The sequence below is a fragment of the Mustela lutreola genome, chromosome 14 (genome assembly GCF_030435805.1).
Source record: "Mustela lutreola isolate mMusLut2 chromosome 14, mMusLut2.pri, whole genome shotgun sequence".
Classification (NCBI taxonomy): domain Eukaryota; kingdom Metazoa; phylum Chordata; class Mammalia; order Carnivora; family Mustelidae; genus Mustela; species Mustela lutreola.
Genome location: NC_081303.1, coordinates 39545266 through 40013272, shown reverse-complemented (window position 1 = coordinate 40013272; position 468007 = coordinate 39545266). Strand labels below are relative to the sequence as shown.

Genomic DNA, 468007 nt, shown 5'->3' with positions numbered 1-468007 from the left:
CTCGTCTCCGCTCCACACACATCAGCTGGGATAACTCACCTCTGGAAATGGGTCAGTGGGTGGAGGCTGAAAGCATCCGAAGGCTCATTCACACGGCTGGTGCTTAATTCTGGGCTGCCCGCTACGATCGAACTCTCCGCGTTGGTTCTCAGTGGCATGATGGCTGGTTTCCAAGAGCAAGTGTCCCAAAAGAGCAAGATGGAAGTGTGTGGCCTTTGTAATAACCTAGCCTTGGAAATCACAGAGTGTCATTTCCTCCATTCTCTGTTGGTTGACACAGTGATAAAGGTCTATCCAGGTATAAATGGAACGTGGCAGGTGTGATAGAAGGTGGCAGCCGTCTCTGGGAAATAAAATCTCCCTACTGTTGAGAGATAGGACTTAGCTTTAACCTACAGTTTGAGCTTCACAATTCTAGGTATCAAATGATACCGTTAGGGATTTCCCTAAGAGCAAGCCCATTTTCAACGGACTATATAGTTGGCATATTTTGAAGAATGCAGTGGAGGTTTTCAAACTCCAAAAGTTTTTAAAATATTTTGAACAAAAGCATCATATGGGAAAGAATGTTTGGACCTCTATGTAATTCTCACACAACCTTTTAAAATACATGGTTTATATGTGTAATTGAATGCATTGTCTATGTTGACTATCAGTCACAAAGTTTAGATTGTCACTATCAAGGAGAGAATTAAATTCTGGTAGCAAGGGCAGATAAATCTCTGCTAATTTCAGACGAATGCCCGAACATCTGCCAATACTTGATGAGAGCTTCAATATTCTTTTTTTTTTTTTTTTAAAGATTTTATTTATTTATTTGACATAGAGAAATCACAAGTAGGTAGAGAGGCAGGCAGAGAGAGAGAGGAGGAAGCAGGCTCCCTGCCGAGCAGAGAGCCCGATGCGGGACTCGATCCCAGGACCCTGAGATCATGACCTGAGCCGAAGGCAGCGGCTTAACCACTGAGCCACCCAGGTGCCCCGAGAGCTTCAATATTCTTAATTATTAGCATGCTTGACCTTTCTTTCCCACTAGCACATTTCTTTTTTTTTTTTTTTAAGCTTCTATTTATTTATTTGACAGATCACAAATAGGCAGAGAGGGAGGCAGAGCAATAGAGAGGAGGAAGCAGGCTCCCTGCTGAGCAGAGATCCCGATGTGGGGCTCGATCCCAGGACCCTGAGATCATGACCTGAGCTGAAGGCAGAGGCTTGAACCCACTGAGCCACCCAGGCGCCCCCCCACTAGCACATTTCTATGAAAAATATTAACGACTGTATGCTTTCTGTGAATATAACCCAAGAGTATATAACAATCCCATTGTATGCTTAATTCTTCTAAGAGGTAGCCTTTTAAAAGTTGGTTGTAGGACCTCTTTTGTTAAACTCTGTATCCAAAGGAGGATATATGGACACAGACTTTTAGGGAAATGCCCAGGAAGTATTTAACATATAAAACTTTCTGCTATATTTGAGACACTGAGCTGCATGAGAGCTGCATGGAGAATAGTCTCCAGGTCTATGGCAGCTGCCTTCTCTCTTGGAAACTTCTAACTATAAATAACCGGTCCATTCTGAGTATATACATTCTTGTCACCCCTCTGCCATTTATATAAGGGAGAAAGCCAAGAAAAAAGTGAACATGGAAATATCAGTTGTTATTGTTTAGTCTTGGAAGTTGAAGAAGAAGAATATCACTTACTAAGAGAGTGACAGCTCAAAGCTGGTTAATAAAAGAGAAGTTGGGGATGCCTGGGTGGCTCAGTGGGTTCAAGCCTCTGCCTTCAGCTCAGGTCATTATCCCAGGATCCTGGGATCGACCCCGCATCAGGCTCTGCTTCAGCGGGGAAGCCTGCTTTGACCCCCAGCCTGCCTCTCTGCCTACTTGTGATCTCTGTCTGTCAAATAAATAAATAAATAAAATCTTAAAAAAAAAAAAAGATAAGTTGCATACAAGTTAGGTTCTACCGAAGTGTTTTTCTGCATGTAGTTGCTATATAGGGATTTTGAATCACGTTGGTAATAGTTACAAGTTCAATTTTAAGACATATTTTAAAAGGAAGTTTCGTATTTACATCAGATGAACATGCCTAGAGTGGAACTGTGTCCGTTCAGCTAGCACATGCAACTATTCCTAAGAAACTTACTGTTGCTCTCCCTGAACTGCAGAAGGAAGGAAACACATGATGTTTGGAGAATCAGACTTGCAAAATAATCACAGAAAGTTTCATGGGTTTATTGTTTCAGGAAAGAGTGTAAGTATGATTTTAGAGAAAAACTGACAGCAGATTCTGCTCTCATTTAGTTCGTGTTACCATCTTTAGGAAGATTGGCTCAATAGCTTTCTTTCCCAGCTTTAACCATTAACGTATTTTTTCCTTTTTTTTTTTTTTTAAGATTTTATTTATTTATTTGACAGAGAGAGACACAGCAAGAGAGGGAACACAAGCAGGGGGAGTGGGAGGGGGAGAAACAAGCTTCCTGCCGAGCAGGGAGCCTGACATAGGTCTTGATCCGAGAATCCTGGGATCATGACCTAAGCACTAGACCCAGGCACACTTAACCTATTTTTTTCAAAGTCATAGTCTCTCTCTCTCTTTTTTTTTTTTAGTTTTTTTTTTTTTTTTTTTTAATTAATCTGCGAGAGATACAGAGACAGAGCCAGAGAGAGCACAAGCAGGGGGATAGGCAGATGGAGGAGAAGCAGACTCCCTGCTGAGCTAGGAGCCCAACATGGGTCTCAATCCCAGAACTGGAGATGGTGACCTGAGCAGAAGGCAGACACTTAATCATCTGAGCCACCCAGGCGCCCCTGGTCTTCTCTTTTTATTGATTCTTCATTTCACCCTACTTTGTTATTGAGAACATTTTCTAAATAATAAACCTTCTTTAACAGTGTACAGATGATCAGTTGGTGATAGGAAATCTCAAAAAGCAAAAATGATTGGGAGAAGGGGGATGGGAGGAGGTGTGCTTTGGTGAGTGCTGTGGGGTGTGTGGACCTGGCGATTCACGGACCTGTACCTCTGGGGATAAAAGTATATGTTTATAAAAAGCAAAAATGAATTTGGTTACTCATATTATTCAAGATTTTTTAGTCTTTATTTCTTCTAAATCATTAGTGGATGGTTGTCGTTGCCTTCTCATGGTCACGACAGATACAATCACTTTGCTCCCACTAACATTATTTCCAGTTCTCTTCTTGATTTTGATTCTGTTCTAAATGGGTCTCTCTTTGACAGCAACAGAGTGAAATGTCTTGATGGGAGTTTGGGAAGTTAAGTAGAAGAGGGAGGGACAGGAAAAAAAACCGTCTTTTCAATTCTGGTATCGGTGGCTCTCAAATGTTCACTTGCTGAAGTATCACCTGGAGAGGGAAGAGTGTTAAAAATATGGATTTTCAGGGATTCCTGGGTGGCTTAGTGGGTTAAGTCTCTGCCTTCAGCTCAGGTCATGATCTCAGGGACCTGGGATGGAGCCCCACATTGGGCTCTCTGCTCAGCAGGGAGCCTGCTTCCCCTCCCCCCACCCCCACCTGCCTCTCTGCCTAATTGTGATTTCTCTCTGACAAATAAATAAATAAAATCTTTTTAAAAAAAATACAGATTTTCAGATTTCATCCTCATGAATGCATTCTGAGGACCCCAAAGCTGGATTAGATTTATCTCTAGGGACAACTGAGTAACTCTAGACGGGATCCCTCTCAACTTGGTAGAATCACCCTTCCTGGTTCTCCTCTGGAAACACTTTAGAGGTTTCTTCTGAAGTAGCCAGTGTCTGGGGCTAAATCCTGACCTAACCCATAAAAACTTCAGGTGTAGAACCTACTCTCAAGCATCTTCACGCTTTGAATCAATGTGTGGTCTTTGGAGGCCAAAAAAACCATTACCTGGTAAGTGACCATGGCCAGCCCAGATTCCAGGGGAGTGGAATACGACTCCCACCTCTTAACAGGAGGCACAGCAGAGATTTTGCAGTCACCTTTATTTTAAAGAGATCTGCTGTCAGACTATGGTTTTGTTACTTGGAGAATGAACATGTTTCCATCTTGCAACACCAAAAAATAGGACATAGTGTGGGAGCAAACGGAAAGTGAAGTAGGTGATTGAGTATAATTAAGAAGAAACTCAAACCATCAGCTTGGTGAAGCAGATGTGGCCATTTCGTATCTGGATCTCTTTAACTCCACAAAACTCCTCTCAAATATATTTAGACACAAGGTGTCAGCACAGCCTTGAGCTCAATTAATTCTCATCAAAATATTCAGATAATTGGGGAGGGAAAATTTGGCCTAATGACAGCAACGTAGCTTAGTTTCTCTATTTTCTGTTAGGCATTCTGCTTAGTTTATTTAGTACCAGTGATTTTTAAATGCTGTAATATAAACTCAAAGGAGTGCTCAAAAATAATATTAAGATAAAGCACAGAAACATAGGAAAGCAATAAAATTTATCCAATGGGATAGCAAAATCATATATATTTTACAGAAATAATTTATACGGTTGTAAATCCCTAATATGATTATAAACAATGTGCAGAGTTTACTGTTGTTTGTTTTGTGACTAATGAGAAGCCATGCATCTCCGACTATTAATAATAGAAAGCTATTTCTACAAATATATATTATTGCTAACGTGTACCTGCTCAGGCTCAAGCAGAATCTGAGTCACTGTTTCCAATAGTAAGTTAAAGAATATATTTTTCTAGATTTCCACTTTTTAAAACAGGAATTTATTTATATCCTTCCATTGACCGATAGAATCTTACCACACACTCCCTCCGCCCCCCAGTGTTTAGGAATAAAACAGGACAATTATCTACCGATAAAAGGGTCAATTCAACAAAAAGATATAACAATCCTAAATGTATACACACTAATAACTGAATCTTTCCATTCATCCTCAGTTATTAGGATAAAATTGCTGGATCCCAGTATGTTCATTTTTATTTATTTATTTTTTAAAGATTTTATTTATTTATTGACAGAGAGAGATCACAAGCTGGCAGAGAGGCAGGCAGAGAGAGAGGAGGAAGCAGGCTCCCTGCTGAGCAGAGAGTCCGATGTGGGGTTCGATCCCAGGACCCTGAGATCATGACCTGAGCCGAAGGCAGCGGCTTAACCCACTGAGCCACCCAGGCATCCCCTTCAGTATGTACATTTTTAAACCTTCTGATAAATCATGTTATATCGCTCTCCAGAAAGATTGTACCAATCTTTACTCCTAACTAGGAATATATGAAAAATTCCTGCGTCTCTCTATTTTCACTAAAAACAAATGACCATTGCATCTAAAATAAGTTTTAAATATGTTTTTATTACTTTCAATTTCTTCTATTAATACCAACTACAAAAGCATATGGATTTTCAAAAAACTATAGGTTCTTCTATTTGCTTTCAAGAACAATGAGTATAGGGATGCCTGGGTGGCTCAGTTGGTTAGGCATCTGCATTTGGCTCAGGTCATGATCGCAAGGTCCTGGGATCTGAGTCCTACATCGGGCTCCTTGTTCAGGGGAGAGCCTGCCTCTCCCTCTTCCTGTTGTTCCCTCTGCTTGTACTCTCTCTCTTTGACAAATAAATAATTAAAATCTTTAAACAACAACAAAGAAAATAATGTTATTTGTGTATGAACCTAGTGCTTCAAAAATGCTCCAGCAGCTCAGAATTATTCTTTAAAATTTGATACGAAATGGTCATCACTTTTCAACCTTTTAACTAAAATCAAGTGTGGTATGAAATGGTCATTTCAGATAAATGTACGTCTGTGTGTATGTGTGCGTGAGAGAGAGAGAGAGAGAGAGAGAGGGAGAGAGACAGTGCCAAGATAAGCAAATTCTCCCCTCATAGCTTATGGATAAATTGTCACATTATTTTATAATTATCAAATTATATGCTTTGCTTGATAGAGTGAGACTCTCCCTAAGATCAGGGATTTTTGTTTTTTTGTGGTTTTGAGTGATCTTGAAATTAGAGTTTGAGATAGTAACCACTCAAGAAATGTTTGGTGAAGGAAGACTAAAATGAAGAAAAAATGATGGAAGGACATGTAAATTTCAACTTGGTCCTTATCCAAGTAGCACAAATTTCAATTAGCTTAACCCCATTAAAAGAAACTAACTGTGTTCTTTTCTTATTATTAATTAGTTGGCTATTGAAAATATATATAGGATGTATTGCCTTCTAGAGTGTACCTAGAGCCCATCAGAAAATTCTCTCTTGTCTAAATTTTTTATACCCACTAGCTGATAATCTGCATTTCACACTAGTAAAAGGGTCTGAACTTGTTGACAATTGTCAGAATGTTATATGTGAACTTCCTCATTACATCACCTTCTCTCATGGTTAGTGACGGAATTAGAGTTTATCTTATAAAAATGAGGGTAAATTTTTTATTACATTCAAAATTGTACATTTGTGTAAAACACTTGTGAAAGCTAGTCTGATGAAGATTCCATTAGTCTGAAACTTCTGTTTAACCAGAACTTTGCTAGGCATTAATGGCAATGACTCTAAGGTATGCTCGGTTTTGAAAGGCATTCTGAATTATCAGGGACATAATTATATTTCATATAGGTTTATACATCATGTTCAAATAATTTGAAAATTGATGTTGCGTATAGAATGAGCAATGATTTTAGAACTACAGTTGATTTTAGAGATTTCCAAATTCAACCACATCATAATACACATGAGAAAGCAGAGAGCCCATGTAGGTGAAGTCACTTGTCCAAGGCTGCACAGCTAGTTAATGCCACAGTGGAGCTGGATGCCAAGTCATTACTATATCCACTGAATGGCCAGATTCTCTACTTATTTCTTCAATTGACCATAATTCCTTAGGTGGAGAGGAGAGAGACTTTTCTATAATAATACGTAAAAGAATGATAGGCCAAATGGCCAAACACATAAAATAGATCAGATCTCCATGATGAAGAAAAACTAATTTCCTAAGGTCTGGATATTTTGAAATGGAATCTCTCAGAATTAGTTCTTCAGCCTAAGGTCCTCCTCATCTTTTTATGACTCTAGCTTGGGCCCAACACCAAACATCCGGAACTTACTTGTTAGCTGACACTGAAGCATGGTAAGAATTAACAAGAAGTAATTCAATCCTCATTCTCCTCCCCCTTAATCACCAAGCTGAGCATCTTTATCTCATTAATATCTGACTGTAAATTCCCTTGACACCTGGAAAGACTAGCAATTTATTTATAAGGATATATAACCTGATTGTGAAGCTTTCTGCTGGCAGAGATTTCTCAAAGATTTATCTTTCTCCTGGAGTAAATATAATATTTTTAATTATTCATTATGTTTCTCCTGTTTTACCACAAGCTTCCTCAGAGGACAGAAGTGCATTAAGTCTCTTCTTTTACTATAAGAGTGTGAAGTGTGAATATAATATATGTCTATATATTTATATATATACATATGTGTGTGTATTCGTATTTCGTTGTTATATTCTGAGTAAACAAAATTAAACATGATTTACAAAAGATGTAAAGTGATACAACAGACTTTATGCTGCATGCACACCAGAAAACTTAAATAAAAAATGCTCATCATTGAAGTGGAAACTGGGAAGATTTCATATTCTTAACAGCTATATTAGGGAGGTAAAAATGTGAGCATGCCTATAAATATGACCAAAAAAGCTTTATTGGAATTTATGCTAAGGAAATACTCAGCAATTGCAAATGTCTTCTATACAAGCTCAGTTTGGCAACCTTCCTTTTCTCATGTTGAGTATTTAATAAAAGTGAAAAAAAGAGATACCTTCTCCATATTGCAAAGTTACCTGGAGCTGGTAGGTTACTATCTTATAAATGCTAGAATTGAAAGTAGTCCCAGGGGCTTTTCTTTTAGGTTCATTAAAGAATAATTTAAGAATACATACAATGGAATTTGTCATTTTTAATGTACAGTGAACAGCCCTATGAGTTATGACTCACAGTCACATAAGCACCACTACACTCAAGATACAGAGCATCTCCTTCTCCCCAAAAGTGCCCTCATGTTTCTTCATACTCAGTCTCTCCCCTACTTTCAAACCCTCGTGCCACCAATCTGTTTTCTGTGATTTTGCCTTTTCCAAAATGTCATATAATTGGAACTGTATGACACTTAACCTTCTGAGTCTGGTTTCTTTGGCTTAGTGTAACACACTAGAGATTCACCCATGCTGTTGTGTCTACCAGTAGTCTGTTCCTTTTTATTGCTGGGTAGCATTCCATAGTGTGTGTGAACCAGGTTTTGTACCCATTTACCAGTTGATGGAAATTCCCTGCCCCCAGTTTTGATTAATTATAAATAAAATAACTATAAACATTTATAATTTTTTGCATGTGAACATTGGTTTTTCCTTCTTTTGGGTAAATAACTCAGAGTGGGATTTCTAAATCGTATATGTTTATTAGAAACTACGAAATGGTGGCGCCTGGATGGCTCAGTGGGTTAAGCCGCTGCCTTCGGCTCAGGTTATGATCTCAGGGTCCTGGGATCGAGCCCCGCATCGGGCTCTTTGCTCAGCAGGGAGCCTGCTTCCCTCTCTCTCTCTGCCTGCCTTTCTGTCTTCTTGTGATCTCTCTCTGTCAAATAAATAAATAAAATCTTAAAAAAAAAAAAAAAAACAAAAAACGAAACTACCAAATGTGTTTCAAAGGGTCTATCATATTTTGTATTCCCACCAGTGTGGTCAAGTTGCTTTGTATTCTTGCCAGCACTGATATCAAAAGGTATATGGGGGACACCTTGATGGCTCAGTCAGTAAAGTGACTAACTCTTGATTTTGGCTCAGGTCATGATTGCAGGGTCCTGAAATTGGGTCCCACTTTAGGCTCCTTGCTGGGTGTGGAGCCTGCTTAAAATTCTCTCTCTCCCTCTCCCTCTGCCCACCCCCCCAAAAAAGAAAAAGGTATTCTTGGTTTTTTTTGTTGTTGTTAATGCTAGTCATTCTAATAGATACATAGTGGTAATGCATTGTGATCCTAATTTGCATTTCCCTAGGGATTAATAATGTTGAGCATATTTAATATGTTTACCTGCCATCTGCATATCTTCTTTGGTGTAATATTTTGATGTCTATTCAAATTTTTTTCCCATTTTCTTTTTAGGTTATTTATTTCTTTATTACTAAGGGTCAGTTTTTTTAGTTCTTTATATACATCATGTGGTCACCAGTCCTTTAGGTGAAATGTGTTTGGTAAATATTTTCTCTTAGTCCCTTGCTTTCTTTCCATTCTCTTAACTCTTTTGAAAGCCAGATGTATTCAGTTTTTATTTGTTTTAGTTTTTGTGGGTTTCTTGCATCTGGGTGTCCAACAGTTCTAGCACCATTTCTTGAAAAGACCACCTTTTCTCCACTGAGTCGTCTCTCCACCTTCATCAAATATCAACTGGCCGTGTAAGAGCAGGTGTATTTTTGGACTCTGTTTCCATTGATCTATATGTCTTTTCTTTCATCAAATACCACACTATCTCAGTTACTATAACCTTTTTCCCCCCTTTATCAAGATTTTATTTAAATTCCAGATCCCCTCGTCCACCCCACCTAGTAACTACCTTTTCCCATCCCAGTGGAAGACGGTTTGCTCTGGGAAGAAGCTCCATCAAAAGGCTGAGAGCCAAGGGCAGGGATATGGCCTGATGATCAAAGAGAGAATTTCATTGCCCTTCTTTAATTTGGTTTCCTAGAATCCTGGCATCTGGGCTGATACCCCTGAACAGAAGACTGAAAGATTTTTCTCTTGGAAAACTGACCATCCCAAGAGCCTTGCAGATGCTGCTGGGGGCACTTATGACAACTGCCCAGTTCTGCCACCCTGTAATAAAGGCCACCATTCCAGAGGCGCCATCCATACCCCACCACTCCACCAGGACTTCCATATAGTTTGTTAGTGCCCTGCTCTTAAATACACAATACAGAGAAATACTGTGAGATATAGTTGACTTAATCTTCCAGGAAAAAAAAAAGAGAGAGAGAGAGAGATGGAAAAATCAGAGAGAAAATTGTAGAACACTAGAAGACCAGTGCAGAATGTCCAATATCCATGCAATAGGAATTCCAGAAAGAATAAGTAGAGAAAATAAAGAGGCAGATGCCTATAGAAATAAATCCAAGAATATCCTAGAACTCAGTGACATGAGTTTCCAGAGTATTCTCAACACCTTACCCATTCTGAGACACATCATGAAATTTCAGAACCCTAGCAATAAAGAAAAGATCCTGAGAGCTTCCAAAATTTTTTAAAATGTCATATACAACAGAACGGGAAACAGCACGGCATCAAACTTCTCAACAATGGAAACTAGAAATAGAAGCAAGAGTATCAAAAATTCTGAAAGAAATTATTTTCAACCCAGTATTCTTTGCCTAACCAAGTTCAATCAAATAAGAGGTTAGGAGCACCTAGGTGGCTCAGTGGGTTAAGCCTCTGCCTTTGGCTCAGGTCATGATCTCAGAGTCCTGGGATCCAGCCTGGCATCAGGCTCTCTGCTCAGCAGGGAGCCTGCTTCCCCCTCTCTCTCTGCCTGCCTCTCTGCCTACTTGGGATCTCTCTCTCTCTGTCAAATAAATAAATAAAATCTTAAAAAAAAAAAAATAAGAGGTTAAGCGCATTTTCAGATGTGTAGAGTGTATCAGTCAGATGCAGGGAAAATTTAATATGAATTATTAATTCATGGAAAATGATTAATGTGGTAAACAAGAACCCTAAAGCACACAGGAATACTAAGTGTAGTGAGCAGTTGCTTCTGAGCCAGAGTACCCCAAAACAAGGAAGGAATAACCTTGGAAGAGCTTCCTCTCCTGAAGGATGCTTCCAGACCTCCTCATAGAGGGCACCTGACAGAGGACATCCCACAGCCCATGGGATGGTAGAGAAGTTCACTGGTGTACTGTGGACCAAAGCTGGTCCCTGGGAAATTGCCCACTGGAAAGCAGCACTCTGAAGCCAGTGTGTGTAGGAAGCCACCCACAGGAGTGAGCTGGAGCTGGCTTAGTAGAAGTCAGGGGTGGCAGGTGAGAGGAGAAACTTGCTGGAGGGCAAGGGCCCCTGAATTCCTTGCACACTTGTTGACAGCTACCCATGGGAGCTGGGAAGAGAAGCCCTTTTCTCTGTCGTGCCTTGCAATGTCTTTCCAGAGCCCTCTAGTGACAAAAACTAACCCAGTTCCAGCTGACAAAGAAGAAGCATTTAGCATCCATCTCCAGTACCCTCAAGGAGGGACAATTGAGCCGACAGGCCATAACTGATAACTGGCACAAGTCTCAGATAATGTCTCTCCTATGTGCCTTTTCTTGAGAAGTTACTTAAAACTGTAATCCACCAAAAGGAAGGAAGTTTGAAAGTAGAATATATGGGATCTAAGAAACAAGAGATGGGGGATTGATTTCAGGAATGAGGCAAAGGGAACCCCAAAATGATGGTAATGGGAGACCCAGAATGACAGCTGGAAGCAGCAGACCTAGGGAGGAACCAGGGTCTCTGAATGGATCAGAAAAAAATGGAGGGTTCCAGGAAGGATGCCTGGAGAAAGAGTGTGAGAGAGCTTAGGTGGGAGATGGGGGCGGGAGGGGTGAGGAGGAGAAGGAAGAAATATTGAAAAGAGATTTGTACTCAGGCAGTGAGTTTGTAAGTGCATTAATGATAGATACATAGAAAAGTAAGAAGAAAAAATATCGGGCAATTATTAACCCAAGATGGGGAAAAGAAAAAAAGCTTTACAAAAAAAGGAAATGCAATTATAGTTCACTACATTGCAAGTTGTGGAGAGTACTTACATACTTATGAATCTGAATGAATATTCAACTAGCCCCAAATCATGGTATATTAAGAAGATCAGGTGAGAAGAGGGAAGAATAAGGAGCGCTGTGAGAGAACCAAAGCCTCATCTTACATGGTAGGAAGTCAAGGATAGATATTACTAAAATGAGAAATATAAGGAAAGAACATTTAAAAATGTTATTTAGAGGGGCACCTGGGTGGCTCAGTTGGGTTAAAGCCTCTGCCAGGGTCCTGGGATCCCAGGGTCCTGGAATCAAGCCCCACATCAGGCTCTCTGCTCAGCAAGGAACCTACTTCCTCCTCTCTCTCTCTCTCTCTCTCTCTCTGCCTGCCTCTCTGCCTACTTGTGATCTCTGTCTGTCAAATAAATAAATAAAATCTTTTTAAAAATAAATAAATAAATAAAGTTATTTAGGTAGTCACAATTGGAGATGGGTAGAAGGGGGGACGGAAATCATTGGCTTTAGTTATGAGTCTTATGGAATGGTGACATTTTAAACTCTGTATATTGGTATCTTCAATAAAACATGGAAGAGGGGGAACCTGGGTGGTTCTGTCAGTTAGGCATCTGACTCTTTTTTTTTTAAGATTTTATTTATTTATTTGATAGACAGAGATCACTAGTAGGTAGAGAGGCAGGCAGAGAGAGAGAGTAGGAAGCAGGCTCCCTGCTGAGCAGAGAGCCTGATGCGGGACTCGATCCCAGGGCCCTGAGATCATGACCTGAGCCAAAGGCAGAGGCTTAACCCACTGAGCCACCCAGGCGCCCTAGGCATCTGACTCTTGATCTCAGCTCAGGTCTTGATCTCAGAAAAATAAGTTAGTAAAGGGAAAGTTCTTTCTTAAGTTTCTTAAGCTAAACCTCAGTCTGGGTTTAAACATATTCCCTCCATTCATTTCAGTTAAAGCCTGGTCCCAATGTCTATCTCCCTGCTTTGGACATACTCTCAGAAACATCAAGTCCTTGGGCAGTAGGGACGTCCTCCTCAAACTGTGTAATAAACAAAACCAACATGTTCCAGAGGGAATGAGAAACTATAATACAAGTATGACCCATCTTTACAGTAGAAAGTCAAGTTTAGCCCAGAGTAAGTCACGTAAAGCTTGTTTTTTAGATAAAACCCCAGGACACTTGGGGTTAGAGAGATTTCAGAATAAAAATTAAAAACTTCTGGCAGAAGTTACTTTAAGGGTGGATACAGGTCTGTATTAATTTAGCTGCGGACATATTAATTTAGTTACGGACATGTCTACACTCGGCTACACTCATTAGAGCTTTGCCCATGTGTCTCCCCAAGAAGTGCATGCCTGTCTAGCTCTTCACAAGGATATTACCTTTCCATTCAGGGTTTTCAAATATATGTTGAACAATTAGAGTGTGTTTATGGGTTGAATCGTGTCCCCCTAATTCATATGTTAAATCTCTAACCCCAGTATCTCAGAATGGGACCTAACTTGGAAATAGAGTCATTATAGATATTGGTTAAGATGAAATCATTAGGGCGGGCCATAATCCAGTATAACTACTGTTCTTATGAAAAGAGGAAATATGGACATAGAGACACCCATACAGGCAAAATGTTTTATGAAAATGAAGGCAGAGATCCAGGTGATGTTTCAACCGCCAAGAAAGGCTAATGATTACTAGTCAACCACCACAAGCTAAAGGCTTGGTATGGAGCAGATTCTCTCCCCTGGCTCTTAGAAGAACAAACTTTGCCAACACCTTGACCTCAGACTTCTGGCTTCTAAATCCCCCCCCCATTGGTAAAACTTCATAATGCAGCCCTGGAAAACTATCATGGTATGTAATGTGCTTTCTCTATTAAGTAATGGTCTATTGCCCAAAGGATTGTATTTTTGTTGGAAGTACTTTCCAGCAACTCAATATAGTTACAGTAGATCTTCTCAACATAATTGCATCATTAATCAAATTAAACCCATACATTGGTATTGGTGTGAAAAGTTGTGGGACGAGACAGCAAAGAAAGAAATTGCAATTACTGATTTCTTTAGACTGAATGAGGGAACTTACCTTTGTATCAGAGGGTGGAAAGGAACAGATGTACAAAGATATTCCAGTTGAATTCCTTATTTGATCTTCTAACTAATTCAAGTCCTTTCAGTTTACAGTTTGGTTTGTAAGTTTCCTTAAAACATACAGTTTTGTATAGATTGCTTAGGATCTAGACACCATAATGCATGGGTAAGCCTGCTTTTTGACAGACAGAGATCACAAGTAGGCAGAGAGACAGGCAGAGAGAGAGAGAGAGAAGGAAGCAGGCTCCCTGCCACAGAGAGCCCGATGTGGGGCTAGATCCCAGGACCTGAGCCGAAGGCAGAGGCTTTAACTTACTGAGCCACCCAGGTGCCCCAAGCCTGCTTTTTCATTGAAAATGTTCTCCACTTGCACACTGCTGAGGGTGCAAGACTGTCCTAAGACTTATGTATCACACAGAATCCCAAGTGGTGTAAGGTCTGTACATACCAATGGAATCGAGAATGTTGACCAGCACAGAAGAAATCTCTAATCAATGATATGCACATGTCCTGATGCACAAACAACCATCAATGTCTGTAGAACACATGAGTTATCTCAGTGTGCACATTTGGAGTAATATCACTAGAATAGGGGTCTGGAAGTAATTCTACTCCTCTTAGTATCAAGAACTTCAATTTTGGTGTTTGAATCTATATATTCAAAGTAAAGGTGAGAATTGTGATCTAGCTATGCTGATAATTCAAGTTAAAACATATTTTCTTCGATTATCTGGATGTTGCAAGCAAATGTAGGAAACTATTAACATGAATTATCATCCAGAGAATTGACTCAATTTTCCACTTCATTTTGTTCATGTAAGCATGGTCTAAATCATTGAGTGAGAAAAATTCCTAGCAATTAACTACATTTAAAACCTTGGTAAAAAGTCATTTTTATCTAATGGCCAAACATAACAATAACAGAGATTCCTTACAGTTATATGGTTTTGCAATTTATAGTAATTCCCCTACATGTTATCTGATTTGATCTGCTCAAATTTTATAAAAAGAATTTATTTAATTTTTTTTCTGTGTTCCAAAATTCATTGTTTATGTACCACACCCAGAGCTCCATGCAATAAGTGCCCTCCTTAATCACCACCACCAGGCTCACCCCTCTAAAACCCTGTTTGTTTCTCAGAATCCACAGTCTCTCATGGTTCATCTCTCCCCCTCGAATTTCCTCTAATTCACTTTTCCTTTCCTTCTCCTAATGTCCTCCACCTTACTCTTTATGTTCCATAAGTATGTGAAACCATATGATAATTGACTCTCTCTGTTTGACTTATTTCACTCAGCATCATCTCCTCCAGTCCTGTCCACGTTGATACAAAAGTTGGGTATTCATCCTTTCTGATGGCTGAGTAATATTCCATTGTATATATGGACCACATCTTCCTTATCAGTTCATCTGATGAAGGGCATCTTGGCTTTTTCCACAGTTTGGCGATTGTGGCCATTGCTGCTATGAACAGTGGGGTACAGAAGCCCTTCTTTTCACTACATCTGTATCTTTGGGGTAAATACCCAGTAGTGCAATTGCAGGGTCATAGGGTAGCTCTATTTTTAATTTTTTGAGGAATCTCCACACTGTTTTTCAAAGTGGCTGCACCAACTCGCATTCCCACCAACAGTGTAAGAGGGTTCCCCTTTCTCCATATCCTCTCCAACATTTGTTGTTTCCTGCCTTGTTAATCTTTGCCATTCTAACTGGTGTAAGTTGGTATCTCAATGTGGTTTTGATTTGAATCTCCCTGATGGCTAATGATGATGAACATTTTTTCATTTGTCTGCTAGCCATTTGTATGTCTTCTTTGGAGAAGTGTCTGTTCATGTCTTCTGCCCATTTTTTGACATGATTATCTGGGTTTTTTGGGTGTTGAGTTTGAGGAGTTCTTTATAGATCTTGGATATCCACCCTTTGTCTGTAGTGTCATTTGTGAATGTATTCTCCCATTCTGTGGGATGCCTCTTTGTTTTTTTGACTGTTTTCTTTGCTGTGCAGAAGATTTTTATCTTGATGAAATCCCAGAAATTCATTTTCACTTTTGTTTCCTTTGCTTTTGGAGACATGTCTTGAAAGAAGTTGCTGTGGCCAATGTTGAAGAGGTTACTGCTTATGTTCTCCTCTACCATTTTGATGGATTCCTGTCTCACATTGAGGTCTCTCATCCATTTTGAATTTATCTTTGTGTATAGTGTAAGAAAATCCCAAATTACTAGAACTAATATAGCAGTTCAGTAATGTGACAGGATACAAAATCAATGTACAGAAATCAGTTGCTTTCTTATACACTTAGAGAAAGTGTATTTAGAGAATTGATTCCGTTTACCATAGCACCAAGAATCATAAGAACCTTGGAATAAACCTAACCAAAGAGGTAAAGGATCTGTACTAGAGGAACTACAGAACACTCATGAAAGAAATTGAAGAAGACACAAAAAGGTGGGAAAAAATTCCATGCTCATGGATCAGAACAATAAACATTGTTAAAATATCTATACTACCCAGGTGCACCTGGGTGGCACAGTGGGCTAAACCTCTGCCTTCAGCTCAGGTCATGATCTCAGGGTTTTGGGATTGAGCCCCATGTCAGTCTCTCTGCTCAGGAGGGAGCCTGCCTTACTCCTCTTTCTCTGTCTGCCTCTCTGCCTGTTTGTGATCTCTCTCTCTGTGTCAAATAAAATCTTTTTAGGAAAAAAATCTATACTATTCAGAGCAATCTATACTTTCAATGCCATCCTGATCAAAATTCCACCAACATTTTTCAAAGTGCTGAAACAAACAATCCTAAAATTTGTATGGAACAAGAAAAGACCCCAAATTGCTAAGGAAAGGTTGAAAAAGAAAAACAAAGCTGGGGGCATCTCGTTGCCTTATTTCAAGCTTTATTACAAAGCTGTGATCACCAAGACGGCATGGTACTGTCACAAAAACAGACACATAGACCAGTGGAACAGAATAGAGAGCCCTGATATGGACCCTCAACTCTATGGTCAAATAATCTTCGACAAAGCAGGAAAAAATATCCATTGGAAAAAAAGACAGTCTCTTCAATAAATGGTGCTGGGAAAACTGGACAGCTATGTATAGAAGAATGAAACTCGACCGTTCTCTTACACCATGCACAAGGATTTTTTTGTTTTGTCTTAAGGTGCACAGTAGTGAGAAAAATGTGGAACCTAGAGGTCAAGGGATTCTATGAAGATTACACAGTTCAAGATTCAATTCAGTGTTCTTTCCACTACATCAAACTTCTTAATCTTTTTTTTTTATGCCATGAGCCTCTTTGGGAATGTGCAGAAGCTTTTGGACCCCTTCTCAGAAAAAATGTATTTAATTGTATTTTTAAATCTCCATAGGATTACAGAAGAAACCAATTATATTAAAATACAATTATCAAAATATTTTTACATGTTTGCTACAGTAACCTATGTACTTCTTTATTAATGCATTAAATATCAAAATACAGTAGTGATGTTCCCTGGTGGTCTAGTGGTTAGGCTTTGGCACTCTCACTGCCATGGCCCAGGTTCAATTCCCGGTCAGGGAAGTCTTTTTTCTGAGGCACCTAGGTGGCTCAGTGGGTTAAGCTTCTGCTTTCAGCTCAGGTCATGGTCTGAGGGTCCTGGGATCAAGCCCCACATCAGGCTTTCCACCTCTCTCTCTGCCTTCCTCTCTGCCTACTTGTGATCTCTTTCTTTGTCAAATAAATAAATAAAATCTTAAAAAAAAAAGATACAGTAGCAAATCTAATAACTACCATAATTTTCAAAGTAGTGATGAGTGTAAATGATATTTTGCGATATCTACAGCAACTATGTGATATATAAATATCTCTGATTTCTATTGGTGATCACCACTGGTATGGCTACATATGAGACATTGGGAGCTTCCAACAAACAGTAAGTCAAACAGGATGTGGCATTAGAAATTTGAATTGAAATAATTATTTGATTAATTTTTAAAGTGATTCAGGAACCCTTGCTGGGTTCTGAAGGACTAAACTAAGGCCTTGGAATATTTCAGTAGTGAACTGGGTACAGGATGACATCATTGGAAGGTCGGGAACATGAGTTGAAGTATATGCATCCTAGAACTAATTAGGCTCCACAAGTGTATGTTGCAATGGCATTTATTTACTCAAGATCATCAGAAACTCAGTAGACTCTTCCTCAGCAGCTTCATCCTATCTTCTGATATCCAAACCTGGTAATAAAAATCCAGAGATCAACAGGAAGCAAAATTGCATTAATTCAAAGAAAAGCTTTCCATCTCAATTGTTAGGTTAGCTTTTCTTTAAAAAATAATTTTTTTAAATTTATTTGACAGATAGAGATCACAAGTAGGCAGAGAGGCAGGCAGAGAGAGAGGGGGAAAGCAGGCGCCCCACTGAGCAGAGAGCCCAACTTTGGGATCTGAGAGCCAGGACTCTGGGATCATGACCTGAGCTGAAGGCAGAGGCTTTAACGCACTGAGCCACCCAGGTGGCCCTAGGTTAGCTTTTCAAGAGAGAGATATAGATTCTACTTCTAGTTAGGCTATTTGTTCTCTCGAATGTCTTGGTCAATTCACGTGTGTGTGTGTGTGTTTAAATATTTTTAAAGACTTTATTTTTCAGAATAGTTTATTGATTGATTGATTGATTGATTTTTTTAGGTATTGTTTTACTTATTTAGTAGTCTCCTTGCCTAGCATAGAGCCCACCCCAGGGCCTGAATGCATCACCCTGAGATTAAGACCTGAGCCAAGATCAAGAGTGGGATGCTTAACTGACTGAGCCACCCAGGCACCCCTAGAGCTGGTTTTAGATTTGCAGAAAAATTGAGAAAATAGTACAGAGAATTTTCATATTCCCACACTCAGTTTCCCCTATTATGAACATCATACTTCAGTACATTTGTTAATATTAATGAGCTAATTCTGATATATTATAATTAACTAGAGTCCATACTTTATTAATATTTCCTTAGTTTCCACTCAATGTCCTTTTTCTGTTCCAGGACACCACATTACATTTAGTCACCCTGTCTCCTTAGGCTCCTCTTGAATGTGACAATTTCTCAGACTTTCCTTGACAGTTTTAAGGAATAACGGGAGGTGGTCTTTTCTATAATGTCACTTAGTTGGGATTTTTCTGATGTTTTCCTCACAATTAGACTGGGAGGTTATGGGTTTGGGGGAGGATGATCACAGAGGTGAAGTGCTATTTTCAATACATTGGATCAAATGTATATCAAGAGTACATCAACATGACTTACTACTGTTGATGTTGACCTTGAACAGCTAACTGAAGTAGTGTTTACCAGGTTCCTCTGTGGTAAAGTTATCCTTTCTTCCTCCTGCCAACTCACTTTTCACATTTCTGAAATTAATTACTGAAGAGAAATAATTCCCATAAAGCCTGGCGAGAGAGAAGCAAAGGTCTAGAAAAGATTTGGGAAGTTTAGTTAGTCCACCCTGGTTCCTGTATCCAAACCTTCCTGCACAGATGCATTTCTGGCTGGCCTAATTTTTTTTTTTAAGTTTTATTTTTTTATTTGACAGAGAGAGACACAGCAAGAGAGGGAACACAAGCACAAGCAGGGGGAGTGGGAGAGGGAGAAGCAAGCTTCTTGCTGAGCCAGAGCCGGATGTGGGACCCAATCCCAGGACCCTGGGATCACAGCCTGAGCTGAAGGCAGATATTTAAGAACTGAGCCACGCAGGCACCCCTGGCTGGCCTTCTTTTAAAGATAAAAAAGGAAGAAGCCTCCACAGTGAAAACATTCTAAACTCTTGACAACTGATGTTCCCTGACTCATTTAACAAATACATAGACTGTCCTAACCATGTGCATGCTGCTTAGATATGTGCATAGCTCCAAGGCATTTACACCATCTTAAATCATTTCTGGAACAACGTGGTGTATTCATACACACATACATACATAAGTGGAGAGACAAATGACCAAATAATATGCCAGGCTTATGGCACAGTGGAAGTCAGTCCGAAAAAATTATAGTGGTTGTGAGCATAGGATTTGAATCCAAACGATCTGAGTTGATGTTCCAGGTCTACCCAACGGAGGCATACAACTTCAGGCAAGCCACGTAGCCTTTCCAAGCCTCAGTCCCCTTAACCGTAAAATGGAGCTAGTCATGCCTGCTACTAAAAGTTGTGTAAACCAAATAACCTCTAAAAAGCATCTGGCATATAGTAGGCCCTCAGGACACATAGCTCTTGTTACTAGATAGGGCATAATTACACAATCCTGCTTCAAAGTCACTGTAGACGAAATAAGATCTGTTTTAGATGGGCGTTTGCCTCTTGACACTGAATTGAAGCAACACTCACAGTGTATTCTTAGTTTTCTTTCCACTTCCTACCTTCCTCCACTCCTCCTTCTTTCCCTTGTTTTTTTTCAGATATCATTACCACCTTTCCATTTCCTTAGACTGTCAGCGCCTTCATATCATTACCTACTGCCAAGCCTCTCTGTTCCGCTGGTATTTTTGAAGCAGCAGAACTTCTTAGTGACTGATAAGTACTCCTTTTCCCCCAGGTAGTCAGAGAGAGACAGAGAACTGGCAAGAGGGGGAAAAAATGTTTCTGTGAGGGGGACTTGGATTCCTGCATTTGTTTGTTTTGTTTTAAGTGGTTGCTTTGCTGATCCTATTACTGTAAAGGGTAATGATATTTGGGAATAAAAGTCTATGAATAAGTAATGATAATAGAAGTAAGAACCAGAACTGTGGGATATAAAGCTTGTGTTAAAAATAGTCTGTCATTTTCAATTCTGCCTACTAAGCCTTTTCCTAGACTGAAAGATAGAGCTCCAGCGAGAGGAGCAGACAGCATGGGAGCTGTTCCACAACCAACGGGAAACCACGCTCCAGAGCAAACCGCCTTCTCTGTTGTGGTCAAACTCAATCTCCACTACCACCACTGGGTCCCTCTGATACAGGCAACAAAACTTTTTTTTTTTTTTTTCCGAAGCCAAGTAACCAGAGTAATGCATGTAAAATGTATTGATTTAAGAATGGAAACTACCAAATGAGGGTCTGCTCTGGGAACTTCGTATTTCTTAAGAGGCAGTTCTTCTCCCACAGAGCATCCATTGCTATGTGCGTGGCTGGAGCAGACAGGCCACCCAGGGATCCAATTAAAGTGCAGATATAAGCAAAGGCTGAACCATAAAGAAATATGAGAAGAGACTGTGGCTCCAGATGAGAATTCAAATCCTAGCATCTGAGACATCATTCATTTCATTATCTAGAAGACTGGTCAAACCGAAGTCCTAAAACCTCAGCACAAATGGCTGCCAAACCCTGGTTCCAGCAAACTAAGAGAAAACAGACAACTGTGCAGGCAAGGGCTCTGAACTCAAAACACCCAGCCATCCGTCCAGGAAGCCCAGATCCTTGCACAGCAGGCCCAGATATTACAACGATATGAGCAATTGCTCTGGTGCCCATCGTGGCCTCAGATTTGTTGCTTTAATGGCTAAAGTCACAGGCTAAGGCACTCACCAGATTCTGCTGCTGAATGCAGACACCACCACCCCTCCTGCCTCCCCTCATCAAACACCAGGAGTCTGTTCGGGCAGAACTGCACAAATGGGAAACACCCATCAAATGCAGCAGGAATATTAACTTCACTAGGAAGCCTTTATATGCCATTACTTTAGAAAGGATTCCTTGTTAGTCCTACCATTAAACAATTAAATTGTCAGAGATGAATTCTGTGCATGTGTGTGCAGGATGTATAATTTCCCACTCAGGTGATGTCTGCAGCAGGTCTCTGTCTCTGTCTCTCTCTCTCTCTCTCTCTCTCTGTCTCTCTCTCTCTGTCTCCCTCTCTCTCTACCCCAATTGTATGCTTTTCCCCTTACATTGTTGAAAATAAATACGTCTTCCTAATGGCATAAGCAATTTTTGTTATGAGCTTTGATATGCCTACACATTTTATACCACTCACAAGACAGAAATTAAAAAATGAAATGCTCAAGGATGGATTTGTCTTCCAGTATCCCCCCGTCAGAACGCGATTCCTTGTTCCCCCTTCCTGAGACAGGTTACTGATACAGTCTTGTTTATTCTGTTAGCGTTGTGTACATGGACACTCTATGAAATAGCTCTAAATCAAATCAAGGCTAATGTCTACAGATGGGAAGGCTGCTCACCACATGCTGTATTTCCCTTATATTTTCCTTCTAATTAGAGCTTTCTGTCTTCATAACACTGATTTACTTATCCTAGCTCTCAAATTATAAAATGTTTGACCTGTGAAAATCAAACATGTTTGTGAAAAGTACACACATTTTACTTAAACCCAGTATTGATGTACGGATGGTAAAGAGACAGCAACATACTACTTAAATGGAACAGTATTTAATAAATATAATTAGGATCACACTTAAATCTCTATAGTTTTTATATACCTTAAGTGTTTACTTACAGAGATCATATTCTTGCTTTTGTCAGCCACTGAAACTCTTCTTTGAGGATTTAATCTTTTAAAATTGCAAAAAAAAAAGAGCAAAAAGATAATACTTATACACTGAGATGAAAAGAATTCTCGAAATCACACGTATATAAGGCAGAGGATGAGCCCAAGAAAATGCTGCTAATACCTACAAATCTTCCAGCTCCTGAAACAATCATGTTAGATTAATTGTCCGTGTGCCAATGCAACCATTAGTCACTCAATAAACGCTTCTTGGGACGATGACATAGCATCATAAATACGTCCTGCTGGTCTAACATTAAGCCTCATAAAATGTTCAGCTTGCCTGCTTTGTAACAATGTACAGATAAGGCAAATGGGGAAGGGAAGAGATTTTGGAATCAAATTACAAGTAGAGTTTCTTTACAAACTTCCCCTCTCTGGGATCTCATTCTCCTTGGTTTATGTCTTTCTTAACAGGATGACAAAATTATGAACTTTGGAGCCTACCCTTGTTATACAGTGAGATTTATAAATAGGATTAGTTGGTAGAGCATGTGACTCTTGATCTTGGGGTTATGAGTTCAAGCCCCACGTTGGGCATAGAGATTACTTTAAAAAAAAACAAAAACAAAAAAAACCCCTTAAGATTAGTTGGAATACACTCTGCTATCCGGGTCTGCTATCCCTTACACAACTCTGCATAGCCTCTCTGCGGCTTCACCAAAATCTGTCTCCAGGTTGTTGGTTTTTTTGTTTTTTGTTTTTTTAAGGTTTTATTTATTTGACACAGAGATAGAGAGTACAAGTAGGCAGAGCAGGAGGGAGAGGGAGAGGGAGAAGCAGGTTCTCCACCAAGTAGGGAGCCCGATGTGGGGCTCAATCCCAGGACTCTGGGATCATGACCTAAGCCAAAGGCAGATGCTTAACTGACTGAGCCACTCAGGCACCCTGTCTTTGGGTTTTATTTTTATTTTTTTTTAAAGATTTTATTTATTTATTTGACAGAGAGAAATCACAAGTAGATGGAGAGGCAGGCAGAGAGAGAGAGAGAGGGAAGCAGGCTCTCTGCTGAGCAGAGAGCCCGATGCGGGACTCGATCCCAGGACTCTGAGATCATGACCTGAGCCGAAGGCAGCGGCTTAACCCACTGAGCCACCCAGGCGCCCTGTCTTTGGGTTTTAGATGAAATCCTACATCTCCTTACTCAGTAGGTCATACTTCTGATCTAGTACTCTGGCACAGTGTGGACCAATGCATTTAGGTTTTAGGGTCAAGAAAAACGGGACAGACCCTTTGACCCAAAGAAAAGAAATGGGTGGGAAAAATCTCTTTGGAAAAACAAGAAAATAGAACAAAAACAGGTGATATTATCCCTAGAAAATACTCACATCATCATTTTTCTTCATTTCTTTATTATCTCAGTGTGTTTTCAGAAGACTTTAAACCCACACTCCAGTGTGCACGCATACGCACACGTGAGCACACACACATACACACACACACACACAAACACACACACTTTGACCATCCCTTGCTCAGTTGGAGGGCTCACCCTCCTCCTGTCTGGTTATCCAGGTCCCACCCAATTTTTATACTGAATTTACGGACCATCTTTTCTTTGAAGGCTTGGGGTAAATGTTGGGGTTGATATACACCTAATTATCACACTCTTTTAGCTAAGACAATATTAATAATGTTAAATGTATTTCAAAAGAAATCTTTTAACTGCAAAAATTACCAAGTATGCTAGAAAAACATCTCTTTACAAATAATTGATATGTATACTCTAACTTGTTCTTACTCACTAATATAGGTCCCTGAAAATAGTACTGAGTCAGGGACCATATACGTTGTGTGACTTCCATTCAGAAATAATGTTTATTTTTGTGTACTATATCTGCAATTATGTCATTAATTATTGATTATTTTCATTAAAGTTTGTGTGGCATTTAGGAGACTCCTATCAAAAGACAAATATTCCTAAGACTCCAAGCTCATTATCAGTGATTTACATATTTGGGGGGATTATTTCAGGATTTTCTGATGAATTACCAAGCCCCTTTCCACCTGTGAAGGTGAATCTGTACATTCAGCCACACCAGAAAGCACAGCCTACAGACATGACTGTATTGTGATGTCAGGAAACTTAGGAGAGACTGCTTGCTACCCCAAATCTATTATTCCATCCCAAATTCTTTCAAATTTAAGCCAAAAGGGTCTTTTACATCATTAATACAAATATCCTACACACTAAGCTAAAATATTATTTTCACCTCTGAGTAAATGCATCTATCATATTCTTCAAGGTGCTGACCTAAGCCCTCACTCTTAAATGCTCTATAAAGTCTTCAATAATTTCATTAAGTTCTAAGACTTCAACCTCAGTAGTTGTTGAAATAATCCTAAATTTTTATAATTGCTCTTAAATTGTGTCTTCATTTAGACAAGAACATTCAGCTGGCTACCAGACACCTCCATCTGTCTATTCCATGAACATTTCATTCTCAACATAACCAGAACCACCACATTATATTCCCTTCGAACTTTCTCTTCTCATTTCTTATGGGTTCACTTAGCCATAAGGCGACTCAAGGAGGAAACCCAGAGTCAAATTTCACTCTTCCCTTCCTCACAACCAATCAATGAGTATATCCTAAAGATTCCAAGTCTGTAATATCTCTCACCTGTCTCCTTCCCATCAGGGCCACTCTTCTAACATAAACTGGCATTTTCCCTCACCTAGCCTGCTGGAAGAGCTTCCCAACACTGCTCTCCACTGCGTATTACACTTCTTAAAGCTTGGCTTCGATCTTGTCCTTCTCCAGCTCAAAAACCTAAAATGCTCTGCATTGCTTATTAAGCTAAAACCAAACTCATCTTGTTTACATTTTTTTATCATACAGCTTCACCTACCTTCAACTTTCACATAGTTTGTCACTCTAGTAAAACTGGAATACTTACCATCAGCTAAAGATGCCCTTTGCTTTCCAACCTGTGTCTCAAATGGCTTCTCTATTTGAAATATTTTTCATCTATTCTCCATGTCCACCCATTGAGAGCCTACTAATCCTTTAAGGTCAACATCAGATTTCAATTTCTTAAATAAGTCTTCTGGCTCTTCTCAGCTGGATGTGGTTTGTCTCACCCCTGAACTTCCATTCTACCATGTACTGAATTACTAAATAGTACCATTATTTCTCCCCTTGTCTTTTGCTACTTACTGTATTGACGACTCTATAAGTCTAAGAACAGTGTCTTATTCATTCTACTTCTCCTGCAGCGCCTAGCTCAATGCTTGTATGCACAAGCATACAAGCATATATGCACATAATTATTGAAGTGTTTCTGGGCGAGTTTTAAAGTAGGATTAGAAAGACAGTGGAGGAGTTCCTGGCTTCTGAAAGGGTGGCCTTGCCAAGAGGTGACATTACAGGACCCTGGAGAGCAATTATTTATACAATTTGTAATTTTAAAACTATAGCTTAGAACTAGCATTTGGGCAATGAATGAAAATCTGCACTGGGGGAAAGGAGAGCTGGTCCAGAGCACCAGCAACTGTTTGGAGGAGATATGGTATTGGGGACCCTCAGGCAAGCAAGTCAGTACTAAACCATTTGGGTGCTTGAAGATCTTGGAATGTCTTCAGGTCCTGGAGTGCTGCAGGGCAGATAAAAGCCCGGGACCAGAGAATTCCAGAGACACAGATGAGTTGGTGTTTCTTCACCATTCTATATATTATAGAGTAGAGTAGCTCTGTTTTAGCCTTGTTTGGGTTTCTATACATATTTGAAACTAACTTGCCACTCCATAATTGCTCAATCAATCAACACAATAATTATTAGTTTTTTAAAGATTTATTTATTTGATGAGAGAGCGATCACAAGTAGGCAGAGAGGCAGACGGGGGGTGGAGGACCAGGCTCCCCATTGAGCAGAGAGCCCAAAACGGGGCTCCATCCCAGGACCCTAGGACCATGACCTGAGCTGAAGGCAGAGGCTTTAACCCACTGAGCCACCCAGGCACCACAATCAACACAATAATTATTGAATGCTTTCAGTGTTCCAGGCTCTGTGCTGGAAACATAGGGCTGACTAAAAAAGACAAAACACCTACCTGTGTGGGCCTTAATTTCTACTGTGAGGAGATAGTGATAAATAGAATAAATGCATAAAATATAGAGCCTATTAAAAGGTGGTAAATCTTCTGGATAAAAGTAAAGATATGGAGATGAAGTGTTTGAATTTTTTAAATGAAAATTTTAAGACTTTCTTAATAAGGTGGTATTTGAGCAAAGACTTGGAAAAGGTGGAATACTGATTTGTGCAACGATAGGGAGAAAGAGCATTCCAGGCAGAGGGAATAGCCAGTGCAAATATCCTGCAGTAGGCACAGGCCTGTCACACTCCAGAGTAGCTGGAGACAGAGTGAGTTAAAAAAGTAAAGGGAGACTTCCAGCCTAGGGAGGCCATTGTAAGGATTTAGCTTTTACAATGAGTGAAATGGAAGGTCTTGGGTAAAATCGTAGCAAAATTGACATCTTTGGCCGTTGAGCTAAGACTGAACTGTAGAAAGAGCCAAAGACTGAGGCAGGAAGACCAATTAGGAAGCTGTTGCAATATCCCAGGCAAGAGATGATAAGGGTGGATTGGACCAGGATGGTGGCGGTAGAGATGATAAAAAATAATCACATTCTGGGGGCGCCTGGGTGGCTCGGTGGGTTAAGCCTCTGCCTTCGGCTCAGGTCATGATCCCAGGGTGCTGAGATGGAGCCCCGCATCATGCTCTCTGCTCAGTGGGGAGCCTGCTTCCTCCTCTCTCTCTGCCTGCCTCTCTGCCTACTTGTGATCTCTCTGTCCAATAAATAAATTTAGAAAAAAAATAATAATCACATTCTGGAAAAGCATTAAGGTTACCAGAGGGGAGGTAGATGGGGAGGGTATATAAAATTGGTAACTGGGATTAAGGGGTGCTACACTTGCTGTGATGAGCACCAGGTCTTGTATGAAGTGTTGAATCACTATATTGTGCACCTGAAACTAATATTACACTGTATGTTAATTAACTGGAATCTAAATAAAATTTTTTTTTAAAAATGAATAAGTTTCAAAGAGCTCAAACCCCTGCTCCATAAAATAATAAAAATAATTTTAAAAATAAATATAGAGCATTAAGGATTTTTTTATGTATTAGATGTAGGGTATAAAGGAAAAAAAGAGTCAAGGATGAATCCCAATATTTTATTTTATTTTATTTTATTTTTTTTGCATGAGCAACTAACAAAATAGTGTGGTTTATTAACTGGAATGGAGAATATTCGGGGTGGCAGAGTTGAAGGAGTAGAGACAATCTGTAATTCTTGTAATAATGTCCATTAAACATCTAAGCAGGGTCTGGAGATCAAGAGAGAGTTTAGGACTAGAGATCTAAATGTGGGAGTCATCAGACTATAGAGATTATTTGAAGCCATGAGACTGACTGAGATCCACAAAAGAGTGGCTAAAAGGAAGCAACAAGTTTCCATGGACTGAGTTTGAGGCACTCTAACCTTAAGAGGTCATAGAGAAAGGGAGGAACCAATAAGGTTAGAGGCATCCGGGTATGTAGGAGGATATGCAGGATCCTCCCAGAAGCAGGATAAGGTGTTTCAAGGAAGAGAGAGTGATGGCTTTGGTCAAAGGCTGCACACAGGTCAGGAAAAAATGTGAGCTTTGGAAAGAAAAGAGCTTTGGATTTAGCAACATGGAGGTCATTAGTGACATTGACAGTAACCGTTTCCATGGAGAGATGGGCTGAAAAACCGTAATGAGAGGTTTGAGGATGGGAGAAGGGGAATTGAAGACATCGAATATAGATACCTCTTTTTGTTGTAAAAATGTTACACTTGTTTTTAAAAGCCAGTAAGTCTGACTTTTGATTAATCCAATGGACAGTGTTGACAGCAATCTGAATGAGTCAAATTTTACTTGAAAAGCCTCCCCTTTCAAATGACAAAAAGTTTTAGTGAAATGGTTTACAGTAGTTTTAAATCTGGCACTGTGTTAACTGAGGGAAACATCACTGTCTTCAGTGAATTTGCAACTCAAGGTATCTTAAGTTTTATAATCAAATTGCTATCTTGGAACTTCTACACACATATCTAAAAATTATGACATCATAGTTTTTGGGTTGAATATTGTAACTCATAAATTATATTCACTTATTCCAAATATTTCATTATTGATTTATAGTTATTTTCTTGTGTTCTAGCCACCACTTACTTACTTAAAATTTTCATTGAGGTATTAGTGACATATGACATTATACTACTTTCAGGTATACAACATCATGATCTGATATTTGTATATTGGGAAATGATCACCACCATAAGTCTAATTAATATCTGTCACCAGGGGCGCCTGGGTGGCTCAGTGGGTTAAAGCCTCTGCCTTCGGCTCAGGTCATGATCCCAGGGTTCTGGGATCGAACCCCGAATCGGGCTCTCTGCTCAGCGGGGGGCCTGCTTCCTCCTCTCTCTCTGTCTGCCTCTCTGCCTGCTTGTGACCTCTGTCTGTCAAATAAATAAATAAATAAAATCTTTAAAAAAAAATTCTGTCACCATACATAATTACAGAAATTTTTTTCTTGTAGATGAGAACTTACAAGATTTACTCTCTTAGCAACTTTCAAATATGCAATACATTATCATTAACTATAGTTTCCATGCTGTACGTTACTTCTCCATGACTTTTTATTTCATAACTGGAAATTTGCACACTGTGACTCCCTTTACCCATTTCACCCACCCCTACCCCCTACATCTGGCAACCACCAATCAGTTCTATGAGCTGTTTTTTTTTTCTTATTCCACATATAAATGAGATCACACATGAGCTCGTTCTTCCTCTGATTTCTTTCTCTTAGCATAAAATCATCAAGATCCATCAGTATTGTTTGCAAATGGCAAGATTTCATTTTTATGGCTGAATAATATTCCATTGCGTGTTTGTGTATCAGCTTTTCCCTGAATAGATGCAGAGATTTATAGCAGATTGATTTATTTATTTTAAGTAATCTCTATGAACAACATGAATCTTTTTTTTTTTTAAGATTTTATTTATTTATTTATTTGACATACAGATATCACAAGTAGGCAGAGAGGCAGGCAGAGAGAGAGGAAGGGAAGCAGGCGCCCCGCTGAGCAGAGAGTCTGATTTGGGACTTGATCCCAGGATCCTGAGCTCATGAGCTGAGCCAAAAGCAGAGCTTTAACCCACTGAGCCACCCAGGCACCCACAACATGAGTCTTAAACTCACGACCCTAAGGTCAAAGTCTTCTGCTCTACCCCTTGATCCAGCCAGGCACTCCATGCAACAATTTTTTTGATCCATTTATCCATTCATGTGCCCTTATGTTGTTTCCACATCTTGGCTATTGTAAATAATGCTACAATGAACAAGGGTGTGAATATAACTTTTTCAGTTAGTGTTTTTGTTTTCTTTGGATAAATGCCCAGAAGTGGAATTGCTGGATCATATGGTACATATGGTAGTCTTACTTTTTTTTTTTTTTTAAGGGAATCACCATACTATTTTCCATAGTGGCTACACCAATTTACATTCACACCAACAGAGTACAAGGGTTCCATTTTCTCCACAGTCTTGCCAACACTTGTTATTTATCTTTTTGATAATAGCCATTCTAACAAGTGCGAGATGATATCTCACTCTGGTTTTAATTTCCATTTCCCTGATGATTACTAATGATGAGCAGTGTTTCATGTACCTCTTGGCCATTTGTATGTCTTCTTTGGAAAAATATCTAATCAGACTCTCTGCCCATATTTTAATCAAATTGTGGTTTGTTTTGTTTTTGTTTTTGCTGTTGAGTTGTATGAGTTCTTTATATATTTTGGGTATTAATCCCTTATCAGATATAGGATTTACAAATAATGTTTTCCATTCAGTAGGGTGCCTTTTCATGTTGTTGATGATTTTTTATGCTTTGCAGAAGCTTCTTAGTCTCATGTAAATCTACTTGTTTTCTTTTGCTTTTGTTGCCTTTGCTTTTGGTGTCAAATCCAAAAAAAAAAAAAAAAAAAAAAAATCACTGCCAAGACCAATGTCAAGGAAATTATCATCTATGTTTTCTCCTGGGAATTTTATGGGTTCAGACCTTACATTAAAGTCTTTAATCCATTTTCAATTAATTTTTGTGTACAGTGTAAACTAGTGATCCAGTTTCACTTTTTGTATGTTGGTGTCCTGTTTCCCCAATACCATTTCTTGAAGAGACTGTCCATTCTACATCCTCTATTTTGGCTCTTTTGTTGTAAATTAATTAACTCTATATAGGTATACTATTTATTTCTCGAACCTCCATTCTGTTCCATAGACCCATATATCTACTTTTATGCCAATACCATACAGTGTTGATTACTATAGCTTTGTAATATAATTTGAAATCAGGCAGCATGGGGCCTCCAGCTCTGTTCTTTGTTAAAATTGCTTTGAATATTTGAGTTATTTTGTGGTTCCATACAAATTTTAGAATTGTTTGTTTCAGTTCTAGTAAAAAAAAAAAAAAAGGCACTGGAATTTTCATAAAGATTGCATTGAGTCTGTATATTCCTTTGGGTACTATGGACATTTTAACAATACTAATTCTTTCTTATTTTTAAGAATACGTTAGTTTAGTTTATTCTTGACAAGTAGAACTTAAAATATTTGTTAAATTCTTATTACTCAAATGATAAGTTTAAAATGTTATAACCAAAACAAAGAAAGAAGTAAATAAATCATCCATAAGTCTATGATACAGGACACTAACAATAGTTTGATGTATCTTTTTTATTTTTATTCTTTTTTTTAAGATTTTTTTTTCCTATCAACAGTTTATTTATGTTTAAATCCACAGGTTTAAAATATAAGGTAGATGGACATTCAAGAGTATATCTAATCACCTGTAATATTAATTCTTTCAATCCATGAGCATAGAATATCTTTTCCATTTATTTGCATCTTCTTCTGATTATCAGTGTCCTATAGTTTTCAGTGGTCTTTCACCTCTTTGATTAAATTTATTCCTAGGTATTTTATTCTTTCTGATGTAGTTATAAATCAGATTATTTTCTTCATTTCTGTTTCTGATAGTTTAGTGTATAGAAATGTGACCAATTTCTGTATGTTGATTTTTTTATCCTGCAACTTTATTGAATTCACTTATTAATTCCAACTTTTTTTATGGTATTTTTAGGGTTTTCTATATATAGTATCATGTCATCTGCAAATAGTTTTACCTTCTTTTCCAGTTTGGATGCCTTTTATTTCTTTCACTAATGTAGGTGCTATGGGTAGGATTTCCAATTCTATGTTGAATAAAATTGGTAAGAATAGCATCCTGTGTCTTGTTCCTGAACTTAGAGTATGATGTTAGCTATGGCTTCTCATATATGGTTCTCATTTTATTGAGCTACATTCACTCTATATGTACTTTTTTGTCATATGTGGATATTGAATTTTGTCAAATGCTTTTCTGCCTCTATTGAGATGATCATATTATTTCATCCTTCATTTGTTAATGTGGTACATCATGTTGATTGATCTGTGGATGTTAAGCCATCCTTGCATCGCTGGAATAAATCCCATTTGATCATGATGTATGATCCCCTTAATGTATTGTTGAATTTGGTTTGCTAATATTTTGTTGAGGATTTTTTCATCTATGTTCATCAGAAATATAGACTTGTGGGGTGCCTGGGTGGCTCAGCGGATTAAAGCCTCTGTCTTCGGCTCAGATCATGATCCCAGGGTCCTGAGATCAAGCCCCACATGGGGTTCTCTGCTCAGCGGGGAGCCTGCTTCTTCCCCCATCTCCCACCTGCCTCTCTGCATACTTGTGATCTCTATCAAATAAATTTTTTTTAAAAAATTTTTAAAAAAAATATTGACTTGTAATTTTTCTTTCTTGTGGTGTCCTTGCCTGGTTTTGGTTTCAGGGTAATGTTGGCCTTGTAAAATGAGTTTCTAAGTGTTCCCTCCTCTTATTTTTCAGTATAGTTTGAGAAAGATTTATGTTAATTCTTGAAAGTTTGGTATAATTCACTAGTGAAGCCATCTAGTCCAGGACTTTTTATGTTTGTAGGGAGTTTTAAAATTGCTGATGTAATCTCCTTACTAGTAATTGGTATGTCCACATTTTCTAATTCTTCTTAGTTTAATCTTGAAAGATGGCAACTTTCTAGAAATTCATCCATTTCTCTAGGTTGTCCAATTTGTTGACATACATTTTTCATAGTACTCTCTTATGATTCTTAGTATTTCTGTGGTATCAATTGTAACATCTCCTTTTTCATTTCTGATTTTATGTATTTGGGCCCTCTCATTTTTTCCTGGTGAGTCTAGCTAAGGGTTTGTCATTTTTTTGCTTATTTTTTCAAAGAACCAACTCTTGACTTCATTGATCTTTTTTATTTTTTTTCCTCTATTTATTTTTGCTCTGATCTTTGTTATTTCTTTTCTTCTACTATCTTTATGCTTCATTTATTCTTCTTTTTCTAGTTCCTTGAAGTGTAAAGTAAAGTTATTTATTTGATATTTTTCTTATTTTTTGAGGTAGACGTTTATCACTGTGAAATTGCCTCTCAGGACTGGTTTTGGTTCATCCTATACATTTTGGGATGTTGTATTTCCACTTTCTTTTGTCTCAAGGAATCTTTCTGATTTTGCTTTTTCTTTATTCATGCACTGGTTTTCAGTAGCATGTAATTTAACAACAGAAATGTTAAACACATTTGTGAATTTTCAAGTTTGCTTCTTATAACTGATTTCCTAGTTTCAAACCATTGTTCTCAGAAAAGATACTTCATATAATTTTAATCTTCTTAAATTTGTCAGACTGTTTCATGGCCTGACATATGATCTTTCATGGACAATATTCCATGTGCACTTGAGAAGATTGTGTGTTCTGTTACTTTTGGATAGAATATTCTGTATATATCTATTAAGCCCTTCTGGTTTAATTGTCATTTAAAACCAATGTTTCCATATTGATTTTCTGTGTGGATATTAAATTCTCCTGCTATTATTATATTTCTGACTGTCTATTAAGATTTGTATAGCTACCCCACCTTTCTTTTGGTTTTCATTGTATGGAATATAATTTTCCATCCATTCATTCTCAGTCTGTGTGTGCCCTTATATCTGAAGTGAGTCTCTTATAGGCTTCATACAGATGAGTTTTGTTTTTTATCCATTCAGCCACTCCATGTCTTTTGATTGGAGAATTTAGTCCATTTACATTTAAAGTACTCTTTGAAAGGTGGGTAGTTATTGCCATTTTGTTGTTTTCTGGTTGTTTTGGAGTTTCTCTATTCCTTTCTTCTTCTCTTGCTCTCTTCCTTTGTGGTTTGATGATTTTATTTAATGTTATGCCTAGATTCCTTTCTTACTGTTTTTTGTGTGTCCACTGTAGGTTTTTGCTTAGTGGTTAATATGAGGTTTACATAAAACAACTTAGATCCATAACAGTATATAGATTTTCTCAAATTATGGTAGGATTGCATATCAATAAACCCAATATTAAGTTGAAAATATCATTAATTGATAATGCATTTCATATACCTAACCTACCAAATATTATAGCTTAGCTTAGCCTACCTTAAACATGTTCAGAACACTTCCATTTACCTACAGTTAGGCAAAATCATGTAAAAGAGCCAACTTTATAATAAAATGTTAAATCTCCCATGTAATTGATTGAACATTGAACTGAAAGTGAAAAAATAGCATGGTTGTGTGGGTACACAAAGGTTGTAAGTATCAGTTGTTAACCCTCATGCTCATGTGGCTCATTGGGAGCTGCAGCTTGATGTCCAGCATCATGAGAGAAGATCCTGCTGCTTATCACTAGCCCCAGATGCATCCTATATATTTCAAGTGCTGATAGAAAAATGTTTCCAGTGAAAAATACATTATTCAGGAAAGTTATTATTCAGAATTGAAGGAGGCATAAAGAGTTTTCCAGACAAGCAAAAGCTAAGGGAGTTCATCACCACTAAATCAGACAAGAAATGTTAAGGACCTTCTTTAACCTGAAGTAGAGGGGGCTGCAAATTAGTAACAAGAAAATATATGAAAGTATGAATTTCACTGGTAAAGGTGAATGAATACACAGGAAAGGTAGTCGAGTAAATGCTTATAAAGCTAATTAAAATAAAAGACAAAAGTAGCAATAACCATAGCTAAAATAATTAAGGGATGTAAAAGATAAAAAGATATGGGTAATAAAAACGTAGGGCTTTAGGATGCCACTCCCTTTTGGCCAGTAAAGCTATAGCTGAAAAAACTGGTGATAGTCCTATGGGGTTTTCCTTGTGTGTAACAAGATGTTTTTCTCTTACTGCTCTTAAGAATCTCCCCTTGTCTTCAATTTTGACATTTTAATTATGTATCTCAGTGCTGGTCTTTTCGGTTTGATCCTTTTTGGAACTTTATAGACTTCCTGGATCTTGATATCTGTTTCTTTATCCAGGTCAGAAAAATTTTCAGCCATTAGTTCTTCAAATAAGTTTTCTGCTTCTTTCTCTCTCTCTTCTCCTGGGACCCCTATAATGTGAATATTAGTCTCCTTGATATTATCCTATTATCCTATATCCTATTATCCTAGCCTTAAGCTACCTTCACTATTTTTTCACTTTTTGTTTTTGTTACACCATTTGTTTTTCTGCCATCTTTGCGTTCACTGATCCTTTCTTCTGCTTCATCTAGTCTGCTGTTGAATCCTTCAACTGTATTTTTTAGTTCAGTTATATTTTCAGTTCTGTAACTTCTGTTTGGAACTTTCATATATCTTCAGTCTCTGTTGAAGTTCTGTGTTCCTATATTCTTCTCTTGCATTCATTGAACATCTTTACAACCATGACTTTGAATTTCTTTTTTTTTTTTAAAGATTTTGTTTATTTATTTGACAGACAGAGATCACAAGAAGGCAAAGAGGCAGGCAGAGTGAGAGAAGGAAACAGGCTCCCCGCTGAGCAGAGAGCCCGATGTGGGGCTCGATCCCAGGACCCTGAGATCATGACCTGAGCCGAAGGCAGAGGCTTTAACCCACTGAGCCACCCTGGTGCCCCATGACTTTGAAATTCTTATCAGGTAAATCAATTCTCTCCATTTCATTAATATTTTGGAGGTTTATCTTGTTCTTTCTTTTGGAACATATTTTTTATTTTATTCATTTTGTTTGACTGTGTTGGTTTCTATGCACTAGATGAAACAGTCATTTCTCCTCATCTTGAAGGATCCACCTTGTATAGAAGATGAAACATTGTTCAGCCCTGCCCTAACTCTTGGTTGTCTCTCAAACTTTTGTGACTTTCCAAGCAGCCTATTTTATTTTTAATAGCTCCCAGTAACTGAGGGGGTGCCAAGACTAGTCAGTGTCCCAAAGGGGAGCACCTCAGTGAGCACCAGGATTCAGGCTTATTAGAAGCTAGACTCTCCTCAGGCAACAGCATTTAAAGCAATGTTAATATATGCAGGCCTGTGGAATCCTGGCCATAAGCCCCACTGACCCCTAGAACCAGGCAATCTGAAAATGTCCCCTGGTCAGCAGTTGCAAAAATCAGGGCTCTAAACAAGTGTACAAGCCCCTTTCTGGGACATATGGGTGAGCTGTACTGAGAGAGTGGGGAATTACAAAGATGACATCCCCTGCCCTATGTGCCCTGAGAATACCTCCAATGCCTCTATACATGTGCCAAACCTGCAGTCTGCCCAAAGCTCCAGGACTGGCAAGTCGTCTTCTTGCACAGAAAGTGGGGTAGGTGGTTCAGTCTGCTGTCTGTGCAGTGTCCTGCAGATGGGAGTCTGCCAAGAACTGCCCCTGGTGGCTACGGTTCCAGGGGAACCTGGAGTGCAAACCCCTGCCCATCAGAGCTAGGCAAACAAGGAATACCCCCTGAGCAGCAGTCATAAAAACCAGAGCACTCATAATAAAAACTGGGGTACCAGATACATATAGAAGCTCCCCTCCAAGCGAGGCTAGTGCTGTGGAGCATGGCAGAGGGAGAGAGCTCTGAGGTCTCTGGAAAGATTTCTAGTCAGGCCTTAGATGTGTTAATTTGAAGCCTGCCCCTCTTGCTGCAGCTGTGTTAAGCTAATTGGCCTCTTTTACAGAAAGATTGAACTCCAGGGTCTGTTGCCTCTTGCTGTGGGTGTGGTAGCTGTGTAAGGACTCTTGGTTGTTGACTGTCCAGAAGGACCTGAAACAAGAATAGGCTCCACTGGGCACCAGAGCCAGGCAACGGAGACATGTCCCCTGGCAACAGCCACAGAAATCAGGGCACCAGGCAAGGATATAAACTGCTTTCTGGAAGATACCAGCAGGCTGGAATGAAGCAGCAGGAAAGGGCAAGGTTGGAGGCCACTGGCCCCTGTTCTCTGAGGGCACTTCTGTAAACTCCTGCAAGTATGCAAACCAGAAGCCTGCCCCTCAGGCCACAGCTCCTGGACAAAGAAAAAGACCTCTGGGTTAGAAGGAAGAGCAGGCAGGGTGGGGAAATTGGCCTGCTGTCTGTGTGGTGTGCTGGGGACAGCCGCAAGCCTGGAAGATCACTCCAATTGTTACAGCCCAGGGGGACCCAAGAATGCAAGCCCCCCAGGGCCTCCAGAAGCAGGCCATCAAGGGCCATCCCCCCGTTGGTAGCCACAAACACTGAGCTACCGAGTGGAAAACTGGAGCACCCGATCTGCTTAGGGAGCCGCTGGCTCTCTGTAGTACAGCAGAGGGAGAGGGTGCAGATGGTGCTGGTACCTGCTGAAGAAAAAGAAAAGAAAAAAGGGAAAAAAAGGAAAGGAAAAACAAAAACAAAAACAAATTTAAAAAGCAAAAGAAAGAGGGGAGAAAGTGATGGCACTTGCTAGCTTTAGCAAGCGATCATGCAAAATGGCACCCCCTGGCTGGAGCATAAAGATGGCGCCTGTGGGGAAGGGAAAAACAAATGGCGACTGCTGGCTTTAGCAACAATATGGCACCCACCAGGTTAGGGAGAGCAACAACACAGCACCCACCAGGTTCCAATCTTGGAGAATATCTCAGCAGGCTCCTCCCCCCACTATCAATGCTTTAAAATTAATGGATGTGGGGGCACCCAGGTGGCTCAGCAGGTTAAGCCTCCAACCCTTGATTTCAGCTTAGGTCATGATCTCAGGATCATCAGATTTAGCCCTGCTTTGGACTCCGCACTCAGCTGGGAGTCTGCTTCTCTTTCTCCCCCTCTCTTTGCCCTTCCCCACCATGCTCTCTTACCAATAAATAAATAAAACTTAAAAATATATATATATATAATTAGGAAATGTGTCCTATTCACATAAAGTCTGGGCACTTTTCAAAGGGCTGCTTCTGCATTGGGCCCTAGGGTGAGTGAGTCTATGCAAGGGCCCTTTAAGAGCTGTTTCTCAGTTCACCCTGACCCTGAAGGTCTGGTGAAGATGAGCCCCATTAGTGTTCAAAGCTAAATGTTTGGGGCTTATTTCTCAGAGGCCAGTCTTAAAAGATGGGATGGATCTTTTAAGTGTGGTGCAAACCCTTCGATCCTCTGGGAGAAGCTCAGGGTTGAGTTCCCTCCTGATTGTGGGTCACTGTACGAGCGGTGAGGTTTATGGTGCAACTGTAGCTCAGCCCTTCCTACCCACTTTCAATGTGGTTTCCCTCTTCTTTCCCCCAGTTTTTGGATTTCTTTTCAGAGGAAATTGTCCCACATGTAGCTGTAGATTCCTTGTGTCTGGGAGGTGGTGACATCAGGATCTTCCCATGTAGCTATCTTCAACCGGAAACTCACTTTAAACTTTTTCAAATATTTCTCCTTTTGTGGAGGTTTGACTGACTTTTCTACTCGTCAACATTTGTTCACATTGTCAACAGTTGGACACTGAATCTCAGAAAACACTGAGCTTGGGATTAAAAAGAAGGGCAGGGAAAGCTGTTAGTACAACATGCTAACCCAACATATCTGAACAGGACCGGGTCAAGTTCATACTCAAAACCATAAGAGTGCTGTGAAGGACAATGATTCGTGAAGTACAGTGATTTCATACTCATGTTGTGATGTCATTTTGTTGTAACATTAAAGCCAAGAGTCCTACCCACCCAAGGGCAATGCCAGTTTCCCAGAAGCCTCGTTTCTCAGAGCCAAAGCTCCAAAAGGTGCCAAAGCAACCCATGCTGATACTTAGTCTCATGTTATTTCTCAATTTTATGCTTAATTTGCTCCTTTTGGTTTTATGTATTTTGACACAGCCAAGTGTATGTGGGGATTTCCCCACAGTCCTTTAAATGCTATAAAACTTTAATATAGGGAGATAAAAACAATAATAAGCCATGCCTCCAAGCCCTCACATTTAGTTCTTCATTTGAGTTAGACACTAACCAGTTTTGGACACTGATTTAGACTTCCAAGTACTTGCACCACTTTAAATCCCCTTGCGTGTTTTCTTATTCTCTTCCCCCCACCCAAATGAAAATAATGTTCTGCCCATAAGCTGAGCATGCAACACCCACTGAGTGCACAAAATGACATCTTTACAGTTCTTAAGTTGTTATCATAATGGCCTATGTCGCTCACGAGCCAATGCAATTTAATATGGTTTTAATATGGTTCAGAAAAAAGCCAAGATGGATGCCCAATTCCCAATTTTAGGCATGCCATGCTGAAATGTCTTTTTGGAAAAAATGAAATAATGCTCCTGGAAGTCTGTTGAGTTAGTCTGTTTTCAGCATAATTGCCTTCCTTCAGCTTCCTAATACCCTTAAAACCTCTGAGAGTCTTTAAATGTACAAAGTTCAACAAAAATACCTTGAAAGTAGATTAGTTCTAATTATGTCTAATATTTGTTTGCTGCTTTATTGAATAAACTACATTTGTTTAAAAAAGAAAAGAAATTCACTTAACTGCACATCAGTCACCCAAATTTTAAGTGTACAAATGAAATGGAAAACATTTATTACACAAATTTAATTACAATTCTAAGAAATAAACATGCAAATTAGATAGAGTTCAATTTGCAGATGCTAATACTCATCCTTGATCTTATTCCTTTCCTCCCTGATTTTCAGTCTGTGCCTATCCTTGATTCCTAGGGAGCCAGGCAGCAAGAGGTTTGGTTTTTCACAGTCGGAGGATCACTGTTTTAAAGAAGTGTTATATTTAGCACATCTGGCATAGTAGCAGTAAACAAACATTATAGTCTTTGTAACACTTTTGTGCAGGTGCCTTGCCCCCGATTTTTTTAGGTCTATGCCTTCCAATCCTCTGTGTTCATTATACCTGAAATGACCCATCTCGACTATGGAGGAGTCCCTAGACAGAAGTTATGAATTAATGTTTCAAAAAACAAACTCCAATTGAGCCTAATACAGGGTAAAATTACTATTTGCAAAATAATGTGATTCCGGAGCTTAAATTACAGTCCCTTGACCAAGGACAACCTCCTTTATTACTTTTTTATTTCCTGGAGGTTTTTCCTGGAGGCTCCCCACCCAGAGAGAGTTGCCAATTCAAGTTGCAGGAGGACCAATGTTGCTTTTTTATACATATGCAGCTCTGGAGGGGAACGGGCGGGGGCGGGCGGCGAGAGGAGAATAACTGCTTGGTCCTGCAAAGACATCTGTTTCTCATCTCCGTTTGCTGTGGCAAAGGAGAAGAAAGTCTTTTGCAAAGGGTGGGAAAGGCACAGATTTTTCTTTGCTTGCTTTCTTTTCTTTCTTTCTTTCTTTCTTTTTTTTTTTTAAATCACACACACACAACAACAACAACAGAACTAAACCAAATAAAAAAAGAGAAGACATCTCAGAAGGTTGCAGAGTGAATAGTGAATACGTTATCCGGCTGGAGCCGAGCCCCCAGGGCTAGGGCGGGAGCCAGGGAGCGCGTGGGGTCTGGGCTGCGGGCTGGAGCTGGGCCCGCGTGTCCCCGGGCACCGGGAGGCGAGGGGAGGGGAGAGAGGGGAGACGAGGGAGGAGGGAGGGCGGGAAGGAGGGAAGGCGGCAGGGGGCGGGCTGGGGTGGGGGTGAGGGGAAGGCGCCCCGTGTGCTGCCTCCGGAGCGGCGGCGGCGGGAGCAGAGGGAGGGCGGGAGAGCGGGCGCGCTTGTCATGTTCCCTCTCTCACCCTGGGGGCATCCTGCAGAACCTCTCCTCGGAAATCCACGGGGAAATGGCAAACAGGATTGACGGGTTTCACACGCTCTTCGCTAGACAGAGCCGCTCATTATCATAACCGTCTGCAGCGACGGCGGCGCGGCGCCCCAGTCGCGGCGGCGGGACCTGCCGGGACCCTCGCCCGCCGCGCACCAGCGTCCACCGCCGACCGGGCCGCCGGGCCGGGCTCCGCGCGACTGTGCACCGGCGGCCGGGCTGGCGCCGAGCCCAGAGCGGACCAGCGGCGGCGCGAGCGCTCGGGCCGCCGCCTCCCGGCTGACCCCGCGGTAAGAGCCGGGCCGGGCGCGGGCGGCGAGGCCAGGGCGGGTGGAGGGCGAGGGCCGGTCCCCGCGGGCGTTTGCGCGCGCCCACCCGCGCCACCCACCCCGCACGCCCTCCCTGCCCCGGGGTCGCCGAGTGGACGCGCACCGGCCGGAGCGGGATCCGGGCGGCGCGGGGGCGAGAGGCGCCGAGGCGGCGCGGGCTTTTCCTGGGGCTGGCGTGCGCCGCGGGGCCTTTACCGGGGCGGGAACGGCGGCCGCCTGCGCGCACCGAGCCGACTCCGGGGGCGGGTAGGGATGGCAGCCCCGGGGAGATGCCAGGGTCCCCGGCGGCCGCTCCCTCCCTTCCCCTGGGGGCCGGGGGTCAGTAGGAGGGATGCCCCGGGGTCCGGTCGCCGCGGCGCGGGGCAGGTGGAGAGGGAGGGATTGTGGATGTCAGGAGCGCGCGTCTGAGAGAAAAAGGAATAGCTGCAGGAGCTGACACCTTCTGTCCTCCGCCACCTCCGCCCCCGCACTCTCCTCCCCGGCAGCCGAGCCGAGCCGCGCTGCGGGCGGCGGCGGCTCCTCTGTCCTCAGCTCACCTCCCCGGCGGGCTAGGCTGCTGCCCGCCTGGTCCACGCCTCCGCCTCTCTCCTCCCTTCCTCCCCTCCCGCCTCCTGGGCTCTAGCAACTTTCCCGAGTGCCCGGCTGGGGCTGGGGAGACGCGGGGGGGGGGGGGCGGCCCCCCGGGGCCAGGGTGTCGCGCACAGGGAGGTCGCCCGCGGGAGGTGCGGGCGCTGTCCCCCGCCGCCCGGGTCCCACGGCCGCGCAGGGCGCTCCTCCAGCCTCCGGCTCCGAGTGGGCTTGGCCGGCGAGGGAGGGCGGGCCGGGCAGGCATCTGCTGCGGGCTGGAGCGCGGGGCCCGGGCCAGCCTCGCCAGAGCCCTGCCAGCCGCCGTGAGTCATTTCCTTGGAATCCTACCTTTGGTGTTTATTTCCCTTAGAAGGAAACTTGTTTGAAGAAAAAAAAAAAAAAAAAAAAAGACGAAGAAGAAAAGAAACAGTAATAATAGCTCTTATTCTGAAGGAGAGGCGCACGGCTCCGGCACCGTGGAAAGACAACTTGCCTTTGTTCCCAGACACTTGGGGTGTTGTTTACTTTCTCCTGCGGCCGGCGGCCGGCAGGGCTCCGCTCGTTACCCTGGAAGGGGCTCAGGGGCCATGGCACCGACCCCTGGGGGTGTGTCAGTGCCGGAGCCCGGACGCGGTGCCTGCAGGGGGTCGGTTCGTCAAACCTCACGACCCCTGTCTTGGGCCTGGGATGCGGAGATCTGGCGCCAGGGCTCGGACACCCGGACACCCCATCTTCTCCGTCAGGCCCACCCCCAGCCTTTCTAGCCCCAGGACCTGCCCTAAAGCTCCGGGCTTCTGGAAGCTACAGCTGAGAAATGCACTTTCCAGAGTAGACAGGTGTACTGCAGGGACGGACAGAAAAGCGACATCTATTTAGAAGGGTTGAAGGATTTCCTTCCACCAATTCAGCCCTTCCATCACCAGCAGGAGCAGCAGCAGCTGGACGAACTGTTGGGATCTTGTTAAGCACAACTTCGAGGTCAGGCGCTTGATTCCACCTGGGCAGCACCAAAGGTGCATTGAAAACATGAGCCCTTTACTTCTCTGCGTTTCACTGTGGGAATCCGATCTCTAACTGCTATAATGCTCTTAATGTTCTCTAATTTCCTATGAGAGATGGGGGGAGGGGTGAGCGAAGAATGACCAGGAACCCGTTAGATTCAAGGGGCCACTGAATCTTAGGTGGCCGGATCTGTGGGCCAGCCGCTCATATTAGCATTAGAATGGCTTTCTGGAAAGAACAAGCGTAACTCATGGAAAAACCAAATTGTGTAGCAATGCCTGGTAACTTTACGATGAACGTTTGCTGGAAAAGCATGACATTTTAGCCCTCAGCCTTCTTGGAATCCTTGAGGTGTCATTTCATTTCATCCAGTTGGGTGACAAAACAGATATGCAGGAGGAGCCTGGGGATAAGAGGTTAGGAGCTTTTTATTTTTAAATTTTTAAAACCCATATATAGGCCAGACACACTTTAACCGCCTACTTTTGAAACCACTCACTTCTGATGTTAAAAAAAAAAAACAAATTTTACCATAAATGTACATCTTTGTGGTTATATCTAATATTAACAACATATGAATTTGTGGATTTAAACTTCTGAACTCAGTATCAGAATCATAGTGTAAGTCTTATCCTATAGAGAATAATGAGTTTGGATCTGTACATATAATACAAATAAAGAGTTATGTGAAATATTGGTGCATAGCACCACCCAGTCCTAATGCTTCATGAATGTAGAACTTGCCTTCTTAATTTTTTAACATCCCTTCATAAATTCTGAATAGACTAGGAAGAATTCACTGCAAAATCTCTTGTCTGCTCCCAAATAATCCGAAGTCATTCATACTTTATTCAGACTTAGAAATACCATTTGTGGCACTCAGTTTCTCCGACTTTGGATTTTGTGTGTAAAAGTTTCCAGTTCAAAAAGAAAAAGTTAAGAGAAATCAGATACCATAATGGAAAAAAAAAAGCCAAGATAAAAGTCCTAAGCTGTGTTATAAGTTCAGATGCATCCTGATAGGATTTCATATGCTGGAATCAACACTAACAAACAGAAACTGAAATCCTTAACCCAAACAGCCACAAGGATCAGTCATTAAAATGGAAACAAACTCTTAGGAACATAAAATAGCACAGGACCATATAATGTCCTATTAAACAAAGGTAATTGCATTAAGGGGCCTACAAATGCTTCATGTTCTTAAGAGATGTGGATTTGTCAACCTCCTCTGGTTTTATGCTATAAAAGTTCAATATAGTGGCCCCTGGGTGGCTCAGTCAGTTGGGCATCTGCCTTGGGCTCAGGATCCAGTCCCACATCAATCTCCCTGCTCAGTGGGGAGCCTGCCCCCCCCACCACTCATGCCTTCTCTCTCTCACAAATAAATAAATCTTTTTTTTAAAAAAAGTTCAATGTAGACAAAAAGCTTGGGTCTTATTCCCAGAATCCAGCACAAAAGTGAGTGTGAATTTCAAGCTGGAAAATACTGTTGCAGTCAGTGAGAGAGGGCTACTGAGAGAGAGCTATAATTCATATGCTCCTGGCAGGAGCACTTACTGGTACAAGTGCCTTTTATAATAGGTTAAGATGTTAGACCATTTATGAGAGTCTCCCAGGGAATAAATTATCATGAGGTTCGATAACTTGTTTGGATGCTGAGTTTGAGGGGTGATAGACAGAATATCTTGGTTTATCAAATCAATGTAGTGTAAATTTTTTGATGAGTCAAGAACAAAATAAATGGCATGCCCCACCATTTCCTTCTAGAGAATAATCGAACTTCTCTCTCTTTTTTTGCCTTGTAATAAGATTTTACTTACAGCAATTCCTTGGCTGCTCCCTCTTTGGAGGGCATTTTAGAAGAGAAGGGGTATGTGGTTTAGCCTCCCAAATCGCTGGGTCCTCATTCTAGCCACTGACACCGAGACTTCCCCTACTTCATCCTTCAGTGAAGTTGGGACAGAACTTAGGATCTCAAGGAGAAGCCTGGGTAAAGAGTAGAGTCATTGCTGTCAAGAGCTGCTGTTAGCCATAAAGACCTCCTCACTTCTGTAAAGCTGTCTCCCCTTCTCCTGGTGGTTTTCCTTCCTTTCCCTCGAAGTGAACCCTCATTAGAACACGTAGGTAATCCTAGCCTCCTGCTGGACAGCAGGGGACTCACCCTTTTCCAAAAATGTTAGGAGCTGTGTCATTTGGAGAAGAAAGCATGAATACACCTTAGCGTATATTTGAAAGATAATCTATCTTCAGAGAGCAAGCCTGACATCAGTCTTTGTGACAGTTCTTTTAAATGGCAGAGTGGGATAGGAGAGGTTCCGGTCTTGCAAAAGAACTCGCAGTTAATAAGGCGCGGAGGCTTCTCTGCCGTCACCACTGATCTCTGGCCCAATCGGTCTTTTTGCCGGAGTATCAGACTCTTTCCCCTTGAACCCACCCTTGACCCTGCCTTGAATCTTAGCTGGGGCCAAGTGAAGCCCCAGAACTCCGCTGGAAGTGGCCCACAGCACCTGAGCCCATCAGGAGCCCTGCAGGCATCACGGAGCAAAGAGGCTCCCAGGCTCCCCGCAAGCCGCCGCCCCCCCCCCCCCCGGGGGAAGGGGTGTGAACCGGAGAGGAGGGCCGCAGCATGGTGCCCCTTGGAAAGTTGCTGCCTTGTGTCTGGGCCTCGCGGAGGAAAGAGTTGCAGGCAGCCTCTGGCCCTGAAGCCCTGGCTCCTGTTTAATATTCTGCCTGCTCCGTTGATGTTGTGCTTGGCTCCTGTGGGGCTGCAACTCCCGGCTTGAAACTGGAGCCAATTTTCTGTCTTCATCTTACAGTGTTTTGACTGGAGGCAGATCCAGTTCAGGCCGATCAGGGCTGGTGGAAACAACTACCAAGTGTGTCTCTGTCTGCTTCGTTTTGGGAGAAGAAAGTGGAGGGAGCCCTAAACTGGTGTAGAGGATCTGGCCCCGCGGAAAGGAGAGGAGGGGGCAGCCGCCCTGCCCCAGCCGACCCAGAGCCTCAGCAGGGATGACGGTGGAGATTTTGGCCTCTACACCCTTTTGACTGATTAGCGGATTTCATCAAAGGAGACTCTCGGGATTGACTAGAAAATTGATTTTGCCTTATTAATAGAAAGGAGGTGCAAGGGTTTGGGACTTGCCTCTTAGCGGTACATTTTCTGCCGGAAGGTCAGGGGGAAAATGTGTTCAGGAGGCAAAGCAGCTGTCTCAAATGGGGCTGAGGGGAATCTGAGAACAATAAGAAATGGGGTTTTAAAGATCCGCCCATGAAATGCAGATTGCTGAACACAGAGGCTGAGCTAATAGCAGCGAGAGAGTTTGCTGAGGTTTTCTTTGAAAAAATAATAAAATGTTTTCAGGGTGAAGGGGAGAACTGGGAAGCAGAAGTTTCCCAAAGCAGAGTAATGATCATGCCAAGGCCATCCCCTGGCTTACTCTTGACTAGGGCTATTTTCTTTCTTTTTTTTCTTTAGATCTGAGGCGGTCAGAGATGACTCTGGTTCTGTCCATGAATAGATTCTGCGAGCCCATTGTCTCAGAAGGAGCTGCTGAAATTGCTGGGTACCAGACACTATGGGAGGCTGACAGCTACGGAGGCCCGAGTTCCCCTGGGCCAGCACAGGCTCCTCTGCAGGGAGACCGGGGAGCCGGTCCCCCACTGGCAGGTACTGCCCTTGACCTCCCCCCACCAGCCCTGCCCTCTGCAGCCAGACTAGTGAGCGGGACTGGTGTCTCCTGTCTCCGGGCGCCCTTCTGAGCCCAGAGAGAGCTGCTAGTCCAGGGACTTCCAGGCTCTCTGTGCCCCTCTCTTAACTGAGCCCTGGGCTCCGGGAGAGGATCAGAGGCGATACTGAAATTGCATTCAAATCTGCGTCTACACGTGCTGCTGCTTCGTGTGTAAGTCATGCCACCTATACTTTTTAAAGAACCAAACCAGATTTTGAGACCCTGAGTTTGGGTTTTGGTTTTTCACCCTGCGGAACATGGTTCTCTTCAGAGGTACACAAGCCCTGGTGAGCTTTTGACAATGAAATCTTTATCCCCTGAGACGTAAAGGAATCTGCACTTTGGGCCAGAAGCTATGTGTCTTCTCTTTTTACTAACCACACAATTGGCTTTCGTATTCAGGGGGAATTTTTTTTAGATACAGGAGTATGTTCTTCCTAATTCTTTATTCTTATATTCTAAGATAAGTTCCTTGGATTTTTGTGTGGTGTGCTTTAAAAAAAAACAAAACCTAAAATGTAAACTAAATACTTCTTGAAGTTTATTTGGGATTAAAAGCTCTGTTCGTTCAAAATTGGACCCTCATTTAATTCATGATTGACATGTTACATTTTTGAGAGAGAGAAAAGGACTTTGGTTAACCCATATTTTAGTCTTAAGCTAAAATTTTTTTAGTTTCGTATTTTGAAAGAAGAAATATTATAACTCCAATGTTCAGATAGTCATTTGCTTCTTTACCCACAGCCAATAGCATTTTAAAGTTATTTGGTTATTCGTGCTTATGGTAAAAGGTGTATATGTTTGACCAGTGGTGCCCTATTATCGTGGATTTAATTAAGCAGTTTGAATAAATACTATCCTCCCCTTTATGAATTTTGCTGTTTGTGCATAGAATTAAGATTCTAAGTATTTTGTAAATGCTGACATAGGTCATTTTCCTTTATGATTACCTAGAAATCCTTGCCTATCCTGGGTCACAGACCTCTGTATGATAGCAAATATTAAGACCAATGTTTATTTTTAATCATCACATGTACAGCCAAATACGTAGCCAACTTATCTTCTATAAGGAAAGTATTTTGTTTAGAGAACCTCTGGCAAACCGCATGTCATTTGTCGTATCTGATTTATTACCACAGGATCACATTACAGGGGAATTTCAAATCCTATAACAACATCCAAGATCACATACTTTAAGAGGAAGTATGTGGAAGAAGAGGATTTTCACCCACCACTCAGCAGCTGTAGCCATAAAGTATGTTTTTTTAATAGTCATTATTTTTATTAAGAATTTAAGATACTTAGTAACAGTTGCCTGATCCATTTCCAGAAATTAAATTGTTCCACCCAAGCAATGAAAATGAGCCACTTCTCAGCAGAGCCATATTAATCGTTGTCACTTTTTTGGGTCCTCTGTTATTTTCACAAGTAGTGGAAGAAAGAGCCAGCAGGAGCTCCTCTACCCAGAAATAACAAAATTATATAATCCAAGGAACATCTTTTTTACAAATGTCTTGATTGTTCTCAAGTTGCGTTAGTGGTTATGAGCCATCCATGTTTTCACATGTGTGCAGAAATGCACCATTCTTTCCTGACATCTCCCCTCTCTCCACGCTCTAGGTCCCATGGCCAGAGCCCCTTCTATGTGTGCCCACCTGGGAGCAGTTTCCCCGGGGCTTCTCTTGACCCATTAGAGGTAGACTCACTATCGCTTGAGTGTGTGCTTGCAAGTAAAAACTCACACTGCATTGTATACACGTTACGGAGGCTTAGTTTGTTAAAATATGTAATTCATCCCTGGGAAAAATCACAGCTGACTCTTCTGCATGCTTAAGAAAAAAATAATGGGATCCAGGAAGTGCCTAGAAATAAGGAACTGGCCACCTAACCTTTTCAAATACCAGTTCTTTTTCCTTATGGTTCTCTTCCTTTAAAAAAAAACTATCTACAGATGTAATCAAGGAGGGTATAACCCAGACCATGGTTTTCTGAGAGGCGGAGAGGATTTTTAATTTTTCAATTCATCTTCCTCTGTATCTCCTCTTACCCCCTCTCCTTGCCGTCTCACGAGCATATCCTTCAGGTGTTGCTTTGACCTTGCTCATAAAGACACCGGCATGGGTTGGTGCATGCTGGGCTTTTCTCTGACTGTATAGTTCCTGCCTTTGGTTAACCCGGGCAGGCTTTGTTTGCAGTTCCTCAGGTCATGCTACCAGGTGGCTTTTTTTTTTTTTTTTTTTTTTAATATGACCTGGAAAAGCTGGTCACCAGGACATAAGCAGTTTATTTCCTCTTTCATTTCTGTGTTATGGTTGTGACTGTTTCTCAGTAGCTGCTGGATTTATACTAGTCATCACCCAGTGATAGTATCATAGTGCTCAGAAGTGAGTCTTCTCATTTCCTTCCTGCATCTCTCCTCCTGCCTGGCCCCAGAAGGAGGCTTGCTTTGGCCCCTCTACTGACTGATGGTTTCAGGGGCTGAGCCTCAATTATCACTGTCCCTCAGTTGAGTAAGGATAATTGCAAGTGTGAAAGCCAGAGGGACAGCGCTGAATGTAGCTCTTGTGCTCTTAGCCAGGGTTTGAAGTAGACTTATGACCTGCATTTTGACATCTTTCAAAAGACACCGACATATAAATACACGAGTGTATGTGTGTGCACATGCATGGGTTTGTATACACCCACAGAAAAGCCCAAGTATCCTAAGAGTACAGCTTGCTGGATTTCACAGCAGAAACATATCTATGTAACTAGCATCCAGATCAAGAAACAACATAACCAGCAACTGAGAACCCCTCCTCGCGCCCCTCATTACTATGTCCCTTTCTTCCGGAGAAGCCGCTCCCCTGACTTCTAGTAGGGCAGAGGAGTTGTGTGTTTTGGCATCTCCCTCAGCCACAGAAACACAAACAGCCTCACCTGTCCCTGCTGAGGTCTGCAGGGGGAGCGGATTCCCAGGTGCTTGGACTGCACCTTTGAGGCAGGAAGCCGGGGAGGGTCATTAGCAACACCGAGGACAGCATCCCTAAGTGAACCTGGGAGGAACAGGACCACAGCATGCCCAGAAAGAAATCTACTGCAGTGGCATGCTTACACAGCCCACGTCCTCTAAGTTTTCTCTTCCGTGTTTGGTTTTTAGACCATCTCGATTTTTGAGGAACGAGCCCATATCCTGTATATGTCATTAGAAAAGCTCAAGTTTATCGATGATCCTGAAGTGTACCTCCGAAGGTCCGTCCTTATCAACAACTTGATGAAACGGATCCACGGCGAGATTATCATGCAGAATAACTGGTGCTTTCCTGCCTGCTCTTTCAACGGCCCCTCTGCCCAAGAGTGGTTTCTGGCTCAAGACTGTCCTTACCGAAAACGACCGCGGATGGCCAAAGAGGAGTGTGAAAAGTTTCACGCCTGCTGCTTTTACCAGGAATGTGGTGGTCACTACCTAAACCTGCCCCTTTCTGTCCATGCTAGTGTCGGAAGTGCCTCCACCACTGCCCCCTCTTCCTCCTCATCTTCCTCTTCCCCTCCCCCTCTGCCTTTACCGAGTTGTTCCCACCAGGTGGATTTCAATGTAGGCTGTGCGTCTGCTTACAAGGGTGATGGTCAGGTACCCGCCAGCGAAATCTTTGTCACTAATGTCAGGTCACTAGGTGTTCAGGAAAAGGCCACATTAAGTGAGGAGAAGGCAAATAGCGACACCACCAGGGATGGTGGCCCATTAAGCCATGAACCTGTGGGAAACGACCTTGCTTTTGAGTGCAAAGGCCAATTTTATGATTATTTTGAGACTGGATATAATGACAAAAACAACGTGAGTGAGTCTTGGAAAAAGTCCTTAAGGAAAAAGGAGCCTTCACCAAGTAACAAACCGTGCTGTGGCAAAGGGAGCAAACTATGAGCCATCTTTCCACCGAACCTCTGAAGCATGCACAGCATGACCAGTTAGCTCTCATAGATTTTATTTTGAATGGATTTTATAGTTTTGTACAACTGATAAAATTATGCCATGAACACGCCGTGTCGTTTTAATGCCTGGAGAGCAGGTTGCGTAAATCCTCTGTAGAGTAGGCATCAGCGAGCTACTTCTCAATGTGGTGATGTTACCAAGAACACAGTTGACTCGATGCTTAAAAGTAAACCTTAGTTTTCTCACAGAAAAGGTCCAGTAGATTAGACTGGGGGACAGTGTGCCCTTGTGACCTTTCCATGATCCCCCCCCCCAAGGAGCCTGTCACTAGCTAAGAAACGGCAACACGTTCGCCAATCAATTAGGTAGTTGTTTGGTCAGCAAACCAACATAACCAGCAAAGGATGTCTGCTGCTTCTATGTGATACAGTATTTTTTTTCTGAATGAAAGACTGAAGACAGGGAGCTAGATGAAGTGGCTTCACCGTGCCGTTAAGGACTTGTCTTTAACAGTCTTGCATGACAGACGAAAATAGGATGTAACATAATGAAACACCTGTCTAGGGGTGGCAATCAACAATATGTGGAAAAGGGTAATCCCTGCGAGTTCCTGGCTTGCCTGCGATGCGTGATCAGGCAGTTAGAGAGGTGTTATACAGGGCGATTTTTGGTGCCTTACTTTATCTTAATTTTTGCCAATGTGAAAATTAAGGATAAATCAGAGTTACAGCAGGGATTTAACAAACAGGAAAAAAATACACAGGGTGGATCAGTATTGTTTGGAAACCGTTAACTTCGAAACTATTGTGTTTAACTTTTGATTCAACATCTCTATTCTTCCTTTGTTTTTTGATGCCCAATTGCTTTTGGATTTGGCATTTTTAGAAAGGGATGGGGGAAACAATAGAGCTGTTAGAAACCAGCACTAAGCTGCTTGAGCTTTTCTATGGCAACGGGTCTGTTGCTGGGGTTTGGGTTTTTTGGGTTTTGGGTTGTTTTGTTTTGTTTTGTTTCCTTGTCCAATGAAGTTCATGAACCGGTGGCATGCATTATACTTTAATCTGTTTTGCATCATTTCACTCGTTTAGATTATAAAAGCATGTGGTTTTTTATATATGACTTTTGCTGTTGATTAAGAAGCACAATGTTAATAAATGATGTGGTGATCAATAAGGTTTTATCTTAAAGAATGTAAAGACTTTAGGTTTTGGAAAGTTATTTTGGAGAAATGGGACTCAGTTGGCAATAGCTACCATGTATTCGGGCCACAGTTTTCTCAATGATTTCTTTAATTTGTACATTTGCAAGAGTGTTCAGAGTGCCCCTCTGACCGTCCGTCCTCCTACTCCAGCCAACTCCTCCTGCTAAACTGTACTCCAGTTTCCAAGATTGCTAATTGACTTGGGCCTCCTTAAACAGTACTTCACAGGAACCAAATGCCAAATGGAGGAAATAAGTCCTCCCAGTTTCTCCAAGATAAAAGCTTTTTTATTATGCTATTAATATTAAATATAGGTCTCATTCATACAGTGTATGAGTAGGATCATCATTTGGACAATGTCCACAAGGACCAATTTTTAAAACATGTTCTTGTGTTATGGCTAATAGTCTAGTAACATTTTGTCCTTTATTTTCAATATTTGATAAACATTTGATGTTGAAAACTTAGATGATAGATGCTTGTATATGAATGTGTTGTAATAAAGTGAGGTTTTCTTGATATATATTTATTAAAATGATCAAAATGCATTAAGATTTCCTAAATTTTAATGATCATCGGCAATGTTTCTGTTTTCCGTTGCTCTTTCTCCTTTAAAAAACTCAAGATGTCTAGTGGGCAGTGGCCACACGGGAGTATTCAAAATGAAAGACTTCTTTCAAGAGGTCAACCTGACAGGTGTTTTAGAATGGTCCTAGTTTGTGAGTTAGATTTCCGTTAATTAAGAGGCCAATGTTAATAAATGATGTGGTTGGTCATCAAGAAGGTTTTATCTTTAAGAATCTAAAGATTTTTTCATTTTTGCAAAGTTTCTGACCAAAAAAACAAAAATAGTAACACAAATACTGAAGGAATCCTGGCTGATCGCTTTATGGAATGTCAAATTGTCACAAAGATGACCTGTATGTCAGCAGTCAAAATAGCAATAGATTACTGCTGGTATTCCATACCACTCTGTTTTAAGGTTGCTAGTAGAGGCTAACATTTCATTTGATAAAGGGAGAAAGCTTGTTGGGAGCTTAATTGTCACGTGTAACATTCTTACTATGAATGTAATAAATCCAAGAGATTTACATATGAAAGAAATTACATCCCTTTTGCTCTTTAGAAAGCCCCCCTCCCCCACATTATCAGATAATGTTCCTCTTGATGGTCAAAGTTGTAAAGTGACAGGTGATGATTTTCCAGAGCCCTCACCTGAGCTGTGGCCTCAGGCATCTACAGCAGAACCCATTGGAGCTTCTCTACTGGACGATTAGGGGCCTTTGAATTCAGCAGCATTAAAATTTGTAATTTTTAGTCATCAAGCTTTTGTCCCTAAGACATTTCTAGCATACCAAAAGACATGCCTCCACTCCTTCCCCGAAAACCCCTAAACACCCATCCAAATAAGAATGTTCCTTTGGTTGGTATAAGAGCATTAGGGCCTCTTAGGGGCCTGTTTCACCATTTCTATTCAGAAGATACTCAGTTCAGTCTTTCCAGGTGCCCAAGGCATAGATAATAATTTACTGACTAGGTTCTAGAGTTCTGTCTCAGAGACTGGTAAGGCTAAAACACTCTGCACCCCATACTCTGTCTACCCACTGGAAGTAGCACCCTTTCTCATGACTGGGCTCTGCTTTAAGGAGAACCTGATAGGACAGATTCCAGACTTTTAAAAGTTAAATGAGGCGAAATCTTCACTTAAAATGGCCCAGCTCCCCCCAAGAATGCCTTTAATTGCTACTCCCTGAGGCATCTAGGTGCACCTCGTTAACCAAATCATTAACCTTTGCCTCTGGTCCTTCCTCTTATAGTGGCAATTGTAGAAGATGGTCTGGCAGAGTCACTTCAAAGGAGCACAGATATCAACCGTGCTTTGCCTCCAACTCTTAAAATCCTACGAATCTGTCCTTCACCTTGAAGGGGTCCCAAGGACAGGATTTCAGCGGCCAGGACTTGGGAAGCTGGTAGAAAAACTCAAAGCCAATGGAAGTGGCTATCTTACTACCAGTGACTAAGTAGGTTAAGGCATCTTCGGCATGGTCTTTTAAGACAATAGAGATTCAGAACGTTTTGTTTCATAAGGGCAGAAGCAAGTGAATGAACCTTTATTTTAAGAGATCCTAGTTAACTCCATCAAAGCAGGGCTACCCAGCCCTCCAGTCATGAACTTGTATTACAGCTCCACTTAATGACTTCCTTTCGGTGTGTCTAGAGAAGAGCTGAGAACAACTTGGAGCAGACATGGGCGTTAAGAGTTGTCAACTTAACAATAAATATCAGACAAGGATATAGGATTCCCATGTAACATAACTAGGCTTTTCTATTCCTCAAACAAGTTGTGAGCAGAAAATGCTTTTGAAAATAATTAGCTGTTCAAATCCATTTTAATGACAGCCCCTTAAATTTGAAGCTATTTCATTCATAGTTAAGGTTATCCTTGCCTATTTTGCTAGGCCGTTTCCAAAACGAGGGTGCAGCAGGTCCTGAACAATGATGGTTTAAACAAGATGCAGAACTGCGCATGAAGAGAGGAATGACATCAGTATTTCAGTGATGAGAGACAATGTACGGTTTCTAGTAATTCATGTTAAGATCGCTGTGCTCTGATTGCGGCTTAACCTGAAATGCATTCAGGATCTTGTAAGTCACTACTCAAGGCCTCCATGGCTTTCCTACACAGTACAGTGTGTAAGCGAGGTCGATTATCTGCACATGGCTAGCACTGCTCCATTGGTTGTGAGAGCTACATGACCGAGGGTGAAACAGTTACTACTTTAGAGATTGTTTCCAGCCCTGCGTACATGCCGTATTTCAACTGGGAGAATTCACTCAGGAAAAGCACTTGAAAAGATGTAAGTTATGAACACTTGAATCTCGCATCCTGCCATAAAGTGCATCAGCAAGTGAGTTTAATAAAACATGCTGTTTAAAATAGTCTGTAATTTCCTGTTTCTGCGTTTCCCTCCAGTATCTGTGACAGGCTGAAGAACCATGACTACATGAAGGGCATTTACACAAGCTCGCCTGGTGGAGTTTGCAAACCATTGCTATGAGCTTCAGCTTCTTTGGTAAACAGTTCTCTGGTGGGCTAGCTATGGTTGTTGTTTTTTTCCTTGGTGTTGGTCCAATTTGTTAATTTTGAGAATGCAAACTACTTATTCATAGCCTGGAAACACCTGCTTTTGACCGTGGTGAAACTGATAGAACGTATGGAGACGAATTAGTCATTCGTTGCTCATGAAGTACCCACGTGTTTCTCAACCCCATTTTTATAATCACTCCTTTGATTTAAAATTATAAAATCTTATAAAATGCCATATCTGAGGGATAGAACACACCTAGAAAACTTGCAAGGACGTAAGTTGTGATCCCTCTTTCTGCCAAGATCTCAAGACAATGGACAAATAGTGAAATTTGGGAGAGACCCAATCTGCCCCACGGTCAGTGCTGCCCAGCCTGGCGTGGCTTTCAACAGGGATTGCCTTCATCCAGGTCATTCCATGGCAGCAGCTGCATCCATGCATCAGGCATGTGACACTCCTTTCCCTGCCAATGCCAGCCTAAGTATGCCTGCGGATGTTTTCTGAGGTGAGTGCAATGAGCTACAATCAGATATAAACTATCCTGGCAATTGATGAAGCCGAACTTTCTCAGTGCACCTGGCCCAGCACTCAGGCTTCCCCGAAACTCACAAAACACCTGTGTGCATGATAGAGCAAAGATGGAGAATGACAGGCTATGAGGCATGGGTTTTCAGCAAGAGGTTGGGAGCTGCTCTGTGGTGGAGTAGAGTGCCAGAAGTCCGAGATTGACAGTGGCCCGCATGCATTGCAGAATGAACTCACTTTCTTTAAGGAAAAGTCTAAAGATGAAAAAGGAATGACCTTTTTTTTGGGAGATCAACTTCTTTAGGAAGACAGGAAAACAATTTCAGGGACGAAAGGATTTCCTTTATGTTTTTGCAAGAAGAGAGAAATGGGTTGTCTGGTCTTTCTGGGAGCTGGGAGCTTTTCTCCTAGTTTTCCAAGCCCTTAGATGCCGTGTGCTTTTCAATTAATCCATCAAATGATCTTGGTTACTAGGTATAGTTATTAGTCCAAGGCACCTCTCTCCTGTTCAGTTGAACTGCATAGCAATTGTAAGTTTCTCGTGAGGCTGCAATAGAGCAGAGGGTTAAAAGTGGGATTTAGAATTACTGCTTGGGTACAAATCCCACTCTGTCACTGTAGCTGTGCAGTCTTGACCTTGGCTTGCAGCCCCTTGACTTCCTGGTGCCGTGATTTTCTTGTCTATAAAATGAGGTGGCATAATGTACACACCTGGCGAGTTTGCCAGGTTTAAAGACTTTAATATCAGAGAGTGACTGGTCCTTGCCTGGATACACATGATGGATATGCAGTCACGGTGAATCTCCGTGAGATCTCCATGAATGTCCCTGGATGCCCCGAAGGCAGGACCTTGACAGCTCCTGATTCTCCTTTTTGTGGAAAGCGTTCAGCCTTTTGGGTTCTGTACAACAAGCTTCAAACAAATACAGAGATGATGTCAAGCCTGGAGACCTAGGACCCGCAGACAGCTATGAAAGTAGTCACTAGGGTTCTTGAGATATTTTTAACATTTCAAAAGGTTTACTGGAAATCATAAAATTTCCTGAAAGCAGCTGCATAGGCTAACCCATGGCAGATTTCTTGACTGTTGCTTGGAACTGAACCAGCTCTGGGTTCACACAGCACAAATCAAGAAGGAACTCTGGGAAAATGAAGGCATTATGTTTAATAAATACAATTGGTTTCATAGATAGGATCTGAGGATCTCTCTCAGTCAGATCTCAGATCTCTCTGACTATCTGAAGGGAATAAGAGGTATAAACCTTATAAATGAAAAGATGAAAAACCATTAACTTCTGACTCATCCTAGGATTTGTCAAAGTTCAAGCTTATTCAATTATGGTATTATTCTCTTAGATTTAGTTTTTACTCAGAGAAAAATACAGTATCAAATATGGATAACTTAGACCCAAAATGATTTCTAGTGTTCCTACATCTGGTAATGGAGACCAAAGAATTATTTCCTGGTTAACTGTAACTTTGAGGACATGGCCTGTCATAAAATAACTAAGACACGGTTTTCACCTACAAGATCTAAGTTTTAAAAAGCAGATTAACTGAGGCACATGGGTGGCTAAGTTAATTAGGTACCTGCCTTTGGTTCAGGTGATGATCCTAGGGTCCTGGGATCCAGCCACCCATCAAGCTCTCTGCTCAGTGGGGAGCCTGTTTCTCTCTCTGCCTACTTGTGATCCTCTGTCAAATAAATAAATAAAATATTTATTCATTTGTTTTTAAAGATTTTATTTATTTATTTGATGGAGAGAGATCACAAGTAGGTAGAGAGGCAGGCGGGATGGGGGCGGGGTTAGGCTCCCCGCTAAGCAGGGAGCCCAATGCAGGACTTGATCCCAGGACCCCGAGATCATGACCTGAGCCAAAGGCAAAGGCTTAGCCCACTAAGCCACCCGGATGCCCCTAAATAAAGTATTTTTTAAAAATAACAAAAAGCAGATCAGCTAGGGAGTGATTATCCCTACCCCTTTAAACTCAAAGCCCAACCGATGGCTTCAAAATAGGATTCCCTTTAACAAATGACATTTCCATCTCCCCCTAACTTTTCAAGAACTTGTATCTTTCTATAAGGTGAGGTACACTTATAGTGATGTTTGCTGACTAGTAGATCTGAAATGAGAATCAAACTGAACCATATGGTTTGAGAATGAGAAACAGGCACCCAAATATAATGAAAGAAAATGCAGTGTTGTGCCATGGCCTTTCCAAGACTTCTCTTCAACAGGTTCTCCTCCTACCCCAACAGCCTCTAAGATCTCATGAATGGTACCAGTAGTTGCCATTTCAGCTGAGAGAGGCACTAGGAAGCGGGGACACCTCTATCTGCCCAGGGAGATCTCAGCTGGCCGATCCTTGTCCTCTCTGTGTCTGGGCACCCAGCAGCTGGAGAAGATACTTTTATTTTCCTGTGAGTAGAATACCAATGAGGAAGCATGACTGATTGGAATTCTCAACCAGTCTAGCCTTAACTCAGCTGGTTTTAGCCAAGATGACTTAGTGTAGAGGGGCAATGAGGGATGGGGTTTGGGGGCATCTCTCTGTCTGGAAATAGTATTGGTCCCTGCACCGAAAGGACCCACAAAGGAATCCTGGGGCCGTCAGTCCTCCTGGGTGTTGTAATGGATGAATAAGTGGACACATACTAGGAAGAACTCTGAGATAGAATCTGTAAGAACTGACTGAGTTCCAACTCTCATCCTCATTATGGATCACAAAAAGGTTTATAATGACTCATTTAAAAAATTTCTAACTTTTTATTTCCCTGCAGTGTATTGTATTGATTTCTGGTCAAATGACTGCTGTTTCTTAAAAAAAAAAAAAAAAAAAAAAAAAAAAAATTATTACCAAATTAATGTTGTGAGCACAAGAGTAGGAGTTAGGAGACAGTCTCTTGCCCATTCCTACCACCCACTAGCAGTCTCCCCATGGCAAGTCCCTTAACATCTCTGGGTCTTAATATTCCATCTGTCAAATGATGAGGCTGAACTCAGATGGCATCTAAGATCGGTCTCTTCTGGCCCTAACCTTTGTGATTCTAACAACCAACAGATCTCTCTGAAGATTTTCACCTGCATTTTTTACACTTGTCATCCCAACCTTTCCTTCCCCAGGATGCCTACCCATCACTCCCACTACCCTCTGCTGCCAGTGAAACTGAGAAACTGCTTCTGGATGTCTCTTAAAAGAATACATCTCGTAGTTTTCCTGTCCAGAATGATGTTCTGCATATGGCTGCTAACCTATTGTCTGAAATACATTCCTCCAGATAGGCCATGCTCCCCCGCGGTGTCTCAGTACAGCCCCCTCCCCCTCCTTCCAGAGTGCTCCCCCCTACATTAGCCCATTAGCTCCACACATCACCGAGCCAGCCAGCCACAGCGCTGCTCCTCCTGGCACCAAGTTATCCTCTCCTTCAAGCCACCAGCCCGCCTGCCCTACGCAGGCAGGAGACCCGCGAACCCTCTTCTCTCTCATGTTTATGAGTAATAAAATAGCGGACTTTCCCCCCTTCTTTTTATGAAGACAGTCCTTGCAGCTGTGACTATAACTGTTGTTGGTTTTTTTTCATAAGAGCCAAGATTATGGTCCCATAACCCAATTAGTGTCATTTGGTGGTGGTCCAAGTGCTTCCCCTGCACGAGTTTTAATTTGGGGATCCCCGGAGGCTGCTACTCCACATCTGCAGCGGGCCTGTTCTTCCTCTCCCCTTATTTGCTCGAGGTTTACAGGAGGATTAGCTGTGTGGTCTGGGAGGCGGCTGCTTCCCTTTCATCCGCACTGCTCTCAAGCCGCAGAGGAGCCTTTTACTTTTCATCAAGCCCTGGCACCTGGAGGGCGGGCAGCCGGGGCGGCTGGAATGAATCAGTGGATGCCCTACAGGCCCCGAGGGGTGCGGCCCTGCAAGCGTGGGGGAGGGGAGGATGCAGGGAAGGATGCTTATTGGGCCACTCACCACCTCACCAGGCTGGGCCAGGCCAGGATCCCGGGTGCAGGGCGCGGAGCTCCCACCCCCCACCCCGCCCCCACTCCCTGGCTGGCGAGGGCTCCCGGCGCTCATTGTGCAGGCAGCTGGCACCAGCTGGGAAGGGGAATTAGCATAACAAAGAGCCGGAGCAAGCGCGGCGCGGCGCGGCCCGGCGGGGGCTCAGCGGAACCGCGCTGTCACCGGCAGCAGAGCGCCGGGGGCTGCCGGGCCCTAGACCCTGGGAGAGCCAGGGCCGGACCCCATCGCGGGTGTCCATCCCAGCCGGGGAGGGTCCCGGCCGCGAGGCTCGCCCGGAGAAGACGGGCGGTGTGGGTGTGAGTGTCCGTGACGGTGTGAATGGGAGTGTGTGTGTATATGGATAAGCGTGGGTCCATCTGAGCGTGCGTGTGTACATGGGCGGGCATGTGGCTGGATCCGCGGGGCATATGAGTGTGGTGCGAAGGGGCCACCTGCAGACGAGAGGGGACCCACCTGCTCCATCCTCTCCCTCCCCGCCAAGGCCTCTTTGTTTATTCCTTCAGGGAAACTGGTTCTCAACCCTGGCTGCACGGAAGAACCCCTGGGGAGCTTTGACGCAGCACCCAGGCCCCGGCCCCACCCCGGCGACTCGAGGGCGATTGGACCCCTACAGAGGTCTCCATTGAGCCTTCCGGCGCTGACCTAACTGCCGGAGAGTCCTTGGTGCAGGGAGGGGCCGCTGGGAGGGGCCGGCGGAGCCTTGGGTTAGGGTCCTGAAGCTTCTCCGCCCGCACGAGTGAGTGCACAGCCCTCCGACCCTAGCGCTTCTGTCCCAAGTTTCCGACTGGGCCCCCTCAGCGTCCCTGCTGCACACAGTCCTTCCAGTCGATCCTTGGGAAGAAACTAAGGATCGGTAAAGAGTCACAAAAGGTCACAAAGCTAGTAACGCGGCCACCTTGAACCCAGGGCTGTGGGACTCAAAGCCCACATTCTTTCCCCTGTAATATTTAAATATATTCTTAATACACTGCCAACCAAGTCCCTCGAAGGACCCTAGGAGGACAGTGGGGAAGAGGGGGGACAGGGCACAGCTGGACCCACGGCTCCCGGGAAGGCAGACACAGCCCAGACGACGTCCCCAGAAAATGCCCGGGGCCTCTCCTCCGGCCCGAATTTCTGCACCACGTTCGATCCGAGTTGTCCCTCTCCCCTCCCCTGCCCCGGGTGTTGCTTCCAGACGCGGTCCAGCCTCCTCCAGACTTTGGCTCCCAGGCTGCCTTCAGGAAAAGATGACAGCACAAGCCCTCCTGCAGCGGGGGGCAGGGTAGAGAGGGTCGGGGAGGGAGTCTCGGCCGGGGATCCGGAGGTCGGGGGACCTGGGAGCTACATCTACAGGCCTCGGGCCCAGCGCCTGGGTCTCGCCTTGCTATCCTGCGCCCCGCTTCTTCCTTGCGGGAGCCACGGTGTCTCCGATGATTCTCAGGCGTTTCGCCACAGGAGTCCCTTGCTCTGGCTGCCTGTACAACCCTGTCGCAGAGGAGAACTGCACTGAGCTGCATGGCTCTGCCAGTCCCACGCTCCAGCATTATCCAGAGGGGCGCATTGACAAGAGTGCGGGCTCTGTCCGGTGACTTAGCATCACCACGCTCCAAGAGGTGTAGGAACCTCTGAGGCCATCCGGGCCCACCACCCACTTTTCTCACAGTCTGGGAGGCCCAGCTCCAGGGCGATGAAGTCAGTATGGAGGTTTCGCAGGCCTCTGTCTGCCTGCCCATCTTTGCTCCCTATGCTGGGGCTTTGACAAGTAAACCCCAGTGATTATGTCCCCTGCCCATATTCTGCAGTGAGAACCCCAGTGCTGGGGAAATGAACAGTCCTAGCAATGCAGGCAGCATTTGGTCCTGGAGACACCTGGAGAGGGAGAGGGCTGAAATCTTGGGCCCTTTGCCAGAGTGCCACCCCATTTGAATGCAGGAGTGGGGCAGGTGAACTGGTGGCCCCCAGGCCTGGTGATGGCTGCTGTTATTATTATTAAGGGTTCAGAATTCTCCTAGGTTCTAACAACTGTGTTCATTCTCAATAAATGGTTTCTTAATAATCATTTTAATTAGCAAAAAGGCTGTCTTATTAAAGCTAATTAAAGGCAATTTGGGAACCTTATTTTCATACAATCATAAAATTAGAGAAACAAGAAGCTGGAGAAATGAGGAATGTCTCAGGCTTTCTGCAGAGGGGGCAGGGAGGAGCTGGGAAGGGAAAGCCTACCCCCAAGCGGGCCTGCAGGCTAGGAATGCCCAGTGGGTGGGTGGCTTTAGATTGGGAAGCCACCTCCAGCTTGTAGGAGGCACCTCCAAGGAGCCATCCTCTGTTCACAGCCTTGAAATCTCAGAGTCATCAGGACTTCTCTCCCTTTGGCCCCCACAGATGGTTACCTCCCTCCCTCTAGTTATCTCTAACTTGAGGATGTACTACCATCACAGCCGTGACCCATCCTAGACCTCACTCCTTCCTTCCCATCCATTCTGTGGTTGATTGTCACCAGCCTAACAGGTATTATTAACCTTTCAGGACTGCCTTTCTTTTTTTTTTTTTTAATTAACATATAATGTATTATTTGCTTCAGGGGTACAGGTCTGTGAATCATCAGTCTTACATAATTCACAGCACTCATCGTAGCACATGCCCTCCCCAATGTCCATAACCCAGCCACCCTCTCCCTCCTTCCCCCCAAACCACAACCCTCAGTTGGTTTCCTGAGATTAAGAGTCTCTTATGGTTTGACTCCCTCTTGTTTCAATTTTCCCTCCTTTCTCCCCACAAGCCCCTGCCCTGCCTCTCAAATTCCTCATATCTGAGAGATTAGATGATAATTATCTTTCTCTAATTGACTTATTCTGCTTAACATAATACCCTCTAGTTCCAACCACATCGCTGCAAATGGCAAGATTTGGGGGTTTTTTAATGGCTGCATAGTATTCCATTATATATATCACATCTTTATCCATTCATCTATTGATGGACATCTAGGCTCTTTCTGTAGTTTGGCTGTTGTAGACGTTGCTGCTATAAACATAAGGGTGCACGTTTCTATTTGGATCATATATCCCAAATACAAATGTATCTAAAGATACATTTGTATCTTTATGGTAAATACCCAGTTGTGTGATTGCTGGATTGTAGGGTAGCTCTATTTTCAACTTTTTGAGGAACCTCCTTACTGTTTTCCACTGTGGCTACACCAGCTTGCATTCCCCCCAACAGGGTAGGAGGGCTCCCCTTTCTCTGCATCCTCTCGAATATCTGTCATTTCCTGACTTGCTAATTTTAGCCATTCTGTCTAGAGTGAGGTGGCGTCTCACTGTGGTTTTGATTTGTATTTCCCTGATGCCGAGGGATGTTGAGCACTTTTTCATATGTCTGTTGGCCATTTGGATGTCTTCCTTGAAGAAATGTCTGTTCATGTCTTCTGCCCATTTCTTGATTGGATTATTTGTTCTTTGGGTATTGATTTTGATAAATTCTTTATAGACTTTTTTTAAATTTTTATTTTTATTTTTTAAAGATTATTTATTTATTTATTTGACAGAGAGAGATCGCAAGTAGGCAGAGAGGAAGGCAGAGAGAGAGGAAGGGAAGCAGGCTCCCTGCTGAGCAGAGAGCCCGACCCGGGACTCGATCCCAGGACCCTGAGATCATGACCTGAGCCGAAGACAGCGGCTTAACCCACTGAGCCACCCAGGCGCCCTCTTTATAGACTTTTGATACTAGCCCTTTAATCTGATATGTCATTTGCAAATATCTTCTCCCATTCTGGCCATTGTCTTTTGGTTTTGTTGACTGTTCCTTTACTGTGCAATATATATATATATATATATATATATATATATATATATATATATTTTTTTTTTTTTTAAGATTTTATTTATTTGACAGAGAGATAAAGATAGCAAGAGAGAGAACACAAGCAGGAGGAATGGGAGAGGCAGAAGGAGACAAGGAGACTTCCTACTGAGCAGGGAGCCCAATGCATGGCTCCATCCCAGGACCCTGGGATCATGACCTGAGCAGAAAGCAGATGCTTAATGACTGAGCTACCCAGGCACCCCAAAACCTTTTTATCTTGATGAAATCCCAATAGCCATTTTTGCCCTTGCTTCTCTTGCTTTTGGCAATGTTTCTAGGAAGAAGTTGCTGAAGCTGAGGTCAAAGAGGTTCTGCCTGTGTTCTCCTCAAGGATTTTGATGGATTCCTGTCTCAAATGCAGGTCTTTCATCCTTTTAGAGTCTATTTTCATGTGTGGTGTAAGGAAATGGTCCAGCTTCATTCTTCTATTTGTGGCTGTCCAATTTTCTCAACACCATTTGTTGAGGGAAGAGACTGTCTTTTTTCCATTGGACATTGTTTCCTGCTTTGTCGAACATTAGTTGGCCATAGAGTTGAGGGTCCATTTCTGGGCTCTCTATTCTGTTCCACTGATCTATGTGTCTGTTTTTGTGCCAGTACCATCCTGTCCTAATGAATACAGCTTTGTAATAGAGCTTGAAGTCTGGAATTGTGATGCCGCCAAACTTGGTTTCCTTTTTCAACATTCCTCTAGTTATTCGGGGTCTTTTCTTGTTCCATATAAATTTTAGGATTATTTGTTCCATTTCTTTGAAAAAAATTGATGGTATTTCTTTTTAAAGATTTTATTTATTTATTTGACAGAGAGAGATCACAAGTAGGCAGAGAGGCAGGAAGGGAAGCAGGCTTCCTGCCAAGCAGAGAGCCTGATGTGGGGCTCAATCCCAGGACCCTGAGATCATGACCTGAGCCAAAGGCAGAGGCTTAACCCACTGAGCCACCCAGGCACCCCAAAATTGATGGTATTTTGATATGGGTTGAATTATATGTGTAGATTGCTTTAGGTAGCATAGACATTTTCACAATATTTATTCTTCCAATCCATGAGCATGGGACGTGTTTCCATTTCTTCGTGTCTTCCTCAATTTCTTTCATGAATACTTCATAGTTTTCTGAGTACAGATTCTTTGTCTCTTTGGTTAGGTTTATTCCTAGGTATTTTATGGCTTGGGGGTACAATTGTAAATGGAATCGACTCCTCAATTTCTCTTTCTTCTGTCTTGCTGTTTGGTGTATAGAAATGCTACTGATCTCTGTGCATTGATTTTATATCCTGACACTACTGAATTCCTTCCTGTATGAATTCTAGCAGTTTTGGAGTGGAGTCTTTTGAGTTTTCCACATAAAGTATCATATCACCTGCAAAGTTTGACTTCTTCTTTACCAATCTGGATGCCTTTAATTTCTTTTTGTTGTCTGATTGCTGAGGCTAGGACTCCTGGTACTATGGTGAATAGCAGTGGTGATAGTGGACAGCCCTGCTGAGTTCCTGACCTTGAGGGAAAATCCATCCAGTTTTTCTCCATTGAGAATGATAGTCACTGTGGGTTTTTCATAGATGGCTCTACACTATGAAGAGTTTTGATCAAAAAAGCTTGCTGTACTTTGTCAAATGCTTTTTCAGCATCTATTGAGAGTATCATATGGTTCTTGTTCTTTCTTTTAGTAATGTATGTATCACATCGATTGATTTGTGGTTTTTGAACCAACCCTGTGGCCCAGGAATAAATCTCACTTGGTTGGGGTGAATGATCCTTTTAATGTACTGTTGGATCCTATTGGCTAGTATTTTGGTGAGAATTTTTGCATCTATGTTCACCAAGGATATTGGTCTGTGATTCTCCTTTTTGGTGGGATCCTTGTCTGGTTTGGGGATCAAGGTATGGTGGCCTCATAAAATGAGTTTGGAAGTTTCCCCTCCATTTCTATGTTTTTAGAATAGTTTCAGGAGGATCAGTATTAATTCTTCCTTAAATGTTTGGTAGAGGGCTCCTGGGTGGCTCAGTTGGTTAAGTGATTGCTTTTGGCTTGGATCATGATCCTGGAGTCCCAGGATCAGGTCCCACATCAGGCTCCCTGCTCAGTGGGGAGTCTGCTTCTCCCCCGACTCTCTCCTCTCATGCTGTCTCTCTCTCTCATTCTCTCAAATAAATAAAATCTTAAAAAAAAAAAAAATTTGGTAGAATTCCCCCTGGGGGCACCTGGGTGGCTCAGTTGTTAAGCATCTGCCTTGAGTTCAGGTCATGATCCCAGAGTTCTGGGATCAAACCCCGCATCAGGCTCCCTGCTCAGAGAGAAGCCTGCTTCTCCCTCTGGCACTCCCCCTGCTTGTGTTCCTTCTTTCTGTGTCAAATAAATAAATAAAATATTTAATTTAAAAAAAAAAAGAAAAAAGAAAAAAGAGAACCCCCCCTGGGAAGCTGTCTGGCCCTGGGCTCTTGTTTGTTGGGAGATTTTTGATGACTGCTTCAATCTCCTTACTGGCTATGGGTCTGTTCAGGTTTTCTATTTCTTCCTGGTTCAGTTTTGGTAGTTTATATGTTTCTAGGAATGCATGCATTTCTTCCAGATTGTCAAATTTGCTGGTGTATAGTTGCTCATAATATGTTCTTATAATTGTTTGTATTTCTTTGATATTGGTTGTGATCTCTCCTCTTTCATTCATGATTTTGTTAATTTGGATCCTTTCTCTTTTCTTTTTGATAAGTTTGGGGTTTATCAATCTTATTAATTCTTTCAAAGAACAAGCTCCTACTTTAATTGATTTGTTCTACTATTCTTTTGGTTTCTTTTATTTTTTTTATTTTTAATTTTTTATTAACATATAATGTATTATTAGCCCCAGGGGTACATTCTTTTGGTTTCTATTTTATTGATTTCTGCTCTGAGCTTTATAATTTCTCTTTTCCTGCTGGGTTTAGGTTTTCTTTGTTGTTCTTTCTCCAGCTCCTTTAAGTGCAGGGTTAGGTTGTATATTTGAGATCTTTCTTGTTTCTTGTTTCTTTTTATTTTTCTTTTTTTTAAGATTTTATTTATTTATTTGACAGACAGAGATTATAAGCAAGTGGAGAGGCAGACAGAGAGAGAGGAGAAAGCAGGCTCCCCGTGGAGCAGAGAGCCCGATGTGGGGCTTGATCCCAGGACCCTAGCTGGGATCACGACTCAAGCCAAAGGCAGAGGCTTTAAACCACTGAGCCACCCAGGCGCCCCACCTTTCTTGTTTCTTGAGAAAGGCTTATATTGCTATATACTTTCAGGACTGCCTTTGCTGTGTCAAAAAAATTTTGAACAGTTGTGTTTTCATTTTCATTTGTTTCCATGAGGTTTTTTTAAAATTCTTCTTTAATTTCCTGGTTGACCCATTTATTCTTTAGTAGCATGCTCTTTATCCTCCATGTATTTGAATTCTTTCCAACTTTCCTCTCGTGGTAGAGTTCTAGTTTCAAAGCACTGTGGTCTGAAAATATGCAGGGAATGATCGCAGTCTTTTGGTACTGGTTGAGACCTGATTTGTGACTCATGACGTGATCTATTCTGGAGAAAGTTCCATGTGCACTAGAGAAAAATGTATATTCTGTTGCTTTGGGTGGAATGTTCTGAATATACCTGTGATGTCTGTCTGTTCCAGTGTGTCATTTAAAGCCTTATTTCCTTGTTGATCTTTTGCTTTAGATGATCTGTCCATTTCAGTGAGGGGGGTGTTAAAGTCCCCTACTATTGTTGTATTATTGTTTTTTTAAAAAAAAAAAAGATTTTATTTATTTATTTACTTGACAGACAGAGATCACAAGTAGGCAGAGAGGTAGGCAGGGAGAGGAGGGGAAGCAGGCTTCCTGCTTCCTTGCCCTGAAGAGGGGCTCCATCCCAGGACCCTGGGATCATGACCTAAGCTGAAAGAGAGGCTTTAACCCACTGAGCCACCCAGGCACCCCTTATTGTATTATTGTTGATGTGTTTCTTTGATTTTGTTATTAATTGGCTTATATAATTGGCTGATCCCACGTTAGGGGCATAGATATTTAAAACTGTTAGATCTTCTTGTTGGATAGACCCTTTAAGTATGATGTAGTGTCTTTCCTCATCTCTTATTATAGTCTTTGGCTGAAAATCTAATTTATCTGATATAAGGATTGTCACCCCAGCTTTCTTTTGATGTCCATTAGCATGGTAAATGGTTTTCCACCATCTCACTTTAAATCTGGAGGTGTTCTGGGGTCTAAAATGAGTTTCTTGTAGATAGCATATTGATGGGTCTTGTTTTTTTTTATCCATTCTGATACACTGTGTATTTTGATTGGGGCATTTAGCCCATTTGCATTCAGGGTAGCTATTTGTTTTGTTTGTTTGTTTGTTTTTATTTGACAGAGCTCACAAGTAGGCAGAGAGGCAGAGAGAGAGAGAGAGAGAGAGAGAGGAGGAGGAAGCAGTCTCCCTGCAGAGCAGAGAGCCCTCAGGGTAGCTATTGAAAGATATGAATTTAGTGCCATTGTATTGCCTGTAAGGTGACTGCTACTGTATATTGTCTCTGTTCCTTTCTGATCTGTTACTTTTAGACTCTCTCAGCTTAGAGGACCCCTTTCACTATTTCCCATAGGGCTGGTGTGCAAATTAGTTTTTGTTTGTCCTGGAAGCTTTTTTTTTTTTTTTTAAAGATTTTATTTATTTACTTGACACAGAGAGACAGCAAGAGAGATAACACAACACAAGCAGAGAGAGCAGGAGAGGGAGAAGCAGACTTCCCCTGGAGCAGGGGTCCTTATATGGGACTCAATCCCAGAACTCTGGGATCATGACCTGAGCTGAAGGCAGACGCTTATTAACTGAACCACCCAGGTACCTCACACACTTGATTTTTTATTTTTTATTTTTTAATTTTGGGTGTATTTTGGTCCATTTGGTCCAGAAGAAACTGCCTCCCCAACTTTTAAAGAAAGAAAAAGTTGTATATATACAAAAATAAGGGTAAACACGATGAAGGGATGGAAAATTTTAAAAGGTTCTAAAAAAAGGAATTGATAAGAAGCTGGTTGAAAAAAGAAAAAATTTTAAAAAAAGAGGAAAGAATGTGATCAGGCTGGAATCTAGAGCAAAGCTTTGTGCTGGATTTAGGTTATATTTTGATCTGTTTGAAGAAATGTATCCCAAAATTTTAAAGAAAGAACAACCTATATGTATACAAAAAATAGGTTAAATACAATGAAGAGATACAATATGAAACATAATATATATTATGTATATTATATATATTATATTTTATATATAATGTAATATATATAACAATGAAAATTTAAAAGGATTTTTAAAAAGGTATTGATAAGATAAAATAGCTAAAAAAAACCATTAAAATAGGAAAGAGGAAAAAATTTTTAAAAGAGGATAAGAAAAAAATAAAATTAAAAATATTTAACTTTGAATGACTAAGGAATTATGAGGGGGAAAAACCATGAACTCTGTGTGCTGTGTTCCTATAGCTGTGAAGTTTTATAGTTCTCATTGATTGGTGAACCTGGTCTTGGCTTGATGTTCTTGCTGATCTTCTGCGGGAGGGTCCCGTTGCAGTGATTCTCAAAAGTCTTTGCCCAAGGCTCTCTGGGAGCTTTTGTTCCCTGAACACTTTCAGTCAAGCTCTGGAGGATGGGAATGAAGATGGCGGTCTCCCAGTCTTGGCTTCACATAAATTTGTGACCGCAGAACAATGGTTTATGGGCACATACTTTCTATGAATGTCTTCTGTCTAGTAAATGATTTCCCTAAGCTCTGGTTTCCTCATGAGTAGAATGAGGCCAACGATAACAGCTACCCCACTAGGTTACTGGGATGTATAACTAGATAATGGATGGAAGTCACTTTAATATAGGCATATAATCCTAGTAGCTCTGTGATCCTCCTTGTTGATGTGGGCACAATTCAGGGAGCAGGTCCATGAGGAAGAGAGAGCCTACAGTCATAGGGCTCCCCTGGCTGCTGGCTCTACTGCCAACCTCAGTGTCTATAAGTTTGAGGGCTTGTCCTTTGGGGCCTGTTTTGTGGGGTCCCTACTAAACCCTCGGACTGGATTCTTCTTGGCCATCCACCAGACAGGGTTTGATGGGCACATACTTGTGCTTGAGTGTCCAATGTCAGAACTCGGCACAGTGAAGACACTGGGCTCAGCTCCTCCCCTTCTGGCTTTATGCTCATCAGCTGCCATCCTCAGCAACCCTCCCAACACAGAGTTCTCCATTAAACCCTACCATAACACTGAGGATTCACGCCTGTCCTCCACAGCACAGGTTGGGGAACATAGAGATGCTGCACAGTAGGCTTTGTGTCTCTCTTTTTCTGTTGCTCCAGCCATGGGACAGTGAATGGCCATGAGCCGGCAGGGGACTCTCCTGCTTTCCACTCCCGAGCATTCTTGGGATGAGGACTTCCCCCTGGCAGAGCTGACCACCCAGAAAGGATGATAAATGGGTCTATGACATACTAGTATTTAGCTGCCTATTCTCCAGTAATTGTTTAAGTAGGGGCTTCTGCCTAGAGAATAAGTATTATTGTGGGCCTTAGTTTAGGAGTCTCCTCACCAGAAGGAAGTGCGAACCTCTGACATTCTGATTCTGATAAATCCCACCCCTTCACTATCAGGGGCTGGAATCCAAGCAGAAATGGCACCCAGATTAACCAGCAGTCCCCCGCATATCAGCTACACGTTGGCTTTTCTTCATCTCCGCCAAGAAAGGGGCTTATTTGCCATCTGTGAGCATCAGCCAATCGTTAGCCACACAACAGCTTCCAGTGGGGCTGGGACTACCCTGACATGTATGATTAAAGCTCCACGGTGGACAGCAGTAGCTGCATTTTCAAGGAGATGGAGGGTAGCTCACAGGACCCCTGGGGCAGGACACATCATTGCTCCTCAGAAAATTCCCTTTAAAAAAGTTGTCATGAAATCCAATTAACCAGCTGGAAGGGCAGCGTGGGCAGCCCTCCTCGGGGTCAATGAATAATAGAACATGCCTGGCGATGGCAGGGGTATCTTGCTTTCCCGAGTTGGGAGGCTGTGACAAGCCTCCTGGCAGGAAGAAACAGGTACTACCGCCACTCCCACCACCGCCACCTCCCTAGCCTCCGAAACCTCAGTGTGTCCAGTAGAGAAGATCCACTAGACAGATGTCCACAGTCCTGGGAGCCCAGTTCCCTTGCCTCTGCCGAAAGCCACTAGTTCAACAGCCTAGCCCGGAGAGTGAGGGAATGAGTGAGGCTTGTTCTGAGGGATTTGAGCATGGGAATGGGCATCAGGAGTTCTGCTGTCTAGGTCGAGTTCTGGCTCATTCTCAGACAAGCTCTTCAGAAGCTCCTGATAACAGCTGAAGCTCATGGTGAGTACAATGAGGTGGGCCTCCCTCCCTGGTCTCTCTCCAACGCTGGCTGCTCTGGGTGGGCCCTTTGCTTTGCTTTTGCAGGACCTGCTCTGTTCAGTAGGAATATAATGTAAACCACACATGCAATTTTAGATCTTCTAGTAGCCACATTAAAAACATACATTTAAGGGGCGCCTGGGTGGCTCACTGGGTTAAAGCCTCTGCCTTCCGCTCAGGTCGTGATCCCAGGGTCCTGGGATCGAGCCCCGCATTGGGCTCTCTGCTCGGCGGGGAGCCTGCTTCCCTTCCTCTCTCTCTGCCTGCCTCTCTGCCTACTTGTGATCTGTCTCTGTTAAGGAAATAAATAAAATCTTAAAACAAAAAACACATACATTTAAAAAAGCTGGGCAGCTCAGTCACTTAAGCATCTGCCTTTGACATAGATCATGATCCCGGAGTCCTGGGATCACCCTACATAGGGCTCCCTGCTCAGCAAGGGATGCTGCTTCTCCCCTCTTCAACCTTCCCTCCCACTCACTCACGCTCTCTCTCTCTCAAATGAATAAATAATATCTTAAGAAATTCAAAGAAGTGGCTGACATTTATTTTAATAATATAATTTATTTACTAACCCAATATATTAAAAATTATCCTTTTAACATATAACCAATATTAGAATTATAAACACTCTATTTTATATATTTTTTTGTTTGGTATTAAGTCTATGAAATCTGGTGTGTATTTTGCACTTAAAACAGATTATCACTCAGGACAAGACACATTTCAAGGGCTCAGTAGTCACAGTGGCTGCCACACTGGACAACATAGTTCCGGGTCATGGGCCCAGGCAAAGGCCTGGCCTTGGGTCTAAATTTGGATCCCCTCGATCCCTTGTACAGGGAGGCAAGCAGCTCCCCCATCTCACAACAACGTCCCTTCTCCTCCCCGCTGCCTGGGCACCATGATCTTGCTTTTTGGCAACCCTCAGGCCCAGCCCTCCAGTTCAAGGCCATGGGATCACAGAAGGGCATTGGACACTGCTGCTACTCCTACCGATTATTCAGAGAAAACTTCCAGGCACCGAAGGGTCAGAATACTGGGGCGCCCTGGCTCTTGGCCATTCCCTCTTCACACCGTCCCTGCTGCCTAGGAGGGGATGTGTGGGGCCAACCTAGAGGGAGGAAACCAGACCTGGGTGGGCAGGTGGCAGGACAGGGCTGACAGCCGCGTTCCCAGGGTGGCAAGGGCCTTTGATAGGAGCAGAGCGGTCCTTAATCCTCCCTGCCACCACGGAGGGAGGATGTGGATGGCAAGTCAAGTCTTGTCAGGGAAAATACCGGCAGGAAGGTGAGCCACATGCCAGAGAAACCACCAAGTCCGCCACTCCTCTCCTTTGATGTAGCGCCTTGATGCCACGCAGGCCAGGTCAGGCCTGTGACAGACACGGCCCTCCCCAGGTGAGTGTGATTGTGCGTGTGTGCGTGCACGTACACACGCGCCCTAACCTTTAATCGGGCTGCACATGCCTGTCTTGACATCCCTCCCATCTGGGAGTATCCCCAGGAGAAATGAGTCCTGGATTCATATGTTCTGAGCCCCAAATTTAGACATGAGGTCTGAGAAATAGGAGTGACAGAGAGGACCACAAGGCTGGGACAGATGGCACCGTGCTTGCCAAGTCCGTCCACCCTCCCTGACTGCTCTGGGCCATCTTGTAGGATAGAAGCAGATGAATGACTACGTGATTGTCCTCAAAGGAACAGGGTCTGAGAGATGCCACCATCTGTGTGTTGAGTGGAGTGGGTCGGCTGCAAGGAGCAGAAAGCTTGGAGGGAAGCAATGTTCAGGGCCCTGGACTGTGGAGCAGTGAAGCCTCAAGTGAGGCCCCATGAGTGGGAGAGGACCACCTGTTGCTGAGAGGACCCTGGTGGGGGCAAGTTCTCATGACAGGATCTGGTGACTCTAGTTTTAATGTCACCACCATCCCCCAGAGCTTAGGAAAGAGAAAAAGCTGCCTGGCTAATTGATCGCCCTCAAAATTATGAAATACTTTGTAGTTTATAAAACCCTTTTAGCTCAATTTTGGCCTGATTCTCTTAACAATCCTATATGCATGTCCAGGCAGGTATTAAGCCAGAGGGCACAATCCCCTTGAAATTTTACAGAAAATACCTTGTGTGCATTTTCGAGGGGTTTAGGGGAAGGACAGGAGAAAGCGGATCGGATCTTTTAACAGGATCTATGACATCCGAAAGGTGAAGTATTAGCAAGTCCTTCATCTAACAGATCAGAGAACTGAAGCCCAAAGAGGGTCAGTGGCTTATCCAGGATTGCTCTGCCCCAGGTCAGAGGTGAGACTCCAAATCTGAGTCAGACCGCTCTGTTCAGAGTATACCAAGCTAACGCAGATGCCTGAAGGGCTCATGACTCCAGGAATTCCTGGTTTTGGAAGCAATGGGCTCTTGAATATAGAGATGAAGGCTAAGAGCAAAGGTGTCATCCCAGATCTACCTTTTGCCAGCTCCACAACCATAGCCAAGACCCTGGCTTTTCTGGACTTCATGTTACCCTCCTGAAGGATAGAGAGACTTGTTCCTTCACTCCCCGTTTCTGAGGGACAGTGTGAGGATACATGAACAGGAAATGGGATGGATCTCCAGAGGTGGGGGCAGGGAAAGAAGGGAGGGCCAAGGGAAGCAAGTGAATGGAGACCCAGGTTAAAAGAGGGGCTGAGCACTGGATAAATGAGGTGGTTTGCTTGATAGTCTCATTTCATCCCCTGGGGCTAACTTTCCCCTAGGGATGAGTCCCATTCCTCACATAGTAGGTACCAAAAAACTCCTCGAACTTTGCCTCTGAATCATCTGAACTGATCTTTCTTCATTAAATAAAACAAAACAGGGCACCTGGGTGGCTCAGTTGGTTGGGCAACAGCCTTTGGCTCAGGTCATGGTCCCAGGGTCCTGGGATTGAGTTCTGCATTGGGCTTCCTCTGCCCTTTGGGGAGCCTGCTTCTCCCTCTGCTTCTGCCTGCCATTCCCCCTGCTTGTGCTCGCTCTCTCTCTGTCTGTCAAATAAATAAATAAAATCTTAATATATATATATACATATATATGTATATGCATATATACATATATATGTATATATATATTAGAACAAAATGCCACAAACAAAGCTAGAACCTTCTCCATATGATTTAAGCATAAGAAGACTTATTAAGGATATTAGGAAGGACTGAAAAATACGACTCCAGGCTGAGTTTCTGGGACAGCTCCCTGAGCCACACTGCAAATCTGGTGGCCCAGAGAACTGCTGTCTGTCATTGTGCCTGCAGTAATCTGGTGTCAGCAAAGAGGGTGACCTTTACCATGTCCCTGTCCCCGAGAAACTGTTCTGAGTCCAGAATGTTTCTGCCTTAAATCACTCACCTGCCCCCCTCACAGCGAGGGAAACTGGAAAATGTGGGCCATTTCATTTTTTCTTACATTTCCTTGGAAAAGTGATGTGTGCAAAGTTTTCCGACGAAATAAACACAACACCAGGCAAAGTGGGTGCAAGGCAAAGATTTATTAAAAACACTCTCCGGGCAAGTTTCAGGGCTCAGGAGAAGGGGAGCCAGGAAAGTTGCGCCGGGAGGAAGTGGGCACCCTCGGGCGAGGTTCTGCGACTCTGGAAGACAGAGTGGCGGAAGTCGCGCCCAAGGCAGGGAGGAGGGGGCTTTTAAGGGGTCTTGGGGAAAGCTCAGGGGTCTTTTGGCAAGTTTCCCTTATTCGGATATCCCACCTCCTCGTCGGGATCCCATTGGTCCACAGGAGCCCGGGGCGGGGGTCTCAGATTCCTGCTTGGGCCTTTGTTCTCCTGTCCGAGCTCAGGACTTGTGACGGGAACTTTCGCCATCTTTAGTAGCCCTTCCTGCCAGCCCAACAATGTGTATACCCCGAAGAACTATTAAAATAACAAGAGGGTGTATAAAAGACGTGGACCATCACAAGTAACATCTATCTTTGATAGCATCCCTTGGAAGGCTTGGGACATAGTCCCAAGAGGCATGCTGTAAGAACTAAGGTTTTCAAGGTCTCTCATTTTAATTGAAATAATTTTTGAATATTCACGAGACGTCTATATTCTATGTGTCTATTTCTCTACTTAGCTATGTATACGGACAGAGGTCTGTATGTCTACACATACACGTGCACTAACCCTAAGGACAGACGTGCTACCAATGTGTATATTTTATTTAGCATGGTTATCATATTTCTCTAAAAATCTTGGAGTGCAACTGAGGCACAGAGGAGGGTATTTGAAACTAATCCTTCGCTTTCTTAAAATCTCAGCTGCACACGTACCTAGACCCCTAAAGATTTTAGGAAGATTTTAGTGAAATATCCTGGTTTATGGCTATGGGCCCAGCATAATTCTTAGTAACATTCCCATTTCCCTCCAAAGGATCCCTATTTAGATGATACATTTTACAGGCATCTTATTCTTGGGGGACACCTGACCTAACAGGTGTCTGGTCCCTAGATCTGCTGACAACCATGTCACTACTGCCTGATCCAGCAAACTCTGTGGCTGGATTTGATATCTTGGGGATAAACTTGGCGGTCCATTGACTGGTCTTTATTCTGTTGGCAGATGTTGGATATCTAGGACCTGCCTCACTACCTCCAACCAGTCAAACTAAGACCTCTGGAGATGTGGGCTTCTAAGTCCTGCTCCCTGCAAGCAAAGACTGTGTGACACAGACTCTCACATGCGGGCTCTTGTCCTATTGCTCTCGCCAAGAATCCGTCATCTTCTTGCTCAGAACCGCCCTCCTCCGGGAACCATCCCTAACCTAGTCCCACGGTAAATATGAGTCCTTTATTTTTATTTTTTAGGATTTTTAAAGATTTTTTATTTATTTGAGAGAGACAGTAGAGCACGTGAGAGAGAACAGAAGTTGCGGGGAGGGGCAGGGGAGAGGCAGACTCCCCACTGAGAAGAGAGCTGGATGTGGAGCTGGATCCCAGGGTCCTGGGATCATGATCTGAGCCCAAGGCAGAAGCCCAACTAACTGAGCCACCCAGGTGCCCCAGTACAAGTCCTGTCATACACCTTGTCCTCACTTGGCATGAAATTCTCTGGAGCCTGTTTTCATGCTCATTTTGTATGAGCTTGATATGCATTTCATTACTACAGCCCTGCTTCCCCCACCAGACTAGACACCCCAGGGTCAGGACTGTCTCCTGGGGATTCTCAAGAGCAAGGATGGAGTCTTCTGCAACAAACTGGACTCCCTACCCATCTCCCCTACTAGATAGGGGCTCCCCAAATCAGGAATCCTATAATCTGGGAGACAAAAGATTTCATCACTTGTTTCTCCTGTCTTTGCCCCAAGTCAGCTCCCAAGGCTCAAGGGAAGGTATAAGTATGAGGATTTTTCTCATAATTCCTCACTCACTTGGGCTGGTGGTGCGATGAGTTTTGTCCCTGCAAATCCCCCTCCCCCAAAGCCGTTCTGATTTTTCCAGTCTGCCTGGGCCTCCAGGCGGCAGAGCAGACTCTGTGCTTAATGAAGCGCATTCTCCATCTGTGGTCTGGCCCTCCTGGCAGCTCCAGCTGCCTGGGGCCTGGCTTTGGGGAGAGCAGTAAAGAAGTTCCCTCATCCCCGGCCCCCACCCCCCACGTACACACCAGGGGATCCACTCCCCCCTGGCCAGACCTACCCCACCCATTTTAGCCTAATGAGATCCAGACCTCACACCAGAGCTGCTCTGACTGGGTTGACCTATTTAATTAAAACAGCAGCTTCCAAAAATGGAGACTCTGCTCCAAGGCTCTGCCCCTGGCCACGAAGACAGACTCTGGCTGTCTCTGGCCAGCTCGGACTTTGGCATTCCTTCTCTGTCCCTGACTTTCTTCTCTCCCTCCCATCTCCCCTCTCCTCCTTTTTCCAACATCTGTGTCCAGAAAGGAAGAAAAACCCTGTTTGGACTGGCTTCCTTCCATCTGTCATTTTTTTCCCCCTTTCAAACGTCTTGTCTAAAGCAGAGTCAGTTACATAAACATTCCACCTCTTTCCATAAATTGGCCGCAGTTTCTGAACAATAGAGTTACTGTGAAGGGAAGCGAACCCAAGGCCACACCCCACAAATGCTGGTACCCCCGCCAAATAGAGCCAGAGACTAATTCTTTGAAAGAACCAAAGAGGAAATCCAGAATCTTTGGGCCGAGAGCTTTTCTGTTGTGCTTGGAAACGTTTCTTCACCAGCTCCCCTCTTGTCCCCGCCCCCCCCCCCCCCCGCCGGGCCCCCCACCATCGTGCCTCCACCTCCTTAGCTTTAAGCCCTTTGAGCTGATGCCCGGTTTCTGTTTTTCCCTTCATTGCTTGACAGTGTGTGTCAGTGTGCATCCCTGTCCCTAGGGCAGAGCATGTGGATGGTTGGGTTATTGTTGTTGTTGTTGGTGGTGGTGGTGTGTGTGTGTGTGCGCGCGCGCGTGTTTTCTGGCATGATTTTTGGAGGCACACCCTGAAGATTTTGTTGCCTTTGTCTTTAAATAGAAACAGCTGGACCTCACTAATTCAGACCAGTTGGAGAAAAGTCCAGAAGGGAAAAAAGTCAGACTTAACAGAATAGGCTTAAACTTGGGCCTTCTTATTTCTCCCAAGTTCATCCAGTCACTGGAACTGGACTAACCATATTTGCAGAGATGGCCCTGCCAGGCCTGCTTCGTGTGTAGATGAAGATTGTTGTTAGCATCATCTTGAACACCTAATTAATGTGAGGGCTATTCAGGGTGTGAAAACACATTTTTCCTTAATAGGTCAGATGTCTTCAACATCAGTAACTCTTCTCATTGGCTTAGTGAGCTGTCTTCTTAGCCACACTGTGTGCTCTTTAAGGACCCACTCCATCTCTTAATTGATTTGTTATCCAGTGCCTGCTGTAACTGCTAGATCATAGTCAGTGTGCGCAACCCAGTTGAAACATAGATGGATACAGGAAGGATGGCAAGAAGGATGGAGAGACAGATTGATGACATGAATGACACAGGAGTAGACGGGGGGGGGGGGGGGGATGAGCCTTGGTAGGGATAGTTAAAGGAAATTTCTATTGGCCTCACCCCAGTGAGTGGGAGGAGCAGCAGAGACATGCATCAGTGCAAGAGCCTGTAATAGAAAACACAGTCGTCAGCCCCTACAGCAAGTGGCAGAAGAGGGTGAAGGCAGAGATGGTTGAGGATGTGGCCAGGGCAGTGAGTGAGTGTTGAGAATTCAGGCAGAACAGCAGCTGGGAAGTCTAGGACTGAATAGAGCGGATGTGCAGGTGTAATTGTGTGAATGGGTGTGCAAGCAGGTCTGGGGTTAGAGGCCAATGTGGGTATGACAAAGTGGAGGGAGATTAATCTCTGGGGTTAACAAAGGTCACTGGGGAACTGTATCACAAGATACTTTTGGCTTCAAGTCATAGAAAGTTAGTTCAGTTGGCTTATACCAGTGGTTCTCAAGTGGAGATGACTTGATTCCCCAGAGGACATTTGGCAATAGGGGAGACAATTTTAGTTGTCAAAACTGGGCTTTGAGGTGCTACTCATATCTAGAGAGTAGGGGCCAGGGAGGCTGCTCAGTACCCTACAACACACAGAACAGCACCCACAGCAAAGAATTATGCCACCCAAAATGTCAGCAATTAAACCAATATGGCTTAAAGCAATATGGAGTGGTTTATTGTTCAGTATTGTAAACAGTTGAGTTGGTTAATTCACCCACTCATTGAAGAGCTGGGTTCTCTCCATCAGTCGGCCTTATCTCTTTTTTCTTTTCTTTTCTTTTCTTTTTCTTTTCTTTTTTTTTATGGGTCCTGTGCTCTTTCAGAGCCAAAGACACTAAATGGCTCCAAGAATCCCATCTTCATTCAAGAGCATCTTCCCATTACTGTTTGAAACTTAACTTCCCTTCCCATCTCACTAGTGTGAGACTTGTGTCTTAAGCTTATTGCCAAGTCAGTCCTGGGCAAGAGGATTACCTTGATTAGTTTAAACTAATCAAAATCCTTCACCTCCACCCTCACCCGGGTACTGGGGTCCAAAGCCTGAAGAAAATGTAAATTTTATTAAAAAGAAAATGCATTTTCTGGAGAGGGGAAAGGCAGTGTGGAGTTCATGTCAAAATCTCCCTGACTTACTGGGTTCATAAAACTGAGCAGTGAGCTCCTGGCCCTGCAGGCTGGAGCTTACAGCCCAGTCATCCAATTTACATCCCCTCCTCCCAATCATTTATTCCACAAACAGTACATATTTATAGAATGTCTTCTCACTGCACTAGGGACAAAATAAACATGGGTGCTGCTGGCCTGGAGCTTGTGCTCTTGTAGGGGACATAGTAATCTAATAATCTCACAGATGATATGCAACTATAGACAGAAATATGCTAGGATTAAAAAGTTCTTGGAGCTATGACAGCATATAACAAGGGACCTTAGATGGGAAGTGGAAGAGAGTCTGGAGAGGTGTCCTTGGTGGAGCTAAGATCTGAGGAATGAACAAAAAATTAACTAGATGAAGGTTGGGGGCAGAAGAGATTTTCTGGGAGGGTAATGACAAATGCACATGCCTCTGTTGGGAGGAACGTGGCTCATCCCAGGAAATACGAAGGTCTGTATTGTGTAAAGCAGAGGTCTGGGGGGAGGTGGCAAACTGAGAGGTTAGGCAAGGGCTAGGTCTCCTAGGGCTAAGGATTTTGGTCTTGATCTTCAGAACAAGGAAAAGCTCCTTATTCCACTGCCCTACATAAGGAAATATTGATTACAGTGTGAAGAACAGATTAGAGAGAATCAAGTGAGATTTGGGAAAGCAGGGAACCATTGCAGAGATGAAGGCGGGGAGGAGTAATGGCAGTTTGGCCCAGGGTGGTAGTGAGGATGAACACAGGTGGCTAGAGAGACATTGAAGAGAAAAAATGGACAGAATTTGTTAATGGGTTTGTTGTGGATCGGGGAGACATGAAAGGCTTAAGGATGGGTTGTACAATTCTGGACTGTAAAAGTGGAGGAAGGTGGGGCCATTTACTGAGAAAGAAAACACTGGAAAAGGAGCAGAGTTGTGGAGAAATGAGAATTTAGTTTTGGACATGGCAAGATTGTACTTCCATTGAGACATCCAAGTGGATGTGATGAGTAGGCATTTGGATATATGGATCCAACGATCAAAGGAAAAGACTGGGGTGGAAATGTAAATGTAGGAGATACCAGCAAACATGGTGTCAAGGTTGTCTATTGCTGAGCAATAGTGACCTCAGCACTTGGTGACTTAAAACAATCATTATTTATCTTTTATGGTTTTGGTGTATTGGGACTTTGGACAGGGTACAGAGAAGATGACTTAACTCCGCTCTACAGTGTCTGAGGTCTCAGCTGGAAGACTCAATGGCTAGGAGCTGGAATTATCTGATGTTGATGTTGGCTGTTGGTTGAGACCTTAGCTTAGCTGCTTAGCTGTTGGCTGCAACACCCACATGTGGCCTCTCCATGTGGCCTGGGCTTTCTCACAACAGGATGGATTGGTTCCAAAAGCAAAAATCTTCGGAAAGAGAGCCAGGTGGAAACTGTATTTTTTAGATGACTTAACCTCAGAAGTCCTGTAGTGTCACTTCCAGCATACTTCATTGGCCAAGGAAGTCATAAGCTGCCACCTAATTTCAAGGGGAGAGAACTCAGACCCCACTTTTTCGTGGAAGAGTGTCAGTTACATTGTAGAGGAATTATGTGGGATGAGATAAATACATAGTTGTGACTAGCCTTGGGCAATACAGTCTGCCACAGATGGTAATTGAAAGTGATAGATAAGACCTCCCAAGGAAAGAGAATACAAAGAAAAGAGCCTATAATGGAAATTTGGTGTGATCTCACAGGGCAGGAGAAGATGAGCCTGCAAAAGAGGCAGAGGAGGAACACACAAGAAGGTAGGAAGAAAACTGGAGAGTATGGTGTCACAGAAGTCATTGGGAGAAAGTTCATTCATTCACTCATTCATTCAGTCACTCATTCATTCAAAACCTTCTATGCCAGACTGTTCTAGGTATTGGAAATAGAGTAGTGAATGCAAAATTCCCTAACTTCATGATACTTACATTCTAAGAGAGAAATATCCAGTTAGTTGAGAACTGCAAAAATGTGCCTTGGAGGTAGTGAGAGGAAGGTCATTGGTGACCTTTGTAAGAATGAGTTTATTTAGAGTGATGGGGCAGAATCCAGACTAGAGTGGATTGAGAAATGAGTGTAAAAAATGGGTTGGGGCGGTAAAGGTATCTCTGTTTTTTCTGAAGGAAAAGATGGTGCCACAGAACCCTGGCAAGAACATCACTTCTGGGTGCCTGGGTGGCTCAGTGGGTTAAGCCGCTGCCTTTGGCTCAGGTCATGATCTCAGGGTCCTGGGATCGAGTCCCGCATCAGGCTCTCTGCTCAGCATGGAGCCTGCTTCCTCCTCTCTCTCTCTCTGCCTGCCTCTCTGCCTACTTGTGATCTCTCTCTGTCAAATAAATAAATAAAATCTTTAAAAAAAAAAAAAAAAAAAAAGAACATCACTTCTGTGGAGGATGCTCTGTTGTCAGGGTTGATGTCCGAACTGGTTCTTCATGCCCAGGGGTTCTGAAGCTGGAAAACCTAAAGCCCCTTTGTGGCTGGTAAGGAACCCAGATGAATTTTTCCTGGGCTCCATTCAGTGTTGTTTGAGAGGCCTCCAGATCCAGACATATTGGTCTATCATAAGCTATGTCTGTTTTGACCTTCCTGATACCTGTACCTCCTTCTTTCCTTCTTTCTATCCCACTCTCCACTTAAAGCCAGCTTCAAGACTCCTTCTCCATGAAGAAGCACCCATTCCAGTCCTCACGGATCCCCCTCACCCACTGAAATCCTGCCCCACCCTTGGCCCTGCACCTGGCATGGTCTGATGGGCCCATAATCTATGTGTCCTATTTCGTGTCCCCATATCACGTGTAACCTTCTTTTTTTTTTTTTTTTAAGATTTTATTTATTTATCAGAGAGAGAGAGGGAGGGAGAGCGAGCACAGGCAGACAGAATGGCAGGCAGAGGCAGAGGGAGAAGCAGGCTCCCTGCTGAGCAAGGAGCCCGATGTGGGACTCGATCCCAGGACACTGGGATCATGACCTGAGCTGAAGGCAGCTGTTTAACCAACTGAGCCACCCAGGCGTCCCATGTGTAACCTTCTTAAAGAGGACCAGGATTGAGATGTTTCCTATGAACAGTGACTCTGAGTGAAGCTCAGCATTGGGCTAAGATGCTGGCAGGGGACCAGTATTTGTTGCAGCCACCAAGTGAATCAAAGCAGAGCCTCCCTGTGGCCTCCCACACTCATTCCAGACTACAGCCTCCAGGAGAGGAATGGGACTAATTTTTCAAGAGTCTGCTTGTGAATCTCCTGGGAAGTAAACCGCAGGAGAGACCCTCTTTATACTCAGGAAGCTCCAGTACAGGGATGGTGGAAGGGGGGGGCACATGGTTCCTCATCCCCAGAAGCATGCCCAAATCAGGTAGGCAGAACACACCAACTCAGAGCAACAGCTGAACACATCCCTTTAGTTACAGTGAATGGATACAGAACAAAGAATTGATGAAGGCAGGATGGTCCTCTCTTCCCTGGCAGCACTTTTCTGTAAATGAAATAGCTTACATTTGATGTAGGAGAAATACAAACATCACTTGTTAACTGTATCATCTTATGTAAATTGCCTAACCCCCTGAGGCTCAGTTTACCAATCTTAAAAATGGGAATAAAAATTCCCACTACATGGGATTATTAGAAGAATTAAAAGAGACAGTGTACAATTGATTCGGATTATTTGCAGACACTGCATTTACAAATTCACCTACTGGCTAAAATTTATTTATAAACCCCAAATCAGTATTTGCTGGGCTTTCGGGATCATTCTTGGACACAAACAGGCAGAAAACTTGAGTCACCCAATATGCATGTTTCCAGTTGAAGTCGAACAAGACACACCTTCTTGTTTCAGCTCTCCTACTGCAAACCTGTGTCCTTTTTGTGGCGTATTTATTGCCATGTGTTTGGTATCCTTGTAATTTTTTTAAATTGATGATTTTGCTGTTTAAAATAGGCCCAAGCCGACAGTGCTGAAGCTCTGTCTATTGCTCTAAGCGCGAGAAACCTGTGATGTGCCTTCTAGAGAAAACACACGTGTGAGACAGTCTGGTTCAAGCATGAGTTACACATAGTGTTGTCCCCGGTGAACTCAGTGTTCGTGGGTCAACAATCTGTGTTAAGTAAACAGAAGCACACACACCACAAGGTTATGTATTGATGAGTTGATGAAAATGTCGCCAGGGGTTCCCAGGAAACTAACCTTGCTTTTCCTCCAGAAACCATGGTTCTGGGTTCGCAGGGACTTTGTAGAACAACCTCCACGAATACTGAGACTCCACTGGAGGTCGAAGCACCTTCACCAGGTGGATGAAGACAAGCGCTCAGAAAGTGTTCCTTCGGGTTGTGTCAGCGAAGGCAGGAAGCTCTCCAGGCAGTTTATTGCCATTGTTGTTCCTCCTTTGCCAGGAATTTGGTTCTGAAAAGAGTTAAAAAAGGAATTGTCACACATCTCACACCGAATGCTGTCAGAAGCAGACCAGCAATGGGTAGTAACCACCCCTTACTCTCCAGTCACCGCCACTCTTTCTGTTCTTGTTAATACGCTCCTATTTCACTCCTCTTCTGTCCTGTGGGCGCCTCACCTTTCTGCCCCCAGAAAGAGGGTTCTAGGCAGGTTCTAGCCTGTGTCTCCTCACAGCCTGAGGGCTCTGAAAGGGCCCTAGTCTCCTCCTCTCTGGGTGTTTTCTGCCCTCCTTTTCTCTCTGTCCCAGTGAGCTTGTGTTTGTTTCTACTTTCATTGACCCTGGGGGAAGCAAAAAGCAATCAAACCCTTGTCTAGATCCTGGCTCCTTGGCCCGGGGACAGACGTCTCTAAGCACCGGTGTGGAGAGGGTGGAGGGACCCTGGCCACCAGGTTTCTCCCCACAGGAAAGGCCCTCATGGATCAGGCCACTGCTGTCTCCTCCCAGGTCCGGGGTGGAAGCAGCAAGAACCCGGAGAAGTTGTGAGATTGACTCTCCACCTGGGTCTGATTAGATTCCCATTCCTGAGGCTCTCTGGGCTGAGCACTTTCTTCCCAGGCAGCCAACTGGAGAAACCTGTGCTGAGGCCAGGCTTAAGGAGGCAGACGGCCCCGCTGCCACCCCTCCCCCCTCCTCCCACTATATGGGAGGGCTATGGGTACCTGATCTTTATCTGAGCCCTCTCTGCCTCCCCGCCTCCGCCAGCTACTAGCAGCTCCCAGCCAGGATCCTCTAGGAATTCAGAGCCTGGGGATTGTGTTACCTTTTGAATTCTGTTAACACTGGCTGGCTGGGGTGGGATGGGGGTAAGGAGGGGACAGAAGGGAGTAAGGGGGAGCCGTCCCGCAGCCCTTGGTGGCAAACAAGCACCTTCAGGTGCTTGTCGCTGCCTTTCCAGCTTCTCCTCTCCCTTTGCCTCCATCTCTCTTGCTCTCGGGCGGGAAGGACACGGATTGTGTACGCATAAACAAAATAAATAAATAAATACAGGTTTTTACAGATTGTTCATAGAAGAACAGACGTTAACAGTAATAGTAATAACAACCAAACTATGTTCCAGGAACTGCTGTAATTGCTTTGCACATTAGCACATTTCATTTTCATAATATCTGTATTTTGTGGGTGAAGAAACTGAGGCAGAACTGTACAACCTTCAGGATGTCAACACTTCCCCATTTCGAATGGCTATTTCCTCATAATGATAAAGACGCATGAGACAAGATGACTCTAAAGTACCCTTCTTTTTTTTTTTTTTTAAGGTTTTATTTATTTATTTGACCGAGAGTGAGCACAAGCAGGGGGAGGGACAGAGGAAGAGGGAGAAGCAGGCTTCCCCACTGAGCAGGGAGCCCAAAGCAGAGCTCTATCCTAGGACCACGAGCTGAGCCGAAGGCAGACACTTAACCAACCAAGCTACCCAGGACCCCTAAAGTACCTTTCATCTCTATTTTTTTTTCTTTTTGTTGGTCTTTTTTCATACCAGGAAGGAGGACGTACAAATACGTATGTGTATGGTTTCGCATGTTCACAAATGGAATAGGTCAGTTACAATCATGTATCTCATGATGAAGCCTAGAGCACAGCATAAGCTCTCCCAGGGTAGGGCCCTGTCTGGGTATTTAGGGTCTTACAGAGCAAACTGGGCCAGAGGGCCAAATCATGGTTGTCTCTCCTAGTCTCCTCCTTTAAAAAGATCCAGGGTATCTTTCTTCTGTCCTTTCATTATGTATTTTGTCTGGTTTCTCCTTCATTTTTCTAATATTGGCAGAACTTAAATTCAGTGAACACAGATTTTAAGAATAAAAGCTCTATGAGTATTGACACACACTGGCATAAGCCACACCTCTGTCAAGATACAGACCACTTCCATCACCCTAGAAAGTTCTCTCAGGCTCCTTCCTAGTCAATCCTATTTCCTTCCCCACCCTGACCCCCAGGTAACCCCGTCCCAATTTTTTTTCACCAAGTTTCATCAATTTTTTGCCTTTTCTCTAACTTCATATAAAAGGAATATACATTTGTGTTTGGTTTCTTTGACTCAGCCTAATGTTTTTGAGATTGAGTCACATTGCTGCGTCTCCATAATTTATTTCTTTCTGTTCTTGGGTAATTTTCCATTGGACATATATACCACTATTTTCTTATCCATTTTCTCATTGATGGACAGGCTACTATGAATAAAGCCACTATGAACATTCTCATACAAGTCTTTTTGTGGACATAAATTCTAATTTCTCTTTGCTAAATACCTAGGAGAAGAATGGATGGGTAATAGGGTAGGTGGAATGTTGAACTTTATAAGAAAGTGCTGAACTACTTTCCAAAAGTTTTTGTATTATTTTACACATCACCAGCAATGAATGAGACTTCTGGTTGTATGATGTCCTCATCAACATTGGGCTGTCTCTCTGATATTGAGTTGTGGGGGTTTTTAATATAATCTTATGTTTGGGAGGTTGATTTCTGGTGTGATGGTGTGAGGAGCTCCCTAGAACCACTCTCCAGTGAAACTGGTAGAAATTATTAAAAAAAAAAAAAAGCAATATTTAAAGGCTCTAGAAATGGGTGTAAGGACATATAACAAATAAAGAAACATCTATTGAAGAAAATCTACAAATATTTAGTAAGAAAAGTGAAAGCCTGTGGTATTTGAACTACTACGTCATAGAAATTGACAAGCTGATTCAAAAATTCACATGGATTTTCACGGGATTCCAGAAAATGGATTCCAGAATAACCTAGTCAATCTTGGAAAAAAAGAAAAGAAAAGAACAAAGTAGAGCTCAAATTCCCAATTTAAAAATTGTTAAAAAGTTGGGGCGCCTGGGTGGTTCTGTCATTGGGTGTCTGCCTTTGGCTCAGGTCATGATCCCAGGATGCTGGGATCAAGAGCCCCATAGCCGGTTCCATGCTCAGTGGGAAGTCTGCTTCTCCCTCTCCCACTGCCCCTGCTTGTGTTCCCTCTCTCACTCTCTCTCTCTGTCAAATAAATAAAATCTTTTTAAAAAATTACTAAAAGGTAACAGTAAGCATTGTGGTAGTGGCACAGTAAAATCTTATAAGCAATAGGATACAATTGAGAGTCCAGAAATAAAACCATCTGTCTATGGTCAACTAATGTTTGACAAAGGTGCCGAGACCATTCAATAAGTACAGAACAGTCTTTTCAACAAATGCTTGAAATGAGGATAGCTGCATGAAAAAGAATGCAGCTGGGTTCTTACTTCACCATATACACAAAAATCAACTCAAAATGGATCAAAGATTTGGGACACTTTGTGGCTCAGTCAGTTAAGCATCTGACTCTGGGTTGTTGTTGTTGTTTTTGTTTTTTTTTTTTTAAGATTTTATTTATTTATTTGACAGACAGAGATCACAAGTAGGCAGAGAGGCAGGCAGAGACAGAGGAGGAAGCAGGCTCCCCACCAAGCAGAGAGCCCGATGTGGGGCCTGATCCCAGGACCCTGGGATCATGACCTGAGCCGAAGGCAGAGGCTTTAACCCACTGAACCACCCAGGCGCCCCTGACTCTGGGTTTTGACTCAGGTTGTAATCTCAGGGTCCTGGGATCGAGCCCCATTTCAAGCTCTGGGATCAGCACAGAGTCTGCTGGAAATTGTTTCCCTATCCCTCTGGCTCTCCTCCACTCATGTACTCTCTCTCTCTCTTTCTAAAATAAACAAATGAAATCTTTAAAAAAATGTATCAAAGATGTATGTGTAAGACCTTAAAGTATTTAAAAAAAAATAGGGGTAATAACCTTTATAACTTTGGATTTGGCGAAGGTTTCGTATGTATGATACCCAAAGCATCAATAGCAAAATAAAAACCAGATAATTTGGATTTCATCAAAATGAAAAACTTGTCTGATTCAAACGACACCAGAGAAAATGAAAAGACAATTCACAGAATGGGAAAAAAAATACTTGTCAATCCTATATCTGAAAGGGAATTGTATCCAGAATATAAAAAGAATTCTTACAACTTAGGTTACAAGTAATCCAATTTGAAAATGGGCAAAGGATCTGAATAGATATTTCTCCAAGGATTAAAATAATACCCCTTTGATAATTTGTTGATAAAGGGGTATATGTTTCCACATGTGTGACTATAGTATTAGTTTCCTATTGCTGCTGTAACAAATTACCAAAAACTTAGTGGCTTAAAACAACACAAATTTATTATCTTACAGTTTTGGAGGTCAGAAACCCAAAATGAGTTTTATTGGGCTGAAATCAAAATGTTGGCAGGGCCAATGCTTCCTCCAGAACCTAAGGGAGACAGTCTATTTCCTTTCATTTCCCAGCTTCTGGAGACCACCAAAGGCACTGCCTCCATGTTAGAAATGCTTCACTCCATCCTCTGCTTCTGTTCTCACATCTCTCTGTGACTCTCACCCCTGCCTTCCTCTTACAGGGACCATGTGATTACATAGACCCCACCTTGAAGGGAAGATAACTTCCCTTCAAGATTCTTAATTTAGTTGTTTTTGCAAACTCCTCCTGCCATGAAAAGTAATGAATTCACAAGTTCTGGGGATTAAGATATAGACATCTTTGAAAGAGCCATTATTAGTCTACCAGAGTGTACACCTGTGCATGCATGTATATGTGTTTATATCAAATATTTCTGCAGATTCATGGCTTGCTTATTCACTTTCTTAGCTAAGTTCTTTGATTAACACACCTTTTTTTTCTTTTTTTTAGAACTAGGCAAGGCAATCCTAAAATTTATATGAAAATGCCAAAGACCTAGAACAGCTAAAATGGTCCTGAAAAAGAAGAACATTTCTTTACTTTTTTTATGTTTTGCTGAATTCCATTTACAAATATCATATTAAGGATTTTTGCATCTTTGTTTATGAGAGAGATTGGTCTACAGTTTTGTTTTGTTTTGTTTTTTTAAGATATTCTTTATTTATTTGTCAGAGAGAGAGAGAGCGTGCACAAGCAGGCAGAGGGGGAGAGAGAAGCAGGCTCCCCACCAAGCAAGGAGCCGGCTGCGGGACTCAATTCCAGGATCTTGGGATCATGACCTGAGCCGAAGGCAGTGGCTTAACCGACTGAGCCACCCAAGCGTCCCTATAGTTTTCTTTAATTGTAATGTCCTTGTCTTTGTCTAATTTTGGCATTAATTATAAAGTGGCTTTATAATATTGGTTGGGAAATATTTAGCCATCTTTTTTTTTTTTAATTTCAAAACTTTTTAAAAAATAGGTTTTATTTATTTATTTGACAGAGAAAAGGCTAGAGAAGGAACACAAACAGGGGGAGTGGGAGAAGCAGGCTCCTCACTGAGCAGGGAGCCCAAGGCGGGACTTGATCTCAGGACCCTGGGATGGTGATCTGAGCTGGAGGCAGAGGTTTAACCGAAAGCCACTCAGGCGCCCCTCCCCCCATCATCTATTTTTTGAGTGTTTGTAAGGTTGGCATCATTTCTAACCTAAGTTTTTCTTGTTGTTGTTGTTGTTGTTTTAAAGATTTTATGTATTTATTTGACAGAGAGAGAGACAGCGAGAGAGGGAACACAAGCCAGAGGACCGGGAGAGGGAGAAGCAGGCTTCCTGCTGAGCAGGGAGCCCAGTGCGGGCTCGATCCCAGGACCCTGGGATCATGACCTGAGCCAAAGGCAGCCATATAACAGACTGAGCCACCCAGGTGCCCCTTGTATTTACTTTTGTAATTTCTGTCCTTTCAGTGAATTTCATCCATTTTCCCTAAATTGGGGCACACCCCTTGTCTTAACAAACACAGACCCCTTCCTCCTTTGCCTTGACGTGGTTGCGCTTCAGTGATTGCCTCTGGCTTCAGCAGGGTAGTTGCTCACAAGGTTTCTTTTTCCTCTGATTACAATACCAAGAAGAGCTTCTTGAAGACAATTTCGAAAATACACAGGAGCCTAAAGAAAAAACTAAAAGTAACCAGTAATTACACTACTCAGAAACAAATCACTATTAATACTTAGTTCTGATTTTGTTTTATGGTGATTTAGGACAATAATAAATAATAATAGATATTGCTTAACTGTATGCATCGTAGAATTGACTTTTTTAGTCATGTATAGTTCTAGGAGAGCCTCAGAACCACAACAAGAGAAATTCCAGAAAACATTGCACTTCTGGAATGAATTCTTTCTCTTTTTGTGGGACAGAGGTTCAACTGTTTTAGAGGTAGGGAAACAGTAGCATTCTCCGTAGGGAAGGTGGCCTGAGCACTTCGTGGGGAGTCCTCAGACATGTGTTAAGTGCAGTCAAATGGTGGGGTCTCATATGGGCTTTAAATAGATGAAGGATTCTTTTGGCTCCATCCACAGTGGAAATCATTTATTTTTTTTTTTTTAAAGAATTTGTTTATTTGAGGAGCACCTGGGTGGCTCAGTGGGTTAAAGCCTCTGCCTTCAGCTCAAGTCATGATCCCAGGGTCCTGGGATCGAGCCCCGCATCGGGCTCTCTGCTCAGCGGGGAGCCAGTGTCCTCCTCTTTCTCTCTGCCTACTTGGGATCTCTGTCAAATAAATAAATAAAATCTTAAAAAAAGAAAAGAATTTGTTTATTTGACAGACAGAGATCACAAGTAGGCAGAGAGGCAGGCAGAGAGAGAGGGGGAAGCAGGCTCCCCGCTGAGCAGAGAGCCCAATGCGGGGCTCGATCCTAGGACCCTGGGATCATGACCTGAGCAAAAGGCAGAGGCTTTAACCCACTGAGCCACCCAGGCTCCCCTACAGTGGAAATCATTAAAATAACCCTATTCTGGGGACGCCTGAGTGGCTCAGTTGGTTAAGCAGCTGCCTTCGGCTCAGGTCATGATCCCAGCGTCCTGGGATCGAGTCCCACATCGGGCTCCTTGCTCGGCGGGGAGCCTGCTTCTCCCTCTGCCTCTGCCTGCCATTCTGTCTGCCTGTGCTTGCTCTCTCCCCTTCTCTCTCTCTGATAAATAAATAAAATCTTAAAATAAAATAACCCTATTCTGATTGGTAGTTCAGAGGGAAGCTTGCATCTTTGGGTGGAATTTGTAAATTGCACTTCCCTTACCAGAGTCCTTCATGAAGGGTAGAGAAAGACCTGGGTTCTTAAGACTCTCATCAACTGAGTCTCTCTTTGAACCAATAAAATGGTTCCCCTCAGATGTGGGGTCCCAATGAAGGCAATCTAAGAAAGGATTATCCCCTGGGGATTCCTGAGAACACGTGATAAGGTACCATGGTAGTTATCAGTAAGGCTTGTTGAGATCCTGGACTGACAGCAGTCCTGGGGCCCTACCTGGTATCATCTTTCCTATTCCAGACCTGTCTATGTGAAGAAGCACGCAAAGACCAAAGCTGAGATGGATCTGGCCTTTGTAGGTCCCTAGGTCTAGATTCACTGTTGAGGCAGAACTAACAAAGGCATGCAATGTTGACCCCCTCCCATCTTTCCCCATCTGTCGGTCTCTCTGTGGCCTCTCTTTGCCAAAGCAAAGAGTTATTTCAAAGGACAGAAGTTTCTGCTACTGTGAAAACAGCTCCGTCTCACTGGATATTTTATCAAGAGGAGAACTCCTATGTTTATTATGAAGTTTTTACTTTTGAAGGAAGGATCCCAATACTGAATCTCTGCTCAGTGCTCTAAGACAGGAAGGACCATTTGGGCAGAGCCCATAACTATCTGTGCCTGTGGGGCTGACGCAACCTGTAGTAAGGACACCTGTGCTTTGAGCTTTATGGCAATAGCCTTCAAATATCAGATACTAGTCCACAGAAATGTGTGGACTATGTGCCTGGGAAAGTGTGGGCTTGTTTTGTAGCAACTTCACATGAAGGAGTATGTTTGTCAAACGCTTGGCTAAGGCAGCCTGAATTGTTGAAACTTGGGTTTGATTTGAAGGAAGTTAATAATCTGGACATGGAAGGAAACCAAGAAGAGTCCTTCCAGTGGGGTCCACAGACCTCCATAGTAGAGCTCCATGAGTAGCTCTCTATCACAATATGATCAGTTTCCTGAGTAATCCTAAGTATTTTATGTATTTGAAAACATTATTTGGAGAAGGAGCCCATAGGCTTCGCTAGTTTGTCAGAGTAGTCTGTGGTAGGAAAACAGATCAAAAGGTTAAGTACTCTCTCTCCTCTCTTGTCTCCTCTTCTATTTCCTTTCTCTATTTTCATAGCAGCGAGATTGCAAGACAACAACAAAAAAGACTTCTGATGCTAATCCTGGTCCTCCTTCAAGCATGCCTTTGATATGTTTGTTAAAAAATGATGCATCCTTATCAGGAGAGGAATGGGGAGAAACAAAAGAGCTGGCTCATTCTCACTTTCTAGTTGGGAAGGTATCTATCCTGTGGTTTATTTGTATCCTAGCTCCCTCCAGAAAGGGCTTTGGGCAAATAAAAGCCAGGGAACATACGCAAAACTATGTCTTAGGCATTTAACAGCAGGACAGAGAACATGGGAGTGATCTTGAAGTGCCTGCACAGATCTTGCTCAGCTGTTGAAATCAGCATTAGCATTTGGCTCTATTCCAAAAAGCTCCTTCATCACCTTCAGAGCATATCTCAGAATCTAATAATAATCTGAGTATTTTTGTCAAATTTAAAAAGCTTGGCTTGTACTGTCCTCTAATAATCCTTTCTCAGAAAAGGTAAGCTGCTTCATAAATCTCATTGGCAATGGATGGAATCACTCAAGAGGAACAGCTGATTTAATTCTCATTTGACTTAATTAATCTTCAAAACATTTTCCTGGAAAGGAATTGGACAATTCAAGGCTTTTCCCATCAACAATGGTAAGAGGGGTGCCTGGGTGGCTCAGTTGGTTAAGCATCTGTCTTCAGCTCTTATGAACCGAGGGTCCTGGGATCAAGTCCCATGTTGGGCTCCCTGCTCAGCGGGGAGGCTGTTTCTCCCTCTCCTCCTGCCATTACACTGGCTCATGCTCTCTGGCTCTCTCTCTGTCAGATAAATAAATAAATTCTTTAAAAAAAAAAACAAAACCCACAATTGTAAGAGAAGTGGCTTTGGTATTCAGGTGGTAGTGGGGCCATTGTAGGAAGCTTCCAGCTTTGAACTTTGTGTACAGATTGGCCTTTTGAATATGACTCACAAACAATATGACATAACTTTGCCAGGTGTTTTCAGAAATCATTAGGAATAAACATTCCATCAAAATCCCAAAATATGCGGTAGTCTTGTAGCAAACAGTATTGGTCACTCCCAATGACCAAAGGAAAGGAAAATAAGTTTCCTTTCCTTTCTTTAGGAAAAAAATTCACCAAAATGCAGCTGAGCACATGGCTACTCTGCAAAAGATCAGATTTCTAGCCTCTTTTGCATCTCATTGTGGACACAGGACTGAGTCTTGACTAGAGAGATCTAAGCAGAAGTGATATGTAGCTCCCTCTCCCTCTGCCCCTCCCCCTGCTCTCATGGACCCGTGCACATGCACGTGTGCACTCCCTCACTCTCTCTCTGAAAAAAATTATAAAATTAAAACCAAAAAAAGAAATACACTTTGTAAAAGACACCATTGTTAGGCCACTAGTAATAGCCACATTTGTATTCAAACCCATAGGGTCCCAGCCATGTTTCTCCCTGGTCCTAGTTATGTGTTTCCTCTTCTCAGCTCCATTCCATTGGACTGGTCAACCTCTGATCCCCTGCCAGTGTTTCTTCAGTCACGGTCCCTTGCAGCAGCTTATATCACTCTCCACCCAACGCCCTCTCCACCCCACTCTCACTTCTCCACCAGAGCCTGTCTCTAAACGATCTGCGATCTCCAACTTCTGAAAAGAACCCATTGAAATAAAACAACAAATGCTGACAATATTTATTCAGCACTTCTCCTGAGCCAGTTGCTGTTCTAAACTAATTACATGTGAATGTAATGTCTAAACAAATTACATCTCATTTTAACCTTTCAACAACCCTTTGAGGTAAGCGGTTTTATTTCCTCTGTCTTAAGAGATGAGGAATCCGAGGCACAGAGAGACCAGGGAATGCTCTCACCACACATCCGACAGGGATCCTAATTCTGGAATTTCTAAACAGAGATAAGCAAGGAGAGAGAAGTTCTTGAGGTCAATGAAGAGGTTAAGAGCCAGGCTGCATCTGACCAGGGAGGTCCCAGGGACAGCTGCTGGCTCTCTTCTGAAGGCACTGCAAGGAGGTAGCCTCTTGTCCAGACTGCTTCAGGTAAAGAGTGTCACCTGGAAGGTAAAGAAGCAGAGTCCCAGTAGGCTCTTCTGGTTACCCCAGGCTACTGAGCTTTATAGGACAAGCTGATTCCCCAGACTTTCCTAAACATGTAATTCCATTTCTTCCAACCTATCCTCCACCACCTCTCTCTCTCATCACCATCTCCATAGCTCCTCCCTACTAGACCTTGTTTGGTCAAGGACGCTCCAAGGACCATCCAGTCTTTGGCCAGTGTCCTTGAGTGGGTCTTAGCTCAGCAAGGGGGCTTACCTCAATAAGGGAGTCCTGCCATTGATTTGTCAGCTCCAACTAGAATGGAGCCTCTAGAGCCCAGCTTGTTCTGGTGCCAGGGATGGCTCTGGGTAGAACCCTAACTGGTGTGTGGAAACAAGCTGAGTGGCTTGGGAGGGCTCCTCCTATGCTTCTGGTCCTCAAGGAGCTGCTCCAGGACTGTCAGTGTCCTGCGGCTGTTTACACACTGCTCTGCATGCACTGCCTTCCCTCTTTGGCACCCAAACACACTTTGTTCCACGGTCGCTCTCCCCAGGGGCCGCTGAGAGTCCTCCAATTCCTACCCCTCTGGCCCTCTCCATTTTATCTCACTTTTTTCTTGGTCAAGCTTTGTGTTTAATTAGAACCACATTAAGCTTTGTGCATTATTAGAACTAAGCCAGACTCCCAGAGGGCCTTTGGAGGAGGAAGTGGGTCTCTCTCCTAAGCCTGGAGACAGCTGTCACTCTTCCCCACCCCACACAGGGATCCACCAAAAGACACTCAGCACATCCTCAGGGAAGTCAGTCTGAAGCAAAAGATGCCTATCTGAGGTGCATGCCTGATGTGAGCTGTATTGTTATTCTGCCAAATGGGTGAAAAGCCTGGTTAGGGTTGATTGGCACTCAGTATCTATTCCACCTTCCCCAGTAGGATTTCCCATATGACAGAGACAGGTGTGAACTAAGTTGTTTGTAACTCTCTTGCAGCTAAGGCTCTGGATGGGGATTGGGTTCTTCCAATGAGACGTGTTCCACATAAGTCAGTGAAGGCGCTCTTCCCGGCAGTTTTAGCTTGTTGAGCTTCTACATGCGAACAAAGCATCCCGGCTGGTCCTACCCCAGGTTCTTGCCCAGGGTCACCCAGGAACCAGCAGCAAGCATGGCTATGGAGACTCTGTGTTTTTCTACAGCAGACTTCAGTGTTTTGCTGCCAGCCCTATAGATCTCTAGAGGCTGTGGCTGTGGTGGTGTTGGTGACATGCTCCTGATCGCTGAATCCAGCGATGGTCCATGGCCATGTGGGTTTTTTAATTCATCAGCCTCAGATGCATCCACTTGGCAGCTCTCCCATCAGGCCAATTCTGGGGTGTTGCTCTGGGAGTCATTCCAGCCCGTGCTCTCAGCTCTTCCAGTGATTTTTCAGGTACCTGATGCCTGATGGTAAATATTTGTGTTTAGCACAGTTATAATGGGTTCTGTTTCCTACAACTTAACCTCTTTTGAAGCAAGGGGCCTTGGAAGAAAAAGCTAAAAATTAGATTTTTTTTTTTTTTTTTTTTTTTTTTTTAGTATTTACCTGTGGAAAGGGGTAGTTACAATATTCTTCTGTCTGAAGGCCCATAAAAAAGATAAAAAGGTATTTCTTTATGCCAGCATTTATTCCAGTTGGGATAGAGGATTTGGATATAAAGTTTGCCCTAGGAAAGTGTGATTCATTCATTCAACAAACATTTATTCTGTACCAAGGATGATATTGAGGGTCAAATGAAGACTAAGCCATAATCCTTGCCCTATGGGTACGTGGGGCAAACACTCTATGTTATAAATAAATAAATAAATAAACAAATATTAAAGGTAACTTGGAAGGGGCATTTTAATGAAAGTTTGGGAATAAGACAAAGTTTAGATTGTGACTGATGATGGTTAAAATTAATCAGTTCTGCGTAGTTGTTTCCCTCAAATCCTTTCTGGAACTGACACAAGTCAGTAGGTAGATATCCTTGTCTATGTGTTTTGCTTCCTGAGTACCTCATCCAAATGGAGTGCTGGGGTTCATACGATTTAGCAAAGAATTCTGTTTTTCATTTTTTAAATGTCTGAAAACATTATCATCCCAAACTAGATCTTAGGTACAACACATACACTGAAGTTTGGAATGTGATATTGAGGCATCTGCACCAGCTGGGTGCAGAACATTCCAATTCTGGGAAAGACAGAGCATCCTAAGTGCTGAATTTGTTAAACTAAATTTTTAAGGAACAACAATAAAGCATCACTGGCCCGTGCTGAATCCACACAACCAAATGTTTTTGATAATATTGACCAAGTACACCGATTGCTTGTTTTAACATGAACAAAACAAAACTCTTTTTCATTTTTTTCTTCAAACCTTCTGTCGTGGAGGGTGGAAACCTTTTAAATTTTGTTTAGTACTGAATCTCCAGCAACCAAAATAAACCCTAACACGTAGCTGGGCTCAATAAATACTTTTTGAATGTTGTATAAATGGTGGAAACAGATCCTTCTGGTTACTGGGTAGAGGATAGGCTGTGGGGGATGAGCGGGAAGCAAGGCAACCCTTAGCAGGTTGATGTGGTAATCCAGGTGAGAGGTGCTGGTGGCTGGGATTAGCGTTGTTGATGGAGGTGATAATAAGTAGTCTGATTTGGGATCTCTTTAGAATGTAAACCTGTCAGAACTTGCTAATGGATTGGCTGTGGAGTGTGAGAAAGGAAAGGAGTCAGGAGTGACTCTTAAACCCATGGCCAGAGCAATTGGATGATTCATGGTCCGTTTACGGGAACTCCAGGCCTAGGCAGGTGTGTACTTGGCCTGTTAGGGAAGAACAAGGAGGCCAGTGAGTGAGCAAAGGGGAACATGGTGAGCTGAGGTCAGAGAGGTAGCTGGAACCAGATCCGAGGGAGCTCATCAGCCAAGGTAAAGACTTTGAGTGTTGTTTTAAGTTATGGGAAGCTCCTGGAGGGTTTTGCACATTGTTGTAACATGACCTGATTTGCATTTTTAAAGGATCACTCAGGCTGCAAGTGTGGAAAATTGACCAAAGAAAACAAGAAACAGAATCAGGGAGACCAGCTAGAGGTTATAGCAGTGGCCCAGGTGGGAGACACGGTGGCTAGGATCAGGGGTAGCAATGAAGGGGGTGCTGTCTCCCCTCTGCTTGCAAACTCCCTCCCTCCTGGTCTATTTCCTGTAGCCTGACTGTGCTTTACTCACCATCTCATACCATTCAGATCTCTGCTCAAATATCTCCTCCTTGGAGGCTTTTTTTTCTCAACATCTTCTTGAATTTGGTGCCAGATACCCTTTTCTCTCTCGCTCACTCTCCCTGGTTTGTTTTCAATCACAGTCTGTTTCACTCCCTGTTCTTGATTGTGTTGACTGCCTTTTTACCGTCTGCCTCCTGCTCCAGAAGGTAAGCTCTGTAAGGCAAAGGGTTTGAATTTGTTCTTTTCTGCATCACGGCCCCTCTGCAAGTGCTTGTGAACAGAAGAACCTCAACAGGTCTGCCTTTGACATAGAAGAGCTTGTCAAAGAGCTGAGTATGTTTTCTTTCTTTGAGGAAAGGGTTTCTTATGCAAATGCATAGTGTAAACATGATTGATGGGCAGGGGGAGAATTCAGACTACCTTCGGGAACTCCTTGTTTTATTTTAATTTTAATTTTATTTTTTAAAAGATTTTTATTTATTTATTTGACAGAGAGAGAGGTCACAAGGAGGCAGAGAGGCAGGGGGAAGCAGGCTCCCTCCTGAGCTTGATATCAGGACCCTGAGACCATGAACTGAGCTGAAGGCAGAGGCTTAGCCCACTGAGCCACCCAGGTGCCCCGGGAACTCCCTATTTTAAATACCTATTGACATATAACCAACTTGGGATAGGAGTACCTTCTGTGGGTACTTAGGAGATTTGGAAAAAACCTCTTGCTTCTTGATAAGTCTAAATGAAACATTTTATTTTATTTATAAATAGCATTTTATTTATTTCAAGTAACTTGTGATTGATTCATCTTTTAAAAATAGCACATATCTATGGATACACATTTTTATACCAATGCAGGTGTTGAGCATATACATCTCTCTTTTTTTTTTTAATTTTTAGAAGATTTTATTGATTTGTCAGAGAGAGAACACAAGCAGGGGAGTGGCAGGCAGAGGGAGAAGCAGGCTCCCCACTGAGCAGGGACCCTGGGATCATGACCCTGTGATTGAGCCACCCAGGGGTCCCCCTTTTATTATTTTTAAATCCAGTCTTTCCCTTATTTGTATGGTGATCCCTGGCCCCATTTTCAACCCCCCATAATGCCTTTCATAAAAAATCTATTTTACTGAATTTCTCTTTGCTCATATAATTCTATGTAGAATATATGCATATACACATACTGGAGGGAGTGCCATTCATTGTTTTGCAAATGTGAGATCACTTATACATCTTTTTTTTTTTTTAAGATTTATTTATTCATTTATTTGACAGACCGAGATCACAAGTAGGCAGAGAGGCAGGCAGAGTCAGAGGAAGCAGGCTCCCCGACAAGCAGAGAGCCCGATGTGGGGCTTGATCCTAGGACCCTGGGATCATGACCTGAGCTGAAGGCAGAGGCTTTAACCCACTGAGCCACCCAGGTGCCCCACTTATAAATCTTTTTCCACATTTTACTTTTCTCCTCCAACAACACTACATGGAAATTCCTCCAAGTTATCTGGCATAGCTATGATTTTTCATTGTTCATTGGTTACATACTGTTTCAAGGTGTGGATGTGCAGTAATTTATTCAACTATTCTCTCTTGGAAGACATTCCCCCTGTTTCCCAGCTTTTACTCCTTTGAACCATGCCGCAACATCTACCCTTGGATTATACAGTTTCAGAGCATGAGGTGAAGCTACATGTTGTTTCATTCAATCCCACAGTTTCACAGTTGAGACAAATGAGGATCAGAAAGGTAAAGGAAGGTGCCTAAGATCACACAGCAATTTACTTAGTACTTGATGAAAATTTGGATAGCCATGATTTCACATGATCTTCACAAACAGGGCAAGTATTATCATGTCACCCTTAAAGGTACAGAAACTGAAGCCAAGACTAATTGCTTTGATTTCATGGCCAGTAAGAATGAAAGCCAGGGCTTAGAGCCAAGACTTGATTCCTGGTCCCTAGTAGCTTCCTCCACTCCTAGTTTTATCTGTGCTGTTCACACAAAATGTCCACAGGGCAGCCTTTGTTAATTTCTTCTGGACTTTAAGACTGTGTGCTCTGCCTGAAAAAAAAGTTTTGCTAAAGGAATGACACAGTTTGGATCTGGCCATGATTCAGGACACACTTTATCCATGAGGGTAAACCAAGGTTGATCCCTTCTCAGCGTTTTGGCTAAGATCAAGTGTTAGAGGTTGTTTGAAACAGTCTTTGGAATCAGACATACTTACTTTTGATTGTTGACTCTGCCACTTGGTGAATTTTGGCAGATGATTTAGCATCCCTGAAACTCAGTTTCTTCATCTATAAACTGGGGACATAATGTAATGCCCCTACCTTATTGGGGATTCCTAGGATTAGATGGCACAAGGTACGTGTGCAGCTAGGACGGTCCTGGGCACATAATATGCTCTCAGTAAGTAGTAGTATTATTTTGGATGTTGTGATTCTTTGGTCCGACTTAACCGAATTGGGAGATCTCTTTCCTTCATGACTGTTCTTTATCTGAATAGGAAAAGGCTTTCTCATCTACGGATCCAGGACAGTCTGGATACCCTCGCTGCTTGTCTTGTTTTCTCATAGGCAGAATATAAGAGAGGGGAAGACCTTGAGAGAGTTTTCTCTTTTTGCATTGTGCTTTGGCATCAAGCGGAGGAGAATCCATCCCTTAAAAAGGCAAGCAGGAACATTCTGACCTTGCTGAGTGTGCCTGCAGGCGTGAGACAGGGAGAGCGCAGACATTTCTCAGTCACAGTGCATAACTGTCCCTGGATGTGTTACAGCTAGTTTAGTGCCTTCTCCCTTCCTAGAGAAAAGCTGTTTTCAAGCCAGTCGCTTGCAGTGCATCGAGTGGTGAAATTCAGATAACAAATTGTGCATTTGCTGGGCTTCATGCTTATTACACCTCCAGTTCTGGAAAGCATTGCACTTCGCTCCTTAATAATCCCTCTCCCGAGATCAATTACCAGGATTTATCTGGTTCCTCGAGCATAAAAGTGTTTTATTGTTTTTACTTTTGCTGAAAGTGAAGTGTGAGGGATAGGCCAGGTTTTAAAGGACTCTCCCAGGCAAGAGTCTGAAGCTGGGATCGCTCGCCCTGCTTTCCTGTCTACCAAGTCCCCATGAACAGGAAGGTGAGGAACATTTGGAAGTGTGTCCCCTGAGGAATGACCAGGTCCAGATGTCCTCATCTCTGGTTATTTGCACATAGAACATAGGTCTGCAGGTGCGTGGGAAGGTGGGTGCTGGAGGGGGAGAGGCTGGAAAGCAGAGCTGAGTTACTGATTCAGACCAAATCATTTTTCCTCTAAAGTTTCGCTGTAATCCAAACCAGTTGAGCATTTGAGAAGAAGTAGGTACCATGAAAAGGGGTAATGGAATTAGCTTTCATGTTTTTCCAGGACTCTAAACCGTATTTCCTGTCACAACTGTACATTATTAATACAAGGCATCTGTTAGCACAGAACTGCCTGAAAATGTGCACCCAAAACTTTACATCTGGTTTCGATAATTTATTTCTGACATTTGTAGTTGGGAGGGGGGCTTTGAGATGGGAAAAAAGGAGGAATTAGACCAAGATGTTGCCTTTAACCCATCAGAAGCTCCTAGATGTAGCCAAAAGCCAGAGTTCTTAACGTAGTTTTTGCATTAGGTAATATAATTATATTAATTTAGCAGCAAATAGCATGACTCCAGGCCTGGTGGGTGTGGGTCCATGCTCGCTTTTATCCTGCCTTCTCTGGCTGCAGCAATTAGCTTCCTCTCGCGAAGGGGATTAGCAGGACCACCCCCCAACGGCGGGGATTGGGAGGGGGGGCTCGCTCAAAGCTGTCAGGTGTCATTGGGTCTCCTCCCCCGCCCCGCCCCTGCAATTAAGTACCTCTCCTGCTTTGCCCAGAGACAAAGCCGCTGTTCCCGAGGTGTCCGACCTCCCGCCCCCGTGGCGAGCCCAGGCTTGGGTTCCTCCGGCAGGAATCGCCCCAGGCGCTGGGAGCCCGAGCCGGCCGGGTCTCAGACCCGCCCCAGACTTTCCACGATCAGATTTCAGCTCCTCTAACAAGGGGGAAAGAAAGAAAGAGCGCGACTTCCGCGAACCGGAGCCGCGTGGGGCCCGGGGGCAAGGCCGGCCTGGCCCGGGGGGAGGGGACGCCTAGAGGCCCCGGGGCCTGCAGACTGGGCCGGGCGCAGGTGTCCCCCGCGCGCCCCCCGACTCTCGGCGCCAGGTCCTCCAGGTCTGCCGCGGTCTCCCTAGAAATGCCGTCGCTTCTGCCGGGAGCCAGAGTCGGAGATGCTCTTCAAGGATGCCCGTGTCCCATACCTCCCGTCCCCAGAACTGGGGCAGCGCCAGCAAGGTCTTCAACACAACACTCACAAACCCAGGCGTCGGGGGCTTGCTCGGAGCTCGGGGGACTGGTTTTTTGTTTTGTTTTGTTTTAAGCAACAGACATATTTTTCTGGACTCCCACTCGGCGGCACAGGTTTTTCTGTTTGCTGAGTTACTGGAATCTCAAAGATCATCGGGTCCAACAGGCTTCTTATTTCCCAGATGGGGGAACTGAGAACCAGAGAGGTTTTGTCAGGGTCAAAGCTCAAGTTTGTGGTGTGGCTAGGCCTACAGGGACCAGGTCTGTAGAGCTCCAGCGCAGTGCTTTCTGCAGCTGTACTCTGAAAAAAAAATCAGCCTGGCTCAGGGGGGTTTGGGGGGGAGACATCCAGGCCTGGCCTGGATGGCCGGGAGTGAGGCTTAGTCCAGGGTTCAGATTTTCCTGGAGCCCGTCCACCAGCGGTCAGGCCACATGTGAGCAATAAAGGATTGAGTGTTGTATACTTTAGGCTGGTTCCCCTCTTCTTGGCCCCCTTTCCCAGCCTTAACTTCCTTTTGGAGTCCCTACTGACTTCTGGGTGTCCACCATGGGCCCTTTTGGAAAAATTTCAGCTCCATCTCAGAATAAAAGGACTGAAAACCGGGGGAAAGAAGCCAGGAGGAAAGCCACAAATACGCATCTGGCCGCGGCAGACGGAGCAGCTCCAAGAGTCTGCAGAGATGCACCGGCCGGCTGTTGGCAGCTGCTGAGCTGCCAGAGGCTTGGGTGCCGTTCCGGGTCCTGTTTCTGAGAAATGAGAAAAGGCGAGAGAAAAGGCACATCTTCCCTACCAAGCTTTTCCTCTTGCGACCCACCCAAGTGTTTCAAGTTTCAAGATCATGAGAAAGGGCGAGAGCAATGAGAGTCCAGAGACTCGGGCAGGAATCCTAGCTCCCCAACCCATTAGTCGGGGCTGCGAGTGAGACTCTCAGTCTCCCTGAGCCTCCGTGGCTTACTTCTTACATTGGGTAACATTAGGGCCAGACCCAGGGCCATGTTGTGACTTGTCATGAATCCTAGATACTTGTGCCTTTGTGGCCAAGGGGCCCCTTCTTCAAAAAAATAAGAAATTAAAAATACATTTTTTATGACTGCATTATTCATCTCTTAAGAGGAATATACAAGATGGTATGTATTAAAACATTTTTAATCTAAAATTTCATTTTTTTCTTCTGCTTCTACAAAGAAGGCTTTTAAAAAAATATTTGATAGACAGAGATCACAAGTAGGCAAAGGGGCAGGCAGAGACAGAGGAGGAAGCAGGCTCCCCACCAAGCAGAGAGCCCGATGTGGGGCCTGATCCCAGGACCCTGGGATCATGACCTGAGCTGAAGGCAGAGGCTTCAACCCACTAAGCCAACCAGGCGCCCCTACAAAAAACACATTTTTATGGGCTCTGAGAAGTACTGCGGGCTCCCTGCATGGACGACCCTAATGGATAAGTAGGCCCTGTTTGTATCCCAAGCTCTGGATGTGTTTTTGGGGTACCCCAGACTAAGACATAGGGGGCATGCCTATGATGTTTGAGGAACTTCAGCAAAGAGACTATTGAGAGGAGAAGGTAATGGGTGAGGGTGGTGGTGGGGGAGAACGGGCGAGCTCAGCACCCGCCCCTCCCATCCACTGCTCTGTGGGCTTTGAAGTGCTAGATGTTTCTGCAGGATCTGTCAGGCAGTGCTTCATCTGCATTAGGTGTGCTAGACAGCAGCTCCCCCCCCCCCATTTACATTCCCTCTACTTATATCCAAACACGCAGAATGAGGCCCTCCTACCCCTGGAGCCCCATCTTTTCAGTCCCTCCTCACAGATGGGCATCTAATCTACCAGATGCCTGTTCCTCCTGCCAGAGGAAATCCCAGGCTCTGGGCCTCCTCAGCCAGACTCCCTCACTGCCCTCCTCACACGCATTCAAACACCCCACCCCTGCCCAGCAGGCCCTGTCAGGGATACCCTTCCACGTAAAGGGCCCCAGGAAGAGAGTGGACATGAAAGAAAAAGCAGCTCTTACAGCTTTTCTCCTATCTGAAGTCACAGGACTGGATCATGCAGTCCTTGGGGGCTCATAGCTCTTAGAATTCTCTTCAAGCTACCAGGCAACTGGCAGGGACTAAAGAGCTTATGTTTCTAAAGTGGGAGTGGCCGGTGTTTATCAAAGACTGATGTGTGGGCTCCTACAGGGGCCTCTCAGACGGTGGCTGGTGGCTGAGGCTTGTCCTGAGCTCTGTGGAAGCAGGAAGTTCCCGGCTGGGCTGGGGCTTGCTGGCTTTGCTGGAGCGCTGGCAGGATCTGAGGAAAGCATTCCTCACAAATGTATCCTTCAGAAGCTGCTGGATTCCTTAACAGCTAATTAGTGAGAAGTCGCTACTGTAATGGGGGTTGACCTAGGCCTTGCCCCCACCTTCTCACAGGGGTCAAGGCCCCCCAGGGAGGCCAGCAGTGCCTCACCATGGCCATATTTCCTTCCCACGTCAGCTGTTTCTTCAGGAATCATCTCTCCAGCTTAAGCCTTTTCTCAGAAACAAGCTTTTTCCCTGACAAGTTTGCAGCTCAAAAGGAACCGGCTCCTCTTAACTGTTGAAATCGGGCGCATCTGGAAGCAGTAAACTTTTCAACAGGCTGAGAGGGAGAAAAGACATATTGTAGGGGATGGATTCACCTCTGGGACTAATTATTCTTTATATTTCACCCGTCACATTTACAATCTTCGTCAGAGCAAAGAGACAATAAATGATCTCATTAAAACCCAGAAAGATGCTTCTCCCCATCAAGAAGACCCCCCTTTCAGCACCAGGTTCTCTGACAGGGGCCGTGTCAGTAAGGCTGGTGCTGGGGCCCAGGGAACCTGGGGCGGGAGGGGCAGAGGCTCTGCCAAATGCTTTTCCTTGTTTGAATACAATATCTATTTTTTCCATCACTGGAAATACCCTGTGAGTCTGAAATCAAAGTCTCCTCTGACCACGTTTTCCCCAGAGGCACACACTCATTGAGGAGACAGTAATCAGGAGGATATGTTGGGTTGTGGAGTTTAAAAATTACCTTGTGGGATTTCTGAACCAGCTCTTCTCTTCCTCCCCTATTAAAAACTCATCCTGGGATGCCTGCATGGCTCAGTCGTTAAGTGTCTGCCTTCGGTTCAGGTCACGGTCCTGGGGTCCTGGGATGGAGCTCTGCATTGGACTCCCTGCTCTGTGGGAAGCCTGCTTCTCCCTCTCCCACGCCCCCTGCTTGTGTTCCCCCTCTCTCTTTCAAATAAATAAATAAAAATCTTTGGGGGAAATTAAAAAAAAAAAAAAACGCATCCTTGTAAAAAGATTCTGGAGAAGATATCAAGTCAGATTCTTCTAGGATGAATTTTCTGGGATGACCCCCAAAAGGCCATCTCTGTAATATGGGGATCTGAGCAGAGAATGAGGGGATGTTTTTACCCCCTTTTCCAAACACATAAAGGGGTAACCCATATAAGGCCACAGCATTCTGTTGCCCTCCCAATCCATACTGCCTCATTCTCCACCGGACGCAGTGACCTTAGGGCAACTTAGAAGGGACTCCCAAGTCCTACCCCACTCGCCAGTCTTGGGGATAGGTGTCAGAAGAGAAATTCTGTCTCCAGGCAGTCCTGTCAGGTGTTGGCCTGAGGGGGCCCTGCAGGGTGGTAACTCCTTCTGCCAGAGGGGCTGGTGTCTTCCAGGTCTTTGCTCCCCTTAGTCCCTCCCTATAATCATCCCAGGCATTTTAGCAAGATCTCTGGATCATCTGTATGAGCACTCAAGCCTGAGCAGTCATACCCTAGACCAGTGGCTCCCGTATTTTCACTTGGCTCAGAATCACCTGAAGGGCTCATTAAAACCCTGAATGCAGGACTTCACCCTCAGAGTGTCTGATTCAGAAGGTTGGGGTGGCTGAGAACTTGCATTTCTAGTAAGTGCCCAGGTGGTGCCATTGCTGCTGGTCCAGGGACCACACCAAGCTGATTCCCAAGTTGAATGGCACAACACTTAAGGAAATCCTGTTTAAATATAGAGATTACTGGGCTCTACTGGAAGAAATTCAGATTCGAAGATGTTATAATCTTGTTCTCAGAACAAGGTACATTTGTTTAGCATTTTACAGTCCGCAAAGCACTTTGACAACCCATATTCCATTTACACTTTTTGTGAATGAGAAATTCCTTACAAAAGATGAGGCAGCTCATTGGGCACCTGGTTGGCTCAGGGGGTTAAAGCCTCTGCCTTTGGCTCAGGTCATGATCCCAGAGTCCTGGGGATCAAGCCCCACATGGGCTCTCTGCTCGGCAGGGAGCCTGCTTCCTCCTCTCTCTCTCTGCCTACTTGTGATCTCTCTCTGTCAAATAAATAAAATCTTAAAAAAAAAAAAAAAAGACGAGGCAGCTCAGGCTCTGGGAAGTTACCTAATGTTTCTTAGGCAGTAAGGAAGCCGAGATTTGAACCCAGACATTCTGAAACCACAACCTATACTTTCCCACCTCGTTGCGACCTGTGTTACAAAATCATTTTAAAGACTCTTGGGTCCATTTTAAGTATTTTTAGTTTCATGATCGTCTTTGGATCACTGTTCATAGGGTTTCCCAGAGGCAGTTTTATGGTTCTGTGGAGCCTAGTTAATGAACAGATAAAACTATTCTGTGCTGAACAACATGCATTTCCATTCTAGCACTTCTAAGTATCTACAATAGTTAGAAGCAAGCTAAAGACATGGAGCTTGTCTTCTTTGATCTTGCCTACCCTTTCAATTACCTTCCTAAGCAGATTTAAAGAAAAAAAAGTAAAAAGACCTAACCCTTTCTTCAAAGGTCAAAATGATCAGATTTTGATTGAGCTGTGTCTGAATCAATGAGTTCACTGTGTCTGCATACCCCCAGTCCCCACCTCGGCCAAAATGCTCAGCAGAACTTTTTCAAAGAAAAGACATCTGCTTGCATTGTATTAGTTGCTGATGACCAAAAACAAACAAACAAACAAACAAAAAAAAAAAAACCCCAAAACCAAACACACAAAACTGTATGCCTCGGGCCATATCTATGAAAAAAAAAAAAAAATCTTCCCCTGAATTGGTCCTCAGATCCTTTTAAAAGTACAAGTTGAGACAAAGCTTCCAAGCTGGCTGGCACCAAGAACAATGCCCCATGGCTGTGGGCCTGGGGGTGGGTGCAGTTTGTCATCCGGCAGCCTCTGAACAGGTGTCAAAAAAAAAAAAAAAAAAAAAAAAGGCTGGTTTTGAAATAAATGCTCCTGTTGCCTGAAAGAGAGCAGTGCCTAGGTCAGGTCTCTTTGAAGAGAAAAAGGCATGAAAACCCACTTTCCTGCCCTTTGGTGTCTGGGGAGCAGAGCCAAAATTCTCCCATTGACTGAGCACTCTCTCCCAGAGGTGTTTCTAGAAGCACCAAGATCAAATTACTAAGCCATTTTCTGCCTCACAATTACTTAGTTGGGTTTTTAACTTGTAAAACTTTCTTCTTTCAAAGTCTAGTGCTACATCTATTTTTCCCTTTCCCCCCTTCTCTGACAGGGGAGGGACTCGTGTCATTAGCCATCACAGAAAGTGAGCCTAGGGTTCCTGTGCTTTAGATCACATGTCATAACCAGGAAATATTTTTAGAAATTAAAAAAAAAAAAAAAAGTCTTCTGGGCGAATGATGTCGATCTTATGCTGTTTGGGGAAAGTGGCTCATCAGAGTAAATGCCTCTTTCTCTGATGCCTTACGTATCCTCCCTGCCTCAGATGAGCGGGTTATTAAGGTAATGTTACTCTTTATTGCTGAAAAGCAGTGTAAATAGACACCCAGACTACAGAGATTACCTGCTTTCAAACTGCAGAAATGAGATGCTTTCTCTTACAATTTCCTTTCCACCAAATAGCATACCATATTTACTGGGGGGCATAGTCCCCTTCTTATAATGACCACACCCATTTGCTCAGATGGAAAAGGCTGGCAAAGTAACTGTAGCTATTATGTGGGCAAATCTGAGTTTCTTCCTTCCCTTGTGTGCTCTGCTGTGTGCTCACTGCCCCTTCTTCTTTCGGGCACATCCAGAAGGTATTGCGTCTTCTCTCCTAAGCCCTCTCTGACAAGGGTCAGGGAGCTCTCAGTCCTGGACACCTCTTGACTGATGTGAGAGGCAGAGCATCATCCCTGGTCATTGTGACTAGGGGAGGAAAAACAGCCATCTGCCCTTGCAGAGCTGCTAGCTGATGGAGAAGGCACAGCCCTTACAATGAGGAAACTTACATGTATACACACATGCACACACACGTATACACATACATACGTACAAACATGCACATACTTATATTTTCACTAAATATTGTGTTTATTGATGTATAAAAATGATATGTGTATTTAGAACTTGTATAGACAAGTGGCATCGAGTGGCATCTGGGTAGTTCAGTTGGTCAAGCCTTGGACTCTTGCTTTGGCTCAGGTCATGATCTTAGGGTTGGGAGATCCTGCCCGGCTTCACACTCCACACTGGGTGTGGAGCCCACTTAAGATTCTCTCTCCTCCTCCCTTTGCCCCCTCCTTCTCTCATGCGTGTGTACTCACTCTCTCTCTAAAAAGAAAGAAAGAAGGGAAGGAAGGAAGGAAAAAGGAAAGAAAAGTGGCATCTATGAAGAACACTGAGACTTGGAAACAAGGGCATAATTAGTATTAGTTAACGTAAACTATGGAGTTAGTGATGGGAGAGGAGGTCTTCAAGAGGGAGGGTGCAGACAGGCGATACCCCAAGGGCTTAATATTAGTCTAGGAAAGAATGGCAGAACTCCACCTACTCCTTCCCCACAGAGATTCCTTCATAACCAAAACACAATAGCTTTACCCAGCCCACTCTAGCAGGATAAACAAGTTTGGTGTAACTTCCACATCTATTTTCTATTGTACATTCCACTTATTGAATAAAATAGCAATTCAACATGTTTGCAAATCATGGCGCTCTAGATGCCAGCGCTGGCAGAGATTCATGTGTTTACTGTACGGCTCGCCCAGTAAGGCTCTGCGACTCTGCAGAGAATCGATGTGGAATTCCAAACAGCTGCAAGTAGTAAGTTGAAAGCAATTTTGGCTAATCTTCCGGGGGGCTATGTGGCACGGTGGAAGCTAGTTCCAGATAGTGAAAGGTACTTGCTTTTATACTCATAACTTGGAGCAGCTTCTGGATATTTGCTTTTCGGACTGATAAGAAACAAGAGCCAAACTGTGACACGATTTTGCACATTTACATTTAGTATCGTCTAAACATGAATCTGAATTTGTTTTACATTGGAAAACCCCTTCCTTTCAACATTTCTTGGGCCTGGCTCCCAGCCTCTGGGAAAATGCAGAAAAGCAAAGACGTAGGCTTATGGAGGATAATGGGAAAGCTGACACGACCTCCTCATGCTTCTCCGAAGGACTCAGAAATTCTTCAGAGGATGTGTTGTTTAGCTAGGCTGAAAGCAAAATTAACCTGCAAGCATTCAATCAGAGGAAAGTTGCTCTTGGTTTCTCAGTAAAGCACATTTTCAAAGATGTAGATGCAGAATTTGGTGGTGGTCTACCAAGAAGTCCACCTCATCTGTGAACTGTTCTGCCCAATGGGGATACTCCCAAATCAGGACTTCTTAGGCCTGAAGCTGGGCACTACATTTTGCATAATCCCCAGCCCTGTCCCATCCTGTACTGGCTACAGCCCATGGAAGCTCAGCTTCGGGTTTGCATTTTTTCCCCATGAAGACAGGGATTTAAAGACCCTCTACTAATGCCTTTTGCTGGTGACTGGAGCACTATGAGCACAACCTTGAAATTGGCTGTAAAACAGAAAAAATAGGAGCATATGAGTAGCGAGGCTGTCTGCTTGGTCCCTTCTGCCCTGGTCTTTGGCATCGAGGTAGGCCTAGCCTGTGTTCCAGCCGCCTAGCTGGTTGCTGCCAGTTCAGTTTCTCAGGACTTGGGCCTCATCCCAGTCTCACGCCTCACATGGAGCTGGCTGGTTCCTGTTAGCATTTCAGTGTACCCCTCACAGTGAGCATTTGCTGCTGCCAAGAACTCATGAAACTGGATTCCCATTTGGCCCCTTCTGATCAGACCCTGCTGGATCACTTTGCCGGCTTGGAAACAGACCGTGGTTGTGCCACGTCTCTTGGACTGGTGTATCGCCACACAGGGAAGGCTGCGTCTGGTCCATAGATTCTGATTCGGTGACCTGCTGCACCCCCCGGAGCGTGATGCAACTATCTTTAATCTGGAATTCTAGGTAATGCTAATTCCCTTTACAGAATAGTTCCATATAGCTCTGACCTGTTCTAAACAAAATAAAGACATCTTATCAAGCAAGGAGACTTTCAGAGAACTTTATCTACCTTTCAAAGTCTTCCAAGTTCTCCGAGAATATTCTAGAAGATCACATGGTTTTATTTGCTCCGAACCTTAGCTCAAGCCAGAGGTGATTTGACAGATTTATGACCAGGCCATTTTCAAATTTGATCTGGCTAGCTTTGACTGGCCCTCCAAAGAATGTTCTGCCTTGGAACAGGTCCATCTGATCCAACATAGTTACACAAATGGGTAAAGTTCTTGCAAACAGTCCATCAACTCACCATAGAGAAAAACAACCCACCAAATCTTTAGTTGTGGTTCAGGGTACTGCTATATTCAAAGCTATTTTCACTGAGACCTTCTGCCTGAAAGAAAATACTTGTTAGATCTGTGTGTTATGAAGTCTTAGGCTAGTGACATTCAAAACTGTGAACATTCAGTTTTTATTTATTAATGGAGTTTTAATCTTTTCAAACTCCCCTTTTCTAAGCTGATAATAATCTCTGTTAATCAAAATGCATGCAGAAACACAATTTATGAGGTGGTCATTATTCTTTCTTGCGATAGAAAATTAGCCAACAACTGTTTAACAGAACCACACAACCAGCAATAACTTTGAAATATAGTTAATAACAAACGTATGCATGATTTTCCACTATCTTGCTTATTTCCAATGATAAGAATCACTGTAATTGTCTGACATTAAGATTTGTGTTTGTTCCTTGCTGGCATGTGCAAAAGAAATAAAACAGTATTCCCCGCACTTAATATTTTAATTGCTTTGATCTTTTCAATATATTTTGGAAATAAATCACTTACTTTGGTCTCATCTACTAATAAAAAGTTATTATCACCTCAACTCCTCTTTTGGCAAATAAATATGGAATCCATTGAAAATCTACTATGTACAAGTCACCAGGCTTAGTTTAGAGAACCCTAAAGCAGAGCTGTTCAAGACTTTTCTATTAAGCTATGAAGATCTTTTCATTAAGTTACAAAATCTTTTTTATTTTGAAAATAGATGAAGTAGTGACTGCTGTTGGTTGAGTTGGTGGGAGAAGGCCCAGAATCTGCCATGGGCTATTCCCCTAATGTCCAAACACTCAGGCTACTATGGAGCACAGTTTGAAAACTACAGCCTGAGAGGCAAGGTGTAATTTCAACCCTGAGGGGGGCCACCTTAATAGCAGTAACCCACATTTTATTGATTCTTCTTGTCACATGCATAGTAAAGACCTCCTATTTCAATGAAGTCCCATTCAGACTCCACGGAGATGGATCACATGACTGTATGAATGGGGACAGTGTTATTGCAGTTAACACAAAGATTCCCCCAGGTTCATCCCCTTTCCTCTGGGTCCAGCTCTAGCCAAGGTCCTCTTCCATATGGGGGCATAAGAGTGCTACTCTTGCTTCAAGTTCTCACAGAGAGTCCTTTTGGAAGACCAGTCCTCTAGCTCTGTCTCAGAACCTTTTCTGTAGAGCTCAGACCAGGCTAAGGTGCCGGATAGGGAAAAAAATTCTATGCTGGGCTTTGATTTCAACCCCACAGTCATCATGAAATGTCCTCCTTTCTCTTTCAGCCCCATCCAACAAACCTGCAAATCGACTGTTCCTGTCCACTCACTAGTTTGGGTATATTCTTTGACACGTGTGAACCTCAATTTGGACTCAAGGCGGAATTCATCAGATTATGTAATTTCTAACCAAGTCCCATAGCTGCTATCCTGCTTTTTATTCGAAGGACACCATGGACTTGCTCAAGCAACAGCTCTGAGCCGAGCCCTAGGGGAGCCATGTGCTCTGTCAAAGAGATAGTTTCAGCAAATGCATCAATCCTTTGGCGCTTGGAATGAATGTGCTACCCAAAGGGCAGCTACTGTCTTGATCATACTTCCTGGAAAACTACGAAGAAAAACAAACAAACTAGCCAACCACAAAAGCTATTTCCTGGCTCTTCTAGCAATTCTGACTCGTTTTGAGTGGTTGTTTTTTATTATCCCTTTCTTTGGGGAACAAATTAAGGTTGTGTATTTATTTCTGCAACACTAAGAAATACAAAGAGAAAGCCTCCCAAAAGGATGATCCTGTTTCTCATTCCAGATATTTGCCAACAACCACATGAAAAGGAAAAATAAACTTGAAGGCATTGTGCAATAGATTTGCCCTTTAATATTGTTTATAATTCCATTTCTATTTTAAATTCACATGAGGTATGACCCTCCCCAAAGCCATTACCCAGCCCAACCCCCCACCTCCACAAAAAAATGAGCCATCATTGTTTATCTAGTATAGGTACCTAGTCATCATTGTTTACCTAGTGTTTCTGTTTTGTACAAGTTCCCATTCTAGGTTTCTCGAAGTGGCACATATCTGATTTTCCTTGAGGTCTATGTGATTTGGTCCAAATCTAAGGGATTTTCTATGGTGACTTGTGTTTGTCCAATGCCATGATCATCCCTGTCTCTCTGAGACTGTGTGTGATACAAATTGAACTGAGATGTTGTCACATATACTAGACTGTCAGGGACAGAAACTCTGCCTATGCCTCCTTGCCTGGTCTAGCCTAGCCCTGGTCTTCATGCCCATACCCAGGACAGATACATAGACTAATTTCAGTAGGTCAGAGTCTCCTGCTTAGCACCTCCTCCTAAGGTCTGGAGGCTGGCTTGTGTGAGTGGATTAGAAGGAACAAACTAGGGGCACCTGGGTGGCTCAACTGGTTGAGCCTCTGCCTTCGGCTCAGGTCATGATCCCAGGGTCCTGGGATCGAGTCCTGCATCAGGCTCTCTGCTCCATGGGGAGCCTGGTTCCTCCTTCTCTCTCTCTGCCTGCCTCTCTGCCTACTTGTGATCTTTGTCTGTTAATGAACTAACTAAATAAATAAAAGGGGGGGGGAGGAACAAACCTGGGCTATCAATACCACAGGTCTTTGAGCCTTTCCTGTGCTACCTAGTTGCAGACCACTGCTCTATTCTTCCTGGTGGGTGGTCCCTGGGATTTCCAGGGGATTGACCATAGACCAGATGGTAATGGAAACCACTTAGCCCACATGTTTCCTCAGGAGATACTGCCCCCATCAGCATGCACCAGTCAATCCCAGAGCTTAGGGGAAAGATCTCCTTGGGATAAAAGGACTTTCTAAAGAAAGCGGCAAGAGAACCTTGGAACCCTGAAGGCAGCAAACCCTACTGTACTGGAAGACTTCAGTGTCCGTTTCCTAGGGTGGGAGGAAATTTTAAATGACCCTGAACATTCTCTTTAGTTGTATGACTCTTTGGTTTTCAGTGACCACATCAACCTTGGGAGCAAACCTCAAAGAGTTGGAAGAGAAATTCAACTGATCCCAAGTGAGAGAATCAGAGACACAACAGGGAGAGACACCAAGGACCTCGCTGTATGTCTATGTCTCTGTGGAATGTGAGGCTGTTTTTCTAGGATCATTGGGCAGCTCCTCTCCTTCCTAAGCTCTCTGGGTCACCACAGGCTGTTGTCTCTCTCTACCATTTCTGTGCTCATAGTTGCCCTGAGCCATGTTCTCAAAGGATCAAAGTTCCTTCCCTTCCTCATTCTGCTCATTGAATTAGAAGACCTACTATGCTGTTTCCCCAGGCACCTAACTGCTAAGACTGACTTTTATGTTTCTGGACCTTATATGTATCTGTACACAAGGGCTGAGGCATCTCTGTGTCTATCTTGGTCCATCTCAGTCAGCTCAGGTTGCTTTAACTAAATACCACAGACTGGGTGGCTTAAATAACTATTCCTCACAGTTCTGGAGGTTGGTTAAGTCAAAAACCAGAGTGCTAGCATACTTGGGTTCTGGTGAGAGCTCCTTTTCTGGCATGCATACAGCTGCCTTCTTGTTGTGTCCTCACAGGACTCTGTTTTCTTCCTCTTCTCAGAAAGACACTACCCTCATCGTGGGCCCTATATGTGTGACCTCATCTAAACCCAAAAAACCTTCCCAAGGCCCTAATGCCTAACACCATCGCTTTGGGGGTTAGGGTTTCTAGGGCTGGTTTCAGTTAGTGGCTCCTTAGTGTCCAACATTTTCAGATTCTTCCAAAGCACCATTCTTAAGTAATCTTTCTTTGGCCAATAGCCTCTTCTGCCAGTGGCCTCCCATAGGTGTTATTGTGCTAAAAGAACTCATTTCCAAAGTGAGGAAGAGATGAGAAAAGGCAATGAAGTTTCCTTCATTCATCTCAGATGGTCTGAGAAATACACATAGGTTACTTTGCTACAGCTATTGTAATAAATTACCCCAAACTTGGTGGCTTAAAACAATAGAAATTCATTCTCTCATAAATCTAGAGGCCAGAAGTCCAAAAACAGGGTGTTAGCAAAGCTGATTCTTCCAGGAAGCTCTTTTCCATGCCTTTCTCCTAGCTTCTGGTGGCTGCTCATAATCCTTGGCATTCTTTGGTTTGTAGACACATCACTCTGATCTCTGCATTTGTCTTCATCGCACTTTCTTCTCTGTATGTCTTCTCCCCTAAAATGTCTATAAAGACACTTGTCGTTAGATTCAGGGAACACCTTGATTAAAGATGATCTCCTCTCAAGATCCTTGACTTAATTACATCTGCAAAGATCCTTTTTCCAAATAAGGTCACGTTCACAGGTCCTAGGCAGATGTATCTTTCAGGGAGGAGGGAGATTACCATTTAACCAATGTAATAACACGTAAAGGAAAATCAAGTGAATCCATATAAGAAAGGCAACTCACACCTCTATAACACCCGGGGAACAGAGAATATAGACAAGTTGAGAACTGGGAGACAAGATAGTGGCTTATAGTCTAACTTCTGTGATCTCGGGCACGATCCTCCCTTTTGTAGGCCTGATTTCTACAACTCTAAAATGAGAAGATGGATTAAATGAGCTCTTCTGGTGCTGTTGTTCTATGATTCCATGTGAATAGTCTCTTTTCTAATTAGCTCTCATCTGTGCTTGTGCACACACACGCATGCAGGCACGCAAAGCATATGCCGCCCTCTTGCAGATCAAGCCAGACAACTCCCAGACCTTTCGGTGATTTCCACACTGACTAGAATTTGTACTTTCTCAAGGGGGAAGTCTGGAAGCTAGCTTCCATTGTGTCATGTTTGACTTGGCTAGAGAAATAAATTTGGCAGTGCTAAAAAATGCCACACCTTTGTATTCTGAGTTTTTTCCACAATCTTCTTGGTATTCCGGATCTTGAAACACTTTTCTTACTTTCCATTGGAGTGTTTCGGTCGTCGTTCCTCAGCATCCCACTGCTCTTCCTGCCTCAGGAGGGGACCACATCTCAGACGGTCTGTCCCGGTCCTGGCAAATTATTTAAAAAGTGGGTGAGAGTTAAAGAGGAGAGGCTTGGAAATTCCACGGCATTGTCTCTTCACAGAACTCCTGATGGCATAATGACCAAGTACTGGAAATCACATTGCAACTTTACTCCAGGAAATATGTGCATCTAATTTTGGTGGATTAACTGTATCTTATGATCCCATACTTCTACACGGGAGGGCCAGGCAAAGGAAGGGTACAGTTGTGGAATCACAGAATAACAGAGCTAGAGAAACTGTATGCAGTCTTTATTATGTGTATGAGCTTTGTGAAAATATAAGTTATGTGAGAGTGTGAGGTCGTTAGTCTTGTTCACAGCTGTATCCTCAGCCCTAGTTGGGCTGTGGCATGTAGTAGGCACTCATTAAATTTCTGATCACAAATGGAAATGAAAGTGCAAATCAGATTCTTAGAAGAGGGCAGGTCTCTTGCACATTCTCACCCCCGGTTCGTTTTCAGTAGGCTGAAATGTTAGTAGGCTAACACTTTCTCTGCCCAACAACTGATGATCTAAAAATGACTGAAGGTATTAAGGGAGTTCTGCTCCTTATTAACTCCCAGTTCCTTGTATGAATCCCCATGAATAACTCACGACGTCACTGTCTTGTAAATTTAGGTATTGGTATATTGGTTTTTCTTACACTTCTGTCTTTGCCTCTCCGTTCTGCGCACTGAGCACCCCTTAAACACACACACAACACCCCACACGCCGCACACCACACATCTGCTCCACCAGAGTGGCTGGTGGGGGAGGGTCTGGTCTCCCGCCACCAGCCGGGCACCTACACTAAACAAACAAGGTCTTGTGAGGCCACCTAGTGGACCCTCTTCGTCACTGCAGTCCCTCGTAGCTTCTGGAAGAGCTGAGGGAAACTGCAGGCCGCCGCCGCTCGGAAGACCGCCCCTTCCTCAAGAAGCCTGCGACCCGCGGTGGAAGGTGAGCCGGGCGAGAACCGAGGGTGAGCGCGAGGGCGGGCCCGGCCCTGTCGCGGCCCCACTTCCGCTGGGCCGGGTGGCCGAAGGCTGCGGGCGTGAGGCCGGGCGGCCCGGCTGCAGACGAAGGAAGTGATGTCATGGCCGCCTCCTCAGAGCCGCCTTGGACCGGAGGGGTGGGGGTGGGGAGAGTGGACGAGCGCCAGGGCCAGACGCGCTGCCCTTGTCTCCCGAGGGAAGCCTGCCTTTGAGAGCCTTGTTTACCAGAGGCCCCTCGCCTCCGTTTTGAACCCTCCACTGGAGTCCTGGGCAGAATTGTCCCCTGGGGGGAGAAACTCCCGGTGGAGGACACAGAAGAGGAGCGGCAGAATGGTGACGGGAGACGGCGGCCCGCGGAAGCCGGCCGCCCCTGGGCAGCGCGGTGGGCGGGAGGAGGGGGTGGGACCGCAGCGTCCCACGAGGCTCGCGGGGGGAGGCTCCCTGGAACCTCCCCGCAGGTCCCCGGTGCTCAGAGGTCTCTGGGTCCGGGACCCCAGGGAGGAGGGGGCCCTGGGAGACAGGAGTAAAGGATCCTCCCTGACCGGACACCATTACCAACACCTCCCTCCAGTTTTATACACCGGCTTGCGGGGGCTGAAATGGCAGTGCCGTTGCGTGACATCGCCTTTCCTTCGCTAATTTTATGTGTTCACCTACAAAAAAAAAAAAAAAAAAAAAGAAAGAAAGAAAGAAAGAAAGAAAAATGCAACGTGCACCAATTGGAAATGATCTTTAGCCCTGGTTCCTACCTTTACCCAGAACAGCTCTGTGTAAGCTTTTCTCCCGTGCCTGCAAATTCTGCTTATAAAGCCTTAGGTTTCCGGGCGCCCGGGGGGCTCAGTGGGTTAAGCCTCTGCCTTCTGCTCAGGTCATGATCCCAGGGTCCTGGGATCGAGCCCCGCATCGAGCTCTCTGCTCAGCAGGGAGCCTGCTTCCTCCTCTCTCTCTGCCTGCCTCTCTGCCTGCTTGTCATCTCTCAAATAAATAAATGTCAAATAAATAAAATTAAAAAAAAAAAAAAGCCTTAGGTTTCTCCCCTTAAACAGAACTTGTCCTCAAGCCCGCGGTCCGTGCTCGTCCGCACCCACTCCGGTTGCCAGATGCGGGACTCCGGCGGAGGCCTGGGATCGTGACTTGAACCCAAGGCTGACGCTTAACGGGCTGAGCCGTGCAGACATTCCAATCTCAGCCACTTCTGGTTTTGGTTTTGTTTTGTTTTGTTTTTTGATCCATATACAACACTAGCTGTGGGGGTTAATAATTCAAAAATAAGCTTTGTTTTCTGGTTCTCTGGGCAGGTCTTGTTTTCTACGTAGTTGTATATTGCTTAGTCCTTTATATTATGGTAAGAATAACATCACATAATAAAAATAGGTGATTTTTAAAATTATTTTTTAAATTTTTACTTAAATTCCAGTTCGTGAACACAGTGTGATATTACTTACAGCTGTACCATTTAGTGACTCAACACTTAACTATAACACCCGCTGCTTGTCACAAGAACTGCCCTCAATAATCCCCAACACCTATTTCACCACGCCCTCCGCCCACCTTCCTTCTGGTAGCTATGAATCTGTTCTCTATGGTTAAGAGTCCATTTCTTTATGTTGTTTTGTTTTTAAAGATTTTTATTTATTTATTTGATAGAGAGAGACACAGCGAGAGAGGAACACAGGCAGGGGGAGTGGGAGAGGGAGAGGCAGGCTTCCTGCCCAGCAGGAAGCCAGATGCGGGGCTCCAACACAGGACCCTGGATCATGACCTGAACCAAAGGCAGACGCCTAATGACTGAGCCACCCAAGCACCATACAAGTCCATTTTGTAGGGCATCTGGGTGGCAGTCAGTTAAGTGTCTGCCTTGGCTCAGGTCATGATCCTGGGGTTCTGGAATTGAGCCCTGCTTCTCCCTCTGCCCGTTCCCCTGCTTATTTTTTCTCTCTCTGTCAAATGAATAAATGAAATCTTTAAAGTAAATAAATAAGAGCCTGTTTCTTGGTTTGCCTCACTCTTTTTTCCCTATGATTATTTGTTTTGTTTCTTAAGTTCCACATATGAGTGAAATCAAATGGTATTTGTTTTACTCTGATGGACTTATTTTGCTTAGCATAGTACTCTTGTTCAATCTATGTTGTTACAAATGGCAAGATATCATTCTTTTTTATGGCTAAGTAATATTCCATTATACACACACACACACACACATATTTATTTATATATACCAAATCTTTATTCATTCATCAGTCGATGGACATTTGGGCTGTTTCCATAATTTGGCTATGGTAAATAATGCTGCTATAAACATGGAGGTACATGTATCCTTTTGAATTAGTAGTTCTGTATTCTTTTTTTTTTTTTTAAGATTATTTATTTATTTATTTGACAGAGAGAGATGACAAGCAGGCAGAGAGGCAGGCAGAGAGAGAGGAGGAAGCAGGCCCCCTGCCGAGCCGAGAGCCTGATGCAGGGCTTGATCCCAGGACCCCGGGATCATGACCTGAACCGAAGGCAGAGGCTTAACCCACTGAGCCACCCAGGCGCCCCAGAAGTTCTGTATTCTTTGGGTAAATACGTAGTAGTGCAATTGCTGGGTAGAAGTGTAGTTCTATTTTTAACTTCCTGAGGAGTTTCTATACTGTTTTCCAATTCTGTTTTAGAACATGGTCTCTTTTGGGTAGCTATTCAGGAATTTCCTTCTCTTGATTCCCTTATTTCTTTCAGTCTCTGCAGCTGCAGAGGACATGTGTCTGGAGGGTGGAACTTATGTATCATTCTGGTTTGGGGAGGAAGGAGGTGTCCAGCCCATCTTGACTCTCTGTCCACACCAGCTTCTGTTGAGGGGTCATTCTTCCTCCACGTCCCATTGTCCTGATGTGCCAAGTGTCCACCATTACACCCCCTTGCCTTTATTCTCATGGTCCAGACTCCATTTCTTTCAGTTTGCTTTGGCTAACACTTTCTGCCAAACCACGAAGGCTCAGCGCCTCTTATCCATCCTTCTTGGTGGCCACAGTAAATTTCTGGCCTTTTCCCATTTTGCCATGATACCTATGGCTCTGCACAGCCACCCTAGACTGTGGCTGCTCTGCTCTTCCAACACCCTTCTGGATGTGGCAATTCTCTGGGAGCCATTGTCTTCCCTGGGACATTCTGAGAGGAGAGACATGTGTGCCCTCTGCTATGACATCCCTGGTGATGTGCAAATTTCAATGACTGTGACTACAATAGAAAACAGAGTTCACATCATGGCAAAGGACTTGCACACAGCACAAGTGAAACAATGGCTTCATGAAACAAAACTTAGCATGAATCCTTGCAGTGTACTTTGGTATTTTCTATTCCATTCCCTTTCATCTCTTTTAATGCCAGTGTTAACCCGGTCAATAAGTCAATTTTATGATCCAAGAGTAAGTCTCAACCCGCAATTTGAAAAACACCATCCTCATAGTGGGTTTCTATTGTTCACTTCCCCTGGGGGATTTGGCTCATGGGGTGGGTGTTGGGCCCCAAACCAAAAATCAGGAAACTGTTCCACACACATTTTTGCTCTTTCTCAAAATGCACAGCTTTCAGAATAAAAGAAAGTCCTGTCTTTCAAGATGTTGTCTCTACTATGAGTTTAAAATAAATCCATTCAGACATTCAACAGACTTTTTATTCTCAGCTTTATCTAATCAGTCTGAGAACAATGTGTACAGAATATGACAGAGTGGTAGAGGAAATAATGAGTATAAAGAAGCACTAGGAAATAAAACCTCACTGAATATTTCCAAACATTCTGTGTTCTATTGGTAATATTAATAATAATAACTAATAATGATTCAGTGCATATTATGGGTCAGGCACTATGCTTAGTATTTCACATTAATTATTTCAGTTAATCATTATAGCTTATCTATGATCTGGTACCATTATTATCCCCATTTTATAAAAAGGAAACAAAAATGAATCTGAATTTGACTCTGCTCCTTCCCTGCACACTTGAAAACTGTTTCTCATGTTCATTTCTTTCTTTGTGTTTACTCCTCTATAAAATGAGGGAGGAGGACTAGATTGTATCTTTCAGCTCCAAAAGGGCTCAACCACCTGGTCAAAAGCATGGCTGCTTTCTACTCCTTTTGAAAAGTAATGGTGCTTTTGACTTGCACATGATCCCTTCTGCTGCTTAGTCACTCTCCATCCAGGGCCCCCTAAACCCTAAAACTCAAGGTTATCTACAACATTTTCCCAAAATAAAAGGGACTGAGAGTCCTTCCTAGTTCTTAGCAGCCTTCAGGTCCTTTATAGAAATGACTATAGTAATTTCTCTTTATTTTTTCTCTCTTTTTTTTTTTAAATTTTATTTATTTATTTGACAGAGAGAGATCACAAGAAGGCAGAGAGGCAGGCAGAGAGAGGGGAGGGGAAGCAGGCTCCCCGCTGAGCAGAGAGCCTGATGCCGGGCTCAATCCCAGGACCCTGGGATCATGACCTGAGCCGAAGGCAGAGGCTTTAACCCACTGAGCTACCCAGGGGTCCCTCTCTTTATTTTTTCTAAAACACACATCTATAAAAGGAAGAAAAAGCGTAATGCAAGCAAAAGACAATTGCAAACTAATATTTTTCCTAATTTGGTTAGTGTGTTCAGCAAATACATTTGTTGAATATTTATTGAATACATGGACACTATTCTTTTTCTTTTTTTTTTTTAAAGATGTATATATTTATTTTAGAGAGAGCGAGAGAACAAGGGGAGGGAAGCAGACCCCCACTGAGTGAGGAGTTCAGTATGGGGCTCCATCTCAGGACCATGAAATCATGACCTGAGCCAAAACCAAGAGTCAGATATTTAACCAACTGAGCCACCCAGGCTCCCCTGTAGGCACTATTCCACATACTAGTAGTGGTGAATAAGACAGATCAAACTCTTGCCCTTCTGGGCGCCTGGGTGGCTGAGTTGGTTAAGCATCCAACTCTTGATTTTGGCTCAGGTCATGATCTCAGGGTTGTGAGATCAAGCCCTTCATTGGGCTCCTCACTGGGCATGGAGCCCAATTAAGATTTTCCCTCTCTCTCTGCCCCTCCCCCTTTGAAACCCTGTGCCCAAAACAAAAACTCTGCCCTTCTGGAGTTTATATTCCAGAGGGGGCTGGCTTCAGGGGAGGGCCGACTCTGATGGGCACTTTTCAACCTTCTTTTAAAAATCACACCTCCCAGTAAGAAGTGCTTTTTGCACAGCAATGAAGTACGTGCTTTCTCCCCCTGCCTTGCCCTACACAACAGAATCATAAGTATTGTAGAACAGCACTTACTCTTCTTACATATAAAAAGCTAAAAACATAAATTATTGTTATCAATACTTGAATGCAACATAGAAAAAAATTCCCAAATAAGTAATGCAAATCAAGAGTTAGGCAAGATTTTATTTAATGCAATGGCGTCCAGAACACACAAGGACAAATACTTTGTGCATAAACTCATGAGCCTCTTTCTGTCATTTTAGTCATTTTTAAAGGTTGAAAATCCTTGATCTTACAAATAGTTTATTGCCAGTTGTAATAATAGCAATGCATTCTTGTTACCTAACAATGGAAATTCTTCTTTAATCTTACTCTAAAATAACGATGCATTTAATGTCTTGTGATTATCCTTTAGTGCAAATGAAGAACTCAGCAGCAATAATTCATTTGTCTTTTTAGGGCTCCAAGTTTGGGTGAATTATTGATTCAGTGTTTCAAAAAGAAAACGATTCTTTCATTGGAAAAATTTTTCATAATTTTATAATTTCTCTTCTGGAAAATAATGATTGCAAATTTACAACTGAGGAGCCAAATATAACAATATCCTTAACTTTATTTCAGTCCCTGTCCTTACTAGTAATGTCTTCTTCAATGTGTGGCAACACTACTGGGAACAAATAGGAGCTAGGGTGATTACTTTTAAGTCTTTCTTGCTGTAACAAAATGTCTTTTGGAATCCTGGATGTTTGACTTGCTGAATTACATTGTTTTCTCTCTGTAGTTATAAATATAAGTTCATTAAAAATATCAGTATCATCAGTCAAATATACCAATTTAAAATCCCAAACATCATCTTCGAAAATGAGATTGTTTGCCAAATGAGATTGCTTTTCAACGAGAAAAATGTTATTGTTATTTCTGAGTTTATTCACTCTGCTTAATATTTCCCTTTAGGTACCCTTAGGACAATCAGTGGGATTCAGTATGCTTCAGCATGACTGTCTGGTTTGCACCAAATGGAACAAAACACATCGATATTCTGTTCAATGAGTTTTCTTTAATGAATTTAACAAATTTCACCATGTTTTTTTTCTAACACTTCCATGAAATTCAGCAGAATTATTTCTAGAGATGCTAAGTTGAATTCCTATTGATGCTGATTTCTAAGCACAAGTGTTTTTAGTAGCTTCGAACAGTATTTTAATAGCTTTGTTATGCTTTCTAGCCATATCTGCTGGCTCTGTCACTCGTCATTCCTTGATATCTATGAGGCATTTTTCCAGTTTTGTAAATATAGCTGATCCAGTGTGTGTGAGGTTAAATTTAAACACACACACACACGCCCCTTGTCATCTTGCAAAAACTAGAAAAATTGAATAACTCATAGAATCCATCCATACTCTTTCTGGGATGGATCACAAGTTCTCTACTGGATTTTAACCACATGGGAAGCACAGCGTTAGAAGTTTCTGCAGTAGCACAGATTTAACTAGAAATAGTATTCTACCAAAGAGTTGTATATTTTACTCATTAGTTTAGCATTAAAAATCATAGATATAATGGGCGCCTGGGTGGCTCAGTGGGTTAAAGCCTCTGCCTTCGGCTCAGGTCATGATCCCAGGGTCCTGGGATCCAGGCCCGCATCGGGCTCTCTGCTCAGCAGGGAGCCTGCTTCCTTCTCTTTTTCTGCCTGCCTCTCTGCCTACTTGTGATCTCTGTCTGTCAAATAAATAAATAAAAATCTTAAAAAAAATCATAGATATCGAATCTAGTCATTTTAGATGAGTAATTTTTCAACATCTGGATGAGCTACTCTTTTGCTGAGTAGTATGCAACTAAATCTCATTATCAGTCTGTAGAGCTACTGAGAAATTGTGCCAGTAATTTTTTGTCCAAAATGTTTGAGGGGTTTGTTGACAAGTCCATTGTGCTGTGTTTCTCAGTGTCTGACTGATTTTAAAGGTGTCATTACAAAATAACTGACAAAAATGACAAATATTGGTATTTGTCACTTTTGTTAGATTTTACACAATGAAAACATTTTATTTTTTATTATCATTATTTTTTAAAGTAGGCTCTATGTCCAGTGTGGAGCCCAAGGTGAGGCTGCTTCTTGAAACTGAAAACACTGAGATCAAGACCTGATCTGAGATCAAGGGTCAGACCCCTAATTGACACCATGCAGATGCCCTTGAAAAAAAATATTTCAAATGTTCTTCTTTATAAAGTCTTGCATCTTCTTTTTAGCATGCTCCTCCAGTGAAGCTGAAGCTTACTATTTTCTCACCATTGTTGCTATTTGTGGTTCTACGTATCTGGAGGTTGAACTTAGGCATCCCTCTAATTTTCACTCCATCATCCTTTTCTAACAGTAAGAAGTCCCCTGAAAGGAGAATTCATGCTAATTTCATGAAATGTACATTTGATACAAACCTGAAACATATCTTACTTGTTAATATCTTTTCAGAAGAAAATGCTTTATAATGAAGTGATTGATATTAATGTAAAATAGAAACTCTGTTAATTGTCCTGTAACGGTAATAGTCAACTTCACATCATATACCAGTTAGTTAGAAGATAGAATTTTATCGTATTAGTCAGCTAATATTTGTCATAGCCTTCCATTATCTTTCTCAGTTTTCCTCCCTAATTGGATGCAGTATTTCTGACAAAGTTCACAATTCTTTTTTAAAATGAGTTTTACTATTTTTTTTTCTAGAGTTTTATTTATTTATTTGACAGAGACAGACACAGCGAGAGCGGGAACACAAGCAGGGGGAGTGGGACAGGGAGAAGCAGGCTTCTTGTAGAGCAGGGAGCCTGATGTGGGGCATCATCCCAGAACCCTGGGACCATGACTTGAGCCAAAGGCTTAGCTTTGCTTAGCTAGACTGAGCCACCCAGTTGCCTCAAAGTTCACAATTCTTAATAAAAATCCAGTGATATGTTTTCCTATTTTCTTAAAAAATTTTTCTTTTAAAGATTTTATTTATTTACTTGAGAGAGATCACAAGTACACAGAGAGGCGGGGGGAGGGGGATGCAGGCTCCCCACCGAGCAGAGAGCCCGATGCAGACCTCGATCCCAGGACCCCGGGACCATGACCTGACCCGAAGGCAGAGGCCCTGACCACTGAGCCACCCAGGTGCCCCTTCTTTTTTTTTTTTTAATTTAAATAAAATATTTATTTATTTGAGAGGGGAGAGAGGGAGTGCCCAAGTGCGGGGAGGGGCAGCAGGAGAGGGAGCCGGGAGCTCCCACTGAGCAGGGGACCTGACATGGGGCTTGATTCCAGGATCCTGGATCATGACCTGAGCTGAAGGCAGACGGTTAACTGACTTGAGCTAAACAGGCACCCCCTCTCCTATTTTCTGTTCTGTTCTATCATATTCTATGCTCTATTCTGCTCTACTCTGTTACATTTTGTTTAAAAAAATTAAGTTGGTGTAACCCATTAGCTTTAGTTTACAATAAATTATGTGTTGCAAGTAGTCTGAATAATGCTAACTTCGATAATAAATATGTTTAAAAAAAACCAAGAGATGTTCAGAGAGTTGTAGAGTTATAGAAAAATATAAAAAGAATAATGCAATGGAATGGAAAGTGTCTGGGCAGGGGTTAATTTTCCCAAGGTGATCAGGGAAGTCTTCTTGGAGAAGGTGATGTTGAACCGTGTCTGCCTTGTTTAGCCTACTGATATGACTGCATTCTTGAGTATATATGGGTAGTTTGAACTATATGCTTTCAAAAGTGCTTATTATTTGCTAGTTGTTTTGTATGTACTTGGTAAATCCTCAGCTAGGCTGCAAATTCCTGCAAGACAAGTCTTTTTTTTTTTTTCCCCATTAAAAAAAAAATCTCTCCTAATATTTGGTTTTGTGCTAGGGATCAAGTAGGTGTTGGACATATAAATGCAAGTTCAGTGTTGACTACTGAGGATCACCGTGAACCAGTGCCAACATCCATGTAGGTGGAACAGATGAGAGCCTGTGTCCAGTGGTAAGGGTTAGGAAGGCCCTTAATGCTTCTGAAGAGCTCTATGTAATTGCCTGTGCCTGAAACTTCATGATTAGAAATTCTGTCCTTTATCTTGAAGACTTCGTCAATTAAGTCTTAACAGCTATTTGTGTCTCTGTTCAATGGTTATTATTGCTATAGCTAAGTCATCATTGAATGTATAAAGAAGAGTTGGTCTGGTTAATCCTTCCTAAGCATCAGCTCTGCAGTGGGGATTGTGGCTGCCAGGTGCTCAGGGCTGTCTGTCTAGACAGAAAGCCCTGTTGAGATGCTCGGGCCCCTTAAACTTAAAGGACCAGAGAGAAAACATGCCCAGTGCAGGTACCTGATTGATAATTTGGGGTTACAATAATGTCATAAAGAGTGACTGACCATTACTTACCCACCTTTACATACTACTTTTGATATATTTGTTCTTAAAGAAATACAATACCAAGGCACAAATTAGTTTTCTTTTTTAAACCTCAATTATCAGTGATTTTGGTCAATGTACTTTAGCCACGGTTTGCTTCTTAGCTCCTGGAGGATACTCTCTGGCTTCAGAGAAGGCTTCCAAGGGAAGGCAGCTCTGACTTTCTTGTCCCAGGGCTAACTGCTCCAGGTTCAAATCAGGACACCCCCGAACCCTGATACTTCTTTTCTAAGACAGGTACAGATCTTTGAAAGCCAGACATTTCTGCCTGTGTAAAGCACTGAAGGACGGGGAGAATCCTCCCCTCTTTTCTCCATTCTTCTAAATAACCCCAACTTTTCTCCTGGTGTTTCAACTCAAACAATACCCCACTCTAAACCTTGGCCTTTGAAAGATGTGTAGGATTTTCAACAAATGGTGTTGAGAAAAGGAATAAATTTGGGCCCTTACCTTATGTCATATACAAAGATTAACTCAAAATTGATCTTACAACTAAACTTAAGGACTAAAACTATAAAAATCTTAGTTGCAAGCATAAGAGAAAACTTTATCACACTAGATTTGGCAATGATTTCTTGGATATGACACCAAAGCCACAAGAAAACAAAGGATAAAGATAACTTGGACTTCATCAAAATGAAAAACTTCTTTGCATCAAAGAATACAATCAACAGAGTAAAGGGGCAACCTGTGAAAAAGGAGTAAATATTTGGAAGTCATTTATCTGATAAGGGGTTAATATCTTGAATATATGAAGAACTATAGTTCAACAACAAAAAGACAAACAATTTGATTTAAAAATGAGCAAGAGACTTGGATAGACATTTTCCCACAGAATATAGGTAACTGGTCAATAAGCACAGAAAAGATAATCAATATCAATAATTATTAGAGAAATACAAATCAAAACCACAGTGAGATATTATCTCTCACCTATTAGGAGGATTGCTGTCAAAACACACACACAAACCCCAAAATAACAGCATTGGTGAAGATGTGGGGAAATTGGAACCCTTGTGCAGTGTTGGTGGGAATGTAAAATGGTGCCCTTGCTATGGAAAACAGTATGATGGTTCATCAAAAAATTAAAAATAGAATTACTATATGATCCAGCAATTCTGCTTCTGGGTAGATAGCTAAAAGAATTGGAAGCACAGTCACCAAAAAGAGTTACTTGTATACCCATGTTCATAGAAGCTTTATTTATGATAGCCACAAGGTAGAAAGAACCCAAGTATCCATCTACAGATGAACGGATAAAAACGTGATCTATATGTACAGTGGAATATCATTCAACCTAAAAAGGAAGGAAATTCTGACACAGGCTCTAATAAGGCTAAGCCTTGAGGGCATTGTGCAAAGTGAAATAAGCCATTCACAAAAGGACAAACGCTGTATGATTCCATGTATATGAGGTACCTAGAGAATCAAATTCATAGAGACAGAAAGTAGAATGGTGGTTGCCAGGGCTGAGGGTAGTAAAGAGTTATTATTTAATGGGTACAGAGTTTCAGTGTTGCAAAATGAAGAGTCTGGAGTTTCATGATACTGTGAATGAACTTAACACCACTGAACTGTACCCTTACAAATGGTTAAGACTGGGGGGCTCCTGGGTGGCTTAGTGGTTTTAACATTTGACTCTTGGTTTTGGCTCTGATTGTGATCTCAGGGTCTTGAGATCAGGCTCCGAGCTCAGTAGGGAGTCTGCTGAGATGCTCTCTCTCACTCACCCTTTATGTCCCTCCCCCGAGACCCCACATACATGTGTAAGCTCGCGTGCTCTCTCTCTGAAACAAAATAAATCTTTAAAAAAAAATGGTTAAGATGGTAAACATTGTATGTGTATTTTACTACTACAAAAAAAGGTCTATGCTATTACGTTTGTCCTCTTCCAGAATGTAATCTGATGGGAGAAAAATCTAAGGCCTCATATGATTTGCTGAATTTTAAGAAATGTTTAAGTCACTTTAATGACCATATACTTATGTGACTGACTAAGTTGATGAATTCAACATTGGACTAAGAATTTGCTAAGGATAGTTTCTAGGTTAACAGATAACATGCAAAGTTTGTTAAGGTGTTTATATTTAGGGAAAATGTTTTAAGGAGATTTTAATATTTAGAAAGTCTCAGCATTAAGTATATGATTATACAAAAGTGAGATTCTAGAGTCCCTAAAATGAACTTTATGGAAAGAAAAGTTGTTGTTGTTTTTTTTCAGGGGTAACACATTAATTTTCTATTATAAAATTAATTTGTATTTAATAAAAATGTGGAAAAACTAAAAATAAAGCTAGTCCCACCACCCGAATTTAACTTTATTTCCTTTTCAATCATTTCCAATTATTTTTCCACACACAGGTTTAAAAAAGATATAGTTTGTCATGTCACATATGCATGGCAGCCATTATTTTATTTTATTATTAATATTTTTAAAGATTTTATTTGTTTATTTGACAGAGATCACAAGTAGGCAGAGAGACAGGCAGAGAAAGAGGAAGGGAAGCAGGCTCCCCGCTGAGCAGAGAGCCCAGATGTGGGCCTGGATCCCAGGACCCTGGGTTCATGACCTGAGCTGAAGGCAGAGGCTTTAACCCACTGAGGCAACCAGACACCCCCACTTTGCACTTCTTTAAGCTTTCTGCAGTATGTTTCCTAATTGTGTATCCCAACAATTTTTTTTATTGGATTCTTTATTTATATGTCTTACTCACCTGCAGGTGACTTCCAAGTTTTCTTATTTAATCCATATATAATAATAAGTAACAACTTTGCATTATAGTGCCTGCAAGTACTTTTCCTAGTCTATTGCTTCTCTTTACATTTTGACTTTTTAAAATTTAATTGATGTTTCTAATGTACTTACGACTATAACTGCCTTTATTTTTGTATGTGTTTTCAGGTGGCTGTGTTGTTTGTGTAGAAAGGGGTTACATGTAAAGGACAGAGAACCTACATTATTGTCTACTAGGGTCATTTAGAAATAATGTAGCAACTGTTATCTCATTCCTGCCCCCGAGTCTGCCACCACCTGAGCTGAGTTGTTATTCTGCCACTCCGTCTGTGAGGCTGAGGGTTCCCAGATAAAATACAGGTTGCCCAATTAATTTTAATTTCAGTCAAGCAACTAATACTTTTTTAAAGTATAAGTATATCCTAAATATTGCATGGGCCATACTGATATCTCAAAAGTATTGGTTATTCATCTGAAATTCAATTTCAATTGGGCAGACTGTATTTTTATTTGGTACATCTGGCACTTCTACTTGGAGCTAGTTTAACACCTGTTTACCTAAACCATCTTGTACTAGGCAGTGGGAGTGGCGGGTGGTGAGAGCTGAAAGAGAAGACAGTTCCTGTTCTCAGAGTTTATGCTCTGGTTTCTCGGAGAAATTTGCAGTCAGAAAGATAATCTCCTGGACTATTTCAATGACGGCTAGATTAAATTTAGAGCCTGTGTTTTCCTACTGCCTAAGGCAGAGTTACCCACATTTTAACCACCTGAGACACCCGTCCCCTGGGAAGTGTGATTCCTTTGGCTTGAAGAGAGATTCAGATGCCTCTGGTTTTAAACCCAGGTGATGCTCTGGCTCAGGTAGGTCTGTGGAACTCTGGCAGGCTCTGTCCTCTGATTAACAGCGCTCAGCCAAAGTCAACGTCTACTCTTTACAACCCATTCTAAATCACTGGTATGTATTTTGCGGTGGTGATCATCTCTGTAAATGGCTTTACGGGTGATAACGTTCATCCCATTCGGTCTCCACTCTTAACTCTCGAGGCAAGCAGAGTTAAGTTTTAAAGTTAAGTATTAAGTATTAAGTAAGTTAAGTATTAAGTATTAAGAAAGTTAAGTATTTCCGCTTGACTGAGGAGGGCCGGGAGGCTTCCAGGGGCTATGTTCACACCGCAAGCCGTCAAGCAGCCCGTCCGCAAAGCCCGCCTTCCTTCCACCCCACCGAGCTACCTCCTCCCGCCTGCTGAGCGTCGTGGGGACCACTGGGCTGGATTTAGAGCCCCCTGGAGTTTCAGGTGATTTCCGCTCGGAACATGCGGGGCAGCCCCAGGCCCGCAACTAGCAAACGGATGGGGCAGACGCCGCCCGGCGGACAAACCCGCAGCCCCTGTGCGGGCGAGCGAGGAAGACCGGGGGGATGGAGTGGGGCGCCCGCCCGCCCGCCGGCCAGAACCCCACACACCGGGCGCTCAGAGGCCGGCTGCCTGGCTCCCGGAGCGCCGCGCGCGTCCGAGCTGGGCAGCCTGGAGCCGGGGGCGCGCGGGGGCGGCGGCGGAGGCGCGCTCCGAGCACGCGCGCGGGGCTGGTTCTCCAACTGCCGCTCCCGGGGAAGAGGGCGGCTTCCCGGGAAGCCGGCTGACGCCGCCGCCGGGACTCGGAAGTGCCGAGAGGGTTGTTGGGGACTCGTGGCGCGCGTGAATACGGCGGTCGCTGCCCGGGACAGCCCGGAGGTTGGTAGCCCGGGCCCGTAGCGGGTCCCGGGGAGGTTACGTGCTGACGTGCGTGGTGTGCTCGCTGGAGAACCAGAAATGCTCTAGGCGTTTTCCGTTTCCTACCCCGGTTCCTGCGTGCGGGCCCGGGGGCGGGGCAGAGGAGGCGCCCCGTCCCGCGGTGGAGACAAAGGCGGCGTGGGCCGTGCGCCCCGGGCCACGCCGGGCTCCCGCAGGCCGGGCGGAGTCCGCGCACGTCCCCGCCAGCGGCCTCTCCCCGGGGTTGGTCCCTAGTTTCCGCTGGTCCCCCAGGCAGTGTTGGACGTACGCCGGTCCTACTGCTGCGGCTCAAGTGACCCCCGAAGTTAATTTATTTTGGTTTCTTCTCTTCAGACTCAGGTGCCGTCTTCAAAGTCTAGCCTGCAGGTGGCACCGGTCTTTTCGTGGAAAGGCCCCACCCCCACCCCCCGCCCCGGGCAGTCCAGGTATTGGGGTGGCCTTGGTGTTAAGAAATGTGCTGCTTCCTTGGTTCATGGCTTTTGGATCAGAGCTGTCCTACTAGGGGATTGGCGTCCTTGGTGGTCTGCATTTTATGGGGATTAGACTCACTGTGTCTGTCGCTGTGCTGTATTCCTCATTCATGCATTCACTCTCAGAGCTGGGCGCCTAGGCGCTATCAAGGGCTTACTTAAGTGCGGTGGGTACAGGAGACGAAAGCGAAGGCTTCACTGAGGGGGTGGTTTTTATACTGGAATTTTAAGAACCAAGTACAGTCTCCCTGCCGCTTTCATTCTTCATGCTCCATCTTTCCTATAAGTCTTATCCCTTTTTTCTCTGTGGCAGTCCGTACTTGTGATTAGTATAGAACAAGGACAGTTAGTTCTACCTGAAAGATTCAGCTAATACTAACAAGGCCGATGTGCTTGTCAGGTGCTGTGAACCCATTGTACCTAAATTACAATCACCACGGATGGTAGGTAGTGTTGTCCCTTTTCACGGCAGAAGAGAGGAGATGCCCAAGGCACAGACTAGTAGATTTCAGGGCTGAGTTTTACACTCCCGTTTTCTGGATCAAAGCCTGTGCTGTATTTTTTATTTATTTTGCTCCCTCCTTGGGAAGCAGGTTAGATAGACTAACTTAGGGTCAAGGCTGAGTCTCCGAGGGACCAGTCATCATTGTGGGAGGCTAGATGTTGGTAGGAACTCTGTAGGTAACATCAAAAACTAGCCAGCCCAGGCCTTACTTATCTGTGTTTCCTGCTTGCAGCTCAGGGCCTGGCCAAGGGAAGATTCTCCTTAATTTTTGCTTTGGAGTTCCTTCCCTTGGGTGAAATCCTTAATTTCCTTGTAAGATTTTTTAAGTGTGTTTGCATGTGTGTGTGTTTGTGTACACACACATGAATGGACCTCTTTGGAGTCTGGGGAGGTCATCTTTTAGAAGGCATTAAAAAATAGAGTTACAGATTACATTGAAACAGTTATCAGAATAGTGTAACCCCCACATTTGTGATAAGAGTATTTTGTGTTTATTAATGCACTAAGTAACCAAATTCAGCTGTATCAAATAACTCATAATTTAAAAGTAGTGAAGTAGTGATGCCCACATAAATGATATTTCCCAATATTTGCAATAACTGAACTGTGTAACGAAAGTATCTGATTTCTATTGGTGACAAAGTTGCCAGAACTCCTTCTAATATGGTTTGTTGTCATATTTATAAAAATCCTGCAGTTGTTCTAGAAGTTCATGAAAATAAAAGCTGTATGAGTGAATTTATAGGTTTGTGGCCTCCTGGCCTCCTGAATTCTACCTACGGATGTCTTGGAGGTGGTGGGATGGGTATCCGAGGTTACAAAGCACTTAGTGGTTGTTTTTCTTCTGAGAATTTGCTGGACACCCTAGAGCATTACAAATACCCATTTCTTTCTCTTTCAGTTAGTGTCTCCTTTTGCTCAGGTTCAGTTATTTCTAATGATAAAAGCTATTGAGAGGGAATTGTTGAATTGTTTATAGTCAATATAAACTCTGCTCTGCTTCTGTGGATAATTCTGCTGGAGAATATTCTTGTGTTAGTGGCTATGTGTTACATAGTACAGGAGAATTTTTTTTTTTTTGAGATTGCCTTTAAACCTAAATGGAGTATGATATTACCAGTGCCAGAGAAGAAAAAAGGTGTTCTCACTATATATCCCCAAAACATTTAAAAGATTTTAAATGTGAATAATTCTGGTAATATGTTGGAAAGTTCAGATGAAATGGATACTTAAAAAGAAAAACAAAAAACCCTTAACTAAGACACAAGAACTAGAAAAGCAAAATAGTCTTGTATCTATTAAAGAAATTAAATTTGTTGTTAAAATCCTTTCCAAAGCAAAATTTCCAAACCCACATGATTTCATAAGGGAAATAGTCCAAACATTTAAAAAACTGAAAAAGGAAACACTCCCTGGCAGCTTTTATGAGGCCAGCATAATCTTGTTATTAAAGCGTGATGAGGAAGAAATTTACAAGAAAATTCCAGGTTATAGTCTCACATAAAAGATGCAGAAGTCTTAATGATGTATTGGTAAATCATCTAACAGTCTATAAAAAGGACATTAAACCATGACCAATTTGGACTTACTCTAGGAAGGGAAACTTTGGCTGACATCAGAAAGTCAAATGTAATTTAACTACATACACATAAAGGAAAAAAATTATTGACAAAATTGAACACCGATTCATGATAAAAACTTTTTGCAAGCTAAAACATTAATGAGAAAAATTAAAGATTTAAACAATGGAGAGTATGTCATTGCTCTGCAAATGAGTCTATAGATTTAGCACAATCCCAATCACAATTCTAGCAGACGTCTTTTCAAAAATAGAAGTTGATAAGCTAGTTCTAAAGTTTATTTGGAAATTCTAGATAATTTAAGAAAAAGCAAATTTGGATGTCTAGATCAATACATAATATGCTAGTATGGTATTGGCACTATGCTAGACAGACCATGGAGCTGAGTAGTGAATCCATAATCAGACTTACATCACATGTATGTGTGGTTTGTGACAAAAGTGACACCTCGGTGCACTGGAGAAACTATGGCCTTTTCAGTTAATGATGCTAGGCCAACTGGATCTCCATTGGACAAAATGAATCTTGGTCATCTACCTCATCCCATATACAAGTAGTAATTAAGATATATCACATACCTAAATGTGAAAGCTGAAATAATAAAGCTTCTGGAAGAAAGCAAAGTAAATTATCTTTATTACCTAGAGACAGTCAAAAGTTTGTGGGATATCGATGCAAAAAGCAACCAATTAGAAAGGAACAAGATTGGTAAGGACTTCTGTTCATTTAAAGATTCCATAAGGAGAGTGGGAAGTAAGCTACAGAATGGTGAAGATATTTGTAATTACATATATACAATACAGAACTCCTACCCACAATGTAGAAACAACTTCTGCAAATCATTAGGGAAAAAAATGGACAGCCCAATAGAAAAATGGGCAAGTCACTTCCCAAAGGAAGATATCCAAATTCTTAAGCACATGAAAAGATGGTTAACCTCATTGGTAATTAAGAAAATACAAATTAAAATGAGAATGCGTTATCATTATATACTCACCAGAGTGAGGGCTAAGTATATGCAGGCTTCCCCCGCTATCCAAAAGCAGAGCGTTCTGTAAAATCTTTCATAAGCTGAAATGTGAAGCAAAGGAGGATTTACCATTAATTTATATGGAAAAATTTTGAGCATTCCAGACCCCCCAAAATAATCCCTCTTAAGCTTTTCTCATACCTTAGGATACATTTCGCTGGTAGATGCACAGAATAAATTAAGGCCAAGCACAGATGTTCACGGGCAAAGTTCAGAGCTCTGGTGGCTTGATGCTGAGACCCTCAGCGTAGTAGTTTCCTGGGAAGGAGCCCCGGGGCCACTCTTGCTGCTGGGGTGTGTGCTCCCTCTGTAAGTGCTGGCTGCAAAACAAACATGGAGTGCCATTGTCTCCTCTTGCCTTTTTCTGTAGAAGTGGAAATCTTTGTATTTCTTTTGGTTAACAAAAATAGCTACTAATGTAGGTCTTTTGTAAAAGCAAAGTGGTATAATCTGACCTTTCAGAAAGTGGGGGATACCTGTCCTGGTTGGGTTGTGGACACACTGGAACTCTCATACATTGCTGCTGGGTATAAAACTTAGTGCAGCTGTCCTGGAAATTGTTTGGTGTATCATTTACTATATCTCCTATGACCCAGCTACTCCATTCTTGAATAAACACAGCAGACATGTGGGTACTGAAAGACATGTCAAAGAATGTACAGAACACTGTTATTCAAAATGGTCTCAAGTTGGAAACAACCCATATGTTCATCAGTAGTGGAATGGACAACTGCATAGTTTATACAAATGGACTGCTCTTCAGTAATGAGAATGAGAACAGATTGTGGATGAGCCTCGCATGAAGCTGAACAAAAGGAAGGTAGAAACAGCAGAGTGGGTTCAGAAACAGGCCCAACTGAATAAGATGATAGAAATCAGGCTAGGGGAATTTTGAGGCATTTAATTTTTTTTTTTAAGATTTTTAAAAAATTTATTCATTTGACAGAGCGAGAGAGAGAGAGATCACAAGTAGGCCGAGAGGCAGGCAGAGAAAGAAGAGGAAGCAGGCTCCCCACTGAGCGGACAGCCTGACTTAGGGCTCAATCCCAGGACCTTGAGATCATGACCTGAGCCAAAAGCAAAGGCTTAACCCACTGAGCCACCCAGGCACCCCAAGGCATTTGATTTTTAATCTGAGTGGCAATGACTGGAGTGAATCTGCTTTTTGAAAATCTTAATTTTTAAAATTTTAACTAATTTTAAAAAATTTAAATTAATTTTAGGTACATTTTAATGCAAAGTTTACTTAAAGTAGTATATTATAAAATATTTGGTTCATTCAGATGCCCCTAATCTGGGGAGTGTAAGATGTAGTTGGCACGATTCCTGGTGATTAAAAAGGCTTAAAGTAGGTTAAAAATTTTCATGAGAGACCGTATAATAGCACATTAGTACCTTTTGTGAATTAGGGACTTAAAAAAGTGACTCCTTTCCCGCACTCTTTGACAACAGAGGTCTGGTTTAATGGCAGTTCCTAAAAAAAGACCTAGAGCTTTGTTTGATATTGAGACTGTTATCAGTGCGAGGTAGAAGCCAAAAAAATGCCAAGGTGCGAACTGAACACAAAATTTTGTTTTAGATTTAATTTTCTTACAATTTAAGTTTTATAACAGTTGAATTAAAAATATTCTGATTTTTTTTTTTTTTAAATGTAAATCCTTTCGGTTAGATACTTTCCTCCCACCAGGCAGGTGTGGCATGTTAGTTTCCTATTGTTTCTGTAACAAATTACTACAAACAGTAATGGCTTAAAGCAGAAGTTTATTATCACTTCTGGAGGTCAGAAGTCCAAAATGTGTAGGCAGGGCTGCACTCCTTCTTGGAGGCTCTAGGGCAGACTCTTTTGTTGTTGTCTTTTGATGTTGCCTCCATGTCTTTGCTTGTGAGCCCTTCCTTCATCTTCAGAGCACATTACGCTAACCTCTGCTTCTATGATCCCATCTTCTCTGTCCCGGACCCTCCCAGACGGACCCTTGCGATTGCACCGGGCCTAATTGGATGGTCAGGGCTAATGTCCCCATCTTTAACTTAATGACAAATACAAAATCCCTTTGTTTTGTAAGGAACTATATTATAGGCTCCAGGAATGAACACATGGACATTTCTGGGAGTACCCTATTTGAGGGCTTTCCCAGATGGGATTTTATATTTTGCTTCACAAATAAGCTTCCTGAATCTCACTAGGAGCTCACTGATACTTGCTGAATGAAGAAATGGATCTAGATTTCTTTATTTAAAAGTATAGTTAATGGAAGAATAGAAGTCATGGTCCCTACTGTCTGCTACATTTGGAGTTTTAGGTTCAGGTCTAGACACCTGTACTATACAGAGACAACTAATTAATGGTAAAGGGTCTAGGAACTAAGTCACTGAAGAAATGGTTAAAGGAATCATGAATGTCTGTCCTGGAAGAAGCTTTGGGATGGAGTGTGTGGCATTAATTATCTTTAAATATTTGAAGAAGTATTATTGGAGAAAACAATTAAGCCTTTTTAGTATAATAGCAGTAACATTAAAAACAAAAAGAATTACATTTTAGAACAGAACCCAAGGCACTGTTCTACCACTTTGTAAGTTCATCTGATCCTTACAGCAATTGCTGTTAATGCTGTTGTTGTTGGTTTTTTTTTTTTTAAGATTTTATTTATTTATTTGACAGAGATCACAAGTAGACAGAGAGGCAGGCAGAGAGAGAGGGGGAAGCGGGCTCCCCACTGAGCAGGGAGGCCAATGTGGAGCCCAATCCCAGGACCCTGAGATCATGACGTGAGCCAAAGGCAGAGACTTAACTCACTGAGCCACCCAGGTGCCCCATCCCTATTTATACGTAAGGAGATTGAGTCACGGGGAGGTTATGTAACTTGTCTTAGGGCATACAGCTATGAAGTAGCGAAGCTGGAGCTGGGATTGGAACTTTGGAATTCTGACACCACAGCCATCACCATGTAATCCCATTACCCTGCCTCCATGCCTTTAGTTCCAGAAGGTACAAATGGACTACTGACAAAAAGTTCTTAAAAATAGAGGGACCGGGGTGCCCAGGTGGCTCAGTGGGTTAAGCCTCTGCCTTAGGCTCCAGTCATGATCCCAGGGTCCTGGGATGGAGCCCGGCATCAGGCTCCCTGCTGAGCAGGGAGCCCGCTTCCTCCTCTCTCTCTGCCTGCCTCTCTGCCTATTTGTGATTTCTCTGTCAAATAAATAAAATCTTAAAAAAAAAAAAAAAAAAGAGGGACCAGTTTTTGAATTGATTTGAGGAAAAATAGGATAATAACCAGAACTGCTTACAAAAAGTTTCTCTGCCTCTTGATGTTACTGGAAATGGTCAGGTAGGTTTTTGTAAAAGGAATTCCCAAACTGACTAGAGATTAGATCAGATGACAGCAGGGTCCTTAGTGATTTTGCAGTTCTGATCTAGGGGAAATAATTATTATTTTTTAAATTTTATATACAAATAATCAATCTTCGTGACATTTTATGTACTAAAGCTCCCTTGTGAACTACAGTTTTCCCACTGACTTTCCAGAACTTCTCACATACTGGTGTGGTAGGCTGTGTCCCTGCCTGCTTTGCAGGTGCCATTGCTGTGCTCTCCTAATGAGGTAGAATCCCTCTTTTCGCTTGAATCTGGACTGGTCTCTGCACCAACACAGTGTTCTGTGAATTTGGGAGCCTGGTCCTTAGGAGACCTCGCCCCTCCTGCCTTTGTTCTTTTGAACCCCTGAAGCCACTGTGCTGGGAAGGGTCGGGCCTCCTGGAGCAGCTGGATCTGTGTAGAAGAGAAGCGCCGCACCTGGCTGAGAATTAGCACCAAATACTAGGCGTGGGGGAGGTCATGCTGGCCCCTCCGGCCCCTACTAAGCTGTGTGGTGACTTGGTGACGCAAGTGATGCCAGGTGAGAGCAGGAGAATGGCCCACATAGCCATCCCACAGAATCACGAAGAAAGGGGATCTTTGTTGTTTTAAGCCACTATGTGTTGGGGTGGTTTATGGTGCAGTGAGACATAACTGATACATGGTATTTTGGTGCATGTTTGGAAGTAGTGTATGTATTTTAAAATATTCTGTAATGAGACAGATGTTCTGTCCCGTCCAGCGGACCTCCTCCAAGCCACCATCATCACTCTGTTAGTGGAGCCTTTCTGGGTTTGGAGAAAGAAGTATTTTTTGTTAGTATTACATAGTAAAGGAATAAGACTCTTTGTAAGACTCCTAAATAGGGTTTGGCAAAAACTGAGAGAACACAGTGTGTCTGGGTTTGGGTTTCCTCGTGAGAGTCCTGCAATTTGTATTATGCAAAATAAGTTTGTTTCATCAAACAAAGGAGCAAGTCTCATAATTTTTCCAAGTGTGCTAGAATATTATCCTACTCTTTCATTCTCTCCAAAGCCATTGTCATTTCAGTGTACATGTGCTCTTTTTACTTCTGTTACTTTGTGACTTCCAGAGTGCTCATTTGTTTCTAAATTTAGAATTATTTCAATTTTACTCAGCCCTTCTATGTGACTGCTGACTTTCCCTTCTTATATCTGAATACATTGGTTTAGTTTGTCTTCTTCAGTCAGTCTTTTAAGGAAAGTGTGAGTTAGATGGTTCATGTGTGTTTTGATTACATCCAATGGATTTACAAATTTTCTTCCTAGGGAGTATCTAAATTACGCATGACTTTAAATTTTTCTTTTGCTTTTATGTAGCTTGTATAACTCTCTAGTTTTCCTGATGGATTGATTTCATCATAGACATGGAAAAAAACAATCAGATGCCCTCGTAAGAATAGGGAGGTGGCTGAATCACAGACCTGTAACCCGAAACAAATAATACATTGTATTTTAATTTAAAAAAATAGGGCTGAGGGAAGGCTCTGAAGTTAGACATGGTGGGTATGAAGCTAAGCTCTGCTGCTTACCAGCTATGTGACCTGGGGCAAGTTTCTTGACCTTTCTGGGCTTTGGTTTTCTTTTGGGTTAAATGAGATACCAGAAGTACCAACCTTGAGAAGTTGTTATAAAGATTAAATGAGATGATACTTGTAAAGTGCTTGCTTAGCATAGGTAGCCTATAAATAGCGCTTATAGTACAGCTGTTACTAAAGTATAAGAAAACTAAGTGGAGGAAAATTTCAGTTTAGGACATTGAGCAACTGGTAATTGGTAGAAGTGACGATGGTGATGCTGGTACCCAACGATTATTAGCTCAGTGCTGAAAATGTGGTTTTGAAAGTCCTCTGGTGCATGTGGGTACGTGGTTATAGCTCATTCAGCACTGGAAATAGCAAGACCAAGGAGTAGAAAACATTTAAAATGGAAGTGTTGGAATCCATTTGTAGCATGCATCAAAAATAAAGATACATTTTGAAGTGATATTGGAAATTGCCAGGGGAAAGCATCTAACAGAAGTTATGTTTATGCACATTTTTGGCTTTGGCATAGTGAGCTGTGCTTTTCTGCCAAGATTAAGGAACAGGATTTCTGTCTGTGAAAGTGGGAGCTGGGGAGTTGGATTCTGGTTTTTGCGCCATCACTGGCTTCTCTGTGCGCTTGGGCAGATCACTGCCTTTCCCTGAGCAGGATTCTGATTCCTGAAAAAGAGCTAACCGTTAGCCCTCCTGGTGAGGAGTAGAGTAGATGATGTCTTCAAAGCAGGTGGAGTGTTAAATTACAAAGTAAATGCAAATGTATGTTTCTTCAGTATAGAGAAAACTCTGTTAGCTGAGGAATCCTTGCCATTTTATAGCTAGGATTTTATTCTGTGGGCCTCTGGAGTTCTGTAAGCCTCAGAGAAATGCTTTTTTGAAATACCTAGCCTCATGGGCTCTTATTCTAATATACAGGTGAAATTCCTTGTTGCTCCAGTTTGACTTCTTTTCCTTTGATCCCAGAGAAACCTGCTATGATTTCCTTCCAACACCTGATATTAAATCTACTTTCTCTCTTTGTCTTCATTTGCTTCAAATAGTCACCTCTCATCAATAATATTTGGCTTTGAGATACTGTGATCTTACAGCTTTGGAGTTGCTGTTGTATGTTCTTTGTTTTCTTCTTTTTCAATCCTGTTCCTGGACTGGTTTCACATCAGTACGACTTAATTGTGCTTTACTTGTGTTGCTTGGTTCTAGAACTTTCTCTCTGCTTCCTTCCGAATTGCTGCTCTCCTTGCCTGCAGATGACCACACTGTCAAAGGGCTTCTTCCTGAAGCTTCACTCAAATAGCTAAATGTACAGGCTCATACACCTGAATTTTCTTCAGCAAATCAAATGCAAACTTGCAATTCTTTATCTTTTTTTTTAAATTTGATGCAGATAACGATTTATTACAGCCAGTACTTTATTGTATTTTGAAGTTCTCCATTATATAAAAAGATTGAAAATATAAAAAATAAAGAGAAAACAGATAATTAGGATATAATTTTATCAATAAAAATTTTTAAATTTCTTTTCAGCATAACAGAATTCATTGTTTTTGTACCACACCCAGTGCTCCATGTAATACATGCCCTCCTGAATACCCTCCACCTGACTCCCCCATCCTCCCACCCCCCGCCCCTTCAAAACCCTCAGATTGTTTTTCAGAGTCCATAGTCTCTCATGGTTCACCTCCCCTTCCAATTTCCCTCATATCCCTTCTCCTCTCCATCTCCCCTTGTCCTCCATGTTATTTGTTATGCTCCACAAATAAGTGAAACTATATGATACTGACTCTCTGCTTGACTTATTTTGCTCAGCATATTCTCTTCCAGTCCCGTCCATGTTGCTACAAAAGTTGGGTATTCATCCTTTCTGATGGAGGCATACTACTCCATAGTGTATATGAACCACATCTTCCTTATCCATTCGTCCGTTGAAGGGCATCTTGGTTCTTTCCACAGTTTGGTGACCGTGGCCATTGCTGCTATAAACAATGGGATACAGATGGCCCTTCTTTTCACTACATCTGTATCTTTGGGGGTAAATACCCAGTAGTGCAATTGCAGGGTCATAGGGAAGAGCTATTTTTAATTTCTTGAGGAATCTCCACACTGTTCTCCAAAGTGGCTGCACCAACTTGCATTCCCACCAACAGTGTAAGAGGGCTCCCCTCTCTCCACATCCTCTCTAACACACGTAAGGAGGTATCTCAATGTCGTTTTAATTTGAATCTCCCTGATGGCTAGTGATGATGAACATTTTTTCATGTGTCTGATAGCCATTTGTATGTCTTCTTTGGAGAAGTGTCTGTTCATATCTTCGCCCAATTTTTGATATGATTATCTGTTTTGTGTGTGTTGAGTTTGAGGAGTTCTTTATAGATCCTGGATATCAGTCTTTTGTCTGTACTGTAATTTGTGAATATCTTCTCTCATTCCGTGGGTTGCCTCTTTGTTTTGTTGACTGTTTCCTTTGCTGTGCAGAAGCTTTTGATCTTGATGAAGTCCCAAAAGTTCATTTTCGCTTTTGTTTCCTTTGCCTTTGGAGACATATCTTGAAAGAAGTTGCTGTGGCTGATATTGAAGAGGTCACTGCCTATATTCTCCTCTAGGATTCTGATGGATTCCTGCCTCATGTTGAGGTCTTTTATCCATTTCGAGTTTATCTTTGTGTACAGTGTAATAGAATGGTCGAATTCATTCTTCTACATATAGCTGTCCAATTTTCCCAGCACCATTTATTGAAGAGACTGTCTTTTTTCCACTGTATATTTTTTCCTGCTTTGTCGAAGATTATTTGACCATAGAGTTGAGGGTCCATATCTGGGCTCTCTACTCTGTTCCACTGGCCTATGTGTCTGTTTTTATGCCAGTACCATGCTGTCGTGGTGATCACAGCTTTGTAGTAAAGCTTGAAATCAGGTAACGTGATGCTGCCAGTTTTATTTTTGTTTTTCAACATTTCCTTAGCATTTCAGGGCCTCTTCTGATTCCATACAAATTTTAGGATTATTTGCTCCAGCTCTTTGAAGAATATCGGTGGAATTTTGATCGGAATGGCATTAAAGGTATAGATTGCTCTAGGCAGTATAGACATTTTAACAATGTTTATTCTTCTGATCCAAGAGCATGGAATGGTCTTCCATCTTTTTGTGTCTTCTTCAATTTCTTTCATGAATGTTCTGTAGTTCTTCAAGTACAGATCCTTTACCTCTTTGGTTAGGTTTATTCCCAGGTATCTTATAGTTCTTGGTGTTATAGTAAATGGAATCGATTCTGTAATTTCCCTTTCTGTATTTTCATTGTTGGTGTGTAAGAAAGCCACTGATTTCTGTACATTGACTTTGTATCCTGCCGCATTACTGAATAGCTGTATGAGTTCTAATAGTTTGGGGGTGGAGTCTTTTGGGTTTTCCATTTAAAGAATCATGTCATCTGCTGCAATTCTTTATCTTTAAGACCCTCTGCCACATGGCTCCTGCTTTCCCTTCACCTCCGCTATCTACGTTTGTACTTCTGCACATTGGTACTTCACTGACCAGTTTTCCCACGAAGGTGGCAGAGTTTCCGGGCCCCATCCCTTTCCCATCACACATCCTGGCCTCTCTCCTTAGCTCTCACATGTCAGTTACTTAGAGTAATCGGTTGGCATTTACTCAAACTCAGGCTATGCTGCTCTGCTATTGGTTGGCTTTTCCTATAGAAGTAATTTACAGATGGTGATTAGTTTCTAGGCTGTCTCACAGATAGATACCCACAAAGCTGATAATGCTATTGCAGGACAGGATCTGTAGTTGAACAACAGAAAAGAAGCATTACTTATACGTTTGAGTAAGGACCTCTTTGATTTCATCATGATAGCCTATCCCTAAAGAAGAGCGTGCTTGTTTAGAGAACGAGAAATGGAAACTTGAGAACTTTCTGAGTGTATTTAGGAACCTTTTGGATTTGGATATTTAAAAGTTCTAGTTATATTCCCCAATGTCCAACTTGCCTTTTCTTTGATACTGTTGGGTTGTTAAATTCTTTAAACATATCTGCTCTGATTTGCTTTCTAAGGGCACAGCTGAGATTAATACAGAAGAAAACACTAAGGAGAGGAATTTTCTTGAGATAGGTGGGCAAGAGCTGAAAAGAGAGGTATAGGGAAGAAGGACTTGTTAAGAAGGACATGTAAGTGTGTGTGTGGTGGTGGTGGAGGCTTTTTGGTCTAGTCTGCACATTTTATTTATTTTTAAAGATTTTATTTATTTGATAGAGCACAAGTGGAGGCAACAGCAAGAGGAGAGAGAGAGAGAGATGCAGACTCCCTTTTGAGCAGGGTGCCTGATGTGAGGCTTGATCCCAGGACTCCAGGATAATTCCCAGGACCCTGGGATAATGACCTGAGCTAAAGGCAGATACTTAACTGACTGAACCACTCAGATGCCCCAGTCTCCACGTTTTAAATGGGGAAGAGGCAGCCCCGCTACTTTGTTGCTTGTAACAATGTATCTTTGTGTAGGTGTCTGCAAAAGGTACACAGTATAGCTAAGAGCTCCAGAAAGGGAAATGTTTTAACACTGAATTTTTTTTGTTCCACACAGTTCATTAATGCAAAGGAATTGTCCTAGAAGAGAATGTCCCTGGAAAGCTTCAAAACAGCAGGGCTTCCAGAACTTTCCTTTAATCTCTAAGATTATGTTCACATTTCAGTAGCATTTTTAGGGGTTCAGACTTTGCTAATCACATATTCTTAATGGAGATGAGGAGGCCTTCCAATGTAGTACCAACATCCTTTGAAAACGGAGAGGATAAAGGTAACCTCCCACTAAAGGGAAGACTACCATATGCCCACAAAATTCTACAAAGAGATTCTAAGTATTCTAGGTATTTAAAATGCCTAGAATTTTAAATGCCAGGTATTTAGATTTTAGATGCCAGGTATTTAAAATTAAGTTTGAGTAGAAATGCTTAAAGCTAGAAATGGTTCTTAAAAATAGCAGGGGGACCTGAGAAGGCATTGTTGAGGGTTTGAGAGTGTTTGTGGTTGAAAGCATAAGTGCCTGCTTCTGGATCCCTGAGGTGGCCGGAGGCCAAATTGCCTGAGCAACTTTTAGGTCATTGCCAGTTGGTACTCTGGGTGGAGGACCGCTGACTCTGACCTCCTATTTTCTGAAAGCCAAAGTTTATCTTTTTCTACTCTGTCTCTCTTAGCTTGAAGAAAGGAGTTTGTGCATGGTAGATTATGAGCCAGGCTGTAGAGACAAGTGACTTTTTAAACTGGCTGGATGTGGCTGAGGGGAAGCATGGAGTCTCAGTGGGCCCAGGACCAGGGTTTGAGCACTGGCTCAGTTTTTTCTCACTGTGTGGTCTTATTCTGCTTCACATTTTTCATCTGTAAAGTGCCTGTCTCTCTTGCTTGACCTTGTTCATTAGGGTGATCATTCAATAAAATGAGATGTGTGAATTCTGATTCTTGGCATTACTGTCTCACATGAGAAATGCTTGCTTGGGGCTTAAAATTTTGCTCCTTATTTGGCATCCATTATGAGACATATTTGAGAGGCTTCATTAAAGCACTGAGAGCCATTTAACTAACTCTTTGTTACTTGGGAGCTGATCATTTAATTTGTAAATTAAATTTAGGAATTTTAGGACTTCCTATCACCTGTTCTAATACTTAGAATATAGACATGGCTGCCGTTAAGAGAGAGACTGAGAATAGCAGAGGCTGAAACAATCTGCAAGTGCATTTCTCTGTCATGTAATAGTCCAGACATAAATGGTCTGAGGCGGTTTGGGGGGTGGGGTGGTACCTGGAGTCAGGAACTGAGGCTCCTTGGTCTTGTTTTCCCACATGGCTCTCACCTCTTGGCCCAAGGTGGCTGTTTCAGGTCTGTCCAGCAGGAAGGAAATGACGACAGCCTTGCAGCCAGAACTATTCAAATGCCTCCCTTGGCTACACTATATACTTGAGCTTAGCATCCATGCATTCAGATAAAAATTACATTACTGTGTATGAAGAGAGACTAAATATTGTGGGGTGGGCAGCTAGCAGTGTCCCGCCACAGCTGCTGGGGATCAGGTGATTCACTTCCCTTTAAGAAGTTTACGTAAGATGGGAGATGGCAGCTTTCATTCACCCATTCATGTAAACAACTGTGGAATGACCTACGAAGGGGAGAACGAGGTTAAGGCTGTTGCCTTAGAACAGGTTTGGAGAGGATCTGTACTTCTTTAAGATTTGAAGCCATTTATTATTCATGGAGCAGTAGTGCCCTCTTGCTACATTCCACACCCTGCGTTGGGTACTGGGGATGCAGAGATCAGGGTCCGTGTTCTCCAATGGTCCATCCCACAGGGGGAGCCAGTCCTGTCTGGCAAGGAGCACATGACTGTCTGGTGTGCATTCTGATGGGAGGCAGATTGGGGGCTGTGGGAGCTCCTAGGGAAGACCTGCCCACCCCAAGGAAGGCAGGGCGTGTGTGTGTGTGTGTGTGTGTGTGTATACACATTTTGGATGCAGGATGCATAAGGCAGAAGGAAGTATAACTGGGGCTCTGTCTCTATTACTTTAAACAGTGATGGATCCCTTAGACAGCAAGTGAACTGATATGATGCCATTCCCTAGTGTCGTGTCTATGGCTTAACGTTTTTATTTCTGTTTCTCTTCCTAGAAACTCTCAGTGTGTCTGCCTGGACCCTTCGTCACAAGGAACTATGCTGCCCCGATGGGAATTGTCTTTTTACCTGTTGGCTTCACTAGGCTTCCACTTATATTCTTTCTATGAAGTTTACAAAGCTTCCAGAGGTAAGGTTCCAACTTTCATGACCTTCTATCTAGAAAGGAAGGGGGAAAGGAAGTACTCAGAGGTAGAAGACTCCGGAAGATTGTCTAGTGGGCTTGGGATGACTTGGACCCTTGGGATGACTTTGCTTTCCCCTCTCTGGGGTGCTTGGAGTTTATGATCTGAGTCAACACGATTTTCTACCCCAATCCCTGGTCTTGAATGGGATCCTGTAAGAGGAGGGAGGGTTTGATTCAATGGCTACTGAAGGCTGTGGAGGTGAACTGCAGTAACCTCTTCATCTCCCTTCCATCATCATTGCTCTCAGACATGTGCAGGCAGCTCACGGTGTGGGAGGCCCAGACTCCTTTTGTCCTTTTGTTCTGCTGTGTTTAGTGCTTTGTATGCTTGTTGAAGAAGAATCATCATCAAATCCACATCCCAACGCATAGGAAAGGGGATGGGAATCCTCCTGTCCTTTAAGGAGAGCTCAGCACGTTACCCTTGTCACTTCTGCTCACCCCCAATTGGCCAGTGCCAGGTCTTATGGACACAGCTGGGAGGCTGGAAAACATCATCTTTAGCTTGGTGGCCACGCCACCTCTCAGACTTCCCATGCTGTGGGAGAATGGGAGAAAGAAATGAGGAGGGATCATGACGGTCTTTTCTGTAGTCAGGCTATGAGAACTCTGGGCTTTTTCATAAGATACAACCAGAGCCAGCTTAATAGAGGAGACATCAGAAGCTCTGTGGAAAGAGATGAGTTTGCAGGCAAAGGGACAAAACCTTAGCATGTTAGGAAGCATAGCATTGTCTGGCAACAACAAACCATTCAGTGGGACCAGGATGTAGAGTGTGAGGGGACAGCGGTAGAAGTTGAGCTTAGATTAAAAAAGCAGGGAGGGGTGCCTGGGTGGCTCAGTGGGTTAAAGCCTCTGCCTTCAGCTCAGGTCATGATCCCAGGGTCCTGGTATCGAGCCCCGCACCGGGCTCTCTGCTCAGCGGGGAGTCTGCCTACCCCCCTCTCTCTGCCTGCCTCTCTGCCTACTTGTGATCTCTGTCTGTCAAATAAATAAATAACATCTTTTAAAAAAAAAAAAAAAAAGCAGGGAAAGGCTGTGAAAAACATTGCATGTTATTGTGAGGAGTTTGATAGGAGAGCTGAAAAGTCACTTCCGATGGTAAAAGTGCTTTGGGAAGCACAGTTGAGAGTCCTCTACTCTGAACACCTGCCTCCTTATGTCTCACTGGGCCTGATTTGGATATGCATCCCCAGGGTGGACTTTTCTCCCAGCTGACAGATGTCCCACTCAAAGCCATGGGCTTGGTTGCAGAGACAGACCATCTACGGTAGATGAGGACTGATCTTTTGTCCCAGCTGGCCAAGTAGTTGCACTCCCCTGCTGGAGCCTCTGAGCTCCCAGGGCTCATGTATGGGAGCTAATCCTGCTCTATGTCAGGCACTATATTAGATGCTACATGTACCTTGTCTCATTCGGTCTTTAGAACAGCCCTATGAGATGGTCTATTACTTTGAAGATGGGCTTGGCAGCAGAAACACAACCTCCAACATAAGTGTTCAAAGGCTGGTATGATGCCCAGACAGCATCGAAGAGCCTGGCTCCTCCTACCACGTCCCTCTGCCTTCTTCATCATGTGGCTTCACTGCGTGATGTAAGGTCACTGCTTCAGCTCCAGCTGTCATATTCCCTTTTCTCCCAGAAGGAAGGATGGAAGGGGAGGGGAGGGGAGGGGAGGGAAAAGAGAGGGGACTTGAAAGTTGCTTACATCATGTCCATTGACATGCCATTTGCTAAAACCCAGTCCTGTAGCCACATCAGCTGTGAGGGGAGCAAGTAAATATAATCTTTGGTTGGAAACCCAGTTATCCAGCTAAATTCAAGAGTTCTGTTATAGAAGAGGAAAGAATGGCAGCTCATCAGTAGTCTTTTCCATGAGTGGATGTCAGGATTCCAGATTTTCACCATTCTAGTAGTACATGTGTAATAGTATCTCATTGTTTTAACTTGCATTTCCCTGATGGCATGATGTAGAGCATCTTCATATGCTCATTGCCATATAGATCTAATCTTCCCTGGTGAGGTATTTGTTCAGGTCTTTTGCCCATTTTTTAATTGGGTTGTTTATTTTCTTATTCTTTTTTTTTTTTAAGATTTTATTTATTAATTTGACAGAGAGAAATCACAAGTAGACGGAGAGGCAGCCAGAGAGAGAGAGATAGGGAAGCAGGCTCCTTGCTGAGCAGAGCCCCATGCGGGACTCGATCCCAGGACCCTGAGATCATGACCTGAGCCGAAGGCAGCGGCTTAACCCACTGAGCCACCCAGGCACCCCTTATTTTCTTATTCTTGAGCTTTAGTAGTTCCTTGTATATTTTGGATAATAGGATTTTTTTTTTTTAATTTTTTATTTTTTATAAACATATATTTTTATCCCCAGGGGTACAGGTCTGTGAATCACCAGGTTTACACACTTCACAGCACTCACTAAATCACATACCCTCCCCAATGTCCATAATCCCACCCCCTTCTCCCAAACCCCCTCCCCCCGGCAACCCTCAGTTTGTTTTGTGAGATTAAGAGTCACTTATGGTTTGTCTCCCTCCCAATCCCATCTTGTTTCATTTATTCTTCTTCTACCCACTTAAGCCTCCATGTTGCATCACCACTTCCTCATATCAGGGAGATCATATGATAGTTGTCTTTCTCTGCTTGACTTATTTCGCTAAGCATGATACGCTCTAGTTCCATCCATGTTGTTGCAAATGGCAAGATTTCATTTCTTTTGATGGCTGCATAGTACTCCATTGTGTATATATACCACATCTTCTTGATCCATTCATCTGTTGATGGACATCTAGGTTCTTTCCATAGTTTGGCTATTGTGGACATTGCTGCTATAAACATTCGGGTGCATGTGTCCCTTTGGATCACTACATTTGTATCTTTAGGGTAAATACCCAATAGTGCAATTGCTGGGTCATAGGGCAGTTCTATTTTCAACATTTTGAGGAACCTCCATGCTGTTTTCCAGAGTGGCTGCACCAGCTTGCATTCCCACCAACAGTGTAGGAGGGTTCCCCTTTCTCCGCATCCTCGCCAGCATCTGTCATTTCCTGACTTGTTGATTTTAGCCATTCTGACTGGTGTGAGGTGATATCTCATTGTGGTTTTGATTTGTATTTCCCTGATGCCGAGTGATATGGAGCACTTTTTCATGTGTCTGTTCGCCATCTGGATGTCTTCTTTGCAGAAATGTCTGTTCATGTCTTCTGCCCATTTCTTGATTGGATTATTTGTTCTTTGGGTGTTGAGTTTGCTAAGTTCTTTATAGATTCTGGACACTAGTCCTTTATCTGATATGTCGTTTGCAAATATCTTCTCCCATTCTGTCAGTTGTCTTTTGATTTTGTTAACTGTTTCCTTTGCTGTGCAAAAGCTTTTGATCTTGATGAAATCCCAGTAGTTCATTTTTTCCCTTGCTTCCCTTGCCTTTTGCGTTGTTCCTAGGAAGATGTTGCTGCGGCAGAGGTCAAAGAGGTTGCTGCCCGTGTTCTCCTCAAGGATTTTGATGGATTCCTTTCGTACATTGAGGTCCTTCATCCATTTTGAGTCTATTTTTGTGTGTGGTGTAAGGAAATGGTCCAATTTCATTTTTCTGCATGTGGCTGTCCAATTTTCCCAGCACCATTTATTGAAAAGGCTGTCTTTTTTCCATTGGACATTCTTTCCTGCTTTGTCGAAGATTAGTTGACCATAGATTTGAGGGTCTATTTCTGGGCTCTCTATTCTGCTCCATTGATCTATGTGTCTGTTTTTGTGCCAGTACCATGCTGTCTTGATGATGACAGCTTTGTAATAGAGCTTGAAGTCCGGAATTGTGATGCCACCAACGTTGGCTTTCTTTTTCAATATCCCTTTGGCTATTCGAGGTCTTTTCTGGTTCCATATAAATTTTAGAATTATTTGTTCCATTTCTTTGAAAAAGATGGATGGTACTTTGATAGGAATTGCATTAAATGTGTAGATTGCTTTAGGTAGCATGGACATTTTCACAATATTTATTCTTCCAATCCAGGAGCATGGAACATTTTTCCATTTCTTTGTGTCTTCCTCAATTTCTTTCATGAGTACTTTATAGTTTTCTGAGTATAGATTCTGTGTCTCTTTGGTTAGGTTTATTCCTAGGTATCTTATGGTTTTGGATGCAATTGTAAATGGGATTGACTCCTTGATATCTCTTTCTTCTGTCTTGCTGTTGGTGTAGAGAAATGCAACTGATTTCTGTGCATTGATTTTATATCCTGACACTTTACTGAATTCCTGTATAAGTTCTAGCAGTTTTGGAGTGGAGTCTTTTGGGTTTTCCACATATAGTATCATATCATCTGCGAAGAGTGATAATTTGACTTCTTCTTTGCCGATTTGGATGCCTTTAATTTCCTTTTGTTGTCTGATTGCTGAGGCTAGGACCTCTAGTACGATGTTGAATAGCAGTGGTGATAATGGACATCCCTGCCGTGTTCCTGACCTTAGCGGAAAAGCTTTCAGTTTTTCTCCATTGAGAATGATATTTGCGGTGGGTTTTTCATAGATGGCTTTGATGATATTGAGGTATGTGCCCTCTATCCCTACACTTTGAAGAGTTTTGATCAGGAAGGGATGTTGTACTTTGTCAAATGCTTTTTCAGCATCTATTGAGAGTATCATATGGTTCTTGTTCTTTCTTTTATTGATGTGTTGTATCACATTGACTGATTTGCGGATATTGAACCAACCTTGCAGCCCTGGAATAAATCCCACTTGGTCGTGGTGAATAATCTTTTTAATGTACTGTTGAATCCTATTGGCTAGTATTTTGTTGAGTATTTTCGCATCTGTGTTCATCAAGGATATCGGTCTATAGCTCTCTTTTTTGGTGAGATCCTTGTCTGGTTTTGGGATCAAGGTGATGCTGGCCTCATAAAATGAGTTTGGAAGTTTTCCTTCCATTTCTATTTTTTGGAACAGTTTCAGGAGAATAGGAATTAGTTCTTCTTTAAATGTTTGGTAGAATTCCCCCGGGAAGCCGTCTGGCCCTGGGCTTTTGTTTGTTTGGAGATTTTTAATGACTGTTTCAATCTCCTTACTGGTTATGGGTCTGTTCAGGCTTTCTATTTCTTCCTGGTTCAGTTGTGGTAGTTTATATGTTTCTAGGAATGCATCCATTTCTTCCAGATTGTCAAATTTATTGCCGTAGAGTTGCTCATAGTATGTTCTTATAATAGTTTGTATTTCTTTGGTGTTAGTTGTGATCTCTCCTCTTTCATTCATGATTTTATTTATTTGGGTCCTTTCTCTTTTCTTTTTGATAAGTCGGGCCAGGGGTTTATCAATTTTATTAATTCTTTCAAAGAACCAGCTCCTAGTTTCGTTGATTTGTTCTATTGTTTTTTTGGTTTCTATTTCATTGATTTCTGCTCTGATCTTTATGATTTCTCTTCTCCTGCTGGGCTTAGGGTTTCTTTCTTGTTCTTTCTCCAGCTCCTTTAGGTGTAGGGTTAGGTTGTGTACCTGAGACCTTTCTTGTTTCTTGAGAAAGGCTTGTACCGCTATATATTTTCCTCTCAGGACTGCCTTTGTTGTGTCCCACAGATTTTGAACCGTTGTATTTTCATTATCATTTGTTTCCATGATTTTTTTCAATTCTTCTTTAATTTCCCGGTTGACCCATTCATTCTTTAGAAGGATACTGTTTAGTCTCCATGTATTTGGGTTCTTTCCAAACTTCCTTTTGTGGTTGAGTTCTAGCTTTAGAGCATTGTGGTCTGAAAATATGCAGGGAATGATCCCAATCTTTTGATACCGGTTGAGTCCTGATTTAGGACCGAGGATGTGATCTATTCTGGAGAATGTTCCATGTGCACTAGAGAAGAATGTGTATTCTGTTGCTTTGGGATGAAATATTCTGAATATATCTGTGATGTCCATCTGGTCCAGTGTGTCGTTTAAGGCCTTTATTTCCTTGCTGATCTTTTGCTTGGATGACCTGTCCATTTCAGTGAGGGGAGTGTTAAAGTCCCCTACTATTATTGTATTATTGTTGATGTGTTTCTTTGATTTTGTTATTAATTGGTTTATATAGTTGGCTGCTCCCACATTGGGGGCATAGATATTTAAAATTGTTAAATCTTCTTGTTGGACAGACCCTTTGAGTATGATATAGTGTCCTTCCTCATCTCTTATTATAGTCTTTGGCTTAAAATCTAATTGATCTGATATAAGGATTGCCACTCCTGCTTTCTTCTGATGTCCATTAGCATGGTAAATTCTTTTCCACCCCCTCACTTTAAATCTGGAGGTGTCTTCGGGCTTAAAATGTGTTTCTTGGAGGCAACATATAGATGGGTTTTGTTTTTTTATCCATTCTGATACCCTGTGTCTTTTGACAGGGGCATTTAGCCCATTCACATTCAGGGTAACTATTGAGAGATATGAATTTAGTGCCATTGTATTGCCTGTAAGGTGACTGTTACTGTATATGGTCTCTCTTCCTTTCTGATCTACCACTTGTAGGCTCTCTCTTTGCTTAGAGGACCCCTTTCAAGATTTCCTGTAGAGCTGGTTTGGTATTTGCAAATTCTTTCAGTTGTTGTTTGTCCTGGAAGCTTTTAATCTCTCCTTCTATTTTCAATGATAGCCTAGCTGGATATAGTATTCTTGGCTGCATGTTTTTCTCGTTTAATGCTCTGAAAATATCATGCCAGCTCTTTCTGGCCTGCCAGGTCTCTGTGGATAAGTCAGCTGCCAATCTAATATTTTTACCATTGTATGTTACAGACTTCTTTTCCCGGGCTGCTTTCAGGATTTTCTCTTTGTCATTGAGACTTGTAAATTTTACTATTAGGTGACGGGGTGTGGGCCTATTCTTATTGATTTTGAGGGGCATTCTCTGAACCTCCTGAATTTTGATGCTCGTTCCCTTTGCCATATTGGGGAAATTCTCCCCAATAATTCTCTCCAGTATACCTTCTGCTCCCCTCTCACTTTCTTCTTCTTCTGGAATCCCAATTATTCTAATGTTGTTTCGTCTTATGGTGTCACTTATCTCTCGAATTCTCCCCTCGTGGTCCAGTAGCTGTTTGTCCCTCTTTTGCTCAGCTTCTTTATTCTCTGTCATTTGGTCTTCTATATCACTAATTCTTTCTTCTGCCTCATTTATCCTAGCAGTTAGAGCCTCCATTTTTGATTGCACCTCATTAATAGCTTTTTTGATTTCACCTTGGTTAGATTTTAGTTCTTTTATTTCTCCAGAAAGGGCTTTTATATCTCTCGAGAGGGTTTCTCTAATATCTTCCATGCCTTTTTCGAGCCCGGCTAGAACCTTGAGAATTGTCATTCTGAACTCTAGATCTGACATATTACCGATGTCTGTATTGATTAGGTCCCTAGCCTTCGGTACTGCCTCTTGTTCTTTTTTTTGTGTTGAATTTTTACGTCTTGTCATTTTGTCCAGATAAGAGTAAATGAAGGGGCAAGTAAAATACTAAAAGGGTGGCAACAACCCCAGGAAAATATGCTTTAACCAAATTAGAAGAGATCCAAAATCGTGAGTGGGGAGAAAGGGGATAAAAAGAGGTTCAAAAAGGAAGAAAGAAAAAAAAAAACAAAAAGAAAAGAAAAAGAAAAAAAAAAAGAAAAGAAAAGAAAAGAATTTTTAAAAAAAGAAAACACCTAAGAAAAATGTAAAAAAAAATATATATATATTAGATAAACTAGTAAAAAGTCGTTAAAAAAGAAAAAGGTAACAGTTAAAAAAAAAATTTTACCCGAAGGCGAGAAAAAAAAAAAAAATGAAAAAGAAAAAATTAAATTAACTGCAAGTCTAAAAAAAATCACAGGAAAAAAGCCATGAGTTCCGTGCTTGGCTTTCTCCTCCTCTGGAATTCTGCTGCTCTCCTTGGTATTGAAACCGCACTCCTTGGTAGGTGAACTTGGTCTCGGCTGGATTTCTTGTTGATCTTCTGGGGGAGGGGCCTGTTGTAGTGATTCTCAAGTGTCTTTGCCCCAGGCGGAATTACACCGCCCTTACCCGGGGCCGGGGTGAGTAATCCGCTCGGGTTTGCTTTCAGGAGCTTTTGTTCCCTGAGCGCTTTCCGTAGAGTTCCAGAGGACGGGAATACAAATGGCGGCCTCCTGGTCTCCGGCCCGGAGGAGCCGAGAGCCCAGGGCCCCACTCCTCAGTGCGCCCTCAGAGAACCGCGCCCAGTTACTCCCGTCTGCCTGACCTCCGGCCGCGCTCCGAGCTCACCGAGCCTGCGACCGGTTCAAGGTAACACGGAGCTGCGAGCTTACTGTCAGCTCTGTCTCTGCAGCCGGCTTTCCCGTTCCAATACCCGCAAGCTCTGCGACACTCAGACACCCCCGATCCTTCTGTGACCCTGCGGGACCTGAGGCCACGCTGACCCCGCGTGGGCTTCGCCCCGGTTTAGCCTCTGGAGCGATGTCCCTCAGCGGAACAGACTTTTAAAAGTCCTGATTTTGTGCGCGGTTGCTCCGCCGCTTGCCGGGAGCCGGCCCCTCCCCCCGGGGTCTATCTTCCCGTCGCTTTGGATTCACTTCTCCGCCGGTCCTACCTTTCAGAAAGTGGTTGTTTTTCTGTTTCCAGAATTGCTGTTCTTCTTCTCTTCGATCTGCCGATGGATTTTCAGGTGTTTGCAATCTTTAGATAAGCTATCTAGCTGATCTCCGGCTAGCTGAAGCAGTCTCAGCTTGCTACTTCTCCGCCATCTTGACTCCTCCCCCTTGGATAATAGGATTTTTGTAAATATTTTATTCCAGCCTCTGGCTTGTCACCTATTCTCTTGAGAGTGTCTTTTGCAGAAAAGATATTTTAAATTTTGGTTAAGTCCAGTTTACCAGTTGTTTCTTTAATACATTGTGTCTTGGGTATCTGAACGGTACCTCCTAGAGCCAGGGTCATCTAGATTTTCTCTTACATTATCTTCTGGGAATTCAGTAGTATTCCATTTTATATTTAGATCTATAATATCCATTTTCAGTTAATTTTTGTGATAGGTGTAAAGTCTGCATATAGATTCATTTTTTTTTTAAAATGTGGATGTCCAGGTCCAGCATTTGTTGAAAGACTATCTTTCCTGTGTTGTACTGCCTTTGCTCCTTTGTCAAAGGTGAGTTTACTGAATTTATGCGGGTCTTTTTCTGGGCTTTCTAATCTGTTCCATTCATCTGTTTGTCTATTCTTTCTCCAGTGCCACAGTCTCTTGAATACCGAGGCTTTATAATAAGTCTTGAAATTGAGTGATATCAGTCCTCTGACTTTATTTATTTATGGCTATTCTGGATGTTTTGCTTTTCCATATAAACTTTAGAATCATTTTGTCAATGTCCACAAGGGAACTTGCTAGCATTGAATCTATAAACGAAGTTTATAGAACTGACATCTTAACAATATTGAGCCTTCCTATCCATGAACATGTAATATCTCTCAAATTTTTTGTTTTGTTTTGTTTTAGTTTTCATCAGTTTTCTAGTTCTCCTAATACATGACTTGTATTAGATTTATTCCTAAGTATTTCACTTTTGGGGGTGCTAATGTAAATGGTATTGTGTTCTTAATTGTAAATTTCACTTGTTCATTGCTGATCTGTAGAAAAGGAATTGAATTTGCATAAAAATCTTGTATCCTGCTACCTTGCTATAATCACTGACTAGTTCCAGGAGTGTTTTTGTGGATTCTTTGGATTTTCTACATAGGTATTTGTATTCTCTGCATATAAAGACAATTGCTTTTCTTCCTTTCCATTTAGTACACTTTTTTTTTTTTTAAAGATTTTATTTATTTATTTGACTAAAGATAGAGCCAGAGAGAACAAGCTGAGGGGAATGGCAGAGGGAAAGGGAGCTTCATCCCAGGGCACTGGGATCATGACCTGAACCGAAGGCAAATACCTAACTGACTGAGCTGTCTAGCAACCCTCCATTCTATATACCTTTCATTTCATTTTCTTATTGCACTAAGTAGGATTCCCATTATGATATTGAAAAGGAGGGGTGAGAGGGGACACTTTTGCCATTTTTCTGATCTTAGTAGGAAAGCTTTCTGACCATTCTGATGTTCTGATGTTCACTGTAGATTTCTTAATCCAATTGAGAAAGTTCCCTTCTGTTTCTAGTTTGCTGAGAGTGTTTAATTGTAAATGAGTGTTGGATTTTGTCAAATGCTTTTGTGCCTCTATTGATATGACCATGTGGTTTTTATGTGTGTGTGTGTGTGTGTGTGTGTTTTGTTTGTTTTTTTGCTTGTTGATGTTATGGATTACACTAACTCATTTTTTTGAGTCTTTGTCCTTTGAACAAACCTCTCCTGGACTCAGCAGGGGAGGTCTTCTGGTCTGTGTGGTGTTAGCTGGGACTACAGTCATCGGGTGCCTCACTCATGTGGCTGGCCAAGACCTCAGTGGGGAGTTGTCACCTAGTGTGCAGAGGTTCTCTCTGGATGACTCTCCACATGGCTTATATTTCTCCTAGCAGGACAGCTGGGTTCAAGAAGGGGTATTTCAAGTGCACAAAAGCAGAAGCTACAGATCTCTTAAAGTTCAGCCTGGGACGTTGTACAGTTCACTTCTGCCTCATTTATTGGTGAAAGCAAATCATAGCTCCAGTCCAGATTCAAGGGAGCAGTCTAGCCTTTTTATGGCTGGAGCAGCATGCCTGTGAGTGGAATTTATGGCCGCCATCCTAGGAGTCTTTCACAATGGGTGTTGTACTTTTTCACCCAGATGAGGATACAGAGATTGAAAGAATTTACGGTCCCACATTTAGTAAGTTCTAATGGAACTGGGTTTAAACTCAGAGGTGTCCAACTTGAGACCCAACATCTTGTTCTATTCTGCCACTTGTATTTATTGATAATTACTAAAGCACCTCACTTTAAAAGGGGAGGCCCTTTTGTCTATTCTACAATAAAATTTTTAAAATTTTATCCAAGAATTGGGATAAAATGTTTCCTTTCTGTGTCACGCTGGCTGCTGGGATGGGGGCGAAAGGGGATCCTTCCGTGGATAGTAGGAAGCTTTTCTGCACCTCAGCTGATCCAGAGGCTGTCATGCTGTTGGACTTATTAGTGACCACTCCCTAGCCCGAAGCTTCTTTCATCCTCTGTTTTTCCTTTAAATGTCAGTGCCAAAGTGTTTCTCAGGTTGCTCCAAGAAATGTCTTCTTTCTCTAATAGTTTTGCCAGTTCAGCTCATGGAAGCTGGATCCCTCTGTCTTGCCAAAGTGTGTTTAATGGTGCAGTGTTAAGTCTTCTTGGCTCCATGTCTTACTGTCTAATTCAGGAAAAAGTGCTACTTAGCCGCATGATAGAATTAGGTCACTGGGAAGACAGTCTCTTCTGTAAACTTTTTTTGGGATGTTTCTATTTGGAGCAAATAGAGTGCCTAGAACATATTACAGGCTCAAAACCTACCTGTTCAGTGAAATGCCACCAGCGCGCATCTGCATAGCTGCTTTCTCTGGGCGCGGAGCAGGCGTCTTGTTCACTGCTCTCTGTCTGGGGAGGCAGGGCTGTTGGGCCATGTGGGACAGCAGTCTAACTTGAATGGCTTTCATCCAATGGAATCTTTTGCTAAATTCATAGCAGGGACTGAACAGAACACCCTTTCTTCCTTCCGACTCTACCAGGTGTAGAACATCTCTAAGTCACATGGAAATACTTGGCTTGAGGTGGTGGTGATCTGCTATGCTTGGGGACTGCTTCCCTTGAGCTCTGCAGCGTGGTGGCTAATCTGGACCTGCTGGGTCAAGGTGATGCCCTTGTGGTTCGGTAGATGTAGAAACACTTTTATGTTCTTCTGTGTACACTTAACCTGAGGAAAGATGAGATCTGCCGTGCTGTAACCTTGAAAGAGTTAATGCTCCCACCTAAAAAAAGCCCATATATTGTGTTCATATCAGTTTGATGCAATTTTTGAAATGAAAAGAGTCGGATTGTCATCAGTAAAAACCTGAGTGATTGGCGGTCACCTGGGAAAGCAGCTGGGAGGGGAAGTCTTAGACTATTGTTTCAATTATTTGTTGATTTATATTCAAGTTTATTTCATTTTGTACCTATTTTGACATTTTGTAGCTTTCCAGGGTTCTATGAATTTATGTAGGTTTTCCATTTGATTGGTATATTGTGGTTCATAATACTCGTATTTAAATTTTTGTTTGTTTGTTTCTGTAGTTTTGTTTTCCTCTTACTGTGTATTTTGTGTTACATTGTCTCTGTCCTTCCCTTCCTCCTCTTTTTTTGCTTTGATCTGTTGCGTCAGAGAGTTTAGCGATCTTTCCAGATTGTGGCTTTGTTCAGTTTCTCAGTTGTTTCCTTTTGTTCTCCAATTTCTGCTCTTATTATTTCTTATCGTTTCTTTGGATTTGCTCTGTTCCTTTTCATTCCAGCTGTATGAGTTGAATGTGTAGCGCACTTATTTTGTAAGGAATCTATTTGTATTGTTGTGTCATACCTGAGAGCTTTTCTCAGAAGGATTTTCAGAAGAGTGATTTCTAGAAGAGGAATTGCAGAGCAAAACTACATGAATATTTTTAAGGTTTTTGATAGACTTCCCCAGACTGTTCTCCAGGAAGGTTGTGTCAGTAGTACTTCTTCTTGGGACACCTGGGTGGCTCAGTCAGTTAGGCATCTGCCTTCGGCTCAGGTCATGATCCTGGGGTTGGGAGCTCTCTTTTCTGAGAATATTAGTGGATTTCTCAATCAATTTGTACCTCATTACTGCACTGTTTTAATTAAAAATGCCTTATAGGGCATCTGGGTGGCTCAGTTGGTTAAGCAACTGCCTCAGCTCAGGTGATGATTCTGGAGTGCCAGGATCAAGTCCCATATCAGGCTCCCTGCTCAGCGGGGAGTCTGCTTCTTCCTCTGAGCACCTTCTCCGTGCTCTCTCTCTCAAATAAATAAATAAATAAATAAATAAATAAATTGCTTTATAAAATACTTGAGTATTTGTGAAATAAGTTACCACTCATCGTTCTTCATTTCCTCACTTAGCTTTTCTTTTTTTCTTTTTTTAAAGATTTTATTTATTTATTTGAGAGAAAATGAGTGAGAGAGAGCATGAGAGAGGAGAAGGTCAGAGGGAGAAGCGGACTTCCCAAGGATCCAGGAGCCCCATGTGGGACGAGATCCTGGAAGTCCGGAATCATGACCTGAGCCGGAAGACAGTCGTTCAACCAACCGAGCCACGCAGGCGCCCGCTATTCTTTTTTTTTTTTTAATTAATAATTTATTTTTTATTAACATATAATGTACTCACTTAGCTATTTTTACTGGTTTATTCTTCTATATACATATACGAAATTGTTCTGAAAAAAATCTCATTGCATTTTAATTAGAATTCTAGGAACCCTAGAAATTTGTAAATAATTAGTATTCTTATTATATTTTTCCATCCACAGATAATGGTATTTTTTCTTTATTCATTCAGGGTCTTCTGTTATTTCCCTTATTAAAGTTGCTGATCTTCTTCATAACAAATCCTGTTAAAATTCCTATTCAGATCATTTGAGTCTTTTTTTTCCCTTTTATGATTGGGAAATTTTCCAGTTATATTTCCTATAATTTGTAGCTGATTATCTCTGATCTAAAGGTATTTATTTTGGTTTATGTATGTTAAATTCCAACAATTTATTGAATTCTCTTAATGTTCCATTTATTTATTTTTGATTTTCCTAATTTTTGTGTTTAGATAATATCTGCAGATCATGCTAATGGTTTTGCTTCATCTATTATTGCTTAGCTGGGACTTGTAGAACAATACAGTAGTTGGGAAAGAATGCTATTTTTATTTTAATTCTAATTTTAATGGAATTTCTCATATTGTTTTTACCATTACTGAAAAGTTGAATAAACTTTGCCTTTTTCTTTTTTTTTCAAATTATGATAAGGAATCTGGCTAGTTCCCTTTAACTAAATTTTTAAAATCAGCAGTGAATGTTGAATTCATTTTTAAAGCACCTATTCAGATGATTGCAAAGTTTTTCCCTTTCAAGTTGTTGACATTTTTTTTTTTTTTAAGATTTATTTATTTGACAGACAGAAATCACAAGTAGGCAGAGAGGCAGGCACAGAGAGAGGGGGAGGCAGGCTCCCTGCTGAGCAGAGAACCCGATTCGGGGCTCGATCCCAGGACCGTGGGATCATGACCTGAGCTGAAAGCAGAGGCTTTAAACCCACTGAGCCACCCAGGTGCCCATCAAGTTGTTGACATATTTTAAAGTTATACATTTTCCAGTATGGCTTATATGGATTCCTACAACAAACCTATGACTATGGTATTTTTAAATAAACTGCTTGTTTCCAAGGTTTTTTTTAATTATTAATTTCTAAGTGAGATTCATTGGCCTGTAGCTTTATTTTTGTTTCATCAGATTTTAACATCAGCATTAACTTTATAAAATGAATGGGGAAGTTTATTTTTTGTGTGTGCTATGGAACTGTGTAAATAGTGCACGAGACATGAGCTTCTAAGTTTGATATTCATTTGTAAGTTTGTCTAGTCTAGGCATGGAGTGTTTGGAAATAGATTCACTGAAAACTTCAGTACCTTTTAGTTATTTCAGGTTATATTTATATTTTCTTTTTTTTTTTTTTTTTAAGATTTTATTTGACAGAGATCACAAGTAGGCAGAGAGGCAGGCAGAGAGAGAGGGAGGGGGAAGCAGGCTCCCTGCTGAGTAGAGAGCCCAACGTGGGGCTTGATCCCAGGACCCTGGGATCATACCCGAGCCGAAGGCAGAGGCTTTAACCCACTGAGCCACCCAGGCGCCCCTATATTTAGATTTTCTTAAGTCAGTTTGAGATATATATAAATTTTTTTTCAGATTTTATTTTTATGGAATTTTTACACCCAATGTGGGGGCTCGAACTCACAACCCTGAGATCAAGAGTTGTGTGAGGCAGCCAGGTGCCCCTACGTTTTTCCTCTGCATTGAAATTTTCAAATGTATGAACATCCAGTTGTAGATCATATAATGTTTTGAATCACCCATGTCTCATTTTTTCTGTTTTAGGGAATTTACAAAAGGTTTTGTCAACTTAGTGGATTTCTTCTCTTTTTCAAAAAAAAAAAAAAAAAAAAAGACAAACCAACAATCACTTGGGTTTATTTATAAATTCTACTTTTTTTTTTTTTTTTTTTTTGATGGCAATTACTCTCCATTGAACAGTAGACCATGCTAGATTCTTTTGGCTTTTCCAGAGCCCAGGTTCAAATTTTATGCCCTAGCTCTCTTCCTAAAAACTTGCATACTGGGGACATTTTTATAAACAGAGTGGTATTTTTCCACAAATTTGCATTTCCATTTCACAGACCCTTTATTTTTATTTTTAAAAATCTTGAATGAGCAGAGTTAAATGTTTCTCTAAATAAACTCTGTAGCACAGGGAAGCCTCGATATTTAAGCAACTACAAACAAATGATTTATTTGAATTGCTACGTCCAATTTCTGTGTTTATATAGTAGGTGTTCTGAAAGTGGAATACAATTGTGGTTGAACATTTTCACCTTTTACCTTCTGTTTGTTCCTAAACGCCCCTGTTGTTGTCACTTACCTCTCTGTTTATAAGGAAAGGAGACAACAGTGCGTTTAGATTCTTCTTTGTGTTCATAACACACTAACCTCTCATGAGGGGCGGGCTTTGTAAACAAGAGGTAACTTTTCCCACTTGATTTTGTGACTAGAGAATTTGGTTGCAAGACAGCTGGCAACTCTGGAGGGCCCAGTTCAGGGTGGGCGGCATTGGGTTGGGGGGAATGGAGGCTACCCCTGGTCCTGTCTTTGAACAGGTGGCCTTGCCCTTGGAACCATGGGAGGGGCCACCAGGGGCTCTTCAGTTAACAGGTCTTTTGTGAAAGGACCCAAGGGCATAGCTCCCACGGACCTCCCAAGGACTGGGCAGTCTGGCTTGATGGCCAGCATGGATAGTGTATGTCACACTCGGGCTCCGAGGGATCTGTTAGGCAGGGCTTCATGTTATGGCTCACCCTGTTCCCTGGTCACCTGTGGCCAGGGTCATAGGAAACGTTAGAGCTCCGGCTTTCCTCCTGGGAATCCAAGCTTGCTGGCCCACTCCTTCCTCTCCGGCTTACGTAGGCTTTCTCCTCCTATGTGGACACTGGCCCTGAAGGCGGGAGATTGTTGGTTGACTTTTTTTTTTTTTTTAAGATTTTACTTATTTGAGAGAGCGAGCCAGAGAGAGAGCGAGCAAGCACGCAAGGCAATGGGGTAGAGAGAGAAGCAGGCTTCCCGCTGATGGAGGACCGCAGGATCATGACCTGAGCAGAAGGCGGACGCATCACCGAATGAGCCACCCAGGCTCCCCACCCTTAGTCGACTTTCTTCACACCAGTAGTAAACTTGTAACAGTGAACAGTGACCTGGGACAGGGCCTGAGCTGAGGGCATGTGAAAGCAACCCTCCGTATTAGACTCCACAGCTCCTTACTCCTCCAGCTAGTGCTCCCCGCCGCTCTGTCAAACACAAAAGAATATGCCCAGAGCTTACGGTTTCCTCTTTGCTGGAGTGTTTCCATCTCAGTCTGGAGCCCTAAGGACTCCCATGCAGATCGTGTACCTGGTGGCTGGCAGTGATAGACCCCAGAATTCCCACTGATGAGTAATAGACGAGCAGCCTTATTAGGACATCTGAAGGCCTTTTATGTTGTATGTCACTTTGTATCCTATTTACATACATGATTTGCTTTTGCTTGGGCTATTTCTACATCAACTTTTCATTCCCTTATGGGAATTGGGGGGTGGGGAGCCACTTCTCAAGAGTTATAATAGGAAAACCAGCACCTTCTCATCCTTCTATATGACCTTTTATATGAATTTGTGAGAGCTGGTTATCGTTAAATTCTCTTATCTGGAGAAGCCCATCTTTTCTGCTCCCTTTCTCTACTCATTTACTGCCACAGTCTGTCGTACCCGGCGGCTTCTTAGAGAAATAAAGAATCAGTAGGAGCTGATTGGAATTTTTCAAATGCATAGAAACAGCAGGACATGTTAAGCCATGATTGGGTGTGCAAGTCCTTGGCAGTGGCTTGTGTCAGACAAGGGTGTGTGTGTGTTTCCTCCCCTTCCCGATTATTGCCCTCTAATTACCCCCACCCCACCCCAGAAATGGTTTCCTATCAAAATGTTGAGGGTGAAAGGGGTAGGTTAGTTAGCACTTCCAAGTAAATGGTTTACCACCACAGCTCATTGGCATCGATTAAAATGCAAATCCTCTCACTCAGTAGGTAGAATGGGGCTTTGATGTATCCTCTTGTTGGGTGGTGGTTGGAGTGGGGAGAATCAACAGCTGATTTAGTAATGAGGTCTCATCACCAGAAATTGCTTCATTTCTGTGCTCCGAGGTGGTTTTGTGGAGCGCTGAATTTTGGGAAATAAAACCAGGGCACCTCGAAGAAGCTCGCTTCGCCCAACAGTCAGGCCTGCGTGGTGTGGAGAAAATTGCTCAGGCAAAGAAGGCTTCTCTCCATTTGCAGGGTCCTTTTGCTTGAGTGTGTGTGAGCTACGATGCAAACTCTTGCTCTGAGTGAGAATATGGGCTCTCTAATGAAAGGTCGCAGCAGAGAAATTCTGAGGGCCGAAGCTCTTTGGGGAAAGATTTCCCACTACACGTTCTCAGCTGCTGTTCTCCTATAGCAACCAAATTCTGTAGCCACGCATTTTCGGCTAACTTAAGACCCTTTCAGGACCATGAATTCCAAGGAAGAATGGATGTTGTGTAGCATTTGGTGTCAAGAAATCAGACCGGGCGAGTTGTAAAAATTCTCCAAACCTGAGAGAAGATTTTTGGTTTTGGCCATGCTGTCTAATACTGTAGTCATTAGCTGTCCCAGCACTTAAAATGTAGCCTCTTCAAATTGAGATGGGCTATAAGGATAGCATGTATATTGGATTTTGAAGAATTAGTAAGAAAAAGGGATGTAAAATGACTCATACGTAATTGTTTAATACTGATTCTGTGTGGAAATAAAAGATACTAAAATTAATTTCATCTTTTTTTACTTTTTAAAATTGTACTTTCATTTCAGTTGCGGGCACCAGACAGGGTATCATTATTCTCCTGTGTAGGATTCCTTTTTCGCACTAGAGGGAGCTGCGTTCCAGTTTCAGGAAGTCTGGTGCTTTCGCATGTAAATTTCACTGCTTCTGAACGTACTTTTTTAAAAAAGAAGCAAAAAACAAAAACAAAACCACCCAAACACGTTTCTGCCTCGTTTCAGTTCTGCACAATTCTGATGTTTCTGGAGGTTGCTTTTCGTGAAACCAAAACAGAAGAGGCAAGAGGATTGTTGGATTGCAGTGGTTTGCCCTTTGTGGGCTTTTCCCTGGAACTTGAGTCTGTGCACCGTTGAGCACACAATGTGACCTGCGCCCCTCTGTAACAGAAAGAACCAGAGCCAGGCTGTAATCCCACACCTCCACAGCGCCCCCTGCACCCCGTGGGATGCAGTGGGACTCTGTCCTGGAGCTGGTCCATGTGGTGCCCTGCGCTGGTGCTCACCACCCCACCCTTTCCTATTGTTCCCAGGGCAGTGGTTGTATGCTGGGGCTCCTCTAGTGTGTGACTCTGTCCCTGGATCCCACTGTGAAACCAGCATCCTTTAATGACTACACATTCTCCTGGTTTTCCTGCCATCTTTCTGGGCATCCTTTAATGACTACACATTCTCCTGGTTTTCCTGCCATCTTTCTGGGTAGTTCCTTTTTGTTTCTTCTGTGGTTTTTGTAGGTTTGTTGGTCTGATAAGGATTGTTTTTGCCTTGTTTGTGCACCCTGTGCCTTTTAGGGTGAGCTCAGACATTCTGGTGGCTGCATCGCTACCCTTATGCTGAATCCGCCCCAGGCTTCATCTCCAGTTCAGTGTACTCTTTTGAGCTCCATCCATTCCCCTTGGGCTGGTCAGGGGACATTGCACAGGCACTTCAGCACTCCTCCTTCCTTACTTGGCGTGCATCAGCACTATTGCAATTTATCATTATTGGTTCGTCTCACTTCCCTGGGGTATCAGGAGTCCCAGGCAAAGGTCATGCCAATCTTGTTTTGTTTCATTTCTGGTATATCACAGTGTGTGCCTGGTTATTGCACACTCTTAGCAAGTATTTGAATGAATATTTTGTTAATACTTTTAGTTTTAAACCAATTGTATACTTACTACTATTATAGGATTTCATTTTATAATCTTGTTAGCATTATGTGCATATCATGGGGCTATGATCACTGTCATTTTGTGGTGTGATCTGTTTAGAATAATTTTTCACCAGCTATAGAGGTGAGGCATTTGCACTAATTCCACCTTTGGTTCCTGGTGCTGGAAGCTTTGTGTCTTGATCCCTCTCCATTTGTAACCTTTATTACAAGTTGAAGGGGACATTTCCATCAGCCCCACTCTGTATTTCCAGGAACTTCGGTCACAGGAAACTAGAGCAGAAGGTCTGACATGTCTCCATGTTTGTAGCTCAGTCCACAGACCGCTTTTCCAGAACATATTCCAATTTCTCTTAGTGCCTCTCCTTTTAAACCAACCCAGTTTTAAATAAAACTGACTAATGAAACACTGTTTTTCTTGTCAGAACATGAAGAGGAGCTGGACCGGCAGTTTGCCCTGGAGATTGGCACTTTATTTGGAGGATTAAAGAAGGTACTCAGTGGATGAATGTTAAAGCTTCTCAGTTTTCAAACCTGGTTTCAATATTTTGTATTACTATTGTATTTGGCTAGTGATGAGCTGTGTATTTATTTTTCTAAGCAATTTTGATATATTTTTATTTATTTTAATTTTAATTCTTTTATTTTGATAGATTTTTAAAGTGATATCAGAACATTGCTTTTTACTGTTTTCGCTCTAAGTATGTGTTGTGCCAGAAGTATTTTAAGTTCAATCAGTGTTTGTGGGCTGGCTTGGGACATAAAATAATGCTTTCATTCCAAGTTTCAAACATGCAACTTACAAATGAGCTTTTGGAAAACCATTCGTTTATTAACTGGGCACTGCCTATGCTGATATTTTTCTACTGTGAGAGTTGCTGTTCTTGCTTAGAATTGCAGCAAATTCTAGGGTAAACTGTCCCTTCTTTCCAGCTCTGGCTCTGTGTGGAGCCGCTGTATTAGACGGAAGGCCCATGATCGTGTGGGACTGGGAAGAACTCCTGCCCTGCAGTGGGTGCCATTCCTGGCTTTTGCTGTTCTGTCCACCAGAAGTTTCCCTGAGAAGTTGGATGCTATTGAGTTTTCATTCATTGCATCCATCTGTAAATACTTATGATTTAAATAAGCCTCTTTAGGATATTAGTAAGACTGTAAGGTGGATGGTATTGTGTCCACTTCAGAGATGAGGAAATCTGGGAAACTTCTGTCATGGTAGAATTTGAGATGTAGCAGGAGATAGCCCCTGTGAGTGTCTGAGATCTACTCTTCAGAAATGTTTCACTATTGGATCTCTTACAACAGGAAAGAACATGGTGATCTCTCTTCCTCTCTCTTCCCTCTTATAGTTACAATTCAAGCATTTCAGACAATACTGAACTGTTTGCCAGAGACAAAAAGAAACAAACCCATTTTAGACTAAGAGACTTCTAGCTCTTGAGAAGAGAAGCCATTGCAAGGCAGGACAGGCAGCTGAACAGAGGGTCAGGCCTCAGGGAGTTCTGGAGCTGCTGCAGATTTCATTGTCAAGGGGCAGGCTCCGTCCTGCTGTGTGTACTACTTCCAGACAAAGGGGCTTTGTCTTTGCTGACTTCCTAACTCCTGTCACCACTCCTTCAAAGTCTAGCTGCTTGACTCCCTGCCAAGGCTGTAGATTCCTAGGGAAATGACCTTTGCTAAGCAAAGACCCCGCCTCTCCTCCACTCTTCATAACAGGGCATGGGGCTGGGGGTGTCAACATTCAGGACAGTCCTGCCTTCATGGAAAAGTGTGTAAAGCACAGATACATGCCCTTGGAGCTCTACAGACTCAGTCCTTTCCATTCTGAGAAATCTCTGTCCATGCCTCTGTTTGTCTGCCCATCCATCCATCGATCTGGTGCTGTTGAGTACCTCTTGTCCTCATCTTTCTACATCTCATCCCTTGCAAATGGGGTGGGTAGTTTGGAATCTTAGAGTTTAGAGGGAAAATGAAGAGTCTTGGTGGATAGTCAGTAGGTGAGGGCAATTGATACTGTGTCCTTGATGAAGATCATAGAACAGACCCAGGCCACGTGCAGCACGAGGGAGTTCCCAGATACCTGCTGAGAGTCTCATTTCAGCTGGTACAGAGGCCTGACAGGTTCTGGACACTCCTTGATGTATATTTCCTTTCTTCAAGGTTATGGGAGGTGGTAAGCAAATGCTATCCGGCTCTAAATTCTAATCAAAAGAACATACTTGGTGAGAGTAGAAATTGTGAACATTAGAAAGAAAGCTTTAATGTTCTCTGCCCAGTCCATGCCTTAAATGTTACAGTTGCCAAACTCAGGACTACTGACATTTTAGACCAGATAATTCTCTGTTGTCAGGGAGCTGTTCTGTACCTTGTAGGACATTTAGCAGCCCCCCGGGCTCTGCCTGGTGTGTGCCAGCAGCAACTCCTGACCCAAGTCACGACAATCAAAAGTGTCTCCCGGCATCCACAGGTGTCTTTGAGAACAACTGGTCCATGTCCGTGTTCAGGGGCTCTCCCCAAATAGCCTCTGCCATTTCTGACCTGCCGTTTCTTTTGCTCGGCCTGTCCTCTTCCGGATTTTTTCTCTCCCCTTCCCTTTCTGGTCCATATTCCCTCTTTACGTCTGAGCCAGTCACAGAAGCATTGCTTGGACCTCTGTGTTGGGTTTAGTGCTCATCATTCCTGACACTTCCCTGCCTCTCTCTTTATCCCCTTCCACACACACTACTTTTAATGAGTATGTTTCTGGACACAATAGTGAACCAGACAGACAAGATTCCTGTCCCACTGTCTCTTAATGGGGACAGATCTCAGGTAAGTAAACGAACAAACCTGACAGCTACAGATCGAGCTAAGTGATATGAAGAGAATAGGGTGATGTGCTATAGTGCTTTGAATTGTCTCGTGCCCTGTAATGAGAAATATGTTTGTCCAGTTGTATTTTATATGATCCGTCCTCCACTAGACTGAGTGTCACGAGGACAGGGCTGGGATTTAATCAATCTGGTATCTTTAGTGCCTAGAATAGAAGAGGTGAGTATTTGGTTGGAGGTAACTGTAGGAAAGAGTGAGACCACTGTGCCAAGTTGTAACACTGGAGAAAAATACATCTGTACTACCTGCATCTAGAGAGATGTGTAGGTAAACTGAGTGGGATGGTGTCTATAGTCAGAGCAGGGAGAGACCACCATGGCACAGGCTTCCACAAACTGCTCCGGACCCCTGAGCTCCACAGACTCATAGGACTTGGCAAGGTCACCAGTAGAGGAGTTGCTCTGGAGGGGCTCTCTGTGATTGGGAAAGGGAAGGAGCTATTAGGGACATGTTGATCAAGGTGAAGCTTCACTCGAGGGTAGGGAAGGGCATGTGGGGATGACCACAGCCCTCCAACTTCTGATGATGTTAGAGTGGAAGGATATAGCCCACATCAGGAATGCCTTTGGGCCTGGTAATTTCTTTGGCATAAAGCCGACGGCACTTGCTGAGATGCCTGATGTGGTGGGGGGAGCTTGTGTGGGGCCGCTGTCACCGACTGCTTCCATTTTGTATGCTGGGACCTTCGCACGCTCCTTGGCAGTGTCTGCTCTCCCTGGCTTGGAAGGGCCCCTTCCTGCGGCTCTGGTGGCTCCCTGGAGTGGGTGCGAGCTGGGAACCTGTGGGTGGCCAGGGGTGGGTCCTGCCTGGTCCCTTTCCAGTTCTGGCCGTTCTCTGTCTTGGTGTTTGGTGGTCCCCTTGTCTTTTTCCCATGTTAGTTTTTTTGGCTCGTGGTCCCAATCAGTAAAGGGAACTTTATTTCTTGTCTGCCTTGCTCGATGTGGTAAATTTGCTTCCAGACAAGGTCACAATCACATGGATACAAATGAAGCTCTATGTTGGGCTGTAGTGTTCTGAATTTTTTTCCCTTTTATTATTTCTGATACAAGGTAGTTGGCATAATGGAAAGAGCATGGGTTTGGGGGGTGCCTGAGTGGCTCAGTGGGTTAAAGTCTCTGCCTTCGGCTCAGGTCATGATCCCAGGGTCCTGGGATCGAGCCCCGCGTCGGGCTCTCTGCTCAGCGGAGAGCCTGCTTCCTCCTCTCTCTGCCTGCCTCTCTGCCTACTTGTGATCTCTGTCTGTCAAATAAATAAATAATTTTTTAAAAATTTTAAAAAAATTTAAAAAAAAAAGCACGGGTTTGGAGTTAGATGGACTTGAGTTCACAATGCAGTTTACTGGGTTTTGGAAACTACTTTACCTCCTCTGAGCCTCAGTTTTATTACCCGGAGTATGGGAAGGGGAGGCTGTGGGATGGAGATGCTGGATGGAGAGCACCCAGATCGTGTGTGCCTGGGGCGGAACGGACGCCCATGGTGTGTTTTTGTGGGGGTAGTTCTGCTTTCGCCCCCATGGAAAACATCCTTGTTTCAGAGCTAAGATTCACTGATTCCCCTTCTCTGGCAAGCAGGTAATATTCTACAGAGAAGCACTTAAATCTAGATGGGAATTGCTACTGAAGGGAGCTCTCAAAAGCCTAATGTATTATGAAAAGTTTTACATGTAATCAACTCCTCCTCCTTTCCTGAGGACACTCCCTCTTGCGGCAGATTCTGAAATGGGGGGATCCTTGTAGAAAAGACATTCTTTCAGAAGTAGAATCAGAGAGGAATTTTCAGTGCCTGTCAGAACGATGAGGAAGACAACACAAGATCAGAGAAGGGAAGCTTGATCACTTAAGTCTTTGAATGTGAAGAGAAAAGAGGTACTTTTTTAAAGTACAGGTTTCTAGCACTCAAGGTTCGCCTATACAGATTTTTAAGATTCAGCTCATTTTTAAATTGCTCCGTGTTTCAATACTTAAAAAAAAAAAAAAAAAAAAAAAAGCTCTGTTTGATTCACTGAATAAATATTCCTTGAGTGCCTGCTGTGTAAGAGGCCTCCAGGGGATGTGCTGAGTGCTGGGAGGCGGGGACATTCTGGGCCCAGTCTCTCTCCTCCCTGGGCTCTGGATTTGGGGGAAGCTGAGGATTGGACCGTGGGGCAGGTGACACAGCCCTCTGTGGGACATGCAGAAGCTGCAGGGGCATGTGATTTGGACTCATGGCAATTCCAGCCGAGGTCTAGGGAGACCGTGGGGGAAAGGTGGGTGAAGAGCATAGCATGTTTTCGGACCTGGATGGATGAGAAAGAGCCAGAATAGCTGGGCTGGGAGGCTAGGTGTGGTGGGGGGGATGGCACGAGATAGAGCCTGACCACCAAGGCTTCTGGGCACCGTGTGTGGAGTCTGCACTTTATTCAGAAGGCTGTAAACAGTTACTGAAGGGAGTCAGGCCATTGTCGTTTCTGGGGCCTCTTTCAGGATCCTCGTGATTTTCCTGCCTTGCCCACCCTGCCCCTCCCCCTACCTAGTCTCTTCTGTACCCCTGCCCTACCAGATTCCAGATTTGTGCATCCCTGGAGTTCATGTCTCATAATGTTACTCAGAGGCCATTCGTGTTCCCCATTTCTTGGGGTATAAAGTGCAGACTCCCTAGCTGACATTCAGCCCCATCTGTCCGCTGACCCTACCTTGTGTCAGCACCTCAGATCCATGCGGTCACCCTTTGCTGCTAAGTAACATCCCCCGAAGGCGCCTTGATGTTTCCTGCACGTGACTGTTCCTGCAGACTGGTGTGCATGCCTGTCAGCACGGGGAACAGCCCCCAGGGAACCTTCCCTGACTCCTCTCCCCTTGCTCCAACCTCTGGTTGGCATTAGTCTCTCTCTCCTATGAGTTCCTTTCCCAGGACTCTCTCCTGAACCTCTGTTCTCTAACAGTTCCCTGTTTGAGGTCTCAGAGGCCCTCTCCTCTCGGCCTCCTCTGCCTGACAGTCGGCGTCCAGTAGTGTTTGTTGGATCAGAGCGAACATGCCTGTCTCACTGGGGGCTTGTGGTAAAGGAACATGGTGCCTCAGCAACACTGTCTTTGTTGCATGTCTCTACATTCTGGCACGTTTAGAGGGTGTAGGCTTTGCCTCCTTTTCGTTAAGCCATAGCCCCTCTGAGAGGATTCCAGTGTTCTTATTATATCTCTGCCTCCCTCTGTGTGATGGGAGCAGATTAATAAGCAGTTTGGCTGTGCGTGAGAACTTTCAGCCTTTCCTTATTAAGAGAAAATTGGATTTTATGCAGCTTTGCCCCTTCACAGAGAGGCTGCCCAGCAGAGGCTGATTCGTGTGCCCTTTGCCAGCCTCTCCAGGCAGAGAGAGTGTGGGCTGAAGAATCTCCACAGAAGGGAGATTGCAGGCTGGTGATGGAACGAAGGCTCCTGAGCACACGCTGGGCTTGATTCCCTCTTGTTAACATGAAGAACTCTTGCTCCTTGCCTGTCAGTACACTCTTACCTAGTCTCATCCCTGCTGGATTTTCTTCTTGAGGTGTGGAAAGCTCTGCAGTGAGACAGGAGAAAAAGGATGTGGTAGTGATTTCCTGTGGAGGAGGGAAATGGGTGTCATTCTCTGCCTTCTGGAAAAACAGGATCTGCAGTGCCAGTGGGTACACATCAGATTGCCTTATTAGCTCTTTGCCATCGAGTCCCTGGCTCTGCCCTCCTCTCTCTTATATTTACTAGTTCATAGAAAATATTATTCCATTACAGAAACACTGGAAAAAGCCAGGGGAAATAAGGTGAAGTTAGAACCAAGAGTTGAGGTCTGCAAAGTTAATAGATCGTGTGTGTGTGTGTGTGTGTGTGTGTGTGTATGAGAGGGAGGGAGAGAGAGTGGAGAGGGATGAGTAGAGAGAAGGGTGGGCGTTCCCCATGAATGCTCAGAGAGATCTTGTGGGGAGATAGGTTTGGAGTGAGATGTTTCTCAGCCACAAACCAGTGAGTTTACACGTGACTGTTGGCTCACCCACTGCTTTGCGGCCCAGACTGCCGGGTACCAAGTGCTGGGAGGTCAGGAAAGTAACGGATGGTTTCTTTCCTCTGAGAATTCCAGGCTGACATAGATGATGTGCTGTGCCTTTAACAAAGGGGAGAAGCTTCAATCAAGCCAAAGAGAATACCAGTTGTATACAACCAGGACAACTGGCCTTATTTGTGTGTCCTGCCTGAAAAATTGGCCCTGGCATTACATTTAACAGTGTTTCTGTGTGTGATCACTGAGCCGATGGAAGATCTGAGGGTGCTGTTCCAGGGGTTGAGGGCTAGTTAGTTAGTTCGTCATCATTTTACTCCCAGGTTTCATGAAAGCAAGTATCAGACCAAATCTACCTTGCATACATTAATTAGGCAAGCAGGAGAAGCCAGCCTAATGAACCCAGCAAAATACATAGATGGGGATTCTGAGCTATTTGGCATAAGGCAACACAAAATCCTCCAGTAGCAACAGTAGTATCAGACTGCTTCAGACACTTCTAAGTACAATCAAATAGCAAAGTTGTTCACACAGGTATGGAAACAGAAATTCTTAAGCTTAGATCTTACATTAAAACAGCTAATATAGCCTTGTGGGAAAACAAGGCCTCAAAAAATTTGTCAAAAGGCTCAGAATTGTTTCTCTCCACGGGAATCTTTAGTAAAAGGCGAAAGATTTATACAATCTGAAGAGAAACCAGAGCATAAACTTGAAACTGTGCCCATCTCAGTACTCCTATAACCGCAACTCCTAGTTCACTGATGGTGGCTTGTTATCCATGAGTGCTACTCCCTACTTAGTTTATACAGGAAATTCTGTAAGTAAACTTCTCATAGTCAGGAATGTCCAATTGGAAGAAATCGTCTTTTAAATTTGAAAAGATTGTATTCTATGCAGGGTACTATGGGTATGCAAATGAGAAGTTTGAGTCATCCACTTTCAGTCTTCAAATACCTTTGTATTCACGGCTCCTTCTGGAGCCACCATTAGGGGGCGAAGCAGAAGTCTGTCTCTCTACCCTATCCTGGTTCAACCACGGAAATTCCAGTTTTATCCCTTCTGTATGTTGGGACTTGGAGTCCAGTCCCATTCCTTTCCTTTGCTATCCCCTAGCCACCAACACAAGCAAGATACAGAACCACAAGAGCTCCTTCTTGCCGCTGCTTTCCAGACACACCTATCCTGCTCTCCCTGTCCCTAACCCTTGGAAGCCACTCCATGGTGTTCATCTCATAATTTTGTCATTTGGAGAATGTTATACAAATGGAATCATACAATATGTAACCTTTTGAGACTGGCTTTTTTTGTTTTTCTTCCCCACTCAGCATAATGCCCTTGAGATCCGCCCGATCTCAGTTGTGTGTATCAGTAGTTCATTGCTTTTCATTGCAGGGTCAACAACACAGATGGACCACAGCCTGTTAGTCCGTTCCATTGTTGAAGGGCATTTTGGTTGTTTCTAGTTTTTGGCTGTTAGGAATACATCTGATACGAATATCTGTTTACAGGTTTTTGTGTGGACAGAAGTTTTCATTTCTGAGGGATAAATACCCAGGAGTTTGATTCCTGGATTATATCATGAATGTATGTTTAATTTTACGAAGAGCTGTCCAAACTCTTTTTTCAGAATGGTTCTGAGATCCTATTAGCAATGCACGAGATGCTTAGTTTGTCTGCATACTTGCCAGCATCTGGTATTATCAATACTCAGATTTTAGCTTTTCTGATAGATATGCTGTGGTATCTCCTGATTTAATTTACATTTCCCTGACAGTGATGTTGAACTTCATTTCATACACTTATTGGTCATCTGAATATTCTCTTTGGTGAAATACTGTTCATGTCGTTTGCTAGTTTTCTCCCTGGATTTTTTTTTTTTTTTTTCAGTTTTTACTGTTAATTTTAGAGAGTTCTTTGTATAGTCTAGTTATATAGTCCTTTGTCAGGTGATTTGCAAATTTTTTTTTTTGTCAGTAACTTTCTTTTCATCCTCCGAGGGTCTTTCACAGAAAGTCAGTTTATTGATATTTTTTTTTCCCCTTATGGATTATGCTTTTGGTGTCATTTTTAAGAACTCTTGGTCTGGTTGTATGGCCCAAGGATTTTTCATTTTTCCCCCCAGACTTCCATAGTTTTGCATTTTACATCTAAGTCCATGATCCATTTTGATTTAACTGTTTTAAAGATTTTATTTTTGGGGCACCTCTGCCTTTGGCTTGGGTTGTGATCCCAGGGTCCTGGGATGGAGCCCCTCATTGGGCTCCCTGCCTGCCTCTCTGCCTCCTTATAATCTCTGTCCAATAAATAAATAAAATCTTTAAAAAAAAAGATTTTGTTTTTAAGTAATCTCTACACCTAATTTGGGGTTCGAATTTACAACCCTAAGATCAAGATCACACACTCTACCGAGTAAGTCAGCCAGTGCCCTGAGTTAATTTTTATATTACTTAGGTGAAGGTTTATTAATTATTATTATTTCTTTTTTGCTGTGGATGTCCAGTTGGTACAGCACCATTTATTGAAAAGAATATTTTTCCTCCATTGAATTGTTTTTGTACCTTTGTTAAAAATCAGTAGGCCAGACTCATGGCTCTATTTCTGGGTTCTCATTTCTGTTCCATAGATCTGTGTATTGCTCTTTCCACGAATGCCATATTCTCTTGATTACTGCTAAGTAATTTTTCTAATTTTATTCTTTTTCAGATTCCTTTGCTTTTCCCTGTATGTTTTAGAAAAAACTTTTCTATATCTACAGAACATTTTGCTGGTATTTTGATAGGAATTCTATTAAATTGTTAGATCAGTTTGGGGGAAATTGATGTTTTTTACTATTTTGAATCTTCTAGCTCACGAAGGCAGCAGATCTTTCTATTTACCTCTTTATTTATTTCATTAGTGTTTTGTAGTTTTTAGCATACAGATTTCATACACATTTTGTTAGATTTATACCTAAGTATTCTATTTTATTTCTCTTAACACTTAAATTTATTTATTTATTTATTTTTAAAAGATTATTTATTTATTTATTTGTTACAGAGAGAGACATCATACGTAGGCAGAGAGGCAGGCAGAGAGAGAGGAGGAAGCAGGCTCCTGCAGGATCCTGAGATCATGACTGAGCCGAAGGCAGGGGTTTAACCCACTGAGCCACCCAGGTGCCCCTAAATTTATTTTTATTTTAAGTAAACCCTATGCCACGTGTGGGACTCGAAGATTAAGACTTGTTTTCTCTACCAACTGAGACAGCTAGGCACCTCTAAGTATTTATTTTTTTGAGCAATTATAAATGGTCTTACAGTTTTAATTTCAATTTCCACATGTTAACTGCTAGTATATAGAAATATAATTGACTATTATATTTTGATTTTGTATCCTATGATTTTTCTAGACTCATTTATTATAGGAAGTGTTTTTCCCCCCTTTTTTGATAGATTTGTTGAGATTTTTTACAAAGACAACCATGTCATCTGCAAATCAGGACAGTTTTATTTCTTCATTTTCAATCTGTATAACTTGCATTTTCTTATTGTAGGTCTAGGATTCCCAGTATTATGTTGAATAAGAGTGATGAGAGTTTACATCCTTGTCTTTTTCTTACTCTGAACCAGTCAGGCTTCACCGTTAAGTGTGAGGTTTCTGTATGTTTTTTGTAGATGTTCTTTATCAGGTTGAGGATGTTCCTATCTCTATTTGTAGTTTTTTGAGTGTTTTTATGAAGGAGTATTGAATTTGTCAGATAACTTTTCTGCATCAGTTGATATGATCAAGGCATTTTCTTTATTAAGAATATGTTAATATGGGGTGCCTGGGTGGCTCAGTCGGTTAAGCATCTGCCTTGGGCTCAGATCCTGATCTCAGGGTCCTGAGACCTAGTGGGCTCCTTGCTCAGCAGGGAGCCTGCTTCCCCCACTGCCTGCTGCTCCCTCTGCTTGTGTGTTCTGGCACTCTCTCTGAAAAACAAATAAAATCCTAAAAAAAAAAAAAATTAATATGGTGGATTACTTTGATTAACTTTTCAATATCAAACCAGCCTTCTGTCCCTTGGATAAACTCACCTGGTTGTGGTGTATGATGTTTTCTTTACGTTGCTGGACTCCATTTGTTAATATTCTGTTGAGAATTTTTGTGATTATGTTCATGAGGGATATTGAACTCTAGTAATCTCTCCCTCCCTCCCCTTCTCTCCTTTTCTGGTAGTGTCCGATTTTGAACAGTTACATGTAGTCTTGTATTTTTAACTTCAGATTTCACTTGTTCACATTCGTGTTCACTTATAAAATGAATTAGTGTTTCCCTCTTAAAGAGAACGTCTTTGGGCGTCTCATAGAATTCTTGTGAAACTACTTGGGACTGGAGATTTCTTTTTAGGGTGTTTTAAGCTATGAATTCAATTTTTTTGGTTTTATTTATTTATTTATTTATTTAGTATTTTGTATTGAGTGAGTTCTGGTAGTTTGTGGAATTTTCAAGGAATTAGTCCATTTTATCTAGTTGTCAAATTTATGTGTATAGAGTTGTTCACAGTACCCCTTATTAGCCTCACTAATGTCTGTGGAGCCTTATGATATTCTGTTTCATTCCTGTTATCTGTAATTTGGGTTGTGTTTTTTATTCTTCATCCATTTGCTAGAGATTTGTGAACTTGAGTTTTACAAAGAACGGGCTTTTCGTTGCACTGATTTTTCTCTATTTTTCTGTTTCTTATCTATATTTACTTCTTTGTACTTGCTCTGAGTTTATTTTGCTCATTTTCTAGTTTCTTGAGGTGGTGCCTTAGAGTTTTGTGACATTGACTCTTTCCAGTGTACATACGTAGTGTTACGAATGTTTTTCCAGCTTTGCATTAGCTGCACCCTACATGTTTTATTCAGTTCTATTTTTTTATTTTCCTCAAGACTTCCTTTCTGACTCAGGTTATTTAGAAGTATGTTGCTTCTAAGTGTTTGGGGATTTTCCCATTATCTTTTTGGTACTGATTTCTCATTTAATGCCATTGTGGTCAGAGAATACACTCTGTATGACGAAATTCTTCTAAATTTGTTGTTTTATGGCTCAGGATATAATGTATCTTAGTGAATGTTCCATGGGTACTTAAAAAGAATGTGTGTTCTGATGCTGTAGGATGGAACGTCCTATAAATGTTGATTAGGTCCTGTTGGTTGGTGGTAAGCTTTCTTGTATCCTTGATTTTCCGACAAGCAGTTTTATCAACTATTGAGAGAGAGGGGTGTTGAAGTCTTGTGAATATATCTGTTTCTCCTTTTCGGCTAGTTCTTCATGGATTTTACAGCTCTATTTTTTGGTACATACACACTTAGGGTTGGCACATTTTCTTGTTGGATTGGCCCTTTTATCATAATTTAGTGATCCTGGTTTTCTTTCACCGGAAGTTTGCTTGGTCTGACATTAGTATACTGGCTGCTGCTTTCTTTTGTTTGGTGTATCCTTTTCTGTCCTTTTACTTTCAGCCACCCATATTGTTACATTTGAAGTGAAATTTTTACAGATGGTGTAGATTTGGCTCATTTCCTAAAAAAATTTTTCTGCCATTTTCTTTTAATTGGTATATTTGATTTGATTTGGGTTCATTCAGCATCTTAACTCTGTTAAGTTTATACCTTTTGTCAAATTTGTGAAATTTGTAACCATTATTTCTTATTTTTTTTTCAGCCCTACATTTTTTCCCCCTTTCCTTCTAGGCTTCCAGTGACATGAACATTATATTTTTTTATAATTGTATCTCAGAACCCTGAGGCTCTGTTTATTTTCTCAGCCCATTTTTCTCTGTTATTCAGAATGTGTAATTCTGTTGACCCATCTAATGTTTGATGTTTCTTTCCTGTGTCCTCTACCTCCACTGTGAATCCCATCTGTGAGTTATTTTACTTTGTCATTCCTCAAATCCTGAGTTTCCTGGGCAGGCTGCTTTCTTCTTTCAATCTTTCAGACTCTTATGTTTGTCTTATAATTACAACCAGGGTTTTTAGTCATTCTTCATGGGAGGGTTGGGGGGAAATGAGTTTATTACGGAAGGGTATGAAAAAAGATCATGTGAACATCCAGATGGAGGAAGTGTATAGGTGAGGTCTGTGGGAAGGGGTGGGGGGCTTCCATGACCTTTCCAGGAGCACCCCTCTCCCAGCACCACCACGAGTTTATCAATCTGGAAGTTCTGTGAAACTGGTACTTCTGGGATTTTTATGGAGGCTTTCTCACACAGGCAAGATCATTCACGTGATTTCTAGTCTGTCTCCCCTCTCTGGAATGGGGCATGGGGTGGAAAATTCCAAACCTCTAATCCTGGTTTGGTCTTTCTGGTGAGCAGCCCTCATCCAGGAGCCCAACAAGAGTCACCTTATTACAACAAAAGATGCTCCCCTCACCCAGACAATTCCAAGGGAATTAGGAACCCCGTGTCAGGAACCAAGTATTAGAACAAAAAATTCTCCCAGTGCTCTTATCACAAGAAATTATAAGGGTTTTAGGAGCTCTGTGCAGGCACTGGAGGGAGAGGCCAATATATGTATTTTCTATTTCACAGGCTGGTCTCATTTTGAAAGCTTGGGCAGCTGATGGGCAAAGGGGACAGACGGAAAACGTGTGTGGGAGAACCCTTCACATACTCTGCTTGCTTTCCTGGTCTTTCATGCAGTGTGTCAAATTCAAAAAGAAGAATGATATCTGGGGCTATGAAGACTTCCCCTCCTGTCCCCTGGATATATGACAAAAATGTTTTTCTTTTTTCTCATTTATCACTCCTATCTTCTTAATTGGCCTTCTGCCTTGGGGACTGTTAACATTTGGGGATTCTACCCAGAGTTCATTTGCTCATGTTTGCCCCCTGCAGAGATATTTTATAGTAACTAGTTTTTGTTGTTGTTGTTTTTAATGTGTGCAAACTTTCCCAAGCAGAAGGCAAATCCTCTGAGTAGGAGGGCCATGTTAGGGGCCAATGCCCCCAAGGGGTGGGGTGGGGCGATTTTTTTTTTCCCCGTGTTATTGTGACTCACTTTGTCTTTTTGGTATTCAGGAGAAGTGACAATAATGGGATGTGTGATTTATTAGCAGAGTTTGTAGCTAGGAAATCTTATGTAAATCATTTACTCTCTAGCCATCTTGTTCTATTACTTTTTTTTTTTTGGTCATGATCCCTAACTTATTTATCGCCTTATTACTGGTTTACAACTCGTTTCTCCATATACCTTATAGAAAATAATAGTTTTTCCAGTTGAGAAGTGTGGGGAAAAGAATATAGTTTTTGTGCCGTTGACTTTATACTAAAATGTAATATTTACTTTTAAAAATTTGATTCTCTTTGTTAGCTTCAGGAAGAAAAGGAGAAATCTAGACAAGGCACAGAGGCAGAATCTATACATGTTTGATCAAGTATATGCATAAGTTCTGAATACTCTGGAGCAACTCCTAGGAAGTAGATAAGGAAAGGGTTAGCCAGAAAATGTTACTGGATTTACATTGTTGTTAGAGTTGAAGAGGTTTGAAGAATTTAGGTCTTTTGATTTTACTAAGTCATCTTGAGAGATGTTTTCTTTTCTTCCGTGGAACACCTCCCTGCTCCCATCATACCCTGGGCAGATTTATGAGGCTTAGATCATGAGGACCAGTTAAGAGACTGGGAAGGTCCTCTTCCTCTTCCTCTCAGCGGCCTGGGGTGACCTCTGAAAATGGTTCGCTATTCGCTTGACCCAGAAAACCCTACGAAATCATGCAAGTCAAGAGGTTCAAATCTCCGTGTTCACTTTAAGAACACACGTGAAACTGCCCAGGCCATCAAGGGTATGCATATCCGAAAAGACACCAAGTATCTGAAAGACGTCACTTTGCAGAAGCAGTGTGTGCCCTTCCGTCGCTACAATGGTGGAGTTGGTAGGTGTGCCCAGGCCAAACAGTGGGGCTGAACACAAGGTCGGTGGCCCAAGAAGAGTGCTGAATTTTTACTGCACATGCTTAAAAACGCAGAGAGTAATGCTGAACTTAAGGGTTTAGATGTCGATTCTCTGGTCATTGAGCACATTCAGGTGAACAAAGCCCCCAAGATGCGGCGTAGGACTTACAGGGCTCATGGTCGCATTAACCCATACATGAGCTCTCCCTGCCACATTGAGATGATCCTTACTGAAAAAGAGCAGATTGTTCCTAAACCAGAAGAGGAGGTTGCACAGAAGAAAAAGATATCCCAGAAGAAACTGAAGAAACAAAAATTTATGGCCCGGGAGTAAATTTGCACAGAATAAATGCAAATTAAAAAAAAAAAAAAAGAGACTGAGAAGGATGGAGTGTAGAACAGTTGTGGCCTGTGCTGGCCGTGTTGATGGCATCCCCACCCTTGTGAGCATCTTCTTTACCTGTGCAAGCCGGCAGAAACATTTAAGCAGATACTTTATTGATAGAAAAAAAAAAAAAAGCCTTGTAATGAAAACATTTTATCTCTTTAAAATTTTTTCTTCAGTAGCCTCCACACCCAACACAGGGATTAAACTTACAACCAACCCTGAGGTCAAGAGTCTGATGTTCTACCTACTAAGCCAGCCAGGTGCCCCCAAAACATTTTATCTTTGAGGAACTGTTGGTTGGTCTGGAAATTATGAGCAGTAAAATAATTGAGTTCATATTATTTTAGACATAGCAAAGCATCTGTTGGAAGATAAAACTATTCCAATAATTGCTAAATGAATCATTAGCCTGAGTTCATTCAGAGAGCAGTGCTGCTTTTGCGCAGGATTCTTACAAATTAGTTTTTTTTCTCTCTCTCTCTTTTTCTTTTCTCCTCTGGAGATTCATAAGCTATTATGGTGAGCTTGCTGCCTTTGAACATGCAGGAAAACATTTCTCGATTCCAGTATCTTACAAAGATTTTCTCTGTTCAGAGAGAACTTTTGCTCAATGTGCTGAGTTCTTAGGTATGGTCTCGAAGTAAGTAATCTGAACATAATGCTATTTAGGAAATAGATATGCAAAAGTGTCCTGTATTTCTGTAATATTTCCTTTTTCGAAGAATGCTGGATGTGAGGGTAAGGAAAACAGTAATATGCAGTATATTCCGCTCTCTATTGTTTTCTCTATTTCAGGCAAGAGTTTTGGTAATGAAAAATACAGATTGGTGAGCAAGGTAGATCATTTTCTGTTTGGGTTTGAAATATATAAATAGATGCACTTGTGAATGTAACACACTCACGCCTTCCTTATTTAGTTCTAGAACCTCCTTGGACTGACCTGCTGGTGTATTGCTTCATTTTATTTTCCTCCACTGAACAGACTTATTTCAGAATAGTGCTCTTCAAAGCAAATTATTTTTGTAGTGGGTTCTGTTATACAGCTGGAGCTGGATTGCAATCAGAAGAAAAATTCCCTCCAAAGTATGTTGATCAAGATTCCATTGCAGACCATAAAATCCACACTAGTCAGTTCAAGCAGAAAGGAATTTATAGCAGGGATGTAAGGAGATTTTAGAGTAGTCAAAAGGACTGTAGGGACAGGCATGAAGTGAACTTCCAGGAACAAGCACCAGAGCAAAACTGTGGCTGGTGCACAGGTCCCAGCTTAAGTAGATAGCACTGTGGGGCGCTAGCCGAAGCTGCCACATAGGGCAGCTGGCGCTGGCGCACCTCTGGACCGACTGGACCCTGGAGCGTCCACTGATGCTGTGGCAGGACACAGGGGCCTCTACCACTGTTCTTTCAGGAGAGCCTCACAGCCTCGACATCTTTATGTTCTTACACCTTTAGAGTCATTGTGTATTTGTTCATCAAAAGTTGGGGTGCATGCAGATATGCTAGCTAGCTGCAGGGAATTCTGGAAAATGTAAGTTTTTGTTTTTGTTGGTTTTTTTTTTTTTTTTTTTTTTTTGCCTTGTGACCTCTAATATTTAGGAAGTCACACTAGAAAAGGGTTGGAAAAGTGTTGATTGAGCCAGTGGACAGAATCTGCCATACACGGCCAGTATTTTATTTTGAGGAGAAGGTTAGTTAGGATGGTTGTTTTCCCATGGCATATTTTATTTTATTTTATTTTATTATTTTAGAGAGAGTGCGCACACACGTGAGGAGTGAACCCGGTGAGGAGAAAGAGAGGGGGAGGGAGAGAGAAACTCTAAGCAGATTCCATACTGAGTGCGGAGCCTAATGTGGGCTCTATCTCATGACCCTGAAGGATCACCACCCTGAGATCGTGCCCTGAGCCAAACCCAGGACTTGGACACTTAACCAACTGTGCCACCAGGCACCCCTCCCATGGCATTTTAGATGTTGCAGCTTTTCTGAATGTTCATGGTTCCCTTTTGTTAGCCATGAATTCACTCCTTTCATTCCACTTTCTAGAATCCTTCTTTTCTTTCCTTTTGACTGGGTTAGGGGGATCTTGAGCACGTCAACTGTCTCAGATTTTACCTATGAGTATCTATCTGTTTCAGGATATGAACTTAAAAACTCTTGAATTTTTGTTTCTGGGGCTATCAGAGTACAATAGTTTATTGTTTATGTATTATCAAATACATAGTACAGATCACTCTATGGGAATCCCCACCCAACCTCCCTTCAAGGTTCCAGAGAAGTACAGAAATTAATGTCAGATTTAACTCTATTGAGTCAAGCACTTGAACATTCTAGCTGAAAATTCTGGAGCTGGATGGTGGTTACGGTTGTATCACAGTGTAAATGGACTGAATGCTGAGCTGTACCTTAAAATTTACCATCTTAACCATTTTTATGCTCTATGTATTTAGCACAGAAATTCGGACTTAGCAACCTAGGACCTGGGGCTTTAAAATCAGGCTTTGTCATATGTTGGCTGTTGGACCAGGGGCATGATATTTAGCCTCTCTGAGGATAGTTGACTTATCTTTCTATGGGTGGTATCCTACTACATACTAAATATACTGTACTAGTCCCCCCCCCTCCCCAATCTGGGAAAGAGGGCAGGCTGGGTGAGTGGTGAACTTTCTGGAACAGAGCAGGCAGACAGGGTGGAGGCCAGAAGTGGTCACACAGGAGGGTGATGGAAGATCAACCCCTTTCCTAAAGGGTGGGCACTTGGTCAGAACTCAAGTCTGTGGGCAGGTGACTAGCTCTCCACTAGGGCTTCTTTCCTTCAGTCTGGAAAATAACTTTTTGGGGGGTTATTCTCTGAAAGGAATCTTAGACATCCTGCTAGTTCATCCCTTCATTTTACCTGCAAGAAGGCTCAGGTCCAGATAGCCAAGGGACTTACCCAGATTTGTGCAGGGGCAGAAGTGTGATGAGAACTTAGGATGCCTGGCTACACTCCCCCACCATTTTTCCCCCCACCATTTTTTAAGGCGTGCTGAATGTTGGGCATTTGTGGTACAAATTTCGCTAAGTCAAGAATCTACTCTCAAGAACTTGCCATTTCTTCTCTCTGGAGGGAAAACACATGAACCAACTATAATAAAAAGCACTAGAATAAGATCTGCTATGATAAAGGGGCGGGAACTGAGATGTGAATGACAGAAGGGGGTGCAGTGAGGTCCACCTGGAATTGGGGAAAAGACATCACACTGAGCCAACGTCTCTGTGGTTATGGTGGCATTAAGGAAGCACCCTCTTAGTTAGGGACCATTTGGTCAGATAGTGGGGTACATGTCTGTGCATGTGTGTGTGTGCATCTGTCTGTCCGGGTGGGGCTCTCCTGCCCCACAGGTAGAGCCTCTAACAGGTAGAGTCAGCATAAGTAGAAGCATCTTGGAAAAGAACTTCCTCTGTGGTAACAGGCCTGTGTTTGAAATCCTCCCCCCCAACTAATTTTGAGCAAATAATTTGCCTATTCTGACCTCTTATTAAGTCATCTGTAATATAGTTTAAAAACAAAATGACTGGAAGGGTTGTTGGGAGGTTATCATTAGAAAACACATATGTATGGGCGCCTGGGTGGCTCAGTGGGTTAAAGCCTCTGCCTTCGGCTCAGGTCATGATCCCAGGGTCCTGGGATCGAGCCCCACATCGGGCTCTCTGCTTGGCAGGGAGCCTGCTTCCCTTCCTCTCTCTCTGCCTGCCTTTCTGCCTGCTTGTGATCTCCGTCTGTCAAATAAATAAATAAAAGAAAAGAAAAAGAAAAAGAAAACACATATGCAGAATATTAGTGATTTAGGTGAGAAGGAAAGATCTCATTTATACAAATATATGTGGTTGAATCACATCACTGTGACCTCTCTTGCCTTGCAGATTTTCAATGTCTTGATGGTAGGGGGTTGGTGTTGGTTCTACGAGTTCTCCAAGGCGAGGAATACATGTAGGGTTTTCCACAGTGCCTAGGATAGAACTCTCCTCTCCATTTGGAAAAGAGGCATTTAAGAATACCAGACCTGGGCCCTTTCTTTTGAACTGTCATGTGCTTTAGACTTCTCAGTTTTGCCTGGTTGCAGATTCAAAGCATCAGAATGAATAACTGTGTGTGTTAACTTATTCATCTAAAAAATTCTTGAGTCTAGTTGCTCAGGGCTTTCCATAGTGATAGTTGTTCAGTTTGTAAAGATTAGGTGGTCCACTTTAAGATTTTTTTTTTCCCCAGATTTTATTTATTTGACAGAGAGAAAGTTACAAGCAGGGGAAGGAGCAGGAAGAGGGAGAAGTAGGCTCTCTTTGAGCGGAGGACCTGATGTTGGGACTCCATCCCAGGACTCTGGAATCATGACCTGAGCCGAAGGGAGACGCTTAACCAACTGAGCCCCCAAGGTCCCCCGGTCCACTTTAGTGTGTCCTTGCCTGAGAATCATATGAGGTGGGGTGACCTGTTATGGATCCTCTGAGGTGATGAACATTCAGCTGTACGGAGGTGTAATCGGTGTTAGATCTTTGCTACTCGACATGTGGCCCCAAGGCCAGGAAGCCTCATCACCTGAGAGCTTGTTGGACATCTCAAATCCCAGTCCCCATCCCAGAGATAAGAACCTGGGCCAGAATGTGCATTTTAGCCAGATGTGTGGATGATTTGTGTGCACACTGAAGGTTGAGAAGCACTTACACAGAACATGGGGTGTGGATGACGGTCCCTGGGAGTTCAGTCTCCCCTTTCTCTGTGGAGCTCTCCTGCTTCTGTCTGGCTAGAATGTATCCCCAGTCTATGTCTGACTCACTTCAAGAATTGAAGAATAGTTTCAAATTGACTAAGAGTTGCAGGGTCAAGAAAGGAACTGGGGAAGGAACAAAATATGGAAAAATTATTCTTGATTTGAGTCTCTAACATTTGCCTTGAATTGTATGATTGAACTCAGTGTCTGTAAAGCTTTGGCCTATAAAAGCAGGCCAGTCAACATTTTTCTTACCCAAATCATTAACCACTAGTTATTGGCCATCTTGTTCTGTTCTTGGCTCAGCTTTTCTGTCCAGTTATTTCCTGTAGGTAAATATTTTAAATGGAGAAGGACAGACATGAGGGATATGTTTTTATTTCTTTTAAATGGATATTTTCTGAAAAGGAGTTAATGATGAAAGCCTGTATAATTTTGTTGATGGGGTTTAACCAGCACAGGGTGTTCAGGAATCCTGGGCCTTCTGGTGGAACATAAAGGTCTTTTTGGTTTCTTATATTTTATGAGTTATCATTTTTCTGCTAAATAATTAAGGTTGGAAAAGTTTGGAAGCATAGGTAAGCCTGGGGTTCTGAATTTTAAGTGTAATTCTGAGTTAAGAACATTGTATTTAAAAAGGTAAAGTATTGGAATTTTTTTGAAGGGGAATGAAAAAAAATCAACCTTGGCTTTTAGTGTTTTTACCTTTATACTTGTTACAAAAATGGTATTTTCCTAGTATGACATCATCATGTGACCTTTGAGCTTGTTGAGCTTGTTTGACTTTATTTAGTTAATTTACTTTCTGCTAGTCTGAAATTTTTCAAGATGGGAAACGAGCTTTAGCTGGGGTCAAGAGCCAGGTTAAAAGTTTGAGTTCCCTGCTCTGCAGCTGCCTGGCTGTGAGGCATGGGCATGTCCTGGGCTCTGATGTCATCCTCTCTGAGTGGAAGGAACTGGACCAGATCCATGATTTTGGTGGAAATGGGGCTCTATGAGCAGGTTGTGGGTGTATCAGGATCTTGAATATGGAGAACATGTGTGATTTAATAACATAAAATACATAATAACATAAAATAACAAAATAAAATAACCTAAAAATAACATAAAATAACAAAAATAAAAATAAAAAATAACATAAAAATACAAAATTTAATAACATAAAATAACAAAAAATTTAATAACATAAAATAACACAAAATAATAACATAAAAAGTATTTATTTGGAAAATGGAAAAAAAATGCAAACAAGTGGCACCACAGAAAGCATGATACAGTCTTGCTGGGTAACATAGAATGGGAAGTACGTGAAACTAGCAGTGCCGGTAACAGTTTTTAGTGAGTGTAGCATGCCAGTAACCGTTTTAAACTTTTGGTATAGGTATGTATATATATGTGTGTGTGTGTGTGTATTCTCATATATATATATATATTCTCCTTTAAACTTCACAAACCCTGGGGTGCCTGGGTGACTCTGTCAGTTAAGGATCCAACTCTTGATTTTGGCTCAGGTCATGATCTCATGGAGCCTGCTTGAGATTCTCTCCCTCCCTCTGCCCCCACACCCCATGCTCTTTCTCTCTTTGTTAAATAAATAAGTAAACCTTGAAAAAAGAAACAAAAATCCCTCATAAATCCCTAGAAGATCAGTAATGTTATCCTATGAGCCTATAGAATAGAAAGGTAAAGCATCTCGTTCAAGATCATTATAACCAGTATATGGGTAGATCTGGGTTCTAAATCAAAACAAGTTTGCAATGTTGGCTGCTAGGTTTCCTACCTCTGTATTCATAGTTTGATATGAACCACGATAAATTGTACCTATATTTTACCTTCTGGAAAAAAGAGTTTTATTATATGTGTAATGGTATGAAATTGCCCCTCAGTCCTTAGGTATAAAGAAAAAAAATCATGTATTTTCCTCTAAATCCAATTAAAGTTCCATTGGCAGAGACTGGTGAGTTGTTCAGTATCAGTAGCACTAGGGGATTCCTTCCCTGTCCACACAATTTGGCTAGAAAGTCCAGAGGATCTCAGATCACCACTTATCATGGTGGTGCCAAGATGCTCACTGGCCAACCTTGCGTTGCCCATTTTAGAGTGGCTAGTCACTGTTTACTCCTTCCATACTCACCTTGGCCACCATGATCTCCCTGGGGCTCCTGAGGCCAAACCAAGGCTTTTGGATGTCAGTTCCCAGCTGTTCACTTGTTCAGTCTTCCCAGAAGTTTTCACCTGCCCCTGCCAGGGAACTACACAGACCCTGTACCTGATACGGGTCCAGACACAGTGCTAATGGACACAGAGCTTCCTGAAGGGAAGGGAAGCATATCTCTCATTCTTTCATCCTAGTCCTATAGGGAGTTGGTTAACTTCTCTATCAAATTATCCTCCTGCCTAAAATGACAGCAAGACGTAACAGGATTGACCTTAAGCAATTTTATTGGTGTCCAATTTGCATTTCTCTTGTTAGTGTGGCTAACCTGAGATGACCTCAATTCATTGCTTGCGCTATCTGTGGGACACTGGGAATATGAATTCTTTAAGCTTCTGTTTCATCTTTTATAAAATGGGAATAATAATGGTTTCTGTTCCACAGAGGGTCTTGGGGGATCCGCTCTGACAAGATGCTTCTTTGGAGAATGGCAAGGAGGCCAGCAGAGCGGGAGGGAAGAGTCAAAGTGGGTGGGACTACGGCAGCACTGGGCCGGAAGTGGGTGGGACTACGGCAGCACTGGGCCGGAAGTGGATGGGACTACGGCAGCACTGGGCCGGAAGTGGATGGGACTACGGCAGCACTGGGCCGGAAGTGTATAAATGCCATTTGATGGGGTTTGGACTCACACTGGCCTTCTTTTGGGTTGTTTCATTAATTGGAGTTTGTGTTCTGCTTAAGATGTACGAAAATCCCTCTGACTAATTTGTTTCGGCCTATTTAGGACCCGACTGACTTTGAGTGGAGCTTCTGGATGGAATGGGGAAAACAACGGTTGCTGCGGTTTCTGTTCGGCCACGTGGCTGTGTCTCAGCTGGCCAATGTGCTTGCAAGGAAGGTATGCTCACGTGCCTCGTTTCCTTTTAAGCTGCTTTCTTTGCTTTCTGAGAGAAAAGAGTCCTGAACTGGGAATCAGGAGATGTGGATATTAGCCTTGGAAGCCTGGAAAAGATGAGATAGACCTGCTGATGATCAAAAAGGCATTTATGATAAATTTTTCATATATTCTAATCTTTCACTTGCTTCCTCCAAGTTATTTTTAAAACCATTGAAGGTTTTAGAATAAAACGAACTACAGACGGTATTAAGATCATACCTAATCAAATGATCTTACTAAAACAAATGCTTGGGGTGCCTGGGTGGCTCAGTGGTTTAAAGCCTCTGCCTTCGGCTCAGGTCATGACCCCAGGGTCCTGGGATTGAGCCCCGCATAGCATCAAGCTCTCTGCTTAGCAGGGAGCCTGCTTCCTCCAGTCTCTCTCTCTGCCTGCCTCTCTGCCTACTTGTGATCTCTCTCTGTCAAATAAATAAATAAAAAATCTTTTAAAAAAATTTAAAAAGATGCTTGTCAGGACCTCTGACTTCTCATGTAAGTTCAGAAGAAAGTAGAGTAAATGATATCATTAAGTGGGAATAATTTTAATGTCAAATAATTTATGCCACGGTAGCTGTTGTAGATCAGAATTCCAGTAGTATTTTTTATTTAGACCCTGGCCTGGAGTGGAGGATAAGGGCTACTTCAAAGGGGGTGTTTGGGAATTGCTTTCGCATGCAGGAAGATTGAAAGCCTCTTGATATGTTTAACTACCCTGGGGTTTGAGATACTACCAGGAGGATCTCTCTGTAGTGGAGGGACTACGCTTTGTCCAGAGTCCTCTGCTATATGCTTCTCGACTCTGTAGATTCCTAATTTGAAAAAAAATGAGTCTCTTCTGGGGAATCTATGTAGTAAAGACAACCAGAAAGTGACTTGAAGTCAGCCCACAAAAAATGTGTGATATTTAGAGGTTCATGGAGGTGAGGAAACAAGACACAGGAGCCTCTGGGCAAGAGAGACCAGAATGTGAGACTGAGAAAACAAGGTGTGCATGTGGCTTGAGAGGTGGACCTGACTTGGGCTATTTTTTACCTGTTCCTGAAAACTGGTACGTTTAAGGCTCACCTCTCATCCTGGAAGATAGGAAATCCCAGCAGCACATTAACTTTCTTTGTTTTAAATATGATATTGATTACTTTTTGTATTCAGTTGATTTCCATCTTCTAAAATGGCAAAAACTGAAATCATTACATGTGGTCATATCTTCATACATTAGAAATTTCCTAGGACTTTCTAAGTAGACCCAATAATAAATAATACATGTTTGGGGTATCCCTAAACTAGTAAGGATTATATAGTATCAAGCCACAAATGTGGTATTTTTTTAGGAGTTCAAGTTTTCTAGAAATTTAACATTTTTATGTTTAACCAAGGTTTCTCTGCCCATAGGTAAATGACTTACTCTGCCCCTAGGTCTCAATTTTCCCATCTGTAAAATGAATAGCATAATACCTGTCACTTTTATTTTGTACTACTGCTGTGGTAAGGGTCAGTTGCAGTGTAACAGAAGAATATTAGCTGGCGTATTAGGTCCTGGGCTTTCTCACTGATTAGCTTTATAACTTTAGAAAAGCTTCTCACCACTGAATTTTAATTCACCATTTTCTGTAAAGTAGGGGTAGAGACAGTACTATTCTTTTTTTACCACCTTAAAAAGTGGTGGGTTTCATCTGTTAGAAATCTCATTAAAAAGTAAGGGTTTGGGCACCTGGGTGGCTCAGTTGGTTAAGTGTCTGCTTTTGGCTCAGGTCATGATCCTGGGGTCCTGGGATCCTGTCCTGCATTGGGCTCCTTGCTCAGTGGGGAGCCTTCCTTCTCTTTCTTCCTCTGCCCCTCCTCTCTGCTTGTGTGCTCTCTTTCTCTCAAATAACTAAAATCTTAAAAAAAAAAAAAAAAAAGTAAGGGTCAAACATGAAAAAGAAAGGACAAATAGAAAGTACAAAAGAAGTGGGAGGTAAATCACAATCAGTGGAAATGGACCTATCCCCACCCATATCCCCCAGAAAAAGATTGTCAGACTGGATAAAAGAAAAACAGAAATAAAGGAAAATAAAAAAAGAAATAAAAAGAGAGTCCTGAGATGTGCTTCTTAGCAAGATCTACTTAAAATGGGGGACATGGGAAGTTTAATAGTAAAAGGATGGGAAAGATGTTCCAAGCAAATCTAAGACTCTCCGTTTCCCCTGCCCACACAAATACTGGTACAGTTTTTCAGTAGCTGGCAAAAAGCATTATTAGTGACAAAGACATTTATTGTTTAATGATGAAGAGTTAATTAGGAGGGTGTTATAATTCTACTTTTGTTTGTTTTAATATAATATGCAAAAGTTGGTTAGTACCATAAAGATAGATAAATATGTGATTATAGGGATTTTTTAAAAAAGATTTTATTTATTTATTTGACAGAGTGAGAGTGAGTGCCAGAGAGCACGAGTGGGGTGAGAGAGCACGAGCACGGTGAAGGGCAGAGGGAGAAGCAGACTCCCCGCTAAGCAGGGAGCCTGATATGGGGTTCGATCCCAGGACTCCAGGATCCTGTCCTGAGCCAAAGGCAGATGCCCAACCAACTGAGTTAGCCAGATGCCCCTATAAAATATCCCCCCAATATCCTGGGGGGATATAAAATCCCCCAGGAGATTTTAACATAATTTCATGACTAATTGATATATAGAAAAAACAAGGAAAATTTAATTAATAAGCTTGATATAAGAAGTATATGTAAATTGTTATATCTAACAACTAGGGAATTCATATTCTGTATTAAAGAATACAGAGTATTAATAAAAATTAACCACATAGGGGTCACATGGGTGGCTCAGTTGGTTAAGCATCTGCCTTTAGCTCAGGTTGTGATTCTGGGGTCCTGGCATTGAGCCAGGCTGCGTTAGGCTCCCTGCTCAGCCTGCCACTTTCTCCCTGCTCCTGTTTTTTCTCTCTCTGTCTCAAATAAATAAAATCTTAAAAAATTAATCATATATGGACCATAAATTCAACAAATCTCAAAGGTATTTTCAAATAGATTTTGAAGTATGTGTTTTATATAGGTTACCCTCTTTAATCCCAGTGCAATTAAGTTTGGAAACCAGTAACACAAGATGATCTAAAAACTCTATTTCATTTAGAAATTAAAGAGAACATACTTTTAAATAATTTGTAGGTCAAAAAAGAGATCATACTAGAAATTAGAAACTAGAAATGAATGAAAAATATTACATATCAAAACTTACAGGGTGTGGCTAGAATGATACTTAATTGTAAACCATAATCTTACATACTCATATTAAAAAAAGAAAGGCTGAAAAATACTGAACTAAGCATACAACTTAAGTTAGAAAGAATAGAAGGAAAGGAAGGAAACAACAAAAATAATAGCAGAAATTAATAAAATTTTCACTGGCAAGATTGGTCAAGGAAAAACAAAGTGCACAAATAAGCAGTATTAGGTATGGAAAAGCTGATGAAAATATATAGTAAGAGGATGTTTTGTACAACTTTACACCAAAAGTCTTGAAAACTTTGGCAAAGCAGGCACATTGCTAGAAAATACAACTTACTGAAACTGACTCATGAAGAAATAGAATGACCAAATTGTGCTATGACCGTGAAAAGAAATTGAATCACTAGTCAAAAATCTGTCTGTAAAGAAAACACTAGTAATATACCAACTCTACCAAAAATCCAAGACACAAATGACCTAAATCTTTCCCAGACTTTTTCAGAAAAGAGAAAAAGAGGGAACCTACCTTTTAAGAAGATAGTATAAAATTGATACCAAAGCCAGAGGATGTACCCTACCAGATATTATGACTTATAAAAATATGATAATGAGGACAGTGTTGTATGGGCAGCAGGGTAGACATATGGACCAATGGAACAGAATAGAGTTTAGAAAATGCCTGTGCATAGATGGGACACTTGTTTTGTGACAGAATTAGCATTTCGGATCTGTGTGGAAAAGATGAAGTGTTTAATAAACGTTGGTGACACAATTGTTTAGCTGTGTTAGAAAGAAATGCACACTTTTCCTTTTCAGTGGAGAGTAAGGACTTAACGGTGAAAAGGTATATCATTTTTAGAAAGCGTGATGTGGAATATCTGTTAATGATAGGGTTGGGAAAGATTTCTTAAGATAAAAAGTAGAAATTGTGAAGGAATGAATTGGTAAGTTCTTATTCTAATGTAGTTAAACTTATCAGTGTATAATCCTGTGTAATCAGCAGTGTGTACATCATTGGATATATCCAAAGAGACAATGAAGAAAGTGAAAAAGCAAGTCACTACGGGACGCCTGGGTGGCTCAGTTGGTTGGACGACTGCCTTCGGCTCAGGTCATGATCCTGGAGTTCCGGGATCGAGTCCCACATCAGGCTCCCAGCTCCATGGAGAGTCTGCTTCGCTCTCTGACCTCCTCGCTCATGCTCTCTCTCACTGTCTCTCTCTTAAATAAATAAATAAAATCTTAAAAAAGAAAAAAAAAAGCAAGTCACTAATAGGTAATTTACAAGCTGACAGATAAGTATTTAGAATACATAAAGAAATTTTCCAAGGTAAGACAAATCACCCAGTAAATAATGGCTCAGGATGTGGAAAGAAATCTGCAGAAGAGGAGACACAAATGACCAATAAACTTGGAACACATGTTCCACTTTATTAGTAATCAAGCAAATGCATCTTAAAACCATATCATTTTATACTCTCCAGTTGCGCAAAGACAAAACTCCTGGTTGTGTCAAGTAATGGCTACCTGAATTCCTACAGAGAGCTTGTGAATATGTATTTTTTTTTGCAATACAAAGAGGTGCCGAGCCCATAGCTGCAGTATGAATTCTGACATATCCCCTGGAGAAACTCTTTTTTGCCAGTCAGGGGATGAGTCAGGACATTCATTGAAGTGATGTTTATAGTAATGAAGAACCAGAAGCAATCCAAGTGTCCGTTATGGGGAAAAGGAGAATTGTGGTGAATTTATTCCACGGAAAGGACTGAATCATAGCTGTGATGGTCAACACAGTTGAATTTTTGGATCAGCACGTTGAGCTGATAAGGCAAGTTGCAGAGGATTCCATCAGATATGATCCCATGTAAAGCTCAGAATTGTGCAAAACTAAATGATACATTCACATGTATGCTTACAAAGATGAGATAACTATTAAAATTCTGGATAGTAGTCATGTCTGGTTGGGATGGGAAGTAGGTATGATGGGGTTTTGGAATAGAGGTGAGGTTCAGTGGGGTGAAGTAGTCTGGAGCGGACAACCAAGAAAGAATTCTCGAGACGTCTGTGGTGTAAAATCTGTGCTTATTAAAGCACAGGGACAGGATCTGTGGGCAGAAAGAGCTGCTGCCCTGGGGTTTTGAGGGGTGGCTGATTATATACTACTGAGTTGGGAGAGGTGAGGAAAAAGGGAGGTTTTGAGAAAGAACTTTCATATGTTAAGAGCCATGGGCTCCTGGAGGCCTTGCCATTGATAAGTTAAGGTTGTTTACCCCTCTAGTAAGGCATTAAGAGTGAGCTAGTTGGGAGCTTCCTGGAGGAATGTTACATTCCTCCTATCACACGTCCTTATGAATGGGCTGCAGGTTTAAAAGAAATTCAGTTTTATTTACATTTCCTTCTGTCTCAGCCTCCCTCAATTTTATGGAGGAGAGAGTGATGTTAGGACTTCAGGAAACTGAGCTCTTGGTCTCTGGAAGTTAGGCTGTTGATAAGCAAGCTTCTTCCATGTAACTCACTAGGACATTTATAAACTGAGGGAGACCCATGTCTTGCAGGATTGTGATCCAAGTTAACTATTTGTTCCTTTAGGGCAGCCAGGAGTGCCTGAGGAATGTCCTGTATATCCCATGGGGCAGGGGGTGTTTGTGGGCTGTCCGCTTCAGCTTTGCCCTCAGCTTGCCTTCTGCTCCCTCATCAGATAGCATTGGAGGAGATGCATGTCCACCCCCTTTTTCCCTTTGATGGTTTGTTTTAATTGAGGCCCAAGTGACCTCTGGCCAGCACCCTCCAAAACCCTGGTAGAGCCTTGTCCTTCTGCAGCTGGTGGCCCGTGTGTGGGGGCTGTTTTCCTCTTCTCTATGCCTTACAGACTTTATAAATAATCTTTTCTCTGTTGATTTTTTTTTTCCTGTTTTGATTTTTGATATACTTGTAACTGCACATGTGGAAGAATGAAGCGGGCAGAAGGAAAACTGAGGGTGCCCTGGGCATACCCAACTTTTTCATCTCCTGTCCCCCTTATGACTCTTGTACCTGTATTGGGCCTGACGATGGCCACATCCATTTGGTCTCCTTTGCCTCTCACTTGTTCTTGCCAGTTCGTGTTTGCTTCCTGTAGATTAATGTCTCTCTAGCTTTTTTCTTTTTCCTTTATTGCCCCCCTTCCTCTCTGAGCCTTTTTATTTTTTAATATTATTTATTATTATTTTTTAAAGATTTGTATTTATTTCAGAGAGAGAGAGAGAGAGAGAGTGTGTGTGTGTGTGTGTGTACAAGAAGGGGAGGGTCACAGGGAAATCAGACATCCGGCTGAGCAGAGAGCCTGATGTGGGGTTCAATCCTGAGACTCCAGGATCATGACCTGAGCCAAAGGCTGATGCTTAACTGGCTGAGCCACTCAGGTGCCCCCACCCCCACCTTTTTCCCAACTGTGACTTACTGTGAAATTTTAATACCACAGATACACTGTTTATGTCATATATGCATACCTATGCTTTATGCATAAAGAGTGAGGTTTTCTTGCCTCCAAGAAGCAGCCCTCACCGCAGGCGACCTGGCCCGGTGGAGAATGCTAGATGTGGATTAACCTTCCAGAGGCTCACCACCGGATGCACCTCCATTCCAAACTGCCTCCATTTTCAGCTGCTGTTTTGCATGTACCAGCATTAGAAATATACCTGGTTTAGGATCTAGATGTTTCTCCACTTAATTTGCTTGTAACTTTGAGTTAGGCTCTTTTTATCTTAGGCAGTATTCTGAATACTTAAGAGTACTTAAGTGAATCCCACATTTGCCACCTTTTAGCTTCGTGGTCTTATAAGCCAGTTAGTTATAGTATCTTTGAGCCCATTCCTCATTTATGCCATAGGGAAGGTGCTGCCTGCTTCTCAGGGTAGTGGTGAGGGTCTGATGTTTTTCAGGGTTATGCTTGTATGGGATGAAAGCCAAGGGCTGCTGTGGGCTGCTGACATTTGCTGTGTGCCATGACTGTGATCTGTGTGTTTGCTTCTGGGAGCAGTCACCTCTACCGTGCTCAAGAAAGGAGGCCACTGTCTTGAGATTCTGAAACCCTGAGGGTAGAGGCTGTCTGTCCAGCCATACCTACACACCTCCCCTGCCTGTCTTTCTCTGACCCTCTCTCAAACTTGGGTTGGGTTGTGGGGATGGGGGGGGAAGGATTGAGACGCAGACCCTTCCCCTGACAAAGCTGGGTGAGCACACAGAGGAAGCTAAATACTGATCTTGATTCTGGGCCTGCTGCCGTGGTGGGCTGGGTGCCTGGGAGGAGGTGGGGGCCCCATCTGCCTGGGGATGTCAGGGAAGGCTTCCCAGGAGGTGCCTTTGAGCTGCGGTCTGAAGGAATGCAGGTGTTTGCTTCTTTTAGCTTCCTGCATCTCTGTACCAGGCCTGGGTGGGCAGGTGGACTCTGTATCTGTAGAGCACATCCTATGCAAAATCAGGGGGAGAGCACTGAGTCATCAGTGTGTTTCTGTCTATCCCCTCATCTCAGGTGCAGGCTTGATTTGTGTGACAGCTGGTGGGCGGGGTTCTGCCTGTGGCTGGGGCACAGGGCTTTCTCTGTCTGAGTCTGCTTGGCCCTGATAGGTAAGTAGGAACCACAACTTTGGCCCATTAGCTTTGTGTTTCACCACCTGGACTAAGTATCCCAGATGGTGGGTGTTTATGGGACTTCTTCAAAGTGGAAGATTTGGGCTGCAGCTGTCTTGTATTTCCCCATTCCTGGAGGGGTCAGGAGGTGTGGACAGACAGCCCTTGCAGGGAAGGCATGTCAGCATCTGAGCTAGTCTTGCTGTTCCAGTCCGTAAGTCCTGAAGGAGGCTTCCCATCTCCATCTATGTCTCCTCTCTCTTCCTTTGAGGGTCGCACCTCCTCCCAGAGAGAGGCAGGTTATGTCCAAAAGTGTGACTGCATTGCTCTTCTCGCTTTTCTTCCCACCATGATAAGTAATAAAACTTTCCACCGAGCTTCTTGGCCAAGGTTAAACGCTTTTTCTCTGGGTAGGGCGCTCTCTCTGGGTTTTGGCGAGCCTGGGTCAGAGGCCGGGAGGGGAGGCTGAGGAAGGCCCGGAGCTTTGGCTGTGGGCTTGTTATGATTGGATTGTGTGTTGGGTGGGTCAGACCGTTGCCTCCCTTCTTGAACACCCCTGTGGCCTTGCCACCGCCTGAGACATTGCGTTCTCTGCCCTCGGAACTAAAAATAAAAATACCCCTGTGTGCACCTTTTGAGGAGGCTGGCCTGGTGTGGGGGCTGCGGGTGGCTCTGTTGCTAACCCCAGAGCTGAGTCTTCAGTGTACCTCTGACTGGCAGAACCCACATCATTAGCATGGGGCTCTGACCAGCTGAGCTCGTCAGCCACAGGACTGCAAAATGTGGTCCCATGGCACTGGCTGAAATGAGTAAACTAACCTCTGGAAGGCTGTGGTGAGCAGTGTTCCTGCCAGCATCTTATTGAAACCACACACCTAATAGGAATCTCATGTGCTAACCAGACTCTTCTGCTCCCTCAGTGCATATCTAGGGAGGACTGAAGTCTGCTTTGTGAAGGCCCACTGGCCTTTGCCCCCAGGAAAGGCAGGCTAGAATGTAGTTGTTTTGACTCTGGGATGGTTTTGGTTTTTCTTTTTGGGGAGATATATACATATAAATATATATATCTATTTAATAGCAGCTGCAATTGATTATATAGTATATAATAAATTATGCCATGCATAAGGATTATTGATTGATTCTTTTTATTTATTTCTCAAACAATGCCCCCACTGAGTGGTTTCTGGGAAGCTGTACAAAAATAATTCATAGACAGCAAAGTCTGGTAACGTTGCCAACAGGAGTCCTCACCAAGGCTTTACCCTTTCACCCTTCCCTCTGGAGGTGAGCTGAGGAGGGAGCCCTACCCTCCTGTCACTCGGTGCCCGCAGCTCAGAGCAAGCTGATGGGAGAGAAGGATGGCGGGGTCGGGGGCATTGCCAGCCGCTCTCCCTGGGGCTAGGTCTTTACTCCTGATTAAGAAGATTTGAAGAACAGAAGGGTGAAGTTTCTCGCAGGGGTGCTGAGTTCAGCCTCGGAAACACGCCAGCTCAATTGGTTAGTCTCCTTGAACCCGTCCATTGGGTGAGAGGCAGTGGGTTCTACCACAGATGTCCACCTTCATGGCTTGGGACCTGTGCCTTGACCAAACTCTCTGAGCTTTCACAACACAAATCGAGTAGTAAGAGACCCCTGTGAGTGGAAAGCAGGCAGTAGGCAGCGAGACGTGAAATGACTCCATTCCATCTGTACAGGCAAAGCCGCCTTGGTTCATGAGGGGTCAGCGGTACAAGTACAGACCTTCGAAAACAGCAGCTTTTCATGTTCGTCGACTAAAAAGCCCCAAGTGTTGGTGCTGACTTCTTGTCACCTGTTAATCATAACTACCAGGTTAAGCCCAAAGACTTGGGGAAGCATATCCATCCCCCCCATCTACCCACTCAACATTTGTTCACTTACCCAGTATTCATGGGATGCTCGCTGTCTGCTTGGTGCCATGTTAGACTCTGGGCCTACGTTATTGTAATTTGAACAATTACAATATTGTAATTGTAATTACAATTAGCCTGCGGAGGGGGACTGTCAAGCAGAGGGTCCGTTTGGTGTCAACACAGGGAGCAGCGGACAGGTGGCTGTCCTTCAGTCCGGGGCAGGAAGCACTGTGTTCCTTTAGGAAGGCTGCTGCATTAGCTCTTCAGCTGAATCTGAATAACCACAAAAATATAGTTTCTTTCTTACTGTTTGTTAGACCTTTAAAAGTTTCTTCTCTTCCCTCACCTGCCTTTTCGTCTTCTATTAGAAACGGAAGAGCCTGGAGTGAGGCAAGTGAAGGGGGTCAGGACAGGCCTGGGCCTCAGCAGAGTTCACCCAGCCTGTCTTATTCTCAAGCTTTGGGTGGCTTACACTTTGATATCCTTTACTTTATTATTTTTAAAGATTTATTTATTTTAGAGTGCAGGAGTTTGGGGAGGGGGAGAGAGAGAGGCAGAGAGAAGAGAGAGAGAGAGAGAAGCAGAAACAGACTGCACTGAGCCCAGAGCCCAGTGTGGGGGCTCAATTTCATGACCCTGAGATCATGACAAGCAGTTTTGGAATAGAAATAGGTGGAACAGGGCTGCTTTAGGCCTTTGCACATGAAAATGGCCTTTGAGCCCTCCCCCTCCTCTTCCTCCTCAGAGAAGCAGGCCATCCATGGGGCTGCTTGCTGGTGGGCAAATCTTCTATTTCCAGCTGATTCTGCCAGTTTCAGATGCATGTGGAGGGTTAGTGGTTGGAGGAGGTGTGTCATAAGGGCTGTACTGAATGCGGGGACGGTCCTTTTCTGATGCCGGTCAGAGAACAAGGCATGGATGACTGATCATGCTCTCAGGAGTATAGTGGGGTTCTTATTTATATAACTTAAAAAAAAAATTGGTGATTGTTTTTGCCTATTTTACATCTTTTCCTTTATATCACCTGTCTGCCGTGGATGTGTGTGGTAGAGCTGCCTCTCCTTACTGGGGAGAAGGAGTAGGTGATACGAGGGATAGTGGAGAGTGTGCAGGTAACATGAGAGCCTTGTGTCCGCCATCTTGGAACAGTACCAAGTGTTGCCTGCCTGTCCTATTGAGCAGGAGGAAGGCCATGAGGGATGAGAATTGGGACAGAGTTGTGTGCCTCTTAGGTAGCTTTGGTGAGCACAGTTAAATTCATCAGAGAATCTTGTTCCGCTTTTTCCATATTGAAGCCCCTTAGTCTGTGGTTAAGTTTCCAAATGAAAGCTGAACACATAGGCTTCTTCCACATGGATCAAATCATGCTTAATAAAAATGTGGCTGTGTATGTGTGTAGCCCATGGAAAAGGATCTCTGGTGGTCAATCCTCTAGATCCTGTTGGAACCCCCCCCCCCCCATTTGTTAAAATCAGTAAAATAGTCTTTGGCAACCTTGCTTCTTATAATTGGACTCTGCTCAGAGATGAGTGTTTGGGGGAAAATTTGAAGTAAATTTATGTGACTGTTTTCTGTGGGCAGTAGGATGGAAAAATTGTAAAACAGAACTACAGATCTCTCTGATTTTCTTGGAACTTAAAAGTGGCTGACTTAGCCGCTCATCTAAAATGTTCTCTCTTGGGCTGGAGTGTAGGTTTGGGAAAGAATTGTATTTAGACAATATTTTGGAAGAGTTAGCATCTAAAGATGAGATTTACAGCTCCTGGTCTACATCTGTCTTTGCCTTAAAGAATTCTTGTTTTCACAAGAAGACCTCAATTCAAGCATTCCCCACTTTTTAACTCAGTGTATTCCTGGAAACATATTTTCAAGTGCACACCAAAAAGACTCATCATATTTCCCTATAGGAATAATAACTAGAATTTGTAATGTCCTTCCTATGTGTGCAGATACTGTTGTGAGGATTTTACATGCATTAACAATCCTCACAGCAAGCTCATGAAATAGATACTGTTATCCTAATTTGACATATGAAAAAACTGAGGCACAGGGGGATTAAGTAACTTGCCAGGGGGCCACACAGCTAGTTAATGGGGACACCAGGATTTATTTTAGGCAGTTGGACTTCAAAACTTGAATAATTAAACCACTATAATATGTGGTTAATATGTATCTATAAACAATATTAAAATATTATTGTGGCTTTTAAGTAAAGATTTACCATCCAGATATGACCAAGAATATATCATAAAAGCAAAGACATCTTTAATTATTTATTCAGTGTCAGTAATTACAAAACTTGATAACTGGAGAGAAAATATTCTGATTCTGCTAAGATGGGAATGAACTTGTCCATCAGATTGATTAGGCAAAGGCCACAATACTGTATAAAGTAGGTAAGATACACTTTTTCTGTGACATCAGTTTGATTGTGAATGATATGCTAGTAAAAATGTACCAAAATATTTTAATTTAAATCTCTGGTTTGGAGTTTCGAAAGCCGTTTGTGAATTTGAATGGCCCAGTTGTCTCAGTAAGACTCCCGAGAAAACGTGCACCAGCATTTTCTTTTACCTTCAGTTCTGCAGAATAGTGTATGTAGGGGCTAGTGTTCCAGATTAGTAGTTTTTCCACCAGTTTTCTTGCTTCCATAGGTCTGTTGAAAAGTCAGTTAAGTATCTTGTTGGGGGAATCCAGTGGTCTGGGTGGCTTTGGCTGAAGGCCTGAAAGTGGTTCCTTCTTTCTGGGTGGATCTGGTGGAGTTCTGGGGTTAATGTGGAAGGTCCTTTTGAATCCTGTTTGTCTGTGTTACACTAAATCCCTGGGGCGGTAAGAATAGTTTTGTTAATGGATCACTAAGTATTATGCTCTTATATGTAAAACCTTTAATAGCAATACCCATATAGCTAATTCTTTTGTCTTTTCCTCCCCGGCCCTCTCCTTCCTTCTCTCTCCCTGGATCCCTCCCTGTCTGCAGCACAGACCCTGGATCCTGGGGGCTTATGGAATATGGGCCTCCTGGTGTGTGCTGGGGGCCCATGGCACAGCCATTATTTTTCTCCACACCCTCATCTCCTTCTGTGTAGCCCAGTTCCGGTCGCTGTTCCTCACATGGCTCTGTTCTCTCCTCCTGCTCTCCACACTGAGGCTGCAGGATGTGGAGGAAGTTAAGGTAAGTGTTGCCGTTTTACCCTTGGAAGGAGATGCTGTCTTTGGCAGAGCTTCCATTAGGGAGATGTCTTGTTTTCAGCCAAGAGTCAATTGAGGAAGCATGGTGGGGGTCCCCCTAGTGGCCACGTGGGGTTGGTACATGTGAGTCCTGGTGTGTTGCATTCTGCAGTCTTGTCTTTTGAATCTATGTCCTAACCATCTAAGGCTGCCCAGGGTCGATCTTGTACTTTTCCCAGTTTAATAGGCATGGGTGGTGCCAGATGTTGCAGGAACAGAGGGTAAGGAACAGTGGGAAAAGAAAGCAATAGTCTCTGCATTTAACAAAAATCATCTGTAGAGTGCTCTACAATTTATAGGAAAATTTCACATTCCTTATCTCATCCAGTGCCCATGATGGCCCCTGAGACAGATAAGGCAGGTGTTTTCCTGGCCCAGAAAATCTTAGGAAGTTTTTATATTCTTTCTTTGGTCATCATGGAACTGAAATTCTGCAGTGTCTTTATTTTAGTTCACTTGTTCATTCGCTCATGCATTGATTCAAGTGACAGCACTTGGCAAGGTCATGGGAAAGAACATGATGGGAAAGCTGAGCCAGTGGATGACCTGGTTCCACTGCTCTTCTAGTGACTGTATTTCTACTTGTGAGACTGGGGACAGTCATTTAACCTGACTCTCAATTACATCATTTCGAAAATGGAAGTAATAGGTGCTCTGTGTTCCTCACGGAGTTGTTCTGAGGCTCTAATAAGATGATATCTGTTAAGTGATTTTGTAAAAATGGTTAGGCTTTTGAGAATTCAGTTATTTTTTCTGTTATATTATCTTAGTTTTTCTTCATTCTCATCAACAGATTGGGGCTAACACTTTAAGCACATATGTTAAAATCTGGGCTTCAGAGAGAAAGTAGGGTAAAAGCTTCAATGGTAATTATCACTTGTTTGGGGATAGTTAGTATCAGTTGTGGGTGTTGGTGGAGAATGAATAGTCCATTTATATTGTGTAGACTAGAGATTTGAGAAATACTGCCCGAGGGGAAAAAATGACCAGAAACTTGTTGCTTTGGGTTTTCATGCTTTTGCCCACATCGTTCTCTCAGTCTTTATTGGTGGCTGCTACAGTCCCGGGCATGGAACAGAAACTCTTCAGTGCTTAGTTTTTCTGTGGAAGCCCTAAAAGTGTCCCCATGCATCACATTCACCATTCCTCCCTTTGTCCCAGTTTTCTATCTTGTATTCCCATAAATTGTTCTTCTCATTAAAAAAGCAATATATAAGTATTATGGAAAATATAGAAGCATGATGATTATAAAATGACCCATAATTTTATTCCTGGTTATACTATTTAGATTTTACCACAGATATTTTTAGTACATGCTTGTTATTTCTTTTTTCATGTTGCATTGTGTACTTCCATGCCTATCTCCTGTATGAGAATTTAGATACATGGTGGGCAGGGACTGTTTTTCTTTTCTTTTTTAAAATAATTTTTAAATTAAAAAAAATAAACATATAATTTTTTAAAATAATAAACATAATACATATAATGTATTATTAGCCCCAGGGTACAGGTCTGTGAATCGCCAGGTTTACACACTTCACAGCACTCACCATAGCACATACTCTCCCCAATGTCTATAACCCCACCACCCTCTCCCTACCCCCTGCTCCTGGCAACCCTCAGTTTGTTTTGTGAGATTAAGAGTCTCTTATGGTTTGTCTCCCTCCCGATCCCATCTTGTTTCATTTGTTCTTTTCCTACCCTCCAAAGCCCCCATGTTGCATCTCCACTTCCTCATATCAGGGAGATCATATGATGATAGTTGTCTTTCTACCATTGACTTATTTCGCTAAGCATGATACCCTCTAGTTCCAAGGGACTGTTTTTCTTGACTGTGTTTCTAAAGCTTCTTTGGCAAATAGTGCTCACTTACACGTGGAGCCAAATGAATAATAGAAGAACAAAAGGAAAAATACGTTGAAGACAGGAATCCCGTATGACATTCGTAAGCCTCTGTCTGCCTTTTGAATTGCTGAAGGAACTGTCAAAGTCCCCGCTGACTGTATTCACCTGCATGTCAAGATGAATCTGAGAGCTGTGTCTCTGGGAGAACTTTCACTGTAGTGCATCAGGCCTGATGCTACATGGATGGATGGTGGTAGAGACACTCCGCCGCCCAGTGCTCATTCACTCCTTGCTCCAATCACCAGGGAAATTTACCTGCTGCCTCTTTATGGGACAGCTGGTCTACCTGTGGAACTGATCTCCTTCCCAGGGGCCTAGATGCTATCCTTCTTTGATGCTCAAGGGCTGTTCTCTTTTGGGACTTTGCAGAGAGGCTGGTACCAGACAGAAAATGAGTACTACTTGCTGCAGTTCACGCTGACCGTGCGCTGTCTGTATTACACCAGCTTCAGCCTGGAGTTCTGCTGGCAAGAGGTGCCCTGTGGGAGCAGCTTCTACTCCTTTCCCTGGCTGGTGGCCTATGTCTTCTACTACCCCGTCTTCCACAACGGGCCCATCCTCAGCTTCCCGGAGTTCATCGCCAAGGTAGGGCCCCCTGGGGACTGGGCTGATATTCTGTAGATCAAACCTCTGCCCTTATTGGTCATGGCCATCCAGGAGACACCTGAGGCTCTGCATTCCGGGGGTGGGGGGGCTCACAGATTGAAAACACGTGATTGTCGTGACTGCTTACATAGTAAATGAAATACTTAGGGGGAGTATGTATTTGAAATGAAGGTTCACTTGTCTCTTGAGCCTGTTGGGTCAAGGAACCCTCCCCCTCCCCCGACTCTTCAGTGGTCTCTAGCAACCAGGATTAGTAACTGGGCACAGCAGGGAACTTAAGAGTGGATAGCCACTGCTGGGAGGTCCTGGGGAAAGAAAAAATTGGATTCTAATGGTATTACTTGGAAAAAGTGGAAAGGGAAACTGTCTAAGCTGTTGGTTGGCAAATACCATGTTCTTTTATTGTCACAAACTGCTAATGAAATAACTCTATCATTGCCTGGGAACTGCTCAGGGTGACTAGGTAAGACAGCAGAGTGGAGTTAGAGTTGGACAGTAGTGGTGTGTTTTGGGCTCCCAGTGCCTGTTTCTGCCCAGGACCCAGTTTCCCTGCAGCTTTGTCTGAACCTCCTGTCAAGCTGCCTTTGTCATTCCCACCTCCTTCTCCCTCCTACTTAGAATTTTCCTTCTCATGCTGCAGCCAGCCTAATGGAACATGTTTAGGAAGTCAATTAAGGTTTAGTAATCAATCATACCTAAAAGCTATGTTTCTTGAGGGACAGTTCTACCTCCTACCACAAAAACAAAACAGTCTTGATGGAGGTGGGAATAACAATGCAGGTGCACACACGTATGTGCACACATAGCACAGCCTATGTGCACACAGAACATAGCACATGCCTGTGCACAGTGCACACATGCACACACATGCACAAACGCACACACACATACATACATACGCCTGGGATGAGTTCCAAGTGCAGAGCCAGCAGTACTGATATGTATTTCCAAAGTGCAATGTGAAAGATGCTCCCTGGAAAAGTAACAGGGTTCTTAGAAATCCCATGTTCTGTCTTAAAAATACCACACAGGTTTTCATTATACTCAAAAGTGTATTTCATTATACATTTTTATATTGTGTATTTATCTATACATTATACACTTGTGTATTTCATATACACATTATAACAATAATGTGCAGCTTAAGAATTGCCAATTAAATTATTTAACTCTTTTATCCTCCATAAATCTTCAAGTGAAATTGATATTCTAGGCAAATATGTGTTTAGCATATGGTTTCTCATACCTCGGTTTGGGTTACATATGATCATTCTTCTGTCTGAAGTAACTTGAAGTTTATGTTTGAAAATTATGTTTAAAATTATTGTGTGAAAGACAGGTGGTTAGCCATGGCAGCTGATGTTCTCACAGTGTAGCCTTAGGAGCAGCAGCAGCAGGATCATCTGGGAACTTGTTAGAAATGCAAATTCTTGGGCACCCACCTTAGATCTGGTTCAGACACTCTGGGTTGGGGCCCAGCAATTGATTTTAATAGGCCTTCCAGGTGATTCTGCTGCCAGCTCAAGGTTGAGAACCACAGTTCTGAGTTCCCTGGCAGAGTTGGGGGCTGGAGGCTGGGGGTGACCAGGTTTCTTCCTGTAGGGACTCAGGTGTGGAGACGCTGGTTGCAGCTGTATCTTACCCCTCTCTTTTTCACTCCTTTCAAAATGGGAGCACTTGCTAAAAGCAGAGAACTCACAAGGCAAATTGGAACCTTTCTCTGTGGGCTGGGAAGATTCATAGGAAAGTCAGTCTAGAAAAGTCCAAATGTTTAGTACATTGCAGGGCAAATAAAGACAGCTGTTAGGGTTCTGCAGGTATAGACGGTCCTAATGGGGCACTGACCCCCTGTGAGAAAAATGGGTCTTAAAGGGGAGGAGCAATTAGCTAGGAAGATAAGCTGGTGGTGAAAGAATTACGTCTTGGAGGCCACGAAGGAAGAGGCTGCTAGGAGGGGAAGAAAGCCAGCTGGAAGAGCTTATAAGCACATTTCCTCTGAACGAGTGTGTGAGTGAATGAATGAATGTAACATGAAGTGACAATACTGACATTCTCAGTTATTAGGTTGTCAGATCAAGGAGAGCCCCAGAATGAGACTCTGCCACCAGGGGGCAGCAGAGCCCCACCATGGAAACCAACCAGAAGGCCAAACTGGTTGATAAAATGACAGTATTAAGCATGCTATGGGGAAAATGTGTCTTTCACCCAAGTTTTTTAGTATGTAAATAGTATCCACAAGATGAGGGAGGCACAGAAGAGGTGTCCTCTGTGAAGTAAGGCATGTGAAATTTGCACGTTGATCATGAGCAGGTATGAATTTGCCTGTTAAAAGGCCACAGTGCCTTAGCTTGAAGGCCATCTCAGACAGCATTTGGAGTTTGAGGAACACGTGCCCCATGTTTAATTAATTAATTAATTAATTAGACAGACAGAGATCACAAGTAGGCAGAGAGGCAGGCAGAGAGAGGAGGAAGCAGGCTCCTCGGTGAGCAGAGAGCCCGATGCAGGGCTTGATCCCAGGACCCTGGGATTATGACCTGAGCTGAAGGCAGAGGTTTTAACCCACTGAGCCACCCAGGTGCCCTGCCCCATTTATTTTTGAGTCTTTGGAACTCAAACTCTCTAGTCCCGTGGTCTGTGGACTCAGCTAGGGCTGATGCTAGAGGACAGGCTGGCTGGGGGCAGTTTTAATCAGCAGAGGCACTTACACACAAGGCTTGTTTATTCGCTTAGTCTAGAGCCTGGGGCCCCCACTTCTTCCTCTGAGCAGGCTGAATTGTGCAGCGGGGGCTGGTGTGGGGGAGGACGGTGAGGCAAAGTGTGGTAGACGAGGGGGCTTTTCCTCACTGAGGGCTGTGCTCCCACCCCCAGTGGACAAGTTATCTCACAGCGCTCACAGTTATCTTGCCTGGTGGCTAAGGGCAAAGGCCCTGGAGCCCACCCCTGTTGTTAGGGTTTGAATTCCTGCTATGTTCTGGCTTGAGAGCGTTTGGTGAATTACTTACCTTATTATTATTATTATTATTTTAAGATTTTATTTATTTATTTGACAGACAGAGATCACAAGTAGGCAGAGAGGCAGGCAGAGAGAGAGAGAGGAGGAGGCAGGCTCCCTGCTGAGCAGAGAGCCCGATGCGGGGCTCGATTCCAAGACCCTGGGATCATGACCTGAGCCGAAGGCAGAGGCTTTAACCCACTGAGCCACCCAGGCACCCCTCTTGTTCTTGTTGTTGTTTTGTTTTGTTTTAAGCAGAGTGACAAAAGATCCTTGGGTTTCAATCCATTGCTTGAACTGAGAATTTAGGAATTTGGGCCTGTCATTCTTTTCTTCCTCTCTTATTAAAGCTCCCTGTGGGAGTTAGAAGCAAACAGCCTGCATCACGTTTCTTGAATTAAAGGATACCATGCTCTTTTTTAAAAAAATATTTTATTTATTTATTTGACAGAGAGAGAAATCACAAGCAGGCAGAGAGGCAGGCAGAGAGAGAGGAGGAATCAGGCTCCCTGCTGACCAGAGAGCCCGATGCGGGGCTCCATCCCAGGACCCTGAGATGATGACCTGAGCGAAGGCAGAGGCTTTAACCCACTGATCCAGCAAGGCGCCGCTACTTACCTTATTTGTGACTCTTGTTACCTTATCAGTGAAATGGGAAGAGTAATAGTACCTCCAGTCACAGGATTGTACGGGGATTAAGTGATTTCCTAAAGGTAACGTAGCTTCACATGTAAATGCTGTGAGGTGTTAATGATTACTGCTACTGTTGTTTGCTGGAAGCCACTGGCAATTCTGGGGAAGCTGTTGGAGGAGGTCATGAGGCTCTGACTGCTGGTTGACCCACAAGCTGAACCCAGGCAATCAGAGGCTCCTCATGCCTTCCCCTTCTTAGAGTGTGCTTTCCACCTGCTGTTCCCCACTAGGAGCTATTTCAAGGACACAGACTTGAGAGAGTAAGGTATCACTGAGAACCTCTGGCCTGAATATGTGATTGAACCCAGTTAAGGCCTCTATATAAACTTTTAAGATTGGGTAGGCGGGGGTGGGGATTTGCAGCTACTCGAGACCCGCCTTGTGTGTAAGTTCCTCTGCCCCTTACACCTGCCACCTACCAATCCGAAGCGCTCTGCATCTTCGTTTTCTCCCTGCCCTCCCCACAGAGGGGCCAGTTTCTGATTTTACCCCAGGAAGCTCCCAAGGTTGTGAACTAACATAGGCTTAGGCCAGAACCAAGACCCAGGGCGTCCCGTCACATCAGTGGGCATGGCAGCACGGGATCCTGGGAAGTGGCCATTCTTGGCCTTAGAAGGGGCCAGTGTATCAATTCTGTCTCTTCAGGAGAGAGAAGCAGGTGGTCGCTGCAGGTGCCGAGGTAGGCCCAGCCCTTAAGTGTCTAGGGTCGGTAAGAGGTGGGCAGGCAGACCAAGCCCCAGATATGCCGCTCAGGGTTTGGGGCAGGCTCTGGCGACCATCTGGAATAATACAGACTATAATTCATAACAGCCACTGGGCCCCTGCTCCAAGCCAGACTTGGTACGTGCGAACTCCTTCATCCTTATAGCCGCTGGACAAGGGGGGCACTCTTGTTACCGCCACGTCATAGATGGTGACACAGGGACAAAGAGAGGCTAATTGAATACAGATCAGGGTTGAAGGCGGCCAGCCCCATAGGAGTCAGAGGATGTGGTGTCACCCAGTGGATGTCTGGGTCTGAAGGCTCAAGCTGGCCGGGGCAGGTCCCTGTCCTGTGGCAGCTGCTTTTGGCTACGGGATCCCACCGGCTGTAGTCTGGATGCCTGGGGAGGGAGAGAGGAGGGCTCACTGCAGAAGGCTTTGTTGGGAGTAGGGTAGGGTCTGTGACCATGGGTTGGAGAGCTGTTCCTCCATCACAAAGGATAAGACTCCTGGCTGTGGTGCCCTTGACCCAAGTGCAGAGGTGGGAGCCGAGTTGGCACAGTCGAACCCTGGCTCCAGGAAAGACTTTGGCTGGTGCTTTTAAGCATCTGTATTATTAGTGTGTGAAGGAAAAGAACCTTTCATCTTTGAGAACTGTCATCTTTTGTCATCAGACTGTCTTTGAAAGACTTCGACATTCCTTTTTATGCAATTTGCATGAAATGAGGTTTTGAAATATAATGTGTTTTAAAATACATTTTGCAGATGAGTTAATGTGTATTTTTTAGTACAGGCTTAACTAAAAATTCCCACTGATGGCAGTTTGCAGTGGTCTGAAGGTTGGCACTCCCCGAGTTTGAGATCTTGCAAATGAAATGCTTGCATGCAGACAATAGAGCAACCCTGCTCATTAGGTGAGCTGTGTATGGCATATCTTTTCTTTCTGCTGGATCGGCAAGGGACAAATGCTGAATTTCTTTTAAATTAAAGGGAGTCAACTAGATTGAAGGTGTAAATGGACTGAATCATATGAATTGAATTGAAGGTATAAATGGACTGAATCGTATGACTTTAAAGAAAGATGAATAACCATTTTTTAAAGTACAAGCTAATAGAATAAAAAACTGGATTGTTTTCCTTCTACTGTATTCATTTGTATGATTAAGGAAGACAGTTCTGTTCCTCTGAATGAAGAGGCATCCAGCATCAAAAAGGGGGCATTGCAGAGAAAAGTCCAGCCCCTTCTGGTCCAATGATGACACATAATTATACCTTATTAAACTGGGTAGGGAAGTTTTGCCCTGGGAAGAGTAGATAAGCCATTATTGGGAAGCCAATCAGCCACAAAATGCACCTCGTGTTTTTCCTTAATTACAGATATTTGTGTCATTTTAGACTGCACATTGTTTGGGGAGGCTAAGGCAGGCCTCTGAACTGAACTTGAATGGCAATTGCCTGGAGCTAAGAGGTGATTGGGTAGACATGTTTTCCTGATTGCCTGGTGGGGCTCCCCTCCTGTCCAGCTGCTTCTCCGCTCTTGGGGCTGAGACTGCACACTCATGCTCTGAGGCCTCAGGTGCAGGTCTGGTCTTCAGGGGACCTGAGCTTGGGGTGGGCTTGTGCTTGGGCTCACGTGCCTTGTGCAGATTTGCTTATTTAGAAACTGGAGACATTCTGTTGTGTGAAGATTGTGTTCTGTCCATACTGCTTCTGAGGCCGTTATCCCGTTCAGCTGGGAACTTGCTTCCCTCCAGGAGTGTGGCACCAGGAAAGGGCCACCTGTGGTCTGGAATGGTTTACGTGTCTCTTCATGTCTTAGCTGAGCTGACGGCCTTGGTGAGAACTCTTCCGGTCCCCACAGACCAATGGACACTGTGTTCATAATTGTTTCCTCATATGTTGATGGCCATGAGGTCAAAATGAATTTGCTTTAGAGATCTGGAGAGAATGAACAAAGAGGACCTCAGTAGAGAGGTAAGAAAATCAACCAGTGAGGTGGGAAGTCGAGGAGAAATAAAGATGGGTCCATTGTAGGAGAACAAGCAGAATACTTACCCCTAGAGGACGCCGGGCTGCCCAGGCGAGATCCTGAAGCTTGATACTTCTTAGAAGAGTGAAGAAGTAGAGGACCTTGCCTCATCCATAGAGAGAACCGGAGTCTTCACAGTATCTTGACATTCCAGTACTTTCCCCTTATTACAATAATAACCAATTGTCAAAAGCAATCTAAAAATCTTACCAAAAAAATACAATCATTGTTGCCATTTTGGTGTGTATCTTTCCAGGCTCCCATTATTTACGCACACTAAACAAAGTAGTTTTCGTGGCTACATAGTATTGAGGTGGACTCGTGCATTTGACCAGCCTCCTCCTGCTGGACATTCGGGTTCTTTCCTTTTCTTCTCAATTCAGTAACAGACATGGTGGTTGGGTGGGTAGACGTCTCTGCCTGGAGGCGTTACCTATCCGTTGGCCTGCAGATCCACGGCTGCAGACGCTGTGCGGTCCTGCAGAGCATGCGCACTTGTGGTGCGCATTCGAAGGAAAACCACCCTCAGGTTATGCCTGGAAGGGGATGTGCATTGGGTCGTGTAGTTCAGCTGCGATTGCAGTTGGCTGTGATCTTTGTGGGTCTGCACAGCCCTGATGTGCCCAGTCCTCTTCCAGGAAGACCCTTCCCAGATGACCTGGGAGATCCCTCCTAGCAGTTACCATTGCTTCTAACAAGGCAGCTTGGTAAGGCTGGGCAAAATACCTTGTGAAGGCCAGCTGTGGAAAGCATACAAAAAGGAAATTCCTCTTGATCAATTTACATTACAAAAATATTAAGCCAACGAGCTTGCCTTGGTGTAGCTACCCACACAGATGGAAGAGGGAGCAAGCCATTGTGCAGGTTATTGCGATGTCGCAGAGGCAGCCAGAATTTCTGAAGCTGGCATCTTGTGCTGAGAGGACAGGTTGAGAAAGTGTAGAATGTGTGGTCAAAATGGAATAAAAATAAATCTCCTGGCATGAAGATTTCCCTCCCTCTCTGAGGGCAGTGCCTATCACCCCTGGCTGCAGCGGGACCCCTGCACCTCTGATGTTCAAGGCGTGTCTTTTCCTGTTCGGGGAGCGTCTGCTGGAGCCCAGATTGTCAAAAGCTAAATCACGTCCATTTTTTCTGCCAGCAAATGTTTGCAGATTCAACTTCATCATTTATGCATTGGTTTCACCTCTGTATTACAAGGCAGGCTTCTGTCTACTAAAATCTTGTCAGAGAAGGTCCCGGAACACTCATGTGCTCTCTCTTGTGTTTGCGCATTGGTCTAGTGGTATACGGCTGAAACTGATTTCACACACATTTTATAAGGCGCTTATGCATTTCAGCATCTGCGTGTTTTAGACTACTGTGTGTCCCTAAACAGCAGGCGGTGAGGCAAGACCCAGAACCCAGGTCCTTTGATCAGACTCGTTCTATGTTGTCCTTATGTGTTGAGTGAACTCCCAGTAATCTGTCTATGGCCATGAATAACCCAAACAAAGTCCAAACATCCTTCTCTCACCTTTGGTGTTTGGTTCTGAGCTGTGTCCTAATTCTGCCCTGTAGCTGGTAGTCTGGGATGCCATGAGGGAAGAATGTGAAGAAGACCCAGTAGGAGGCATATAAGCTACCGGATAGTACCTACCAGTTAGCCAGTGCTTTTTATAGGCCAGGTGCTGTGCTTAGTACTTTATAGAAGCTACCATATTTATTTTCACTTTACATATGAGGGAATCAATCCTCAGAGAGATGGAGTAACCTGCTCAGGATCACACAGTTGTGTGGTTTGTGCTAGAGTCTGATCCCCATTCTTACCACAAAGTCCACATCCCTAAACTGTCACGCTGCACTGTGTGGCGAGCAGGAGACTTGTCCCACATACTGTCCCTGTTTGTGTTCATTCTGCCTTGTTTCAAATACAACTGCGGGTAAGACGACACACCCACATCGGATTTTTCCCTTGTTCTCAGGCTCTGTCTCATTCTCCTATGACCCCTCCTGACTTGGCCCTACTTTTACCATTTTTCCATTGTGGGTGGGTGATGGATGAAGAAAGGGTGACACCTGAGCCCAAAGAGACTCCAGGGTCCTGAGGGAGAGTACGTCAGATACTGCCCTCTAGGCTGGTGTTTGCAGTGCTGTTGCTGGGGTGAAGGGCTGCAGAACCCCTCCTGGTTCCTGGCACGAGGCTAGTTCGTTGATTCCACCCATGCTCGGGCGTGATTTTTTCACCCAAGAACAATGCATAACTAATCCAGCCCTGTTTTGGTAGATAGAGCACTCATGTTTGTGAGAAGGACGCTGGGAATACTGTCTAGGGGACTCTTCGGAAGACTGGAAAAATGAAGGCACAATCTAATGACTTCTTTTGTTTCTACTTTAGATGCAGCAGCAAGAGTACTGCTCACTGAAGTCCAACCTTTCCGCCTTTGCTGTGGGGCTGGGTCGCCTCCTCTGCTATTGGTGGCTGGCCGAGCTGATGGTTCACCTCATGTACATGCACGCCATCTACAGCAGTGCCTCCCTCTTGAGGGCTGTCTCTTGTTGGACCTTAGGTAATGCTGGCGGTCACTGTCGGTAGAACAAGCAGCAGGAGGTAGCTTCAGCCTGAGGCTGGACCGGGGTAGACAGGGTGTGGTTGCCTTGAGCAAACCCCCCCCCCCCCACAAACACCTTGTTCCTCTCGTGGCCCAGGTGATGCCTGGGAGGGGGCTTTGAGGGAGGTTGGTAGGAAGCCCTTTTCATAATGGAATCCTCCTAAGCTTGGTGGGGAGCAGTGAGGGGTGTGGGGATCTGCACCTTTGTGGTGCCCACTTGACTGGAGACAGCAGGAGACATGACGGGGGGGGCAGCCTTTGAGGGCCTGCAAAGAGGTGATGCTCCAGGACGGAGTTATTTTGTAGTATTGGTTGTGGTTCTTGCGTTTGATGCTAAAGAGAAGAATATGCGTTTTAGAGTGGGACAGACGTGGGTTTGACTCTCAGCTCCACCAACCCCTGCCGGGCGGCCCGTGGCTGCTTACCAGCTTCTCTGCATCTCCGTCTTGTGAGATGAGCAGACTTGCTTTTGCAGGGTTGGTTTGAGGGTTAAATGGAAGCAAGGGGGTGAAGGGCTGGGCTTACAGACTCCCGAGGAGGGAATAAATGGTGTGTGCCTGTGTGTGTCCCTCTGTTGTCCCACCCCCTTGCTCGTCTGTGCATTTCCTTTATCTGCAGTGGGTGAGACGGAAGTCATCTCCTAAAGCAGGACAGTCTCCAGGATAGGACTTAGCCACAACTCTTCATTTCTCTGGCCCAAATTGCAGAGACTATGCCCCTTTCTGAACTAAAGCTCCTCGCTTCCTTGTTTGCTCTCCTTTTAAGAACTCCTGTGGTAGCTGATTTCAGCCCTGTGGTCTGACCTCCAGCCTGTAGCACCCATGGGAAATGTGTGATCTTCCGACCAGATTAAGCTGCTCCCTATGGAGGACAAGAGTACAAGCCAGACTCCTTATCTGTTCGGTGAATTACATATTTTTTTTTTTTAAAAGTCATGATTGTCCTTGGTGTATCACACAGGCTTAATCAGAAGGTTTTCAAGGAAGAACCTTTTGGGATTGGAAAAATACTGAGTTGTTTTAATTAGAGCCTCTTTTTACCCTAAACAAATCTTTTTTTTATAGTTGGGGGGACAAGTTTTTAATGATATGTTTAGACAAATAGAATAGGAGGAAACGATGACATGCTAAATCAGATCCCAGCTGTACTGCTTCCAAATTAAGAGACCATTAGTTTGAGTGATTTTAACTATGAATAACAATAAGCACCACTCAAAATGGGGTTCAAACTGTAGGGAAAAACTGTTATCTTCTGAGGTTATCAGCAGGGTGGTAAATCGGGTGACTCAGAAAAATCATCAGTGATCCATTTGGGGATTTGTCACTCCACTTTAGAATCTTGAGGTGCCTGGATGGCTCAGTGGTTAAGCGTCTGTCTGCCTTTGGCTCAGGTCATGATCCCAGCTTCCTGGGATCAAGCCCCTCAGTGGGCTCCCTGCTTTTTGGGAAGCCTGCTTCTCCCTCTGCCATTCCCGCTTGTGTTCTTCTCTCTCTGTGTCTCTCTGTCAAATAAATAAATAAAATCTTAAAAAAAAAAAAAAAAAGAATTAACCAGAATCCTAGAAGCCTTTTGTTTATAGTGACAACCCATCACCTATCACCTGCTCCTGAGTTTTGGTTTTGTCATTCCCATTTTTTAACCTTTTTTTTAAATCTTTTTAATTTCTTTTCAGCATAACAGTATTCATTGTTTTTGCATCACACCCAGTGCTCCATGCAATCTGTGCCTTCCCTAATAACCACCAGGTTCCCCCAGCCTCCCACCCCCCGCCCCTTCAAAACCCTCAGATTGTTTTTCAGAGTCCATAGTCTCTCATGGTTCACCTCCCCTTCCAATTTCCCTCAACTACCTTTTCTCTATCTCCCCATGTCCTCCATGGTATTTGTTATGCTCCACAAATAAGTGAAACCATATGATAATTGACTTTCTCTGCTTGACTGATTTCACTCAGCATAATCTCTTCCAGTCCCGTCCATGTTGCTACAAAAGTTGGGTATTCATCCTTTCTGATGGAGGCATAATACTCCATAGTGTATATGGACCACATCTTCCTTATCCATTCGTCCGTTGAAGGGCATCTTGGTTCTTTCCACAGTTTGGCGACTGTGGCCATTGCTGCTATAAACATTGGGATACAGATGGCCCTTCTTTTCACTACATCTGTATCTTTGGGGTAAATACCCAGAAGTGCAATTGCAGGGTCATAGGGAAGCTCTATTTTTAATTTCTTGAGGAATCTCCACACTGTTTTCCAAAGTGGCTGCACCAACTTGCATTCCTACCGACAGTGTAAGAGGGTTCCCCTTTCTCCACATCCTCTCCAACACGCACACATTGTTTCCTGTCTTGCTAATTTTAGCCATTCTAGGGGCACCAGGGTGGCTCAGTGGGTTAAGCCTCTGCCTTCAGCTCAGGTCATGATCCCAGGGTCCTGGGATCGAGCCCCGCATCGGGCTCTCTGTCCAGCAGGGAGCCTGCTTCCTCTTCTCTCTCTGCCTGCCTCTGCCTACTTGTGATCGCTCGCTCTCTCTCTGTCAAATAAATAAATAAAATATTTTTTTTAAAATTTGGCCATTCTGACTGGTGTAAGGTGGTAACTCAATGTGGTTTTAATTTGAATCTCCCTAATGACTAGTGATGATGAACATTTTTCATGTGTCTGATAGCCATTTGTATGTCTTCATTGGAGAAGTGTCTGTTCATATCTTTTGCCCATTTTTTGATATGATTATCTGTTTTGTGTGTGTTGAGTTTGAGAAGTTCTTTATAGATCCTGGATATCAACCTTTTGTCCGTACTGTCATTTGCAAATATCTGATTTTGATGAAGTCCCTGAAGTTTATTTTGGCTTTTGTTTCCTTTGCCTTTGGAGACATATCTTGAAAGAAGTTGCTGTGGCTGATATCGAAGAGATTACTGCCTATGTTCTCCTCTAGGGTTCTGATGGATTCCTGTCTCAAGTTGAGGTCTTTTATCCATTATGTGTTTATCTTTGTGTATGGTGTAAGAGGATGGTTGAGTTTCATTCTTCTACATAGAGCTGCCCAGTTTTCCAGGCACCATTTATTGAAGAGACTGCCTTTTTTTCACTGTATATTTTTCCCTGCTTTCTTGAAGATTATTTGGCCATAGAGTTGATGGTCCATATCTGACCTCTCTACTGTGTTCCACTGGTCCCAAAAGGGACTTCATCAAGATCAAAAGCTTCTGCACAGCAAAGGAAACAGTCAACAAAACAAAGAGGCAATCCACGGAATGAGAGAAGATAAATAATAAATAAATAATAAATAAAATCTTAAAAAAAAAAAAAAAGGATTAACCAGAATCCTAGAAGCCTTTTGTTTATAGTGACAACCCATCACCTATCACCTGCTCCTGAGTTTTGGTTTTGTCATTCCCATTTTTTTATCTTAAAAACAAAAACAAAAACAAACCCTTTATTTTTAGAGCAGTTCTAGGTTTACAGAGGAATGAAGAGGAACCTGTAGGCATAGTGGCCCCCACTAGCAATATCCCCACGAGGGCAGTGCATTTGTCATAACTGATGAACCTAGGTCAACCCATCATTATCACCTGAAGTCCATCATTTACATTAGTGTTTACTCTTCGTGTTTGTTGTACAGTGTGTGGCTTCTGACAGATGTGGAACGACATGTATCCACCACTACAATGTCGCAGAGAGTTTCATAGCCCTGCAGTTCCTCAGTGCTCTCTCTGTTCATCCCTCCTTCCCCTCTCACCCCTGGAACTGTTGATCTGTTTACCATCTTCATAGTTTTGCCTTTTCCAGCATGTCATATAATTGAAATCACATAGTATGTAGCTTTTCCAGGTTGACCTCTTTTACTTAGTACTATTGTGCATTCAAGGTTCCTCCACGTCTTTTCATGGCTTCATAGCTCATTTACTTTTAGTGCTGAATGATTCTTTGTCTAGAATGCACCACAGTTTGCCCCCTGAAAGACATCTTAGTTGCTTCTAGGTTTTACAATCATGAATAAAGATGCTACAAACATCTGTGTGCAGGTTTTTTGTGGATATGAGTTTAAACTCTGAATAGATACTAAGGAGTGCAATTGCTGGATTGGATGGTAAGAGTATGTTTATTTTATTTTATTTTATTATTATTTTTTAAAGATTTTATTTATTTGAGAGAGACAGTGAGAGAGAGCATGAGTGAGGAGAAGGTCAGAGGGAGAAGCAGACTCCCCAAGGAGCTGGGAGCCCGATGCGGGACTCGATCCCGGGACTCCAGGATCATGACCTGAGCCGAAGGCAGTCGTCCAACCAACTGAGCCACCCAGGCGTCCCAAGAGTATGTTTATTTTTGTAAAAAAACTGCCCTATTATTTTCCAAAGTGGCTATATCATTTTTCATTCCCACCAGTAATGAGCGATTTCCTGTTGCTCCACATTCTGGTCCTCATTTAGTGTTGTCACTGTTTTAGATTTTGTCTCCTGTAATAGGTAGAGAGTAGTATCTCCTTGTTGTAATTTGCAGTTCTCTAGTGACAGTCAATTTGGAGCATTTTTTCATGTGCTTATTTGCCATCGACATATCTTTTCATGCTGTTTGTTCAGGTCTTTTGCCCATTTTTAAGTTAGGTTTTTCCATTTTATTATTATTTAAGTTTCAATGGTTCTATTTGTGTATTTTAGATAATAGGCCTTTATCAAATGTATCTTTTGCATATATTTTAGATAATAGGCCTTTGTGTATTTTAGATAATAGGCCTTTATCAAATGTATCTTTTGCATATATTTTGTGTATTTTAGATAATAGGCCTTTATCAAATGTATCTTTTGCATATATTTTCTCCTAGTCTGTGGCTTGTCTTCTCATTCTATTGACAGTGTCTTTCACAGAACAAAAATTAAGAAATTGATAAGCAAGTGCAGCTTATCCGTTCCTTCCATCATGGATTATGCCCTTGGTGTTACATCTAAACAGGCATTGCCACATCCACGGTCAGCTAGATTTTCTCCTACGTTGTCTTCCAGGAGTTTTATAGTGTTGTACTTTACAGTTAGATCTATACTCCATTTTCAGTTAACTTTTGGAAGGGTAATAATCTGTGTCTAGATTTTTTTTTTTTTTTTTTTAACATGTGGATATCCAGTTGTTTCAGCACCATTTATTGAGACTATCTTTGCTCACATTGTATTGTATTTGCTCCTTTGTCAGAGATTGATGCTATTTCCAGGGTCTATTTCTGGGCACTCTGTTCTGTTCTGTTGATCTTTTTGTTTATTTTTCCACAGTGTCACACTGTTTTGTTACTGTAGCTTTATACTAAGTCTTTAAGTCAGATAGTGTCAGTCTTCTGACTTTGCTTTTCTCCTTTTATATTGTGTTCATTATTCTTTTACCTCTCCATGTAAACTTCAGAATCAGTTTATTCATATCCACAAAATAACTTGCTAGGATTTTGATTTGGATTATACTGAAGCTTTGGATTAATTAGGGTAGAACTGGTATCTTAACAATATTGAATCTGATCATGGGATACTTCTCCATTTAATTAGCTCTTCTTTGTTTCAACAGAATTTTATAGTTTTCCTTATGTTTAGCTTGTACATATTTGTTAGATTATACCTAAATATTTATTTTTTGGTGCTAATGCATATAGTATTGTTTTTGATTTCAAAAGTTTTTTTTAAAAGACTTTTTATTTATTCATTTGAGAGACAGAACTCGAGCAAGAGCATGAGTGGTGGGGGGTGGGTTGGATAGGGCCAGAGGGAGAGGGAGAAGCAGACTCCCTGCTGAGCAGAGAACCTACCGTGGAGCTTGATCCCAGAACCCTGGGATCATGACCTGAGCTGAAGGCAAATGCTTAACCAAAGAAGCCACTGAGGTGCCCGTGTTTTTAATTTCAAATTCCACATGTTCACTGATGGTATATAGGAAGGTGACTGACTTTGGTCTGTTAAGCTTGTATCCTGCAACCTTGCTGCTACTGCTTATTAGTTCCAGGAAGTCTTGTTGTTGTCTTTGTTCACTCTGGAATTTGCAACATCGACAAATTATGTCATCTGCAAATAAAAATTTCCTCCTTCCCAAAGTGTATACCTTTTGTTTCATTTTCTTCTCTTATTGTATTAGCTAGGACTTCCAGTATGATATTGAAAAAGAGTGATCAGAGAGGATATGCTTGTCTTTTTCCTGATCTTAGTGGGAAAGCTTCTGGTTTCTCACCATTAAGTATGATAGTAGCTGTAGGTTTTTTGCAGATGCTTTTTATGAAGTTGAGGAAATTCCCCTCTATTCTTAGTTTGCTGAGAGTTCTTATCATGAATGGGTGTTGGATTTTGTCAAAGTATTTTTTTGTTTTTGTTTTTTTTTGCATATGTTGATATGATTATGTGTTTTTTTCTTTTTTGGTCTGTGGATGTGATGGATTATGTTAATTGATTTTCAGATGTTGAACTAGCCTTGTATAGTTGGGATAAATCTTACTTGTCATGGTGTATAATTGTTTTTATAGATTCCTGGATTTCATTTAACTCTTTTTATTACAATATTATTGACTATATTCCCTATGCTATACTTTACCTGTGACATATTTAGTAACTGATATTTTTGTACCTCTTGATCCCCTAATTTGCTAATATATCATTGAGGATTTGTGCATCTGTGTTCATTACAGATATTGGTCTATAGTTTTCTTGTAATGTTTTTGTTTGATTTTGGTGTTAGGATAATGCTGACCTCATAGAATGAGTTAGGAAGTGTTTCCTCTATTTCTATATTCTGGAAGAGATTATAGAGTATTGGTGTAATTTCTTCCTTAAATGTTTTCCTGTTTTGGAAGGTTATTAATCATTGCATCAATTTTTTTATAGGTATAAGCCTATTCATATTATCTATTCCTGTGTGAATTGGCAGATTTTATCTTTCAAGGAATTGGTTCTTTTTATCTAAGTTATCAAATTCATAGGCACAGAGTTGTTCATATTATAACTTTATTAACCTTTTGATCTTCATGAGTTCTGTAGTGATGTCCTTATTTTCATTCTTATATTAATAATATGAGAATTTCCTTTCTTTCTTAACCTAGCTAAGACTTACTGATTTTTAAATATTTTTATTTTTTCAGTGTTCCAGGATTCATTGTTTATGTGCCACACCCAGTGTTCCATGCAATATGTGCCCTCCTTAATACCCACCACCAGGCTCACCCAACCCCCACCCCTACCCCTCCAAAACCCTCAGTTTGTTTCTCAGTGTTCACAGTCTCTCATGATTTGTCTCCCCATCTCATTTCCCCCAACTCACTTCTCCTCTCCTTCTCCCAGTGTCCTCTGTGTTATCCCTTATGCTCCATAAGTAAGTGAAATAAGTCAAGCAGAGAGAGTCAATTATCATATGGTTACACTTAAACTTGTGGAGACTTACTGATTTTATTGATCTTTTCAAAGAAGCAGCTTTTGGTTTTGTTGTCATTTTTGTATTAATTTCCTATTTTTAATTTCACTGATGTTTGCTCTAATTTTTATTATTTCCTCTGCTTACTTTGTATTTAATTTGCTCTTCTTTTTCTAGTTTCCTTAGATGGACACTTAGATTATTAGTTGTAGATCTTTCTTCTCTTCTAATATATACCTTTAATGTTACAAATTTACCTCTAAACACTGTATTTGCTGCATGCCATAAATTTTGATAAGTTATATTTTCTTTTTTTGTTTAGTTCAAAGTATGTTTTAATTTTCTTGATTTCTTCCATGTGTTATCAGAGGTGTATTTGATATTCGATATTTTGAGATTTTCCCCAGCTATCTAGTATTGTTTTCTATTTTAGTTTCACTGTGGTCTAAGAGCAGACATTGTATGATTTCTGTTACTTTAAATTTGTTTAGGTATGTGTTAGGCCCAGAATGTGATCTATCTTGATGAGTGTTCCATGTGAGCTTGGGAAGAATTTTTATTTTGTTGTCATTGGATGAAGTAATCTATAGATATATGTTCTGTCCAGTTGACTGATGGTAATGTTAAGTTCACCTGTGTCCTTCCTGATTTTCTGCCTGCTGGATATGTCCATTTCTGAGAGAGAGGTGTCAGAATCTCCGACTGTAAACATGGATTCATCTGTTTCTCTTTGCAGTTCTATCAGTTTTTTTGTCATGTATTTTGATCCTCTTTTATTAGGTGTATATACACATTAAGGGTTATTATATCTTCTTAAAGAAGTGACTCTTAGATCATTATCATTATATAATGCCCTTCTTTATCCCTGATAATTTTCTTCGCTTGCAGGTCTGATGTGTTTGAAAATTAACATAGCTCCTCCAGCTTTCTTTTGATTAATGTTAGCATGGTATATATTTCTCTGTTACTTTCCTTTAATCTTAATGTATCTTTATATTTAGAGTGTGTTTCTTTAGACAATAAATATGTAGTTGGGTCTTGTTTTTTTATTCATTCTGATAATCTTTGTATTTTAACTGGTGTAATTAGATCACTGACATTTAAAGTGATTACTGATATAATTAGACTGATATCTTCTATGTTAATATTGTATATTCATTCCTCTTGTTTTCTGTTTGTTTTTTGTTGTTGTTGTTCCTGTTTTTGTATTTCATTCTTTGTCTACCTTTTGTGTTTTGTTTTGTTTTGTTTTTTAAAGATTTTATTTATTTATTTATTTGACAGAGAGAAATCACAAGTAGGCAGAGGCAAGCAGAGAGAGAGGAGGAAGTAGGCTCCCCACTGAGCAGGAAGCCTGATGCGGCTCGGATCCCTGGGATCATGACCTGAGCCGAAGGCAGAGGCTTTAACCTAGGTGCCCCTGCCTTTTGTGGTTTTAATTGAAAATTTTTATTATTCCATTTTCTCTTTTTTTAATAGAATATCAAATATACTTCTTTTAAAACATTTTTAGTAGTTGCCCTAGAGTCTGTAGTATGCATATACAACTAATCTAAGACCAATTTCTGATAATACCATATTCACTTCATGCTAGTGCAAATACCTCACAACAAAATATTCTGAATTCCTCCTTTGCATCACTTGTGTGATTGGTGTCATTCATTTCCTTTGTATAAGGTGTAATAATAAATACATTGTTGCTTTTATTGTTTTGGACAGACTTTTATCTCTTAGATCAATTAATACGTTTTTATTTTACCTTCACTTATTCTATCTCTGATGCTTTTCCTTTTCTTTTTTTAATATTTTTATTTATTTTTAAAATTTCTTTTCAGTGTTCCAGAATTCATTGTTGCTTTCCCTTCTCTTAAGTGTAGGTCTGTGTTTCTGACTTATATTATTTTTCTTGTCTCTGAAGAACTTTTTAAACATTTTTGCAAGGCAAATCAGGTGGAAGCAAATCCCATTTTGTTGATCTGAGGAAGTCTTTATTTTTCATTCATTTTTTTTTTTTTTTTTTTTTTTTTTTTTTTTTTTTTTTTTTAGAATTCTATAAACATATATTTTTATCCCCAGGGGTACAGGTCTGTGAATCACCAGGTTTACACACTTCACAGCACTCACCAAAGCACATACCCTCCCCAATGTCCATAATCCCACCCCCTTCTCCCAAACCCCCTCCCCCCGGCAACCCTCAGTTTGTTTTGTGAGATTAAGAGTCACTTATGGTTTGTCTCCCTCCCAATCCCATCTTGTTTCATTTATTCTTCTTCTACCCACTTAAGCCTCCATGTTGCATCACCACTTCCTCATATCAGGGAGATCATATGATAGTTGTCTTTCTCTGCTTGACTTATTTCGCTAAGCATGATACGCTCTAGTTCCATCCACGTTGTTGCAAATGGCAAGATTTCATTTCTTTTGATGGCTGCATAGTATTCCATTGTGTATATATACCACATCTTCTTGATCCATTCATCTGTTGATGGACATCTAGGTTCTTTCCATAGTTTGGCTATTGTGGACATTGCTGCTATAAACATTCGGGTGCATGTGTCCCTTTGGATCACTACATTTGTATCTTTAGGGTAAATACCCAATAGTGCAATTGCTGGGTCATAGGGCAGTTCTATTTTCAACATTTTGAGGAACCTCCATGCTGTTTTCCAGAGTGGCTGCACCAGCTTGCATTCCCACCAACAGTGTAGGAGGGTTCCCCTTTCTCTGCATCCTCGCCAGCATCTGTCATTTCCTGACTTGTTGATTTTAGCCATTCTGACTGGTGTGAGGTGATATCTCATTGTGGTTTTGATTTGTATTTCCCTGATGCCGAGTGATATGGAGCACTTTTTCATGTGTCTGTTCCCCATCTGGATGTCTTCTTTGCAGAAATGTCTGTTCATGTCTTCTGCCCATTTCTTGATTGGATTATTTGTTCTTTGGGTGTTGAGTTTGCTAAGTTCTTTATAGATTCTGGACACTAGTCCTTTATCTGATATGTCGTTTGCAAATATCTTCTCCCATTCTGTCAGTTGTCTTTTGATTTTGTTAACTGTTTCCTTTGCTGTGCAAAAGCTTTTGATCTTGATGAAATCCCAGTAGTTCATTTTTTCCCTTGCTTCCCTTGCCTTTTGCGTTGTTCCTAGGAAGATATTGCTGCGGCTGAGGTCGAAGAGGTTGCTGCCCGTGTTCTCCTCAAGGATTTTGATGGATTCCTTTCGTACATTGAGGTCCTTCATCCATTTTGAGTCTATTTTTGTGTGTGGTGTAAGGAAATGGTCCAATTTCATTTTTCTGCATGTGGCTGTCCAATTTTCCCAGCACCATTTATTGAAAAGGCTGTCTTTTTTCCATTGGACATTCTTTCCTGCTTTGTCGAAGATTAGTTGACCATAGATTTGAGGGTCTATTTCTGGGCTCTCTATTCTGTTCCATTGATCTATGTGTCTGTTTTTGTGCCAGTACCATGTTGTCTTGATGATGACAGCTTTGTAATAGAGCTTGAAGTCCGGAATTGTGATGCCACCAACGTTGGCTTTCTTTTTCAATATCCCTTTGGCTATTCGAGGTCTTTTCTGGTTCCATATAAATTTTAGAATTATTTGTTCCATTTCTTTGAAAAAGATGGATGGTACTTTGATAGGAATTGCATTAAATGTGTAGATTGCTTTAGGTAGCATAGACATTTTCACAATATTTATTCTTCCAATCCAGGAGCATGGAACATTTTTCCATTTCTTTGTGTCTTCCTCAATTTCTTTCATGAGTACTTTATAGTTTTCTGAGTATAGATTCTGTGTCTCTTTGGTTAGGTTTATTCCTAGGTATCTTATGGTTTTGGATGCAATTGTAAATGGGATTGACTCCTTAATATCTCTTTCTTCTGTCTTGCTGTTGGTGTAGAGAAATGCAACTGATTTCTGTGCATTGATTTTATATCCTGACACTTTACTGAATTCCTGTATAAGTTCTAGCAGTTTTGGAGTGGAGTCTTTTGGGTTTTCCACATATAGTATCATATCATCTGCGAAGAGTGATAATTTGACTTCTTCTTTGCCGATTTGGATGCCTTTAATTTCCTTTTGTTGTCTGATTGCTGAGGCTAGGACCTCTAGTACGACGTTGAATAGCAGTGGTGATAATGGACATCCCTGCCGTGTTCCTGACCTTAGCGGAAAAGCTTTCAGTTTTTCTCCATTGAGAATGATATTTGCGGTGGGTTTTTCATAGATGGCTTTGATGATATTGAGGTATGTGCCCTCTATCCCTACACTTTGAAGAGTTTTGATCAGGAAGGGATGTTGTACTTTGTCAAATGCTTTTTCAGCATCTATTGAGAGTATCATATGGTTCTTGTTCTTTCTTTTATTGATGTGTTGTATCACATTGACTGATTTGCGGATGTTGAACCAACCTTGCAGCCCTGGAATAAATCCCACTTGGTCGTGGTGAATAATCTTTTTAATGTACTGTTGAATCCTATTGGCTAGTATTTTGTTGAGTATTTTCGCATCTGTGTTCATCAAGGATATCGGTCTATAGCTCTCTTTTTTGGTGGGATCCTTGTCTGGTTTTGGGATCAAGGTGATGCTGGCCTCATAAAATGAGTTTGGAAGTTTTCCTTCCATTTCTATTTTTTGGAACAGTTTCAGGAGAATAGGAATTAGTTCTTCTTTAAATGTTTGGTAGAATTCCCCCGGGAAGCCGTCTGGCCCTGGGCTTTTGTTTGTTTGGAGATTTTTAATGACTGTTTCAATCTCCTTACTGGTTATGGGTCTGTTCAGGCTTTCTATTTCTTCCTGGTTCAGTTGTGGTAGTTTATATGTTTCTAGGAATGCATCCATTTCTTCCAGATTGTCAAATTTATTGCCGTAGAGTTGCTCATAGTATGTTCTTATAATAGTTTGTATTTCTTTGGTGTTAGTTGTGATCTCTCCTCTTTCATTCATGATTTTATTTATTTGGGTCCTTTCTCTTTTCTTTTTGATAAGTCGGGCCAGGGGTTTATCAATTTTATTAATTCTTTCAAAGAACCAGCTCCTAGTTTCGTTGATTTGTTCTATTGTTTTTTTGGTTTCTATTTCATTGATTTCTGCTCTGATCTTTATGATTTCTCTTCTCCTGCTGGGCTTAGGGTTTCTTTCTTGTTCTTTCTCCAGCTCCTTTAGGTGTAGGGTTAGGTTGTGTACCTGAGACCTTTCTTGTTTCTTGAGAAAGGCTTGTACCGCTATATATTTTCCTCTCAGGACTGCCTTTGTTGTGTCCCACAGATTTTGAACCGTTGTATTTTCATTATCATTTGTTTCCATGATTTTTTTCAATTCTTCTTTAATTTCCCGGTTGACCCATTCATTCTTTAGAAGGATACTGTTTAGTCTCCATGTATTTGGGTTCTTTCCAAACTTCCTTTTGTGGTTGAGTTCTAGCTTTAGAGCATTGTGGTCTGAAAATATGCAGGGAATGATCCCAATCTTTTGATACCGGTTGAGTCCTGATTTAGGACCGAGGATGTGATCTATTCTGGAGAATGTTCCATGTGCACTAGAGAAGAATGTGTATTCTGTTGCTTTGGGATGAAATATTCTGAATATATCTGTGATGTCCATCTGGTCCAGTGTGTCATTTAAGGCCTTTATTTCCTTGCTGATCTTTTGCTTGGATGACCTGTCCATTTCAGTGAGGGGAGTGTTAAAGTCCCCTACTATCATTGTATTATTGTTGATGTGTTTCTTTGATTTTGTTATTAATTGGTTTATATAGTTGGCTGCTCCCACATTGGGGGCATAGATATTTAAAATTGTTAAATCTTCTTGTTGGACAGACCCTTTGAGTATGATATAGTGTCCTTCCTCATCTCTTATTATAGTCTTTGGCTTAAAATCTAATTGATCTGATATAAGGATTGCCACTCCTGCTTTCTTCTGATGTCCATTAGCATGGTAAATTCTTTTCCACCCCCTCACTTTAAATCTGGAGGTGTCTTCGGGCTTAAAATGTGTTTCTTGGAGGCAACATATAGATGGGTTTTGTTTTTTTATCCATTCTGATACCCTGTGTCTTTTGACAGGGGCATTTAGCCCATTCACATTCAGGGTAACTATTGAGAGATATGAATTTAGTGCCATTGTATTGCCTGTAAGGTGACTGTTACTGTATATGGTCTCTGTTCCTTTCTGATCTACCACTTGTAGGCTCTCTCTTTGCTTAGAGGACCCCTTTCAATATTTCCTGTAGAGCTGGTTTGGTATTTGCAAATTCTTTCAGTTGTTGTTTGTCCTGGAAGCTTTTAATCTCTCCTTCTATTTTCAATGATAGCCTAGCTGGATATAGTATTCTTGGCTGCATGTTTTTCTCATTTAGTGCTCTGAAAATATCATGCCAGCTCTTTCTGGCCTGCCAGGTCTCTGTGGATAAGTCAGCTGCCAATCTAATATTTTTACCATTGTATGTTACAGACTTCTTTTCCCGGGCTGCTTTCAGGATTTTCTCTTTGTCATTGAGACTTGTAAATTTTACTATTAGGTGACGGGGTGTGGGCCTATTCTTATTGATTTTGAGGGGCATTCTCTGAACCTCCTGAATTTTGATGCTCGTTCCCTTTGCCATATTGGGGAAATTCTCCCCAATAATTCTCTCCAGTATACCTTCTGCTCCCCTCTCACTTTCTTCTTCTTCTGGAATCCCAATTATTCTAATGTTGTTTCGTCTTATGGTGTCACTTATCTCTCGAATTCTCCCCTCGTGGTCCAGTAGCTGTTTGTCCCTCTTTTGCTCAGCTTCTTTATTCTCTGTCATTTGGTCTTCTATATCACTAATTCTTTCTTCTGCCTCATTTATCCTAGCAGTTAGAGCCTCCATTTTTGACTGCACCTCATTAATAGCTTTTTTGATTTCACCTTGGTTAGATTTTAGTTCTTTTATTTCTCCAGAAAGGGCTTTTATATCTCTCGAGAGGGTTTCTCTAATATCTTCCATGCCTTTTTCGAGCCCGGCTAGAACCTTGAGAATTGTCATTCTGAACTCTAGATCTGACATATTACCGATGTCTGTATTGATTAGGTCCCTAGCCTTCGGTACTGCCTCTTGTTCTTTTTTTTGTGTTGAATTTTTACGTCTTGTCATTTTGTCCAGATAAGAGTAAATGAAGGGGCAAGTAAAATACTAAAAGGGTGGCAACAACCCCAGGAAAATATGCTTTAACCAAATTAGAAGAGATCCAAAATCGTGAGTGGGGAGAAAGGGGATAAAAAGAGGTTCAAAAAGGAAGAAAGAAAGAAAGAAACAAAAAGAAAAGAAAAAGAAAAAAAAAAAAAGAAAAGAAAAGAAAAGAATTTTTAAAAAAAGAAAACACCTAAGAAAAAAGTAAAAAATATATATATATATATTAGATAAACTAGTAAAAAATCGTTAAAAAAGAAAAAGGTAACAGTTAAAAAAAAAAAAATTTTTTACCCGAAGGCGAGAAAAAAAAAAAAAAAAAAAAAAGAAAAAGAAAAAATTAAATTAACTGCAAGACTAAAAAAAAAATCACAGGAAAAAAGCCATGAGTTCCGTGCTTGGCTTTCTCCTCCTCTGGAATTCTGCTGCTCTCCTTGGTATTGAAACCGCACTCCTTGGTAGGTGAACTTGGTCTCGGCTGGATTTCTTGTTGATCTTCTGGGGGAGGGGCCTGTTGTAGTGATTCTCAAGTGTCTTTGCCCCAGGCGGAATTACACCGCCCTTACCCGGGGCCGGGGTGAGTAATCCGCTCGGGTTTGCTTTCAGGAGCTTTTGTTCCCTGAGCGCTTTCCGTAGAGTTCCAGAGGACGGGAATACAAATGGCGGCCTCCTGGTCTCCGGCCCGGAGGAGCCGAGAGCCCAGGGCCCCACTCCTCAGTGCGCCCTCAGAGAACAGCGCCCAGTTACTCCTGTCTGCCTGACCTCCAGCCGCGCTCCGAGCTCACCGAGCCTGCGACCGGTTCAAGGTAACACCGAGCTGCGAGCTTACTGTCAGCTCTGTCTCTGTAGCCGGCTTTCCCGTTCCAATACCCGCAAGCTCTGCGACACTCAGACACCCCCGATCCTTCTGTGACCCTGCGGGACCTGAGGCCACGCTGACCCCGCGTGGGCTTCGCCCCGGTTTAGCCTCTGGAGCGATGTCCCTCAGCGGAACAGACTTTTAAAAGTCCTGATTTTGTGCGCGGTTGCTCCGCCGCTTGCCGGGAGCCGGCCCCTCCCCCCGGGGTCTATCTTCCCGTCGCTTTGGATTCACTTCTCTGCCGGTCCTACCTTTCAGAAAGTGGTTGTTTTTCTGTTTCCAGAATTGCTGTTCTTCTTCTCTTCGATCTGCCGATGGATTTTCAGGTGTTTGCAATCTTTAGATAAGCTATCTAGCTGATCTCCGGCTAGCTGAAGCAGTCTCAGCTTGCTACTTCTCCGCCATCTTGACTCCTCCCCCCTATTTTTCATTCATTTTTGAAGGATCATTTTGCATGATTCAGAATTCTAGGTTGGTATTTGTTTCCCTCTCAACACTTTGAATATTATACTTTCTTCATACTTGTTTGGTTTCTGAGGAGAAGCTGAGTGTCACTCTTACCTCGTTTCTCTATAGGTTAGGTTTCTCAACCCTCTCTGGCCTCTTTCAGTATTTTTTTCTTTAGTTTTGATTTTCTGAAGTTTGACTATGTTATGCCTACATGTAGTTTTGGGGGCATTTATTCTGTTTGGTTATTCTGGATCTTTGGTTTGGTGTTTGACTTTAATTTAGGAGAATATTTCTTAATCACCATTGCTTCAAATATTGCTTCTGTTCCTCTCTTTCTTTTTCTGGTTTCCCACTGCATGTGTGTTATACCTTTTGTAGTTGTCTCATAGTTGTTGAGTGCTCTGTTCCATGTTTTCTTTATTTCAGTCTTTCTTGTTGCTTTTCTGGTTTAGAAGTTTCTACTGACATATCCTCAAGCTCAGAGATTCTTTCCTCAGCTGTATCCAGTCTGCTAATATGCCCATCAGAGGCATTTTTCATTTCTGTTAGTGTTTTTGATCTCTGCCTTTTCTTTTTGATTCTTTCTTAGCATTTCCATCTCTCTGCTTACATTACCCATCTGTTCTTGCATACTGTGTACTTTTTCCACTAGAGTTCTTAACATATTAGTCATAGTTGCGTTAAATTCCCAATCTGATTATTTCACCATCCTTGCCATATCTGGGTCTGGTTCTGATGCTTTCTCTGTCTCTTTAAGCTGTGGGGGCTATTGATTGATTGATTACCTTTTAGTATGCCTTATAATTTTTTTTGAAAGGTGGACATGATGTACTGAGTAAAAAGAACTCTAGTAAATAGGCCTTTAGTAATTAATATAGTAGTAAGGCACTGGAGAAGGGAGAGTGTTCTGTAGTCTTATGATTAGGTCTCACTCCTTTAAAGATTTTTATTTATTTATTTATTTGACAGAGAGATCACAAGTAGGCAGAGAGGCAGGCAGAGAGGGAAAGCAGACTCCCCGGTGAGCAGAGAGCCAATGTGGGGCTTGATCCCAAGACCCTGAGATCATGACCTGAGCCAAAGGCAGAAGCTTAACCCACTGAGCCACCCAGGCATCCCTAGGTCTCACTCTTTTATGAGCTTAGTCCCTCTGCTGTGAACTTCACAAACAATTTTTTCCTCCACCACCCTCTTTAGGAAGTGTAGGATGATTAGAGGAGACTGGAGTTGGGTATTTCTCTTCCCTTTGTGTAGAAGGCCTGAGCAGACTAGAATTAGGTATTTTCCTTCTCCTGGGTTGGTTAGGCTCTGATGGTTAGGTTAAAGTCCAGTAAAACTTGTTTGGAGGGAATGCCTTTTTAAGAAGAGCAGAATGCTCTGGTGTATTTCCAAATGATTACTTTTTCCCCTCTCCCTGCTAGAAGCGTGAGGGGATTTTTCTTCAGTCTCCATCCTGAGAATGTGATAGAGCTCCTAGAAATAAAGCTCACAGAAGTGCGAGGGCCCTTAGAACTATTCCCTTGCTGTTTTTAACTCTCAGACTTTCCCACACTGAGCCTCCAGTACTGTCCTTTACAGTCCACATTTTCATGCCCCGGTACCTGTACCCACAAAGATTTCTGCTCCAGTAAGTTGTGGTTCTCTGAATACACCTGTCTATCTCCAAGTTGTGGACAGCAGTTTGCCCTGTGATCTCAATTCTCTGATGGAGCTAAGAAGAGTTGTTAATTTTCAGTTTGCTTAGCTAAATTTTTGCTTGCTGTTAGGGTGCAGTGATGACTTGTAACCTCTTTACATGCTGGACAGGAAACCGGAAATCCATTTCCTTCTTTTTCGCTATAGTTTTATCACAATTAAATCCCTAAAACTCCATATGTTGAGAAATCTTCATATGTATCAATTCTTGGTGTCTTATTCTGTGACTTGATTTCCTTGCTTAAATGTATGTTTTTGAGAATATATGGTACATGTTACCATAACTGGCTTTTTAATTTTTGAATAGCATGCCAGTGTATGCATATACTACTTACAGAAGAATAGTTTTTTAGTTTTTCCCAGGGTTTTGCTACGATGCATAATACTGTTTCTGCAGATCTCTTGAAGAACATGTGCAAAGAAAGTAGGTTTCAAGATCTTTGGCTCATGGCCCATAGTAAGAAATGCATTTGTGTCCATGTGTGTGTGTACACGCACAAATTTTCACAAGGCAATACTTAACCTCATGCCACTTAAAATGTACTGTGATAGTTTTTCTGTTCTATACTATTTTATTTAATAAGGATGGTTAGAAACTATTAAACCGAGTGCATCACTATCCTAAGTTTATAAAACACTGCTCTAGTATATGTATCTGTAAATAGAATTGCTGGATTGTGGTCAGTTTATGTTTTGATTCAGAAGATTTTGCCAAATTTTTTTTTTATATTGATCAAACCAATTTATACTCCTTTCAGCAGTTCATGGGAATTCTTGTAACTCAAGATTCTTATCAACACTTAGTATTCCTTCATTTTTATTGAAGTGCAGTTGACATGCAATATTAGTTTCAGGTATATAACATAGTGAGTCAACATTTATGTACATTAGGAAGTGATCACTGTGATAAATCTAGCTACTGTCTTTCACCATACAAAGTTACATATTTTTGACTATATTCCCTATACTGGACATTCTGTCCCCTTGTCTTATTTATTTTATAAGTGGAGGTTTTTACTTTTTAATCCCTTTCCCCTGTTCTGCATATTGACCTTCCCACTCCCTTCCCCCATCTCTCTGGCAACTACCAGACTGTTCTCTGTATCTATGAGTCTGTTTCTATTTCATTTGTTTGTTTTTTGATTCCACATATAAGTCAAGGCATATGGTATTTGTTTTTCTCTGTCTCACGTATTTCACTTCCATGGTACCCTCTATGTCCATCCATATCACAAAGGGCAAGATGCTTCCTTTGCATGGCTGAGTAATATTCCTGTGTGTGTGTGTGTGTGTGTGTGTGTGTGTAGAGTCTGTGTGTGGTCTGTGTACCGTATCTTTATCCATTCATCTCTCAATAGACACTTACACCCCATATTTGGGGTTTTGTAAATAATGTTGCAGTAAACCTAGGAGTGCATATATCTTTTTGAATTAGTGCTTTCATTTTCCTTGGATAAATACTCAGTAATGGAACTGCTGGATTGTATGGTATTGATACTTAATTTTGAAAATGTGTTAATTATATCTTGTAGTTTTAATTTGTATTTCCTTGATTGCTAATGAATTTGAGTGTCTTGCTCTATTAGAAGAAGTTGTACCCCAAATTTTTTTAGAAGAAAAAACCCTATGTGTATACAAAAAATAAAGTTAGATACAATGAAGGATAAAATATGACTATAATAATGAAGGTTCAAACAAGATTTTTTTTAATGAAAGGTACTGTTAAGATAAACTAGTTAAAAAACATTAAAAAAGGAAAGGGTAAAAGTTTAAAAAATATAGCAGAAGAAAAAAAGTTTTTAAAAAATTAATTAACTTTGCAAGGCTAAAGATTCATGGGGAGAAAGCCATGAATTCCGCTGTTCTCCTTGGTAAGTGAAATTGGTCTTGGCTGGATTTCTTGTTGATCTTCCGGGGAGGGGCCTGTTGTAGTGATTCTCAAGTGTCTTTGCCGGAGGTAGAATGGTATTGCCCTTACCAGGGGCCGGGCTGAGTAATCTACTTGGATTCGCTTTGGGGAGCTTTTGTCCTCTGAACGCTTTCCCTAAAGTTCCGGAGGACGGGAATGAAAATGGCGGCCTCCCAATCTCCGGCCTGGAGGAGCTGAGCGCTCGGGGTCCCACTCCTCAGTGCGCCCTCAGGGAAAAGCGCTCAATCACTCCCGTCTCCCTGGCCTCCAGCCGTGCTCCAACCTCACCCAGCCTGTGACCAAGCATCTCTGTCTCTGGCACACAGCCCCGCCTGGAGTCTCCGAACCCCACAGATCCCTGAGCTCTTCCAGGGGAGTCTCCCCAGGTCTTGTGGGGCCCTGCTCACAGAGCAGCGGTCTGTGCCACGGGTCACAATAAGGTAACCCCGAGTTACAAGCTCACTCCTAGGCTCTGTCAGTGTAGCTGGCTTCCCCCCTCTAATACATGCAAGCTCTGCAACACTCAGACACCCCCGATTCTTCTGTGACCTGAGGCCACGCTGACCCCGTGTGGGCTTCACCCCAGCTTAGCCTCTGGAGCGATGTCCCTCAGCGGAACAGACTTAAAAGTCCTGATTTTGTGCTCTGTTGCTCCGCCGTTTGCTGGGAGCCGGCCCCTCCCCCAGCAGTCTATCTTCCCGTCGCTTTAGATTCACTTCTCCGCAGGTTCTACCTTTCAGAAAGTGGTCGATTTTCTGTTTCTAGAATTGCTGCTCTTCTTCTCTTCTCTCTCCTGTTGTATTTGTAGGTGTTCGGAGTGGTTTGATACATTATCTAGCTGGTCTCCTGCTCCCTGGTGTCATCTCAGCCGGCTACTTCTCTGCCATCTTGACTCCTCCTCGAGTGTTTTTTAATAGCTTATAGAACTTTAGTATAATCATTCTCAATGAAATACCTATGATAACTTTTGCCCATGTTGTAGTAGGATTTTTGTCTTTTTCTCATGAATTCAGAAGACTTGTTTATTACCATCTTTTCCCAGTTACACATTTTGGGAAATGGTAATATCTTCTGGTTTGTGGTTTGACTTTTAAGTTTTAATCTTTTGATGAACAGAATTTATTTTAATGTAGTTGAATTTATAAACTTTATAGTTATCACACTTTGAGTATTGAAATACTTTTCTTTCCTATCCTAAAGTCATGAAGACATTTGCCTATAAAACCTTTCATTATTATAGAAATAGTACCTGTGCATTGTGGAAACACCCTCAAGATCCTTCCTCCTCTGATGTCTCATGGAACTAATGGGGGTCTCATGCCCACATAGTCATCAGCCTCATGCAAAGGGAATGAGTATCCCAAGATTAGTTTATAATTTGGAATTTATTCCAGGTCACTGTGAGAGGGGAGGTAGGGATAAGTTTGAACACTTGAATGAAATTGTGTTTCCAATGGCAAGGATTGTGGGGAAGATGTGTTTGGTGGGCAACCAGTCATGTTTGATTCTGAACAGAAAGTCAAGAATGGTGACTTGGAAATTTGTTCTCATACAGAAAGTTCTGAAAATTAGTGTGAGACAGCCAGGAAAACAGAAGATCTCAAAATTTTTTTGTAATTAATAATTCCACCCTTAAAAATTAATTTAGTTCTTATGATTTACAGAGCAGCTATATATCCAATTTTACAATTCTGTTTGACACCACTAGTCTCATTGTAATTACCAGTAGCAACCCCTTTCCTTCTCTGAAGTGTCATTATATAGTTACCTTAGTGATAACCTTTTCTTGGACAAACTGTATTCTGACTCCATTTTTATTCTAATTCTGAGTTAAAACAGGAAAGTTTTCATATCAACACTTTGCAAACTTGAAAGTGCCTTTTCTCCAAATTCTCTTATTACTTGAGCATTTATTGTCTGAGCTGTGCAATGTCCTATTCATTGCTCCCTTCAGTAAGCATTCATCAGGTGCCATGCCCCGGACTTGGCTGGAGAGATGCAAAGATGAATGAGATACAGATTTTGTACTCCAAAAGCTTATTCTAGAGAAGTCATACACGAAGAACACTGTTTTCTTACTGCATCTACAGTTTTATAATTCTGAGATAGATGTCTAGGTAGATTCATTGGGCAGAGAGTGCAAAAGAGTATGGGGTTACTCCTCACCCTCCTGCTATGTCTGGAAAGAGGGATGGGTCACAAAAGTTTTGTAGTGGGACTGATGCCTCAGATGATTTTTAAAATTGGATGATTCTAAAATTTAATGGACATGGCTGAAAGGGAAGGGTTGGGGCTGCAGTATTCACAAGGGTCCTGCTTGGTATGGGTAACTCTGGTGCACTTGGGACTATAAGCTGGAAGTGGAGCTGGATGCAGAGTCTAAGATCTACTGAGAGATTCTTCCAGAAAGGCAGGGAGGGGGTTTTATTTTGGATAGCTTCTGGTCATGCTAAGGATGATTTACTCTACCTTTTACATGATGGGGTCCCATGGAAGTATTTAACTTTACTTTGGGTATTTTAAATATCCCAGAGGTGAAAACTATAAAGTGTTCAAGCAGAGAAGAAAGGATGAGATTTGGGGTTTAGGATATCATTCTGCCTACAGGGCAGAGTATGAAACAGAGTGCAGTAAGACTGTAAGGAGAAAAATCTGTTAGAATATGGTCTATCTCTTCATTCAACAAATGTTAAAGAGCCAGGTACAGTTTTACATGGATGGACTGTTGGTGAACCAAGAGCAGGATGGGGAGGACTTGAATGAAGCAGGGGGTGGAGAAGGAAGTGATGAGCCGGTTGGAAGTACAGTTCATGAAGTCTCCCTGCCAGTGTAATAAGACAGTGATCGAGAAGGAAGAGTCTAGGGAATTTGCAGGATGAGATGAGGTGATGATTGACCCTTCCATTCACCAGGAGCAGGGAATATAGGAGGACAAGGAGCAGGTTTTAGGGAAGAATAGAGTCCACCTTTTGACACGTTAAGTTTAAAATGGAACATCGAGGTAGACTCATCTCTGCTACAGGGAGGCAGATGGCATTGGAGCTCAGGAGAGGAACTGGGGATGGGACACACTCCTGAAAGTCATTGCATATATGTGATCACTGAGTCCACGGGAGCAAAGGGATTTCCTAGCAAATGTGTACAGTGAGAATAAAGGGAGGTCTTGGATAGAGCTTGAGGGAATGCCAGCATTTAAGAGGCAGGCAGAAAAGGAGTCAGCAACCAATGGGAAGGAGTAGTAACCAATGTAGGAGAAAACAAATGGCTTTGTGAAGGTTTCAAGAAGAAAAGAATGCTCAATGTATCAGAAATCAAAGAGAGGCCAGGGAAGAAGGGACTGAAGTAAAGGGTATTTCATTTTGAAAGTTGCTCTGGACTTCGGCCATGGTTAGTTTTTTCCATTGTTGACTCAGTCATTTTTTAGGGAGTATGAACAAGGGTTGTAGCATTATCAGAAGTGAGAAGATAGAGACAGTAGCTAATATGCTGCTTTAATGGTGTTCAGTGACCATGGCTGGTGTGTTGTGCCCTCTCAAGGAAGCTCGGGTGGCCTTGCTGTGGGCCAGCCCAGTGATCCTCGCCTGGCCTCAGGAGCGACCCCCTTTCTTTCCAGGTCACAGGCTTTCCCTAGCTTTAGGGTTTGGGGTACGGTATCCCTTAAGATGTTCACAGAGAGAAAGAAAATAAATGTTAGGGAATTAAAAGGCTTGCAAAGGCCATGGGGCCTTGGGCGCTGGTGTGTCGTTTCTGATTTCCTTCTGAGCGGAACCAGTAAAGAGACAGGCGTCGTAATCTTTGTATTGTCATTTTTACATTCTCTCTCCTTCTGTAACACCTTCTCCTTCGTGCTGAAGTTGCTGTAGAGAGTGAGGCAGTGGCACAGACCGTGTCAGAGCTGCCACTCTATCTTATGTGCTGGAAGATTCATGACTGGCTTTCATCTCCAAGGATCTTGGGGCTGGGTAATGTTCTCCCCTGTCCAGAAAGGACCCCTGCCCCCACTGCCACTAAGTAGAGCAAAAGCCATTTTAGGAAAGGAACTAGGCCTCCACCTTTGGTGTCTATCCCCCTTGGTAGTCACTACAGGGCAGTACACTGCCCAGGTGCTTAATGCATGCTTCATGAGCACGTTCAGGTGAAGAGAATACATTTTACAGGGACCCTGCCTAGTGAGTGACATTATATCGGTGTTATTGTGAGCGACCAGCTGCCCAAACCAGTGAGTGAGTCAGGATTCTTGCATAAAGTGCTGAAGAGGAGCCACGCACCTCCAAAGCTTGAAGACTGCCAGGTTTACAGGAATAGGGATGTCAGCAGAACATCCGGTCTGGATGTTCATCAGGGTCCGCAGATGAACCCATATCGGATTCATCTGATGGGGTTGATCAAACAATGAGAATACTCACAAACTCTGTGGGTGGTATTAGAGCCTCTCCTGCCATCTCTCCTTGGAGATGGGAAAAGCAGTGGTCCCTGGCGTGGCTGTCGGAGCTCATGTGCTCCTCTCAGTAATTAAGAGGACGTGAGGGACTCCATGGCAACAAGGTGACATTTGTTTTTCTTTCATTCCCTTTGATGCCCTCCTGGAGATGTCAAAATAGAATTTCCTTCCTGTTCATCTTATTCTTGCTCAGGGAGATGTTGATTTCCTTTCCTTCTACTCCAGTCTCCGGCAAGGCCAAGAGTTGCTATCACTAGCTTCTCAGGGGGAGCCAGGCTCCAGGAAGATTTTCTGCATGAGTGCTGGGTAGGTAGGGCTCTAGGGGCTGTGGGTGGCCCCATTGAGGGTCACCCAGCTGAAATGGGGTTTCTTCTGCCCCCTGAGGGCCTGTTCTCTGTCAGACATTCTTACTGAAAGGATAGAACTTTGGAGAAAGAACACCAGCATTTGGAATAAATAAAATAATAATAAAAAAAAGGTGGGGGGGCGCCTGGGTGGCTCAGTGGGTTAAGGCCTCTGCCTTTGGCTCAGGTCATCCCAGGGTTCTGGGATCGAGCCCCACATTGGGCTCTCTGCTCAGCAGGGTGCCTGCTTCCCCCCCACCCCCCGCCTGCCTCTCTGCTTACTTGTGATCTCTATCTGTCAAATAAATAAATAAAATTAAAAAAAAAAAAAAAAGAACACCAGTGTTTGGGATGCCTGGGTGGCTCAGTCAGTTAAGCCTCTGCCTTTGGCTCAGGTCCTGATACAGGGTCCTGAGATTGAGTCCTGCATCAGGCTCCTTGCTTGGCAGGGAGCCTGCTTCTCTCTCCCCCTCTGCCTGTTGCTCTGTCTGCTTATGCCCACTCTCTCTCTCTCTCAAATAAATAAAATCTTTAAAAAAAAAAAAAAGAGAGAGAGAGAGAACACCAGCATTTAAGAGGCAAGGAGAAAAGGAGGAGTCAGCAACCAATGAGAAGGAGTAGTAATCTGGGCAGGAGGAAATCAGTGGCTTTGTGAAGGTATTGAGAAGAAAGCTGCTCTCAGTTTATCAGAATTCAAACAGTGGCCAAGTAAGAGGAGACTGAAGAGACTCTGTTTCGTTTGGCAAATAAGAAGCCATGGTTGTCTTGGAGAAGTACAGCCCAGGGTCACAGGATGAGGCATCGTGAGAAAAATAGAAGTGGTTTTGAGGAAACTTTGAGTGTGTCTGCTGAAACCAATGGAGAGCAATCAGAAGGGCAGGCACTAGTGTGAAAAGTGATAGTAATTGTAGCTTTCCGAAGGCCAACAAGAGGATGGGTTCTATTAATACGCAGGAGTTTACAGGAAGAGGCTGCTGAACAGCTCCTCTTTGTGTCTGTTGAATCCAAACAAGATTTCAGTGAAAGGAAGGAGACCTTATTGGATACAGTCCTCCAGCTGTATGCCGCAGACTGAACATCTTCAGGGAGGTACACAGCTGTCCCACTTATAGCCGAAAACTTGCACATCTTCTTTCCCAAAGAGGACATCTCTGAGTCATTGAACCCAGCTCCAAGCGCAGACTCCTGGGGGTGCTCCTGCCTCCTCGGGGTCTGCCATAATGTGAATGTTCTGTAACCGTGGGCTCGGCTGTGGAGTTAGCCCCCTTTATATGAAACACACTTTATATGAAATAATAGGAGAAAGGGATGGGAATAAAGGGGAATAGTAATGAAAATTTATAAGTTGAATATGTTTAATGAAGAAGCCAGCAAATAAGAAAAATAGGTAAATGTTGTAGGGCCAGTTCTGATCAGAGGACTTATGACTTTTCCCCCTCTGCTTCCCTTTCCATGTTCTTCTCACCTTCCTCTAGTACCTTTGTTGTCTGAGGTCCTTTGCCCAGTGGTGTGATCCTAATCTTCATTCCTGAGGACTCTAGGGCTCTAAACCCTTGGTAGTCCCGTAAATATTTGGCTAATCTGGTCTTTCCTTAACTAACCAGTAGACACAGCAAAGATAGGAGGCCTCCAGGGTTCCCTGAGTTCTGCCTGTACTCCTTCCTGCCTGCATTGCATAGGGGTAGTGACCCTATTGCCCCTTGATAGCGAGTGTTGGTCTTTCTAGCAAACACCATTACCCCTCATTGGGACTATTAGCTGGCCATGTGGCTTACTGTGCTAACGTGCCCAGATTGCTTCTGTGTGTGTGTGTGTGTGTGTGTGTGTTGGGGGTGGAGGGAATGCCCCTACTTAATCTTTATCACTTAAGGAGTCTGGTCTCCACATTGAAATGAAGAATCTCTTTGTCCCCTAACAGCATCACTAAGTCACAGAGAATGGCCTTGACAACACATTTCAGGGAGTCTTGTACTCTCCTCACTCATGTATTTCTCAGAGTCTTGGAGAAGGGAATGTCATAGGGCTCTCTTGGAAACATAATTAGGGAGTGGATTTAGCAGGTCACACATGATAAATCTACCCTGACATTCCTATTCCTTGAAATGATTCTGTTACTTCCTTTTATGATTTCCTGAAGAATTTCTGGCATCTCTGTCCCATAAGTATGGGCAGTTGCGGTGGCTGGATCTACAGACTGTCACATAGCACAATTGCTTGCTGCTGCCTCTGGCCTGTGGATTCCTCCACTGCTGGAAGTACACATAGATAATTCCACCCAGTGTACCATTGTCCTTTTCTCCTTTATCTAGAATATTCAGGATCCATTTCCATACATGTTGGTCAGATTTTTGTCAGTATAAAGTAACAAAGTCTTGCAGTCTTTCAGAGTGAAGAAAACCTTGGGACATGCTGGGGTCCATCCCTGATACTGAGGAGGAGTCTGAGAAATGAGGAAAACTGACTTCTCTTGCCCAGTAATTTCCTTGAGGGATTTGAGTAACGAGTCCTAAGTCAAGCCCAGATCAGCCTTATCTCACAGGGAAGAGGGGGGGGGACTGCTTCTGCTGGCAGGGAGTGTCATGAAAGTTTGGGGGCTCAGGATATTCTGAGTAATCATGGGCCTCCACTTTAGTCCTTTGGGGGTCCCACTCTATACATTGGTGCTCTGACTTTTGTGATGGATACTTGGCAAGAGTGGGAATTCGTTTGACATGGTAATTTGATAAACCTAAGGATCCAACTTGGTTGGTTTTGGCTTTCTGAGACCTATGATCCCAGGAGATAAGAGGATTTTTTTTTTCTTGTTGGTTGTTGTTTTGTTTTATTTTAAGCAGAGTGATAAAAGATCCTTGGATTTCAATCCATTGCTTGAACTGAGAATTTAGGAATTTGGGCCTGTCATTCTTTTCTTACTCTCCTATTAAAGCTCCCTGTGGGAGTTGGAATCAAACAGCCTGCATCACATTTCTTGAATTAAAGGATACCATGCTCTTTTTAAATTTTATTTTATTTTATTTTATTTATTTATTTGACAGAAGAGATCACAAGTAGGCAGAGGGGCAGGCAGAGAGAGAGGAGGAAGCAGGCTCCCCGCTGACCAGAGAGCCTGATTCGGGGCTCGATCCCAGGACCCTGAGATCATGACTTGAGCCAAGGGCAGAGGCTTTAACCCACTGGGCCACTCAGGTGCCCACATATCATGCTCTTAATCGTTGTAGTTTCAGTTCCCCAGAGAGGCTAAATTGCAGGTGGATGTTAGGGCTTCTCTTGGAATTAGCATCTGTGGAAGGAAAGGGACAGAAGTGGGACTGGCCAGAGGGAGAACTGAGCTGTGATGCAACAAGAGCTTCACTTGACCCTCTAGAAGGCGGTGAAGGTGAGAGGATCTTGACTGTAATCCTAGGGCAAGTGAGGGGACAGGCCTTCATACCCACATGTCAATCAGTCATGGATGCCGCTGTCCCACAAAGGGTGTGGCAATGAGGCAGCTTTCTTGAGCCAAAGCAACCCCCAAAGATACTAACAGTTGAGGGTTTCTGCTGCTCACCCCCCACTCCATCAGCGGGGATAATAAAGCTTTCATTTCTGGAGGAAGATCTGAGGGGCATGTCCTAGTGCCCACCACAGTAGTGTACACTTGGCCATTCAGGGACTTGGGTGCAGTTTTTTTTTTCTTAAAGATTTTTATTTATTTATTTGACAGAGATCACAAGTAGGCAGAGAGGCAGGCAGAGAGAGAGAGAGAGAGAGAGAGAGAAGGAAGCAGGCTCCCCGCGGACCAGAGAGCCTGAAGTGAGGCTCAATCCCAGGACCCTGGGATCATGACCTGAGCTGAAGGCAGAGGCTTTAACCCACTGAGCCACCCAGGCGCCCCTTGGGTCCACCCAGGCATCTGAAGGCAAAAAATGATTTAATGAACAGTTTCAACACTGTGTTCCTGAAGCTTCCAGAGCCTCACTGTTTATTATGAGCTGGATTTTCACTGCCTTAAGCCCCAAAGAATGTAGGTAACAAATCCAGATTCCCTAGATTTCCCTAAGGATTTGATGCCTATAGCTACTTGAGTGTCTGTTTCTGAACCAGACAATTTCTTCCTTGGAAGTAGCAAAGAAATGAAAAAAACCAACTTAGGACGATTAATGTAGAAAGCCGATGCATTAAATGAAAAATGGGTAGTTCTTGGAGGGCTGGAAACTGGGCTCTGGGCTGTGTCACCAGGACAATAAATGCCACCCAGCAGATCCTGGGAGGGTGCTCCTGCCCCTGCCACAGCTGCTGTTGGCACCAGTCTCTATCGCCCACACCATCAGCACCGGCACCGTCCACTGGGTGCCATCATTAATGCCACTGCCACCAGAGTGTCCCTGTGTGACTGGCAGAGAGGAGGTAAAGTGCAGCCCCTTCCCCTCTGGGGAAACAAATGTCTGGCATTTTCCGTGCTATAGTAGGAGGAAGGCTGCCCCTACTATAAAGACTCGTAAGATGGGGACTTTCCTGAACACAGGATGCTGGGCAGCCAAAAGTACTTAAAAATATTCACTAAATTGGGGCGCCTGGGTGGCTCAGTGGGTTAAAGCCTCTGCCTTTGGCTCAGGTTGTGATCCCAGAGTCCTGGGATCGAGCCCCACATCGGGATCTCTGTTCAGCAGGGAGCCTGCTTCCTCCTCTCTCTCTGCCTGCCTCTCTGCCTACTTGTGATCTCTGTCTGTCAAATAAATAATAAAATCTAAAAAAAAAATCACTAAAAATATTCACTAAGTTGTTAAAACAAATAAACAAATTTGACCCCTCATTGCATACCTTAGTCACCATTCTGTCTTTTTTCCCCCCCAGAACAACAATATCAAGCTACTGCTGGCATTTCATTCTAGAAGATAATAATTCAACTTCTCATACCCCCCTTACTATAAATATACATGCTTCTCATCCTACCATCCTTGAAATATAGTTATTTTCAGTTCTGCTTAGATTAGTACATAATGGTTTCATTATAGGACAATCTGAGTTATCTACTTACCATGATTATTTTTCTTTTACTGCATAATTTTTAGTTTCCCTAAAGTTATTGTCTTTGCTTTTCTGTCTGCTTTCTTTTTTTTATCCCTACGTTTTCCCCCAGCTAGATCCATTTCCTTTGAATGTTTTGTTTTGTTTTTTTGTTTTAATCTACCTGTTTTATCTTGAGGTCTTTTCTGAAGCCTTTTGTCCTGCAAACCCCCCGCCCCCCGGATTTGTTGATCTCCAGGCCTGCTGCCTAACTGCTGTCCAGGGAAATTCCCTTCTCTCTTTGCTTTGCTTCTTTCTTGTTTCCTGGGACATGTGTTCTTTGGGTTACTCCTCCATTTTGGCAAAGCATATTTTTGAGTGGCTTTCTGAAAAAGGAGGCAGGGAGAAGTCAATTTTTGATATCCTACATGTCTGGAATGTCTTGATTCTGCCCTCTGGATGCTGTGTATGTTGGTGAGATAGAGAATTCATTTGCCCTCACTCGATTTTTGAGAACGTTGCTCTGTTATCTTCTGGCTTGTGGTGCTGCTGTTGAGTCCAAAGTCATTCTTTTTCCTGGTCTTGTGTATGACTCCTGAATTTTGATCCTCCTTTTGGGGAGCTTTTAAGTTCTTTGTCCAGAATGTTCTAAGATTTCATAATGATGCATCCTCAAAACGGAAATGGATTTTCTTTAATTCTAGGTAATATTCTTGAATTATTTGCAGATGATTTTGCTACCGCCACTTTCCTCTCTTTCTCTCTCTCTCACCCTTTTATTCAGTTGGAGCTCTGATTTTCTAGTGCTTTCTCTCCTATTTTTCATCTCTTTGGTTTTTTTGCTCTGATTTCTGGACTATTTTTTCAACTTTCTCTTCTAACTGTTAGTATATTTTTAAAAATTTTGGCTGTAATAGTTTTAATTTTCAAGAGTCCTTTTTTGGTTTTCACGTTGGTTTTGTGTAGCATTCTCACGAATCATGGTATCTTCTCTTATTTCACTGATGATGTTACACATATTTAGAGGGAGGGTGTCTTCTCTTCGCATTGTTCCTTCCTCCAGGTTCCTGCTTTCTCCTTTGTTTCTTTGGTGTCTTTCATGGTAATAAATGACTAGCCATTCATTTTTAGCGTGAGCTTCTTAGAGGTAGGAGCAGAGCTTCTTTCTGCTTGACTTTTGTACCCCAGTTAGCCTTCACATATAAGAAGCCTGACAGCAGTGTGCAACCATGTAAGCTTTTATTTTTCTCAGAATAAGAAGGGAAAGACAAGTGGGTCAGTGTTGGCATAGCTGCCGTGGGAAGTTATCAGTGACTCAGGCCCCTTCCAGCTTTCTGTAGCTTGTGGTCTCAAGATGGCATCACTTTCAGTCATGTACATATGCATTCTAGGAAGGAAGACAAAAAGGTTAAAGGTAAGTTTCAAATAATTCTTTACTTTTTATTGGAAAGCAGTAGTTTTCCCAGAAGCCCATAGAATAGAACATTGCTTACATTCTTACAGAACAAATATAGGGTTATGGCCACTTCTAGGTGCAAAGGATTCTGGGAAGGTGACCTTAAGAGTGTATATCCTGAGAAAAATGAAGATTCTTTAAGGAAGAAAGGGCACAAGGGTGGGTGAATGGCCGTGTCTGCCAGCCCAAACACGGTGTCTGGCACATAAGTACCTGTCGAATGGATGAATGAAGAAAGACAAATCTACAGAATAGGGATGCCCATATCCAAGAAACAGAGTCATTTAAAAATTGACGTGTGGGGTTAATGGTGCAACACCACTGTGAAAAATTAAGAATTCTTTGTGTTTTTGTCACTACAAATATGACTGAGTGGATTCTCTTAGCAAATGCCATAACCAGAGGCAAATGGGTCCAGTTTTGTCCATTAAATCAGAAGTCCCTAATCAACGGTGAAGTGATCTGGCATTGCTAGTATACAGAATTATGTCCCAGTAACTAAAATGGGAGAACTGTTGATTTTCTCTAAGAGCCTGTCTTTCTAGGACTCTCTTATTCTCATTTTTCTAAATTCTCATTCCCAGTTTTGTGCTTTCTTGCCCATTCTCCACTCTCTTGGCCTAGCTTATCCAGGATGGAGGATATGGCCCATTGCTTTCTTATAAGTTGGGGGTTGTGTATGTACATGTGTGCATAGATGGGCTGTTTCAGTATTTCAGACTGTACTCTTGTCCCAGTGTATCTATTGTGAACAAATCTGGGAGAAGCTGGGAACATCTTCTCTATGTCTTGAAAGTGGAGCCATGTGAGCTGGGTGTCTATCTGAGACTTTCTTTGTGAGGTAGGAGAGATAAGACTGTAAAATTACTGGTGCTGGAAAGAGAGCCCTGCTTACTTTTTGTGGCATCCCCTTTGCTCTGGGGTACATATCTTAGGTCCCAGACATTTGAGAAAAGAGAAGCAAGTGCTTCTTGAAAAGTGGAGGCCAGATGTTCATTGCCAGCTGTGCTAGACCTCCTACACAGCACCGGAGAGCTTTCCCCAGTAGCAAACAATTTTGTGCACATATTTGCCAGATGTTGATGCCTCCAAAGCCAGAGCAAGATGCAAAGATGAGGGCACCTTTGCAAAAAGTCAGTATACATCCCGGAGGACAGGCAGACCGGACCCCTCAAATCAACAGGCCCCTAAAATAGAGTGAGACCACTGTCACTTTATAACTTTGTAGTTCTACTTGTCTCTTTAATAATCACCCTTCCTGTGGCATTTCGTTGGGATTCTCGGTCGTTCTTCCTAACCAAGTGTTATATGTAGTTAAGGCCTGGCTTGGGCTAATATGCCTAAGGGAAATATTATTACTTAAGGTGCATCAACGTTTCTTATCCACTGTACTTACTTGATTTGTGTGAAGTGGCCCTCATTTTTGGATATTTCTGAATAGTTATAACTTCACTAAGAAAATGTACTTGACCTTCAGAAGCATGTATGACTAATTATTTCCTTCCAGCATTTCTTAGTAGGATCTCAGGCTGACTCAGTGTCATAACAAATAACTTAAAAACAAAATCAAAATGCAGGATCCCATTATGCTAATAAGCCTCTTTTTCTGTACATTCTGTACCTGTACAAGCAAGGCCACAAATACCATTTGCTCTTAGGCTCATTATTGTCAGTTCCCTCTACAGCCACATTAGGCTCTGTTGCAAATATTCTGAACCATGGAATCTTAACAGACGTAAACTAGAAATTCCGTCAAATACTCAGTTTAAGACTTTCTTACAGCGTCCTTGGATAACGTTGTAGCTCCAGGGCTGTTTGCCCAGAGCATGGTCCAGAAACCTGGATTGGGACAGATACACCCAGTGCCCCAAATTGTCCTCCAAGACAGGAGAATAGGACTTACTGAAAGTCCAATAATATTTGAGATCAGGTAACCAGGGTCAGGAGAATTTAGGAGGCTGTTCTGAATTGTTGAAACAGAAATTTGCAGGTGCAGATTAGATTTTCAAAGCAATACTGACTAAGCCAGATGATAAATTTTTTTTTAAAGATTTTATTTATTTATTTGACAGAGAGAAATCACAAGTAGACGGAGAGGCAGGCAGAGAGAGAGAGAGAGAGGGAAGCAGGCTCCCTGCCGAGCAGAGAGCTTGATGCGGGACTCGATCCCAGGACCCTGAGATCATGACCTGAGCCGAAGGCAGCGGCTTAACCCACTGAGCCACCCAGGCGCCCCAGCCAGATGATAAATTTAAAGCTAGGGTTATAAGACCGATTAGAAGTTATAAAATGGGGACTACAAAGAACTTATAAGTATGCAGGATTCCCCAGATTTCTGCGTGTCGGGTTGGAGGGTGTCCATGGCTGGTCAAGGAAGAAGACGTGAGGAGGAGGAGACAGTCGCACATGCAGCTTCACTGGGGTGACACTTTCACAGGTGTGAGCTGGGGGAGGTCCCACACAGTGAGGTGTTCTGAGTCTACACCATCAGAGGGGGTGTACCATCAGAGGGGGAGCAGGTAAAGGGGACTCTCTGGGAAGGGTGGAATCAGGGAGGAAGGGGGGGGGTATCTGGGTGGCTTGATGGGGAGCTTGGTGGAGAGTCTCTGAGTTAGAGATCTCTGAAGGGCACCAGTGGCTTGAGGTCTCTGTAGCCCTGAGGTTGGTCTTGTCTATGGCTAGCAGGTTTTGGGCACAGTTTCACAGAGTATACAAAGGAGGCCGGCCTAGATGGCAAAATCTCTGTTGATTTGGAGTATGTTTAAAGCAACTGGATGTCTCAAAAGTTGAGTTTGGCACCAGCAGGCTTTTGAACTAACGGGTCTCAGCCTGGTGTGCAGAAATAGACAACCTAGAAGCCAATGCTCGGGGGCCATCTTGGGCTCATTTGTAGAGCACGGCCTACAAGGCGTGGTGCTGATTAGTGCGCTGGTCCTCGGGCTAGATGTAGCTTAGGAGAGAGACAGGGAGCAGCTCACATCTACGTTGGGTCAGAATGCCTGGCCAGGAGATGGAGCCTTGCAGCAAAGAGGGAAGTCCAGGCAGACACGGACAGTGAAAGAATTGTGCCCTGCACATTCTTGAATGAACTGATTGATTGATTGATAACTTCCTTGATTGAGGTGATAAAGACGTAAAGTGCAGCCTCTGTCCTTGCAGAATGCATAGCTTAAAAAGTTGTTCAGGCAAAAAAGCAAAAAAAAAAAAAAAAAACCCCAAAACCGAACAGCAAAAACTTCACCCCGCCCCCAAAAAAAGAGGCCATGGAAGTCTGAAGTAGGGTTATTAGGGTTTCAAGGTCTGTGGTGATGGTCAGGAAAGCAAATTTGGAACATGTGTGAGGTAGAACCACCTGGTTCTAGACAACTGGCTGTGGGCGTGAGGGCCGGAGGGAGAAGCCAGGGCTGGGGGCTGGGATTCTGCCGTGGGCAGCTGGCGGCCAGATACCATCAGCCTTTAGATCCATCCTTACTGGGCTCTCAACCCAGGCACACTTGGGACGCGAGATGTTGTCCCTGTGCTCCTGTGACCAGTTGGTGATTGAAAGCAACAACGGACACTTTGCTCCCTGTTCCAAGATTTCTGTTGAGATTCGGTGTGAGCTTTCAGTTACTCCTGTGCTCCTGGATTCCAGCATGCTGATTCTTCTTCTTTTTTTACTTAAAAAAAAAAAAAAAAAAAAAAAAAGATTTATTTATTTGAGAGAGAGAGGGAGAGAGATCAGGGCCGGGAGGGAGCAAAGGGCAGAGGGAGAGGGAGAAGCATGCCCCCCACTGAACAGGGAGCGCGATGGTGATGATGATGGTGGTGATGGTGGTGATGGCATGGTGGTGCTGATGCTGGTGCTGGTGCTGGTGATGATGGTGTTGATTGATGATGATTGATGATGCAGGGTTCCATGGTGCGGGACTTGATCCCAGGACCCTGGGATCATGACCTGAGCTGAAGGCAGATGCTTAACTGACGGCCACCCAGGTGCCCTGAGATATTTTGAACCTTGGAAACTTAGAACCATATTAGATCTCACAGATTGTTTAACACTCTCATTTTACAGATTGGGAAATGGAGACCCCGAGATGCCCAGTGACTTTTTCAGCATCACAGCTGGCTGGTAGCCAAGCCAAGGGGACAGCCAAGTGTGTGGCTGTTCAGGCCCTTGTTCTTTCTGCTGCCCTCACTGCTCTCACTTGGCTCTGGCGCTTCAACTGCTGCTGATGCGTGGCAGTGTCTCCGTGACTGCCGCAGGGAGTGGCGAGTGCATGTGACATGGATGGGGGGTAAGGATTGAGAAACAGGAGGGGGACTGTAGTGAGTCTTAAAACACAGTGTGGTTGTTAGACCAGAGTGGCTTGCTGTTGAGTGGCCTGAACACGTAGGAGTTGCTGAGGAGGCCTCCTGGTGCAGGCATTGGGGAAGGGAACGCTGAAGCCCACTACGTCCCCTGCAGGCAGAAAGCACACTCACGGTTTTTACAGAGGTGACTGCCCAATGTCTTTGCCAAAAGGCACCTGCTCACCTTTCTGATGATCTTTCTCAGCACCTTCCTGATGCCAGACTGTTACCCAAATCAGTTTTTAATGAGCTGGCTTGCTCACGAGCGAGCATGCTAGCAGTGCATGTACAATGGGGAATCACAGTGAGTCTCTTTTCCCAAACGTCATCCACTTATCCTGTTTACCTTTGGTTTCTTATCTAGATTATTTAAAAGGATTTGCTCATTATCCTGTTTTCCTTATGACCAACTATTTAAGCTCAGTGTTTTTTGAGTTTTCACTTATATGATGAAATAGTCTTATAGAGTCTATTCTTTTAGAGTATGATTTTTGCCATTTTTATGGTGTTTCTTCCCATGGCTTTGCTGTAATTTAGTCAACTAGTTCTCTGTTGTTGATACTTGGCTTGAATTTTGCCCTGTTATAAATAATGCTGCAGCGGACATAGTTCTATAAGCCCTTTTGATCATCCCTGATGATTTCCTGAGGGTGACTTCCCAGGTGACTCCAGGCTACTCCTTGCCACACTGGTCTTTAGATAGGGCCATTTTTCTCTCCCAGCTTCAGTGTTTTCACTGTGGGTGTGGAGGACTGTGATTGTTTTATGCAGTGAGTTTCTGTTTAGAAGGCATAGGTTTCTCCCCTACATCCCCCTCCCTCCCTTCCTGCTTCTCTTCCCCTGCTCCCTCTCTTGGGGTGTTTGGAGCATCCCTTTGCTACAGGACAGTCATAGGTTTTATCTTTGCGATCCAGAGGAAGCAGCTGTCAGGCTGCCATGTGAGCAGTGAACTGTGGGAGAGCAGGACGGGCCTGAGCCGGAGGGAGATGCCCCTGTCAGGGTGGGTGAGGCGTGGAGCCTGGCTGTTTCTCCCAGCGTTTCTGAACTGAGCTCTGCTAAAAGACAGCCAGTGCCCGTGGGAGCCTCGCTGGGCTTCATGGAGCTTGATTTGCCTGAACGTTGAGGTTGTGAACCCACCATTTATAAATATGGGTTTCTTAGATGGGATAAATGAAATTCCTTTCTGCAAGATAAGTTTTTTTCAGAGTCTTTCAAATGCCTCCTATGGAAGCGTTTTGGAAAACGTTCTATATTAATAGAAGATCCGAATCATTGAGCACCAGGAGTAGCAAGATCATGAGACTTTGGATTCTGGGGTGTAAAATCTGTTTTTGAATGGTGTGTGACTCCATTGAAAAGCTGCACATTTCTTTAGTAGTGTGATGGCTTCCCATTGTGCACTGACTAGTACCAGACTGGTTTTTAACAACATGCTCTATGGTTTGGCTCCTAGCCATATCCCTGCTTTGTCTCCTGTCACTTTGTCCTTTGCACTCCACTGTGCAGGCTTCTCTCCAGACAAGCATGGTCCCACCATGGCGCATTTTTATTAACTGTCCCTTCAGTTGTTCTTCCCCTTCATCATCGTATGACTTCTCCTCATTCTTGTCTCAGCTGAAGTGTCGTTTCCTAAGAGAAGTTTCCCCTGCAAAGAGAAGCTATTTCCCAAGAAGAAAACCAGTCAGCATTTTACATCATCCTGTTCTCTCCACTGGGCTGATCACCATCTGAGTTTTTCCTTTTTGTATTCTCACCACTTATTACATGTGTGATGATGGAAGTAGGAGCCTTATTTAAATTGATCACCTTGGTGTTCCCAGTGCTTAGAATAGTAGCTAGCTAATAATTGACACACTTTATTGCATATGGTATAGTTGGTCAGGCAGTGTTTACTGTTAAGGCCAGGTGTCCTTGGTAGTCTCACTTGGGGTTTGAAGATCTGAGCTTTAGTCTTTACTCCATATTCAGTAGTTCTGTGACCTGGGAAGAACCACTTACTTACCTCACTGTCTTTACTTATTTATTTTTAGTTAAAAGTTTTATTTATTTATTTAATAGATTTTATTTATTTATTTGAGAGAGACAGAGAGAAAGCACAGAGGGAGAGTGAGAGGAAGAAGCAGTCTCCCGGCTGAACAGAGAGCCCAGTGCAGGGCTTGATCCCAGGACCCTGAGATCATGACCTGAACTGAAGGCAGATGCATAACTGATGGAGCACCCCAGATACCCTAAAGATTTTATTTACTCATTTGATAGAAAGAACATGAGCCAGGGGGAGGGGCAGGCAGAGGGAGAGGGAGAAGCAGGCTCCCCACTGAGCAGGGAGCCCAATGCAGGGCTTGATCCCCATGTTCTGGGATCATGATCTGAGCCAAGGGAGATGCTTAACTGACTATGCCACCCAGACACCCCATTTTTTTTAATTTTTTAATTTTTTTATTTTTAAAGATTTTATTTATTTATTTGACAGAGAGAAATCACAAGTAGACGGAGAGGCAGGCAGAGAGAGAGAGACAGAGAGAGAGAGAGGGAAGCAGGCTCCCTGCTGAGCAGAGAGCCCGATGCGGGACTCGATCCCAGGACCCCGAGATCATGACCTGAGCCGAAGGCAGCGGCTTAACCCACTGAGCCACCCAGGCGCCCCCCCATCTTTATTTTTAAAATAAGAATTATAGGTCTAACCGAAAGAACCTCAAAGGGTGTGTGAGGGAAATAGCTGTGGTAATGGATGTGCCAGCTCTTTGTGAACTCATAATCCTTCAGCGAATGGAAATCGTCATTACTCGTCTAGTGGAAGTACATGGGACTGCTGGGGGGTGCCTCCCTAATCTGGGGATGGACAAAATACAGCCTGTTACAAAGAGTAGATTATCCTGTCTGTGCACAGTGGATCAGAAATGGGTTTTGCCTTTACTGATGACCGCTTCATTGGAAGCTTTTTACCCATGGAAACATTCTGCCAACCAGAAAGGTTGTTGGTTTGGTCAGAACTAGACAGAGAAACATCCAAAAGGCAAGTCCTGACAGTTCTCATTCAAGCATTGACTGGGAGGCATACCCTGTTCCAACCATTTGCTTTTGTCATGTCCACTGGCAGAATATCCCTGTGGTGGGGAAGATGCCTTCATCTCTCAGAGCTGGATGAGTTTAAATGCACATTTTCTCTGGCCAGTGCCCTGACCCTGATTTCTCCCTCACCAAGCAATCCCTGAGTGCATAATTTGATTTCCTGTGTGGTTGGCCCAGAGAGAAGAGGCTTGCATAGGAAAATGTGAGGTCCTTGTTATCTTGAAGGTGATGTTTTTCACTCTTAATTGGCAGTTGGCATTCTGATATTACAGATGTGTCCCCGTGAGCTTGGTCAGTATGAAAATACCTCCGGATGCAGGATGCAGATCAGCTCTCAGGGAGCTGACAGGCTGCGGGGAATCAGCCTGGGTGGGGTGACTTTATCAGTGTATGGCTGCCTTGTCCAGGGGCTCCCACCTGGTATCACAGCTTTCCATTTGCAATGTGATCCTGGTTTAATTTGGTGCTTTCTCTGGGGATTCGTGAATGGAGCCATCAGTTTTGTGTGTGCAGGCACCTGTGTGTGTGGTGTCGCAGGAGTTCAGGGTAGACATACTGGAGATGGCCAGTAGGTGGCAGTAAAAGCTAGGTAGTCATTTGAGCAATGCGAATTAGACAAATTTTATTCGTCTAATACTCAGCCTCCCAGGCAATTTGCAATGTATTGAGGTGGTGGTGAGGCAGTAGTATTGCTTCTGGGCCAGAAAGAGGAGGTCTGCCAAAGTATCCATTTTCATCTCAGTTTTCACAATATCCCTGAGTATTAAGCACTTTAAGTTCTTTTCATGAAATACTCCGGCAAAATGAAAAATTCTTAATTTATTATAGTTTCCAGATTTTATGTAGAACATAGTTTTATATGTAGACTGTAGATCAGATTGTCACTGGATTTCAGCAGTGAGCATCTCCCAGCTCCTTAATTTCTAGATGTTTCCTGAACTGAGCAGAGCTCAGGGTTCTCCTGAGACTCCCAGTTCCTGGCCTCCCCTGCCTCTCCTCCCTTGCTTCTGTGGAATTAGTTCTGTTTAAGGACCATTGCTGTCCCTACTGCACATTGCCCTGATGATGACACTTGGTTCTTTTTCTTGATTTGTATACGCGCGCGCGCGCACACACACACACACACACACACACACACACATCTATTCAGGTGAAGCAGTTGTGTGTGTAGGGACTTTACTAAAAGTTTGGAACTAAGTCCCCAGACAACTTACTGTTGACAGCTGGGCTTCCCCGGTTCCTCGGCTGTGCTTGAAATTCAGACTCTGTTCTCCAGCCATGCTGCTCCATCCTCCCCTCTGCCCTGCTGCTTTTCTGCCCTTGTCCCCTCATGAACAACCACCATCTCCTGTTTTCTTACAGACAAATCTTTCTAAAACACCATACAAATCCAGCTCCCATTCCTGCTTGGTTTCCCAGATCTTTTCCTATGAGGCTATTCTTCTCAGCCGGCCAGCACTACTCTTTCTGACCATGCCTGTCTTGCTGCTGAAGCCACAAGGTCAGCTGGAAAATGCTCCCTGCCCATCCCAGCGGGCTGGCCCCCTCACACCTTCCTGCTAGGCACACGTCCTTGCCTGAGGTTTTCTGCATCCAGCTGACTCTTCCTTCCAAAACAGCTCACTCCTGGGCTACTTTCCCTGCTCCCTCAGCTTTAGATGATGACTTCTTCCACTCCCCCACTACCATAATCAATTCCTTTGGATTAGGAGAGAGAAACTGAATGTTCTTGTTCTGAATTGTCACTAACTTGGTATCACGAGCATATTAAGGGAGTTTAGATGGGTTTGATGATTGCAAAGTGTTAAGGATGAACCTTCCTCAGATCTAATTATGATCAATGAAAAAATGATGGTCATTTAATGCAAATCAATTCAACAAAGTTCCGTTAAGTCTCCAGAAGGAAATCATTACCCACTCATTCATTCTCCAAACCTTCATTGGGTGCCTGTTGGGTGCCAGATACCACATGGGGGCCAGAGGTGTGGCCTGAAGCAGGGGGTGTCCAGATGCGATTGCACCTGCAGTTGGGGGATGTCAGAGACACATCAGTGTTGGCAGTAGGAGCTCAGTCTATTAAAGCTACGGGGCGGGTGATGTGGATTGCTGGGGACTTGGACACATTTTGCCTTTCAAATATTTCTCCTCCTGGGAAAGGGTAGGTGCTCAGGGTGTAACCTTCCTCTTCTGAAGGGTTAAAAAAAAAAATCATCCAATATCTTTTATAATTGGTGCGCTTTAAACCATTTTCACAAACCTCAAAGACTATCACAATAGAGAGAACATACTGTAATGAATCTGTAGGTAAAAAAAATATGTGGATAAAATATATAACATCGCTTGGTTACCTTGACAGTTTTTTTTCCCCCTGAAATGGTAGCAGATTTGAGAATTATTTGAGGATTCACCCTTGGAGGAGGCTTTGATAACTGGCCATGGTTTTAGTTTTTTTCTCTTACACTGCTCCTTCCATCATGGAATTGAGTTACGTTTTGCTGAGAGTTTTCTGTAGAACAGCTTTTGGTGGAAGTTATTTATTTTTGGCAGAACTCTGCAGAGAAGTGTAGGGCTTTCTCTAAGGAGAGCATTAGATCGTGCCTGAGTGACCGCTGGTCTCCACTCAGGCTAGCAGAGCATCGTTTCTTCACGGTTAAGTTGTCATCAAAATTCTAGCAGCCTGGGACGCCTGGGTGGCTCAGTTGGTTGGACGACTGCCTTCGGCTCAGGTCATGATCCTGGAGTCCTGGGATCGAGTCCCGCATCGGGCTCCCAGCTCCATGGGGAGTCTGCTTCTCTCTCTGACCTTCTCCTCATTCATGCTCTCTCTCACTGTCTCTCTCTCAAGTAAATAAATAAAATCTTTAAAAAAAAAATTAAAAAAAATTCTAGCAGCCTTTAGTTAGTAAAATTAACTAAAGGTCAGCCCTGTGGCACAAGATTTTCCTTTGGAATTCCTTGCGTGTTCTCTTTTTGGATAACTCAGTGATGAGTGTCAGAGTGAGTTTGGAACATTGCCTTTGAAGTTGTGACATATAGAAACAGATGGAACAGGAGAGGCCTCTTTTTCCTTTTCTATGCGTGGAAGAACAAAAAGGTAAAACAAAAAAAGTGAACAACAGAAAAGTAACCTCACCTTCCCCAAGAAAATTGCTATGTTACACTTTGATGTGTATTTTTATTCATGGGGAAAAGGAAGTAGGGTGTGAGTCCTCTAAGTCAGAATTTCTCAGACTTGACTGACTGCAGCTTCCTGCTACAGATTGTTCCTGACTATAGTGGGTCGACTTAAAATTTTCTGACTCTAGGATGATGCAAAAGCAACGGCATTCAGTAGAAACCATACTTTGAATTAAGAATTTCAGTTTTTTCCTGGGCTGGCAATATCCCGTAGGTTGTGCTCTTGTGAGGCTGGACAGCAGCGATGAGTCGCACATCAGCTATGTGATCACGAGAGTAGACAACCGACACAACCGTTCTGTTCCCGTGCAGCCATGAGGTAGTCAACACTTTATTACAAACTTCGTATTAGATGATTTTGTTCAACTGTAGCCTAATGTAAGTGAACACATTTAAGGTAGACAAGGCTAAGCTATGATGTTCAGTAGGTTAGGTGTATTAAATACATTTTGGACATATGATATTTTTGACTTATGATGGGTTTGTCAGAGTGTAACCCCATTGTAAGTCAAGGAAGATCTGTACTTATTTTGCATTCAGAGTTCAGGACTCTGACCCAACTTATTAAATCAGGATCTGTCAAGGAGAAGCTTGGGAATCTCTGTGATGAACTATTACCCCAGGTGATACTTAGGAGCAGGTAAATTTGAGAAACATTGTTGCAATTGACGGAGGTTGTGGTGGGCATCTTGCTGTAAGGAGACCTACTTCAAAGGCCGCCAGTTCCCAGTGATTCAAGGACTGATAAGGAGGACATTCAGTGTTCGGCTTCGAGGCATTCTCCCCCCTCTCCTTTCCCTAGTTTGCCTCTCTTTGACGCTTTCCGTTTTCTCAACCTATGAGCACAGAGGTGGAATTGGGCTGACATGAGTCCATTTTGCTCATTGTCGCCCACAAAATATTTGGTTGGTGTGTGAGGGGAAGTTGAACATTCCTGGCTAAAATTCTGGGTTCAGGTGGAGACTCTTAGTACCACCTCTTTAAAAACTTTGTATTTTAGAAAAATTAAAGGCATAAACATATAATTAACCTCCATGTATTCATCACTCCGGTCCAATAATTATGAACTCACAGCCAATTTTCTTTCTTTTCTTTTCTTTTTTTCAAGATTTTATTTATTTATTTGACAGAGAGATCACAAGTAGGCAGAGAGAGAGGAGGAAGCAGGCTCCCACTGAGCAGAGAGCCCAATGCGGGACTCGATCCCAGGACCCCAGGATCATGACCTGAGCTGAAGGCAGAGGCCTTAACCCACTGAGCCACCTAGGTGCACTGCCAATTTTCTTTAATCTTTACACTCTCTCACATTGTTTAGAAGCAAATACCAGATGTCTTATTATTCATAAATATTTCAGTAGTCTATGTAAAAGGTAGTAAGTATTATTTTCTTCTCTTCCTTTCTTTTTTAAAAAAGAGGGTTTTTGAGGGCAGCAGTTTAGGTTCATAAAGAAATTAAAGGGGGGGTATGGAGATTGACCGTACCCACCACACCCACACATGCACAGGCTCCCCTCCCATCAGCACCTGCCATCAGAGAGGGTCTATTAGTTACAACTGGTGAACCCGCTCTGACACATCATAGTCACACAAAGTCTGTAGTTTATCATAGGCTTCTCTCTTGGTGTTGTGTGTTCAAGGGGGCTGGCTAAACGTTGGCCATTTTCTTTTGAACATCAGAATCTTACAAGGAGACAAAACATGACAGACTTTTACTATACCTTGACAGTCTAGGGATAAGGAGGGGCAAAGGTGGTAATTTATGATTTTCTGTTAAAAGAGTTCAAAAAGGTGTCCCATGTCTTGAGTTCATTAGAGAATGGTGTTTCACATTGAGATAGAGGGATAGAAAAGAGCTTTGCAAGGGCTTTGAGAGTACACCAAGAAGTGAGGAGGTGAAAATGGTTGAAAGTTAGTTGTTTTTTTTCATGGTAAAAATATAATAAAGCTCTGTGGAGTGTACATTAGAGTCCTCTTTGCAATTTGAACTGCTCCGTGGTTGAAGTCGATGGACCCATCCCAATGAGTGCGTGTAGTCATAGGGTTTGTTCGATTGTTTGTTTTAGCACATCGCGAAAGTACCAGCTGTTGTTGAAATAATGTCTGTGCACCTATCTCAATGGTCATGAAATGCTATCCAAATCATTTATTTGCTTTTTCTCCTTTTGCAAGTCACAACAAGATGGGGGGAGGGATAAGACGCGTGACATCTGATGACTGTTTTGAAAACTGGGGACACAAACACATGTCAGATAGCAGGAGATTCTCTTCTCCTCCCACATTTTGGAGGCATTAAATGTTATAAGGTTTAAGATTTCGTAGAAGAAATTAATTGTTATGAATTCTCTTCTTGGACTAGAATCCTGATTATTTGAAATTAATGTGGTGTGAACCCGGAGCTACTCTGGGATTTACTTCTGTGGAACCTGACTCTTCAATTACAGAGACTCTGTATGGTGTGAGGGTAATTTCATGGTGCCTGCTTGAGGAATGGAAGGGATGCCCGCTTGAGGTAGCATCATAAAGGGTGGCAAGTTGCACCACAGCTATTTGTGACACCGGCTAGTCCCTTTCCTCCCACTCCCAGCATCCCTCAAACACCATGATCTTTGCTGATCGCCACCTAACCCATTATTATGCCCGGATAACTTAGCACACGGGTACCTTCTTAGATGCCATAAAATAGTTGTATATTTCTTTTAAGCCGAGTTGATGAATGGAAATATGAATTTGTTGAATACTTAAGGGAGGCAATTATTTGCTTTCTAGAGAGATTGTTTTGCTCCTTGAAGGATTTGCAGTAGAATAATTAGTTGATTTTTAGTTCTTTTTGCACATAGATTTTACAGAGCACTTCTACTGGGCAAAGTGAGTCATAGCGAAGCATCAAAATTCAAACTGTAATCTACATCTGGTCTTTACTGGAAAATTTGCTTTTCAGAATTTTCAGGTCATTTGGCCCCGTGTAAATCTCCTTTTGTTCCCACCTTCCTTAAGTCTTATGTAGTGCAGGGTGTGTGTGTGTGTGTGTGTGTGTGTGTGTGTGTGACTGCTTTGTTTCTGCTCTGTGGAGTGTTCTTCCCTCACAGTTTGGGAATGGTAAGAGCCTATTCTGTTATGCTTCTATAGTCAGTTTTAATTTATTTTAAATTTTATTATTTTTAAAAGATTTTGTTTATTTATTTGATAGAGCACAAGCAGGGGGAGCTACAGAGGGAGAGGGAGAAGCAGGCTCTCTTGCTGAGCAGGGAGCCTGCCTGACATGGGACTTGATCCCAGAACCCTGGGATCATGGCCTGAGCTGAAGTCAGACCCTTAACTAACTGAGCTACCCAGGTGCCCCACATCATTTAGTTTAAAAAATAAATTATTACCAACATAGTTGAAGTCACCTTGGTTACCCATCCTAATTGCGTTTCCCATGCTCCTCCTAAACAGTAACCACTATCCTGAGTTTGGTGATTTTGCCCTCATGTGTTTTATACTTGTACTACACATGTGGCTATTGTTTTTAGTGGTGGCTAACAAGATCCATGAAAAATGAGCTAGAACTGTTGAGAAGCCATGTGTGGAAGGTGTTGTAGATCTCTAGCCTCACAACCATGACGTGTGTAGAAAGGGCAAAGTTTGGACACCTCCCATCAGAGGAGCCCAGCGCTTATCCCCTGGCTGCTGCCTTTCCTGGAATGGAGTCCCGCCCAAGGACTACAGCCCAGCTTCTTTGTCCTCTCTTGTACCATCGCGCAGAAAGAAATTGTGCAGCCAGGATTTTACATCCCCAAGATCACCCTTGAACTGACTGAGTCTGTCCACCCTCTTTGTTTATCTCCAGTTTGGGGAGTCTGGGCCCTTGGGTTACTCTAGCCTCTCCATCTCTTTGCCTTTTGGTCTCCTTCTTGTCTGTCCTTCCACTCCTTGGTTTGGTGTTGTTTCACTGTATACTCAGTATTTGCATTTCTTAGAAAGAACCTTCAGACCTTCCACTGGGAGCTGCTTGTGGGCAGGGGCAGCCTGGGTCCCTGGGAACACCCTCTTTTTTGAGTCCTGGAGGGTCACCTGCCAGCTATGGTTGGCCTTGAGCACATATTTACTGTAGTATCGGTAGAGAGTCTTGTGATACCAACGGCCCGGGGAAGGAGAGGACAGGTATGCACCTCAGTTGGAGGTTCAGCTTGTGGGCTGAATGAGCCTGACTAGCCGACCGGGTTTCAACCAGCTCCTCCTTCAGCAGGTCATTTATCCTACTGAGTCCAGCAGGAGGGGACACTGGGTCCTACCTCGTGGGGCTCTAGGTTCAACTTTGAAATCCTTAGACAGAGGCGGAAGTTGGAGCATTTGCTCTAGTCATTTATTCCCAGAACTCAATGACTAGAGATGATTGACTTCTTTCGACCTCCTTGGCCTCTTCAGGCTGGACAAGGTTGCCAAGAGCTTTGCCTGCACCTCTCACCAACACGCCATTCTTCCCTTCTTGACTTGGGTGCTTGTCCTTCTGGAGCCCCTGGTCACAATTCCTCGCTTCTGCCCATTCCCTCACTCCCTTCCCCTCTCAGTCACATGTACTCTCTTGGTTTTCTTGGCCCTGACCATGTCCTCCTTCTAACACAGAACCTTACATAACTATGTTAAGGCAATGGCCACCTTTTCTTCAGTGTTTCTGTGGGAAACTGACTATCATGTTAACTCTGACTAGTGGTGTTAACCTTCCCAGCACATGAACTGCCCTTCCTCCCTATACCCTTATCTGCAAGGGTAAATCTCCAAGTCTGTCATGGCACCGCTTCTGCCTTATGCTGTGGTTCCTTGTCTCTGTTCTTGATTAATCTTTTTTTTTTTTTTTTAAGTTTTTATGTTAATTCCAGGTAGTTAACGCACAATGTTATATTACTTTAAGGTATACAGTTTAGTAATTCTACACTTCTGTACATCATCCTGTGCTTATTACGGCAAATGCACTCCTTAATCCCCATCACCTGTTCCTCGCATCCCTCCACCCATCTCTCTTCTGGTAACCGCCAGTTGGTTCTCTGTAGTTAAGAGTCTCTTTCTTGGTTTTGCTCTTTCTTTTCCCTTTGTGCATTTGTTTTATTTCCATATGAGTGAAATTATACCTTATTTTCTTTCTCTGACTAACTTATTTCACTTAGTATTATATTCTCTAGCTCCATCAGTGTCTTCACAAATGGCAAGACTTGTTCTTTTCTGAGTAATATTCCAGTCTCCCTGTGTGTGTGTGTCTATATATATATCTGTATAGACACACACACACACATATACATACATATATACAACATATATATCCTTATCCATTCATCATTCAGTGGACACTTGGCTGCTTCCATATCTTGGCTATTGTAGTTAGCACCGCTATAAACATAGGGATGCATGTATCCCTTTGAATGAGTGTTTTTATATTCTCTAGGTACCTACCCAGTAGTGTAATTTCTGGAACATAGGCTAGTTCTATTTTTAATTTTTTGAGGAAACTGCATACTGTTTTCCAGAGTGGCTGCACCACTTTGCATTCCTACCAACATTGCATATCCTCACTAACACCTGTTGTTTTTTATTTTGTTGATTTTAACCATTCTGACATGTGTGAGGGGATAGCTCCCTGTAGTTTTGATTTGCATTTTTCTGATGGTAAGTGATGATGAGCATCTTTTCATGTGTCCTCAGGTGGCCATCTGCAGTCTTCTGTGGAGACATGTCTGTTCATATCTTCTGCCTATTTTTTAATTGGATTATTTGTTTTTTAGGTGTTGAGTTTTAAAAGTTCTTTATATATTTTGGATACTAATCTTTTATTGGATATATCATTAGCGAATATCTTCTACCATTCTGTAGGTTGCCTTTTAGTTTTGTTGATTGTTTCCTTTGCTGTGCAGAAGCATTTTATTTTGATGAAGTCTTAGTAGTTTCCTCAGGAGACATATCTAGAAAGAAGTTGCTATAGTTAATGTCAAAGAAGTCACTGCCTGCGTTCCCTTCTAGGATTTCTGTGGTTTCATGTCTCACATTTAGGTGTTTAATCCATTTTGAATATTTATTTAAGTATATATTTATGTATTTTTAAGGTAGGCTTCATGCCCAACATGGAGCCCAGTGTGGGGCTTGAACTCATGACACAGATCAAGACCTGAGCTGAAATCAAGAGTTGGATGCTTACCTGACTGAACCACCCAGGCATCCCTATTTGAATTTCTTTTTGTGTATGGTGTAAGAAAGTCCAATTTTCCCAACATTGTTTGTTGAAGAGAAATTCTTTTTTCCATTTTCTGCTTTGTTGAAGATTAATTGTGGGTTCATTTCTGGATTTTCTTTTCTGTTCCATTGATCTATGTGTCTATTTTTGTGCCAGAACCATACTGTTCTCATTACTATAGCTTTGTAATATAATTTGAAATCCCGAATTGTGATGGTTACAGCTTTACTTTTCTTTTTCAAGATTGCTTTGGCTATTTGAGGTCTTTTGTGGTTCCATACAAATTTTCAGATTGTTGGTTCTAGCTCTGTGAAAATGCTGTTGGTGTTTTGATAGAGATTGCATTAAATGTGTACATTGCTTTGGGGAGTATAGACATTTCAACAGTGTTTGTTCTTCCAATGTCTTTCCATTTCTTTGTGTTGTCTTCAATTTCTTTCATCAGTGTTTTATAGTTTTCAGAGTAGAGGTCTTTGGTTTAACCTTTTTGATTAAGTTTATTCCTAGCTATCTTACTGTTTTTTGTACAATCATAAATAGGATTGTTTTCTTGATTTCTCTTTCTGCTGCCTCATATTAGTGTATAGAAGTGCAACAGATTTCCACACATTGATTTTATATTCTGGAACTTTACTGAATTTGTGTATCAGTTCTAGCTGCTGTTTGTTGAAGTCTTTTCCGGGTTTCCACATAGAATATCATGTCACCTGCAAATAGTGAATGTTTGGCTTCCTCCTTGCCAATTTGGATGCCTTTTCTTTCTTTTTGTTGTCTGATTGCTGTGCCTAGGACTTCAGTACTATGTTGAATAGAAGTGGTGAGAGTGGACATCCTTGTCTTGTTCTTTTTTTTTTTTTTTTTTTTTTTAAGATTTTTAATGTATTTATTTGACAGAGAGAGACACAACAAGAGAGGGAACACAAGCAGGGAGAGTGGGAGAGGGAGAAGCAGGCTTCCTGCCCAGCAGGGAGCCTGATGTGGGGCCGGATCCCAGGATCCTGGGATCATGACCTGAGCCTAAGGCAGACACCTAATTACTGAGCCACCCAGGTGCCGCCCCTTTGTCTTGTTTTTGACCTTAGGGGAAAAGCTCTCAGTTTTTCTCCATTAAGGATGATGTTATCTGTGGATTTTTCATAAATGGCTTTTATTATGTTTAGTATGTTCCCTCTAAACCTGACATTTTATTGTGAATGGATGTTGTACTTTGTCAAATGCTTTTTCTTGGTCTGTTGAAATTATCATATGGTTCTTAGCCTTTCTCTTATTGATATGATATATCATATTGATTTGCAACCATGCTTGCAAATTAGCAATAGATCCCACTTGATCATGGTGAATGGTTTTTTTAAATGTACTGTTGGATTCAATTTCTACTATTTTGTTGAGGATTTTTGCATCTATGTTCATTGAAGATAGTGGCCTGTAGTTCTCTTTTTTGGTTGTATCTTCTGGTTTTGGTTTCAGGGTAATGCTGGCCTTATAGAATGAATTTGGAAGTTTTCCTTCCTTTTCTATTTTTTTAAAACTTTTTATTAATATATAATGTATTATTAGCCCCAGGGGTACAGGCTTGTGAATCTCCAGGTTTACACACTTCACAGCACTCACCATAGCACATACCTTCCCCAATATCCATAACCCAATCACCTTCTCCCTACCTCCCTCTCCTTCGGCAACCCTCAGTTTGTTTTGTGAGATTAAGAGTCTCTTACGATTTTTCCCCCTCCTGATCCCTTCTTGTTTCATTTTTTCCTTCCATAACCCCCAAGCCCCCAACGATGGCTCTCAACTTCCTCATATCAGGGAGATCATATGATAATTGTCTTTCTCTGATTGACTTATTTCTCTCAGCATAATACCCTCTAGTTCCATCCACATTGTTGCAAATGGCAAGATTTCATTTCTTTTGATGGCTGCATAGTATTCCATTGTATATATACACCACATCTTCTTTATCCATTCATTTGTTGATGGACATCTAGGTTCTTTCTATAGTCTGGCTATTGTGGACATTGCTGCTATAAACATTCGGGTGTACGTGCCCCTTCGAATCACTACATTTGTATCTTTAGGGTAAATACCCAGTAGTGCAATTACAGGGTCATAGGGTAGCTCTATTTTCAACTTTTTGAGGAACATCCGTGCTGTTTTCCAGAGTAGCTGCACCAGCTTGCATTCCCACCAACAGTGTAGGAGGGTTCCCCTTTCTCCGCATCCTCGCCAGCATCTGTCGTTTCCTGACTTGTTAATTTTAGCCATTCTAACTGGTTTGAGGTGGTATCTCATTGTGGTTTTGATTTGTACTTCCCTGATGCTGAGTGATATGGAGCACTTTTTCACGTGTCTGTTGGCCATCTGGTGTTGTCTTTGCTGAAATGTCTGTTCATGTCTTCTGCCCATTTCTTGATTGGATTATTTGTTCTTTGGGTGTTGAGTTTGGTAAGTTTTTTATATAGATATTGGATACTAGCCCTTTACCTGATACGTCGTTTGCAAATACTTCTCCCATTCTGTTTGTTGTCTTTTGGTTTTATTGACTGTTTCCTTTGCTGTGCAGAAGCTTTTGATCTTGATCAAGTCCCAGTAGTTCATTTTCCCTCTTGCTTCCCTTGCCTTTGGCAACATTTCTAGGAAGAAGTTGCTGTGGCTGAGGTCAAAGAGGTTGCTGTCTGTGTTCTCAAGGATTTTGATGGATTCCTTTCTCACATTGAGGTCTTTCATCCATTTGGAGTCTATTGTGTGTGGTATAAAGAAATGGTCCAGTTTCATTTTTCTGCATGTGGCTGTCCAGTTTTCCCAACACCATTTGTCGAAGAGACTTTTTTCCCTTGGACATTCTTTCTTGCTTTATTGAAGATTAGTTGACCTGGTCTATTTCTGGGCTCTCTATTCTGTTCCACTGATCTATGTGTCTGTTTTTGTGCCAGTACCATACCATCTTGATGATGACAGCTTTGTAATAGAGCTTGAAGTCTAGAATTGTGATGCCACCAACTTTGGCTTTCGTTCCCAACATTCCTCTGGCTATTCGAGGTCTTTTCTGGTTCCATATAAATTTTAGGATTATTTGTTCCATTTCTTTAAAAAAAATGGATGGTATTTTGATAGGGATTGCATTAAACATATAGATTGCTTTAGGTAGCATAGATATTTTCACAGTATTTGTTCTTCCAATCCATGAACATGGAACATTTTTCCATTTCTTTGTGTCTTCCTTAATTTCTTTCATGAGTATTTCATAGTTTTCTGAGTACAGATTGTTTGCCTCTTTGGTTAGGTTTATTCCTAGGTATCTTATGGTTTTGGGTGCAATTTAAATGGGATGGAGTTCTTAATTTCTTTCTTCTGTCTTGTTGTTGATGTATAGAAATGCACTGATTTCTATGCATTGATTTTATATCCTGACACTTTAATGAATGCCTGTATGAATTCTAACAGATTTGGAGTGGAGACTTTTGGGTTTTCCATGTAAAGTATCATATCTACAAAGAGTGATAGTTTTACTTCTTTTTTGCCAATTTGGATGCCTTTAATTTCTTTTTGTTGTCTGATTGCTGAGGCTAGGACTTCTAGTACTATGTTGAATAGCAGTAGTAATAATGGACATCCCTGCATGTTCCTGGCCTTAGTGGAAAAGCTCTCAGTTTTTCTCCATTGAGAATGATATCTGTAGTGGGGTTTTCATAGATGGCTTTGATGATATTGAGGTATGTATCCTCTATCCCTACACTATGAAGGGTTTTGATGAGAAAAGGATGCTGTACTTTGTCAAATGCTTTTTCAGCATCTATTGAGAGTATCAGATGGTTCTTGTTCTTTCTTTTATTAATGTATCAGACTGATTGATTTGCGGATGTTGAACCAACCTTGCAGCCCTGGAATAAATCTCACTTGGTAGTGGTGAATAACCCTTTTAATGTATTGTTGGATCCTATTGGCTAGTATTTTGGTGAGAATTTTCACATCTGTGTTCATCAAGGATATTGGTCTGTGATTCTCTTTTTTGATGGGGTCTTTGTCTGGTTTGGGATCAATGTAATGCTGGCCTCATAAAATGAGTTGGAAGTTTTCCTTCCATTTCTATTTTTTAGAGAATTTCAGGAGAATAGAAATTACTTCTTCTTTAAATGCTTGATAGAATTCCCCTGGGAAGTCGTCTGGCCCTGGGCTCTTGTTTGTTGGGAGATTTTTGATGACTGCTTCAATCTTCTTACTGGTTATGGGACTGTTCAGGTTTTCTATTTCTTCCTGGTTCAGTTGTGGTAGTTTATGTGTCTTTAGGAGTGCATCCATTTCTTCCAGATTGTCAGATTTGCTGGCGTATAGTTGCTCATAATATGTTCTTATAATTATTTGTATTTCTTTGATGTTGGCTGTGATCTCTCCTCTTTCATTCATGATTTTATTTATTCATGTCCATTCTCTTTTCTTTTTGATAAGTCGGGCCAGGGGTTTATCAATCTTATTAATTCTTTCAAAGAACCAGCTCCTAGTTTTGTTGATTTGTTCTATTGGTTTTGGTTTTTGGTTTTTTGTTTCTATTTCATTGATTTCTGCTCTAATCTTTATTATTTCTCTTCTCCTGCTGGGTTTAAGCTTTCTTTGTTATTCTTTCTCCAGCTCCTTTAGGTGTAGGGTTAGGTTGTGTATTTGAGACCTTTCTTGTTTCTTGAGAAAGGCTTGTACTGCTCTGTTTCCCTCTCAGGACTGCCTTTGCTGCGTCCCACAGATTTTGAACTATTGTGTTTTCATTATCATTTGTTTCCATGAATTTTCAAAATTCTTCTTTAATTTCCTGGTTGACCCATTCATTCTTTAGAAGGATGCTCTTTAGTTTCCATGTATTTGGATTCTTTCCAAATTTCCTCTTATGATTGAGTTCTAGCTTCAGAGCATTGTGGTCTGAAAATATGCAAGGAATCATCCCAATCTTTTGATACTGGTTGAGACCTGATTTATGACCCAGGATGTGATCTATTCTGGAGAATGTTCCATGTGCACTAGAGAAGAATGTGTATTCTGTTGCATTGGGATGGAATGTTCTGTATATATCTGTGATGTCCATTTGGCCCAGTGTGTCATTTAAGGCCTTTATTTCCTTGTTGTTCTTTTGCTTGGATGATCTGTCCTTTTCAATGAGGGGAGTGTTAAAGTCCCCTACTATTATTGTGTTATTGTTGGTGTGTTTCTTTGATTTTATTAATTGCTTTATGTAGTTGGCTGCTCCCATGTTAGGGGCATAGATCTTCTTGTTGGACAGACCCTTTGAGTATGATATAGAGTCCTTTCTCTTCTCTTATTATAGTCTTTAGCTTAATATCTAACTGATCTAAGGATTGCCACCACAGCTTTCTTTTGATGTCCATTAGCATGGTAAATGGTTTCCCACCCCCTCACTTTAAATCTGGAGGTATCTTTGGGTCTAAAATGAGTTTCTTGTAGACAGCATGTTGATGGGTTGTTTTTTATCCATTCTGATACCCTGTGTCTTTGATTGGGGCATTTAGCCCATTTACATTCAGATTAACTATTGAGAGATATGCATTTAGTGCCATTGTATTGCCTGTAAGGTGACTGTTACTGTATATTGTCTGTTCCTTTCTGGTCTACTAGTTTTAGGCTCTCTCTTTGCTTAGAGGACCCCTTTCAATATTTCCTGTAGAGCTGGTTTGGTGTTTACAGTTCTTTTAGTTTTTGTTTGTCCTGGACCTTTTTATCTCTCTTTCTATTATCAATGATAACCTAGCTGGATATAGTATTCTTGGCTGCATGTTTTTCTCATTTAGTGCTCTGAATATATCATGCCAGTTTTTTCTGGCCTGCCAGGTCTCTGTGGATAAGTCTGCTGCCAATCTAATATTTTTACCATTATATATTACAGACTTCTTGTCCTGAACTGCTTTTAGGATTTTCTCTTTGTCACTAAGACTTTTAAGTCTTACTATTAGATGATGGGGTGTGGACCTATTCTTATAGATTTTGATGGGATTCTCTGTGCCTCCTGGATTTTGATGTTTGTTCCCTTTGCCATATTAGGGAAATTCTCTACAATAATTTGCTCCAATATACCTTCTGCCCTCCTCTCTCTGTTTTCTTCTTCTGGAATCCCAATTATTCCAATATTGTTTAAATTTATGGTATCACTTATTTCTCGAATTCTCCCCTTGTTGTCTAGTAGTTGTTTGTCTCTCTTTTGCTCAGCTTCTTTATTCTCCATCATTTGGTCTTCTATTCTCTCTTCTGCCTAATTCTCTCTTCTGCCTCATTTATCCTAGCAGTAAGAACCTGCATTTTTTATTGCACCTCATTAATAGCTTTTTTGATTTCAGCTTTGTTAGATTTTAGTTCTTTTATTTCTCCAGAAAGGGTTTTTATTTCTCCATACAGAGTTTCTCTAATATCTTCCATGCCTTTTTTGAGCCCAGCTAGCACCTTGATAATCATCATTCTGAACTTTAGATCTGACATATTGCCAATGTCTGTATTGATTAGGTCCCTAGCCTTCAGTACTGCCTCGTATTCTTTTTTTTGTGGTGTGAGTTTTTCTGCCTTGTCATTTTATCCAGATAAGAATATATGAATGAAAGAACAAAACACTAAAGGGGTGGCAAAGACCTCAGAAAAATGTACGTTAACCAAATCAGGAGACCCTAAGACATGGGGAAAAAAAGGGGGGTAAAAAGAAGTTTAAAAAATAATGAATACTGTTATGCTGAAAATAAATAAAAAATAAATTAAAAATAATAAAAAAATAATAAAAAAGAAGTTTAAAAAAATAGAAAAGGAAAAAAGAAAAAATATATATTAGACTAGTGAATAGAACAGAACCACCCACTTGGTTTGGGAGTATTTTGGTCTCTTAGAAGAAAGTACCTCCCAAAATTTTAAAAGAAAAATACATACATACACATACAAATACGGATAAACATGATGAAGGGATGGAATATCACTGTAAAGATGATGATTTTTAAAAAATGCTAAAAAAGGAGTTGAGAAGATAAGCTGGTTGGGAAAAAAAGAAAAAGAAAGTGGAGAGAATTTGCTCAGTGTGGAGACCAGAACAAACCCTGTGCTAGATTTAGGGTATATTTTGATCTATTAGGAGAAGTTGTATCCCAAAATTTTTTAGAAGAAAAAACCCTATGTGTATACAAAAGATAAAGTTAGATACAATGGAGGATAAAATATGACTATAATAATAAAAGTCCAAAAAGATTTTTTTTTAAAAAGGTATTGTTAACATAAACTAGTTAAAAAATGTTAAAAGAGTAAAAAGTAAAAGTCAAAAAATTAGAATAAGAAAAAAATAAAATTAAAAAAATTTAATTAATTTTGCAAGACTAAAGAATAATGGGGAGAAAGCCATGAACTCCATGCTTTGCTTTCCCCTTCTCATATTCCACTGTTCTCCTTGATCAGTGAGCTTGGTCTTGGCTGGATTTCTTGCTGATCTTCTCCGGGGAGGGGCCTGTTACAGTGATTCTCAAGTGTCTTTGCATGAGGTGGAATTGCACTGCCCTTGCCAGAGGTCAGGCTAAGTAATCCTTTGGTTCGCTCGAGAGCTTTTGTTCTCTCGAGAGCTTTCCGTAGAGCTCTGGAAGACAGGAATGAAAATGGCGGCCTCCCAATCTCTGGCTTGGAGGAGCCGAGAGCTGGCTGAGAGCTCGGGGCTGCACTTCTCGGTGCGCCATCGGAGAAAAGCACTCAATCACTCCCATCTCCCTGGGCTCCGGCCGTGCTCTGAGTTCACCCATCCTGTGACCGACAGCTTCTGTCTCTGACACACAGCCCCCCTGGAGTCTCCAGACGCAGTAGATTCCTACCGCTCTTCCAGGGGGTTCTCCTTGGATCTTGTGGGGTCCCTGCTCAGTGGTCTGACTGTGCCACAGATCACAGTTTAAGGTAACTCCTCTGCTCCGTCTCTGTAGCTGGCTTCTCCCCTCTAATACCTGTGAGCTCTGAACTACACTCAGACACCCACGATCCTTCTGTGACCCCACGGGATCTGAGACCACACTGTCCCTGCAAGGGATCCGCCTCTGCTTATCCTCTGGAGCAATGTCCCTCAGTGGAGCAGACCTCTTAACATTCTGATTTTGTGCTCTGTTGTTCCACTGCTTGCCAGGAGTGGGCCCCTACCCTGTGTTCCCGTTGCTTTGGATTCACTTCTCCACGGGTCCTACCTTTCAGAAAGTGGTTGATTTTCTGTTTCTAGAATTGCTGCTCTTCTCTTTGATCTCTTTTTGGATTTGTAGGTGTTTGGAATGGTTTGATAACTATCTAGCTGAACTCCTGCTACCTGATGTCATCTCAGCCTGCTACTCCTCCCCTCCTTTTCTATTTTTTTGGAATAGTTTGAGAAGAATAAGATTTTAACTTTTCTGTAAATGTTTGGTAGAATTAACCTGTGAAGCCATCTGGTCCTGGGCTCTTGTTTGTTGGGAATTTTTAAATCACTGATTCAATTTCTTTGCTGGTAATTGGTCTGTTCGGATCTTCTTGATTACTCTTTATAGTGCTAGTTTTTATCCTAGGTGTTATAAAAGAAAGTTTATTTTTTAAAAAACTGGGTAGAACACTTACTATGAGATTAAAAAAACAAATTTTAAAAAAATGTATAAAATAATATTGTTAACTGTAGGCATGAGACATTCGTGTAAAGAACTTTATACGAGAAGAAACTTTTTATTTTTTATTTTTTTATTTTTTAAAGATTTTATTTATTTATTTGACAGAGAGAGATCACAACTAGGCAGAGAGGCAGGCAGAGAGAGAGAGAGGAGGAAGCAGGCTCTCCACTGAGCAGAGAGCCCGATGCGGGACTCGATCCCAGGACCCTGAGATCATGACCTGAGCTGAAGGCAGCGGCTTAACCCACTGAGCCACTCAGGCGCCCAACTTTTTAAAAAGATTTACTTATTTTACAGAGAGTGCACACATAAGCACAATAGAGAGGGTGAGAGGAAAAGAGAGAATCTCAAGCAGACTGCCCACTGTGTGTGAAGACCTCTGCGGGGCTTGATCACATAACCTGAGCTGAAACTAAGAGTCAGATACTTAAACAACTGCACCACCCAAGTACCCTGAAAATAAACTTTCATAAAATGTTTAGGCTTCTTGAATCTGAACAGACTTAGTCTAAACAGCATTTAAACAAAATCTAGAGTAGGTTAGATGTAGACAAGGTCAAAATGGCTGGAGTCATTTTCCTTGGAACAGAAAAGGTTCAGAGATGAATGAAGTCAGGCCATGGATAGAAGTGAGAGCCCAGGATAGGCTAGAGGTGAGAGAGTGCAACAGTGAGTCAGGGCACACAAACTGGTGGGGAAGCATAATAGTGCAGAGACACCATGCTTCTTGAAACATATCAAAGCTGGTATCAGTGTCTTATACTGACTATGAAAATCTTGATGGCAGGGCTCAGCTGTATGAAAATGGTGGCTCTGCAGCTGACTGACAGAGTCAAGGGGCCTTTCTATGGCCAACTCTGTGGCCAACTCTCCCCAGTCCTTGGCAAATTCTGGCCTAAGACACAGCTTGACCCATTCTGGGTTCATGAAGACTTTTCGTTAGGTGGATGCTAAGTTCTTCAGGTCTAGCAGATCTAACAATTTAAGAGGATTTTATCCACTTTAGATCCTTGTGTGTACCACTGGGAAGAACTTCCCATCATTAGCACCATTCACTGGGCAAGCTGCTCTTCACTGGGCACCTGTTATTGAAAGTCCTGATGTTCAATCATGTGGGCATGGGCTTTGAGCATCCTGTAATCTGGTAGGAAATATCTGTAAGTACAAGAAAGCCTATAGGGTAATGTGTAATAAGGGTGTTAGTGCTCCTTCCTCATATATAATGTAGATGGTATGATGCTAGAATTGATATTATCAAATATTTAAATGAATAGGCCATTTAAAAAATCTTACAGATTTTCATTTATATGCCTCAAATGTGATGACTGTATAAAAATAGTGTCACATTAAAAGCAGTGTTTGAAAAGGAAGCAGCTCATTTTCCCTGATTTTGGATCCTGTTAACAGGGAAAAGAAGTTTCTGTTGCTTCATAGGATGTGAAGGAGCTCCAGGTGGCCTTAACCTTGGACAGTCTTCCCTGGGTCCTCTGGTGCCTTCTTCAGGCTGTTCAATTTTAGCTCTGGAAGCTTTGTGCCCTTTAATTAGGCATCTTTACTTCTGTCCTGCTTCTTCTAGCTCTGGGATTTTTCTGACTACAGTCTGGAGGTTCATTTTGGATTATTTTAGAGTCCCCTGCCCTTTCCATCTTGACCAGTGGAACAGAGTTATTTTTTATTTTATTTTTTATTTGATAAAGAGAGACACAGCAAGAGAAGGAACACAAGTTTTGGGGAGTGGAAGAGGTGGCTTTCTCTGCAGGAAGCCCAATGCGGGGCTTGATCCCAGGGCCCTGGGATCATGACCTGAGCGGAAGGCAGATGCTTAATGACTGAGCCATTCAGCACCCCATGGAACAGAGTTCTTCACCACTCAGTGTGGTTATATGCCCCCTAAATACTTTTATATGGTATTGCTAGCATATACACCCCACTTCTTGAAGGGTGTGTATATATACACACTTAAATACATATATATTTTCTAATATATTCATGTATATATATTTTTCTACACACACACACACGTATGCACACCAGCTTTTTTTTTTCTTGATTGCTATCAGATTGCTATCTTAGAGTGCTACAATTTTATACCCAGTTGTTTCAGTACATGTGATTGTATTCTAGTTTCCACAAGTCTGAAGAACCCTGATTGGGAATGAGACACAGTGATTCCTGGATTTTTTCTTGTAAGACATGTGGCTTTTGAATTTGAACCACCATTTGCCTTCACCCAAACTATATATTCCGAAAATGGCTCTCTGTTTCTTCTGGCACAGAGTTACCATTTACAGCCACACTCTCCATTGTAGTGACATCCTTGTATAACATGGCAAGTGCCAGGCAGTAATATTTTCTGCCAGTACTTCTTTAATGCTTAGTTATTTCCTTCTCAGAAGCTCACAGATAACGTGCTCAGCTGCAGCAACCTGCCCTGCAGGATTTCCCACACATGGAGGAAGACGCTCTGGGGGTTGGACAGCACATGGCCACCAGTTGTCTTCTCGGGGCTTCCATTCCCACTTTGCCCTCTGCCTTCTCCTGTGAGCACTGCTCTGCCAAACCTGCCACACCTCCCACCTGCTGAGGCCAGTGTGAATGGGGCCACCATCTGGCCCAGGTCTGTGGTTCCCCATTGGGCTTAGGGCACAGAGGTCAAAGTGGCCAGGAAACTTGAGGAGAGAAGAAAGGTGGTAGAGCTCCCTGAGCCCTTGCTGCAGAAGTGAGTCATTCTCAGCGGCTTTTAGGATATTCACAGATACGTGCAACTATCCCCACTGCCAATTTTATAATATTTTAATTATCTCAAAACCTAAAGGAAACCTTACCCTTTAGCCACCACTTCTGTCATTACCCCACCCCCTACCTCTCCAGTGCCAGGGACCTACTAATCAGCTTTCTATTTCTGTCTCTGTTACTTTTTTCTGGACTTTCATATGAATGGAATAGAATACGTGGTTACTCATGACTGGCTTATCTCAGCATAATGTTTCAAGTTTCATCCATGTTAAAAAAATAAAAGATTCACCCATGTTGTAGCACGTGTCACTATTTCATCCCTTTTCATGGCAGCATAATATTCCATTGTATGGGTAGACCACATTTTGTTTATTTGTCTGTTGATGGATATTTCGGTTGTTTCATCTTTTGGTTGGTGTTGATAATATCACTACAAATATTTGGATATAGGTTTCTGTGTGGATATCTGTTCTCATTTCTCTTGGGTATATACCAAAAGTAGAATGGTTGGGTCATGTGGTAACTTTAAGTTTATTCATTTCAGGAAATGCCAAGTGGTTTCCCAAAGTGGCTGCACCATTTTTCTTTCTTGTCAGCAGTGTATGACAGTTCTAATTTCTCCACATCTTTCTCACCATTTGTTGATCTGACTTTTAGGTTTTTAGCCATACTAGTAGGTGGGTGTGGGTGTGAGCTCATGAGGTTTTGGAAGAATTTGGGGAGGATTTTCCCTTTTTTTTTTTCTTAAAAGATTTTATTTATTTATTTGCCAGAGAGAGAGAGAGAGATGGAGTGTGAGCACAGGAGGCAGAGTGGCAGCAGAGGCAGAGGGAGAAGCAGGCTCCCCGCTGAGCAAGAAGCCCGATGTGGGACTCGATCCCAGGATGCTGGGATCATGACCTGAGCCTAAGGCAGCCGTTTAATCAACTGAGCCACCCAGGCGTCCCAGATTTTCCCTTTCTAGTAGTTTTGAAATCCATTATATATAATTATATATAAATACATATTAGAAATATAATTTAAATGCATAACTATATACAAAATACTTTTAAATGTAGCGTCTTTAGAAGAATGGCCTATCACAGTAATAAAGAAGATTTCAATATTTGCTCATTCAAATATTCTTACTGCTCCAAACCAACGTGGGAAACTTTGTAATGCATGAGGGAAGGGGATGGAAGGGGATGGGTGGGATGTGGGAGCAGGTGGGGTATTTTCAGGGACAGGAGATTGCCCTATTGCTTATCTGAGTGTCTCACAGCTCCCCCATCTTTCAGGAGGACTGGCATTGGCCCATGTGCTCTTCTTCTATCTGAAGTACTTGGTGCTCTTCGGTGTCCCAGCTCTGCTCATGCGCCTGGATGGACTCACGCCGCCACCCCTCCCTCGCTGTGTGAGCACCATGTTCAGTTTCACAGGGATGTGGAGGTCAGTAGTTTGTTTTATTAAAGGCTTTTGGGGATGTCCAGTGGGAGGAGCCATGGCTTGGCGAGCTTCAGAGGGTTTGGGCCACCATCCTTTCTCTGTCCCTGACTCAAGCTACACTTGGCACTCAGCTTTCTTCATCTGTCTAATAGGATGACAATCTGTGCTTTCCGAACAACTCAAAATTACTGCCAAGCTGTGAAGATAATGTGAGATAGGACAATTTCTCTCCAGGTCTATGTACAAATGCACTTAGGCTGACGTGTAAATGGTGTCTTACTAACTTGGGATAGGCTGCAGTGGATTATTTTATTGCTTTCTGTTTTTCTTGAAAATGACCTCTGTCCATGTGGGACTGTCAGTTAAAAACAACAGAATTAGGATAATAGAATAGGTCCCTGTTGGCATTTACTAGCTCCCAGATCTGGGACAATTTACTAAATTTCTCTAAGTTTCAATTTTCTTCTTTCTTAAATGGTAATAATAATAGTGAGGGTGATTATACCCATATTTGAGAGTTGTTTTGAATATTAAATAAGCTGATGTATTTAAGGCATTTGGCACATAGATGTTTACAAATGTTAGCTTTTTATCCTTTTATTGTTCCTATACTTAATGCACATGGATAGACAGATGTGTTTTCTGAGTTTTCTTTCTCTTCTTGATTTTTCCCCATAAACGTATGGCTGGCCTGGAGTTTTTGTTCCAAAAGTTCCCTCAGCCCCCTGCTGTTTCTGATGTTCTCCAGATGGGCTTGCTTGCTGCTGTGTGTTTCTTATCACCTCGAGTGTGCAGTAAGTGACAGGCTTGCTTTTGCAATTGCGAACCTAATGGAGGAAGCTCAGCCTGGGGACCTGCTTACTCGTGGGGGTCAGCATGTCTTAGGCACCTCCATTTCCCCCACCCGAGCCTCATCCCTGCTCGGAGTTGCTGTTCTGGCTCATTCACATGGCACTTTTCATCTTATATTTCATCTCTGTAGGCAGTAGATAGAGGACCCAGGTAGAGGAAGAGCTCAGTGAATATTACCATATCTGATGTTACTGTTAACAAAGGTGTAGGTAGCCTGCGACAGGCCGAAGCAGCTTCCATAGCAGCTGATTCTAGATGCTGATTTTAAACCTCTGAAATGCATTTTGTTATTGGTTCAGTTTGCTTCTTGGGATTAGAAATTTCATATGGTTATTGCAAGTAATGTTAGAGGATTACTTTGATTTGTCCTTAATTACGTCAATTATGCTAGGTTGCCCAGTTTTAATGGCAGGGTTGGAGAATGTTAGCAAAGGGGTTTTCTCTAGCCAGGGGGACACAGCGGGGTTCTTTGTTAAAAGGTGATCCTGGTTGGCGGCTCTGTTAACTTCTGACTTACTCATAAAATTAATTTACTAAACAAATGGGTTGGGATCCAGCACGATTTGGGGTCCTATCTCCAATGACTGGTGTGCGCCTAGCATGGTTCTTCTGCCTCCCTGTGAATGCTTGCCCTCATGCAGGTCTTAGGAAGCATATACTCCTAAAGGGCTTCTTGTGTTGATTGGTATAATGAAAACCCATGACTCTTGGGCAGGCATGCTAGACCCAGGCTCCTTGCCCATAGAGCTCAGCCCACTGATGGTCACAAGAGGCTGTTTGGACTGTTGACTGTATTTCACATTCAGAGTAGTTGTCTTCTTGTCCTTTATTATTTTAATTAATTTTTTTGGGGGGGGTCCAATAACCTCTGTTGTCTATACACAACAAAAGCAGAGAGAGCGTATCTGCCAAGACCTTTTTCATTTTCGGTTAGAACTAGATTCAAATCGTGTAGACTAGAGGTTGTGGAAACATTCCTTCCTCCCTCCCCTTAAAGTTTTAAGACAGATGTGGGCGAGAGAGTGATAGGAGATGCTGTGAGCTGGAAGCTCTGGGTGAGCCCGGGGAGTGATGCGGTTCTACAGGGAAGTGTTTACGAGAGCTTGTGATGTCGTGACAAACATGGTCTTTTCTGGGAGTGACCTAGACTTTTATTTATTTTTATTTTTAATTTTTTTTCAGAAGATTTATTTATTTGACACAGAGAGAGAGATCACAGGCAGAGTAGTAGGCAGAGAGAGAGGGGGAAGCAGGCTCCCCACTGAGCAGAGAGTCTGATTTGGAGCTCGATCCCAGGACCCTGAGATCATGACCTGAGTGGAAGGCAGAGGCTTAACCCACTGAGCCACCCTGGCAACCCAAGACTTTTAGCCTGGCTTTCCCCCCTCAGCTTACATGGGGTAGGTTTTTCCCTTCACAAGTTTTAGTTTGCTAAAGGGTTTCCCAGTTTGCCTGTTATACTTAGAAACATCTTGGTCTTTGTTCTTGTACACCGTGACCATGCCTCACTAAATAGTTGAATTTAGGAAGGGAGGTCAACTCTGCCCTACAGTGCACAATTTAAGGCTCAGAAGAAATAGTTTTGAATTGAAAAAATAAACCTTATAGCTTCGCTTTTACACTGTTTGCAGATATTCCCCTGTCCTAAAGAGGAAATTTATCCTGTTCGCATTCGGGATCTGGTAGCCTAACCCTACAGCAGCCCTGATCCCCACTCTCTAACTTTTCTCTGTAAAATGCACACTGAAGGAAAATAAAGTTTTGAACTTGTAGTTTCTGTTTACATCTAGCTTTATCTTAATATTCCTGAGCCATCTATCGAGGTGTTGCCACAGACAGGGAATTGCCTCCTCCTCCTGGATAGGGGTCTGGAAGGGACTGAGTCACAAACAGATGTGAAAGCTGGCCATGCACATTACTCTGGGCAGTGGCAGCCAGTCATACAGTGACACAAAGGGAAGGGTGGATGGGAAGTGGAGGGAAGAAATTTAAAAACCGTGTTCACAGATTGTCTAGTGGTTACCTGACCTTCTAGAAAGTCCATACTGAATTTGGTTTATTTATTTATTTTAGCCTTTATTTAGTTGAGACAGCAAGAGAGAGCACAAGTCAGGAGGAGGGGCAGAGGGAGAGGGAGGAGCAGACTTCTCATTGAGCAAGGAGCCCAATGTGGGGCTCGATCCCAAGACCCTGGGATCATGACTTGAGCCGAAGGTAGATGCTTAATGGACTTAGCCACCCAGGTGTCCCTGGATGAGGTTTAGAACTGGTGATGAGAGATGAATTTTTAGCCTCCCATTTTAAAGGCAGCTTATACACCTGAACACCGTGCTGACTGATTACAGCATATTTCAGTCTACTTACCAGTGAGAGAAGACTTGAAGCCAGCAGCCTACTGTATCAGGAGTCTGAGCTCTACATCATAGAACAGATGACACTGGCCGTCAGCAGAGAGATAATGTTCCTTGACATGCTAGTTCAAATTGGTCACGAAAAATTGCAATTTACCCAGATAGCCCAGACCCGAAAGGTAAGACCTGGTGGGTTTGTTTATTTATTTATTTTTTCCCCTTCTAGCTCTTTTCTTTTTTATAATTCCTGCTCATATATTTAGCGGCATAACAAAACCCTAAGGAGTACTTGTATTCCCACTTGTGTGATTTTTCTGTGACCTTACAGACCTGAGAAATTGAGAATTTTCTGCTTAATTTTTAGATTTCATGTTTTAATTTAGGTAGGCTGAGATCTATAATGAGCATCATTTGCTGGGAGTCATTAAAGATGACATTGCATGTCCCAGGTTTCAAATTAGAAGTCTGATCATGTTCCTCTGATTTGATTTTTAGCTATGGAAGCAAAGTGTGCAAAGTGATAGAATTTCTCATGGTGGCTGGTGAGTTATAGGTCAATTTCAATTATCTCAGGAATTTTGCACAGCTTGCCCTCTGCCGTTCTTGAATTATGGTGCTCTCAGGTCTTCATAGGCAAACTCATGCATCACTGCCTAACCCAGAGAAATTTGGGTACTGCTAGACCTTAATCTGTGGGGACATTTTGGAATTGGGGCTGAGGTGGAGCCTGAGCCTCTTCTTTTGGTGGGAAATTGATGGCATGAATTTTTAGGTCAATAGAAGAATTTAGGGCCTGGGTGAGAGTTGGTCCAGGTCTGTGGTAGATGATGAAAACTAGCTCTGCAAACTGCTGCCTTTGAATCATTTCTGACTTCAGGCTGCAGGACTGGATGGTGAGCGTGGAGTTGGTGAAGGACACACCTTGTCCACCAGCCCCGCTGGGGGAACATAACATAAACATGAACATAAAGGGGGAAAGATGAAAAGGGTACCATTGATATGCGTTCACTATTTTTGCAGGCAGCCTACTAACCAAGATCTTGTTACTAACTGTGTGACTTGGGTAAATAATTAAAATGCTCTGGGCTAACCTTTTCATGTCTAAAATAGAGATAATAATAGCACTTGGCACACAGGGGCAATGTGAGGGTTGACCAAGCCTGATGTTCAGTAGGTCCTCGGGAAGGAGTAGCTTCTAAGTATTTTTTTGCACTTGAAAATCTAGCAAAGCCGGAGCTAACTGAGAAGTCAGCCTGTGGGTGTGTGGTATTGGGGAAGCAATGGGCAGTGATCGGACTGGCCGAGGAAAGGCTCCAGTCCAGCTCTGAGCCTGGGATGTGACAGCTCAGAGATAAAGGCTGTGGTGGAGAAATCACGGGCTCTCTGCCCTCAGTGGAGAAATGGATCCACTCGATTCTCAGTTTTCTCTACTGTTGAATGAAAGAAAGACCTCTCGTCTTTAGATGTTGTCTATATTCCCTTCCATTTCTGTGTTTATATGATCCCCAGCTGCATTGGATGGGGAGGACCACCAGGCCCTGGGGGTGGAGTCTTGTCTCCCTCACCATCCATGCGGTTTGTCAAAAAGCCATTTAACCTTCTAATACCTCAATTTTCTGAGGCAGTAAAATAAAGCTCACCATAGGACTTGCCTCCCTGGGTTCTTGCAAGGCTTCAGTGAGACCAGAGCTAATGCAGGAACACAGGGCAGGTACACTGTAGACACTACGATGTTAGCCAATAATCAGAATTACAGATGTGCATGTGAACTTCATTTTGTGTGTTTTGTTTTGTGTTTTAAATTTCCCAGAAAAGACAGGCCCAATGGCATGGGCAGTGGAAGGAGGTGGAAGGTGGTAGAAATGGGAAGTAATATGTGGAAAGCATGGATTTCAGAAGGAAAGCATGAGTTCCCTGTAATCTGCACTGATTTGAACTCTCCCTCACTTTAGGGGGTTCTTTTAGCATACAGTTCCCAGCTACTGGACATTTGTATTACCTCACATTTGGTCCTTCTGTCTTATCCCATCTCAACAGACTAGATAACATATTTCCTTTTCCCAACAGTTATATTTCAAAATCGCTTTACCTTTGCCTCCAACCACAGACTTACATAAATCAGAGTGGAATACCAAGTTGAAGCAGATTTTATGAACCATTATTATGTTTTGGTTCCTGGATTTATTTTGACTTCAAATATAGATACTCTGTCTCCTCTCCATTCCCTCCCCTTGTGGAGGATGCTTCCAACACGCGTGTTACTGAGCAAACTCTTAGACTGGGGTCTATCAGAGTCAGCAGTGCTCTGGCACAAGAAACAGTGGGCAGCTTCTGACGGAGGGCTCTCTGGCTGCTCACCAGTGACTGAGAGCCCAGATCTGGAGCCTGACTCCGTGGCTTTGATCCTGGCTCTACTACTTATTTTCTGGGGACCTCTATGTGCTTCAGTTTCCTTCTCTGGAAAATGGAGATGTGACTGTGCCTGCCTCTGGGAACGGATACCCTGAGTCCCCACAGCTCATACCCACCAGCCTGTAAGCTCTTTGAGGACAGTGATCAGACCTTCTTCTTGGTTAACCTGTGTCCCCCAGCACTCTCCTCAGGGCCCAGCATGTAGTGGGTGCTCAGGAACTCGGTGCTGCTGGGAGGAATGGTCACTTTTCTCTGAAATCTTCATCATCAGGTCTTAGGAGCAAACTTTTCAAACTTCTCCGTGTGACAGCTGTGCAGCTTCTCTGTGTAGCCTGCACCCCTGTGTCATTGCTGTGGGAGTTCCAGGTTTCGGCCACACTGATGCCTTGTGTTCCTTACCTCCCCGTGTGTGTCTCAGTGACTCTCAGTGGCTGGTGCGCCGAAAGACTGTATTGGCTTGCGGTTTCCTTGGGAATGAGTCTTCCTTGAAAGGAATGAGGAGTCAACACCTTCTTACCTTCATTCCTGTCATTTTTTTTTAGACATCCTGCCGCATCCCTGAGAGCAGTTGAAGGAGAGAGTTACAAAGTTGAAGGAAGAAAAGCGATTCCATTCAGACTCTGATAGGAGAGAGGAGCTGTTTGTCTTTGGGGACAGGATTTGTCTGAGGGAGGGGCTGAAGAACAGATCCTAATGCCCTGCAGTGGAAGATGAGGAACCTAGGGGCAGACTAGGAGTGAAGCCCTTCTAGAACATGTCCTCACAATGAGTAATATTAAGAATAATAATAGTAATGGTAGTAACAGCAGCACTGGGGTCTGCAAGCAGCAAAAACATCGAGCAAGGCATATTTCTGAGTGCTTTTGTATATTTAGTTTATTTAATCCTCACAAAACTCCTCTGTGTAGGTACTGTTACCCCACTTTGCAAATGATGAAAGTGAGACATAGAGAGGCTGAGTAATTCTCCTTAAATCGCACAGCTAGTTGGTGGTAAAGCTGGGCTTTGAACCCAGGCATGTGGCTCTGGACTCTATACTTGTATCACCACCTTTTCCTGTCTCTCTAGAGAAATGAAACTGAAATGAATTCCTCCCCCAGGTCTGGAGCTTGAGGCTTGTGTGACAGGATCTGGGACTTTGCGGGTATCTGAGAATGATGATTGTTTATGTACTGACTCCCTAGAAAGGGAGGTGGAGCAGGGAAGGGTACAGTCAGGCAGTGGGTTGGCCTCTGTGCTCCCAGGGATGAGGAGAAAGGGAGTTGCCATTTAACCCTGAGTAACTGAGTGCTGTGGGGTCAGTGGGCCTGCATCCTTATGCAATCCTGAAACAGCTGCTTGAATGAAGGTGGGAGGAGAAGGGCTCCTCTGGTGCCAACAAGAGAAACTTGACTCCATTTTTCTTGCCAGTGTCTCCTGTGTGGAGCTTGGGTAATGGCTGTCCTTCTCCTACTATGTTTCTTTACCTCACGTTGGTCTGGGTCGGATACTATTTGGCAATAAAAATGGAGAATTGCCCCTTCTCTGCCAGTCATTAAACGTCTGGTTCCCCACCACTATCTTCTTTCTTTCTTTCTTTTTTATTTTAGCACTATCTTATTTCTAATTTACACCTTCCCTTCAGCAAACTAGTGTTGCTCTTTTGTTCCACCTCAGATCTGAGGATTAAATTCAAAGTGCAACCTGCTTTTACTCTTAAATGCTTATATGAATTTTGATGTCTTGGTTTAACATCGGTATGCGGTCAGATCTCTCCTCCTTTGCCTGTGTAGTTTCTGCCTTTGGTGATAAGCTGAGGAAGCCCATTTGAAGTGTATTTATTTTTATATAAGGAGGAATTCCTACTTTAGGGATCCACTGGTTGCTGAAACTGTTTTTCTGTAGATTCTCAAACACCTGTTCACCACAGACTTCCTGTCATCTAACACGGTGCCTGGCACATAGTAGGCACTCAACAAACATATTTCCTGAGTGAAAGATGAATGAACTCCTGTGCTCCTGCACTCCTGAAGAAGAAAGAAAGAAAAGAAAAATGGACTTAAATGCGAAGTGAGGGTCAAACTTACTTCCAGTGGCTAACCTGCCATCCTGACTGCATTTATGGTGACATAAAATACCATCTTTTGCCACATCATCTATTTCCTGTGTTGTGCCTGAGACTTTTTCTGGGCCCGCCTTGCAACAGCATGCATCCCAGGTTCTTCGTTTCTTTACAGTGTGAATGTTTCAATCTTTTCTGTAATGAATGTCTTAACATTAGACCAAGAGGGAATTTGCATTTCTCTATGGTGTCTGGTGAAAAAAGAAGCGATTGAGTAATGAAAACAGCTCTATTCTTCTTCATTAGAGGCTAAAAACAACCAAAAAACCACCACAACAACAAAAACAGCAAAGTAAAATTTAGAGGACCTTCACGGTTTTAGGGATGGGGGAATAAGGCAGAGACTGTCCTTTGTTCTCAGTGGCCTGCGATGGATGAACCCCTGATCAGTGGTGCTTGTGCAAAAGGAAATATGGCTAACATTCGGAGTCCCCTGAAGATGGCTGGGGAGCTGTCACCTGGAATGGGAAAATTATGCCGAAGGGGGGTTCTGAAAAACCGAACCTACAAATTATTATCCTTGAACCTCCTGGAACTTCCTATCCACTGCTTCTCCTCTCTGTTCTGTCTCCCTTTGTTTCATATTATTTAATGTCTCTAGCCCTGGCCATGGGAGTCATTTTGGCCCAGGACTGGAAGGAGCAGGACCAGCTCCATTACTCCTCACTTGAGGGGAAGCGAGGCCCTTGCTTCTTGAATGAAGAAGGCTCCTGGTATCCCACATCGCCATTCTCAGTGCATGTTTATCAGGAAAGCTGGTCTAAACCGTTGTCAGATTGGACGGAAGAAAGGAGCAATGAACTTAAAGATAATCCAACAGACAGTATTCATACTGAAACACAAGGAGGAAAAAAAATAGGGGCGGGTGGCGGGGGAGACGAAAATCAGAACCAAGCATCAAAGAGCTGTAGGATAACATCAAATAGTCTAACATATGTGTCACTGGAGTCCCAGAAGGAAAAGGGAATGAAAGAAATATTTGAAGAGACAGTGTCCATAGAATTTCCAAAATTAGCGAGATAATAAACCACAGATCTAAGGGCCTCAGAAAACTCTAAACAAAATAAATACAAAGAAAAATACACCTAGGCACATCACAGTCAAAATGTTGAAGCCAAAGTTAAAGAGAAAATTTTTTGAAAGCAGTTAGAGGAAAAAAAGAATATACAGAAACCATGTCAGAAACCATGCAAGCCAGGGCGCCTGGGTGGCTCAGGCAGTTAAGCATCTGCCTTCAGCTCAGATCATGATCCTGGGGTGCTGGGATTGAGCCCTGCATTGGGCTCTCTGCTTAGCAAGGAGCCTGCTTCTCCCTCTGCCTTCTTGTGTTCTCTCTCTTGCTATCAAATAAATAAATTTTTAAAATATCTAAAAAAAAAAAAAAGGGAAACCATGCAAGCCAAAAGATAATGGAAAGACATCTTTAAGATACTGAAAAAGAAAAACTGTCAACATAGGATTCTGTATCCAATAAAGATGTCTTTTAAAATTAAAGGCAAAATAAATACATTAAAAAAAAAAGAAGAAAGAAATTAAAGTTTAGCCAGCAGACCAGAAGGCTGAGGAAGTTCTTCAAGCAGAAGGAAGCATAAAGCCAAATGGAATACTTATATCTATACAAAGAAATTAATAGTACCAGAAACGAGCTGGGGAGAAGAGGGATGTGTTTCAGTTTGCATACCGTCTGTTGGCTTATCTTTAAGTTCATTGCTTCTTTCTTCCATCCAATCTTCTTCAGATCCCAACCTAAAGTTGTAAAGGAAGATGAGGACTGACATTGTGGAGTTGGCCTCCCATGGAGGTCGTGGTGACCTTGACAACAATAGTCTTAGTGAAGTGGTGGGGGCAAAAGCCTCATTAAAATGGGCTCAGAGGACAATGGATATGATCTGACCCCAGGAACCAGTGTGGGGTCTAATGAGGGGAAGCTAGTGCACATGGTGTGGTGAGGGCCCAGACTTCCTGTTTTCCTGACTGAGCTTCACCCAAGTTCTTCTTGACTAGGCAGACCCCTCTGAGTCTCAGCCAGGCCATTGCAAGGCCATGCACTACACTTTGCAGTGATCTCACTCCCCATTCATCACAGGTGTCTCTAAACCAGGTTTACTGGCCCACATCTTCCTACCTTCAATGTAGGAACTTCTTTATGTCTTCTTGCCGTAAGGCTGCTGAAGGAAGCTCAGCAATAGCAACTAGGTTCTTTCCTTTACTCTGCCTAACAATATTTACCCCAGTGTGGCCACCCTTTGTTGTAAAGAGCATTCTTCAGGTGGTATGGACCAGAAAGGAAAGCCAGAGCTTCTCGGCTTGGGTTTTTACTTCCACCTATATTTAACCTTCCCTTTTTGGACATGTTTCTGAGTTCTTCTGTCCTCTTCCATCTCTTCCCACAGTTCACTGTGTCACAAGAGATAGATTTTCTACTTCCCCCTTCTACCTTCTCTTTTGACATTCTTCTCTAGGGCAGGTAGCTTTATGGCTCAGCTCTTATAGTAGAAGGGGGTATTCTTTCTGTACTACAGGGAAGAATACTCTAAGATCTGATTCAGTTAGACATAGTTTTGTGAGTACTTGGACGAGAAATTAGGGATCGCTGGGAACAGAATACATTGTTTTAGTTTTCAAAAAGTCTCTTTTAGAATTATTCTTGTAAAGTAGTGTTGAGTAAGGATTTAGACATTATCATCACTGCCTGAGAACCAGAGCAGTAAGTAAGGTGTCCAAGATCATGCTGGTACCATGTTCTTACTGTATTAAAATCTAAACCCTAATCCTTTTTATCCAGAAAGGTTTAGATGCATAAATGCATTTGCTTGTAGATGACTATGTGAAAATTCATACATTCAATAGCACCATGAATGAATAGATTTCCTTTTCCAATTATGCCAAGAATAAAGACAAAATTATTTAGTGTCATAGTTTTCTATGTCCTGAGATTTCAGTCTGCCATAGCTACAGGTTCATTACCTGCCACCTTCTTTTTTAAAAAAAATTTATTTATTTTTTAAAATTTCTTTTCAGTGTTCCAGAATTCACTGTTTATGCACCACACACAGTGCTCCATGCAATACATGCCCTCTGTAATACCCACCACCAGACTCACCCAACCTCCCACTCTCAGCCCCTCCAAAACCCTCACTTTGTTTCTCAGAGTCCACAGTCTCTCATGGTTCATTTCCCCCTCCAATTTCCCCCAACTCACTTCTCCTCTCCATCTCCCCATGTCCTCCATGTTATTCCTTATGCTCCACAAATAAGCAAGACCAAATGAAAATTGACTCTCTCTGCTTGACTTATTTCATTCAGCATAATCTCTTCCAGTCCCATCCATGTTGATACAAAAGTTGGGTATTCATCCTTTCTGTTGGAGGCACCATACTGCATAGTGTATATGGACCATATCTTCTTTATCTGTTTGTCTGTTGGAGGGCATCTTGGTTCTTTCCACAGTTAGGCGACTGTGGCCATTGCTGCTATGAACATTGGGGTACAGATGGCTCTTCTTTTCACTACATCTGTATCTTTGTGGTATATACCCAGTAGTGCAATTGTAAATTCCCAGTCATAGGGAAGCTCTATTATTAATTTCTTGAGGAATCTCTGTTTTCCAAAGAGGCTGCACCAACTTGCATTCCCACCAACAGTGTAAAAGTGTTTCCCTTTCTCCACATCCTCTCCAACACACGTGGTTTACTGTCTTGTTAATTTTGACCATTCTAACTGGTGTAAGGTGGTATCTCAATGTGGTTTTGATTTGAGTCTCCCTGATGGCTAATGATGATGAACATTTTTTCATGTGTCTGATAGCCATTTGTATGTCTTCTTTGGAGAAGTGTCTGTTCATGTCTTCTGCCCATTTTTGATTATATGTTTTGTGCGTGTTGAGTTTGAGGAGTTCTTTATAAATCTTGGATATCTGCCCTTTGTACTGTAATTTGTGAGTATCTTCTCCCATTCCATGGGTTGCCTCTTTGTTTTGTTGACTGTTTCCTTTGCTGTGCAGAAGCTTTTGATCTCAATGAAGTCCCAAAAGTTCATTTTCACTTTTGTTTCCTTTGCCTTTGGAAACATATCTTGAAAGAGGTTGCTGTGACCGATGTTGTAGAGGTTAATGCCCATGTTCTCCTCTAGGATTCTGATAGATTCCTGCCTCACATTGAAGTCTTTTATCCATTTCGAGTTCCTGGGAAATTCTACCAAACTTTCAAAGAAGAAATAATACCTATTCTCCTGAAGCTGTTTCAAAAAATTGAAGCAGAAGGAAAACTTCCAGACTCTTTATGAAGCCAGAATTACCCTGACCCCCAAACCAGGCAGAAACCCTACCAAAAAGGAGAATTTCAGACCAGTATCCCTGCCACCTTCTTTTTGATCCACCCATCTGTAGTAGACATTCAAAGGATTTTCTCTCGAAATGCTAGCAAAATGTTATGATACAGTCCAACTTCTTACCTATTGAATAAGATGGACACTCTGCCTTCTAGTAAGTATTCTAAACTATAGTAGGCCTGCAGAGTAAAAGTTAAGACTTTTCTCTGCCTGTCATGCTTGAAAATAATGTTTTAGGGCACCTGGGTGACTCATTCGGTTAGGTGTCTGCCTTTGGCTCAGGTCATGATCCTAGGGTACTGGGATCGAGCCCCACATCGGGCTCCCTGCTCCATGGGAAGCCTGCTTCTCCCTCTCCCACTCCCTTTGCTTGTGTTCCCTCTCTCACTGTGTGTGTCTCTCTGTCAAATAAATAAATAAAATCTTAAAAAAGAAAAGAACGTTTTATTCTTAAGTATGACAGGCAAACCTGGCTCCAACCTGCTATTTCCAGTTCCTTCCACTCACCTTCTATTACAGTAAGAACTAGTCCTTGTTTCTCAGTCCAGCCCACCCTGTTCACCCACAGACCCTTATAACTTTGGGGCTGGCCTCCTGGGGCTGTAGGGCTCACCATGCTCCTCTTTCTTCTATCAGATATGATGCCTCCCACTGTACAATTCGGTGCCAGCTGCAGTGTCACTTTTCCTGTCAAGCTATGCTCCACTCCCACCCCCTGGCAGAGGGATTGCTCATTCCTCTTTGCTTTATGGTACTTTGTACAAGGTTAACATATTCTAACACTTCTATTTGTTAATAGAGTCATTGTGTCTAGCTTATGGAGACCAGAGGCTATCACTCCTTACTTATTTTCTTATTTAGTTTAATAGAGAAATGTCTGTATTTAGCAAGAGCCTTGCATTAGATCCTTGCTCTTCCAAATATGGTCTAAGGAACCACAGCATCAGACTCTCCTGGCAGCTTGCTAGAAATGCAGGATCCTGGGTCACACCCAAGACCTACTGAATTAGAATCTGCTTTGTAACAAGATCTCTTGGGGACACTGTATGCACATTAAAATTTAGGAGGCAATGGACTGAGCTAGATTAATCCTAAGGATTCCTCCATCCTGATTTGCCCTGACTCTGTAGACTACCTAGATAATGGCCCTGAGTGACTGTAAGTTTGAGTATTTGCATGGGTCACAGGGACTGGTCCCCAGGAGAACTTCACTGGGAGCTTTTACTGATGTTCCTAGGGCATAAAACCACAGAAGGACAGAAGAGGCAGGTAGAATGAGTTCAACCAGCCTCAAGGTATGGAGGGGACTTGCAGGTGGCTTTTTGGTAAAGAATGAGCAGTCTGGTACAGTAGACTTTGAACCAGATGGGGGAGCCGCTGGTCTGTAGTCACAAAAACCTATGAAAAATGAATTCCTCCATTTGTTATCCCCAGAATGCTGTTGTCCTCCAGCTTGTTATCCTACATGTGGACTTCTTCCCATTTCTGCCTGCTTCCCTCTGTTCCCCTAAAATTGCTCCTTGTGTGTGGGAAGCCTAAAGATGAGGGTCTGTGCCATCCAGGAAGGAATGCCCAGTCTTTCCTGGTTGCTGACTGTGACCCTGCAGACAACCTTCTTTGGATTTTGGGAGGGCTGCCCCATTGCAAGGAGGGATGTAATTCCCAGTGAGTCTATTTATATGGGAGACTCAGCTTACCAGACTTCAGTAAAGCAATGCCTATGGACATGACCTTCCTGCTGAAGCAGGGATGATAAATATAAGTAGTCATTATGTTTCTGGGAAATGTCGCTAGCTGCAGAAGATTTGCTAAGAAGTTAATTAAAATATACATCATGTGTATTCTACATATGCCAGTTGTGTTATGATTAGTGAGTGAGTTAGCGGCACTCAGGCAAGGCTGCTTGCTGTGTTGTTACAGCCAAGGTTCTTCAGCTGGGAGTAGGGAGTAGCACTGTATCAGGGGACTGAGGAAAATGGACTTTCAGAGACTTCACAGTGGCTTAGCCCAAGTCCTGTTATGACACATTGCCATCATGATGTAAATTTGCATGTAATGTTACTTGTCTAGTTGGCAACTGACCTAATAGCAATATATTTCCCGGACCATTATTTTTGTTTTAGTAGGGATTAGGTACCCTTCTTGCAGTTTGTCATTTTACTGTAAAAATTGAGAGCTACAATTTAACAAGTTAGGTTCTCCAGGATTTCTCAAGTGAGAAATTGACTGTTTTGCAATGGGGCGAGATGCATGTATTTGAGACAGTGCTCCCCCTGAGCTGGGAGCCCAACATGGGACTCAGTCGCAGGAACCCGGGATCATGACCCGAGCCGAAGGCAGATGCTTAGCCATCTGAGCCACCCAGGTACCCCAGGAAGGGTGTATTTCCTTTAAAGAGTTGTGTGGTTACTCAGTCTCATGAAACTGATCCACAGAGAAATTGAAGGGACTAGTTTTATATGTTATGTTTTCTGTGTTTCATTTCCTATTTGACAGCAGATATAATTTCCTAAAAGTTACTCGTGATATCATCTGGCAGAACTTGGCCTTTGACTCAAAATCATTAGCAATTAAAATGTGGTCTCTGTGCTTTACTTCCTCAAGGTCATTGGCCACCGAAGTCCCATCAGTAAAGCCGAGAAACTGCCGGAACCTCAACTTGAGTTACCTGTGGGATTTGGCTGTGATCCTTTTCTCCCAGAATAGCAAAGGAGGAGAGTTAGGGTCACTGTTGAATCTGGGAAAATCCTGGCTGAAAACTCAGAGAGAGAGAGAGAGGGAGCAGCTCTCTCTCATCTGTCAAAGCCCTCCCTCCCTTTTTATTTATTTATTTATTTATTTATTTATTTATTTTAAGATTTTATTTATATATTTGACAGACAGAGTTCACAAGCAGGCAGAAAGGCAGGCAGAGAGAGGGAGAAGCAGACTCCCCACTGAGCAGAGAGCCTGATGTGGGGCTCGATCCCAAGGACCCTGGGACCATGACCTGAACCGAAGGCAGAGGTTTAACCCTCTGAGCCACCCAGGTGCCCCCCTCCCTCCCTTTTTAAAAAAGATTTTATTTATTTATTTGAGTGAGAGAGAGAACACAAGCTGGGGGAAGGGAGAGGGAGGGGTAGAGGAAGGAAGAGCAGACTCCTCACTGAGCAGGGAGCCCAACGTGGGCCTTGATCCCAGGACCCTAAGGTTACCAGGTGAGCCAAAGGCAGATGCTTAACTGACTGAACCACCCATGTGCCCCATCAGAGCATGATCTAATGGGGCCTTGGCCCAAGGGACTTAGCAGTGTTCCAGCACTATGTTGAGTAGGTACAGGAGCTGCCCTCAAGAATCCACACAGGTCATTCTTAAATGAGTTTCTCATATATGGAACTCAAACATGCTGTTTCTCCAAACGTGGGAAGTTTTCTTGGTATTGGGAATGGTTGTTGAGAGCCCTTCCCTCTATAAGGAGAGACTAGCAATTGTGAGAGGATTATCAGGGTGGGGGCAGTCTCTGTGCCAAGTCACCTGGCTCATGTGAGGTTAAACCCATGACTGTGCTCTGACCGCTGAACAGTTGGTGGAGGTGCCTGGCAACAGGTGTAGCAAAAAACATGTCTGCTTTTCCAACACAAATTTTATCAGCATCTCATTGAGCAGGATGTCTTATAGTATGACCTTTCCCCAAACTACTCTGCATCTTCATGTTTGATTCTCAAATGGTTTAGGTTATTTTTTTTTTCCATTTATAGACTATTTAAATAAATCATAAAAAATGCCTCAACAGCTTATCTATGAAAGTCCAAATTCTCTTTGTTCAGTGAGTATTTATTGAGCACCTACTGTGTGCCAGCCACTGATTTATGGGTGCAGAGCCGAATGCCCTTAGGGAATTAATGCTAACAAGTTATGTATCCCGTGAGAGGCATAACCATCATTGAGCCTGTATGACACTTTAGTATTCATAAATGCTTCCACATCTATTGTCCTATTTGTTCAGTCAGGGAGGGTGTCAATTTTACTATCCTGATTTGATGGTGAGGAAAATAAAAACCCAAAGAAGTTAAATGATTTGCCCAAAGAAGTAAGTGGTGGAGCTGGGACAACACCAGGTCCTATCTTAGTAGCATGTCTTAATTTACCGAGTGTTTGCCTTTTTTTTTTTTTTTTTTAGTATTTTAGTAATAGGTTTACACTGCTATGTCTTTAAAGTTGTAAATATTGTAGCATCAATGGATACCATGAAAAATAAATTGAAATTATATTAAATCCCTGAAAAATGTAAAATAAGTTTTTTTTAAAATAAAAATATGTGACCATTAACATAAAGTTATTGGAGAAAGCCAAGTAATATTTTAAATCCATTTAACAACTGAGAGTTACGGAATTATGTAGTGCAGAGAATAGAGCATGAGCTTTGGAATCCAACAGATGTGGGGTCACGTTCTTTCCTTTTTAGGTCTGTGACCTTGGTCAAATTGCTTATAACCTCTCTAATCCTCGATTTCTCTACCTATTAATGGGCTAATGATGCCTACCTGCTGGGTTGAAGTTAGAATTTAATCTTTATTTTAATCTTAAATGAGGTTCACATTCTGGTTGTTATTGAATCATGGGGATGTTAAAGATAATGTGTATCTAGGGAGAGCTGACTTAAGATATAAGCTGTGTAGTCTTTTAGAAGTTCATTTTGGGTAGAATGAGGGGCAGTCACCTGCCAGGAGAGCGGACACCTAGTGAATGAGGACAGGGGGAGACTTGGCCTATGTATTAACAGACCCCATGGACAGAACACAGCTGGAGAGTCAAAGCTGAGCAACAAGTCAAAAGTTGCCTAGGCAAACATTCCACAGCCTTACATAGGTGACTCTGGGAAAGTCACCTCATAGGTGACTCCTGGGAAACAGCATCAGGGATTTTATTTATCAAGGGTTAGTGATTGCCCGAGCCATTCTGTGGCAACCATGTAGAGAGACAGGAAACACTGACAATGCTTGGCACTCCCATTTCTCTCCATTTGGACCCCATTGGCTTCTGTGCCTCTCAGTGGCCTGTACCATTTCAAGTGTACACTCTACCCTTCGAAACCTGCTAACTATCCATCTGGGCTCAGCTTTGGATCCTGCTGGCAAACTCTTTCTGTTTCATCCAGCCTCCTTTCCTTTGGTCCCAGCTGACCTTGAACTATTTCTTCTACTTCCCGGCCTTAGACACTCTGTAGGCCAGAATTCCCACCTTATTCTTTGTGTTTCTGGATTCCTACCTATGTGACTTCAGGGATGTTCTTGTCCAGGCCTCTGCTTCAGGGGAAGTTCTGACTCTCCCTCCACCTGTTCATTCATTGATCCAACAAGTATTTGCTGAGCTCCTGTTCTATGCCAGAAACTATGCTAGGTGTTGGGGACAGATTATGAACAAAACCAGCAACAGTGTGCACTGTGATAGGGTTTACTTTCTAGCTGGTGAGACAGTAATAATAAATACAGTAAGTAATATGGTGTGCTAGGACCTAATACATGTTGTGGAAAGAATAGAGCCTGATAAGGGGGTTCTGGAGTCTGGGGAAAGGATTGCCCCCTGTGGGGGCGCCTGCGTGGCTCAGTGGGTTAAGCCGCTGCCTTCGGCTTGGGTCATGATCTCAGGGTCCTGGGATCTAGACCCGCATCGGGCTCTCTGCTCAGCAGGGAGCCTGTTTCCCTCTCTCTCTCTGCTTGCCTCTCCATCTACTTGTGATTTCTCTCTGTCAAATAAATACATAAAAAAATCTTAAAAAAAAAAAAAGTTTGCTGTGAACCCTGAAGTGACAAATAACTAAACCATTGCTCCTAAGGGAGATATAGGGTTGGGTTCCTGTGAGCCTTTAATCACAACATTTGACAACCAGTCAATACATAACATTGTTTTAATGTGCGTTTTTGTTTAAAGACACTTGATATATATTGTTGATTCATTAACATTGAACTATTGGCCAACAGTGCTGTAGCTTATGCCTGAGTGAATCTGTAGCACACATCTGTTCTCAGTAAGGTACATCGCAGCCTTGTGGGGCTTGGAGCACCAGACAGCATTTTAGCACTGGATTTGAGGGCTTTTCCTTACAGTGGGGTCACCAATAAGAAACAAAGAAGTGCAAAACTAAAGCACTAGACAGACTGCAAAAAGGACCCTCATTTGTGATGTGGACTGAAGCAAGATGTCCAAGTATCACATTGTCCTCCCTCAGCTGGGCCTGTGGTTTTGGGTGACTTAATCTACTTGCTATCTTGAGCTTGGCTGTGAATGACTGCAGAAGTGCCTCAAATATTTACTTTGGAGTTAAAAAATCTTAGTGAGTAGGCAAATTTACAGATATGCAATTGGCAAGTTATGAGACCAACTGTAAATGGAGTGATGAGGGTAGGCCTCAGGGAGAAGGTGACATTTGAAGAAGACTTGGAGGAGAGGAAGTGAGTCATGTGGGTGCCTGGGGAAGTGTTCCAGGGAGAGGGTGCAGCCAGTGCAAAGGCCCTGGGCTGGAAGCGTGCCTGAAGTGTGCAAGGAGTAGCAGGGAGGCCAGTGTGACTACAGTGGTGTGTGGAGTGACCAGAGGAGAGTGGCGGGGGAGGGGAGTGAGAGGAAGGGCAGGTCGGGTGAGAGCTTTGAGGGCCATTGGTTTTCTTTCTTTCCTTTTTTTAAATCGGAGAGGATTTATTAGGATTCTTCAGAGAAATGGAACCAATAGGAGATGCATACACAGGTACATGTGTATATTTGTGTATGTATGTGTATATATTTGGTGCGGGGGAGAGAGATTGATCAATTGCAAGACAGTGACTTTTATACAGAAGTTGGGTTATGCAGTCGTAAGAAATGCTGCAGTCTGCCGTCTGCAAGACCAGAAAAGCCAATGGGTAAATTCAGTCTGAGTCAGAAGGCCTGAGAACCAGGAAGCTGATGCTCTAAGTCCTAGTCCAAAGGCCCAAGAATCAAGAGGCCAATGATGTAAGTCCTAGTCTAAGCTCGAAGGCCTCGGACTCAGGAGCACTGGTGTTTGAGGACAAGAGAAAATGTACCAGCTCAAGCAGAGAGCAGATGTGCCCTTTCTCTGCCTTTTTGTTCTCATCAGACCCTAAGTGGACTATATAATGCCCAGCCACATTGGGGAGGGCAATCATCTTTACTCATGTTAGTAATTCAAATGCTAATCTCTTCTAGAAACACCTTTACAGACACATCCAGAAATAATGTTTTACCAGCTATCTGGGCATCTCTTAGCCAGTCAAGTTGACACATAAAATTAACCACCATGTTCAATAATCACAAATCAATCAATATGATACATTAATAAAAGAAAGGATAAGAACCATATGATGATTTCTATAGACAAAAAGCATTTCACAAAGTACAACATCCATTTATGATAAAGAACCCTCAACAAAGTATGTTTAAAGGGGTCATACTTCAACATAGTAAAGACCATACATGAAAAACTCTCAGCTAGTATCTTTCTAAATGAGGAAGAACTGAGAGCTTTTCCCCTGTGGTTATGAACGAGACGAGGATGCCCACTTTCATCTCTTTTACTCAGTATAGTACTGAAGTCCTAGGCACAACAATCAGACAACAAAAAGAAAGAAAAGGCATCTAAATTGGCAAGGAGGAAGCCAAACTTTCACTATTTGCAGATGACATGATACTCTATGTAGAAACCCTGAAAGACTCCAAAAACAAAAACCGCTAGAACTGATACACAAATGCAGTGAAGTCCCAGGATACAAAATCAATGTACAGAAATCTGTTGCATTTCTATAGACCAATAATGAATCAGCAGAAAGAGAATTAAGAAAACAATCCCATTTACAATTGCACCAAAAACAGTAAGATAGCTAGGAATAAACCTGACCAAAGAGGTGAAAGACCTGTACTCTGAAAACTATAAAACACTGATGAAAGAAACTGGAGTCAGCACAAAGAAGTGGAAAGACATTCCATGCTTGTGAATTGGAAGAAAAAATACTGTTAATATGTCTATACTCTCCAAAGCAACATACGCACTTAATGCAACCCCTATCAACATGCCAACAGCATTTTTCACAGAGCTAGAACCAACAATCCTAAAATTTGTATGGAATCAAAAAAGACCCCAAATAACTAACACAATCCTGAAAAAGAAAAGCAAAGCTGGAGGCATCACAATTCCAGACTTCAATTTATAAAATTGTAGTAATCAAAACAGTATGGTACTGGCACAAAAATAGACACATAGATCAGTGGAATAGAATAGAAAACCCAGAAATAAACCCACAATTATCTGGTCAATTAATCTTTGAAAAAGGAGGCAGAGTATGCAATAGGAAAAAAAGAATGTCTCTTAAATGGCCTTGGGAAAACTGGACTACTTTCTTACACCACACACAAAAATAAATCCAGAATGGATTAAACACCTAAATGTGAGACAGGAAAGCATAAGCATCTTAGAAGAGAATATAGCAGTAACTTCTTTGACATCAACCATAGCAACTTCTTTCTAGATGTGGCTTCTGAGGCAAGGGAAGCAAAAGCAAAAACGAACAATTGGAACTACATCAAAATAGGAAGGCTCTGCACAGTGAAGGAAACAATCAACAAAACTAAAAGGCCACCTACAGAATAAAGAAGGTATTTGCTCATGACATACCTGATAAAGGGTTAGTATCCAAAATACATAAAGAACTTTTAAAACTCAACACCCAGAAAATGATCCAATTTAAAAATAGGCAGAGGCATGAACAGACATGTCTCCAAAGACCTCCAGATGGCCAAGAGACACATGAGAAGATGCTCATCATCACTTACCATCAGAGAAATGCAAGTCGAAACTGTGATGAAATATCACCTCCCACCAGTTAGAATGGCTAATAGGAAACCAGAAGTGTTGGTGAGGATGTGGAGAAAGGGGAATCTTCTTGCACTGTTCGTAGGAATGCAAACTGGTACAGTCACTTTGGAAAACAGTATGGAAGTTCCTCAAAAAGTTAAAAATAGAACTACCCTACAATCCAGCAACTGCACTACTGGGTATTTACCCAAAGAATATGAAAATACTAATTCAAAAGACCCTGATGTTTACAGCAGCATTATCCGCAATAGCCAAATTATGGAAACAGCTCAAGTGTCCATTGACTGATGAATGGATAAAGATGTATGTGTGTGTGTAGCCATATATACACACATATACGTACATATATACATATATGTACAATGGAATATTAGTCATAAAAATGAAATTTTGCCATTTGTGATGACATGGATGGAGCTAGCATATTATGCTAAGTGAAATAATTCAGAGAAAGACATATACCAGTTGATTTCATTCATGTGGAGTTTAAGGAACAAAACAAAAGAGCAAAGGGCGGAAAAGAGTGAGAGAAGCAAACCAAGAAATAGACCCTTAACTATAGAGAACCAGTTGATGGTTACCAGAAGGGAGGTGGGTGAAACAGGTGATGGGGATTAAGGAGGGCCCTTGGCTGTGATGAGCACTGGGTGATGTATGGAAATGTTGAATCACAATATTGTACATCTGAAACTAATATAACACTGTATGTTAACTAACTGGAATTTAAATAGGAGCTTGAAAAAAATTAACCACCATAGATGGGGAGACATAGAAGGGATTTGAGTTGACAGTGACACTATACTCTGTTATGAGATTAGTCTTTGGGGTCAAGGGCAGAAGCAAGAAGCCAGTGAGGGGGTGTCGCAATAACCCAGAGTTAAGCCTCGATGCAGTCATTTGCTGACATCTTCAAAAAACTTTCCAGCACCTCCCTGGCCCCTGCAACACTCCCACTTCACAAATGGAGCCTAGCTCCTGGGATTTGGCCACTTTGTTTGCTGCTTCTGAGAGCCAGCTAAACCTGGAGATAGCGGGATCCAGTGGCGCCGGTGCCTATCTGAAGATGTGCTCTAGCCTGAAATCAAACTAATTGGAGCACTGGTCTCTAGAATGCGGTTGGTCATTCTGCATTATTATTCTTGCACATTCAGATTATCTTAAATATAGGGTGCCAGTAATTAGAAAAATGCTTCGTTGTTTTTCTGAATCAAGGTATGCATGTTGGCTTACTAAGTTTTAGCTTGACTATTACAGCCACGCTCAGAGCCCTTGAGAACCACGCATCTCATTCACCTTGACTGGGAAGGGGAAAGTGGCCAGATCGCCTGCATGAAGATATTTGTGTCTGAGGCAGAGCATAGAAATAATTCATGGCACGTTGCCGCACTGCTTTAATGAACCCAGAAAGCACTTTGGGTAATGCATCATTGAGGGCACGCACGGCAGAGCTTCCTTGTATACAATTGAAGCGTGAACTTATTTGCATTTCAGTTTGCTCCCTCTTTTAGATTTAATTAGATTTCAGACTTCAATCGATTTATTAAATGAATTTCTCACTGCTTAAAAGGTATAATATGCGCATGACAGTAGCTTTTCCCCAACACTCTCTTCTCATTTCCTCATGCCCCCAAGATCTCAGCTTCTGGCTTGGATGCAAAGCCAGAGGTTATTTTCCAGAGCTGCTGTGCTATATCAATGTAGCTGCTTTTGTGCTTGGAGACACTGGGGGCGGGGGAGGGTTATGGTTTTTGTCTATTTTGTCTGACATGAATGTACCTCTTATAGATTTGCCACTAGTAAATCCAACTAATGCACAGTAAAGCACTATCTTCTGTTTGGGTGGCCCTTTATTACTATGAATCTTTCTACTGTTATTTTGGCGCAACATCTACAAACCTTTATTTTTATTACAATGAGGGGAGCATTGGGACTCTTCAAATGGTGGGAAATTAAATGTAGTGAATCAAACCGTATTAGTGATTCGTAATATAAGCTGGAGAGCTTGACCGTAAAATGCAGTAATTTACTGATGTCCCACATTTGTTTAAAAGAGAAGAAAGAATGTTGCTCCGAGCCACTGGAGGATCTTAATCCTATATTATTGTTACCTACATGCATGAATTTAAGTCACTTGTTGGATCACTGGGCTGTGATGGCCTCATCTGGGCTCCTGATATCTTAAGGCAGGCGAGAAGTCTGCTTGATTTCTAAAGACTCCTTCCAACTTTAGGCTGTGTGTGTGTCTGTGTGTTTGTGGGGCAACAGGAGATTATTTTTAGCAGTGTGATCTAGATACATGATGTCTAGATACATAATGTCCATAACACAAAATGGAAGAAGTGATATTACTGGTTGTATTTTTACTTTCTGAATTAGCTAGGACTTCAGATTAAAGTCAGCTATGGCCAGCTTCATGAAGCAAGTTATTTTTACTGTATGTACTGTGTATCTCCAAATATACTGTATTTTGAAAGTCCAGTTAGAAAGGTATAGCAGTTAGAAAGATATAGCAACCAAAGTAGGATAACGTAAGTATAAATCCATTTCTTTTTTTTTTTTTTAAGATTTTATTTATTTATTTGATAGAGATCACAAGCAGGCAGAGAGGCAAGCAGAGAGAGAGAGGAGGAAGGAGGCTCCCTGCTGAGCAGAGAGACCGATGCGGGGCTCGATCCCAGGACCCTGAGATCATGACCTGAGCTGAAGGCAGAGGCTTAACCCACTGAGCTACCTAGGCACCCCTAAATCCATTTCTATAATGTAATATAAGCCTATTTTTTAAAGAAATATTTTATTTATTTTAGAGAGGAAGAGTGGGGAGAAAGTGGCAGAAGGGGAGGGAGAGGGACAAGCAGACTCCTCACTGAGCATGGAGCCCCACGTGGGGCTCTGTCCCTGAACCCTGAGATCACCTGAGCCAAAATCAAGAGTGAGATGCCCAACCAACTGTACTACCCAGGTGCCCCAATGTAAATATATTTCTATGGTAAAAACACAAATCCATTTTCTACAGAGCAAAGGCTGTGTTCAGAATGCTGTGAATTCACAATTTAGAAAAAAAGTATTAAGCAAAGCCCAGTGGCAAAATGGGATTGTGGCTGAATGGCAGGCTCATCTTTGAGGAGAGGGCTAATTATTCTTTATTTTTATAAGACTCAGCATGAACTAGGTTGTGTAAGAGGTCTGTGAATTAAAAAACAAAACAACTTCTGATTTTCTACCTGATCATTATTCATTTAAGGAACTATAAACCCTATTATTAACCCCAGGCCTGATTTCTCTCAAAGGGAACAATGGAAAAGTGCTGGACTGCTCTGGAGTCTTTTTCTGCTAGAATATTCCCACAGTCTTTCTGTGTCTTCCATGACAGTGAAGAGTACCGCTCTTCCTTAGTTAATAGGACATTCCACATTTTTACTTTGATGTTTTCTTGTGATTAGATTTAGAGTATGCTTTTCAAGTCGGAATACTACAGGAGAAACATTATGATATCACCTCTGGAAGCACGCTATGCCCCAAAATTCTCATTAAGTGATGCTAATTTTCATCATCCTGAAAGGGTATTGTCTGATTCATCTACTGTGCCATTACCTTTTTTCCCCCTTTGCAACTAATAAATGTTCTGTGGGAGGCACTTTAAGACCCTGCAAATACCGTGCTCATTGTCCGTTGTTTCCCCCTCAATTTAGCATTATGGATAGTCCTTGTCCCATCCAGTCTTTACCGTGATGGTTGTAAATGATGATTTTCCCACTTTGGCTCTGACCAGGTGGCCTTCTGTTGTAAATAAGAGACTTTCCCCCGTTGAAAAAAAAATTGTTTATTATCTAAATGGTTGTACCACTTCCTAATTTTTAGAGGTTCATAATTCATAACTGTACTTAACTTTTTAGTGCTAGGATTGCTCCAGTCTCTGCCAGGGGAAGACCTGTCCACTTGATTTGGACATGCTCAAATGGTATTTGGGAGGGATACCTTATATGCGCAGACTCTGCCCTGCCAATCACCCTTCTCTCCTTTGTGGCCCCTAACGTGTCTGTAAATAAGTCCAGGATCATGGTTGTATATGTGAAAAGTACCAGTAAGCTGACATTTTTGGAGTCCCTTTGCTCCTCACTGAGGCCAAACTTGAACCTCAGTATCTTGCCTCACACCAAGTGGCTACCAGAAGCATAGCAGAAGAGGGTACATGAGGATGTGGATGAGGAAGGAGAAAGAACAAAGAGGCCAGACCTCCTTCCATGCAAGAGTGGGCTCAGGACCTAATGGGACTAAGAATGGAGAATGCTTCTGTGCTAGGACATGGGACACAGAGTCTCAGAGTCCAATCACTCCAAGGTAGTCCTTTTCTCTGTGAGCTCAGCATCAGGCTCCAGATACTTGTTCACCAGTTTGCTTTGGGTCAGAGCTATTATCCTTATCTCTGAACTTGTCTTTATAGATGCTTAGGAACAAGGCCCCTCTCGTCGCCCCCTTGGGTGCCCAGCAGACCTGACGTGTGACCTCCTCCACCAACAGTGCTCTGGGTTCCAGGGCCACTCAGGCCGTGCCATCTCAGATTGCATGCTCTGTGCTCTAGAAGGCATCTGATGAGCTGTACCGGTGTGCTTCAGTTTCTCTTAATCCTAAATGAGGGAATAGAATTGGGATCTTTAAGGTCCTCTTCAGCTTTAAAATTTTCTAGTTCCGAAAACTGACATAGGGATTTTATGTGCTTGAATTAATATTCTCATATATTTGTCATGACCCATCAACCCTACATATTCTGCTCTTGTGTCAAGCAGAATAGGCACTTTGCATGGGTTATCTTCTTTCATAATTTCTTATCCCCTCAAATTATCCCTAGTGATAGAAGTCTAATCAGGATGTTAATTAATGCTTTTGCTAGCTATAACATAGGGATGTGTAGGCACAAAGTATTTTCACAATAAAGGAAATGAATTTCTGTAATAGCCTATAAAAGACCAAATTCCTGAGTTCTTCCTAAGATTATATTAAGTTAATGCTTACCCATAAGGAAGCCACTCCAATCAGTTTCTCAGTTCTTCTTCACTCATTTTGAAGGATTGTTCTGGAGATGTTAAAAGTGCTATTCACATTAATAATTAGAGCTTTTATCAAGAGACTGGCTGCTTTGGTAAGTACTCTCACTATCTGCAGCCCTGGGTGTGTGTCCATTTGAATGGACAGTTGGGGTCCGCACCCAGACTTTCCTTATGGGGCAAGAACAGTGTTTTCTATACAATCACGCCGACTACTGAGATTATTAACTCCAGGGGATTTTCCCCCCGTATTTATAATTCATTTATAACAGTACTTTTCTATGGTTTGTATGCTTAGAAAGTTAAGAGCTTCTACAAACTCAAGAGTCAAGATCATTCAGCTTGGGAATCGCTGTCTCGGGTCAAGCCTCTTGGTTGTCTTCCTGCAGGCTTTGGCCACAGGCAGTCAGTGTTCCCGCCCCCATGTCATTAAACCCTGCACAGGCTGCTGGCCTAAAGGAGAGCTTGATTTGCTGATTATACCATAGTTTGAAAGCTTCTTCAGCTTTCTTTAGCAAGAAGGGAGAAGTCTGCCTCTAGACAATGTGAAAAAGAGGAATAATGAAGTCCCCAGTCTCTCTTAACCCAAAGCCATATCGTTATTTGTGTTGTTTTCACAGACTGTTCTTCATACCTGTGATGTAATTTTCCAAGTTTCACTCCCCAGAAGTCCGTATCTTGGTGCGGAGGAGTACGGGGTGGGAGAGGATGGAAGGGAACGGAGCTGCCGAGCCATGCCGCTTGGTGGCTGGGGAGTAGCTGGAAGGTTAGCTCTGATGGCAAAGCAGAAGGTGTGTGGGGAGAGGGAAGGACCCAGGGCAAAGGGAGAGAACAAAGGGAGTCATGTAGCTTTGAGGATGTGGTAAGGGATGCTATGCCCAGAATTAGTTAATAGATAAAAGTAATGAAAAGCAACCAGGAGGGCTTTTCAGCAATGGAAGAAGACAAACTGTTTCCTGCAGAGCCACATGTCATCTATTTGAGTTTCTTCCAGAACTTCAAAGGGAATGTTTGTTAGGGGTATCCAGTTAAAGGACAAGGATCAGGAGTGTTCGAAGGGAGGTTCCTGGTGGTCGCCACAGAGCCCTGTCCTCTTCTACATCATTTTGACAGTTAGGAAGCTTGTGTGTTTCACTGTGCTGAGACCTGAGCCATAGATAGTGAATGGAGAGTGAGTGGCCAGGAAGAGAGGTCCAGGGCTGCTGCAGAAGCTGACAGATCTACACTGTAGGTTCATAGTACAGAAGGGACATATGCGTGAGGGTCATCTGTCTCTTCCTTCCTTTCTTCTGGGTGAATGTCCTTCTATCACATGCGGGCATCCCAAATTCTTCTTTCAGGTCTTGACTCAGTTGTCACCTCCAAAATGAGGCTTACCCTAACTATTGTGTTAAAAGTTGTACCCCACATGCCACTCACCCTGCTCTACTTTTTCTTTTTCTTCTATTACTTCCCCTCCCCTGACACACTGTATGGTCCTGCTTACCGATAATGTGAATTTTTAATTGTATCTTTCTCTCCCTGTTGGAATGCAAGATCCATGTTTATCTGTTTTATTCATTGGTTTATTGTGAGAGCCAAAACAATGCCTAGCACATGGTAGATGTTCAGTTATTATTTGCTCAATGAATGAATGAAATAAATAAAGTAAAAAACAATTACAGATAGCAAATAAGACAAAATAGGGTCTTGGAGGAATTCCATTATCAAGTTTGGTATAAGAGAAAAAAGAAATTTCCATACTAAAATTGGACAATAGAAGCCAGGCTCTCCTGAATGGTTTATGACAAATTTTGTCAACTGAAAAATCCTACATAGTGGGTTTTCCACCAGTGTTTGTTCTTTTAAGATTCCATCTCTTTGATTTAAAAAAGTCACCAGTTTGATATCATTTTCTTTTGGTACAACTGGATTTAAGTGCTGTGTAGGTTATTTAAAAGGTGATGGTTTGAAAAAGGTTGTGTTATTGCTGGTGATTGGTGTTCTGCTGGCTTTGAAGGGCTGAGTGGGAAGTAGGGGATTAGCGAAGCAGAGGGCAGGGAGTGAAAGAGGAGAGGGAAGTAAACCAGGGGCCAGGGCTAACTGAACTGGGATTCTTTAGGAGGAGTGACTCAAAAGTCACTCTAAGAGGCTGTTGGTTTAACTTCATAATTGCTGTACATAATTAAACACATAAATGTTGAGGAAACACCGATTAAAGGCATCCTGAGAGAGAAGCAGACCTAATTGGAGAATCTTATTTTGTGCTCCATGACTCACAGTATTTCCAACTGTCCCCACGTCATTATTTTGTCTTTTAGCCTCCCCCAAGTGTTTTCTCAGTTTCTATTGACCAGGGCCTCTTTCTGCAATGTTCTTCTCTACTCCATAGCAACTGACATTCAGTGTAGTCTTGGTAACTGTCAACTCCTGTGTTTCCATTTTGTATGTGGAGCTTGTAAAGCTGAAATTATAGGTCAGGCCGCATGCACGCTGATAATCTGTAAATCCAGGAAAATTTCCCATGACCATATGAACCATAACACACACCTCTTGGATGCTTGCCCTTCGTTAAATAGGGGCTCAACAGGAAGTTATGGATGCTCCTCCCATGTCACTTCTAAGTCTTTGTTCCCAGAGTTCTATAGTGGAGAAGACCATTAACATTACTCACTGTTACTTTGGTAGGGGGCATAGTCCTTAAGGATTTTTCCATGTCCTAACACAGGGCCTCTACAAACTTCTGAGATGTAAAAGGAAGCAAAGAACATTATGAGTCCATTTTAGTAAGAACAGTAACCTACAAAAAGTCCACTATGTAACTGAAACACATCATTTTGAGATCTGGTAACGAGTACTGTGGCCCCTGAATCAGCCCAGATTTGGTATTTGAGCTTTGCTCCCTGATGTCTGATGAAGGGTCTGGACTCCAGGCATGTAAGCTACACTAGGCCTTCAAGTTATATTGAATGGAGTGGTGGACAAAATAATGGTTTAGGAGAGAGGAGAAAGAAAAACGTGTTAAACCAAGGTCAGATTTTGGCCTTTCACATATTTGAAAGGAGGAAAAGGCACCTCTGAGCATCTCTGAGAAATTACTGTCACCATTAGGCACTGTGCCAGATATAATAACCACAAGTTGAAATGAATAGAAGCATGTCTCTACTGATATCCATGGGTATCTTCAGTTGCAGTTGAAACACTCTTTCATAGACTTCTCAGGAGAACTCTCTAGGGGAGTGCCCCCAGATGAGGACAAAGAAACTCAAATACCAAACCTAAAAATTTTCACATTCACCCAAGAGGTGGTATTTCAGGCAAATCAAACACTTTAGAAAATTTCCCAGGTTTAACATCTCTGTATGACCTTAGGCAAAATCCTTAATGAGACTCTTACTTAGAACTAATGTTCTTACAAAGGGAATGAAACAGGGACCCTCTGATCTGATGGTGGCATTACACCAGAAGTTTAAAGGAGGTCTATGGTATTTTAAATGTCATGTCTTAATTTTTGTCAAGGGTAAATTCAGAGAAAGATTATGGAGAACTTGTCTAAGAAAAACATTCCATCGTAGAGAATTTTACTTTCAACCTAGAAAAATACTTAAAATATGAAATTACAAAAAAAAATTTTTTTCACACCAGAAGACAGAAATAGCGCATTGTAAAGAGCACCGGGCAAAAAAAAAAAAAAAAAAAAAAAAAGAAAAAAGAAAAAAGAAAAGAAAAGAAAAGAAAAAATGCTCCATATAGAAAACATTGAAGCAGACATTATATGTTTAAGCTTCTTCATTATGCAGTCATCTCATAAAACCTGCCCAAAATCACCATTTTTATGAGGTTAAATATAGTCCTTGATAGAAAGTGGGAAGAAATGGAAAGGCGCAGAGATTTCTTTATGTGCTAAGCCCTCTGTGAGCTTAATTCGTTTGGCTCAAGCCTGGTTCCGGCTGATCAGAGCAGGACCACCCCCATCTCCCAGAATGGGGCTCCCCACTGTATTCTTGCCCCTTCTTCTTTTCTTTTAGGCAAGAGTGGGATCTTTCTGGAAGGCAAATCTCTATCCAGTCCTTCCTTTGCTTAAAAATGTGTAATGGCCTATCCCCAGTGCCCTTAGGATAAACTCTGAAGTCCTGTGATGGACTGGCCTGTTCACAGAGGCAGTGCGAAGTCAGGGCTTACCACTGTGAGCTTGGAGCCATACTTCCAGTTTAGGGTGTCACCTCAGCCACTTAGCAACTGAGAGCCCTCAGCAAATTATTTACATTGTTGGGCTTCAGCTGTCTGAACTATGAAATGGAGAGGGTGATGATGATAGTACAATCCTGACAGGGTTGTTGTGAGGATCAAATACGTTCTAGTACGAAACATTCATTTTATTATTTATTTTCTGCTTTCTGTTTGCCTCTGCCCCTCTACCCTGCCCTATGTATTACCAAAGTATTTGCAGATACTGTTCCTGCCTTCATTCTCTTAATGGGACATATCTCCTTTTGTCTCTTTCTTATAAACGGTTTCCTCTGCTTGGAATGTTCTCTCTCTCTCTCTATCCGTATCCACTCACCTACTACATCCTCTGGTTAACTCTTCCTCAACCTTCAAAGCTCAGACCAGAGCTCCTTTTCTCTGAGCAGCCTACCCAGATGTCACTCTGTATGGTACATGCTCCCAGAGCTGCCATTCTTCCTTCTATCCTGACATTTATCACACAGTATAGTAGGTCTTTCCCTGCTCCTGTGAAAAAGGGGTTATATCTCGGTCATTTCTACATACTTGCTGTCTACATACTGTGTGCTCCTGGATGGACGGGAGGATGACGGTCACTGAGACGGTGTGATCTAGTGACAGGAAACCTCCCATGCCCATTTGGTCATAATCACAATTGTGTTAAATCTGCATGAACATATAATCACTCCATCATGTTTTCTGATCCATCACTTGTCTATATTAATTTTTTCTGGTTCCCTGTGCCATCCCCTCCTCATCCTGATTGGTATCCTCTAAGCTTGCTCCTCTCTGCCAGTCTCTCAAGTAGGCACTTGAAATTGAGAATAAGCCTCTGGGTATGGTCTAGTGAGCACAAAGACACACTATTCATTCTTTTGTTCCTCTGCTAAAGCAGACAGATGCTACGTTTGGTTTGTTTGTTTATTTTGTCTCACAGTTCTGTTGATTCATGAGCTCACTGTCTAGGATGACGGCAGTCTTTTTGGCCCGAGCGAGCGGTTGGAAGCATGGGGTTGCCATCAATGACAGGGGAGGCTATGGAGAAGCAGATGCAGGGGGTCATCAGAAGTTTACTTTCAGATGTGCTAAGTTTGAAATTTCTCTTAGGCATCCAAGTGGAGATATTTTAAAAGGCAAGGAGATATATGGATCTTTATATATGGAGTACAGGAGAGAGGTCTGAATTGGAAATGCCAATTTGGGAATTTTAAGCCTATAGAGAGCATTTAAAACTCGGAGATGAGGTAGTGAGACAGCCATGGGAATGAGTGTGTAGAGAAGAGGATCAAGGAAGAAGGAGCCCTGACTCTTTGACAGCGACAGTTTGGAATCAGCAAAGACATCTGAGAAGGAGCAGCCCATGAGGTCTGAGGGAAATCAGGAGGGAGTGATGTCCTGGATGACTGAATGCAAGTCCAGGAGGATATTTACAGAATGGATTACAAACTTAAAGTGTCCTCTGTTATACATATTTGTATTAATATAAGTGTGTAGTAAATATTGAATGTACATATATCTTTACATAGGTATATAATGAGAGATTCATATAATGAATTGCATCTGGGGAAATACCAGGAGCTTGAAGGCCTGAGTGCCGGGCCCAGTTCTGTTGTTCTTACCTCTTAGACTTCAGGCAAATTAAATAGCCTTTTTTGAGCATCATATTTTACTCCTCTGGAAAGTGGGGATTTTAATTCTTGTCTCACTCTGAGTTATTGTGAGAAATCAGTTGAAATAATAGCTATAGATATGGTTTGTTAGTACATATTCTATCTATATCTATATAAATGCATATTCACAAATCTGTATATGTCTGCATATATGTGATATGTATACACCGGACTCAAGATAATTGGTGTATTGTCAGTGTCTCTTGAATCACTTAGGTTATGACCAGTTGGTAGGTCATACTCAATTTCGTGGGTTGCAAACAGCTTTCTGAAAAATGGAGCAGAATAGAAATATCACTATGAATTGCTCAGAGTAAAAGTAAGACAGACTTCTAGAAACTTTTTCTTTCACTTATATACCTGTAGTAGTTATTTGTTTCTGTGTAACTTAGCAGTTGAAAACAATAAGCCTCTATCATTTCTGGGGGTCAGGGGCTGCCTCACTGGTTGGTTTGCCTCAGGATGAAGGCAGGTTCAGGGTTGCAGTCACTGGGACCTGCTTGCAGGTCACTCCTGTGGCGGTTGTTAGGGAGCTCAGCTCCTGGCCACAGGGATCTTTTCTTAGGGCTATTTATGATGTCACAGCTGTCCTTCACCAGAGTACATGATTGGAGAAAGAGAACCAGAGAGCATCCCCAAGACCGAAGCCATAGTCTCTTTTATGACCTAGTCTCAGCAGTGACTCGTTGTCACTTCTAACATGATTTCACGTGGACGGATCCTGGTACGGGGGGACCACACATAGGTATGAATGTCAGAGGTGGGGACCACTGAAGGCCATCCTGGAGCTTGGCTATCACAACCTCTCTATCTCTGTGAGTGCTGGGTTGAGCTATGAAATATGTTTGTTAATGTAGGTCATGTATAAAAAGATGTTAAAGAAATACTGCTCTCTGAGGCGGAGGTGTCTGTGAGCTGGCAGAAGCCTGTTGCAGAAGCTCTGCTGTTGATCCTCTTCTGCTCCCATGGCTGAGTTCTGCTGACTTTTAGATCATGAGTGTTCACACCAGTGAGTTTTACAGTTTTTTACAACTGAAGTCTAAATGGGCTGTATGGGACTGCTTGTCCCTAAATAAAATGATCCTGCACCAAGGTCCTTTCATAGCTCCCCTGTCTGATTACTGTAGTTTTGTATCTTATACTTGTCTGACAAGTACAGTTCCTGTGTGTGAGCTCCCACTTCAAACCTGTGGCCAGGTTTCTGTAGATACGGTTTTGTGATAGTAATATGTTCTGCCTTTTTTTTTTTCTACTTGCTTATTGGCACGTGAATGTGGTCTAGGTAATGATCTTGTGGAAAATTCTACCTATTGATAAATGGGATAAACAGAAAGTTTTATGTTTTGGGAAGAGGGATTATTACATGTATAAAGGTGTGCCTTACTTAAAAGAATCTTAGAGAATAGATTAAATAGTCCGATAGGACTTTTTTTTTTTTTAAGATTTTATTTATTTATTTGACAGACAGAGATCACAAGTAGGCAGAGAGGCAGGCAGAGAGAGAGAGGTGGAAGCAGGCTCCCCACTGAACAAAGAGCCCGACGTGGGGCTCGATCCCAGGACCCTGAGACCGTGACCCAAGCCAAAGACAGAGGTTTAACCCACTGAGCCACCCAGGTACCCCGATAGGACTTTTAAAATAATTTGATATACCTTGCTGTGAAAAATAAACATATTTTAGCTCTCCTAGCTGGCATGTTATTTTATTTTTTATTTTAAATTTTATTTTATTTTTTACATGCATAAGTGACTGAAAAAGAACATACTGTCTTTGAGGTACTAATAGGCTCTAAGCCTTCTAGAAGTTTCTAGTTAAACAGTTAAGAGGCCAATAGAAAGCACAACACTAAGTAGAAACATATGGCCACTGGCTCTTAACTTAAAACTGTGGGAGTTTCAGAATGGAGTAATTTCTTGGGATGAAGTGAGTGCTACCAAATAATTGGGAGCCTTCTGCTGTGGTGTTTACTCTTTGTGCTTGGGGGTGCTCATTCTTGTCAGACCCGGGGCCTTTGGTCTCTTCTGACCAGTTAAGAACTTGTGACTGAGGACTTTTCCTCGTCTGCTAGTTGTAGGGGACAATTGGAGGACTGTCACTCTCAGCAGGCTCCCAAGGATAGAGGCCCTTTTGTTCTCGAAGACATGCTCCCCTAACATGCTGGCCTTATTGTAGTTTGTAGTTCACGTAGCAGTTGTTTCCTTAAGTGTACACTCTTGCAAGCAGAGACTCTTCGCAGCACCTGGCAGTATCTGGTCTGAGGTAGAGGCTCGATGAGTATTTGTTGGGGAGAGGAGGGAATTAAATTCCTTATTCTCTTAAAAGGGTTTATCTTCAGACGAACAGGTTTGTGGTTCAGTACGCATACAATGCTACATTTCCTTGGTGTTTTCATTAAAGGTAATCTATTTTAATTTTCCTTGAAATCTGTGAACTTTAAATTGTTGGAGACAATTTACAATGTAATTCCCGTTTTTTGAAGTAAGAACTCATTTGCCTTTGAAGTCCATGTCACTTTTGGTAACATCCAAAGGGAGAGGCGTTTAATTTTAGTAACACAGATGCTGACCACTGACAGCTTGAGTGAGCAGGTTGAGGACTGCAAGCTAGAGAACTTTGAAGATCCCTTTAGGTTCCAGCCCACACATCCCTGAAGGCCAGATTCCTGGTAGACCAAGCAGCTCATCAGTCAGCTGCATGAAAGGACTTCTCTGTCTGGAATGCTGTCTGAATGGAGGACTTCTGGAGAAGTTGCTCTAGGTGTGGGCTCCCAACCTGGCTCTGATATTAAAACTACGGAAAACAAAGGCAAATGTTTACATGGTGGTTTATGAAAAGCCAAGAGCTTGTGTATGTGTGTAAGCTCTCTGCCCTGATATCTCTTGATTTGAGATGATTCAATTTCCCTGCTGCCTCTGCTGTGCTGATCGCATTTATGCAGCTTGTCCTGTGCAGTCCCAGTGAGAGCATTCATGTTAGGCTGCTTCCAGCGTCAAGCCTCACACCACGACCCAGCCCTGCAGAGCTCCGTCCCCGTGTCTCTGCTTCTGCCTCTGCTAGATTGTGATGTGGGTTATTCTCCCACTGACAGATTATTGCTGTATGGCCACCTTTATTTTGTTCTTTGGATTTCTATAAAGAGAACTTGAGAGAAAATTATAGAAGGAAAAATAGTCATATTCACTTTGATTAGCTGGAGCCATCTAGGTGAAAGAGACGTCCAAGGAGAAACTAAGAAGTTTTGCTAGTAATTCATGAGTACAGGAGAGGCTGCAAAGATTTGGGGATGTGGTTGTTTTAAACTCTAAAATCTGATTATATCCCAGATGGTCAAGTAAGGGGTAAATACTGGAGAGGCATTCTTATCAAGGCTCTGATATATAACAGATACGAAACTAAACAGGAGGGAAAGGATATAATTTAGTGAGAATGAGACTAATATTGAATTTCTTTTAAAATTTGTTATTAAGTATCACTTTTAGATATTAATGACCATTATTTTTGAATTCCAGCTATAGTAAAGAATCTTTTATTTCCCTATTAAAAAGGAGGAAAAACCTGTGTACTTCACCCCAGTTAAACACACTTGAGTTTCATATCTGTATTTTCAATTTGGTTGGCCTTGGATTACGGACAGTGGAAAAACCAAATATTTGATGACTCCCAGGGGCAAAGCTAGATCATTGACGTGATCATGCGATGGCAGTTTTTCAAACCACAGTGGGCAGCTTCATCAAACACGTGTCATGAAGGACCCCTCATAGTAATGTCGTATCTACATGAGAAAAGCTGTACTTTCTAATGAGATTTCAATAACATGATTGGCTGGAAAAATCCATGTACAGAGAAGACATTATTGGCTTTTAAGATTGTGTTAATGTTTGCTTTGTGTTAAACTTTTGTGACCTGCTAGCATGTTTTGGGTGAGTGTTGACTTGTTGCCCAGTTCCAGTCTCCAGCCTTTTGAGGCCCGACCTACTTTATTGTGGTTCCTGAAGCACTGGGTGTCTTGGGCCCAGTTTACTTTATAAATGGAAGCTGAGGCCCATGTCTCTGCATAATCTTTTCCTGAAGGGGGAATAAAAGGCAAAAGTCAGATATTACTCTGCATTTGGAGAGAATTCGGTAGTTGGGTTGTCAAAGGCAGCCTGGGTGGGAGGATCAGCAGGGGGATATCAGGGACGTGGATTTCTCTCACTTTGTCTTGCTACTTCTGGTGGCATTGTGGGCACAAATGCTTCCTGGAAGAAAGGAGAGCATTGTGTCGTCATCCCCTATGGCTCTGGGGCCAGCTGCCTTTCCTCTCAGCAACACTTTAGATTCCAACCCAGTGATGTTCTGTGGGAGTCACTGCCATTTGGCTTCCATGGGGGGAGCTGAAGCGTCATCCACTTCTCTCTCATGATAGCTTTGCCTCATCTTTTGTTAAAATTCTTTGCCTTTGCTCAATCTTCTGTCCTCTGCACCCATCATGTGTCACTGTGGAACCCCCCCGCCCTACCCCAGATGGATAAGAAACAACCTCGGTTGTCTTGTCCTTCTGCACCTACTACCCTTCTCCTCCCTCTTCAGCACCAAACCGATCATAGGTGTTATTTATATCCCACTGTCTCTGCTTCCTGTCCTTTTCATTCACTCTGCTCTCAGCTCTGGTCTGGCTTCCGTTTCCACCACTTGATGAGACTTGATGCACTGGTCAAGCTGCCAATGATCTCCATGTTGCCAGATATGTTTGGGAGACATTTTTACATGAAGAGATGAGAAGCCAGATGAACTTAGACTCTTACCTACAGTATGCACAAAAATTAAAGTAGAGTAAAGACTTGACAACAAGGTGTGATGTCATAGTGATTCTTTTTTGTTAACTGTCTATAAAGCACATTTAATAAACGACATGTATGTTTTTACTGGAAAAATAGATTAAAGACTTACATTTAAAAACCAAACTTAAAGATTTTAAGAAGAAAGCATAAGAGAAATAAAGCTTTAGGACCATGATGTTTAGGACCAAAGATGTTTCACATAAAGATACTAATACATGATCCACCATTGGAAAAAAACAAACAAACACTGATGGATGGATTTTTATAAATTCAAAACTTTTGTGCTTTGAGAGGTAGCACAAAACTTTTGTGCTTTGAGAAAAGACAAGCTACAGACTGAGTGAAAACATTTTGAAATCACCTATCAGATAAAGGAGTTGTTTCTGGAATACACACGAGGATAGGAACTCAGCTGTCGTGTTCACGCTCGGATCCCAGTCATCTCCTGCAGGGTCTGAAGGTGCTCTTTAGAGTCTAGAAGGTGCTCAATAAATATTTGCTGGATGAACAAATGCATATGGCATTGATGCAGTTTGGGGAAGAGCCTTAGGAAAACTTCATAAAGTCTGAGGAGGAAAGAAAATACCCTTGGACATTTGCAGAAGGTTTATGAACCCCTTGTACCCACTATATTTGTTCCTTTTTGTGCTGTGGGTATTATCTCTGTGCCACAGTTATAAACCCTGAGATGTGGAGAGGTGATTTTTCTACCCACGCTCAGATGTTATTAAGTGAGATAACCCAAAGCTCAGACCTTGAATTTCTAATTCTACATCTTGGGAGATGTGGTTTCTGCCCTAAAGCTCTTCACTCCTGAGCTGTTTATGCCTGGAACTGGCACCTTCTCTCTTGTTCTTTCTCCAACATTCTGAAATGCCCAGATGTCCAGGCTTTTGGCCTGTTTTCCCAGAATTTGCTCCCTAATAATCTGATGGCAGACATACTTTCTGATGCAGTGAAGAGCATGTCCTGTGAAGACCCAGCACCGTTTTTTGTTTTGTTGTTGTTGGTTTTTTACTGTTACCTTTTTAGAATTTCTCTTCATAGGCTGTGGTTCTTACTTTCTACTTCCCCATCAGACTTTGGTATTTTACCAAATGTGCTTTGGCTGCCAATTGGGGTCTTACTGGCCTAAGTTCACTTTTAATTTTCCCTGATCCCCCAGCATGACTTTTAAAAAAGTTTTTTGTTCAAATTCCAGTTAGTTAACATACAGTGTAATATTAGTTCCAGATGGACAATATAGTGATTCAACATCTTCATACATCACCCAGGGCTCATCATAGCAAGTGCCCTCCTTCATCCCCATCACTGATTTCCCCAACCCCCTACCCACCCCTTCTCTGGTAACCATCAGTTTGTTCTCCACAGTTAAGAATCTGTTTCTTGGTCTGCTTCTCTCTCTCTCCCCCAACCCCGCCACTTTTGCTCATTTGTTTTGTTTCTTAAATTCCACATGAGTGATCACACAGTATTTATTTTCTCTGACTGATTTATTTCATTCAACAGAATACTCTAGATCATCTATGTTGTTGCAAATGGCAAGATTTCATTCTTTTTTTATGGCAGAGTGATAATCTATTGTATATCTACACCACATCTTCCTTATGCATTCATCAGTCGATGGTTGGACACTTGGGCTGTTTCCATAATTTGGCTGTTGTAGATAACCCCCACCATCACTTTTTATTCTTGACTGTCAGCAGGCTCTGAATCTCAAATCGATATGCAGGTTAAGTCCAGACAGGCCCAGGCAGTGGAGAGAGCATAAGAGAGTGAGGGCTCTTGCAGAGCCTTCGTGTGACTTCCACCAATAGAGACGAACGTGGTATAACATGGTGCCGCTTATCACGCGATGTCGTCAGGAAGCCTGTTGCCAGTCTAGGGCATTCTCCAAAAAATGCCAGTGGAGACTAGGAGGAGGCTGTGTGGGGACACACTGAATGATAAAGTAGGGTCTCGGGAACTGCTGGCCGCGGCTCTGGCACTGGTTGTGGAGCTGTTTCAGATGACCTCATCTTTTCATCCTGTTTCCTAGTCTGTCAAGTGAGGAGGGAGACCAGTGCAGACAGACTTGAAGGTCTTTTCCATTCTCTGAAGTGAAGCTAGGTAGCCCAGCCAGAAGTGATCAGGGCTTCTGGAGTCTGGGGATAGACTTTATTCTCTTAGTCTTTGGACTCGGTTTTACCTCCAGCTGTCAAAATCAGTTTTCACACTAAACAGGCAGGAATGGGAGAGCTTAACACTGGCGGGGGACCACATCTGCAGAGGAGACAGTGAGGACTATAGATTGAAGACTTAGAGCAAGGACTGAGATGTAACTGTGGTACTTCATACAAACGCTGCCCTGTGTATGGCCTGCCACGCGGCCCTGACAGCCGTGGCTCTACACCACACCTCCCCAGTGAGATGGCATTGGCAGCTTCTGGCCATGGCTCCTTGCTGTTTGTATCCCCAGCTCCCAAGCAATGGACGAGCCTGGGAGGAAGAACCGGGAGCCTGGGAGGCAGGCAGCCTAGCAGGGCAGAGCACATCCTCAAACCATGTGTGGGATCTGCTCTGAGTCCTGCCATGGATGTGCTGTGTGGGGCTGGCCCTCCCCTGCCAAAGTGGGGGTTGCTGCAGGGGTAAACCCATGTGCAGCACTGTGTCAGGGGCAATGAGCCCAATTCCGGCAGCCTGGGAGGCTCTACAAGCACAGCGATCAGGGTGGTAATAAGTAAGCCTTTGGGGCTGCCATGGGACCCTCAGCGCAGGCCCAGTTTGCGGGTGTGCTGACCGTCATCAGAGCAGCTGCTGGGCAAGGGCACGTTCAGACTTTGAGGTGGTTCCTGAAAGTAACTACAGGAAACCTGAGGCCAGGTGGACCCACTAAGGTCATCCATTCCAGATTTCTATGCAATGGTTCACTCCTCTAAATATTCTTTTTTTTTAAATTTTTAATTTTTTATAAACATATATTTTTATCCCCAGGGGTACAGGTCTGTGAATCACCAGGTTTACACACTTCACAGCACTCACCAAAGCACATCCCCTCCCCAATGTCCATAATCCCACCCCCTTCTCTCCCAACCTCCCTACCCCCAGCAACCCTCAGTTTGTTTTGTGAGATTAAGAGTCACTTATGGTTTGTCTCCCTCCCAATTCCATCTTGTTTCATTGATTCTTCTTCTACCCACTTAAGCCCCCATGTTGCATCACCACTTCCTCATATCATATGATGGTTGTCTTTCTCCGCTTGACTTATTTCGCTAAGCATGATATGCTCGAGTTCCATCCATGTTGTCGCAAATGGCAAGATTTCATTTCTTTTGATGGCTGCATAGTATTCCATTGTGTATATATACCACATCTTCTTGATCCATTCATCTGTTGATGGACATCTAGGTTCTTTCCATAGTTTGGCTATTGTGGACATTGCTGCTATAAACATTCGGGTGCACATGCCCCTTTGGATCACTACGTTTGTATCTTTAGGGTAAATACCCAGTAGTGCAATTGCTGGGTCATAGGGCAGTTCTATTTTTAACATTTTGAGGAACCTCCATGCTGTTTTCCAGAGTGGCTGCACCAACTTGCATTCCCACCAACAGTGTAGGAGGGTTCCCCTTTCTCCGCATCCTCGCCAGCATCTGTCATTTCCTGACTTGTTGATTTTAGCCATTCTGACTGGTGTGAGGTGATACCTCATTGTGGTTTTGATTTGTATTTCCCTGATGCCGAGTGATATGGAGCACTTTTTCCTGTGTCTGTTGGCCATCTGGATGTCTTCTTTGCAGAAATGTCTGTTCATGTCCTCTGCCCATTTCTTGATTGGATTATTTGTTCTTTGGGTGTTGAGTTTGCTAAGTTCTCTATAGATTCTGGACACCAGTCCTTTATCTGATATGTCGTTTGCAAATATCTTCTCCCATTCTGTCAGTTGTCTTTTGATTTTATTAACTGTTTCCTTTGCTGTGAAAAAGCTTTTGATCTTGATGAAATCCCAATAGTTCATTTTTGCCCTTGCTTCCCTTGCCTTTGGCAATGTACCTAGGAAGATGTTGCTGCAGCTGAGGTCGAAGAGGTTGCTGCCTGTGTTCTCCTCAAGGATTTTGATGGATTCCTTTCACACATTGAGGTCCTTCATCCATTTTGAGTCTATTATCGTGTGTGGTGTAAGGAAATGGTCCAATTTCATTTTTCTGCATGTGGCTGTCCAATTTTCCCAACACCATTTAGTGAAGAGGCTGTCTTTTTTCCATTGGACATTCTTTCCTGCTTTGTCGAAGATTAGTTGACCATAGAGTTGAGGGTCTATTTCTGGGCTCTCTATTCTATTCCATTGATCTATGTGTCTGTTTTTGTGCCAGTACCATGCTGTCTTTTTTTTTTTTTTTTTTTTTTAGATTTTTATTTACTTGATAGACAGAGATCACATGTAGGCAGAGAGGCAGGCAGGGAGAGAGGAGGAAGCAGGCTCCCCGCCGAGCAGAGAGCCAGATGTGGGGCTCGATCCCAGGACCCTGAGACCATGACCCGAGCCGAAGGCAGAGGCTTTAACCCACTGAGCCACCCAGGCGCCCCAGTACCATGCTGTCTTGATGATGACAGCTTTGTAATAGAGCTTGAAGTCCGGAATTGTGACGCCACCAACTTTGTCTTTTTTTTTCAATATCCCTTTGGCTATTCGAGGTCTTTTCTGGTTCCATATAAATTTTAGAATTATTTGTTCCATTTCTTTGAAGAAGATGGATGGTACTTTGATAGGAATTGCATTAAATGTGTAGATTGCTTTAGGTAGCATAGACATTTTCACAATATTTATTCTTCCAATCCAGGAGCATGGAACATTTTTCCATTTCTTTGTGTCTTCCTCAATTTCTTTCATGAGTACTTTATAGTTTTCTGAGTATAGATTCTGTGCCTCTTTGGTTAGGTTTATTCCTAGGTATCTTATGGTTTGGGGTGCAACTGTAAATGGGATTGACTCCTTAATTTCTCTTTCTTCTGTCTTGCTGTTGGTGTAGAGAAATGCAACTGATTTCTGTGCATTGATTTTATATCCTGACACTTTACTGAATTCCTGTACAAGTTCTAGCAGTTTTGGAGTGGAGTCTTTTGGGTTTTCCACATATAGTATCATATCATCTGCGAAGAGTGATAATTTGACTTCTTCTTTGCCAATTTGGATGCCTTTAATTTCCTTTTGTTGTCTGATTGCTGAGGCTAGGACCTCTAGTACTATGTTGAATAGCAGTGGTGATAATGGACATCCCTGCCGTGTTCCTGACCTTAGCGGAAAAGCTTTCAGTTTTTCTCCATTGAGAATGATATTTGCGGTGGGTTTCTCATAGATGGCTTTGATGATATTGAGGTATGTGCCCTCTATCCCTACACTTTGAAGAGTTTTGATCAGGAAGGGATGCTGTACTTTGTCAAATGCTTTTTCAGCATCTATTGAGAGTATCATATGGTTCTGGTTCTTTCTTTTGTTGATGTGTTGTATCACATTGACTGATTTGCAGATGTTGAACCAACCTTGCAGCCCTGGAATAAATCCCACTTGGTCGTGGTGAATAATCCTTTTAATGTACTGTTGAATCCTATTGGCTAGTATTTTGGTGAGAATTTTCGCATCTGTGTTCATCAAGGATATTGGTCTATAGCTCTCTTTTTTGATGGGATCCTTGTCTGGTTTTGGGATCAAGGTGATGCTGGCCTCATAAAATGAGTTTGGAAGTTTTCCTTCCATTTCTATTTTTTGGAACAGTTTCAGGAGAATAGGAATTAGTTCTTCTTTAAATGTTTGGTAGAATTCCCCTGGGAAGCCGTCTGGCCCTGGGCTTTTGTTTGTTTGGAGATTTTTTTTTTTTTTTTTTTTAAAGATTTTATTTATTTACTTGAGAGAGAGACAGTGAGAGAGAGCATGAACGAGGAGAAGGTCAGAGAGAAGCAGACTCCCCATGGAGCTGGGAGTCCGATGCGGGACTCGATCCCGGGACTCCAGGATCATGACATGAGCCGAAGGCAGTCGTCCAACCAACTGAGCCACCCAGGCGTCCCTGTTTGGAGATTTTTAATGACTGTTTCAATCTCCTTACTGGTTATGGGTCTGTTCAGGCTTTCTATTTCTTCCTGGTTCAGTTGTGGTAGTTTATATGTTTCTAGGAATGCATCCATTTCTTCCAGATTGTCAAATTTGTTGGCGTAGAGTTGCTCATAGTATGTTCTTATAATAGTTTGTATTTCTTTGGTGTTAGTTGTGATCTCTCCTCTTTCATTCATGATTTTATTTATTTGGGTCCTTTCTCTTTTCTTTTTGATAAGTCGGGCCAGGGGTTTATCAATTTTATTAATTCTTTCAAAGAACCAGCTCCTAGTTTCGTTGATTTGTTCTATTGTGTTTTTGGTTTCTATTTCATTGATTTCTGCTCTGATCTTTATGATTTCTCTTCTCCTGCTGGGCTTAGGGTTTCTTTTTTGTTCTTTCTCCAGCTCCTTTAGGTGTAGGGTTAGCTTGTGTACCTGAGACCTTTCTTGTTTCTTGAGAAAGGCTTGTACTGCTATATATTTTCCTCTCAGGACTGCCTTTGTTGTGTCCCACAGATTTTGAACCGTTGTATTTTCATTATCATTTGTTACCATGATTTTTTTCAATTCTTCTTTAATTTCCAGGTTGATCCCTTCATTCTTTAGAAGGATGCTGTTTAGTCTCCATGTATTTGGGTTCTTTCCAAACTTCCTTTTGTGGTTGAGTTCTAGCTTTAGAGCATTGTGGTCTGAAAATATGCAGGGTATGATCCCAATATTTTGATACCGATTGAGTCCTGATTTAGGACTGAGGATGTTAACTATTCTGGAGAATGTTCCATGTGCACTAGAGAAGAATGTGTATTCTGTTGCTTTGGGATGAAATGTTCTGAATATATATGTCCATCTGGTCCAGTGTGTCGTTTAAGGCCTTTATTTCCTTGCTGATCTTTTGCTTGGATGATCTGTCCATTTCAGTGAGTGTAGTGTTAAAGTCCCCTACTATTATTGTATTATTGTTGATATGTTTCTTTGATTTTGTTATTAATTGGCTTATATAGTTGGTTGCTCCCACGTTGGGGGCATAGATATTTAAAATTGTTAGATCTTCTTGTTGGACAGACCCTTTGAGTATGATATAGTGTCCTTCCTCATCTCTTATTATAGTCTTTGGCTTAAAATCTAATTGATATGATATAAGGATTGCCACTCCTGCTTTCTTCTGATGTCCATTAGCATGGTAAATTCTTTTCCACCCCCTCACTTTAAATCTGGAGGTGTCTTCGGGCTTAAAATGAGTTTCTTGGAGGCAACATATAGATGGGTTTTGTTTTTTTATCCATTCTGATACCCTGTGTCTTTTGACAAGGGCATTTAGCCCATTAACATTCAGGGTAACTATTGAGAGATATGAATTTAGTGTCATTGTATTGCCTGTAAGGTGACTGTTACTGTATATGGTCTCTGTTCCTTTCTGATCTACCACTTGTAGGCTCTCTCTTTGCTTAGAGGACCCCTTTCAATATTTCCTGTAGAGCTGGTTTGGTGTTTGCAAATTCTTTCAGTTTTTGTTTGTCCTGGAAGCTTTTTAATCTCTCCTTCTATTTTCAATGATAGCCTAGCTGGATATAGTATTCTTGGCTGCATGTTTTTCTCGTTTTGTGCTCTGAAAATATCATGCCAGCTCTTTCTAGCCTGCCAGGTCTCTGTGGATAAGTCAGCTGCCAATCTAATATTTTTACCATTGTATGTTACAGACTTCTTTTCCCGGGCTGCTTTCAGGATTTTCTCTTTGTCACTAAGACTTGTGAATTTTACTATTAGGTGACGGGGTGTGGGCCTATTCTTATGATTTTGAGGAGCGTTCTCTGAACCTCCTGAATTTTGATGCTCGTTCCCTTTGCCATATTGGGGAAATTCTCCCCAATAATTCTCTCCAGTATACCTTCTGCTCCCCTCTCTCTTTCTTCTTCTTCTGGAATCCCAATTATTCTAATGTTGTTTTGTCTTATGGTGTCACTTATCTCTCGAATTCTCCCCTCGTGGTCCAGTAGCTGTTTGTCCCTCTTTTGCTCAGCTTCTTTATTCTCTGTCATTTGGTCTTCTATATCACTAATTCTTTCCTCTGCCTCATTTATCCTAGCAGTGAGAGCCTCCATATTTGATTGCACCTCATTAATAGCTTTTTTGATTTCAACTTGGTTAGATTTTAGTTCTTTTATATCTCCAGAAAGGGCTTTTATATCTCCCGAGAGGGTTTCTCTAATATCTTCCATGCCTTTTTCAAGCCCGGCTAGAACCTTGAGAATTGTCATTCTGAACTCGAGATCTGACATATTACCAATGTCTGTATTGATTAGGTCCCTAGCCTTTGGTACTGCCTCTTGTTCTTTTTTTTGTGGTGAATTTTTCCGTCTTGTCATTTTGCCCAGATAAGGGTATATGAAGGAGCAAGTAAAATACTAAAAGGGTGGCAACAACCCCAGGAAAATATGCTTTAACCAAATCAGAAGAGATCCCAAATCGTGAGGGGGGAGAAAGGGGATAAAAAGAGGTTCAAAAAGGAAGAAAGAGAAAAAAAAGAAAACGAATAAAAAACGTTAAAAAAGAAAAAGGGTAAAAATAAAAAAAAAAATTTTACCCGAAGGCGAGAAAAAAGAAAAAAAAAAAACAGAAAAAGAAAAAAATTAAATTAACTGCAAGACTAAAAAAAAAATCACAGGGAGAAAGCCATGAGTTCCGTGCTTTGCTTTCCCCTCCTCTGGAATTCTGCTGCTCTCCTTGGTATTGAAACCGCACTCCTTGGTAGGTGAACTTGGTCTTAGCTGGATTTCTTGTTGATCTTCTGGGGGAGGGGCCTGGTGTAGTGATTCTCAAGTGTCTTTGCCCCAGGCGGAATTACACCGCCCTTACCAGGGGCCGGGGTGAGTAATCCGCTCGGGTTTGCTTTCAGGAGCTTTTGTTCCCTGAGCACTTTCCGTAGAGTTCCGGAGGACGGGAATACAAATGGCGGCCTCCTGGTTTCGGCCCGGAGGAGCCGAGAGCCCAGGGCCCCACTCCTCAGTGCACCCTCAGAGAACAGCGCCCAGTTACTCCCGTCTGCCTGAACTCCGGCCGCTCTCCGAGCTCACCGAGCCTGCGGCCGGTTCAAGGTAACACCGAGCTGCGAGCTTACTGTCGGCTCTGTCTCTGTAGCCAGTTTTCCTGTTACAATACCCGCAAGCTCTGCGACACTCAGACACCCCCAATCCTTCTGTGACCCTGCGGGACCTGAGGCCACGCTGACCCCGCGTGGGCTTCGCCCCAGTTTAGCCTCTGGAGCGATGTCCCTCAGTGGAACAGACTTTTAAAAGTCCCGATTTTGTGCTCCGTTGCTCCGCCGCTTGCCGTGAGCTGGCCCCTCCCCCCGGGGTCTGTCTTCCTGTCGCTTTGGATTCAAGTCTCCGCCAGTCCTACCTTTCAGAAAGTGGTTGTTTTTCTGTTTGCAGAATTGCTGTTCTTCTTCTCTTTGATCTGCCAATGGATTTGTAGGTGTTTGCAATCTTTAGATAAGCTATCTAGCTGATCTCAGGCTAGCTGATGTAGTTTCAGTCTGCTACTTCTCCGCCATCTTGACTCCTCCCTCCTCTAAATATTCTTATAACCCGTGCTCAAACTCACCCTTTGATGCGAAGTTTACAGCCGTAGATAGGACACTGTAAGCTTTTTGGAAACTTCCTCTCCATGGAGCAAGCTGAAAGCTGCCTCCCGCTGCTGTGCCTAGATGACATTTGGACAACAAAAACTTTTGTATCTCATCCACACATAAAAGACTTCCTATTTTTGATTTCTGGAAGGAACCAAGAATAACACACGCAAGGTCACTGTTTCTCATGTCTGTTAAGGAAATCGTGGTTTACCGAAGGCTGGTAGCTAGGAGAGATTATTTTCTCAGAAGGTGATAAGGATTGTGCTGCAGTTTGACAGGCATCGTGTTTCAGGAGAGAAGCCCCATTTCTAGCTGTGGGTATTTATTTTATATATTTACATGTGGTACTTGGCATATTAAATGACCACCTTGGGCATCTTCTGTGTACAGTGTACTGTGCCAAGGGCCAAAGCAGACGGAGGCATCAGGGGTGTCCGGGTACAGCACACCACTCACACTTTGGTTCACGTAACACATATTTATTGAGTATCTGCTTGGTGACTGGCTCTGGTTCTTGCCCTCTTGGACTTGGCAGTCCCTTGAGGGTTAGAACATTTGCTGTTCATCACACTGTATTGAACTTATCGTTGACTCTGGCATCTCTTTCCTAGGCTCCGCTTTCCTTGAAGCAGGGGTTCTGTGCTGTGCATTACTGAATTCCCACTTCCTGACATGTGCTAACTATTTGTTAGCAGTGGCTGAATCAGTGGCTGAACACGCAAAGTGAAAAAGCACAGACTTTGGCGTTTGGTACTCTGAGCTAGGTCCTGACTCAGCAGCTAACTAGCTATGTGATAGGGGATAAGGACACGGGGCTTTATAAAACAGGGATCTACTCTGGCATGTGGTGAAGATGAAAAGAGGTAATACCTAGAGGGCCTAGCCCAGTGCCTGGCATACAATTCTAAAATAAAAAAAGAAAGGCATATTTCCTTTTTACTGTAGTTCCCAAGGTGCCCTTTACATCTATACAGGAAAATTAAGTGAGAAGATACTTCTAGACTGTATCTGTGTAAGACACAGCCCTGTGTGAGGGGGAAACTCTGAGCCCTTTGGAAGGAGCCCACTTCTGCTTTTCTATGGTAAAGAGGAAACCCCGTGTTTCACATGAGGCAGGCTGAAGAAGTTCTGGAGCTGGATGGTGGTGATGGTTGCACAGCAGTGTGAGTGTGCTTAATGCCTCTGAGCTGTACATGGAAGACATGGTTCAAGTGGAAGTTTTGTGTTATGTGGTTTTTGCCACAATAAATTCATTAAAAAGACCCCAAACCGTTGCCGTGATTTTACACTTCTTCCAGCAGGTGAGCTGTTCTCCAAGTAGAGCCAGTCACAGAACATTGTCGTCCCCTCACCAGGTGTTACTGTGGGGCCTCCAGAAGCAGCCAGGGCCTGGCTGAGCCTTTGGTTGCCTGGTGCGGGACTGTGAGATGCAAGGTGGTCCGCTATTTCACACGGCATTTTCCGCTTCCATCCTTCCCTCCCTTCCTTGGCTCCATCCTGCGCGAGCCTGTGAGCAAGTCTCCGTACTTGACCACAGAATCCGCTCGGAGTCCATCCCTGTCTCTCTGCCCTCGTTTCCAGTGTTTCCATCCTGGGGTGAGTCCTCGTCACCTCTCAGCTAGACGGCCATGGCCCCACGCCCTGCTTCTGTTCCCATCCTTTCTATTCAGGACACCCAGAGTATTCTTTTTGATACATAAAGCATGCCACTGCCTCACCCCCTAAATGAATAAGATTTAAACAAATGAAAAAATACCGTTCCCCTGATAAAGACCCATTAGTGCTTTCCATCAATGTTAACATGAAGTCCAAACTTCTTCCATACTGCCTTCTCAGATCTGGTCCCTGCCTCTCTTTCCTACCTTGGCTTGTTCCAGCCTTGATGGCCTTCTTCCTGTCCTCCAGAGTGTCACATTTCTTCCCACCGCAGGGCTTTACCCAGTCATCCTGCTGCCTGGAAGCTTCTCCCTCTGGTCTTTGCATAGCTCGTCCTTTCTGACCATATGGATCTCAACCCAGGTGTCACCTCCTCAGAGAGGACTTCCCTGAGCAGTCATGTGGCCTGCCGCTCTGTCCTGTTACCTTGTGTGCATTCTCTGCTCTCTGATGTTATCTCCTTTATGTAAGTGCTTATCGGTTGTTCACGTCTCCCACCTGGGTTGTGAGTGCCATGAGAAGCAGGACCCTCGTTATGTTACTCCCCCGCATCCTCAGGGCTAGATCAGGGCTCAGCACTTTGAAGGCTCTGACAAAATATCAGTTGAGTGAATGAATGAATACCCACACAGATCAGTTGATAGAGCAAAGGAGTAAGATGTGGGGGAAGTTCCATGTTCTTCCCCTTATGTTTTACCTGGTAAGTTTTCTGATGCTAATCCCCCTCCTTGACCTTCTCCATTCCACTGGTTTCCAAGTAACTGGTAACTCATTATAGTATCCCCCAACCTAAGTGTGCCTATCGCAGGATGCTTAAAGATGCTCATTGTCCTGGCCCCAAATTCTATCCATGACCATTCACATTTGTACGAGAAGAAATGTTTTGAAACACCATGCATCATAATCCCTTACTTCTGTGTATTTAGGCCCTAAATTTTAGGGGACACGATGGCGACAGGTGAAGCTGGTCATGCCAGTCTGAACCAGGGCAGGAGGATGCCTTCCCTGCCTGCTGGTCAGAGCCTGTTCCATGTATGCCCTCCCCCGCCGCCAGCTCTCACATGCAGCTTCAAGGCTCTCGATGAGGCCGCCATGGAATAATTGGTCTTCCTGCTCTTCTGCCTGTTTCCTGAGCTCCGTGCCTGTCCCACAGCTCTCCAGCTGTACCACCCTTTACGCCACTGCTCAGGTCTTGCCTGCATCCTGGATGAAGTGGCTGCACAGTGAGACCTACTATTTCCTTTTTGTGTGGCTTCCTTCTCCTACTGAGTTTTTGGGAATTGGGCTTCCATTAGAACAACTCCTCAAAGTTGGAGGGAAGGAGATTACTAGTTATTGAGTACTCAAGGGTTTACCAGGCACTGTGCTAAGCCCCGTATTTATGGTATTTCACCTGCTTTGCATAACCTTCCATGAATAAGGATCTCCATTTTCCCATGGAGAAGCTGAAGCTCAGAGCCTGATAGGATTCCACTTGCCTGGGGCAGGGCAGCCGCGTGGGAAGAAGCAGGAATCAGGGCAGGTGGAAAGGGACCCGTTCTTAAAAAGAACAGTCATTTTCAATTAGTAATAACGAGAGGCAGTGAGAGCCTGTGCTTTTAGTGGGAAGAGCAGGCAATTCATGGCTTTTCGGGCCCAGTTTGACTCCCAGATTTGTCCTCTGCTAGCTGGGAGCACTGCTGGTTACTTATCCCCTGAGCTTTCATTCCTGCGCTGATGAGTGGAGAAGCCAGCACCAGCCTCACTGGCAACGGCTTGTGTATTGTGACCGAACGTAGTAGTTGCCACCTTCTAGATTCTAAATAATCCCTTCTGTGAGTAGTATTAGGTTTCTTATTACTCCCTCAGAGTCTTCTTTTCCTCTTTCTATATTATGGTTTTCTGTGTCTGTTTTATGCTATGATTCCTGCAACAGAATCTGATGCTTTCTGTGGCTGATGTCTTTGAAAAGGCTGAATAGGTTTTGGATGAGTGAAAGCAGCTGAAATCTTTGTTCTAATCTAAAATACTTGTAGCTCCCATATTGCAGATCCTGGCGAACTTGCAGTTGCTATCCGTCCTATGAATATTTACTTATGTGGCCAAGGAATGTAGCCTGGGTTTTGGTTGAGAGGAGGGATCATTTCTGTTTTTCATTTTTGGTTTGTTTGTTTTTTTAAAATCTGTGTTAAATATGATTGGAGGGAGAACTTAGCATCTCCTCAGGTCAGTGTAATAGCCACTGAAACAAATCAGCTAGCCCTGCAGGTACATCTCCGTTTAGAGCTCTTTTCAGAAGACTTATGAGTAAGTGGAATTTATGTGTCTTGAATTCCATTTTCCTTGAATCATGTGATAACTTCAAGTAAGTGATACAGTGAATGAGGTACTTATATTTTGGCTTTGTTGTTCTGTTCTCTTCTACCCTATGTCCATGACATGTAAACAGATTTTGAGTACATAAAGGGAGCTTGCCATTTAGAGGTACCCAAAGGCATCCTATTGTAATGTCAGTAATCATCTGCTCTACATCAGGTGAGGTGAGGTGCCGGGCATGCTGGATGTTCCAGGGATGGGGGAGGGGTAAAGCTGGGAGCTAGGGACAGTCAGGGCCTCAGTGGTCAGACCCCAGTGTAGGGTGAATTTCTGTGTCTGTTGCTTATTGTCTGTCGGGACAGAATGAACTCAGGCTTTACTTGGGCAGATTGAACCTGGGAGGCCAGGCTGTTGGGTGGGAAACAATAAATACCATCTAGGTGTTAAGAGGAACGGTCATGCGTGGTGGGCAGCAGCATCATGGTTCCAGCCCCCTAGTCTTTTTACTCATAGCCAGACCCAAAGGGGAGAGAAGGACACTGGCTAAGTGGTCAGAGGTTTAGGGGGAATAAATGAGCTAAGTAGAGAAACCAAGGCAATGCCATTCATATGGACCAAGCCAGTTTGGTGGTGGCAGGGGAAGCTGTCTCTGAAGGGTCTACCACTGCCCAGAAATGACTGGCTGCCCAGTTTGAGGCTAAGCACAGTGGCCAGCTCACCAGCGTGTGCATGGAGCCCCTCTCCTCTCTTCCCTCCCAGGGCAGACCCAGCTATGGCCAGGGTTGCTCTCTGGGAAAAAGCTCCAGGGACTATGGCTGGGAGGAACAGGGAAGGACTGAGCTGACTCTTTCCCACCTCTGTTCTTACCTTTGGCCAGCATGGTTTTGTACTTGTAAAACATTTCATTTATGCTGGAGCGAGGAAACATCTTAGATGGCTAGTGATATAAAAGGGCTCACCTGTTGGCAAAATGTTGCACTTTGCCTTTACAGCCTTTTTTTCTAGAGAGAGAGAGCATAGACTTGCTGAGACACTTTTGCTGCCATAGAGCAGTGCTTTGGCCTCAGAATTGCCTGGAGGGCTTGTCAAATCTAATTGCTGGAACCCACCTCCAGAATTTCTGAATCAGTATGTTGAGGTAGGGCCCGAGAATTTGCATTTCCAGCACATTCCCAGGTAATGCTGCTGTGGCTGCAGTCCAGGGTCATACTCTCAGAACTACTGTCAGAGAGTGATTGATTTATTCACCATGCTCTGAATGTAAATTATGTTATTTTAGTCAAGTCCACCATTGCTGTACATTTCTTTTACTGACCTACTTGTCTGTGTCTTTTTTGAACAGGTATTTTGATGTTGGACTGCATGATTTCTTAATCAGGTAAGCCCATAATTTTTATTCTAGATAAAATTCTAGATAATGGAAGACTGGGATGAAAATAAAATCCTTTTTAAATATCTTGACAAATAATGGCAAATTGTATACTTGTCAAAAGAACCAACCACTAACACTATGGTTTTGGGGGCCTATAAGAATTTCACATGAAATTATCTTTTTCTAAAGAATCAGAGGAAATTCTGTTTAAGGGGTTCATATCTAAAGTGATAGTTTCCCGAAAGCTTGGACAAACTTACTCCAAGTGCTGGGCTGCTGGAAAGACATATGGACAATGAAGAGCACTATCTTGCTTCTATACATTAACCAACCGCTTAACCAGTTTTCCCTCCACTGAATTTACACTTTTCAAGTTGAGTCTACTGTTTGTGTTATAGTCATGCAGCTCCAACCTTGTTCATAATTGGAAAAGATTACAGATGGCAGTTTATATCCTAGTTTATTGGTGATTTTTACCAGAGTTGGCTTATGGGGCATATTAATTCTAAATAGCTATTAAATCAAACAGAGGTTAAATGGAAATATACCAGAATATTAACAGGGTTGGTGAAAATTCGCATGATATTTTTTTCTGCTATCAACTTTACTGTATTTTCTAGATTTTTTTTGTATTGAGCATATATTATTCTAATAACTATGAAAAATGGCCATTAAAAAAAAACCATTAAAAACATATTTGAAGGGGCGCCTGCGTGGCTCAGTGGGTTAAGCCTCTGCCTTCAGCTCGGGTGATGATCTCAGCGTCCTGGGATCGAGCCCTGCATTGGGTTCTCTACTCAGCAGGAAGCTTGTTTCCTCTCTCTGCTTGCTTCTCTGCCTACTTGTGATCTCTCTTTCTGTGTCAACTAACTAACTAACTAAATAAATAAAATCTTTCCAAAAAATATGTGAGAAGCAATAACGGTTGCTGAAGGACTGTAAGCTAGTGATTACAAGGAAACAGGATATTGTATAGAGTGATTTGCTTTCTCCAAGTATGAGACTTTAAAGGCCAATTCTGAGTTTGCTAATAAACCACCTGTAAATCACATGTGATTTCTGGCCAGACATTAGAGCGGTTTGGCTCTGCACAGTGCATGACCAGCTTTCTGTTGGGAAGATGCTATTTGAGGGGAAATGTACATCACTGGCATCACCTTTACTGAAACCCACAGCTTTGCCTCTGTGCTGCATCACCTACAGTGGTGTTCTAAGAAGGGCCATGCTTTCCTGGACATTTCTCCAGGGCTTCATCCAAGGCTGTACACGGAAATATTGTTGGCTTACTCTAGACCCAAAGAACATGGATTTTCCTGGCTCTCTCCAGGGTATCACACATACACGGTAGTGTGATACCCACTACTATTGACCCATTAAGGGTAAATGCGTTTTAGCAGGAGGGATAATGCTCACCAAAAAAGCAGACATGAGAATTCCATATCTAAACTGATGAGAGAAAGCTGGGTGGGGATACCTGAGCGGATGGTTTGGAATTTTTAGTTAATGTACTTGCGGCAGATGCTAGCCTGTAGCTTCTGTGTTCTCTATTAACTTTCTGGAGGGCAGGGAACATGTCTCAATCACCTTGGCCTGATTAGATTGTACAGAATCAACCTTCAACAAATATTTGTGGTTGGAGCGAACAAAATGAGGCAGAAAGGACAAAGAGTGCAAGGATTAAGAAGAAGCTGTTAAGTCATTTATTCAACAAATAATGGTTAAGCCTATCATGTATCACTTACTTGAATATGTCTGGGGTACCACTGTGAGAAATGTAGGCATCTGATTTAAGGCTTTCCCAGTCTTGTGTTGTGAGGGACCTGAAGTTGGGGCAGGGGGAGGGATGGTCTACCTCTGGGACCCTTCCTCCCTTTCCTTCTTCTGGGCTCCGAACAAATCTCCTGTGTTGGGTGGGAGGGAAGGATAGGGGGTGGCTAAGGGCTTCTCATGTAACTGGTGCTGGGATCCCCTTGTCCTGGCAGGAGGCCCTTTTGGATGGGTACGGGTCACCTTCATCAGTGTTCTGTGAACCCAACAGAACTGGGGGTTAAGGCTTCTTTCTGCCCTGACATCTCTCTGCAGTTGTCCTTTTGTTTGCTCCGGTAGGGGCAGAGCAAATCAGTATGTGTGCTGTTATATCTAGTTAGGGAATGAGTCTCTCCTCCTTGAGGGCATGCCCAGTCTCTGTGACAAGGTCTCTTCATACTCACCAGGGGGTGAGGGGGGGGCCCATCTCACCCTGCCCCCACATGACAGCATTCTGCCCTAAGCCAAGACTCTGATATGAAGACTCTTGAGTTCCTTCTTCTACCCTCCTCCCAGTTTGGGATTTAAGGGGCTGGAGATGTGGTGAGGAGGTGGTTCGAGGGAGCAGTTCTCCATCTTTTAGGGGTGGGGATATCATCCCTTTATTTACAGCTCCCATGAGAAAAATGGGTCCTTTCTGCTCCTGGTTTGGGTGGTCTAGACCGATGGGGACAGAGTGCTGTTTCTCATGAGCCCCTTAGTGAGAACTGTTACCCCAGCATGAGGGTCCCGAAGGTTGAAGCAAGTAGGGATACTGTGTGAGGGGCATGTGAGGGAATGACAACAACAACTCTTTCAAGAAGTCAAGCTGGAAAGGGAAGAAAAGAAAGGCCAGGCAGCTGGTGGAGAGGGTGGTTTGAATGGGTATTTCTTTTTTTTTCCTTTTTAATTGGAGGAAATTTTGTATTTAGCCACCAGAAGGTGCTAAGTGTCCTTTTCAACTTCGAGAAAGTGGCTTCAGTTGGGTGGAGAGAAGCAGAGTGTGATTGCCCAGTTGCCCAGGCAGTGGGAAAGCAAAGCTGGTGGTAGTACCTTTGTTGCACCAGAGAGTACTGCCATGTTCCTGGGACTCTGTCCCTGGAAAGAACTGGAGAGGGTCAGAAGAGTGAGGCAATGCTGCTTGAATCCTTCCTACCCTGTACTGACCAAGAGAAGAAAATATAGTCCCTTTCTTTAAGAGGAGGCATTGGTGAAATTAATTAACTACATTCATTGACTCCAACAAGCTCTTCACATGTACCCTGGGTCGTCAGACTGTTCTGAATACTTAGTGTTTGGCATGAGAGAAAGTGCAGCATGCCTGAAACTAATCAGCTCCATCTTTTATGTTGATGGAAATAACATTGACTTCTCCGGAATGACATGAATTTCCACAAAGCCACGAGCCCTCTCTGTACTCCCAGCCTAGGCAACTGTAACGAGGGGCAGGCTTCCTTATAAGTTGTTGGAGTATTTCACTGAGCTGTGGGGGCAGGAAGGAGCTGTCAAGTTTGATGAAATGTGAGCATTTTTGGTGTTGGTGTTTTATTATGACTGTGGGGAAATTGAGTGACCTCAATCATTCCAGATCTTACAGAAATCAAAGGAAAGACTTTCAGGAAACAGTAATCACAAGTCACTTAAGAATAGCCTCAGACAAAGGCTCTTGGTTGGGGTCCTACCAATGAAAAAGGGAAGATGTGTCCAATCTGGGAAGAGAGATTATGGAAGAAAATAGCTCTGTTTCATTTTAAAGGATAGGGTAGCGTGTTTGAGTTTAGCTTGGGTTAGTTTTGGCAAGATAGTCAAAATGCTTCATGAGGGTTGGTTTGATTCTTGATGACCAAGGTATTTTTCATTTGACCTGGAGTTGTAGGCAGCCCGCCCCTCTGATGGAGGCACATGGTGATGCTTTGTACCTGCCCATTTGTCCTTCTCTGAGCTCCTCCCGTTGGCAAACAGTTTTAAGTGATACACGTTGTCGTCATGACTTAAAAAGAAAACCTGGAGTCATCCCTCTTCTTTGTTGTCTGGAAGATTAAATTTGTCTGTTTTCCTTTTACAATTTCTGTTTTGCCCTTGTGCTCACACATTTAAAAATCGGAAAAATAGCACCTGTATTTCCATCTTCTTTTCTATATTATTTATAATTAGCCATATAATGCATTTCAAATAAGGATTTCTTTTTCTAAATAGCAAAATAAGTTTTCTTTATTATTTTTCATTTTTATTCTGAAGACCAGGTGTGAATGCATCGAAGCCACTAGTTTTGTCTTAAGGATGGTGTCTCGATGTCCTGTCATGATTAGCAGAAATGCAGTGTGATGGCTTGCCATGGTATTTCTTAGGCACATAGAAAAGCTCACTGAGCCTCTGGTGTGGCCCTAAAGCTACCTGAGAAGATCTCCAGAGTTGATAATGGTCCTTAGAAGAGAAATTCCTTTCTCTAAGTAATCAGATGCTGCTTACAGAGTGCTGCTGTTCAATACAGTGTAGATTCAGTCCCATGGAAACGCTAATGTCTATATAAAACAGTGTTGGCCCTTTTGAGGCACTATGTTCTGGTGAGAGAGAAGGTGGAATGGGAGAACTGTCCCCTTCCTGTCATGCTTTTGTTCTGGAGGTAGATTCTGAGATTCCGCTGTGTTGTGGAGGGTCTTTGAGTTGCCAGAGGGCAGCGGATGACAGTCCTGCGTGGGTTACTGGTTCACGGAATTCTGAAGTGAGCATGGAGTTTTTGGCTTTCCCTTGGTGACATCCTTCACCCGATCCATTCATGAAACTAGCCCGAGAGCAGAAGAGAAGGGTTGTTTGGGCTAAAAAATGTTGGTGTTTTGAGCTCCATGAATCACAGGATAGTTTTTAACCTCCTTTATTTTGAGTAGCGCAAAGTCTACCAGCACATTTGCAGGAGTTAATTGTAGCATTCGTGGTGTTGATAAAGAAGTCTGCTCACCATCATTTGAAATATGTCTTGGATTCTGTGATGTGTGAAATGTTCAAAAGAGTCTGCCTTGCATTTTTAAGAAGGCAAGTAGTCAAATGAAGGATTAATTTAGGCTAAAGGACTCCTCCTAAGAAAAAGGAAGAGGGCTGGGGATAAACCTCCCTCTTTCCTGTGTCCCCTTAGGGTAGTTGATACCTGGTTAGGCTCTGAGCTGCTCTGGATGCAGGGAGGTTAAGGACAGGGGGGTGGGCATTTGGTCCTGGGAGTAAGAACCAGATGGTAATAGAAAGATAATTAGCATCTGTACTCAGTCTAGCAGTTTAGAAACATATAAACACACACACATATACATATTTTGTAGATAAATATAAAAGAGCTATTATGTATATATTTCTAAACACACACACACACACACACACACACAATAACTCAGGGAAAATACCTGATTTGTTGCATAGGATTTTGGATTTTTAATTTTGCAAATCTAACATGGACATGAACTTTGTTCAAGGATAATTTTTAGTAGTGGTATGAAAAGCAAATGCATTATTAAAAGCTGCTCCCACCTGAGTTGAGCTTAAACTCTGTGTCTTCCAGTCCTAATTACGCCCTGCCCATTGTCTCTGAGTGGCACCCTGAGGGGACAAGGGGCTCCTAGGGGCCACCGGGTCTCTTTGGTCCCTGTCTGCTGCAAACTCCTCTCCTCTGAGACCACTGCAGTAGCACACTGTTCTTTTTAAACCTTCCTTTCATTCTACTTGTGGTATATGAAAACCAGCAGCTAATGAACTGTGCTGTGTTCCCGGAACAAAGTGTTTTAAATAAAAAGTGAAGAACATGTGAGTAAAGACAGCCAGATTCCAAAGCATGACCCACAGAGGCAAGGCAGGGTCCTGAAAAGAAGCTATCCTGCTTCCATGGGGCCATCCTGCCCCCTCCCATGGGGGCTGTCCCCCCGCCCCTTCCACGAGGCTGTCCCCTCTTCCGCAGTGCTGCCCTACTTCCATTGTTGTTCCTGTGCCCAGTTTCCAAATGCTCTTGAGTCTGCCTCCTCAACATCTTTCACATCACCCATTCCTTCCTGTTTATGGACAAAGATTTTACACTTCTGTCTGTAACTCGGGCTTCTTACCTCCTAGAGCTGTAGTGAGGTGTGACAGTGTATGCCAATAGCTCAGCTCTGTGCCTGGAAACAGTGGGGACTCAGTGAGGGCCAGTTTGTCCCTCCCCCCTGCACCTCCCCACTGGAATCAGAGTAGCAGGGTTTGAGTCCTGGCCTCTCTCCTTCCACCTGTGGGATTCAGGCAGCTCAGGACCCTTTCTGAGCTCTCCATTACTCATCTGTAAGTTGGCTGTTTACCTGAGGCTTTCCCTCCCTACTCAGAGCAAGTCAGTGCTTCTCTTCACTTCCATCAAAGACAGACCATACCTCATGTTCCGGGCCCACTACAGTTGGTCTTCAGGCTGGCTTTCCGCCTCATCTTGCCATATTCCTCCTTGTGCCACCACCAAATGGGAACAAATGTGGCTTTCTTTCCCTCCCCAAATCTCTTGGCTTCTTTCCTTGACTCATGTGTTCCCTGCACCTGAATGTGCCTCTTTCCTCTACACCGACCTCCTGGCCCTCTCCAGTTCAGCTCAGTGTCGCCTCCTCCAAGCAGCCTTCCTCTTTCTCCTTCGACAGCACTACTTCCCAAGCTTCCCGGACCACGGGAATCTGCTGGGATGTTTTAGATGCACGCAGGCCAGGAATCAGTGTCATTACCATTCGCCCCAGGTGACCCTTGGAACCCATAGCTTTAAACAGAGTTCTTTTTGTGCATGCCCTACATTCCTCCTTGACAGTGAGCTCTTTTTTTTTTTTTTTTTTTTAAGATTTTATTTATTTGACAGATAGAGATCACAAGCAGGCAGAGAGGCAGGCAGAGAGAGAGAGGAGGAAGCAGGTTCCCTGCTGAGCAGAGAGCTCGATGCGGGACTCCATCCCAGAACCCTGGGATCATGACCTGAGCCAAAGGCAGCGGCTTTAACCCACTGAGCCACCCAGGTGCCCCAACAGTGAGCTCTTTGAGGGCAGGGTCTGGTTCATGTGTGTATTCCCCATAATAACCCACAGTGTCTCATGCACAGAGGGTCTTTTGAGAGGCCCAAACTTCCTGTTATAAAATAAATAAGTCCTGGGTATGTAACGCACCACATAATGACTCTAGCTGATAATACTGTATCGCAGATTTGAAAGTTGCTAAGAGAGTAGATTTTATAAGTTCTCATCACACATATACAAATTTGTAACCCTATGAGGTGATGGTTGTTAACCAGACTTACAGTAGTGATCATTAACATACATGTGGATCAGATCTTTCATGTTGTACACTGAAATTCAATATAATGTTTGTTAAAAGAAACACTGAGGTGTATGAAAAGTTTGAAGAGTTATTTGAGCAAAAATTGAGCCCGTCAGGACAGTATGCAGTCTAGCAAGGAGAAAGAGGCCCGGGGAGCTGTACAAAATGAGAGACTTGCATAGAGGTAAAGGCCAGGAACAAGGAAGTTTATCCAGGCAAAAGAATGGGTTGGTTTTTTGCAGAGTCACTTTGCTTATTTTATTTTGCTTTAGGGGGTGGTGGGGGTCTATGGGGTACATTATCTAACTTGCTGATTGAGTGATTCCTGGCTGACTGGTTTAAGACTCCATTTCTGGAAGGGCAGAAACGGCTATTAAGTCTTTTGGTGAAATCTTGATGTGGGGCTTAGCATTAACAACTCCATTTTGGGTCTGTTTTCTTGTTTTTAATATGTTAAATGTCAGATATATATCAATTTTTTAAAAAGTTATGCTTTCCCATTAAAACAAAACAAAACAAAACAAAGAATAGGGTGCCTGGGTGGCTCAGTGGGTTAAAGCCTCTGCCTTCAGCTCAGGTCATGATCCCAGGGTCCTGGGATCAAGCTTCATATCAGGCTCTTCGCTCAGCAGGGAGACTGCTTCCTCCTCTCTCTCTCTCTGCCTGCCTCTTGGGATCTGTTAAATAAATAAATGAGATCTTTAAAAAAAAAGGAAAGAATTAAGCAACAGATTGAGAAAGTTCATTTCCTTCACGATATGGCTGAAGCCAGTGTCCCCAGTCTGAATAACCCAAGGACACAGAGTGTAGGAAGGAGGACGGCCTGAGCATTTGGCACCACTAATTTAAAAAAAAAAAAAATGTTTGAATGAATAAATTGTAACTCTCAAGCATGTAACAAGACTTAGTAGCCATGTCCTGATCTTTTCATGTAACCTTTTTATGCAACCAGCACTCTTCCAGGAGTTGGGAGAGAAGCAGCGAGAAAGTACACAATGGTCTGCCCTCAGCTGGCTTGCATTGCAGTGGGTGGAGATAGAGGGTAGAGAAGAACACAAGTCGGGGGGTGCCTCGGTGGCTCAGTGGGCTAAAAGCCTCTGCCTTCGGCTCGGGTCATGATCCCAGGGTCTTGGGATGGAGCCCCATGTTGGGCTCTCTGCTCGGTGGGGAACCTGCTTCCCTTCCTCTCTCTCTGCCTGCCTCTCTGCCAACTTGTGATCTCTGTCTGTGAAATAAATAAGTAAAATATTTAAAAAAAAATTAAAAAAAAATTAAAAAAAAAAAGAACACAAGTGGGTACAGGGATTGCCATGAGGTGATGGAGGGGCAAGGGCTGAGAGCCACTTGTGGCAGCACGGGTAAGGTAGGAAGAGCCTCTGTGAGGCAGCTGGGGACACTGAGCGGAGATGTGAGTGAGGAGGGGGAGGTGGTCAGAGCAAGGTCTTGGCTAGGCTATTTCTTGGTGGGGGGAAAGAGCAAGTTCCAAGGCCCTGAGAGGAAGAGAAGCCACGTGAGGAATGGAAGGAAGGAAGCCAGGAGGCTGCAGGACCAGGGAGCACTGAGTTCGGTGAGGTCTGGAGGCAGAGGCCACAGCCAGATGGTGAGAAGGATTGGGTTCCCTTTTAAATGTCATCAGAGCCATTGGAGGGTTTTAAGGAGGGGAATACCATGATTTAATTTATATTTTTCAAAACTCACTATGACAGGCTTAGCTGGGAAGTTAGTGAAATTGGGATTTCAGAACCTCCGCCATCACCATGCTTTGCCTCCACAGGCTGGAGTTCGGTGACCCAGGACCATCCTTGCTCCTTAGGGAAGATTCTCTGATGACCAGCAACTGTGAAGGCTGCTCTGTCGAGTAATAATAACAACCCTAAACTATCCTTTAGTTCACCCCTGTTTGTGTTTGCTTATACATTACAAAAGGTGCGGTTGTGCACGTGGGTAGTAATTGAAGGCAACAGAACCATGGTGGAACATGGCTGTAGGCTGTCTCAGAAGCATGGGCAGCTGGAGAGAGTGGGTCTGGAGCCAGGATCTTCACTCAGGAGGGAGGTCTGCAGCCTTCTCCTGGAAACAAGTCATCATCTTGTCTTAGGAGCTCCTTGCCAGCCCAGCCCCTCGCTACTTCCCTGGTACTTTATCTTAGGCCCTGAGTGCTCCTGTCTTGTTGGTGCTGCTGCCCTTGGATGTCAGCCGAGAGGCTTCCTACTTCCCAAACGCTGGCTTCCCCTCTGGGACAGCCTGGAGCAGAACCCTATCCGGTTTGCTTATTAAAACGGTTGGCTGATGCATTGGTGTATTCTCTGCTTTGTTATAAAAAAAACTGAGCCCCCTTCCTAAGTTCCTCCATCGTGATCGCTGTCCAAGACAGTTTTTCTTATTTATTCTCTAGACTGAAACCCTTGGAGTACTTTGCAGTCCTTCACTTTCCTTTGTAGAATTTTGGGGTTGCAATGACCCTGATGACTGTTCTACATTACAGTAATTTTCAGTTCTTAGACGATTTCTCAGATCTACTCTTAGTTCTATCTTACAGCTACCACTTTTGAAGAAAAAGTTTTTGGAATTATTCATCTTCATGGCTGTGCTATATTAGGTTGGTTAATTAGAAAACCCAGATTAAAGAAAAAAAAATCAAAAACCCTTCATGCTCTGAGTTGAAGTACATAATTCACTTCCTACCATACATAGCTTCTATCAATACAGATGTTCCAGTGAATAAATGGATCTTTAAAAAAAAAAAAAAAGAAGAAGAAAAAGAGCCACTGGTGAACTAATTGAGAAAATTTGCAATGTGGAGACATTATTTTAAAAATGTAAAAAGCTCTGAGCCAGGGCTGCTGCTGAGCAAGACAGGCTGTAAGTTCCATGGTCTAAAGCTAGTGCTGATGGGTTATTGCCAGGACATTTGTTAAGTAATGATAGTGGTAGCGCCTTTTTTGAAGATTCTTTTCCTGATTCCCGGGATCATTCTTGTAAGGACCTATTTTATATTTTTATATTTTAGCCAGAGGCTTCTATTGAGGTTAAACAATAACCTTGTTGGGGCACCTGGGTGGCTCAGTGAGTTAAAGCCTCTGCCTTCAGCTCAGGTCATGATCCCAGGCTCCTGGGATGGAGCCCCGCATCGGGCTCTCTGCTCAGCAGGGAGCCTGCTTCCTCCTCTCTCTCTGCCTGCCTCTCTGCCTACTTGTGATCTCTGTCTGTCAAATAAATAAATAAAATCTTTAAAAACAAAAACAATAACCTTGTTGTTTAACTCTTAAACTGTCCCTGCTCCCCTTTCCCCAGGGAACTTACTTAAAAACAAGTCCCGGAAATCAGCCTCAGGTAACAAAGCTCAAATACAAGGGTGGGTCAGTCCAGGTGGAGACATCTGATCAGTGGGGGGTTGCATACTGTCTCTCTAGCTACCTGGGAGTATGGGCCCCGCCCTTTGGGAGCCTTTTGAGCGCCAGTCCTAACCAAGATGATACGCTGGGTCAAATGTCTACGATAGGGTAAACTGTAATTCAATTGGTCACCTAGCATCACTGTGCAGCTTTCTCTGCACAAACCCAAGTCAGCTTGGGCACTTACTAGTTCTGGGACTTTTGATCAGCTAGTTATTAAATATTATTGCTTTAGTTACCCCTGTGAAATGCTGCCTTAGGAAGGCAATCTGGTACTTCAAAAATCTGAGTTAAACCACGCAAATAAGTAAATGCCAAAGTGGGTGAGATCAATCATTCTAAATGTATGGCTCCACTCACTTCTTTATCAAACAGTTTTAGTACCTACTGCCCCCTGCTCAGTGCTTGGAACCCAGCAGTTAGCAAAAGAGACATAGTTCCCCCTCCCATTGAGCTTATCATTTAGGAGCAGAGAAATGTTTGTCAGAGACCATAAGCATATCTGGAAAAGTAGAGCAGTCAGTAATGCCAAAAAAGGAGGAACACATGGTCCTATAATTGTGTGTCACAGGGCCCCTGATCCAGGGCGGGGGCAGGAACCAGCCAAGGGGAAGCCTCCCCCAGGAGGCAATGCTTGGGATCAAGGGTACAGGGAAAAGCAGACCCAAAGCCCCAAGGGGGAGAAGCAGGGTGTCTTCCAAGAACAGAAAGAAGGTCCTTGTGGTTGGGACCCAGAGTGAGGTAGGGAAGTTATCCTGAGCCATGCCATGCTAGGCCTTCCATGCCATTCAGACCAGCCCAAATTCTCAGCAGTAACTTGGGAATGAGTGACTGAGCAGTTGGCTGGGAAAGTGTAGCTATAGTTAAAACTGACATATGCATGTGTATCCTAGCATGTTCAAAGTCCTCACTTGGACGATGGCATCGACATACTGAAGAGAAGAAACTTACAATAGAAAATGTGTAATATAGCCTATTTACTAGAGTAGAAGGATCTGTTGTGAGGAATTTTAACACCAGTGTTCAACATTTATGATGACATACACTTTTTTATTAATTAGAGCAGATTTATTTGCATCCAGATGCTTTTACCTGATTGAGAAGAATGGGTGACTGTCTACTCAGTGAGCTGGGAATCGGGAACACCCCACAGTCTGTGGGAATAGGGAGTTGCTGGGGTAGCAGAGAATGAGTATGAGGCTGGGAGTCAGTGTAGTGATCTACTTTTCCGTCATTTGTTTTGGAGGATTGTCAAAATGCACTCCTGGGAATGCACTCCTACAAACATTACTTATTAAGAAGTGCAACCTTGGAGCCCTGGGCTTGCCTTCAAATATTGGTCAGTATTTAAGATCGAGTTCTGTTGCAGTGAGGATACACACTGTGAAGCTTGTGTGGGCCAGACAATGCTAAAGTGAGCAGGCTCTTAGGAATGGGGGCAACTTGCTCTGGGGCAGGAGCTTAGTAGGGCACCAGCCTCCTACCAGGAGGTTGGTATATGCTAAGAGTAATGTAAGACTCGCTTCTTAAGTGTCATGGATATTTTCTCCATACTCTGGCTGTTCAGTGCATTTAGAGCACCCTCTGGCTTTGGAGAATTTCTGGCCTTCTGAAATTGACCTCCTGAAAGTACAAGTACAAGTCAAAAGTCACTTACATCTAGGGTCTCCCTTACATCTAGGATCAGAATGTACCGTGGGCCCTGACACTCTGATGTAGCAGAGAGGCAGCTTTGATTCACAAGAGACAAGAGGTACTCTGGTGACGTGTTTCTGGCGAGGGTGGTAGAGAGATGTGCAGCTTCTAGATGCCGCTAGGCTGGGTTCCCACGCATCACCGGCAGTGGCATCCGCAGAGCCATCTGGTGGACCAGTCCTTGCCGAGCCCAGCCCGATTCGCTGGCCACCCAGATATTCTGTGACCTAATGCTCTTGAAGAAATCCCTTCTCTGCTTAAATTTGCTAGAGTAGATTCTGTTGATTGCAACTAAAAACTCTTATCATGCTATGCAGATGGGCGTGGTCAAGGTAGCAAGTAGCTCTGTGCTCACAGCAACTCAGTGCTGAGGAGGGACCTCAGGAATCACAAGGTCATGGGATAAAGTTTTGTTCTTTTGGTTATGGTATCTATTCAGGTGTTCATACTAAATGAGGCCAGCAAACTCAAAAATCCTCAGGTATATAAAATTGCACACACAAAACACACAGGATTTATGGAAAAAATTGTTTATTTAGTTAGCTAGATCACTTGAAAACTACATAACACTCTCCAGGGCACGAAGAAAAATAATAACAGCCCTAATAAAAATAGCAGCACAACTGGGAAGTCACACTGCATTCCTAGGAAATGAATATTCTGGTAAGGATCTAGTAAATTTGCTACCTTTATGGTAGAAAGGGCTCTAAGGAAGGGCCCCAGCCACTGAGTTCTGGAGACAAGGGCAGAAGGAGGTGAGGGAGGCACCAGCAGGCTTTATACACCTTGAGCCGTGACTGAGATGGGTGGCTCTGGGTCCTCGTTCTGTGTTCTTTTACACGGGGTCTTGGAGAACCATGTCCTCAGTTCTCAATATTTGATTCAATTTCAGTGCTTCTTAAGGGCATGTGGCCCAACTAGGCCAGTGGGAGAAAGGGGTGGGATGAGCAGGTATCTGGTGCAAGAATGCAGTCAGCTCTGTTTGTGAACTTTGTGTTTGGATGCTTTTACTTGGGGGCTGAGAAAAAAAATACATATAAACTGACATAATTTCTGTTTTATATGAACATTGTTCTCCTGTCTACCCATTTCATAGGAACTATGATACTTAAACATGTGTTGTTATAGACCAGACTGTATTTGGATTTAAAATGTTCTGTAAACCTAAAAAGGTGGAGGACCCTTGATGTGTTGGTAAAGGGACTGTGGGAAAATGATCCCCCGGCATTGATTAAGAAGAGGAACCCCAGTGGAAGAGTCGACTCTTCTCACTGGAGGCTACGGAGAGGTGGAATAGGATCGCAGTGTGGACTAGACCAGCTGAGTTTGAATTCCTGCTCTCTTTCATACCAGGTCTGAGCCTTGATTTTGTCCTTTGTAAAGGGGAGATAGTTATGATGCCGTCTGAAATCTGTTAGTGCATGTAAAATGCTCAGAAACTACAAACTACTTAGCTCCCCAAGGGAGGACTTCTATTGTTGTTGTCATCTTCTCATCCATTTGTCTACAGCACCATCTGCTTCAAGGACAAGGAGGGAGAACTCACATGTAGTACCTCTTGGGGTCTAACAGGTGCCCAGTCCATATTTGTTGAATTTGAACCTGATGAGAGGTAACCACAACCAACACTCTTTCCGTTCCTCCTACTAACTGCTTTGGAAACTGGTGTGGAAACTGCTTTGCCGCAGAGGTGGGACGATCTTTACTGAGAGAAGAGATTGAGAAGCACATTCTGGACTGGCAGGCTGTGAATCCCAGTGCTCTGGAGTAACGTGAAATCCCAAGGGAAGGCCAGACCTTTGAAACGGATCCTGAGGAGAAAGGAAGACCAGTTTGCTGCCAGCCTGGTTTCAATCATGACCAGGCCATTTAAAATAAAAACACTCTAGAATCTGAGAGCCCACAGCATCTGTTTCTAATTGAAAGGTTATCTGCCGACAATGTTTTTCATAGAGTGATGTTTGTGTTTATTAATACATTGAGTCTATTTCAGTGAAATCCATTTTATAAGTGGAAATAGATAATTATTTTTGAATCTTTTAATCACTTTTAAGCAAAATCATGAATTAGAAAGCATTTAGCTGAGGATGTGCAGCTGATTACTAAGCAAATTATTCAGTTGGAGTGAGATGCAAATCTATATTGTCTCCTGCTCTGCTGGAGGGTGGTTCCTTACATTTAAAGATATAGAGACATCTTTACTCTGATCTGGTACTTCAGACAACCATGAGTCTAGTCCTGGCCTTTTCATTTATTCCAGGGCCCTGAGAAAGTCACCAGAAATTTCTGGGCATCAGTCACTCATCTGTAAAACACCTTATGATTTGAAAGATCTCTTCTAACTTGGATCCTATATAATGGGAATTCTGTAACTTAATCAAAGTGGACAGATTCCTGTATACAGTTGAACAGTCCAAGATCTGGTCTTCTGGAGACCCCATATCCAAGTTTAAAATACCAGATACTCTGTTTCATTCAGCCTCATGCAGAGAGCTCCTACTATACACAGAATATATAAAAACCAATGAGGGGACAGAAGAGGAAGCAACTGCTTAATTTTTCTGTGGTCTAGTTGGAGAAGGAAAGCAATGAGAAAGATCAAGCCAGTCTGAAATGCCAGGGTTCAAGTGTTCTCTAATTGTGGAATTTGGAAGGAAGGAAGAGTCCTTCCAGAGAATGGGACACAATCCCAAAGATAATATTTATAATTACGTAATGGGACTTGGAGTGGTACTGTATTTGTGAGCCAAATCTGGACTCTTTATCTTCTTTCTATCCTGGTTTTTTTGGAATATAGTTGTGTGGGTCTATCTCCCTCCCTCGATTTGAGTACCTTGGCCACTTCTCTTCAAAATTTGTGTTTGACGATTACCATCTCATCTAGGATAGCACTTTGTTTAAGGTAAATATCTTGAATGGCATTACTCCCCCCACCCCACTCCGTGATTCTTAACTCCTTGGCCTTACCAGTGATCACCGGTACCTGAACTTGAGCACAATAGGGAGAATTATTCAGGTGAGATGGAGGTCAATGACACAGAGAAGCTTGGCTCTCTCATAGGTAGTTTTGCTGTTTGCTTCAGAAGACGCATCTGGGGTGATGGTCAACTCCGGAGAAGCAAGTGTGGTTAGCACAGCTGTCTCACTGGAGGTACCCTTTGGCTTATGTCTGGAGATAGCCTTTGCCGTGTTTAAATACGTTTGCAGTGGCCTCGGAGCCTCACCTGCTAAAAGCCTCACAGTCCCATTGTTGATGTATCTTGCTGGGCTGGCAGGTGAGCCGTAGCTTGCCCACCGTGTGTTTCAGGTGTCCCCATGGGGGTGTTTTGAGAGCAAGGGAACCCAGCTGAACCATGGGCACTGGCAGCTGGGGGTCTTTAAAGGGACTGTGCAGTCCTGCCAATCCAGCTATCAGATCAATGAAGCTTAGGGATTTTCTCTGGTGTTGATGTCCTTGGCTTTCTCAGATGAGAATATTAAGAGGCTGGTAATTTCGCTTCATTAAATTTTGTTTAACTTCTGAGAAATCACCCCTGACTCTGACAGCTAAAAACGGGCGGAGCGTCAATGAGTTTGTGTCGGCACAGACTATGCTTACAGACTGTCAGGCAGCTCGGTGGGGTTTCACCACAAAGAATGCTGCCTGGTTCCTGATGTCGCCATGGGAGACGGGGATGGGAGAAAGGCTGCTGCTGGGCAGCCCCAGGGAGCCAGTGGGAGAACTGGGAGTGTCCAGCTGTGGCACAGAGGGGAAGAACACCCTCTCACACCTGCGGGCTGCCCCAGGACTAAACTAGATAATGTTGTGATTTGCAGAATGCCCTCCTCGCCGCTCTTCTTGGGGCTGCTGAGCAGGTGCCAATGGGCCCAGCCTGGTGTCCGACTCCTTCCTGACTCTCTGATGGCGCATGCAGAGCCCCGTGGCTTTTCTTTTCAGACTTCATACTGTGTCACTGCCCTGGTGCTCTGGGGGGATTTGTCCCTCCTGTCATCGTTAACTCGTTACCTGAGGGGACGGAGTGATCATTACTCACACTACACAGCATGGAGATGCATGCAATTTTTATAGGGTTTTGTTGTAGCTTACTTTACTTATTTATTTACTTGCATGCTCTTTTTATAAAGCAGCCCTCCACCCCATAAATCTCCTACTTCTTGTGCACACAAGCAATAGTAGAATTCCTAGAGAAAGCCCAGATAAAGAGGATTTAGATTTGCTGATCACATTAATGCCAACACATGCAGAATTGTACCTCCTGTGTCTAACTTCACGGCTGTAGACGAGGACTGTCTGATCCCTCTTTGCTTTCCATGGATATACTAACAGTAGACTGCACCACTGGATGTTACCCTTCAGTAGGGGTTTGACTTTGCATCCACATTTTCTTAACTAGTCTTCCTAACAAGCTGCCTGCTTTTTGTAAAGTTGCTGAGTTGCACTGGTGATCCAGGGAGGGGCACAGCAGCCTCTGTGGGACAGAACCCGTGGACAGCTGGAATCCTAGCCCGTGGGAGGGCTGCTGCTGTGCACAGAGCTCTGGGCTAGAGGACTTGGTCTTGGATGCCAGGACCTTGGCTACCTGGCTACGTGAGGGGTTCTCTGTCAGTCTCCATTCCCCGTCTGCCAAGAGAAGGCAGTGCCTGAGTCACAGGAATGGGTTAGATGATCTCTGTGAGAGAACCGAGTACCTTGCAAAGTAGTGTACGGCTGGGTAAAAGCCTGTTGCTTTGACCCGCTGTGCTCTAATTTTGTGGGGATAGGGGACTGAGAAACAGGGTGATGCTTTTTTGCTGATTTGTTAGGTAGAAAAAAAAAATGGACCCTGTTTTCAAGGATGTAGAAGAAACATAAGAGATATATAAAAAATCATCTGCCTTTTGTAGTTGATGATTCTCTGGACATTGGCTGGAATCTCTGTGGTTGGTGAGGGAGACCAGTCAGCTTGGTGTACAGATCGCTCTGTCCCCACGTCAGACATGAAACATGGACTGTCCTTTTATAACAGAACCTGCTTTGAGGGGCTGACTTGCTGTGTGTGTGTGTGTGTGTGTGTGTATGTCCCCTCATGCTGTATCTGCATGAAAAAGATGGCAAAGATTTTGGTTGAAATTTTTTTGCCATGGGGGAGAATCCTTGTGGATAGCATACCCATGGATGAATTTCTAAGAGCTGAAAAGCAAAGTAAACAATGTTCCAGACCAAACCAAAATAACAACAGAAAACATGCAAATGTGCTAAAAGCATTGCAACCAATAGGACTTCCTCAGCTTTTAATTCCAGAGCTTGGAAGAGCAGCATGGGTGTGCTCAGGGTGTGATTCTAGCAATTACTCAGCCAGCAGCCTAACTCAGAGCCGCTGCAGGCTCTCTCTGCTTGTCCCTGGCCCTAGCCATCAGAGTGCTGGCCACTAACTGAGTGGGCTGTCTTAAAGTGGTGAAATGTTTTTTTTAAGAAACATTTTCTTCTTTTTAATTGGGGAAAATACTTACCGTGGTGAGCACTGCATAATGTATAGAATTGTTGAATCATTGTTATACACTTGAAACTAATATAACAGTGTATATCACCCACATTTCAATTAAAAAAAAAAAAAAAACCTTTTGAACCAACTGACATAGTCAAACCATAGGATGGGTGTTGGTAATACAAAGACGACAAAATGTGGATTAGCATAGTAAAGATACAGTATGTATGGAATTACCTTAATACAATGTGGCAAGTGATACATGGAAGTTAAAAAAACAGAAGTAAGATTTGTTTTGGGAGCCCAGATAGAGATTATTTCAACCTAGGAAGTCCAGGAAAACTTCATGAAAAAAGTATGGTTTGAAAAATAACTAGCTATTACCTAAATATAATTCCTTTTCCCCCTACTAAATGGATATGTGTTTCCTACCAAAAATAAAAACTTAAAGAGATTTTAGTGAGCTAATCATTGAAGCCACTGCTGTGACCTCTACAAATAACCAACCATATGAATGCTCTGAGGACATTTATGTAAATTTAGTGCATTCCAGCTCAGAGACCACTATCATCCTCCAACCATCCAACCCAGAGCCTCTGATTTCTCTTGTTTCCTGGTCGTTCACAGTGACTGCTAGTATCACGAGGATGAGTTTCAGAGCATCTTTCTGATGCCCCTTCAACACTGTTTGATCAGACGGAATGCTTCCAACCCACCCTTGTTTCCCACCGGGGAACACAGCTGTCTGCGGGTTTTCACACGTGGCTGCCCCATCATGCTGGGCTGGGTTCAGCACCACGTTACTGCTAGTGGATTGGGAGCTTTTCTGCATCTGTCCTTTTATGGTTAGATTGTTCTTGCACTATGTTGTGTGTCTCAAAGAGAGCAAAAGCTGTCCTTTTTCCTTTAAGGATTTGTGTATTCTAATCAACAGAAAGTTAGTGTAACTGTGGCATTCAGATAACCGGTATGGTGCTAATATAGGTGATGAGAGTAGCAAAGACACCTGTCAAATCATTCCCCTGTGGGCTACTGTTCAAGCTGGACCCTTGCTGTAACAACAGATTTCTCAGCCTCGGGTCTGTGGGCATCTTGAACAAGACCCTTGTTCATCATGGAACGCTGCCCTGTGTTCTGGAGGTGGTTAGCGACATCTCCGGCTTCTCACTGAATGCCCGTAGTACCCTCAGTTGTGACAGCCAAAAATGTCTCCAGACAGTGGAAACTGGGCTGGGCGGGGGGAGGGATAAGAATTGTTCTCAGTTGAGCAGCCCAGCTCTAAAACAACACCGTGCCTGATTTTGAGCTGTACATAAAAGAGGATGTGAAGAAGGTGGCCACGGGGCTTCAAGTTTTAAATGGGGTCTGTCTGTGACCTCTGATACAGCCTCAGCCAGGTGCCCACAGTGATGTCTAGAAAACACGGAAAAAGAGAAACACGATAAACACTGGAAAGCAGGGCTAGACTTCAGTCTGTTGTCAGAGTCATGAGATGTCTCCTTCACTGTAGCACACGGAATAGGTCAGAGAGGAAATAGTGCCTCCTGTCTGCCTTGCCGGTTTGGAAACCCATGATCCATGCCCACCAGGAAAGCAGACTGGTGTCCTCCAGCCATAGTTATGTTTTCTCCCAGTGCAACTACTGTGCTCTTCCTCCATTCGTAAGCACCCCTCTTTCTGCACCACCATGGAGCCACCCCATGGTGTCTAAGTAAGTCAGCAGGAAGGAGAGGGACATGGTGCTGACCGTCAGTGATGCCCGTCCATACTGCCTCCTCCGCGAGATGCTTCTGGATGTGGAGGCGCCCACAGAAGGGGCCCTGCCGGGCGCCTGGGTGGCTCAGTGGGTTAAGCCACTGCCTTCGGCTCAGGTCATGATCTCAGGGTCCTGGGATCGAGGCCCGCATCGGGCTCTCTGCTCAGCAGGGAGCCTGCTTCCTCCTCTCTCTCTGCCTGCCTCTCTGCCTGCTTGTGATCTCTCTCTGTCAAATAAATAAAATCTTAAAAAAAAAAAAAAAGGGGGCCCTGCCAACATGTGGGCAATTGTCACTTTGTTGAGTCATGTCAGTGTCTTGATCAGATGGGCAAGGAAATTGACAGACGATAGTGCTCCACCCCCCCCCCCCCCAGGAAAGATGAACTGCATCACAGAACACCTGTCAGACACTTGGAATTGGACTAGGTGCTGGCGCCTCATTTTGGCACCATGTGTATTGCCTGCGGATGAGATTTGGCTGTTGCTGAAGAAGTCAGAGAACAAAGTGAAAGGCACAAACTGTTTCCCTTTTTCAATTGAAGAACAATTTTGATGGAAACTACAGTCATTTGAAGTCCACCTTCATTATTAATTTTATAGAGAGGTACTTTGTGGTTCTGGGTGTATTTTTTTTTTTTTTTTTTGTAAAAGGATGCATTTTTTAGATGCTCTGAAATTTTTTAGTGATTTTCATTTCTTCATAATTAGAAATAGTGATTAGAGTATCTTTTATATTACCTGATACTTTTCCTAAACAGGAAATACAAAATACATGTATTTTATATTCTTTGCTTTTCTCCATTTAGGCTTTAATCAGAATGGATTCATTGTGTACCATAATTTGCTATTATAGTGCATCATGAATGTGAATTATTTCCATCACTGAACTGTAATGTGCAGTGTAGTATAAAAAAGAAAGCTAAGAGCAGTAAACTCTTTATTGATAAATATCAAGTTGTTGATAGATGCTAAGTCTGAATACATTTTACTTCATCTAGGGATTTCCAGGGATTTCTGTAGAGAAAGAAGTTGTATGTAGCCACTGAAAAAAATTACATATAAAGTAAAGGGCACATCACCCCAGGTCTCAAAGGAAGAGCAGATCTGTAAGTGATTTATTATAAGAAACAGAAATATTTAAAATTTTTACTCTCCTCAGTGTGATATAAAGAAAATATGGCATAAAAGAAATAGGAATGCCAAGACATAAATAGAGGATAAGAAGGGAAGGGAATAGAGCTAGGTGAAATAAGAAAGAGTTATTGAGGAAAAATGAGGATACAATGAATCACATCGTTAAGATCCACTTTGGAGATCAGAACTGGTACTTTAGAAGGATGACTCATTTGTGGAAGGCGGTGTTGAGATGCTCTCCTTCCACACTGTAGAAAAAACAAGAGATGGTATGATGAGAGAAAATAATAAAGTGAAGAATCACCATAGATTGTTGAGGTTCCTGAAAATGAAACTAGAGCAATGAGAGCAGAAGCAATTGGAAACAATAAAATATAAAAGAAGACGTTTTTGGACTTAAAGGATTAACCAAATTACAGATAAAATACCAGAAAGGGAGCCATATGGACGTGTATTCTGCCATAATTTTAAAATCACTGAACAAAGGAGGAAACTATGCAGGGATGCAAGCAAGAAAACAGGGTTACTGGTAAGAAGTAAAAAGATGTCATACATCTGCTTGGTAACCCTTCATGCTAGACATAGTGAAACACGGGCTACTGGGTACCAAGAGAAAATATGGTCATTCCAGAATTTTATATCCAGTGGAGTTGTTTCACTGTCTAAAGTAAAAAAAAAGAACTGCTCTCTAAAAATGCCTGTTGTGATCAAGCCGTCTCCTCAGAGAATCATCTTCACCTGAATGGACTCACGGAGTAGGTGGGCACCCAAGCCCACCTGAGCCAGGTGCCTGGCCATCTCCAGCTAACCTGATTGGACCAAGAGTGCAAATCTCTAGGAAGTAACCTGTGACTTCAGATCTGGCGAATAGAGATGAGCTGGGCCAACAAGATCCTTCCTCAAGGATTTTGGAAGAGTGAACTGTTGTGGTTGGCACTGAAGACTGAAGCTTCAAAGTTGTGGAGATTACAGTATCATTTGTGCTATGGCAGGTCCTATGATGTGCAGGATAACTGCCTAAGAGAGGCAGAAACTGTGAAGAGACAGAGAAGTAGATTGGTGGAGGGAGAAAGGAAAAGTGAGGAGGGTCAGCAAGAAGCAGAGAAGCCATGGGAGGAGGCAGAGTAACATTCTCAGTACCTTTCTTGTTCCCACCAGCCTTTTTCACCCTCTGAGTTTTGTCCCTTTTCCGTACAATAAATACTCATGGACAAGAGCATGTAATTCTTCCAGTGAAGAAAACTTCTTAATACAAGGATGTTTTCAGGTAGTCAAAGACTTATAAAGTATAACACCTTGCAATGTTTCATTGAGAAAGTTGTTTGTGAAGTAGAATAAAAGTTATAAATCTGATAATGAGGTAATATGAAAAGACTAGATTGCTCTGTGGGACTCTCATAAGGCTTAAGGCTCAATTTATCACTAAAAACTCAAGGAGACTCTTCACCTAGTGAACTACTCTCTTTCTTAGTCATGCTCATGACACGGAAGATGGTGGAGGATTTGCTGCTGCTTTTCACAGTGACATCTAGACAATACTTAAAAGGAAAGAATGTTGTCTGGTATCATTATTCCTAATTTAGGCAATAGTCCTATAATCTGATGTAAAAGATATTCTGAAACAGCCTCTCTCCCAGGTAGCATTTATCAGAATTATAATTGCATCCACATATAGCTATAACGAGGCAGCCAACATGCAAACAGATCTACAATGTTGCCTAGGAAGAACACTGGGAGAAAACATAACAAAATATTGACATGATTTCCTCTGAGGGTAGGATAATAGGTAATTTATTTATATGTTTTTTCTCTGTCTCTCTCCTGTCACACATGTACACATACATGCATCCGTATACATACACATGCATGTATATAGCATGTGTGTGTATGTTTTCTTCAAGGAGTGTTGATTTTTAAATCAAAAGATAAACTTCCTATTAAAAAATTAGACATGACCCTGAGAGACATTTCCAAATGAAACCGCAGTAATGACCCACTGAGAATCTACAGTGCCTTGGGTACCATATTAGGCTCTTTGCTTTGTCTCTCCAAATTTCTTGATGAATCCAATAGAGAGTGTGGGTTATTGCTATTTTCTAAATAAGGAAACTAAAGCTCTTTGAGGTTGAAGACTTGATGGGGTTTCTCAGGCAGTAAGTGGCACATCTGAGGTTTTGAATCTGGGTCTCTTGCATCTCCAGAGCCCTCTCTCTACCCTGTTCATTGCCTCTTCTGAATAAGCCAGTGCTTGAGATGAGACCTGGCAAGTTTGTGTCACAGCACTGGGATTAATCACAATGCAGAAGAGTAGACAGTGGGGAGAATTCAAGAATTCCCTTCATGTATTTGAAGAAAGGTTATTTAGAGAAACCACCAGTTTTATGGTATAAAACAAGTCTTCCCCTCTGCCCCCTTGCATGTTTCGGTTTCTTTGTGAAACTGGAGACTTTGGCTGCCCAGTCCTGGCATCTTGTCACTCTTATGTTCTTGAACTCATCTAAGCAACCGAGCCAATAGGAATTGGCCTTCTTTCCTTACTGTTTTTGTTTTTGCTTTAGCAGGGATTTGAGTTGGGAACGAAAAATGAATGAACAAGTTGTAAAGCATGGTAAAGCCTCATTAGAGAGCATTGTGGTGAGAGTCCTGGAAAGCAATTGTAATTATGCGATACATAATATGGATTGAACAGTGATTTGGAAACATGGGATTACTTCTTCATCTGAGTTGTTCATTTTCATAGAAAATACTGATTTTTTTCAATCCCATCTGAAATCGTAACACATGTTCCAGTACTTTCTTTAATGACACAACTTACATATTCACATACTACTGTGAATAAGTCAATCAACCCTGACCACAAGTGAATATCTTAATTTCTTTCTGTTTTTGTGCTTGAACACATCATGTTGTACCTGTTTATTACTGAAAATAATAGCATAGGAGCCAGAAGATTGTTCCTGTCAAAAAAACTGGCCAAATTATTTCACCCCTTGGACCTCAGTTTTCTTGAGAAGATGAATTAAATTATGCCTATTCCAACACTTATTGCTCTAGTCTACAAACTATTTTCCTGACTTTTGAAGAACTCTTAACTCCTCTCAACTGAAAAAAATACACAGAAAAGATGACAACAAGAGGCAACCTTTATTGAGTACTTACAGTTTTCTAGGCACTTACTAAGTGTTTTTATAGATATGACTGTGTGACTTAGAAACCTTCTGAAGTTGGGAAGTACTATTATTACTCCATCTAAAGTAAGAAATCTCAGAGTTTAAGTAACTGCCCAGGGTTGAACAGCTAGACGTGTACTCAGGCAGTTCAACTTCAGGACCAGAGGTCTTGGTCACTGACAATATTGAGTCCACTTGGGAGAAGCAGAGGGGCCCCTGGATAGCAGTGCATAAGTGGCTAGGGGTGAAGAGCTGCAAAAGTAGGTCTGCGCTCTGAAGATGGTTTAGGGTGACACCCCCAAATTGGTATTTGTGCAGCATCAGTAAAGGTACCCTCTGGAAACATGTTATGCACGAAGGTTGACTCTCCTAGAAAAGGGTATCTCCTGCCACGGGGAACTTTGGGGAGCTGAGGTGGAATTGTCTGCATCCTGATCTGAGTGACTCAGCCCGAGGTCCCCCCAGAGTTCCAGGCCAGCCACGTGACTCTCATGGTGAATGTCTTCTGGGTTGGCCGGGAGCCCGTCAGGGTTTATTCTGGTGGTTCCCCACTGAGTTCCGGTGTCTAAATGCTGACCAGTTGGTGGATTCATCTCTCTCCTCCCTGGCTCTCTCTTTCTCCTCTCCCTTGATATCCTCTTGTTTTTAGAGGCGTTTGGAGGCTGCTTTCTCTGCCACTAGCTCTACTCTTTTTTGGGTGGCAAAGGAGGGTGAAATTCAAACTGTTTCAATATTGGTATGAGATTGTCACTTCTGACAGAAATGATATCTTTGCTTCCTTAAGGACCTTGATTATTCTGCTTACCCATCTTCCAGCCTTTCACCACCTCCAGGTAGAGAATAAACTGATGGGGGGCAGAGATTGGTCTCTCCAACTTGCCTGGACCTCTTGCTGTCACTAAACTGTTACCCATCATTACAGAGTCATGGTTATTTTACCGGCGTCAATGTGTTTGAACAAAACATCTTGATTCCTCTCCAGTCCAGCAGATGCATTAGTTTCTTTCCCTGGTTTTGCTGTGTCACTGTTAGGTTTAGGAAATTAATACAATTCTGAAGCTGTTTTTACTGCTTCAGTGTTTTTGTTTAAAGGAATCAGTGTTATCCCAAATCATATTAAATATACGTATTATGTATGTGTGCATGTTTATGTGTATTTTTCATTTGGTTGTTTTGTTCTACTTTGGCAAATTGCTTAGGGGCTGCTCTCAGAGCTGGGCCAGCAGAGTGGGTTCATGTGGCACTGTTGCTTGCTGGAAAGCGTCGTGGGGTAAATTACATTACATCACTGTAATGATCAGAGTTAAACAAAGGTTTTAATTTTCTTATCCCAAAGCCTCTGACAGCTCCTTTCTGCCCACTGGGCGAGGGTCCGAGGCATTCTAATTGGAGGCCTTCTTAATGGACACCCAGCTCACCTTCCCAACCTTAGTTTTCTTCCTAACCTTGTTTTTCTGCACTTGTGTCGTCCACCTTCCACTGATGTTCTGCAACTGAACCAGTCATTAGTCCCAGAACGCACTGTTGACATTTCTTCCTTTTGTGTCTTTGAGGTGTAGATGGACTGTGGGCCACGTGTCAGGTCCAAGATAGGTCTGTTCCATGGATGTGGCCTTTAAACAACAGACCCTGATAAAAGGACAGAGAAGGAAATGTGTGCATTGTCCATCTGCTCTCTTCTCCTATCCCTGGACCTGGGTGGGATCTTTTCAAGCTCTGGGCATCTCCACTGGAATGAATGTAGCTGGCAATGCATATAGTCCTAGTGAATTTGACTGTGTGACTTCCTGTCGGTGATCTTGTCAGGTATCTTTATTTACAGAAAGTTAGAAGGGTCTGAAAAGGTTCCAGGGTGTTGTTCAAAGCATACAGTGCCAGTAATTCATAATCCAGCTTTTACCTGGTTCAGTTTTCTTATAGGTTGGTCCCTCACCTGGTTCATCCAAAACATTTGCTGACTACAACTCATAGTCTTCCCCCAAGAAGAACTAAGCTCTTTAAGAGTTGTTATCTCAGCAGATGGTGCCATCACCTCTCCTGCTACATGTAGCAGACCACAGGTGTCATCTCTGATACCCGCCTTGTAGCTCCCCTCTACCCCCGTATCCATCCATTACCGTGTTTTGATTCTACATACCTCATAGCTTCCAAATTTGCACACTGTCTCTAAATCACCATTGCTATGCTCCTTTCTTATCTGGACAACTGAAATAGTTTCCCAACTAGTCAGTACCCACTTAGTCCCCCACTCTACCGTTCTCCATGTTGTATTGAGAATGAATTTTTTGAAACACAATTCTGAATCATGGCACCGTTTGCTTAAAATACTCCAGCACCTTCCACTGCTTTAAGAATGAAGACAAAATTCTTGAGCTGACCTGTGAGACTCCCTCGTGTCTGGCGTCTTCTCTTTCTTACCTCTCCAGCCTCGCCCAGGATTGTACGTCCCTCACTCTGCGCCCTTCAGCCTCATGAGTTCTCTTTCCTTCCTTGCAGGTGCATTTTCCTTTTCCTGCCTCGGGGTGTTCGCATAGCTATTCCATCTGCTTAGATTACTATCCCTCTCTTACTTGCTTAATAAAGTTTCCTTTTAGAACTCAAAGGGCCTCTTCTGATCTCTCAGTCAGATCCTCCTATTATTTTTCTCTAAACCATATGTTCGAGCTCTTTGGGGCCTCATTACAGGTTGTTTGTTTTTCGTTCATGAAATGATTTGGTTGTTTTTTTTTCCCTCCTGGGTCTTAAGCTCCATTAAGGCAGGAGTCCTGTCTGGGTTTACTCATTATTATATCACCAACACTTAGCTCAATACCTGACATTTAATAGGCTCCTTTAAATATTTGCTGAAAGGCATGAGGAAGAGCATTTACCGTACGCTTAGTGCGTGCTCTTTTCTCACTGAAGCTCCTCTTCTTTTCCTCCTTTTACTTAAGATTCAGTCCAGATGCCTCACCCTAGCTTACAGTGTGCTGGTCCTCAGAATCCTGGGTTACTGAGTAATTCAGCTGATCATGTCCGCTAACATTCTCTCAGGACTGCTGTGCTGGGCAGCACACTGCACCGTGGGGATAGAACAATGGAAAGGACATGGCCCCTGGCACAGAATGGCCCGCAGCTTATAGAATGTGGCATGTTTGAGGGCTGTGAAGAAAGTAATAGGGAAACACAGAAGAGGAAACATCAGGTTGGCCTGGGGAAGCCAGGGAGTATTCCAGGGAATGTGACACAGGGGCTGAACTTGATGATTTGTGTGTGATTGCCATGGCAGGCCTGGCAGTTGGGGGAAGACGGCATCTTTGGAGAGGAAACAGCCAGAGCAGAGGTGCAGAGTGAGAAGATGGGTGTGGGTTTAGAATGAGTGAGGCGTCCCATGTGGCTGGGGCAGAGGCATCAGGCCCATGCAGGGGACTGTGGTGAGAGGAGGGCCTTGAGGGACAGACAGGCCCAGGTGCTGGGACTTAATCCTGCTCATGCAACAAGGAGCTTCTGTATGGTTTTAAACACAAGATCAATAGGATCAGATTCATGTTTTTATTTTTTTATTTTTATTTTTTTAAAGATTTTATTTATTTGACAGAGAGAAATCACAAGTAGACAGAGAGGCAGGCAGACAGAGAGAGAGGAGGAAGCAGGCTCCCCACAGAGCAGAGAGCCCAAGGCGGGGCTCGATCCCAGGACCCTGGGATCATGACCTGAGCCGAAGGCAGAGGCTTTAACCCACTGAGCCACCCAGGCGTCCCAGATTCATGTTTTTAAATTGATAACATCAGCATGGGGAGTGTGTGGCAGCTGGTAGGGGCAGGCGTGGAGCCATATAGGCAGACAGGAGTTGTTGGAAGGATCTGAGCGGTGAATGAGGAAGGCTTGAACCTTCCCCATGAGACTGGGAGTGGGCAGGATCAAATGATTTGAGAGACACCATGAAAGTGGAAGAGACAAGACTTGATGACGAATCTTGATGGGGAGAGGGAGGGGAGAATGGAGGCAAGGTGGCTCAGGGTTTTTCATTGGAGTGAAGTGACAGATAATGACATCTTAAATAGAGGGAGTCCCCAAGGCTCCTTGGGATTCAGATGGTCCCAGGTGACTCAGTCCCAGTGGTCAGTAGATGGCAGGGCAGGTTGGAATGAAATACAGAGAAGTAAATTTGATAAATTATAAGAAAAAAAGAACTTTTTGATTCATAATTTGAGTAGATCCTGAGCAAAATTTGCATTTGTTCTCTGTGAGGAAGGAAATTGCTAGACTTGTTGATCATATTAATAGAAAATTTCATTGTGATCCCATTAAGAAAATATATCCCTGGCCCACATGTGGCACTTGGGCTAGTTGTGATGAGGGCACATTGGTTTTATCTGCTCAGTAAGGCAGTTCCCAAAGGACCTGTATTTGGCAGTACTCCAATAATCCTGTTACTCTTTCTGTTCTCTGAACTTACTGGACAGCCGTTGTGCACTAACACTGAGTGGGGCACTGTAAGGAAAATGACTAAGTGAGTCGTGAAAATCTCATGTCTTCTTAAGCCTCTGGTAACTTGGCTCCCATTTCTACCCAAATAGCTTTAATCTGTAAATTGGGCCGAGTCCTCCAGTAACTCCAGAACCTCACTCAAGGGCCATTTTCTTCTGCCTGTATCGAACCTGGGCTATTTGAACAGGCATGCCATACCACAAAGGTGGTAGTTCCCAGATGTGTGATGCGTGAGAGGGCACAGCAGATTGGTGTGGAAGTGCCAATGGCTTTAAAAAGTCAAAGTATGGGGGGGGGGGCTGGGCATAAACAACTGTGTGACAAGAGTTTACAGGAAGCAGAGTCCAGAAGGGCTCTGGAGAAGACTCTGATGGGACATTTGAGTCCCTCTGATGGGACATCCTTTCATACCTCCTGTATTCACTGTCCCCAGAAGCCATGGATCCTCCTTGGGAGCCCCTACTATCTGTTGAACATTTCACCATCTATTGAACATAAATGCCATTTTACTCTCAGTGCTCACTCTTAAGTACCAAGGCAAAGGAAAACTTCCACAAACACCCAGGAAAGGAGCGTGACCCCATTACCAAGGCCAAGTGGGTGGCTCTGAACACAGGACTGATGGTAGTGTGTGTGATGGTGGTGCTGTGGCAAACAAGAGGGGCTCATTGATAGGGATGCAGGCTAACAGAGCTGCTTGAAAGGCTATATCTGTTGAGTCTACAGGCCTGGAAAATTGTAAATCTTTAATAACAATTTGTAAGCTGAATGAATGAATGAATGAATGAATGAATAAGCAGTGAGATGAAAGAAGAACAAATGGATGAATCAGGGTCCAAGTGAAGGACCTTGAGTAGGAACCATGGGACTTGGTGGAGCTAGTGTGGCAGGTGGGTAGGGAAGGTTGAGATGGGGCCCAGGAGCAGCTGGATGCTCATGTGTTTCCCAGGGCTCCTGTTCTCCTCGGTGCACTGGCAATCAGGCAACAGGATGTTGGAGACCCCACACATGCACTAATGGGAGGGTATTCTGTGTTTCAGCACTAGATTTAGTGCTTGGGTACTGTTTCTCCTATGGTAGATAAAAGTGCCATGAGGTGGTTAAGAACATGGACCCTGGAGCCCAGCTCCTGAGTTTCACTTTTGGCTGCACTTATTAGCTCAGTTAGCAAGTCTAATCTCTCTGGACCTCAGTTTGCTCATCTGTTAAACGGGGATAATAATAAGATCTGCCTCAGAATGTTATTTTGAGGATCACATGCATAATACATTTAAAGTATTGAGTTAGGTATTTTTATTGTTTATTTTACTGTTGGGTGGGGAGTAAAGGCGGAGAGGTCAGACACTGTCTGTATTTTCAGTGTAGGCACCGGTTCTTAGAATGAAGGACTGGCATTGAGTCGTTGACAGGGAGGACATTTTGTCGATGGTATGCGAAGGCTGAGGTCGGGGTTCAGGTTTGAGTCTGTGGTCCTCTGGGGAGTCCAGAGTAAGCAGGGCTCCCCGACTCATGATACTGTTAGAGGAGAGGTGAGAATAGAGGGGTGGCAATCCATAGTGCCAGTTCTCCAAGGTCATTTAACAGATGACATCCATCCCCTTGAAGGGTCTGGTGGTCTGGGACCTGAGTTTTAGGTTCCTTGTAACTTGGAGGAGTTGTAGGGAAGGTAGGCCTCATTTTCCCTCTCTTTGAAGTGAGTAGAATAATACATATCTTGTGTAACCAATGGCATTATTACAGGATAAAGATGTCAGAGAGGGGCGCCTGGGTGGCTCAGCGGGTTAAGCCGCTGCCTTCGGCTCAGGTCATGAACTTGGAGTCCTGGGATCGAGCCCCACATCGGGCTCTCTGCCTGCCTCTCTGCCTGCTTGTGATCTCTCTCAAATAAATAAATAAAATCTTTAAAAAAAAAAAAAAAGATGTCAGAGGAAATAGTTTGGAAAGATTAAGATATCCGTAACAGCAACAAATGATTATTGTTAAATTGGACCCCACTGCTCAGTTGCATTCTGCTTTTAAGGCCTCACTTGCATTCTTCCCTTGTGTGGGGTTCCTGGGTGGCTCAGTCAGTTAAGTGTCTGCCTTTGACTCAGGTCATGATCCCAGGGTCCTGGGATTGAGTCCCGCACTGGACTCCTTTCTTGGCGAGGAGCCTGCTTCTCCCTCTCCCTGGCGCTCCCCCTGCTCGTGCTCTCTCCACGCTCCCTCTCTGTCTCAAATTAAAACAACAAAAACAACAACAAAAACTTAGAAAAACCCAACAGCATTGTGGATCATCATCTTTTCCTGAGGCACATGTACCAAAGGCTCAGCAGGGCCAGCAAGTAGGGGATTGACTGTGTGCACGCATTCCCCCCTAGCCTGCCCCCACCCCCCTCCCCCCCACACTGTGCTGATTCCCAGCCACAGGCCTTCATGCTGGTTCCTGAAGTGTTGGTTCTTCCTGCCTCCTGTCATCTCAGTGTAGCTGTCCCTCAAGCCTGGCTGTTTGATTATTCCATCCACGTGGGGTTCTTTCTTCCGAAATCTACAAATTAGCACTGACTTATTCTTCAACCGAAGCTGGTTTGGGTTTCTATCTACCTTGTAGGTGACTTGAGATGACTATATGTATATCCGAAAGTCTGCTGTAGAAAGGAGACCAGCTGGGTAGTAGAAACAGTACTTGGGAGCTTGAGCTTGGCATTTTATCTCTGCCTCTTACAGTCTGTGGACCCTTGGCTAAATTTTTGAAGTTCTCTGAACTTCCATTTTCTCACCTGTAAAATGGTGATAGTAGTACCCACGTCAGCATCATTATGCAATTCAAATGATAGGAAGCTCAAAGTGTGGCAGGCATTCAGTCAATGATATTTCAGGTCACCTCTCCCCTGCAGAGGAAGACCAGGGGTAGGGGTGAGGTGGGGAAGAGATATTTCTAAGCCCCACTGAAACCGAACATTTCATTCTCACTGTTCGTCTTATCTTTAGAAATGACTTCTCAAACAGGACTGAGATCTTCCTCAGGCCGAGCCAGAGCTCACGCTCTGTGGTGGTAAGAATCCTGACATAGGCCGGGTCGGGCTTTCCTCGGTAATATTCAGCTTATCTCAAGAGTCGTGGGTTCCTTGAACCACACAGCGTGTCCTCCAGCCACCAAAGCCAAGTGCCCACAGAGGTCCTGCCTGAGCAGCTGGAAGGAGAGAGCCCTTCTGGTGATTCTCTACCATTTTAGAGACAGCTCAGATCTAGCAATTATTCTGAACATTCTAACTCCGTTAGGAGATTGGTCGCTTTTTGTCTTTTTAACATTTCTGAGAACCCCCTAGGAGAGGCAGCTGGGCTGTTGGCTCTTGAGACTGCCTACCCGTGACTTAAGGTGATTAATGCTTTCCCCCTTCATTATTCAAGATAAAACTTTAACATCACAAGGAACTACCTCATCAAAATGCCAGGATCCTCTCGGTTACACAAAACTTATTGGAATAATTCTTTTTTAATCTCAAGCCATAAAACCATTTTAAACTTTAAATGTCATAACAACATTAATGGACGATTTATTGAGGGCAAAACAAATTGGTTTATCGGCTCGTGGGCTGCTTTGGTAACCAAGGTACTTTGGAGAACCTTTTGCCTTTATAAATTTATGTGTAAGCTTTGGAGAAAGGAGGAGATCCCGAAAGTTTTGCAATGCTGAAGTTTGGAAAGTGGACCTAATATTTTTATTCATTCTCAAGGCCATTTCAGTTATGCCTGAGCACTGACTTTCTGCAAAGTGGCTAAAATAGATAGGGAAATGAGCTGTTCTTACTGACAGTCAACTATAATGTGAAGAGTTGAATTTCCTTTCCTTCTGCTTCATAATCCATGACCAGCAGTTAAAGAAAAATTTAAAAAGTTTGCAGTCCCATTGTTTCCTCAGCATTACTGATTGCCTCGAGAGTGGCTTGCTTCCCATTTGTATTCCTGATGACAGCTCTAACATTTTGTTTCTATGGGTAAACAAAGTTGTGAATAATGAGGAAGACGCACAGAGAGGCAGGTGGCAGGAAGACGTTCTGAGAATTCCTCAGGGCATTGTAATTTTCCACAGCAACTCCTCCAGACCTCTCATGACTTCCAGAGTGCTCTGGGGGAAAGTTTGCATGTTTGGCAAATATTCAGTGCCTTGCTTGCTTAAAATGTAAGTAACTTATGCATCAGATTTGTCTCCTTCCCTGAAGTCTTTCTCAGCCAACCTCTGCCTGTGCTTGGCCAGCAGAGAGCGGATTATCTGGGGAACGGACTGTGAGATCAGTTACAGGTCAGTTACAGAGAGGTCTTTCTCAGTAGACCCCATGGGTGGCTGTGGAGTGGGGAGGCCCTTTGCACTGTCCTGCCTTGAAACAGGGAGGCTGGGCCTTAAGAACCCTCTCCTGAGCAAGTTATGGACAGAGCTGCCTCCAGGAAGGGGCTGCTCTGAGGTTTCAGCATTTTGTTAAAGCCATGACAGACTGCGGAGGAGAGCAGAAGAGAGGTTTCTAGAGGCAACTCTGGAAGCTTCTTGCCCTCAGTGGCTCCATCACTGACCAGAAATGGGGGACCAAGGTCGGCTTCTTGGCTTACCACAGAAAGGGCCAACTTCTGTGATGTTGGATCCCACACTGAATTTTCAGAGTGTGGAAACCCCTGCTGCTTGTCCTTTGCTCTTAGCCTGAGCCCTTGCTTTTTAGAGGCCCCCTCAGGAGTTGGAGCTGAGAGAGGCAACATAGCTTCCCTCTTCTCACAAACCTTCCAGACAGAGAAGAGGGACATTATTTCTTCCATTGAGGTGCTTCTGGGATCTCGTGGAGAGGACAGACACACACCCATGGAGGCAGAACAGAGAGGCTTCAGGAACATGAATAAATGCAGGGTAACAGGGCCCAAACCCATGTGCATTTTTGAGTCTGCTCACTCAGCATGGGGTTTCACAGTCTCCCTCCAATTTCACCTGTATTCCTTCTGAACGCTCATTGAGCACCCCGTGTCCCCTTCCCCAATACCAGAGTCACACTTCTGCCATTGAGAATTGGCTGGGTTAGGTCCCTGTGATGTGAGCTTCCCTCATCACTTCCCTGTGGGCCTGGATCTCCTCCGCTGCAAACAGGGCTAGACTCAGAGCTGTTCAGTCCACCCCGCCCCCCTCTGGTTTGCCTGGGGCCTTGGCTCCTCCTGATGCTGGTGCTTATCCACCTCATTACTCTCCAGCTCCCTCCCTTTCCTGTTGGGTTGACGTGTTATTAGAAATGGCCCTGAAATTGTTTTTTTCACTGGATAAAATATTCATCACTTAGATCTGTATTTTTATTGAAAATTTCAAGTGGAGCGGGCTGCGTTTATGTTGTCATACATCATAGGCATGCGATGCTTTGCATGAGCAAGCGGAATCAAGGGTTGACGGGGTTTATGAACACTGTGTGTGGAGAGACAGGGAGGGGAGCAGTGAATGCCTGTGGTTTTTCTAGCAGGCATTTTCACAAAGATAAAGCAGCAGCAGCAGTAGTAATAATAATAATAATAATAATAGCAATAAAAAAGGCTAATAATTCCAAGATGAGGGCACCCACTGTTACAATTGTGTAATTAGAGTTTTGTTTACTGCTGTCTCATCAGTGCCCTCTAGAGTGTCTGTGATAATGTAGGGTTCAAAAAAAAACTTGTTGAGTTAATCATGTAATTAATTATCTCCAGGAAAACCATAGCTTTCCACCCTAATTGAACTAGGGGCATAGCCTCGTTTGCTGCTTGGTCCTCCTGGATTCAGGTTAATATTGTGCTTCAAAGACACTGGAATTCTGAGGGCCAAGGAAGTGATTTCACCATTCAGCGACGTATTGGACAGAGCTCAAGTGTAGGGTCTGGCTTCTGAAAGTTGAAATTTGGGTTTGAGGACAAAGGTACCATTCTCTACCCAGAGACCAGGCACCCTGTCCTTTGTGTGTGAGTCATGGATGTGTGTGTGAGTCCATAGGCACGTGTGGTGTATGCTGGAGGAGATGCTGGGGAGAAGGGGGGTAGTGTTCAGCTTAAGCTTATAAAGGTGCTGAGAGGTCCTTTGAATGGGAAGATGCCATCCCTACATCATGGTCAGAGAGTGGGTTTTCCTGGGCTGCCTGTCTTTAGGGATGGATTTGTATGGAATCATGTAGTCTTTCTAATGGTGCCCCGTGTGGTCAGTGGAGATATGACCTTAGAGTGGGTAACTTCTGGAACATGATGCCAAAAGAGTTTTCTTTTTATTCTGGGGAGCTGATGAACACCCAAAGCTGGGACAAGAGCCAATTAACCCTACATTCTAAGTTCACAGTGTGCTCCCAGAGCTTATTGAAAGTCTGGACTCAGAGAAGCAGCCTTACAGGCTCCTTCCCATCACCTTCCTGCCAGTAGTAAAGGACTGGAAGAGAGAAAGGGGCTTGGGGTTTCTAAAGAGGTGCCTGTAAAGAGAGGCTATTGTGTCCTCTATTCCCTGGTCTTGGGGGGAAGGAGAAGGAGTGTTTTTCCTCTCAAAACGAGGAGAGGAAGACCCCCAAGAGAATAGCTCATACAGGTTGGGGGCGCCCCAAATTCTTCCTCCTCAGCTAAACCAGGGCTAGCAGTTACCTCACTTTTGAAAATCATCAAGCCACCAGGTTTGCAAAATGCCCAAAGCTGCTGTATTTTGGAGACAAGGTCAGGAGAGAGGTGGAGGTCTGAAAGAGGTGCCATCCAAGCAGTCAGCTGTCATGCCTCTGGCAAGGCTAGTGTGCTGAGGTTCATGTCTGTTACATGGGCCCCTTTGAAGGTGGCTGGCCTTGAACCACCTTATGGAATCTTTTATTTCCCATCCCCCCCACCTGTCAAGAAGGCTGCCCACCAGATAAGGAATCCCAGAAGGAAGAGGATGTGGATTGGTTCTCCTCTGGGAGGGATCCAAGGATGGGGGAGTGTGGTAAACTTGAGATGGATATCTCTCACCCAGGTGTTGGAGGAGAAGGTCCCTCTAAGGAGCCAATAAACACGCCCCACAAAAAACTGACATTTGGACATATTGCCACAAGGAACAACTGACTACCAGCCAATCTGAAGAAACAGGGACAATCCACAGAAAGAGCCTTTTTGCTCTAAACACTCACCTGAGAAGATTTCCTTTTGCCTCTTCCTCCTGACCCCCCACCCTGATACCAGAGGTAAAGCACACATAAGGGAAGGAGAGATATTTGTCTATAGACTTTTTGGTCTTTCTCTCCAACCTGGTAGAACACACAACAGTTCCTGCCTGTGCTGGGGGCCGGGATGAGGGTGGTGTGCAGGAAGGAGAAGAGTTTGAATCCATGCGTGGGACTGGAGTCTTGGGGCAAAGGGCTGGAGAAGTCCTGGAATTGGGCTGAGATCCTGCTAAGGGCATGGCCACCCAAGTTTGGAGGAGTGTATGGGAGGTAGAGATGCCATAGACTAGTTGGGCAGTTGGGGAAATGTTGGAAGAGGTGGTCATTAAATCACTGTCAAAAGCAAGAAATCTCTGGTTTTCAGTTTCAGAGGAGAGTTTGCACAATTTCAAACCAGCCAGTCTTTCACATGCTATCCCTCATAACTGTTAGATAACAAGATTGAGTAGTGATCAAGCATGCAGGTTGAAACCTTGAGGGACTAACCAACGAACCAACTGATCTAATGGCTCGAGCCTCATGTGTTGGTTGACATACACTCGGGGACAGAAATGCTGCCCATCAGGTCCCCTTGGAAGCCAGCAGTGAGTTCTGTACTGGTGACCTCATTAGTATGCATGCGTGTGGACTCTCAATCCAATAAGGGCTCGGAAGTGTCATTAAACCTGGCAAGGAAAAGAGGGCCAGCTGAGCCTGATTAGTATTGATTGGAATTTCTTGCCACCAATAAATATGCTTATTAATGTCGATGTTTAGAGTCCTGTTTTCATAAGAGCAGCCATCTTTGTTCTTTTCTTCCCCTTGATTTTTTACTTGTTTGTTTTCAGTGACAGTTTTCATTTGAAGAAACATTTTGTGAAAAATCAGAACTGTAGTCTGCAGAGGGCGGGTTTTACTCTGCTCTCTTGTTGCTCTTCCTTTTCCCCAACCCTCTTTGTCGCAGCTTCTCTCTACCCTGTGGTGGTTGAAGGGGGGTTGGGAGGTGAGGGTGGTGTCACAGTCCCACCAGCCCCCTCCAGTGCTGTTTCATGTTTCCTGATGTGCAGAAAATTTCCTCTTAAAATGGTATCTTTCTTCAGGTTTTCTTAAAACAAAGAGGCAAAACCCCAAAACCTTCTATAATTTGACTCCACCCTTGTTGAAATGTCAGTTCCTACTGGGGCAAGCGCTGTGTTTCTTTTGCTGGTCACTAGATGCCCTCACTGTGTTCGGTCCCAGGTATTTATTAGGTGCATGATTACATACGAGCAGACACACCCATCCTGTTCCCCACTACTCCTTGCTGCTCACCGAGCACTGGGGGCTGCTCTCCCTGCCATCAGGCCAGCACGGCATCACAGTCTTGCACCCACATGTCCTTTCCTTCCACTGATGCACACGTATGAATGTCATCTTGATGACCCAGAAGCAGTCTGAAGCCTGACATCAACAGCCCTGCTCTTTTTTTTTTTTAACTTTTAATTTTTTATTTTTTATAATCATATATTTTTAGTCCCCAGGGGTACAGGTTTGTGAATCACCAGGTTTACACACTTCACAGCACTCACCAAAGCACATACCCTCCCCAATGTCCATAATCCCACCCCCTTCTCCCAAACCCTCTCCCCCCAGCAACCCTCAGTTTGTTTTGTGAGATTAAGAGTCACTTATGGTTGAACCAGAAAAGACCTCAAATAGCCAAAGGGATATTGAAAAAGAAAGCCAACGTTGGTGGCATCACAATTCCGGACTTCAAGCTCTATTACAAAGCTGTCATCATCAAGACAGCATGGTACTGGCACAAAAACAGACACATAGATCAGTGGAACAGAATAGAGAGCCCAGAAATAGACCCTCAACTCTATGGTCAACTAATCTTTGACAAAGCAGGAAAGAATGTCCAATGGAAAAAAGACAGCCTCTTCAATAAATGGTGCTGGGAAAATTGAACAGCCCTGCTCTCTTGCCACATTTGATTGATTGTAGTTTGGTAGATGATGTTATTTAGCTCTTTGAGTTGGAGACTGGTACTGATGAGATGAAGATTATGGAATTCAACCTCATATAATTTTCCCCAAATGACAATTCATTGACCACCGATTTATCCCTCACCTGACCAGCCACTCACAAAAGGGTATGACTTGTTCTGGGAAAGAAAGTCTGTCAAATTTAGTATAATTCAGTGCTACTGGCAAAGCACCTAAAAGCCAGTGACCTCCTGAAGGAGTTAGGCATTTTGTCCTTTTATGAAGAAGGGTGTAGTATTATGGCTGTAGGGACATGGGATCCACGTATGCACGAGGCTTCCTATAGATGATGCTGGTTGTTGCCCATACTCAGTCCTTACTCCCGAGAGGCTAAAGGAGCTCGGAGAAGGGCCAGTGGGACCAAAGACTCATGGATGAGAAAGGGATCTCAGAGAGAGTGGCGATGTGTTGCTGGGATCAGCTTCTGAGTATATAGTTTATTTAAGGAATTACATGTATTGTGTTTGCAAGTGACAGTAGGTTGCTAGGTAAATGCACAGAAAGAAGATGTTTATTGTGTCAAGGACTGGTTTGTTACAGTAAATACCCTCACAGATGTCAGTTTCCTCAGATGACAGGTAAATCTCAGACTAGCCAACCTCTTCTCCCCACATTCCAACTCCACTGACCCTGTTTCAGCACTGAAAAGTTGTAAGCTTCTCAGCCTGAAGGTCATAACCCAAGTGACTTTTCTGCGTGAATGTCTCCTGCCAGGGTAATTGATACCCAGGGCCAGTTATTTGTTGGCTACTGTCATGAAAGGAGTGGGCAAGGTTACTGGCTGATAATCTGCGAGGCCAGGAGTTTGTGGGTGGAACAGGTCAGATGGCACTGTCCACATGGGCATTTGGATTCAGTTTTTAGAGGGCCAGAAGAACAGTCTTCCTTCTTGGCCTTCAGTGTGTCTTGGGCAAATGGGTATACCTTATATGGACCTGGATCCCTAGGATCTGTTCTTTAGCTTAAGTGATGATAATGGTTGATTATACTTTGTATTTGGAGATAATACTATATTGCAGGTTACTTGGTAGCATAGATTTTTCTTCTTACTCAGGTTTGAATTTCTTATGGCATAAGGCCTTCTACTGAAAGGCATCCAACAAATGGTAGTTGGGTAAAAGCCAAGTGAATATAAATGTTATTCACAAAGCATAGTGGTCCTTATTATGGAAAGAATCAGGATAGTGGGAACTTTAATTGATGGTAGTAACTACTACCTGGCTGACCCTGTGTACCTGGAAATAAAGACTACAGTTGTCCTGAATGTCAGACACTTGTCCTGAAGGTCAGACACCTGGTACCAGCCAGGACTTGACTTTGGGTCTTACATATCTGTTTTTGTTGGCTTGAGTAGTTTTTGGTGTTTAGGGATTCTAGTGGGAGAACTGCTAGGGGGAAGGGACAGGAAAGGAGAAACTAACTTTCCAGTATTAGGAAATGGATTTGGTAACTTTCTTGCTGCTTTCCTGATCAGTTTTGAGGGTTCTTGGTTGAAAGGGCTTGCAAGTTTTAGAAAGTGGGGAAGGAAAACACTTTCATTTTCAAATGAGTAAACAATCTCTCCCCTTTCCTTCAAACCTCCAAAATAGCTCTAGAGGAAAGAAGCTGTTTATTCCGTTAGAATTTTGTCAGTTATTCTAGTGGCCAAGTATCCATAGACCGGGGGGGGGGGGCAGTGTCAGATGGCTGGTATGTGGTCTGATGAGGCATCCTTGAGAAAGGTGCCCGAAGAAATTGAAATGGAAAGATTGGGACTTTCTTGGGGTCAAGATGTTGCAAGGATGAGAAGTTATATATAAGAAGTCTTGTTCTGGAAGTAGTCAGGAAACTGCATTTCCAAAGTTTCTATTTTATAATGATGTCATGTAGTAGCTCACAGGATAAGATGACGTCTGACTTGCAGAATATTCTTTAGTCAGTTCATCCTTAGTCACTAATGGAAATTTGCTGTGTACTTGGCACTCTAATGGATGTCATAGGGAATAAAGACTTACAAGCCTTGCTTTGTATACCCAAGAACTTTATCTCCTAGCTCAGGATATAGATCAACATACAGAAACAAGTAGTGAGTACACCATGCTGTCTATGGTGGAATTCTAAATTATGTGTTCTGACTCTAGCCCTTTATCTTGCTCTATTTTTTCACAGAAATTATTGACAAAAGTACATCACCTATTCATTTGTTTACTTGTTTAATTTTCCTCCAGTAGAATGCTCCATGAGAGCAGAGACCTTGTCTGTTGTGTTTACAACGGAAAATAAATAATTTAGTCTCTGCTTGGCCCATATTAGGTGCTTGGCAAAAACCTGTTGAATCATTCTAAGTGCTAGAAGAGAGGTTTGCCAGAAGAGGTTGGAAGTCAAGTCTTGGTCAGGTTCTGGTGAAAATTCTCTTCTGTTTGCAGACGGCTGACTGCTATTGTATCCTCACATGGTGGAAGAAGCAAAAGCGCTCTTTGGGGTTTCTCTCACAAAGGCACTAATCTCATTTACAAAGGCTCCACCCTCAGGACCTGGTTATGTCCCAGAGGCCCCGCCTCCTAATGCCCTCTCCCTGGAGGCTGGGGTTCAGTGGATTAGTCTACCAGAGACACAGTGTAGGCCACTTCGGAAGTTAGTGGTTACTGAGGGCCAGGTTATCTTCAGAGTTCTTTTGTATACCTTTTCTCAGAGAAAGAGCTGAGAGATAGGATGATAGCGGCCGCCTCCTTTCCTGGTTTCAGATAGAATGCTTTGCCACATCCCAGTGTCTAGCTGAGGTTTAGGCTAAGTTCTGTGGGGCCGTGTAAATTCTTTCCTGGCCTGTGCATTCCTGGACCTTTTTTAATGGCCTCCAGGCAAGATTGTGGGCTACTTTTTGCGGCAGATAGAGGGGCGTTTGGTTTAATCATGGAGTTGGTAGGACTTGAAGAACTCTCTCTGTCTTTTTTTTTTTTTTTAAGATTTTATTTATTTGACAGAGAGAGATCACAAGTAGGCAGAGAGGCAGGCAGAGAGAGAGAGAGATGAGGAAGCAGGCTCCCTGCTGAGCAGAGAGCCCGATGCGGGACTCGATCCCAGGACCCTGAGATCATGACCTGAGCCGAAGGTAGCAGCTTAACCCACTGAGCCACCCAGGTGCCTTCTGTCTTTTTTAAAATTAATATATTGTGTTATTTGCCCCAGGGGTACAGGTCTGTGAGTCATCAGTCTTACACAATTCACAGCACTCACCATAGCACATACCCTCTCCAATGTCTATCACCCAGCCACCTTATCCTTCCCCCATTCCCTCCAGCAATCCTCAGTTTGTTTCCTGAGATTAAGAGTCTCTTATGGTTTGTCTCCCATTCTGGTTTCATCTTGTTTCCTTTTTCCCTCCCTTCCTCTGTGATGCTCTGTCTTGTTTCTCAAATTCCTCATATCAGGGAGATCGTATGATAATTGTCTTTCTCTGATTGACTTATTTTACTTAGCATAGTACCCTCTAGTTCCATCCACGGAAAACTAAGAACTCTTAGAAAAAATAAACCTGTTCATAATTTTAAAATATGAGCAAGGCACTTAACCATTCTGTACCTCATTGCATGCATTTTGTATGAATCAGTATAAATGCATAAATAAGTCTAGGTGAAGAAGTTGAGCTAAGAGTTGGCATGATTTGGTGACAAGATGCCAGTTTCAGAGACAGATCTGAGTCTAAAAGTCACTTTTCTCATCTGGAAAATTGGGAGTTTTTAACTTACCTCCTACGCTTAAATATGGCAGGTGCCCAGCCAAGTGGCTGCATGTAGAAGGTACTGGATAAATGTTAATTCAAATCCCTTTTGGTGCTACTTACACTGTCTTATACTGCTGTCATTTTCCATGTTTGTTTTGTCTGCCCACCAGATTATAAACTTACTGAGAGCAGGGGTTTTATCTCTATCATCTTTATATTCATCATCATGCCCAGTACAACACCTGATGAGTACCAGCCACTTCATAAAATCCTTAATGAAGCTTCATTTAGAGCTGGTGAAACAGGAGCTGCCCAGTGGCATGAAATTTCACAAAGACAACACAGAAGTGTGTGAATCCCCAGCACTTAGCCCATAGTGGGTGCCCATAGTAGGAACCAAAATAATAAATGAATGAATGAATGAAAATGACAGAGATTTAAAGAATATGACATAAACTTCATCATATTATATCAACCACTACAGAGCACTGGCATCACAAGGACTAATGAAGCCTTAATTATAGGATTACAATTCACAAATACTATGCAATAAATGAGTTCAGTTTTAGGTAGCTATTGAACACTTAGGAGATAGGGAATATACTGATATTTCTAGAACTCTCTCTAGTGTAAAATATATTAGTTGTATAAATCATACAAACATGAATTAGAGAAGATACTTAATAATGTGTGTTTTTCTTATCTGAATTGTTGACATTGGGGCCTCCCAGTCACCCAGTCTATTAAGGAATGAGATGCCCCTAAAGAAAAGAATGCTTTGTAGAAGTTCTTTTTAATCCTGGTATCAAGGGGCAGGAGGTGGGGGTAGGTGAGGAATTTGAAGTTGCTGTGGATGTGAGGAATTAATAGAGGAGCAGGAGCTCTTGCTGTCTCTTTACGCGATCACTTCTAAACGTGTTATCATTGTCACAGCTGACACTCAATAGAGTGCTTGCTGTATGCCAAGCATTGTTCAAAGCTCTTTCCCTTCAATATCTCAGTTAATCTTTCCATCTCTATGGGTTTTATACTCTACCAATTAGGGACCTGACGCTCAGAGAGCATAAACTGTCTGCCACAGCCTCACAACTAGTAAGTAAAAGTAGGATTAGAGCCCTTGAGGGAGCCCAGGGTCTGTTATAACCACGAGGCTCTAATGCCTCTCCTTATCTTAGTGCCCTGGATCAGGTGGTTCTGTCTGTGGCAAGCACCCAGAGGAATACAGAAGTGTACTGGGCATGTGGGGTTATGGATTCAAGTAACATACTAGGTCTCAGCCCTGTAGCATTCCCGTAGAGTCAATGAAACAACTGAAAACTTGAACAGTTATAAAAACTGTAAGAGTTTAAGAATAGCAGAAAAGATGGCTTTAGAGGTCAGGGCGATCATTTGGGTTTGGCAGATTAATGATGTTAATTTGGAAAGCGGCTGAAAGGCAATATTGGGGTGGGGAGAGTGGAAGGCAGTGTATGAAGTGGTGGGTGGGAAGCATGGTGGGGAGGGTTCTTCAACTCTGCAGCAGGATGAAAGCCAGGGAGAGGGGCTGCAGGGTCACCTCTCAAGGGTTCCCATGCGCAGTGCTTATGGGAGACTGATTTCGAGGAGGGGGTAGTGAGGAGGTCCTCCCACCCATTCAGTGCCGCATTTCAGTGATTGCAGGACACATCCAGCTCTCAGCAGAGGTGTGAAGGAGGGAGTTTCATCTCGATGCTTCTCTATCATTTTTCCTTCATCCTTTTTTTCCTTCTATTCCTTGCCTTCATACCGATCTTCACCTGTGCAGCCATTTCCCCAACAGTACTCCTTGCTGGAGCTCTTCCTCCCCTTCCTCTTGCCTTCTGATTAGTGTAGCAGACATGCCTTGAGCGCCTTGTGTATACTAGCATCACTGTTTACTTGTTCTGTGTGTGGCTGACTTGCCAGCTAATGTGGTAGGTGAGCCACACTCCAGTAATTGCTTTGTTAATGAGCTGATACAGACTCCTGGGGTGAACACAGAGAGGTCTGGGGAGAGAGGCCTGAGAAGTTGCTGATGTGTTTAAAACTAGCCAGAGGATGAAAAGAGGGTGGAGACTGAGAAATGATGGCTCTCGAGGTAAAAGGAAAATGAAGAGTGGTTTCCCTAGAGCCAACGGAGGAAAAACTGTGGAAACAGACGGTGGAGATATGGAAGTATGCTCATGAACAGGTGAACAGAGCAGTTTCCTAAAGTGGTCCATATGTGATCCTATTCTTATGAGAAGTATGTATCTATGTGTATTTCTAGAAAAATGTCACAGAAGATATTTTTAAAAAGGTCATTGGTAGTTGTTATTTTTGGATTTTTTAAATATATCTATTCCTAAAACTTGTATAATGAATTTAAGTTGTACTATAATGGTAAGACATGGAAGGTGCGGTCCATACAGAATGTGACAGACGTCTTCATGTAAGAGAATGATGTAAATATATCCCTCGACTTCGACAATCTAGAGGGTGTTAATGACCTTGACAGAAGTTCTTTAAATGGAACAGGGAAGAACAGGAGTCAGACTGTGACAGGGTAGGGAGTGGGTAGGGAGGGGAGGACTTAGAGGCCGGGCATTGACTATTCTTTCAAGGGTCTGGAAGGACTTGGCCAGGAAGAGAAGAAGTTAGGATCGAAGCTGATGATGTAAAGGATGAAGTTAGGATCGAAGCTGATTCCAGCCCATAAAGTGGGAGGGGCTGGAATATGTCTTTATGCTAAGGAGAGAACCAGTTAAGATAAGCTGGAAGAGGGTGCAGGACGAGAGGGAGATAACTGATGGAGGGTGGTCCTTTAGGAGACTGAAGGGGAGAGAATCAAAGGGGAGAGTTAGTTTTGTCATGGGAAGGTGGTCCCTTACACTATGGGAACACAGATGAATGAGTGGGTAGGTGCCAGTGGAGATAAAGATGTATGTGGTTAGAAAAGAAGTTGAAGACACTCTTATAGAATGGTCTTGACTTTCTCAGAGAATCAGTAGGTATAAACTTTGGTCTTATATAATGTTGCCCCCAAAATAAATGTCCCTACGGATTTTGTCAGTGTAATAAGTTGGATGTAAGCTCTGTGAGGGCAGCCTTACATGGGACATTCCCATGTGTCTTCAGTACTTAGCATAATACCTGGCACATAGTGGAGGCTTAGAAAATATTTGTCATTTATACTACTCTATGATTAGAAAAATAATTGGTATTTCCAGTCTGTTCTTCATTATTCATGCATTCCTCTTTTTTTTAGCTTTTTAAAAAATTTTATTTTAATTTTTTTTTTATTCTTAAACATTATTTATTTATTTATTTGACAGAGATCACAAGTAGGCAGAGAGGCAGGTAGAGAGGGTGGGGAAAGCAGGCTCCTCACTGAGCAGAGAGCCCGATGCGGGGCTTGATCCCAGGACTCTAAGATCCTGACCTGAGCCGAAGGCAGAGGCTTTAACCCACTGAGCCACCCATGCCCCCCAGTTTTTTTTTTTTAAGATATTCATGCATTTATTTGAGAGAGTGTGTGCGCACATGAACAGAGGCAGAGGAAGAAGCAGACTCCCCACTGAGCAGGGAGCCTGACATGGGTCTCAAACCTAGGACCCTGAGATGGTGACCTGAGCCAAAGACAGATGCTTAACTGACTGAACCACACAGGTGCCCTATTCATGTCATTCTTTAAGTGGTTCAGTCTACTTTAGGCACCATAATCCCAGAGGAACCCAGACAGATGAGGAACTATCTAGAAAAGGGGGCACTACGACAGGAGATTTGAAACCAGATACACAAGAATGTATAAAGAAACAGAGGGTATGTCACCTGCACAATTAAGCTTTTGGAGCTAGAGGAGGACTTTCAACAGATAGTTGACAGGCTGCTTGCTGGTTGAAGACCTGCTACATTTGTTCCATGTTTCTTCAGAAAGGAGAACCAGGACTAATTGGTAAAAGTACAGAGAAGCATTGTCTCTTCAGTCTAAGTTGTCTTTAAAAGAAGAAAAAAGAAAAAAGGTGAAAAATGCTTTTTCAAGAAATGGAGAACTCTTAGCCCCTGCAAGTGTTGATGGTTTGGCTGGACGACTTTTGGTTGTGGGTCTAGTACAGGGGATTTATACACAAGATGGCCTCCAAGATCCTTTCTTCTTCCTTCTGAACTTTGAGGTGATATAATAAGTTTCCTCTGGGTTTACTTAAGTGGAAAAGCACTGGATTATTTTGTCATCTTGTAGTGAATTTGGGCACTCTGTAATCTAGAGCTATTATGCTTTGCTGCTGTATGGATAATTTAGGTTCACAAAAATGACTCTGAGGCACTAAAAATGCTGAAGTACCATCTAAATGAAGTGAAATCGTGTCTAAAGCACTGAGCATGGTGAGTGACACCTACTAGGGACTCAATAGACATTTTTGAAAGCTAAAAAATACTGGATTAAATATTAACTGTCTTTTTAATGTTAAGCATATAAGTTATCTTGCCTAACATCCATAGTTATCTTGGAAAATCCACTTGATTTAGTGAAAAAGCATGCATTTTGGAATCAGACCTCAATCTCCATCTCCCCTCCACCATTAGCTTTGTTTGTAGCCTTTTCTGCCTTTAGAAAGCTCAGACTGAAGGAAAAAAGCTTCCTTGTAATGGTCATTGGTTGGTCCAGGCTCTGCTCTCTGGTGCAGCGTGGAAGAAGTCTGTCTGCTCTTTGATTGGGAAAGTAATTTGGAGTGGGGGGATGGGGGAGTTCCCAAGGTAGTTTTGAAAATTGAATTAACACCTACAAAATGTTTAGCATAGTGCCTGGCTTAAGTGAGCAGTCTGGTTTTTTCTCTCCTCTTCATTTAGCAAAATATTTAACTCAATGGAAATTATTTCCCTGATTATTATAGATAATAGTATCCCTAGTATACTATGTTCCATATACTGTTAGTAGAATCATCATTTTTTTAACGTGAATTTTCAGTTCCTTTTCATTCCTTTTTTATTTGATCATCATATGCAATCCTATGAGGTGAACTGGACATAGATTATAAACGTATCTCCAAGAGGGAGGCTCTCTGGTCCTGCCAGGGTCACAGCTGTTCAGGGTGATGGAGCTAGAGGCAGAGCCCGGCACATACCCAGGGCCCTGCCTGTTGAGCCAGGCACATTCCTGGAGCAGCAGCAACATCCAGCGAGGTGCGATGTCTAAATACCCTTGGTTCCCAGGGAACTCGTTAAGAAAATATCATTTTATTTTGTGTCTCATGTGCCCACATGTCCCCTTGTAGACTACCATTTGATTACATTTAAAAAATCATCAACTCCTAAGGGTATTTTTCCTCAAAGATTTGAGCTGGCAATGATAACTATTCTCCTCTGACACTGGCTTTGGTGACATTTTACCTTGAGAACTGCGTGCTGCACTGGGAAGTATTTGAGCTCACCCAGAGCTGTGGGGGCGGGGGTGGCTTAGTCCTTTGTGGGGTCTGTGCTGTGAGGTATCTCACTCCTGAGGGGACTTGGATGAGGGTTCCTCCAGAGAGCTACATGGCCCCCTGGGGCTCAGCAGAGACCCTGATGCAAGCTCCCCGCCAAGAGCGGTGTTCAGCACATGGCACTGCAGTGTGGTCCCTGCGACCAAGAGGTTTCTAGAGAGCTCAGGAGATGCTGGGGAGAACACCGAAGGTTCTGCAGCTGTGCCAGAGGCAGCTGCTGGTCTGCGGACAAGAAGCGGCCACAGACAGTCTCAGCCAGGGCTGGGTGTTGGCGGGAGGAGCAGAAGGGTCCTTGGGCTGGGGAGACCATTTAGCCAATGTCAGTTGGGAGTCCCTTTGACATCCAGTGTGGTGTTGAGATTTCCATCCTTCCAGCAAACTCCTCACTGAAGAGCTGGAACATGGAGAGCTGATGGGACTGAGAATCGCAGGACTGAGACTCCCAGTGGAGGTCACTAAGGCAGAGCCCTCCAATCCAGCCTAAAGTCTCAGAGGTCTTGTCATGACTGGGATGCAGCAGGAAAGTGTGGAAGATGTGACGACAACCAGACGGGCTTGGAATATTGACCCCGCAGTTGAACTCAAGAATAGATTGGTTGCCCCCTACCTCTTACCCACTCTAGTGTCCCTTGCATGGTTCTTGGCTTCTGACTCCCTGAGAAGAGTTGATGTTTAAAGCTCACAGCTTGCATCTTAGCACCTTCATGCTCAACAGAATAGGCAGCCATGCCTCTCTCCTGCCTGTTCCAGAAACTCCTTCTAGAAGAAGGGGGAATGTTCTGGAAGCAGGTTCCCTGTCTCCTAGCCATGACCATGGAATGGAAAAAGGGTGTGTCAGTTGAGCTCTCAAAATAAACTTCATCAGTGCTACCTAGGTGGAGATAGTAAACTCAGTCAGCTACTTTCTGCCCTACACCTTGTATTTGAACCCATGACCCAGATTGATCACATTTCTTCCATGCCTTTTCCTTTCTCATTAGGAAGGGTGATGGTGTTGGAAGCCTGGGCCTGCTGCACTGGTTACTGGGCCTTAGACTTGTATTAGTGGATGTACCCCAGGCAGATGAGATGTCATAAGCAGGTAGGAGCTCTGAGGAGATGCTGTTGCTCTTTGGCCCCCATGAAATGGCTCCTCTTGGGGGCTGCCCTTGTCTGCGGTTTCACTGGCCATAGTCTTGGATGTCAGGACCGTGATGTGGGAGGGAAGATCTGGGAATAACACTTCCTTTATTTGAACCCCAGCTGCCTCTCTGCTTATCTAGATGCAGGACCTCATTTGTCACTGCAGCCCCATTAGGCACTCGTAGCTGGGGACCACTATGTTACTCCCCATTCTCTCTGCCCACCTTTCTCAGGAGTAAGGTAAAAGTCAAGCACAGTACCCTCCAGCTCATAAAACTTCCTTCCTCATCTCGACCACACTTGAGAAGGCGCCCAAGGAGAAAGTAAAATGCCATTCTTATGGCCCACTTCTATCCCCAGCCCTGGGGAAAGGATGCTTTCCAACACGGATTACCATGTTAATATCCAGTTCCAAGTCTTATGTCTGTGGATTTCCCATGATTTTACTGCATGAATGGTGGCATTTTTAATCTACAGAAGACTCTGCCTTTTGTGATACACATTGAATGTCATTCTTAGACTGTCTCTGTAAAATGCCAGCTCTTAAAATATTAATCTCTAATGTGCACTCAAGGGTTCATTCAATTACCGTGGGATCTTTCGAATAAGCAGTGTCATCTGGGCAGCCTCTCACTGCATTAAGGGGAAAATACTTATTGGGGCATTGTTTTCCAGGCATGAGATGATGCTCTTGTTTTGTTTCCGTAAATGTTGCGCTAGCATGGTTGTGTTGGATGGCATTGCAGATTTATTGCCATTCACGCCCAGACCCAAGCATTGTCAGTTTTTCCTTCCAGAGCCAGGCCTTAAAAGGTATCATGCCTGATAGGGATTATGGATCATAATTATGACAAATGAGAGGTGGTCGAAACAGTGCTGTCAGAGCTGATTTGTCAGAGTGCTGACTTCAGTCCAGAGGGGAGTAGCCTCATTATTACTACCAGCAGCCATTTTGCTTTGATTATTTTCTGAAAATCATTCGGTGCCTGAGACTTTTATTTTTCTTCTTCCTGAAAACAGTCTTGAATAGCCTTGTGTTTAAAATGGTGCCTATATCATATCTGCTGGCATTTTTTCTCCCACTTTTCGCCTTTTCTGGGCATTGAACCCCATCTATGGCCACCCCAAATGAGCATTTTTACTACCAATCAGTTGTTACTCTTTAAGGAGGTCCAGAATATAAATGTCTGAATTGGCAAAGCAGATAAATTGGTGGATGGAAATTTGCTACCAAGAAAAGATTCAACACGTTGAGTCAGGATTCCCTGCAGGCTTCCTTCAGATAACCCTTTCCTCATGCATTTCATATTAATTCATGAGTTAGCTTTATGGCAACAGGGAGGTGGAGAAATGGGGAACTCAGAAGCATAAGCTCATAATTCAGGTACTCCATGTCTTGAAAATCCATTAGAAAAGACAGATTGTCTCTGTTTTAGCAGAAACCAGTAGCAAAACGCATGCCATTGTGAATGATCATTCTAGAACATTCATGTTCCAAGCCAGAGACGTCACCCCTAGTTCTCCCTTAGCCCTTGATCTCTTCTTAGTTGTAAACCAAGGCCCAGAGAAGGAACCAGCATTCTGAAGTCCATGACTGTGACTTACCCATCCAGACTTCCACCCATCTCTCTGCTCTAAGGTGGTGTGTGTGTATGTGTGTGTTCATTCATTAATCCATGTCCAGCAATGGTCTTGACCCTTCAGCTCAGTTCTAGTCTTAGAGCCAAAACACACACTGGACTTGGAAGTGACATTCATGGCAGAGTAAGAGATATTGTCCAAAAGTTGAAAGGTTAAAGCCACACTCCTGTTGGCCTCAAGAACACAGGCACCTAACACTGATGGTCATGTCCATGATTTTATTTGAAGCTTTTAAAGTTAATATTTTAAATTTTAAACCTCCCAACTTAGGTATTTTAATTTTAAAAACATTTAACACATTGGGGCACCTAGGTGGCTCAGTTGGTTACATGTCCAGCTCCTGGTTGTGACTCAAGGTTGTGAGATCAAGGCTGGCATTGAGCTCCACGATCAGCATGGAGTCTGCTTGAGTTTCTTTCTCCCTCTCCCTCTGCTCTGCACTCTAAATAAATAAATCTTTAAAAAAACATTTCACACTGAAGTTTTGCTTTTTGGTTAACTCTCCCTTTTCTTTTGGCAGTTTCCTGGGGAAGTTGGAGTTGGCACATGTTCCACCTCTCAGTCCTGCCAGCTATCCCCTGGCTCAGGACGTCTCCTGTTGGTATCTGTGATTTAGTCTGACTTTGTAAATGTAACTCTGCAAAACCCGTAGCACCTGAGAGAACAATGTAGTGGCAGATGTGAATGATGACATTTACTTATGAAGCCATACGTTCTAACTGGACAATCATCTTTTGTTTAGAGAGAGTGACAGTCAAAGAAAGAAGAGGAAGGAATCAGGGAATTGAGGAGGATGAGGGAAAGAAGGAAATTGGTCAGGATTTACTGAACATCCCCTGAATTCAGAGGCTAAGGTAAACTCTGGGGGAAATAAGGAAAGCGTAACATTTCCCTGTTCCATGTCTTGGTTGTGAGGTGGGGAATTGTACCTGCCCACGGACCTGATGAAGTCACTCAGAAATGCTAGAAAGCAGAACAGGGACAAGTCTGAGGAAATTAGGCACAGTGAATACATGTATTCTGAAGAGAGGAAGAATCAAAGCGCCACCAGCGTTCTGTGAGACTGGCAGGGGAAATTTTCCTTGAATGTTGAACTCAATTTGAAAAATCAGATGGTGGCAGTGATGGCCAGGGGTCTTCCATGGTTAGGGGGATGGGTCCAGACTTGTGTAAAATGCAGTTCACTGACTAGAGTGGAAAACCCATTTTGCAGACTCAGAAGATGGAGTTTGTTGCATAGGAGGGAGGCAGTTGGAAAATGACTTTGAAAAGCCAGGTAGATAGGTTTTAATTTAGGATATACTGCCATGGGAATTCATTGTATGTAGGACCCCCTGAGGGTAAGGACTTGGCTACCATTGTCAGACTAAATGCTTCCCGAGGACACAGAAGTTGCCTTGTCCCTTCCTTAGCTGTTAATTTTTGTTTTGGTCTGCATGACCAACCCACTGGACTTTATGTGTGAGATACTATATTACTGTGGGAACACAGACGATATATCCATCAGGGCTGTGGGCCCTGCCTCTGTGGGGCCCTAGCACAGATGTCTCACAATCATTACACCGTAAACCCAGATGGAGATTGAAATGCCTCAGCTCTCGGGTAGGCATTTCTTTATGCACTTGTCTTCAGAACACTTTGTTCTAGAGACCCTTGAGGCATTGTACCAGCACAGCAACTTTTGAGTTGAGTTGTACAAGTTCATTTTGAAGTGAATATTTCCCTAACAGTCATGATAAATAAATAAGAAGGTTAGACCAGCAGGATGGCACTGGATAGGATGTGGGTAAGAGGCAGAAATCGAAAGGGAGCATAGGAGAGAAACAGTACAGTTGCTTAAGAGAGGAGTTGTGTGCCTGGGAGTGCCGTAATTTCGACCTCGGACTTGGGATCTGCCGATGAAGCAAAGGCTGGGAAATGTGTTAGGAGCAGAAGAGGATGGTGTCTTTCCCCTTAACCCTTTCCCTCTGACTGTGAGATGGGAAATCATACAGACCTACATCATGCAGACAGCTGGGTTTGCTCCTTCTCGTCTGACATTCCATACACCTCTCCTTTTCATCTGGTCTAGGGAAGTTTATAGATGCTTTTAGCATCCTCTTGGGAGGAAGGTGGGGAGACAGGCAGGCAGCCAGGAAATCTTGGTGGTTATTAAACTGAGGCTCAAGGACCTTTTTATTAGCGATTAGACTCCGCTCCGTGGCACTAAAGAGTATAAACTCCCGCTCTGTCTCCTCTGCTCAAATCTCTAAAGAATCTGTTTCATATTGTAAACACAATATGGGTTATTTATAACCCAAAATAGACACAGACCCCAGAGCAGAGGCTTCAGTGTGCTCCTAAGCCGAAGAAGGTTGAAACCCTGTGAAGGGAAGCAGTTGTGTACCCCCGTCTGTGGTTACCTCCGCCTGGGCCTTTCTTTCTCCCATGTGTGACCGGAAGTTACTTTGGAAGTATTGCGTGTTAAAGAGTTGTTTGTTTGTTTGTTTTTTAGTTCCAGTCTGTAGTCTGAGAGTTGTAGTGCTGCAGAGACTCTTGTATCACTGAGGATGGAACCTTCTGGAGCATTATCAGGCTGCTTTAAACTGGTTGAATGAGTAAACCTATAAAAGCACATTCTTGAGGCTCTGCCCACCCAGTAGTCCCCCATTATAAGGACAGGATTTGGTCAGATGGCTCTTGTATTCTCTAGGTATGAGGGAACCTGAGTGGAAGGCCAACAGTGATTGTAAGTGAGATGTTGGTGATGGACCAAGTTGTGGTTGGGGCTACTGTACCCTGACCCATCCACGTACCCTCTACAGGCCCCTCCACAGCCAGGATCAAATGTTTGGAGAACACCTGACCTCCATCTGGGCTTAGCCTAATCAACAGGTCCGCATGGGTGGGTGTTGAATCCATAGTAGACCCATGAACATTAAGCAGCTTGGTTCTGACGGTGGCTTATGTAAGGCTAATGGTTTTAAGTAAAGAACATCTCTGAGCAAGCAGTTCAGAGCTTTGGTGCCATCAAATGCTTATGGAAGATACAGGAATGGTATCTGATCATTATGATAATCTGATATTATGATAATGGCATTTTGTTTTTTCTTGAATGCAAGTGTGGTGCTGCTGGCTCATTATTAGTAACATACCTCCTCCTGTTCGTATGGAGTGTTGACATCTCCACACTCCTTACACATATATTGTCTCCTCTGATCTTCATAGCAGCTCATACCCAAAGAGGGTTTCAGTGCTTCTAGCATAGGATCAGTGTACACACTTAAGCTGAGTAGGTGTAATTGATGAGCTCAAGGTTACAGAGGTTGGTAAGTGGCAGAGCAGAACCAAGATCACATCTCCAGGTCTTAAGCACTGCCCTCCTGCTTGCCCTAGGCTTTGCTGATGTTGCTACTTGAGGAAGGCTGGGCTGAGCCATTCATCTTCTATCAGCCTCTTCTATGGTGAGGAAGATAGAGGTTTCGGGGAGCTAGAGTCTGGGTTTCAGTCTGTGAAGTTAGAACGAAATCTTTCTCCAGGATAGATGTCACAGGCTTGAGTTTATCAGCACAGTACCTCAACCCACTCAGCTACAGACTTTGTGGAATGAAAAGATTAATTAAAAAAAAAAATGTTGGCATCTAATTACATGAACCTGGAAGTTTAAATGTAGACTAAATATAGCCTGAGCTTAATCTCTATTTTATAAATTCCACAATGTTCTGTTGCCAAATAGGACATATCATTTTTAATAAGCAATTTTTCAGAGTTGCATACAAAACATACAGCCAGCATCTCTCAGTAAAAGAGCCGAGAATTAGCCCAGCTCAAAATGTGCCCTCTGCTTTGGACGTAGACCTCTTTAAGCCTTCTGTAGATGATAAAGTCTAGAGTTGTCCATTAACCAACTGCTGGTTTTTACTTATTAAAATTCCATTATGATCTGTACTAGACAGAGTGATTTCTTTACTGTGTGCATCTTCTTTTGAAAGCTTTTTATAAGCAGATCTGTAGCTTCCTTTGTGAGGTCTAAACACCAGCTGTTTGTCTACTACCCAAAGGATGGGGGTGGGCCTAGGTTGTGGGAGAGAGAACACAAATGTGGGCCAAGGTTAGAGCCAGGGTCAGTTCAGGGAGCTATTGCCTGTGACAGCTGGCCTTAGGAGAGCCTGGCCAGCTCTGCAAAGAACTCCTCCTAGGAGCTCCTCTTAGAGCCCAGGTGAAGCCAAGGTGAGGTCACCTCACCAACAATGTCTTGCCCTTCCCGCTACTAATGGCTCTTATCTTTACAAGCCTAGTACTTGTCATCTGTGAATTCTCCTGAGGTTAGGATAGGTTTAGTGGTTTGGAGCCACATGCTTTTGACCCTAATAGGAGAGGTAGGATTACAAAGTGTGGAGAGACTTCTACATCCTTCAAGTGTCTGTATTCTTTAGGAACAAGTGTCCTCTGAAGTTTCTCCCAGTAACCGGGGCAGGACCTTACAGTCTTCCCTTGGTTCCTGATTGCTTATAATAGGTCTGTGGCCATGGTGATAATTTATCACAACTTTAAAAGCTATTGGAGACTGTGAAAATTAGGTTGCTAGGTACATAAATACCGTTGACTAGGAACTATATAATAACACATGCATGCATCACACATCTAGTCCTTCCGTAAAGAAGTTTACAACTTAATTGAAATGACAGTATAATAGAGAAGACATTTTTTGGTGAATAACTGTTCAGTCAGTGGTACAGAGAGTAGGTGCTCTGGGTTAAACAGAAGAGTGGGCATATTCAAAAGAGACTTCTGGGAGGAGATAGAAAAGGGACAAAATTTTGTAGGCTGAACAGAAGTTGAAAAACCAGAGAGGTTGGAGGATGTGAACATGGTATGACCAAAGGCGTGGAGGTGTGAACTCCCCATTTGTTCAGGATTTCATGATTTACCAAGAGAACTAGTGGGAAATAAGGATAGAAAGAGATGGCAGAGCTGGAGTAGGATGGACCAGCCCTGCCAAGCACAAGGTAATTGAAGATTGGGACCCTGCAAGCCCACCTCACCTCCTTCTACCAGAGAGTAGAAACGAAGTCGTTCAGTATCCTCTGTCCCTCATCCTCTTACCTCAAGGGGGAGGGGGGCTAGGGATTAGGCCTCAGCAAAGAGTTTAAAGATATGTCAAGCTGGGAAGCTGTTGTGTAGTCTTGGGAAAAGGGAGTGTTACAGTTTTCAGATTAATGCTTTTGCCACGTGGATTTTCACGACCCCTCTCCCCAACTATAGGACATATTCCTGAGTTGTTTCTCATAGTGTATCTGTGAAAGAGCCACATATTTTCTTCTCCCTTCATGTATACCTACTCAGCAACTCCCCCAAACCTGCACCCGACCATTGACTTTTTGCCCCCCACTTCTTTTTTTTTTTTTAAAGATTTTATTTATTTATTTGACAGAAAGAGAGAGAGAGAGTAGGCAGAGCAGCAGGCAGAGAGAGAGGGGGAAGCAGGCTCCATGCTGATCAGAGAGCCTGATGTGGGGCTTGATCCCAGGACCCTGGGATCATGACCGAGCTGAAGGCAGAGGCTTAATCCACTGAGCCACCTAGACACCCCTACACCCCCCACTTCTTTGTAGTCAGATATCTGCAGGATGCCAGCTTGGTCAGGATAGCACGTATCCACTTGTGGGACAGAAGGAAACTAGTTAGTCTGTTTAAAACTTGAACTTATACCCCTGGACTTTTGGCCCCAATGTTCCTTAGCCCAAATGCCTTTGTAAATAATAAAAGATCTTTCTCCCCAGCAAGATTCCTTTCCGACAAAGGACATCTCTTCAGTTAACAAAATGCTGGTGAATGTTTTTGTGGAGACTGCTTTGAAGATTTGGTTAAATAAGAGGAACATACCACCAAGAAATGTTTCTATTAACAACAACAACAAAAAAAGGCAAAATAGGACCTAGGCCTACGGGTTCTGAAACCAGAACATTCTAGGTTCAGATTTCACCTCTTCTGTATAAAACAGGCCTAGTTACTAGTTCCTTGCTAGGTTGTTGTAATGATTAGAAATAGTGTACATAAAGCACCTAGCTCACGGACACTCCATAAAAGGTAGACGTTATTAATAACCTCTCCATTTTACAGAAGTTCCTCCTCCTGAGTTGGGGGTTTGCTATGTTGTGCTGGTTCCGTGAGGTGGTTTTAAATTAAGGCGGTGGCTGTGGATGGGTGCTAACTCCTTCAAGCAGCATTCTCTGCAAGCAGTGATCACATGAGGCCGCCTGGCAGGGGCAGGCCCTGTGCAGACTGAAGCTCACAGTCACTGACAGGAAAAATCTTTTTATTTTTTGCTTTGCGGGGAAGGCGGTGCTGAAAGCTTTCTTCCTTTGGGAAATCAATTTCACTGTGCAGAGGATCTCAGTGAGTGGGGTCATACTACTGCTTTCCTGTAAGAGAGACATTTCTGCTTTTATTAATCATGGAACTGACATGAGGTTGGTAGAATTTGTAAAAGAAAATAACTTGTTTACTCTCCTTTTTGACGCACCTCCTGTTTTCCAGAGGTTAAGAGTGAAGAAGGGATTTTTATCTTGCAGTCTGGAAGCCAGACCCTCCTCAGGTTTAAAATAAGCAGCCTCATGTCCTTGGAGACCTGCCGTATATGAATTTTAGGAATAAAGGAAATTCTTAGATTTTTGTTGGCTGTCATTTGGAAGGAAAAGTTACAAAGCCATAGTGCCAAGAGTCCCTAAAATAGCTGTGTGTGTAATTATGGGGCTAGACACTTCCTCATCACAAGCATGAGAACATGTCCTTCTTGGAGTTGAATCCAATATGAAGGACTGTTGGTGTGGATGGATGATGGGAGGCTTTTATTCTCCACTGGGTTTCCTGATGTATAGAGGGCTGCTCACCTTAACATAGTGAGATACAGTAAGTAAGAGGTCAACATGAAATAGTTATCTTGGGAGAGAGGAGTATTGGTATTAATATTACCTCTTTTTACAAAATTATTGGTAGTTTCTGTCAATAGCAGCCATTCCTCATTCTTTTGAAATTGGTTTGAACACCTGTTTCCCCTCTTCTGCTGCCTCTATACATACACACATACACATATATGTATGCATACATACCTATCAGGCATGCATATATATATATATATGCATGCAATATATGCTCATGTATGTGCCTGCAAGCTTCTTACACATAGCATTGTAGGAAGTGAAGTGCAGATTCATGGAGTACCATGATGGGGCAGCAGCTCCCTCCGTGCAGGTAGGAGTCTAGAGCAATTGTGGCCCATTTTTCGCTCCTGCGGAGGAGTGTTCGCACCACTAACCAAGCCTCCTCTAGGGGGCAGCAGAGCACCAACTAAAACTACTGTTACCCGGGGTTGTCAGGCTTTTCTGGCGCATTGTCTAGCCCTTCTAGGTCCATGATATAGCACCCACCTTCTCCCCTTGTCCCAGCAAAATTCATCCTCTTGGCCTTGCCAGGCTATGGTCCACTTGCCTCCATTCAGTCCCTGCCCCACGCTCAAGCTCTCCTGGTCTACTTTATAGTGTATCATCTAGCTTAATGCTGGGCCATGTTTGCACCTTGTCCTTTTTGGCTGGATCAGTGTTCCAGGTCTCCAGTTTTCCCAGAGTGCCAGAACTGCCCTGGAGGCCTACATAAATGCTTGATGGCAGCTGGAGGATCCTGTAATCTGTAGTGAGCACTTGATATGTGTTTGGGAATACAGTTGTCAGAATGGTCTTGTTTTTGCACAAGAGAAGGCATTTTATTTTCTTCACTTATTTCTGAAATGGCTACTTTCTCACGTGCGCTTTGGTTTTACATTGGAGGGTATGATGTGGTTGTGGTGGAAAGCATGAACTTTGGGGCCATAGTTGCAGGATGGCTCCTCTCCTTCCTGGTTGTGTGCCTTGCTCAAGTTAACTTCCTAGCCTCCGTTTTCTAGCCTACAAAAATGGGCCTTTTTAAGATGTTCGTATAATTTTATCTAAACTGGAGCACATTTGAGAGTGAAGGAGTATATTTAAAAATACCTATCCTGTAGTTTTTTGAAATATTTATTGACTGAGAAGTGGTTTTCATTTTTATTTTTTTTTGACTTCTCTGTAAAATTGTTCTATTCAAAAATGGTTTTCAAAATAAGATTTCCTACACAATATTAAAATAATATACAAATTGTATATTGTAAACTGACTGGCATACTGGAACAGCAGGTGTAAACCATGTGGTGCTTCAAAGAATCAAAGCACGTAATGTGTGTGAAGTGTGTAGTGCTGTGCCTGGGACACACTGTATATTCAGGAAAAGGAGATTTAATTTTCCTTCCTGGAAGAAGGTTGAACAAAAATGCACTCACCACAAATCAAAGACCTCTGGGTTTTTTTTTTTTTTTTAAAGGCTGCTTCCAGGAGGCTTTTCTCCTAGCTCTCTAGATTCTCCCAACCCAAGGTGTGAGTTTTGCCCAACCCTAGCTGGGAAATACCAATTAAAGTCCTGTTTCTGCGCAGTCCTAGAGCCGCCTCAGCGGTAGAGAGCAGCCCCCGGGGATGCTATGCATTCTGGGTAATAATTTGGCTGACCTGTGAGCACAGAGCTCTTCCCTTCACTTGCAAAGTCACTACTCCTTCTGGGCAACTTGCCTGGGAAGCCTGAGCAACGGGTCTTGGCACCCCTGTTCTGCATCCAGCTCCTGCTACTTAGATTGATTGCAACAATTGTGCTTAAATATTGGGCTTACCATAAACATAATAGTTTGAGCTGTAAAATCTATACCTGTCTTGAAGGTTGGTGTCCCCATGTAATTGGAAGCTTAATTGCCCTTCTGTGATTAGGCTTCCAGGGAAGGGCACACCCCTTTTAGAAACTAAATTCACCACCCCTCAGCCTGTCTCTTGTAAGTGCTATTTTGCTCTGGTAATGAGAGCTCTTGAGCCTGTGTGTTCATTTAACCTCAAGCCCCTCAGAACAGGGGCTTGTGTTTTTGCCCGTTGCTGGTGTGTGGGAGAATGCAGGGAGTACTCTGTGGCTTCCTGGATTTCCACATGGTCGCTAGCAATGTGTGACAGGAGAATCAAGGGCAGAAGCAGGTGGTAGCGAAGAGACAGCCCACTGCATGGCTCCTAACCGCCTCTTCTTTCTCTAGGTATGTGTACATTCCAGTGGGCGGGTCCCAGCACGGCCTCCTGGGGACACTGTTCTCCACCGCAGTGACGTTTGCCTTTGTGAGCTTCTGGCATGGTGGCTATGACTATCTCTGGTGCTGGGCGGCCCTCAACTGGCTGGGAGTCACCGTGGAGAATGCAGTCCAGAGACTTGTACAGACCCCATATGTCCGGGACAGCGTGGTGAGCAGGTGGTTGGGGACAGCTGAGCCAGGTGGACTGGCCACGGGGGGAAGGGGGTCATCAGATTCACCCCAACATGGGCCATTCTTGCCAGATGGGTTCAAAGAGTATGTGCCCAGAGGTAGCAGGGTTTTGTTTGTTTGTTTGTTGTTTTCTGTTTTACATAAGTGTTTCAAAGCAATGCATGCCTATTGCACAAAAATAAGAAAATTCACATAAGAGGAAAAGAAAAATACCTCTTTAACAAAAACTGTTACAAATATTCTAACTTTTTCTTTATATATATGCACACATGTATAACGTTTAACACAAATGCTGTTATTCTAGAGACATGGATATATGAGGACCACCTTTCTATGTCACCAAATCCATTTCTAACAACCCTTTTGACGGCCATGTAGAACTCCATTATGTGGCTATGCCATCATTGGTTTCGTCTCTGGCTCTTGGCAATTGTGTCATTCCAATTTTCTTTGCAGTTGTCAGTCAAAATGGAGATGAGTATCATAACCAGGATGAATTCTTATATGTAAAATTGCTAAGTAAAGGTTTTCCTCACCCCTTTCTGCCTTGCATACAGCTTCACTCTTCCTTAACTGCTCTACAGTCAAAGTGTACCAATTGACTTTCCTACCAACAATGTACAAGGATGCTCTTGCCAGTACTGAGTAGTGGTGGTGTTTTTAATCTTGGCTAATTTGATAGGTACTGTTACTGTAGCATAAAAAAACCCACACACACAGCTAAGTGCTTAAGACACATTCTGATTCCACAGGAAAATGATTTGGAAAATTAGGCATTTTATACACATAGGGTACACCAATGTTTTATCATGTAAAATTGATATGCAGTGTATTAGAATCTTGTAGGAAATTGTCAGTTCTTAATATGCAGCAGTATTCTGGTACCCCTGAAAAACGTGGCTAAGAAGAATATGCTGTCATCAGTGTTCACGGCAGGCAATAAAGCACAAGAAATTTACTGAGCAGTGATTAATGTGCCTAAACTCCCCCAGTATATGCAACTAAAGCAAATATATTTCAGAAGCCCAACACCACCCAATAGAATACATAGAATAGGAGACTAATCAGTTTTTTTCCTATAAAAATAGCCATAGTAAAAGTAGACAGTTATTTCAATAAAAACTGATACAAAGCACATAGCAAAGTAATACATCTGAAGGAATTTAAATATGCTCACGTATGTTTAAAGATAAACATTTTATTCAGTAGTAGTACCCAGCAATCAGCAGGAAAGAAATGTCAGTGAATCTCAATAGAAAATGGAATTTCAATGAGTCACAGCTATGTAACACAAAGAAAAACCACAAAAGGTGGTATCATCAAGGTTTCAATCTCCATCTTCCAAAGCCCGAAACCCAATTATCATCTGTGAAAGTCAGAGAATTCTTTTCAACCTAGGCTGAAGCCCTGTAACACATCTCCACGTTCCTTCATGAAGGGTCTAAAATTAACCTTGAACTTAATGTTAAGCACTGCTCTGTAGACTTTGAGCCGTGGCTTATGTTATTGACAAATATTAAAAATCTAAAATGTTAAAGGAATAACCCAAATTGTGCTATATGGCCTATGGCTTGTTAATTTTGGTTAAAAATTAAGACAGTGGGAACCCTACTGACAGGAAGCACGTGACTGCTCTGCTTCATCACACTCGGTCCAGGACCCTCATGTGTTTGACTCCTTTGAGCTCGCATCCACAGGTCACACACCTAAGTGTATAGTAATTTTAGAGTGTGCATTTTTTGGTGAGATGTATATCTTGTGTATTATTAATATGATATTTAGGGTACATATTTGTTGAGCAAGAACATATTTTGCAAAATGTATTTTTTTTTTAGATTTTATTTATTTATTTGACAGAGATCACAAGTAGGCAGAGAGAGAAAGGGGTAAGCAGGCTCCCCACGGAGCAGAGAGCCCAAGGTGGGGCTCAATCCCAGCACCCTGGGATCATCACCTGAGACTAAGGCAGAGGCTTTAACCCCTGAGCCACCCAGGCGTCCCGCGAAACCCATTTTATCATCTTCTATCTGGACAGCCTGGTAGTTGGCTGTGGCTATGCAGTTGAGGAGCTTCTTCAGTATGAGATCAGGATTCCATTACTGTTTATATCACCAGTGGTTAGCTCAGTGTCAGAGTTACCACAGTGTTAAGTCTGTGCACAATTGGGTTGATTCTTTTTAAAATTCAGTTAGCCAACATATAGCACATCATTAATTTCAGAGGTAGAGTTCAGTAATTCATCAGTTCCATGTAACACCCAGTGCTCATTGCATCATGTACCTCCTTAATGTCCATCACCCAGTTATCCCCCCCTACCCCCCCAGCACCCCTCAGTTTGTTTCCTAGAGTTAAGAGTCTCTCATTGTTTGTCTCCATTTCTGATTTTTTCCCATTCAGTTTTTCCTCCATTCCCCATGATTTTCTGTGCTATTTCTTCTATCCTACATGTGAGTGAAACCATATGATAATTGTCTTTCTCTGAGTGACTTATTTTGCTCAGCATAATACAATTGGGTTGATTCTTTAGTTGTTCTTCCACTTGTCCACCCAAAGAGTTTTCTTCCATTATTCTTTTTCTTATAGAGTTCGGCACAGATTCTGTTTTCCTTCAAAAACACAGGGCTGGCATTCCAAATATTGTGTAACCTTTTGAATAAACTGTTTCCCCACTTGGGTCACTCTCTTTCCCTCTCTTTTCATGAATCCATTTCCCATTCTTTCGTCTTAATCCAAATGAAGACTTAATATCTCTTTAGGACCTAATTTCCTCTGACATTATGATTGATAATAATGATGTTGAACATTTTTTCATGTGTCTATTGGCCATCTGTATGTCTTCCTTGGAGAGGTGGTCTATTCATATCTGTTTGCCCATATTTCGACTTGTGTTTTGGGTTTTGAGTTTGAGAAGTTTCTTTATAGATCTTGGATACCAGCCCTTTATCTGTAGTGTCATTTTGGTCACCTTGTAGGTGATCTCTTCTGTTGTACTTATCATAGGTACAATGAAATATTTTTGTACAATAACTTGTTTAATCCTTATCTCCTTCACTGAACTGTAAGCCTCATGAAGTCAGAGACCTGTATCCATGTATCAAAATGCCTGACACAGAGTATGTGTGTAGTAAATACTTGTTAAATGAATGAATGAATGTTTTCTGACTTCATTGAGGGGCAGTATAAGAGGAAGTAGGCCCATACAGCAGCATGAAGAATATAGATTGAATACTGGAAGAACTTCCTAAGGCTGAGGATTAGGAGTATTATACAGGGAGATTATTTTTTGTCTTAGCAGCATAGATAGTAATTGAACTAGTGATGGCAAAATGCTATTTTAATGCTCAGTAAACAAAAGATATATATAGGAAAGAAAGGGTTGGGGAGGAATTAGCCTATCTGATACCCGGCTGCTTTATGAGAGGGGGGATTATTGCTTGTGACTCACTGGGGCCCAGAGCTGTAGGAAGCTGACAAAAGGTACTTTCACAAAGCACCTGAACTGGGTGGATGGAGAGGAGTTACTGCTGAAGCTACACGCTTTTTCTCTATATAAGCACTCTCTCAAGGAGGGAGCTAGAATTTGTGTTCAGCATTGAAATCTTTTAATAAGTGGAAACATTTTGAAGCATCAGTAGAGTGACATTACTTCTTGCCAATTCTCAGTGTGCCCTCTTCTTTGAAGGAAGATACCTTCAGGCTGCTTCTCAGTCTTTCCTACAAAAGGAGAATCAACATCTCAAGCAGCTCACCGCCCCCCACCCTTATGCTCATTTCATTGAGTAATTTCAGTATGTCCTCCTCCCCGCGGCCCTTGTCTTCTCGTCTTTGCCCCAATAGTATCCTGCTGAGCTGATTAATATCCTCTCTGAAGCAGTAAAATTTCTATTTATAGACTTAATTGAGGAAAGGCGTCCCCAGTGATAATCAGGGAGGGTCAGTCTAATGGTTCTGGGAGGGAGCTGGTGTGTCAGAAGGAGCCCAAAGACCACAGATCTGTGATGATATCCATTCAGTTTATCTGCTGTATCGGTCAGTTTGACTTTGAAGATGTAGGTTCAGAAATCCCATGCGTTTGAGAGACCAGTCTATCTATCTATCTATCTATTTATTTATTTATTTAAGATCAGTCAATCTAAATTGATCAGTCAGTTGTAAGAATTATTGTCATGATCCAATTAATGCTTACTTAGTTCTCTGGAACACCAGCCCACCAATTAGCAGGATATACATTATCAGTTGGCCTCATAAGAAAAATTTTCACTTGAGGTCAGTGACACCAGCCTTGACTAACTCACTGAAGGATTACAAAGCAAACTTAGTCTAAGAAGAGTAGTTCTGTTTGATAATGACCCATGATCTTTTATTTCTCTAATACCTGGCTTGATTCAACAAATAGAGATCAAGTACTTATTGTAGAAGCCATTTTCTCAAGACTGGAAGGCTTCCTAGACTTGGCCATTTACTCAAAATCAGTCTGGTTCTTTGTCTCTTAATTTGCTCATTTCGGGAAAAAAAAAAAAAAACATTTTCTGTACCCTGTGGGAGACACACTTTAGAACTCTATGGAGCTCTAGTGAAAGACCTGTTCCCTTCCTCCAAATTTCTTTTCTTCTTCTTCTTCTTTTTTTTTTTTTTAAATTTTCTATCTCTTTCAGTCCTTCAATGCCTTTAGTGTACTAGTCTGTCATTTTGTAATGGTGGAGTCTATTATTAGTTCCCTCCAAGAACAAGTTATTTTGTGTGGCCTATCAGGATAGTCATCTTTGCGGTATCTGCTTTGGAATAAAGAAGCAAAAAACAAAACAAACAAACAAAAAAAAACCCCCAAGAACAAAAAAATATGATATGAGAGGTTTTCTCTAGGAAGAGCTAAGTGATCTATATTAAACATCGTAAATACCAGTTGGCCTAGCCTTCCCTGGCATTGCTCAGAAGAAAGGTCTGGGATAGAGATAGACATTGGGAGCATATAGTTGGTATTTCGGAACCTGAAAAATGTTTGAGACTTTCCAGAGAGAGTGCAGAAAAAGAGCAAGAAGTGGAGGCCTGGGCCTGAACCTGAGGAACATCAAGATTTGAAACTTGGGTGGAGGAGAAGGGGCCAGAAGGTGGAGGAAAATCTAGAGGGTAATTTCACAGAAACGAAGAGAAAGAGGGTATTTCATAGAAGGGGTCATCAATGATGGTGACGCCATTAAAGGATAAAGTAACGTGAAGTTAAAGATGGTTATGTCTCCAGGCCAGGGTACTGACAGTGGGAGAAAGGAACTGTGAGGCATTTTGCCGGTGCCATAGGAGGTCATGGTCCAGCTGGAGATGCAAGATGTGTGCCCAACAGTTGAAGACCAGAGTAAGGCATTATGGGCAGAGAGCAGGATGAGTGATGGAGCAGCTGATGTTTATGAGGTGCAATGGTCAGTGAGAGCTAAGCTTTTAAGAATGGTTCATTTAAAGAGCTGGGGCATGAGTAGGACTCTGAAGAATTCAGAGTGGGGCTTGGATAGGTCTGTAGAGAGAAGATAGGCATTCCAGATTCAGGAGCCTAGGACCCATAGAGCCTAAAGTCAGGAATAGGGTTGCCATGGAAGTGAGGAGGCAGACATGGCCGATGAGGGGTTATCATTCAGGAGGAAAGAGGAAAGGAAGCTAGAGAAGCCAAATGGTTTCCCATATAAAGGGATTTGAATGCCAAACTTAGAAATATAGAAATGCGAACCACTTAACCAAACAGGAGAGCATTAAATTAACGTATTAATCCCACACGTCAAATTAGCCTGTTGTGCCAGCTTGTTAGCACTCACCCAGGCATCTCCATCTGGAAAAAGCAATGCATGTTGTTAATGAACAGTGTGTTCCTTGGTGGATGACGACCTGTTGGTGCCCCCTCCATTGTCTCCCACTCCGAAGGATCGTTTACGAAGCAGGAAGCACACTGCGCAATTCACTGCTTACACATTTTCTTCTCTGTGGGAATCTGAACCTAAGCTCTAACCCCTCTGGTCTGAGAGGTGGAATGTGGCAAATAATTCCACCTTTTAGTTGAATACGTTTAGCACAGCAAAAGTCTTTTCATGGGTTCTTTTTTAACTTTCCATTACTGGGTCTGCTATCTGCAGAGAGAAGGCTTGGAACTAGAGCCAACTTCTATTCATTCGTGGTGTGGTGAGCCTCCCAGGTCTGGCCTGCTCTTGGACTTCTGCAGCCTTCCCTGTCCCTGTCAGGTTAGGCACAAGCAAGGCAGGGTCACCCTTTCATCATCACTGCTGCCATGGCGCTTCTGTCCTCTTCCTGTCAAGTGCACGCACAGTGTCCCGGCCTTGGGAATGGAAACCTCGGGAAAGAATACTAAGCCAAAGATGAGATCTATCACTTGGATGTCACTGGTTGAAATGGGCTTTATTGGTGGCTTGTGGGATTAGACTCATTACTTGAGAGTCCCCAATTCCTGCTTCTACAGCACAGATAAGTGTGGTTACTTGAGTCATAGCCTCGTGCCCAGCAGCTCTCAGTAGATGAGCTTAGGAAAAAGCAAAATCTTACTGTGTGCGTGCTGAAGATCTGGATGTGTCTTTCCAAATCTAGCTCTTTTCCTTCCAGAAAACCCATTACTCATGGAAGTAGCAGAGCTTGAGTTCCAGCGTTCCTTTATCAACAGAAGGATGAAATTAGCCCCCCTTTCCCAAAAATAATACACACATACATTGTGCAGTATATTTCTATAATATGTATTCATTTAATATGTATACTTATGCTTTATATGCAATGAATATTATATATGTGTGCTATAACTGTATCACACATATATGTAGTACATGTATATGTCTAAATGTATGTGTGCTTATACATATATGTATGTTTATATGTGTGTTTATATATATATATATGTATATATGTTTGTGTATGTGTGTGCATTTTATAAAGCTCTGAGGAGTCAGAGATGTTCAGGACTTCCAAAATATCTCACATTCCTCCCAAGACCTAGAAATAAACACTGCTTTAAAAAGCCTATGGAGCAGCTGCTGGCCTCATTTGAGATGAGCTGAGTTGGTATCAATGTACCGTGATTGCCAGAACATATTGAAACACAATTTAAGGGGGCTTTTGCTTTTTCCTCTGCTCTGAACCCTGTAGTCCACCCAGTAGGCTGGAATAAGAGCTGGAATGGCCACCATCCATCCCCTGAGGAAAAATGTCATAGAAGAGGTATGGGACATCTATCCAGTTGACTAAGCCACCATTGAAAGTAGTGATTTTCAAATAATTTCACTTTGAGGAAAGATGGAAAGGAATAAAGAATAACAGGTATAACAAAAATGTATTTTTATTTAAAGGTACTTGCGAATGCAGAGAAGAGCATAGAAGGTTACACCCTCCAACGTTAATGGTGGTTAGCTTTTTACTGATGGGATTATTTGTGATACATATTTTCTTGGTTTTACTCATTTATGTGTTCAGCCTTTCTACAGGGCAAAGGTACTGTTATCTAATTAAAGGTTATTGAGAGAAAAGGGTACAGGATGGGTCAACCCTCAGGAGGCTTTGCCTAGCTGATGGTAGGAATGGAAGGACCAGACTCACATGGGGTTGTTGTAGCTCTCACCCTTTGCCAGGGAAGAAACTGTACCAGATCCTGCACGAGGATCTTTCCCATTTATTGTTTTCTTTAAGCATCACAACAACCATGCAGGGCAGGTGTTCCTTCTCTTTATTTTTATAGATGAGGAAATGTGTGTGATTTGTGTAGAAACACATGATTAGTTCGATTAGAAGGGGAGTCAAATTCAGTTATACACAATTTATTCTAAGCATCCTTGATATCAGATAAGAGACATCTGCTTCAATAGACCTTACACACTTATATTCTTTCATTTAATTTTTCCTTGCTACTCATGTACATTTGGCATTAGATTTTCTTTTTAACCATCAAAAATGGGTTTTCTCGGGAATAACAAAGAATTGCAATTCAAGACAAGCAAGCTATAGCCAAACCATTTGGCATTAAATTAATTGACATTCCGGTCCTCAGTTCTTGGACAACTTGTGTTTTAGTTGTGGCTTCACTCAACCTGTCTATGGAAAAATTGGTAAGTGAAGTGGGACTGCTCACAAAACCATTTTTTACCCAATTATGTCATGTGGTTTCAATAGTAGCTTTATAGGTATGTACTATCTTTATCCCTGTTTCACAGTGGTAACGAATGGAAATCTAGAAAGCTTAAGAAATATGTGTTTCTGGGTCAGAAGTCAAATCATGCTGCAAGGATTTCTTGAGATAAATGGGTCTTTGGTCTCCATTCCTCTTGTGCATATGGCCTTGTCCTCAACAGCAACACCTAATTCTCTAATTCAGTTGTTTCTGACATCTACCTCTGCCTTTTGAAAGTTTTTTTCTCTTATTTCTTCACTTATGAATTATAAATATTAACTGCTTCCTACCTGAGGTTTTTGCATCTGAGATGTACTCTCAACTTCTAATAAAATAGCCTCTCTATATTTGGCTGAATCAACACTTGCTGTTTACATTATTACCATGATGGTAAGTATGGCTCCACTGCCAAGCCAGTTGATAGACTATCCTTGAACTTCCTTTTTAGTCACCTGTTTCCCCATCTCAGACTAAGAAAATCACCTTGCCACTTTTTTTTTTTTTTTTTTTTTGGATTGGGAGTTTACTATTACCACTTGGTTCCAAACTCCCCAATAAAACTGAAAATCCCTCAGAAAAGTATTTTCCATGTAGTCAGATGTATTTGGGAATCTGTCCGCTTTCTTCTTCTCCTGGAGAACCTCTCCTGAAGCCCTTGCATCCTCCTGTCCCATCTGGACCGTGTCCCTTCAGGTAGGCGGTACAGCCGGCGTCCTGGCATTTCCCTCCTCCTCGCTCCTGGGCTGAATCCCTGTGTCGTGGGCCCCAGAACTCCTTGTTTTCTCCCCTCCCTTCGATGTGGTGGAGAACATCCTTTAGTAGCTGCCTTAGAAGGGGACTGTGGGCGATATATATATTTTTTTGAGACCTTGTAGTTCCCAAACTCTCTTTATTCTACCCTCCCCTTGGATCGATTATCTGAGCACTAAATTTTAAAGTTGAAACGTAGTTTCTCCTGAAAATTTTGAAGTTGTAATTTGTCTTCTCATTTTTAGTTTTACTGTTGAGAAATGCCATTTGGATTTTTGATTCTTTGTGTGTAATTTCTCTCCAGAACCTAAATGAAATTATCTTTGGTATTCTGAAATGCTACTGTGCCTGTTGGCCCTGAGTTTAGAGTCACTCTGATGCAATTTATTGATTTAAAAAACCCCTGTTATCACCTTCATTCATCGTGGGGCGGCAGTGGGGAAAGGGGGAAACCCCAGGGTCTGTATGCCCATTACCTAGATTTTTTTTTTAAAGATTTTATTTATTATTTGACAGGCAGAGATCACAAGTAGGCAGAGAGGCAGGCAGAGAGAGAGAGGGTCAGAGTTTCCCTGCTGAGCAGAGAACCTGATGCAGGGCTCAATCCCAGAACCCTGGAATCAAGACCTGAGCCGAAGGCAGAAGCTTTAACCCACTGAACTACCCAGGCACCCCAGAGAAGCAGGCAGAGAGAGAGGAGGAAGCAGGCTCCCTGCTGAGCAGAGAGCCTGATATGGGGCTCAATCCCAGGACCCTGGGATTATGACCTGAGCTGAAGACAGAGGCTCTAACCCACTGAGCCACCCAGGTGCCCCCATTACCCAGATTTTTAACCAACCTTCCTGTTTTCTTTCTCCATGGTTTTACTGTTGCCATCTGTGGTATATTGTGTCTCTAATGGGTAGGCCTTCTGGGAATCTATCTGGTGTATGAATGACTTCTCTCTTTGATATCTATTATTCAGGTGTCTCAGTCCTGCTAATTCCTCCATCTTCTCTCTGTCATAAAAATGGGTTGATTTTGCTCTCTTGCTTTTCACTTCTATTCCATTCCTTGCCTGTGGTTTTATATATTTCCAAATGTTTACTTGCTTTTTCTTTTAAATTTATTTTTTATTTAATTTTGGCATAACAGTATTCATTATTTTTTCACCACACCCAGTGCTCCATGCAATCCGTGCCCTCTATAAAACCCACCACCTGGTACCCTGACCTCCCACCCCCCCGCCCCCCACCAGTTCAAACCCCTCAGATTGTTTTTTGGAATCCATAGTCTCTCATGGTTTACCTCCCCTTCCAATTTCCCCCAACTCCCTTCTCCTCTCCAACGGGGTTTTGAAGGGAGCACTGTGTTTAACTGGTTGTCATAGAACAGTTTTCTGTGCTGTTAGCTGAGTCGTTTTGGAATGCTTTACCTGTTTGTCAGTTTTAGATTTTTAAATATTAAGTTTGCTTAGAAGCAGGCCTTGCCCTAAGCTGTTGTTTTGTGTTTGAACAGATTATAGCTGAGACCACATCTATCACATTTTAGGCTTATTTAGTAGTCTCAAGGGACCTCAGTACTACCTGGAGAGGGAGATCCCCAGTACCATGAACAGTCATAAGTTGAGTGTGAGGGTCCTCTAGTTTCTCTCTTTTCACCCTTATGCCTTGACCCCATACTTGAGGGAATAGCCAGGGTCTACGGTCATTAAGTGGAAAGATTCCTAGATTTCCTTTTTTTATTCTTTTATTCTTTTTTAATTTATGAAGTCAATCATGACCATATGCTCTTGAAAAAAACCAAAACACAGATAAGACTGGAGTCCTCTAAGACAGCCACCCTCCCCCACTCTAACAAACACACCTTGCTCTCTTCTTCCATGAGAGGTAACCATTGTTGTCAGATTTGAATATAGCCTTCCATACATACCTTTACTACTGTGTGTGTGTGTGTGTGTGTTATAACAAATACATAAATATTCTGAAATTTATGCTTTTTTTCCTCCTCATGGCATGTTTTGAAGATGTTTCTATATTAGTATATGTAGATCTGCAATATTGGACATGGTGTGGATATATAGTGTATTTGACCATTCTTCTATTGTTGAAATTTTAGGTTGCCTCTCATTTTTTCCTTTTGCAATGCAGCTGCTGTGGAGATGTCTAGATATGCCTCCTTGTACATATGTGTAAGTGTTCCTTTAGGGCAGATACCAAGAATAGAATAGAGTGGGAGTTGGCAAACTCTGGCCCATGGGCCAAATCTGGTCTACTGCCTGTTTCTGTATGGCCTGCAACTAAGTGAGAATAGTTTTTATATCTTCAAACTGTTAAATTCAGTGGCCCAACTCAACTTCCCCAACTGATTTGAAAGATCATCCTTAATACATAGTAAATATCCAAATATACATAAGTTCATTTTTAGGTTCAATTCTGTTGTATTGATTCTTCCTATTTTAAGTGCTAGAGTTCTGTAACATGTCTTGATTCCTGATTTGGAAAATCTCATGCCCCTTTTGGTTCTTTTCCCAAATCACATTGTCTGTTTTTGTACAGTGACTCTTCCATATGAGTCTTCGAATTAGGGAGGTTCCTCAAAACTCCTGGTATTTATACTGGAATTTGTTAGATTGGCATTAACTTGTAGCTTAAATTGGGTAGAGTTAATATGTCTATGATGCTGTCTTTCCAGTCATGAATTAGTTATGTATTCAAGTCTTCCCTTATGTTACTACATAATGATTTATCATTTCTCCTTAGAAGTCTTGGATACTTCTTTGTGGATTATTGCTTTTATATAGAAAAAAATGAGGATTTTTGTTTTGAATTGGTCACTTTGCATCTGTCCTGTTTAAATCTTTCATTACCTCTAGTAATTTGTCAATTGTTTCTTGTAAATTTTCTTTTTTTAAAAATTTTTTATTTTGTATAAACATATATTTTTATCCCAGGGGTACAGGTCCGTGAATCGCCAGGTCCACACACCCCACAGCACTCATCAAAGCACACAGACCCCCCCAATGTCCATAACCCCACCTCCCTTCTGCCATGCCCCCTCCCCCCAACAACCCTCAGTTTGTTTTGTGAGATTAAGAGTAACTTATGGTTTGTCTCCCTCCCAATCCCATCTTGTTTCATTGATTCTTCTCCTGCCCACTTAAGCCCCCATGTTGCATCACCACTTCCTCATATCAGGGAGATCATATGATAGTTGTCTTTCTCCGCTTGACTTATTTCACTAAGCATGATACGCTCTAGTTCCATCCATGTTGTCGCAAATGGCAAGATTTCATTTCTTTTGATGGCTGCATAGTATTCCATTGTGTATATATACCACATCTTCTTGATCCATTCATCTGTTGATGGACATCTAGGTTCTTTCCATAGTTTGGCTATTGTGGACATTGCTGCTATAAACATTCGGGTGCACGTGCCCCTTTGGATCACTACGTTTGTATCTTTAGGGTAAATACCCAGTAGTGCAATTGCTGGGTCATAGGGCAGTTCTATTTTCAACATTTTGAGGAACCTCCATGTTGTTTTGCAGAGTGGTTGCACCAGCTTGCATTCCCACCAACAGTGTAGGAGGGTTCCCCTTTCTCCACATCCTCGCCAGCATCTGTCATTTCCTGACTTGTTGATTTTAGCCATTCTACTGGTGTGAGATGATATCTCATTGTGGTTTTGATTTGTATTTCCCTGTAGCCGAGTGATATGGAGCACTTTTTCATGTGTCTGTTGGCCATCTGGATGTCTTCTTTGTAGAAATGTCTGTTCATGTCCTCTGCCCATTTCTTGATTGGATTATTTGTTCTTTGGGTGTTGAGTTTGCTAAGAAAATTCTCACCAAAATACTAGCCAATAGGATTCAACAGTACATTAAAAGGATTATTCACCACGACCAAGTGGGATTTATTCCAGGGCTGCAAGGTTGGTTCAACATCCGCAAATCAGTCAATGTGATACAACACATCAATAAAAGAAAGAACCAGAACCATATGATACTCTCAATAGATGCTGAAAAAGCATTTGACAAAGTACAGCATCCCTTCCTGATCAAAACTCTTCAAAGTGTAGGGATAGAGGGCACATACCTCAATATCATCAAAGCCATCTATGAAAAACCCACCGCAAATATCATTCTCAATGGAGAAAAACTGAAAGCTTTTCCACTAAGGTCAGGAACATGGCAGGGATGTCCATTATCACCACTGCTATTCAACATAGTACTAGAGGTCCTAGCCTCAGCAATCAGACAACAAAAGGAAATTAAAGGCATCCAAATTGGCAAAGAAGAAGTCAAATTATCACTATTCGCAGATGATATGATACTATATGTGGAAAACCCAAAAGACTCCACTCCAAACCTGCTAGAACTTGTACAGGAATTCAGTAAAGTGTCAGGATATAAAATCAATGCACAGAAATCAGTTGCATTTCTCTACACCAACAGCAAGACAGAAGAAAGAGAAATTAAGGAGTCAATCCCATTTACAATTGTACCCCAAACCATAAGATACCTAGGAATAAACCTAACCAAAGAGGCACAGAATCTATACTCAGAAAACTATAAAGTACTCATGAAAGAAATTGAGGAAGACACAAAGAAATGGAAAAATGTTCCATGCTCCTGGATTGGAAGAATAAATATTGTGAAAATGTCTATGTTACCTAAAGCAATCTACACATTTAATGCAATTCCTATCAAAGTACCATCCATCTTCTTCAAAGAAATGGAGCAAATAATTCTAAAATTTATATGGAACCAGAAAAGACCTCGAATAGCCAAAGGGATATTGAAAAAGAAAGCCAACGTTGGTGACATTACAATTCTGGACTTCAAGCTCTATTACAAAGCTGTCATCATCAAGACAGCATGGTACTGGCACAAAAACAGACCCATAGATCAATGGAACAGAATAGAGAGCCCATAAATAGACCCTCAACTCTATGGTCAACTAATCTTCGACAAAGCAGGAAAGAATGTCCAATGGAAAAAAGACAGCCTCTTCACTAAATGGTGTTGGGAAAATTGGACAGCCACATGCAGAAAAATGAAATTGGACCATTTCCTTACACCACACACAAAAATAGACTCAAAATGGATGAAGGACCTCAATGTGAGAAAGGAATCCATCAAAATCCTTGAGGAGAAAACAGGCAGCAACCTCTTCGACTTGAGCCGCAGCAACATCTTCCTAGGAACATCACCAAAGGCAAGGGAAGCAAGGGCAAAAATGAACTATTGGGATTTCATCAAGATCAAAAGCTTTTGCACATCAAAGGAAACAGTTAACAAAATCAAAAGACAGCTGACAGAATGGGAGAAGATATTTGCAAACGACATATCAGATAAAGGACTAGTGTCCAAAATCTTGTAAATTTTCAAGATTGATAGTCATATCATCTACAAATAATGACAGTTTTGTCCTTGCCAACAGATTTAACCCTTGCTGCATTTAATTGTCTTGTTGTATTTACTGGGTCTTTCAGTACGATTTTGAGTGATAGAAGAGAAAATGTCTTTTTCTTGAAGCTAGTGGAAATACTTAATCTGGGTTTTGACGTATTATCTTTATCAACCTAAAGAAGCTTACTCTTGGGACACCAGTGTGATTCAGTCTTTTAAGTACCTGCCTTCGGTTCAGGTCGTAATTCCAGGGTTCTGAGATTGAGTCCTGCATCAGGTTCCTTGCTTTTCCCTCTGCCTGCTGCTCCTCCTGCTTCTGCTCTCTCTCTTTCTCTCTCTCTCTCTGTCAAATAAATAAAATTTTTAAAAAAGAAGCTTACTTTTTTCTTTCACTATTTCTTTTTTTAAAATCATGTATGAGTGTGCAATTTTTTTTTTTTATTTTTTTTATTTTTTTTTTTTTTTATAAACATATATTTTTTATATACATATATTTTTATCCCCTGGTCTGTGAATCACCAGGTTTACACACTTCACAGCACTCACCAAAGCACATACCCTCCCCAATGTCCATAATCCCACCCCCTTCTCCCCAACCCCCTCCCCCCGGCAACCCTCAGTTTGTTTTGTGAGATTAAGAGTCACTTATGGTTTGTCTCCCTCCCAATCCCATCTTGTTTCATTTATTCTTCTACCCACTTAAGCCTCCATGTTGCATCACCACTTCCTCATATCAGGGAGATCATATGATAGTTGTCTTTCTCTGCTTGACTTATTTCGCTAAGCATGATACGCTCTAGTTCCATCCATGTTGTTGCAAATGGCAAGATTTCATTTCTTTTGATGGCTGCATAGTATTCCATTGTGTATATATACCACATCTTCTTGATCCATTCATCTGTTGATGGACATCTAGGTTCTTTCCATAGTTTGGCTATTGTGGACATTGCTGCTATAAACATTCGGGTGCATGTGTCCCTTTGGATCACTACATTTGTATCTTTAGGGTAAATACCCAATAGTGCAATTGCTGGGTCATAGGGCAGTTCTATTTTCAACATTTTGAGGAACCTCCATGCTGTTTTCCAGAGTGGCTGCACCAGCTTGCATTCCCACCAACAGTGTAGGAGGGTTCCCCTTTCTCCGCATCCTCGCCAGCATCTGTCATTTCCTGACTTGTTGATTTTAGCCATTCTGACTGGTGTGAGGTGATATCTCATTGTGGTTTTGATTTGTATTTCCCTGATGCCAAGTGATATGGAGCACTTTTTCATGTGTCTGTTGGCCATCTGGATGTCTTCTTTGCAGAAATGTCTGTTCATGTCTTCTGCCCATTTCTTGATTGGATTATTTGTTCTTTGGGTGTTGAGTTTGAGTGTGCAATTTCACCAAATATTTCTTTGGCATCTATTGAGTGATTTTAAGATTATTCTCCTTTAATTATTTAATCTCATGAATTACATGAATCTCTAATATTTTTAATATTGAATCCCCCTCCCATTCCTGAGATGAATCTTACTTGATTGAGATAATTCTTTTAATCGTATATTCAATTTACAGGTATTTAATTTAGAATTTTTAAGGCAATGTGTAGAAGAAAGGTTAATTTATGGTTTTCTTTCCCTATGTTGGCTTTTTATCTTTTTAGTATTGGGGTCATACTAACATCATGAAATCAGTGAAAGCTTCCCATGTTTTTTTTTTTTTTTAATCCTCTGAAACAGTTTCCATGGAAATTGTCTTGTTCCTTGACCACCTGGTAGAACTTGCTCATTAAGATCATCTGGGAAATTTTTCTTTGAGCATAGAACTTTGACCACTGTTTCAGTTCTTCTATGGTTATGTTTTTTCAGGCCATCTACTTTTTCTATGAGAATTTTAGCTAATTTATATTTTCTATATACTTTATGTTTCTCAGCTACATTATTAAATATATTGCCATATAATCTCCAAAGAGTTTTAAATCTCCTGTGTATTATTACCTCCTGTTGTTTATTTGGCCTTGCTTTCTTAATTGATCATATTTGCTAGCATTTATTCATTTTATTCCTTCAATAAAAGTTTTTGGTTTACATTAATGGTATTTTAAAAAATTTACTGGTGTGTTAAGTTTTACAGATTTTTTTGTTGCTGATTTATTTTATTCCATTGTAGGTGAGCATGGCCTTCATGATAACTTTTTAGAATATATTTGTCTTCCTTTACTGTCTTAATTTGTATTCAGTTTGATTATGATCTACTTGGTATGAAAATTACATGTATTCATTATTCTGTATATCTGTCTGTGAGACAGGCCTAATAATTCTTTTACTGTGATAAATTATACATGACATAAAATTTACTGTTTTAACTACTTTTAAATGTACAATTCAAAGACATTAAATTTACTCACAATGTTGTGTAGCCATTACCACCATCAATCTCAGGAACATTTTAATCATCCCAAACAGAAACTCTAAATCTATTAAGCAATAACTTCATATTATCTCCTTCCCCTGGCCCCCAGGAACCACTATTTTACTTTCTTTCTCTGTGGATTTGATGATTCTAGGTACCACATATAAGTGGAAGTATTTAGTTTTTTTTTTATTTCTGACTTATCTCACTTAGCATAATGTCTTTATGATTCATCCATGTTGTAGTGTGCATCAGAATTTTTTGTCTTTTAAAGGCTGAATACTGTTCGATCTTATGTATACCGCATTTTGTTTATCCATTCATCCACTGACAGACATTTACGTTGTTTCTACCTTTTGTCTATTGTGAATACTACTGCAGTGAACACTGGTATACAAATATCTCTGTCTTTTGATTGGAGAGTTTAGTCCATTTACGTTTTTTAAAAAGTTTTTATTTAAATTCCAGTTAACCCTGGTGGTGGGTATTAAGTAGGACACATATTGCATGGAGCACTGGATGTGGTGCATAAACAATGAATTTTGGAACACACACACACACAAAATTAAATTTTAAAAACTTCAGTTAATATCCAGTGTAATATTATTTTCAGTTGTACAATATAGTCATTCCATACTTCCATAAAACATTTAAACTAATTATTGCTATATATGGACTATTTCTATTAATTCTACTTCAGTTAATTGTTTCTGGTTTTTATTCCTCTGTTTCTCTCTTACTCTCTCTGTGATATGATAATTTTCTCTAGTGCTATGCTTTGATTTCTTTTTTTTTTTAAGATTTTATTTATTTATCAGAGAAGGGGGGGAGAGAGCGAGCATAGGCAGACAGAATGGCAGGCAGAGGCAGAGGGAGAAGCAGGCTCCCTGCTGAGCAAGGAGCCCGTTGTGGGACTCGATCCCAGGACGCTGGGATCATGACCTGAGCCGAAGGCAGCTGCTTAACCAACTGAGCCACCCAGGCGTCCCTGCTTTGATTTCTTTATCTTTTGTGTATCTGCTTTAGGTTTTTGCTTTGTGGTTACTATGATGCTTACATAAAACATCTTATAGCATTTTATTTTTTTTTATTTTTTTTTAAAGATTTATTTATTTATTTGACAGAGAGAGATTACAAGTAGGCAGAGAGGCAGGCAGAGAGAGAGAGGAGGAAGCAGGCTCCCTGCTGAGCAGAGAGCCCGATGCGGGACTCGATCCCAGGACCCTGAGATCATGACCTGAGCCGAAGGCAGCAGCTTAACCCACTGAGCCACCCAGGCGTCCCTGCTTTGATTTCTTTATCTTTTGTGTATCTGCTTTAGGTTTTTGCTTTGTGGTTACTATGATGCTTACATAAAACATCTTATAGCATTTTAAACTGATAACTTCCATTGCATGCAAAAGCCCAACATTTTTACATCCTCTCTTTCTATGTTTTTGATGTTACAGTGTACATCTTTTACATTATCCATTGACTCATTTTTGTAGTTATTATTATCTTTAGTACCTTTTCTTTTAACCTTTATATTAAATTTATAAATTATTTACTACCACCATTACAACATTAGAGTGTTCTGAATTTATATATTTACTTTCTTCCAGTACTTTTATATATTTTCCTATTACTAATTAGCACCCTTTTGTTTTAGCTTAAAACATCCCTTTAACATTTATTATAAGGCTGGTTTAGTGGTGACGAACTCCTTCAACTTTTGTTTGGAAAACTCATGATCTCTCCTTCATTCTGAAGGACAACCCTGCCAGGTAGAGTATTCTTGGTTGGCTGTGTTTTTCTTTAAGCATTTTAAATACATTGTGCCACTCCCTTCTGGCCTGTAAAGGGTTTCTGCTGATAAATTTGCTGATAGTCTTTTGAGGGTTCCCTTGTATGTAACAAATTGTTTTTCTTATGCTACATGTAAGAGTCTCTCCTTGTCTTTGACTTTTGACAATTTAATTATCATTTGTCTCTGTGTGGGTCTCTTTTGGTTTCTTATTTGGTACATTTTAGGCTTCCTAGATCTAGATGTCTGTTTCTTTCTCCAGATTAGGGAAGCTTTCAGTCATTATATTTTTATCGACTAAGCTTTCTTCCCCTTTCAGTCTTTCGCTTTGTCTTCTGTGACCTCTGCAATATGTATATTGGCTGCTTGATGGTATCCATAAGTCCCTTAAACCATCTTAAGTGTTTTCATTCTTTTTTCATTTTCTATTCTGATTGGATAAATTCCACTGACCTGTCTTTGAGTTTGCTCATTATTTATTCTACTTGACCTAGCCTGTTTTTGAATCCTTCTGTTAAATTTTCAATTAAGTTATTGTATTATTAAGTTCTGTGATTTCTGTTTGGTACTTTCTGTCTCTTTTTTGAAATTCTCACTTTGTTGATACATTGTTCTCCTGGCTTTAGTGAGCATCTTTTTTTTTTTTTTTTTAAGTATTTATTTATTTGACAGACAGAGATCACAAGTAGGCAGAGAAGCAGGCAGAGAGAGAGAGAGAGAGAGAGAGAGGAGGAAGCAGGATCTCTGCAGAGTAGAGAGCCTGATGTGGGTCTCAATCCCAAGATCCTGGGATCATGACCTGAGCCGAAGGCAGAGGCTTTAACCCACTGAGCCACCCAGGTGCCCCTTTGGTGAGCATCTTAATGGCTATTATTTTAAACTCCCAATCAGGTAAAAATCACTTTTCCTTTTGTTGTTAAGATCTGTTTCTGGCGGGGTACCTGGGTGGCTTTATATAAAAATGCCATCTCTCCCAGTCTTGACAGAGTAGTGTTGTGTAGCAGATGAACCACATCCGTCAGCCTGGCCTGAGCTTCTAATTTTTATCTCAAACCTTTGTGATTGTCCAAGTTCAAGTAACCTTCTTTATTCTTAGTGGCCCCCTTAATTTAAGATGTGCTAAGATCTATTAGTGTCCCATAGGGAAGGATCACAGTCAGCAACTTGATGCAGTATGATTAGAATCCAGATTCTCAAACAGCAGCTGGGAGGGTATGTATTTAAACCCCTTTTCAGGGAAGAACTGGGAGATGGGAATTTTTTCCCACTCACCCTGTGCCAGGACGTATAGTATGGTCTCAGGAAAGTGCTCCTGTGCCCCTTAGGAACTGCTTGTTTGTTTACCACAATCCCGTGGAACTTGTGAATGAAAGCCCCATTGGCTCTCAGAGCCAGGCCACTGGGCGACCTGTTTCTTGGACAGCAGCTGCAAAAGCTGGCATGCTGGTATGATTACAAGTTCCTTCCAGGGAGATACTGACAACTCAGAGTGAGCTGGAGGGAAAAGGTGAGGGGGGTTCTATTAACTTCCTAGTGTCCTGGGAGTATCACAGTCCTTCTTTAGCTGTGTGCTAAATTAGAAGCCTAACTCTCAGGCAGCAATTAAAAAAAAAAAAAAAGATTTACTTATTTTAGATAGAGCAAGAGAGAGTGTGTAAGAATGGGGGAGGGACAGAGGAAGAGGGAGAGACAATCTCAAGCAGACTCCCTGCTGACCACGAAGCTCGATACTGGGCTGATCTCACAACCCTGAGATTATGACCTGAGCCAAATCAAGAATCTGATGCTCAATTGATGGAGCCACCCAGGCACCCCTCAGGCAGCAATTTTTAAAGTATGCAGATAGACCTCTTTCAGAGAAAGACTGAGAGTTTTGCTTGCTCCCTCAGTGATGAGCTCTAGGGGGCAGAGCTGCAACAAGTCCTCCTGTGACCCTGAAGAACTGCTGCTTTGTTTGCTAGTCTTGCAGGTCTTGTGAACACTAGCACCTTTAGTTTACTGCCTGTTCCTGTGGTGGGAGTTCTAAAATTTGGGGTGCTAGATGGGAGTTCAAAATTTTTGTTTCTCAGGAAGAAGCTTCGATTTGGGGTTTTCTCCTACTTGTATGATGCTTGTACTGGGGCTGGGGTTTATAGCAAGAGTGTGTCTCAGCTTTGCCTACCTGTTGAGATGTGGATATTTTCTCATTTTCCTGATGTGTAGGAGTTGCTGTGTTGGTTTCTGGAGTTCTTGCGGTATAAACTGCTCCATGTAAAACTGTACATTCAGTGCATCCATGGGAGGAAGAGGGGTGTAGGAGCCTTTCATGTTGCCATCTTGGTAGTCTCTCCTGTTCTAAGATTGTTTTGCCCATTTAGGTAATTGAATTTTAAGATGAGTTTTTCTATTTTTGAAAAAAATAATTAGGATTTTGATAGGTATTGCATTGAATCTATAGACAGTTTGGGTGGTATTGTCATCTTAATAATATTAAGTATTCCATTCTATGAATATAGATGTCTTTCTACTTTTTCTTTAAGCAACATGTTGTAGTTTTCAGTATGTCTTTCCCTCCTTAGTTAAACTTATTCCCAAGTATTTTATTGTTTTTGATGCTATTGTGAATGGAATTATTTTCCTAATCTACTTTTCACATTGTTCATTATTAGTGTGTAGAAGTGCAACTGATTTTTGAATATTGATTTTTATCTTGAAAGTTTGCCAAACTTTTTCATTAGTTGTAGCAGTGTTTTGAGGTGGTGGTCGTTTTTGTTTTTGTTTCTTTGTTTGTTTTTGTGTAGACTCTTTAGTGTTTTCTATGTATAAAGATCATTCACTTGGAATCAGAGATAAGTTTTGCTTCTTCCTTTCCAATCTGGATGCTAGACCTATCAATTTTTATTCAGCTGTTTTATATTCTTATTTTTGATCTTTTAGGTGTCATTTTCTGGGGGAACATGTTAAATCTCCTACTCTAATAGTGAATTCTAATTATTTTCTTTAAGTTCCAGTATCATTTTAAGCCATACTGTTCTTGAAAATACTGAGATCCTTAAATTGACACTTGGTGAATATCTATCAACCATCACTTAAGGAGCACATGCACGAAGTTCTCGTTTTTGAAGTATTTGAAGTATTTCAAGAAATAAAAACATTTCTTGAAGATCTCCTTTGCATCTGGCACTGAAGAAACCAGTATCTTGAAGATTTCATTCTAGAGGAGGGGACACACATTGCTATGCAAAATACAGCAGGGAGTATGAAGACATTGAGTTAGCGGAATGTGTGAATGACTGTACTATATTTACTACTGTACTTTACCAGTGTCTGCCTAGGACCACTTGCTTAATGTCTCTGCTCTCTAGTTCCTCCTTTGTAAAATGGGAATACTTTTTCCTGCTTAGGTAGCAATATAGGTTAAGCTCCCATATCTAAAACATGTAGGTTGATGCTGTCTATCCCATGGGTTACAGAAATACAGAAAATGGGTGACTGACTCTGTCAGAGTTAGAGTATCCACCATTGATCAAATACCAATTGTGAACTATGTAGATGAGGAGTTTGAGCTTGCTCTGGGTGGCACAGTTCAAAAGTGGAGCCAGAACCTGAGCATCATTTGGGCTGGTCCAAAGCTGTTGGTGTCCTGAACTGACATTGAGCTGGAGCTTGAAGAAAGAATTAGGAGGACATATTCTCAGTAGAGAAAACAGTTTCAGCAAAAGAAGTAATGTGTGAAGTAATTCCACAGAGATGTAAAAGTGTATGCCATATTGGAAGAGCTGTGACTAGAGCTGAATAGAGTGTGTCATTAGTAAAGTAGTAGGAGTTAAGGTTGGAAAGTAAAATGAGCTCGTTTGTAAAAGGTCTTCTTTGGATTTTAGTCTGTAAGCAGTGAAGAACCACCAAAATATTTTGTGCAGTGGGGGGACATACTCAGTGTGCTTGATGAGGAGGAAAGGCCAGGGTATAACATGCCAGCTAAGAAAGAGGCTTCTGCAAAATCCAGAGTAGAGACATGAGGACTAGAAGCAAGGGTATATCATTAGAAGAGCAAGAACACAGAGTAAGACAGTACTGTTGGCCATTCCAGAACTTTTAGCAGGACCCTGTCTCCTCAAATATGGCTTAAGTTCTCTGATTATACCAAGAGCTAATTGGCTTAGTTATTAAAGTCCTCTGAAATCCCTTCATATGCTGTGTGGATATAGATGCCAGATTATAGCCTCTGCTGTTTTTAACCAGGCTGGTTATCTAAACTATGGAGCAGGTGACTCGTCCATGTGAGCAAAACTGGCTTTGTCTGTATCACTGCAGTATTTGATTCTATCTCAGGAACATGCATTGCTTAGATTCAGGAGTAGAGATTGGAAAATTTAACTTCACTGGTATATTTTGAAGCTTTATACACTTACAAGAAGGGAGGAGGTATTGCTTTTGAGTGCCTTCCTGTATTCATTTGACTTGGATAATAGGATGCAATGGAACATTAAGAAAGTCAGGAGAGGGACGCCTGGGTGGCTCAGTTGGTTAAGCCGCTGCCTTTGGCTCAGGTCATGATCCCAGAGTCCTGGGATCTAGTCCCCCATCAGGCTCCTTGCTCAGTGGGGAGCCTGTTTCTCTCTCTGCCTCTGCCTGCTTGTGTTCTCCCTCGCGCGCTCTCTCTCTCTCTCTGACAAATAAATAAAATCTTAAAAAAAAAAAAAAAAAAAGAAAAAAAAGTCAGGAGATTCTGTAACTTATCTGGGTAAAGAGAGAAACAGGTGTTAAGTAATTGCTGAGCACAGAGAGTATGCATGGGTCTTAGGTGATACAGAATGAAGGACAGAGCTCACCATGCTGGGGGCAGCATGAGAGAGAGGGGTTATTCGTGAAACATGACTTCTAAATGGAAATGACCAAGTGCCTTGGCAAAGGGAGCAAGGGGGCAGTGTCCTGGTGGGTTGGTACAGGATGGGACAGGAGTTCAAGTCTTCCTTCTGAGTGTTTTTGCTCTAGCCACCCTTCTCTTTCATAAGAGCTATAATTGTTTCTTTGGTTGTCTTTGGTTTCATCTTTACAGCCTCTGGGTGTCTACCCTCATTTGTTCATCCTGGTCTCCACCAGTATCCCCCTTGCCATTTCCTTGTTCATCCTTTCTTATCCTCTGGTTACCATTTTTATTAGAAAATGAAAGTCTTCAGTGGTTATATGGAAGAACTGTGTCCAGCTGCTCAAACCCACCCAATTGCTTTTTTTTAGCTTTTCCCCATTTAAAAATAAACAGTATCAGGTCCCACTTGCCAAGCCTTTGTCAGTCTCCAGCAGCCATTCCTCCAGCCCATCTGCTCCCCCAGATGCTCAGCCTGTCTCCTCCTCCCAGTTCGGCCCTGCACGCAGTCCCTCTGTGGATGAGTGTGGGACCCGCCCTGCACAGCAGCCTGCAGGCCCACCACGCCCACCATCTCCCACCCTTGCACACCTTCTGAGAGTAATCTCTGACCCAGATTCCATGGACCGCACCACCCCCGCACCCAGCTTGTTTGCCCCAGCCTAAGTCCTCTGATTTCCAGGGACAGGATGCTGACTGGAAAAGAGACGAGTTGCCATAGAGATCAGAATAAACACAGGAGCTGACACCTCACAGCAGGAAATACAAACTAGTCTGACAATTTAGTTCTGCCCTAAGGTTTACTTTGTTTGGGTCAGTTCCTCGCCTTTGGTAGCCAGTGTCTCAGAGAGAAGTTTAAAGCGCTGCTAGATTATCCTTATACAGCATTTCCACATCCCACCTCTTGTTTCTTCCATCAGAGACCCCAAACTCAGACAGGAATTAGAGGTCCACTCTGCACCTGCACTTCCAGGTGTTCTAAAGGGCTTACTGTATCCAGGCCACAAATCCAGTACCTTCTCTTGGGAATGAAGAATGGGTTAGAGCAACATTAACATGGAGTAACCTCCCCCCACCCCAACCTTTCATTGAAGTCAAAGTCCCTGAGGGAGAACTAGTCACCCCAGCATGGGAGGCCATACTTTCTGACCTGCTCCACCTCCCATTTTTCCTCTTTCCTCTGGGTGTGAGTGGTATGAGGGAGATGAGCTTTGGAACTGGGGCTATACCTTGCCCATCTGTGGTCAGAAGCACAGGAGCTCCTCTTCAAGTTTGATGCTGGGGATAGAGGGTGGGCTGGGGTGGGGAGGTTGGCTCGCCTGGGCACTGTAAAGAGCACTTTCCCTGCCCTGGAATGGCTTTTTCTGGACCCCAGAGGAAAGGGAGCACATTTTTAGCATTGTTCCTAATGAGGAAGCGAGGAGCTGTGCCCCCATAGAGCAAGAGGGAAGTTGGCTTTATAATGAATGTAGAAGCAAACACTTCACCCACACTCAAGAGGCACTATTGACATTCTAGGCTGGACAGTTCTGTCTCACACATGGCAAGCCGTAATTTTGATGTCCTTCGGACGACTAAAAGTTCTCAGCAAGTTCTAAATATCTCCCGGGACCATGCCCTTCCCAGGTTTTTGCTGCTGGGGTATCAGACTGCCATGGCTTTATCTGTCTTCTGGGAAGGGGACCATGACCAGACCAGAGTTCTTTTTTATTCTATTATATTTGTGTTAAAATCAACATCTGTTTACTGACTATTGCCTTACCTGGTCAATTGGCAATTCTTCTTTTTATGCCTGCTGACTCTTCGTTGTACACTGACTTATTTCTCCATTTGGTTCACAGTCCCTCACTTAAGTTTTCCTACCAAGGGGGACTTTAAGCACCCCAACCATGACTAACATGTTCACTGCACATAGGACAGACAGCCTGTATCCTAGATGTGAAGGACCGCAGGAGTGACAACAATTGCCACAGGATGGCAGAGGAGAGTGTATACAAGAAATCAAGACTTTAAAGTGGGATCCTTGGCCCTATGTCCTTAGACATTCAGAAAGTTGTATTTATTGATGGATTTTGTCTTGCCTCCTAGCACCCCTGTGTATGGAACCTAAATCTAGAGTATAAACCAAGCCAGATGGTTCCCAGCGTAGGGGAGATCCTCAGTATCAAAACTGCCACTTAACATGGTGCATCCAGGGAATCCAAAGAGGAGATATGAATTACAGCTGAGATTCATGTCCCCTTTGCTCTTAATATTAATCATGAGTTATCCACACAGCCCCCCCCCTTTTTTTTTGCTCCTAGTGGCCTATCATTATGCTTTGCCACTGATTCACAATGAAGAGAAGTAATGCTCAGTCAAGTTTGCTGCTTGTTGGCAAGGCTGATTTGGTCAGTTCAGAGGATGGGGCTATTAGTTAAATCAGGATTTTGAATTTTCTTTATCATCACAAAGTATTGTCTCCCACCTGCTCACCCTAGGGGTAATCAAGACCTGCCTGTGAGCATCTTGATTTCTCCTTTATATCTTTCTAGTTTATTGATTCCAACAACCTACACCTTTAATGTTCTTGCTTCGTTTTTACAAAATTAACTCTTTATAAAAGTTGAATTGTAGTCCTTTGTTTCTGATTTAGATGTCCTCCCTTATCTGTGAGATCAGAGGCTCCTTCATATTTGCTATTATTTTGACTTCTTTTCCTAAGCAGAAACTGCAGTTTATTGACTCATGTAGCCAAGTAATCACAGAAGCAAAGGAAGTCCCGTTGCAACTAGGGCCCCTGGTGCTGGCAGGAAGAGCCCTGTGTCTCATGCACTCATTCTCCCCTTTGCCTCCTCCCTTGCTCTGCCCCTTGCCTCTCAGCTCTTCCTCCAATTAGCCTGGCTCTTGCCCCACACCAGGTCACCTGGCACCACAATCCTGCTTAGAAGTCCAGCGTAAAGAGTGTTTTCCTCTCTCGGTATGTCTCAGTTGATTATTTAATAATTATTGTAATCATTTCTTGTAGAAGGAGAACCACTCTGAGTTTAAACAAGCTGTGTGCATTCTCTGTCATTGACATTAATATGAAAAAGATTGTGTGGGGCCTCTGAATTCCCCTAACAGGATATAAGGTTGGAGGACATGGATGGGGTTAGAATAGAGTTGGTAGAACATCTGATTCACCAGGTACCTTAGAAATCAAACGTGTTATCAGTGGTCCTGTACATGGAGAGAATTATTTGGATACAGTTATTCCAATTATAGCAATTTATATTTTCATGATTTATTATTCTGGACTTCCCCTCATCTCCCTGCTTCCTCTCACCCTGCCCCCCCCCCCAGTTACTGCTAATTGAGTCAGTAATACCCAGAAAATGTCTTCTCCTGCTCTAAGATGCAGAAACCAGTAGATTAATGTCTCCTTATTCTCAGAGGTGAAGAGTCCTGAGTTATAAGCCTGCATCCCCATATCTCTTTACCAGTTTTTATACCGTGTAGCTATCTTTTATCTGGTCTGGCTTGACAGCATCTCCTGTACGTGCTTGTGGCCTCTTAGGACAAGGGAGAGACTAGAGGTCATCTTATCTGGTAGCCTCTACCCAGGAGCATGTCAGCATTACCTGAGAGTTTTCCAGAATAATCATGTCCAAGCAGATGACTCAGTCAGTGCCCATGACAGAGCTCATCCTTGAGAAGGCCACCCTGTCACATATGGTGGCAGTAAAACGCTCTGAGGGGATGCTGGAAGAGAATGTCATGGGTGGAGACGTGTGTGGTGGCAGTGGTGTCTCTGCACAGAGAACAGAAGCTGCGACTGGTGGGAGAGAGAAAAGGAGGGGGTCAGAAATTCATTTCTCCAGGATTCTAGTAGGACACTGACCAAGACTTACACAAGCGGCCCCAAACAGTGGGGTTGCGGGAACTAAGTAAGCCCCCTCCTGGAGACACCCTCAGCTTAATCCTTTTTGCCCATGAGGAATTTGGGTGATTCACCTTTCTGTTCGTTTTAAAAGGTGTATTTATTTATTTGAGAGACAACCTGTAGATCCTGGGAGAGGAGGGGCAGCGGGAGCGAGAGAGAGAATCCAGCAGACTGCCCCCTGAGCATGGTGGAGCTGGATCTTACAACACTGAGATCATGACCTCACCAGAGGCCAAGGGTTTCAGTTTTGGTTTCAACTGACTGAGCCATCCAGGTGCTCCCAGATTCTTATTTGTAGTTGGAGCACAGCTGAAATCAGGATGCAAGTGACCCCAGAGATGTGTAAGTTTCAGGAAGATACTCTGGATTCTTTGCTCCCTCTTTTTCCCCTGTCTTTGGATTAGACTGAGGCATTTGTCTGAAACCCTGGCGCCCTTCAGCCTGATGGTTGCGCTGTACCTGTTCTCAGGCTGCTTGTGCAGGCCCAGAGGACAGTGCCTGGGGTATACCGGCGATGCTCACACGCGCTGGGTGCAGCACTGCGATCTCCCGCGCTAGGGCCAGCAGAACGGTCAGTGCCGAGAAATTAAGGCTTGGCTTGCTTTATGAAATCCCCAAGAAGACATTAAAAGGGGAGGAAAAAATACAGTGAAGACCTCAGATGGATGAGCAGAGTTCTTTACCGTCTGTGTTGGAAGCCTCCTCTCCAATTCCTGCATATTCGGATGCTGTGGCAGGTTCTCTCCCCATGGGCCGTGTCCCCTGAGCTCTGATTCCCAGAAGGACAGTGGCTTGTGCTCATTCTCCTGCACCCTCGTAATGGTGTGTCGGATTGGCAGGGTGGCTTCCCAGAAGATCACCCTGATCTTGACCTCATGACAGGGAGTTGGGCAGGTTGTCAGGGAGCGCTCCCGTCCCTGCAGGTCTGCACACGGAGAACATGTGGAGGCATTGCAGCCACATCTGAGCTAGCTTCAGTGCTTGTGTCACACACATCGGGGGGAGCCCGTTGGGCAGGAAGAAGAATAAGTTGGGGGTGTGTCGCCACTTTCCTTAAACCAGAGTGTGCCTGTCACAGGAATAGAGGTTTTAAGAACAGCTGAAGTCACGGCCTTGCTTGGGCTCTGGGTTGGGTATCCTGGGCAGGTACCTGCCAAGGGCCGGGAGGCACCTCAGCACTGCTTTCCTGATCCCGTGATGAGACACTTCCTGTCTTTTCCCGCAGGTCCAGTTCCTCTCCCCGCAAGCCCGCCGTCGATTTCACGCTGCCCTTGCATCTTGTTCCACCGCCATGCTGATCCTGTCCAACCTGGTGTTTCTTGGGGGCAGCCAAGTGGGAAAAATCTACTGGAACAGGATCTTCGTACAAGGTAAGTTGCCCAATGGTGCTGTTTTCGTTCATTTCTTGTTTCCTGCGTATGCTGTTGGTACCTTGAATGAGTTAAGGGGGAAGTGTTATTTGTTCTGTTCATGGTATGTGACCCTTGAAATACAAACCAGAAACAATGCGCTGTGTTGAGCTGTGTCTTTCAGGGTCCCCTCCTTTGCTGTACCTCTTATCTATCACAAGTGACAGGGAACTTGAAAAGGTACTGTCCCAACTCTCCCAAACTCTCTACCTTTGCCTTCTGCTAAGTTACTCCTCTGGTTTTGTTTTGTTTTGTTTTGTTTTTAAAGACTTTATTTACTTATTTGACACAGAAAGAGAGAGAGATCACAAGTAGGCAGAGAGGCAGGGAGAAAGAGAGGAAGGGAAGCAGGCTCCCTGCTGAGCAGAGAGCCCGATGTGGGACTCGATCCCAAGAGCCTGAGATCATGACCTGAGCCGAAGGCAGAGGCTTAACCCACTGAGCCACCCAGGCGCCCCACTCCTCTGGTTTTTAAAATGTCTCCCAGTCTTCCTTCCTCATCATCCCAGCCTTCAGTATACTGCGGAGTCTAACCTTGCGTCCTGCCAGGGAAGGTCCTAGAAGTCCCACTGTGCTCCCTTGCAGCTATGGCCACGGCACCTGGGTTTGCCATGGCTCTTTGTTGTGGATGTTTCTGTCTGAACGCTGGGATGCCAGCAGTAGTGGTCAGCCTCATGTTTACTGGGCATTAGGTGGCATGTCCCAGTGTCTACAGCAAAGCCACACTTGCAGCGGGTCAAATGCTAGTCTCTGGAAATTGTTATGAAAACTGCATTCAGAATCAAGCACCATTGATTGATCGGCCCCACTTCCCTTGGGCTGGAGCTAGGAGTTCTAGCACAGCCTTAGAAGAATCGGGAGAGTGGGAGCTGCTGGTATGCACATTAGCAGTTCACTGGTGGTGAAAAGCAAAGGTTCCCTGTTCTGTTTCCCTGCCCAGTGGTGGGGTTTTGTGTCTCTGGTTTGTGAAGTTTTGCCAAGCAGCAGTGATGTGACTACATGGCCAGGTTATCGTCTCTACAGCTGGGTCCCTGAGGGGTTGGCGGTGCTTTCACTGCATCTTTTCTCATACTGGATGTAACTCTGGTATAGCTGCATGATCCCAGAATGCCACATCACAAGTCTGAAGCATGGCAGCTTGGGGGAGCCAGGCTCATGGAGGTCACGAGAGAGCCCCCATCCGCTTTCCTAGTCATCAAAAACCTCTCTTTGATCTTGCCTTCTGAGAAATGTCTTAGCCAGTGGTTCCTGAAGAGACAATGTGCTTTTTTTTTTTTTTTTAAGATTTTATTTATTTGACAGGCAGAGATCACAAGTGGAGAGGCAGGCAGAGAGAGATGGGGAAGCGGGCTCCCCACTGAGCAGAGAGCCCAGTTCGGGCCTCGATTCCAGGACCCTGAGATCATGACCCGAGCCAAAGACAGAGGTTTTAACCCATTGAGCCACCCAGGTGCCCCGATATGTGCTTTTTAAGTGGAAGCCGTCCTTCAATAAAGATGGAAGCTAATGGGTGCAGAAGAGCTGAAGATTAAAAAACACTCCTCATCATGGGCGATGGTGTCTTACTTTTCTTGCCTCCCCCAATGTAGCATGATGCCAAGAACACTGTGACTTGGGGGAAAATGCTGATTTGGGGTTTGCTGGTCACATGAGCAAGAAGGCTCCAGTCTTTGCTTCAAGAAATCAAACATCAGGTGTTTGCTACTTCCAAGGCACTGAGACTAGAGAATTAAAAGTGAAGCACACACATGTAGGAGCCAACATGCAAACAGAAACATGTCCACAGACTGAGGTAGCTGTTGTGCTGCATGTGTGAGTGCATTGCTAGAGGTCACAAGACAAAGTGGCTGCCTTCCCACAAAGGTTGGATCTCACAGAAGAGGTGGCATTGGAATTGGAGGTTTTTTTTTTTGTTTTTAAGATTTTATTTATTTATTTGAAAGAGAGAGCACAAGCAGGGAGATCAGCAGGCAGAGGAAGAGAGAGAAGCAGGTTCTCTACTGAGCTGGGAGCCTGATGCGAGGCTCGATCCTAGGACCCTGGGATCATGAACTGAGCCGAAGGCAGATGCTTAACTGACTGAGCCACGCAGGTGTCCCTGGAATTGGAGTTTTGAGCATTCTAGGAACTTTCCAGGTGGAGAAGGCAGGTATATGGGGGTAATTAGCACTAGCTGCTCTGTCAGGTCGTTCTAAACTCTCAGGGTTTTTTTTTCCCCTCAGAAGTTTGTTTTTCTCACTGTTCAGTGCAAGTCTAGTGGCTTTTTCTAGGCAGTGACTCCAGGACCTAGTATGTTTCTATTTGATTCTTTGCTGTCTTGACCTGGCCTAAGGGAGGGGATGAGAAGACGGGGAGGTGCACAAGTGCCACACAAGATTTCTGCTCATGTTCCACTGGCCAGAATGAGTCACGTGACCAAAAAAGTACAGGGTCGCAAGATGTGGGGAAGTACACAGATATTATTAGGTTATGGCCCAGGAGGAGAGGGGACATGGGGCAACTTGGAGGTGCCCAAGAGGCAGTTAAAAATGTGAGTTAGACTATGAAAAATAGCATAGAGCTTCATCAAAAAATTAAAATAGAGATACCATATGATCCACTACTGGAAATTTACCCAAAGAAAACGAAAACACTAGTTGGAAAAGTAGATGTACCCCTGTGTTCATGGCAGCATTATTTATAATCGCCAAGATATGGAAGTGACCTAAGTGTCCATCAATAGATGGTTGGATAAAAAGATACAGTACATATGCACAACGGAATATTAGCCATAAAAACTCATCTTGTTATTTACGACATGGATGGACTTAGGGTATCATATGAGGTGAAATACTCAGACAAAGAAGGGCAAATACCATGAGATTTCACTTATGTGTAGAATCTGAAAAAAACAAAACAAACAAAACCAGAAATAGACTTGTAAATGCAGAGAACAAACTGGTGGTTGCCACAGGGGAAAGGGGTCTGGGGGATGGGCGAAATAGGTGATGGGAATTAAGAAATCCAAACTTTCAGTTATGAAATAAGTAAGTCACAGAGATGAAAAGCATAGCATAGGAAACACAGTTAATATATATTATAAAAGTGTCATATGGAGGCAGACGGTAACTATACTTACTGTGGTGAACACAGTATAGTGTACAGAATTGTTGAATGACTGTGTTGTGTGTCTAAAACTAATATAACATTGTATGTCAACTACACTTCAATAATATCTTTTTTTTTAAATGTGAGTTGCAGTTGGAGAGGGTGGAACTAAGAGTTGTAGGAATCACAGGCATAACGGCAGGTGAGGTCATGGGAGTGGATACAGTTAGGCAGGGAGCAGGCACAGAGTGAGAAGGGAGCAGGCTGGAAGATGGCTCCTGGGCATGCTGGCCTTTATAGGAGCAGAGGAGAGATGGCAGCTGGAGGATGTTTTTTCTGTTTCTCAAAGGCATCAAGATCGAAGCATGATTTGCCCTGCACCCTGTGGAGCTAACAGCTGGCACACGGGGTTCAGGGCTCTGAGAAAGCCCATTTGCTTCTGCCAAGGGGTTCCTGCTATGGCCCATGACTGGATCTATCCTTACAGCCAGGTGCCTGAGTCCTGGAGACCAAATTTCCAAATATGGAGAGCTCTAAGGAAGCATTTTTCTCTGGGTTCTCGGGTCAGGAAAGCTCAGCTTAGGAGGCATTTAGTGTGTCAGAGATTCTTTTAGTCAGCCTGGTCCCATCTTCATCAGTCTGTCCCCTGGGTCCCCTGAGTCAGGAAATGTCTCCTGGGGATTTGACAGTTGCCTCATTTGTCTGTTCCCCATTGTGGGTCTTTGTCTCTGAGTGAATTTCCGTATCTCCTGGAGGAAAGTAAACCAGATGATGCCAAATCCCCCATCCTTGAGGACTCTAGGTTTCTCTTCATAACCAATTTGATTGACTTGATAGAAGGTTAGTATGAATATTCATGTTTGGGCACAAAAAATTCTAATGAGCTTATAGGATGCTTGCTCATACTCTGCTGGGGGTATTACACTAGCTTTCTAAAATTAAAAAAAAATTAAATCTGAATTCTGAAACTCCTCTGGCCCCAGCGGTTTTGGATATGGGATTACTGTACTGTACATGTAGCTGCTGAGGAATGACTCAGGTCTTTAACAGCCTGGTTGTCTGTGGCCTCTTCCTTCAGCCACATGGAACCTCTTGGTCCAAGACCCACATCTGCTTGCCGAGGAACACGCAGTGCAGTGGGCTCATATGAGATTCCCAGGTTTAATGGGAAGGCGGCCCTTCCCTGGGGTAGTCAGCCCCATCCCTGTGTACCTTGATCCTTGATGGACTGGGACCTGCTGCAATGACAGGAGCTGGTAGCAGGTGTCCTTCTAACGGCTCTTACTTTGGTGAGTCCTGGAAGAACTGAGAGGGGACAGCCAGGTGTCTGAGGCTAGGGCTTATAGGAGAGATTGCAAATTCCACCCTCTCCCATGCAGTGGAGGGGCTGAGAAGATACCAAAGGGCTAGTTCTCAGGGATGCTTCGGGGGCTAGTTCTCAGGGAGCCTCTTTACTATATCACTGATATCCCTGGAAACATCTCATGAGTAGCCTGAAGGAGTTGTCTTCAGTTTACTCTCTCCCTACCTTGGTGCAGCTCTGTTCGCTTGAAGGTACAAAGCTTGTCTTAGTAGTGTATGTAAACATCTCAAGCCTGTTCTCTATGGGGTTGGTGAGAGCAGGCTATAAAACCAAACCCTTTCCTTTCTGCTGCGCACACTGTGCCACTGCCCAGAACAGTGGACCATGCCAGCCAAGGGTTGGGAATGCTGAGCGGCCTTTTGAGGGCTCTGGGATGCATCACACACAAATCATTATCAAGTGTTTTCTCTGCCACAGAGGTTGGAGAAGTAATGTTCAATTAATTGTGGAAGATAAGAATCTATATGTTTGCCTTTAAATAAAAATGTCCCCAAACTTGTGTTATTGAAATTTACTTCTGGCAGCTTAAGGAACGTGAATGTTTGGGCCTCAGATATTTAAGGAGCTTAGTTGGCTCAAGGGATCTGAGAAGGATGTGGTCTGGGGATTTGGTCCCCAGTCCTGCTCTTGGAGGGATCCCACTATGTGATGCTTTGTGGAGGCAAACTCAGATCGCTTCTTTCAAACCATTTGTTGATGGAAAAGAGTGCTCTTGTGTCTGCCTGAAATCCTTGATGTTGAAATATAAGTTTATCTTTTGACAAGCAGATGATGACCGCTTTATAACTCAGAAATATCAGTGAGTTATAACTCCCAAGTCTGTAAGATAAAGTTCTAGAAACTGGTTGTGTCTCAAGCATCCTCGCTGTACCCTGTAGTCCTGTGACAGCAGAGATCGGTAGATATGGGGAATATATCTGGCTTTGAGGAGGCCATGGGCTTTATCAATGTTGTTTGGGTGCAGGGTAGTGTTCCTTCTGGAAGGACCATCCACTTTCCTTAGCAGTAGACATGGGCTCTATAAAAAAGGGACTTAATCATTTCCCAGGAAGTGGGTTCTGCAGTGCTAGGAGTTTGGTAGAGGCATGGCATCCGCCGAACATTCTCCTGCCTGACTCCTCATTATACACACACACACACACACACACACACACACACACACACACATTTATACTTGCACACTCCCTCCTTTTGTTGCCTGATCTAGTTAGGCAAACTCCATCTCAGCACTTAGTTCCCGGAGTGGCCTTGTGCCAAGGCAAGGAGAATTTGGTTCTTTCCCCTCCAGATTGCAATGACAGAGGAAATAGTAATTTTTTAATGCAGGTCAGAACCTTTACACTCCCCATATTCGCTTACTGTTTCTAGCTGAGAGAGGAGAAAGTATATTTTCTTCTTGATTACTAGCTTGTCCAGGCAGTTTATTTGTCTCCTGACTCAGATGACTCTGGACAGGCATTTTATTTAAAGCTGAACTGGGGTATCGCACTGGATATTCAGGAAGGCTGTGGTTAGATAGACGCTCATTCCCCTCACATCTTATTAAGTTCTTGGGACTAAAATTTCATTTTTGATGAGAGAAGACAGGGGGCAGTCATCAGCGTCTCGGGGCCTTCCCCTGTGATTACGTTGTCTCGCTATCCTTAATAGCCTTTACCTTCACAGGGAGTTTCTTTTGCTCCAGTGGATTCTGCTTCTGCCTCACTGGATCCCCTGCAAGTTCCAGAAGATTTAGAGGAGCCAGAGCTTCCCGCCCACTGTACTAGTGGTACACTTGATACATAGATACAGGTTGTACAGTTTATCCTTGGTTTCACAGTGGTCCATTTATGGCCATTCTTGGAATCTGAATTTCAAGACTTTCAGAGGTCTGGGTTTCTTTCTTCCCCTTCCTTCCTTCCTTCTTTCTTTCCTTCCTCTCTCTCTCTTTCTTTCTTGGTTTTATTTATTTATTTTTCAGAGAGAGCGAGAGCACAAGCAGGGGGAATGCCAGGCAATGGGAGAAGTCCCGATGTGGGACTCGATCACAGGACCCTGGGATCATGACCTGAGCAAAAGGCAGGTGCTTAACTGACTGAGCCACCAGGTGCCCCAGAGGTCTTGGTTTCTTCTTTACTCTGTGCAGTGTGGTCACCCAGCTTGGGCAGGGGTACTTCAGGCCAAGTCACTAGGTATAGGACACAAGAAATAGTGAGTGGGCGTTCTTATCCAACAGTCCTCCTGGGGTTAGTTAAAGTGGAGGGAATTTCTAAAATATCTAGGAAGGAATTTCAATCATAGTACATTTAAATAGTACTTTCTGTGAGGTTGTAGGAAACTTTTTCCTGTTAACTAGGAGTTTCTGTGAATTCATTTGGAAAGGGTTTTATGGAATATGGGAACATTTTAAATTGGTCTTTAAATAGAATATTACATAAAGACTAGTAGAACTTAGGCACTGTTAATCAAATAAAAATAGTTTTGCCTTTTACGATTTTATTAGCATGTAATATTTGAAGTCTCTACTTCTCACTGGCTCTAATCCACCTGCCCCCAACTATACATGTGCAGGGTGATATTCTAAAGTATATTACAATCAAATCATTATGTTATATATCTTAAAATAATACAATTTTATATGCCAATCATATCTCAGTAAAACTGGGGGGGGGAGGGAAAAAGGTTTACTACAAATATGTTAGTAGAAATTAAAGTCAAACCAAAATAATTTTGAAAATTTAAGTAAGTCCCATTCATTCTCTAACCACATATCTATATTCACTATATACGAGCGTGTCTGCAGCAGGAGTCCCAGCCCTGTACTCTAAGGCCCACACTAGGAAATCTCTTGGGATTTCAGTGCATACGTGGTTTCTAAAATGAACCACACATCCTAGAATTTATGTTATTAATTTATTTGACTGCTTATGCATTACTGTTACACCTTCTGCTATGGGAGTAGGAATAGTTCAGCACCAGCTGGGCCAAGCACATGCCGGATGTGGATAAAAGGGGAGTGCCCTGCTCTTTTACCCACTGCTTCAGGAACCAGTGCCTTATGCAAGGATAAAATCTGAAATGGTAACTATTCTAGTCTTTATCACATGTACCAGTAGCCAAGAGACCCTGTTTACCACACTGTCTCCACCAGTCACTACTGAGCATTTGTTAAAGGTATTAAAAATTTAGTGTATCGAACGTGGAATTTAATAACATTTTGTAATGAAGTTCTGCAAGAGCTACCATCACCAGGTGTCTCAGATCTGGGACAAATTCTTTCGTGCAGCAGGACCCATTGCCCATTGCTGGGTTTGTTTCCCTTTACCATTGCCCTGGGCACTGACCAACTGCTTTCTGCCACCACCTGCATTTGTTTGCTAGGGTTGCTGTAACAAATCATTACAAATTGGATGCCCTAAAGCAATATAAATCTATCTCTCACTATTCTAGAGGCCAGAAATCTGAATTCAGTCTGGCTGGACCAAAGTCAAAGTGTTGGCAAGACTGGTTTCTTCTGGAGGCTCTAGGGTAGAATCTCTTTCTTTGCCTTTTCAACTTCCAGAGGCAGCCTACATCCCTTGGTTCATGGTTGAGCTTCCTCCTCTTCGAACTACTCTCTCTGTTCCACTATTTCCATCCTCACCATGCCTTCTGTCTGATTCCTTGTGTCTCTCTTATAAGGAATCTATGGTTACATCTGACCCACCTGGATAATCCAGGATAATCTTCCCATATCCAGATCCTTAACTTGATCACATCTGCAAAGTCCTTTTTTACCAAGTAAGGTAACCTTCATGAGTTTCAGAGATGAGGGCATAGTCATCTCTGGAGGAGCCATTATTTATTCTGGAATAGCACAATAAGGTAACAACTGTGATCAAACAGAACAGCCTTTCTGTGGCACCACTGTGATAGATTCTTCCATTGATTTTAAAATGGCAAATTGGATATGCCACTAGCACCATTAAAATGAGTATCAGCCTGTAAAAAGAAATGGTACTTGAATTTCTAGAAGTATACATGTAAGGTTAGTCATCTTGAAGGTATTTAGAAAGTCATATAGGGGAAAGCAACATCTTTGCCTGCTCAGCCCAGTTCCCCCATTTCTTTGGAAACAAAGCTCTCCCATGCCACTCTAAATCTGTGCCATCCTTGTGGGGCTCACACTACATCTGAGATCTTGGGTCAGCATGTGACCAGGACTGGCCAGTCAGTATGGTCCATCTCCCCATGCAGAGAAATTCCAGAGTTTCTGTTGGAACTGTGAGGAAGGAAAAACATTTCTTTTTTAACCCACTGAGCCACCCAGGCGCCCCAAAACATTTCTTTTTTAAAAAAAATTTATTGTGTTATGTTAGTCACCATACAGTACATCATTAGTTTTTGATGTAGTGTTCCATGATTCATTGTGTATAACACCCAGTGCTCCATGCAATATGTGCCCTCCTTGGTACCCATCACCAGGCTCACCCATCACCCCATCCACCTCCCTTCTAAAACCCTCAGTTTGTTTCCCGGAATCTATAGTCTCTCATGACTCATCTCCCCCTCCAATTTCCTGCCCTTCATTTTCTCCTTCCTTCTCCCAATGTTTTCCATGCTATTCCTTATGTTCCACAAATAAGTGAAACTATATGATAACTGACTTTCTCTGCTTGACTTATTTCACTGAGCATAATCTCCTCCAGTCCCATCCATGTTGATGCAAAAGTTGAGTATTCATCCTTTCTGATGGCTGTGTAATATTCCATTGTATAATGTGGACCACATCTTTACCCATTCGTCTGTTGAAGGATGTCTTGGCTCTCTCCACAGTTTGGCTGTTGTGGACATTGCTGCTATGAACACTGGGGTACATATGGCCCTTCTTTTCACTACATCTGTATACTCAGTAGTGCAATTCCTGGGTCATAGGGTAGTTCTGTTTTTAATTTTTTGAGGGACCTCCATACTGTTTTCCAAAGTGGCTGTACCAACTTGCATTCCCACCAACAGTGTAAGAGGGTTCCCCTTTCTTCACAACTTCTCCAATGTTTGTTGTTTCTTGCCCTGTCAATTTTTGCCATTCTAACTGGTATAAGGTGAAAAAACATTCTTTCCTTTGCTATTGTGGAAGTGTCAGAACATTGGGCAGAGCTCCTGGCAGCCCTCTTGCCACCACCAGTTAGAGCCAAGTAGCAAGAAAAGCCAACTCCAAGGAAAACAGAGCTGCATGTTGGATGATACGGTTTTGAGACAACCCACTGCCACATATTTTTAAGGCCCTGAATCCAGGAGTTCTTGAAGCTAACATATCTATGTACTTTCCAGCTATAGGAACTTATTTTTGCTTTTGTTTTTTTTTTACTCAACTTATGTTGGGAGATAGCTCTCTAGGGTTCTTTTGTGTTTGTGCATATCCTTTGACTCTCTTTCAGATCATACTTCCAAAAATATTTGTATAACAAATATCTCTAAAAGATGGAAACTGTATCTTTCTCCAAAGTAAAGTGTATTTGTTTATCATTCAGTATAATAGCGATAATATAACAATTCAGTATAATAAAGATAATGTACTTCTCTGGGACAAAAGTCAGACTGGCTTACTGCTCATTATAAAATATTTGGATTTCCTAAGCCTGGGTTTATCACCTATAATGACATACCTCACTGCCTGTGCAGGCATCACCTGGCCCTTTTTACATTGCATTGTGGGATGAGGGGCTCAGGGAGATGGTACAGATGCTCTGGCTACTGTTACTGCTGTGAGTCATAAAGTCCTTCATCTGTGACTGAAGAGTCTTGTGTCTTCTGCCAGCATCCTGAAATTGTGACAAGCTGATTTGTTATTTTACAAGTAGGGTAAAATCTCCGACCCTTCAGAGTCTGCCAGTCCAGTCTGGTTAGATTTCTGTTACTTGTAACCAAAGCAGCCTGATTAATGTAGATTAACCTAAAAAAAATGTAGGTAGAACATACCAGTCTGACAGGTTCTTAAGGGAAGGATACTTGGGGAGATTTTTTTTTAATTTATTTATTTTCAGAAAAACAGTATTCATTATTTTTTCACCACACCCAGTGCTCCATGCAATCCGTGCCCTCTATAATACCCTCCACCTGGTACCCCAACCTCCCACACCCCCGCCACTTCAAACCCCTCAGATTGTTTTTCAGAGTCCATAGTCTCTCATGATTTCTTATATTGAATCATTTTTTCACAGAACCATTTTTGGCTCCTGTTCTTCCTAATAAAGAAAGTTTGAAAATGTGTATGCTCTGTTATGCTTTTTAATGTGGGCATCTAAATTCTTCTATTAGAAGTTTAAATAAATATAAAAGTTCTCATTTTTGATGTAATATGAATATCAATATTTAAAAATAAAACTGATACCCTTAAATAATATAGATTATAAGTAATCTAGTGTTTTGTTATTCACCACCTACATTTAAAAACATATGGGCAAGTTCTTCTTTCACAGTGATATTTCCTAATCTATTTGTATTTCATTTGTCCCACAGAATTTTGTCTTGTTTAAAAGTTCTTCCTTTTTCAGCTATCTTACTTCTCTGTAGCTTTGTTGTGTTGTTTGCTTTGATTACTGTAAGGCTAGAAACATAAATTTTTCTCCTAGATTGAGTCATTATTACAATTATGATTAGTGCATAACACAAAGTACAAAAATGATAACAATGATAAGTAATTATTAAACCTAAAATGTAAAATTTATTAGAAATGCATTTTTCTTGAGGTGGATAATGTAAGAATTTGTGGTTATTTGAGTAAAGGAATTGTGTAATTATGCCTTTATTTTGTCCCTCTTTTTTCAAGCCTTTTTTTTTTTTTTTAAGATTTTTATTTATTCGAGAGAGAGAGAGAGCATGAAAGGGGCAATGGGCAGAGGGAGAAGCCGGCTCCCTGATGAGCAGAGGGCCCAATGTGGGACTCAGTCCTGGGACTCCAGGATTATGACCTGAGCCAAAGGAGTTGCCCAACCAACTGAGCCACCCAGATGCCCTTTTTTCAAGCTTTTGATTAAAATATAACATAGCTCCAAAACATGTACATATAATAAGAATTTTCTCTAAGTGAACACACATGTGTAACTGGTGCCTAAATGTCCCTTCTTATTACTACCTGCCGTAGGTGACCACTATTCTGACTTCTAAATGTACGTCTTTTGTTATAGAGCTTGTTTCTTTTTAAAATATGTATATAAATAGAATCACATACTATATTCTTTTTTTAAAGTTTTTTTTTAACTTTTAAAAATTAACATATAATGTATTATTTGCTTTGGGGTACAGGTCTGTGAATCATCAGTCTTACATAATTCACAGCACTCATCATAGCACATGCCCTCCCTAATGTCCATGACCCAGCCACCCTACCCCTTTCCCCCACTCCCCCAGCAACCCTCAGTTCATTTCCTGAGATTAAGAGTCTCTTATGGTTTGTCTCCCTCCCCAGTACCATCTTGTTTCATTTTTCCCTCCCTACCTCCCATTACCTTCTGCCCTGCCTCTCAAATTCCTCGTATCAGAGAGATCATATGATAATTGTCTTTCTGCAATTGACTTAATTTGCTTAGCATAATACCCTCTAGTTCCATCCACATTGTTGCAAAAATGGCAAGAGTTTGGTCTTTTTGATGGCTGCATAGTATTCCATTGTATATACATATACCACATCTTCTTTATCCATTCATCAGTTGATGGACATCTAGGTTCTTTCCATAGTTTGGCTATTGTGAACATTGTGTTATAAACGTTCGGGAGCACGTGTTCCTTCGGATCACTACGTTTGTTAAGTGTCTGCCTTCGGCTCAGGCCATGATCCCAGGGTCATGGATCCAGTAGTGTGATTGCTGGATAGCTCTATTTTCAATTTTTTGAGGAGCCTCTATATTGTTTTCCAAAAATAATATGTATTTTTTTGTGTCAAACTTCTTTTGCCCAATATCATGTTGAGAGATTCATCCATATTTTTGAATGTGGTTATAGATTTTTCCTGCTTAGTACTGTAACATATACCTTTGTGAACATGTTACAATTCATTTCTCTGTTCCATTGTTGATGAACATAGCAGCTAACAGCTGATCTACATCAATCTGAGCAGACTGATGACCTGTGATGAAACTATGTACACATTTTTGTTGGGTGTACACCTGAGAATGGGATTGCTGTATCACACACTATATGTATGTTCTGCTTTCTTAGACACCGCCAAACAGTTTCACAGAATGTTTTACCAATTCCCTTGAGGATTTTGCACCCTGGAACAATATCCTGAGGTAACAACATAAGGATAGGGGGAAAGCTTACCTTTCCTTTGTAAGGTGGGATAAAAGATATGAGAGAAGAAAGGAAAAGGAGAACCCTAACCTCAGGTTAATTTTTGGAGAAGAATGTGTGTGTGTGTGTGTGTGTGTGTGTGTGTGTGTAGTTATACTATTTGTATAATTATAACTATTGTTTTATATACATAGATACATAGAATCAATCTGGAAATCAATTCTTTTTTTCAATATTTTATTTATTTATTTGAGAGAGAGACACCGCAAGAGAGGAAACACAAGTAGAGGGAGTGGGAAAGGGAGAAGCAGGCTTCCTGCAGAGCAGAGAGCCCAATGGGGACTAGTTCCCAGGACCCTGGGATCATGGCCTGAGCCGAAGGCAGACACTTAACAACTGAGCTGCCCAGGTGCTCTGGAAATTAATTCTTCTAAGGTTATCCATGTTGCTTATACTTGGGGAAGTTGTGCTGTAACCCTAGTGGTATGCATAACTCAGTGTGGTGAGTAGTGCCATGTAGGGGACAGAAGGTCACTGTCACTTCATAGTCTTTATTCCTGCCTGAAGGAAAGGAGTGTTGATCTGTACGGGACCCTGGTTGGTGGGGTTAGCATGTATCATTTAGCCACTGCTGCAAACAAACCACCACAAAATGTAATAGTTTAAAAGAAGAAGTACTGTTAAGCTCATGAGTCTGTTAGTTTGGGGACTGGCTGGTCTCGGATAGCGTCAGGCCTACATGTGTGGGTCAGCCGTGGGTTGGCTATAGCGGGGCTTTCACAATTCTATGGCCTTGGCTGGGTTGAACTGATGGAGTCCCCTGCTCCGTGTTGGTGTCTTATCCTCCAGCAGACTGGTCCAGGCTCGTTCACACAGCAGTCCTCACAGTTCAAAAGCAGAAAGCGTGCAAGGACTTTCAGGCTTAGGCTCGGAACTGGCACACTATAACTTCTGCATTCTTTTGACCAAAGCATGTCATAAAGCTAGTCGAAGTTCATGGGAGGAGCAACAGACTCCATCTCCTGGTGGGAGGAACTGTACTCTCGTTTTGCAAAGGGCTGATACAGGAATATCATGGAGTGTGACCATTTTTGCAGTCTGTCTCAGTTGTGTATTCAGAGGGGACAGAGAGCTGGCACAATAGGGTGACTGTTGAGCCTGAGAGAGGTAACACTGTGGTCCCATTTTGCCATGTCTTCCCTTGGCCTCCTCTTGTAGCTATTTTGCCCCTGCTTTTTTCCCCCTTCAGAAGCTTTCTCTGCACCACCCCCTCCTGAGGTAGCTCCTATATTTTTGTTGTTTTGGCTGGTGAAGGCCAGGAGAAGGTGTGGGGCTAAGGCCTAGGCTAGCTCTACCTTGCAGTGAAGTAATCACAAACACCCTTACACGTGTGTGTGTGTGGGGGGGGGGGTATCCATACTGTGAAAATGGACCATTGGGACTTTCAAGCTGGTCTAACCTAAAGGAGCTTCCATGTGGTCCAGCCTGGCCATGTGGAGCTCTGCACAGGGTGTGGGGCCAGAGCCCAGCTAACAAGCAAGTATTTCTTTGCTTTAAATAGATGTCTAGGCTGCTTGGCATTTAGATTTTCCTCAGGTCTCTGACTAAATATTGCACAAAGCCCGTTAGTAGCATCTGCTGTTAACTGTCCTAAATGTTCATTGTTAATCAGTGTTCACTTTGCCAGCTCAGTTGACCTGCTTGGCAATCCTGTGAGGTAGTTTAGCAGAAGTTGCCACAGTGTTACCCAGAGCTCTGAGGCTCAGAGAGGTTAGGAAACCTGTTCATTGTTACACAGCCAGTAAGCAGAGAGACCATGCGAGTCCCAGGCCTATTGAGTCCAGGTCCCACATTCTTTATGTTATACTCTACTCTGGCCTCTTGCCCTGTGAGGCCTGCATGAAGACAGGTGAGCACTGCTTTCACCAGAGAACATCTCTGGAGGCCATTGTTGGAGACACAGTCAGTGGTGCCTGGCTCTTTGTTCTGTTCCTGGTACTTATCATAGGGGGTCGGAGGAAAATGGCAGGAATCAGATTTCCAGGTTCTTGGGCTGATAGGCCAGCCCACGGCCATGGGTGGGTTGACTGCTAGCCGGTCTGCACCCCCAAACAACTGCTTTTATTCCGAGTTTGCTCGGTTGCTGCAGGACTCTTGCTACCTGATGAGTCAGTGCTCAGGTGCTGGCTTTCCCTCTGGTAGGCTTACTCAGGTATTGCATTAGCTTGCTCACGATCCCCTGCCTAGTATTAATCACCCTCACTTGGGCCAGGAGAGCAGGGAAAGATCGTTTTGTTTGGGCGAGCTGTCTGAATTAACCAGAGAAAATGACGTCAGGATGGCGGTCATGAGAGCCAAAGGTCTGTACTACTTGCGCCCCGCTGAAAATGAAGGCCCAGACAGCAACGGCCCATGGCTCTTCTGTTTGCAGTAAAGATCAGAAAGCAGAATCCAGAGGGACTAACTCGCCTCAGGAATTCTGTCCAGCACTGTGGTCACCTCTCTTGAGTGTAATTAAGGCCATCAAGTAGTTCAGTGAATATCAGTGAATGAAAATGAAAACCACAGAGAAAAACTATTTATTGTCTGAAAATAAAGACAGAAACAAAAATGAATCCTGTTTGTGAGTGCCTTGTTAAGTATGTCTCAGAATAGTTAAAGGGTCAGAGGTTGGTGTCTGCAGGCATTTGAGTCTCCCCGGGGCCACTTTTCCCTCAACCGACTTCCAGTCCTGCCAGCAGCCATCCTGTTCACATCCCCTCTTGCTGAGTATTCTTTGCAAGGGAAACCTCCTAAGAGAGTAAGATCTGGCGAAGGGGGTGCTGTGGTTGAGTTGTGTTCCCCCAGAAGATATGACGAAGTCCTAAACCCAGTATCTCAAAATGTGACTTTATTTGGAAATAGGGTCTTTATAGAGAGAATCACATTAAAAATGAGACTGCTGGGGTGTGCCCTAATCCGTATGACTGGTGTCCTTGTAAAGTGGGGAGATTTGGGCACAGAGACAGACATGCAGAGGAAAGATGTTCTGAAGCCATGGAGAAAGGAGGGCTGCAGGAAGGCATGTGAAGCCTCGAAGCACCAGAAGTGGCCAGCGACAGGGAGGGGACCTCCTCTGGGAGCCCCCGAGGAAGCATGGCTCTGCCAACACCTTGCCTTCAGATTTCTAGCCTCCAGAAGGATGACAGATTTCTACTCAAGCCAATCCATTTATGGTACTTTCTTATGGCCGCCCTGGGAAACTCACACAGGTTGTGTGGGGCAGGAAGGTGGCGGGATAAGGCATCGAGATGGGTTGGCAGTGACTTCTTCCCCACTTAGAGAAACGGAGCGGTTTAGAGCATGAGTCTAGAACCGGAAGGTCAGAACATTCTCTTTAAGCTAAGTCCATGCCTAATATTCATCTTCTCCTGTGGCCTCCTCTAACCCATGACATTGGTTATGCAGGAAGCAGAAGACAGAAATAGCTGATCTGGAATTATATGTCTCCCATGTTGGGCTGGCACACCAAGGCTGCTTGCAAAGTCAAGCAGGACTGACCCCCACTTGGAAGTGGCCCAGCATCCAGCCTGCCCGAGGCTTGAAGCCTCTCTCCCTCATGCAGGCCTGGGCAGCATGATGGCAGCAGCCCTTTGCTCTCCTCTGTTCTTCCCTGGGTATCTGGGTATTGTCACACACCAGCTGCTACCAGCTCTTGCCCAGAGAAGGAAGCAGCTACTAATTTTAGACCCATGGATGTCTCTAGGCAATATGTCTCAGGAATTTTCTTTATTCTTCTGGTGGCATTTTCTTGTGACCTTGAAGATGAGAAACTGAGAAGATTCACCTATCAATAATGTAAAAGGGGAAATCTAATATTTTATTTTAAAAGTGATTGTCTTGCTGTGCTGTTAGAAGTCTTTAAGGCACTAGGAGTATGTACCAAAGGGAGTTACCTAAGACCTGTGGCTTCTGGAGAGAGAAGGAAACTGACAGCTGAGGGCTGAGGCAGGGGATAGAACACTGTTCCAGAGAACATTAGAGAGATGTATCTGGCTGCTGTGGGGAGGCCAAGCCACCCAGTGTATGACAGAGAAACATGGCGTTTGTTTGATTTCCCTCTCCCCAGTTGTCTCTTGACATATTGGGTAGAAGGAACAATTTTCATAGTCTTTGTTCCAAGTTGAGTCTCCCAAGTGAAAAGGTCTTTGAGCACATTTGTTGTAATGTATGAGAGCAGATCATTTGCATTCTGAGGGTTGCCAGTCACACAAAATCAAAAATATGTCGGATAGCATATTGGGCACTGTTGTGTGCTGACTTTCAAATGACAAATAGCCTATCAGTGGTCACAGAAGCCTGTCTTGGGAGCCATACCTTTCCTAGGAAAGTCATTGTTTTTTACTAAGCTAGAAGAAATCAGGTAACTTTTAACATTAAAAAAAAAAAATTGCTTCTACTCCTGTCTTAATTCATGTCCACATTTACCTATCCCTTCCTTCTCTCATATTTGAAGCTTGCTTCTTGATTACTTTTTTCACTTCATGGTTGCCCCAACCAGATTGCTGGAGGATTGGGTCATACCTTTTGCATTGTATAAAAAATTGCTACCATCAGTGAAGATTTTACTGAAGCAAAAGTACAGAGTAAGGAAATAAGAAATTGGGAAGCTTCTCAGCTTACCTGATTCAGGAGAAAGAGACACAGTGGTCAGGTGAGCATGGGTGAGACTAAATTCTTTTTTTTACAGAGAAAATTGCTTGAAGGAGAGGGCTTCCCTGTACCCTGCCAGTCATTATACTGAGTCGTTAGGATACAGTGCTTTGGGAACAAGAAGGTGAATGCTTAACTTTATCTTCTGCATGAGAAGGTGACATCAGAGGTGCGCTTAAAGGATGAGTAAGTATGAGACTTGAGGGATCGGTACAGCATGCACAAAACCATGAAGCCATAAAATTGCACGTTGAAGAAACTGTAAGCATCTCAGGATCGTGATAGGAAAGAAGCAAGACGTGCTGTTGGTGAATGGGCTGATTGTAGCAGAGGCCCCCAGAAAGTTATGAAGACCATACTGTCATGCTGCAGAGTGTGGACTTCATTCTGAGTAGGCTGGGGGAGGGGTGCATCACAGAAAGATTTTTGGAAGCGAGTAACATGCTTCTGAGTTTTGAAAGATCTGTGTCAAGGTAATGTGGAGGCAGATTTGTAGAGGAGAGGTACTTAGAGCAGAGAGGCCAGTCAGGAGGCTATGTGATGTCTGACAAGGGATGCTGACAAAGGACAGGAGAAGAAGTCTTCAGAATTATCTAAGTCTTCACAGTTTGTACAGTTTAATGGTTTTGGTACCTGAGAAAAACAAAAATACTTGAGGTTTATCTGCTATTTTTATAGATCAGTTAGATTAATTTCAGAATTTTGAACAAAAATTGACCACTACAGACTTCTCTGTTTCCTTATCTTTGCCTTGGAATTTGAGGGAATATGCAAATGTGTCAAAGAATGTGCCAAGGCAAAGAGGTGGTCTTTGTGCAGATAAGCAGCTTGCTCAGTAGACTGCTTGTATTAATACTTTTTCCAAGGCCAGTTCATCCTAGAAGGATCAAAGGTCATATGTTGTAGTTTCTTGTTCTTTGTGGGTATTTTTCAGATTTGTCTTTTATTTCTTAGACATAGTAAGTATAGTTGCTTTATAATCTGTGCTTGATATTTTCAATATATTAAATCTGTATTTACACATATTGTCTTCTTTTTGTGCTGGGTCTTATCCATAGCACCTCTTTCCTTATAGGTTTGGTTATCTTTGACTGTGTGCTACTCATTGTCTTCTGTAATTATATGTGGGGTCGAGGCCTACCATGAAGGTAGGCAGACAAAATTTGTGCTTGTATCTGATAGATACCAGATGGGACCGATTCATGGTTATAGTCTCTTAGGGAGAGATTCACTTCCTTCTCCCCCTCCCTTGAAAGAAGGAGGCTGTGTTGACATCTAGTTCACCCTTAACCTGTAGATGATTTGATGCCTTTTTAGGTCCCAACATAATGTGCTTTTGTGATTTGCCTATTAGACTCCCTACTTTAAGCAGGCCCTAGAACTTTTCTGTTATTTTACCCCAAATATTGTAGCCCAGTCTGGAAAGACAAATGTTCTCATAACAGAAACATTTTTAAGAGCTTCCCTTGTCTCCCCTGGTTCTCATTTTCTCTTAGATTTTGGCCAGGAAATTCCTTACTGTTGTATAGAACATTGCCAGCCTTTTGGAAAAAATTAAAATATTTATCTAGCAATTGCAGGTTTTTTTCTTCTGGTGAGAATTTTTTCCTTCCAATTCCAGGGAGAATTGGTCCAAATAACTTAACTGCCATTGCCAGAAAGAGAAGTCTTCCTTAGATTCTGTAGAAATCCTGATTTTCCTTTGAGTCAAATATCATTTCAAACATCCAAGAAATGACAATATCCTTCAAATATCACCAGAAGGCATCATATAAATTCTTGATAAATGAATTCACAATGGAATTCTCTACCTAAGAGAAGGTAGATATGTTTGAGGAATCCCCTAATTTCTGAAAGCTATGTTTAAGTAGTAGTGTAGAATGGTGGTAAAGGATTCTGAAGTCAAACACAATTGAGTCATTTATTATCTTCAGGACCATGGGCTAGATACTTACCCTAACACACCACTTTTTACCTGTAATTTAAGAAAAACATGTACCTCATAGGAGACTATGGAGATTTAAATAAGGTAATGAATATAAAACCTTAGACAGCCCTTACTAATGGTAGTTTGTTATTGGTAATATTGTTAACACCATCCCACCCATGTAACACCTTTTCTTCTGTCAAAAATAATTCATGGATATTTAACATGCAGAAGAATGAAGTTGGATCCCTATCTCACACCTTATACCAAAATTAACTCAAAATGCATTAAGACCTAAGTGTAAAAGATAAAGCTGCAAAATTCTTTTGTGGGCAAATATTTGTGACCATGGTTATCCAGTAGTTTCTTATATACAGCGTCAAAAACACAAGTAACAAAAGGAAAAATAATAGATCAAGTGGACATCATTGAAATAACTTTTTGTATGTGATTCAAAGGACATCATCAGGAAAGTAAAAATGCAACTAGAATGTGAAAAAACTTTGTAAACTATATATCTGATCATGTGTATCTGGAATACATGAAGAATTATTACAACTCAATAACAAAATGTCACATACAAATGACCAATAGGCACATGAAAAGATATTCAACATCATTAGCCATCAGGAAAATGCAAATTAAAACCATAATGAGATATCACTTCACAACCTGTAATAAGATTGCTGTGATAAGAATTGAGCAAACCCAAAATGAAAAATAAGCACTGGTCAGAGAAATTTGAACACTGATGCACTGCCAGTGGAAGTATAACATAGAAAACAGACATTTTAGAATATAGTCTGGAACTTCTTCAAAAACTTAGAGTTACTCTATGACCCAGGATATATACCCTAAACATATACCCAAGAAAAATGAAAATATAAATCCACACAAAAACTTGAATATTCATAGCAGCATTACTTATAATAATGAAAAGGTGGGAAGAGTGCATTTGTCCATCAATTGATGAATAGGTGAATAAGATGTGGTATAATCATCCAGTAGAGTATTATTCAGTAATAAGGAATGAAGTACTGATATGTCCTACAATATAAATGAGTGTTGAAAACATTATTATAAGTGAAAGAAGCCAATCACAAAGGACCAAGTATTATATGATTCCATTTCTGTGAAATGTCCAGAATAGGCAAATCTATGGAGATAACAAGTATATGAGTGGTTATTTCAAAGCTGGAAGGGATGGGAGTTTAGAGGATCTTTCTTGGGGAAGGGCTGATACAATAATCTAAAATTGGTGATGGTTGCACAACTCTGATTATGAAAGCCATTGAATCATGTACTTTGCTTGGGTTAATTGTATAGTATATCTCAATAAATTTGTTTAAAATTAGTTTGAGGATAAAGGATAATTGGTCTGGCATACTTCTTTTATTTGCTCCTCAATCCATCTGTCTGTTCATCTGTCCCTCCATTCATTTATCTACTGACCTTCCTTCTTTCAGTTTACCCTTCCTTCCATCCTCCCATGACATTCCGTTTCATCTTTCCTTTTTTTTTTTTTTAAGATTTTATTTATTTATTTGTCAGAGGGAGAATGAAGAGTGCACATGTGCTCATAAGTAGGAAGAGTGGCAGGCAGAGGGAGAAGCAGACTCCCTACTGAGCAAGGAGCTTGATGGAGGACTCAATCCCAGAACCCTGGGATCATGACCTGAGCTGAAGGCAGATGCTTCACCAACTGAACCACCCAGGAGTCCCTCCTTTTCTCCTTCTTACTTCACTCTGTAAATCCAAAAACGTTCAGTGGTCATCTGTCAAAGTCCAGGAACCAGGCTACTCCCTGCCTTTCATCATGCTAGTTTGTCATTTCTAGTGTCCTTAGGAGTTGTAACTGCCTAGCATAAGGTGGCTTCTCCAAGCTCTGCAAAGGAAATGTTTTTTATCAATCTATCCAGTAAATAGATTAATGCACACAGGTGGGAAATTTGTTAGGTAACCAGGGGTGTGCTGAATACTTCATAGCTGGAACACTTGGGCCACATCTCACCTCTGATGAGTCCTCAGAATAGTATGTAGGAAATTTTCTGGTTTTGTTTATTTGCTGTGACAACTCAACGTTAAATATGTATGACATTCTCTCTTGCCTCCTGTCCCTGGCTCAGTGCAGGTTGGATGCTTGGTAACTGCGTTTCTCATTATGAACACAATGTTGAATGATTTCAGGGTTGACCTGGTCTAACAAAGCTCAGTTAATGAGATTTCTCTCCTTTGTGTCACCATTAATCAGTGTGATGTCAGCTCTTCTCTGGCCCAGACTCCAGTACAGTTTCCACAGTTGATGCTCGTGAGAATTAGTTGAGAAGCTTATTTAAAATGCAAAATCCTGAGTCCCTACCTCCAAGAGATTCTGATTCAGTAGGTCTAGGGTGGCACCCAGGAATCTGTACTGAATAAACACCCTTAGTAAATCTGATGTAAATGCTCCTTTTATCACCCAGAGATCCTCTCCCATAATTGATCTGTCAGTGCCAGCATTACTTAACAACATGGGAAACTTCTGGTTTCCCTTCTAGTGCCCTCCTACTGCCAGTCTTCAAGCCTGGAGCTGTTGCACCATGGCTAGGAAGAGGCAAACCTTATTCTGTGTGTGAGCCTCTCCCACTGAGTTTAGTTACAGAATCTATAACGTGCTCTGAGCTTCTTGAAGGAGGCAAGAACCCAACCACTCTAGGTAACCTTCCTATGTCCAGTGATGGAGAGAAACCGAACTGCAACATATCCAAGTAAACAGCATCTGGGTATAGATGTGTATTGTTAGAGATCAGATTTTTGCACCCTCTTCAACTTGCCTGATTTGATAGGGAAAACAACTTGAATTTTAGGAGACTAAGATGGAGGCATCTTAGGAAGACAATGGCCAGGGCCAGTGGAGAGTGGAATAGGAGCAATGTTAGTTGTAGTGAAAACTCTTGTCTGAACACGGATCACTGAGTGCTGACTCCAGTAAGGTAAAGAGGAAGTTTTAAAATGCTTTTAGATCTCCATATACTTCAAAATGCTGTATGGATGCATGTTTTCCTTACGAAAACAATAAATCCGTCAGAGCACCACATTACTCACCACCGTCACCATCTAAATGCCTTTGTAGGAAGCCCTCATTACACATGGGGCTGTATTTAAAAAAACACCAAAACAAAACAAAACAATTTAGGTGATGCCAGCCATCTTTGTTATTGGGGATCCTGATGTCCAAGACATCATTGACGTACCATACGCAAGGGAGGAGACTGAAACTAAGTTTCAGTTGAACGGGAGAGAGGAAATACTTAAGAAATGATGACAAACCCACTTAGCCAGGAAAGGGCAGAGCTGAAGCTCTGAAGCCATGTTATCCAATTCCTTTTTCAGTCCTAGGATGACATGGGAGTTTCAGCTAAGAACCTGTCTGGAGTTGATAACTCAGGGATCCTACTTTGTTTTTCTTTAGGGTATGGATGATGGACTACTGAACACTGGGTGAAAAGAGCTATATAAATGTTTGTGACATGAATATGGATGATGAGTGTACTCGTTTGGGGAGGAACTTAATGTCTATCCAGCCACGTAGGAAAACCTCTTCCTTTGAAGTTTTAAGGCCAGGAAGCCTTCCTAAAAGGGGCAGATCTTTTTGGTTTTTAATGTAGCATTCCTTTTTTTTTTTTTTGAAGTTTTATTTAAATGTTTCATGACATGTACAAATCTTATGTGTGTGGTGTGATGAGTTTTCATAAAGTAGACACATCTGTTGAGCTAGTACCCAGCACAACTTCTAGTAACTCCTCCTAGTTACAGCCCCCTCTAGGGTTACCTCTAGGTAACATCCTGTTACCTGATGTCATAGATGACTTTTGCCTGTGAACTTTATTTAAATAGAATAATAAGGTACTATCAGTTCAGCAGTCTTGCTTATGTTGCAAATGTGAATTTCCATCCTGACTAAGGATAATAAGTATGATAATAATTGTCATAAGAAGCAATTTGAGCATAATGCAGTTCGGTATTTGCTTAAATGCAATGTTATCTTCAAGAAAGCGAATGCAGGAAACTGCACACAGCTGAGCTGATCCAGTGGAAGTACAGAGCATGTACACATGCACACACCTCACATGTCTTCCAGCCACCCAGTTCGTGGAGCTTGTTGTGAACCACACTCACCCACATGTAGCATTAACACTCCGGCCTATTTAGGTAACCCTCCCCATCTCTTCAGGTACCTCATAAGCTGCAGCTCTCTGAGGCAACATCCATATGCAAACATCAGATCTTTGTAAACATAAATACTATTTTACCTGATCTTACTTGATTTGCTTCCTAACAATTTTCCATGTGTAAATCCATGCTACCACTTATTAGATTTCTTTTTTTTTTAATTTTATGAGTCACTAACAAAGTTTTCAATATTATGCCCTTAACTGTTTTTTTTTCTTTAAGCCCTATCCTTTTTTTAAATTTCAGCATAGTTAACATAGAGTGTTATATTAGTTATAGGTGTACAGTATAGTAATTCAACAATTCTATACATTACTCAATGCTCCTCACAATAAGTGTATTCTTAATCCCTTTCACCTGTTTCACCCATCCCCCATCCCCCATCCACCTCTCCTCTAGTAACCATGTGTTTGTTTTCTGTAGTTAAGAGTCTATTTTTGGTTTGTCTCTTTTTTCTTTGTTTCTTTCTTAATCTCCACATGTGAGTGAAATTACATATTTGTCTTTCTCTGAGTGACATTTCACTTAGTGTTATCTCGAGATCCATCTATGTTGTTGCAAATGACAAGATCTCCTTCTTTTTATGGCTGAGTAATATTCCTGTGTGTGTGTACACATTCTTTACCCACTCATCCATCAGTAAACACTTGGGCTGCTTCCATAATTATATATGTATATGTGTGTCTGTACGTATACCCTTGTGCACTGTTGGTGGAAATGCAAACTGGTGCAGCTGTGGAAAACAGTATGGAGGTTCCTCAAGAAATTAAAAATAATCATATGATACAGTAATCCCACTGGGGTATTTACCAAAAGAATGCAAAAACACTAATTTGAAAAGATATATGCACCCCTATGTTTATTGCAGCATTATTTATAATAACCAAATTATGGAAGCAGCCCAAGTGTCCACTGACAGATGAATGGATAAAGAAGTGGTATATATAACAGATTGGATAAGTCATTTGCAAGTATCTTCTAATATATATATGTACACATATATAATAATGGATATATATAATATATTAGATATGTCATTTGCAAATATATTCTAAGTGCTATGGTTTTAATTGCATGGTTTTGTGTAGTGTGGTGATTTTTAGGAACATAGGCATCACATTTTGGCAGAACTGACATTTCTTTTTGGTGTCTTGCTTCTTCCACCATGACGTTTGCGAGATTCATCAATATCATTACATATAGCAATAGTTTATTCATTTTCCTTGCTGTATTACATTTCATTATGTAATATAGCACAAGTCATATATCCAGCTATTTACGGACTTTTTAGATAGCTTTTAGACTGATGTTTTTACAAAAAATGCTGTTCTGAAAAATCTTGTGCATGTCTTTGAGTGCACACATACCCACACTTTTATTGGGTACAAATGCAGGAATGGAATTGCTAGGTCTTGGGATATGTATGTGATCTGTTTCAGTTTTCTAATGTGGTTTCATTAATTTATTCTCTATCCAGTATGCATGAAGATTCCAGTGGCTATGTATCCTCTCTAAAACTCAGAATTGTCCATCTTCTTAACTTCAGTTCTTCGTGTGTGTGTGTGTGTGTGTGTATGTGTGTGTATTGTGTGCATGCAGGTATGTATGTGTGAGTATAGGTGTGCATGGGTGTATGTGTTTAAGTGTGTGCAGGTGTACGTGTGTGGGTGTATGTGTGTAGGTATGTATTGTATTTCACCATTATTTCAGTTTGGATGTCCTTGATGACTAAAGTTTAAATATTTTTGCATATGTTTATTGACCAATTCTTTTTCTCTTTCGGGAAATACTTTTAGAAGTCTTTTGGCCATTAAGAAAATTGAGTTAATTACTTTGTTCTTCTTGATTTATAAGCCTTTTTATATTCCAGGTAGGTCTTCCATTGGTTGTAGGTATTACAGATATGTTCTCTCCTACTTTATAGCTTCCATATTTTACTCTTTTAATGATGTTTTCTGATACATAGTCCTTTTACATTTTCATTAGGTCCTGTTTCTATTCCTTTATTGTTAGTAGTTTCTGTGTTCTCATTAAGAAATGTTTGTTTACCTCAAGATCTTGAAGCTGTCACTCTATATTATCTTCTGGGAGCTTTACTTTTTTTTTATTTTTTACTTTTCCTATTTAGATCTACTCCATTTGAAATTAATTTTGTGTATGGTATGAGATAAGGATGAAGATCTGTTTTTCATCTGTGTGAACATCGTAATTGACCTAGCAACATTCACTGAAAAGACCCTCAATTCCCCACCAATGTGCAGCACTATCTTTATCATAAATCAGATGTCTAGTAGTTTATTTGCCTCCTGGGCCAATATTGTACTATAATAATTGAGGAATTTTTATAATTCTTGTTGCTGGTAATATAATTCCTCCACTGTCATTCTCTCAGATTGTCTTAGGTACTCTTAGATCTTTGGTTTTCCATAAAAAGGTTTAGAAACATCTTACCAATTTCTGCAAAAACAAAACAGAGCAAAAAACCAAACACCTTGGTTGACTTTTGACTGGAATCACTATGAATATGTATATAAATTTGGTGAGAACTGACATCTCTACAATTTGGGTATATCCCCTTGATTTATCTAGAAAATAAAAAATATAAATCTTATAGTTAGCGCTAGTCTTTGATAAATCACAAATGAAATCATTTTGTGTATAGATGGGAAATAAGTACTATTTCCAAACATTCTAGAATTACTGCTCATATGGAGGGGGACTCACTACATCATCTTTTGCAAGGCATCACTGTAGCAATGTTAGTTGAAGTTAGACATGCAGAGATGGAGTTGATCGTGATTTAGCTCTGGAAAATGAATCATGTAAGGGCTTTGTGTAAGCCACCTGCCTGCAGAGTGCAGCTTTCCTGTTGTCTCTTGTTAGCTCCATTAATTTTTTGCACCAGACAGCTTTTTTTGGAAGAGAAGAGGGAACATCTTATTCAATTTAGTGGACAGAATTTAAATACAACAGAGCTAATTGCAGAAGCACCTAGAGACATTAGACAGACGAGCCAGTGGTGTTTAGAGCTAGTGGAAAATGATATATTCATATGCCAAGAATGAGTTTTAATGCTTCTGGAAATGCTCATACTATGGAGAAATTTTTTTTGTTGTTTTTGAGATTTGGAACTGAATATATGGACATTTTTGAAGAATTATTTGGGAATTCAGAGGCCTCTGGTTTGCCTTCTCTCTGATGCAAGACAATCTAGTATTTTTTTGCAGAAGCCATAGGATTGTGGAAAAAGATCCAGAGGAGAGATCCTGGACTAAGTCTCCCATTTTGGAGAAGACAGTGAGGCTCAGAGAGGTAAATTACTTTCATCAGACCAGGACCAGAGGCCAGGTCTCTGGACTCTCAGTCCCATGAACATTTCAAGAGGTCAGCATTTCCCACAATATTGCCAAAGTTTAAACCTTAAAATAATATTCTTGGGAGAGTGAAATGTTTCATCTGAAAAGGGACCCTTGGCAAAATCAGTCTGAAACTTTTACATAGCACGTCCTCTTTTGCAATTTTCCATAAAGTGAGGATATTTATTTAATTCAGCATTTCCTAAACATTTAATCCTGGAACATTTTTTGCTTAGAACAAGTTGTTCTAAGGTAGTAGGCAATATGAATCCAACAACCTTTGCTACTAGTAAGGCCTCTCCTTGTCACTTTCACTTGTCACCCATTGCCATGCCCTCTGAGTGATCATCTGGATATAAACGTCCTCTAACATCTACTGATTCCATATGACTGGGTTCTTGCTTATGCTGTCGTATTGCGTCCTCACAAAATTCTTTAGAAGGTTAGGTGTTAGAATCCCTATGTTACAGACGAGGAAACAAAGAATTCGAGGGGTTAAATAACTTGTTCATGGCCACCTGGCTTAGCAAACAAGATGTGCTTTCCCTCACACCTCGCTGCCTCTCTACCAAATTCTATCCTCATTATTATGGAGATAGTATCAGGTGTCACTGTTCTGTCTCTCTTACTTTGAACTTTTAAAGAGATTTTTTAATATTTTTAAGTAAAGAATAATTCAATTTACCTAAACTAAAAAAAAAAACACCAAAAACCTACCATTTCTCTCACCACCACAGTCCCCTCCCCCAGCAACCACTGGTCTGTTCTCTTTATATATAAGCTTTTTTTTTTTTTTTTTTTAAGATTCTATATATGAGAGTGATCATACAGTATGTACCTTTCCCTGTCGAACTTAGCATAATGCCCTTGAGGTATACCCATGTTGTTGCAAATGACAAGAGTTCCTCCTTCTTCATGGGTGACTAATGTTCCATTGCGCACACATGCACATACACCCTATAGATTTTTTTATATCCATTCGTTCATCAGTGAACACGTAGGTTGACTCTGTATCTTGCCTATTGTAAATAATGCTGTAGTGAACATGGGAGTATGTACCTCTTTTCCATTTTTTTTTCTTCAGGTAAATACCCAGAAGTGGAATTGCTGGATTGTATGATAGTTCTGTATTTAATTTGGGGGGGAACCTCCATGCTATTTTCCATGGTGGCTGCACCAATTTGTATTCCCACTAATAGTGTACAGGAGTTCCCTTTCTTCCACACCCTTTCATTGTGGCTTTTTACAAAAGGTTTATTTACTTATTTACTTGCAAAAGACAGAGAGAGAGAGAGCAGGAGAGGGGCAGAGAGAGAAAAAGAGGAAGAGAATCCCAAGAAGACTCCCTGCTGAATGGGATTCCCTGTGACCCCTGATCAGGAAATGTGATCATGACCTGAGCCGAAACCAAGAGTCAGACACTTAACTGACTGAGCCACGTGGGTGCCCCCCTCATTGTGGTTTTGATTTGCATTTCCCTGATAATTAGTGATACAGAGCATCTTTTCATGCACCTCTTGGCCATCTGCATGTTTTCTTTGAAGAACCATCTACTCAGATCTTCTACCCATTTTTAAATTTGATTGCTTGGGATTTTTTGCTGTGAGTTGTATGAGTTCTTTATATATTTTGGATATTATCCCCTTAATAGATATATGACTTGCAAATATTTTCTCCCATTCAGTAGGATGCCTTTTCATTTTATTGATGATTTCCTTTGCTGTACAGAAGCTTTTTAGTTGAATGTAGTTTCTTTTCCTTATTTTTGCTTTGGTGTCAAATTTTAGAAATCATCATGAAGATCTACATCTTTACTGCCTATGTTGTCTTCTACAAGTTGTATGATTTCGAGTTTTATGTCCAAGTCCTTAATCCATTTCAAGTTGGTGTTTATGTATGGTGGAAGATAGTGGTCCAGTTTCACTTTTTTGCGTGTGGCTGGTCAATTTTCCCAACACCATTTATTAAAGAGACTGCCCTTCCCCAGTGTATATTCTTGGCTACCTTGACATAAATTCATTGACTTTATATGTTTGGGTTTCTTTCTCTTTTTTTTTTTTTTTTAAAGATTTTATTTATTAATTTGACAGAGAGAAATCACAAGTAGACGGAGAGGCTGCCAGAGAGAGATAGAGAGGGAAGCAGGCTCTCTGCTGAGCAGAGAGCCCGATGCGGGACTCGATCCCAGAACTCTGAGATCATGACCTGAGCCAAAGGCAGCAGCTTAACCCACTGAGCCACCCAGGCGCCCTTCTTTCTCTTTTTTGATGTGAATTGCATTTTTTATTAGTGTTGATTATTTATTTATTTATTTATTTACCTTTCTTTTACTTTTTTTAAAAATTTAATTTAATTTAATTTTTTTCCAGCATAACAGTATTCATTGTTTTTGCACCACACCCAGTGCTCCATGCAATCTGTGCCCTCTCCAATACCCACCACTTGGTTCCCCCAACCTCCCACCCGCATCCCCTTCAAAACCCTCAGATTGTTTTTCAGAGTCCATAGTCTCTCATGGTTCATCTCCCCTTCCAATTTCCCTCAACTCCCTTCTCCTCTCCATCTCCCATTCTCCTCCATGCTATTTGTTATGCTCCACAAATAAGTGAAACCATATGATAATTGACTCTCTCTGCTTGACTTATTTCGCTCAGCATCATCTCTTCCAGTCCTGTCCATGTTGCTACAAATGTTGGGCATTCGTCCTTTCTGATGGAGGCATAATACTCCATAGTGTATATGGACCACATCTTCCTTATCCATTCGTCCGTTGAAGGGCATCTTGGTTCTTTCCACAGTTTGACGACCGTAGGCATTGTTGCTATAAACATTGGGGTACAGATGGCCCTTCTTTTCACTACATATGTATGTTTGGGGTAAATACCTAGTAGTTCAATTGCAGGGTCATAGGGAAGCTCTATTTTTAATTTCTTGAGGAATCTCCACACTGTTTTCCAAAGTGGCTGCACCAACTTGCATTCCCACCAACAGTTTAAGAGGGTTCCCCTTTCTCTACATCCTCTCCACCACATGTTGGTTCCTGTCTTGCTAATTTTGGCCATTCTAACTGGTGTAAGGTGGTATCTCAATGTGGTTTTAATTTGAATCTCCCTGAGGGCTAGTGATGATGAACATTTTTTCATGTGTCTGATAACCATTTGTATGTCTTCATTGGAGAAGTGTCTGTTCATATCTTTTGCCCATTTTTTTATATGATTGTCTGTTTGTGTGTGTTGAGTTTTAGGAGTTCTTTATAGATCCTGGATATCAACCTTTTGTCTGTACTGTCATTTGCAAATATCTTCTCCCATTCCGTGGGTTGCCTCTTTGTTTTGTTGACTGTTTCCTTTGCTGTGCAGAAGCTTTTGATCTTGATAAAGTCCCAGAAGTGTTGATTTTTTGAGAGTGGATGATTGTTTACAGTTGATTAGTGTTGATTTTTTGATTTTTTGAGATTTCACATTTTGAGAATTCCCTTTGATTGGATTGTCTTTTTTATCACTGAGTTGTAAAAGTTCTTTTTTTCCCTGCATTTTTTTTATTGTGTTACGTTAGTCACCATAGAGTACATTATTAGTTTTTCATGCAGTGTTCCATGCTTCACTGTTGGCGTATAACACCCAGTGCTCCATGCAGTCTGTGCCCTCTGTAATACCCATGGGTATTAAAGTTCTTTATAAATTCTGGATACTTGACTCCTATCAAATATATGATTCACAAATCTTTTTTCTTCCATTCCATCAGTTGTTTTTCTCTTTCTTGATAGTGTTCTTTGAAAACCAAAAGTTTTTCATCATAATGAAATCCAGTGTGTCTATTCTTTTTTGTTGCCTGTGCTTTAGGCATCATATCTAAGGAACCATTGCTTAATTGAAGGTTATGAAGATTTATGCCTATGTTTTCTTCTAAGAGTTTTACAGGGTTAACTCTTACACTTAGGTATTTGATCCATTTGAGTTAGTTTTTGTATATGGTGTGAGGTAAGGGTTCAGATTCATTCTTTTGCATGTTGAGAGCAGGTTTCCCAGGCCATTGGTTGCATAGACTGTTCTTTTCCCAAGGCCTTGGCACCCTTATAGAAAACCAATTGGCCATGTATGTATGGGTTTGTTTCTGCATTTTCAACTCTATATCATTGATCTATTTGCCTGTCCTTATGTGAATTGCAGTTTTAAAAGATCACTGTGGCTGCTCTGATACTGGAATGGAAGGCAAGGGGTGGAACCAGGAGCACCAGTCTGGGGACTACTACAGCTGGAGTAGTCCAGATATCCTGCTGACATATTTTAGAGTTATGCTAATAGACATAAAAAGTAGAAAGGTCTTGGGGCACCTGGCTGGCTCAGTCAGTGGAACATGAGATTCTTGATCTCAGTGTCCCGAGTTTGAGCCCATGTTGGGCGTGGAGCCTACTAGCCTGTGCCTCCTCCAGGCTCTGGTTAGTGATGGCCATGATCTGTGGCAGGACCTCAGCTGTGTCAGTCCTGGTAGAGGCCTGGGTATGGCAGGGAGTTCATGTGTGATGGGCCAGGTAAGTGCTAAGGTGGAGCCACTGGGCCTGGAGTTTTATTTCTGGGCTCTCTTGTTAAAAAATGTTTAAGTCAACCTTTTTAAAAAAGACTTTATTTATTTATTTGACAGACAGAGATCATAAGTAGGCAGAGAAAGGAGGAAGCAGGCTCCTCACTGAGCAGAGAGCCTGATACGGGGCTCGATCCCAGGACCCTGGGATCATGACCTGAGCAGAAGGCAGAGACTTTAACCCACTGAGCCACCCAGGTGCCCCTAAATCAACTTTATTCTGCCACATCAAGATACAGAACAATTAGCCTGGTTGGTTTCAAACTGTCAAGTTCTGTGTTTCCATTCTCACTTCATTCTTGCTTTCTCTGACATTCTCCTTATAATCTCCGGCCCAGAGGGGCCCTTTTTCTTGGTTGCTGTGGTCAGGAAGACAAGGTTTCTGTCAGTTTTCCATCCACCCATTCTTGCCACTCCACTCTGCAACCCCTCAGCTGGGACCTGGTGTCTGGGCACAGCAAAGAGATAAAAGAGAAAAAAAATAGTGGGCATCTTCCCCTGTGCTTCACCAAATTCTGACTTCTCTAAAATTTTCTGCTCTCACTTGCTTTCTTGAGTCCTCAGGTAGTGGCTTTCTGTATTTTTGCAGCATGTAGCTGTAAGTCACAGGAGACAGAGGCTCTATTAGGTTTGTGCAGTCCTAGCAGAATCAGAACACTCTCTTTTCCTTTAAATATGCTTGGTTTTTGTTACAAAGGGACTTATAAGCAGCTGGACTTTAAGGCCAATTTGTGAAGACTCCTGAGAGTAAAAAAGAACTCTCCTTATTAGACCAAATCAGAAAATATTACCCACAAGCTCCCTGGCCTGAGCCTCTTATTCTGTGGCAGATTAAGTTCATTTTTTTTTTTTTCCAATTTCTAAAGGAACAAATAGATGTTCCTGCCACTGCATGCTCCGTTCTAATCCTTTTAGGCCTAATCAGGAGACTATGAACAGATCTCTGAGCCCCAGGATTGAAAGTCAAGACAAAAGCCCAGAAGACAAGGCATTGAATCCTGTTTCTTGCATTTATGAAAATAATAGTGTCTCTTGGAAAGTAAAAATGTGTTTCTTTTGAAAAAAATTATTACAGTGAGGATAATTTGAAAGTTATAAAAAGGAAAAAAAATTACCTATAATCCCATAACTCAGAGATAATCACTGTTAACATCTTGTCTTAGCTTGCAGATCTTGAGGAAATTCCGCTTTACCTTCTGTTTGTAAATTTGTTGTAACACTAACCATGTAGTATAAAAAATATTATAAGCCAAAACTGTAGATAGTTTATGTAAAATATCTTCTTTTTGTGTATTTAAAATGATTTTGAGGAATTAAAGACTAACTGGCAGCATATAAAGATCTGCGATTTGTTCATCATCCTAAAATAAAAAACTTTAGCATCCCCAGTTAGTCCAATTTGGAGTAAAATTACACACTCAAATCTTCAGGGAAGAAAAAGAATGAAAGTAATGGATGATCTCTTCTGTACTATATTAGTTCCCTAGAGCTGCTGTAACAGGATATCACAAAGAGTTCCTTAAACAGCAGAATTTATTCTCTTACAGTTCAGGAGGAGAAAAGTCCACAGTCAAGGTATCAACAGGGCTTTGCCCCTTTGAGACTCTGGGGAGAGCCCTTCCTTCCTCTTCCAGCCTCTGATGGTGGCCTTGGCTTACAGCTATGGCACTGTAGCCTCAGCCTCTGTTCTCCCGTGGCACACTTCCTGCCTGTGTGTCTATGTGTGTGCTTGTGTCTCTCTCTCCCGTTTTACAAGGACATCAGTCATAATGGATGCAGGACCCACTCTAGTTGACAATGACCTTATCTTGATTACATCTGCAAAGCTATTTCCAAATAAGGTCACAGTCTGAATTAGTGTAGTGGTGGGGGTTAAGACTTAAACATATCTTGGGGTGCCTGGGTGGCTCAGTGGGTTAAAGCCTCTGCTTTCGGCTTGGGTCATGATTTCAGAGTCCTGGGATCGAGCCCTGCCTTGGGCTCTCTGCTTGGCCGGGAGCCTGCTTCCTCTTCTCTCTCTGCTTGCCTTTCTGTCTTCTTGTGACCTCTGTCTGTCAAATAAATAAATAAAATTCTTAAAAAAAAAAAAAAGACTTAAACATATCTTTTGGGGGAGACACAGTTCAGTCCATAACACTTACGATTTCCTGTCCTTTGCTTCACCCCACTGGAGCAATGCTTTGTGTACCTACCTGTCCCCTGTGACCAGAAGAGATGCCTCAGCCAGACAGTTCTGTGACACATCCTGGGAAGTTGCCCTCTGCACTGCCCTGACCACCACCATCCCTGGTCTCCCTTCCCCCATCACCAGCCTTACACTCCCTTCTATTCTTCTTGTCCCACCGTTATTTTAATATCTCTGGTAGATAGTTTCAAGACTCTTACTAGAGCTGGTGGCTTCTCTGGTTTTCATAAGAATACAAACTAAGGGTGAAGGTAGAACTATGTGGAGGAAACAGATTCTCTTTCCTTAAATTTCCAGATTGAGATTAAAAAGCAGTGATTAAACATCTGTTATATATAGGCTCTGGGCCACTTTTCTTTGGTATGTGTGACAGCATTTATTTTAAATGTTATACAACTTTTACTGATGAGAAGAGAGTCACACAGTAGGTCAGTTTCAGAGTAGGCAGATTGAAGGTAGGAAAATTGTAATAAAGACCCTCCATTTTTGATGTTTGACTGCTGACCGTATTCCAGCCCCAACCCCCCTTCATCCCTTTGTGTCCCGTCTCTGGGCAAGCCAACAAGAAAACGGACTTGCTCCTTCCCTGGGTGCAGGTGGAAAGTTCAGATTATGCAAACCCAGCCACTGCTCACCCTGGCCCTACCTTCAGACACATTGTAAACCAGAGCTACTTGCCCCTTCCTTTGCTCAAGCCATTTTGGAATGGCTTGAATGCATGCTCTCCCCAGAAATTCTCATTATGTGAATAATAAAACCTTTCATACCTTCTTGGCGCATGTGTGGTATCATCAGCCTTAGCAGCTGAGCTACTTTTGCATGGGGGTGGGGGTCTCCAAGTAAATTGAGTGCTGTTGTGCTGATGCTCAGAGGACTACTATGAACATGTAGTCAACAGAGGTGTGGCTGAAAGAGACTTGAAGCTGTGCATCCATTATTCAGCCCTGCCTCCCATGGCAATGCACTTGGTAGGGATGGTGGTAGGGAAAAGGTCTCCCTACTCTTGGCAGCATTTGGTTTTTCCTTCTACTTTTGGACTGCTCTGGGTTTGTTATTCATCGGTAGAGGTTTGCAGTCTTGTCCTCAATATCCAGTCTGCTTATTCAGTGCTATTTGGTTATTATTCCCCAAACCTAAATCTGTACACACTTAGTGTTAAAACCCCACATGCTGATTGATTATGCACAATCCATATGCATTCTCCAGTGGTTTTTTTCCCCCCAAGTGAGGATTTATTTGTTCTATAGAGAATGAATAATGGCTGTATGTATTGCATGTGTGTTAATACAAAATGCAGGATTGGTTATGAAATTGCACAGAGGTCTGAATGTGCATTATGCAAAATGCAAAAACTTGTTGTATTATGACTGTTTGAATTAACATGCCTGCATGCAGAAATGTTCAGGGAATTTGTGGTTCACTTAAAGTGACACCAGAATTGAGCTTTTAAAAAACAGACCATTCCCAGCATAATGATTTTATAATTTATTCAGACTCAGACATCCAGCCCTGTTGAATTTTGTGTTAAATAACCCAATTGGTGTATATGAAAACAGCTTCCAGTAATTCAAATCCTTAGAATCAGCCCAACTGTATAATCTTGGCTTCAGTTAAATGCTTGAAGAGGGCAGAAGGGATATTTAATATATCTTTGGGTATATATTCAACTCTAGTAGGTAATACTTAGGGGTTATCCTCAAATATTTGCTGTCTTCAGCTAGTGTTTGAAATCACATTCTGGGTCCCATCTGACCACACACCATACACGGGAGCCCTTTTTTGCCTATGTCTAAGTAAGCTTGGGAACATAGACTCATTTTCAGGAAATCTAAACATAGGATAATTTCAAAGAGATTCATGAAACTAGACATGGACCCACTCCCAAAGAGTAATTTAGATAGGGCCTGAGTGGGTCAGACCAAGGTGGTTTGAGCACAGTACTGGTCACACTGAATACAGCAATGGTTGGTAGTGCTGGAGGCAGACCTTGTCATGGCCATGGTAGACATTTCTGTACAAATATGACCCTCAGAAAGTGAGATATGGATAGTGAAGCATTTTTCCACCTGGGAAGATGGGCTGCTTGGAGCCATCCACACTGTGTCTGTCTCTGGTTCCATGTTGTCTCTAGGGGGGGGGACAGAGTCATGAAAGGCCTTGATTTGTCATATGTGGTGTCGACAAGCTTTTCTAGCTTCTCGGGAATGGAAAAGGCAGCACATTGGAATGCTGGCATGGGGATGCAGGCTAGTGGTACAGAAAGCATGCTACTGGCAACCATGCTGGAGGGATGATGGGGCTAAACGGCAGAAAGTTTGGGGTTAGAAACAACAAAATAGTACATCTAGGGTTTGTGCTTCCATAGCTCTCTAAGCCAGAGGTGGTCTTGTTCCGTGGCACGTTTTAGCATGAAGAAACCTTTTTGGACTTAGAGTTGTGAGGTGTCTGAGTACATTCTTGCTAGAGTTTTGCCCTCTTCAGGCATTCTGCTAATGAATGGGGGATCGGGCAGGTCCACTCCTCATAAGGATTTTGTGAAGATGGTTTGAAGAAAAGACGAGTTTTAGAGAAGCTAGTATATGTAGCTAGCAGGTGGTGGAACTCAGGATTCCTGAGTGCAAGGGCAGCACTGTTTTCTGGGGCGGAGCATTCTGGCTCCTGAAACTGGCCCCAGCAGGCAATATTATTCCTTTCTGCTTTGTGGTTCTTGTTCCTAGAGAGAGTGCTGAAGTAGAGGGGATTTTTTAAAAATTATTTTTATTTATTTTTTCCTTATTTATTTATTTATTATTTTCTATTTTTAGGTAGGCTCTATGCCCAGCATGGAGCCCAGTATGGGGCTTGAACTCATGACCCTGTGATCAGGACCTGGCTTAGATAAAGAAAGAGTTCGACACTTAACCAACTGAGCCACCACGTTGCCCCTAAAGTTTTTATTTAAATTCCAGTGAGTTGGGACGCCTGGGTGGCTCAGTTGGTTAAGCAGCTGCCTTCAGCTCAGGTCATGATCCCAGGGTTCTGGGATCGAGTCCCACATCGGGCTCCTTGCTCAGCAGGGAGCCTGCTTCTCCCTCTGCCTCTGCCTGCCTCTCTGTCTGCCTGCGCTCACTCGCTCTCTCTCTCTCTGACCCAAAAAAAAAAAAAAAAAAAAAAACTTTTAAAAATAAAAAAAATTAAATTCCAGTGAGTTAACATGCAGTGTTTCAGCAATTGCTATTAAAAACTACAAAAATTCTAATTCAAAGGGGCCCATAGACCCCAATGATTATAGCAGCATTATCAGTAGTAGCCAAGTTATGAAAAGAGCCCAAATGTCCATTGACTGATGAATGGATGAAGAAATTCTGGGGGGATATATCTATAAATGGAATGAAATCTTGGCATTAGCATTGATGTGGATAGAGCAATAGTGTATTATACTAAGCAAAATAAGTCAGAGAGACAAATACCATATAAAAATTTATTTTTAAAGGTTCTGTTAAAACGGTTAGACTATAGGTGCCTTTTTGGGTTTAACACAAGGGAGAAGAATAGTCTGATTATTTAATGCTTTTAATAAAAGGACAGACATAATACATGGGTCTTTTATTTGCAGCTTTGGAATTTAGCCAACTATAAACACATTTAAGGGGATTCAGCTCTGACTCAGACTCTTCCTCAGAATATTTGGAAGCTCTTACCTCTTTATCTCTTTCTATATCAGCTGGATATTCCTGGGAACTCTTCAAGCTGTTGAATCCTTCTGTCTTTACAGGGTGGTGGGGAAGGTAGGGAATTAAGCTAGGTGTATGCAGCACTGGGTAATCTGTCCTTTCTTAACTTGTTGCTTCATGGCACCTTCTCCAGCTGGTCCAGGAGGGCCAAATAGAGTGTTTTTGTTTATAATATTCTCATATTATAAAATCAGAAAGAGGAGATGAGCCAACATATGAACTTTCACTGATTAAATGTCCTCTTGGGCAGTCCTGGAGAGCTGTCTCCTGGCTCTTGAGCTTCTGCTTCAATCCCAGATCCAGGGCTGCTGCATGGCTCTCCTCAGACCTCTAGGGAGGCAATTTCCAGTGAGGTTGGACATGCCAGTGGAAGCCATGGCTGCCTTCTGTTGCCAAAGGGGTACTGACAAGAGCTGGAGACTGGAAGGAGTCCCTTCTTCCCCTCCTCCTTTGTGCCTAGAGGAACTGCTCAGGAATGAAGGGAAAAACAAGCTTGGCGATGGGGCCTGGACCATCCTGGAAAGAAGCGTAGACAACCTAGCTTCAAGTAAGAAAGCAGGAACCTAGGCTTGCCCCTGGGGGCCTCTAGGCCTCTAGGCCCAGGCTTGGCCGGCAGAAAGGGACACTCAACAAAGGAGGCAGTGGACCAGGAGGTGGGTTCCTCCTCACAGCCCTGAACCCTGGCCGTGAGGCCCATTCCTGAGTGGCTGAGGGTTGTGGCTGAGGCAAATTAGCTCGATGCTTGCATTCGTCTGTCCTGACTGGCTCAGGGTTGAAGGAGGACCTAATAGGAGCTGAGGGAAGGCTTTGGAACAGATACTAGACACACGCCAGCAGCTCGGCCACACTGGGAGATTTGCAGGAGAGAAGGGTAAGGCAGCACAGCCTTCCCTGCCCCTGCAATCAATATTAAATGTGCTGGTGGGTGGGAGAGGAGAGGGAAGGGATGAAGGCAAGGGAGCAGGGGAGGAGCAGGGGTGTGGCCGAGGGAGGGGAAATCAGAGCAAACACAACCCTGCCCCTGGCTCTCTAGCTGAAGGTCTAAAGACTGACAGTAAAGGTGTGCAGCATTTCCTGCCTGGCTGTCTGTGTGAACTCCTTACAGAGAGTACCATGCCAGGAGGAAAGAAGTTTGTTTTGATTTCTTCATTTCCTAGAGGTCCAGGAGCAGTGAAATGGTGAGCTGCTGCAGAGGTCAGAGCCTGGTCCCTGAGATGGGGCATAAGAGACAGACAGTTTTATGGGAGGGTAGGCCTTCTCCCATTGAGGGAGGGGTTACCCAGAGGATGGAAACCACGATCAGGTGCATGCCTAGAGAGTGGACTTGCTCGGCACGGCTGGCAGTGACCAGATGCAGACTACATTCCCTTAGCCCTGTCTGCGCCTGCGTGCTCCACATGGGCCCTTGGTGCTCTGGGTCCTGCCTCACAGATGCCTCCGTCCTTCTCCAGGATGGAGCTCTTGGAGGTCATCCTTCCTATCCCATTTCCCCAACCCTTGACTGTTATGTCCATCACAAAAGAACAAGCTTAATGTTGAATGAATGCTGGCTCATTCATTTATTCATCTACACCAGGAAATACCCTGAGTTATGATGTACCTTTTTACACCTAATCCCTGTCTCTAACTGGAAGCCAGCTTTTCTTTTTCTTTCTTTCCTTTTTTTTTTTTTTTAAGGATTTATTTATTTATTTATTTTAGGGGTGGGAGGGAGAGAGAGAGAATCCTCAAGAAGCAACTCACTGCATTGAGCCTGACCCGGGGCTCAGTCCCAGAATCCTGAGATCATGACCTGAATTGAAATCAAGATTTGGACACTTAGACTGAGCTGCTCAGGCCCCCCGCAAGCAGGCCTTTCAATCTCTCTGGTATCCCCAACACTTAGCCCAGTGCCCTGTATGTAGTAGGAGCTCAGTACGTGTTGAATGATGAGTCACCAGGATGATGAGGGTTTCTTCAGATCAGATACTCCCTAGCCTTTAGAACAAGGACAAATCATCCAAAATGGAGCACACAGTGGCCCCAAGAAAGGGGAATGAGAGACTCTGCCAGCAGCCGTGTCAGCACCACGCTCAGATGGTGCTGACAAGATGTCGTCAGAGATGATGACACCAGCAGGCATGGGAGAGGGGCTGTCACATTTCCTCCTTCCATCAGCACCTCAAACCTCGTTGTTGAGACACAGGAGGACTGGCCCAGTGGGGGCTCCAGACCTGAGCCTCTGGCAGTGTGGCCTCCAGTCCCACGCAGACCCCATCAAGGCCATTGGGCAGAGTTGGGAGCCTGAGGGGGAATATGGTATTCCTTCAGAATGGGATCTTTAAGGCACAAAAATGTCTTTTTCTATAACCCAACTCCAAAAAAAAAAAAAAAGTGTCTGAGTCTATGTCAGGTAAATATCTTCATAAGCACTTCACTAAAAATCTGTTGTATCTTTTGACATTTCCGCAGCCTGTCATGGCCTTCTGTTCCCAGGACAGACAGGAGGACCCTCCTCTCCCTGCTCCTGACACAGGGTCTTTTAGTCTAACCTCAGCCTTTGTGCCTTTCCTGGGTGGGGGAAGGCAAGATGGTTTGAGGGCTTTAATTTTGTGGGACTGTAATCTCTAAGGGGTGGAAGGGACCTTGGGGCCTCTGGTCCCACTCCCGTCAGAGGAAGCCATCCCCAAAACGCATCTTCTGGGAGTCTGCCTGATGCTGACAGGGATGGGAGCCCAGGATGCCCACCTTATGGGGAAGTGCTGCTTGATAGATGCTCCTTTCAGTGGAAATCAGAATCTGTCTCTTGTCACCTCTGTCTGTTGGCCCCAATTCTGTCTTCCAGAGTGACCTAGAATAAGCCTAATTCCCTTTTCATGTGATCTTGTGGTCTCTTTCCAGACTAAACTGATTTATCAGCATGCCCACACTATGAAGCCCTTCTAGACCCGTCTTCTGTGTGGCTTCTGTGTGGCAGTGTCTCTTGTGAAACTGAAGCCTGGAGCTGGCCAGCCTCATGCGAGTCTACATGCCTGTGCACATGCTTTCTCTCACCCGCAAGCTGCACACCCATCTCCCTCACTAGCTCCACACTTGACATGTGACAATGACAGTGGCTGCTGTCCTGGGCCATATGGCTTGTCCCATGCCCCTGTGAGGGAGGAGCAGCTATGGCATGGGGCAGCTCTTTGCCTCTCCACATGCCCTCAGTGGAACCCTGGGGGCTTCAGCGTGTGCAGGTTTGATGCGAGGGTCCTGTGGGATCTTTTGCACTCCTTTTCTCTCTCCTAAACAACTCCCTTATCCCCTCCTAGGGAAGCACTGATGCCTTTTTTTTTTTTTTTAATTCTTTAAAGTTTTTAAAATTTAATTTTACTTATTTATTTTTTATTATTATGCTCAATTAGCCAACATCTAGTATATCACTGATGCTTCTTTAACAGAGAATGCCCAGGCTCCCTGAGACTACGGTCCTTGTTCTGCCTTCTCCGGGTCCTGGGGGCCACCTGCGTGCTCAGCTGCCCTGAGCAGCTGCTCCCAGCTGCTGCCAATGAGCAAGCTGCTTCCCCCTCAAGCCAGCTGGCCAGAAGGTGACACAGGGACACTGTCACTGCCTGCCCCTTCTTACCTGTTTCCACGTTCCTCCTTACACCAGCACCTAGGAAATGAGATGCCTTTTCCAAATCCCATTTGTAAATGCTAGAGTCACATTTTTCTGAGCTAATCTCAGAGCTGTTTTGTGCTTCTGTCAGGTTCCTTCTCAGGAAGGCACTGGGCCGCTCAGGTGGTTAAAGTCAGCATGAATGAGACCAACCCTGTGCATTCAATACCCTTAGAAGCTGCTCTGTGGACTCCCACTGCACCCCAGACACAGGTGGCCTGCCTGTGGCCAGGTCATAGGAGCAGGGCAGAGGGTGGGGGTTGTAGCCCCTTTTCAATCAACAGTTGCTGGCAGATTGGGCACAGACAAGCTCTTTGGTCCGTGATACCTCTCCCGCTCAAACCCACCCCTTCCTTAGCGTGGAGGTGAGCCAAATAGATTTAGGAGATACAGTAAATGGAAACAGCAGGTCAGAAGAAAGCCATCTCTGACAGGGGGATCGGTTCCTTCTTCCCAAGAGGCTGGTGGCATTCGCAGCCCACTGTCGCTTCTGAGAGTGCAGTACTTCTGAGAGCTGCCACAGCCACCACAGGGAGCATGGCTTTCTCCTGTTCTTTGCTGAGAACTTAAAGTTAAGTAATGTGGAGTTCTTAACTGCTTCAGGAAAAGAGCATGTTGGACACGTCACTGACCTGATCTTTCAGACATTCACATGGTTTAGGCATCTCTCTCTCTCCCTTTCCAACTCTTTCATGGGGAGCGGGGTCCTAGGAAGCTGGGTAGGCTGAGAGTGGCATTTGTGCTCTGCTGGCCTGTGGCCAAAGTCTAGGTGTTCTTGGCCCTCTTTTCTCAGACACACACATGCCACAGTCATGTCTATCAGTTGGGTTCAGGTCCCACAAGCTGGGGAAATGGAGGCAGAATTCCCCCTACGTGTGGCTGCTTGTTCAGTGATTTTGCAACAAGTCTTATTTCTAATTGCCTGTGGTAGCGACTTGGAAGTCTTGTGAATGAGGACTCAAGAGTCCACCTCTGTATCATATTTCTTCTGTCTCATCATTATTCATTGTCCATTTACGATGCGTGCCCTGGTCCTTGTGCCCTGCAAAGAGAGAAGCAGATTCGTGGACTCTCAGGCCTGTTTCTGCCTCTGGTCTGAGAGAGGAATCTCCTCCATTGTGCTCAGGCCTCTGTCCTGCCCCTGCTGCTTTCCCTGCATTCCCTGCAGGAGGGACCGAGCCTTTGCGGGGTTGGGGGCTCCTGCTGCCGAAGTGTGCCTTGCCCCAGGGTGTCTCCCCTCCTCATACAGATGCCCCCTCAAACCTCTTCTAAGTGTAGACTTCTAGATATAAGCAGACAGCTCTTTTCTCCAGAGTCTCCGTGCTCCTGCATAGACATCGCCAGGTCCTTCAGCCACTCCTCCTGGGACGTGCTCCCAGACCTTGTCCCTCCGGTATTGGCATCATTGGACTAGGAAACAAAAATTGTGAAGCTCCGCTGTTTTAATGATAGTGAAATTTCAACTAACTAGTGTCAGCCCATCATCCCAGCCTCTGCAGGGGTTCCAGAATTTCTACTTCCCCCAACTTTTTATGATCTGCACATTCGGATGATGGAGCAGAAGGATGGAATCCGGAGTGGGAGGCAGAGTGTTCAGAGCGCTGGAACGCACTGTCAGGCTTCAGGGTGCAGGTGCGGCTGTCTGCAGGGCAAGGGTCAAGGCTGCTTGTCTGAATGCCAGGGATGCTGTAGGCGCCTCTTGAAGAGCAGTGTGGAGGAGTGGTCATTGGGCTGTGTGATGGGGAGCCTGAGCCACAGTGTGCACACCCTTTGTAGCAGGGAAGTGCCTTTCATGAGCTTAGTTGTGCTCTGCTGCGTTATGCAGCGTGGTCATGCACGAACAGTGAACAACAGCCTTAATGAGACTGTATTAAAGACACAGGTGAGGGAGAGCAACAGCTGGGGGGTGTGTTATGACTGTGCAGCCTCTGGCCCCGGTGGCAGGAGTTGGGACGGTGGCTCCAACTGCAGGGATAGTTTTCTGGGGCGTCCCTACCCATTTGGCCCCGGAGAGAGAAAAGATGTGTTTTCTCAGCACTGCCGTCTATTTATGCTGTCAGAGTAAGAAAAAGTGGCTTTGGCTTGTTGTCCCCACTTCCTCAATTTCACATGAAATGATTTTACTTTTATGGAAGTGAGTGCTTCGATAAGCTTCTGCCCACGAGGCTTGTGCCGGGAGGTAAGAAAGGATGAAAAATGCAGCCTAGGTTGGCTGCATTAGGATGCGAAATTGACTGTGAACAGTGTGATTTATTAACGCCCGCTGTTTGTGACGGTGAAACATACACAGAGCACCCAGCAAACAACTCTTGCTCAGGATGGCAAGAAGTTCTGTGTGTGTGTGTGTGTGTGTGTGTGTGTGTGTGTGTGTGGTAGTTGGAGGGGTGGGGTAGAGCCACCCCTTCCTCTGTGTCTCCCTGCTAGACCCCTTAGGGAGGCTCAGCCCCTGGCTCAGACTGTGTTAATGAAAGATCTCTCAGGCGTGGGGAGCATACTTTTTAATGGATGCCGCCGAAGTTAGGCACTCACCAAGAAGGGATATAAATGTGCTCATCAGTGCTTTCTTTGTACCTTCTTCACAAAAATGGAGAACTTGAGGCTTCTGGAGATGTGTGGCCTAGTAATTTAGTGGTGGGTGGTGCCTGAAAACACAAACCTGCTCCTTCCCACTCCTATGAGTCACACAGTCCTAAATTCCCACTTTGGTCTAATGACCAATTAGCTGTTTGACCTTGGGAAACTTACTTTGCTTCTCTGAGCCCTAGTTTCCTTTCTCTATGAAATGGGGCTAATAGGGGCACCTGGGTGGCTCAGTCATTAAGTGTCTGCCTTCAGCTCAGGTCATGATCCCAGGGTCCTGGGATCGAGCCCCAATTTGGGCTTCCTGCTTAGCCAAGAGCCTGCTTCTCCCTCTCCCACTCCCCCTGCTTGTGTTCCCTCTCTCACTGTCTCTCTGTCAAACAAATAAATTAAATCTTGAAAAAAAAGAAAAAAGAAATGAGGCTAATAATCCATCCCTGGTCGGGACGCCTGGGTGGCTCAGTTGGTTAAGCCACTGCCTTTGGCTCGGGTCATGATCCCAGAGTCTTGGGATCGAGTCCCACATCTGGCTCCTTGCTCAGAGGAAGCCTGCTTCTCCATCTGCCTCTGCCTGCCACTCTGTCTGCCTGTGCTCACTCTGACAAATAAATAAATAAAATCTATAAAATAATAATAATAATAATAATAATACGTCCCTGGTAAGGTAGCTGAGAGAATGTAGAAGGTACCCCACAGCAGACCTGGGAACATAAAGCCCTGTGACTGTCTCCTCTGCTCTGTGAAAACCCCCAGTCTGTTCGTGAGCAGCTCTGTCAATAGGAAGCTCTTCCCTCAATTTTCTTTGGAGTTCCCCTAGAACAGTGGTTCCCAAAGTGTGGTTCTTGGACCAGCAGCACCCATGTCACCTGGGGATGGATCAGAAATTGGGGATCTGGTCGCCCAGCGGCTTCTTGACATGGCCTCCAGATGATTCTGCTGTAGGCTCATGTTAGAAAGCCAGGGCCCTGGGATTTCATGCTTTAATTTCATGGACAGATTAGAACCATCTAATCCTTCTTTCTCATGAAAGGATGTGTAAAATTCAGCTGAGCATTTTTTTGAAAAAACACTAAGGCCTCAGAGCCGTGGCTCGAGGCCCAGGCTTGTAAACTATATGAAGGCAGGAAATTGTTATTTAACCCTAAAGTGGCAAAGAGCCTGTTCTTCACACCTTCCGTCACTATCCCCATGTGTTTGAAAACAGATCTGACAGTTTACAGGCTTTGAAGCCTGGGCAGCTTTGCTCTTGCCTGTATCCTTCAATAAGGTAGCCTTCTGATGGCAAAAGCCTCCTGCCCTATAGCTTTATTAAGGTTACTGCTCTAAATTTAGCTCTGAAGGAAGGGCTACAGGCTCAGGACTGTTTGATGAATGGCTCCACAGGCTGGGACTACTGGAGTAAATAAGATTTAAATAAAGCCACCAAGGCACCTTATCATTTCCCCCCATCAGGCCTGAATATTGTTAAAAATAAAATGCTGCCAGGAGGTAGCTCTTTTAACAAAGGCAACAGTGCATAAAGTTATTCTGAAAAATTAATGGAATGACAGGAGTGAGGCTGGTGCGATGGTGCAGAGCGAGCCGGGGCTCACGGGTAGTGGCGCCAACACTCTAGGACAGAGTCCAGTGCCTGAGCTGGTTCTCTAAGGAGAGGGACACTTAAACTCTGCTGGCCTCAGAGTAGATGATATCCCCAAAGCAGGACACTGTGTGCATTGAGTGGGGAGCTGGTGTTCAGTGTATCTAACAAATGTAAGGTGTGGGCACAGAAAGAGTGCTGCCACATGCTGGAGCGAATCCTGCAGGCCCCTCCAGAACCAGGGCTTTACCCCTTTTAATGTGAAATCAGAGAACAGGTCAGGAGGAACAGTACGGTAGTGGATCAGCCTGTTACTGTTAGGTGGTGTCCCTCTGATGTGCACTAGCTGGATGTCAGCCCCAAGGATACTTGGTGAGTAGTGCTCAGGGTTAACGAGAAGGAACGTATTTTTTGGCTCCCAGATCCATCAGTCACAAAGTCCTATGACTCTCTTTTCTGCAGCATCTCCTGGAATCACCCCTTTCCATTTTCCCAGTGGATATCCTTCTCCGAGCCTACCCCTTCACAAAGGCTGTCCATGGAGGCTGAAATTCATCAGTCTTCTATCTGTCTTCACCAGGATGGCAACGTGGGCTGTTACACATGCATCTTGCATCCCCAGGGATATGGGTGGATATGTTGATGACATTTAGTTATTATAATGCATCCTTCAGATTTTCAGGCTTGGGTTCAACCAAGGACAGTTTGCCTGGGGAGGTGAGACTTGTTTCCTTTGTAGCCTCATGGCTCTCAGGAAGAATGGGAACCTCCTCTTCTTCCTTTCTTGGAATGGTGACATTGCTGCTCTATGGGACAGAAAGTGAGAGTCCATCTGTTCAACTCTAGGGACCCAAGAGCCAAGCTGAGAATTCCTTAACCTCAAGAATAACTGGGACTCAGCAAGGTGACAGCTGAGCAGTGGATGAGCAGTAGGATCCGTGGGCAGCAGGGCAGCAGAGCCTCTGCTAGAAAACTTGCCTGGGTGGATGGAAGGAGGAAGCTAAGGCATTGTTAATGGTAAAAGACAGATAATTATAGATAAAAGTAAAAGAAAGACTGAAGACTTTCCTCCAAATAGGATTTAATCTGACACTCTGGGCTTGGGATGTGGACTCTGGGCCCTTTTGAGGCAGTGTGGCTACAAGCAAGGATATGGGTATCTGTTCATGATTTCTATCTTGAAGTGTTGTAAGGATTCACTAAGACTGTGTATTCTTTGTAAACTGTATAGTAGATTCTTTATTCTTCATAAACTACTTACATGTGAACAGAGACTATGGTGCTGGCTGACTGGAGGAAGGTCAGAAAAAAGGCTTTCCTGCAAATGTTGATCATATGGTGCTCACCAGCCATTTTCTTCTAAAAATGGTTAGCGGTAGAATGTGGTCATTAGAGCCAAGATGGCGGCCATAAACTCAGGAGTGTTGTTTGCCCAGACTGACAGCTGAGTGAGCCTTTGATGGGGTAATTGATAGCTCACACACAATTCAGCAACTCAATTAACTTCTCTCCCATTAGAAAGTATTGATTTCTTCTCTGGGATAGGGATTTGTGCTGATTCAGCTGCTGAGTGTGTCTGCACAGTTAAAAAAGAGCTCTTAGCATTGTTCTCCTGCTCAGAGGTCCCAGTGGAAGAGAGCATTAGGGGGGAGCCCACTGTTCAGCCCTACACATGGCAAATCCTCCGGCCCCTAGGGAGAGGAAGGATTGAGAACCCGTCATCACTTAAAAAGTAAATTGTATCTTCTTGCATGTGCATCTTTTGTTTGAATACTTTAGGGCATATATAACACTAGGACATTGTAGTGGAATACTGCAAGTCTGTGATTCACTAATACTCCAATGTTCTCTTGAAAATTGTTTTTTTCATTTTTAAATTTTTTATAACTTTATTGAGAAATAATTTATGCAGAGTAAAATATACATATTTAAGGTATTTTCCACTTGTATATACCCTTGAAAATATTCCCGTAATCAAAATGCAAGACATTTTCATCATCCCCAAAGACTTCTGGTGGCCCCATTGTAATTTGTCCCTCCCTCTGCTCCAGCCCTGGCAGCCACTACAAGCTTTTTGTTACTATAAATTAATTTAATTTTACATAAATGGAATAATATGGTATATATTATTTTGTTGATGCCTTTCACTCAGCATAGAATTTTTTGTGTGGTAAATTATATATAACATAAAATTTGTCATTTTAACCATTTTTAAGTGTACAGGTCTGTGGTATTAAGCACGTTCACACTGCTATGCAACCATCACCACCATCCATCTCCCCAGAATGGTTTTAATCTTGCAGAACTGAAACCCCTATACCATTAAACAATAATTCCACCCAGCCCCCAGTAATTGCCATTCACTTTCTGTCTCTACGAATTTGAGTACTTTGGGACCTCATATATAATATTTGTCCTTTTGTGTCTGGCTTATTTCATTTAGCATAATGTCTTCAAGGTTCATCCAAGCTGTAGCTTGTATCAGGATTTCCTTCCTTTTCAAGGCTGAATAATATTCCATTGTATGTATAGACCACATTTTGTTTATCCATTCATCTGTGAGTGGACACGTGGGCTATTTCCACCTTTTGGCTATTGTACGTAATACTGCTGTGAACGTGGGTACACAAGTATCTCTTCTAGTTCTTTCAATTCTTTTGGGTATATATGTGATAATTCTATGTTTAATTTTTTAATTTTTTTATTGTGTTGTGTTAGTTACTATAAAATACATCATTAGTTTTTGATGCAGTGTTCCAAGATTCATTGTTTATGTACAACACCCAGTGCTCCATGGAATATGTGCCCTCCACAATACCCACCACCAGGCTTACCCATCCCCCCCAAAACCTTCAGTTTATTTCTCAGAGTCCATAGTTTCTCATGGTTTGTCTCTTCTTCCAATTTGCCCCAATTCACATTTTCTTTACTTCTCCTGTCCTCCATGTTATTTCTTATGTTCCACAAGTAACTGAAACTACATGATAATTATCTTTCTATGCTTGACTTATTTCACTCAGCATAATCTTCTCCAGTCCTATCCATGTTGATGCAAAAGTTGCGTATTCATCCTGATGGCTGAATAATATTCCATCATATATATGGACCACATCTTCTTTATCCATTTGTCTGCTGAAGGGCGTCTCAGCTTTTTCCACAATTTGGTTTTTGTGAACATTGTTGCTATGAACATTGGGGCACATATGGCCCTTCTTTTCACTACATCTGTATCTTTGGGATAAATACCCAATAGTGCAATTGCAGGGTCATAGGGTGGCTCTATTTTTAATTTTTTGAGGAATCTCCACACTGTTTTCCAAAGTGGCTACACCAACTTGCATTCCCACCAACAGTGTAAGAGGGTTCCCCTCTCTCCACATCCTCTCCAACATTTGTTGTTTCCTGCCTTGTTAATCTTTGCCATTCTGACTGGGTAAGATGGTATCTCAATGTGGTCTTGATTTGAATTTTCCTAATGGCCAATGATGATGAACATTTTTTCATGTGTCTGCTAGTCATTTGTATGTCTTCATTGGAGAAGGGTCTGTTCATGTCTTCTGCCCATTTCTTGACATGATTATCTGTTTTTTGGGTGTTGAGTTTGAGAAGTTTTTTTTATAGATCTTGGATCAGCTCTTTGTCTGTCGTGTCATTTGCTAGCATCTTCCTCTATTCTGTGGGTTGCCTCTTTGTTTTGTTGACTGTTTCCTTTGCTGTGCAGAAGTTTTTGATCTTGATGAAGTCCCAAAAGTTCGTTTTTGTTTTTGTTTCCTTTGTTTTTGGAGACGTGTCTTGGAAGAAGTTGCTGGGGCTGATGTCGAAGAGGATACTGCCTATGTTCTCCTCTAGGATTTGGATGAATTCCTGTTTCACGTTGAGGTCTCCCATCGATTTTGAGTTGATCTTTGTGTATGGTGTAAGAGAATGGTCGAGTTTCATTCTTCTATACATAGCTGTCCAATTTTCCTAGCACCATTTATTGAAGAGACTGTCTTTTTTCCACTGGATATTTTTTCCTGCTTGGTCTAAGATTATTTGACCATACAGTTGAGGGTCCATATCTGGGCTCTCTGTTCCGTGGTCTAAGTGTCTGTTTTTGTGCCAGTACCATGTTGTCTTGGTGATCACAGCTTTGTAATAAGGCTTGAAATCAGGCAACATAATGCACCTAACTCTGTTTTTCATCTTCAACATTTCCTTAGTGATTTGGCATCTTTTCTGGTTCCGTGCAAATTTTAGGATTATTTGTTCCAGCACTTTGAAAAATGCTACTGGTATTTTGCTTGGGATGGCACTGAATGTATAGATTGCTTTGGGCAGGATAGACATTTTAACAATGTTTATTCTTCTGATCCATGAGCATGGATGTTTTTCCACCTTTTTGTGTCTTCTTTAGTTTTTTTCATGAGTGTTCTGTAGTTCCTTGAGTATAGATCCTTTACCTCTTTGGTCAGGTTTTTTCCAAGGTATCTTAGGGTTTTGGGTGCTATTGTAAATGGAATTGATTCTCTAATTGCCCTTTCTACAGTTTCATTGTTAGTGTATAAGAAAGAAACTGATTTCTGTGCATTGATTTTGTATCCTGCCACAATACTGAATTGCTGTATGAGTTCTAGTAATTTGGGGGTGGAGTCTTTTGCGTTTTCCACATAAAGTACCATGTCATCTGTGAAGAAAGAGAATTTAATGTCTTCTTTGCCAATTTGAATACCTTTTATTTCTTTTTGTTGTCTGATTACTGTTGCTAGGACTTCTAGGTACTATGTTGAACAACAGTGGTGAGAATGAACATCCTCGTCATGTTCCTGATTTCAATGGGAAGGCTCTCAGTTTTTCCCCATTGAGAATATTTGCTGTGGGTTTTTCAAAGATGGATTTTATGAATTTGAGGAATGTTCCCTCTATCCCTATGCTTCGAAGAGTTTTAATCAGAAAGGGATGCTGTATTTTGCCAGATGTTTTTTCTACATCAATTGAGAGGACCATGTGGTTCTTCTTTCTTCTCTTACTGATTTGTTCTGTCACTTTGATTGAGTTGTGAATGTTGAACTACCTTTGTGCCCCAGGAATAAATACCACCTGATCATGGTGGGTAATCTTTTTAAGGTACTGTTTGATCCTGTTAGCTAGGATCTTGTTGAGAATCTTGGCATCCATATTGATCAGGGATATTGGTCTGAAATTCTCCTTTTTGATGGGGTTATTTGCCTGGTTTGGGGATCAAGGTAATGCTGGCTTCATAAGAAGAGTCTGGAAGTTTTCCTTCTGTTTCTATTTTTGAAACAGTTTCAGGAGAATAGGTATTATCTCTTTTTTAAATGTTTGGTAGATTCCCCAGGGAATCTGTCAGGTCCTGGGCTCTTGTTTTTTTGGGAGTTTTAAAATCACTGTTTCAATCTTGTTACTAGATATTGGTCTATTCAGGTTGTCAATTTCTTTGTGTTTCAGTCTTGGTAGTTTATAGGTTTCCAGGAATGCATCCATTTCTTCTAGGTCGCTTACCTTATTGGCATATAGCCGTTGATAATAATTTCTGATGACTGTTTCTATTTCCTTGGTGTTAATCGTGATCTCACCCTTTTATTCATAATTTTATTAATTTGGGTCCTTTCTATTTTCTTTTGGATTAGTTTGGCCAGTGGTTTATTGGTCTTATTAATTCTTTCAAAGAACCAGCTTCTAGTTTCATTTATGCGTTCTACTGTATCTCTAGTTTCTAACTCATGACCTCTGCTCTAATCTTATTTCCCTTCTTGTGCATGGGATTGGCTTAATTTGTTGCTGGTTCTCCAGTTCTTTTAGGTGTAAAAAGAGTTTGTGTATTCAGGATGTTTCGGTTTTTTGAGTGAGGCTTGGATGGCTATGTGTTTCCCCCACAGGACCACCTTTGCCATATCCCATAGGTTTTAGACCAATGTGTCTTCATTCTCATTGGTTTCCTTGAATTGTTTAAGTTCTTCTTTGATTTCAAATTGATCCAAACCTTCTTGAGCGAGATGGTCTTTAGCTTCCAAGTATTTGAATTCTTTCCACACTTTTTCTTGAGTTCCAGTTTCAAAGCATTGTGGTCTGAGAATATGCAGGGAATAATTGGTTGAACCCTGATTTGTGACCCAGTATGTGGTCTCTTCTGGAGAAAGTTCCATGTGTGCTTGAGAGCAATGAGTATTCTTTTTTTTTTTTTTTTAATTTTTTTCAGCATAACAGTATTCCTTGTTTTTGCACCACACCCAGTGCTCCATGCAATCCGTGCCCTCTCTAATACCCACCACCTGGTTCCCCCAACTTCCCACCCCCAGCCCCTTCAAAACCCTCAGATTGTTTTTCAGAGTCTATAGTCTCTCGTGGTTGTTTTAGGTGGTTAATGGTTTGAGGAACCTCCGTGCTGTTTTCCACAGTGGCTGCAATCATCTTACAATGTTACCTTTTAAATAAAGATTTTCATTAGACTTGCTGCTTGTTCTGATTATCCCATCACTTTCCAGAAAACCAATTTTATATATCCCCCTGCATGATAATGGTTTTTTCCTTCACTCTCTTAAGCCTCAGACTTCCAGTCTTTTCAGATTGATGTAATTGCTCAGAAAATCACTCAGCCATAATAACCTCAAGTAAAATTACACCACTTGCTTTCTTAGCTATAGACATTTCCCTCTGTGTCCTACCTGTTCTCATTAGCTGTAGTTATTCTACAATACACCAGTGGCCTCTTAACAATAGCATGATACAACCACCTACATCCTATTAACTTCCTCTATTACATCACATACATGGGTCTTCTTAAATGAATCTGTGGTGCTATGCATCCTACTTGTATGCGTTTAGCTATAACTGTCAGGTAGTCTGTCCTATTAGCTCCATTATCCAGTCTTTTGCAACCATTGCCTAACTTGCTAGCATCCTCTTTGTAGTATCTTCAGTGCTGCCTAGTTGTCAGCTGTTAAAAGTGTTCAACTGTTTAGATCTTAATAGGTCTAGGTATCAAAAGTCCATCAGGACAAATCATTGAATCTGGGGGCCTAGCCGTGAATATACCAAGTGTGCAGGGGTGGCTTGGCCTTAAGGTACTCTCTTAAGAAAGACCTTTTGACCAATACTATACTGCCCACCAGGCTATAAGCCACATCAGTGGTGTGTGTGTGTGTGTGCGTACATGCGTGTGCACGTATGTGTGCATGTATGTGTGTGTGTGTGTGCATGTGTGGGGTTGGGGATGCCAAGATCTGGGAGTTGACTGGACAGTGTGGATTAGAAACCCTGGTGAGAAGGGCAAGCTTGGAAGGAGAACACAGAATGGGGAAAGGCTAGGGAGACTGAGGGCTACAGGATGAGGTCAGGGTTCATTTGTTGGGACAGACCCTTTTTGATGCCCTCTTTTTTGTGCACAGCTGAAAAGCCTAGATGACGGCATCATAGCAACCCTCAAATGTGGCCAGAATGACAGCCCATCCCCGTCTTTTTCTGCACTGATCTGAGCCCTGATAAAGAGGAGTCTCTGCCCCCACACACCCCCGACACTTGGAGTACATTAGTGCTTGGTTAGCAGCTTCTACAGAGTCCCAGTGCCCAGAGCAGGCAACCCACAGAGGGTGATACTGATGTCTGATGTCTCGGACAGGCCAGGCACACAGCAAATGCTCATGAGATACTGAGTGAATACTGTGGAAGGGTGACTTGTGGAATCCATCTTCTTGTCATCACAGAGCTTACTCCTGAGGTCAGGAAAGGAGAGCTGTTTACATAATAGCTTCACACATAGACTATATACATTGACTTCTCAGGTGTAGGAAGTATTTGCATTTCTGAAACTCTTTAAAAGCACTAGTGAGTCTGTGATCCAATTTCATGCCCATCTGTTTGTTTTTGACCTCCCATTGTGTTGGTGGAGAAACTGAGGCCTGGCTAGGGTCTCATAGCAGAGTCAGGATTATAGGTGTGCTACCTGTTGTCTATATGCCTCTGTGCATGGCAGACAGTTAATGGTAGAGGGAATTTTCAGGGTCTAACTGGGCTCCCGACTGAACATTTTATGCCACATTTCCGGGTGTTGCTGGGGATATTTCTCCTTACAGTTCTGTGTGCTGGCCGGAAGCTTTCACAGGGATGTCCCTGGACAACTGCAGGGCCGAGCACAGCTGTCCAATGACCCAGGCCCAGCTTTGTGTAAATATAAGCTCTCCATTCTCCCACCTCCACAGCCCACTTCTGGGTTCTGTGTTTACCAAACACCTGCCAACGCAATATCCTAAACACAGCTGAAGTCTGGGTTAGCTGTGCATGCCCGAAGCCCCCTCTCTAATTTCTGCTTCCTGAGTCCACTGAGGAGCACATGTCAACAGGTTCCCTGGCATCTGTGTCTGAGGGCTCCAGGCAGGATGTGTCCATTTTGAAGCTTGAAAAAGTACCTGGCTGTCCTGGGCCGATTAGTGCCTGCCCTCCCCCAAATTCATGTCTGTCTGCAACAGCAGAATTGGACTTCATTTGGAAATAGGGATTTTAGTGTCTTGAGAAGAAATCATGGTGGATTTAGAGTAGGCCCTGAACCCAATGACTGGCATCCTTCTAAGAGGAGAGGACACAGAGATACCCAGAGAAGAGGTACTCTCTTAAGAGAAGTACCTCATGAAGACAGGCAGAGATTGGAAGTACGTTGCCATAGGTCAAGGAGTATCTGGGGTCATCCAAAGCTGGAAGAGGCAAGGGAGGAGTCTCCCTAAGAGCCTTTAGAGAGAGGACAACCTGCCAACACCTTGATTTCAGACTTGCAGCATCTAGAAGTATGAGAGATTGCATTTCTGTTGTTGGAAGCCACTAAGTTTGTGGTCATTTGCTCCAGTAGCCACAGGAAGCTAAACCACTGGCTGACGAGCAGACAGGATGTGGGACCGTAGGGCTGGGCCTAGAGCTAGGCTCTTGGGGGTCCTTGGCTCCCCTCACTTCTCCTGCCTTCAGGGCCTAGAATTCTGGTGCCAAGCTAATCTCAGGAGAGAGTTGAAAACAAGAGTTCAGAGGAAGACCAGGGCAGGACTTCCTGTTATCCCTCTCATCTTGGTGGAGAAAGACCTCTGTGTCTTCGCCCCAATATTATGACTACCTTTCCTTAGTGCCCATCAGAGCCCAGGCACCGTGCAGGCCTTTAACATCATGTCACATTCCCTCCTTATGTCTTCATGCCACTCGGGCCACCATAAGGAAATATGTGGACTGGGAGGCTTGAACGACAGACATTTATTTCTCAGTTCCAGAGACTGGAAAAGTCTAAGATCAAGATGCCAGCTGATCTGGTTCCTGGTGAGGACCCTCTTTCTGGCTTCTAGATGGCCACCTTCTCACTGTGTCATATGGCAGAGAGAGAGGAGGCAAGCTCTTCTGGTCCCTTCTCATGGGGGCACTAATCCCATCATGATGGCTCCCCCCTGGTGATCTGATCCCAACCCATTTACCTTCCAAAGGCCCCACCTCGAAATATGTAGTGGGGGTTAGGGCATCAGCACATGAATGTAGGGGGACACAGTGAGTCCATGGCATTCTGTAGAGGTGTTCTGTCCCTCCCCTAGTTTTACATTTGAGATTTATCAAGTTGTTCCTGGTCACGGAGCTGGCAAGTGACAGAGTCCGGGTTTGAACTGGTGTCCAGGTTCACCTCGGAGCCGGCACACTTAACCACTACGCCCTATTCATAGAACTTCTAGTAATAATAATCACAGCTGCTTGTTGATATAGCAAGAAGGGAGCCTATAGAAGTATAGTACCCTCAGTGGCTCCCCACTGCCTCCTCCCTACTTCTAGCCTTGCCCTGCCTGCCCCTTCCTGTGCAGTAGCCACAGTCCTGTGATCCCGGTTCCTGGGGTGGCCTGTGATGTTCACACTTGAGGTGGTCTCTCTGGTTGCTTATTTCTGCCCCTTTCCGTCTGACAAACTCTTGCTCACCCCACATGGACCAGTTTAAATGTGCTCTGTCTACATCATTATCTAGCACATGCTACATGGCTCATAGATCCCAGTAGTGTGTATCTTTGCCAAGCTGGAGTGGGATCACCTATTTCGGCATCTGGTACCTTCCACAGCATCCATCTCTGGATCTCCAGAGCTCCTAATATATGTTTGAGTAAGTGAAACATGTAGAGGACATGGAAGTCATTAAGTGACCAGCAAGAGAGGGCTGTTAATTGAAGAGGAGGAGGAGGAGAAGGAGGAGAAAAAGCAAGAAAAGAACATCAGATATTCTAAGATGAGTACTTATAGAAGGAACCACTAAAAGCTTTGAGTTTTGAAAGCAAATGTTTAATTTAGGCTCTCGCTTCTGTGTTCTTACAGATGGCACTCAGTTCCATATAACGGCCAATCTATATTTTGAGATTTACTGTGGGTCTTATGGACTTTTTTTCTTTTTTATTATTAACTACCTTAGTTTTCTAAATATATATTCTTTAAAAGCCAATCCTATTTTTAAATATATAATGTAAAAGGTGAAAGATTTATGCAATCTGAAGAGAAACCAGAGTATATATATAATGTCTTATTTGCCCCAAGGGGTACAGGTCTGTGAATCGTCAGGCTTACATACTTCATAGCACTCACCGTAGCACATGCCCTCCCCACTGTCCCTCACCCAGCCACCCTACCCCTCCCCCTAAAACCCCCAGCAACCCTTAGTTTGTTTTGTGAGATTAAGAGTCTCTTATGGCTTGTCTCCCTCCTGATCCCATCTTGTTTCATTTTTTCCCTCCCTCCCCCCCATGAACCCCCATCCTGCCTCTCAAATTCCTCATATCAGAGAGCTCATATGATAATTATCTTCCTCTGATTGACTTATTTCGCTTAGCATAATACCCTCTAGTTCCATTCCTGTCTTTGCAAATGGCAAAAAGCCAGTCCTATTTCTAAACCTAATTTCCATTTGAGATAGCGTACCCCTCATTTTATGCTGGCCCAGTAGGAATGTAGAGTTCAGGTTGTTGGTGTTCCATTTAGAGCACACTTTCTAGGAGGTATGTGTCTTGATGTGTCAGCTGAGGCCCATGTTGTTTCTTGGGTTACCTTGTCCAAAGGGGGAGAGTTTGCACTTGTGAAAGGTCCTGCCCCAGGTGTTTCTAACTGTTCTTCTGTCTCTGTCTTCCCGCTGCAGGCTGGCCATATGTGACCCTCTCCGTCCTGGGATTCCTCTACTGCTACTCCCATGTGGGCATTGCCTGGGCCCAGACATACTCAGTGGACTAATGCTGCCCAGCTGGTGCCAGCCCTTCCTGCTGGCCTCCAAGGCAACTGGTGCTTCACCCTGACCTCATACACCAAGATAACCTCCAAGGAACCAGTGCGTCATCTGCTCATCTTTTGTTGGAGTTATCTCCCTCCAAGACTGGAAGCTTGAGCTCTCACAGAAAAGTGACAACTAGTGAGGCTTCTAACTTTGGGGACCAGAGCTCATCTCCCCCAGCCCCATCACTTTCCTGTTGAGTAAGCAGGGGCCCAGAGCAGTATTGTCTTGCCTGCTGCACATGGTAACCTTGTGGTCTAGAACCTGGTCCCAGGGCCCTTCAGGTTCTTTCTACTTTACCAAGAATTAAATGCAATAGATATTTCTGAAATATTTTGCTAATATTTAAGTTATTTCTTTCCCATGTCCTGCAGTGTGGACTCTAGAACCAACACTAGGGTCTGAGCTTCACACATCAGCTCCCTGGCAGGGAGGAGACAAAGCCACAGTTAAGTTTCTCATTGTCCAGTCAAGGAAGATACAGCATGTCCTATTGTGTTCCAAGAGGTTGGTACCTAAGGAGATCTGTTATTGGAACACTGTTACAGTGATTGACATTTGGATGCTTGGTTCCCTAGATGTGCAGAGTATAAACATGGCAGTTCCTCTACTGGACAGTTAATCTTCATTTCCCAACAAAGAAGAATTAAGGAACCATGAGCTAGTGCATCCACAGATGGGTGCTACCAGGCAAGTGACAAAGGGTAAGGATGGTTTTCTATGGTCCTTTTTCCTCTCTCCACGAGTAAGCCCCAGCAGTCATCTTCCCACTCAGTGGATTACACTCTGGCTTACATTGTTTTATTTCGTTACAAATAAAATGGAGCCTTTTCTGTCATACTGACAATTCACATTTTTATAGAATCATTTTGAGTATTTTTTTACGAAAATGCTTAAAATGTAAATACCTGTGACTCTTATTTAATTATTCACCCCTCTGGAAAGTGGGTGACAGGTCACTAATAGCCATAAGTGGTAGAAAAGGCTGAAGAGATCTGTTTGACTTTGGATTTTTTTTTTTTCCTGAGAGGGCAAGTGGTATGTGAAGAAGCTGGGAAGTTTGATCCATAGTCTGTGTACCTCATTACGGGAGAACTTAGTACATCTCAAACCCATGGATAAAATTGTTATCGAATGAAAGGTTTCCTTGGAGCTGGGTTGGCCACATAGCTTACATTTGCCATCTGGCGTGATCCTTGTGTCCTGGCTGTGGCATTTAACTCAGTGAGATTCAAACTCCTAGAATGCAGGACCGGCCGTCTTGCTGACATGCTTTCTTCCTACCCATTCTGCCCGGAAGAGCGGACATGGATGGAGCAGGCAGGCGTGCAGTGGGTGTCCCCCGGCTTGACTGCTGCTTGGAACAGACCCAGAGGGGCAGGCCGGCTGACAGTAGTGGCCTTAGCAGTTGGGTGAGTAAAGGACAGAGAGGCCCACGCAGGTGACCCCA

At 42.8% G+C, this 468007-nt stretch overlaps 2 protein-coding genes, 1 long non-coding RNA gene, 2 other non-coding genes and 1 pseudogene across 14 annotated transcripts; 4 read left to right on the top strand and 2 right to left on the bottom strand.

Annotated features, from left to right (window-relative positions):
• The first annotated feature begins 17309 nt into the window (after positions 1–17309).
• TRNAE-CUC (transfer RNA glutamic acid (anticodon CUC)) lies at positions 17310–17381 on the top strand. Its single transcript has one exon. It is a non-coding gene; the product is annotated as a tRNA-Glu (tRNA).
• A 22954-nt stretch (positions 17382–40335) lies between these two features.
• On the top strand, positions 40336–54105 carry SERTAD4 (SERTA domain containing 4). 2 transcript variants are annotated; one of them, XM_059146334.1, is made up of 4 exons: positions 40336–40715; positions 45802–45993; positions 47194–47309; positions 49194–54105. In XM_059146334.1, exons 2-4 carry the CDS (start codon positions 45819–45821, stop codon positions 49953–49955), a joined length of 1053 nt encoding a protein of 350 aa, XP_059002317.1. In that variant the 5' UTR covers positions 40336–40715; positions 45802–45818; the 3' UTR covers positions 49956–54105. The 2 variants fall into 2 exon arrangements, with proteins under 2 accessions (XP_059002317.1, XP_059002318.1); XM_059146335.1 differs by lacking the exon at positions 40336–40715 and adding an exon at positions 45168–45202.
• Positions 54106–114857: 60752 nt separating this feature from the next.
• On the top strand, positions 114858–467397 carry HHAT (hedgehog acyltransferase). Of its 8 annotated transcripts, none has more exons than XM_059146892.1 (12): positions 114858–114919; positions 144248–144381; positions 164024–164091; positions 186447–186560; positions 199273–199467; positions 201798–202013; positions 210831–211002; positions 271138–271288; positions 322905–322940; positions 381285–381486; positions 409952–410096; positions 466429–467397. In XM_059146892.1, the coding sequence occupies exons 2-12, from the start codon at positions 144291–144293 to the stop codon at positions 466518–466520; spliced, it is 1482 nt and encodes a 493-aa protein (XP_059002875.1). In that variant the 5' UTR covers positions 114858–114919; positions 144248–144290; the 3' UTR covers positions 466521–467397. The 8 variants fall into 8 exon arrangements, 7 of the variants coding, with proteins under 7 accessions (XP_059002875.1, XP_059002879.1, XP_059002877.1 ...); XM_059146890.1 differs by lacking the exon at positions 114858–114919 and adding an exon at positions 128473–128628; XM_059146891.1 differs by lacking the exon at positions 114858–114919 and adding an exon at positions 128895–129063.
• LOC131815443 (U5 spliceosomal RNA) lies at positions 171055–171173 on the bottom strand. The gene has a single exon (XR_009347745.1). It is a non-coding gene; the product is annotated as a U5 spliceosomal RNA (small nuclear RNA).
• On the top strand, positions 178109–178743 carry LOC131815199 (large ribosomal subunit protein uL22-like; annotated as a pseudogene).
• LOC131815200 (uncharacterized) lies at positions 295963–302003 on the bottom strand. 2 transcript variants are annotated; one of them, XR_009347604.1, is made up of 4 exons: positions 301967–302003; positions 299868–299936; positions 297849–297987; positions 295963–296797 (listed from the first exon to the last, which is right to left on the bottom strand). It is a non-coding gene; the product is annotated as an uncharacterized LOC131815200 (long non-coding RNA). The 2 variants fall into 2 exon arrangements; XR_009347603.1 differs by having other exon boundaries at positions 301758–301999.
• Positions 467398–468007: the final 610 nt, after the last annotated feature.

Coding starts and splice junctions, on each gene's coding strand:
- HHAT (XM_059146890.1), top strand. CDS start 128,495: ATGTTCACACCGCAAGCCGTCAAGCAGCCCGTCCGCAAAGCCCGCCTT. Junction 164,092..186,446: donor TATTTGGAGGATTAAAGAAG/GTACTCAGTGGA, acceptor CGGCCTATTTAG/GACCCGACTGACTTTGAGTG. Junction 202,014..210,830: donor TCCCGGAGTTCATCGCCAAG/GTAGGGCCCCCT, acceptor TTTCTACTTTAG/ATGCAGCAGCAAGAGTACTG.
- SERTAD4 (XM_059146334.1), top strand. CDS start 45,819: ATGACTCTGGTTCTGTCCATGAATAGATTCTGCGAGCCCATTGTCTCA. Junction 45,994..47,193: donor AGCCGGTCCCCCACTGGCAG/GTACTGCCCTTG, acceptor TTATTACCACAG/GATCACATTACAGGGGAATT. Junction 47,310..49,193: donor TCAGCAGCTGTAGCCATAAA/GTATGTTTTTTT, acceptor TTTGGTTTTTAG/ACCATCTCGATTTTTGAGGA.